This window comes from Synchiropus splendidus, chromosome 18 (genome assembly GCF_027744825.2).
Source record: "Synchiropus splendidus isolate RoL2022-P1 chromosome 18, RoL_Sspl_1.0, whole genome shotgun sequence".
NCBI lineage: Eukaryota > Metazoa > Chordata > Actinopteri > Syngnathiformes > Callionymidae > Synchiropus > Synchiropus splendidus.
In genome coordinates this window covers 3115272-3644511 of record NC_071351.1, presented here as the reverse complement: position 1 = coordinate 3644511, position 529240 = coordinate 3115272, and the positions used below count along the sequence as shown (strand labels likewise).

At 45.9% G+C, this 529240-nt stretch overlaps 43 protein-coding genes, 2 long non-coding RNA genes and 3 other non-coding genes across 100 annotated transcripts; 24 read left to right on the top strand and 24 right to left on the bottom strand.

The window, feature by feature from the left end:
- The first annotated feature begins 5062 nt into the window (after positions 1–5062).
- Positions 5063–13294, top strand: nol4la (nucleolar protein 4-like a). Its single transcript, XM_053849277.1, has 11 exons — positions 5063–5466; positions 9202–9354; positions 9441–9552; positions 9617–9726; positions 9787–9928; positions 10164–10441; positions 10507–10692; positions 10761–10949; positions 11016–11135; positions 11203–11386; positions 11452–13294. The coding sequence occupies exons 1-11, from the start codon at positions 5125–5127 to the stop codon at positions 11664–11666; spliced, it is 2031 nt and encodes a 676-aa protein (XP_053705252.1). The 5' UTR covers positions 5063–5124; the 3' UTR covers positions 11667–13294.
- Positions 13295–14751: 1457 nt separating this feature from the next.
- Positions 14752–16175, bottom strand: LOC128749932 (pancreatic progenitor cell differentiation and proliferation factor A-like). Its single transcript, XM_053849954.1, has 5 exons — positions 16055–16175; positions 15409–15496; positions 15272–15349; positions 15112–15205; positions 14752–15051 (listed from the first exon to the last, which is right to left on the bottom strand). The coding sequence occupies exons 2-5, from the start codon at positions 15461–15463 to the stop codon at positions 14889–14891; spliced, it is 390 nt and encodes a 129-aa protein (XP_053705929.1). The 5' UTR covers positions 15464–15496; positions 16055–16175; the 3' UTR covers positions 14752–14888.
- An 82-nt stretch (positions 16176–16257) lies between these two features.
- Positions 16258–20163, top strand: LOC128749283 (uncharacterized). The gene is made up of 4 exons (XR_008412919.1): positions 16258–16403; positions 18176–18378; positions 18481–18601; positions 18677–20163. It is a non-coding gene; the product is annotated as an uncharacterized LOC128749283 (long non-coding RNA).
- On the bottom strand, positions 16794–20211 carry LOC128749282 (tumor protein D54-like). 2 transcript variants are annotated; one of them, XR_008412918.1, is made up of 8 exons: positions 19551–20211; positions 18830–18882; positions 18564–18712; positions 18455–18502; positions 18281–18382; positions 18183–18209; positions 17878–18101; positions 16794–17572 (listed from the first exon to the last, which is right to left on the bottom strand). XR_008412918.1 is itself a non-coding variant. In XM_053848708.1 (8 exons), the coding sequence occupies exons 1-8, from the start codon at positions 19582–19584 to the stop codon at positions 17512–17514; spliced, it is 507 nt and encodes a 168-aa protein (XP_053704683.1). In that variant the 5' UTR covers positions 19585–20211; the 3' UTR covers positions 16794–17511. The 2 variants fall into 2 exon arrangements, 1 of the variants encoding a protein (XP_053704683.1); XM_053848708.1 differs by having other exon boundaries at positions 17878–17910.
- Positions 20212–20330: 119 nt separating this feature from the next.
- LOC128749281 (dnaJ homolog subfamily C member 5-like) lies at positions 20331–23469 on the bottom strand. Its single transcript, XM_053848707.1, has 5 exons — positions 23304–23469; positions 22376–22505; positions 22090–22303; positions 21858–22029; positions 20331–21730 (listed from the first exon to the last, which is right to left on the bottom strand). Exons 2-5 carry the CDS (start codon positions 22483–22485, stop codon positions 21627–21629), a joined length of 600 nt encoding a protein of 199 aa, XP_053704682.1. The 5' UTR covers positions 22486–22505; positions 23304–23469; the 3' UTR covers positions 20331–21626.
- Positions 21648–29260, top strand: zgc:158263 (ceramide kinase family protein). Of its 6 annotated transcripts, none has more exons than XM_053848700.1 (14): positions 21648–23955; positions 24329–24484; positions 25439–25552; positions 25762–25899; positions 26152–26280; positions 26341–26404; positions 26470–26615; positions 26712–26786; positions 27093–27245; positions 27414–27519; positions 27796–27902; positions 27966–28162; positions 28236–28513; positions 28588–29260. In XM_053848700.1, exons 2-14 carry the CDS (start codon positions 24364–24366, stop codon positions 28670–28672), a joined length of 1713 nt encoding a protein of 570 aa, XP_053704675.1. In that variant the 5' UTR covers positions 21648–23955; positions 24329–24363; the 3' UTR covers positions 28673–29260. The 6 variants fall into 6 exon arrangements, with proteins under 6 accessions (XP_053704675.1, XP_053704679.1, XP_053704674.1 ...); XM_053848704.1 differs by having other exon boundaries at positions 21649–23955; positions 25407–25552; XM_053848699.1 differs by lacking the exon at positions 21648–23955 and adding an exon at positions 23969–24171.
- Positions 28765–32550, bottom strand: LOC128749280 (glucose-6-phosphate 1-dehydrogenase-like). Its single transcript, XM_053848706.1, has 11 exons — positions 32306–32550; positions 32004–32041; positions 31623–31949; positions 31388–31546; positions 31207–31332; positions 31052–31145; positions 30807–30993; positions 30092–30327; positions 29948–30024; positions 29719–29811; positions 28765–29576 (listed from the first exon to the last, which is right to left on the bottom strand). Exons 1-11 carry the CDS (start codon positions 32408–32410, stop codon positions 29486–29488), a joined length of 1533 nt encoding a protein of 510 aa, XP_053704681.1. The 5' UTR covers positions 32411–32550; the 3' UTR covers positions 28765–29485.
- Positions 32551–34118: 1568 nt separating this feature from the next.
- galnt6 (UDP-N-acetyl-alpha-D-galactosamine:polypeptide N-acetylgalactosaminyltransferase 6 (GalNAc-T6)) lies at positions 34119–39018 on the bottom strand. Of its 3 annotated transcripts, XM_053848655.1 has the most exons (12): positions 38967–38996; positions 38852–38888; positions 37448–38196; positions 36780–36952; positions 35969–36118; positions 35676–35910; positions 35490–35607; positions 35218–35418; positions 35020–35151; positions 34704–34805; positions 34479–34637; positions 34119–34410 (listed from the first exon to the last, which is right to left on the bottom strand). In XM_053848655.1, the coding sequence occupies exons 3-12, from the start codon at positions 37930–37932 to the stop codon at positions 34297–34299; spliced, it is 1869 nt and encodes a 622-aa protein (XP_053704630.1). In that variant the 5' UTR covers positions 37933–38196; positions 38852–38888; positions 38967–38996; the 3' UTR covers positions 34119–34296. The 3 variants fall into 3 exon arrangements, with proteins under 3 accessions (XP_053704630.1, XP_053704629.1, XP_053704631.1); XM_053848654.1 differs by having other exon boundaries at positions 38852–39018; XM_053848656.1 differs by lacking the exons at positions 38852–38888; positions 38967–38996 and adding an exon at positions 38547–38778.
- A 1034-nt stretch (positions 39019–40052) lies between these two features.
- LOC128749251 (adenylate cyclase type 6-like) lies at positions 40053–57142 on the bottom strand. Its single transcript, XM_053848653.1, has 24 exons — positions 56978–57142; positions 55154–55270; positions 54202–55069; positions 46906–47055; positions 46512–46633; positions 46069–46180; positions 45754–45881; positions 45528–45686; positions 45140–45281; positions 44920–45048; positions 44412–44440; positions 43820–43967; positions 43662–43759; positions 43514–43601; positions 43334–43450; positions 43116–43265; positions 42862–43037; positions 42744–42773; positions 42639–42668; positions 42306–42438; positions 41981–42244; positions 41631–41835; positions 41438–41562; positions 40053–40626 (listed from the first exon to the last, which is right to left on the bottom strand). Exons 3-24 carry the CDS (start codon positions 55066–55068, stop codon positions 40465–40467), a joined length of 3564 nt encoding a protein of 1187 aa, XP_053704628.1. The 5' UTR covers position 55069; positions 55154–55270; positions 56978–57142; the 3' UTR covers positions 40053–40464.
- Positions 57143–57583: 441 nt separating this feature from the next.
- On the top strand, positions 57584–59374 carry LOC128749911 (uncharacterized). The gene is made up of 2 exons (XM_053849913.1): positions 57584–57819; positions 58030–59374. The coding sequence occupies exons 1-2, from the start codon at positions 57608–57610 to the stop codon at positions 59069–59071; spliced, it is 1254 nt and encodes a 417-aa protein (XP_053705888.1). The 5' UTR covers positions 57584–57607; the 3' UTR covers positions 59072–59374.
- On the bottom strand, positions 59143–60494 carry LOC128749912 (zinc finger and SCAN domain-containing protein 29-like). The gene is made up of 2 exons (XM_053849915.1): positions 60058–60494; positions 59143–59769 (listed from the first exon to the last, which is right to left on the bottom strand). The coding sequence occupies exons 1-2, from the start codon at positions 60458–60460 to the stop codon at positions 59237–59239; spliced, it is 936 nt and encodes a 311-aa protein (XP_053705890.1). The 5' UTR covers positions 60461–60494; the 3' UTR covers positions 59143–59236.
- A 581-nt stretch (positions 60495–61075) lies between these two features.
- On the top strand, positions 61076–72898 carry cacnb3b (calcium channel, voltage-dependent, beta 3b). The gene is made up of 13 exons (XM_053849830.1): positions 61076–61418; positions 68638–68757; positions 68813–68935; positions 68992–69113; positions 69186–69238; positions 69310–69329; positions 69408–69488; positions 69968–70026; positions 70087–70187; positions 70259–70410; positions 70483–70578; positions 70640–70810; positions 70872–72898. Exons 1-13 carry the CDS (start codon positions 61380–61382, stop codon positions 70899–70901), a joined length of 1167 nt encoding a protein of 388 aa, XP_053705805.1. The 5' UTR covers positions 61076–61379; the 3' UTR covers positions 70902–72898.
- Positions 72899–78372: 5474 nt separating this feature from the next.
- LOC128749679 (uncharacterized) lies at positions 78373–81875 on the bottom strand. The gene is made up of 6 exons (XR_008412968.1): positions 81660–81875; positions 80455–80619; positions 80244–80381; positions 80045–80126; positions 78569–78612; positions 78373–78490 (listed from the first exon to the last, which is right to left on the bottom strand). It is a non-coding gene; the product is annotated as an uncharacterized LOC128749679 (long non-coding RNA).
- A 1256-nt stretch (positions 81876–83131) lies between these two features.
- On the bottom strand, positions 83132–89225 carry kif3b (kinesin family member 3B). 2 transcript variants are annotated; one of them, XM_053850227.1, is made up of 9 exons: positions 89001–89225; positions 85674–87151; positions 85499–85600; positions 85269–85391; positions 85059–85177; positions 84880–84996; positions 84643–84748; positions 84366–84577; positions 83132–84305 (listed from the first exon to the last, which is right to left on the bottom strand). In XM_053850227.1, the coding sequence occupies exons 2-9, from the start codon at positions 87075–87077 to the stop codon at positions 84200–84202; spliced, it is 2289 nt and encodes a 762-aa protein (XP_053706202.1). In that variant the 5' UTR covers positions 87078–87151; positions 89001–89225; the 3' UTR covers positions 83132–84199. The 2 variants fall into 2 exon arrangements, with proteins under 2 accessions (XP_053706202.1, XP_053706203.1); XM_053850228.1 differs by lacking the exon at positions 89001–89225 and adding an exon at positions 88356–88968.
- Positions 89226–89345: 120 nt separating this feature from the next.
- pofut1 (protein O-fucosyltransferase 1) lies at positions 89346–92163 on the bottom strand. Its single transcript, XM_053849870.1, has 7 exons — positions 92017–92163; positions 91549–91670; positions 91285–91467; positions 90947–91059; positions 90664–90856; positions 90050–90292; positions 89346–89840 (listed from the first exon to the last, which is right to left on the bottom strand). Exons 1-7 carry the CDS (start codon positions 92159–92161, stop codon positions 89646–89648), a joined length of 1194 nt encoding a protein of 397 aa, XP_053705845.1. The 5' UTR covers positions 92162–92163; the 3' UTR covers positions 89346–89645.
- Positions 92164–92496: 333 nt separating this feature from the next.
- On the bottom strand, positions 92497–98975 carry LOC128749078 (protein-L-isoaspartate O-methyltransferase domain-containing protein 2-like). Its single transcript, XM_053848295.1, has 7 exons — positions 98810–98975; positions 96965–97134; positions 96740–96890; positions 95258–95360; positions 95024–95195; positions 94822–94945; positions 92497–94750 (listed from the first exon to the last, which is right to left on the bottom strand). The coding sequence occupies exons 2-7, from the start codon at positions 97118–97120 to the stop codon at positions 94188–94190; spliced, it is 1269 nt and encodes a 422-aa protein (XP_053704270.1). The 5' UTR covers positions 97121–97134; positions 98810–98975; the 3' UTR covers positions 92497–94187.
- Positions 98976–101338: 2363 nt separating this feature from the next.
- myt1b (myelin transcription factor 1b) lies at positions 101339–177857 on the bottom strand. Of its 3 annotated transcripts, none has more exons than XM_053848292.1 (28): positions 177746–177857; positions 176557–176595; positions 176229–176309; positions 176042–176115; positions 175545–175663; positions 175325–175434; positions 123773–123879; positions 120140–120194; positions 119089–119119; positions 118093–118155; positions 116706–117016; positions 115250–116293; positions 114016–114150; positions 113528–113618; positions 113161–113277; positions 111947–112161; positions 111680–111867; positions 109645–109896; positions 109068–109222; positions 108918–108980; positions 108485–108553; positions 108008–108070; positions 107667–107747; positions 107133–107354; positions 106965–107056; positions 106786–106889; positions 106071–106214; positions 101339–105941 (listed from the first exon to the last, which is right to left on the bottom strand). In XM_053848292.1, exons 6-28 carry the CDS (start codon positions 175428–175430, stop codon positions 105798–105800), a joined length of 3852 nt encoding a protein of 1283 aa, XP_053704267.1. In that variant the 5' UTR covers positions 175431–175434; positions 175545–175663; positions 176042–176115; positions 176229–176309; positions 176557–176595; positions 177746–177857; the 3' UTR covers positions 101339–105797. The 3 variants fall into 3 exon arrangements, with proteins under 3 accessions (XP_053704267.1, XP_053704268.1, XP_053704269.1); XM_053848293.1 differs by having other exon boundaries at positions 101339–105938; XM_053848294.1 differs by lacking the exon at positions 107667–107747.
- A 141-nt stretch (positions 177858–177998) lies between these two features.
- tbc1d22b (TBC1 domain family, member 22B) lies at positions 177999–188542 on the top strand. Its single transcript, XM_053849759.1, has 14 exons — positions 177999–178269; positions 180686–180742; positions 180974–181172; positions 181242–181392; positions 182724–182891; positions 182959–183029; positions 183273–183401; positions 183477–183542; positions 183923–184037; positions 184292–184398; positions 184465–184540; positions 184711–184838; positions 184929–185024; positions 185942–188542. The coding sequence occupies exons 1-14, from the start codon at positions 178214–178216 to the stop codon at positions 186068–186070; spliced, it is 1548 nt and encodes a 515-aa protein (XP_053705734.1). The 5' UTR covers positions 177999–178213; the 3' UTR covers positions 186071–188542.
- Positions 188543–189075: 533 nt separating this feature from the next.
- On the top strand, positions 189076–192983 carry si:ch211-148l7.4 (uncharacterized protein LOC563603 homolog). 3 transcript variants are annotated; one of them, XM_053849758.1, is made up of 2 exons: positions 189076–189312; positions 190445–192983. In XM_053849758.1, exon 2 carries the CDS (start codon positions 190465–190467, stop codon positions 192040–192042), a length of 1578 nt encoding a protein of 525 aa, XP_053705733.1. In that variant the 5' UTR covers positions 189076–189312; positions 190445–190464; the 3' UTR covers positions 192043–192983. The 3 variants fall into 3 exon arrangements, with proteins under 3 accessions (XP_053705733.1, XP_053705731.1, XP_053705732.1); XM_053849756.1 differs by having other exon boundaries at positions 190442–192983; XM_053849757.1 differs by having other exon boundaries at positions 190420–192983.
- A 268-nt stretch (positions 192984–193251) lies between these two features.
- Positions 193252–194306, top strand: snrpg (small nuclear ribonucleoprotein polypeptide G). The gene is made up of 4 exons (XM_053849761.1): positions 193252–193375; positions 193530–193552; positions 193884–194008; positions 194134–194306. Exons 1-4 carry the CDS (start codon positions 193344–193346, stop codon positions 194182–194184), a joined length of 231 nt encoding a protein of 76 aa, XP_053705736.1. The 5' UTR covers positions 193252–193343; the 3' UTR covers positions 194185–194306.
- A 546-nt stretch (positions 194307–194852) lies between these two features.
- plpbp (pyridoxal phosphate binding protein) lies at positions 194853–198744 on the top strand. Its single transcript, XM_053849195.1, has 8 exons — positions 194853–194987; positions 195726–195833; positions 196009–196044; positions 196116–196191; positions 196575–196715; positions 196780–196922; positions 197078–197176; positions 198012–198744. Exons 1-8 carry the CDS (start codon positions 194898–194900, stop codon positions 198201–198203), a joined length of 885 nt encoding a protein of 294 aa, XP_053705170.1. The 5' UTR covers positions 194853–194897; the 3' UTR covers positions 198204–198744.
- A 757-nt stretch (positions 198745–199501) lies between these two features.
- tmed4 (transmembrane p24 trafficking protein 4) lies at positions 199502–201653 on the bottom strand. The gene is made up of 5 exons (XM_053849197.1): positions 201470–201653; positions 201033–201133; positions 200836–200961; positions 200617–200763; positions 199502–200550 (listed from the first exon to the last, which is right to left on the bottom strand). The coding sequence occupies exons 1-5, from the start codon at positions 201603–201605 to the stop codon at positions 200401–200403; spliced, it is 660 nt and encodes a 219-aa protein (XP_053705172.1). The 5' UTR covers positions 201606–201653; the 3' UTR covers positions 199502–200400.
- A 102-nt stretch (positions 201654–201755) lies between these two features.
- ikbkg (inhibitor of nuclear factor kappa B kinase regulatory subunit gamma) lies at positions 201756–210842 on the top strand. Of its 5 annotated transcripts, none has more exons than XM_053849191.1 (15): positions 201756–201914; positions 203100–203240; positions 203330–203598; positions 204064–204138; positions 204210–204308; positions 205608–205793; positions 205866–205927; positions 206124–206171; positions 207660–207857; positions 207934–208086; positions 208282–208354; positions 208575–208709; positions 208784–208920; positions 209156–209232; positions 209611–210842. In XM_053849191.1, exons 2-15 carry the CDS (start codon positions 203102–203104, stop codon positions 209799–209801), a joined length of 1842 nt encoding a protein of 613 aa, XP_053705166.1. In that variant the 5' UTR covers positions 201756–201914; positions 203100–203101; the 3' UTR covers positions 209802–210842. The 5 variants fall into 5 exon arrangements, with proteins under 5 accessions (XP_053705166.1, XP_053705165.1, XP_053705168.1 ...); XM_053849190.1 differs by lacking the exon at positions 201756–201914 and adding an exon at positions 202031–202288 and having other exon boundaries at positions 209611–210577; XM_053849193.1 differs by lacking the exons at positions 201756–201914; positions 204210–204308 and adding an exon at positions 202031–202288 and having other exon boundaries at positions 209611–210577.
- A 658-nt stretch (positions 210843–211500) lies between these two features.
- On the top strand, positions 211501–214739 carry sephs3 (selenophosphate synthetase 3). The gene is made up of 8 exons (XM_053849196.1): positions 211501–211799; positions 212494–212597; positions 212714–212821; positions 212904–213058; positions 213186–213276; positions 213342–213441; positions 213507–213719; positions 213960–214739. The coding sequence occupies exons 1-8, from the start codon at positions 211526–211528 to the stop codon at positions 214190–214192; spliced, it is 1278 nt and encodes a 425-aa protein (XP_053705171.1). The 5' UTR covers positions 211501–211525; the 3' UTR covers positions 214193–214739.
- Positions 214740–215041: 302 nt separating this feature from the next.
- ap4b1 (adaptor related protein complex 4 subunit beta 1) lies at positions 215042–221450 on the top strand. Of its 4 annotated transcripts, XM_053850286.1 has the most exons (15): positions 215042–215114; positions 215280–215399; positions 215545–215769; positions 215834–215964; positions 216031–216178; positions 216344–216629; positions 216757–216855; positions 217108–217219; positions 217784–217867; positions 217962–218065; positions 218301–218508; positions 218678–218986; positions 220109–220234; positions 220446–220499; positions 220911–221450. In XM_053850286.1, the coding sequence occupies exons 1-15, from the start codon at positions 215050–215052 to the stop codon at positions 221393–221395; spliced, it is 2556 nt and encodes an 851-aa protein (XP_053706261.1). In that variant the 5' UTR covers positions 215042–215049; the 3' UTR covers positions 221396–221450. The 4 variants fall into 4 exon arrangements, with proteins under 4 accessions (XP_053706261.1, XP_053706262.1, XP_053706259.1 ...); XM_053850287.1 differs by lacking the exon at positions 220446–220499; XM_053850284.1 differs by having other exon boundaries at positions 215834–216178.
- A 198-nt stretch (positions 221451–221648) lies between these two features.
- LOC128750097 (alpha-1,3-mannosyl-glycoprotein 4-beta-N-acetylglucosaminyltransferase C-like) lies at positions 221649–225510 on the top strand. 2 transcript variants are annotated; one of them, XM_053850289.1, is made up of 5 exons: positions 221649–221789; positions 223081–223190; positions 223296–223431; positions 223765–224019; positions 224083–225509. In XM_053850289.1, exons 2-5 carry the CDS (start codon positions 223095–223097, stop codon positions 224967–224969), a joined length of 1374 nt encoding a protein of 457 aa, XP_053706264.1. In that variant the 5' UTR covers positions 221649–221789; positions 223081–223094; the 3' UTR covers positions 224970–225509. The 2 variants fall into 2 exon arrangements, with proteins under 2 accessions (XP_053706264.1, XP_053706263.1); XM_053850288.1 differs by lacking the exon at positions 221649–221789 and having other exon boundaries at positions 221796–223190; positions 224083–225510.
- A 1778-nt stretch (positions 225511–227288) lies between these two features.
- On the top strand, positions 227289–230509 carry ccnq (cyclin Q). Its single transcript, XM_053849908.1, has 5 exons — positions 227289–227661; positions 227745–227928; positions 228108–228240; positions 228309–228527; positions 229601–230509. The coding sequence occupies exons 1-5, from the start codon at positions 227529–227531 to the stop codon at positions 229688–229690; spliced, it is 759 nt and encodes a 252-aa protein (XP_053705883.1). The 5' UTR covers positions 227289–227528; the 3' UTR covers positions 229691–230509.
- Positions 230510–234896: 4387 nt separating this feature from the next.
- atp2b3b (ATPase plasma membrane Ca2+ transporting 3b) lies at positions 234897–266868 on the top strand. 6 transcript variants are annotated; one of them, XM_053848288.1, is made up of 28 exons: positions 234899–235421; positions 239842–240608; positions 244609–244806; positions 246196–246453; positions 246981–247106; positions 247582–247707; positions 248688–248744; positions 249022–249063; positions 249136–249300; positions 249373–249444; positions 249513–249655; positions 249740–249872; positions 250660–250769; positions 250840–250974; positions 252053–252159; positions 252244–252319; positions 253407–253565; positions 253637–253816; positions 254773–254860; positions 254918–255024; positions 255188–255379; positions 255492–255705; positions 255774–255985; positions 257401–257508; positions 257601–257783; positions 258456–258615; positions 258874–258930; positions 263937–264119. In XM_053848288.1, the coding sequence occupies exons 2-28, from the start codon at positions 240359–240361 to the stop codon at positions 263960–263962; spliced, it is 3684 nt and encodes a 1227-aa protein (XP_053704263.1). In that variant the 5' UTR covers positions 234899–235421; positions 239842–240358; the 3' UTR covers positions 263963–264119. The 6 variants fall into 6 exon arrangements, with proteins under 6 accessions (XP_053704266.1, XP_053704260.1, XP_053704262.1 ...); XM_053848291.1 differs by lacking the exon at positions 258874–258930 and having other exon boundaries at positions 234897–235421; positions 258456–258542; positions 263937–266868; XM_053848289.1 differs by lacking the exon at positions 248688–248744.
- A 7433-nt stretch (positions 266869–274301) lies between these two features.
- crebzf (CREB/ATF bZIP transcription factor) lies at positions 274302–276701 on the bottom strand. Of its 5 annotated transcripts, none has more exons than XR_008413001.1 (3): positions 276542–276700; positions 274895–275887; positions 274302–274606 (listed from the first exon to the last, which is right to left on the bottom strand). XR_008413001.1 is itself a non-coding variant. In XM_053850072.1 (3 exons), the coding sequence occupies exons 2-3, from the start codon at positions 275840–275842 to the stop codon at positions 275230–275232; spliced, it is 531 nt and encodes a 176-aa protein (XP_053706047.1). In that variant the 5' UTR covers positions 275843–275887; positions 276542–276701; the 3' UTR covers positions 275097–275229. The 5 variants fall into 5 exon arrangements, 2 of the variants coding, with proteins under 2 accessions (XP_053706045.1, XP_053706047.1); XR_008413002.1 differs by having other exon boundaries at positions 276416–276565; XR_008413003.1 differs by having other exon boundaries at positions 276405–276554.
- Positions 276702–277043: 342 nt separating this feature from the next.
- las1l (LAS1 like ribosome biogenesis factor) lies at positions 277044–278935 on the bottom strand. Its single transcript, XM_053850069.1, has one exon. It carries the CDS (start codon positions 278801–278803, stop codon positions 277106–277108), a length of 1698 nt encoding a protein of 565 aa, XP_053706044.1. The 5' UTR covers positions 278804–278935; the 3' UTR covers positions 277044–277105.
- A 437-nt stretch (positions 278936–279372) lies between these two features.
- On the top strand, positions 279373–280102 carry mrpl49 (mitochondrial ribosomal protein L49). The gene has a single exon (XM_053849899.1). The coding sequence runs from the start codon at positions 279378–279380 to the stop codon at positions 279903–279905; it is 528 nt and encodes a 175-aa protein (XP_053705874.1). The 5' UTR covers positions 279373–279377; the 3' UTR covers positions 279906–280102.
- haus7 (HAUS augmin-like complex, subunit 7) lies at positions 280099–282443 on the bottom strand. The gene is made up of 9 exons (XM_053849898.1): positions 282365–282443; positions 281535–281650; positions 281414–281466; positions 281261–281322; positions 281000–281190; positions 280820–280928; positions 280484–280696; positions 280318–280420; positions 280099–280205 (listed from the first exon to the last, which is right to left on the bottom strand). The coding sequence occupies exons 1-9, from the start codon at positions 282419–282421 to the stop codon at positions 280144–280146; spliced, it is 966 nt and encodes a 321-aa protein (XP_053705873.1). The 5' UTR covers positions 282422–282443; the 3' UTR covers positions 280099–280143.
- An 824-nt stretch (positions 282444–283267) lies between these two features.
- On the top strand, positions 283268–285951 carry si:dkey-93l1.9 (uncharacterized protein LOC562339 homolog). 2 transcript variants are annotated; one of them, XM_053849955.1, is made up of 5 exons: positions 283268–283384; positions 283980–284087; positions 285131–285365; positions 285442–285577; positions 285767–285951. In XM_053849955.1, exons 2-5 carry the CDS (start codon positions 284001–284003, stop codon positions 285846–285848), a joined length of 540 nt encoding a protein of 179 aa, XP_053705930.1. In that variant the 5' UTR covers positions 283268–283384; positions 283980–284000; the 3' UTR covers positions 285849–285951. The 2 variants fall into 2 exon arrangements, with proteins under 2 accessions (XP_053705930.1, XP_053705931.1); XM_053849956.1 differs by lacking the exon at positions 283980–284087 and having other exon boundaries at positions 283277–283384.
- Positions 285952–286087: 136 nt separating this feature from the next.
- flna (filamin A, alpha (actin binding protein 280)) lies at positions 286088–315609 on the bottom strand. Of its 3 annotated transcripts, XM_053848587.1 has the most exons (49): positions 315199–315609; positions 310879–311339; positions 303493–303744; positions 302863–302960; positions 302148–302295; positions 301859–301977; positions 301698–301775; positions 301413–301575; positions 301123–301323; positions 299227–299364; positions 298999–299125; positions 298798–298934; positions 298493–298689; positions 298303–298416; positions 298091–298234; positions 297816–297939; positions 297521–297681; positions 297348–297438; positions 297076–297245; positions 296543–296660; positions 296125–296237; positions 295645–295794; positions 295249–295567; positions 294888–295061; positions 294651–294813; positions 294419–294579; positions 294087–294254; positions 293761–293884; positions 293534–293690; positions 293276–293465; positions 292586–292609; positions 291987–292234; positions 291648–291722; positions 291054–291153; positions 290848–290988; positions 290582–290710; positions 290333–290506; positions 290106–290267; positions 289810–290013; positions 289571–289723; positions 289378–289500; positions 289033–289299; positions 288833–288970; positions 288640–288755; positions 287978–288110; positions 287739–287915; positions 287453–287671; positions 287189–287386; positions 286088–287110 (listed from the first exon to the last, which is right to left on the bottom strand). In XM_053848587.1, exons 2-49 carry the CDS (start codon positions 311246–311248, stop codon positions 286926–286928), a joined length of 7635 nt encoding a protein of 2544 aa, XP_053704562.1. In that variant the 5' UTR covers positions 311249–311339; positions 315199–315609; the 3' UTR covers positions 286088–286925. The 3 variants fall into 3 exon arrangements, with proteins under 3 accessions (XP_053704562.1, XP_053704564.1, XP_053704563.1); XM_053848589.1 differs by lacking the exon at positions 291648–291722; XM_053848588.1 differs by lacking the exon at positions 292586–292609.
- trnas-gcu (transfer RNA serine (anticodon GCU)) lies at positions 314515–314596 on the bottom strand. The gene has a single exon. It is a non-coding gene; the product is annotated as a tRNA-Ser (tRNA).
- Positions 315610–327425: 11816 nt separating the features above from the next.
- Positions 327426–329775, top strand: rpl10 (ribosomal protein L10). Its single transcript, XM_053849530.1, has 6 exons — positions 327426–327575; positions 328032–328090; positions 328503–328610; positions 328841–328979; positions 329060–329222; positions 329567–329775. The coding sequence occupies exons 1-6, from the start codon at positions 327553–327555 to the stop codon at positions 329720–329722; spliced, it is 648 nt and encodes a 215-aa protein (XP_053705505.1). The 5' UTR covers positions 327426–327552; the 3' UTR covers positions 329723–329775.
- On the top strand, positions 328301–328433 carry LOC128750317 (small nucleolar RNA SNORA70). The gene has a single exon (XR_008413119.1). It is a non-coding gene; the product is annotated as a small nucleolar RNA SNORA70 (small nucleolar RNA).
- LOC128750319 (small nucleolar RNA SNORA70) lies at positions 329295–329427 on the top strand. Its single transcript, XR_008413121.1, has one exon. It is a non-coding gene; the product is annotated as a small nucleolar RNA SNORA70 (small nucleolar RNA).
- A 642-nt stretch (positions 329776–330417) lies between the features above and the next one.
- LOC128749737 (tumor necrosis factor receptor superfamily member 14-like) lies at positions 330418–335265 on the bottom strand. Of its 10 annotated transcripts, none has more exons than XM_053849614.1 (11): positions 335114–335265; positions 334163–334272; positions 333841–333943; positions 333638–333763; positions 333262–333417; positions 333086–333173; positions 332971–333013; positions 332741–332782; positions 332429–332472; positions 332190–332328; positions 330418–332028 (listed from the first exon to the last, which is right to left on the bottom strand). In XM_053849614.1, exons 2-11 carry the CDS (start codon positions 334196–334198, stop codon positions 331852–331854), a joined length of 954 nt encoding a protein of 317 aa, XP_053705589.1. In that variant the 5' UTR covers positions 334199–334272; positions 335114–335265; the 3' UTR covers positions 330418–331851. The 10 variants fall into 10 exon arrangements, 7 of the variants coding, with proteins under 7 accessions (XP_053705589.1, XP_053705590.1, XP_053705591.1 ...); XM_053849615.1 differs by having other exon boundaries at positions 330418–332013; XM_053849616.1 differs by having other exon boundaries at positions 332255–332328.
- Positions 335266–335464: 199 nt separating this feature from the next.
- Positions 335465–337928, bottom strand: LOC128750034 (tumor necrosis factor receptor superfamily member 14-like). Its single transcript, XM_053850154.1, has 7 exons — positions 337901–337928; positions 337192–337260; positions 336871–336973; positions 336668–336793; positions 336398–336553; positions 336222–336309; positions 335465–336149 (listed from the first exon to the last, which is right to left on the bottom strand). The coding sequence occupies exons 2-7, from the start codon at positions 337258–337260 to the stop codon at positions 335975–335977; spliced, it is 717 nt and encodes a 238-aa protein (XP_053706129.1). The 5' UTR covers positions 337901–337928; the 3' UTR covers positions 335465–335974.
- Positions 337929–338382: 454 nt separating this feature from the next.
- On the bottom strand, positions 338383–344025 carry LOC128749950 (tumor necrosis factor receptor superfamily member 14-like). 2 transcript variants are annotated; one of them, XM_053849977.1, is made up of 8 exons: positions 343885–343973; positions 341123–341221; positions 340308–340398; positions 340105–340230; positions 339830–339985; positions 339654–339741; positions 339422–339582; positions 338383–339169 (listed from the first exon to the last, which is right to left on the bottom strand). In XM_053849977.1, exons 1-8 carry the CDS (start codon positions 343963–343965, stop codon positions 339027–339029), a joined length of 945 nt encoding a protein of 314 aa, XP_053705952.1. In that variant the 5' UTR covers positions 343966–343973; the 3' UTR covers positions 338383–339026. The 2 variants fall into 2 exon arrangements, with proteins under 2 accessions (XP_053705952.1, XP_053705953.1); XM_053849978.1 differs by having other exon boundaries at positions 338384–339169; positions 343920–344025.
- A 463-nt stretch (positions 344026–344488) lies between these two features.
- dnase1l1 (deoxyribonuclease I-like 1) lies at positions 344489–348453 on the bottom strand. Of its 2 annotated transcripts, none has more exons than XM_053849980.1 (9): positions 348294–348453; positions 347136–347251; positions 346907–346962; positions 346695–346781; positions 345548–345660; positions 345353–345465; positions 344960–345117; positions 344802–344898; positions 344489–344734 (listed from the first exon to the last, which is right to left on the bottom strand). In XM_053849980.1, the coding sequence occupies exons 2-9, from the start codon at positions 347226–347228 to the stop codon at positions 344621–344623; spliced, it is 831 nt and encodes a 276-aa protein (XP_053705955.1). In that variant the 5' UTR covers positions 347229–347251; positions 348294–348453; the 3' UTR covers positions 344489–344620. The 2 variants fall into 2 exon arrangements, with proteins under 2 accessions (XP_053705955.1, XP_053705954.1); XM_053849979.1 differs by having other exon boundaries at positions 344491–344734; positions 346907–346995; positions 347061–347251.
- Positions 348454–348655: 202 nt separating this feature from the next.
- Positions 348656–353015, bottom strand: LOC128749764 (thymic stromal cotransporter homolog). Its single transcript, XM_053849675.1, has 6 exons — positions 352389–353015; positions 350391–350582; positions 350157–350328; positions 349962–350045; positions 349686–349842; positions 348656–349399 (listed from the first exon to the last, which is right to left on the bottom strand). Exons 1-6 carry the CDS (start codon positions 353013–353015, stop codon positions 349276–349278), a joined length of 1356 nt encoding a protein of 451 aa, XP_053705650.1. The 3' UTR covers positions 348656–349275.
- Positions 353016–354658: 1643 nt separating this feature from the next.
- On the top strand, positions 354659–359149 carry LOC128749956 (tumor necrosis factor receptor superfamily member 14-like). 2 transcript variants are annotated; one of them, XM_053849989.1, is made up of 7 exons: positions 354659–354774; positions 355244–355343; positions 356166–356291; positions 356688–356843; positions 356932–357019; positions 357092–357252; positions 358549–359149. In XM_053849989.1, exons 1-7 carry the CDS (start codon positions 354733–354735, stop codon positions 358740–358742), a joined length of 867 nt encoding a protein of 288 aa, XP_053705964.1. In that variant the 5' UTR covers positions 354659–354732; the 3' UTR covers positions 358743–359149. The 2 variants fall into 2 exon arrangements, with proteins under 2 accessions (XP_053705964.1, XP_053705965.1); XM_053849990.1 differs by having other exon boundaries at positions 357145–357252; positions 358549–358731.
- Positions 359150–361748: 2599 nt separating this feature from the next.
- LOC128749892 (tumor necrosis factor receptor superfamily member 14-like) lies at positions 361749–364959 on the top strand. Of its 2 annotated transcripts, none has more exons than XM_053849887.1 (7): positions 361749–362126; positions 362774–362873; positions 363170–363295; positions 363416–363571; positions 363660–363747; positions 363819–363969; positions 364045–364959. In XM_053849887.1, exons 1-7 carry the CDS (start codon positions 362073–362075, stop codon positions 364183–364185), a joined length of 816 nt encoding a protein of 271 aa, XP_053705862.1. In that variant the 5' UTR covers positions 361749–362072; the 3' UTR covers positions 364186–364959. The 2 variants fall into 2 exon arrangements, with proteins under 2 accessions (XP_053705862.1, XP_053705861.1); XM_053849886.1 differs by having other exon boundaries at positions 363167–363295.
- Positions 364960–365727: 768 nt separating this feature from the next.
- prkcz (protein kinase C, zeta) lies at positions 365728–412831 on the top strand. 6 transcript variants are annotated; one of them, XM_053849182.1, is made up of 18 exons: positions 365728–365931; positions 367233–367354; positions 367784–367873; positions 368529–368579; positions 386405–386490; positions 390670–390801; positions 391300–391381; positions 392254–392309; positions 392386–392580; positions 394456–394553; positions 394993–395079; positions 397071–397206; positions 397270–397357; positions 397421–397540; positions 400556–400635; positions 401110–401199; positions 404514–404629; positions 409925–412831. In XM_053849182.1, the coding sequence occupies exons 1-18, from the start codon at positions 365828–365830 to the stop codon at positions 410010–410012; spliced, it is 1821 nt and encodes a 606-aa protein (XP_053705157.1). In that variant the 5' UTR covers positions 365728–365827; the 3' UTR covers positions 410013–412831. The 6 variants fall into 6 exon arrangements, with proteins under 6 accessions (XP_053705157.1, XP_053705158.1, XP_053705162.1 ...); XM_053849183.1 differs by lacking the exon at positions 390670–390801; XM_053849187.1 differs by lacking the exons at positions 365728–365931; positions 367233–367354; positions 367784–367873; positions 368529–368579 and adding an exon at positions 371017–371147 and having other exon boundaries at positions 409925–412827.
- A 286-nt stretch (positions 412832–413117) lies between these two features.
- Positions 413118–414576, bottom strand: si:ch73-70k4.1 (Fanconi anemia core complex-associated protein 20). Of its 2 annotated transcripts, none has more exons than XM_053850202.1 (4): positions 414345–414576; positions 413704–413830; positions 413385–413626; positions 413118–413288 (listed from the first exon to the last, which is right to left on the bottom strand). In XM_053850202.1, the coding sequence occupies exons 1-4, from the start codon at positions 414455–414457 to the stop codon at positions 413216–413218; spliced, it is 555 nt and encodes a 184-aa protein (XP_053706177.1). In that variant the 5' UTR covers positions 414458–414576; the 3' UTR covers positions 413118–413215. The 2 variants fall into 2 exon arrangements, with proteins under 2 accessions (XP_053706177.1, XP_053706179.1); XM_053850204.1 differs by having other exon boundaries at positions 413385–413623.
- A 3135-nt stretch (positions 414577–417711) lies between these two features.
- Positions 417712–465278, top strand: skia (v-ski avian sarcoma viral oncogene homolog a). Its single transcript, XM_053850632.1, has 7 exons — positions 417712–419004; positions 459226–459342; positions 460523–460638; positions 460993–461276; positions 461342–461664; positions 462182–462412; positions 463067–465278. Exons 1-7 carry the CDS (start codon positions 418093–418095, stop codon positions 463253–463255), a joined length of 2172 nt encoding a protein of 723 aa, XP_053706607.1. The 5' UTR covers positions 417712–418092; the 3' UTR covers positions 463256–465278.
- Positions 465279–529240: the final 63962 nt, after the last annotated feature.

Sequence of the window (529240 nt, the reverse complement as noted above, 5' to 3'; positions counted from 1 at the left end):
TGCTTTGGGAAAAAGTATGATGAGTTCAGTTCAGAGTTGGTAACGCTGCCATTAATGTCAAGCAAACAATGTTTGATGAAAACAATTCAGCACACAGACTTTAATGTGATGAAGAGATGCAAGAGCATTAACATCAAGTTTTTTTAAGTTGTTAAATGTCATTACACAGTTGTAAAGCTGCAGTTGCAGTAGCTGACAGTGTGTCTTGTCACAGGCTGCTGGTGTTTTCCAATGGATGGCTGCGGAGAATGTTTCACCTCTTTACATGAAGCTGTTTTTGTGTGAGAAGAAGTGAGCTTCAGTGGTTCCGCGTTGGTGTAAGTCACCTCAGATAGCAGCAGGGAAAACTCAGGGGAACAGAATCTATGCTTTTTAAACATGGATATATAGTATCTTTGCTGCTGTAAGTATATCCCTAAAATTGTGTTCAGGATTGTAAACGCGTTATGAAAGCAGACTCAGTCATTGCTGATCAAACGATGAAGATGTCAAAGCTGAACAGCACTGCGGTTGGCAGAGTTAGTGAGGTGATTTGTTTTCTTAGATGCTCCTCAGGAGAGCGTCAATGCAAATTCAGTCTCAAATTCTAGTTGCCATCAGACTGCTTTTTTTTCGCCCCTTAGGGATAACACTTTCAAGTCTTCACCGGCCTAGTTCTGTGAGGAACTCATTAAAACTGGAAAAGTCCTTTCAACAAATGTGTTAGGACATGAATCCAGACCAAGTCGATCCATTTATATTTGCATTCCGTCCCTTAGACCTCAGATCCCACCTTGTATGCTAAAGTTCTCTCCCTTCAAGTGTGTTCTTTACAGCTTGTACTGGAGCAGATGGTTCTTCTTGAACTCCACTATCCAGCCTGCGTTTGAGTGAGCTATACCTTGGGTTATTTCAGTACCTGTTTCTCAAAAGTATCTCTCCTGTGGCCAGGAAGTTGAGTCGCACCAGAGCTACAAGCCCACTTGGATTTGGTCTCATGATCTCCAGAAGCACTGTGCCGTTTGAAGAGAGCAAGCCAAAGCCTTATCGAGACATCGCCATGAAGATGACCTCTGTGACAAGAGTGAGAGTGGGAGCAACACACATAGGTCACTGGGGTCTCAGAGGTCAACATCCCCTTCCCTCGACACATAAAAGAACCAAACATGCAAATAATCTTCTCAACCTCAGACTTCCACTGACTTTTTTCTGACCCCCCGCCTTTTTTCAACTTCACTCTTACGGGCTTTTGTCAGCTTTTACTCATGTCAGTGTTGGCTTCCTAAAGCAAGACTCAGAACAGCCAGAATGCTAACCGGATTGTGTCCTAATAGCTATGGAGCAGTCAGATGACCTTGGTGACTTACACCTGTTGCTCTTATTTACTACACTACAATTTTCTCTTCTTACAAGAACATCTGTTTGATGAAATCAGTTGTTGATGGAGCTTGCATTAAAAAGGGGGAGCGGATGCCACCTCAGCAGAGGAGTGAGGGAGAAGAGGATTGCAGACGGTGGAAGTGTGAAAAGGAGATGAAGCCTGATGATCAAAGGTCAGCCCTTTTCTTTGAGGGGTATTGTGTGTTTGTGTGTGCGCAGGGTTGGGAATATAAATTGTGATGCCAGAGACAATGGTATTGACAGCAGGTGGTGTTGGTAAAACTATGTTCTCGTGCTACTCATCACTCACTCACTCAGGTCAGTGTAAACATCACCCCGATATGAGTAGAGGCTAATTATTATTATTAAATTTGTCCCAGCTAGTCAGGGATGCAGGGTAAACAAGCTGTGTCATCATCTCTGAAGCTTTCAAACATACTGTGTGGATGAAATCATTGAACTCGATCAGTTCAGTTTGTAAAAGTGTAGCTGGGTCATCCCAGTCATCTGGTCTGTGTTCTGGTCTGGGTGCCGATCCAGGTCCAGCATCTGCCGTGGCTCCACGCTCTGGTTCTCATCCAGGTCCCGGTCCTGGGTGGGGCTGTTTGTGTGAGCCAGGATGAAGACTTGCAGACGGGGCATCCCACTCACTGCTGCTGTTGTCATGGCAACAAGCAGCAGCAGTCACTGCCGCCAGCATGGGCCTGTGATACTCAGGGCAGAAGTCACACACACGCAGACTCAAAACAGCCAGAATGCTAACCAGATTGTGTCCTAGCTATGGAGCGGTCAGATGACCTTGGGGTCACAGGATATCCCACTGACTCACACATGTTGCTCTTATTTACCGCACAACTACACTTACTCTTCTTACAAGAACATCGGTTGGATGAAATCAGTTGTTGATGGAGCTTGACTTTGTGAGTTAAAAAGGGGGAGCGGATGCCACCTCAGCAGAGGAGTGAGGAAGAAGGGGACGGTGGAAGTGTGAAAAGGAGAAGAAGCCTGATGATCCAAGGCCTTTTGTTTGAGGGGTATTGTGCGTTTCTGTGTGTGCGCAGGGTTAGGCATATAAATTGTGATGCTAGAGGCAATGGCGTCGACAGCAGGGGGCGCTGTTGTGTTTTATGACTCCTGTAGGAAGAAGTTGATATATCCCAACTGCTTTTGTGTGTGGGTTCCTGTGCTGCCTCACATACACACACACACATATTCAGTCACACACTCGCAATCACATCACACACACAGGAAGTATAAGAAGGAAGCAATAAATAAACTGGTGACGAGAAGATCCAGAAAGTCTGGGATCTGGGTGGGGTAAAGTTCAAGCTGGGCATTTAGTGGAATGAAAAAAACCTTTTTCAATACGTGTGTGTGATGTGCACACATGTATTGATTCACACAAAACTGAACTTTGTCATTCGATAAATGGACAAATGAAGCGGGCATGATTTTGGACCCTAACAACCACTTCGTGGGCCACTGACGAGGAAAGAAACGCTGCTCTCCCTTGTCCACAAGGTGGTGCTCAATACTCTGACTATCACACTCAGGGCAATACACCTTTGTTCAGACCTAACTTCGGATAACTCGCGTTTTCATGATGTTTAAGACATTTCACGGGTGAAGTTGACGTCTCAGTTTGAATGTTCCGAATCACCTGGTTTCCAGACCAGTTATTTAGAGTCAAAGACACAAGAACATGACATCAACTGTTCTCTGCATCTTTACTTTGGTTCCCAAATCCCAACATCAGGAGCTTTTCTCCGTCCATTACTGGAATGATGATGTCACTAAAATGGGTGTTAACAGGGTAAGTTTTAGTGTGAATAATCCAAGGGTCGCCATGGTGTTGCTGGAGGTCGTGATGTGATGATACTCATGTGTTTAACAGCAGCTGGAATGATTATTAGACTGTGGTAAATGAACCTGACGGTGATGATGATGATCGCTGTGGCATGATAGTTTGATGTCTGTGGATATCTTTGTGATGGTGAAGGTGATGGTGGTGGTATGATGAAGACAGTAGAGGTGCACAGTTGCAGCTGCTTTCCTCTCCCGGGGCTCCTTCACATTCTCACTGAACCCTCCCTCTGCAGCTGCTAACACAAGCGCGAGGGGGGGGGGGTAGGAGGGGCAGTGGCTCATCACCTCACTCTGGAGGGTCTGAACTGTGCCCCCTCTCCTCCCCCGGCCGTCCCTCCCCCCTCTCCTTGCCATGAGCAGACTCGTTGGCCTCCACGATCCCTTGTTTCCTGTTACTAAGTTACCAGTTGCCATGATTTGCCTGGGCCGTTTGTGTTACCATGGTGACTGTGCCCATTCTGTCGTCTCCTGGATGCTGCCTCTCGGCAATGCTGTCCCAGTGCCGGCCCTGACCCGCCACCCCCTGCCTTCCCCTCCCCCAGCCGCACGGCGCTCCTAGTTCACTGTCCCATACGCTTGTCTGTGTGCGTTCACCTCAGCAGACAGCTCAACTGGGTTCTGATCCTGGCCCGTCTGGATTTTTCCTGCTGACTTGTGATCGAGGTCCTGCCTGCTGTGACCGATGCATCCGGTCCTGCGAATCCAACTGGTTACTGCCCATCCCACTCATAAATGGTGGTTCATTTCCTGGCAGGTGGCGAAGGTCCCCACGAGTCGGGCTGATCCCAGGCCAGGCTGAGACTGGGACTGTCTTTATGTGCCTGCGTTCTTCCTCCTCTCACCTTTGACCAGAACAAAAAAAATGATGATCATCATTTTATTTAGTCAATATGCGTCTTTTCATCCTCCCAGCAGAGGGCGGCAGATCAAAGTTTTTTTTTTTTAATCCGCTGGTCCCCTTGATTTTGGGTTTGTGTCTGATTTCACTCATTGATCACAGCCTGATATCGTGTTGGTTAAAAAGTGTAGCTGGGTCATCCCAGTCGTCTGGTCTGTGTTCTGGTCCGGGTGCCGATCCAGGTCCAGCATCTGCCGCGGCTCCACGCTCTGGTTCTCATCCAGGTCCCGGTCCTGGGTGGGGCTGTTTGTGTGAGCCAGGATGAAGACTTGCGGACGGGGCATCCCACTCACCGGGAGACACTGCTGCTGCTGTCGTCATGGCAACAAGCAGCAGCAGTCACCGCCGCCAGCATGGGCCTGTGATACTCAGGCCAGAAGTCACACACACACACGCAGACCACTGTGTTTATTACACTCCAACACCGCCGTTTTATGAATGATTTAGAAGTTTATACTGGTTTTTATCTGCAGAGAGGTGGACCAGGTTCTGATCCCACCCTCGACCCACAACACCCCTCCCCACATCGGACAATATATGATGATGATTCAAACAGGTGTGACGGTGCATCATCATCATCATCATCTTCTTCATCACCATCCGAACACTCCACGGGGCCACACCGAGGTCCCTCCTGTCACAGGTGGCGGATCCGTGCCAGGACGTATCCCCCCTCCTCCCCTGCTTCCCTCCTCTCCCCTCTCAACATCGCCACCCATCCGGCTGCCGCTTCTTCTGAGGAAGTGAGAGAGTGAGAGATGCGGTTCGGGACCAGATCCTGTTAACAGGTGTCCCGCTGTCTGGGTCACCGCGGAGGAAGACTGCATCAAGAGCCGGGGCGGACGGGACCGGAGGAGGAGTGATAGCCAGGGGAAAGAAGAAAGAGGGAGAGAAGAGGGGAAGAGAGTGGAAAGAGAGGGGGAGGAGAGGGAGGACGAGAAGAAGAGGACAGAGAGAGGGAGAGAGAGAGAGAGAGAGAGAGGAGAGGAGAGGGGGCAGTGATGGCAGCGAAGAAGGCGTGCGGGGATGCGCCCAAGAGGAGTCGGAGTCCGATGGTCCTGGAGGCGGAGATGTTTGCCGAATTTCAGGACTGGTGCCTCCGAACTTACGGAGATTCCGGGAAAACAAAGACGGTGACCCGAAGGAAATATAACAAGATCATGCAGACCCTGTTGCAGAGCGACGAGTCTGACGGCGTGTACGTGGACAACAGCCACATCAACGCCAAATTCAAGTTCTGGGTCAAGTCAAAAGGCTTCACGGTCGGAACCAACGTCCTGGGAGAGCACAACAAGAGAGGCGGTCCCGGGAAGCCGGTGCTGTACGTTCCGGTCAAGTCAACGGTACGCTGTGTGTGTGCGGTTCTTATTCGCGTGTGTGGTATATGTACCGGTTCGATCCCGGCTCACTTTTGTTCGCATCCCGTCCTGGGCTGCTCACTGCTGCCATGGCAACGTCAGTGCCCCAGGCAGCGGCGAGGAGAGTCCCGCCAGCGCGTCACGACCCGAACCGACGGATTTATTTGGAGCGCGCTCATGTGCGCGCGCGTGGGGATGTGGCGGCATGTCTGTGGTTCCGCCGGGTCCGAGAGCTTCCCTTCACGGACCCGGACTCGGTCGAGGTGGGGGATTCATTGTAATCTGTCCTGACTCGGCAAGAGACGAACCGGGACCACGCCGGTCTTGCCGGGTTCTGGCTGCACGTGGTACCGCACGTCTTTGTCCTGGTCGGGATGCTGCAGGCACCGGTTGCTCTGGCAACAGAGGTCCAGGAGGCTGCCGCGTGCGTGCGTGTGTGCGCGCGTGCTGAGGGGGTGGGGGGTCCTGTGGCGGAACAAAGAGTGGCTTTACTTGGTTTCCGTCACATTTGGAGGCTGTGTGATGGGTGTTTTTGGGGAGCGCCTGCACAAACACACCCGCATCGTTTATATAAGACCTGCAGGGAACGACTCACACACACACCTGTTTATCAGCAGGACCCCATTCCCATCACGGCACGGTGACACTTTGACATTCTGGGGTCAGAGACCAGACAAATGACTCACCACAGGTCTGCCCCAGCACAAAGCTGAGGGACTGCACTGTTTCTGGTTCTGATTCTGTCTGTGACAGTAGACTGTATTGGAGCGGTCCCGACTGCAGCTGCTCCCTCAGTTTGCCAAGGGAGTGGACGAGGTGGGAGGGGGTGCTGTGTGGGGGTCCAGCAGACGGAGAAGGTCTCCTCTGTGGACGCGGGACAGTGAGGCTGTGTCTTCCAGTCCCAGCATCCTCCGGCGCACCGCCCCGTTTGCTCCCATTATGTAGCTAACAGAGGGTGCAGGGCAGGAGGAGGGAGGACTTCACTGAGCATCACACTGTTGCTCACTGTTGCCACGACAACGGAGGTCTGTGAAAAAATCTTTCCCTCTACAAGCAGACAGTGACGTTACAACCTCTGAACTCCTGAACAGTCGGACGGGACATGCTGTGCATTCGTCGAAGCCGACATCCTTTCAAAGTTTGATCAACACTCTGACATGTTGGAGCACAGTGGAGGCTTTATCTGAAGCGACTTTGACCCCGATGACTCCTTCATTTGGGATCAAAACCTGGGTTCCATCCTTGATCTTCAAGGTCGTCATTGTTTGCACGTACATCACTATGACTGAGACCCCATCTTGGCTCCATGTGTCACACATGGGAGCTGCATCCAAGATGACTGTCATATCAGTGTGACCTGCAGTCTCTCAGAGGTCACAGGATCTCGTCTCTCAGTGAAGTGCTCTTGTCCGACCAAAGAGTTTCCACTTAGAATATTCTGCAGAGTAAAATCACACACTGCTGTTTCAGCTGAAACCTCCTGCACAGCATCCACCGGAGGATCATAACCTTCTAAACATGGCCCCTACACTCCTGTTGCTATGATGCCTTGCAGCGTTCACTGTTATTCAAGTTGATGTGCAGGACTGATCCAGTCTGGGCTCAGGTCTCCCCCATTCTGAGCACTTCACCTCACTTTGACTCAGAAAGGACGTTCAAGCCTTTCGACGGCTCTCAAGCTTCCTCTTCTCCTTCCTGTGATCTAAACCTTTTATTAAACACATTGTAGCAAACAGCCGGCTTTTGGGGACTCTCATGACCAAGTGAGGGGATTAGGTTTTTATGCAGGAGCATGCTGTGTCAGTATTTTGGGATTGTAATCTTGGTGGAGGCTCCAGCGGCAGTGAAAGAGCCTTTTGCTCTGTGTTGTTTTGTTGGAGTGGTTTGTTGCATCGTGCGAGTCAAGAAAAGTTGCGTGTTTTGCTTGTTTTATTTCCACATTTCCATACTGAAATGTTGCTGTTGTGACCCGCCCACTCTTTGACCTTCATCCTGTGGATTTGTCCGTCCTCCTTTCCTCCGGCTCCACTGCCAATGATCAGTCCTCATTTCCTCTACAGCAGCATGTGTTGCGACTTCATCGCCGGCATGCTGCTTGTTAGTGCCGGGGCAGGGTCCAGAGTGATGTCCACGAGCTCCTGGATTGTCCTGTAGACACACACACACACACTCCCTGCTGGAGTACAAAGAGCGGATAGCTCTGTTGCCATGGAGAGACCGCTGGTTGCTCTCCCATAGGAGGAGAAATTAACACCATTTTTAACCGGCCCGGGGGCCTCCTCCCTCCACCTCCTCCCCCTCTGCGTGGGAGATAGCCCGCTCCTCTCATTCTGAAGACGGAAATAATCCTCCTGAGCAGGACAGAGAATCCCTAACCAAAAATCTTCAACTAGGACACAGATACAGGGAGTCAAACACAGACAAGAACAATGTGATTCATCAATTGAAAATACATTATGACTCTTGTCAAAATTCCTATCCTCCCTGCTGCTGAGGAAGCACCTGTGGTGGGTGACTTCTGGGCTGGAGGAGAAATCGTTCTGCAATTGGCTCCACGGTGGGGCGAGGCTGAGGCCTGGGCTACATGGGAAATATGGAGTCGGCTTCTGTCCCACACAGCCAGGACAGGAGTCCTGGAGAGCAGCACACTGGAGTGCAGGTCTTCCTCAGAACCTGCAAAGTCTCACCTGTCCCGTGACAGGTGAGCGGGTCTGAACAGTTCTGATGGTGCCAGAATCACTAGTGACTAGACGGTGTCAAGATCACCGGCGGCTTCCCTCGGTGCCCCCTGGGATGTTGCAGACCAGACGTTTAACTTCTGCTGTGGACTGTTCTCACGGTTAAAGTAAACAAGGCTCATGAGTTTATCAAATACTTGCTGTGCAGGGATGGTTCCGTGAGCAAAGTTACTGCAGGGGATGATGAGTGTACAAATGAGAGTTTTGGTGACCTCACTCGCCGCGCTATGATTGGCTGCCGAGGCGGCAAATGTTCCTCACCTCTCTGTAGCGGTGGGCCGAGGTCAGGGGTCATGATATGTCGCGATTATTTCTTCATTAACGTTCATTATAGTTGCTTTGAGTCCAGCTGACAGAGCGACGGTGGGGTGCAGGGGGGGATTAGCACAGACCAGCTCTGTGAGCTGGTTTTAGTTGCCATGGTGACGATCATTACCTCGCACTTGGGAGAGCAGGAGCAAGAAAAAGAAGAGGAGGAGAAAGAAAGGAGGGAAGGATGATGGGACAGAGGCGAGCGGCGGCGGCGGGAGGGTGGGGGTGCGGAAAAATGAAATGTCAGATTCAGTAGGGGAATATGTCAAGGGGAGGTGACTCGGAAGGATGTGGGGGCTCAGGGACGCCTCAGGGAACTTCTGGACTGGGACAGTCTTGTGGAAACCACAGGGAGTTGTGTGGGTTGGGGGGGGAGTAGGGGGCTCTGTTGAGCTGAGGATGGAGGCAGTCGTCTTGGTGATCGCACTGGTGTCACATGACCTTCTCGCCCCCAGCGCACCTGCCCAAGAGGAGGCAGCAGTTTCTATGGCGACAGGGTCAGCAGGAGAGGAGGGGTGGGCTGTTATTTTTAAACAGCGGGGCCTGGGTGGTGGGGGGTCTCGGATGCCATCACAGCCACCCGAGGCCGCTCCTTCAGTTCACCAACTTTTGTCTCTGATTTGAATGAACCCTCACACATGATCCCGTGTCTCTAACCCGTGTGTTCCAGGGCGCGGACGGAGGTTCCGGCGGCGACTCATCTTTGAAACGAGTGGCAGTGGTTGAAGACTTTTTCGACATCATCTATGCCATGCACGTGGAGATGGGCTCGGACCCCGGCCGGGCCCCGAAACACGCCGGCCAGAAAAAAACCTACAAAGCGGTGAGTCAGCACAGGTCCGGGTGAAGGTTCTGGTCTGTGAGGTGGCAGGGGGGAGTAACTGCGAGCAAATGTGTCCCGTGGCTCAGATTGCCGAGACGTATGCCTTCCTGCCCCGAGAGGCTGTGACCCGCTTTCTCATGAGCTGTGGGGAGTGTCAGAAGAGGATGCACATCAGCCCCAGCACGCAGGAGTTCAAAGGTACACACGCACGGCCAGACACACGCACACAGCAGGCACAAACACTGGCTGTTTGTCTTCATAGAGAACGACAGGCCCACCTCGCTGGTCGCTGACATCATCGACTACAACATGCCGCTGACCGCCACCTACCTGAAGCAGATGAAACTGCAGTGCATGACAGCCACAGAGAGGGTAGGAGTGAGCGGCACAGCGTGTGTGTGCAAGTTGACGAAAGTGTGTCTCCATGCCCAGGATGACAGCTCTATAAGCAGCGAGGAGGTGAACAACAGCGAGACGGCGTGGGCTCCAGCCAGGCCTCCTGCTGCACCCACCGCCCCAGAACCGTGCCCCCAGAACGGAGACAGCGAGGGTCCGGCTGTGAAAGACGAAGACGGTGAGTCACCCAGAGCGTGGTCACGATGAAGGGTCTGTGTTTGCTGCCCGACATAAAGCTGCTCATGAGTCCCAAAAGACCAGATCTCTCACTGGTCTTGATGTTGAAAATTCTGAGTCAGCGAGGGACGAGGTGAAGGTGCTTAGATAGGAACACACATTTGGTTGTTGTCAGCTGAGTGAACAGCAGGGGGAGTGTCTCTGCCACTGAGCCACTCTCGTGTCTCGTTCTGCAGACGAGGACTTGTCTGAGAGCAGCAGCACCAACGGACAGGTGGGCGTGGCAGCCAATGCTGCGGAGGACACCGCGCCTCTCACGACCTCCCCAGCTGTCACGACCCCTTCAGAGGCAGTGGTGCCTTCTGGTCAGGTGACAGAAAATGGGGTGAGCACTCCACTGGACTTCAGCAGCACCTGGTCCTCGTCTTCCTCGGACGACCAGCAGCCCGTCAACCTGATGCATTCTGGGAGCTTGTCGCCTCAAGCCGTCGACCCCGGCAGGAGACTGGGCAAGGTCAGTGACCTCTCTGCTGACTTGGCTGGGTGTTTGCTGGGACCAACGTGGATGTGTGTCTGCAGTCGCCGCCTCACAGCACAGGGAGCTACGATTCTATGAAGATGGAGCTGAGCATCGGCGGCGAGGACGGCGCCTCTGACAAAACTCTGATAGTGGACGACGATGACGACGACCATGACGACCACGATGACAGTGACAAGATCATCGACGTTGAGGGCGCTGATCCTGAGAGACTGAAGGCTTTCAACGTGAGTGATCCATGATGTCACTTCCTGTGCGGCCTGTCGGTGGGTCTCACTCTTCCTCCTCCACGCAGATGTTCGTGCGCCTCTTTGTGGACGAGAATCTGGACCGAATGGTTCCGATCTCCAAGCAGCCAAAGGAAAAAATCCAGGCCATCATGGAGTCATGTGGTCGTCAGTTCCCGGAATTCCAGGAGCGCTCCCGCAAGCGCATCCGCACCTACCTCAAGTCCTGCCGCCGCATGAAGAAGGGCGGCTTTGAGGTACGGAGCTGGTGGATGAAGAAGCTGCTGCTTGAGCAAGTGGTCTGAAACATTTCTGCCCCCCAGATTCGACCCACACCCCCCCACCTCACCTCAGCCATGGCCGAGAACATTCTGGCCGCCGCCTGCGAAAGTGAAACTCGTAATGCTGCAAAGAGGATGCGCCTGGACGTCTCCCCGCCCACGGTAGCCACGCTGCCGCCACCCGCGCCTCAGAAAGATCCTGTGGTGATCCGCCGGTGTTTTCTTGCAGGACGAGTCCACCGACACCCCGACCTCCCGGGACCCTGCCCCTGTGACACCCACCGCCTTTGCCATCTCCAGCGCAGCGTTTGCGTCTGAGCAGCTCTACACCAACGGAGGCCTCAGCTACACCCTGCGTGGCTACACGGCAGTTGCCGGGGGCAACCAGCAAAACAATAACGCACAAAGCAACGGTGCGTGGCGGGAGAGCGCGGCGCGTCGTGCCTGTGCTCTTGCTAATGATTCGTGTCTCACGCAGGTCCCACCGATCTCAGCATGAAGTCCACCAGTCCCAACTCTGCCTCAAGCTCCAACAATCACGGGCAGGGAGGCGGCGGGGGCGGAGCCTCGGCACAGCTCAGCCCTCCTGAGGTGACGGCGGTGAGGCAGCTCATCGCCGGCTACCGAGAGTCCGCTGCCTTCTTGCTGCGCTCGGCCGACGAGCTGGAGAATCTGATCCTGCACCAGAACTGAAGCAGCACCCCCTACTGTTCTTGCACATTGGTGGGCGGGGTCTGGCCGGGTGGACCACGCCCTCACAGACCCTCCCGCTCGCTCGGACATCTCATTGATGCATGTGGTTCACTTTGACCTCTAGTGCCCCGTCAGCTGTAGCCTTCGTCTCAGGAAGTGAACCAGTCATGTGGTCGAGTCACGTGATCGTGTCATGTGACCACCTCGTGTGATTGAGTCATGTAATTGAGTGTTTCACGCCGTTAGCGTTCGCAGGATTTTATTTTATTTTTTGTTCATTTGTAGCGTAACTTCCTGGAGGGAACAATCACGGCTCGGACGTCAGCATTTTCTCGCTCGTGTGTGCAAAGCTACCTGAAACGCATCGCTCACTTTCACAAGCCCCCCTCTCTCACTGGCCACCTCCGGCCCAACTCTCCCCGGCGCTGAAGCACAGCTGCTGCACAGGTGGGTGCGAACACGGCGGCCATATTTGGTGTTCAGCTGAAGCTCAAACAAGCTCAGCTGAGTTGGTCCACTGAGCAGAGAAGCACAAGGTCCTCAGCAGAAGCGCGGAAATTGAAACTGTTGCTTTGTTAAAGGTGCAATATGAGAGATTATTTGAGCCGCAGTGTAGCTTATTGATGAGTCATTCCAGCTGTTTAAGATGATGAAAGTGTGATGATCCGCTCCCTGTCAATCATTGGCAACATTAACTGTTGCATTTTTCCCCCCCTTTTTGTTAGCTGCAGTCTGCAACTTGACCACTAGAGGCCTCTGAAGTCTTCGGACTGTTCCTTTCCGGTGAAGGTTAAAAAGTACATTTTTTTCATTCGACGAAACATCTCGACCGCGATGGTGCAGCAGAACGGGAAGTTGAAGGTGCAGACACGCCTCTTCCTGCTTGTTTCTGTTGCCCTGGCGACCCTCAGTATTTTTTGGCTGCAGTGAATTCATGTTTGTACAGAGTGTTTCTGTTTCTGTGATGCACAATGTTTGAATATCAAAGTGGTTTCTGATGTTTGATCTGTGACTTCTATCGTTCGCTTCAATGTCGCATCTCCTCACCTGCCGGCTCACCGCCACCGGTTCCCGCCGCCTGTCCTCCGCCGCTGCGTCACGGCTGGCTCATGAAGCAGCGACGGTGAAGGGGTCGTGGCAGTTCAAGCCGGCCGGTGCCGGCCCGGCGGTGGAGTCCAGCCGCTGTTGGGACGCGTAAGCTCGTACTGTATCTCCCGTGTGAAGTATTTCCTCTCAGTGAAAGTGTGTGATGTTTACATGTACAGTTTTTAAGACGTTTAATTTCTGCGCCTGTAGAATATTTTTATCGTTCTTCACCGCAACCTCACTGGTCACACGGTCATGGACAGTCCGACCGACCTACGATCTCATGAAGCCATCCCCTCCCCCGCCGGGCTCTTGGGCGGACCACTAACCTCAGGAACACGTGACTGAACGTTACTGATCGTTGTTATTGAAAGGTCTGTGATTGATTATCGGAGTGTTTATACGTTTGAATATTTATTATATTATTATTGTGGGAAAAAAGTTTCTGATGTTTGTGAAGCATTTTTAAGTGTTAATAAAAGCTCAACATTCAGATGTCAAGCAAGCCTCTGACCATGACCCCCTTTGCCAGTGTAGTCACTCACAGTTTGCACTGGAGGGCACCAGCGAGACGTGCTGGCGAGGCAACTGACTGACTTCTTTCTCGATTAAATCCAGTCAGTCGGCTGGTGAATGATTTTCGGTGAGAAAATACTTGAGCTGACTTTCCTGGAAGCATTGTCGGGGCAGCAGCTGCTCCCATCACTTTCTCTCTTTCCTCCTCGAGCATCCGTCCCCAATTCTCTTTGACCCTCTTGTCAAAAGTGCACGGGAGGATCATCAAGTTCTGAATGTTTTGACTGTCTTCCAGGAACTTCCGAGTCATCAGAAACTGGATCCAGCCTGGAAAAGTACCAGATGCTTCTGGCACAGCAGCTAAAGTGGGACACGCTGGAGCCACGTGGAGAGCAGCACGAGGGTCCTTGACCTGCAAACACCAACCAGTATTCACAGAATCTCTTATCGGCTTTATTTATATAAGTCTGTGTGTGCATTAATGTAAGGGGTAGGGGGTGCGCTCCACTCGTGGGGATGTCGGCCTCCAGCCTCTCGGCTGTTACCTTTGTCCGACATTCCTTGTATATATTTAAACACTGCACGCATGCCGGTGCCACTGTGCTATTTTTCGTCTGTGGACCGTGAACTTTGCTCACAGAAGCCCCGACAGCTCTCCCTCTCCTCCCCCGACGACCTCCCTGACCAGTCATGACTTGACGGGTTTTGGGTTCATTTTTTTCTCCTGTTTTTTAAATGTGATTTATAGAGTGAGTCATGAAAGCAGCCCCTGTAGCTTGAGTGTCGACAGGAGACGACCACCGAAACGCTGTCTCAGCGCGTGTTTCCGTGAACTGATGCCGAGGCTTTGTTTCTGAAGCTCTCAGACCTCCTGCCGCCTGGGCTGCTCACGTGTGTCTCCTTCCCTGGAGGCACTCACCTAGTGTATGTTTCGGGTTCCAACTCACTCGAGGGTTTTGTTCTGGGAATGTGTCGGCGATAAAACATGGTTACACAGTGGTGTCAGCCAGATTTGGACCTGTTTTAGCGCCGTCCTTTGTTTTGATCGTAATCTTGCAACGCAACGTAAATAAAGATATGCTGCACTCGCATCACTGTGGTGCGAGCGGTTGGAAGCGTCTGATAGGGCAGTGGGCGTGTCCCTGCTGACCTCGCCAGACGCCTCTGCGGAACAGTGAGGGGTGCTGTGGACCCAGCACCACTCGTTCTCGAACATCTTATCTGGTGTCTGATGCACGTTGCGACATTTCAGGTCAACTTCACCAACCAGTGGAAGAGATGAACAAGTTGGTTGTTGAGCATCAGCTGCAGTTACATAAGAGTCCTGACCAGTAATCAGATTATTGTCACATGACACCGTTCACAAGATCCTGTTGGGAACATCTGAGGGAGCGTTGGGAACGCTGAGGTGGGCGCAGTGGCTGCTTCATGGTCTCTCACCGATGACAGAGCTCACTCATTCATGAAGGATTCAGCCCAGTCATAAGAGTCTGAAGTTTATTAACATTATACAGTGAAAAAATACTTTTTACAACATGTTTACAATTTTGGTCAAAAGAGCTAACTACAAACAAACGGAACGCTGCTGAGCCTTCAAGATGGCGGCCGGACCCCTCAAGTCTAGGAGGAGGGGCTCGCCGTGGTCGTCAGCGGGGAGGTCGATGGTTCGAATTTCCCCACGTCACTGCTCTCGCTGAGTCGTCGGTTCATGACCATCTCCCTGGCAATGCAGGTCACCTGACCGTTGGTCACCTGACCGTTGGTCACTGTGTACGTCTGGTTCCTGAAACACACCGTTAGCAAGTGAAGGGCCCCACAGCAGTTGGGTCCAGAGGACTCTCACTTCAGGTTGTCTGGTCCCCCCGGAGTGCCAGCCTGGTTCTGTTTGGCGAAGAAGAAGGAGGTCCACCAGTGGCCCGAGTCCTGCCTCGGCAGACCTGCGGGTCAAGGGTCAGCTTGTGTCAGACAGGAAGGGGCTGACTGGGTGTTACGCAGCGGGGTACCTGGGTGGTGGGGGATCACCTCGCCACTGAACTCGGCGCTGCCACACGAGCTGTTGCTGGACGCCGACCCGAGTCGACCTGGAACCGCGGAGAATCGTCAGCCCTAACTTCCATGTGAGACTCAGAGGTCAACTCACGTCTGTAGTAGTCATGGGTGGCGATCAGAGATCCGCTGGATGGAATGGACGCCATGACTTCTGACCGCTGTACGATGTGAGGTGAGATCTGTGGATCAAGACCAGAGTCAGGACACACTTGTTTTGCCCAGGTGCTTCACTGCAGTTCCACTGGTCAGTGCTCCACAACATGAGTGTTGCACAGCCCTGCTGCCCTGGAGCAACACACCGGCAGCAGATGGGTTTCAGTCTTAATTCTGCAGCAGCTGACAAGCAGAAGGACGATTAAACCCCGTCCCAAAAGACGCTCTTGTTGACAGCACTTGGTCTTAACCCCACAGCGTCATTCCTCTGACTTCACCTTCACAGGTTGTCATTACCAGTGTATGTAGTTTAAAATGTGTCCATTAAAATTAGCCTGGTGTTTTTACTCCTTTCATAACAAGTTTCCTGCCTTGCTTAAATTACTCATGAACTGTGTTTTAGAGTTGAGCTCCATTAACTTATATTATACATATTTCCTCAACCATGAAATGCACTTTTTAAACTTTATTAGAAAATTAAACAGTGATATCAGATCACTTTCCTTCATTGCAAAACCACAGCTGTAGGTACCAATAAAGTTGTGCTATTTTGAATAAGGACAGTAAAGAAAGAGAGCGTTCACCTGAGAGCTGAGGCCGCGGGTTTGGTTTTAGCTGTGGTTCCGAAAGCCCATTAGTGTCCGACGGTGCGACTCCGCCTCCTCTCACTCTGCGCTGCGGCTCGTGTCTGCGCGCCCTGACCCGTGCCTGCTTTTAAAAGCCCTGCGCTGGGACAGGGGGCGTGGCCGGTGCCTGGAACGATAATGGGCGTGGCGTGCGGGGCCGCACCTGGCAGGGCTCGAGGCCAAGGAACGTGCTCGGCAGGTCAGCTAAATTTAACCGTGACGTCATGGTGAACCAACAGTGCTGCGGTCAGGCCAGAGGCGGCGCCAGAGCAGCGAACCCGGAGTCTGTCATGATTCGTCAAAAAAGGTGACGTTAAGTTTGCATTTCAGTTCGTTTAGCTCCAAGTGAAATGATCAGAAGTGGTCTGGCTTTGCGGCCATTTTGTAGATAAAAATACAGCCACGAAAATCAACGTATTTTGGTCTTTAAGAACAAAGTAATGTCTGTGTAGCTCGAGGTTCTGACCGTGTTTAGCTAAACATAACGCTTACAGTGAACCGGAAGTGGTGAACGCTAGCTGGAAGGTCGATGTGTTTCAGATGTCTCTGATGAGGAGAAGCGAAAGCCTATGTGTGTCAAAAGCGAAGAGGCTTCGTGAATATTTGGACTTGAAATTCACATGTAGATAAAAGGTTTATTTCATAAATCACAAATGTCAAATATGCTGTTCTGAGTTAAATCTAATAGCTACATGGAAGACGGAATAAAAATAATGACAACAAAACACGTCAATAAAATAGTGAACATTCTGCCTGGAGAGGAATTCTGAAACACCACAGCGCTATCTAGTGGTTTATATATGCTACTACAAACAAATCGGACTCGTCACCAAGGTTACAATAGTTTGGGATTTTTCATCAGTTTTTGTTTTTATTTAGTTTTGAATTTTTGTCTTTCACATTCTCAGCAAACATCATAGTCCATGCAGACGAACTCGCCAGTCCATTACTCAAACAAGAGGAGCCTGATCTGGTCCACCTGCCCGATGTAGCCGGAAATTCCGGTGCGGGAACCGGAAGTTAGTAACGCGCATGCCCGAGTTCTGCCTGCGGACGTTTACTTGTCAATTACTCATTTACTTGTCAAAATGCTTCTTTATGAAACAATTAAAACGTTATTATACATAAATAAATAAATAAAGCGTTAATTGTCGTTTTATGAAAAACTTTTGTTTTTATTTTATTTCAGTTAACGGAAATGAATTACAATTCTAGTTTTCGTTAGTTGTCCTTGACTATAGTGACCTCGCTCGTCACACATCTCTAATTTAAAATCCATTCTGAATGACTCCATCTATTGTTCAGGTTATTAATTCCGAGCCAAATAGCTGCAGGGGTGTTCTCATGGCAACGAGGTCTGTGCTGTGTGAGGGGGTCCTTTGCTCCGTGGATCTGGGTCCCAGTCTCAGCTGGCTTCATCGTCGCAGCTTCACACCGTTGACCATGTCCTCCAGAGACCTCAGTACAGGAGCGTGTCTGAAAGAAACACACAAGGATCAGTGACTTTTTAAACAGGTTTGAGATGTTTGAGAAAAATAATTCCGTTATGTGGGATTTAATTGCGAAGTACAATTATTGCTGTTGTCAATTTTAATCAAGATTTTCCTGAATCAAACAGTACTTATAACACCTCATACATAATGTAGCATATTTAAATATAAATTTGAGAATGTATTTTTTTATGTTTGATATATTTTTGACATTATTTATATAAGTATATTTATATTTGTTTCCATAAAAATGCATCAATAAACAAAGTAAAATGGTCATAGAAACCTTACCTGAGGGTTGGGACGCTGATGTGGTGATGCATACTGAAACACAAGACGCAGAGAGCTCCTCATGTTTATCTCGTCTTGTCATGTTGATGAATAGTCAATCGACGTGACCTGTCATTACTGCGTCCATTAGTGTTTGCCCAGATGATAACTTACTCTCAATGGAGAGATAAAGGAGAGATAAGAGGAGGAACACGGTGATGACTAGTTGATTTGAGATCCAAAAGCTGCGGATCAAGTGTTCAGTCCTTGTCTACCATCTGGAGGGTAAACAAACAAACTGTTGTCTTTCTGTGTCTAGAACTTACCGCGGTGGACCCGGCAGAGGCAGCGACCTGCGGACACCAACACACACCGAGTCAAAGAAGGTGAGGTGCAACAGCAGGAAGCGTGGAGGGGGCACTACCTCATTCCTGCCAGCCTCCTGGTGATGGCCACGCCCACATTAGACAACGCAGACGACGTGGCGTTACCGGCATGAGACAGTCCATCCCGGGTCCTCAGGTACCTGCACACACACACACCGCTGTTGCTCGCCTCTAGATACAAGCTGAAGAGGTCAGAGGTCAGACAGACTTACACGTCCGAGTGGCTGATGTCGTCCAGAGTGGCCGAGGCAGTCTGGTACCTGCGAGAGAGCCCCAATCAGTGCGTGGTCCACAACGGGTTCACAGCCTGCCGAGACTCACGGGGCGGAGCACTGGACGCTCTCCCAGCTGCGGCTCAGGTTCTGTCGAATGCAGCTGAGCGGACTCAAGCCCAGCTGCCGGCGGATTTCTGACGCCGTCCTTTCTTTGGTCAGGAGCGTCTGACGGAGCGCGTGGATCTCCTCCTCCACCTGTGCATCCAGCAGAGAAGCGCTCACCTGACTGGCTGCACCAAAGCCAGCCGCCATACCATCCACCTCTCAGACTCGCGCCACAAGACTCCATACACTCTGAGAAAGAGGCGTCACCTTGGCCAGTTCCATCCTCAGACGTTCTGCCTCGTCCTCAGAAAGTTCTGTGTCTGTAAGCACAGATGCTGTGAGTGACCCGACATTAAATGTTGGGCGACACTTCACTGGATGTGAAGCATGAAATCGGACTTTTCTGAAGCCCATCTTCATTCACTGGTCTTTGAAATCCTGTCCAACACTGGGGACCTTCACCCCCAGTTTTAAAAGCAATATCTCAGCTAAATCAAGAACAGCATTGAAACTCAGAACGTTTTTATTTTGTCAAGCCCCAAAACACCAGTCAAAAATCACCAGTCAGCGAGTAAAGTAAAACCGAGCAAGTTCAGGAACATTTATTCAACACCAAAGGTTTTCTTCCAGACTCATGTTACCATGCGTTTTTATTTTGTCAAGCCCCAAAACACATGAGAATAATGATATTTGTCCATTTTCACCTGGTTATTTATAGAAATATGTTGTTTATTGGAGAAAAATTTGGCACAAAGCTTATCTTTGAAGGTAAATGTAGTACTGATGTGTGGCAGTATGATGGACAGCTCAAGACAGTTAGCCTTTGTTGATAGATGCAAGTGAAGTTCAGATACGCAGGGAGTTTCCCACCCATCACCCGGTATGAACCAGACAAACTCGGACCTACCACAACACACATGTTGACAGAGCCGCAGCCGCTGAGCAGCCTGTTGCATCTCTCACTTCTCTATATTAACCTGCCACTCACCATTTCCCACCTGCTGTGTGACGATGACCTGCATGTTGAATCCAAATAGTCTGAAACAAAAAGCAACTCACCGGCTCGACTCATTCCTGCGGCGTCTCTTCCTCTCTGTGTGTTTAGGGTTGAGCTGCTGATGAGATTAGCTTGGGAGCTATTAGTGCGCACTTCCACTCACGCTCACACACATGCAAACACGTCCACTCATCGTATAGGCCAAGACTCTTAAAACCCTCGTGAGAGGAGATACACACAGACGGACAAGTCATGTCTCACTTTCTCTTTCTCAGCCAGACAGACTCAGATTGTTGTCACTCTTTATTCCTCCACCTATTTCAAGTCAGCCCACTCTGTTCTAGTGACTCTCGCTGTGTTTGCTGGCTACGTGTCACCATACACCCAATGCCTTTCTTCTCCCCACGACTGGGAAATGTTGCACGTTTGGTGCCGAATCTTTTCATAAAAATATGCATTATAATTTCAAAATTAAATTTGAAACGCTCTAAAAACCAAAAGGTCATGACCTACAAAGAATGTTGATTGATTGTTTGTGCTTCAAGAAGAAAAGTGTCTCTTGACACTGAGTGGCCTTGAATAATTAACACACATCTCAAAACCACGTCTGTTTCCTGTCAGAAAGAGAGAGGTTTCCGTGACATTTGCTTGGCCCGCGACACCTCTGTTCCTGGTGTTGGATATGCACCAACGCCAGACTGAGGCCCAGCAGATCGCCGCCACCTTCCATTGAAATTGAGAAGACCAGTCAGTGAGTAAAGTAAAACCGAGCAAGTTCAGGAACATTTATTCAACACCAAAGGTTTTCTTCCAGACTCATGTTACCATGCGACAACAGAAATATTCTCTACAGGTGTGTCTGTTCACGGCACAACACACCAGCTCACCGCGGAAAGAAAGATACCATGGTCACAACAGCGAAGGCGGAGTGTCCTCCTCACCAAACACACAGAATCTCGATGAGGAAGCAACAGGGTCAGTAATGGTCACAGGAAACGTCACACGGCATCACAGACGTCAACATCCACACCACCAACAGCAGGGGGCGCACTCCAGCTGGCCGGGAAATGTTGAAAGTTGAACACAGAAGTTGTGTCCCAGGTGAACCGACACAAGCATTATGAAAAATATTCATCTATGATATGACACCAGCATCAACTCATCATGGACAACATCAAGATACAATAATTTTCCCTTCCACCTGCGGTCACATGAGCAGCTCAGTGGTCGGTCTCTCCTCCGACAAATGTGTCTGTCACCATCAATATTTAATCAATAACTGACTCATATTTGGTCTGTGGTACAACAATAACTGATCAATAATCTGAGTCTGATATAAAAAATACATGACTGGTCTGACATACAATGTTCAGTAGTATATGTTGTGATGTTGAACTGAAGTGAACATTCGAGTCACGATGTTGTTGCCATGAAAAGAGTTCAGAGGTTGTGCGTCGGCTTTAATAATATATATATATCTATACAGGTTTTCAGATTTATCTCACCTATGTTGCATAAACCACGCAATATATTTGGATATCACTGGACGCAGAGAGGTTTCGGGGTGACAACGCCACACTACTGGAGTCAAAACAACCATGAGTGACGGCTCTGATGATGTCACTCACCGCCATCCTCCCTCGACTCTGGGTTGACTTCCTGTTAGCATGAAACAAACGTAAACTTCATGCTTGGAGCTCATGAATGTGATCACAGAATGTTCAGTCTGAGTGGGTGAAAAGATCAGAGACATTTAGAACATCGGGACAGTGCATGCTACACGACCATGGGACAGGGGACGGGGGGGAGGGAGGAGGGCGCAGGGGACAGGAGTTGGGTGCAGAATGAGGCCGTAATACAAAAAAACTAAAAAGTATTTCTTTGATCATTTTCTTCTGGGAACTTTGCAGACCAATCAGAAGGCTTGAGGGATGTGATGTCATCAGTTCCTGTCATAGACCGTGCACTGAGGTCCCTCGCCTCCTTGTGGCGAAACATGATATCCTCGGTCCTCCTTGGAGACCAGGGCGGGGCGGGGCCACAGGCGAGGGGTGACGGGGGGCCAGGTTAGTTAAAGCCCGGGTCGGTGTGGTAGGAGTAGTGGCCATCTGACGTTAACTGGGTGGTCTCTGTAGCTGATGGCTGCATCATGATGGGGTCGCCGCCGGCCTCTGTTGGATGATGTCACAAGGTTAGTGTCATGCACGGATGTACCGTTGGTGTGACGGCCAGTCCGACTTGCGTGCGACTCCTTACTCACACGCGGGGCTCTCATTCCACCACACTCAGGGCTCTCACCTCTCTCGTCAGACTGCAGCTGGGCCTCCAGGTCCTCCGGGGAGACGTAGAAGTCCTGGTCCTGGCCCTCACGTGGTCGTGGCTTGCAGCGGCCGCAGCAGCAGTTGCAGCAACAGCAGAGGCAGCAGCAGAAGTAGCAGCCGGTGGCCAGACCGCAGAAGACAAAGAGCGCCTGTGGAGACACGCCACAGCATCAGGGAGCGTCAAATCTGCCGGACAGGCCGGACCTCACCTTGGCCCACCAGCTGGACAAGACAAAGTAGGTGTTGACGTTCTCCTCTCCGAACTGCTCGGCCACGTAGAGGCCCAGGGAGCCATACTTGTCGTAGATGTTGCGTTTAGTGGGATCGTTCAAGATGGCGTGAGCGTTGTTGATCTCCTTGAACTTGTCGGCCGCCTCGGGATTGTCGGGGTTCTTGTCGGGATGGAACTTCAGCGCCAGTTTTCTGGGGGTCGGGAGAAGAATCTCTTCAGGTCATGTGGACTGAATGAGGGCGTGTCCCCGGGCTCACGCTCACCTATACGATCTCTTGATGTCGTCGCCTGTCGCCAGCTTCTCCACTCCCAGCACATGGTAGAGCGACTCCCCAGCAGTGGAGAGGGAACGCTGCCTCTGGTGGTCAGCCATGATTTGCTCAGTCCAAGAGGCTGGAAGCAAACAGCGGTCATTCGTTATCCTCAACATTATCCCACCTTTGGTCCAGCCTCAGGAACGTTACATATTTCAGTTGCAATATTGAAGTGACTGGGCACCTAGTGTGGAAGTGAGGTTCCAGCTTCAGTGCCGGCTCATAAATCAGCCCAGACGTTTGCTGGACAGAAGCTCAGGCCCAGCACCAGATCAGTGTCTTTGTAGCCGTTTAGGCCAACGTACTTCGACTGGTGGAGAAGGAACGTCTGGAAGGTGCCTGGAGCCTGCCCCATCTGGCAGAGTGCGAGGGGGTCTCACAGCGGGCCCCGGGACACAGGGAAGCCCAAATCCACTGGCACGCTCCATCACATCCGACTGCTGAGTGTGAGACAGGGTTGGATGTGTGTGTGTGTGTGTACATGTATCACACATCCATGGATCCTGCACACAGCAGGTGTGTGCCACACGCAACTGGCACCTATATATGTGTGTGTGTGTGTAACATGTACACATGCATGTCGTCGTTTCCCCTCGCCCCCCATCGATGCTGACGCCAGTCAAACGCCCCGGCAGCTTCTTCTCACGTCTAATGTTCGAATCCTGATGTTGAATTCAGACGTCAATCAAAGGATTAGGGAGTGAAACCGGAGCGTAATCTCCGCATCCTCATCATCCTCATCCTCAGTAGCGCGCAGGCAGCGCAGCATCCATGTTGGTTCGGTTGCTGGCCTGATCTGGATGCGGATCGTCTGCGGTCTTTGGGACTGACGCGGCCCCGGCAGCCCCCGGAACCCGCAGGGGAAGCGTGCACTCACCTTTCAGTCGGTCGATGTGACGAAGGCGAGACGGTTCCGGGCGGGTTCTGGGCGAGGACGGCGGTGTCACTGAAGCAGCATCCCGGAGTCGGACCACTACACAACCATGGACAGCTGCAGCAGCGTCGGATCCGCCCCCATCCAACCCGCGACGTGCGCGTTCGCGACAGCAATGCGTTGGTGGGGGAGGGGACAGAGGCGCGTGCGCGTCGGCATTCATGCGCGTGGTCAGGTGAGATCACGTGACGAGAGGAAAGCGGGACACTTCATCGCTGAACTCGAAAACTGCCACATCATGAGATTGATGCGCGCCTATGATGTCATAGCGAATGGAGCGTCAGTGTCCTGATCGCTCGCTACATTTGTTTACTGTATATCTACGTGTCTCACTCAAAACTAACGAGCCCTGTGTCAGGCTGTTTGCTGTGGTGCACCTGTCACATGACTGACGGAAACGTTCCCTTTTATTTGGAATAGGAACATTCATGCCAAACTGTAAAATTTAAATTCAATTCATTGCTGGCGCCTCATCATTTTTTTCTACAGCAAATGACTGCAGTTGAAAGGTTAAGCCACAAGGTGACGCTACTACACAAGAGGACAGCCGTCTGCCCCACGTCAGTATTCTGACTTGGAGTTTTCGGTTTCTCCCGTGAGTGGTTTGTTTCTTCCTGTGAACAGCTTCCTGACCTCATAGAAAGGTGTCTTATTCAGAAGTTCAGCTGTTGCCATGGGAACACACACCAAACAAAGGTGTTGTGGACGCGTGTGTGTGTGAGAGTGTGAGGTTCAGGCCGACAGTTTCCTCCTGTGTGTCGCCACGGTGAAGGCTGCAGGTGAAAGGTGAGAGGAACCAATCAGCACCAAGGTGAGTGTCCGGTGGGCGGGCCGCAAGAGGAAGCACTTTTATTAAGCGGAACACCTGTGCGCCGGGAGACAATTGAACGGTGTGATTGGTTCCGGAACCACTGAGCGACCAACTCCGGCCCAGAAGATGTTGACGAGAGTGAATGAACTCTTTCCAGATGTCCAAGGGAAACACTGAAGAGCCGCTCCCCGTATGGAGACCGAGAGACTGGAGTCTTCCCTGTGGGTCGGCAGCAAGCGGTACCGGGCGGTGCTGACCGAGTGGCATCTCAAATGGACCGAGGTGGACAAGAAGAACCGCGACAAGAAGACCAGTAAGTGCCGCATGCGAACCTTCGGATCAAATTGTGACGTTAAACCGATCTGTATTGGGGGATTTCGAGTGAAGGGAGTGTTTTAATTACACCCGCGGTCAACGCGAAGAACGAGTTTAACAGCAATAACACGAATCGCGAGTGACGCGGACGGTTTAGAGTAAACAGAAGCCGGCGGTGACGTCACGCCGCTCCTGCTTGTTTCCCAGGCTCTGTCCTTCAGCGTTGTTGTCCCAACAGCAGCGGCATCTCTCCAAACCCTTGGCGCTTGAAGCAACAGGCGCGCGAGCTCGCGTGACATATGTCTACCGGAGCGTGTGGAATAATTGTAATGTCGGTTAAAAGATGAGCATGAAATACAGCGTATAAAGAGTAGAACGCCTTCAGACTGAACGATTCACGGAAGAAAAAAGTGGTGGGGAGATGTTAGTGGTTATTAAAAGAATTTGAACTTATTTGTACTGTTTTTAATCTAATATTATTTTTCATCACAGAAAATTATGAAATATATAAAATAGACTTGTTTGTCGATAAATATTGTTGTTTGTTAATACAAAATTATAGTGATAAACAATAACTGATATCAGATTTGAATCTCATTATGTCACTCAACAGTGATAGAGACATAAACTGGTACCAGGTTGATTTTTACGACCCACATCTCCAAATCATTCGGTTTATCAATCATGTTGTTTCCCTGTCATAAAGTTTTTTTTCCACATTTCATTACGTCATCGTGAATCCGTCAGTTTGACACCGGACCAACAAGCTGGACAGGAAACCTGAGTTCCTCCAACGTGGGAGAACGGAACAGTGAATCCAGAGTTGTAGCTGCGTTCAGTTAATCCAAGGCGCCTGCACTTGAATCTCCTGTCGTCGCTCACTAATCTCCATTGTGCTTTCGTGGCGTGTCTTGTCAAAGCGAACATGCAAAGCAGCCCTGCCCTTCCCCAGCCCTGTTTGTCATGGCAGCTTCTGTGCCCGTCCAAGAGGTGGTGGGGGTGGAGGAGGGACGAGTGGAGGTGCTGCCCCGCAAGACTGTGGAGGAGTCGGACACAGACTTCACAGGTGAGGAGTGAGTGGAAGCTTCTCAAGTACATCCATCTGAGATATTTCCTTCTGTCTCTTGACTCCGTGGCCAGTTCATGATGTGACCCTGGACGGTTTAGAGAGTCTGGGCTCCTGTGGGGAGAAAGTGAGGCAGGACAGATGGTTCGGACGTGAGGAGAGCGACTGGACTGGGTGTATAATTCTATGTGCTCCACCTGTCTCTGCAGTGTTTTACGTGAAGCGCAGCAGCAGTGGAGGCTCCTCTGGGTTGTTATGGCGATTGGGACGGATCCAGTTCAGCTGCCCCAGTCGGGTTCTCCGGGACCAGTGGATAAAACACATCCGAAGTTCTCTGAGGACCCATGGTACAGACGCTGTTGACTCTTGAGAAGCTGTTCAGCCCATGTGAAGCCCTTATTGACGTGTTTGAGAGTCAACTCTCTTTCATCGCTGAAAATATTTCCCTGCTCTGTTGTCTTGTCATGACATGACCACGTTTATTCATCTGATCACCAATGACTGGAATCATTGAATGACGGATCAATATTGACTTTTTCTGCGTAAACATTGAGAGACTTTTAATCCGCTTACCGTTCACGTACTAACGGCACCTCCAGGAACTTCCCGGCCGCAGAAGCTGCTGATATTTATCAACCCGTTTGGAGGGCGACAGAAGGGCCGAGAGATCTACCACAGCCGGGTGGCGCCGCTGTTCGAGCTGGCCGGTATCACCTGTCACGTAATCGGTGAGAAACAAGACACTTGAGGCTCTTCTGGGAGGATGCTTGATCTCTCCGTCTGCTCAGTGACTGACAGGGCGAACCAGGCCCGGGACCACGTCCTGAAGAAAGACCTGACCGGCTTCGACGGGTTGGCTCCTCCCCTCGCTGTCATGTGGCACGGCTTTGGTGTGTGACTGATTTTGCTCTGGACAGAGTGGTGTGTGTCGGCGGCGACGGCATGTTCAGCGAGCTGCTGCACGGCCTGATTGGTCGAACACAGGAAGAGGCGGGTCTGAGCGAGGACGACCCCAGCGTGACCTTACAGCAGTGCCCGCTTCACATCGGCATCATCCCCGCAGGTAGCCGCCCAGTCCCCAGCCGCCGAGTGGCCGGCACCTTCACCCTGTCCCCTCTGTGTGGCCGGCACTTTCACCCTGTCCCCTCTGTATCTGCAGGATCCACAGACTGTGTGTGTTTCGCCACAGTGGGCGTGGTTGACCCCGTGACCTCTGCGTTACACATCATAATAGGTGAGTGGAGGACGATAACGGCATAATTTATGAGCTGAAAGTTGCGAAGTCCGACCTTCAGTGAGGAGATAAAGTCAGCTGTAGGTATTAGAGCTGCTAATATATGCGTGATGTAACGCTCTTATATGCACCAGAGAAGTGTAATTATGATGTCATTATCTTGAACCCTGAGTTGCTAATTCAGAGTTACATGAGTGAAACTAGCTCCACCGGTGCTTGGCAGGGGAGTGAGTGCAGCGAGGGCAGTGGAGTTCTTCAATAGCGACGCAGCTTGACTCGTGATGTCTGCCTGCCCCTCGGCTGCAGGAGACTCCCAGCCTCTGGACGTCTGCTCGGTGCATCACGCCTCCGCCCTGGTCCGGTACTCCGTCTCCCTGGTGGGCTACGGCTTCTACGGAGACGTCCTGGCTGAGAGCGAGAAGCACCGCTGGATGGGACCGCTCCGATACGACTACTCAGGTCTGAGACTCGTCTTCGGAAGAAAGAGCCACATGAGCTCAGGATGTCAATACGGTTCCTCAAACACAGAGTTGCTGAAGCAGCCTTTACTTTCCAAGTGTGCTCCCGCACACGCCCTGATCTTCAGGTGACAGGAAACAGGAACTGACTCTGGCTCCTCTTGCACAGGAACAGTGGTGTATCTGAGCAACCGGAGCTACGCGGGCGTAGTCCAGTACCTGCCAGCAGACCCGCTGCTCTCCAGCCCAAGGGACAAAACTCGCTGTCTCTCAGGGTAAGAGCCACTCAGCCACAGCTGTGGAGGTCACCTGGCTACACGCTGATCCTGTGTGATCTCAGCTGTAAGCATGTTTCAAAGCCAGATATGGCGGCTCTGCTGGTGAGTCAGTCATGTGATCTCACGTGTCGAGCCGCTGCACATGTCCGGGTGGCACAGAGAGCAACATGATCCACAGGAAAGCTGAGCCACCGTGTCCAGCGTCTTGGCCCCCGAAGCTGTCCAGCTGACTCTGAACCAGCCTCGCTGAGATGAACCACTCATGTGTTCCAGGTGCAGCGTGTGCTCCAGGAGCACCGAGAGGCTGTTCCAAAGCTCCTCAGACTGCAGCTCTCTCTACAGCTCCAACTTCAGCCAGCTCAGTAGCAGCGACCCAGAAGGTAAAGCCGCATGGTGGTTTGGTTCTCACATCAGCTGTAACACCAGATGTCTGCTCTCTGCAGGTGAGTGGGTGAGTGTGGAGGGTCGCTTCAGGTGCGTGTCCCTCACCTGCATGTCCAGTTCCTGCCCCAAAAGTCCTCTGGGTCTGTCTCCGTCGGCTCACCTGGCAGACGGGACAGGAGACCTGATCCTGGTGTGGGACACTCACCCATTGGGCTTCCTCAAGTTCCTCTACAGACACACCAGCACGCAGGACCAGGTAGGACACCCTGGAGCTCCAGCCCTGACCTGAGCCTTTGGTTCTTCAACTGATCAACCGCTCTGGTCTTCAGTTCGACCTGCCGTTTGTGGAGGTCCACCGCGTGAAGGCGGCTCGGTTCACTCTCATCTCGGAGCCTGAGGACGCAGAGGCGGAACCTGTCGCTCACGTCGCGGATGAAGACGACGCCGTCGGTTCTCAGCAGCGTTTGGAGCAGCACCGAACCGAAGCACAGACGGAGTCCAAATCCTCGCCACCATTCCTGTGTGGACTCTGCTGCAGGAATAGTGCGTCCGCCTCTGTCTGGAACTGCGACGGAGAGATCCTGCCCTTCAGCAACATCCTGTGCAGGTCAGCTGGGCGTCAGCGCCGCCATTTCCATGGCAACACAGAGAAACTGATTTGCCTGAATGTGCTCCCCTCAGGATCCACGGGCAGCTGGTGCGTCTGTACGCCCGAGGAATCGAGGACGAGGCCTCGCTGCATGGCAGCTGTGAGGGACTTCCCTAGCTCTCCAGACGCAAGACACCGGTGGGACTTTTCTCTTTATAGAAACTCACATGTTATTAGCCGTAATGTGACAAAAGGTCAAGAAAGGGTTAGACTTAATTTATTGAATGAATGAAATGAATATAATCCTGAAAAGCATTTGCACTCGCAAATATGAAACAAAAAAAGTGAATGTACGTTGTGTTGAAATGTGCAATCTGATGGCCCAAACTGTCGTCAGCGTTACTGTGACGATGACCAACACTTGAAATATAATATTGACAAACATTGTTATTATGTGTATGAAAGGGTCCAAACAAAATACAAACGTGGGTGTGAAATAAACGTCGAAGTATTCGGTGAAAGGAACGTCAAGCCTCTTCTGAAGAGCCTCCGTTTGTCGCGCGTCTGTGTGTGAGGGCCAGTGTGTCGATTTTCATCTTTCACGATGGTGATGAATGTCTGACAAGGTTCTCCTTCTTGGTTTCCGAGCATCCGCGTGAATTCAGGGACTCGACTGTATGACACCAGTCACTGCGTCGATGGTATCAGGGGCTGGTTCTCGTGAAATGACCCGATGCTGTGTTTCAAATAAAACTCTTTCCAACGTTCCATCGTGAACATATTTAATTCAAGCCAAAGGTTTGTGGGGGTCACGGCCAGTGTCGGTCTGCAGCCAGCTGTGGGTCAGTGCTGACATGGCTCTGCGTCCTCAGTCATTGGAACGGGACAAGAATCAATCCCAGGTGGAGTGAAGAAGGTGCAGCAGAAGAGTGCCACAACCATTGATTGATTGAGAGACAGTGGTGAAGAGGAATCGGCTGGGCAGTGACTTCATGCTGAGTGGGGCTTCACCCACTTGTATTTCCCTTCATAACGGAATCCCACCCTCTTCAGCAGCTCGTCTGCCTCCGGGGGGCCACGACTGAACACAGGACAGAGATGACGTCGGTTTAAATTCCATGTTTCACGTCTACCATCAGCTCATGCCTGTTCTAATCTGATATTTGTGAATTAAAGAGGATTGTTCTTGGTTTCTAAAGTCAGTAAGGGATCACAGTCATTACCTCCCGTACGTGTAGGGGATCGGACGCGTCCTCTCCGCCTCCATCTGGTGCAGCAGCGGGGTGAAGATCCTCCAGGCCTCGCGCAGCTCGTCACTGTGGCGCAAATCAATCCAATTTTTTCCAACCACTCTGAGATTAATATGAGAAGCAGCTGCTTCTAATACTCCATAAGAACAGGCTTGGTGGCGGAGACCTGTAAACTCTCTGCTTATTGAGGGCCCGTTCCTACCTGCGGACAAAATGCATTTGGTTCCCACAGAAGACGTCCAGGATCAGTCGCTCATACGCATCTGGAAGAGTCAGGTTCTGTTGGGGGACACTGGAGTCAGCCGTCGGTCGCCGCACGAGTTTGAGCCGCGGCACCAGACTGCACCTTGTATCTGCTCCTGTAGGTCAGGTCCAGCTCCGTCTCCTCCGGGCAGAAGTAAACGCCGGGCCTCTTGGTCATCATCTTCAGGTAGATGGCTTCATCTGGCTGCACTCTCACCACCAGCTCATTCCTCTGACAGCGGTCCCCGAAAATATCCCCCGGCACGTCGGTAAACTGCAGGCGCACCTCGGCCTTCCGCTCGTTCAGCGCCTTCCCACATCGCAGTATGAAGGGGACCCCTGGAGCAGAGAGGGACGTGGGAGAGACCACCGGAGTCCACGTCTGCATGTGCCACAGTGCCTCCCATGTTAACGTTAAACTCGTTAATTATTATATCCATGTTTAGCACTTCTCTTGTTAGGTTCAGTGAAACAAAACCTGATAGATTACAGCTATGTATCTGCAATTCAGTAACAGAGCCGCCAGATGTCGCCACATCAGCATGTAACCGTAGCGCGTACTGAACTCGCTGAAGCATCTGAGGCGGTGACACAGCGACCATGTGAGGGTTGGACCATTTCCTCAGTACTTCTTCGGTCATTTCCTACCACGGCTTACTACAGCAACTCCTCTACCCCAGCTCATCCTCTGCTCTTCATTTCTCCACGCGTTCCTCCGGACTCATTTCGGGCCTGTCTTCCTGCGACCACCTCAGTGTCTTCACCTGTGACTCCTGTGTCTCATGAGGTCATGCCAGAGACACCTACTGAAATCTTACCATCCCATCTTTCGTTCTGCACGTAGAGCACGGCGGTAGCAAACGTCGGGGTGCAGGAGTCTGGAGGCACCGTGGGGTCATCCAGGTACCCCTGCTGGGAGTGACCCTCCCCTGCAGGGTCGCCTACATACTGACCCAGGACCACGTCCGACAGGGCGAGCGGGGAGACGCGCTTCAGCACCTTCACCTGCAGGAAACCCAAGTGAATCAGAACCTCGAAAGAACGAAGCTCCCACCGCCGTTACCTTCTCATCTCTGACATCATCAGGGCTGGTGGAGGCCGGCTTCTCCATGGCAACCAAGCAGAGCATCTGAAGAAGATGGTTTTGCATGACGTCACTGAGAGAAAAAAAACAGAGTTTAGGTCTCAGGATTACACCTTGTGAAGATGCTGACCCACCGAATGATGCCGAAGTCATCGAAATATCCTCCACGGCCCTGAGTGCCGAATGGCTCCTTGAAAGTCAAGACCACGGAGGCCACACTGGTCCGGTTCCACGTGGGCCCAAATATGCGATTCCCAAATCTGGAGGTGAAATGTTAGTGACTGAACAACTGTTTCAGGCGTGGCTGTAATCCACCTGAGCACCATGAGGTTCTGGACCATCTCTTTGCCCAGGTAGTGGTCAATGCGGTAGATCTGGTCCTCAGCAAACAGGGAGGACAGGTGGACCGACAGCTCCTGGGAGCTCTGAAGGTCTCGACCAAATGGCTTCTCCACGATGACTCTGTTCCAGCCTCTGCAACACACACACACACACTGTTACACCCCAGTAACCCCTGTGACCCCGGAGGCCAGGGCGAACGGCCGCTGACCCAGAGCTGATGCAGTGGGCCCGGATGTTGGTGCAGACGCTGTGGTAGACGGTGGGCGGCAGCGCCAGGTAGAAGAGGCGGTTGCTGCTTTCTCCTCCAGGCAGAGACGACAGGTGCTGGTGGAGTCGCTGGAAGCTCTGGCCGTCGTCGTAGCTGCCGCTCAGGTAGGAGTTCCTCCCGGTGAAGGCCGACAGGGACTCCTGGTCCTGGTCGCTCACCTTCATATGAGGCCCACAGGCTTGCAGGATGTCCTCCACGCTCAGCTTGGAGCGAGCAAATCCAACAAAGTAGGTGTGGTCCGGGAGCAGACCGTCTCTGAAGAGCAGCCTGCGGGGAAGGTTCAGTCTGGGACCAGTGGAACAGTGGAGGCGCGTGACTCACCATAAGGTGGGGTAGATCTTCTTCCGGGCCAGATCCCCCTGTGGTGGTCAGAGCAACAGCAGAATTGAGAGTGAAACTGGACCGTGCAAAGTGCTGTGTGTGTGTGTGTGTGTGTGTGAGTCCAAAGAGTACAAACTCCAAGCTTGCACAGTCACGATGATAACAGCCTGAGCTGACGTGTTTCTGGAGGACAAGCAACGTCCTGCAACAGCTTCCATCTCAGCTCCAATGCAACCGACTTGTTCCTCAACATTTCCTGTGGTGCCGTCCGTTTCTCAGATTCTGTTTGACTGTGTACTCACTGAGGCTCCCAGGATGATGAAGACGTTGGAGCGGTCGGACCCGTGCTCCCCATACAGCTCCCTCCTGAGCTGGCCGAACACCTCCGAGCGACTCGCTGCTTCCATGTTCACCTCCACTCACCACTGCTGTGCTCTCCCTCTGGGTTTGGCAGACGTCCCCTCCCCCTGAGTTTGTGCTGGGTGTGATGTTGTAACTCGCTCTGTGACAATAGTATCTTCTAAGCTATCATGTGTTACAACCTAACCACACCAGCAACTGCGCTGCAGCGTGACCTTTACACACAACATTAGCTCCACCAGTGTTGCTTGATTTCCTGAGGGACTTTCTAAACAACAAACACAATAGCTAACACACTGACTGCATTCTTTCACTCAGGAATGTGTAGAAGGTTGTGTGTTGGAATGTGTAGTGTGTCTGTGCATGTGATGTCCTTTATGGAAAGTGGTTTGATCACAAATTCAACGTGGCCGATATCAACTTTAGGAGTGCTATAATTTTGAGTGCTAGTGCTCAACTTTGGTTGACTAGTGCGCAACTCCACCTTGCTAGTGTAGTAAAACAGTGTATTACGAGTTGAACTAAACAACATTCACTAGTAGAAGTTTTTGTCTGCATGTGCTACAAGTGGGGCTATTAGTAAGTTTCATATATCTGTTTCATGATGCTTTTTACCATCTCCATACTTAATTTCTAAGAATACTAAAGCATGAAGTAATAAAGTATAGTCACTAGTGTTACGACTATTACTAGCTATACATGTATCACTTGTGTTACTAGGGGTTATAGCCAAATTTCGCTCTCTGATAGGTTCAAATGTTTTCAATAGCTAATAGGAGCCTGGATTCATCTTCACCTTCCCATTTATTAGCATATAAGGGTAACTCGTGTCAGAAGTACAATGTTTTTAGTTCACCAGCAGCACTAGAAGACAAATATGAGAAGGCGAAATGCGTCTACGCTTGGAAACCACTCTGACTTTAATGTAGTATTTGACAACGTACGCCAGGTGAACGTGACAAACGCTTGTCAAAAATGCAAAAGTGTAATGTTCAAATCATCATTCCAAATTCCTCAACATATTATTTTACGAAACGGTTCACAATATTAAAATATACCTGTTTTTTTTTTTTACGGGAATAAAGTATTTTTGTGGCATTACAATACAAAACTTTCTTAACATAGACCCAATGCAGTTCGGTTTCCTCCAATAAATGATATTGTCAACATCATTTATGAACATTTTAAAAATAAATGATTTCCGCTGCTCCCGGCCGTGAGTGAGTCCCCTTCTGGCTGTAAATAGACCTAGCACTTTCACCTGCAGGCAGGAGTTTGTTGCAATTCTTCACAATCCAGCAGGTTTTATCAGTGCGCAGCAACAGGTTTGACAGCCACAGAGTTTTTTTGTTTGCCTCCCTCTTAAACTCAAATTTCAGGACCATTCAGTCACAGGTGAGACAGGTGTCAGGAATGTTTACCGCACACAGACCACTCCCTGAATAAACCTCTCATTCAGAGTCAGACTTAAAAGGTATCAGCACCTGACCTCTGGAACTGAAGCGCCATACTTCCGTGGCAAATGTAGAGTCATGTCACTCACCCGAGCAGATTCTCTTCAGTTTGCACTGAAAAGTTGTCGCATTCCCCTGCAGTTTTCAGGGACAGTGATGTCAGGCTCCTTGGCAGTTTTGGGGTCACTTTTTATTTTCCGTCAAAACCCGTTTGTGGTGAGTGCATCATTAAAAAAAAAAGAATAATTTATCCAACACAAAAATGTTTATTAAAAAATATCATTGAATTCAACTTAAATTAACTGTGAGACAAAAGCTCACAAAGGCAAGACGGACCACGCTGTGGCCACGAGTGTGTGCGCAGACACGCTGCCTCTCCTCCATCCAGAGTCCACGCTCGGCATGCAGCCCCCAAACACCAGTGAATGTCTCTCCTCAATATAAATATATTAAAAAACAGCCAGGTCCTGTCTTCTGGATCAGCTGAAGGTCCAGTGCTGGTACAGGTCGGCAGCGTTGCAGTGGTCAGTGAGCACCTGACTTCCTCTCAGCTGTAAACATCTGCCGGTGGACGGGTTCTTCACCAGGTTCTCCTGGAGAGCCACAGGGAGAGTCTTCAGCCGTGTTCCCTGGATCCCCAGAGCCCGGGGCCCACACTGACCTCCGTGAAGAGCCACTCCTGCGACAAACCCACGCTGGTCCCGCGGCCCTTCCGCTGGCACAGCTCGATCTTCACCTTCTCGCCCGGCGGCGTCGCTTGGAGACAAAGCTGCTTCCCGATGTTGTGGCGCAGCTCGTTCTGGGTGGAATACTCAAAGTACTGAAACACAAAGTAGCCATCAGAGAGAGACCCTGCAGATGGGACTCCAGACCGGTGTCAGCGCACCTGGTTTCCTCCCATGTTGTGGCAGGGGTACATGATGACGGGCTTGCCTCCTTCGTTCTTCTCACCGACGTCCAGGCAGCTTTGGGATCCAGAGTTCTTCAGCTGGTGCGGACACGCAGGTTGACAATGGTTAGTCGGGTACCGTTCAGGAGCGTTTGATGTGTGTGCTGAGTGTGTGACTGCGCCTGGGTGTGCCGCTCCTCCACGCATGTGTGTAGGTTCATGGACGCTGTGTCAGGGTGTGTCCAGGCACGTGCACCTGACCGCATCGTGCCGTGACGTGTGCTCAAGGTGAATAAACTTTCATCTTTCTTACAGCTCCAAACTTGACCGGGACCAGATCTGGGATGAACATCTCCGGGTAGATGGTGTTGAGGAACCAGGAGAAGTTCTTGCAATGGAGGTCCTCTCTCAGCTTCAGACGCTCCGAGATGTCGCCGTATTTGTTCTGCGAGTAAACGACTGTCATCGCAAAAACAAGCCTCGGCAGGGCTTCCTCGCCGCCCTCACTCACCTCCCGTGCCATTTCCGCTGCGTTTTTGTTGCGGCGGTAGTAGATCTTCTTGTAGTCGTCCATCCAGACCTCGGCCAGTCGCACCTGGTTGCGCGTGATGACCTCCGTGCCCTTGGGGAAGGTGTGGGGGCTCTTGGTCCGGAACACATGTCCAACCACGGAGCATGGGATGATCTCCAGCTGACCGCCGCACTGCCACACCTGCGAGAGGAAAGCCGTCTCAGCTGCACAGGCTGAGGAGACGGACGAGAGGTGTGGAGGGTGAAGCTCACTCTGAAGGACATCTCCACGTTCTCGCCGCCCCAGATCTCCATCTTGTCATCATAGGTTCCAATGTGCTCAAAATACTTCTTTGATATGGAGAAGAGGCCGCCAGCGAAGGCGGGGGTCCTAGACAGGGGAAGTGAGTGCATCACTCCAGAGGACGTACGGCAGAAGAGTCAGGGTCTCTGACTCACTTGATCGGGGCCGTCTCGTCCTTGCGCTTGGCAGCAGCGTCTGCCGGGATCTGCTCCCAGCCGAAGGTCAGCCCCCAGTCGAAGTTCCCTCGGTTGGAGGCTCGGCTACTGGCCACCGGCTTGTTGAAGTGGAAGTCGTTGAGGTCGATGCTGGTAATCTCCGGACTCACCACGGCGGTGGGCTCCTCCACGATTCGAGCCAGCAGAGGCTCCAGCCAGTTGTGGAAACACTCGCCTGCACAGAGCGGAGGCGTCTCACCGCGGACCCGCGTCACCAGAGTGTGTTTCCTTACAGTGGGCGTCCAGGAAGGTGAGCACCTCGCCCTCGGCCACGCTGGCCCCCAGCAGCCGAGCGGTGATGAGACCCTTCCTCTCCAGCTGCCGCACCACGCGCACGATCTTCAACTGCTGGACGAAGACCTCCAACTGCCTCTTCAGGTGATCTGCAGGAGGTCAGACAAAGAGCGTCTGCTGCATGTGGCATCACTTGCTGTGACGTTTCTGGACTGCATGAGCCGACTCAGGGGCCACACTATAGTGCTGTGAGGGGCCCGAATTGTATAATATTGAAATCATAATTTAAGAAAAGCCTTTATATTAATATAAAGGCTTTATTAAGGATTTTGTTTTTCTATTTATATTAAAAAACAAAATCTATTCCTGGGAAAAGCAATACAAAAATAAATTCATAACTTATAATAACGTAAAGATACATTTAAATATCTTATATTCAAAGTTAATTTAAATACAGGTTACTGTTTATATTATTGTTATTTCTGCCTCCTCAAATATTGTTCCTTCCTCCTGATGTTGACAGAGAAATAATCCAGGGCTGACGGTGATTTCTGAGCAACCACGGTGGCGGAGGGTGTGACGCCACTGAGATACAGACGTGACGTCTCAAATATGAAATCTGCTATAAATAGCTGTCCTCACTGACGGAGAACTGTAACTTTGGAGTGCATACAAAAGAGGCCGTGACAGGAGCTGTCGTCACTGAGGTGAGGCGCCTTGGTTTAGTCGGCCTCCTCAGCAGTGCAACAGACTCAGCGGCTACGCGCAGGAAACACTCATTCAAAACAGAAAAACGTCCTGCTGTCTCACCTGCAGTACTGGCATCGTCCACCAGGATGATCTCCTTCAGCAGGGCGGCCGGTGACGTGTACAGGACGCTGTAGACCGTCCTGAGCAGCGTGGACCAGGCTTCGTTGTGGAAGACGATGATGACGCTGGTTGTGGGCAGCGGGGGGCAGCGGCGGAACTTCCTCTCCACACACCTGAGGAGTGAAGAGCCAACACATCTCCATAAGCAAACTATGGGATCCGGCCAGTGCCAAGTCACACCGCCTGGCCCCAGGAAACAGCTCGCTGCTGAAGTTAAATATTGACAAAACGAGGATTCATTTATGATATTTTCTGCGCTCCAGGATGTACTTGGACTTTGGCTGATGTGTCCCACCAAATCACTCTGGAAGCCTTGGCTGTGTGCACAGCTGAGGGTTCCTCCGCTAAAACACACCTGGAGGCAGTGAATTTTTCATGTTTCTTTAGCTAAATTATTAACCGTCAGGTTTCATATCCGCCTTTCTTCCTACTGACTCTCCCACTCAACTCTTGAATCACTTCATCTGTCTCCACCAGACGGGCCTGTTATGGACCAGTGGCACTGAGTTCTGGTCTCAACAAATCCTTGACCCTGTTCTGATCTGCCACCAGGTGAAAGCACGCGGTAACTGATGAACCTCTGAGCTCCTAAAGAGGACGACTCTTACTCTGGAGGTCTGGTGTCCTCCCCCAGACTTCTGCTCAGGGAGATCCGGTCGCTGGCGAACTGGTTGAAGCAGTGTCGGGTCATTCCCTCTTCCTTCTCCTTCTCCTCCTCTGGACTCATGCGATCTTTCTGGAAGGCCTTGCCGTCAGCTCCGGGGGCACTGGCGTCCTGCGGGGGTCTCTCCAGGTGAGGTTTCAGCTCAGCTTGAGTGTAGAATCCAGAGCGGCAGTTGGCGTCCTCCTTGGGAAGGTCCTGGGCCACGGGGGGCTCCGGGGCCCTGATCTGGAAGCCGATGTTGTTCACAGCCTCCCGGACTATCACCATCACTTTGTCCTTCTTGTCCACCAGTTCCCGAAACCAGGGGTCGCCGGCCGGAGATGACCCCACGTCCCACTGGAGAAGAACCAAGGTGACCATGAAGACAGTGCCCCCGAGGATGGCCAACTTGAGGGGGGACACACGCCGGTGTAGAAGCCCTCGCATCATTTGAAAGTCCAAATAAATCAGGTAGTCTCAGGTTCAACTCCGGGATTCACGACGCCTCAAACCGGTCGGTGTGTACTCGCCCGAGTCATCGCAGCGGCAGGTGAGTCCTGCTGGGAGTGAGTGAAGGAACACGCCTCGCACCGAGCACCTGACTTCACCTGCCGCGGTCCTCCCACGTGGCAGCGAGGGGCGGGGGGCAGGCGGAGACTCCCACGCTGGTTAATGAGTGAAGCACTCCAGCGGCTGGTAATGAAGGCCTGTCATCTGAAGCACACAACAGAGACTCACTCTTACTTGGGCATCATTAATTTACCTCCTCCATTACTCATTCAACAGGTGGCTTGTTCGGCAGACTCACACTTGAAGACAACCACAGTGTGTGTGACACAGAAAACTGGCGGCGGGCTACACGTTGAGAATGGAAGCATTTTCTCAGATTGGTGTTTCTGTTATCAAAACACGTTCTCAAACACACATCCTGAGGTCAAGCACCAGTGAAAAGACTTTAAACCACGGACGAGTCACATGGACGCTGAGATCAACCCTGTCCTCGGCAGACCCCGTGTGGAAATCCGTAGTTTCCACCGGGCCAGTGACATAAAAAGAGAACTTACTTTGGTTGGTTCCTGCTCGATGTAAACACACTTCCCCTCCCTCACACTTGCACCTGAGGAACGAGTCCGTCCAGTTTGCTGACGCTGCTACACACGGAGGAAATCGCTCGTGACGGCAATCTGATTCGTAAAATGTTTTTATAAACCCTGTCAATCAAGAAAATCCGGAAACAATCCTTCCAGAGACACGAATCGCGAATCTGCTGCAGCAGTTTAACAATTTTCAGGCGCAATATCTTGGAAGACCCGAAAACGGAAGAGAATCATTCATCACTCGGAGCAACTCACATCCTCGTAAAACTCACCGAAAACAGACGAGAATCCTCACGTCACGCGGGTTTCCTGTGTGACAAACACCTTATACTTATTATATATTTCCAAACGAATGTTGAAATTAAACCATATGTTTTCCGATTTCACCGTTTCCTGAACTCAAGAGTTGCGGCTGAACCTCGGTGGCAGTTTCGTCACTTCAGCCTCATCTCAGCAGGTGACGTTTGATGACGACATCGACCGGATGAGAGGCGCCAACTTCTGGTTCGAAATTCAAGTAAGAGAGAGACGTATTTCGTTTGAAAAATACACAAAACGAACGCTGTTAGTGCACTACAATGTTGAGGAACGACGAGGAAAATAAAGGAGAAGCCGCGTTGCGAGTCAAAACGCTCTTGAAACGTTAAAAGCAGGTGTCTAAACGTCATTTTTGTTCCACCGACGCCATTTCGATAAGCCTTCAATAACGGCATGTTTGCTGTTTTAACTCGTCAGTTGCAGTTACAGCAGGGTTGTGTTGTATGAATTCAATTCATGTCATGTCTGAAAAACTGTAGCCCTATATTGAAGTGTGTAACAGAAATATAGCGACTGTTTTATTCTGCGACACGCCGGGCCTCAATAATCTGGACATTTTTGAACACTGGGATATTTAGATGAGATGTTTCCTGTTATTATGATGAAGGTCGATCATGAGTAAACTGCGGAAAAACGCACACGCTATCTCTCCATGTTCAAACACCAGACAAGTCATGAGGGACCAAGATGGAGGACTGTTGAAATGCTCTCCTGTCCCACTCACACTTGACCCGTCGCCTGTCTTTATAATCCCATGTTTCTCTTTGTGCGCCGCGTTTTCATCGGGGATTAGCAGGAATATACTCTGCTTAATTAATGTTCAACATGGAGAGTTGTGAGGGAACACGTTACCTGAACTCGAAATTCATTATTCATGTGGAGGCAATGAAATCCTCTCTCCAGCTTCGCCCACGAGAAACTTTACACTGACGGCTTCAGAAGAGCGGAGGGATGTGTTTCTCGTGTTACTGTCTTGATCGCTCGGTGATGATTGACATGAGACGTCAATATCTGTTCTGGGCAGGTCAGGCTTTCTAGAGCTCACCACTGTAGTGCTGACTCAGCCAACCATCCGGGTGAAGGACGAACTGAAGATTCAGCAATGGACCTGCGACTTGTTCGTCAGCCAAACGTTCAGGCAAGAATGAGGTCGAGTCCGAGTGGTCATTTTTATCAAACAGTCAACTGACACCAGTCTGAAGAATCATATAAAACATGACTCGGCAGAAAAGCTTCATTGTAAAATCTCACAGTGAAAAGTGACTTGCCACTTTAAAAGACAAACGTCAGCATTTCTTCAGGAACACAAGTGTAGAAAACATATCAGTACCGTGATAACAACCGCGAGACTGTGGCGACTCACAATCAGAGCCACCATGACGCACACACGTCGCCATGTTTATCTGAGTGAGAACGTCACCCGGCAGTGTGTGACTCCTCCTCACATCACTCTCTTTGGTTGTATTTAACTTCCTTGCATATTTTCTTTCCAAACATTTTCTTCTCTATGAAATAAATAGACTCAGATGGAGAACTATTGCTCATGAAGACGCGCAGCTACGTCCGACTATAAGGCATCAGGGTTTGTTGGTGGTGTGTGACTCTTGCTGCAGGGTCCGCTGGTCAGGAAGTAGGTTGTCATCTCGCCCTTGCCCTTCACCTTGACAACACCTCGGCAGTCCAGCTGGTAGCCCCTGTTGACCAGCACGTGGTACAAGTCTGTGGTCACCTGGGAGAAGACACAGCAGAGGTGTGAAAGAAAAAACAGAAGCTTTTGATCTTCAAAAACAATGACAATGTTTGATAACCAAAATCACGAGGAGTCAATGAACAAAACCTGATTCTTAAGGTACACATTTTAAACATTGAATGACATTTTCTATATGCTTTAAACCCACAAAGTGAGTAGCATATAATGAACAGCAGGGGGCAGTATTTCTCGTCGGAACTGAAGCTATAAATATAAATTCATTCGTAAATGGCATTCGCTTTATTTTGAGCTCAAAAACGTAATATTGGTATGAAGATTAAAATCCATTAATTCCAATGATTTAAAAAAACAGTCTGAGCTTTTTATAAACGTGTTGCTAAACACAAGAATCCGTTTCCTCTGAGAAATCTCTTGACAGGTCAGATGTTTCTCAGGATGATTGTACAGGCGCAAAATGAGTCAAAAAAACAGACCCTCAGCTGCGTTCAACTCTGTCAAATGAACGTCTTTTACTCCCCCTTTCTTCACATCTGCTGGGGCCAATTCAGAGTTTATAAATAGACATGAAAGCCGATCATTTTTGGCTGCGAACCACGTGAAATAGTTGTGCTAATCCAGACCAGAGGGTGTGTGTTTGTAACTTTGAATCAGAGATCAATGTTGTAGTGAGACCTGCTGGAGGAAAAAAAAAAAAAAGAACGATTCAAAGGTTAATCTTCTGAACAACATCTGCTTGAAGCTCAAGACAACAGAGAAGAAACTTGTAGCCAAACTGCACCCAGGTCTGACCATGATGGTGAAGAACTGCAGCCACAGTAGAACATCTCACCTGGATGCAGTCGGGCACCCCGGTACTGTCCATGCGGCTGGCCACGTTCACCGTGTTCCCCCAGATGTCATACTGAGGTTTCCTGGCTCCGATGACCCCCGCGACCACAGGGCCCATGTTCAGCCCTGCGGTGGACAGACACAGCCGTTACCATGTGATCTGGAGTCTCGATCCTGAGCCGCTCGCCACTGACCGATCTTCATCTGGAAGTTGTTGAACGAGTGCTCGTTGATGTACTTCATCTGCTCCCGGAGCCTCATGGCGTAGTCGGCCAGGGCCAGGATGTGAGAGCGACCCTCTCGGTCGTAGGTGCAGTTGTTGAGGCCCGAGGCCGCCATGTAGGTGGAGCCGATGGTCTTGATCTTCTCCAGCTGACGGAAGCGCTCCTCACTGATGATCTAGCAGATGATAGTGGAGATCAGCAACACTTCTAGAACTCTGACATGGGAACCAAAATCCTTCCAAAGAGTAAGACTCTGGACCCCAGGACAACTTCATGGAGAGTATTTCCAAAGAGCCTGGAGAGGAGATGTTTCCTCTCACCTCGTCGAAATCAGCAATGATTTCGTTGAGCAGTCTTAGGCACTCCACGCCCTCGTTGTTGGCCTCCAGCTCCACATAAAACTCAGAGAAGTTGCTGATGGAGGCGAACATGACAGCCACACATTCGCACGACTGGTAGAACAGCTCATCGTTGCGCCGCTCTCGCTGCAGGAAATGGGCGGCCACGTCTTTGGGAAGGATGTTGTGGAGCAGGCGGCGGTTGTAGGCCTGCAGCTCCTCCATGTCCTCCTTCTCCTCCGTGGCCTGTGAGGGAACAGCGCTCAGTCTCCTTGAGGAGATTCGTGTTTGACCTCCTCTGACGCACCTGCAGCTTCCAGAGGAAGTCCAGCCTGGCTGTGGATTCCACCTGCTGGCCGTGCAAATACAGCGCCAAGACGAAGACGGTCAGGATCACAGGGGTCATGACTTTCAGGTACACTTTGGTCACTTCTTCAGGACTGAGGAGAGATCAGGAACAGAGACTTTCTCAGAGAAGACGATGTGCCCTTAGTGAGCCTGGGCACCACCAGGGGGCGGTGTATTGTTCTGTTGAGAGAGGTGCATATCAACTGGAACACACTCCAGTACCATCTGTCTGAATATGAAGTCTACACTCGGAACAGGTTTTACAAACCAAATGTAGTTTAAACCTTCGTACCATTCCTCCACAGTTTCGTTGAACCCAAACCTGTGAACAAGAGAAACATGGTGGTGAGACCTAAAAACAACATGAGATAACTTAAAATATTAAACCAGAGCTTACTGTCGCAGTGATTCATTTACAGGTGAGGCACTGGAAGCAGAAAATTCAAATTTCAGACTTCAAATTCTGGTCATTGTGATGGCAAATACATGAAGTCAGAGCTAGAGTAAACCCTTACAAGGTGTTAGCGGTGACCAGCACGTCTGCGTTGTCAAACAGGGTCACATGAGGACCTTCGACCAGCAGCAGGAAGCTGAGCTGCACCAGCAGCATCAGAAGCAGCTTCCCGATGCTGCTGATGTGGAGGAAGACGGAGCAGACCATCAGGGTCAGCAGCACGCTGTAGGTGAAGTACTGCGGGAGCACAAAGAGCAGGTCAGAGGTCAGCAGTGGCAGCAGCATCACGGTCGTATGTGACGTCAACAGGCCGACCTCTGGGAAATGGCAGGGCACGTCCTGGCTGAGGCACAGAGTCAGACCGTCCTCCGAGGTTCTGGTCAGGTTATGCAGCAGACACAGCGTCACAGGTGCTTTCTGCTCAGCGCCGACACACTCCGGCACGCTCTCCCTGCTGCAGGAAAACTGCCAGGGAGACAAGGGGAGCGGTGATGAAGGTGTTAGCGGGAGACGTGCTGCTGAGTGACCCTCACCATGTTTGCAAAGGACGAGGTGAAGAGGAGCAGGATGGTGAGGACACACACCAGTGAGCTGTTGGTGCGAGACTGGACTATCTTCTGAGACAGTGTCTGCAAGGCCGCCGGGAACATCTGAGCAAAACAAGGGTCTGAGCAGGGACGGCAGGGACGTTTGAGCCTGGATCTGTGTCTCACTTGGAAGCAGGAATAGATGGCACAGACGAAGAGGATGTTGGCCAGGATGATGAAGATGCTGAGGTACAGGGCCAGCATGAGAACCGTGCTGCAAACAAGAGTTGTCAGGACATCCACCCAGAACCTATCCATCGTCCTGCACACCTACTTTGGGAAGACGACCATCTGGATGAAGGCGATGAAGCAGAAGACCAGCAGCGAACAGGCCACGTACCCCCCAAAACCACCGTCCACCTTCTTGGAGTACTGGACACAGACAGGAGTTAACGTCTTCAGAGTCTCACTTGGCTCACACAGGAATCCCACCTTCCTCTCGAGGGCGGCTGTTTGGAATGTCAGCAGGAACTTCTTGACGTGATCCCTCCTCAGCTGGTCGATGCGCCGTGCGTCGATGGCCCGACCCAGGAACTCGTCCACCTCCTCCTCGGGGTTCAGGGCCTCCTGGGCGCAGCGGCTGTGGATGGGACATCAAACTCTGACATGATGGACAAACACACATTCTCATCCTCTAACCCAGGGGTTCTTAACCTTTTGGATCTCAGAGCCAATCTTTCCTAGAACAATTGAGACCGGGGCACATTCAAGTAAACCATGTTTAATTGACCTACGCGTAAACAAACCAAAACCTTGTGAAATTACATGAAACCATGTGATCATCACAAAGATTTATTTGTCATCGAAAAGTCCAACCAGCAGCAGAACCAGGTGCGACCTTTTCATGAGTCGTAATCATAGAATGAACCTTCTGTTTTGTTCACATTACATGAGTGTATTTGCTGGATCAGCGGTTCCCTGGAGCATCTCTGTGTGCGGTGTGACTTAGATTCTTGTTCTATCCATGACTGGTTGTTCTATCATCTGACGGGGCGGAGCAACAACAAGTGTGTGAGGGACTTACTTGTCTTTGCTGGAAGCCTCGTCAATGCCCTAAAAGTTTGCAGAGACGGACGGAGGAGAGAGGCAGAAGAGAGATTAGCATCAATCCTCAGTTCAGACTCAGACATCTGCACAGCGAATCCCCGAGAGCGGCCTGCCGTTTTAATTAATGCTCCGAGGTTTAAGTTACTGCCGCGCGGACTCCAGAGGTCAAACCCTCGGAGAAAGGAAATGAAAATCGTAGACTAACTGGATAAAAAGATGGAAGGCAAAGTCCGATTAGCCTCCGCAGCAAATAACATGCAGGATTTCATGGAATTCTCCTGGTCTTCATAGAGAAGATGATCTGAGCCGGGGAATACTGCTCCACCGTGGCACAAAACCCCCTGAATTTTGAGAATATTATTGTCATGAATTCATAAAAAGTGGATTAAAATGGAAGTTTTTTCCAGTATAAAAGTCCCAGTGAGCTTCACACGTGTGTCATTTGATCCAGGGCGGATGCTGACACGGCGCTGATGCATGCTCACCATCTTCCGGAAGACTTTGGACTCCTTGGTTCTGGCGAAGGATCTGTCGGGAACCCAGCGTGGCATCAAACCCTCCGCAGAGTTGGCACGAACCCGCTGCATCTTGGCCATCATGGCTTTCTCCTCTTTCTGGCGGCCAAAGAGGCGGGAGAGTGTTGGTGAGGGCACGAGTGTGTGCTCCGGTGTGTGTGTGTGTGTGTGTGTGTGGGTCGTGTCTGACCCGCTTCTGGCTGCAGCCCAGCACCAGGAAGGTTTCAATGTTGTTCTCCTTCAGGTAAGAATTCCTCTCTCCTCCGAAGCCTGGCTCCACTTCATAGTCACCGTTCAGATACTGGAGAGTTGCTTTGGTGATGTGGATCCGACTGAGCACATGAATGAGGAATGAGCGTGGACACAAACACATGACCCGCTTTGACGTGGACTGTTTGTTTTTGTGTTTAACACAAGCACATTCAGGACGGACACGCGGAGGTGCAGAGACAGGCAGAATAACACCCAGCCATTGCTTTCAGCCGCTGGTGTGTATGAAATGTCACATCCTCAATCAACACGTGCTGCAGACACACACTGCTACAGGCTCAGTCTCAGAGGTCACAGTGGAGTCTTACCCTGCCTTTCCTCCCGCCTCCATCTGGTTGGCGAGTGTCACATCATTGGACCAGACGTCAAATTGCCACTTCCGCAGACCAAGAACGCCACAGTGGACCCGCCCACTGTGGATGCCCACTCGCATGTTGACGTTCACGCCTGTCACCTCGCGCACCAGCCTGCAGCACACCAAGCGTCCGTCACAGTCTCGCTCCCGCCTCTCCCATGCCCCTCCCGTGCACTCACGAGATGGCCTCGATCATGTCCACGCCCATCTCCACGCAGCAATGGGCGTGGTCGGCGCGCGGCTCCGGCAGACCGGACACGCAGTAGTAGCAGTCTCCCAGGATTTTAATCCGCAGACAGTGGTTTTCCTGTTCAGAACAACAGTGCCATTGTGCTTGGTCATTGGAGACTCATAGTAGAGCTAAGGCTTCAGTAGATTTCACACCAATAAGTCTCCACCATGTGACCCCTGGACAACATCAGGCTCAAATACTGGTCTGACTCAAGTCATCAAGACTATCTGAAATAGCTGAGCTGAAGCGGGTCAGTGCTCACCCAGGCCAGTTTATCGAAGCGTGCAAACAACTCGTTCAGCGTCATGACCAGCTCCTGGGCTGTGCACTGGGACGCCAGGCTGGTGAAGCCCTCGATGTCTGCAAACAGAATGCTGCGAGAGAGGCAGCGAGAAGAGACAGAAGCGGTTCAGTCCATCACAGTCCAGCTGCCATGTGAGCAGGAGAGGGAGACATGTGTTCCAGTCTGGCTCTCATCATCATCGGGGCCAAAGTGGGTCACATCCTGTCACCCGCCCCTCCCGCCCCCATGTCACCACTCGCCCACCCTCTGTCTACGTTCTTGGCATTGTTAGCTTTCATATTAATACAATCAAGGACAACAGTGTCAACATGGTCACTAGAGGCAGGTCTGCAGTGGAAGAAGCTTCTATAAAGTCTTTTCGAGCATTGAAAGCATGTCCTTGTGCCAGTGTGTGTTCATACCTGACGTTGTCGTGCTTCTGAATGTAGATCTTGTGGAACATCATATCTTCCTTCTTAGCGTTGATATCGGCCTTCATCTCCATGGCAACGTGCCTCGGCAGCACTGACAGCAGGAGCCGCTCCTGACAGACGGAAATTTGAGATCAATCAGTACGTTATTTGGTTTTGTGCTTGTGCAAGGGTTTGCTGTGACTCATGTCGCGCAGTCAGAAGTCGAGATGTGTGGAAACTTGACTCAGCATTCGTCGAAGGGAACAGGTTATGGTGTTTGTTCTGATGCTATGAAGCTAAGTGTGCCATGTTGTTTTGGACAGGACATTTTGCTGCTGAGCGTTTGAGAAACGGCGTGAGTCTCACTCCGCCCACACGTGTGACGGGGTCGCAGCCTCTGCACCTGTTGCTGGTTCTCCCGCTGCAGGTGCAGCCTGGCCTGGATGTAGCCGCGGGTTTCCTGGAAGGCCTGCCTCTGGGAAACCTCGGCCGGGTAGTGGGTGCAAATCCCGATCAGGTTGGTGCAGATGAAGATGAGCACATTGGCGAGGATCTGAAAGAGACATGAGGGGAGAGTTGACAGAGAGTCTGATGTTGCACTCTGGAAGCAGAACATTCACTGAGTGATGACGTTTGGAGATGGTTGGTTGAGGTCAGCGAGGGCCACTGAACAGAGACCAGGACCACGCAACGTTTCGGTCTGGACTAAAGGAGAACTTGAGTGATGTTTCTACTGGGTGAGTCCTGCACGGGCTCGCCCCACCTCTCACCTAGAAATAAGCACACACTCTCCAGCCAGGTCTTATTTCGGCGAGGTTCTCAGGCCAGAGTGGAGATATGATCTCTTCAGGAGGTTGTGAGACACGACTAAGCTGCAAACCTCTGAAGAATTTGACTTGGTGACGTTCTAACAAGATGCCTGAACCGGTTATCAGCCAACTGACTTAAACCTGAACTGCAACTTCACATTTCTGACCATAAAGTTAAAAAAATCAGCCTCATTTTTTACATAATTTAAAATGTTTAAAAGTTGATATTATTTTGTTCAATTCATCTGAAACCAGTTAACTGCTCTTTAAATCGACCTGCTGCACTTATCTTCCCTCTGAACTTTATTAAGCCTAACTTTACCACAAAAAAAGCAAAATCCTTCACTCATCTGCCGCCTTAACTGAAAGAAACTCTTATGTAATTCAGTCCAATGTGAACAGAGTTGGTTAAACTAGACTCTTGAATGTGTTTCCCTAACAAACGTCATGTCACCGTGTCTGTCTTAAGTAACAGGAAAGCGCCTGCCACTGAACCGAATTCACAGTTCCTCTGAAAATGCTCGAACCAACCAGGCGTGCACGGAACTATCTGGAGCTCGACGTGGAGATAAGGCCACAATTTGCTTTGCGGGGTCATTGACACCAGCTGAATTCCTCCATCTCGGCTTCTGCACGTCTCGCTTTGGTCGACGCCACGTTGAATGTGTTTGTCATTTCACTGCATCAGAGTCAGGAGCCAGGCCTCCAGCTCTGTGCTCCCCCTCCCCTCTGCAACACACAAGTCCAAGAGCACACACTCTCAGCCTGGGAAAGTCACTTGACCCCTGACCAGAGCACAGAGTGTTTCCTCCAAAGATGATATCATAAGTGATGAGAAAAACACATGCCATGTTTGACACAATAAAGCTAAATTTATATCCTCGCTGAGACAACATCAGGACAGAAGTGGCTGAGACTAAACCAAAAGTCTAGCCACCTACTTCAACCCTCTCGTGCACTGGTACCAGCATTCCACTGCTGGTATGCAGGCGAGCCGTTGTGTACATGCTTGTGTTTATTAGGAACAGACAATGAAAGGCAGATAAAGGATGTTTATCTTGGAGAATGCACACGCTCAAATATGTAAGAAAAGGGATTCCACATGAGATAAAACAAAGAGAAGGACTGCCCAGGCCTGAGCCGCCGCTCGTTTGAGTGCAAACACATGAAGTCAGCGTTTGTTGCGTCAACAGTGTGAAGCACAACGGCATCACCTCGGGACGGTGCCGGGCTGATCTGGCCCCGTTAGCCGAGCTCTTGAGAGTCGCACACAAATAAACACACAGCTGGTTCGCAGGTGCGGACAGACTCAGAACGGGATGCAGCGCTAGAAGCGTCCCACACTCGCTGTCCATCGAATATTCTTTTCCTGCTTGACTGTTAGTGCAAACAGGGAGGTGTGGTTCAGCAGGGATGATGAGGTGGCGTGCCAAATGCTCCATCTGTGGAACAACCTGAGCGAAGGTGTTGGGGCAGCTGTGGGGGAGACAGAGAGCCTGCTCATATAAACCTGACCCATAAAAGGCCACACCATTCCTCGCTGCTGTTCGGACTCCACCCTTTGTCATGCTTCTGTTGTTGTTGTTTTTCATGTGCGTGATATCAGCTCATTGACATGATCCGCACCCGCACATGATTTCCTGAGGAGCATGTGCGCATTCTTGTGTGGATTTGTTGTAGCTGCGCGGTGATCCTTTCACATTCACCTCACAAAGTGATTAGTCCATTGTGTTTGTGTTGACGTCTTTTATCTGAAGCAGATGTTGGTTCCGATAATAACGGAAGAGGGATGCTCTGGGATTCCTCGCCACCTGCAGTTCCCAGGAGGCCACAATGCCGTCCGCTAATTCAGCATCTCGTTTCGGAGAGCTCAGATTTCCCTTCACGCAAAGACCTTCGTGATTCTGGCTAACAGGCAGCAAGAGCCCAGATTAAATTTGGCTTACTCCGGGATTGGATGTTTCTCTTACGGACAAACAGAAGAAAGCTGTTGACAGACCCGTGATCGTGGGGTGTAAAATGTGGAAGTGATTAGTGATGCAAGAGGACTTGTTTTGGTCAACTAGCTAATGGCAAAGAAGAAATGAACCATGTTGGACTCAGGGAGAGTCATTTTGAACATTTTATGGCAAATTTAGAGAGTGAGATGAGATCATTTGGAAGTTGTGAAAGAGAGAGCCATTGATCTGAGCCGGAGAGTGGCCTTTGATGTGTCCAAAAACAATGAAACTATGGGACAACCAGGGTGCCCTGGGGGTCATAGGGAGGTCACCTCACCAAAAGCAACCTGAAATCAGTGTGACGGCTCAACTATTGGAGTGAAGTGTGCACATTGTAGCCATTAAAAGTTTGGGTTTTCTGATGGGAGGCAACGAAACATGTTGCAAGGGATCCACGGGGCAATGACTCAGCTGGGGATCCACACGCACAGATCAACAGCACCAAGTGGTGTGGTTTGTGACGCTATGAGAGGAGCAGGCCAAGAAGCTTCCCCACCAGGAACAAACAATTACAAAACTCTTTACCTAAAGCAGTGAAAAAAACAGATGTTCGGAAGAGAAGAGTGAGGATCAGGACTCGACATTGAAATATTTTAGCTGCTGGATCTGCCTAACATTATCCAGCCCAAAAGAGTCCCTCGTTTAGAAGTTGAGAAGAGCTTTTGAAGACCCGTCATCCTGCCACTTTTTGGATCTCAACTCCACATCGACTTTAAAAAAAGACTCGGTGTCAGAGAAGTTAAGTCCAAACATCAGCTTATAAGGTTCGCCTTCAGGAAAGCAGCTTCATCATCCATGAGAATATCCCCATTGAAGGGTTTCCTCTGACAAATACAGCCTTTGAAATAATCCCTTGTCAGATTCCGCTCACATCACATGGTGTTTTCCAAACAAGGACATCAAACCCTCTGGTTCCCAGTCTTCTGCCGGATCAGGTGAGAACATCCAGAGGGTTTGTTGAAGTCTACGAGGCCAGATTTGTGTTCAACTTCATCCTAACTGCTACAAGAGCAAATGATTATTTTCAAATGATTCTGTTGTGAAGAGCTGAGTCTCTTTCTCTGAAGGTCTGGGACTGTTGCGTGGAGCGGTTGATCGTCACGCCCTCCGCTGTCACAGGATTAAAGGCACCACCTCCATGCCAAACTGTGTTAAGCCACTGGTGACAGCACATTTTATCCCATGAAGATTGATCAGGAAACACAAAGCTGTGACTGTTATCATTTTCACTTCCAAACTGAACTGAAACTCACACTGTATTATTTTATTTGCAGAGTTGTGAACACTGCTGTGATCCTTTAAACTCATCAATCGCCACTAAAAAATGGAAAGGTTTCCTGTTCCAAGGTTCAGGAGTCATTGAACTTCCGTTCCCTTCCCTGAGGCTTCTGATTTCGGGGTGCTGACCCTCACCCCAGCTGGGTGAGTCCTAATTCAGTGATCCGCTCTGCTCCCGACACAGTCAGTCAACTGTGGTGTGTTTTTTGGGCCACACATTTGTGCTTGACCCACTGATGTTGGAGGACGGCAGTCGCTTTGCTATGTGATTCATGGCATCATGTATGCAGCGTGAGCCCGTCCTGCCGGATGTCAGTGCTGACGGTCGAGCAGCCACGCTGGGATGAAGCAAAGAATGTGAAAGTTCTCAGCCCCAGTGAAAACACGCACCAGTCACTCTGTCTGGTTATATAATCTGCAGCTCAAACTTCCCCTGCTAACATTTTCATCCACTGGCCTGTGCTTTCTCTCCGTGCACTTTATTGACTTTTGCTACAAAGCACGCGGGTCGATAGTGGAGCAGGAACAGCATGTCGGAGGTGAAGTTTTCCTTTTTGTGCTAGCTAGTTTCCTGATTCACACACTGTGGACACTTGTTTTGCCGTTTTTTCCTCCTTGGACAAGGTAGATTGAAGTGGAGATAACCAAGAGTTTCTGCTGTCTAACTCCAGCAAGGTCTGGCCCAGGGGCAACTCGTGGTCCCAGCTCTGATTTCATGCGGCCCTCAGCCCCTGTCATGGCTCGCCAGCACTTCGATTTCCATCGAGCTGAGCGACTTCACGTGATTTTGGCCGATCTATATTCCATTCCAGAAGCCCCTCTCTGAGCGAGGAAATCCACAGCAGAATCCACTCAGGTACCGAAGCAAGTCGTGTGGAGCACTGTTCAACATAACATTTTGTTTGGAATTTGAGCGCCGCACACTTGACCCCCCTGATCCGGCGGCGAAAAGACTGACACCCAAATGGAGGCAGTTTGAGACAAACATCATTCCAACCCTGCTTGAACACTCAGACCCGTCCCCACGATCGTGAGAAGGGAAGCTCCCCCTCAGGGGCCTCCCAGACTCATTCCACACATATTAGCATTTAGCGCCACTAATGGATTCCTAATAGATAGATATACAGTGTCTATAAATATCTAGTGGAGGGCTGCCACTGCAGACTTAAATCCCTGTATTTACTTTTGGGGCGAGCCATTTGTCCAGCCAGGACTGTTCCACGTGGAAAGCCGTCCTCATCTCTGACTTTGTTTCCCTGGATGGTGTCTGGAATCTGAGGACTCATCATGAGATGATCATAAGAGTCAAATCATTAGATGACCTGAGGGAACCTGTCTCTCAAGATCACCAGCTTGCCTCCAGGTTAACAATTGGACTGGACAAGGAAGTGCACGTCCTGATGGACAGCTCTGAACGGAGGTATTCTCACTATTTACTTTGCGCTGTAGCAGCTCAAATGTAACCAGGTGAGAGCGATTGTCGCTCCGGTCCAGGTGATTTCATGATGCTTGTCATCCCTGGGACATCGTCAGCTGTGTGCACCGGCAGGATCAGTATCTTTCCACTCGTCCTACATCCGTTGATCCCATAACAACCCGCTGGAGAAACTGGTTTTTCCTCTGAAAGCACAAACAATAACAGCCTCTGCTGGAGACTTCTTGACCTGTTTGCCGGCAGCTTTAGAGGACGCCACTCGGGACTTGCACAAAAACACTTGTGATCTGTGAGTGACATCACTCTGCGCGGCGAGTCACCGAATCTGGTCGGCACCAGCAGCTGTCCGGGCTGAGCCTGCAGAACTGTGTTTCTAAAGGAAAACACGGCTGCGTGTAAAACGATCTGGTGCTTGACAAAACATGAGGGGCAGGTGGGGTCACGTGACCGCGCACAGCAGGAGCCAAGCTAATCTCCCCTTGTCCTGCATGTTGTTGTGCATGTGACCAAACCTTAGGGTTTTTCCAGTGCTGAATGAGAACACATGGCTCCCATCCCCGGCCTCCCAGCGAGCCGACAAAGAAACCCTGCTCACCATGGCCAGTGAAAGTCAGCTTGTGCGGCCACATAAAGACCAGCAACCACTCGACGTCCCAAATTATTAATGTACGACTTATGATTCAGATGACACTCGTGATCTGGAGGAAAACATTGAGATGGGAATCACATGGTGACTCACAATATGTGTCATCGTCATATTTTGTGTCGACTGTTTATTAATACACAGCGAGACGCCTCTGAGCACGCTGACAGTGATGTGGATCTCGGCGGGAGGCGACACACAAGGCCTCTTCATCTGAGAGCAACAATGTCGGGGACAAATTATGACTCAGGGATAGAGAAAAAAATGGATGGTTGAAAACAGAGGAGACAATGGTGGGCCTTTTTACTGCGTCCGACGTTTACACTCCCCATCATTTACACACACACACACACACACACACTGGATGTGCTGCATCATTACGAAGGGCCATCACAAAGACACTTTTTGTCCTTGACGGTCATCACTCACACGTCTTCTCGCTCCACATCTCCAGGGGAAATAGAAAACCAGAGCGAGTGTCAGAGTTGAAGGACAATAAATTCCCTGAAGATGGACTCTGTTTCCAGCTTGGGGAGCATGGTCACGTGACCCTGTGTGTAGCAACAGGAGTGAATTGAAGATTTGGGGTCCGCACATGCTGGTTACCCAAAGATACCCTCTTGCTTTGAGCTTGTCAGCTTGAAATGACTGTTCCGAGAATAGGAACAGAGTCGAGGGGCCATGGAGCAGAGGTTGGATCAAAGTGATCCATGCTCCTGTAGCCTGGTACATTAGGTTTTCTGAGGAACATGTTAAAGAGTGAAGTCGAATGACACCTTTATGCACCGAGAAGTGAGCCAAATGAGTCTCTTTGACTCTAGTGCTCGGTGAATCTCTGAGCTAAGAGTCACTTGAACTTTCTCAGCAGCATGACATGAAAGACTTCTAATACAGGAGGTGCTTTTTGGTGTGGAGCTCCACAAGCGTTCCATTATCTGAGGTCAATATCAGAATTCAAAGCTGCCGGTCAATGTATTCTTTTGTCAAGTGTCTTTGCTCCACTTTCAACACAACAAAAACAAACTGACCCAGAAGAAAACAAAAATCATTGCTCAGACTTTTCCTTCATTTCAAGGGTGACGCCATCATCTTGTCTTTTGTTCCAGTTGCTTACACAATCCACCAATCCCTCCCTGTCCCACCACAATAGGCTCCTTGTTTTCGGGGATCACAGCCTGAATGGCACCGTGTCATACTCATGATATTCCACCACAAAGCGGCTCAACGTGCTCACTCAACCCGGGTGACCCTCAAACCCCAATTCTCCATTGGCTGAGGCCCATTAGGTTTCTCTTTGGACAGGCTGCTGAGAGCTACAGCGCCATCTAGTTTTGTTCTGTGGGCCTAAAGATGATCTTTTCAACAAGCACTTTCACTTCATTGGAAACACATCAATGTACTGGCTACTGGTTACTGTGCTGCCAATATACTAACACAGAGGCAGTTTATTTCAGGTTCTACATCTTCCCCGATCTGAAGTGTAACTGATCAGTGGACATGTGTCGCTGGTTCCTCTCACAAGTCAAGCACTCACCTGCGTGAGGATGAACTTGTCCTTCTGGTTGAGGGTCCAGGCTGTGGCGGTGTGTATAGTGGACAGCAGCACCCCACTGATCACGGCGGCTCTCATCCTGACGGGGAGCAGTGTGTAGATGATGAAGATGAAGAAGACGGTCCACCAGATTCCCTCGGAGGCGCTGCGGGGGGAGACCATCAGCACCCCAAAGACCTGCACCACCATCAACACGAGGATCACCAGGTAGCTGACCATCCACATGTAGTCCTGGTGGAAGCCGTTGCGGTTGCAGACCACCATCATGGCCAGGAAGAGGGCCATGGCCACAGAGAGCACGGTGACATAGGTCACATCCGGGGTGACGCTGAGGCAGTGGAAGGTCAGCATGACGCCGCACACCAACACCAGCACGCCCATCAGCATGGTGAGCGAGCTCTGGTTGAGTCTGAAGAAGTAGCGCTGGTACAGACGCTCCAGTTTGGCCGACTTGAATTTTTTGGACTGAAAAACGGAAATGAACCTGATCCAGCAGTCTGCTGCAGTCATGGAGCAGCAGCCGCCTTCTGCTTCTCTCTTCCTGTCTTTCAAGTCTCCATCGTCCGTCTCCAAGGCCAAGTCCACCGCCTTCGCAGCCAGATCCCCCCCGGTCCTGCGGCCGTAGTGGTCCTCCTGCCACACGCAGCGCACGCTGAAGTTGCCCCCTCCAGGTCCACAGTTCTGCTGCTGAGGCGCCGTGTTACGAGGGTCCTCTGGATCCTTCAGGCAGCTCATGTAGCGCGGGTGGCACAAGGATGAGCTCTCCGTCCTCTTTTTCCCGTTGCGCTCCCCCCATGCCGTCTTCCTCTGGTCCAGTCTGCCGGAGAAGAGACCTCTGGCCCACGACATCCTAAAGACAAGCAAGGCCAGGCTTACTTTGCAGTGCACACGCCAAAGGTCACTTGAGAGATAAGGATGCAGAGCGTGGTCTCACCTGCACGGGAACAGTCTGACTCATTTAAAGCAGCAAACACAGCAGGAGTTGGGCACTGCACCTCGCTACCCGCTGAAACGGAGGGACCACAAGTGCTGCTGCAGTTCTGACGTTTTCCTGCACACGACAGTTGAGTGCGATTAATGCAAAAACATCAAAACAAACTTTTATTTTATTTTATTTTTGACTGCACGTTTTCCAAAGCACTTTCCTAGTTGGTGGGATCCCCACTGACCATGGCTATAAATCTGATTCTGAGTGTTGGGCGAAGGTCAGCGTGCAGGTGCGTCTTAACAACATCTGCACGTGGATCCGCCCATGACCCCTTTATCACCAAAGTCCAGGTCCCAGTCCACACAGTCCACTTATCGCTGGACTTGTCGACTTTCCTTTCTTTGTTTTCCAGACTGTGCCAGACCCCCGCAGGTGGGGGGGGTCTCTGACTGAGGAGCGAGCGGGCACTAATCAGAGGTCAAGAGCTCTCCAGTCCTGATGAACTGGTTTGTTATTTGTGATGACTCACTGCAGCCGCGCAGGTCGACGACTGACCTCTGAGCAAACCTTCGGCAGACTGACCAGAAGGGTAAACAAACACACATCAACAAAGGTAAACATGTGCTTGTGGGTATATGAAGCAACACAGTGTTTTGAATCTTTCCCAGAATGGCTCCAGAATCCAGCCCAAATCACAAAGAAACAGAAAGAATCCACCCACTTCCTTTTTAAATCTCACTGCCTTTTTTCATTTCCTGCTGTCAAATAAATTCATCTTCAGATTAGGCTAATCTGATGTAGCTATATTCAACGATAACTTTGTTTATAAAGGATCAAACATGCCTAGAATAAAACATATTGAAATACATTACATCGTGAATGATTTAGGATTCAGATCCTCCATATCCTCTTCAGATTTCCTGACTGTCATTAATGTCACGCCTCATATTTCCCCGGGACAGATTGTATTGAGAACCATGGCTTCGGATTTTGCACGGGTCTTCACGGCTCGAAAGCCTGTCTGTGTAAATCGGGAATGTTTTAAACAAGTAAACAAGTCCAGCACACGGCGAAGAAAGCAAACACGGCTCAGGGATTCGTGGAACTGGACTGATTCCCGCCAAGCCAGCGACATGTGCACCCCAAACCATGAGGCGCTGAGATTTCCTCAAGAGCCTGATGGAGTCTCTGACTGTGTCGGTCTCTCCGGTCGCTGTTCTTTGTGCACAGGTGAGGTCAGTGCAGGTGTGGGCCCGGGGGGGTCAAGTACAGCCTGGGGTGATTCTCTCCAACTCCATTCAAAGGCAGTGCACATTACCGAAAGAACAAGGCCATTCTGATAGCTACTGACCACTGCAGACCCAGGAGAGGACGAGAGAGGACCGTGGGTGTGTTACAATGGTCAGTGTCGGCCATGGTCCCACCTCAGGTCAGGTCAAACCAGCAACACGTGCCTCAGAAATGGTGACAACATTTCGCATCAACTTCTATAATTAGTCCTCATGAGAACCAGGGTCTCAGACACATGGGGCTCAGACTGCGGGGTCGTGGATCGTTACATAACAGGATGCTCCACAAGCCCATGGGCGAGTGTGTTCGAAGGGACCCAAAACATCCAGGCTGACACGCAAGAAGTGCGGAGGAACCGCGGGGATGCGGCCGTCGAGCACAACTTGCTGGTGCTGCTGACACCATCGCGTGTGTCAGGATCTGGCACAAAGTAGAAGCGGGACCGAGCGTCCTCCTCTGCTCTCCGGAACCTGCAGGACAAGTCTGCTGCATCTCAGCTGTGAAAAGCCCCGTTTCCACAGTGGAGCGGTTCGGACTTACCATCGGGGATCCACGGGAGTGAGTGGATCACCGCAGTGGAGCTCCAGCCGCACGGTCAACCCTCCAGTCCGCTCAGCAGCGCCCCGGCCGGCGTGTTTGTCAGCGATCGGCCGCTCGTCTGTTGGAGGACAACTGCGAAATCTGACGTCCAAGTCTCCCGCTGTCCCTCCACCAGCGCTAGAGTGAGACGCGCACGCACACGCGCACGCACCGCACGTACATCCATGATGACAGGAGTCCCTCTAGAGGTGGAAACTCTCTAGTCTCTTTCAGGCGTTCAGTGATTTAAAAATCCGTCAATTTCAGAACGTTAAAAAAAAGCTATCTACCTTAAAAGTATGTGTACTGTAAATGTTATTGAACCGAGAGTTTTATTTATTTGCTATGTTTATATTCCAAAGTATGTGTCATTTTACAAACCAATAATTGTAAAGCAATATTAGTCAACGTTGTATGATGTTTGCAATGTAATTTAATCACTGCGGCATTCTGATTTTATTCTTTTAGAACAAGTAGTTTCCCCTCACAGAGCGCATCACACATGTGACTACCACACGCGCCCTGATTGGATGTTTAAGCTCCCTCTGTCTGACGTCAGCCCGGAAGTGAAGTCAAGCAGCAAGTCGCGCCATGGATGGACACTTTGAAGACTTTGCAACGCTACTGTCGTGGCACTGCCAGGTGCAGCAGCAACTTCTGCGGCAATATTGGAAGCTGGTGCAGATTCGCCGACTGAGCTTCCTTCTGCGAAGGCTCACTCTGCGTCGCAGAGCGAGGAGACGAAGGCGGCTGGCGGTGCTGCGCGCTGCAGCAGCGACTGCGATCTTGGAGGAACCGAGGAGGTGAGTGATATTTATTGCTGTAATAAGATCCAAATCTTGTCCTATCAGGTTGCATCTGAGTCCATACACGGGTAACGTATTTGTTGTAGTTAGATATTCGCTGAAGCTGCAATATCAACAGAAATTCCTCTGATTCTTGCACGTTTTGCTCCCCATTTCTCTGTGCAGCGATTGGTGCTTTCAATGTTTTCTTGCGTTTTCTCTCTGTAGAGGCTTGTGGGTGCAGCCTCGCAGCGACGCCTGGTGGCAGCATGTGCGCAGCAGTTGGACCGAGAGAGACTGGGTGCTCAACTTCAGAATGAGGAGGTCAACTTTCCGCCTCCTGTGCGAGCGCCTTCGTGCAAGCGTGACCCGTAAAGACACCAAATGCCGCCTGGCCACCTCAGTTGAGCTGCGCGTGGCCATATGTTTGCTGCGTCTGGCCACTCACCTGCCCATTCACACCATCTCCCACTTGTTTGGTGTGGGATTGTCCAGCGTCTGCGTCTTCACCCAGCAAGTCATCTCCGCCATCAACCGGGAGCTGAAGGCCGAGTACCTGCACTCGCCTTCGGACGCCGAGTTCAGAGACCTGGTGGATGGATTCCGCGACAGATGGGGGTTCCCTCAGTGCGTGGGTGTGGTGGGAGGAACTCGCGTCAACATCCTGGCGCCGTCCCGCACCTCCCATGAGTACTGCGACGCCAAAGGCACCCACACGGTTTTCCTGCAGGCGGTTGTGGATCATGACATGAAGTTCTGGGACGTGAACGTGGCCTGGCCGGGTCGTGTTCCGGAGACACATGCCTTCTTCAACTGGTCACTTTATGAAGACGCCCAGGCGGGGAGGCTCCTGCCCGCGTGGAAGGAAAACATCGGCGGGGTGGAGGTTCCGCTGCTGATCCTGGGCGATGCCACCTTCCCGCTGCTGACGTGGCTGATGACGCCGTATCCCGAGGAGGGCCAGGTGACGGCCCAGCAGGCTGCTTTCAACCAGCGCCTTCGCCAGGCGAGAGGGACAGCAGAGAGAGCCTTCGGACGATTGAAAGGAAGATGGACCTGCCTTTTGAGCAGATGCGACTTCAGCATCACCAGGGTCAGCAACCTCCTCTCCGCCTGCTGTGTGCTTCATAACTTCTGTGAAGCTCATGGTGAAGAGTATGTGGGTGAGGAAGACGACGAGGCGCCGTTGGACGAAGGGGTCTGCCCAGTTGGGTGTGAGAGTGGGGGGGACGTCAGAAATGCTTTGTGTGCACATTTCTCCTCTCTCTAGTCAGTCGTCTTCAATATAGCTGTCAATAGATGAGCGCTGAACTGTTTACCTGTCTTGTTCTCAAGTGAGAGAAATGAAACTACGACCTTTATTTTCAAATTGCTTTTTAATTTTGTAGTAGAAACTGCCAGAACACACACAGACAAACAACCAACCAAAGACAAACTATGTGTGGTGGTCTTCATTGTGACAAAGCTGAAACGATACTTGTGCAGCAGCAGCAGCAGCAGAGTTCATAGGTGCGACAGCTGATGGGAGGAGTGACGGGGACAGCTGTGCGGTCCACTCACTGGGTCCCGGGGACGGAGGGTTGTACCGGGATGGGAGCGGGCTTTGGGGAGCAGCAGGGGCCGCGTTCGGCGACATCCGCTCCATAAACATGTGCATAAAGTTTATAAACATGGAATTATTTGCAGCTTGATGCTCCAGCAGCATCTTAAAGTGTCTCTCTTCCGTCTCCAGCAGCGTCTTCATCCACCGCTCCAAGGAGGCGTCCTCCTTAGCCTGCCGCATGTCTTCTGCGCGGTTGAACTCTTCCAGCAACCGCTTGTACTCCCCAAGTCGTCCTCCGTCCTTCTGCCGCTTTCTTTTCCTGCGTGGAGGCTCCGGTGGCAGGTTATCTTCCACCACCTCCTCCGCCTCCTCTTCCTCTCCCTCCTCCTCCTCTTCCTCCTCCTTGATGTTGGCCACCACTTCCACTGCAGAAGAGAAGCGATAAGCATGGTTTATATTCAAACGATAATGTTAAGTAAAAGTTGAGTGACCTTCATGCGCGGATATTAAATAACGAGAGGAACATTCATCGGGAGCCACCAGTCCAGAGGGATCTGAAGCAAGATGTTTGCTTCAGATCCGGACTTGAGCTTATCAACCGAACTGTCGGAATCATGGCACGTGAGTGGCGCGCAGGGCATCATCGTTTACATGAGTCCGTGTGGCGGTCCTCACCACCTCCCACGATCGTGACTATTGCAAAACGAACTCACCGCTTGGCGGAGAATCCGCTCTGTTCTCGTTCGAAGACCCCGTCGACTCAATCACGAACTGGCTGGGCGGTTTGTTGCCGATGATCATGTCGATAGTGTCGTACCACCGACATTTATCCTTCTCATGGGACGAAGGGCCCAACTGGCGTGTTTTCATGTACCGGGTCCGGAGTTTCTTCACTTTATCGCGGCACTGATCCACCGTCCGCAGAAACCCACGGCGTCGGAGATGGTCACTGATCTGCCCGAACACCTCCGCGTTCTTGTGCGTCTTCTCCAGTTTCTCCTGAATGCCGTTCTGTCCCCAAATCTCCAGCAAAGTTTCCACCTCGTCGTCAGTCCAGTGCGTTCCTTTCGCCGCGGCCATTGTTGATGTTCCGGTGGGGTGCGTGAACAGTCGCATGAGATCCACGTACTGTCTACGTCATGACTACGTTTCCCGCGGGGAGTGCGCGCCAAGCGGACTCTCAACGTGAGCGCGCCCACAGTTGGGGGGCGGAGGGAAGCGAACTGTTGAAAGTACGATTCAGTTTGTAGCGAAAATTGTCACAGCTCCGACGGCGTTTTTGGGCCATGGAAAAATAATAAAACTCTTGTCTTTCATGAGCGCATACATGAATACATGACCACGACAGTGTTTTCACGCGCCAAGACTATTTGATTTGTTAAATTCGAGTTTGAAAACACGCGCACAATTGAACGGCAGAGAAAGCTGATTGTTAACGTGCGGTTGATAAGTCTTCCATTATGGCTCCTCCCAACTGAACAGCAGCTTTTGTTATGGTCCGGCCTCAAAACAGGAAGATTTGAAGCTAACATTCTGAAGTCAGAGGTTAGAAAAAAGAAGTCGGACACGACGCACACTGTGCGGAAGTGTGTAAACCGAATTCGCAAGTGTAAAACACCCGCTTTGTTTATGAAGCTCAAGCACGACAAACGGAACACTCCCCCTAGCGGCCGCCAGAGGGCGGCAGATCACTTCTTGCGACCGTTGCTCACATTTCTCGAGTCACATTAACGCTGACGAGACTCGCATCATCTGAAATCACTTCACCCAAACTGTTGTTAAAATCCACCGCCGCCTGCTGGGAAAAGTGCCGTCCTGCATAATTGATGGGCCGCGCGGCGATCCATCCTCTTGAGCGTCTTTTTGAGTGCTACACTCATTGATCATGTCATGAAGCCAGAGGTTTCGGCCGCAGCTGTGGTCGCAGCTCCTTCGCAGTCGCCTCCCCGCGCCGCCTCGGCTCTCCAGCTCCAGCGGAACCGCGTCTCTCCTGCCAAGTTGGTGCTGATGTGACGACGAGCCTCGCCAGCTGCGGATGTCCCTCAATAATTCCAGCGTCTTCCTGCTAAACGAGGTTGGTGGTTTCTGCTGAAGAATTGTTGCGTCGTGGAATGAGCTCGGACGGAGAAGATGGTGATGATGGCAGTTTCATCTTTCACTGCACTTTTCAAATGCGATCGGTTCAACTTTCAAGTTGGTACTTGCGCCGCTCTGATCAAGTGAGGTGCTTCACGATGAAGGCGGAGTGGTGGAGACACTAAAGTGCGGGAGGATGAAGTGTAATTGTCAGAGATGGGCTCTTGTGCACAGGTCATGTGATCGGGACCGTTCACTGAGGGAGATGATTGGAGAGAATGTGGCTCCCAGCCGCGGTTCGCACTTGTAAAAATCCCGTCTTGTTACGGGATCTGAGGCAGGTCTGTGTCAGTGGTGGGTCATCTGTGAGGGATCTGGAGCAGAGCTGCTGCCCCTCCTCATGACGTCATTCACGACTGACGTGGTCCAGGAGCATGACAAGATCAGAGTTGGTTTGATGTAGGTGCTCATGTTGCGTTCAGGGACAGTCATTGAAATGATGCCCTGCGCTCTCAAAGTTGTCTGAAGTCCTCCAGCGCAGCAGGAAGCCGGTCTCCTCTGCGCCACTGTGCCTCTGGCAGGCGAACCGCGGGGGTCAGGCAGTGGCTCAGAACCATGGCAGCTGCACCAGACCCGGCCGCCCCGGGCTGATGAGAGGCTCCTCAGTGTGGTGTCGGCTTACCCGAGTGTGTCAGCGCAGTTATAGACTGCATGTCTCTGCGGAAGCATTGATTTCACACATGATCCGACGGGATTGTCGACCTTGAGGTTTGGAAATCTATCCTTGATGTAACAGTGCTGAGAGGATATCAGACTCGGTGACCCAAGGGTGTCCAGGTGGGCCGAACAGGTCCGAAGTGCTCGTGACTGGCCTGAAGGAATTCCTGCTGCCACAACCAAAACCTTCAGCCTGGTCCAGCCTTTCCATCATCATCATCATCATCCTCACCTGTCCAGCGGGGTGTGGCCTCTTGCTGTGTGAACACTCTTGGTCCCTCCCACTGACGGAGATATATGAAGGTCTCCATGAGTTCATAAAGTCAGAGCAGAGGTGTGTCAGTGTCTGAGACTGGACCAGGTTTGGGCAGCAGCCACTGAAAAATCCCAACACAGCATCCCCACAGCCTTAAAATAGAGGCTCATCCATAATGCACCAGCAGCCTCTCGGCCCACAGAGGCGCTGCCAGTGGGACGGACTGACAGACATCTGGATGCTGCTGCTCTCTCCTCGTCTTCTCTGCAGCTCAGCACCGAGCAGTTTCATTTCCGAGCCTTCATGTTTTATTCACGTCCGTCTCTGCTGCTGCGTCGCTCTTCTTCGCTCCATCTTGCTGCATGTAGTGGAGCTGACCCACAAACACATCACGCTGGCACGGTCCTGAGAGAGTCACGATCCTCCCAACATGACAGCGACCCACAGCAGCTGTCAGGGGACATCCAGCCGGGACGTCCGCTCAGCGGACCGATGTCCCTGCGTGTCACTCCAGGTCGACCAGTGTGACTCCCTCTTTCTATTCAGCCCTTTATCTTCAGCAGGGTCCATTCGCTTCCTGGTAGTTCTAACTGGTTCAGACAGTTCAAACTTCCTTTTCTCTGTTGACTTCAGCTCTGACTCATCGAGGTGATGCAGACTCTAGACTCCATCCTCTGTCATGGTCTGGTGATGTGACCTCATCGGGGAGGGTTGTTTGCTCCGATCAGAGTCTCTGGAGGATCACGACCTGTTTAATAGCTATTTATCATCAGATACTGGAGTCCTGTGTGGGAGTGGATGTTCCACCATTATCTCAGCTGGATCGGGCTTGAACCACCAATGTCTCGGCAACAAGGAGGTGCTTGTCAGGGGAGGCCCCTCCCAGCCCTCGTAGGGCCTCAGCGCCACATGGGAAAAGGGCCCCTTCTTTTTTGTCATTCTTAAATTCTGTAGGAAAAAAGTCTCGGATTGGTTCTCTCTTTGGTTCTTTGAGGATGGTTCCCCGACACAAGCCTCTTCCCCTCGGAACCTCCGAATGGGAGCATCAGATGAGTTTGTTTGATCCCCTGCTTCAGATCAGGGCTCAGATTGTCCATGAGGTTATTTGGTTGTTTAAAGGGACTCTGAGATTCCTCGTCATCTCGCTGTGAAGTACCTTTAAAATCTAAGTTTGTAATGGACATTTACTGTCTCTCCTCATTCCAACCGTGACCCAAGGTGACCCCGTGGGGACACACGTGGCCTGTGGACGCAGCCTCAGGTCAGAACCAGTGCCTTGGCTGAACTGACCTGAAGCTGCGAGGATGAAACTCTTTCAGGAAACACTCGTCATCTGAATCACTGAACCTATCATGCCATACACAAGCGGCGGAGAGGAAGGGGGTGGGGTCAGTGACGTGCTGGAGTTGAAGGCAGGAGGGGAAGAGGGAGAGACTGCTCACGCTCCAGTCCACTTCAGTGTTGCTCAGCAGAGGCAGCGCACCATGCTCGCCTAGCAGAGCCGGGAGCCGGGAGCCGGGAGCCAGCTCCGACTGGGTGAGTACCCCCGCAGCAGGTGAAGGGAAAGTTTGTGTCTGGAAGTTTGTGTGAGGACGCCGCTCCTCTGGTGGTGCAGGTTCACGCTGCCTCCTGGGATGAAGCAGGAGGCTTCAGCAGTGCACTTGTGCCATGGTGGAGCTCCGTCTCCAGCGCTGGGGGGGGCAGTGCATCTGGGACCGCAAGGCTTCCTGTGCGGGTCAATTAAATACTGCATGAGACGGAGCACTAAAAGCCCGTCCCGTGAGGAGCAGAGTGCTCTGTCTGTGTGCATGAGTGAGTGTGTGTGTGAGTGTGTGGATGCAGTGCATCACTGTGTAATGTCTTGATTCAATTTGATGAAGCAGCAATGCCAGGGCCAAACTTGCCCGGCTTCCTTCGAGCTCCTGCTGAAGTGAACGGTCCGGACCAGGCTGAGCCAGATGTTCCTCAGACTTCAGACTCGCGGAGGTGATCTGAGCTGTCACCAGCGAGGAGAACGGCGCCAGCCATCACGTGGTGATGGGCTTGACGTCCCCTCAGACCCGCAGCTTTCTGTCCAGGATCAGGTGCTCCAGGGACCTCCGACCCCGGCCACATGACCTGCTCAGGAACACCACCATATTTCACAGTCATGTGACTCTTTCTGCAGAGCGGAGCGACACACGGTGGACCCTCCTGACCGCCACCCTTCCATGCATGGAAAAGTGAGGCTCCATCTGTGGTGGTGTTGGAAGATCAGAGCCTCTGCCTGGTGATGACCATCCAGAGTGTGTCTGTTGATGGCAGCACAGTCGGGAGAGTCGGCTGCAAACGCACCCACCATCTGCCCGTCAGCACTTTGGCTATCATCTGCTCATGTTGGCTGCTATCATCTCTGCACGTCTGCAATATTTCTTACTGCTTCATGAAGATGGATCCCCTGTTTTCCAAGCTTTTCCGATCTGTATGTGACACACTTGCTCACTGTTCAGTATCCTGGCTGCTGATTGGCTGATGTTAAACTGTCCGTGAGCTGAGGACGAACACAGAATGTCGGAACATTTTCTCTAAAAATGTCAAGCTAGCATACCAGCTTTGGGGTGAAGCAGGATTTGATGGATGTTGTGTTCGCACCTCCGACCCTCGTGGGGTTTCTCTCATCAGCTGCTGCTGAGTCTTACCGCCACTCTCATCAGCATTAATGGGGAGTGTTTTTGCTTCCTGGCACGACAACATTTGCTTCAAATTCTGGCACAAGTCTGCATCCAAATATAGACGTGTGCAGAGAGGAAAGAGCTTTGATGGATCCGTTTCTACGTTTCCAATCTTTGAAGCTCTGAACTCTGCGGCGCAGTGCTATAAAAAGACGCGTCGCACACCTGCACGACGGCGGCAGGAGGAGACGCAGAGCGGAGTGGAGCATAGTCAGATCCTGCTGGTCCTCTCCACTGCGCCTGGCTGATGTCCGTGATCTCCCTCTCTGCTGATGGAAGTGAAGTTCCCTTCACACAGAGAAACGTTGCCCTGAGACATGCCTCCATAAAAGCTCTGATGAAGTGTGAGCGCGTGCAGCTTCTCCTATAATGGAGCCAAAGTAGGATCTTTGGTGCCCGGGGCGACCTGCAGAGCAGGCTCTCCACTGGATCTGACTCCTGCTCGCCTCCTGACCCTCGACTGGAAGGGCCTTTCTTCAGATCGCGCTCGCTCCACTGGCTCTGTTGAACTTCAAAAGGGGCCTGTTGTGTGGTGGTTTTGGGACACGTCCCCCTCTCAGTGTGGCTGGTGGGCAGCTGTAACCTACTAACTTGTTCTTTGCAAAACACCAACTTCATGTTACATAATGAGCCTGTGATCTCTGGAAACCCAAATATTTTTTTCTTATTTTTCCAGTTCATTTGCTCAGACTCATCATGGATAAAGTTTAGATTCAGTTTCTTTCGGTTCCAGTTGGTTCGGTGGACCAGCAGAACCCGTGTCTCCAGGGCCAGACACCATTGTGAGTGCGAGTCACTAACACTGTCCACCAGGTGTCACACTCTCCAGAGATACCACGCAGGAAGTTCTGTCATGTGACAGTGAGGAAACTAAAGGTCAGCCGACGATGACCATTTGGGGTCACATGACTCTTGACCTTCTCCATCTCCGCTTGGCAGGTCCCACCTAGCTTCTGCTGGACTGAGCTCCTCCAGCTAACCCAGTTCTGGTGGCCGCCGCTCTTGCTGGATCCTGAGATCTGCACTTGAACTCGAGTCTGTCAGAAATCTCAGGTTTCCTTCCCCTGATTAAGAATTGTTGCTCCGACTTTGAAGTCTTATGTAACGGCACCGTCCTTGTTCTGCCTTTATTTTTAGAAGTTCTGTCTGCCGAGGGAAGAAGAGAGGGGGTAAACACACACAGGACCAACCTCCACTTCCTCGGGCGGAGGTGGGTGCAGTGGAGACCCATCAGCCAGTTCACAGCTGCCCTGCAGTCTGGGCATCAGTTGAGGCAGTGTAGCGACGCCCCTCCTCACGGGTGGCTTGGAGGAGGGCCCCGCCTTTCCTTGCTTTCAGGGAGGATGAGGGCTGTGGCAGGAGAATCCCGTCGGACTCGTGTCTCCTCATCCTGAATGTTGCAGATCAGTGCTAGCCTGGCCTTGTGCCGGACCCCCAAACCTGGCTCGGGGTGACACGTGCTGCTGGGGAGGCTGCTGCAGCGTATGCTCTCATGTTTCACTGGCTAATGGCGTGTTACTGGAAGTGAGACGGGGTCGATGAGGAAGCGTCTTCAGGAGCTGGTTTGTGTTTCCTGGGTTGAGCCAACCGCCTCCTGCCTGGTGAAGCAGAGGCTGTCACTGCCTTGTCTCACCAGGAGAAGGAGAAGATGATGTCACGACCACAGACGGTGAGCTCACAGAGAGATGTGGTCACTTGGTGGAACCCATGCTCCTTGTCTCATCATCTCGGTATCACCACAGTGTGAGATGAGCGAGTAAGTGAAGACCCGGACAGGAGAGAGGAAGCTGGGCTGGAAACATGTTCAGGTCTGTGTGGAAAATAGCTATTTTCATGGGGCAACTAGGGATGGTCCCATCAGGGTTTTTGCTGCCGATCACCGACACTGATCACATGGATTGACAATGAATATGTCATCAAAATAATGAGACCTTCTACATACATGATGTGAAAACATAAACTACGAATCATTTCAATTCAGACACGTTTTTATGTACCTCTTCAAATGCTGAACGTAGGAATTATTTTGTTCAAAGGACCAACTGAAAAAAAACCCATTTAATTTGATGTGAGACGTCGCAGGTGAATCTCTAGAGACTGTGTTATGTCCGTGAAATGTTGACAAACATGTGGCGGGACTCTCATTTATGAAAGTTTCCACTGCGGAGGTTTTCAAAAGTTTCACAACCAGCGGGGCTTCATCTGATCACACGTGATCAGTTGTTGTGGTCGGCAGTGACAGGTAGTGATTCACCCATCACCTCTGAAATCATCGGCCGATCACGATCGGTGTCGCAGGATCCTTAGCAGCAACAGAGCAAAGCGTGGAGACATGAAGCGCAGCTCAGCGTCTCCCGGAGGAACCGTCACCGGAGTTGCTCTGCCATGCTCAGAAGGAAAGTTCAGACGACCGGCTCAGAGGAAGGCAGAAGTGGGTCAAAACAATCCTGGAAACTGAGAGGAAGGGGTCTGGATCTGAGAGGCTGGACGACGTACGACTTCGTCTCGTCGGTCTCCAGCTGCCCGTCTGCTCTCTGACGCGTCGCTGGCTCGGATATTAAAGCCTGAGACGCGGGATGACTCACTGGTTTTCAGATGATTTGGGGGAAAAGTAAAGCGAGTGAGGTGGCAGGTGGAGGATGACGTGGTGCCGAGCTATTCTGGGCTCATGCGGGAGCTCCTGTCCGCTCGTGAGGAACCTTCCAGCCTTGGTATCGTGACTGCGGGCAAGAGAGAGGGCGGACCGATGGACCCAGAGGGGAAACCTGATCCGGCGTGGCGCGGCACGTCCTGCTGGGAGCCGGGGGTTTTCTAACTCTGACAATAAGAGGCAAATCGCCCTCATAATCACAGTGATACAACGAGACATGAATGTGTTTATGCACAGAAAGTCTTGTCCCTTGTGTGTTTGCGAGGACTGTGCCGAGTCTTGTCAAGCGACTGCACTTGAGTTAAAAAAAGCTATTTTAATTTGTATGAACCGGTTAATCCAAAATTCGTCATTTAATGGAAGCTTCGAATATTAAATCCAACTGTTTGTGAGGAGAAACTAAGAGTGGAAAGCGGGTTTGTTTTTGAAGTTTTGTTTTGGTTGGACCTCTGCTAGCTTGCGCCTGTTAGCTTAGCTTCTGGAGTAGCTCAGCAGCAGCAGGTGAAACACAAAATGGTCATCGAGAAGCTTTTGCTGTTTGACTGAGCGTGGTCATGTGACAGGCAAGTGCTTTCTACTTTATAACAGCAAATATGTGGTCTGTTTTCCCCACAAAGACACAATTTTGATTCCAGTCACTGATTTGGAGTGGAGTGAGAGAAATTCACCCCAGCGACTCCTGAAGCTGGACGGCCGATCGCTTCATGGGTGTCTCTGGCGAGGTGGGTTTGTCCACCGAGGCTGGAAACACCAGTGTGTGTGGCTGCTGAAGCCAAGTGGAGGTGAAGCTGGTTCTGAGGCCCTGGTGCAGAGACCTGGTTGTGCAGTCTGGTCACCTGACCTGCCTGTGTTGCCGCTCCAACTTCGCCCTCCCTCTCGACAGGGTTCAGCCGATTCCTACACAAGTCGACCCTCTGATTCCGACCTGTCCCTGGAGGAGGACCAGGAGGCGTCTCGGCGTGAAGCCGAGCGCCAGGCTCAGCTGCAGCTGGAGAGAGCCAAGGTGAGGCGCGCCCGCTGCCCTGGACCTGCCGCTTCCTCACCTCCCTGTCTTCCAGGTCAAACCGGTGGCATTTGCAGTGAAAACCAACGTGAGCTACTGCGGTGCGCTGGACGAGGACTGTCCCGTCCAAGGTGCCGCCATTAACTTTGAAACCAAAGACTTTCTGCACATCAAAGAGGTGAGTGCCGGGAGCTGGAGGGTTCCGGTTGCGTGACCCGCTCTGCTTCCCTGCAGAAGTACAACAATGACTGGTGGATCGGCCGGCTGGTGAAGGAGGGCGCGGACATCACCTTCATCCCCAGCCCTGTCAAACTGGAAGCCATGAGGATCAAGCAGGAGCAGAAGGCGGCGGCGAGGTCAGAGGTCACCTGCGGCCCTCGCTTCTCTGGGCCCTGAATCTGGTAACGCTGCTCCCTGTGTCTCCGCAGGAAGGGGGGCAACGCTTCGTCCGGAGGCTGGAGGTCCACGCCGCCCTCCGCAGGTAGGTCCAGTCCACTCGCGCATGTTCAAGCCGCCACAGTCACAAGGTGCTTTGTTTTGTTTGTTCACAAGCCAAACAGAAGCAGAAGCAGGTACGTCGGTCACATGACCCCAGAGGACGCGCTCCGTCCCTGGCTCCTCCTGATGCGCAGCTTCTTCTGTGTCCGCAGACGGAGCACGTTCCTCCTTACGACGTGGTTCCTTCCATGAGGCCGGTGGTGCTCGTGGGCCCCTCGCTGAAAGGCTACGAGGTGAGAGCCTCCACGTCAGATCCTGGAGGATCCAGTTCCCGCGGTGGCTGGGGACTGGTGGTATTTTTAGAGAGGGACAGATGTTTGAAGAGCAGCGCATCTGTTTGTGAAACTGCAGCGATCGATAATGGCAGTCATGTGCCTGGGCCTTGCCGCCGACTGGGAGCTCTCTGCTTTGTTTCTCCTTCCCGCCGCTGCTCCCCTCCCATCCTCCACTCTCATCCTCTTGCTCCTACCCTCAGCCACAGCCCATCTATTTTTCAGAGCTCTGCAAAAATAGCCTGCTTCATTTCAGCAGAGCAGCTCGCATGCAAACAAACCTCGCTGCAGATCACACAGCCTCCTGCTTCCTCCTCCAGTGTGTCCACGGCGCCGCGCAGCAATTCTATTTTTAATAACCTCTTTAGTGTTGAGTCGCGGCCGAGCCAGTCACTTGGCTGTTGTTCGGAGAGAGGTGTCACGTCCCCTGTGTGTGGCAGGTGACCGACATGATGCAGAAGGCGCTGTTCGACTTCCTCAAGCACAGGTTTGACGGCAGGTGAGCTCCGGGGGTCAGTAGGGCGCCGCGGCGTGAGCTGACGGAGCTCCTCTCCCGCAGGATCTCCATCACCAGGGTGACGGCGGACCTGTCTCTGGCCAAGCGCTCGGTGCTCAACAAGAAGGCCATCATGGAGCGCTCCAACACCCGCTCCAGCCTGGGTGAGTGGCTCCTCTGTGGTGTCCTGCTCACCGTGGCTAAATGCAGACGCTTCCTCGCTGTCGGTCGGCAGCCGAAGTTCAGAGCGAAATCGAAAGGATCTTCGAGCTTGCCAAGTCCCTGCAGCTGGTGGTCCTGGACGCGGACACCATCAACCACCCGGCTCAGCTCCTCAAGACGTCCCTGGCTCCCATCATCGTCTACGTCAAAGTCTCCTCGCCCAAAGTGAGAAACAGCTCCGACCCGATGGTGTGACGAGCGCAGTGTGATGAAGATGGGTGTCCCGGTTCTTCTCAGGTTCTGCAGAGGTTGATCAAGTCTCGAGGAAAGTCCCAGAGCAAACATCTCAACGTCCAGATGATGGCGGGAGACAAGCTGGCTCAGTGTCCCCCGGTGAGTCGCCGGGTGTCAAGGTTTCCGTTCTCAATCAGGAGCCGCCATCTTGTCTCCTCAGGAGATGTTTGACGTCATCTTGGACGAGAACCAACTCGAGGACGCCTGCGAGCACCTGGCCGAGTACCTGGACATCTACTGGCGGGCCACTCACCTGCCCTGCGCCGTCCCGGTCAATCCTGGGCTGGACCAGAGCGTGGTCACCCCCCCGTCCGCCAACTCCAGCCAGCAGGTGGGTCCGCGTGCTGGTCCCTGGTCTTCAGTGAAGCTGAGACTGCCTGTCCTCACCTCAGTTTTCAGAGACTCAAGAGCTGATCGAGTGACCCGGACCACAGGAGACGGTGAAGAGACGCCTCCTTCGTCAGTCTGCTCTGTGACGGTGTCTGGTGTGGCCAGGGGCCTCCTGAGCACAAGCCCCCGTCCCACCACCAACTCAGGGCCCGAGTCGCAGAGCTGTGACACCACCGTCCCTCACACCATCGTGGTGTGTGTCTGCAGCACACACACACACACTCATCACTGTAGCTCAGCCACACAGACCTATAAGCTTCCCAACTGAGGCTGGAGGTTCTCGTCCTCCTCTGCTGCTCCAGGTGACCTCAGTTCTCCCTGCACTTGTTTACCGTAGCAACTCTTCTCTGCTGGATGTGGATTCTCTTCTGCCGCTGCCGTGATCGACACCTGTCTGGTTTATTGAGGTTTAAGTGGAACAGTTGAGCTGTTGTTCCTTTGCTCCTAGAGGAACTGAAACATTTATGTTTTTCATTCAATTAAATATTTATTATTATGCAGAGTAAGAGGTTAGTTTCAGTGTGGACCAAACCAACACTTTCAATACGCTTGAAATCAGTTCCCCAGAATCTCTGATACCATTCACATGACTATTTCCTGAAAAAAAAAAAAATTCCAACATCCGATGTTCAAATGTATTTAATTCATTATTTAAAATGGCGTTCCGTGAATATTGTCCACAAGGGGGCGCCAGAGTGACCTTGTCAAACGCAGAATGATGAAGGTTTCGTGAGGTCCAGATTGATCAACCGAACTGTCGTCTGTCCCAGTCGCCAGTGTAAATACTGATATCTGCATGAGAAACTCGGGAAGGGCTTCACGGCGCCACCCACCCACCAGGAGAAACTGTAAATCTTGTTGTAAATACCCGGCATTTACTCGGCAAATGTATTTATATCCGGTTGCACAAATGTGACTTGAAGCTTCGAGCACAACAGTTGCGTGTGCTGAAGTGCTTTCACTGTAGAACCAAATCCGTGCTGTTTCACTGTAGCGAACGCACTTCCGAGGCCCTGTCTCCTCAGTGACAGTCAGGATTTGTATGTCCTGCTCATGATGTGCTGTTTTCCAGTGAAGAGAAACGCTTCAGCGCGTCGCGACTCCTCCAAAGCAAAGCACAACCTTCTCGGACTTGCACTACTGTCTTGGATGCAATAACCGCACAGATGATGTCACTCGTCTACAGTTAAGCCAATAAAATATCCAAACAACTTCTGTCTGGTGTTTTTGACCTGTGCGGAGTACGGAGCCCCTGAGGTGACATTTGGACCACGCGTCATTCTACCACCTACACCCTAAAATGTTATACGATGGGCTCCGTATTCCAGTGTTATGTCTTTGTTATCACAATTGTACTTTGTCCTCAAATCCAGATAGACCTAGATTGGAGTTGCATTTGCTGTTATATTTGTGCCGTGTCATCTCTTTGTTTGCTTCATGCTATTCAGCTTTTTAATTATGTTCTTTAAGAATTCCACTTTCTAAACTGTAGAATATAAAGTAGTGAAGTAGACTGTATAAGAAACTTTGTTTGAAAGTCTCTATTGGATAATAATGTTCAAACGAGTGGAAGTGGAAGGCTAGCGTCTGGAATTCATTCTGAATTTGAAGCAAACGTTTTATTTTCGAACAAATTTTCGCTTGTACTTTGTCCATCTGACCACAGGGCGGCGGTGTCGCGGAGCAACGACTGGAACACCGGAAGTCTGAACAAGCGTTCCGGAAACCACTATGCAAACTAGCCGGTTCAAGCATCTGTGGCCAAACGAGCTCTGTAAAGTATTTTTTTTTATAGTTTCCCCGAATGCTAAGGTTGTTTGTATGTCCGCTTTGCAGCAGCTCATGCGAGCAGACAGCTCCTGGACGTTTGTTTTTGGTTCCTGCTGGAGAGAAACACAAGCGGTTTGGTGTTTGAAAGTGTTTTAATGCACAAATGTCCGAATCAGTTCAGCCAGATAAATTCTGCAGAACAGTCATGTGTGAATGAACAACAAACATGGTGGCGAATTGAACATTGAAGTCTTTTAGTCCCTGAAACTGACACTGTTGAATCTTTTGCTTTATTTGATTTTTCCCTTCTGATAGTGATGGGTCCAGCGACACTGAGGCGTCGATACGTGCGCCGAGCTTCCAGGGCAAACCCCGTGTCGGTGCGCGTACCGCTTTAAGAAAGTCACGTGACCACTACCGGAACCGTGTCGACACAGCGGTCGCGCGCCAAACTGTGTTTATAAGGAAGCGCATCTGTCAACAGGATGGACGCTCAAAACAAGCATCGAGTTATTGGCGCGTTACTCTGCGTTAAATATCCGCAAGATGGAAGACGTCGCTGGTAAACGCAAGTTTTCTGCCGTGTGGGACCATTTCGATCTTGTCTTTTCAGACGACCTGTGGCAGCACCTCGACCATGAAGTTGGCCAGATGATGCGCAACCCCACTGTTGATGCGCACTCAGAGGTGCAGCGCTATATGTCAGCAGGACACGTTGCACGTACGGAAGACCCGCTCTTATACTGGAAGTCCATGGAGGCAACGTTCCCTCACCTATTTATATTGGCCACACAGGTGTCGTGCACACCGGCCTCTTCAGTGCCTTGTGAGAGGATCTTCTCAAAGGCGGGGGAAATGCCTCAAAAAAAAAAAAAAAAGAAATAGACTGAATAACAAAACGCTGGAGAAACAAATTTTTTTGAATAAAAATCTTTAATTACAATGAGTCCATTGTCATTCACAACACTTTTACTTAGGCATTCAGACAGATGTTCACTTAATTTATCAACTGCGTCTCGAATATCAAAGATTTTTTTTAAATGAAATTACGTATATGTAAAAATAATGTGAATGCAAATGCCTAATCAATGGAATTGGATAAAATTGGTTTGACAGATCAGTGTCAGATGACCCTGTCAAATGTTTCCTGCAAGTCCACCAGGTGTCAGCAACACAGTGTCAACACAGTGTGTCACTGTGTCGAAACGATACAGGATGCCTCATCTACCCATCACTACCTTCTGATGATGATTCATTTTTGATGGACGGTGGATGTGATAGTTTCCTTCAATTGTCTGTACTCTAGAACTTCAATGATGTTTGCTGAAACGTCTCCAAGCGAAATGTGTCTCAGCAGGGCCGGTGAAGGTGCTGCCTGTCCTGGTCCCTGGTGGGTGAGGCAGCAGATGGAGAAGCCGACGGCTGGTCACTTCTCTGGACACCTGCTGCTCTTCGGTCTGCATCACCATGATCTGGGCTCAGGTGTGACCCAGTTACCACGGTTCAACTGAGTCAATCCTTGACTTTAAGTGAAGAAGAGATTAAACTGTGAAACAAAACAGTTTAAGTTTTTCACACGGCTTCTGAAACACTTGAAGCAATAATCATAATAGTAATAATTTTAAACGAAGGCGTGGAAGGACTGCGCCGGTCACTGAACGTGGAATAAAAGCAAACGTTTTGTTTTTTTAAATAAATTGTCGCCTGCACTTCATCCATCAGACCACAGGGTGGCGATGTCGCGGAAGAAGGACCGGTGTGGAAAAGCGGAAGTCCGAAAACAAGCGTTCCGGAAACGGCCATGCCAAGTTGCCGGTTCATGAGTCCGTCACCAAACGAGCTCTGTAAAGTCTTTCGCGCGGGAAGTGACAGTGTTCCATCCATGGCATACGTTAATCGTGTTTGTATGTCCTCGTCCCCAGGTGGTTTGCAGCTGCTCGCGCTGACAGACAGAGGAGCGGCTCCTGGACGTTTGTCGGTGGCTTCTGCTGCGGTTCCAAACGAGGTGAAACACTCGAGAGAAACTCGCGGTTTGGACTCGACACTAGAAAGACTTTACCGCGAACAGTGTTTCATCATGTAGACCTGTTAAAAACCCTGAAGACATTGACCGAAATTGGCTGCAGTCACACCAGTTCTGCAGAATCCACCTGTTAGTCAGCAAGAAACATGGCGGTCTGTCATGGCTCACGTGACGTGTCAAAACACAGGACAGTGTTGACAGTGAAGTCTCTGAATCTTAAATGTTACAAATATGGAAAGATGACTTTCGTCTTGACATAAGCTGAATGTGTGTTACTTGCGTAGTAATAATCTTATTTTGATAGACTGTACATTTTTATGTGGTGGATATCTAAGGTTAAACATGTCTTATCATTTTACTTGAAGTGTTTTTAGTGTGTGGTATTTTGTTTCAGGTGTATGTTTTTTCAGGGACAACAATTGTGCTAAAATGCGCAGTTCTCCTTGAAAAGAATGTCATTATTAATAAAAAACGAAACTTCTCCAAGTCACATCTCCGTCCTGAGTTGTCAGAGCTTCAGTCGTGTAGTGAAGGGCAAATGCCACCGAGGCTTTGGCGCTTGTGTCTCTCTTCCTGAGGTGGAGTGATTCAAAGTATTGTGTCGGAGCGCGTATCAAAATATCGGTGTCACAACATCATTGCTGCATCGCTTCACTGCTTCAAAATGTTTGGAGGCTTTTTATTGGCTTGTCGTCTGTCGGTGCGCGTCGTCTCAATGCATTGCGAACCAAATGACAGCCCATCATTTCTGAAGGTTTTCTTCAAAACTTGAAGAGACACAGAGACATGACAATGTTTCTGAGTCCAAACACCACGGTCATTTGCATAGTAGGGAGGAAGATTGAATCCTGTCGGTGACTTTCAGTGCAGTGTTTTCAATAAAGCTTTCTTCAATTGATTCTCATTGTGATTTGTATTTATTCTCTGCGTTAATCCTGGATTTGATTGTAACGTTTATATCAATATTATTTGGTATGGATGAACTAAACAGTTGAAGGGCCACACAGACGTGTCTGAACTTTTCTTGCTGTCATGGATTGAACCTTTGTTCTTGACAGGTTGCTATAGCTTCAGTTGTCCAGCAGATGGCACCGCCACTGAAGATGTGAAGCTTCCAACTGTGTCCGGCACAATTGTCACGAAAGCCTGAGTGCTTCACCAGACTTGATGAGTTTCCATGGAGCAGGTGGAAATGTTGAGGTGATGCTGATGTTTCCTGGAGATGGTGTGAACCAAAGACAGTGTTTCACTGACTGACTGTGAGTTCGGAACCAATGGTGGCAGTGGAGCTGGTGTGATTTGACCTTGTGTCTCCAGGAGCTGCGTGGCTGGACCGACGGCCGGTGCAGAGGAGGTCACGTCTGTGGACTTCCTCACCGGGATCATGGCTCAGGTGTGACCCTGCTGCTCCAGTTGAACTGAGTCAGTGTTGGAACCACTTGTGACTTTAAAGTGAAGAAGACATGAAACCGTGAACCAAAAGAGTTGAAGTTTTTCACACGGCTTCTGTGAGAGTTGAGCTGGGTTCTGTCTTGTAGCTTCTGCTGGTGGGTGAGCAGATGAATGAAGAAGCTGTGGGTTTGGGAAATAAAGATGAGCAGCATGTTTGTTGGAAGTGAGCCGTGTTCCTCACCCTCTGGTCACATGGTGACATGTCACGTGGTCCCTCCTGAGAGTTTGATCCACATGTGTTGTGCGACTTCATAGTTCCACATCCACTGTCTAGTGGAGACCTGAGTCTGCAGCCTTTAGTGTCAGCACCAGTCGTGACCATGAGGTGAGGGAGCTTCATGTCGCCATGACAACGGTGACGTCACAGTGAAGTAATTGCTTGATTGTGTGCAGGTGTGTTCAGCCAATCAGGAGGAGAGTGGGGGGCGGAGCTATCCTGCAGCCAATCAGCACGGAGCAGCGATCACACCTGCAGACGATCATCTCATCACCTGCTGGCTCCTGCAGCAGCTCAGTCTGGTAGAAGCTTCTGAGGACTGTGCTCCTCAAAAGGTCGGCCTCCTCAGCTCTGCTCACTTTCCTTTTACGAGTGTCTTGCTGTTTTCTCAGCACTCTGTTCTGTGGCTGTCCTTCCTGATGTTGTTCCTCAGCTCTGCTTTGTCCCTGCTGCTTAGTCTGACTTCCTGGTCTGTATGTGGCTTTGTTCTCTAGACTACAGTATGTTCTCGGCTGTAAACGTCTGTCCTGTGAAGCTCTCCCTCCTGTGGCTGGCCTTCCTCACTTTGCTCCTCAGATCTGCTTCAGCTTCCCCTAATGTCTTGTCACAGACTATTCTCTAAACTAACCTGGTGTGCAACTCTCTCCTGTGTTTCACTCTGGCAGCCTGCCTCCTCCACTTCAGCTTCCTCTGACTTCCTGGTGTCTCTGCTGCTTCTCTCAGCTCAGCACTCCTGTGACTGCTTGCTGTCTTTTCTGACTTTAGTTCCTGAGCTTCCTCTGACTACTTCTGTGGCTCACTATCTTCTAACCTCAGCTCTCTCTGCTGTGACTGGTCTTCCTCACTTCGGCTTCCTCTGACTTGGTTTACTGCTGGAGAGATGAAGCTCTCACTGCTGTTTCACACTGGCTGCCTGTCTCCTGCACTTCCTGAGCTCTGCTCCTGACTTGTACTTGGTGGCTCACTATCTTCTCTAAACTGGGCTCTCTTCTGTGGCTGGCCTTCCTCACTTGACTTCAGCTTCCTCTGACTCCCTGGTGTGTCTCTGACTTGCTTCTATCCTCAGCTCAGCACTCCTGTGACTGCTTGCTGTCTTTTCTGACTTTAGTTCCTGTGCTTCCTCTGACTTCTTCTGTGGCTCACTATCTAAACTTGGTTCTCTGCTGTGACTGGCCTTCCTCACTTTACTTCAGCTTCCTCTGACTTCCTGCTTTAGATGGGAGAGGTGAAGCTCACTCCTGTTTCACACTGGCTGCCTGTCTCCTGCACTTTCTGAGCTCTGCTTCAGTCTCTGCTGCTCCTCCTGAGGCTCTGAGCTAACACTTCCCTCTACTGTTCCAGGTTGAGATGAAGATGGTTCCTTGCTGCAGCCACCACAGGTGAGTCAGTTGAGAGCAGCAGAATGACTTGGTTTCCTGCAGACTCATGTGCTCCTGGATGCCCTGAGAGCCACTTCCTGCTGTGATACACATTAAGTGCAGGTAGGTGACTGAGCAGCATCATAACATTGTATTTCTGTTGGCTTTGAGACTCTGCTCTTGTCTCCACAGACACCAGCTGAAGCTGCTGACACAGGAATTGCTGGGACATGATAGGAAGTGCAGGTTGGTGACTCAGTAGCATATTTTTGTTTTATTTCTTTGAGACTGCTCTTGTCTCCAGATACCAGCTGGAGCTGCTGACAGGAAGTGTTGGGACATGACAGGAAGTGCAGGTTGGTGACTTGGCAGCACAACTTTCTTTGAGACTGCTCTTGTCTCTACAGATGTCAGCGGAAGCAGCTTCTGTTGACTTTGAAAGTTCTTTTCTCCTGAGGTGTGTCAGCTGGAGCCACTTCCTGCTGTGACCTGGAAGTGGAGTTTGACAGGTGAGAAGGTCTGGTTCTGTCTTTGCAGGTCTGGCTGTTGGAGCTCCACTCTCCACCAAGGTGACAAGACTTGGCTGGTGTTGTAGAGGCTCAGAAGAGAGCTGGAGTACTGTTTCTCTAATGGTTATTCTGTCCACAGTGAGCAGCAGCAGGTAAGAACTGGAGACAGTGCTGGTTTTATCATGTTTTTATTGACAGACATTTGCTCATTGGACACAAGTGTGAGGATCTGCAGCTTCAGGTGAGTTTCTTTGCAAGTTGAATCACATCTTGATTTTGCAGGTCTTCAAGCCTTTGGAGAAAAAGAAGTTTATGGTGAGCATGTTTTTGTTCCCTTTTCCTTCTGTATTAAACGCTATGAGGCTCTCACCTGATGATTGATTCTGTCTCTTGCAGGACACCCATCTGGTCGATCTGCACAAGACAAGAGTCACAAGCATGTTTCAACTGTCCTTGGTCAATAAAACATGAACACAACTGGTTTCTTAATAAAATCATGAGTCAGCAGGTCTCTGTCCTCATGTGACTCCACGACACAGCAATGTTCATGGAGGTGTCACTGCCCTATTTGTTTCTTCATCCCGTTTTGCTTCCAGGGCTCAGTTTTATGACGTCATTTCCTGTCCACATGCGCACAGCTGCTTGACACAAATTAGAATCAAATTAGCAACGTCATTGCGCCACGCCTCACTACACGCTCGTATTTCATCAAGAGAAGCAGAATTTGAATTACTAAAGTACTACGCCGACGCATTAACTGTATTTTAACCTTATTTTATATATCTCACTACATTTGACTTGTATTCAACAATTCGGATATTTTAACAAGGTTTTGTTTTGTTTGATGAATCGTCCAAAGGAAACTTTTGTGATGGTCACCTTGTTTATTTGTTCATCTTATAGCCTGTTAGTTCTTTTTCTCTATCGACACCTAGTGGTCATTTTACAAACATCACTGATTGTCACAGATTTCAGATAAAATAATTGGATCTTTCTGTGCAATTTGCATGCAGTTTTCTATCCTGCCTACGAGGTCTCAGTGGTTCATTTGGTTTATTGCAACCAAATAAACAACAGGACAAACGTCTTTTTCATTGAATCACAACTTTTCTGAGGATTACATTTTATTAACAAAATGTGAAAACACACCAACATTATTTATAAATGACTTGTATATAAAATAAGTGTAGTCATTTATAAATAATGTTGGTGTGTTTTCACATTTTGTTAATAAAATGTAATCCTCAGAAAAGTTGTGATTCAATGAAAAAGACGTTTGTCCTGTTGTTTATTTGGTTGCAATAAACCAAATGAACCACTGAGACCTCGTAGGCAAGATAGAAAACTGCATGCAAATTGCACAGAAAGATCCAATTATTTTATCTGAAATCTGTGACAATCAGTGATGTTTGTAAAATGACCACTAGGTGTCGATAGAGAAAAAGAACTAACAGGCTATAAGATGAACAAATAAACAAGGTGACCATCACAAAAGTTTCCTTTGGACGATTCATCAAACAAAACAAAATCTTGTGAATTGTTGAATACAAGTCAAATGTAGTGATATATATAAAATAAGGTTAAAATACAGTTAATGCGTAGTACTTTAGTAATTCAAATGCTGCTTCTCTTGATGAAATACGAGCGTGTAGTGAGGCGCAGCGTAATGACGTTGCTAATTTTATTCTAATTTATGTGTCAAGCAGCTGTGCGCATGTGGACAGGAAATGACATCATACACACTGAGCCCTGGAAGCAAAACGGGATGAAGAAGCAAATAGGGCAGTGACACTCGGCAATTCAACCTCTTTCACACACTTGATGGGGACAAAGCTGTGTCACTCACCTGCTTCCTGTCCCACTGACGCTCAGTGGATCCTGCCACTGTTCTACACACAGCACGAGCTCTGTGGTTCACCAGTGACTCCCTGCAGACAAGAGCAGCAAATAAACACCACAGTGGAAATAGTCTTTGAGGGTCAAAGGTCAGCCACACTTGACTCAACACAATAAGAATCAGGTGGGAACAGTGTCGTGCCACTGACCTGGGTGCATCTGGCTGAAGTCACCCTCCTGGTACTTGATACCTGAGGCCACAAGTGGTCAGCTTCCACGGTGACCTGACTTCAGGAGCTGCTGTCAGACACAACACTGACTGGACCAGCAGGAGTGAGGCGTCATAGCTGCAAATACATGACTTCTAGTTTGTCTGAGGCCGTTCACACTTCACTCACTGGCAGTCGACATTTCACTGACCTCAGGTGACCCAGGAAACGCTGAGCTTCATGATGCCTGGTCCAAGAGATGAGGCTTGGTGAAGACACAGTGGGGGCGCCCACTGGTGGACCACAGTTGGAAACCTTCCGCCGCAGCCTCGCCACGACCTGCCTGATGCATGAAGCTCCGAGGGAGATGGCACCGCTGTGAAATGCACAAGAGAGGAAGACTGTGAGCCACACGATTATGACCATCATCACAACAGAACATTTCAGTGCAGACACCAGGGAGGAAAGAGACGAGGAAAGAGCCTAGACATCCTGCTGCTGAGTGTGTGGATGAGAAGATGCCTTGGTCAGTGACAGCAGGTCATGGGTCACAAAACACTGGACCCCACCATCAGCAGGAGCACGGACGGGTTCCGACAGGCACGAGGTGAAGGTGGTCTCCAGCCGCCTCAGCAGGAACTCAAACAGGCTGAAATGAATGAGGCTCGTCTCCCAGGACCTGAGCTATGATGCTGATCTGTTAAAGTGTGTCCTGTGGGGTCATGCTGGGCTCAAGCCCTGCAAGCTCCACTTCTCAATATTTCCAGACCAAACACTGGACTGAAGGACATCTGATCTACTCAGACACTGCGGAAGCATTTGTAGAGAAGCTCCGTCATGGTTTCAGCCAAGAAGCCACCGCTCCAAAAACGGTTATTTCATCGCGGCTAAAAATGATGAGTCATCGTAATGACTCATGTCAGTTACTTCAGTCAGTGAGGACAATTGGATCGAACTTCCCTACCAGTCACTATTTGACTTTTCCAGTATATATATATATATATATATATATATATATATATATATATACAATACTTTATTTTATTTTTTTTTATTTAGTGATACAATAAGATAAAATATTTCTAAAAATTATCAAAAAAAGTTATCAATGAAACCATTAAAATTTCATCAAATAAAAATAAAGTGTGTTTCATTGCGTACATTTCTCATGTTTTTATTTATTGATTTTATGATTCTGTATTGAGTCATATGCTCCTGTGGGATCACGCTGGGCTCAAGCCTTGCAAGCTCCTCTTAATATTTCCAGACCAAACACAGGACTGAAGGACATTTGTAGAGAAGCTCCGTCATGGTTTCAGCAAAGATTCACATTTAAAATAGCTCGTGAAAACCAACAGCTGAGGAACAACACTGCAGCTGGAGCCTACAGTATTTGGCCGTGTCACACGTACTCACGGAGGAAAGAAGGAATCCATGGCGCCACACAACATGAGCGACTCCAAGCTCTTCTTCGACATCGAACCTTCAAGAAGCCATTTGGGGGGGGGGGCATTTGTCTTCTACGATGACCTTCACCTTTTATAGAAGTTGATAAACTCGCATATGTTCAGGAACTTTGATAAATAAGAGACGAGAAATCGCTACCTGGCCGAGCTAACAGCTATCACGGGACCACAGGTGCGCCTGATAGACACGGAAGTGACGTCACTACCTGCCCCTCTCCCCGTCAACTACTTCCTGAAGTAGCGACATATTGTTCAATATATTCCACTTAATACAAAATTAAATATGGTAGTGCGAAATACAAACGCAATTTCCAGCTTTCTTAAGTGTTAGTTACATATTTCAAATCAACTTTCAAATCATATATAATAAAAATATATATATTGGATTTTCCAAAAACAATTCCGAATTGTGGCATTGTGACATAACTTTGAGTTTATCTGTTGAGAATTTTACACCCAGATAATTTCCATTGCAGGACTAGATGGGTGCGGTACTTTCTTTAGCAACAAGGTGGCGAAGTATTATTGGGTGTTTGCAGTAGCGACTTGTGCTTTTATTCTTCTCGAACTGTTTCCGGTGTGATGCGCGTTGAACCAAGTCAAGAGCTGAACTGTGGAGTGGGTGTGGATCCATGAAGTTACCACGCGAATTAAACACTACTGTCAAACAACAACGCTCAAATATAATGTGCTGATTCTGTACCTATGTCCTCCTCGACCTTTCAGATACCGCTCCCGTCTGGAACGGGGCCGTCCGTGCTCTCCCCGGCGGGCGGTGCTTGTTCCTCGGCGGCGCCTCCGCAGGTGTCTCTGCTCATGATCTCCATCCACCGTCACGGAGACCAACTGTACTGCGCCCCGTGGCGACGCCTTGCGGACACATCTATGTACTGCAGAAACATATGTAAATAACGGCATGATTGAAGTGTCTGACATGGGATTGAATGTTATGGTGCCTCACATCCACTACCGACCTCCCCGATGAACAGAAACCACTCCGAGGACTTGCTGTCATGGAATATTCATGATAAAATACGAACTGGAAAAGTTGCTGAAGTATTTGAAGAGACGCTCAACACTGGCAACACAAAGCGAAATTGACATGAACATCCGCTGAACTCCGTTGAGAATAACATTGACCCATGCTGGGGTTGTCAGTGTCCGGCCAAAACACATCGATTCTAAATCATCTCAGAACGCTTCTTTATGGAGTAATTAAAGACTAAACAAAGGGAAAAAATCGCCACTTTTATCGCCAATTTTAATCCGTTTTTATTTGTTTAGTAAACAGACAATGCAGTTTCAGTTTTTGTTTTCTGAAAAAGTTTGGTTTGTTTAAATTCCAGTTAATTAAACTGATTGACAACTCTAGTTTTCATCACCAATAATAAGCTTAACGGTTACAACACCTCTGAGGGAACAAACACAAAAGCAGAGAGTGTAATGTGCACTGTTTTATTGAAAGTGTACATGACATGAACGACGTCACAGTGTTAGTAACAACCACTCCTCATGCTAAATGTTACACGTGTGGGAATGTCATCTGCAGCTCTATATCGTCAGTAAACATCATAGAAAAAATGATGCCAACAAATAAAGCATTTCTCTCGAGTAAACAATAGAAAATTATATCTACATCTGTTTATATAAAAAGAATAAATTAGATCTGTTTCAGAGCGCAAGTGATCAGGACGACAGTCTCAAGTTAGATATGCCAGTATGTAAGACGTTCTGGTCCACACACCAGTTCCAGCATCTTTAGTCACCTGATCAGTAAAGCGTGTGGACAGGTCTTCGCTCAGGAGGTGGAGACGCAGTAGCAGCCGTGTGTGGGAGACCCTCAGCTCCGTCCAAGGCCCGTCCCGACGCAGTGTGGATGAGGTAATAACCAAAACTTGCAGCAGAGAAGAGGGCTGCGGCGAAAATAAAGGCACCTTGGACCAATGATGCATCACACAGAACAAGAGCGCGTCTGTCTCGCAGGGAAGAACAGCATGGAGCTGAGGAAATGCTCTTCACTGTCAGCAGGCTCCGCCAGTGATCAGCTGCCACTCACTCGTCCTCTGAGCAACGCCTTGATTCTGCTGCTGGTTTCACAGCTCGTCTCCCAGGAGGCACCGAGCAGCTGCCCACAGTGACTCAGGTCAGGAGGTGGAGGAGCATTTCCAGAGCGTTTCACCTTCCCACGTGTGCAGAAGAACCTCACAGACTTGAAGGGACCACTGGTGTGTTTCTGGTGTCCTCAGAGGGCAGGCGCCTGACGGGACCCTGCTTCAGACATGATTTAAGACTTGATGTGAACAGACTCTTTCAGTGGAGGTGTGTGTGACTGGAACATCTCTGGTCCCTTCAAAGCTCTGAGTTGTGATGGAGGCGTGGCCGAGCTCGCACAATCAGTCAAGTTGCTCTCCATGAGACAACAGTGGCAGTGCAGGGACCTCCTCAGACGCTGGAGCAGCAGAGGGGTCCGTCCGCAGGTCACATGGGAGCTCACTTGGGCACCAGGCCCCGGGGCTGCGGGTACAGAGGCGGGGCTGGACTCGAGAGGCCGTACGGTGACGTGGGCGTGCTGGACTTCTTCCCAGTCCTCGGGCGACTGAGAGGCAAACTTCGGTAAGCAACACGGACCACGGCTGAGCTCAGCTGCCCGACTCACCTGGACTTTGGCTTCTTCAGACCGCTGCTGGCGCCGGTGGGCGGGGTCACGCCCAGACTGCTGCGGAACCCCGAGGCGTCCACCTGGATCTCATCCTCATCCCTCAGGGCGTCCTCTAGAGCGGCTGCCACCGTGGGGGCAATAACCGGCTCCTGGTACTCAGTGGTGGTCCGGACTGGCAGGTCCATGTCCATCATCAGGATGTTCTCCGCCTGCCGCCACACCACAGCCTCAACTACTCAGTCCTGAGAGACGGCATCGCAGCCTGCTTCCTCACCTTGTATCTGACGTCCGGCCTGGTCATCATGGCCACTCGGGCGTGGTGACTGAGAGGCCTCCTGTAGCCCACGGCAGAGAGCGGCCGGCTCATCATCTGATGGTCACTGCCACACACAGACCAGCTTCAGTGATAGACACAGAACACGAGCAGTAAAACACGAAGGTCACACCAGATCCAGCTACAGAAATGGTTCCACTGCTGCACTGATCACATGACTGCGCCACAGATCCTTACTCTTCCATGCGAGTGATGGGCCTCATCTTCCAGTAGTCGTCCTCCTCATCCAAATACGCCCGCTGCACGATCTTGTTCTTCTCTTTAAGCGGGATGAAATTCTCGATGATCAGCTGCCTGCAACATGTGTCACATGAGATCCAGCTGCGCAGCCGCGTGGCGGGACGAGTGAGTCTTACTTGAGTTTCTGGTCGCGGTTGAGCTCGTCCAGAGTCTGTTCCAGCTCCTGCCGCTTGTTGATGTGCGCCTCCTGGATGTCGTGGATTTCTGCCTTCACCGCCTGCAGCTTGGCAAACATCTGGAGGACAAACACGAGCAGGACACCACCCGCAGAGCTCAGCTGAGATTGTTGGCGGAACAAACACCGGGGTTTGACATGTATACAATACCTTTTTCAGTTTCTTGCTCTTGATGTCTACTTCCTGCTGCAGGGAACTGTAGGTCTCCTTCAGCTCCAAAGTCTCCTCATCCCTGCTTTCAACCTGCTGCTGCATCTCACGCTCCCGCCGTTTCTGGGGGAAGAAATGAAGAGCCCACTCAAGCAATGTGCCTCTTCACTGAGACACACTGAGCAACATTTCTCAGACACTTTGGCAGGAACATCCAGTCATCTCAGTACCTGCTCAGCGATCTCCTGCCTCCTCAGCTCCAGCATTTTCTGCTGCTCGTTGGTGTGATCCACGATGTTCTTCCCTCCCACCAACAGCTTGCTCTCCATGGCCTGTAGGAGACAGGACAGATCAAGCAAACTTGCATTTGTCCAGAGAACCTGAGTGAAGAGTGAAGTCAGTGACCTCCACTTTGGCAGCCAGCATCTCTCCAGCCTCTCTTTCCCTCCTCAGATCCTCCATCTTCCTCTCCTTCTCTCTGAGCAGTCTGAACTTCTCCTCAGCCACCAGGCTGTGGTCCTCCATGATGGCTCTCCGCTCCCTCTCAAGTTTCTCCTCATGCTGTCTCCAGTAGTCGTCCTTGTCCTCACCCTCGACCTCATCGTCCTCCGTCTCCGCGTCCTCCAGGTCGTCGCCGTCACTCCCCTCGCCGCCCCTCCGCTTCTGCCGCCTCCTCTTCTTCTTCACCGAGCGCTTCTGCAGCTGAGCCTTCAGCCTGGCGATCTCCTCCTGGAACTCCCGGAGCAGAGCTTCCTTGGGGTCTTCGTTGATGCGAGGTTTGTTCTTGATATTCTTCGCTCTGTTGGAGTAGCGCAGCGTGGTGATGGTCTCCTCCACGTTGTACGACGCCGGCCCGATGTTGGCCACCATGACAGTGCGGGCATTTCCTCCCAGAGAGTCCTGCAGCAGGCGGGTGAGTTTCGAGTCCCTGTACGGAATGTGGCTGCTTCTCCCATCAGCTAGAGCGGAGATGACATTCCCCAGGGCGGAAAGCGAGAGGTTGATCTTGGTGGCTTCCTTGAGTCTCTCCCCCTGAGCTCCGGTCTTGGTCTGCCGCTCACTACCAGCCAGATCCACCAGGTTCAGCTTACCCACTCGAATGTGGTTCTCCCCATCCATGCCAAGCTCACTGCACTCCACAGTGATGACAAAGATGGCGTGCGAGCGGGAGCTGTGCTCGTTCATGTTGGTGGCACCCACAGATCGATTCTGGTTGCCAACATTCATGACGTGCTCGATCTCCCGCACGCTCTTGGTGACAAAAGATGAAAGGTCTTTGACATACACTCCTGTGTCGGGCTTCTCCCTGAGCTCCAGGCGACATGACTGGTCTTTGGAGAGCAAGTCTCTGATCTCCTCCTGATAGATCTCCAGATACGATGCTCGCACCAGGTACTGCTGATTTTGGGAGCGAGAAATGTGAGTGAAGATGTGCTCAAAGGAGTTGGGGATCACGCCTCTCCTCTCGGGGTCATTTCTCACCCCCTCCATGGTGTAGGTCTTCCCTGTACCCGTCTGTCCATAAGCAAAGATGGTCCCGTTAAACCCCAGGAGAACGGAATCCACCAGAGGCCTGAAGGTTTCATCATACAGATCTAACTGTTTAGAGTTCCAGTCATAAACCGAGTCAAAGGTGAAGACCTTGGGAACGTCTCCCGACGAAGCCTCCCTGGGGTTCCGGACGATTATTTGTCCTAATTTGACGTCGACAGAGACGACCCTCTCGTAGTTGGCAGCCTTCTCTTTCTCGTTCATGGGGCGGCATCGCACCACCACCTTCACCGACTCGGCGCTCCTGCTTTTGGACATGGTGGCGAGGTGAATCCACACGTCCAAGAGGAACTTCAGGAGCAATTAGCTGGTCTGGAAGCCCACATCAGAACCTTCAAAAATACGATGGAATATGACAAAACAGGAAGTAAAAATACAATAATAAATGGTGACGCCAAAATTGCTACAGCTATACTAAAGGACAACAAGCTTCACATACAAATACAGTGGTACCTCGATTCTCGACCACAATCCGTTCCAGACGGCCGTTCGAGAAGTGATTTGTTCGAAATCTGAATCGATTTTTCCCATTACAATGAATGGAAAAAGAAATGATGCGTTCCAAGCCTTAAAATAGTCTTTTGTAGGAGTGAATGTAGAGTGTCTGCTGCAGGTGGCTGTTCCTCTATGTGTGTGGCCCCTGCATGTGGGAGGGGTTGCCGAGTGAGTGACGTCTCTCCAGAAGTGAAGAGGTGCCCGGTGCGTGTCCAGCTCTGAATGTGCGCTTCTGTGCAGTTTGGCTGTGACAAAGTCATAAACCAAGTCACGCTCTGTCCCAGACTCGCCTCATCCCTGTCCCAGCTCCAGCCCACAACAGGACATCAAACCCTGCACCTCCCCTGTGACACTCTACCACGGTCCAGTGCGGAGACAGGAAAGGTTTTACACCTCAGTATGAAGAAAAAACAGTCAGTAAATGTAGCTAACGGGACACGTCTGCATACAGAGGCTGCGTTATACACAATAACAAAGCGTATTGTGGGTCAGCTGATCGGTCCACGCACGTTATGTTTTTTTCTGGCTTATTTCGGGGGCGTTCGAGTTCTGGATTTTCGTTAGAAATCCGAAACAAAAAAAAAAATTGTTTGTTGACAAAGAATTCCGGGACGTTTGAAAACTGAGGTACCACTGTACATACATCTGAGGGCTAATATATTTCTATGTACTAAAACTAATTCTCATCTGAAAAACAAATATTCTGAGTATAATACACCAGATTCCTGGCAATGCACACCCCTAATATGGACGGTGCAGTGCCCCACATGCAAGAAATATACACATTTAAATTGAAGAACTGTGTGAAAATACAGCAACGTGCATTGACTGTAGGGGCATTAATCTGCAACATATGGAGTAAGCCTGGTCTGACAGCTTCTCATGAATTGATGTTGACAGCAAAAATGTTTCTAAAATTCAGTTTCAGGGGATCATGGCTCGATAGTTTCAGAAACATAACACTAACACTCAAGGCTTCACCTTCTTATACATGAATGTATCATGACACAAGCTGTCACTCAGACGTGTGGGAACACGAACCATTCAGTGGATCAGACAAGCAGACAAACCGGGCTTCTAGTCCAAAAACATTGGCTTTTAAGGTCCCAGGGTAGAATAACATTAGTTCAGCCGTTAAAGAAATATTTCGTTTCACTACTCGTTTGTCACAATGAAACGAATTTAATCTGCTGTTGGTGGGATTCTGAGGACATTTCGAGATCGAACTCGTGACGAGTAAAAGACCACGAAAAAAGACACGATAAAAAGTCACGTATCACACGTACACTTTAAGTGCGTCACTCCTAAGCACCATTTAATACACTTGAAATTAAAGTAGCGACCGTGTTGGGCTGCTACATTGATGTACGTGTGTGTGTGTGTAGTGACGCAAATGGTTCTGCAGTAGCAGTGACAGCCACTTTCAAATGTTTAAAACTCCCATTAGATGACTTTGTCGACGAATGTTGGTAGACAGGTGATAAAGTGTCGAGTCATCTTGGCGACGCTGGCTAATACAGACTGAATCCCAGGAGCGAGTGCTCAGACCCGGCCTAGCAACCACAAACACACCGGTCACCGAGGCTGCAAACAGACGGCCACTTACGACAGGGCCGTGAACGCGCTGAAATAGAACGTTTCAAGTCAGGCGACTCGGAAAAAACAGTACAATTTTGGCGGCGTTACCTTCGGAAGAGGGCAGTTAATCCTGAAGTCACAGTTAGCCGCAGCTCATCGCTGCTATGGAAGCGGGTTGCCAGACTCGGTTAATCGATCCTCCGAAATAAGTCAGTATATCCGGAAATGTTTGTTAATAAAACGTTCGTGGATGTAGAAACTACGATAAAATAAACAGGAAACATATTTGCCTAACTCAACGAAACAGATTGACATAATTCAAATGAAACACGATTGTACGGCGCTGTTATCTGGCAACCCGATGAACAAGCTTTTTCACGTCACGCAGCGCGTCAGCTGATTGAACCACACGCTCAAATAAACAGGAGTGTTTTCGCAGTTTTATTAGCAAGAGTAAAAACGTACACTGTAAATCTCGATTACATCTCGGTTGTGCAAATCATTTCTTAACAGTGGCTACACAGCTTAACACTTGTGTCTATTAACCAGGAATCCTTCTGGTGTTGGTGGAATTGGAAGAGAAGAAATGAGTGGTTTGGTCTGAAACAACTCTTCACTTCAACACCTGATGTGGCGCAGTCCATGGGCACGACAAAACATCTCCAATCTGACTAAACCTCAGTGTCTTTCAGCTTCTAACTGTCCTTCTGATGCTAGTCCAGTGTGTGGGACGCAAGTGGGATCCTAAGACACTCAGAGTTCTTCTTTGGGATTGGACTGACCCGGCTGGTCCATGCCAAAAAAGGAGGACGGTCGCCCGTGGACGTCTCGCTCTCTCTTAACAAAGGCAGAAAAGGAAGAGACACAGTTGCCTATGAAGTGATCTGCTTGTCCTAAGATGTACAGGTCCACTTGGGCAGAATCGGGCTGAAGACTCACGACTTTAACCTGCGACGGTACAAAAAGATACACAACCAGTCGATTAGAATTGAACTGCAGTTTGTGGCAAACAAAATACGGTTCACGTAATAAGTCAAAAATAAACATTGTTCTGTGGAGATAAACAACTATATCTGTTGTTTATCTCCACATCTGTTGGCTAAAAATGACTGCAGTTGATGTAAACACTGATCTTTATACTTCATTTAATTGACTACCTTTCCCTTGAAGAGTTTCTCAAGGTCCCTACTGTGGGACTCTGAGTCTGTGGCGATGTAGACAGAGCGGGCAGAGGTCTTGGTCACCCACAGCTTCACAGCCCTGCGGATTTCCTGCAGGTTCGGGAGGCACATGTTCATGGTGAGAGGAAGAGCAGACTGGCGATTGTAGCCCACACACTGGGGCGAGGCCATGAAGTGGGAGCCCGTGTCACCACTCTCCAACAGCTTACAGGCATTTTGCTGTTGGAAAGGAAGGAATTGCTGGTCACATGACTTGGGTTTGTTTTCGTTCAGCAGTCACAGAATTCAATGGAGGGTGGCTGTTGAATTGATGCACACGTCCAAGCAGTTGTTGCCAAAAAAAAAAGCATCAATAATCCCCATTGAACTGCACACGCATTTCAGACTCAGAATCAGAATAGAATTTATTGCCATGGTCAGTGGGGGTTCCACCAACTAGGAAAGTGCTTTGAAATAAAGTTCTGTTAATAAATAAAATAAAATAAAATAAAATAAAATAACTAAGGCTGATCACAAATTTAACAGTCTGATGGCTGAGGGGAAGATGCATGTTGCATGAAAGCCACATGCAGATAGCACGGCCAACTCACCCAGTCAATGCCGATCCGCAGGTGAATCCCAACATAGGGTCTTGTCAGCTTCGAGTTGATGTGCTTGTTCCCCTCCTCCACCATCTTGTCTGACCACACAATGAATCGCTGCAAGGCAACATGCTCCTCCAAAACTGGAAACTGGGCCGGTGCACCAGGCAGAGCCAGGACCGGGTGCTCCGATGCAGGAAACCTGTCAATAAATGTCAATAAATATCGATGACTCCAGTCACTTCTGACAGGCCTGGACCATAACGTTCAGCTTGAGGATATAACAACTTACTTCCTGAGCCACTGAGTCTGATGATAACCACTGAAGGAGATTCCACCAAACAACACTGACTTGTCAAATTCAACACCGACATAGTCCCAGAATGGTCCAAATGGGTTTCCATCCTGAAATTAGAGCCCATTTTAAATAACGCAAACTAATGTTGAGACAACTCACGGCCACGAGAGGGCAGTGTTAAGCATTCACAGGCAAACAAAAACAAAAATATCACTCCAAACAAATCCTCTGAATAATGTGTTGGTATTTGTTGACAGACATTTTATATTCAAATCCAGACATGACTTATTAAATTACACCGTGTTTACAGAGATCCATAAAATATGGCTCACCTTCATGGGGCAGGACTTCTTGTCCGGACTTCTCTGAGCCGCCGTCTCAAAGCAGTAGGCATTTCTCAGTCCAGCCGGCCAGTGCTTTGGAGCAAGCTTCTGCATGAAGTCCTCCAGACTGAGCACTCGGTGGAAGGCAGACAGGGCATCCAGCTGGAAGAACTCGCTGTAGGGGACATGCACCTAAAACAGGAACTTTCCTTTCTTACCATGAACAATATACTGTTCGACAGACACGTTTTTAATGGAGATGAAATCACTCACGTTGGTGTACGGTGGGGAATGATGACGGTACACAATCCATGGTGGAACTGCAAGAGTTCTGTTCAACATTTTTGCAAAAGCCAAGGACCCGAGGAAGTGGTCTGCCTGATTGCCAAAGCGACCTTGAAAAACAGCACAGAAATTGCCGGTAAAACACTGTCAACCACCACTCTAAATACGAGTACGTTTTCTTTCTTGCTGTTTCAACAATCCTTCAAACATCAAGATTTGCTCAATTTTATAACCAAAACACTGGCTAAAATAAAATCACATGATACCAGCCCTGTAAAAAAGAAGACAATAATAACGACAATATGCCATATTTTCAAGGATCAATATTAACATGTTCTAATAACAACTGAAATATCACATCGTCATCCGATTTAGTTATGCCAACGCCGGTGCTGTGCTCGAGTCTGACAGAAGTTTATCTTGGAGAGTGACACAAGCATGTCCAGAGCTAGTTACCCATGCACGGACAGTACAGCACGTAGCCGTTCGCATCCCACTGCACTTCCTCTGCGGCCGCCCAGCAGCTCCGAGAGATCAACGAGTAAAGAACAAGTGTGTATGTAAGAGTGTGCAAGACTTTATGTTTAACCGCCATTGTCATGACTGACGTCACACTCGGCTTAGTCTTCTTCTTCTCGTCAGTTTTGTCGCATACCGCCACCTACTGCGCGGGAGTGTAACGACGCGCAAATGAAAACGTACTCGAGTTAAGTAAATCTAAATTTTCTATTTATTCCCGTATTTAAATATTTGATACGTCATTTACCAATTGTCAGTGTTATTGCTTGAATAATTGGGTAATTTCTCGCTATTCATTTTATTTTTCATTTCCTCCTTGTAGAGGCTGTTTATGTTAAAGTTTAGTTTTATTTGTGCTAATATGGAAACAGATTTACAACCATGTAGATGTGATCAAAAACAAGCCCTGAGTTGATTCCTCACTGACTTTATTAGCAGCAGTAAAATGCACAACTCATTAAAATCGAAAAGAAAAAAAAACCTCACACAGAAGCGAATCATTCTGACTGACACTTGATGTGAAGTGCAAAAAAACAGGTCGTGATCAGTTACATTCAGCAGAGAATCACATACTATCAGTGATGGAACGATGCGCTTCACCAGACCTGGTCGCTGTGGTTACTGGTCTGTTCCGCATATCAAAGCAGGAAAACAACACACAACTTTGCACAATGTTGTCTTCAAGTTAGAGCGCGTGGTTAGTTGTGCGTGACTGATCCTGACAAGCGCCTGAACGGAGGAGAAGCTTCTGGTGCGGCAGATCCCTCCCTGCTGCTGGTGCAACCTCACACAAAACATCAGCCACTGCAGAGTACAAAAACATCCAACAGATTTTTACACCCGCAAGTCTCACATGTATATAAAGATGGATCAGGTGGTGTGACCCAGCTACAGCCCTGGAAATAAATATAGTCTCACCCTCAACTGGAATTCATGATTGGCTGAATGAGTGAGACAATACCGTTGATTCTATTTTATATTTTCAAGGGGTTTGGTTAAACCTTTTTTGATCAGCAAGTTCACTGCAAAACGGGTGAAATAAAACCTACACACTGTATCCAGGTAATAAATAATAAATGAGCAGTTTTTGGGAGTGTTTTCTGGTCCATGATTTCTGGTTTCTTCTCTAGTCAGACTTCCACCACATTCTAAAGCAAGATGCAAGCCACCCACCACCACATTTGAAAGAAAAACCTACAACTGCATGTTCATGACCAGACTTACTAACGGAGGAGGGGCAAGAAAATGACACTCACTTGTGTTTACTCATCTGACCTGGCGGCCTTAGACAGACCAGATCACCATCACTGCTTTAGATGCGAGTGAATGACAGATAGTGGTCCTTGACCGCTGACATCACATCAGCCACACGCACAGGAGTCAGAGATAAAGAAAACGAAGCACAGTCTCCATCTTTACACAGGGTCCAGACTTCAGCTGGTCCAATTTGGCACAGTAGGGAGCAGAGAGTCTGGTGGAAAAGTGACACGCGATAATGCCCCGAGAAGAGGAGGAGGAAACAAAAGTTCATCCACTGAACAAAAAGTTCTGTACAAACCACTTCAAGTCTCAGAGGAGGAATAAACTGAGCACACGGTGATCATGTACACAGGACTGTCATGCGAACTGGGTTATGATCCAGCTGATCTATGTGGAGAGGGAGTCCATGTGAGCACACGGCCCTCGGGATACACATGCAGGGTTTCTGGTGACCGGGGCTCCGTGTGAAGTGATTGGTCCAAACAGACGTCCCCCTGAAGGCAGAGCGAACTTTTGGGCGATTGACGTCAGCACAGCATCGAAAAAATGGAACTGGAATCTTCGACTTCGGGGGTCCCCAAAACTGTATTTCAAGTCCCTTTGTTGGACAGTCTAGGCCTTTGGCTGGAGATGCATCAGCAACTATTCTAAAGGGAAACCTTCTCCCTGGTGTCCCGTCCCTGTTACCGGATCAAAGAGATATGGAAGGTCTAGGTGAAGGCCGGGAGTAAACAAAAAACAGCTGTAGGAGGTTGCAGCTCCTGGACCAGTCAGTTTCCAGGAATGGATCATGTGATGTAGGGGAGGAGCCAGCAGAGAACGGGGTGGGGAAACGGGTGGGTTGGTCCTTACTTCTCTCTGTAGTAGAGCAGGTACATCTTGAGGGGCTCAGGCAGCGGCAGGTTTAGTATCCGCTCCCTCAGGATGTTGATGACCGGCTGGGGTCGCAGCAGCTCACCGGTCTCTCTTTCCTCCTCCTCATCCTCCTCATCTTCCTCCTGCTGCTCCTCCTCTTCATCCTCCTCCTCCACAGTCTCGTCCTCCTCCATCACCACCCTGCCCAGCCTCCTGCTGCCCTTCACCTGCCGCCGCGCCTCCCTCTCCACCACCACCGCCTCCTCCTCCTCCTCCCCCCCTCCCTGGTTGTTGTTGCCGTCAGGGTGGGCGGGGTTATTGCTTGACACCACCTGACGCGTGGCCAGCACCAGGGCGTTGCAATGGCGCCGGTGCACGCGGCGGCGTTTAAAGCGAGGCCCGTACTTGTGCAGGCCGGCCACTGCCAGCCCGCGGCCCACGCTGAAGGACGACCCGCGGCCTCGTGATTGGCTGTCGGCCCCCTCTGGGGTCACCCGCAGAGTGTGCCGGATGCAGATGCGGGCCAACTCCTGGAGGCTCCGCACCTCAAACTTGGCTGAAGGAGAAACAGCAAGAGGATGAATTACAAAGTGACTGGAGTGTTTCTTGTCATCGAGCAGGACTCACGCAAGGGGGTGGTCTTGGGGCGGCCATTGCTGTTGACTTTGGGCAGCACCAGAGGAGCGAAAGAGACTGAGATGATCTTTTTGGTCTCCCAGCTGTTGGCTGCGGTGCGAGTGATCTTGGTCAGCTGAGGGGCAAAACACCACCCAGTCAGGAGCAGAGCCAAACACACATTCAAACTTCTTCAAATTTCTTCACCACAGACCTTCTCCTCCAGAGGCATCACCAGGATGCCCCCCACCTTCAGCAGGTTCTTCATGTAGTCCTCGTGGTCTCTCTGCACCCCAGCCCCGCAGTAGACCCGATCATACTGGCGGCTCTCCGGGGGGATCTCCAGGCAGTTCCCCACTACGAAGCAAGGCTCGCAGAACTCGAACCTGCCGACACAGAGAAGCCATAGGACACACACTCGCAGGGTCAGCACGTGAGAGCCACCTACTTATCGAAGCTGTCGCTTGTTTTGATGAAGGAATCAAGCTTCTTGTAGGCGTAATCGATCACATCAGGGTGCAACTCAATCCCATGGTTCACTCCCAGCGGCCCTGGAAAACACACATGATGAGAACATGAGCTTCTGAACTTAAATGTAGGGATGGGCGCTATGGACAAAAAAAAGTTGTCACAATAAATGTTCTAATATCGGCAATAACGATAATTATCACGAAAAATCCATGTTCATTCTCTTCCATGTGTTGGACACTACAGTCTCTCTTCAAACTGTTTCATGATGAAACGTATTAGTGGAGTTTGTCTCCAACATCATCATTTGTTTATGTTTAAATAGAATAGTGAACCAAGTGTAGAGATGAGAAATTCAATGTTTCACGTCTCTGGTAGAAGCCGCTGGTGTCTGACAGGCTGCTCTGCCAGCTTTATTTAGGGGTTAAACTGAGCCGTCTGTCTGCTGTATCTCATGTCTCTGAACAGTTGACTTGAACTATGGAGCAGTCTGGACACATGTCCTAGATGATGTTGAAGAAATATTAGAAATCAGGTGAAGAAATGATCATTTAGTCTTATTCTATTCGCCAAATCATGATACAAACTGTCAGTCCTCTGTCTTGTGTGATGAAAAACCTTTTCACAATTCTTCACTCTTTTATTTGCCTTATTGAAGATTTCACTCATACGTTGACACTTTAGAATTTGCTGACGGTCCCTAACTGATGGCAGCTCGTAGCATTAGCGCTGCCTGTGAGAGTGAGTCCGCGATCGGTGAAGCCGAGTGGGGATGCGGAAGAGGACGCCGCCGCCAATATCCACCTATTTTCACCAGCGCAGTGGGAGACCTGCATGTGTTGATGTGAACCGAGTCAAATGAGCACGTCAGAGAACCTATGAGGACCACTCCATCTCATCAAATAAACAGGGATCCAGAGACTCAGAGTCGACCAGTGTCATAATCAAAGGTTCCCTGGATTAAAATTAAGTTTCAAACCACGATGGAGAACCCAAGTCCACCACACTCTCACACGCTGGTGTCAAACAAAGCGGAGTTGGAGAGCGCAGCGCGCCATCACGGTCTCGTCATGTTCACGTGTGCTGGTCCAATGCAGTGAGTGTGTCACGTGTTTATTGAATTTATGGTGAGATGCAGAATTGTCATCGTAGAGATTGTGTTTGGCGGTATATTGTGTACGTTATCGACAAACCCCATTGAAATGTAATGATTCTCTTATCGAATATGAAAATCAAATCCGCATTTATTTACAATATCTAAGTTTTAATGAAGACTTGTAAGACAGAGCCTAGTGTTTTGTGTGCAAAACTGTGTCTTCACTCACGGCCTTGTGTAATGGAGCGTGATGGGGAGTGCTGACAGAATACGTGTGCGGTCTACAGCCCACAGCTCACACAGAACTTAGAAGTGAGTGTTGAGTGAGTGAATCCTCCTCTGTCAGGAAGAGAGCCAGCCACCTACCTAGAATGAGGCCCACCATGGTGCTGAGGTACCCAGTCCCACTGCCCAAATTCAGGAAGGACAATCCAGGATGCAGATCCAGAGCCTCCATCACCTCGGAGTAGATACAAGGAGCAGACAGGTGGATGTTCCCGTGCCTCCACGCCAGGTCCTGTGATCGACAGCATCTTATCAGCCTGTGCTGGGCCACCCTTCCTCACCGACCTGCGGTGGACCTCAGCCCACCTTGTAGGCATTATCCCGGTACTCATCCAGGTAATAGTCGGCACGGTCGATGGCCCTGAACGCTCGCTCCACCAGGTCAGAGCGGATGTAGTACGCCTCCTTCAGATTGTCGATGAGGTCATCGTTGTCCTCACCGGCGCTAACAGCTCCACCCATGACGACCAGAGGTTCTGAAACCATCAGTCACACACAACCAATACTTCAATCCAGTCACAGGACAAGCAACGTGTCAGTGAGGACTCAGTGGCCGGTGCAAAAGCAACAGGTTTGCTTCATGATTCATACCATCACTTTTGCTTGGACTGAGAGCCACACACTGAAGAGTCAGCAATTAGCCTCAATGGGAGGAAACCAGAGTGTGCGGAGGACATCTGAGCACAGACAGGGAGAACCCAGGTCCAGTTAACTCCCGACCGCCTTGCTGTGAGGCAGCTGGACCAATCGTACTTCTCTGACTCAAAATTAAATTAATGAATTAAATGGTCTGACTTATGAGTTAAAAATCCCTATCATATTAACACATGACTTCAAGCTCATTTTATGAAAACCAAGAGCTTTACATGAACAACCTTCAATCCACAAATCGCCATTAAAAAGCTAAAAATCTGATTTCTCAATGGTGTGTCATTTTGAACACTAGGTGTCACCAGCGAGTCCTGCTCGCACACTTCCTTGAAGAAGCAAATGAATTTAAAAATTGCTTTCGAGCGTCCAACATGAGGGACACAGAGAACTCTCACTCTTCACCATGGTGTCACACGTGAGGCTTATTTGGAGAGTTAAGACCAACAGACAGTTGATTTTAAAGTTAAACACCATTCACTTTGATGGAACTTGAATTTGTGACCGGCCCGTCGCCTGACTGATCCTGAAGGTGTCACGGTGTAAGGTGGCAACAGCCACACACTGGAGATCACAGGACGCACATGAATGTGACTCCAGGACAAATGGTGTCATTCATTTGAATGTGACTCAACCTCCAGCCTTCAACGCCACCGTGTGAACTCACCAAGTTTATCAATACTTATCTGCCATTTTGACTCACTAACTAGACCTGACTGGGATCAACCGATCCACAGCCGCACGTGTTGCGTCATGACTTTAGATCAAAGGCTGGCGTTTCTTTTTCCAGGAAGTAATGTAAACCACTGGGCTATGAACAAGACAGGCCTTGCAACTGGCAAATGACACAATTATACATACATATTCATAATGTCTCTTGGGGCTCCACATGCCTTGCATTTTCCCACCAAATATGTTTTCTGCTTTTTAAAGGGAATTAAAGGGAATTGTAGTTTGTTTCTTCAAACAGTCAATGAGTTTAAACACAGTTAAAACTACGGTCGTGTTTCAACTGCACCACACGGGGGCGTTGTGGCCCCATTTCTTTTGCATACTATTTGGTTTAGTAGGCCAGTAGGCTGCCTACTTCCTGTATTAGCAAGTCAGAATTAATTTGTCGGTTTGGGCTCTCAATATTGTTCGAAACTGAAACGTTTTCGTCGCAGGGTTTGCACAACTGCGAAAGTGGCGAGTCGAATTCTCAGCTACACGACGCGGACGGTGACGACCAGCGCGTTTGCACATGGAGGTTATTAATCTGCGTGAAACAGTGTATTAAGAGCGGCCCCGGACGAACACGCAGTCGCCGCGAACCGCACACACGAAGCACTGACTCGTTTCTAACGCTGTCACACACGCACAAGGTCGACACCAACCGGAAAACCAGCAACCATTCCTCGCAACAACACAGAGGAAGAATCGAAAGCAGCCTGACAACAGCTACGGACAAACGTAACCATCCGCGGGCCCGCAGACCAAAGTGTTCGCCTGTTAAACTTGTACCTTCAAACGTCGAGTGGCGCACTCGGCCTCGCTGAAATTCTTGCCTTCTTGGTTGTTGTTGGAGGATCCAGTCAGAAACACATCTCTGCTGGATGTAAACATTCGGCCATCTGACGCGATGACGTCACGGGCAAGCACGTACAGAGCATGGCCTACTTTCCGCAGGAGCCGAGCAAAACTTCTGAATATGTGCGTCTATTATCACCGAATTTCAGGAGTTACTCTGTGTTATGTCAGCCTTATTCTTTGTGGTTCAGATTTGAAGTATTTTTCACTTTCACTATACAACTTGTTTTATCGCTTTTTTATTCGCTTTTATTAGCTTCATCTGTCTTCTTGGATTTATGGTCGAATATTTCACAAAAACAGTTTTATTTTCGTTATTTTATTTCAGTTATTACGTCGGGTCACCATCATTGTCGATAGGGGTCATGAAAATGTCAGCAATAACACATTCTCAAACGTGCCTTGCGAGAGTTATGATACTCCTTGACAGGACTTGAATGCTGACGTGTCCTTTCCAGTCCATTTTCAGAGACGAATTAAAAGTTGGGTTGTGTGTTGATCGACTCAAAGAGTCATGTAATGACATGCAGCGAAGGTGGCAAAGAAGCTAGTGCAGGAAAAGGAGTTCCATTCAAAATGAAACCATGTCTTGCTGCTGGTTTTGACTCAGCAACTGAGCAGTGACAACACAGCACAGTTCCTTTACAGTTTAACACTGAAGTCTTGTGACTAAAGAGTTCAAGCTTGAAACCTAAGACGGATTAGCCTGCTAACACCCGCAGCTCCACTTGCCTATGCATTCATTGAAACCAAGGTGCGGTGCTAGAAGTTGCCAAGTCCTGGTCCTGAGAATCAGAATAGAATTTATTGCCATGGTCAGTGGGGGTTCCACCAACTAGGAAAGTGCTTTGAAATAAAGTGCTGTTAATAAAATAAAATAAAATAAACAACAAAGGCTGATCACAAATTCAACAGTCTGATGGCTGAGGGGAAGAAGCTGTTCCTGTGACGGGAGGTTCTGGTCTGGATGGACCGTAGCCTCCTGCCAGAGGGAAGCGGAACAAACAGTCCATGTCCAGGATGAGAAGGGTCGGCTCTGATCCGACCTGCACGTCTCTGGGTCCTGGAGACATACAGGTCCTGAAGAGGTGGCAGGTTGCAACCGATCACCTTCTGAGCAGAAAGTACGATGCGCTGCAGTCTGCTCTTGTCCCTGGAGGTGAAGCTGTTATACCAGACAGTGATGGAGGAGGTGAGGATGGACTGGATGACGGCTGTGTAGAACTCCACCAGCAACTTCGTCGGCAGTCGTCGTTTTTGTAGCTGCCTCAGGAAGAACATTCTCTGCTGGGCCTTCCTGATGAGGGACCTGATGGTTGGCTCCCATTTGAGGTCCTCAGTGATGGTGGTTCCCGGGAAGCAGAAGGAGTCTACAGAACAATGGAAATGGGTAAACCAGCCAACATGAGAGGGAATGGAGGTCGAGATGGATGTCACCAGGCACCAGTAGATGTTAGGATGTGCTCAGGAACTGTGCTGATAATAGAGAGAAGATGATGGAGCTTCAACACCCACCTACTTTTTACAATAGAAACTGGTACATTTTAGCACCTTAAAGTCTCTCGCTGGCCTGAAGCTCTCACACTTTAAAATAAACATCCCAGAGTTAAAAAAAGAAAGAAACTACAACGGCCCGAATGGCAGCAATAAAAAGAGTTTGAAAACAGCACACTCCGAGAAAGGTACATGCGCCGTCTAGCGGTCAATATAGGCATTGCAGAAAAAAGGCAAAATGATTAAAGTCAAATAATCGTCAACAAGACTAGAAAACTTCCACCACTCCCTCTCTTGCGTTCAGGGACACATCCAGAGCGTTTCTGTTCCTTTATTTAAGGTCCAAATGTTTCGAGTGATGTGGCTGAACTGAAACATTTTCTTGGACTTAATTGGCCGCAGTGAATATGCAATAAGACGCAGATTCATAATTGAACACTAGAGGTCAGTGCTACGCCGCTCACAAGATAAAAGACGCACCTAAGCCCCCCATTTTGTTTGTTTGTATCCGGCAGTGGTCAACGCTCAAGTCAGGCAGCTGTCACGTGACACACGGAGCATGAGGCCATCTTAGTTCTATTTGAATAAAACATTAAAATAAAACGGTGAACAAAAACGTTTGACATGGAAACATTTATGCAATCGTTGGTGTGCTGTGGTTCTTTTTATTTGCAGTCAAATAGAGAATTTTTTCATTCACTCAGGCCAAACGTTTCACATCACCACGTCCGTGGTGTTCGTCACACCAGGGTTGGAAACCATGGATCTGGACCATGGATCCAGTTTCCTGGAGCCCCTTCCATGAAGATTGAAGCGCGTGTGAGAGCGCTGCACTGCCGCCTGCTGGTGACACCCACATACAGCAGGAGATTCACTCCAAATTATTACTGACGAGAGAATTCATTCGGAGATGATGATGATAATCCGGCAGTAATGCTTGTACTCAGATTATCTGAGCATGAAAAATTATAGGAGCAACTACAAACAGCACTGCATGAACCAGAGTTCTTGGTTCAGAATCAGAATAGAATTTATTGCCAGGGTCAGTGGGGGTCCCACCAACTTGGAAAGTGCTTTGAAATAAAGTGCTGTTAATAAATAAATATAAAATAAAATAACAAAGGCTGACCACTGATGTCTGAGTACTTGTAGGTCAGTGGTTCCAATGCAACAGGGTGCAGTTCACACTCATACTGTGACTGTCATTTACGGTCCACTTTCAACAGTATTTCTCTTTGTGAACCCTGGAATATGGTTTGGGATGATCTCAATATTAATGTAGCTTCTTCATTTTCAGATCCTGAGAACACTGGAGAGTCGACAGGCAACATGGGAAAAGCAGATCACATCATCTCCCCCCGACCAACTAATGTTTACACAACCGCTGCTCATGTTGGACACCATCAAAGATCCACAGACACACACACACACACACACACTCATACACACACAGACAGACTCGGCGGTCCTCGTCTATGATTCTTTATTAGTGTTTTTCATAGAGAACATTTAAAATGGTTCATACTCCCACAATAACTGACACCACTTCTCTGCTTTATAACACTGACACAGGAACAGGGGAACATGTACACAAGTACACAAACACACAATCACAAAATTCAGCCCAAACTACAGTGTTTTACTTCCTGAAAACCTTAAATAATCATAATAATTGGAAAAAAAACAACAGAGACCCCCGAGGACACACAGCCAAGGCCTGTCCCACTTTACAAAAGGGTGCAGTAGCAAAGGAAGGGCCACCTCTACAAAAGTAACAAAAATGACCATACAATCTATCTTGTGGAAGTGCTTGTCATATTGGAAGTTTTTTTTTCATTTTTCAAATGTCTAGAAAATCAGCAGTATAAATAGCTTGTCTCAGTAAAAATGTGCTAGTAGGACAACCCTTGGCTGTGGATTTTTTTGTCTTTTTAAATACAGTTTTCAGTAATACAACAACTATAACACTGTTTCTTTTATCTTCATACACATATGTACAGAGACTTCCACTGGTTTTTGAAATAATGCCCTGCACACCGATGCATTATCTCGGGATGATGGTGGTGGTCTGAACTCCTTCACAGAAACCGTCCACGCAGTTTGTACCTGAATTAACAGAATGGTCGCTAACAAACAAAGACAGTCTTGTACATTTGTTTTTCTCGACAGGTCGTTCCCTCGCTCCCCCTCTACAAGTGAGACAGGTTTGTAAACATCCCATATCTTGAAATGAGTGGAGTGGAGAAAGGCACACATGATAAGACCACACAGCTTGGAGACTACAGCATCGTGGGGCTATGGATGTGGGGGGCGGGGAGGGATGAGGGGGTGGGTTTTGGTTTTTGCTGGGTTTGATGCAAAGTGCCATCAAACCTGACATTTCTTTCCTGTCACTCACATTTGAACCATGATTCCAGTGCACCCCCCACCACCACCACCCCCCTCCCACCAGTCTGGGCCGACTTCCCTGAAAGTGACATCATGTCAAATTAATTTTCGTTCCAAGGTTTTTAGTGAATCGGAGAAAAAAAAAAAAGAAGCCCTGACTAGTTTCAAAAGAATGTCACTGGATGTAAAGACTCGCCCGCGTGGGCGCGCAAACAAGTTGTGCTGCTTTCAAAACATCGGACATTTTTCCTTTTTTTTTTTCCTTCCTAAATGCTATGTTTTTTCATGAACTCGCTCGGATTCATTTACATACCTCAGTGGACAATTTCATCAAGCAGTTTAAAAGGGGTCATGCCATATCAAATAAGTTAGGAGGCGATTCACAGTCTTAACACTCTCGGCTAGAATTCTCGTGCATTTTAAGAGCGAAAGAAAAATGCTACTTTGTTAAGCAAATGCATCCAAACTATTCCGGAGGAGAGGTTACACAAAACAAGGGGAAGGAGGAGGGGGGTTTAAAGTCATAAAAGCTTCGACATTCTTTAGAGTTATGGACACATATTTATGCAACAAACGCCTCCTCCTAAACAAGGGGGAGCTAGCGTTGCCCGGCAAATCAATTTCCCACTCCCACACACTCATCTCAACACACACGAGGCCTCGACCAGCCGCTGCTATCGCCCCTGGACTCAGCTGACGCGCTGACCTATGGCATCGCTCTGCTCGGCGTGAGCAGCGGTCACCTGAGAACCAAACTTCCTGTCAATCTCTTTTGGTTGATTCTTATTTTGGGAACGCTTCCTCGTTTTTGAGCTCTGACACAAGCTACACTCGCCGCTAAGTGGACGGTAACAAAAGGGCGCTCGCTATTGCCTCCTAGCTTCTATTGGATTCTTACAAGTAAAGACTCAAATGCTGGTATTTCTCGACGGCTGTTCAAAAAGTGCACACAGGAGTTTCATTCTACATTGGCTAAAAGCACATGGACACATGCCTTGGACATCATGGGTTACACACTGAACGCCACAGTAGCTGGAACAGATCACTCAAAGGCAGGTAGCACCGGCGTCGCCTGCCCAGAAACAATACAAACACTGCACCACAGAGCCAAACACTGTGCAGAGCGTTATTCAAAGGCTTCTTTTTTTTCACTGTACATGAACTCACATGACACTTAGGAATAAAGCCAACCATCTAGTTTCAAATGTCTCAGCTGAACAATGACAGATTTCCACTCACTAACCAAACTAAAGTCGGGGAGGGCGGGGAATGTTGAAGAAGGAGGCGTCAGTACGCCCCACGCTGGACTGATCGGTGTGTTTAAAGCCACAGTTGAGAAGGTCTTAGTGATATTAAAGTAGGTGTAACTGCTCCTCATCTACTGATCCAACGAAGAAGAGCCAGTCAACAATTACACTGGAAAAATATATGTATGTTTATATTCATATATATAGAATCTTTAAAATCTATTTATACATCATGTATATATAGTGTACTTATGGCCATGACGGCAGAGAAATAAAGGCATCTGAAACAATCACACCGCGCTGGTCGCCCCGGAACCAGACATTGTTACATTGCAGAAGAAACAGGACAGAAAGTTTTTTTTTTTCTTTTTTTTCTTTGTATTTTTAGTGGCACTTTGTGCATCAAAAAAGTAAAATCTAGAGTAAGGCTACAAGGGTGTGTATGTTTTTTCTGTTTCTCAAGAGGAGGCCATCCTACAGTGCCTGCTTTGCGTGACTCCCAAACACCCATCCCGCTCTGTACCAGCACCACGGTCCTGATAGAAAGTAAGAAAAACATGACCGGTACATTAAGGAGTAGGCGGAGCCACCATCGGCCGCTACAAAGCGCTGAGGAGAGGTAACGTTTATTTCTCAATGTTTGTATGTCGGCTGACGAAAGCGAGCAGGAAATGGGTCAACGAAACAAAACCACGTTTGCTGGACTTTTTTTTTTCTTTTTCTTTGTACAATCAGCTGCTGGTCCGTCTTAGTAATCCAAACAGTGTCTGTTTCGCTTCTTTATTTAAATAATCACCAGCAGATCCTCTCAGACTACTCAAACCCGAGCGTCACATCACCACCACACATAAATAATAAAAATAAATATACAGCCATCAGTTCATTTCTCATTAAATAAATAATAAATACATACTTTCTATTTTTCTTCAGTAGTGGGCTTCTGAATGTAGCAGTGACAGAAACATAAATAATAAGGGAACAAACCAATAAAAAAATATCAAAAAACATGGCAGTTATAAAACATCTTTTTTAAAAAATACTAAAAAAGGTCAATTTTCTATATAGATTATTCAAACACCCAAACATTTGCGTTTGGCTGACCACGGTGAAGATTTTTGTCTTACAAAACAAAGTCAATAAATAGATAAATAAACCTCAATAACATAAATGGCAATAAGTTACACAAATTTAAATAATTCATATATAACAATAAAGTACCACAAAACTAGTTCAGTGAAATGAAGTGCAAATCCTAATAAATACAGTTTGAAGTGTGTGTCTGGTGTGTGCACGACAAAATAAGGAAAGATGGGTTTGTCATCCTCCACTGTTCCTGGATCAGTCTGCGCTCCACTTCCCCACCGCAACACATTCAGCTGTCCTCGTATTGCTGCTTTGTGAGTCTGCGCATGCGTGTGAGTCGGAGGAGCGGTGCGAGCTGGTGGACTCACACACACGTCACATCCTGCTGGTCCGAGCCAGAAGCGGGAGCACAGCGGAGTGCAGCGCACGCCCCGTCCAGGGCGGCGACGACTCGTAAACGTTTGCTAGTAACAAAAGTCTTGGTTACCATCCATGTGACTGGAGGGCGGGAGGCGGGGGGGGTGTCCGCTCCGGCCCCCGCAGCAGCAGCATGGGGTGGATTTGGTCCGGTCACTTTTCATCGAGTGCTCCCTGGGATGTAAAGTTGCTGTTCATTAAATAACCTGAATTCCCTTTTTGTGGTTGTATCCTATTAGAATATCAATGAATGTGTGTGTTGTGTGTGGCTGTGTGTGTGTGTCTACGTGGTCTCAGACTTTGATGCCCTTCACAGCCTTGTTGATGCTCTCCAGCAGAGCCTTGTTCTCTGGGCTCTGGAAGCAGTCCTTGTTGGTGTACATGTCGGTCAGCGCGCTGATGTAGCGATCGAAGTTCTGCTCCGTGATTGGCTCCTGCTGAGGTGCAAACAGTCGCAGCTGAGATGAGCAGGTACAGACTCCCCCTCCTGGACGACAAGACCTTCCCTACTTGTCTGACTTGGGCAGCCTATCGCCCTCTGTCTGCGTGTGCTGGCTGGAACTCACCATGTGCGGCAGGCGGATGTTGGCCAGGCTGTGAATCAGGGCCCGGCTCAGACCGGACAGCTCCATGAACAAGGCCTCGTTCTGCTCCTCAATCATCTTGTTCTCGTGCTCGATGCTCTTCAGGTTCTTCTCCATGGAGGAGATCTAGAGCATAAGCAGAAGCCATGAAATATGGGTTGGTGTTGAAGAGTTGTGTGTGTTTGTGTTTGCAGTGCAAAACCTCAGTAAAAAGTTGGACAGAAAACAGAATGAAGATGTTTAAAAAAGGCGTTTCTTCCATCTCTCTACTGTTGCAACTTGATCTGACTCTCAGTTTGAAATAGGGACCGTCTGAACGTGACCTGAGAGATGCTCCAAGTGTGTACACACACAGACAGTTGCCTCTTGTGAACTGTTTCCTGAGCCATTTGCCTCCATCATGATGGAGCCATGTACCTGGATGAAGGATCGCGGGGACATGCTATTAAAGCCACCCGGAATTAAGGAACACTAATGTGAGACTCCTTCAAAAAGGCCCGGAGATGATGCCGACAATTTGCTGACACCGATGTGAAGTCATGAGAATCGTATAGATTTTATACAGAAGTTTTCTTGAAACATAAATTGAATCGGAGCAATCTCATTCAGTCTCCTTCTTCTTGGTTGTTGTAAGATTCATCAGTGAATATGCTGTAGATGTAGATGTATTGAAACACACTGTCTGAGCGACACACACCTGTGTCTGCAGGTTGACCATGTCGGCCTCCATTTCGTTGTTGGAGTCGCTGAGGTCGTTGATTTCTTTGTTGAGCTGCTTGATGTCCTCGTCATTGTCCAGGACTGCGGAGAACAGTACGAGCAGGTTGAGAGATGCGCAGTGAGTGGGACGCCCACTGCTGGACTGAGGAGTCTCACCGTCACTAGCTCTGAACTTGGTGCTCAGGTAGTCATCACCGGGGAACTTGGCCTTCTTCTTAGCAAACAAAGCTCTGGGGCACCCTGAGAGGCTGCAGACGGGAACAAGCTCTTGTTACTCTGACTCTGTTCCTCTCAACACAAACACCTCGATTCCACTCAAAGTACCTGCGGTGTGTGAGGAAACTGCCGTTGGCATGTCCGGAGCCGTCGCAGCCCGGGGTGGGACAGGTGGGTCCCTCGGTCTTGAAGGCCTTCCAGTTGAAGGGCATGCCGTTAAGGAGACCCTCCTTCTGTCTGCGGGCTGCGAGTGGACATCCGTAGGCGCTACGGTGCGTAGCGTACTTTCCACTGATGTGTCCCAGGCTGTCGCACCCTGGCACCGGGCACCTGCGAAGAGCACAGAGGAGGGAAGTCGGGGACAGGACCGGTTAGCCAAAGGGAATCACTCTGAAGAGAAAGTTGAGAATACGTTGAGATAAACAATGGCATTAGCAGAGCAGGACACCATTTCCACTACCATAGTCAAGCATGCTTTGACATTTACTGTTGATGTGCAAATGTATTTCTGCGCTAGGATGTCAGCAAGCACATTCAGCATCAGTATCTGCAGCTAACTGTTTTGACTCCTGTCTCTCTCGCTGTCTGCCACGTTTACCGTCAGTCTCTAAAAAAGCAAAGGCTTTTCTGAGCAGTACGAACTTTAAAAGCTCGGAGTCCTCCTGGTTGTCCTTGGTAGGAGTTTTAATTCCACTTTTCTTGGCACGGGGGCACCCAGAGAGACTGAAAACAGAAAGTATGGAGTTGATAAAGTCGGGTTTTGAAAGATGGGACAGAACAGGAAGAAGAGATTCACAGAGGCTGTTCAACCAAATTGCAAACCAAATCAACGCCTAGAGTTTCCAAGAAGGTGGAGATGTGTGTGTGTGTGTGTGTCCCTATCTGGCATGATCTGTCACTGGGCCTCTCACTCTGACTCGTGTTTGTTGATGTGTTTCTGGTGTGTGTGTGTGTGTCTGTGCGCAAGAGGGCGTGTCCGTTACCTTCGGTGAGAGGCGTAGTTTCCTGTGATGTGACCTGAGCCATCACATCCTGGAGTGGGGCATCTGCAGGAGGAACAGAGAAGTTAGAGCCGAGAAAGTTAGAGTCCACGGTGTGAATGTGACTCAAGAGCAAATTTGATTTATGAGGTTTCACGCGACTCAAGTGTGAGAGTCGGAAAGGGTGGGACTCCATTTAAAAATAGTCTAAATAATTATCATAAATTTGAGATAACAGCATAATGATCAAAAGTTACATCTGTACAGCTGTAATTGTGCTCCTACTGAAGATCCTCGTCTTTACAATGACCAAAACAGAGTGTCAGTGGAGTTAAGCCAGTGAGAGTGCAGGATGCTGAGCTGGACAGCCAAAGCAGCGTAAGTAATGGTCAGCAGAATAGAGTGTTTGCTGTGCTGGACAATGTCAGTGGCAAGTGAAGCAGTAGTGAAAGGCAGAGTAGAGGTGCAGCGCAGACATACTTGAGTTCAGGGGTGTGGGCCGCCATGAGTGACCGGAGGCTCTTATCAGCGAGAGGACACCCAGACAGACTGAGGGGGAAGCGAGGAGAAACGGAGAGAGAAATCAAGGTAAGGGGAGAAGAAGGGACCAGAGAGAGAGAGAGAGAGACAGAGAGAGAGACGTGAACGAAGGGGAATCCAGATTGCAAGCATCACCAAGGTCATTGAGGAAAAAAAAAAGAGGACAGGAAGTAAATTACTGATGCGTATCAAAGTGACCGTCTTGTGTTACGTTGTTGCCGCCGGCGTGGCAGGATCGGATAAAATATTACGGTCGTTTTCCACAAGCGTGCAAAAGCCAATATGTCCTTCTCCAGTTTGGACAGACATTTCACTTCATCCAGGCCGAAGAGACACTGGATATCTGCGTTTGCTGTAAGGTTCCAGCAAGTACCTGCGATGTGATGCATAGTTTCCGGTGATGTGGCCGCTGCCGTCACAGCCAGGTGTGGGACACCTGAGGGGGGAGACAAACAGTCGCAGCAGTGAGCGAAACAAAAGCCACTTGCTACATCACCGACTGTAATAGCATCTTGCTACATACGAGAGCAGCTCTTTCTTTGCGTCCTTGGGCAAGAACTTGACTTTGAAGCTGGGGGTTGTGACTTCCCCTGGGTACTTCCTTTCCTCCAGACAGTCCTGCATCATGTCGCCGTCCTCTGGGTCGGAGGAGACGTACGACTGGCCAGTGTGTTCCAGCTGCACAACATTCAGAAACAGATATGTAAAAGGAAAAAAAAAAGCTTCACAGACCAGGTTTTCTTTTCGACGGGACAAGCAACGATTTTTAAAAGCAGCATCCTGATGAAAAGAAATCATTGAAGACCCCTTGTAGTTCTTTGGAGAAAGTTCAAAGCAGAGCTGATTTGCATGTGCCAAAGCCGGGATGGTGCAATGCACCTGACACTCCAGCTCTGTTACACAGTGCCATGCTTTAACCCAGCAGCAAGTCACCCAATGCACAAGAACAAATGAATAATAGAGAAGGAAACAGGAAATAAAGCAGCAGGATTAAAGAGGGGTAAACAATGTGTTCAGAAGGCCCCGGGCGCTGGTGGCTTGTTAACCCCGGTGAGTAACGTCCCAGGAAATGTTACATTTTACAGTCTCCCAGCACTGACCTCGTCCACTTCCTCCTCCCTCTGGCGGTTGGGTTTGGTGTAATCCAGCGGACCCTCCCACTCCTCCTGCTTGTAGCCGTGCAGGTTTGGTGACGTCATCCCACTGCTGCCGTGATGCAGCGAGGAGGAGGAGGACGAAGGGTCTGGGGAGCGGACCCCGGGGCTGGTGCCAGACAGACTGCCCTCGTGTTTGATGGGTTTCTTCATGCTCAAGTCCAGAGTGCCGTTCTCATCCACCTCGATATCCATTTCCTGGAGGGAACATTAAAGGAGATGACATTTTGTGGTTTAGATTTTTGTTATTTAACATGCAGTAAGGGTGTGAGTCTGGGCTGATGTTTTTTATATTTACTTTTCTATCATTCTATCCATTTGATCTTAAAACTGGGGCATCCCATCAGACTCAGTGGAGGTTACTAGAAAGCAATCCTCACTGGGTCTCTTATAAAACAGAGATCACAGATACAATCAGCAGACTCCGGTTTCTCCCGGGGCCTGGGAGGCAACTGGAGTTGTCTGCCATTTATAAGCAGTTTTTCCTATTTATTTAGAAGGAAAATAATGTCAAGCTTTCAATCACGGGAGGCATACTTGTCTCACAAATCTTGTGCTTGAGCATTTCTTTCCAACAGTCAGTCAGATTTGGACCAGTGACTCCAGAATGCTTGGGTTAAATCTACCCATATACACCACCACTGAAACAGAATGCATCCTGGAACGGTATTAAACGCGTGAACATTGACTCCTAAAGGGGCTTTGTGATATTTATTCCTCAAATCTGCCTCACATCTGAGCTAAAAAAGCATCGACCGGAGTCAAACAGCAGTGTCACGCCCCATTATGTGTTAGAGTTCAGAACGCCTTCATCACTTAAGCATGTTAGCGGCGATACACTCTGGCTTGGCTTTGCCAGCAGCGCTTCATCTACCCGTGCTCTGTTAGGTTTCTGGCAGGTGAACAGAAACAGAAGGCAGAGTGGAGACGTGCTTTTAAAGCATTCATATAAAGCTGTGTTCGTATGGGCCAGAAAATCAAAGGGTTACAGAAGAGGAGAGAAATTTGGGAAGTGTTCCCAGAAATGTCCCTGGTTGATGAGCTCAGTGCTCCAATGTTTCTATATTGGAGCTCAGCCGGATCAGATGTTGATTCCAGATCAGACCGCGGCTGATGCACACTGTAGTACCACCTAAGTCCTGCTCTTGGATCAGTGCCTGCCTAAACAACACCTTGTTCTGCTCAGTTGCCAGACACTCTAATCTTCACTTTTTATCTTCCTTAAACCGTGTCAGGGAATCGAAAAATGATGAAGCAGTCACTTTCTCTCCTCTGTGAAGCAAAAAAGGCTTTTAAGAATCACAATATGGGGGCAAGCGGAGCTCAAATTACCCATCCTGCGCACGGAGGGGGAATGACGGACGGAACGTATGACTGGCAGAGAAAGGGAGAGGATTTGATAAAAGGGAATGCAAAGCGAAGTGCAAAGAAAATGAAAGAAAGACCTACGGGGGTGTAGAGGGAGAGAGTAGGAGATCCGTCCGGCAGATAATGAAAAAAGGCTACCTGCTGGAGAAGTCATCCAGGGAACGGGCGCTCTGCCAAATTCAATAACAACATGAAAAGTGTGTGGGATGGAGGGATGAACGATGAAAGGGGTGATGCAACTGCATCTCAACACCGTCCTATTGCTGTGATGGCGGAAGGGTGGACTTGGAGCGGCAGGGGGCACAGGAGCGACCCTTCTCTTCACTGCACTGGCGGCATTTATGCCTCAATATACTGCTAATCTTTTTGGGTAATTGGTAATAGTACTTGTGTTTTTCTCATATTTATGTCGTGGCAACTCCCTCCTGCGATGCTATACAGCACCACCTAGTCTTCCATCAGTTATGAATGCAACCTTCCTATTTTCTCTTGAGCCACAGGTATCCAACTCAATCGTGCGATGAAAAAAATATGGTGAACACTGTAGCTACCTTCTGCAGATATTATATTATCTGCAGATATTATATTGAAAGAAAACAGGATGGGTGCTGACCTTGGGTTGGGCTTTGGTGCTGAGGTTTTCAGGCTTCTCCCAGCAACGGGTGGACAGGTTCAGGATGGCAGTGGCCGCCATGTGGGCTGCCTCTGCATCATGGGAGTAGTCATAAGCCAAAGCGGTGGCTTTCCCGTAACCATGTAGACTCAGGCTGGGCGAGGACGACTTGGGGAAGGAGGGCTTGGCTGCAGAGGAAGCAATTGAATCAGAACGATCGTCTCCAACAAGAGCTGGGTACGGCACTGGAGATGCCGCTTGGCTTACTTTTGAAGGCTTTGGGTGAGGTTTCGCTGGTGGGCATCTTTGGGGCAATCATGCGCTTCCCGAACACTTGTGCGTCGAAGCTTGCATAATCGAAGGACACCTTGGAGTACTTTTCCAGCTCCTTGGCCAGGTTGGCACGGGGAGTACTGGGGGCCATGTTGGGCCTGTAGCTGCCATACTGGGGGACTTCAAGTTGTTTCACAAAACACATGGGCCTGTCAGGAGGACGGGGAGAGAAGAGAGAGAATGAAGTTTATATCGGGGTCCAATGCAATAGGCGACTAAACAATTATTAATCTACACATAAAAACAGACTTCACTGTTTTTAAATATATGTGTTAAAGATAGGAAAGCCATTATTATTTCAAAACAACTACCCATTTTTGCATTTCCAAGCACAGGTTTTGCTCAGCTGTCAATCAAGCCAAGCTCCAGAGCATTCAACACGGAATACAGTGCATTTCACAAAGCTCATTTAAGAAAACAATACAAAAAAACAAACGTCTCATTATGGGGTTTTTTTTGGTCCAAATCCCTGATGCTGAGTCCGACCGCCACAAAGCGTCCGGAAAAGCAATTAAATTCCCGACCTCCATGTATACCTTGCTTAATTAGGTCAACGGCCGCATTATTAATTAAAATACCAGCAAGGGAGAGTGAGGCATAATAGCGGTTTTCGCTGGCGTTAATTATCATTCCAGGGTCTGAGATGGAGGCGCCTGGTGAGATGCAGCAGGTCTGAATGAGACACGCAGGGGTCGCCGCCATGATTCCACCAGAGCGCTGTATGAATCAAGATTTTCTAAAGAATCTCTCACTTCAAAACAAGAAAACCTTGATTCAAAAAGACTCTGTGGGTATTTGCTGATTACAGATGATGTTGTGTAGGAGCTGTTTGTTCTGCCGAGGACATCAGAGCAACTCGTGACCCAACTCTAGCTCTTTCCTTCAAACTCTCCTCTCTTCATGAACCACTATCTTTTAAGATATTAGCTTGTTCTCTGCCTTCTGCTGCTAGTGATGCGCAGATAATGCCTCGAAAAGAGAGCTCAGCTCAGTATGTGGTGCTCGGTTTTATTCAAATGTTTCTTCAGATTCAAACATTTTAGAGAGCGCCATCTAGTGGGCTCCAAAAATGGGGACACTCATGAAACCCCATGCGGATATGAATCTGTGAATCCCAGGTGACCCTGACTTTTTTCTGAGGCACACACCTTAAGACTCTGTCATTGGGACTTCCTTTCAGGTGCTCGCTGCCAGGCTGGGAGAGATGCTGCTTGTCGTGGCCCTTGTTCAGTTTCTCCGCAGCAGCAATGGGGCATCCAGAAAGACTGAGGGTGAAAAGATGAATATTAAAGCGGAGCATGTTGCTGACTGCAGAAGTCTCTCCAGGACTGATGTGGACTGACACATTTGCTGTCCTGCACACATGCATATTTATCTCATTGCAAACACACTAAGGGAAAACAACAGCGTTGAACTGGTTATCAATATATATATATATATATATATATATATATATATATATATATATATATATATATATATATATATAAAGGTTTGGAGTGAATTAGTGTGTACCTGCGGTGTGTGTTGCGGTTGCTGTTGACATGGCCCTGGCCAGTGCAGCCAGGGGTAGGACACTTCAGCACATTCTCATGCATGGCCAGAACTGGAAAAGAAGAGGTGGAATCTTCAGAACACAGATAAGTGTGATGTCATGTTGAGGTTGACCACTTCTTATGTTGTTTTCCAAGTTTGTTTTTCTATAACTCACTGTTTGATTCAACAATTTCTGGCAGCTCTCTCTACAAAGGGCTTTCTCCCTGAGTCTTTGTCCTGTTGTACATGTCTACATTTGCAATTTTCGACTTCAGTCTTTATCAGCAGAATGTTGAAAATTGCAAGCACGGATAACTTGCTTGCTGAGCCGGCCATGTCTGAGTACACGGGTGGCGACCTAGATTCAGTAAGCCTGGATCACAACACCGACACTTGGAATCAGGGGTTGAGCGTGAACGCGTGTTTGTCGCTGTCAAGTTTATAGAGTTCACAGACAAAATACTCACTCTCAGGGGGAATCCTGTCCTTGTGAGGACATCCTGACAGGCTGCGGTGGTGGGGGTAAAGACCAGTCACGTGACCCGTCCCATCGCACCCTGGGGTGGGACACTTGATCTCCCTCTTCTCCGGCCTATTGCTCTCTGGAAGAAGCATGGGGAGGATTGGTGAGAGGAAGATAAGGAGGACAAAACCCCGCCATCAGACAGCACGCTTGGTCGAGCGTGAAATCCAGACATATTTCAGTCGACTGTACTAAACCAACATATCAGTAAGTGCTCCTCTTGTTTAATTCATAGCCACTTATGCCATTTATCACTCGGAGGACAACAAAATAAATACTATCATTTTCAAATATAACAGGACATTTTAGTGGAAAATCTGTGAGACCAGAAGCAAGACGTGTGTCTGCTTCCACTTTGACACAGCAGTTGTGTGCAGTGGATCTTGTGAGTTTAGATCATGGGCCTGCAATCAAGACTCAATCTCAGGTGCCCACTCCTCCACGCCGCTAATGCAAAGAGGTTTGTCATTATCGGCTGCCATGGAGAGGGAAGGGAGGAATAAGAAGAAAAAAAAAAGACGGTGGCGTGATACTCTATTGGCCTTTAAATTGAATGTTAACGAGACATGCATCTCCTAATTAGTGTTGAGCAGAACAAGAACGTCACCACAGGAGGGAGCAGAGGCCGAGGAGAGGGCAGCACTACCAGGCATGTAATCACACTCCAGCTAAACTGCGAGGAGCATGACAAGTGGGCACCGCGCCAACACCGAGCTGCAACACATGCGGCACGTAAACAAGCGGACCTCCTCTGCCTCCGTCCCGCTCTCCAGAAAGAGCTGCCTCCTGACTTCCACAGCCAGTCTAGCCACTCGTCGCTGTTTGCTTCTGCAGGAGCACCTCTCTTCAGGAGGAACCCGCAGAGAACATCTGTCTTAAACCCACAGCATCTGCTTTAATCACTATTTAATCAAGCTGGGAGTTATTGGAGCCGAGTGCCACCTTTTTAACTCCGGAACACTGGTGTTTGTTGATTCTTCACTCTGTTTTCATGCAAAAGACAACTCTGCCGCTCATCTTGTCTTCATAGCTCTTCTACACTAGCGACACAACTCTTATTCGAGCAGCCCATGAGAACCGTATCAGTGTTGCAACAGAAATATTTCATCAAGAGGCATCAACCTGAAGAAGGCTACACTGTATACACAATAAAAAAGGCATTTTTCATGTTCTCCTACCTTTAAAGTAGCTCTTGCGAATGACGTCTAGGTGCTTGGGCCGGTCCTCCATGGTGAAATATCTCTGGTGGTGGATGTCTGGAGCTCTGAGCAGCTCTCTGGGCCCGATGGGCTTCACCTGCTCAGCCTTCAGAGCGATGGCTTGCTCCAGCAGACCGAGGTTGCCTCTGGTCATGTCGAACATCTCAGACTCGTTGGAACGCTGGGAAATGCTGTCGTCGTCGTCGTGCTCATCGTCCCCGTCCATGTCATCAAAGTCCTTCTCGTCCGACTTATCGGATCGCACCTCGATGATGTCGGGAGAGGCCGCGGCCTTGTGGATGTGGTAGTAGTTGTGCACAGGACTGTGGGAGCTGAAGTTTAAAGGAGGGCTGCTCTTGTAGTTTTGCACAGCACCCAGCTTATGAGAGTCATATTTGTCCACAGGACTGGCTCTGTGGGGGCTGTGTGAGTTGTAGTCCTCCTGAGGACTGACCCTGTGGTCTTCTGCCGTGATGTGTTTTCCCTGAGATGCTGCGGTGCTGGTGATAGTGCGAATAGCAGTTGGCACAATTGAAACAGGCAGGATGTGGTTCACCTCCCTGTGGTTCTCCTGTCCTTCCTCCTTCTCCTCTTCCTTCTCCTGGCTCTGCTGCAGGGGCATCTCTTCCTCCTCTTCCTCAGTCATCTGTTGAATGTGTGGTTCATCAACTGGCCTCTCCTGCTGCGTTGGCTCACTCCTGACCTCTTCCTCTTCCTCAGCTGCCTCATTCTGCACATCAGACTCCCCTACTTCTTCAACATCTGTCTCCTGCATTTCCTGTCTCTGCCTGTCTTTCATTTTTTCCCCCTCTCCTGCTGCCACGGTGACATCCTCCTCTGTCTCCATGGCAACAGGCTGCTGAATGGCCTCAGTTGGGACATTATTTTTGTTGTCAGTTTTGCAGGTTTGGCCGAGGTGGAGCAGAGAGTTCGCTACCTCTTCGGTATCATGAGCAGGAGACTGGGGCTCCTCTGGCCCTGGTGAGGCCGCATCCAGCTTGGACTCCACGATCACACACTCCTCTGTGGAAATAAATGTTGAATCGGTCAAAGCGTTGACAGAACAGTGAGTTGTTGCGCTGTTTCAGGCATCAGCAATATCTTAACCGTCGGTGGTTTCACCTTTCTGCCGACACACTCTTTTATTGGAAGTCACATTGAGACACAAAAACACACTGTCATGTTCACACACCCAACTCCGGGGAAACCTGAGTCAGAGTTTTGATCATCAGTGGAGCAGGTTCTCAGCTCTGGACTAGTTGAGCAGTAATTATGAACCAGCAACTGTGTGACTAGCATACCCCGTAGCTACAGTTCATCACTGAGGCTCACTGTTTTTAAGTCATGTTAAAGTCAGAATGAGCTCAGGACACTGGTTTGTAAATATGATCGAACTGAACTTCTGAAATGGCAAGCCATAAAGATAGTTGGTTACCTTCATCTGCTGTTGTTGTCTTCTCCTGACACATTTCCTCCTCATCCTTCTCCTGTGTCTCCTCCAGCTGTCCGTTTGTGTGTCCATTCTGAGTCAGTTCTGCACCTTTTTCCTCCACATTCTCAGCTTTCTCTTCCTCCTTCTCTCCATCGCCCTCAGCCTCGCTGCTGGCATCACTCTCTGCGCTGAAACCATCGTCCAGCGCCAGTTTCAGGGGATATGACTTCCTCTTAGAGACGGGTCGCTCTGTTTCCTGCTCTTGCTCAGCTTCCTCCAAGCGTCGCTTCCTGGCTATGGGGCATCCCAGAATACTGAGGATGAACAGGCAACAGAAGAGTTAGGGAGCTTTGTAACCAAATACCTGTCTAGTATAGGTACCCATGAGTGAGTGCGAGCAGGGTGATGCAAGATGAGTACGAGCCAACACATATGGCCTGAGGGTGGTGCCATGCTTGCTCACACAAATATCTCAACCAATCTCAGCCAATTGACTGGAACATTTAATGAACAGCTCTTATGGAGAGAGGCGGCAGCGCGAAGCAACAGCGGATGAAATCCAATAAAGCTCCTCGTGCTCTCACCTGGGAGACACTGAGGAGGGTTGCGGGGAGGATCTAGGAACAAAGTGCACGAGGAATTGCCTGATGAACGAAAACATGTGTAAACGGATAGCTAATACCAGACCCTCAATAAAGAGCAGTCACGAACCAGCGAGCCGCCCCGAGACAAGCCGGATCTGTGAGGGTAAATGACGCAGACAAGGGACGCTGCGCGACGAGGATTAGAGCAGCTGTGAATGAATTAATCTCGAAATCAAGCGTTTACAACCAGCCACTGCCATTTCAACATGTGATGTGTGCAGAGCATTATTAGATTCTCTATGTGCCAATAGAAATATTCAGGGATTGTAGATTCCATCAACTGCTCATGGTAATCATGTCGTTGTATTCCTGACGGAGTATATGACTGGCTGTTTTTTAAAAAGAAAATAACAATTTTAAATCACTATGGAAAATACAGATTTAATGAAGTCACCAGTAGTGACCTCTGCTGGTCAAACCGGCAACCACGTGAGCATCATTTTCGCAGGCGGGTTCAGATAATCTAATTCATGGAGCAGAGTGGGACCACATCATCAATTTTTAAAGGTTTTTTTTTCCTTTTCCCTCACAGCCAAGGACGTCGTGTATAAAAAATGGCTTGTTTTATCAACTGTTTACATTTGTTTATTCCAAAATAACAGTGGCACCGCTTGTTCTCTCCTCCGAGTCATTTCACAAGAGGCTCATGTTTTCGCTGGGGTTGTGCTGATAGATATTTGTCTGATTCTGGAAGGACAGACAGAGAAGAAGGACAGACAAGAGGGTGGCGTTGTCATCTGCCCTACCTTCTGTGTCGTGAGTATCTCCCACTGATATGGCCCGAGCCATTGCATCCAGGGGTTGGGCAGCTGAATGGAATGGATGGAGGTTAAAGATACGTTTAACACATGGAAGCAATTTTAGTCCTTAAGCAGAAGCAATGATAAACAAGGGAAATTAAAAAAAAGGGCATGCAAACATAGGTCACATAAGATGCACATGCTCCACGACACTACTCACAGATGTGCGCCCCTCCCACCCCGCCAAACCCCTACAGCAGCCTCGCATAATGCATGAGTGCAGGTGGCATCAAGGCGGAGAGAACATAATATTGTGTGTCGTACATCAACCCTGGCCTATATCCTGTTGGTATGAACGATAAGGATCAGCAGAGAGCTGCTGTAATTTCCCCTCTTCTGCTCTTCGTACCAGCCATCATTTTTGCACCCCCATCCTCCTCTCCTCTGATTCAGGTTGCTATGACCCCTCAGGACGGCTCATTTCAATTCTCATTAACTTCCAGCGGCGATTGCCCTTTATTACTCCAATTACCCTTATTATTAATTTCCCATGTAAAAATGCAGCATTAGCATTTTGAATCAGAGCGATAGGGTAATACACTGATCTCAATAGCCAAGATTCTTTTCGATCGAAGCTCAAAGGTGCAGTACGGTGAGTGAGGATGCTTTCAACAGAGAGGATAACAGACAGAAGCAGCGTGGCCAAGAGCCTGGGAGTAAATAATTGCCCCTCGCCCTCAAACCTCCTCTGTATCCTTCGATCTGATAGCAAAAAGATCATACACCCTTTTGATTGCATCTACTGTATGTATTCATAGCAGGAAATGGTGGTGGGATTTGAGAAATCAATAGCAGTCAGTTTGAGGGACTGGCCACTGGCTGAGGAGGGATGATAGGAACTAAAAAATAATAAATACCAAGGGGGTGTACAGAAGTGTTTTCTGTGAACATTAAAAGGACTTTATGAAAGGACTTTGCCCAAAGATGAAGGTGCATCCTTACCTTAGTTCTGCTCCTATGAGCTCAATGGGAACTGGGAGAGTGAAGGAAAGAGAGAGAGAGAGAGAGAGAAAGAGGTGTAAGAGAGGCAGAGGAAAGGAGATCAAAGGTGAACGAGTGTTCTGAAAAGCACGATGCTAAAAGAAACTCAGATCAATAAATCACAAATGCATTAGAATCCCAGGAGGCTTCCTCATACACCGCTGACTGCAAGATCAGGAGGGAAAAACACCTACACACTCTGCGGCGCGCGCACACACACACACACTGTGTAAACATTCACACACACACTTATTGTATGAATAACACACAAACGTGGAGGAAGAATCTAAATCACATCTGTGACAATGTTGTGCTGAGTTCAGCAAACCATGGATGCCCTTTAAATAGGGTGATTGAGTAAATAAAATTAAAAGCTCTAATCAGTAGGAAGCGTTCAGGGGCAACTTATAGTGATTGCATCGTGAACACAACTCCTCCAACACACATACAGGCGGACGTTTATTGATCGAAAGCTGAGCAATAAGAGCGTTCGGAGACGTGTTCTATTTAAAGTATGTGAGACAACAATATGATCCTGAAATTCCTGGATCAGTTTAATCACATGAGACACACTGAAAGTGAGCACACACACATACACAACTTCAGCGTGTGTGTGCGCGCTCCGTCTGTGTTTCTCATTCTTTCATCATTCGGTTGGAGTGACTGGATGTCTTCCTGCGCAGCAATCCGCCGCCCTGCAACTGTCTCGCATCATAACATTGCTCACAAACATCTCTCTTTCCAAAGTGTGTGAATTTTACATGTTTTGAACTGAATGGATGTTCTTTATTATTAGCAAATGCTCTTCAGATATTTTTTTTCCCAGTTAACAACAGTGTCAATGTAGGGCCGCAGACCAATCAGGAGGCCAATGTCGCCCCCTAGAGAATGGTTCTCCTGACAAGCTTCACTACTGTACATGAGTTGCAACTATGACACTTGAAGGTAGACGTCCAAAATATGAAGCAGACGTGAGTGTGTGTATGTGTGTACACCTGTGTTGAACACCCACCTCTGATTCCCTTTGACCGAGTACGAGTTCGCTTGTCGTCACCCTCAACACTCATCTGAGGAAAAAGCAGAGCATTCGTCAGATGCCATTGATGGAACAGCAGACATCCCAATGCGTTCTTTGCCACAAGCATTCAGTTCAGAACCACATAAATTAAAGTGCTACATTAAACCACAAGCAAAGGGGAGCAGCTTACAAAGCCTCGACTCTCCTCCTCTTGCCACACCACCCATTGCGCCCCCTGTAATTTCCTGCATCTGAGTGGTGCGCATGATTGTATGCTGCGCAGAGGCAACAAGCGACGGTGAGCCTGGGGCCACAGCCTCCGTAAGCAGAGTGAATGAAAGTCATAACTACGTCAAGTGCAATAATAAAGCTAAAACATAGTGCCTTTAAAACACCACGATAATAAGCCTTTTAATATTTTGAGTGTACATGCGTGTGTCACTTTGTGCCTGCTGCCGAGTCCTGCTTTTAAATCCACAAAGGAGCAGGTGTTAACCCTGGTCTCTCCATCATCACACACACAAACAGGCACACACACACACACAAATGACCACACCCCTCTACTCTCCTAAGCTATCACATGCTTTTCACGCACAATGGAGACATTAACTTTGAAAACTGAACTTTTTCATTGCGAGGCTTTTTACTCTCCATTTGAAGCCCTCTCTTAAGCCCATCTTCACCCCTCCTGTAGTTGCCCACCCCTCCTCTCCTTACCCAGGCACTCAACTTCTTTGTTGCCTCTATAGTCAAGTTGGCACTGCTGCAGCAGGACTCAAACACGGGGCCCTTGTCTCTCTCCCTGTATTTGGCAAAGCTCCTTTCCTGCTAATAGACAAGGCCTGAATGGAGGGATGAGAGGAAGATGCTGTTGTTTAGGGCTTTTATTAGGCTCTAAGTGTCTGCCCGGAGGTACAGGTGCAAGAGCAAGCCCCTCCCTTCCTGCCAGCAGTCTTCACTGTCTTGTCCTGTCACTCTAGTTCTCCTTCCACTCCAACTCTTGCCACTGAGATTGAATCTGAGATTGAAGTTGTGCAACAAGCAGCAAGTGGATTTTGAGCCTCTAGTTAACTGAAACAGGAATGTCTTAACGTCTTATTTGTTTGACTATCACTATCATCTGCCACAGCACTAAGAAGCCACTTAACAACAGTATAAGGGACGACCCATAGAGATGACAGCAGTAGGGACAGCACTACTGAGAGTGATGATCGGTTGTAATTCTGAAGGGCATAAGCAATAACAGTCAAAGCCTCAGTGTAAGCAGAAGAAATATTAGAAACGCTAATGCTAATTTAACAAAGCAAAGCAGAAAAACGACAAATGTGGCGGAAAACTATACACTGAGTAGGAGATAACACAATTTTGTGAGACAATTGCATGGTCTCTAGTATCAGCAGGCGAAGGTTGAAAACATAGTGAGTTGTAGTTGAGATTCAGTAGAAGCAGTGAATGAAAAAAACACATACAGAAGTCATTCCACATTCACTTTGAGAGGAACTTTAACTATTCAGCAGATAAACCGATCAAAGGGAATCCTGCTTAGTGTCACTTCAACAAAACTCTTGGTCGCTGGTATCATTAACTACAGCTCAGATCAGTTTGAGCAGCTGAGCCTGGTCCGAGGTGTTTTACTGTGAGATCAGCTGCTGGTTCTGGCTGAGTCAATCACAGTTGATCAGTCATTATTTCAGCCGGGAGCGACCTAATGAATCTGATGACATGTCACTGCGGTTCAGGCGCGACCGTGCGCTGCATGCATCAGTTGTGAACATCCAAGGCATTCATTTATTCATCAATCGCGACTTTCCTCCCAGATAAATTTGCCTCTCGCGATGCAGTCATTAATATGGTGAAGAACCAATCAACACTTGAAATAATGTCACTGGCTGAAGCCTGGTCAAAGATGATCCATCTTATGTGGATTGCATGGAGAAAATGAAATGTGGAACCAAGCAGTAAATTCAAGCATGCGAACACCCGCCACTTCCTTGCGATACTGTTTCTTTACTTTTCATCCTGCTCCTTCTCCTGACAGTGAGCGGATGAATCAGAACCTGGCCTGAAAAGGGACCCTATTGCTTTCATGTTTGTGTAACCATAGTTACCACATTTAAATAGGTAAGCACATCTGAGTTCTCCTTTTTTCTCTATTCCAACTCATTAAATGTGCATGAACACATAGTCACAGTGAGTGAATCCAGATGCATCCTGGCACCTGATTTTCATAATCTCTTTCAGAGAGACGCTTTTATTGCACGTTCAAAAACTTGTCCTTTATCTTGTCTTCTGATGAGACTCCCTCTACGCACAGACGCCTGGATATCTGGTCAATAACAGAGAGCGGCGGGTAGTGCTCCTCTGCCCACATGAGGAGGAAGAGGAGGAGGAAGCAGGTCCCTACAGGCGGTGTTCACATTATCAATGATGTCCTTCTCCGTGCGTTGGTAGGTGCAGGATGACCACCGCTCGCTCTATGTAAATGGCTAGCTAGGGGCAATGACTTCAGAGAGAAGGTCAACCTTCGTCCCCTGGCATGCATAAATGACTCTTTTATTCATTTTCAGGTTTACAAGGAGGTGGCGGTGGACTGAAACCGTCATCACCGAAATACGACCTGCGGTTATCGGGTGCCAATTAGCTGATCGCAGCTTCGCGTCTCTCTCGTCCAGCTGACCATGGGCTTCCATGTCGGATCCACCATTTCATTTTAATAATTTACACAAGGCAGAGCAGCGTGGAGAGAAGGTGGGGATGGAGGGGGGTTGAGAAGGAGGTTGTTGTTTCTCTTACTGGATAATGCATAAAAAAGCAATGCCATTTATAAGTGCCCCTGATTTTATTGCCCTGTTTGTGAGGAAACCGCTTCTTGGCCCTGCTTCTGCTGTGACAGGTATCAGTGTCCCAACAGAGGGGGGCGCTCAGATGATGGACTCCTGCTCTCCTCAGCTCCCTTGGCAGTAGAAATCAAACCAAATCAATAAAAGTCATCTCTTCAGATGAACCAGAGCCATCAGGGGGGAAGCAGAACTACTTTTACTGGACCCAGGGGGGAAACAACCCTGCGCACCCCACCCCCCTAAGACGCCTGCCTCTGTCATCCCCCCTCCGTCCATCAGTCTCTTTGTTGAACGTCTCGGCAGTGACGCGTACAGAGCAGATACTGGTACAGTGGAATGAATAACCTTGAGATGGGAGAGAAGTTTGAAGTGCAGGGAGGACGGCAGCAGGTTTGCGGAGGGTTAGAAGTGAAGAAGATCGCCTTTCTTCTCCGCTGATATGGCGCGATATCATGGGAAAAAGTAAGAGCAGTTGAAGGACATCTTTTTCTGCATTTCTTTTGTTATTGTGTTTCAATAAAAACCCTGTGAAGTGAGCTCCGTGGTGGGAAAAGCGCTGAGCCGTGTGCGCTGAGCTCGACTAAACTCGACTAAGCTGAGCAGGTTCTGGGCCGTGGATGGGCTGGGCCTGGGGGAGATTTGGTGTGCTGTTTGATTCATAACCCCTCCTCCATCCCACCCAGCCCTCACCCTTTTTTCTTACTTTCCCCGCTGAGTTAGGAATTGGGGGAAATGCCCAGGAAGCAGAAACAAGTAAAGAAGGGGGGCAAGGGGCCTTGTCACTCACCATGATTGGTCGACGGCTCTGCAGTCTCTGGGAGGCCTGACAGCGACTGCTGGTCCTCTCGCCTCGTGTCCACCGCTGGTTCACCAGCTCTCCCCGAAACTCATTTTCTAGAAAGCAAAAGCAAGAAATAAAATCAGAGACAGGGGTTCAAGGGGCCCTGTGTTTGTAACAACATACGACAGCGAGGTTTGCTTGACGACACAGTTGTCACATTATATCATCAGCAGCAATGGACAGGTTTTAGTTGAGGGGGTGTGGATACAGAGGGGAACAGGACAGTGGGGGTGCTACTTTAAAGGAAGGTCAGGCCACTCAAGCATGCGGCACACACTCCTTTATTAACTGGAGGAACAGTGAACACACACACACAGGCATGGTTAAGTGCCCCAGCTGGGATCCCTGTCAGTCTGCTATTAGAATCAATCAAATTTGTGCATTTTTATCAAGCTTTTCAGGTTGCATGCACAAGCAGGGGAGAGGGGCTGGAGGGGGAATGGTCAGTAAATAATGAACCACCCATAAATCAAGCCTCTTTTTTCCTCCTCTTCTTTTTTTCATCAACATAATAGCTGCTCGCTTCATCCTTCCGAAGAGAAACATTAAATCTTCGGTGGCGACTGAAGAGGTGTAAAACACAGAACAGGGATTTGCCGAAGATATTTCGGTTCAAGGAGATGGATGGCTAATGTCCAATGACAAACTTTGCAACCAACGTGCCCTTGTGTGAGCTTGCTTGAGGTGGTGAGAGGGGAAATAGTACACACTCAGCTGCACAGAAAAAGGTAAGAATAAAAAGAAAACATCGCAGGTCAGAGTCAACCAAAGCATTGGGAGAAAAAATCAAAAAGGTTTCCAGGAATACAGCCATTTAAACGCAATGGAATCAAAGCTCCAACACGTGACATGAGAACACAGAAGAAACCGCTCGACCAAGGGGTCCCAGCGCACCTCCACCCTATGCTTACATCAGCCCCCCCCAAAACACTCCTCCTGCCCTCTCCCCTATCTGCAAAAGCCCATCCAGCACTCTGCAAAACGCTTGTTTATCAACTTTCCCTCGCCCTGCGCTGAAAGTGATTACAACAGCAAAACTGTTTGTCTCCATCTCTATCTGTGTCTCAGCACCTCACGCACACATTCCCTCCATCTTTTGAGTGAATTGAAGTGAGCATCCATCCTCCATTGTTGGTTTGGAAGCCCAAATATAAACCCTTTCTGTAACACGCTGCCTAGGGACATGTGTCACTGCCACTTTCCTTTCAGTCCAAAACCATGATGGAGAAACTACACTAAGGCTGAAAAACATACTTCTGGAAAAATCTGAATTTTGTGTACATGAATAGCCATAAACTCTATAGATAAGGTAGATAAAACACAATTTAAGCTGCTCTGAACTGATTAAATTCTGCTCATTCACAGTTAATTTACTTTAAAACGAACAAGCTGTGAACAACACAATTAGTTTTTTTAACAAGCCGCGAGAGGGGGACCTTGGGGAGACTCTATACTAAACTAAGCTCCAACAAAAATACCAAAACTCCAAGAAAGAAAAAATATTAGAGACCAAATTTTTGGCTGGGATAATTCCATTTGAGTCCAGTGGCTTAGTAGGACAATGGACCTAAATCCATAGTTAGATTAAACAGCAGGTTGAAGAGTGTAACAGTATTAGAGTGGATGCAGCCGAGTATACACTCCCGCCCTGTAAAGCAGGATTTACAAAGAACTTAGTGTGATTACAGCGAGCCTACGGCCGGGAAAAGTTGTGGGACAGTCTCATATTACCGGCTGATTTCTGGGTCACTGTTCATGTGGTGAAAAAAAAGGTAACCAGATTATGTGAAGATGCCAAAATTGGATTTGTGATGATTAGATATGCGAGGAAATATCTGCGAGTGGAGCACAGAATTAAAGGGGACGTGAGTGTGTTCTTGGCAGATATGGGATTGGGCTGTAATGGGCGGGGGTGTGGAAGGGGAAACCATGGAAACCAGTTTTTTTTTCTTCTCGCGGTTGTTTCTTGAAGGCCACACTGACCTCAGCATCACTTCTCAGACACTTCCACTCCTTGGTGTGATATACAACTATTTCCTATTTAATTAAAATACACTCATTAAGCATGAAATTCATTGCTTCCAGCCCTTTTATGTAAAATGCGCCGTCTCTATTGAAAGCTCCGCCGCCCCTGACCTTTGCATGTATTGCTTGGATTTCTGATGGGCTTTGAATGACGAGGGCACAGTTTAGCCCCAGCTGCTCGTCCAACATGTTTATTACGCTTCCCTCCTCCGGCACCTGCTGTCCTCACCACCGGCTATTCAAGCCTTCGCAGCTCTGCTATCATGGTGACTACAAGCTCACACGCACACAGGAGAAACTTCACAGCCACATATGCCTCTATAGTTCCTACTGACAACATAAGGCACCAATAACCTAATTCTGTAATCCACTAAAACTGGGTTACAATTCAAAAGTAGGCAGATGAAAACAATGGCAAAACACTTATCTGGCTTCCATCAAACTGTCAAATATCAACTCACATTCATTCTGCAAAGCACCAATGAGCATTTCTCCATTCTTCCGGCAAACATAAGAGGATCGACAACTGAGACAATTGCTCACCGGATGAAAGTGAAAATCGACATGTAAGAATAGTTTGAAAAACTAAACAGTTGTACTGTCGTTTTTACTTGATACACCTTTTGTTTTCTAAAAAGATATGCCCGGCATCATCAAAAAAAATCCTAAAAAAATAGACACACCACTAGCGAGTTTTACTCACTAACAGAAGTAGAGCTGATGAAGAAAATTGGTTCATTTTGGCACTGCATGCGCATTGAAATAGACCAAATGACACACAAAACAATCTTAAAACGTTTAATGAAAAGTAGCTCGAGACTTCAATAACATGACTTGTTGCAAGGATTGTTATATTAAAATAAACACTATTGATGAATTCACATAAAAGCAATCTAATATTGTTTATAGGTCTGATTAACCCCTGGATGCAGTATCATCATCTTATTCAACCGCTATTCAGATTGAGCGCTAACTGCAACTCTAAGTTAGATGTGTGTGCGTGTATTAGTAGAAATAGTTTCTCTCAAGTGATTTATAGTCTCAAAATGAGTGGAAATCTTTGAAATGCAAATCTGGTAAGCAATGTAGCAAAATCATTTCTGGTTTGGAATGCAAACATTGCTGCTTGAGTAAGTTAATTCGATTTTTTATATATATTAAAATACAGTAAATTTTAAGATTAAACCGCTATTCATAAAATGTATCTAGAGATATAAAGGTGTTTCATGCCTCAAAACATTTTTATTAAAACATTCGTTAAATATATCTAAAAGAAACAACCTTCTAGTTATATGAACATCAGCTGAAGATTCAGCGTGCACGAGTAAAAAATAAAAAATAAAAAAAACTACGTGAGTGTTACTTAAAGAGAGGAGTGACATAAGAGCGTGTGTGATCATCCCTCATCTCTTTCCTCCATCTTAGGACGCAGGTGCTTTGAGGCGCATACACGCCACATTAAGTGTCCATGTAAGCAAAGCGAGATAGAGGAGGGAGGTGAGTGAAGAAAACATACACAACACTCTTAGATCGACCTTAAATGTGAACCTGGACCAGAAATCCGGGCGAGAAAGCGCCGCGGATGTCCGAGTTTCCCTTCCATGGGACTTTCTTCGCTTTATTTATCTGCGCAAAGGAGGCTGACATTTGAAGAGCATCTCTGTTTTCTGCTGCAGAGGATCAAATGGCCAACCCCTCCCTCCTCCCTCGCTCCATCCTGCCATCCATCCATCTGTCCGTGCGTCCACACACACTTTCACGCGCTACACAGGCTGACAAATATCCGCCGATAAACGCAGCCAGGTGAAAAACGGTGTAAGAGACGGAGACTTTCAAGCGACTTCATTACATGAGCATCAGATTATTAAAACGCGCGCGCGGATGAACTACTCCGCGCGCACGGAGTGACACTGAGGAGCGTAAACACGCGTCTCAACATGACCGCATCAAACTGAGCTTCACGTGGATCATCGTTTTTCTTACAGCTTGTGAAAATGTAAATAATACACAGTGGAAGCGTAAAATAATGTTTCATAGATGAAGCGGGTCAAAGTGTCGTAAGATCAAAGTTCACATTCGAGGCGTCTTCGTCGTTGAAGTCGCGTCAATCTGACTATTCGATTAAAAAGCGCAATTAAATAAAAAAATATAGTAAACATACAGTGTTGATAATAATAATAATAATAATGATGATGATAAATAATCATACCTGAGTTGCCGTTAGTTCCGTTAAAACGTGAAGGTTATCGACGGTGTCCTCCGTGAGCCGCACAAGTTTAAGTCGGATAAAAACGAATAAATATCCGTATGTGAGTATTAAGACAAGCCAGGGGGTGTGTGCTCCAGCTGCGGGCACTGACAGAGACGTGGGCCCGGACACTGCTCTCTGAGCTCCGGCTGCGGATCGACGCGTTAAAGATCTTCACTTGTTTGTAAGCAAAAACATGGCTTCATTTGCCTTTGTCAGCGAGAAAGAGGAGGAAAAAAACACGTAATATTGACTTACCTTTCCCTCATGAGCCATTGTAGCGCCCCCCCTTCCAGCCCCTCTCCTCCCCCTGAGCTACTCCCTCCCTCCGCCCTTTGCCATGACATCACGGCAGCCGTAGTAAACCTCCAGCATCAGATGGGTAGGGCTTGAGGACCCCCCCTCCTCTCCCCTTCACCGACCCACACACGCCCCTCACACACACACACAACCCCCACCTTCACTCCTTTACTACACACTCACTTGCACCCCCCCACCACCTCTCCCTCCTCTGACTTTCTCCCCCTTCCTTTATCAAATCAACTTACTACAATCTCTTTATCCATATCTCCTCTCATCTAAACAACCAAACAGCATGAAAATATGACAAAACACCGACTGCTGGAAGTCACAGCTGGATCAAACAGTTAAAAATCAGCTCTAATAATAATGTCCTACTCACGCCAGCATCCACGACATCTCCTAAGTCTCAAATCAGTTGCACTCAGAAGGAAAACAACACCAGTCTCCCCTACACATCTTACAAAGTGGTAGCGTCCAATAATTCATTCAGGAGACATTTTTTCCCCTTGCAGGAATTGATGTAGTAGTTGTACGCAGAGTTGCACTGACACACTGACTGATCATTTATGGGAAAAGCACAATGGGGGAGGGGTTAATGGCATATAGATGCAGCAGCTTTCTTTTAAATATATATAAGCATGTATGTCTGGATGCCCTGGGGAGGTGAGGAAATGTGGGCGTGCTTTATCAATCCCATTATCAAAAGACAGAAGAAGAGAAGCATGAAAAAAAGGCTAATGGTGTGAGATTCAAGGACTGATGGCTGTCAGTGTCTTGTCCACTCGAGGAAGCCAGAAGAGTGCAACTTGGACTCACTCCTAAATGTTGCCCAACCCTGGTTGTTTTTGAAACCATTAGTGGGAATGACAACCATTCATTACAAGCCATTTGAGAATAGTCGCCACAAATGCCATTCTTTATCTGCTGTCTCCACGCTGTGCACACGGGGAATATTCAAAAAGCCCAACCTTCAGCTTTCAGAAATTCTATTAAATTCTTATCTCTTTGCAGCAGGCTCTTTTTGTGCAATCCTATTGTTATGCATTGGGGCTGAAATCAATCACCGGCCGTGCGAAAGACGCCACATCAGTCTGATTTCAGGACTGTGGAGCGCAGAGGAGTCGCACAACAGTTGACAGAGCAATAAACAAAAGAAGAGTTGGAAGAAAAACTGCTTGGGAAGGAGACGTTCAGGCCTGAACTAGCCACGGAACAGAGCTTTCAGAACTTTGGACAGCTCTCACGCGACTGAGAGATCAGAACCTGGGACAGCTCATGGAACCCCGTGACCACTGCACGCGGTTATCTGCCTCAGAGGACTGATAGCCTCAAGCCACTTTAGTTGGTTGTGTTAATCTTTTAGAATGCTTTTAAAGTCAGCATTACGACATAAAACACACAATTTAATAAATAAACTTTCATTATTTTAAAGTCACTTAATAATCACCGGACTTTCAAAGACAAATAATTTGGGCACACAATATTAGAAAAGGTTCCAAAAGTAGTCAAGAACGGTCTAATGACTAACAGCAATGAGAGTAAATATCAGCACATTAGTATGAATTCATAAACAAAGTTTACCATCTGTTTCTGCAAGACTTCTTTTAAGTTTGTGCGAATGAGCTAAAATATTTCAATGTGTTTGTTCAATTCAATTCTCCAGAAGTTGTTGGCTTTTAATTAAACTGCACAACATCAGACTCAAAAAAAATCCACAGCATTATTCTGCTTGTTAAAATTCCATATAATACAGATTGATATTCAGACTGATACTGGTGATATCTGAAAGTTGTTTAAGCACTAGTTCTAATCAGTTTAAATAGTTATCAGTTTTACAAAACAAAATTAAATAAATACGCCGCAACAAAAGGTATATCTATAAGTTCATTATTACATGAGTAAAACGTCGTATTAAATGCCCAAAATTAAATTACAGGTCACCTTTTGGCCACGGAGTTGTTCAGCCCTAAATGGTCAAACCTGATTTAAAAGTGTTGAATATTGAATGAGTCCATGAATGATTGTTGAGGAAGGTGAAAACTTTGTCCCTTGGCCCTTAAGTCTACAGCTGCAGATGGTGCAGGGGCCCTCAGATTGCAGCAGTAATATAAATATTAGATGCAGCAGCAGCTGACTGGGCGCTGAGGTGGAGACCGGGGGAGGCCCCTGCAGTCCCTCGACAGATGGAACAAGCAGACAGACTTAGACAACAAAAAAAGTTTTAATAAGCCCGCAGCTTGGCATTGTCCCCACAGTCCCAGGGCCACACAGTGCCCTCGGGGACCAACTGTCCTTTGTCTGCTCAGGCTTCCGCACACAAGTTTACGAGTTTCAAACGTTTTTTTAAAAAAAGCGTCGGATGCTGAAGTTAGGAACGTGTCTCATTCAAGAACTTCTTCTATGCCAATTTACTACATCGAAATAAATAACTAACAAACGGAACAAACTTTTTTAAATGATCAAAAGAAGCGCTCACTCGGTATAAACCGCTTTCTCGCACTTGCTGTTCACAAGAATCATACCGATGCAAAAAGTTATGGAAGTGCAAAAGAGAGTAGAATACGAACCTAGAAAAGTGCGGCACAGCTTCATCTTCGCGGCCATCCTGTCTGTCTCCTCGCAGCGACCGCAGACTTCGGCCGCCAACTTTACTTCTGACCGCAAACTTGCTCAAACTTTAATCCAACTTGTCCCGAGTGGGACGGCAGAGTGCAGGGGGCGGGAGCTCGAGCCTGATTGACGCCAAGCGAACACCAATGAGAGCGGAGACGCTCTCGTGCTGCAGCCTATCACTGCGCCCATCGTCTCAGCTTTCAATAACAATGGAATAAGTGGCACAAAGAGCATCTGCTGCTGCTGACAACTTCTCACACTCACTCGCACACACACTCACATGCGCGCACACGTCAACCCGCACACACATTATATTAAATCTTTTTTTCAAAATACACGTTAAGTGTACCGTGCCATCAAACATCAATTCTATAATGACGTTAGGGCATTTCAGTCAGTAAGAAATTAAATTATGTTGTTCAGGAAAGATGCTTTATGCATGCAATACTTTCTTGTTTCAACTAAGTGACTTTTGATGATTCCATTTTGCCATATAAAATAAAGTAAAGCTGCCTTCAGAAGGGCACTCTGTAGTGTTCTTACAGCATTCATTAGCATCTTTGTGCACAGATGGACATCACACTCCTGCTGCCAGTCTTATGATAATGATCACACAATCGACATTAATAAAGAGGATATTTAGAGGATATTAAGCAAAGCCCAACACATTGCACCTTCCTGGCGTGATTTTCTTAATTCAAAAACTGGAGCATTCTGTGTGGTTGTTAGTTTCTAGCTGCAGGTTACCCTCTGAACATACCAGATGTACTGATGATTTTGCTAACTTTGGAGAGTACTCACACTGGACGTCCAGGCCTATTCACTGAGTGTGTGTCTGGGACAGACAGACAGTTCCTCCCTCCCAATAGCAGATGGTCTGCCAGATAATGAGCTCTCCCATTGCTTGCTCCTGTTACCCCGCACCCCCCATCCTTCAGGATGAGGTGGGGGGATAAACTTCCCTTAACGCACAATCCACTGCTTCTCCTCATCTCCATTTTCATCAGCTTGTAAGTCATAAAATTAAATTCACAAGTAAAAAAGGACTTTTTGGATGGAAAAACTTGACACTTGTCAAAACAATGAAAGTACAGTATTTTAAGTTAGACTAACAAACTAAAGTTTCCGCAAACAAAAGTGACTTTCAAATAAAAAGAAAAAAGAAAATTAAATAAATATTGAGCGCAGAGCTCAAAACCACACCGAACTTTTAGACCGCTTAACCCCCCAAAAAAAGCCCTTCCAAACCTAAATGCTTTTCCAAAATGAAAATGAAAACTACTCAAACTAAAATAAAGAACTGAATAAACAAAACTTTCTGAAGTAAACTATGAGAAAACAATTGATCACCTCTAAATCAGCAGTGCAGTTATTAATCCAACACAGAAATAAATGTTGTCAATTAAACTTCTGAGCAAATGAAATAGCAACCACTACTTTTGCAATAATGAATAATGAATAAATGCAATACAAAACATCTCAAATTCAGTAATAAAAACAACTTATTTAGAAGAGAATAATAATATCAATGCTAGAAATATACTGATGCTGAGGGAAGGATTACACAATTGTCATTTTCAGCAACAATATAATAAAATGTTAAGCAAACGTGTAGCACTACCATTAATTACACAATCTAAATCTAAACAAAATACCAACAAAATCTAGACTCTGTTGAGGCAAACCTGGACCCCAAACTTCGCACGTTTCCCTTCTCGATTCCCATTCAGTCCTCCCACTTTCCAAAACTTTCATTTGTCTATACAATGAACTCATGCATTAGAGCGTTTGAGTTAGAGAGAAGTCTTTAATTGCACGTTGTGATGGAGAGGCAACCGACCCTGTCCGTCCCTCTTCACTTGCCCAACAACAGCTGGCATTGGCTCCAGTAGCCATTGACCAAGACAGCCAGGACTAAGCAGAATAACTGCACGACTTAAAAGACTGAGTTTTTAAGGAAGTGCAATCAGAATATTTTTTTTAAAGTGGTGTTGTTCACTTTGCAAAACCAGATGAAGGCTGCCAAGATGGAAGTAAACACACATCTTTTGTTCAACACATTGGTTTTTCTTTATTGCATTTTCATGTTTTAGGATTCTATTAAATGTAAATATATTTATTTTATTATTTTTGTTTATCTTATGTATCTTCTGTTAAGTCAAATCGAACGTCTCAGTAAGTTTTCCTTCCAGCATATTTTTTATGTTTCTGACAATTATACTGCATTTCTCAGCTGGAAAGAAGATACATGGAAACATGCTATTCTCAGAAAAGTTTGCATCAGTAAATATAGTTTTTATACATAAAATCAACTTGTTTATAGCAGTGTTGGTCCAACAAACATTATCTTCATGGTCTCAGCAACTCAGCAATAGTTCACACGAAGTGCATAGAGTGTCAGGTGTGTATGTGTGTGTGTGTGTTTTTGAGTGTGTGGACAAAGAAGGTGTCGCTGTTAAGGAGAGTTGCTGTGTTTTTATCTGACGCTGCCAGGCAGACCCTGTATTCTTCCTGAGTCCGCTGCTCTCATTAGCCTATTAACTTCACCATTCACACACACACACACACACACACACACACACACACACACACACACACACACACACACACACACACACACAGACTGAACACACATTCTGGACAATCAGACATATGCAAACGCACAGAAATGAATGCATACACACAACCCACCCTCCCTCTCGCCTACCCTCTCATTCTATGGTGTAGAACAAGCAGCTGAACTCTGACATAGCCTCCAGCTGTCCTGGAGACAGTGGTGACAAAAAAAAAAAAAAGTTCAAACAAATACACACACTCATTCACACACACTCTTACACGCTCAAGAGCAGGAAACAAGACCTTGTTGAGAGAATGACCCGTGTGAGCTAATTAATGGAGATTTCACTCCATTTTTATTTTCATTATTCAGAAGTCCTTCTAAATGCTCACTCCTACGCCTTCATCAGCATTATTCAGCGTCTTCAATTGACACAACTTTCTACTGAGAGGAAACGCAGGGGTCACGGCCTGCTACATCCAGAATCCATTTCTTTTCTTTTTTTTTAATCAATATGTTTTTTTGAAATACAGATTTTAGGTTTAAGGAATATTCATGCATCTATCAACCGAAAAACCTCACTGAACCCCAAAAGTGAAAGTTGCAGTTATGAATAAAACAAGCCAGACAGAAGGCGTCCATGAATTCATACATTTCGGAGGAAGGTGCAACACAGGCTCAAATGTAAGTCAGAGGATGGGAAGTTCATTTCCCATGAGGTCAAACACTAAAAATCCCAATAAGTTGTGTTTCTTTTAAAGTCAAAACTAACCCTGTGACTAATCTTCTCAGAGACCCAGATACACCACTATGACCCAGATTTTTTTTTATAGTAGAAATTGGCAGATTTCTTGACAATCATCGCCTAAAAGAGTGAGCTATGAGTTTCAAAACAGATATACAACCTAGACACCTGCCACCTGCCGGCAATAACCTCAGCCCCGTCATCTCTGACGCTTCTGGCATCACTCAGTGCTTAACAAATATGGCAATAAAAGGTTTTCTGTTTGGCTGGAAGTTAAACAACTATCAGTCAAATTCTTTTTTGTCCAAAACGAGGGTCAAAAAGAACGTGATAATTATAAATTGCTCAATATTGATATGATATTTTTTTAGCAATGCAAAGTGAATGTTTAATAAAATAAGGTGCAAATCCCCTGGTAACTTTTTTGACATCTTTATTTGCCTTGTTAGCTTCTTGACACAGATTCACACACCCACGTGCACAGATGGACAGTGGAAACAGCATCGTCCCACTGATCTCATGATAACAATCAGGTTCATAACCCCCCCTCCGCCTCCCTTGCACTAACACTATCCCCTCCTCGCGCCGAGTCTCCCCACCGCTGACTTAACACCCCCAACGATGCTCTCTTTCTCGCTAACATCCATGCGGCATGATCATACCCATATCTGTCAACTCCCATTAGACACAGCTAAGCACCCACAAGTGTAGAAAAATCTATCTTTTGTGTTCCATTTAAAGATCCACCCAAGCTTGCATGTTTGCTACCAAGACCCACTTTGGTGTAAAAATACACTCAGCTTTGCTCTGCTGCCTTTTAACATGATAAAGACACAAACAGCCTCTGGCCCTTCATTACTCACTGATTACACTTCCTCGCTCTTTTCAGGGAGCTCTGCATTTTAACACAAACACACACACGTGAACACACAGTGAAAGCAAAAGGCCAAGAGACAGAAAAAGTTTGGCCTGGATGCCACTTTGGATGACCGTCATCTCCACTGAGCCTGTGCCCCCCGCGCCCCCCTCCCGCTGTCCTGAATCTTTGCTACCCCGACTGACAGAGCAAGGGGAGCCCGGATTGGGGGGGAAGAGGGCGACAAATGAAATGGGGTCAGCTTTGCCAAAAGGCATCACATCACCTCACTTGTCTGTCAGCTTAGCCGTCAATTACACAAATCTGGACTTCACCAAAAGATTCTCTCCAACTTGCAGGGAGATTTCTTAATCTGCACTCCAACGCCTGGAGCCTGGCGGCGTCTGAGGGAGAACTTGCACCCCTCCTTTCTCACCCAACAATCCAGACTAGCATCCCCTAGTAGCCACCCTGCTGAGGCCGACCGCCTGACCCCATGTCACCCTGCAAAGTCACAGAGTCAAATTCTTGAAGTCCCCGGCACTGTTGATTTCTTCATCTCATCCCGGACCCTCCCCTGCCCCCTCGCCCTTCCCTCCCACTCCACCTCGCATCTTATCCCTGACTTGGGCCTTTTCTCGTCCCCGCCTCCTGAGCTGCAGCCGGTCAAATCAGCAGCGGTAAGTATAGGCAGCACTTCACAAACAAGGCATGATTACAATGACAAAGGCTGCCACACTTTAGGGAGGAGCTTGGAGCAATTTGGAGGCTGCGGGGGCCATTGAGCGAGTGGCATACTTAATGGGCTTTGTGCGCCAGAAGAAAAGGGTCTGAGCTTTTGGGCCCAGCTGTCACTATGGAAAATATCAGACTGACACAGCACCCGATGCTCTTTGGCTTGCTCTCTTTTCTTCTAACCCCCCCTCTTTTCTCGCCTCCCCTTTTTTTCTCTAGTTAGTGATCACAAAAAGTGAAAGCTGTTGGAAAGAAATGGAAAAAAAACTAATGTGAACTCCCTCTCTTGATTTCTCAAACGCACTGATGGGGGGAAGCAGGCTTGCAGTTGTGCTCACACGCACCACACTCACACACAAATATAATGCATAGCAGGCTGACGCTGCAGTAATTATTCAAACCCGAAAACCCAGAGGGATAAATGACATTATTACATTTCACTACTTAATTACGTGTGTGGATAGTTACTAAGCGCTAGCCATCATGCATGCATAATATGGTAAGATCCACTCACTCTGCTTCATAAAGCATCCTTTCATTACCAAATGTAAAGAACCACAAACAAGATTTCAACGGTGGGAAAAAAAGGAATAATGATGTTATAACCTAAATTAATCCATGTGACTAGAAGCATCAATGTTTAGGGAATAAATTAAAATGTTTTCAGTAGTGTACAGTCAAACCTTAATTTTTTTCAAATTTTTCATTTAAATTAACTATACCATATTGAAATGAACTAGGGGAAAAATAACACAGTAATAACACTATATACTTACAAGCAGTTTCTTCTGTTCATGTGACGTATGTTTCCACTACTGTGAGACCCACGTGTAAGCTGTGACAGTTAGCAAACTAGTTTGGAAACAGACATGTTAAGAATCTTGTCTAAATTGTAAACAAGGGCAAATGTAAACAGAGGTTTGACTGTCTTGTTTACTTGGTAGCTTCTTAGTTAAGCACTGTTGATGACCTTAGCTTCCATTTTGACAGCTAAAATTGTGAAATATTTTCAACTAAATCCTCTTTTCTTTGATCCCTTTGTTAGAGCAGCTCTCTCACAAACACTTCTCCACTCTCATCCATGTATACAAACACTTGGTGACACATCAACACTCCAGTTTTGATTTAAGAAACTTAGAGAAGGCTGGCTGAATCTTTCTGCCATTTGGATTTCAAGAAGACAAATGTGGCATTTCTATGTTCATTCAGTAACATTTACTTCAGCAGAAGCAACCCATTTTCTAAACTTCTATGCTCTATAAATGATATTTCTCCAGTGATAATGGGGTTGGCTCCAAAAAAAGAGACCCAGAGCGTCAGCCCTCTGATGATGCTTCTCAATCCTTGTACGCCATGAATCGCTCATACTCCAGATCCAAACGCATTACAGCAGCTCTGTGACTTTATGGCACTGTAACACCAAACATAATGCACACGCCCACGCGCACACACAGCAAACATGAGTGTACTGGAGGCGAGTGTGCAGCTCCATTCAAACACACACAAAGACAGAGTTGGATGTTGTTTCACCTAATCTCTTTGATACCACTGTGGTGCTGCTAAGCTCCAGAAAATCAGCTTAGCAGATGTCCTAAAGTGTAGGTGGCTTGTTTCAGGAGGCTGCAGAAGAAACGCGACAAGACTGAGGAGAAGTAAAAAGGGGTTCTGTGGGGGTGGGGGAACTCTTGGCCCTGATGAGTCCAACTCAATCCTCTTTCTATTTCTGTCTGCCAAGCGCACTCGATCATCACTCACCCATCACTCTATTCTTTTACACCCCCGACACCCCACTTCTCGCTGTGGGGCGCAAGCATCTCACAACTGAACTTCAAGTAAAGTTTTCCACAACAGAAATTGACCCACATTCTGTTCGATAATAAATACAAAGTAGGTGACAAACAACTGACTTGATAAAAGTAGAGTGTTTTAATTTAATTTAACATCAACCATAAAATACGAATAGTTTAAATGGTAAAACCTTAAATTGAAAATAAAACATATGTAATTCATTTAACTCCATAAAATATAGAGAAAGGTAATCTTGCTTCAGAGAAAAAGTTGGTGATAGTCTGTATAGTGTTTTTGGCAAAGTGTGTATCCAAGTGTAATAAGACACCTGCAGTTGTTTAGTGTAATTATTTCACATGGAACTGAATACTCCACTGATTAAAGCATGTGTGCAGAGTGTGTGTGTGTGCGAGAGGAAGAGAAAGTGTGTTGTTTTTCAAAAGTTATTGCACTTGTGATAGTGCTAGCGATAATGATCATAATGAGCCTTTTCGTTCATAGCGCTGCACATGGTTGCTCTGCCTTCAAGTCATAACGCATACATGCACACACACACATGCATTATCAGCACAAGTGAGACATCTGTATGCAAATGTCATTATGTTGGTTGGGGAGGGGGCTGAGAGTGCGCCGGCTGTGAGTGATGTTGTGATAGTGAAGGGGCTACTGAAGAAGGTTGAGCTCCAAATGAGTGTGTGTGTCAAGAGCTGGTGCATATATGTATGGTAGCCATAGTAACCAAGTGAAGAAGGCTCGCTCGTGTTTTCATCATTAACTGTTTGCAGAAACATTTCGGCCTGTTGCAATTATTCTCCACACTTTCAGCAGTCGCACTTCCTCTCCGCGACTGTTAAGGTCCAGACGGGGATCAAAATCTAGGCGTTGAGGTGATGCATGAAACCATTCCAGCTGATAGTTGTGATCAGAAAGCTGTCGGCCTCAGAGAAGATTTCAGTGCAGCGCTGAGGAACAGAACGTCTGAGCATACAGGAGGCGAAAGGTCAGGATGGAGGATCGATAATACTTACATCTTAGGTCACCCAGATGTTGCCTTTTGAATGTTCTGTGATGAAATGCCATCTTCCAAACCATCAGTTTTCTATCCAAGGGTGAGTCATGTGTACAAGTATTGACAGTTTCTTTTCTAAAGAACGTTCTCTTTTATCATTTTATTCGTGGTTAGTTACTTCAGACTTTCAGTTTAGTTGTTGCATTGTTTTAAGGCTCCACGAACATGTCATTGAGTCCAATATCCTTGAAATATTCGCTTCCATACAGCTGGAAAGACTCCTTTCTCACTGAGTCACATGAAGCCCCAAGGGAAGAGGATGGTGTTCAGGTTGTTTATTGGCCATTGAGGAGGGTTATTCTGTCATATATTTTGTATGTTCGGGAGGCTTCTTAGTGGGTCTGTTTTTGCTCTACAAATAAAGATTGATTTCCATGAATGAAACAGTATACAGGTAAGTCAGTCCAAATCGCCCAGCTTGCAGTGGACAGACAGTAAGAAGAGGATTGGAGTCAAGTACAAATATGGCTGCCCACAGTTGAGGAGCACAGTGGAAATAAGGAGGCGAGCATTTGAGAGGTTGTAAGAAAATAATGTCTAAAGATGAGATCATCCTCACAGCCTCACACACTTTCCTGCTCCCTCTTGCTCACTATCTTTGGATCTCTCTCTTGATGGGTGTTGTATTGGTCATAACACAGATCGGGAAGCAGTGTCATGCTGAGTCCTTGATTTGCTCACCGTCCAGACCTACTAAAAGCATGCAGCCACACACTCTGGTGCACACACAGCTAATGTCAGACCCACACATCCTCAGTGGTTATGCCTTATTGTCAACAGCTCTGAAAGTAACAACATAAAGAGTAGAAGCTGAGATCTTGACTTGCTATGTATAAACAATGATAGCTAAAGAACTGTATGAACAGAAAAAGTCAGGAAACCACATTCGAAGACTCGTGGTGTGGAGATATTGAGAGCTAATCACGCCCAGACTGTGGGATAAAAACGCAATTCTTTGGGCTCTACGCACTGGAGTGTTCAGAGGAGGACCAAAAAAGAAATTGAACTCGCAAGACTTGAAAGTCACTAGACAGTGCGTTTGACCAAAGCAATGTTTATCCCATTGAGCGTGTCAGAAATCAATGGAAGCCCTTAACATGCCCTTCAGAAAGAGTCATATTTTTCCTCTCTTACAGGAATGGACTGGTACGACTGTGTGGTTCATTGGGATCCTATCAGCACACTCCAAGCCAGGAGCAGCAGGTTCTGATGTCCATGGTCACCAGCACTTTCAGTGGTGTTGGTGACAGAAGATTCCAAATTCACACAGCACGGCATGTGATAATGCAATCTATGTGACTGGTTCACTCAGAGGGATCGGTCCTTGACCCATGGAAACAGGGGACCCCAAGCAGACCAAAGCACCAGAGTTCTCAAGTTATTTTGCTCAATGAAATAACACAGGTTTCATGTTTTCATTATTATTTTGGTCTGAATTTAGGAAAGAAATCCTCATTCTTTCGTCTCACCCCTTGAACAACTTTGTTATTAGAAGGAAGTGCTCAGCCCTGCAGGCCCTCTCTCTTCACTGTGCTCCCTCCCTACTTGCATCCCATCCTTTATCCCTCTTTCCTGGCGATTCTCCAGTTTAAACAGAAGGCAGTGCATGGGGAACAGAGGGAAGAGAGAGGGAGACAGAGAGTGAGTGAGTGCTGCATGATTCATGTTGGCCTGTAATAAAGCCAGTCCAGTCTTTTAAGTGTTTGGTGTGTAATGGAGTTTCAGGGACAGGCCTATCATTTTCTCCTAATAGCGCTTTCTCTGCCGCACGCCATGACCCCTCTCTCCACGCCCCCACCCTACACACCCCTACTGTGGTATCTGAACACACACATACACGCATGACACATACAAGCGATTACCGGCAGCTGCGGGAGTTTTCTGAGCAGCAAAAGTGGCCAATTTTCTCTCCCTTCCATTTAAACAACAAACAGGGCGTCATGTTAAGGGGGGCGAGGGAAGAGGGAATGGAAATTGGGCTGATAAGGGTTATTGTGAACCAGGGAGGCAGAGGGTTAGCTGCTGAGAAGTAGCAGTGCATGGCGAGGAGCGATTTTAATATTTCGAGCGACGACCACAGCAGCAGCAGAAGCCACGAAGAATAATGTTGATCTTCAGTTAATGGCAGCGCAGATGTGCTGAGCTTCTCGCGACAACATGTGGTCATCTTAAACTTGCTCGAAAATACCAATTTAACGGCTTGATGTTGACACGAAGGTAAAGGAATGCACTTTTGGGGAAATTGACTCTAAAAGGGCTGTTGACACTTGATCGGCAAAATGAACATCGGCTCAGCGTGCGACACCAGGGTTCCTCTTCTGCGGAAACACAAAGGGGAGCTACTTGAAATAGTCCAGGCCAAAGATTTAAAAATAGAGACATAAAAAGAGTGGTTAGAAGCTGCATCCATGCTGCTGTATAGTCTGGGCAAGCGCCAAGACTTCAGAGGAAAGTGCAAAATGTGGTCATACAGGCACCGCTACGTCTAAAATTAATGATCTAGAAAAACATTAAAATGTGTTAGTGAAGAATCAGCAACTTGTCTCAGATCGACTGATGCAATTTTCTTTCCAAAGCATCTCTATCTACTGAAACCTTTTGAAGTGAGCATCTCTGAAGTCAGTCAAAGATATTATGTGATGAGGGGAGGAAATATAAGTTTCAGAAAAAACAATGAAGGAAAGAAGTACTAAAATGAATATACCCTTTATAATATATGTTATTTTTGTTATTATGTTTGCGATCCAGTTAGTTAAGCAACATGACGACCACATGAGAGGATACAAGGACCAAGGAACTCCAAAAAATATGTACCAATATCCTCCATTAAGGTTAGAAGTAATTCAGCGATGAAGACTCTGAATGTTGCCCTTAAATATATTTAAAAAAATAAACAATAAATAAAAGACTTGTGCTTGAAGCAATGAAATGAAACAAAATTAAAAATTCTGTTCATTTTGATCGAGATTCAATGTCCTGTGTACCAAGCAAAGTGAATTTTTGGATACATTTCCACATTCTCGGCAAAGATTCTGAAATATTGGATCATATATCATTATCATAAATATGCATATTGTACAGAACAGCGTCTTATCATCTTTGGTGTATTGCAGAATGTATAGTCCCATGACCCAAGTGACCCCATTGTGTTCTGAGGTGCCTGTTGTGTGTACGGCGGTCTGTGTATGGATGTACTATATATGGTTGTACTTGTATAGTGCATGTGTGTGCAAAGCGGGTGTGTGTGTGTGTGTATATGGAGCCAGTTGCAGCAGCAGAACAGATTGTCGAGTGTGTCTACAGACCAGACCCAAGATTACTGAACAGATTGCACAGCTGGCAGTCAGCCCTTCCTCTCTACACACATTAACAGACGCACAAGCGCACACATGCACACAGATCCAAAGTAAGAAATACAAATATTGACAAAGTATTGATCGTGGGTGTATCGGTCGGTATCGACATATTCACTAATGCCAGCGATATCATTCCAGTCCACATGTTGATTTACTTGTGGGTAACTCCTCAGTAATTAGCTGAAGCTGGTGGACTGGCTGGCCATTGATCTGTTAATAGATGATTTATAGATGTGGTTTAATATTGAATGGAAATATACAGCAGTAGTGGGAGTACAAAAAGTAACAACACCAGCACCATGTCATGTTTTCTCTTCACATCAACAAAAGTAAACTGACGACTTGGTGAAGTACTCTTTCAGTGCAGTAATAAATTTGACATAGTTTGCTAACATCCTCCTCAGTGGTCTGCAAACACAGGTACGAGGTCAGAAATCGGTGTGACCTCTCACCCTAGCAGGTGCCAAACAGTAGTGTGATGGGCATCTGTGCATGTGTGAAGAGCATCAACCAGAGGTAGTTAATGGTTAGCCCTCACTCTGGTTCACTACTCCTCCACAGAGGCTATAACTTCCATGTTTCCTGTCCGTGGTACACCTGCCATTCCATTCTTGACGTGTGCAGCGTGTCTTTGTTAGTACGGAGTCGATGTGTCTTTGTGTGTTGGCTCTTTGTTTTCCTGGGAGGGCCGACACAGAGTAGACTTGTGAGAGAGTTGAACAAATAAACAGCAGAGAGTAGGAAAGACAAAGACACGGAGGGAGCACCTGCCGAGGTCTTTGTATCCCTTAATAAGAGACACCAGTGTCTGTGGCGCACCCCCTGGACCCTAGTTCAACTCTCTGTGCCTCTGTGTGTGTGTGTCCACACACAAGTACACTTACATTAAAACCTCAAAGCAAATACATATTTTACTTGAAGCCTCAACACCGAAGAGTCTGTCACAGCACACATTTGGAGTGAGTTGAACAATTTCTACTAGATTTATTACTGCTGAACTGAACTGAGTTTTATCCAATGTTGAAAATGAACCTGCGTAAACAACATACATTATATATAATATAATATATATTATAACAAGGATGCACCATCATTCAAGAAACAGGAGCTCTTCAGCAATTCAGTGCTTAAGAACTCATCTGCGAAGCATGGGCTATTGTGGTGTCATATCTCAAAGGCTTCAATCATCATTTTTATTTATTCACAAGTAGTTTTAGGAACTTGCATTAAGCCTAATTCTAAATCATCCTTGCTAAACCTTTGAAGTGAGACGTACAGGAGCCTCAGGGTGCATAATACCATCTTAACTGATACACACATATAATCCCTTAACTTTCATATTTCGATGCGAGACATTTTGTGTGCGCACAAAAGATATTCATGAGGAGAGTTTCTTTGTCAGCACAGGAGTTTAAAGGTGTGCCAAAGAATTAGTTCCTAAACTGCTATGCTTGGCTGTAAATACTCCCACAAAACAGTATGAAAACTGTTTCTTTATTTAGTCCTCATGGTGCGATCCTGCTGCCACCAACAGTATGTGACTTCCACATTCAATCTATAAACAACTTCCTGGAAACATGATTCAAGTTCACTCACAACAAATCCAAGCTGCAGCTGTGGAATGTCGAGTCTAATCCAGTAAAATGTGATGTCAGACCAAGCAATCTCCCTTGTTGTCAAGCTACTAACAATCTTATTTAGCAACTCTAAAATGTCGATCAAACAGCAACACATTTTGGCAGCACAGTCACGTCCCAAAACCTTCTGACTCTGTGACTTGACGATGGACAAGCAGTGAAAGCTGATGACAATAAAAGAACACTGAGAGGTCCAAATAATAGTCAACAAAAACGCATGTAACTGCTTGATTGTTTGTTGTGAAGCTCATCCTGAATTGTCAGCGAGGAAGCCATTTAAGAAAATACATAAGTTGTAAGTTAATTGGCTCCCTTCACAGAAGCCTTAATGTCTTGAAACAGTCAAAAGCAAAAGCAGAAATCATCAACGATGTTCGGCTCACAATGTTCTCAATTATGTCTGTAATAATGGGACACTTTCCTGCTGTTTACTCAGTGGAGAGAATCAGTGAACGAGGAGTGGGAAGAGAGACAACAGATGTCAAATGATGTCCTTCCATTTTCATGAAATGTAAAGGTCTTGTGGCATTATTTGTGACTTTGATTTGTTACATAAGGACTTAGATGACATATGTGAGTTATGAGCTGGTTCACGCTCACCTCTCACACACTCTTATGAAACCTCTTGTGCACATGAAAACCTCACACCTTTGTCTGTCATCTATCTCTTCAACACATATGAACCGCCAAACCTCTCGCACATGCTTATGAAACTGACTGCACACACAAACCATTTTATTTTTTTTCACCTGTCTGTCTGAGGGTTCATTCACCATTGTCCAGAGTTGAAAAGTGTCTCTGCACCGGTGAATGTGGTCTTCATTCAGTTCAGTATCATGGCAAATGCCACCTTAGCTAGTCACTTGAAAAAGCATAGACCTGCAAGCCACCCAGCTCATAGCTGTAAGTAGGGGCAGGATAAAATGATCACTAGCTCCAGTGCTTGACCTGAACCGCTGCTGTGACCATGAAGCTGGAAGCTGTCAGTAAAGTGTGGCCCCTAACATAGCCGAACATCCCATATACAATTCAAGCAAATCAAAATTAAGACTGATCTTGAGTAGCTTTGCATGTACTGATTCACATTTTAACTTGCCCTGGAATCAACAATTCCAAGCTCACCTTTTCAGTTTTGCTTCTGAATGATATTCAAAGGAAAGGGACAAGAGTATGGCTAACCTTTGTTCTTATATCAATCTTTTAACTAGTTAAGGTATGATCCCTATTCTTCTTTTTTTTCACGAATTATAGCATTCAGTTTGCGTATCAAATGCGAAGCAGCAACTGTTGGTAAGCCAACCCGAATATCAACATGCGCCACCATTATCTTCACTCTATAGTAAGAGAAAGTCACATGATCACATGTTCCTGCAGCATATTGGAGTGTTGGAGCGTTTTAACACATATGAAGGTAGTATAGTTTTATGGCTGAGTGGCTCTGCCCATCGTAAAAGTGTGGCAGCGCTCACGTGAGACTTATAAATGGATAAGGTTTCTAATTCTGGCACGTACTTTATAGCAGCCCCCAAGGGCCAAGGCCACACCGAAGACTCCCCCGTGCTTGCAAAGAAGCGAGGGGTGCGCATGGAGGTACAACAATGGGAGGAGAGAAAAAAAAAGATTGCAAATACAATTACCCTTAGGTGGGTGGCATGCATTCATCTCTATTACAAGATAGTCATTTTGTATGGGCCAACAGTGCACAAGCAAATGTAGTGACTTTACCCACTGAAAAGCTCATGTGCCACAGCTGATGAAACATGGGATGGCACCTAACAATATCTGCGATCAGCTGAAACCATATTTGTAGTTGTTTATTCAATGTAAACAAAGCGCCTCAAGAAAGAACTTGTTCCAGATAAGTATTTAAAATGCTATTTTGATGCAGAGCTACTGTGTAAATATATGAGATTTGATTTGGACTCGGACAAAAATTGGACTACTGGTCCCCATTAAACTTTAATCTTGTAGCAGACCATACAGTCACGCTCCTCTCATGTGGTTCACCACACCTATGCCACACCTGTCACTATTCAGGCATTCGCTTTGGTCATCCTCACTCTCATAGTCCATGCCAGATCACTTGGTTTCCGTCCTGGCTGGTTTCGCATCACTCTTCCTGATAGTCTAAAATAAGATCCTCTTTGTCATTGCAAGTGATGACTAATAGGGTGTACATCTCTGAGCCTTGAATCAATTGTAGGAGAGCGTCCAGAAATTTGTGTGCTCTTTCATTCCTGGAAAAAAACCTGCATCAATTATTTATGAGCTGTGCATTTGAAATGAATAGAATCAGCTTGTCAGGAACTTAAACACAATGTAGGTTTCATTATTAAACTGAGTTTTAAGACATCAAAACAAAGTATACTGTTGCTATTTTTGCATCTTTTTACTCTTTTCTACACCAACTAAAAGTTAAGAAACGGCGTAGCCAATTTAGATTCAGTGTTATGGCTTGCTGTCAATCACTACCTGATCATTCTCCAAGCTTTCAGGCCCTCATTTCTTCCCTGCAAACATGCAATGCTTTATCAATTCTTTACAGCAAAAGCCGAGCCAGAAGCTGCAGATTAATAATGCAATTTTCTATCTAAATTCTTATTTATGTGAAGCAAAAAGTTCCCTAGAGATTCTTGTATTATTCATCGACATCAGAGAGGAGGGGAAACAGATCATTTAGTACACTGCGCGCCTGTGTTTATGTGTGTGAGTTTGAACATATTTTCCAGTGACATTGCTTGTGCGATTGGCTTCAATATGTGCACTCTTACATATCTATAAGAATTCAAGCTTTTTGTGTTTCAATAGTTTGTGGTATCTATGTGCCTTTGTGAGGGAGGGAGGGAATTTGCATCTGTTTATGTGTGAATGTATGTATGTTTGCGCATTCAGGCGATTATCTGAGAGGGGGAGCTATGTATGAGCATGAATGTTAATATGTGTGTTTGTGAGTGACATGCAGTTGGTAATGGAATCAGGATGTATGTGTATGATTGTGCATAAGTGGCGGATGCTTGTGGGTGATTTGCGCGCACGATTGTGTGTCTATATGTGTTTCGTGCTAGCCTGAACATGCGCAGCCACTTGGTATTCCACGCAGCTCATCTCTTGTCTGTCAAGTACGCGCATGGGGATCGCAACTGGAGAGATTGAAAGTTTAAGGAGCTGAAATGCCTGCATGCAAATGAGACAAACATACTTGTTTTCTTTCAAACACCACCTCATCTTTTCTCCACTGCTCATCACATCTCCGACCTGCAAACGCATCTCTCACACTTGAATACTGACACGACGGCTCAGCAGAAGCTGAATCAGTTTGTCGGAGTGATTCTTTAAAAACTGCTGCAGATCTCTTGAAAGATAAAACTCAAAAACTGCTGTGTGATATTTCTATTCTATTATCATCTGTGATCTACTTTAAGTGTTAATAGAGATGATGTTCTAAAAAACACACTGATGTGCCAAGTGCAGGGAAAACAGTCAGCAGAGTTGAGACCTGAATAACCACATTACTCTTAAATGGACTTAAAAATTATCCGAGCAATACAAGATAAACACAAGTACACACATAAACAGACACAAGCGAAGTTCACTGTGTGTTTCTGACCCACCAACACATCTAAGACATATACAGGGTATGCATGGTCACTAACAATGACTCAGAAACAAGCTGTGACAATCAGACACACACAGATGAACAAAGATGGACCCCTCTTCATTCATGTCACAGGACACAAGGAAATGCACACAGCAACACAGCACACACAACATCACTTCTATAGGTTTGAGATCATAAAACATGGAAAATATCCATTTATACAATCAGACAATTGCGTGTAGATGAGCACACACACCTCTTTTGTACAAGTGTAGGTGTAGAAACACACAGGCCTAAAACACACATATGCACACTGGGGACTGAGAAACAAACAAAAGCATGTGCACACAAAGAAGGCACAGATGAACACACAGCAGTAAAGCCGTGCTCAAACACAGATATGTAAAAGCATGATTGAGCAGCCGCAGTCGCACAAAACGTTGACAAATCTTGTGTGTGCAGCATCAAGGTTAAACATGTTGCGTGTCAACAACCACACGAGTCACTCAAGAAAGTCTAAATGAGACGAGTATGTTGTGCAGTGACTCGTCTTCCTGTGCAGAAATGTTTTTTTTAGTCAACAACACCAGGTCAATTCAAACAGCAGGGGATGCTGTGATTTGTATCGTCTTTGCATCTGGTGTAATCAGGAATGTTTGGTGTTGAATCAGTGCTGGCGTTTGCACGGACAACATGGACATCAGTGGCTGTGAAAACTGTGCTGAGAGCAAAATAAGTGTTTTCCAGCGTCTGACAAATAAGATGGAGCGGCAATGTCAGTCGACTTTCCTTGAGGTTTCTTCTTTAATTCATACATTAACATGAGTTGTCGAGCAGTGATGAGCTGCCGGCAGATTCTCATATCCTTCTTTTGCATGTGTTGCACAAGAGATCACAAGAATATCATCAGTAGTTTGATGTTGGAAAATGTCAGCCACGCTGAGGAGGGTGTGTCTCCACACACACATGTCAGGATTGAATGAAAAAAACTGAGTGAAAGAACAAAATGACAGCATGAAAGTCAATAAAAGTGTAGGCATGCTTCTGTTACCTGCACGGTGTGAAATCGTCCATTAAAATTATCTCATAAAATAAGCACATGCAACTGAATACAATAGAAATATAAGTCATATCAGTTTCATTATGAGATAAATATAAATATAATATAATAAATATGATAGCATTTACCTAGGGTATTGGAAATCATTATGTTACAGCTTAAAGAAACATGTTAATGATCTGCCTATGTGAGGAGATCATGTATATGATTTCTTAGGTTACAATCTTGGTTTTACATTTTATGCTGATGTGTGCATGTCATCCTCCCACATGCAAACAAGCTAGTCAATTTGTTTTTAACTTGAATGCTCCTCCTCTTACTTGACCACAGATCTTTATGGCAGAATAATGGCGTGATCCTTGTTAGTCACACAGCGCCAAGGACTGAGCTAACAGAGTTAACAGCAGCCCCATAATGTCTCATTACAAACCTTTATTTACACTCATAGGGCATCAAGTTCAATAGTTGGCTTGAAACTGAATGCAGAACCAAATAAATGCGCTCCAAAATGTAAGCACACAAAGAAGCTAAAATTATGTTCTCCGTGACTTTATTTTTCTTTTAAATAGAACCATCACTTGGTTTAACAGCTATGTGGCTTCTATTGTTTGCGGTAAACCTTCCACTATAGAGTCATATTAACCAGGAGGAGGTAGAAAGACAGATCTAGTCACCAGCCATGGCCTCTGCACAATTATAGATGACCTGCTGTCTGGATGTTAGTACGCTGAAGGAGGAGAAGAAGGCCTCAGAGAAGCAATCGTCTGAGTCATTGCAAAACAGACCTGATGTAGAGTATGGAGCTTTGGAACAACACAGGGAACATCCTGCGAGTGATGGTCCTTTTTACCCCCAAAAGCACCTCTCCGTTCCTCCTGTTTTCATTTTCCCATGAGCCCTTTCCTGTCAGAGCTCACATCTCTAAACATTTTCTTTTTTTAGGGGGGCATATGAATCACAAATCAGTCTTCAGCGCATCATTATAGAGAAGCTTGATAAACTGGTAGATATCGTCCTCCAAAGATGGTCACTTGGAGGGAGGATCCTTAAACAAATGCAGATTTGCAGCAGATGAACATTTAAAGCTGCCGAGTGCAACGCTGTGATATGACATCACACTCCCGCTGAGAGTGTGGCACAAACACAGTAAGCTGGCTGCCAAACAGAGCAAACGACATGGCAACAACCACAAACAGAACAAGTGTTCCAGGCCTTCATGTGAGGAAGTCCAGGGCAGAACATGAAGAGAGGAGCGGGAAATATATGGGACTGTTTTCTTTTAATGTCTCTGAGAGTACAGATGTTCTGTTAAAAAAAAAAAAAACTCTCCTAAAGGGTCAAGGGTTAGGTGTCACCAATAAAGATTGATTTGCGCTCTGAGGCTTTAAGGCAGTGATCAGTGTAGCCCCTGAGGCAAGATCCTTGGTGCTATTTGTAAGTTGCAATGGATGCATTAGCTGAAGAGATGAAATGGAAGAGTGCTTGGTATAGTCAAGTAAAAATTAGGCTTCGACTTAACGTCATCTTCAGGATTTTATAAAGTTGTTCAGAGAGCCATTGTGAGTTTTATCATAGAGAAAAGAATGGATTCCAGTAAAAAGCAAAATCCAATACAAAACGAAGAGGGCGGAAAACACATACTACAATGGGAAAATTCACGAACATGAACATCAAATAAATATTGATGTATAGCTAAATACAGTGTCACAGAGGCACATCACACTTTCTGAAAGCCTCTTTGTCTCACTACCTCACTCAATCACACCCACTGTCCTCCATGTCCAGGCCCATTATCCAAGGCAGCTGGTTTTGGGGGCCTGCTGGCTGGAGAGGAAGCTGAAAGTGCAGTCTAATTCACTTATTGATCCTTGAACTGTGTAGCAGGAAACTTCACAGCTATAATCAGGGACTGGGCCGAGAATGAGAGAGGAGGGGAGCAGATGGAGTTTTGGAAGATTGATCCAAGTAAAGTCTTAGTCTTATTTAGTTAAAGGTTATTACATTGGATGTCAATTTTACAACCAAATATGTTGATGCCCAAATGACGTATTTAATGCCAGGAATAAAAATGGGTAAGGCTGAGGTTAGAGGGAAGTATTTTGTACTATTACATCAGTTAGGTGTTGCATTCACTTCCTAATTGCAAGGAAAAACAAAATAGTAGTTATCATGCATATTACAACGCTGCTGATAATAACCCAATGAAAAGTCTTTATAGGACACCTCTTCACTGCTTAACTTCTGGTATTGAACAAATTCAAACCACAGTTGAAGTGGAGTGTTGCAGATCAGGAAATTATACCAAGATGAAACAACTGTCCCAGAGACATTAGTTGAAATATAAAGCAAAAATGTTTTCTTGAACAGCACATTATTGATCTGACATTTATGATTCTAACTTGTTATGTGCACTTCTTGTTGGCCTGTTTCTAGTTTGCTTACCATTTGAAAGCTAAGTTGCGAGCTAGTAAGCATTATATATAGCCTGCTCTATCATTGGTGAAAAAAGGGGTGAGTATCTACACATTTGCTGCTTCTGTCTCCATCACACTCACTGATCTCTTACCAGATAAACTACAATGCGTAATTCGATGATAAAAAAAAAGATCAACAGTCCTGATTTCATTTAAATTTTATTCAACCTATTTCATATTGGAGTTCAAGAGTGAGAGTCTTTTCACTGACAAGTCTTTGAAAAGTCAAGATCAAAGTATCATTTTGACAAACATTCTGGCTTTACTGCACAATAGTTGCATTGCTTTCTTATGGACTGTCTAAAGGCTTTATAAATATGAACATAAAAACACCTGAGCTAGCTCACTCCTCTGATTGGTGGTGGAGACAAATGTGAGTGATTTTACATCACTGCTGAATAATGTAAGCTGTTTGCTATTCATTGTTACATGCTGCATGTTTCCATTCATCTTAAATTACAATGTTCTTTAGAAGGCACAGAGAAGAAGAGGAAGACAGTACAGATACATTCTGTCTTCTGGATGAGAGAAAGAGAGACAGCTGGAGAAGTCACCTGGGAGATACGACACCAACGCCATCTGATTCTCTCAACGCATTGCTCTCCACATTCAAACGCAGCACGATGTGCTCTGTGATTGTGAGATCAGAGCGGTGCATGATACCAGATTTGATCCGACCTTGTGCTGATACACACAGCAGAGGAATTCAGAGTTTGATATGGTTTCTAAAACATTACGCCATCCGAACTTCAAAACAGACAGCTGAAATCTGAACCTGAAAGACTCCCACAGTGTTTACGTGTAAATGTAGTGGACATAAATAGACAAACACAATCATAAATATAAACATGCAACACACGAAAACAAAAAAAAAACATGTTCAAGCTCATACATAGGCAATCACAAGCGTCAATCACTCACACTCACGGGGAAACGAACACACATGCAAAAAACATGGCACATGCAGATTCATGCACATGAGGCACTGACCTAAATACTACTTGGAAAAATAAGAAAAGAGTAAAGAAACATGTCAGAGCAGCAGACGTCTGATTGGTACAAGCCTTTGAACGATTGTGATAATGGTAAAAAAAGGAATCTAAAAACATCTTATTGCATCCTTGTCATGTCAAAAACTGACTGCTGGTTATTATCAGAGTTAAGCAGCCAGATGAAACAGCCAGGCACACTTCCTCGGAACCAACACTACAATGAAGTGTATCTCAGATCAGCTGACCTCAGTTGAGATGATATCTCCAACACCGTCTGTCTCGGCGTCCCGGGGACAGCAGTGTGCTCCGGTGGCTCCCCAGCAGGGGCAGGTCACGGCCTGGACATCGAGCCCTGGCGCAGTCAGTGGCCTATGACCCCTTTTGAATTCTCACCCAACTGCAACCCTTCAACTGTCAACAGAGTATTGATCACACACACTCTGGTACAGGTATTGATGAGAAGTAATTTGAATGAAATACGATAGATAGGGTTATGAATATCTTAAATCAATCACAACAATTGTACTCAGGTTTGGATCATTACACAGAGATATTACCAACCTTAGCATAGCTTTAATTATGTATGCTTCGTACCTTCGGTCCTGTAAGCACTGTAGCACTGAACTAGCTTACGACAAACACGGTCGCTCACAATTGTACACACAACACCAAGTAGTGACATGGGAAATATATGGGAAATGGTGGGTATTTATCTTATCTATGCGGCATTTATAATTCCACTTGCTGTAATTCCAAAAGACGACTTCAAAATTCTGAATAATGCACAAGCCTGACATCAGTACACAGTACAGCATGGTATCAGATGGACTCCATGCCGTACTATAATTTTTCAGGTCAGAAAGAATGGAATTGGTTTGGTAGAAACTTTTAGTTTTGCGTACAAGAGAAGCACACGAGGCCAGCACAGTAGTGGGGAGATTATGAGCCGCTCAGCATGTTCTCTGTGAAGTAAATGATAAATGAAAAAGGCAGCTAAGAGACGATGCAGAGGGGAAATCAAAGCAGACGCAGATCTTCTTGCACACCATCACACACAGCTTATATTGTCAGATTGATAAAATCTGGTTGCAAATCCTACGCAGCAGCAGAAAGTCCCACACACGTTTCCCCATGTGTGACTACAGCTTTCAGCAAATATTTTGACCCCAACTCAATCTTCACACCACTCGGACTGGCTCGCATTGATTTCCATGGTGTTAGATAGAGTGGCAGGGCCAATGAAAGGAAGGTGCACATGTGAAAGACTCGTTATGGCAAAGATTATCTTCCCCTGACACACACATTCAAACACACCCAGCTGGAGAGCGGCCTCAGTTATAATGGCATTTGATACATATTAAGTTGTACACCTGCGTGCTCCCCTCTCACCAGTTCTGTGATGGAACAGGAACACACACCACCAACATAGAAAGCAAACATCTCTACACGTATCCAAGAATCACATCGCATCAGATGAAGTTCTAAGAGGTAAGGACCCACAACTACAGCCACAAAACCACACACTCGACTACACGCATCAGATTCAGACTAACAGGTTCCAGTCTACCGTTCCGTGTATTCCAGTAAGTGTGTTGTTTTATCATTTCTTTCCATCTACTCCACCTCCCACTCTGATCGATGACAGGGGGGAAATGTGCACCCTACTTTGTTGCCATGGATACCATAAACACCCCACATGGAAATTTCAGCTCAGAATAATAAGAGGCCAATTGCGTCTGTTTGCACCCCAACAAACCTCGGGATTAGAGGTATTTTCTTGTCAGTGGCATAAACTATTTTTATGTTTCGCACACCGGGAGAAGGAGGGGGGAGCGGGGAGGGAGTAAAGAAAAAAGGGGAGGTGCTCGGATATGAAAAGCACATACAAATGCTGCGCCGTGACAGGTCTCTGCTTCTGCTCGCTTGCGATGGCGAGAAGAAGAACACGGAGAAAAGGACAAATTTAAAAAAGGTGTTCAGTGTGGCCCAAGTGGAGGAGGGCCAGATTGGGGGGGGTATCAGTTCAACTCCAGTTAACAGAGAGCGCTGACATTTGTATAAGGCAAGCAGGCGAAGCGGGAAGCAGCTACAGTTCAATAGGGCAAGCTGAATCTTTAAGTGTTGTGTGTGTGTGTGTTTGAGATGAATGGACAAACACTCGTGTGATGCTGCCTCCTAATTTCCTTCTCCAAGCCTCAGAGAACATAACCCCAGTGAGCAATGATGTCATTATGATGCCATCTGTTTGCCGCAAACGCCGACGTAAGATACACACAGTGACACACCGGATAGCTCAGATAACATGGATTGGGAGAGGAACATCTGACATTTGCACAGTACACTCATCGATACACAATCCTACTGCATGTTTAATGCAGTCGAGACTCAGAACTGTTTCCTGGACAGTCCAAAGACCAAGCTGGTGTACAACAGCGACTGTGAAGGTCATGATGGAAGATGTCTGTCAGTCCCCCTCCCCCATCAAGACAAGGACACTGCTTCACCCTGACACTGTTTTACACCTTTACAATCAGCCACTGGATATCTTGTGTTAAGACAGGCGGCGAGCTGCAACCGGTCCGTCCAGGAGAGTTGGCTAATTCTAAAGTATATTTGAAAGGCAATTTTATTCATGAGTTCAACTAGTTAGATTTAAACAGAGAAGCATACATATTGGCAAGTACACGGGAAGAGGAAAGCAGTACTCTAGAGAAAAAGAGGTTAGGGTTTATTTGAAAGGTTACAGATTCAATTTGTCAGTTCAATATAGAAACTGTAAATTCTGCTGGTGCTTTTACTTGATTTGCATTGTACACATTTCTATTTGGATGTATTTTTTTTTAAAAAGAGGAAAGGTTACGGCACCCACGATATTGAGAAAACATGATTTCGCGGACAATCTCTGAACCGTTCCCGCACTCATCAGCCCCGCTGCCTCAGTTGGAAACAAGAAGAGTTCATACAGGCCTTAGTACCGTATAGAGTGATGATATTTTTAAATAAATATTTTAAAACATTACTTTCTTTTTTATTATTATTAAACGTTTTTTTTGGCCTTAGTTCTCCACAATTTCATCACTTTCTTTTGGTCCATACCCAAAAGTGAATCATGCTAATCGTCTGCTTTAACACAGTTTTATTTTATTGTATTATACATAACACACTTATTTAGATACTAAAATACCAGTGTATGAAATATGTGTCATAAACAATATTAAATTAGTGTTAGGCTCAGGTAGGGTAAATGAAATAAACATTCATTCCTCAAAAAAAGTTCACAAAAAAGCATATCACTTTTCTTTTGGTTTTGTTCTTACATATAATATATTATATAAAAAGTAAATCAGATTTTTGAAAACCCAAAATACCATCATTACAATGAGCAACAATAACCAAAACCAGGTATTTTTCGCCTGATAAAAACACTTCTTAACAACTGTAAACAAAGCTAAGCTATGTTTTACTCACTGGCGGGCATGTCTGTGACAGGATGATAGCTGGAGGTGACACAGGGCAATAAATGATGCACGTCTTGAATGTCTTTACCCTTGAAAATGACAACATGACCTGGTTTAATACAGAAACACAAAACTGAAGTGAAATATCACAAAAGATATTTTACTGTCACGGACATCAGGTGAAAATCACCCGACGTGTTGAAGGAAGGAAACTACCTTTGACTGCGTCAGAGACGGCCCATGCAACTCAGACAGCAGCAACACAATGAAAGTGATTGGGTGGAAGGGTGAATTCGGGAATTATATCCAGAATAACCTCAATGCAAGATAACAGAACATGTCAAACCTTTGAAGGTTAATCGTCATTTTTAAAAAGATAAATATTCACCTCAGTCCTTGAGGAGAACAAACGTATTTAATATGGTTAGTCTTGGGCTTGACAAATAGTTTTGTCCCCCAACATCATCTGTTGGTACAGGAGAAGCCACATGGGTCCGATCAGGCACGTGGTGCCTGCCAGAGAAGGCACATCCAACGTAGCAAATGAATTTGGAGGGGTGTAATGAGAGTCTGCGTTGGGCTACAGCCCGATTTCACAGCCTCATCAATAGGGCCAAGCACACGATTGAACACTAACTAACCGCTGCGTCCCGAGGACAGATGAACAAGGTCATTCATCCATGCAATAGTCTAATAAAAGGTGACAGGTGCGAAGAGAAGCACCAGACTTTAGCCATTAAACTATGATTTTCAGGGGGAGGCCCGCATAACCAAATCTGTTCATGGTTACTGTACAGACAAAACACACAGAGACACACACACAAAGCACTCGCCATGTCCCCTTCATGTCTTTCCTGGCAGGTGTTGAGGCAGTAGGGGCTGAGCTGAGTGGCCAAGAGGACATAGAGCTGTTATTTATCAGCAAGTCCAGGCCTCTTGAATGACTGTGCACTGCATGTTACTCAGCACACACTGCTGGAGCAACAGACATGTACAAGCATGATGCAACAAACAGTAATGAGCATTATGTTGCCCTGTCTTGTTCTTGGTATTCATGGCACACCTTCAAGAGAATGTTCAACTACTAGAGTAGTTCTTTTTCTTGTTTTACTGGCATCCAGCGCTGTTGGTATCAAGTATGAAATATCTTCCTGGGAATTAATATCTAGTTCTGAAATGTTATTCAGTCATTTTTAAAGATAAAACTAGATCACATCATTTATTTGTGTTTGCTGATCATATTAATGTTAAAGAATGAGTTGGTACCCTCTGACCTTCATAGTATTTCACTCAAACAACTGTCTTTCTTCACTCAAAATCTTCACACTTCTCAAAAGATCTACTACGAAAAGCACATTGAGAAAAAAAAATGTGTTATTCACGTCGCTGTGCAGAAGTTGTATGATCCACATGTTTGGTTCTGGTGTGAGACTTGCTTAGTCCATATGGCTAACCTTAAAGCCAGCTCTCTACAGCTGTCATCTTCACCGTAACTCATCGGAGGGCTAGCAGCACGGGACGCATCTGACATTTCTGGTGACAGCCTGGAGCTTGACGAAGAAGCGGGGACGCTTGATAATCACCACGGTGACACCATTAAGGAGACGTTTAGGGACCTCCCTCAGACATATATCTGGAGATGAAAGAGATGAGTGAAAACCCTCATCTTCTCTTCTTTGCAGCTTACTGTCATATGTGGTCGGAAGTCTTCCAAGAAACAGTTACGTCAATCCTTCTACTGTTGCATGGTGTCAGCAGTGATGCAGAATGACTTCATCCCCAATAGTACAAAAAGAATCTCAATTCAGGAGAAAAGAAACTGCACTATGAAGTGGTGAAATTTGTGAACAGGTTTAAAGACAAGAAGGGATGCGGGGATGGAGACTCAATTATCCAAATTCAGGCTACAATAAAAAAAATGCAAAATTGATATTGATAGCCAGGAAGATCTTCAACACTCATTGCCATGTTTGATTCCTCAAGAAGGAAACTTTTGGTTCCAGCAGCAGAATTCCCGGACCACATCGGGCAAGTGGACCAGATCAGGCTGTGACAGCAGAACAACCATCATCACTCCGGGCCACCAGCCTGGCTAGCACTCAGTAATAGTGATTGACAACCTTAGTTTAGACTGAGTAAATCTACTTGGAATTGAAATGCAGGGACTCCATTAACAGGCTTAATACAGGAGATATTGAATAATAATAAGTAGTCGCTTGTCTCTTTTGTGTGGCATCCGTAATTTTATCTCCATCAATGAAAATAAAAAGAAATACATTTGATGAATGTAATACATATTATCTTAATAAAAATTGTATATTATTTTATCGTACCACTTAAACTAGATCAAGTGCTTTTTATACCGTATTCATCTTGGCTATCTACTTGGAGGTTTTAATCTATGAGAGCTTCAACAAGCTTCATGTTGGCCTTTAAAACGAAAACATGCCCTTTCACTGAGGTCAGAAGTTGAACAGGTTATTTTATACCCTATATTTGCACTTTATTAATTTGTCTGTGCTGTTTGCAGGAGTGCTTCTGAAACTCCTTCACAAGCTCTCTTGACCCACAAAGCGCCATGCTAGAATTGACTGTTTGTGCCTCATCCATTTCTTAAAAGCTGCTGTCCATGATACTTGCAATTCCAGCGCACTGGAAAAAGTCACCAATATTGATACAATATACGTCCTTGAGACTTGCTGCATCGTGCTCCTTCTTGTTCTCTGGTTCTCATGCCATCCTTAAAACCATTCCTTTTCTTAAAGAATAGGATGAAAGGAGTCTTTCTCCCGAGTCGGATTTTAAAAGGGTAATAATCCAGCCCACTTAAACCTTCTGTAAGTGGCTCACCCACTCGTAACATTGTGTACTTGGACTAAATGAAATTAAATCAATCACAGCATGATCATCTGTTCCTGTCATGTTTTCAGATGTCCACTTTTCTATTTCCTAAGCGACTCTCAGACTGTATTAATAACTTATTAAATCAGATAATTAGATTACAGACGTCCGTGCATTGGTATACGTGAACACATCATCTTCTCTGATGGAGTTGCCCTGCAAATCACGTTAATCACAGCACTGAAGGCAGTAATGAGCGTGGCATGCTACTCCACAAACTAACAAACCCATTAGATTCTACGCCAGTCTCCAAATCCAAAACCTTACATTCATTACAAAGTAATTCAGAGCAGAAAATGAGATTGAAGATGCTCAGTGCTGGGTTGGAAAAACACATCCAGCACTTCCAAACACAGACATGGCCAATGCTAGATGGCAAAACAAATTTCTAATTTTCCCCTCGTGGTGAAATGTGAGTTCATAATAGGTCTGAGAGAGGAGGCGGGGGGCTGACAACGGGGTCATTTTTCAATCTAATCCTTCATCTGCACAATTTACTGGAATCCTATAGAGCTTTGCGTTGGAGATTCCCTACCTCCAGGATGCATGCGTATCTGTGCAACATGCTTTTAGGAATCCATTTTAAAGGTGTCTTTACTCTGCTTTGAGAATTCAATGCTCCTCTCAAGTGCCACAATTATTATTAAGAGAATCTCTTTTTGTTTGTTTCTACAGCTATGTAGGTCAAACACGTATAGCATACAGTTAGCCTGGATATATGTTGAATGATATCCTACTTCTCTGTTGACAAAATATTATCACCTGCTCTGTGACTATTCACTTATACATCGTAAAAGGCATTTTCACGGAAAGCAAGGACTCAAGGTGACTATCCCATCTGTGTCCGTCAAGAGGCAGCTTATATTCACTTTCATAAAGTTGCTAATAATAAGTAACGGTATTACAAACAACAGTAGCAAAAGAAACGAGTGGAGGATTGTTCATTTGGAATTAGAGGTGAAGGGTATAGTTAGATGACAAGATTAAAGGGGGAAAACGATAAGACAAGATGAAATTATATGACGGGGACACATGACAAGAAGAAAAAGAAAAGTGAAACACTCGTAAAGTATGTTTGATGTCTAATTTTATACCATCCTCACGGGCAGCCAGATATTGGCAGCCTTGCTTGTCACTTTTTTCTCTCAGAGGAAGGAATAGAACCGAAGTGCATGTCAAAACAAACCCTGCTCCAGCCCTCAGGTTCATATCCATCTCTAAACCCAACTCCGTTTTAAAGTCCATAGAAATAGTGGAGGGAAAGCTGTTACTATCTATCATTATATGAGACAGTAGACAACAAAGACAAGAGGAGTTGAAGGCGGCAAGGTTTTCAATGGGAGTCAGTAGGTAAGACAAGATTAGAAACCAGTAGATCAGAGGCACAGCTCATGTAGAAAGGTGAGCATATTAAATTAGGAAGGAGATATCAGAGGCGTTGAAGTGTCTTGAACACCCTGTTTTCATTCTTCCGTGAAAAGTTCAGTCTCATCGTCAAACATTCATGATACCGTACATTGCAAACTTTTATCGTTTCCAATATTCAAAGTACATAAACCGAGGCACTGCTAAGCTAATAATAATAAATAGTCAGATTTCAACAAAATGTCTTTCAGTGTGAGGTTGAAGAGGCCCAGTGTATTTGGGGGATTGGCTTTTGTTCTTGAAGATAGTATGGACACATCAGCCTCTGAAGTCCCAAGGATGATGGTCTCCCACTGCCATCTCTATGATACGTCAATCGCTCTCATGCCTTACCTTGTTTTCTGCTCAAAACGCCGTCCTGAGATGAGAAGGAGAAATGGAAGAAAGGGGGCGGGGGGTCCCTCCCTTCCTACCAATAGGCAATAAGTGCACTGGCTGCCGGTTACTGTAACTTTTCAATTAAAGCAAATGAAATGTGCAGAGCGTTGTGGAGCTGTGTGCATGGCAAGGAGCAGATAACTGCCATTAGACAGGGAATTGAATAAGAGAAATAAATAACAGTAACGGTAATAATCATCAGCATTAATGTCAGCATAATGGCCATCACCCTCATCAGCATCAAATTATCTCCAGTTAGTCGGTAATTTGACGGAATGCTGCAACATAATGTGAAGAGAGTTGGCCAACACACACCTCACACCTTCCCTTCTTTCACAATTTCCCTTGCATACAACAGAAAAAGTGAGCTAAGGAGGCACCATCTCCTCCGGTCAACAGATGCTTCATCTTACATTCACTCTCTGCCACTACTCTGACATTCTGCTTGACATTCAGGTAGCATAGCAACATGACAACATGCCCCTACAGCCTGGTGTGAGAATAGAGATGCTTTTTGAAAAGGTTGACAAGAGGGGAGGAGGGGCGGAGGTGCGGGAGGAGGACCGCCAAGTGACGTTCTCTGTAGATTTGTGTCTTCTCCTTTTCAACCCTACTCTGAAATCCCATTTTCTGTGCATCTGAAAATACCTCGACACCCACTAACATAAATACAACCCTTGGGGGGGTTTCATGCTCCCCCACCGGCATCCATGAATCAACAGCAACTATTATGGAAGACACACGTGCGCATACCGACATTCATTAATGAGGCAGCGTGGTTCACATACTTATTTTAAAAAAATGTGTTTGTGCTGTAAATGCAAAACTCCGAGATTGTGTACAGAGATAAATGTAAATGAATGAATAATTCCTGTCGTAAAACCCAGCTAGAAAAAAAAGAGCACACATAAAACATGAAACAGTGGTCAGAAGGGTTATGTAAATGCAGTTCCCCCGCCCCACAACCACCAACTTCAATTCATAATTCATAAAGATTAAAGATGAATTTCAGATGAGGCAGTGGCCTGTTCGATTGGTCCGGTAAGAAACACAATCGCCCTGAGAGCTTCTCCTTCCTCCCTGATTAGATGGAGAGCAGATCCTGTCCCTCCTGACCAAATCAATACATCTCCTGATTTGATCCTCCCAGTTTGCTCGCAGGAAAAACCAGCATGGATGAAAAATCATCACTGTCACTTGCAACGGTCCCCCCACCATCTAACATGACGGCATGCTGCAGTGATCCACTTGGAATGTCCTTCATCATGACTTTAACTATTCCAATAAAAGCACAACACAAGTAAGGTCACCTCTCTCCGACTACCGGTCACCGTGACTAAGAATTTAATAGAATATAATAGAATAGAGTGCGTAGATCTATTCATTCTGTTTACGCTTAAACTCACATTTCTATTGTCCCTTGCATCTCAGAGCAAAGAATGCCTTAAAAAAATCAACCTCCTATGCCAATAACGTCATGTAATTGAAATACTTTTTTCTATTCAAGCAACTAAACTTGGTGTTGTAACACCAAAAATAATTCTTTGGCAGATTTAAAACTTTAAGCCCCCAGCAATGTCACTTGAGTCGCTTGGGCAGATGTCTCACAGTTCCCTGTGGAGCCACAAAAGAATCACTTTTTACTGGCTTGTCGCTCGTATTATTAGCAGGATGTCAATAAAGTGCTGACAAGGTGAAGCAGAGGCCAAGTGATGGGACACTAATGGATAAAACAACCATGACTTTACTGATGGCTCCAGAGTTCGATGTTGATCGGACAGTATTTTATCATTAGAATTATTTGTCATAATTCTAAGTGGTAGTACTATACATACACTATATGTATATATAGCATGATAGAGCTTTGTTGCCACTCACTCACTCAGACAGCTTCAGTTCAAATAAATGAAGTCTTATCATAAAATTTTTGTTGGAAAAAAATATAGTTGTGCATTTTGTTATATATTAATTTCTGGCTTTAGTCTTCAGTTCTTCTGAAATACTTCAGATGTGCCTGCTATGTGTACAGTTGGTTGATAAAGTCTGTTTTTACAGAGATATAAGATTATTAGAGGGATTAAAAATAACAGCTTTTCACCATGCTAATTCACTTTAACTTGTTTCTTAATATATCGTTTGTATGATCTGAATTCACCCATACAGTTATTCTCTCCATAAATTTTTCTCATCATTTTTTAAAACTAAATTCAATAGTTTTGGAATTGAAAATATGCTGTAACTGTACACTTTTACGTTTGGACACCGCAGAATGAAAAGTGAAGTGATCTTTATATTTTTCAAAACAGGCGGAAAAAAACAGACCTTGATGGAGATACGCACTTTGTGATTCCATTTCTTAACACTTCAATGTTTTGAATGAAGGTCTTTTTTAGAGCTGCAGGGAATAAAGCGAGGCAGCAATTGCTCTTTACGTGCTTGAAGGAAGGAGCTTAAACTGTCAGAAAGAAGAAACTGTTCTTTTATTAACTTCAGGTTTATCGGTTTGAAGGTCTATTATGTTGGCTTTGTGTACAAAACCCCTGATTTTATTTATTCATCCATCCATCTGGTATGAAAGCTATATTAGCGGATTTACATCAAGATATGAACATGAGATGTTAATATCGCCAAAATAAACAATATCAATTTGTGTCGATTGCCCTGCATATAATGCTATGGCAGCGAAAAACCTTTGATGAACCAACTGCAAACCTCATTTCCAGCAGCCTTTTGCAGGATAATGCACTTATTTTTAAACCTATAGTCATATTGAATCACATCAATACCAAAATATCAGACATGAATCGCAAGCTTTGATAATAGGACAATGTGATTCATCCCTACTGTCTCTCTACCTGTTACACAGCAAGACTCTGCTGAAGGGGGATGAAGAAAGGCCACCCCTCTATGACTCCTCCAGACCCATGATACACATAAAAGCCAAGAAAACCAACTTGGTCAGTGAGTAGCATGAAGGCTTCTGCATCCTCATTCTGAATGTTTTCTCTGCCAGAGAACAACGGACTTAAATTGAATCTCATGTCCAGACAGACTAAAAAGTAATTCCGCATTAACATGGTCATGTGAGCTGTGACTCCTCCCCAGATCGCAGCGAGATAATCTAACTACTACAACAGTGACACACAGGCTGGAAAGACTCAATCTCAAGCACAAGTCCTGCGACCCATTTGTGGCTTTTCTGATAAACTTGTAGATGACAAAAAGCCACAAAAGTCTCCCATTTCCCCTGAAAGCACCAGCAGGCCATTCCAGACTTTATCACTGACTCTATGATGCAATTAACCGTGGTGGTGGTGCAGCTGTGGTCCTCTTGATTCTATTAGCCAGTCACTCATGTCTCTTTGGACAAAACCCCAGAGATTGGGAGAGAGGGACGTTCGGTCAGCCCAAAACACAATAAAGACCAGTGGCAGACTCTGCTGTTGTTGGGGAAACATCACTTTTTTTGTGGGGGTAGATGTTTATGGCCTGGGGTCGTTATCTCCCAAAGACAGGGAGAAATGAGGAGTCAACTACAAACAATACACATGTGGATGCTTCGTCGCACACGCAAAACTACCAGAGGGATGCAAGAGATGGCTGTGAGGAAGGAGTGGAGTGACTTTTGACATGGACGACAACATATCATACCCCCTGAACGCACACACACACATGGAGCCACAGAGATCGAGCGTCACCCTCACCCTCCTCACCCACCCCAGGGGGACAGAGAGAGGCAGGTGGGGCAGATAAGCCCAGTGAGCAGAGAGAGCAGACTGTGCCAAGTAATGTGTGTTTGCTATCAGATCAAACTGTGGCAGGGGACACACACACACACGCACAAAAGGTAAGAGCCATTATTGTACCCTGAAAGCCACTCCATCCAAACACTACAGACCCCCCTCAGAGTGGCTACGGGTAAAGTTTACAACAATAGAGCCCAAGTAATTAGAAGGACACTTCCCTTCTGGAGGTAGAAATGGTGGGGGGTGATTACAAAGCAGAGGGTCCAGCAGGCAGGGGGAAGTAGATGAAGAGAGGACAGTTGAGCAGATACAGAAAGAATCTGGAGACACGGTGCGGGGACAAGAGCCCCCAGAGTACAACCATTACCACAACTATTCTCTCAATTCAGTCGCCAGCAGTAAAGATGGAGGAACAATCAGGAAGAAGACAATGGAAGGATTACCGGAGGGCAGCGGAGATCACTGGGAGGTCACATCGGAGCAAGGGGTCACAGCAACGCAGCGGTTACATGTCAGTGTTAATTAAAAACCAAGTCGTTTTTTTGTGATTAAATGTACTTCAATTACTGTTTTCAAACGTGTGGCCAACTGCCGTCGCATCAACACAGAAATCAGTGGGAAAAATATATGTTTTATTTGGCACCACATTTACTATTAATCAATTTCAAGTCATTTACACTAACATTTTTCTTTTTTTTCAATTACAACCACAGTTACTATGAAGATTTAACATGAGATTTAGACTATGTGAAAATTGCAACGGGAAGATGACTGTGTCTATTCATTTATTGCAAATGATTCTTTACATTAAAAAGTTAATTTTAAATAAGAACATTGAAAATGTAGTGAGAAATTTCATATAAGGCAAAGTGGGAAGAAGTGAAAAGATGACTATTGAATTCTAGTGAACACAGGCCAAATAGTGTTCCATCAAAATGCTCAACACTTCAAGGGACACCTCAAAAGATCATACACGAAAACGTTTTTTGGTCAGACTAATTCTAAACTAAATTTAAATATGGACTGAAACCACAGAGCATGACAGTTAGGCAGCAAAACAAAAGTAAGAAAACGCAATTATGCCATTAATAAAATCCTTCTTATTTAGTTAAAATTTTCCTGATCTTTATCAGCTCCCTTTTATAAGTCTGGTATCAAATCTTCCTCCAGTTCATGTCATATCTAATTACAGAAGTCAATCTGGGCGCTATCAGCAGGATGAGGCTCAGATTAGCACAAACCATATGGCTGTTGGCTCAACTGTGGCTTAAAAGGGAAGAGGGAAACTCATAACAAATAAGGCCAATAGCAAAATGCATTTCTAAATGTAGTACATCTTTTTTAATCCGACTGATTGGGCATACAAAGGAAAAATGTCAGGACGAAAAGCTCTTCAACCCTTGACTTGGATTTCTTTAATTTTTGACTGTGCTTTTTCCACTATTATTCAACCAAATTTTCTGCATCAAAAACTGCATTTAACAAAACAGATCCTCAAAGTTACATCGTAAAAACGTGTTTCTTGAATAATGGAAAATGGTTATTTGAGAGGGAAACATAAAAGGATAATAACACAAGAAAGTAAGTTCCTGTTGCCTTATTTACATTGAATTGGACGAATGCCACAGATCGCCTCAGGCCTCGAAGTGCTGCTCTGTATTCACTTAATAATAAAGTGGTATAAATGTTTCATTTCTTTATTGTAATTACGCAGTCTATTGTCCTTAGACAGCAATTTAAGATTGCATGGATGAATATGTTTCACAATCATAGAGAGTCATGCAGAGATTAAATATTTCCATTGATATACATTTCAAGAAGCAGGACTACACAAAAGACCCAGGCACCACTCAATACAGTATGAAGTGAAAACAGGCATCAAATTTGGTTGCAGAGGAAAACAAACAGTTGCTTCTCACAACACCCGTTTGTGATTTAAAGAATACAGAAGATCACATATTGATGGCCTTTGTTGAACATGAATAGCTGGCTTCTGATCGAAAGCCGTTCAGGCTGGATCTGTTTCCATTACAAAACATCTATGTTCAATCTATTTCACATGTCAGACACAAGACCTCAGACCAGGAAACGCTTTAAATACATACAGCTGGCTCAAAGTTAAACTGCAAAACTCGTTTTCATCCAAGGCATAGTGATATTGTGACCAATGAAAATCACAGTGCTTAAACGTTGAAGCAAGCATCGAAATTTAATTTCAGAACAAATCAAGGAATTAAAAAAAGATAGGGGGGAATACATACATACATAAAATAATAATTCTATTATATGTATAATAGAATTATTATTTTGTCATTAATAAAAACAATAGTTTTTAATGCTTAAAATTCATCCACCTATCTCCCACTGCTTATCCCAGGGTGACGGGGGCAGCAGCTAAAGCAAAGAGGCCCAGACTTTCCTCTACTTAGACAACTCCTGCACCTCGCTATCCCAGGCCAAACAGAATCACAGTCTCCTCAACATGTCCTGAGTCTGTCCCAGCGCCTCCTCACTGTTGGACATACCTGCAACACCTCACCAGGGAGGCGCCAGGAGTCCTACAAAAAAGGTGCACAAGCCACTTCAACCGTGTTTCAAGTTTCAGGCACCTACATCTGTTGGCATACAGGTATGAAAAATACAGGGGAAAGCAGAGATGACAGGATTGGATTCCCCCTAGGTGAGTGAGTATTGTAGTGCATGATGGACAGATGGACTGATGATATACTAGCAGTTTTGTTAATTTCACGCTCAAGTCCGATGAGTAAATGATCTCCTTTGGCAAAAAGACATGGCAAGACAAAAACATTGTTTTTCAGGAGAAGTTCCTGGCATAAATAATGAGTCAAGGCTGGTGATGTGTGCTCAGCCCGGCGGTTGCAACAAGGCTAATTAGTCCTTTAGGGAGAAAAACACATTTTGAGAAGAAAACGAATGATCCCTCACCAATACAATGCAACGGTAACAGGAAAAGGTACCTAGACGGTCTGAGATGATCAAAACAAAAGACTGACGCAACAGTCACTGAAGAACAATGAGATCGGGGGAAAAACAGATTGCAGATATTTACTGTAAATCTAAGACTCTTCCTCGTTTGTCAGACGTGACACTGATGGGCAGCGTTTTACAGCAGACGAGATAGTGGCTTTGGATCAATAATGGGCGAAAGGTGCACCGATTTCTGGACAGAAATGCACACACTGTTGCAGGAAAAGTTGAAAGGTATAAGGATAAACACACTGGTCTTCAATGTGTGTGTGTGTATGTATGTGTAGAACCAGCTGCCATCCATTGCAAGAGTGAAGCAAGAGGTGAATTGCCTCAGTGGGAATTCAGTGCTGGTTTTAAGGTCCCATTCTATTTGCTTTTCTCAAAGAATAGAGTTGCATTAACTGTGTCTATAAACTGTCCTTTTGTGAAATATTATTATTACATTTTCAATAATAAAGATAAGTGTAACACTGTCATTCTAGTTAGAAAACTAGAGGTGCATGTCTCAGGAAAATATGGCACATTCCTCATGTAAAGTTGGTCGTGATACGTAAATTATCCCAGTCAAATTGAAGCATTTGTCTTCTGCAGGCCTCCTGCATTGAGCTAGTGGTTTAACCCCTTCAGATATTTTAACTAATGGGATTCATTCAGCGCCCCCATCCTCTCTTTGCTCATCCTCCACGTCATCCATTTGTAAAGGCAGGCACTGCATTTAAATTACGCTGGCAGTTTACTGTAAGAGTCCACCGGGGAGATCGGAAAAGAGATGGAGAGAGAACAGAGGAGGGGGTGATGTTTGTGCGCGAGCGAAGATGGGAATGATAGTCGCAGGAATGTTGGGAAGGCTTTGTGTTTGCAGACGGAAGTGAAACACATACTGGCAAGCGCGGTAATGGAGAGAAGTGATGAATGTGAAAAAGGTCAAAGAAAGGAAATGAATTTGAAATAAGAAGTAAGAAGACTGAGTTGGTTGCCAGCAGGTCAAAGGTCAATTTTCCACTTGTCAAAAACGATTAGACAACACCTTTTTTTACCATGTCATTCATTCCATTATTCTTGTTTTTATCATGAACCTAACTCTCAGACTTCCCCGTCCAGTGATGGATGACAAACCAGCTTGGACCATCTCAGAATCGTCTTTGTCATCCCTGCAGAGCAGGTCTGGTGCGTTTGGCTATTTAGATGCAAATGGTGGTCCCTCTGCTCAACACACGCGCGTCATTCATCACCACTGTGAAACTCATTCATTCTCCTGCACTGCATTGACGTTATTTCAGAGGTGTACTGACTGGAGTGCGGCGCATTGAGACCCCCACCCACAAAGCAGACAAGCAAAGTGGGGCACCCGATGATGAGGCTGAAAATAAAGGGACAGAAATGACACAGCAAGTATGTTCTGCCTGGTGACATATTTTGTCACATTAATGAAAGTCAGTGTGTCAAAGCCAGCAACACGGTCCACTGCGGGAGACTAGGAAGGACTGGATTAGAGTGTATCAGAGGGAGAGCTGATGAACAGAAGTTTGTCGGCACAGTTTGGGAGACGTAGAAGGTTTGCACAAGCGAAAAGCAGTGGTAGGTGTGAAAACAGCAGATGCACAATGGGGAGGAGACTGACTTGCTGTGACAAACCCTCATGGGAAATACTGAAAGAAAAAGAAGAAGTCAAGGGGGACGGCAACATCGGGACTGTTGTTTACTAACGGTTACTGCAGTTAGGTATTACATCATGCTCATGGGCAAGTCGGAGAAAGTTCAACTCCAAGGAAAGAAATGAAGAGAGCAATTGGGTGTGAACTGGATAAGTTGAGAATAAATTGGAAAATATTTGTTCTTCTTAACTTGTGTTCCTGTTTTATGATTCCCTCCCTGTAACTTGGTCTTATCCCTCAAACTGTGGCAAGGGCACAAACAGGCCATTATTGCAGACAGGCAGACATGATTCCTCTCTCTCCTTCTTAGACAAGCACATAGCCCGGCTGCTTCCTCTGCCTGTGAATGAAAGAGGAAGTGCAGAGGAGAGTGAAGTGTAAAGAGTCCTCTGTCTCCGCCGTCTCTCTCAGACAGCAGTGACACCACAGCCGACAACAACACCAACAACGACAGTGATGAGCACCGCTGCCGAATTATTCATGAGCTGTAAAGAAACACAACCACAAAAAAGGAGCTCAGTGTCTACAAAACTTCCTCTCTCAGCAGTCCCAGTGTTTTCCGATCTGTCCCGTTCATGACTTACTACCCTAAGATAGCAGTGACCCTAAAAAGATTTCCCTCTCAATGGCACCCACCTGGCCTGAGAATGAAGCACCCTAAAAAGCACCCTTTCTAACTTGGTTGAAAAGTCATCACAAATGATGCTGTGTAACAGAACAAGACCACTTTGTCTGACACCTCAGGCCCTTTACGGATTGAGACCAAGACAAACTATTTTTCTAAACTGTTACAATGTTGAAGCTTCATCCAGAAACAAAGTACTTAAAATACTGAGTATATTAAATGAATGAAATGTTTATATGGTGATGCTTTTGATTTGTAAAAAAAATATCTGAAAGACAAGTCAAACAATAAAGGAATGAAAATGACACATAATGAACATAGAACTGTAGGGGAAAAATGCACCCTTATCTTCCCATATTTAAATTGGTCGGTTTTGGTTGGATGCAAGTATATTTTTCTCTCAAAATTTGCAGCATTTCCAATTCAAATCTAAAAATAAATATCCACCCTTATTTGCCCTTCTGACTCCCAGTTTACTCATGCATACAACAGCATAGAAAAACAAAACACTTGGCACATTATAGAGCTTGTTACTGGCCTCATTGATGAAGATCAAGAATCAACTTTTTTCTTGAACAAAGAAAACTTAAATGGGAATCCCTTATACATTCATAGTATTCTGTTAAGTAACAAGAGAATTAGTGGTTCTGACAGAAAGTAGTCAAGTTCAGACAATAACATTGAATAATAACATGACATGTAATACAAGGAATCGGTGGCAAAGGACCAAGACAATGCCGTGACCAGTAGAAACCAAGATTAAGTGGCAAGACTCTTGGATCTGTTGTTAGACAACGAAGCTTTAGACTGAACTATGACCATTTTACTGGCACAGAAAAAGAATGTAAGAAACGATCAGTAAACTCCTGTTAGCAACCTATGGTCGTGATGATGGAGGTTCATCGGGGTCACCCAAAGCATCACAATCAAATTCTCTGCTCCCAACAGCCGCAACAATCCAATGTGAAACAGTGATGATGAAAAAGTCAAGCCTGCTGCAGGATGGAAGCTCCAGAAACCAGGGGTCACATGTCACTAAGCTAAGGCCCACCTTCAGCGTGCCACACAAGGGGTGTGACGCTCAGCGAGCTCCCTGGAGAGCCCACAGGGTTAGATCTGATGAATATGGGTCACGGGGAGCTCCCTGTGTCTGTGGAGACAGTCCATGCTCAGACAGCCTTTAGGGTAATAATAAGAAGAGCAGCCAGTGAAGCAGAAAAAAGACATACACATGAACCAGACAATTACCCAAACATCCTCGCCAGACACATTGCACCACTAAGGGACATGATTTTTACAAAAATATCAAGCATGAAATAGACTTGGGGAACAACACTCATGCAAACAAACACCTGAACACGCACGTGAGGCTGTTGCTAAAGACACAGCAGCTGGTAAACACTTGACTATATTTGCTGTATCCAACATCCTGCCTGGCGGATCCCTGCGACTGAGCCATGAATACTGCATGGGTTTCCTGAAAGCACCAGGCCCAGTGGAACTGGCAGACACAGTGTGTGGGTTCTCCTGCAGGTCACTGTGCCACACTGTCTCCACACTGTGTTTACGCTACGCAAACCTGTTGGCCCTCTATATATGGAATGACTTTGAAATATGCATATCTTTTGAACAGCAGTGTGTGTGCGCATATATTTATGTAGATGTAAGGACTTGCGTGTGTGAGCTGGGGTTGCAATTACAAAGTGTACTTGTGTTTATATTCACGTATTCTATGTCACCAGACACTTGTGTTTGTTTTTGCGGTATTGGAGGTTTGTACGCACGTGTGTGTTGGAAATGTAATAATGTTTTTCTAATAATGTCACTTGTTGGCCTGCATGGACCGATGCTCAGACTGCATGCAAAATGTATTCAGTGTACCAGAAGAATCACCATGTCTCACACTGGGCAGGCATGGGGGAAGGGTGTGTGCATGTGTGTGTGCACATGTGACAGACAAAGATGACCAAACAGTACAGACAATATGTGCACCACATTTCCCATTTCCTTGTAGCTGAGGAGGAGGGGGGGTTGTAGCTCTTTCACTGATAATAGTAGCGAATGCAGACAATGGCGAAGGTGATTCAATAAACAACCCAGATGCTTTATTCTGAAACAGAAATTACACACACGTGCTCACAGACACACACACACACACGAGTATACAGCGAAAACCTTTGCAGAACTTGACATATGGCTGGCACTATTTTCCTCTCAATTTCAGCTCCAACTCCCACAGACGTCCCCACACGCCAGCAAATTGCCACACCCCCACCAACACCCCCCGACTCCTTGCTCCTCATCACCACATCTTTTCTTCCCTCCCTCCCAATTCGCACCACTTTCTGAAAGTCATCTGCTCGCTAAGCAGTAAGCAACATTTCGGGCCGCTCGCAGAAATGAGAGTATACAAATGATTTGTGGCAGAGGCGTCCCACCGGCGCCAGCCTAGATGGCTATGAGGGGATGGTGGGGGGGGGGTGTTCATGGTGTGCGTGGTGGTGGTGGGGGGGTAATGTCACTTTCACCTTGTGTTTCTTTAGCGGGCCCATGATGATCATTTTTACTCATTTTCATCACAAATTTGTTTCAGGCAAGGGCTACCGAGGGAGTGAGCGAGGGGGAGATGGAGTGTGCGAGGTGAACGAGAGTGGGGAAAACTAAGGAGAAAATGGTGGAGGGTATATGAAAGAGAAGGGGGCGGCGGAGAAAAGAGGAGAGGGATGGGGGGTGCATCTGCACAGTGACCTTTTTCTGATCCAATCTCGCTGATGAATCCTAATGAAGGATTTAATAAAATCACAGTTTACAATCTGTCTCTGCATCAAAGCGTGCAATCCAATTCAAAACAGAGGCCCATCTACATTTCCAATATTGTTGCGAACCCATCAACCCTGCCCGGCGCTCCCCCCCCCAAAAAAAAAATAAGTGTGAAAACATGGAGAGAAAAATTGGCCAGTCTGGGAGGAGGACGGCTGGCGCATTTGTTCCAGCTGAAGCCTAATGTCACCACTTGTCATATTCATTTGGCCTTCTAATGAGGCGAAAGTCAACAAGGTGCAGCGGAGATGAGTGGAATGGCGGTGGCGGCTCGCAGCTAAATAAACAGAGAGAGGCTGACAACACAGCAGCAGGAGCCTGTGTGGCTGATGATAGGGAGACAGGGAATCATCTCAAACTTGTGCATCCCTGCCATGAGTTTACATGAACACACAGGGGCTGGTAACTAGAAGATTGGAATGACATTTTCCCTAAAAAATCGAAAGGGCACACCTGTTACACTGTCAGGAGGTAAACAAGCGAGATGGACGTGACGTGTTGGTGTGAGCGCGTGCGAGCGCGTGTGCGCGCCTTCAAAGGGAAAAGTATCGCGAACCCCCGACTTGTGAGTTCATGATAAACTTTGCAACAGTGACATCTGCTGGTAATACCCCGCAAGGTCAACAACAAATTGAATGTCAGTCAGAATCTAAGACCACTACATGACCCCTAATTTCTCTGACACCATTTGACTTTAGACCACCTTTTATTTAGATATTCTGGTTTTGTGCATCTTAAGAGTTGAATTTACTTTGATAATTCATGTCCCGGAATCTAGTTACACCTCAACTAATTCACTCACTGGACAAGCATCTACAGCAGATGTAGGAACAAAACTGCAGCCCTTTGCCTGCATTTATGCAGCCTTCATGATGTCACAGAAAAATTACAAAATAATCTCTTGTTTTTTTCCATCAACAGTTACTATTTGAAATATAAATGTAGCTTATTTAGTTTTTATGTTCCTTCTCTTTTTCGTCCTCCACGGCTATTAGTTATACTTTCTGGTCCCAAAAAATAAACAAGATCTGTTGAAAAAATATCTTGTCATGAAGTGCCTTAACCTTTTAGTTGTTGCTGTCTTACCAAGATATTCACCGATTAAAAAGACCTTCCCTAATGTACGATTTATACAGAGAATCTTTTTTCGCTTCATGGCTCCTTGCGTTAATCACTATATAAAATGTGCACACTCCTGGTCTAGAGAAGAAACCAATGATTGTCACAGCGCCTCAAAATATACTGAATAACAACACTGTGTTTGCTGAACAGAGAAACTATGTTGTTCAGCAGTAGATGAGTTGTTATTGTCATCGCTATGAGCAACACTCTATTGAGAGTATAATTGCAAGGGCTCTGCCTACTAGAGTTACACATGATCCTTCACCCAGGCAATGATGAAATAGCCTGGCTTAATATTTCACCGTTGTGATTTGATATTGATTTCTACGGTGAAATTGTTTTTCCACGTCCCTCCCTGCCTCCTCTGAGCTGTCAGGATCAGCTGTGGAACTGATGGAGATTTCGTGTTGCTCAAAGAAATCAAAACGTTTGACAAAAGGAGAACCAAACACAACTGCTTGTGCGCATCATGCGAATAAATGTAGTGAATAACAGCTCCATCTGCAGCGTACTGGACCAACAACAAGCATAGATCAGGGGGGTCTCTGAGGAGTCGGTGCATTGATTAGATATGAGACGCAGCTGTAATTTCTCCGTGATTGGACTGCGGCTGGCAATTATTTTCAGTATCGACAACACAGATGAATCAGAGTGTTTGTGCTGGGAACAGTATATACGCATCGATATCAATGTTTAGGTATGTGATGGTGATTTGCTGAACCTGGCAGCGAGGCCGCCTGTCGTCAGGAGCACGGAAGCGACAGCTGTGCCACAAATCAGTAGCCATTTACTGGTGACAGGGTCATTAGAGCTGCTCATCTCATCAAAAAAAAGAAAAAAAATCTGGTCAAACAGCATTCACTCGCTTTTCACACTTATAATTCTGCACACGGACGTGCACACAAACTCCTCACTAATCCACACACTAAAGTCACTGAGATGAACAGAGCTATTGGAGTCAGTCGGGTGAGGAGTGTTGCAATAGAGTCCAGAATACGAGAGACGGGAAAAACAAAAAAGAAAGACGTTTAAGACTCTGACTGTCAAAATAAAGGCCTTCATATCTGCAGTGTGAGTGGATAATGAGAGTAATAGACACCCCGCCATAGGAGAATCAGCTGGGACCAAAATATGAAGCATTTTATAGATGAGTGAAGAGTGAAGGAATGGATCAGTGTATTTGTTAATACGATCTAAAGAAAGCAATCGAAAAATTAATATGTTATGCAATCAAAATGTATATGTTTCAATCTTGTACAATACAATTTTATGATCAGCACATTTGTTTCTAACTTTAATTTAACTTAGAGATTCAATACCTGTATATTTATGTTTTTGTGTTTCCTTCAGCCTCACAGATTACCTGTGAAACTACTGCAGATGGACTGAATGTGAAAGAAGGAATGAATAAATGTGATTTTAGTGATGCTGAGTGTGAGGTGGTTACCTGCGACTGGTTTCTGTCTGTGCTGTTAAGTGTCATACAGAAGGGTGAAATAATTGTGACGCAATCGGCAGCTGACACCCGCAAGATCATGGCATCGCAGGAACAATGTTGAAAATAAATATTAAAAATAAATAAAATAAATATCAATATATAATTAGTGATAACTTTGCTTTTTGGCAGAATTCTAAATATTTCCAAATAAACTGCAGTTTTATTTATAAGATAAGGAATAATAAAACAAGTAAAGTAATTTTAACACAAATTTGATTTATAGATTCATTTCAAAATAAAAAGGAAATCAAATCAAATATTTTAAGTGCTTTTTTAAATCTAAACATATTGTTTGACTTTTGTTTATAAAAGACATAAGTCACCAATGGAAATCAAGGATTATTTTTGCCTGATTAATAATTAACATAAAAGGTCATCAGTAGGAAAAAATCCTTTTTACATCATAAATGTTATTCATAATTTTTCCTCTGAACCAAGGTACTAAATATTTTATGAAAATAAAATATTAACAAAACTGTTTTCCATCATAAAAGACACATTCAAATTACATTTGTTCAAATGTGAAATTCACAATGAAATACCTTTTTAAATAGCCAACAAAAACACTCAGCAACATTCATGTTATAAATCAGTCATGAGTGACTGAAGAATGAGGTGTTGGTCTCAGCTGCTGTGGAACTGATGTCTGATTGTGACAGTCAGTCACATGACAAATGCAGTGATCAGTAACGCTCACTTCTTTGTCATCTTGTGTCTTGTTGTGTGGCGGGTGTCCAGTTGTAAACACTGAGGGGCTTTGTGTTGACTTGCCATTCAAACCCGCACAGACTCAATCACATAATGATTATTGTCATCCTCCTACCTTTCTCAGAAAACTGGGGCGTCTTCATGACCCGGGCAGAATGAGGCGATGGGAGTTCTGCGGTGGATGACCTGTTTATCTTGAGATAAGGTCTGTGTGCCACCATGTGCCTGGAGATTTCATCATCAGAGAAAAAAATGTCATTATTTGTCCTCAAACTGAAGAAACAAAAATCTTTAAGATTTTTTTTAACAGCAGAAAGGTAAGAAAAAATACATACCTCTCTAGACAGCAACTTCAAAAGCAAAAACTCTTTTCTCAGAGAGAAAGAAGTTCAGTGTGACTTTCGGAGTCCTCTAAAGTTTGGGGGAACGTGCACACCCACAGTGATGACAGCGACTTAAAGACATAGAAAAAAAGTTTCAGAGATGTTTTGTTACCACTTGAGCGTTCAGAAAGTACGGTCACAATGCTGTCCTTTTAGAAGAGAGGGGGGGAGTCCAACAACAAGGCGGGGGTCAAAGGAACCAAAATAGAGCTGGAGGGCATCTAGTCGCTTTAGAAAACTACTTTTTGAGGCTGCGGTCTAATCGACAGACAAGAATAGCACATTGGCAGAAATGTATAAACTTCACAGAGTGATTCATTGTACCGAAATAAAACTAGCAACAGAATGAATCAAACAGTGGAGCCCTGAGTGAATCCACAAGTGTGAGACACAGCTCACTACTGTCCTGCCTTGTGACTCTCAGTGTCTCTTCCACTTCAATCACATACCACTGTTTCCCTCTGTGTGCTCCAAAAGCATGCCAAAAGTCACAAGATCTGCTAGAGGCGACGACATTATCCATCTATGGAGAGGAAAAAAGACATCTCACTCGTAAGTAGTCGGTGGGAGAGAAGGAAGTAAAGTTCCCTGACGCCGGCAGGAGTGGATGATCAAGAAACACAAAGAAACTCTCACCTGGTATTTTGTCCGTTAAGGTGTGTTGGGGTTGACTACCAGCAGTGATTTCCCTAAACAAACACATAGACCTGAGAGCACCTGCAATTCAAATAAACAGACCCGTGGGTAAAATGTGAATGGCATCGCCCCCCAAAACCCACATTTGCCTGACATTTGACTAAGCAACAATGACGTTCAACCTAAAATCCAGATTAAAAACTTTTTTCGATATATAAAAAAAAGTACTTGTCCTCGCATGAGACAACAAAGTAATTATCGGAAACTTAAACAATTTTCACATGTATAGTAAACAGGAACTGGTCGAACTGGTTCCAGTCACACTCACTTTCAGCGGGTAAAGCCCGCCCTCTTGTGGACACAGGGTCTACATGTAGCGCAAAAGGAGAAGGAGAAGGAGAAGTGAGATTATGATCAGAATATGAGAGACTGACAAAAAAGGAAGCATTTTGATTTATATTACAAAGCAACTCGGAAAGAATGATACACAAAAATAATATCAGAATAAAAAGAGCACAATGAAAAACGAGCTCAGCAATATGTGATATGTAAATCTCATTGACATACACTGAAAGACACTTAAATTTAAGCCTGGAGTTGTTGTTTTTCATGGTCATAGTATGGTTATGTTGATAAATGTAGCTATGCTATTGCACTAACATTCCAATGAATTAGTCTACTGGAAAGGGATAGTTCTTCTACGGCAATATTTTCAACTGCTTGTCTGTGGCTTGGTCATGGGGTAAGTGGAATTTCAGACAGACTGCTCGGAAGATTCCTTTATAGATACCTTGAAGACCTCAAAGACCTACTTTCTATTATTTCAGGAATTACTCAGCTCTGCTTTTACTCTTATCTGACAGGAGTTAACTGGACCCTCTTGTGTCTGGAGGGTCTAGCGAGTCATGTAAACACAAGTCAAGTGAAGCCTTGAGCTGTGCTGAGATGAGGGAAAACAGCATACAACACCCATGTTTAAATATGGGACACTGTTGTCCCATGTTACTGTTCAGATGGTACTTTACAACAAGGCTTAGAATGTCTGATAAATAAATACAAATGAACAGTTTCACTCTTGTGATTGACCCGGGAGACGTGTGGATATTAAAAATGCTCTTCTCCACGTAGAAGGAAACACCTGGCCCTCATGATGTGACTCAAATGACACTTCAGGAGTCCTGGCCCAGAAGGTAAATATTGTGGGGCTTCATACCAGCCAATACACTTAACCATCCAAAAATGTTAACATCAAATTACCAACCATTCATCCAAACAAATATTTGCTTTCTCTATATTAGTCTACCTGGTTTTTTTTTTTTAAAGATAATTACACTTTTGTGGCTCGTCTTCTGGGGGAAATACCAACATTCCACACACATAACGTGCCCTCTAGTAACGTTAACCTATTTGGTAAGTGGTCAACACTGAATTAAAAGGAAAGTAAAAGTTTATTTGTCATCGCTTTTGATGTAAACATGATTTTGAGCTCATATACTGTAAGTGAATGACCCACTCACCTGAAGGACTCAAGTGTCCAACTCCGCTCTCAACGCTCCGATACTAATATGTTGCTACAAGTCAGGGACTCTGAATACCTTTAAAAGAGCGTTACATGTTGTGCTCGTGACGTTTCCCCACTCTTGCGTGTGTAGTTTACACCGGAACTGTGCCAGTTGTGGCGTCATGGAGCAGCACGCGCGCTCTCCTATTGGCCCGCCTACCTGCACCTGTTCCTCCCTCCCACCAATCACGCGCACTCCTGAGCCAACTCCAAGATGGCGGATAGGACCACTGAATGGTACACATCACCGCGGCTCCCAGCGAACTAACCGCACGGTCTCTTATAACTTACTACATTCGTTTTTACCCTAACTAATGAGACAGGCCGTAGAAAGCTGCAGCAGACGGTTTGACGCGGACTCCATGGTTAGCCGGTGCGAGGGGCCGGACTCGATGTCGGCCTGAAGAGGTTGTCTTCATCGAGTATGGCCACCGAGAACAGGATCAATTTCTGGAGGAGAAACGCAAAGGTCCCTGGAAGGTGGGTTGCCCGAAACCTTCGTGTATATCTGACGCTACACGGCCCACTCAGTACGCGCTGGCGATCGGATTGTCACAACTGATTCAATGACAGCATTCGTGTTGCGTATGGTGGTTTCTGATGACTGTAGAAAGCCAGTCTGAGAGGTTCCAGCTGTGAGAGTCAGACCTCCACCAATGTTGACAGAAGGCAAGACGTGTGTCAGCAGCGACCCCTCTTCCCTCAAGACCTGTTTGTCGTGCGATCGTATGGGTGTCAAAGGTTCAGTGTGGTGGAAAGCCCTTCGAGATACATTATCAATTAAACCTTCTAACCTCATTGAAAGAGGATCTACGTTCTTGTTTTCGCTTTCTATGCGACTTATTTGGATTCATTCACTTACCAAACGAGTTTTATGGCGTTGTTTATGCTTTATTTTTTTCGTCAGTCTTATTTTTCCTTATTACCTAATATATTCTTTCGTCATGTTGCTAGTTTTTCCATACGCCTTGAAACATGTATTGTACAATAATGCTTTAAGGTGTGTCATCTAAGTTCTTCTGTATTATCCTTTACGCAAAAGTATTTTCCATTGTAGTCCTGTGCCTTCCTTCACAGTGGCTATTGAGTAATAGAAAGTGCTTCTTCTCAGACAAGCAATCTTTGTTTTGTGACACCCGGATTCAAGACTCATCGAAGGCCGTGAGGAGAGGGCGTAGTTGTCTAATACTCTCTGGTTGTTTAGGCAACATGGGCGGATCTGTTGGAAATGTAAGCATATGTTTGAACTGGAATGCCAGCAGCTTGTCTTCGGCCTCTGGTGATAATAACACGAGGCGGGTAAACAAGATTTTGGCAATGGCTGCTACTCGGTTTGTTCATTTGAAAGTTGGAAATAAGACTGCAATTATTCACCCTTTGAAAGTATAGCTAAATCCTCATGATGGTTTGGGTATTTTCCGTTAGACGAATGGGCACGTTCTTTTCCATTCTTTTGGAGTATCATTGCTTTTTCCATACCTTTGAAGTTCACCCCTCTAAATACACAACTACAAACATATTAATAACTTCACTAGGGTTTTCATATCACCTTGTCTTGTGACCTTGGATATAGACCTGCTTTCGTTAAAGGAGTGTTTTGTCCTCAAAAGTGACATAGAAACAAACACAAATACACATTGTTGGGATAAAAAAACACTTTATTCTGTTGGTGTTGAGTGTTGTGAGATTTTATGTATTTACTTAGTTTTCAATGTTTTAAAACATTCAACTGCTGAAATTGTTTACTTCCCTCAACATTGAGTCAGCTAATTTGAAGATTTACTTGTTAGGTCTGCTTTTTTGTTTTTACAATCAGTATAATGATGACAGCACCAAGGACAACTCTGACAGCAACAACAAAGGAAAACGCTTCTCTGAAATAGCTCTTGAAAATGAGTAAACCGATGTGTTTTTTGTTTGCTAACCCCTCTCTGTAGGAATTACAGATTATATTTCATCATTGTCTTTTTTGTTGACTGGATGTTGTTTTTTGCTTCATTCAAAAAGACAACATTAATTGAAAATGATATATATTATATTCATTTCATTCCGCTTATCCCACTGAATGTTCGTGAGAGGCTAGAGCGTGTCCCTGCTACTTGGGACTGGAGATGAGGCCATCCAGAACTGGTCACCTCTCCATCGTAGACCACATGCAGACACTCAGTTGAACACACTCACACCTACTGACAATTTGGAATCATGAATCAAGCGCAATTTGTTTTTGACTGTGGGAGGAAACCAAGATTAAAAACTCCACCCAGAAAGGCTCATTTACATATTTTGTAAAGTTCTGAACATGCCTTGTCCTGAAATGTGGAGTGTTCAAAAATGAACCGGAAAGAGTGAGAGACACGTCTCTTGTGTGTTCTACTGTAGTTTGGCAGTGCAGTGATGGTGGCCTTGGTGTCAGTGAAGCATATTGCTTAGTCAGAGAGCAGGCTGCATCAGCTGATGGATTCTTTCAGTGCACAGTGGTGTAGTGAAGAATGCAGAGCGGTCCACCCCACCCACCCTCCCACTCCTCCTTGGCTCTCATCCGCAACTATCTACCCTACATGTTCTGTCTTTAATGGGAGGGTGGATCTGAGCAAATCAAACTTCTGACTGCATGTGTTCTAGTCCTGCCACTTGTGTACCATCCACATATCCTGTTTCCAGCTCTCATCTTGATTTTTAAAGGAGCATTTGCTGAAGTATCCAATTGAATTTTCTTTTTAGAGCTCATTTTATAACTTGTGAATATAGACTGAAGCATTCTTCACTCATTCAGATCACAGGAAGGACAGTTTAGGAATCATTCTAGACTTGACTTGTCAACTGAGAAATAGGCGATGATTGCAAGAAGTACTCCGATGGCGTAAGAACAGAGGTGACCGTATTCCATTTTCTCCAGCGTTCAGCCGGTATATGGAGCTCAGCATCCCCCGCTTGACCCTCGGCTGCGACGCACGTAAGAGCGGACGTCCAAAATGCATGCTGCCATATTGTGTTGTTAATGCTTTGGTTGTGTCCCATCTATTTTTTTTTTTGTGAGCTGGTTCGCTGCACCCAAAATATTCAGCGTTTTACTGTGAGGCATTGTCTTGATTTAGATCGCACCCCTTTTTCGTTTGCTTGCTCTTGTTTCATGTCACTCAGCCTGCGTAAAGGCTCATGATCCAACTCTCAATCTGTTTCACAGGTATCCCAAAGACACAAAGCTCAAGACCAACAATGTCAAGTCGAAGAAGGCTTCCAGCTTCCATGAATTTGCCCGCAGTACCAACGATGCCTGGGACATCGAGGACGAAGAGGACGAGGATTTCCTCGGCAACCCTGCTTCCTCCACATCTCTGCCTTCTGGCCTTCATTCCGCATCAATTGTATCAACTTACAACCAGGTAAATATCAGTTTGATGTTGAATTATTCTTAATACAAAAGCTAACTTTTGGTTACCCATCACGTGCAGCACAACTCAGAGGACCTGGTCCCAGCCAGACGGGATATTCCGACTACAGAAGGTGACATCCTCCAGGAGGTGCAGGAGGAGGAGGAGTGCAGATATGTCAACGGAAAGGTGGTCAAGTCCAGCAGTGAGGTCCACCTCAGCACATGCTCAGGTACGGAGTGGATTGGCTGTTGCAGGACCCTGAGCATTCCCAAGCATTGATAGCTTTATCTGGTGATTGAAGGAGGAGATAATCTTAGTCTTTTCACCTCTAGCACAGTCCTCTTGTACTACACTGAACAAGTACTTTTATAGTATATATATATATATATATATATATATATATATATATATATATATATATATATGCCCAGTGATGACACTAAATTGTGAATATGTGATTCCAACTGATTTAAATGTGTCTTTAGAAAAAGGGTTAGCTTTATTGTCAACGAGGATCGCACCAACTAGGGAAGTGCTTTGGAATATCGTGCAAAAATGAACTACAATAAAATATGTAACTAATAAATAAACAACCCACAAACAACAAGGGCTGATCACAAATTCATGTAATATGCTGCATTTAAATAAGCGACAATAATTAAATAGCAATCCTCAACATCTACAAAATTGGTTGTAATAATAATAATAATAATAATGATGAGGCACATTCTACAGGGAGAAAATAAGCAGAGCGTCAGAGCAGCTGAGTTATTAATGATGTGCCCACAGAACACTCAGCAGTCTGACAGCTGTGGGAGAAAAGCAGCCTGGTGGTTCTGCTTTGGTACTTGTCTTGACTCAATGTACAGTGTTGAATTGGGCATTCAAACACAAATGTACAACATGCCTGTCAGACTCACTTAACATTAGCCTAACTGCTGCGTTCGTCTTGATATTTTTAATGAATAAATCATTGTTGGAATTTTTGTATTGCACACTGCAGGACCTGATTAGAAATGTCTTGTTAGGTGATGGAATCTTTGTAAACACACACATGTGGCTACATTCAAACACCCTCCTCTGCAGTGGCATATACAAACACACGCTGAGACACTACTCTCTCACTCCTTCAGCAATAATTAATTCCCCTGCATGATGTATTAGAGTAATCTTGTATGCAAACAAGAAAAACTCTTAACTCCCCTGATGTTATTGATCTATTAAACCTTGTCCTACCAGGAAGTTACGTTGGGAGTTCTTGTTTACGACGATGACCCAGACAACAGGCAAACTAATAGGACAGGTGCAAAAAAACAACAAAAATGCTCTGATTTCAATTTGGCATTGGAACCAGATTATGCTTGTTTTGCTGTCTTAAATTGAATTGTTAGAACGCTGTCGAGGCTCCAAACTTATTTTTCTATATTTTCAGCACATTCTGAATTGCAACCTGAAAAACCTCTGGCCGACATGCTGGTGTCTAAACATTGCAATCTTGCCTTTTCCAGCCTGTCACAGCACCATATTTGAAAACTGCACTGTGATGTTTCTCCACTGCAGTTAGGACCACACTCCAGAAGCAGCAGTCGCTCCCAGTGCGGCCCGTTATCCCACTGGTGGCTCGCATCTCAGACCAGAATGCATCTGGAGCGCCGCCCATGACTGTGCGGGAAAAGAGCCGGCTGGACAAGTTCAAGCAGCTGCTGGCTAGTCCCAACACAGACCTCGGTAGAATCACATCAGCAGCGTCCACTGTCATGGTTTTTAGTTTTGATGATGTGACATGTCTCTGTAGAGGAACTACGGAAGCACAGCTGGTCCGGGATACCGAGAGAAGTCCGGCCCATCACATGGAGACTTCTCTCTGTAAGTGCAGAATACACTCACATGCTTGGTTTTCAGTCTAAACCTCTTTGTGTCTTGCCATTAAACAATACTGTAGATGTGGCTTAAGTTATTAAAGGCAGGGGCTTATCTGCCCAGACACGTAATTGAAAGAATGCTCATTGACACTAAAGGATGACCCTGAGCGCGGCTCAGTGGTTACATGGCGATGCATTCTCTCGTCAACAACCTTATCTGGCTTCTCCTGGCTTATCTGCATGTTAGGGCTACCTGCCAGCCAACAAGGAGCGGAGAGAGCTGGTGCTGAAGAGGAAGCGGGAGGAGTACTTCGGCTTTATCGAGCAGTATTATCACTCCAGAACCGACGAGCATTACAAAGACACGTACAGACAGGTGTGTTGCTCACTTTTTTGGGAATAAGCACGTACAGTACGTAAGTTTGTTCACCGTCGACATTCTGATTTTTAGATTCACATCGACATTCCGAGGACCAACCCTCTGATTCCACTGTTCCAGCAGCCTGTGGTTCAAGAGGTAGGTAGAAGTAGGGCCTGGATTCATTCGCAGTTTGAAGTCAAATTTACATGTGGTGGATTCATACATTCGCATACATTTTAACTATTTTTTTTGCTAATATTTTTCCTGAATTACTGAGGTACTATCATATATGTGGTGACTCCTGCCCCACGCATCCTTAACAAAAAAGGAAAGTTAAAATACTGTGAAAATCAGAAGACGATTTGATAAAAGCAATAAATTACTTTAAATAGAGATTTTTTTTCTTCAATGATGCTTGCGCACATACCTGGTTCAGCTTTTCATTTAGCAGCTCACTCAGTCACCATGACAAATTGTCCATCTTTAAAATATATTTTTGTATTTTCCTCTTCTTCACTGTTGATCCTGCTCTCCAGGTGTTCGAGCGCATCCTCTTCATCTGGGCCATTCGGCACCCTGCCAGCGGCTATGTCCAGGGGATCAATGATCTGGTCACACCATTCTTTGTTGTCTTCCTGTCCGAGTTTGTGGGTAAGTCCTGGTGGTGACCTCTTGGAGCAGGCCTTTGTTTGGATTAAAAAAAAATAATGTTATTGTCGTCCCTGAGCATTTTATGAATCGTTTCTTTTAAAAAGATGTCTGCAGTGATGACGTAAACATGGTTTCTTTATACTTTCACTTCCTCTCGAGGTTTTCTGAGTCACCAAAAGAGAATGAGGAACTCCCCTCAGACCCACATAAGGATAGTCACCAGTGATCTGAGTACAATTGGTCTTTTGTTCTAGCGGAGGACATGGAGAACTTTGAAGTGGCAGCTCTGCCTCTGGACACGCAGAGGAACATAGAGGCCGACAGCTTCTGGTGTATGAGCAAATTGCTGGATGGAATCCAGGTACTGCAGCACACGCACAGAAATTAAACAAAGGTTTGTCTTCTAATGTACAATAAATCCTTGCAGGATAATTACACATTTGCCCAGCCGGGGATCCAGAACAAGGTGAAAGCTTTGGAGGAGCTTGTCAGTAGAATTGACGGTAGGTTATTCTCTCTGTATTCCTTATAACGGGTGTCACATTTGTCATTATAGATATGTATATCATTTCATGTTTGCTCAGAAAAAGAAGAGTCTGAGTCCAGGCCTCTTAACATTCAGGGGTCACATGATTAATCCAAGTGTTTTGATCCAGCATGTTTTTGTTTCTAGAGGACATTCACAATCATTTCAAAAAGTACGAAGTGGAGTACCTGCAGTTTGCGTTCCGCTGGATGAACAATCTGCTGATGAGGGAGCTGCCGCTGCGTTGCACAATTCGGCTATGGGACACATACCAGGTAGTCTTGACACACTGTCGCCAAAAGCCACACTTTGGATCAGGAAATAGATTTGACACTTGGAAATCTGGTCTGAATGTTTTCCTGCAGGCTGAAGCCGAGGGTTTCTCTCAGTTCCACCTGTACGTCTGTGCCGCTTTTCTCCTCGAGTGGCGGAAAGAGATTCTCTCCATGGTCGATTTTCAGGTACCGCAGCAGCGAACTTTTACTCTTATACTGGAGGCTGTGGCTGATTGTCTCTTCGTTCACCACATTAAGCAGGTGCTTTTTTTGCCAGCTTAACTGCCGTGGATTAATTAACAAACACTCTTAATGAAGCAGACTGGATCGGCTCTGCTTATCAGTCCGCTAGAGCGTGCCAGAAGAAGAGTTGCGGTATTGTATGAGGAAGTCTGGAGTGGCAGAGAAGTATGTTGGAGTGGTGCAGGACATGTGTGCCAGGTGTGAGACGGTGGCAGAGATGGAGGTAGCAGAGATGAAGATGCTGAGCTTCTCTCTGGGAGTGAGCAGGATGGATAGGAACAGGATGCAGTAGATCAGAGGGACAGCACATGTGCTCAGGTGACAAAGTCTGAGAGGCTTGATGGAGATGGTTTGGACATGTACAGAGGAGAGAGAGTCAGTACAATGGTAGGAAGATGTTGAGGTTGGAACTGCCTGGCAGAAGGTGGAGAGGAAGGCCAAAGAGGAGATGGATGGAGGTGGTGAAGGAGGACATGAGGTTTGTAGGTTTGAGAGAAGAGGAAGCAGAGGACAGGGTGAGATGGAGGACGATGATCTACTGTGGCCACCCCTGAATGGAGAAGAGACTAAACATAAATATACAGAAATTGATGTGGCGTAACATGATACAATGACTGTTGACTTTAAATCATCAGCCAAAAAACAACAATAGTAATCACTAAAAAAGTATTGACTTTGACAACACGACTGATACATCAGCTATGTGATCGTACCTTCAGATTTGAGGTCACACTAAAGCCCAGGCGACGTGAGCAAGGTTGCTTCCTATTTTTCTGGGCCCAGTTGATCATTTATTGACTGTCATTCATTTACCTGGACTTTGACACCAGCTGAGTTAATCGTCACCTCTTCCTCCCCAGGGACTGCTGATGCTGCTGCAGAACCTTCCCACCATCCACTGGGGAAATGAGGAAGTCAACCTCCTCCTGGCTGAAGCGTACAGACTGAAGTACACGTTTGCTGATGCTCCCAGTCACTACAAGAGATAAACCAGAGAAGCCGCTTCTCACCCCAGCTAGCTGGGCGGTAAGCTGGATGAACTGCTCTCGTGCAGCTCCAGTCAGGAGCATTGGAGTTCAGCGCTCGCTTTGGCGTTAGCTGGGTGTTCTGCAGCTACAGACTGTAACAGTATAAACTGCGTTACTAGAGATCGTGTTCTTGAACATGCAATATTGATTGTTTCTACAGTTTAATGTAAGTCTTAACAGGATGATGAATGTTTGTGAGATCATCCTGGAATTCATCCATCTTATTTGTAGATTTTATGTTCTTTACAAGGGAAGAATCTTCGAACACAGCAGGAAGCTGCCGTGGAACAGCTGAAACCTGGATGTAGTGTGACACTGGCTTGCTTTGTTCTCCTCAAATCTAATCTTGTAGATTCAAGAGAGGAACTCTGCAGGGGGGAAATTAAATCTGCAATGTACAATCAACTATTTAAAGCTTCTCCTTTTCAGATGAGAACTGCATGAGCTGTTAATGAGGGATATATTTCCTGGGGAAGAGGGAAAAGCTCTTGGGGGAGGGAGTGGGGGACAAATCGCATTTCAACTTGATGACAAGTTAAACGAAATTCATGAAGTGTTTTGTTGCAATGTTTGTGCCTCTTACTGGAGTCCATTTTCACCCAGTGGCGTACGCTGTAGGTAGATGAACCACAACCAGAACACTCAGTCTGGAGACTTAAAAGTGCCGGAAACATGGTGGTGATGGTTTTCTGCATGACTCAAAGTCAGGACATTTCCAGTGTTCAAAGTGGAACATGGTTTACTAGTACAGTGTAGACTCTTTAACATTGTTGCTGTAATGTAGACCAGGCAGTACATGCCCAGTGGATCTCCTGTTGTCTTTTAAATTGACTTCATCTAAAGGTTGCAGAGTTGCACTGTTTAGTTTCCCAAACTGGCTCTGTATCGCTGACTGCTGGTGGCTTCGCTTCAGCTTTCCTGTCCTCTGCAGGTTGACGCATGAAACTCATCATCGTTCTGACTTGACCTGGTGACAAAGAACAGTGACACTAAGGCAATAATCAATATGCTATTGTATATTTTGAGTATGTGAATGGTAGCACTGTGATGTATTTATTGTCCATGTGTACTTGAGAGGGAGGAAGATGAAGTGGAGTCTCTCTGAACTTCTGGACAGAGTCCATACAGCCATTTATTTTACGCACTCATAATACTGATCTTAATATCGGTGGTCACTTTTTTTTAACTGTCACACACGTTGCCAAGCAAGTTTCCATCTTCCATCGTCCTAGAAAAGGGTCCACTGACATTAGTGTCAGAGCCATATTGTCAAGGAAATGAGGATCATCCAGGTCTCATGTAGCAGCACGTCCTTCAAACTGAATCTTTTTTAGGTCTTCGTAGAGTCATCTAGAAAGATCTTGTCAATTCACTGTCACGTTCTTTAATTTTATCACAGGTTTTTATCGGCATGGAAAAGTTTAATAAGCACATGTTAAAATGTCTGAGCAGGTTTCATGTAGATGTGGCTGCTGCCTTCATGATTTGCACCCTGACGCTGTACAATATATGAATATTTATATTGTACAGCGTCAATACACATTTGAAGCACACATTAATTAGAAATCAAACTTGTTCATTCAAAATTATGCAGAATTTAGGCATATTTTTTTATCACTACTCTTCATAAAGCTTTAAGTTTCAAACACCTGACTGTCAAGTTTGTTTGTGTTACGATGATCATTCACAAGACGTGATCTGGAATATAATCGGGTACATGAATTGACATATAAATCTTTCGTCCAATATGGAGCTTGTTTCTACGTAGATTATTTTTAAAAAATGACCTAAGCCAGTTGTACATCTCTGAGGGAGTTGCCAAGTGTTACACTGATCTGTATTCAGCAATGATGGAAATTTTAATTCCAAATGGTTGCAGGACCTAAGTTGGTGTTAAGACTTGTCAGTCCTCAAATATTTCTCTGCTTTCATCTGGTGGTGTATTTCATTCTCAGCTGAATTTGCAGGGTCTGACTATCAATTGATTTTGTGTTGTCATTTTTATGTGTATGTATATGTGAACCCCCAACGCTAGGGGTTGATGAAGGTATTGCTGACGTACTACTGATGTTACATAAATGTGAAAATGCTTTGTTCTATTTTGTTGAGTCAGTTTCATCCTCCAGTTTGAAATGTGTGACCGTATGCCTTTCAGTCTTCAAGTGTGTAATTGGCCTCTTCATCCAGGTGCTCCAACAGATGATTGTGTCAGCACAGACTTGAATATTTTCCCCTCATGCCTCCATTTGCTTTCCTTCACTCCAGGCTGATGTTTGTACATTGGAAGTGTTGAGGCCAAATCGGGCTGATCACAATCACTTCTTTTTAGTTCCATCAGCCTTAAAGAGAGAACGACCTAATGGAGTATCTGCTGGACATTATTTTTTTAATTTATAATAAACTATTCCTTATTCTGTCTGTGTGTGTTTTGTTGACAAAGTTCTCCATCCTTTTTTTATATATGTATTTTTTATATATATTCTTTTATATTTTTTAAGAACTAAATATAGTTTGAAATTAAATCACAATATCTGAATTGCATTCGAAAACTACTGTTAAAGCCACTTATCTCTGACTGTAAAACATGAACAAAGAAATTCAGGCACCTTAGTCCTTCATTTAATGTAATTAACATCCATTGTTTCAAATCAAATTAATATAACAAGAAAGGTCAAAGTAATTTCAGTGAGGTGAAAACACAACAGTATAAAAGTAAATGACAATATGTATAATAGTACGGATGGCTCTTCCAGTTCAGCAAGTAATAATGGAAAATGTTTACATGAATTAGGACTCTAATTAAATAACGAAACTGACGGTAATGTGATGCCTTCGTGTTCTAAGGGCCTTACGGTTTGTTTTGTTTTTTTCTTCAAAGCAGGCAGATGATGCAACATTATTCACCGTATACGTCAAATAAATGTTGCATCATAGTCAGTTCAAACTGAAATGCGTGATACATTTTTATTTACTTGACATTCTCATTGAAACATTTATTTAAAAAGCTACATATCCTACCGTCCTTGAAGTAGTCCAACTACACACCGGAAGTGCTATTGACTGCTGGGATAAACAGCTCAAACTTCGCTAACACTCATGCAGCCATGCTGCAGTTGTTTTTACCAGTCATTCCAGACGTTCGCTCGACATTTACCGTGAATCTACTGTACCACCATCGAACGTGGTCCCGTTGAGATCAACTGGTAAGAATAGCGACGATATCCTCGCACGTTTTCTGTAGCGCGGAGCTCGTGCTAATGGAAGAGATGGCACTACGAGTAGCACCATATCGTTAGCATTCAATCCACTTCAGATCAATTGGGCGTCTGTTTTTCGTGGTTAAATGGTCATTTCAATGGTAATATTCTACCAAGGATCATCCAAAGCATTTACTCGATTCATGGGTTTAAGTTTGTATATGTTGTTGTTCAGAAATATACTATTGGTATTGTCATCAATTTGCATGTTTTGTTTCCTCCTAAAATTGAACTCGCCTGGTTCTTTTTGTTGGAGCTGTATTTCTAAGCTTGACCGAGGTTTTTATGGGTGCGACGTAAATATTTGTAACGTGACTATTCTTCTGCGTGTTCGGACGTTTCCCTGCCCTTTTAACTCGTTTGTGACTATCGTGATCTTGTCTGTCTTGTAGGAGGAACTAGTTTTTATAAGTATCGTGCATAAAAAAGGCACTTCTCTCGCCAACAATTACTCTGACTGTTAGGTCTAGAATCGAAAGTAATACTCCAATAGTAATAGTAATAAATAATGAATAGCATGGTGTGCATTGAAAAAGGGTCGAGGTAAAATGAGCCTGTTACGCTTTCATAGAGAGCTTGCCTAGTCCTATTGTAACATGAAATAACATGTTGAAATGTCCCTTTAAATAACGTTCTCAGTTAGGTATCTGCAGCATGCTTTTCTTAAAGAGGCTGTTATGGTCATTGGTTGCATCAATATTGCATCATCATCTCTTTTTTTTTTTTAACAATGCTCTTGATTCTGGGAATATTGAATGATGAGTTCTCAGCTACCACAGGTTTGACAACTCATTCGGCATGTTTTTCCATGATGATGATGATATCAGTTACGTTGGGATGTTTCCATAAGCACGATTTTTCACTACTACTTTTGACAATATGAGTCTCCCTCTTGCAATGAACGTGCGAGGCGAGAAGTTTGAATATTTGGGTGTGGCATACAAATTACATTTGCCAACCGTCATTCAAATGTATTGTTAAGTGAGGGGTTTTGTGTTTGTGTGAACCCCAGTTTACTGGCAATATGATCGACATGTTTCATTGTTCAGTTAGTTATGTTGTGTTTTTCATCCAGGAGAGCAGGTTTGGAGGAGGAGGATGGATGGAGTCAGTGTCGGCTCAAACAGAACACAGGAGACTTTCGACCGCTGCACCACAGCGTCTGCGACTCTGGCTCGACTGGCCACCTTGATGCAGCAGGTGGAGAGCAAACAGCAGTTGAACAGTCAGGCCCACGTCCAACCCCATCAACATCCATGCGTTTGTCCAGAATGTGGTCAAGACTTCCTTTGTGTCACTGACCTCCTGCACCACCAGCATCGACAGCACACATTACCAAAGCCTCACCGCTGCGCCTCATGTGGTCTGGAGTTCTCCCTGAAGTCGTCTTTGGACCTGCACAAATGCAAACAATCCTCAACCCCGTGTGTTGTTTGTCAGGGACAGACCAGGTTAAACTCGCCCTGCCCTGCATGTATGATTTGCTCAGTGGTGCTGGAGAAGCCAAGGTCGCTGTACCGCCAACCCCTCCTTCTGAACAGTTACGTTTGTGCTCCATGTGGTAGGGGATTTAGTCAGAAGCAGGCCCTGCTTCATCACCAGCAATCTGATTGTATTGATAAGCCACTTCAGTCAGGCAGAGAAGGTTCAGGTGAGTCCACCCCAGGCTCCCAGTCCAGTTCAGGACGCTCCAACTCCCCTGGACTTAGGACCAAAGCTGTTTCTGTGGCCCAGCTGTCTTTCAATCCCATCCAGACAAACATGAGACTGCAGCTGCATAAGTGCTCGGACCACGCAGTAGTTCAACTGAAGCCTCAAGAGAGGACCAGTCATGAAGCGGAGACAAGTACCAGGTCAGATGGTGTCAGCCGTGTGAAAACGGGGAAATCGGAGAGCCTCTTCCGATGTCGATCTTGCGACATGGCATTCAGCGACATGGTCCTGCTGCACAAACATCGGCGGATCAAGCACAGCAGAGAGAATAATGTCATCACTGAGCCGTGGAGCAGCGTCCGCATCAGGGAGAAGAAAACTATGTATCCATGTCCTCAATGTAACAAAGTCTTCATGCATCACCTCTCCCTATCAGCACATATGAAACAACACAGTAACAACGGCTCCTCTCTCAAGGGAGAAAGTTCCCAGAAAGACTTGATGGCAGCCAAACTAGTGGCTCTCAAAAACAACCATAGAGATAGAAAAACAGAGCGACCCGGTCGAAGTCGGCCCAGGAAGATACCGCGTGTTATTAATAGACGTCGTGAGAACGTGATGCAGGTGGACACAGAGGAGAGCGAGGAAGAGCAAGAAGTTGTGATGGAGGAGGTGGTGGAAGTTGAAGAGAGTGAAGAGGAGGTGGAAGAAAAGGAGGAGGATGGTAGAGAGTTTCCATGCCCCTCGTGTGCTGAGGTCTTCCCTCTGCAGTACCAGCTCAAGCAACATGAGGAACTCCACTTGACCGCCATGAGGCGGAGACAGTGTAGCGTGTGCTTAGACGAAATGGATCCCGTAGGCTGGTCCGGCTCACGGCGTAGGAGACTCTATCACTGTGTGCCATGTCAGGAGGGCTTCTCTGTCCTGGACCACTTCCTAGACCACTGTCAGGAGCATCTCAGAGCCCGGGTGGAGGAGGAGAGCATTGTCGAAGGATACACGCACCTGTTTGGCAAATGCTGACAGGTCAGGTGTTTGAAGAACTTTGTTCCGCTTGATGTTTCCCAAGCTTCTTTCTTTCAGTTCAGAATTTGCCAAAGTGATCAACGGTGAAGTGACATTCACAAGACTAAATACAGGAAGAATTGGCCTCCGAAAGTGACTCCTTACATGAAAAAATGCTTCTATTAAAATGTCAGACCTTGAAGCCTGGCAGTAAACGTTTTGGTATTTTCGTCATTTTTCCTGAGGTTGACTGCCAACTTGTAAGAAATACGTATAAATATCCATTGTAGTAGGTTTGTCTCAGACAAACGAGTACCTCTGTCTCTCTTGAACATCGGTGTTTTGACATTTTCTAACACTAGGTTTCATGGATTAGCCATGAGTTGTCCTGGCTTTCAGGTTTATTCCAGTTCCTGAACTAACTGAATCCAAAAGGCTGCAGTGGCCTGTTTTGTTTTGGATGAATCTTATTAGCATCTTCTTTTTGTTGATCCTAGCACAATAAATTTGGGTTTACTAAATCTGTAATTCTGCTTATTAACCTCCAAGACCCCTACATCAGGTTTGTCTTCTGCTGTATTGTTTTGTAGTTATCAGATCGGATGATCGGGGTGTGCGTGTGCTAGATTTGATTTCAAAGTAGAAGTTTTTATTTGCACTGGACTTATAAGACGAATGTTTCAGGGTCATAAAACACTTGGGTCATGTGATCCCTATGCAAACTGGCTGGCGATAGTTTTCAGAATGTGAGTCGACAAAGAGCTTTTGTGATGATGATATATATCTTTTCATTTGGCAGTATTTTTTCAAAATAAAGCAAATGTGTGACAAAAATTCAGTCTTTTTTATTTTCTGGGGTGAACAAAATGTGTATTTTGTAACAATTCTTAAACAAAAAATGGTGGACTACTAATGTCAATTATAAATTGTGTTCACCATTTGCCACAAACGTTGATACCAATGCAATATCATGCCTTTCACATAATGTGTCTTCTTGAAGTATGTAATAAGGGTTGTGTGGGAACTTGATGTTCCTCAGTTGCTGGTTGGACAGACTGTAGAATAAATGCCGATTTCTGTCTATTCGCCACCCAGCTATCTATTAAAATGAGTTGATAAATGCATGTGGATTGGGACTAAATCGTGAAAAATACAGTGTGTAATTGTTATGAGTGGAAATATATTCACTCCAGACCGCATGGTGGCGGTATGATGAACTCATGTTGGCTGTATTTCCGGTTTTGGAGCACGCTTTTCCTTCCGCGGGTTTGTGAAACGACACAGTATCGCCGTGTGAAACGTGAAGAAACGGACTCAAAATGAGCAAAGCGCACCCTCCTGAGTTGAAAAAGTAAGTTAAACGCACATTGCTTAATCGTGCGTGTCGGAAATTCGCAATAGTTTAATCTGGAAACTTGAGAATACGTGTCGCTATGATTGAATGTAACCGGCTAATAAGCAGCTAGCCTTTGTATCACAAACTAATGCGCGATTCTGTTTTCCAGGTTCATGGACAAGAAGCTTTCACGTAAGTCGATTTGAACATACACGTTTCTTTCAGTAAGCAATTGAAATAAACCATAAACAATTGCACTTTATTTCGACCATTGACGCTGTGTTGTTTCTTTCCGCAACCCGTTGGATCACAACAGTAATAGTTGGGTTATTGTCCTACTATTTCATTCATATTTAGATTGCACAATCGGGACGCGCATACAAATCAAACCAATTCTCTGGTCAGAAATATTGCTACAGTCGGTAAATTATTTTCACCAGGCCCGTTAGAATGAGATGTCCGCTGAAATAAGTGAAGGAACACATGTTTGATCGTTTTTTTTTTTTACTATTTTGATGTGCAGTGAAGCTGAATGGAGGCCGGCATGTGCAGGGGATTCTGCGTGGGTTTGATCCCTTCATGAACCTGGTGATGGACGACTGTCTAGAAATGGGTCCCGGTGGACAACAGAGCACCATCGGCATGGTGGTCAGTATCTGCAGTAGCGCAGAGTCTCCTTTATTGATCTTTAATTCTGCCATCGAATTCACCTTGTGCTGTACCAAAACATAAACGCGACACTTCCCTGAAGAGATGTATCCTTTTCCTGACAGGTGATCCGAGGAAACAGCATCATCATGTTGGAGGCTTTGGAGCGAGTGTAGTCCTGTTGAAGTCTCTCCTTCCTTTGTTTGAAAGAGAAGCTGAAGATGTCTCGTTTTTCTTGTTTGGAAATGTTGATCTTTTATGTGCGTTTGTGAATAAATATTTTTTTCTTTATATTTCATATGTGCTGTTAATGATTATTTTCAATTGATTCTGCATTTTAAGATAAAAAAAACGGTTCATTCGATGTATACAGAATACACAGACCAGTAATGAATTGAGTGATTCTCAATATTTAGTGATTTACATCCACTCCTACATGTTTCTCATCTACAACGTCCAGACATCGAAGGGGTTTTAAGTCAATGTTAAAATTGCCTTTATTTTGAAAATGCTAGCATGTATTTCTCTTTTGTCACTTCCATGATGTAAATACATTTAAACATTTAACACAAGCAAGTTTGGAGCCCCCATGCTTCACGTTCACATATTTCTACAAACAACCCATTTTATGGGAAACCTCATCAAATATTGTCATTCGTTCAACCTAAGGTAACAGGAAATGACGCAATGATTCTAGTGCGTGAAGAAAATGATGTATCCACGATTTAGAAAATGGAATATTGGTAGTCAAATGACTTTTATGATGAAGCAGGAAGTAAAGATGGCGCCATTTTTATTTTTTTTATGTTATACGCGCTTTTATTTTGAAGGCGGATTGTCGTCACCAGCCTCACGTCTTTAAACGTGCTGTGTCGTAACGTCTGACGGTATGTGGAGAGTAGCAATGTCGGAGGAGGTTGGGAAAGCGTTGCAGTCCGTGGTGGAGCGGGTGAACCAGGCGGCGACACGCCGCCCCAAGGTAGGTCCGAGGCCGACACTCTCGGGAGCACACTCCGGCTAAAGTGGCTACCGCTACCGCGGCTGGAAGAGGCGGAAGTTGGGGTTATATAAGGCGGTCAACCTTTGGATGGGTCTGCACTTTGACAATAACATGGTGTTCCAGCATCAGCAGCAGCGTGAGGAGAGTCGTGTCTTGCTGCTATTCTATTGGCTGCTTAGTCACCACATCACTGTTCATTCTTGAGGAGGAATATTGTGTATTTATATCGCTCATACAGCACTGGCGTGTCCACGATTAGTCATTCCGAAGGGTTTGATCCGGAAAATCTCATTATTATTAATATGAATAGCTGTTGTATTTTTCTGGGAAATGCACCCAGCTTTGATAGCATGACGAGTTATTTAAAACACATGCCAGTAACCTCGGTTAGTGAATTTATATATTGCTGTAAAGGAAGTCAGCTTCTTCAAACTTTAAGACCATGGTTCTCAGAGAGGAAGGGACAAACTAGACCAGGAGAGATCAGCTGATGAATATGGATGTGGCACCTCAGCATATTGTGTGATGTGATGATCCAGGCTCGGTGTAGCGTTTCCCCAGGGACATCTTAGCCATTACAGCCGACACAGTTTAAGACCTTATTTCTCTGAATGCATGGCTGTCTGTAATCTGTGACCCTGATGATGCAGACTATCTGTCGGTCCTCCAGCTTCTTACATGGCAGGTTCGTCTGTCATTGGGTCTGACCTTCTGCAGGTGCTGCCAGCCGTGGCGCCGCGCCTTGTAGCTGTCAGCAAAACTAAACCTCCAGAGATGGTCGTGGAGGCCTACAGGCAAGGACAGCGACATTTCGGGGAGAACTATGTGAGTACATGACACCTTCCATAAAGGGTATCTATCTATCTATCGATCTATCTGTCTATCTATCAAGATAGATAGATCTATTTAGATTTGGATCATGTGATGTTTATTTACTTCATTTACACAACTTATGTGGATTCGTCCTTAATTTCACACTGCACTCTTACTTTTTCCCCAGGTGAACGAACTAGTAGACAAAGCGTCGGATCCTCTGGTGGGTCATCAAGCTTTCACGAGGTTGATCTATCTGGGGTGTCATTAATACTGTCCTTTGATTGCCATAAGATCTTGGAAGCATGTCCCGATATCAAGTGGCATTTTATCGGCCATCTACAGAAGAATAATGTCAACAAACTTTTAGGTGAGTGGAGGTGAAATGTTTGACTGTCACATCTCATCCATCCATCCATCCATCCATCTACATAGCATTATAGCATGTTGTTTGTGTGGATCAGTGTGAGCAGGACATGGTTTTAAATGGTAAATACTGTGATCGTGTCGAGTTAATAAGGGTTAAGTGTATGGATGAGCATTCGGTTGAACATGCTGTAGTGAGACAATGTGAAGCTGAAGTGCTATAGTTGCCTAATAAACAAGAAAATACCAAGTGTTAATATTGCTCAGTGAGTCGTCACTGTAGGCTCCAATATTTGGCGGTGGTGATCCTCTTATAGTGTGCAAAGGTTAGGTTAAACTCCAATATTGAGTCTGAGTTCAACTCTAATCCCAGGTGTGTGTTTTTAGGCGTGCCAAACCTGTTCCTCGTGGAGACGATTGACTCAGCAAAGCTGGCCGACAAAGTCAACGGCTCGTGGCAGCGCCTGCGAGGAGCGAGCACTCAGAGGTTAAAGGTCATGGTACAGCTCAACACCAGCGGAGAGCAGAGTCAGTGTTGACCTTTCTGGAATCGATGATCAGTGCGGTGGACACTGAAGTGTGGTGTTTGCAGGTAAACACGGGCTCCCGCCCGAAGAAACGGTCAGCACGGTCAAACACATCATCAGAGAGTGCAGCGCTCTGCAGTTCTTAGGACTCATGACCATCGGCCACTATGGTTATGACCTCACCCTTGGCCCCAATCCTGACTTCCAGGTACGAAAATTCATGCTGAATTATCATTGGATTTGTAGCAGTTTAGCATCACAAAGGTTGTGGGTTCTCACCTCTATGGAGAAGTCCATTCCCAAATGATGAATGCTTATGTTATGTTGCTTCTCCTAAACGTTTCCCTCTGTTTCTGTGTGCAGATGATGCTGAGTCGCAGAGTGGAAGTGTGCGACAGTCTTAAGATGCCTCTAGAGGAAGTGGAGCTGAGCATGGGGATGTCCACGGACTTCGAACATGCGGTGAGTTGAACATTCTTTGAATATGCTGGGGTGGAATTTTACAATTTCAATTCATATGTCCTATTTATAAGCAAATCTTTCTTCACAGCCTAAAACTACAATTTTCTATGGTAAAAAATATTGATTTTGAAAGTGAAATGATTTTTACCGGGCACATTTGAAACACTAGATCTGCTGGACATTTGAAACCAGAGAGCTGGTTGACTTCAGAATTGAAAAATAGTTGGCCCCAGTGTAGGGCATCAAGATAGTGATGGTAGTGGTAAGTGATAGTCATAATATTTTGACCAATATTGTCATCAAAAATATCAATCATGATAAGTCATAATATATTTATATAGCTTTAAAAAATAAAAATAAGATCTTTCACTACAAAATTAATATTTGAATTACATGAACGAAATAAATGAAATAAAAATAAAATTACAGAATAGTAATAATAAACATAATGTTACAGAATGCAGTCACATAGTGCGAGAAAGTACTATTTTTATTTCCCCCTGACATTTTGCACAACCATGTAGCCTGTGAATTAGCTTAGCATAAATGCTAATAGCATCGAGCTACATTAGCACATATGTGTTTGGTTCAGGCATCAGCTAGAATGTATTTTTATTTCCATATTTTCCTTCCAACGTCCGCTCATTGAAATGGCAGCCTACCGCCATGTTTGCCTCAGCCAGGGGGCGGGATCACACTTGATTGACTGAGCCTGTTGACACTGAGTGAAACCGTCCTCCAAGGAAGTGGCAGAAGCCACAGCACTGTTTGTTTAATGTGAAACTATGTTGTGAGCCTGGAGGCCTGTATCATAGGTCTCTTGACTCTTCGGCAGATCGAGGTGGGCTCCACAAATGTCCGAGTGGGGAGCATCATTTTCGGCAACAGGGAGTACCCCAATAGTGCAGCCAACACTCCCATCCCCAGCCCTGCCCCGAGCCCGGCACCAAGTCCCGAGAAAACATCCAAGATGGTGTCAGAAGAAGCGGCTAAGAAGATGCAGCACCTCACTGTGTCTGAACACTGAAGCTTGGCTTCTCTTTTATCGACCCTTTAATAAAATAATCAATTCAAAACAAAATAAAAAAACAGACCGTGGAGTGGAGCTGTGAGTCAGTGTGTTTGCCAAACTCTGTCATGTCTACGTCAGGACTGGAAGAAGTGGGCGGGTCTCTACACAAATGACTGTGTGTGTGGGGGTCCTGTGTTCTTTGTTTTACTCGGGACAAAATCGGAGTATTATACTTTGGTATTGAAAGTTTTGCGCCGCGTTTTTTGTTGTGCGTGACAGCCAAGGTTATGTCATCAATCAGTGAAGACGTTTTTCCATCCATCAATCTTGACGAAAAGATATAAGATTTTATAAAAGCTAACCTTAACTTGCCTTTAACAATGTTAGTGAAATAAAGTTGTTCGTCGAACTACATGGTATTTGTTTGGGATTGACTGTGCTGTGTGATGTTTTCTACAGTCCCATCCTGAACACTTGTTTGTCCCAGAGTATCACACCACCATTGTTGTACAGACGAAGCTTAGATTTAATAAATCAGATCCCTTTATCAAGTGTCGGATACCCGTGTGAGACGAGTGTTTCTGGTGTCGATCCTATGCAACATCTCATGCTGAATAATAAATGTCAAATGAAAAAAGTCCTGGATCACCCCAACTGAGATCATACATCCAACTTAAATCCACTGTATTATTTTGTTTCCATTCTGAGTATTGCCCCAAAGTTGCTGGAATTGATGTTGTATTGGGGCCACATGTGGCTCCCAGGCTGCTCTTTGCTAACATCTGGTCATTTGTAAATGCAGGTTCCACCCCTGAGAATCCACTCATAAGATAATGTGACCCATCATCAAGGGGGTCCTAAGGTTAAAATGGTTTTTCATTTGTTTTCATTTTTATTCAGTTTTGAATTTTTGTCTTTCAAATTCAGTTTTTGAGTGCATTGGCTAGTTTTAGTTACTTTCAGTTTTTTAGAAATGCTTAGTTTATATTAGTTTTTGTGTTAATTTTAGTTATTAGTTTATTTAGTTATTTAGTTAGGAGTATTGGAACAAGATTGAAGTAGGTCGCAGAAACAGTCAGTAATATAAACTCAAGAAACGACATAATGTAAAAAAATGCATTACGTTTGGAAAGATGACGCTTTTGCCCAACTACCACCATCATTAGTTTGGTAAACAGATAATACAGTTTTAGATAGCTGTCGTTTTTATTTTTAAAAAAATATCTCAATGAAAATGATGTACAATTCTAGTATTTGTTTTTTTTTAATTGGATGCAATCATATTTGTGGTTGCTAATCAAATTGATAAAGACAAACAGAAGAATTTTTTTCCACTGTTTCTTTATTAATCACTTGCGTGACCTTCGAAATCAGCTTTTTAAAAACCGGAGTGACCTCTTGACAGTAACAAGGCGCGAGTGTCGATGCAGTGAACAGATGGACCTAAACGACAGATTGCATGTTTGAATCAATAGATCCACAGTGATGGATCATCATAACATGGCGAGGAAACTTCCGTACATCAACAGATCCGAGGCATATTACTATTGTTTTTGCTTCACAATAGCCAATCATCATGTTACAGTTTCACCGAATAAAAATGATGCATCATTTAATTCAGTAATTTACTGACTTTTGGAAATTAAATAATACACTTTTTAGCTTTGATTCTTAAAACAAGCCAGAAAATAAATTAAGAACTCCATTTACAAAAGCTGTCATCGAACAGATACACCCACCTAAACCCAAACACGGTCTGTTTCAGTAATGCTGTGTGGGCATTTTTGAGATGTTTTCCTGAGTCGCCAGCAAAATGATCAAAGATCTAACTTATTTTATTATTTTAGTAAATGCTAGCAGCCACTGCTAACGTTCTAGCACAGCCTAGGGAGTTACGAAATACTTACAACAGATGCGTTTAAACAACAATAATGTACTCTACTGGTAAAACAACCAGCCAATTAAGCTATGTGCAAGGCTATAACTTATAACTATATAACTTAAAAGTAAACCCATACTCATAATTAGACGCCTTCAAAACTAAAAACACATTCAGTTTAGCTGCACGGGAATCAAGACAAGGAGAAAATGCCAGAAAACACAGGTGGAATGAGGAAAAAAAAAGAGGATGATGTTTCCTCTTGGAGACGTTTCCTTGGCTGGTTTTTCACAATCCCATTGTTGAGGTCGGTGGAGTCTGTCATGTCGATATTTACACCAGTTTCTTTGCCTCGAAAAAGCTCTTGAGATGCTTCATCTGCCAAATTCCTGTGATGATGAGGATGATAGTCTGAGCGATGGACCACCAGAGGACACGCTGGTTGGTGCTCTCGCTCGTCATGCGGAACCTCTCTTCACGATACTGTCAGGAAGAAGAGCAAGTCAGCACAGGAAGCAGAAATGAGACAGTCAGATGTTCGCCACTGACCCGCTGGTAGTTCTGCTCCTTCTGAATCTGCTCCACTTGGTCCAGAAGCTGCCTGGCCCTCAGCTGCAGCTCAGTCAGCTTGTCCTTTGCTGCTATTTCAGGGTAGTTGTTTGTGTGCTCTCCTACCTGGATATCCAGGTGGACTCTCTGCAACACACACACGTGGTTGTGAGTACAAATTGTTCTGGAACTACAGCTTGACATTGATTGATCTCTTACCAGCTTCCCACCAGCAAACAGCGCCATCTTGGTGGAATTGGAGTGGAGACATATCTGATGTTCTCCGGGAGTGTGAGAGGTGAATGTGAAGCGTCCTTCTGAGCCGTACTGACGGGAAAGGATAATCTGGAAAAGACCTCCATGTTAGAGGCACTGAGCGACAGTAGCTCTGAGCACAAAGAGGCGTGCCCTTCTACCTTGGTGTCTGGGTCCTTGATCTCCACATGCATGCCAAGCCCAGGTGTGGATGGGAGGAAGGAGTTGGAGTTCTTGTCCCACTGCTGCGTTCTATACTTTCCTGACGGAGAATCAAACCAGTCAGTAATTCGAACAATGGGTGGAGGCTGGTCAATGCGTAAAACTAGTGCCAACCTGCACAATTAATCCATCAGCAGATTACTCCACTAAATAATAATAATAATAACAATATAATGTCATTATTTGGACGTATCTATCAATGACAAAGCAATGAACACGACATATTTCTGTACATCTGGTTGGGATTACAATGTGTATTTTCACATTGTGAGTTTGTTTATTCCGTACTCAAGCGAAATCCAAAAGCAAACCATAAACCATGGTTGCATACAACAGGAGTGCAGCATCTGGTTAGCATGTCGCTACATTAGCTCACCGATCACCATGGTTTCATCTGGAATCTCTTCAATGAAACACTTCTTCTCCGTCTCTCCGATGTGAAAGTAAAGTGCAGAGCTCGGGTAAACCCAAGCTAGCACGAGAAACACCCCAGTAGCTGAAACGGAGAGCATCCTGGACACTTGCCGCACATCAAAGAGGGAAAGCGGTTTGTGACGTTTCAACTTGCTGACGTCAACGTTTCACTGCGGAAGGAGGAAGGGGCTTTCCTGATTGCGTGGGTGAAATGTGCCCTGTAAAAGAACTGTCAGGCATCACACGCATTCCAGAACCATATTCGGATTAATTCGACATACATCGTGCGTCAGCATTTTACTGCGCTACCACTAATTCGTTTAATAATAAACAGCATAAATAATTGAAAAAATATATAAACAGATATATTAAAGAAGTTACGTCATTACGTCATTCCGCTCCAGTAGGTGAGTTTATTTATTGATTTTATCGTATTTAATATGATAATGACGTTTTAAAAATGTAGAATTTTGCACCATTCGCACCGCATTCCCGAGAGCAGGAAGTAGTGCCTGACAATCTCAACCCTGGGAGACATTCGAGATACCGAACAAACAACATCCACATCTGCATTGACAGCAGGATTCGGATATATATATAATAACAACAATACGAGGAGCTCTTTCTAGCAGATTTTTATGAATATACACATACCAGCTCCGTGTACATTTTATTCGCCTGTTTTTGGTCTGCTTACAATTTGGAAGCTAAGTCGGGAGCTAGTTAGCATTAGCCTGCTCTATCGTAGGAGAAATAGTCTGGTTTTTAAGTGAAAAAAGGGGTGAGTAAATGTACATTTGACTCTTCTGTTTCTATCAGACTGATACCTCACTACGTCCACAATGCTGTATAATCCAATGACAACAGTGTATCCCAACTCAGGACGATCAACAGTCCTGATTTTATTTATAAACATAGCTGAATATTTCGGATCGATTAAATATTACGGTACAAGTGTAGATAGTTTATGTACGCGAGTCCTTCAGTGTCGAGTGTGTTTTTCTTCATATGGGGGATTACGTCACGGTTTACTCAGGTCGCATGTCTGCTTTCTGATAGAGGTGTGTCGTTTATTTATTTCCTCGGAGAAGGATTTAAATCAGTGCTCTTCACTCAACCAATAGCTCCTGATGCAGACGCTTAGACATTAAGTCCATGGGACAAAATCTAAACAAGTAAACGTGAAACTAAGTATTTGCTGTTGTTGATTGTTTTTCAACAACAAATTGGAAAGACGTGATCCCAGACCTATCTTGTTTATTCAGCATCAGATCAGATAATGTGTCAGAGAAATTCAAACAAAATAGTTTTCACTAGACCCAAACAATCTGTGGCTCTAGTACTCAGAGGTCCTCCCGCTATAATTTGGCCAGCATCTTAAATTAATGATCTTAAATTTGAAGCTTTAATGCAGACCAAAATATAAAAACAGACACACGGTCGATCATAATAATTTGTTTGTGATGGGATTATGTTCACCGTTCCATTGTGTTCCAGGATCTGGGCACAGTTTAGTGGACAGAATTTTTACCGTGTCAGCTTGCTTAACTGTCAATGGTGGAATGTAATGGCAAGTTTTTGTGCGTTTGTAGGGATGGTGCAGCCCCAACCTAATGGTCCAATGCAGTGGGAAATGTCAGGCGAAGACAGTGGGGGCGGCCTTAGGGTGCCTCCTGAGCTGGCTGCCAATGAAGTGGTAACAAGGTTGAAGGGTGACAACCAACAACTCAGAGGTATGAAGTCAGTGTTTCTCAGTGAATTGTTTGGAGTGTATCTGTACATACAGTGTATAAAGTGTTCGGCAACATTTCCTTTACCATAGAGGCCCTGCGGCGGAGCAACCTCGCCCTCCGTCAGCGCTGTGAGGAGATGGAAGGATGGCAGCGAAGGACAAAAGAGGAACGAGAGTTCCTAAGTTGTCGATTTCAGGAGGCCAGGGCGCTTGTGGAGAGACTGGCCACTGAGAATCACTCATTGCAGAGCCTTGTGAATTTACCACGCTCAATGTCCAACCAGTGTTGCATTGCAAGCCAGACTGAAGAGCCGCACGTACTTCCTGCCAGTAATGGACCAGTGGAGTCACAGGCTCAGGTCAGTAACTTTGGATTCACTGGATTTTGAACTTGAAGGGATTCTTGAGTAAATGGTATATATAACAGTTGTCATGTCAAGAAATATAAAGCTATTGCAAACCATTTATTCGCAGCTTCCTGGTGGAACATGGTTCCATTTCCTAGTTAGCTCAATGAAATGCAACAACATTTAGTCACTGCACTTCTTTGTACTCGTACAAACATCAGACTCCTTCACAGACTGATGCTGGATGATACATGTGTTTCCTTCTCAGGTCCTTAATTGAACTTGTTTTTGTCAATCAGAAGAATCTGTCTCATGTTAATCTTCTTATTTTGTTATGAAATATGTCTTTGCGAAAATATTTATTTGTGATATAGTTATTATTATATAATATTAATTATTATAATTCCAAAAGACCAACAAGCAGACTAAGAATTTCCTACATTCAAAACACGTCTTGTTACACGCCATTTCTTAAAGACTCTGGATCCGCGGGAGAAGAAGAAAGTGATGGAGACCGATCAACACACACAGACCACTCCCCCACGCAGCTTGGTAAGGCCTGCCAGTCGATGAACATTCGGCATCATTTTCATTCTCCATCTAACTCATGTGTTTATGTCTAGGATGAGAGCGTTCATAGCTCGCTGAGTAGTGTCCTCTCTTCTCCCCCGGCCTCTGTGTCACAGACGTCGGGGGGAGAGGTGGCCTGGGATATTGGCCAGGTGAGCCGGCTCACACCCAGCTTGTTTGCTGAACCACCCTTGACACGCTCTGCCTTCCTTCTTCTTTTAATTGAACCCGGCGGAAATCCGTCCCCCTCACAGAAGAAGTGTGGAGTGACATAATCAAATATTGTTTTCTGGGCCTCCATGTTGTCCTTCTTTCAGTAATCTTCCTTCTTATAACGATACCTTTTTTGTGTGGGAAACATTTTCATGTTTCTTCATGTAGAGCTGAACTGAAAATCACCTGAATGCAGGAGTTTAAAAAGAAAGAAAATTTGGAGGACCAGTGTGTTCTGCTCTCTAGAGTATGACATGAGGCAAAGGCAAAGAGCTTTCCCATTGGGCTGCGTGTTGGAGTCGAGATCGCCTAACCGGAGACCGATGCTTACAGTGGAAAATATGCTTGTTCAAAATGGCCAATGTTGTTACGCTATATGGTCAAGGAACACACCTTTATAGCTCAGTATTGTGTGACAAATGTAAAAAATTCACCATTCCTGAAATGGCTGTGCTGAAATGGGACCTCCTCTCTCCTCTCTGACTCCAGTTTCTATCAGCCAGAAGTTCACAGAAGCGAGTGATTGCCAGTACCTACTGATGTTTACCATAGGTGGTGATGTGTGCTCCTCATAAGGAAGCCAGAACAATGCTGCTTTGTGGGGTAAAGAGCAGTGTTTATTGTAACACATAGACTGAGACAACGAGAAAGACGTAATGCAGAGCAAAGGAAAATGAAGTAGAGCTGGAGATGGTGGAAAGAAAAAGACAGAACTGAGAAACACATCTGAGTGATGTGAGGAAAATGATGCAATGAAGAACACATTTTGAAAGCGGTGTTGGAGAGTGCCACTGATACAGTGAGAGAAAGAGGAAATGTAACAAAAAGAAGAAGAAACGGGATGAGGAGAATACAGAAGAGAAAGACGTCTTTGAGAGTAGGAGTGAGAGTGTAGGCAGGAGGGAAGGAGGGAAGTCTGACTCAAGATTTGGGAGGCTGATGTTGCTCTTGTGACTCCTGTGTTTATCCAGATGAGTGTATATGCCGGGCAATGCCAATTACTGTGGCACAAGATGGGTGTTTATTTCTTATATAGAACCATTGGTGGCTTAAATATACTTTCATTTCAGCTCATCCTTCTGCTGTGAGCACCATAACTCACTTGTAACAGCAACCATTCCTTCCTTTCACGTCCCTCTGCTTGGTGTCCCGGTCCAATTCCCTCCCCCTCCTCCCGCCACTCGTCGCTGCCCTTTGTACTCCATTCACTTTTCTCTTTCCAATGTGATTTTCTGCAGCCGGTCGAGGGTCCCAATGACTTCCTGCAGCTGCTGAAGAGCCACAAAGAGAAGCTGGAGGAGGGGATGCGAAAGTTAAGGAGGAAAAATGAAGAGTTGGAGAGAGAGCGGGAGGAGAGCGAGACGGAGAAAGGGCAAATGCGAGCTTGCATTGACCACTTGCAAGCGACGTTGGCTCATGCACAGGTAGTTACATGTGCAGCGGGCGGGCACACACATTTAGCGGGCTGGTGATGACTTTTGTTTGTGTGTCTACAGGGCAGTAACTTCACAGAAGAAGCTGTTCCGTACCGCTCTGAAACCCAACACTCATCTGATAGGTACGACCTCGCCCGCTCTGTAAAGTGCACATCCCAAACTGACTTCTGTGTGCAACCTAATGTAGCACAAGTAAGGAATGTTAACTGACAGCTGGACATATGCTTGATACCTCCTATGACTCCGGCATGGAAATGACTGCACTGGCTTTCTGAATAACAACTGTGTGCCATGTCTTCCTCCTGCTTCCTCTTCCAGCTCTAGCCTGGCTAAACTCACAGAGCAGCTTCAGGCCACACAGGGCAGGTGAGCCCACAGCTCTGTGTGGCTTTCTCTCTTGCTCTCAATGTCAGTGTCTGCATGCGCGCTTTCACTCTGCCAGACATCTACCGATGGCATGAGGAACAAGCTCCATGTCAACATGGCTCTGTGCTCAGTGTATTCTCTGTCATGTTGTGTTCCAAACATGTATGGCCACCTGCCTTGAACATGTGAATCCATCCCCTTTATATCTTGTCATGTTCCTTTGTGCTCTACAAATCTCCACCTTGACCCAGCAGCCAAGGTTAAATCTGGACTTCTGATTGGGGAAAATATTTTATCTAGACACATTTTAAAAGCAGTCTCAGGCAAATTAAGCATCTAGAAGTACCATAAAAAAGTGAATTAAAGTGGTGGGAATGTCTCCTATTCATAATAATACACAGCTTAAACATCAGGGTGGAAGTGGTCCAATGCTGAGGGATCTCTTGCTCCATATTAAACTCCGATGTTCCATCCATTATCGGAATCCCATTTACTCTCCTTCATCATGGATTGTTTTGGTTATGACATCACAGTGTATATTGCAGAGCACCTGGAACTGGTGCACTGAAAAACGTTCCCTTTGACGGACGGTTTATGTGTCATAAATATATGTAATTGTGCTTTTTTTTTTAGTAATGAATAATCAAAATGAATGCATTTAAGTCCCACCTGCATAAAGTATTTATCTCAACTCAAATTAAACAATTATATGATTCATTTATCATCATATTTTAGAAAGAATATTCTTAGTTACTGTTGTTATTATAGGGAGCCTAAGTGGCGTCGACAGAGCCTGCAACGACATGGTAGTTCGCTACTACGTATCACATAAAAACATAAAAAGTAACTCACCACGTGTTTAAATGTATCATTCAAATCCACTGACATCATATGTGAAATCTATGGAATATTTCAAGCTCTGTCAGTAAATAACTTTTATCTCTCCATCGACTCACATTCATTTGTTTTGTTAACTTAGGTCCCATGAGGCGGAAGTAGATGCTCCTTTTTAAATTATTAGGACTTTTATTTGGTATTTGATGTATAATTATACTTATATAATTGTAATTATTTATTGATGTGTTACTGGTGTCATAATTTTAATATTCATGCATTTTTCATTACAATTATCTGATTCATTTTATCCTTTGTTTCAAGCCTTTCATCTGATCATACACTCTGTTGTAAACATGGTATTTTGTTTTCTCAGTGCATCGTAACCATTATATGTTTAAGTATTGGTGGTCATGTTGTTTTCAAAATTATTTTTTATGACAAAGTATTGCACCTCATTCACGCAGAAAGGTGAAAAATAACCTAAGGTAAAATATACAGCACATATTCTTGTTCCCCTTCACCATAGAAATGCATGAATGCATTTACTGCAATATCGCAGTACTTGTAGAGGATAGCAGTAACGTTCATGTTAGTGGTAACTGTTTTGTGACAACATGGCGATGTTTTGGTGATGACTATGATGTGTCGTAGATATCGGGAGCTGGAGGTGAAGCTGGACTACCTGCAGAAAATCTCTGCTCAGCGGGATCGGACCGAGGCCCTGCTCAAGCAGAAAGAGAAAGATTGTGAGGCTCTGAAAGCTCAAGCCACGTCTCTGTTGGGGGAGCTGACCGAGCGGCAGAGCTGCCTGGAGAAAAGCGAGCGTGAAAGAAAATCCTTGGAGGAAAAGTACGCCGCCTCATGAGTTCGACGTCGGTCTTGATGTGGGTGCTAATAGATGTTTCTCTCTTCGTGTGACATGCAGACTGAACGGTAAAACCAAAGCCCTGCAGGTGGTGGAGCGAGAGCTCCAGCAGGACAAGAAGATGCACAATGTTGCTATGGACAAGCTGCTGCTGCAGACCCAGGGCCTGGAGCAAGCACTGAGGGCGGAGAGACAAGTCGTCACCGAGGAAAAGTGGGCAGTAGTTCCCTGTTTTAATCTTCTTAACACCCAGCTGCTCATGTTAACATGAACAAAGACCCCAAAGAAAATAGGCTCTTAATATTAATTATGAGGATTTCAGACATAGAAAATCATGACTAACATGTGCACTTGTTTATTGTTGAATATTTGGGTTTGAAATCTAATGTTTATTGTTGTCCTTTTCAGGAAAAAGCTGAACCAGCTGCAGCATGCCTACACCTGCCTGTTCCGAGACTACGATGCCAAGCTAAAGGGCGGGGTACGTCTCAAACTGCTGCCATGTGACTTCACTCAGAACCCTGAAGTTCTCCCCCCTCCTTATCTGTTGGCTCCTGAAATATTGAAATGTCAATAATAATCATCAGCCAGGCACATGCGCCTTTATTAAAGAGGAAACTTGACCATAAAAGTTGGTTCACTATCTGCCACACATCCTTCCTGTGTCCTCACGCTCATGTCATGTCTGACTGCCTCTTTAGGAGGGAGATCTGCGCAGTCGCCTGGAGGAAGCCGAACGAGCGTTGGCGCTGAAGCAGGACTTGATTGACAAACTCAAAGAGGAGGTGGAGCAGCAGAAGGGCTCACTGGAGACTGTTCCTGTACTCACCGCCCAGGTACACACCACTCCACCCTTTAAAAACGGGGAAACAAGGGTCACAGAAAGATTGCCGTGCTTTTGTTCGTCCAGGCTGAAATCTACAAAGCAGATTTCCTTGCGGAGCGAGAAGCAAGAGAGAAGCTCAACCAGAAGAAGGAGGAGCTGCAGGAACAGCTCAACCAGGCCCAGAGTGAGATCGACAGGCTCAAACAGGAAGCCACGTCTCGGTAATTCATCTCACACCAGGTTCTGGACGGACCCCTGGCTCTTTAACCTCCTTTTTCCAAATATAAAGGTTTTCACTTGTGAACTGAATCACATGAAGCGGCAAACCCCTGTCAACTTAGCAGACATGGTCCCACTTGTGTTTTCCTCATGTCTGCAGCTGCGATACGAATGGAGCCATCCTGTGTTAAACGCCAACCACTCACTCTCACTTTTTCAATTTGATGTTCGTTTCAGTGTTCGCATGGAGCAAATGAAGCTGAGGCACCAGGATGACTTCCCCACACGCTCCCCCCACATTCCTCCGCCAGCAGGTACATCACCAAACTCCCGCACCTGTTCTGGGTGTCGCATATGTTTCTTCAAATCCTTCTGTATCTTCACAGAGGAAACATTAACTCACTAAATCAATACAAATCAATATCACTGAGGAATTTGACCATGAAACTTAGTCTCTTATAGGGCTGAAACTTAAATGGTTAATTTTGGTTAATGAACTACAGAAAAATGAATTAATAACAGTGTAATTTTGCAGGCGCATTATACAGCCTTGACGTCCAAAAGAGATTGTGCTGATGGAGAAAAAATGAAATATTAATACATTTTTGAGCAAGCAAAGCATGGAAAGTTGACTTCCTACTGTTCTCTTATGACATCGAACCCTCATGTATGTGGTCCTAATGTTCCCACAGGTGTTTTCTCAGCAGGGGCCTTCAACACAGCGCCCCCTCCCTCCATGTTCCGCATTCAGGGTCTAGTGCAGGTCGGCGACCAAGGAGCGGTTGGAGCTGAGGAGCTGCCAGATTTATGTTGTCCCAAATGCCAGTACCAGGCTCCCGATATGGACACGCTGCAAATTCACGTCATGGACTGCATACAGTAACAGCCGCACGCAGTTTCCTGGCTGTGTAAACATACACAACCATCTACTCTGATGAAGAGCTTTTCTGATGCCATGGAGTTACCATATATGGTATGACTGATGACTGCCAATCAAAGGAGGAGACAACATCCATCATAATCATCTTTACTGAGGCTAAATCATTCCATATTCTTCATATTTTATTTGTCATTATGCAACTTCTGCAGCCTCTGAGCCTCACGTCTGTGTTGCTACACACCATAATTCCCTCTTGTATATTGAGGGAAGTCACTCTGTACACAGTGTGTATATTTCATGACGGAGGTTGGACCTAAAGTGTAATAAGATGTGTGTCATTAGAAGTGCAGATTCAGTGAGCAAAAGAGCTTTTTAAAGTCACTATATATTCGGATATGTTGGGTCATTCATGTTGCTTGTCTACATTTTATCAAACTTGTGATATTAGAGATGGATTTACTGTAAGTAACCATTCTCTGTGTTGTGTGCCTGTGTTCACCGCTCCCCATTTAAAGACCCCTCCCTTCAGTTTGACTATAGCATCTATCTATCTGAATGTAGACACATTGAAGTGACTTCAGTTTGTGTGGATAATGTCTATTTTATTTTTGTGAAAAGCATAGACCTATGTTTGAATCTGTCCACATGAAAAGGAAAAAATAAATCATGGATTGTTTGCTTTGTTCCGGACGTGAGGATCAAACGGATGAGCTCCATCCTTGTACTCAAACAAGACCTTATTAAAGCCTGACCCCATCATCGCTTTGTCTTTGCGTTCTGTGGAGACACTTGCGGTTGGTTATATGTTGTCATGGTGGTCGAAGACTTTTGAACTTTCATGGTATACCATGTGACACAGTGGACGACAGTCAACATCATGTGGAGAAAATATGGTGTTAGCGTGACATTACCAAGGACAGCTGGTCAGTGAAGCCTCCAGCAACATTAAAGGAGCTGTAGCAAATTCCAGCAGGTACTGGCTGTGCAGATCATGTGACAGCAACCTCCTGCACTCTTCATATGGTAAACAGAAGCCTTTTCTTTGGAAGAAAAGAACATCCAAGCCTGGCTAAATTTGGCAAAAACACATTCAATGTCTCCCAAAAGTATGTTTCGTCTCAATATCTTGACTAGCTCATGTTCTCTTGAGGGCCACATGGGGTCCAACTATTCTAAAGGACCTTTCATGAACATAGACCGGTTTGTTCAAAATAAAACTCATTAACTGGAACACATCATTCAAACATGTCTTTATGAATTTCATTATTTTGAGTGTTTCCCCCAAACATGATTAACTTGTATCACGTTAAGTCGAATGAAAAAAAATGAAAAATGCACTTTGCACTTGACAATAGGAACAGGTAGTCAAGCTCAGTATCGCAATAGGTATTTGTCCATTTTACAGGAAATGTGTTTTCATTTACTTCAAAATAATAGTCACCAGGGCTCCCACGGACATTATATTTAGTGAATAATTTATTTATGTGCAGGAACTTTTTAAGGAGCGGTGTTTATCAAGAGTGCATTTGATCAATAGGTTGATTAAAGCCCCTTATTTGCGCGTTTTTATTGCCGTGGAATAGCCGGCATCTTAATTTGTTTTGAAGCGCTGACCGGAAGTATCGGCTTTATTTTTTTGAACTTTACAATCTTGCTGGCAACTCTCGTTCATAGCTGGCGCTATTATCCTGTGGTGAAGAGGTGGATCGAGCAGCTCCCGGATCGGCATGTCAAGCTCAACCTCCCCGCCTCCCTCAGCAGAGGCCGAGGGGACCGAGTACGGTTTCCTTGGATACAAGCCTTTCAAGCCGGAGGAGCACGGCCTGGACCGCGGGTTCCGCCTCATAGCCTTCTCGGACCTGAAAGGATGAGGCTGCAAAGTCCCGCAGGAGGCGCTGCTCAAACTCCTGGCGGGACTGGAGCAGAACCAGGCCGATGGCACCGCAAAGGGCGACGAGCAAGCGCTCGAGTTCGGCCAGCAAGTGCCCGTCCCTCGGCTCGGTAACAACGACGCTTGGGTTTATTGGCTTTCATTGATGTGACGTAAGAATCCCACATGAAGGATGGTTAGCTTTAACTTTAGCCTCACATGCTAACTGTCGCACGCTTGTATCGTCCAGTTTGACAAGCAACTCGACCACTGTTTTTTTTAAAGAGTCGCTCCTAAATCATACGTCAAACCAAAATCAGATTCTCCAGGAAATAACATTTTAGTTTAGCGATTGGTGAGTGAAAGAGGGTGACGAGTCAGCAAACCCCCGAAGCTCTCAGTTCAAAGGTCGTTGTCTCGGTCAAACATTGTTGCTGGTCTCCAAGAGAGTTGTGAAGATGCGGTTCGAAAACTTAACTGCACTTCCGGCATCATCTCAGGTGCATAATGGAAGATGGCAGTCTTGCTCATTGGCACGTTGGCAGTCACGCGGCTGACTTATTTGAAATGTTCCCCAAATCAATTCGGAACAGTAAATTATCGCTGACCCTTAACGGAAGGCTGTAAATAATGGATTCGTTTTCCATCACGAGGGCACAGTTTGTTGTGACCGGAAGTTTGACCTCTTCTTCTCTTTGCCAAGACTTATTCACAGTAGTTAGATAATGATCACACGACTCGCTTTGTTCTTAAATTCTCCCATAATGGAGATTGAAGGTTGTGTATTCTGTCACACTGACCTGTCTAAAATAAACTTGTCTGCAGGTGTGGGGATGGACTGCTGCGTGATTCCGCTCAGACATGGTGGGCTCTCGCTGGTCCAGACCACAGACTTCTTCTACCCCCTGGTGGAGGATCCGTACATGATGGTTAGTGACTTGTTGACAGTTAGCCATGAATCCACTCCGACTACTGTTAAACGACTCAAAACTTTTAATGTCTCAGTGTTGTCTTCTGCTTCATGTGGATTTTTTGTGTGACTCAGGGTAGGATAGCGTGTGCCAATGTCCTCAGTGACCTCTATGCCATGGGCATCACAGAATGTGACAACATGCTGATGCTGCTGAGCGTCAGCCAGAAGATGAGTGACAAGGTAATAGTTTGTCCTCGGGGCTGTGGGCTTTTATTTAGCTTCTTGACGCACGATTGCATCTTCTGATAAAAATAAACTTTAGGACCGTGAGCGTGTGATGCCACTGATGATTCAAGGGTTTCGTGATGCGGCAGAGGAGGGTGGGACTTCTGTGACCGGTGGTCAAACCGTCATCAACCCCTGGATCATTGTTGGAGGAGTCGCCTCAGTGGTCTGCCAGTCCAATGAATTCATCATGTAAGTCGCTGTTGAGTGCAATGGCTGTCACTCATTCTGGCTTCATTATTTCTATGTGATTTAAGTAAAGATTTGAGGTTGAAAAAAAAAAAGTAAGTCCAACTGAAATAGTTTGTGATGGTTCCAGGCCTGATGGTGCCGTCCCAGGAGATGTACTGGTTCTGACAAAACCATTGGGCACTCAGGTGGCTGTCAATGCGCACCAGTGGCTGGAGCAGGTGAGCAGGAGTTGCATTGGCTTGCACTTTGTCAGCATTGACATGTTTGTTTTTGCTGTCATCAGCCGGAGAGGTGGAACAAGATAAAGCTTGTGGTGACCAAGGAGGAAGTCAAAGAGGCCTATCAGGAAGCCATGTTCTCCATGGCAACTTTGAATCGCACAGGTAGGCATGTGTGAAATGAAGTGAAATGGAGCGGCAAATATGGATCTTCCTGGTTCTTTCTGTAGCTGCAGGTCTAATGCACAAGTTCCAGGCTCATGCAGCGACTGACGTCACAGGATTTGGCTTGTTGGGTCACGCCAACAACCTAGCCGCTCAGCAACGGAATGAGGTGGCATTTGTCATACATAACCTGCCTATCATTGCCAAGATGGCTGCCATCAGCAAAGCATGCGGAAATGTGTTCAACCTGGTGCAGGGAACGTCAGCAGAAACCTCAGGTATGTGGAGAATATTTTCTTCTTTCTTTATCTGTTTACATAATTGTCCTTTTACCCTTTGACTCAACCAAAAAGATCCGTATTGGACAAAGATTGAACAAGATCTGATCTCAATGTGTCGACCTAACTGCAAAGTGCCTTGCTGGTTTTATCTCTTTAGATATTCAGTGTCTGCAGTGGCCGGTATCACAGACTGAGTCTCACAGCTCTTATTGACTCTGCTTCGGCTTGTCTCCTCAGGCGGTCTGCTGGTCTGTCTGCCCAGGGAGCAGGCGGCCAAGTTCTGCTCTGAGATGAAGAGCCAGGCCTCTGGAGGTCAGGGAGGAGGAGCGTGGATCATCGGAATTGTCGACAAAGGAGACCGCCGCGCTCGCATCATCGAAAAGCCTCGTATCATTGAAGTCCCGCCACGAGGAAGTCAGGCGGCGAACCAGGAGAACAGCGCCGCCCCTGGAGGTCCCAATCTCTCATAGACACTGGTGTGTGTGTGGGTAAGCGTGTGAGGGTTTCAGGAGGCTCTTAACCATTGCCAAACTTTTAAAATCTCATCATGACCGGTATAATAACAGCAACAACCTATCAGACTGGGGAGAACCTTCCAAATTCACATCTCAGAGTGGATGCTTGTATGGGTATGTGTGTGTGTTTTTACTCTTTCGATTGGGCTTGTGAGTCTTGTGACAAGACTCTTGTGGAATGTGCATTTGTGTAATCTCGACTGGTGGCACCGCGTCCTGCGTTCAGAGGAAGGCTTGAGCAGCTTCCTCCTGACCGGCGAGGCGGTGACCACTGGGTCCATCTTTGTCAGCTTTCCAGCTTGTCTCAGCTGGTCCCACCTGTCGGCCCAGTTTCATGAAGCTCTGCCTTGGAAACCCCAGCCAGTGGGGGAAGGCGGAGTGGATGTTTGCCACTGGAGCAGGTGGGATTCTCCTCCTGAGCTGGAAAGCTGAACGCGTTTGGAGCTTCAAACAATCAATAAAAACTTTCATCAGTCTGTATTTGTCATTTGTTTTTCTCTGGCATAGTTCAGTACTTACAAATAAGTATGTAAACACATGGATTTAATGGCCACTAAATGATTATCTGGAAGAAAACTTGTCATGTTTTCTACTGCATAAAAATAAACACTTTTTAAGCGTACCATAATGCTGGATTTCCATAAATTTAAAAACAAAATGTTGAAAAGAGCATCCACGATGTGACGTGTTACACTGCTGAAAAAAATTCTGCCATTTTAACAAAAAATACTCTTAAATTCCTTTCGATGTTGAAAGTGTACACTCCAGCCACAAGGTGGCGCTAGCGTACCGCCGTGTCCTTACTCCCGGTAATGTCGCCGGAAGTAGTGAACGTCAGCGAAACTACAGATGTAAACAATAGTAGAACCCACGGAAGGTACAGTATAAAAACGATAAGTAATGCACAGTGCGTCAATTGAAATTGTTTATGATTTTCCCTTTGTGCAAGGTGTGAGTAGTATTATAATTTAACAGAATGTCTCTTCCAAGTAGAGGTACTATGCATTGCTGTGACGTGCTTATACCGTCTTTCTTTCGACAGTTCCACCATGTCCTACTTGGAGAGTGAGGACACGGTGAAAGAGCTGAAGCGGTCTCTGTCGAATCCCAACATACAGTCTGATCCTTTGAGATACAGAAACACCGTCCATAAGGTTGTCAGGTGAGAGAAACATTCGAGTGCTGAAGCGCTTCAGCCTGTCAAAGCATTACAAATGAATCTTGCCTACTTCTGCTGAATTAACACAGATAAAAGCAATTTCTTATCTCTCTTTATTTACTTCTAATCCTGCTCTCATGTTGCGCAGGATGATGTCGCAAGGTTTGGATGTTTCTGGCCTCTTCAGTGAAATGGTGAAAGCTTGTGCCACGGTGGATGTAGTCCAGAAGAAACTGGTCTATGTCTTTCTGTGCTCCTATGCCACACTAAACCCAGAGCTATCCCTGCTGGTCATAAACACCCTCAGGAAGGACTGTCAGGATGCTAATCCCATGATCCGCAGCCTGGCTTTAAGGAACATGACCAACCTCAGGTGAGAGAAGAGGATCTAACACCTTGTTTTAGGGGTTTTGGTCTTACCAGGGTGAGTGTTTCAGGTTGCCCAGTCTTGTGGAATATGTGCAGCAGCCTTTGACGGCAGGACTGAAGGACAGAGCAGCTTGTGTGAGACGTGTTGCTGTGCTTGGCTGGGCCAAACTCTACAAACTCCAGCCAGACTCTGAAATAGGTGAGTTTGTTTGCTCTTGCTCAAGGTTGTGTGCGTACAAAATAAGTGGTGAGGAACTCCATCCAGATGCTTCTGTGGTGAACGAGCTATACAGCCTTCTGCGGGACTCCGACCCAGTGGTGATGGTCAACTGTCTGCGGGCGCTTGAGGAAATCCTAAAGGATGAAGGTGGAGTCGTTATCAACAAACCCATCGCGCATCACCTGCTCAACCGGTTTGTACAAATGAAGTACTGCTCTAATGCATTCATTGGTAGGAATTATGATGACAAACAGATTCTGCAAGGTCGGCAGCCAACTTCTCTACTGCCAACAATAGATGAGCATGATGAAACCTGAATGAATGTTTTGTTCTGATAGTGTTTGTTACTTTGTCTCAGTCTTAAAGAGTGTGACGTCTGGGGTCAGAGTGACGTCCTGAGGATACTCCAGCGATATCGACCTCATACGGAGGATGAACTTTTCGACATCCTCTCCCTGTTGGATACTTCCTTGGTCAGTCCTCACCCCCAAGTCATGGCTGCCACGCTCAGCCTTTTCCTCAGCTTGACCTCTGGGTTACCAGCGGTCAGTCTGGCTGCTTTGGAGAGGGTGCGGGGACCTCTGCTGGCGGCTTGTGGAAGTGGCTCCAGGGAGATGAGATTCACCGCGCTGTGTCATATACAGGTTAGAGGAGATAAAGTCTCTATTCTACCCCGAGAATAAATTGACATATTATAATGGCAGACGTGTAACAATGTTTCAGCATTTTTATCCTTCTGTAAATTAATTTAAACTGTATTTTCTGTTCCAGTTGCTATTGCGTTCTCTTCCTGACCTCTTGGGGGCGCACTACAAACGTTTCTTCTGTGGCTATGCCGAGCCAGCCTATATAAAACAAAGGAAAATGCAGGTTTGTAGCTTTTCGTTACAGTTGAAATGACATCTACTGATGTGTCATTCATTCAGATGGTGCTGCAGAAGGTCATCTCATCACTGTTTATCCCTCTTTGTGTTTTCTTTGGGCATTTCATGCCACAGCCTCCTCCACCTCCACCTTAATCCAGCTTCATAATCCTGCCAAATCACACCTATTCTCTTCATGTCGTCCTTTATCACATTCACATAAACCTCAATGGTTTCTCCTCTTCTCCTTTTTCTGCAGGTTCTGGTGGAGCTGGTGAACGACGAGAACGTGGACCTGTTACTGGACGAGCTGAAATCCTACTGCACAGATGTCAACACTGAAACTGCTCAGGCAGCAATCTCAGCAATAGGTAAACACAAGCTGCCATAAATCCACATGCAGAGTTTCAGTCGCTGCTGGATTCATATCATGTATTCTCAGTCATTCACAATGTCTGTGCTGACCTCTGCCTAAAGCTCTGCCAGTACTGTGCTTTAAAAAAAATTTCGAGAGCATATTTCAGAATATAGTGTTTGCTTTACACAGGTGATGCGGGATTTAATGGTCGTTGTTGGTGAAGAACTCAAACATTAATGAATGTTTCCTTTAGATTTTAGTGGAAAATACTTTTTAAAAAATTATTATGATTGTAAGAAACTTAAGACTTTCCAATCTATTATGGTCTTTTCCCAGCTCATACTACTTTAGTGTTAATAAGTCATGTTTTCCTGGGAAATCATTGATGAGTCCGCAGTAAATCTCTCACATGTGGTAACCGTTTCCTGGGTGCCAGAGTCACAGTTCAGTCCGTTCCCATCAGTCGTAATATCTGTGTAGGTTTATGGCTCAATAAAGATAAAAAGAAGAGTTTTTTTTCATGATGGTGCAGTATGTCAGTTTCACATGCACATAAAATCTGTCAAACTGGTTCCAGGTCGTATCGGAAGAAGCTACAGCGATAAATGTCTGGCAATTCTCACTGGACTACTGGGGCTCAAACAGGAACACATCACTTCTGGTAAAACCAGTTGGCCCTCGTGTAGCCGACTAATTCCACTGTCAGACTTTGCACAGAGCTGATGCCTTCCCTCTCCCTTTGCACATGCTATTAGCCGTCGTGCAGACAATGCGAGATCTGGTCTGGGTGTGTCCTCAGTGCAGCCACACCGTGTGTTCAGCTCTGGATGGTTGTGAGGAGACGCTGCAGGACAGTCAGGTGAGAGATGAGTGCAGCTGCTGACACATCCTCACGATTCAAATCTGAAATCACAGGTGTCAGGAGCACCTGGCTCAAATCTTCATAGTGACACATCACATACTGTTATATACTGTGTATATTTCTGGGGCTCACAATCCTATTTTTGCTCAGTATAATCTTGAGGTGGCAGGTGTTGCCCTCCCCCGGCTTGAGACTCCTGTGTGCTTAACCTCAGTCCATGTCCCTCCACCAGGGCCGGCAGGCCTTGCTGTGGCTGCTGGGCGTCTACGGGGACCGAGTGTCCGGAGCGCCCTACACACTAGAGGTGTTCATTGATGCTGTGAGGAGTGAGACGTCACTGGGAGTCAAGATGGAGCTGCTGACGGCCGCCATGCGGCTTTTCCTGAGTCGACCTGCCGAGACCCAGGACATGCTGGGAAGACTGCTGCACTACTGCATTGGTGTGTGCTCTGAATCTGTCAGTGTGTTAAGCATCATTGCTTATGAACAGATGGTTCAACCGATAATGTATTTTTCTCTTTAACTGAATAGTTGTTTGCTACATATAATGTATTAGATTTGATTATTCATGTTTTAATGGCCTTAGTCTTGACATCCGTTGTGTTCCAGAGGAGGAAACGGACATGTGCGTCCGTGACCAAGCTCTCCTCTACTATCGCCTCTTGCAAAGTGGGATAGAGAAGACCCGCAAAGTGCTGGAGGGTCACCGCTCTGACCCCTCCCTCGGCGTCCTCATTGGCCGCCCTGCCGAGCCGGTCAGCCAGTGGGCTCACTGCTTCAACATGCTGGAGCCTTTGCAGCACAGCGCCATCAAGACGGAGCCTGCGAGCCGAGCCAGTCCACTTCATTCGACCTATGACCCCAGTGCTGACCTCCAAGCCAACTTGACCGCTGCTAAAGTGGAAGAGGTCAATCTGGGTGAGTGTAGTATAATTACATGTAATAAACAATGTGGTTTTTTCCCTGCCAAATTAATTAATAATTAGCAGTTTTGTTTCGGTTCCTCTTTTTTTTTGATTCAGCAGTTCCACTTCAAATATTCTACCCACCATTTTCACCCACTCACCGGCAGTCTTTTCTTTGTCTTGGCCCTGCGCACAAATACCCCTTTCAAACATCCGCCTTTCTCCCTGCAGTCTTTGCTTTCTTGTTCAAAGTCAGTACAGTTTTAGTCTTATACCTCCAAATTCTTCACTTGTATTATGAGTCTGATAAAATAATAAGAGTGTGATCCATATTTCCCTCTTACATTTCCTCTAGTATTCTAATATTCTTTCCTCCATTTGCGTAAGTTCTGGTGTTTATCTGCAATAGTTAGTTGCAGTGTCCAGAATTCATTTATTTTTCTTTGTTTCTTTGTCCTGTGTCTGAACACATTCAAATTATACTGTTCTGATATCTAATTTTTTTAAATCAGAGCTCCACCCATACAAGTCATGAGGGCATCACTGGAGCGTGCAGCTGCTGGAGCAGCAGCTTGTGCTATAAAACAATATTTTATTGTGTCATGGTGGCTGCTGTTGTACAGAGGACTCAAACAAGGAGGATAAATTTAACAAGGTTTAATCCAAATATAATACAGAAAATAGGGCACAAACAGGAAACAAGGAAACTAGGGACGTTGCCACCAAAACATGGAGCGAGGACACAGGAACGACATCAAAATAACGGGGACAACAAAAACACACTCGAATAAACGCACAGGGCCCAAATAAGGAAAAGCGGTGGTGAAATGATGGAGTGTGGAGGGGAATCGATGTTGTGCAACTTGAGTGGTGGCAGCATCGGGGTTGCCTCAGCCAGTCACCCTCCGTTCATCGACTTCAGTTTCACTCTATTGACTTAATCCATCTTGATCAGATTGTGCATCCATCTCATGACGCCCCGAGTTGAAATCTGAAGTGTGTGTGAACAGGCCTCTCACATATCCTTGTCAGCGCGTCCCTGCCAAGTTTCACTGCCATAACCCATCAAGAGTCCCTTCTGGTGAACGTTTCCATTGACTCGCTCCCTCTCTTGTTCCTTTTGTCCTCGCCTCAGATCTAGCCGCGCCGCCTGCAAGTTCATCTGAAGCGGATGTTGTCAGCCTCAGCTTGACCCCGACCGTCAGTCCAGAGGAGTTTGAGCGTCTTTGGTTGCAGCGTCAGGGTGTGACGGTGGGAGCAGGTAATGCAGCTGAGATCATGGCGGCGCCTCCACTGTGGGCAGGAGCCACTGGGCGTTCAGTCAAACCAGTAATGCCAGGGTGGAGCCAGTGAAATGTCAGCCAGAGGGGTAGAGAGTCGAGTCGGATGGCTTTTGTTGCTGCTTAATCCCCCCCGGTCTGTGGTGTATGTCATGAAAGAATGGTCCTCTTCTGTTTCATGGCGAGGCACAGATGAGGCAGGGGCTCCCTGGAGAAGCAGTTTCCTCCTGGGAAGGAGAGTTCAGGGTAATTACTTCTGACTCATCTATTACTTGAAAAGGTGCGCTAGTCTGCAGCGGTTTGGTTGGGGAAATCAGTGCCTTGCTCCTGAGGAGAAGTTGCATTGAAGTCAGTTTTAATGTATGGTAAACAGTTGTAAACAACTGCAGAGTGGCACAGAGAGACACTGGCTCTACACAGGCTTGTGAAGCACACAGACAGGAAGGAAACGTGCCTCGCCACCTCCCGAAAAATGTGGTCTCTGGACGATTGTGTTTGTTGTGAGACAACGTGGGTCTTTGTTTCCCCTCTGGAATGTGGGGGTGTCGCGCCTTGAGCTGCAGATCTTGTTGGTCCTGGTGGTTGCTCATGAGTCAAACAGGTTTGACCTGTACAATCGCTTCTAAGCTGCTAATTCAATGAACTTATTTACCCCAGGTCCTGAGCAGCAAAAAGAAAAGGAAGTGGTCTGTGTGACAGACTATGTCTACTGTCCTGCCATCCTTCAGTGTTCACCGCAGAGTCTTCAGGCAGCCATGCAGCTCCTCAATATCCAGCCTCTAGCCTTCACACCAGCACACACGCTTCCCTGGAGGGTCTACCTGTACACACACACCCACTATGGAGATCCAACCAGTAGCCCCGCTGTCACGCTTGTGCTGGCGGAGCTGCTCTACACTGGGGAGGCCAACAGCGAAGCTGCAGGAGCAGTGGACGAGGAAACAAGAGATGTAGAAGAGGAGAGGTTGGAAAAGAAGGGTTGTACCTCAACAGATTGTGTGAAAGTGACTTTAGAGCAAAGACCAAGAGATGACCGGGCTCTGCAAGGGTTCCTCTCCATCCTCACCAAGCTGCTGCAGGCGCTGACGGCAGAGAAGTCTTCTGCACAAGGCGCCGGGAGAGAAGGAAATAAGGAGATGTGAAGGCGACAATCGTCATTTGCATGACTCTTCTGAATGTAAATAAAAGTGGCATACAAACCAGCATTTTTGTTTTAGCTTCTTGCAAGGATATCATTGATGAATGTCATTTAAGTATTAAAGTGTGATTTTCAATATAATTTCAACGCTGGTGTTGCTGGTGACGTCACTGTAGTATCTTAAATCAGAATAGAAACGCGACTCTTCCCGGTATGCGGTGACGTCAGGGCAAACCCTGGTCACCGCGCGCCACCTGAGCGCCTCACGCTCACTCACGCACCCGTTCGGCGTGCGGCGGACTGAAGCGATGAACTTCCTTCACCGGTTCGCTGTCAAAAGTCACTTTCTTGACAACGAAACTGGCAGTTTCAACTCGACTGGGCTGAGGTGAACCGAGGTGAGTTCTGAAGTTCTGCTCTTGCTTCCGACTGGTGCCGCTCATGGGGTGTTGCTCGTCAATGACCTTGTGAAAACACCAACCGTTTCGCTCCCAAGTTTCTTATGTCAATGAGCTCAATACGTTTTATCACAGAAAGGGCGACATTGTAACAACGCTGTTCAACAAGTGTTTTCAAGTCAAACCCAATCGCAGTTTAGAAATGTTCTTAGTCTCATATATGCTTCATTTTATGCTTTTTTTTGTTTTTATTAAACCTATTCCTGACATTAACGCTCCGAAGAAAGTGGATTTTTTTTCAATGCTGCATTTCGTTACTGAATTGTTAGGACGACTCAAATAATATTTGGTGAATTAGATTAAGTGTCTGAAAATGGAAGAAAAACACGAAAGTCACATGTACAAGTGGCTCTCTCTGGCCGTCGAACAGTCCAAATCACCTACTTTTTTTCTGGTGTACGTTTTGCTCCCGTTTTTATTTGTTTTTATTCATTGTTATTTTGTTTACTATCTTCCAGCTTTTGCAGCAATTCTTATATCCGTCAATTTTAATTCAGCCCTTCAATGCAAACGTTCTATACGTTGCAATAACTAATTTATTAATTTTTTTACAGCATTCAGTTTGTTGTGTTTGCTGCTGTGACCAGTCCAATTTCTCCAGGAAGGGAGTCTAATCTAAACTTGTGGACACAACAGATAACTTTGGCTCGTGTGTCCAGCCCTGAAAGACTCGCATGTACAGGAGCAGTCTTGACAGAGCTGCTGCACTATAAATAATAAAAGGGTTGTTGGTGGGTGAGGGGATGTGTGTGGGTGTTGTAGTTTCTGTTAAATATAAATCTGACCCCAATCTCACGTGTGGACACTCCGGTAAGCAGCACCTGTTCATGGGCACTTATAAAATACCATGCCACCACACTCTTTTCACTGAAGTGTCGAAGCTGCAAATACTATGACAACTACTACCGATGTATTTCCCCCTCCAGATATCCACAATATTATTTATTTCTGATGGTTTAGTTACATTATTTTTTTATGTAATTATCATATTATTCAGAAGAGTCTCCCCTTATCATTAAAAAAATATAATGAAATACTTATTAATATAATAATTTCATATGAACCTATTGTTATGGACTACTATGGTTAAAATGTAGATTTCTGGATGACTAAAGAAGCTTTGTTTTCATTTCAAGAATGAAAGAGCTGTTCTGTTTCTCTGTTCTGCACCTGCTCTGAAAATCATTGTGGAACATTCAAATGGCTGACGTTATGTGTCGTGTGGTTGAAGGTAAATGCCTGGAAATGAGACGCCATTTAAAGAAGAAGTATGCAGCTTTACTGTTGCTGCTTTTTGTCGGGGGAATTTACCTCCTGCATCAGGTGGATGTCAATGCTAGTGTGAGTAAGCTGAACAGCTGCAGACCACAACCTCATTTTGCTCCACATAAGTCATATAACTGTTTCTTTTTTTCTTTTTTCTTTTCTTTTTTTTTTTTTTTTTAGGGTCAGACAGCGTTACCTGAGATAAGCTGGCAAGGAAGACACGCCGTTTCTAGAGAGTCCTGGGTTGAACAGGGAGACTACCTGCCTCTCAATGTGTCCTATCAGTTGCTGGCTGGAAAACCGTCCACGCAACAAAGTGAGTAACGGCTCATTTGACCTCTAAACTTATTAACCCCATGAGTGGATTAAGGTGGAGTCCAGGAAAAATGGGGAGTTGTCAGACTTAAGCAAAAGTTACTTGTACATGAGTAATTATACTTCATTTACAGGTATATGGCAAAGTGCTTTATAGAAAGCATCATCTAATGGAATCCCTTCTGATCTGATCTGATAAGTCTTGGTCATGTCTCAGGTTTGGTGGTCTCAGCTGCAACACCAGGGCTTCCATCTCTTTCTCAGGCGGTTCAGGACAGAGTCACTTAACCGTACTCTCCAGCGTCAGCTTCATCACTGCTCTCACACTTGGCAGGGTTCCTGTGCATCGGGATCTCGTCTGTAAAGAGAAGCAAGGGCAGCTACTTGGTTACCACCCTGCAGTCCCTCTTCTCTCAGTCCAGCCCTGAGGAGCGCCAGTCCATGCTGGTGGTCCTGCTTCTGGCTGACTTTGACTCCCACTGGATATTTGAAACTGTGAACCAGATCAAAAGTACTTTCCCTTCAGAGCTAGATCAGGGTCAGCTGCTGCTCATCCATGTGCCCAAGGAGTGCTATCCGTCTACTGCAGGTCTGTGTTCTGCCAGAGCTTCATACTGGACTCCAACGTTTTTAACCCATTTGCTCTTCTTAGGTTTAAAAAGAAACTACAACGATCCTCCAGATAGGGTTTCATTCCGCTCCAAGCAAAACCTGGACTACTCCTTCTTGATGCACTACAGCTCCGGCGTGAGCAAGTACTACCTCCAGCTGGAGGACGACGTCATTTCAGCGAAGAACTTCCTCACCGCCATCAAGACGCGAGTCCAGCAGCAGGAAGCCAAGAAGACCACCTGGGCAATGCTGGAGTTCTCCAGCCTTGGCTTCATCGGGAAGCTCTACAAGTCGGCCCACCTCCCTCTGCTGGCCCGTTTCCTCTTCCTCTTCTATCAGGAAATGCCGTGCGACTGGTTAATGTCTCACTTCCGCCTCCTGTTGACACAGAAGGAGCCAATCTTCGTCAGGCCCTCGCTGTTCCAGCATATCGGACAGTTCTCCTCATTCAAAGGGGTGGTGAACAAGCTGAAGGACAAAGATTTTGAGGAGGTTTACACCAACCCTCCAGCTGAGGTCTTCAGCAACATGTCTACCTACGAGAAGAACTACCCCAAACTTGCCTGGGAGCCTGGCGAGGGCTTCTTCTGGGGCCGCTCCCCAGGGAAGGGCGATTATCTTACCGTGGTCTTCAAAGAGCCCACGCTTGTCACTGGAATATATATAGAAACTGGGTCAGGGGGGAAGGACCTGCTGCAGTCGGCGCTGGTGGAGCTGGGCACAGAGGTGCTCAGCGCTAAAACCCACAAAACCTGCGGCGTCTTTAAACCGCAGGGCTCTTTTGAAAGAGGGGTCTTCCTGATGGAGAAGGTGAAGGACTCAGGTGCTGCCTCCTGCCTGAGGATACTGGTGACCCAGGCACAGAGCGACTGGCTCATCATCACCAGGATCAGGGTCACCACAAGCTCTGGACCAAAGTTGAGTTGAAGCTGTCAATCCTCATGATGAACCTTGGATAATGGTGCCTTGTTCCAGTCGGGGAACTACTTTATATTTTAATTTAAAGAGATTATTAATAAAAGACTTGTGTTTGTGATGATGGTGCAATAAACAGTGTTGTCCTGGAGCTGGCGTGTAGGCACGCACCCACCTTTGAACAATAGGTGGAAGTCACAAGTTCACGTGTGGATAGCCTTGGGTGGTGTTGCAACACAGCCTCTCCCTTTGGACCGACATGTTCCTCCTTGTCCTGTGGAGCCTTCACTGAAGACAGCCAGCCGTGTGGGGTGTGAAGCCTGAGCAGTGTTATCTGATACAACAGAGCGGCTCAAGTTTCTCTGAAGCTGAAAGCTGGACCTGATAGGACGGCACTGCAAGAACCTGCTGCCAACTTGATAATACAATGCTCAGTTCGGAGCTATAATGTAACGATTCAGGGTCAGGCTGCTCTTCAGCCTTCCAACTGGATTCGGTGACCCTAGTTTCATCTTCACAGAAGGGACAGGTTGCTCTGTTGCTGTTGATGCGCTTTGACTGACCAATGAGTGAGAAAGTAAGCTAATCTAACAGTGGTTTATTCAGAGAAAATGGAGGAAAGCGTTCATATTTAAAATAAAAGAAAACTGCAACACATTTCATTTTCATTTTCATGAGCCACGGGGGTCCACTGATGTGTGTGCAAACTTGAAGTAGTGATTTAAACAGCGATTATTTCGATTTTCTGAGTCAAACTATTTCCGCAGCATTCCTCACGGCAGCTGCAGCACTGAGTCACAAGCCGCGGAACAAAAAGACACTGTTCAAGCTGGACAGAATGGGACCGGCAGAGGGAAATCTGTCAATATTTTGTTCAACATATTATATTGGAGGCCACGGATAATAGCTTCAGGATCACGTGAGGAAGATCTGAAACAACAACTAAGCGAACAGGCTGCGCTGCCTCATGGAAAGCCTGCTCTGCTGTGTCAGTCTCTTGGCCCTGAGCAGACACAATGAATTAATCATCAAATAGAACCTGTAATTCTTACTCTGGGCGAGGAAAATTGACTAAATAAACACATTCTGGAGGCCCATAATTCCGTGAGCAGCCGTGTTTTTATTCACAGTTTAACTTCAAATCGTGATTATGAAACCATAAGGGTGACTGAGATAGTTTTCAGCGAATGACATGACAATGACCTGGATTTATTATTATTATTTAATGCTAAAGCAGCCTGTTTTTGCTTTTACCTTACTCCTGGCAGCGCATCATTAGCAACACATTTGCTGTGGCCACGCTGTGCACCTGGCCTCTGTTGACACACAGATCTGTGCTCTTTAAATCCCCATCACACAGTTTCACTTATTTGCCAAGGTGTGTGTCATCATTACTGGAAACCAACAACGTGACTATGTCAACACATGACATATACACAAGCACACACTCAGCTGCTGCAAGTTTGCTTTCTGATGACAACGCTAACTGCGCAGACTGTGAATTCAGTCTGACAGAATTGCTGATAGCAGGTACCTCTCTGAAAGGTTTAGTCTGACACCAGTTCCGCAGCCTCTGGGCCCTGACGGCACCAGCGTGCTGAGGGAGGAGAGAAGAAGTCAGACAGCAGCGGCAGCAGCAGCACATTCATGTCATTCCTGTTTCACATTCAGATTCATTTGAGTTTACCCGATTAGCAGAGAAACGGGAGGACATTTTTCACAGTCTGCGGTCTTGGTGTTTACGAGTTGCCAAGCAACACAAATGACTGGCTATCCCAACCTTCCTGGACGGAAAGACAGCTGGAGACAAACATGAACATATTCAGTACTGATTACATTTTAACTCAATTACACACAAACCTCGACCTCGTATTTACTTAAGTTTATTATCTTCCTTGATGATGAATGAAATTTGCATCACTAAAATCTCTTTTCAATTTAAACAATAATGGAACAACAATAAATAATCTGGCTCCATAGAGCCATAATTTAGTTCATTGAAATAGAGTGAGCTCATATTACCATTAAATTATTATTATGTTGACATTTTGACGCAGTCATTGCGATTTAATATACTGAGTGGAGAGATGACATTTGATTCAGGAATTATGTTTCAGTTTGAAATGAATTGTGTAACTCTTAATTTCTTAGTTTTAATTTAATTTAATTTAATTTTTTTTATTTTATTTTATTTACAGCGCTTTATTTCGAAGCACTTTCCTAGTTGCTGGGACCCCCACTGACCATGGCAATAAATTCTATTCTGATTCTGATTCTGATTCTGGCGCGTTTACGTTTGACACAGACCGGAAGTGCCTTTGTTTACTTTCCGGGCACTAGCTTGCTAGCATGTGGTGGTTGCTAACTCGTTTTTGAACAACAGACTGGTTATTTCCCCACCACATTAAATGTATGTGAACGCGCTACATCCTCAGCATTGAAACAACGAGGTTTTCTTCGCGTTAAGACGTTGCATTTGTCTCGGGTTTAAACATCAACACCGCGTTAGCGCGTTGGTTCTGGGACGTGGCGTGCGTCTTGCAGCGGTTTTATACTGGAGTCTCCGAAACCATGGAGGGTTCTTCCTCTGCCCCTTCACCAGGAGCCCTGGCTCCGAGCCGGAGGAGAGAGTCAGCCTCGGATTCTGAATCTTCCCGGGACGCGAAAACACACTTTCGCGTGTGTCGCTTCATCATGGATACAGGTGGTTAGACACAGCAGAAAACCAATCGTGTGCAAAGTATTCAGTCTAATGCACAGTTTCATGCTCGTCTCGTGTTTATGCAGGAGTGAAACTGGGCTTGCGGTCGGTGCCGGTGGCCACGGCGTGTGTGTTGTATCACAGGTTCTTTGAGCGAGCGAGCCTGGACGCTTATGAGCCCTATCTGGTCGCCATGAGCTGCCTTTACTTGGCTGGCAAGGTGGAGGAGCAGCACACCAGGACGAGGGACATCATCAATGTTAGTCATCGGTAAGATGGAGATGCCTGAATGGACCTGGGTCAATGTTAATTCACTTAAATGTACTGGTGGTACTGTAGTTCCGACTCTGACAGTTGCAGCAGACGACCGTGTGATAATGTAGTCTGGGATATGATGAAATAAAATGTGACATGACACTTGCTTACCTTCTCTTCTTCCTTCCTCACAGATATTTCAACCGTGGCAGTGCTCCTCTGGACTGTGACAAGGAGTTCTGGGACCTCCGAGACAGTGTGGTGCAGTGTGAGCTTCTTGTCCTTCGTCAGCTCAACTTTCAGGTTTCTTTCCAGCACCCTCACAAGGTGGGTTTTTTTCAGCACTTGTTGGCCAGTCTCATGGATAACGGTGTTCTCTTGTGTCTCCTCACCAGTATTTACTGCACTACCTGATGTCGGTGAAGTCGCTGGTGAACCGCCATGCCTGGTCACGAGCCCCTGTAACGGAAACGTCCTGGGCACTGCTGAGAGACTGTTACCACGGAACAATGTGTGTCCGCCACAAGCCCCAACACATCGCCATAGCGACGCTGTACCTGGCTTTGAACAGCTACGGAGTGGTGCTGCCTGCTGGGCAGAAAGAGTGGTGGCAGGTGTGTGGCACTTAAGAGAGCTGTTGGTTTGGGTGTCAAATTCCAAGTGGCAACTACTGGGCCTCGATATTCCATGATCTGCCTGGTTTACTTATCACTTGGCCCTGAATGGATGTATACCATTTTCATCCTCAATACAATTTAACTGAAGACTGTAATTTTAGAAGATTATAAAGGGTTAATTTTTACAAAAAGATTTTCGATCTCAACAATCAGTTAAGTAGTTTAATTTATTTTTTTGGTCAAAACAAGTAATGACAATCTACCTTACTCTGACGTCCAGGTCTCCATGGTGACATGCAAAATAGGATTTGTCATACTGAACCTAAGATTTGCCTTTCAAACTTGTTTCCTTCCTGTCTTTTTCTGGAGTTGCGCCGGTCTGCATGCCTGCACTTTAATCGTGAACCATGGCAGAGTAAGGGATAGCAGTTTTCACTCACTTGACAGTCTAGGTTGGTGTTGATCGTTTGGGATGAATATATTGTCATTTATTTAGATCGTAGTTCGTGAGAAAATGTCTCCACTATTGTGCTAATCTGCCTGAGTCACACCTCTTCTTGTCCTCATTTGACTGTGCACCTTCTTGGCTCTCCTCTGCTTCTCCTTTCACCTTCTATCTCCGTCTGTAATATTCTTTATCCAACACTATTGCACCTCTCCAGAACCATCTGAGTCTGGCCTTTAACCGCGTCTCTGAACCGCTCCACACAATCTGTCAGGCTCATTTTAAAAGATGTTTTGAGTTTTATAGCATGCAAAATTTGGGTTTGGTTATGGCCATAGTTCAGGTTTGGACTTGTATTTTTCTCCTTGCTTGAGTAAGCATGGTCTACTCCCGCATGAGAAAACTGCTTCTATGCCACTTTGACAGGTGTGTGTTGTTGCTGGAGGCCTCATCATTGCCCTGTGTGGACAACTGGCTTTTGTGGATCAAAATGTTTGCTCTCGATTATGAATGGAAAATAGTCTGGTGTTCTGTCCTGAAGGCACTGGATTGTAGTTTGTCTGTTGCAGACTATGCTTCTTTGATGCCCAGGTGTGCAACTCATGGACGTGTTTTGTGTGTGCAGGTGCTCACTGATGACATCACGAAAGCCGACATCGACGCTGTGATCTCAGACCTTCTTCAACTCTATGACATGGAGGCTAAATGTGTGTGACGGATGCAGTCCACTGGTGTTGTGTCTGCCTGTGGGAAGTTCGTGTGACTCGGGACATAGACACACTCGCCACTTGGGGGCATCATCCCTTCACTAATCTGTCATCTGTGCAGAATACTGATAAGCCTTCACAGCCTTATCATCATCGGCACACTGTACACTGTTTAACCAACCTCAGCCCTGTGTTCACATCATGCTCTTCCTGATAATCTGCAGCCTTCAACATATTTTACATTTAATGCCAATTTAATGTCCTGACAGTCGATTTTAAGATACACCAGCTCTGTGTTTTCTGATGTTCAGAACATCCTCATGGCTGCCTCTTTGTTAATAAATGAAGATGCTGTGCAGCTAAAGTGGTTTAAGCTTTATCAAGTTGTGTTTCGTCTGAGCGTTTGAGCAGGTTTCATGAATAAGTGAGGACCGTCGGGTGCAGAATTAAGCTGACAGGAATGTGTTGGCTCGTGGTGTCTGCTGTTTCATCTGAAGCCTTGTGTTGTTATCATGGTCTCCAAGGTCTTCCACAAAATGTGTTTTAGCATTAAATGTGTAGAGACTGAGGCAACACTGGCGCAAAAGTGGGGAGGATTCTTCTTGCCAAGACGCTGAAAATAAACAGAATCATGTGGAGAAATTGTTTTGTGTCTTTATGAACTACTGGTTCATCCGTCATTTTCATAGGCTTCTGAATACCATATACCATATCATAGTGAATGGAAAAAACTGTTTTGATTCCACGGAACTGTCTGGAATATTTACACTGAAATCCCGCGCTACAGTGCTTCATCATCATCACATTGTGTTTGATATTTCTACATGTTTTTGTCCCTCTCTTTTGGAAACGACTGTGGCGTCAATTCAATAGGGGGCGCTAGTGTCCCCAAAGTATGTGCATCAAGTCACTTTTTTCGAATTAATTTTTTTGTTACTCACGGTACAATGCTCATTAAAAAAAAAGCAGAACAACGTGTCTCCTGTGGTAAACTATAGTCTTTTAAGAGAAGTAACTGCATGTTTATCACTTCCTGTTTTGCGAAACTGCTCAGCCAATCACAGGCCGTCACATGACCACAGAGATTCGACCAATCAGCGTCCCGTAATCAGGACGGTTTCCCTTCAGGTGTGTATCTGTGATGGAGCGGCGCGACATTAAAATGAAGCAAAACGACGAAAGAGGTGAGTCGTTCACACAAAGAGTAGGGTTTGTGGGGCGCCAACATGACGCGTTCATGGTCGTCATGGTAGAAAAATATGCTCGGAAAGTGGGACGAATGGCGACAAGTCACCTGTATTTTGTAGAAGTGCAGTGCAGTATGTTGTAGTGCCGCCTAGTGGTTGGGCGTTGCGCTTGCACACTAGTGGCGTTTCCTTTCTGGAGTTTTAAAATGATCTGTTGAGTTTGATACCGTCGAATTTGAGATTGTGTCAAGTTTTAAGAGTGTCCGATAACTTTGTTTCCACAACTGTACTGTGTTTATTAATGGCTGACTGCGCGGTTTATTTACTTTAGCTTCTTTATTTTGACAAAATGATGTTTAAATATGTAGACTCTTTAGTATACAGTATCAGTCATCGCAATCATGATAACGTCTATAAAAACCCAACATTTTGGTATCTAAAAATATCTCCCGTGACTCAGAAAAGCACCAAACATTATAATATTTTGATTATTTCAACCATTTATGTGCAACTTTGCTTACCTGTGGTTATTGTTGTGTAGCGTGAAAACAGATTGAAATGCAAATAAATACGGTATTGTGCGCTGAATTTTGTTCTTTTTAATAATAGGCAGCATACATTCAATGTTGACCTAATTGTCTATCACCCGAAAAGAAACATATTTAATTATTTACATATTTAAATAAACTGAAAATGCTTTGACAAAAACTTGTTATTATTTTATGAAGATAAACGCAAAGCAGTACTGACAGTGGAACTGATGGAGTGGTTCGGACTTTGGTGAAAAACAGAAAACAGCCCAATATATAAAAAATAAAAAATGCTTGTTGTGTAACTGCCGACTAATCAGTGCACCCAAGCCGACTAAGAACGACTATGTCACAGTCAGTGAAAGATGATTTGCCCTGTGGTCCAGTTTAAATGCCCGCATACTCATTCTTGGCTCTGTTGTCGGCGGTCAGGGGTCAGCACGGGTACGCTGATCGGTCTGCTGCTATGTAGCGCCGCATGTGACCACCAGTGATACACCGCAGCTTCTGACTCATTTCTGCCAAGCAACCTTTTATGGTCCGTTGACTTCAAAGATCTCTGTGAGGATGAGCTTTGTCTACTCTTGGGCACTGACCACTGCAGATAAGGAAGACGCCAGGCGGGGTTACATCTTAACTGGCTTTACACTGCCTCAGAATCCTGGTCTTTATCTTGTCAGAAGAAAAGTCTGAGTGGCTTTTGTGCGGGTGACGCAAACGGAATCAATTATTCTGCTTGGATTGTGTTTTATTGCCAGGAAGAAAACAAGAATATCAACAGTCATGTCGGTTCACTTGCAGAAAGAATCTCTCAAATGAGTCCATCTGTGAAAGCACTCGTGCGCAGCGTGGAGGCAGTGCCGAGTTGTAGCCCACATAGCCTAAAGGTTGCAGGATCCAGTCAACCTGAGTGGAGTGTGAAGGTTACTTCAGGATGCCCACTTATTTATGCAGTGGATGTTTGCCAGCTGCAAGACACCAAGTCGCCGCTCCTTTTTGTATTCCTGGAGAAACACACTCCAGTCTTGTTGTGCATCTAATTTTCTGCTTTTCAGCGTTGATGAGGAAAGATTTTCCCCTCAGAAAAGCAGTGATTTGCCAGTTTGAAGTGTGTGTCACATGACCATCTCTCCCCTCCTTCTTGCTCTGCTACTCTTCCCGGGACAGGACTCATTGCGTGCATCATCACAGCATGTGCTATACAATATTCCTCACCCTGACACGTTCTCTCCCCTCCCGGTGTCGCTGCTGGGAGAATCTGCTCCTCTCTCCTCGTTCATTCCTTATTTTCCTCCCGTTTTCTTCTCCCTCCCTCCTTCCTCCCTCTGCCTCCCTAATGTTGTATTAATAATAGAGAATCTTCAGCCAGACTCCATGAATTAACCATCAGCAGGGAAGTAGGATGGAGGGGAAGCAGTAGTTGGAGGAGAAGGAATGAAGCAGCGAAGGCTGGGGGACTGTGTGAGGGCGACGGTGGCTCGTATCCGTCTCACACATCCGCGCCGTCCCTCACTGCTGCAGCCCTCTGATCTGCTTACACATCACTTCAACTTTTACTGGCGGCTAGCAGGGATGTCAGAAGGTCACACACATGACCAGCTGTGTGCATGTGTGTGTGTGTTGTGAAATGACCAAGTTTGGGATGTTAATGTTGTAGCAGGGCTGCAGTCCAGGAGCTGAGTGCCCTTCAGCTGATAAAAGCTCTGCAGTCCTCAGACCTATTAGACGCCAAACAAGATCTGCTAAACTCTGCTAATGCATAGACAGTAGACTTCAGAGAGACGTGTGTGTGTGTGTAGAGTCGTAAAGGTGAGCGTGATTCATCATCCGTGTTTACAGTCAGATGAAAAGATGCAGACAAACATCCATCCCAAGTCACTCCTGCCCGACTGAAGCTTGAGTTCAGAGCGGTTTGCACCATCACCATCATCATCATCAACACTAGCTGCAGCACTGCGAAAGGTTGCGAAGACACATGCTGCTTTTGTGGCGTTACATAAAGAGGCGATCAAGACTAAATCAACAGCAATGCTAAGCGTATAGAATGTGGCTATTAACAGGCCATCAGATCCATCTATAAATACATTTCTTCTTTCTCTTCAGTCACTGTGTAATAAGCACGGGCTGATCCCGTCATACATGACTTCGCTTTCAGCACCCCGGACAGAGCCTCAAGTTTCTCACAGCATTTTCAGAAAAAAAAACGGTAAAACACATGGAACATGTGAGTGTTGCCTGGGGGCGAATGTTAGTTTAAGTTCCTAGAATGAAAAAGACCGGTCGATTCTTCCCAAACTCCGATGTGGGGAGGAAAGGGGTCAAAGTCTCAGATCGTAAGCGGGAAAGACGTGCTGGATTAGAGGCAGGGTTTCTTGTTAATCTGCCGGGTGAAAGTGGAGGAGATTAGCTAAATACCGGGCTGTTTTACATAAAACAAAAATTTTTATTTTGGTCTCATTATGAATTAAAATGCTTATAAATAGTTCATAGAATTATGAGAGCTTTACTGTCACCGTCACGTCAGTTAAAAATAGCGCCCCCTACTCACCTGAGGACTGTGATAGTGTCTGGTTTGATTTGCCTGTTCCGTGCAGTTAACATGGAAAGTCTTTGGTGGCAGCTGAGAGTAAAGGAGGGAATCGTGCAAATGGATAGTGGTTGTACTGTATTTGATCATAATCAGAGCTTGGAATTCAAACAAAAGCTAGTTTTCTCGACACAAATCAACCCCACTTCAGATTTCCTCTTGACTTTTTTTAGACGCAGCAGCACAGGTTTTCTGTCAGTTGTCGGTGCGTCTGCGTTTCACCGAGGAACAGATTGACCCACTTGGTGATAGAATGGACTCGAATCTTCCCTTTGATCTCCTCCTTTCCTCCCAATCTCATTTGCTTGCAACAATGTAGCAGTGTCATTAAAAATAGCTACAGCCTTTTCATCTCCTCACAATCACTGGAACTTTTCATACGCTCTTTTTGGACTACTTTTTTTTCTTCAGTAGTTTGGTGACCTGATATAAAACTAGAGCAGAAGCTAACTTTTGGTCAGGTTAACTCTGACGACTGTTTTTTTTTTTTTTTTTTTGAAGCTTTATGTGTGTTCTTGTTAATTCTGACTTTTCTTTTTTTTGGTGGGGGCGGTGTGTCAGTATTTCTGCCCAAAGCTATGGCTGCTACGAGTCAGTGGCAACACTATAATCTTGATTTAACCTTCACGGGATATTGACGTGCTTATTTCAGCTGCGAGGCCATGTATGGAGGTCGTCTCCACCCCCCCAAAACGCCGGTGATCCGCCCCGTTTGTGAGCATGGAACGCCCCGCTGCGCGAGAGCATGTGACAGGCATGTTGGAGACGGTCTTCGGTGTCATCCTCACTAATAGAAAAACAACTGGTAATAGCCGGAGCGGAGGCTGCGGTGTGTCTGGTGACGTCATCACGCAGACGAGTAAGAGGGTGACGTCGCTCCGGCGCCCCCCTCTTGGATGCTGCGGCCGAGCTCGTGCGTGCGCGGGCTCCTCCTCCTCCAGAGATGTCGCACGAGCTTCTCCTCTCTCCGCGGCCTTTCTCTTCATTTCTTCTTTTCTTTTTTTCCCTCCTCCTTTAGCGCCTCACCAAGTCCTGTCCCTGCGTCCGCCCCGGCAGCCAGAGGAGCAGAGCCCCCCGTCCTCGCCACCACGGAGGTGTTTAAACCTGCGCCCGCCGCATCCTCGCTCGCGCTCTCTCTCTCTCTCCCTTCTCTCCTCTCTCCCTCGCTCGCTCTCTCTCTCCTCCACCGCCGCAGAACTCCGCCGACCAACTGTCAGGTGACCGCGCGGAGCGGAATATTCATCAGCGCCGTCGTCGTCTTTCATCCCCGCAACACCTCCCGAGTCCAGGCCGCCGGAGCAGCAGTCGCCCCCGGTCCCCGCTGAGCCCTCTCCTCCGGTGTGGGACATTCTCCGCTGCACGCAGATTAACAGGGATTGCGCCCCCCTCCTCCGCCTGCGCTCTGATGCTGATGTCCTTGAGCTCGGCCTGCACGGTGAGTCGCTGAGCGCGTGCGTGCACGCGTGCCCGCCATTTATTTACCCGCTATGATGGAGACGGGGAGACTGGTTGTGGAAGGTTGGCGCGGTCCTGCAGGAGGCAGCTGGCCTCCTCACTGCGGGCCTCCCGCAGCCGCGATCGTATACAGTAGGATGCGCCGAGGTGCCCTAGCAAACAGCTCTATGGCATGATCAAGGAGTGTGTGCACGCGCACACAGGCGCGTATGAAGTGAGCATGCATCCGTCTATTCTCCCTCGTCCTGTGATGAACATTTTTTGAGAGCAGCCTGCTCCGACAGGAGTCCGCCGCGGCTCACTGGACCGACAGCGTCCGATCCGGACCTTCAGAAGTCCACTGGTTCCCGGTGTATTCTGCCGGGTCGAGCGGGCCGGCGCCGGTCACCTTGCGGATTGACATAGTGGCGCACCATGCTCTTGCATTTTAGGAGGCCCACCCGCGCTGTTATTCCCTCGATTGGTGACTGTATGCTGAGCACTCGGGCTGCCACGTCTGAAGGTGACCAGTAAAGGTCGTTTTGGGGACCACCGTCAAACGTGTCTAATCCGTTTCCACCCGGTGCATGTTGACCGTCCAGAGCTCCGGATGGGTCCTGCGGTGGGGAAGTGTCAGTGTCAGTGCGGGAACAGAGGTGTGAAAAAGAGTCCTTCCGCTGCTTGTCATTGGGTGAGTGGAATGTGCTCTACTGTAATGCAGATCCAGCGGACTCACCTTTAAACGGCTTCAGCCACTTGACTGTGTCCAACTCTTAAGTGCGCTGTTCCCACTGGGCCGGACAGAAGTGTGTGGTTGGCTGCAAGCCAGCGTCAGCCAGCAGCAGTCCAGATCCAAGCATCCTGCCAGAGGTGACCCCTCAGGAAGTGAGACTGCAGGTGCACAGGTGGTCTGCAGACTCAGGTTGGCTCCGATATTGAGCGTCCCATTGGCAAGTTGTGTTGCAGCAACATGCCATCACACGTGGCACCAGGTGCAGGGATTGGTAAATGTAAATACGCAGTTACCCTTCCATTTGAGGTGACGAGTGAAGCACATGCTTTCCGAGTGTTGTGTGTGTGTGTGTGTGTGTGTTTGACACGCACACCCGGTCTGGGTGCATATATAGCCTTGCTGGCCTAGAATCAAGTCCCGAGAGGGTCCGTACTCCTGTGTCCTCCCCTCTCTCCACCCTTCTTACAGCTGCGATAAAGAGAAAATACCCAAGGGGAGAGAGTGGCCACTTTTTTCTCTCTCTCCTTTAAAAAGAACCAAATTGCTACGACCCTGGCAGGGAGGGAAGCAGGGCAGCATTCAGGATAAATGGGCAGGCCACAGAGGATTGCACTGACCTTTTGTCTGACTCTCTTCATGTTCAAAGACATTTTGAGTCGCTCCAGTCCACTCTCAGTCTTATTCTGAGAGTGCTGCGCTGTGTGACACATCGATGTGTGTGTGTGAGCGCGCGTGTGAAGGGAGATCATGGAAGTGATGTCCCGGGGCAGCGTTGGCTTTGTGCTCGCTGTATGTTTGCAGTAACGTAGATCACTAAATGGACTGAATGTGTGTGTTTATGTAACATGCGCATCAAAGCTGAGAGACTCGCAGCAACTTGTGGTTAAGGCTGAGACGGGCACTTCTTCTCCAGAGTGAGCGACTCAAAATAAGGCAGAGCCGTTTAAGAAAAAGCTTGGCTGGAGATGTGTCGAGTAAATAAATAATTACAGTCGCCAGAAGCAGATAGAAGAGAGGAAGATGAAGGGACCAACGGCAAGGAAGGAGACGCGAGCGCACAAAACATGCAAAGACGTGGATGGAAGAGCGCGCAAATAGGAAGGATGGAGTGTGAAGAAGCTTCAAAGGCAGAGCAGGGTGACTCAGTCATAAACTAACACTCTCAGTCAGGATAGAGGCTTCACAGGGCAGGGAGGGAGAGAGACGCAAGAGGGAGCCCGGGGAGAGTGAGGAGGAGACCAGGAATTAATGATGAGCTTCACTTCTGTCTCTTTTTTCAAGCTCATCCTTCTGTAAAGTAGCCCAACAGGCAAATGAGAGGATGTTGTGTCATGTGTGATGCCGAGAATACTTAGTTAGTGCCAGCACTAATTACTCATGTGGGATGGAGCTTCTGTTGTCGGGCGGGTGGATGGAGTCTTCTTGGAGTTGTGCGCCGCACTTCTCCTCTTGGATTGATTTGAATTCATTTAGGGTTTGAAATGTTAATTCGGTGATTGGTGTGCGCCGGTGTGTGTGTGCGCAGGGATTACTTCAGGAAATGTTCCATTTCTAAGCCTCTTAGATTGAATGAAATATTGTCCGGGTGAACCATGATTGGGCTGTTTGCTTATTCACCTTTATGTAACTGCACAAGAGTGTTTGAGCTGTTTACCTTTTTCTGTCGTAAAATAAAGTAGCTTGTATTATACGTTTTAACAGACAGGCTACAAACTTACTCTCATCTTAAACCACAATCGAACGCATTTAGGAGACTTAAAAAGAAATGCAAGGTCAGCAAGCTTGGACTCAAATATCAACAAAACACAGGACCACACAGACTTGGACGTGCTTGCACACATGAGTCACAGGTGCTCAGAGGCTGAACTCCAGAGCAAAGGGCCCAATATTTTTCACGTTGGTTGACAATTGCTCCCAATTGTTGGTATTACACTTCACTGCTCGTGTCAGAAGCCTGGAAAAATGCCTGGACAATAAAATCACGTAGGAAGAAAGGTCAGGGCCCAAACACACACGTGCAGCCAACCTATATGCATGTGGAGAAAAGTGTTAACACAGATGAGCTGGTCTCCAAAGAACCAGTACTGACTAGTCAGTGATGGAATAAGCATGTGCATAGTACAGGTGGGAATGTTTAGTGTTCAGTTTGGGTTAAAAAAAGAGCAACATTGCTACTCTAAATAGAATGGCTTTCTTATTAGAACACACGCATGTGACCCTTGTCATACATGACAGTCAAAAACATTGACCATACAATGGCAAAGTGACCTCATTGACCTGCGCCTCCTAACTTGAAGTTGCAGAGTATAGGAAAACCTCAGTGATAGAGATGCTACCCGTTGTTGAGAAGGGCAGGAAGTGGATGGCAGGGTTCTCACACACCATGAACTTGACTGTTAAACCCTTAGCTCCCCTGTCACTTCCCAGTCCCATCCAAGTTCTAGGAAGAACCTCCACAGAGAACTGACCCTTCCAAATCCTGCTCCAAGCTAGATAAGAACCCGGGAGCTTCTTGCTCTCCATGGTGGTCCCCCTCCCTGCCTGCAAAAATCAATAATCCAATATTAAAAATGGATGAAGATACGCTGTGTCATGTGGACAGGGAGGCTTATTAACCGCCCTCAGCCTTCAATCAGCACTTTTAACTAATTGTTTTGGTTTATGACGGCCAGTTTTACTGATTTAGTTCCATCTCATTAGGGACGGCCGCTCACTTACACCTCCCTCCTCACCCCCACCACACACATTCCACTCACAACTCAAATCATAACTCACCCAACTGGGTTCTTGTTGGGTGGTTCAAATCAACCTCGGTCAACTAGTTTTAACTCATGGGTTGAATGTATTTTTGAAGATATACAGTAAACGTGGGAAGAAGTTCAGTAGCAATTTTCTGGTGGAGTTTTGTTGTTAGGTCTTTGGTCTGGCTCTATGTCTGAAACGGTGACTCCTTCAAGCTTATTATGGTTTCTATTTGATTGGTAGAAACACAATAGCCACAATGTTTTTACTCACTGTATCATTCTGTTTTACTCAAAGTGAAGGGAGGACCCTATTTCTATGTATTCTTAAGGAGTGCAATTTTTAATACCTTGGACCACTGACACTAACCACAGCCGACCGAGAAAACCAGTTCTGTTTTTGCTGGCAATATTGATTATAATTATTAATTACTATGAATATATGCCATTAAAACTTATTATAATTCTGGAAATTATAAGAACAATATTTAATTTCTTTTAATCTTTGCAACTCAAGTATCCCTCACCATTTGTTGTTGCCTTTTTTATAGGTTTAAAATGGCCCAAATTCGCGTTTTTTCTTCTTCTCCTTTGTGTGTTTGTGTGTAGCTGCTGCAGAGGGGTGTGAAATTTGAAGCTGCCACACTGCCCCCTCCTGGATAAACATTAGCATCATTTTCTCTGTTCAGGTTGAATTAAGTCAAGTGAAAATGTTTGTAGACGGTGATGAATGACATTGTTATTGACCTCAGTGCAGCCGATTCTTAATGTATGGTGTTCCATTAGTTTGTTTTATCCGTTTAATGCTGCAAGTATTTGCATAATGGTTTCAATTGCAAGTGCCACCACTGAGGCTGGTGCCCGCTCACTCTGGAGAGATTTGATGTAATGGCATTGAGATCAATGAAAGTGGGTGCTAATGTTTCTTCCTCTCCTTACTCTCTCAGGTCCCAGTGGCGCGGCAGTAGTTACCTCTGAACTGGAGCCGCTTCCTGCCTCTGATTTATCAGTCACCTTTGCCTGGCTTGCCCCTCTCTCCGTCCGTCCATCATCCCTTCATCCTTGCCTATCAACGCGTCAGCCTGTCCGCCCATGGACTGGCCGTGAACCCGGAGGGAGGGGGACAGAACCAAGGGGAGAGCGGAGAATCCAAGGAGACGAAGGAGAAGAAAGCTGGATTCATTCAGACGTCACAGTTCTGAAGTGCTCCTGCTCGCTGTCCTTCATCCCCCTCACCCTCCTCCTCCTCTATGGGAAATTAACGGAGCAGTGGGAAGCTAGGCTGAGCTAGTGAGGTTAGACCCGTGAATAAAGTAAAGATTTAGCCTCATTAAAATTACAACAATTGAATAAATAAAACAACACTTTGAGCACATGAACAGCCTTTCACCAAGCCAGGGGACGCTGAGTTGAGGACAGACTACGGAGAGATAGGAGGCCCGAAACAGAGAAGACCCTTTGGACATGTCAACAACTGCAACCATGGGTGAAATGGCAAATAGCGCAGTGGAATTTTATCCAAAAGGGACTCGAGGAGCGGGTGGAGGAGGAGGAAAGGCGGATGGAAGCCATGCAGGAGGAGAGTTTGGAGTGACTGTGAAAGAGCTCAGGGAGCTGATGGAGCTCAGAGGAACCGAAGCGTTGCAGAAGATCCAGGACAGCTACGGCGACACGGAGGGCCTCTGCCAGAGACTACAGTCCAGCACCACTGACGGTGAGTAGACGTGCTGGGTATGGGGTCTATAGTGGAAGGTGGAAGGATGCTGAGTTTGGATGAATAATGCAGGAGCAGATGGGTATGTGGATGAATGAGATGTATAAATAGATCACTGGGTGACGAGGCACATGAATGAATGAATGGCTGAGATCATGAGGCTCTTTCTGGTTGATTGTTGTGCCAATAAATAAAGCTTGAAGTCAGACCTCAAGATTTGGACAGAAAGTCAGTTATGGATGTGTAATATTCCCATCAAAGAATTGATCTTTCAGGTGCGGAAGCACTCGCTCTCTCATGTTAACTGTCACCAATGTGTGCAGAGGGAACGTGGGCTTTTATGCAACTGCATCTTTTCATCAAAGATTTTAAAGATTTGAAATAAAAGGAGCTCGGAAAGCAGGCTACTTTGGAGAGACCGGGACCTTTCCGAAAAAACTCTGGGCCCGATTCTTGACTAGAATGACGACACAACTATGAAACGGTGAAGAGGCTCGCATAATCCTGAAGCTCAGACAACATGGTTGGATGGATTGATTGATGAATGGGGGAGGGGATTATGGATGAATGGGTGGAAAAAGCTGATGAGAGAGTAAATGAACAAGTGGATTTATTGCACATCTTTCCTTAGTTTCCTCAGGGTTTCTAATCATAAACATAAATGTCTCACAATATCTATTTACTTGCAATAAATAACATGGACGTTGATCTGAAATTCAACTTGACACCATAGTAAAGTAACTGTCAGTCAAGAAGGCTTCCATCTCAACATTGTTTTGTGCATCTAACACCAAGATGTGTGACCCCTGGGAGGTCAAACCATTGAATGTGTAAATATGTTCCATCAGAAGTGAGGATGTTTCTCCCCAATATATTTGTATTTTCTCATTAATTTCTCAAAATTCATTCTTCAAGTTGAGATAACAAATTCTGAATGAGAATATGAATAGACTGACCTTTTCTTTTGCAATTCCTGTACCTTAAACAGCTACATTTATTGATGCCTTAAAAAAAATAAAAGTAAACTTCCATTTGTCTTTGGAAGAGGAACTGGATTGCTGTCCTTTGTTGCACTGAATATTGTGTTGTGCTGAGCTGGGGTGGTAGTGTTTGTTTGTTATGAGAACAAAGGATATCAGCAAGGATGAGGATCTGAGATGAAAGTGGGTTAACGGTAAATATTGTCTGATGGTGGAGACATCTATGCTGTTTAAAAATTTGTGTGGACTGCTTCCAGCTTCAAGTGAGCGCATGGTATAGAGAGGTAAGAGTAACGGAAGAGCTGGAGGTCAGAGGGTGTCTGTAACCTACGGGGGATAAAAACAACATTTTTTAAATTCCAATATTTGACCTCAACAATGCCTGATGCTGCTGGTGAATAAATGTTTGAACCTGTGGGCATGTGCAGATGGACAGATTTAGGAGGGAGGATCCGAATAGATTTTTCTTTGCTGAGAAGAAAGCTGATTTAAGAGAGTGTTCAATGCTGTGCTGTAACGCAGAATGGAGAAGCATTATTCATTACAGGCAGTTGAATAATGTGAGAGAAGTGTGGGACGCAGAGAAAGGTTTGTCCGCTGTGGATCCCTCTAGAGGTAGGCGTTAGGAAATACAGGAACGGAAGACCCACTCAAATGTAGTGACTCAGTGCTCATTTATATATTTATTATTATTCTTATGGCGACATTTTGAATCTGTGTTTCAAGAACCACTGAGATTATTTAAGGTTTGACCCATTGCTGAGTGAAGCTGAATATGTATTTTCTTTTTTTCTTTATTATTTGTTCATTTATTTTCAACCCAGAACTGACCTTTTTTTGCCTCCTTTTTTTGTCCGCCATCTTCGCCATCAACCGAGCAATATTCTTTAGGAGTCTCATGTGGCTCATTTTGAAACATTTGATCTTAATACTGCTCATAGATGCTTTGAAACTATAGAGCCGAGTCAAGTTTCTTTGGTTTGTGTGGTGTCACATGAGGCTTACGTCTGAACTAGTTTGTAGCCTAGCAACACAACAGCAGAGAAAAGTTGGCGCAGAGAGTGGCAAAGAGAGAGTGATGACCAAGAGCTGTGAGCCAGTGATGGGAAGGGTGTGTGAGCAAAGGTTGCAAGAGTTTGTGTGTGAGTGGGTTGGAGGCTATTGGGTTACAGTAACTCTCTGCTAATTTGATACTGTGAGCTGCTCTGGAATCAGTGCAGCAGGACTCAACAGAGCTGAAGTTGCGTGTCTGCTGTTGTCCCTACAACTCGGAGTTGGCAAACAGCACGTCCTCGGAGAGAACTGTTCTGGACTTTAGCAAGTGACATATGGTGTCACCTGCTGTGACAATGCAGTCGGGGCCCAAATGCTGATGAATAATGTCGCAGAAATGTGGTGTCATGACTGCGCAAACTTGTGATTGATCATTCGGAAGCGAGATCCTCTCGGCTCTGCAGATACTTAACAGCTTAAGAAAAGTTGCTGCTGCTGATTTACAGGATTTCTATTGCGGGGATCACAGAGGAGAAGGGAAAAACAATACAGGCAATTCCCTACAGTGGCACACACACAGGCACGCACACACAAGGCAAATGTATCCTGAGCACATACATTATGATGCACTTGATTGCTGAACAGCATCGGTAATGTGATCCACAGAGCAGAGTGGGGGTTAAACCAATACAAAACGTCATGCACACACACACTGACATAAACACCCCGGCACTGCAGTATGAGACTCCATACTGAGGAGAGAACGGGGGATGAGCAGAGATTATAAAAAAGAACGAGGGAGAGAAAGGAAGAGTGTGTGCATGGCGGAGGAGGAGGGGGTGAGGAGGGAACGCTAGAACAGCTTGCCGCATTGTCAAGGACACATCAAGGGGAGATTGAGAGAGAGAGATGAAGAGAAGGGCCAGGATGATGAGGAAAAGAGGGATGGAGGGAAGCAGAAGGAGAAGAGAGTCATGATGATGATGATGAGGGAAAGAGGAGGTCTGGTGGAGATCTGGGAGAAAGGGAAGTGAGGGGAGGCTCCAGCGGAGAGGAGATGAAAGGTAGGGATGGAGAAGTGAGAAGATGGAGGAGAGGACTGGATGAAAGAGGAGAAAAAACAGTAATGGATATAAGAGGGGAGAGGAGGGAGGAAGCAGAAGAGAGCATTGGAAGCTATAGAAAATGAACAGAGTAAGAAGAGAAGTGAGTGAGGGAGAGGAGGAAGTGAACGAGTCAGAAGACCGTTTCGATGGAAGAGGAGGAATGGGGGGCAGAGGATGAGTGGAGCTGGGAAAAGGAGGAGTGTTAGGATGAGGAGGGGAGGAGGTGACAGAGGGATGAGAGTAGGAAGCGAGGGATGAGGGAGGGACTGCCATTACTCAGCATAAGGTCACCTGTTCTCTCTCACTCCACCTCGCCTCGACCTGAACCCGCTTGAGTATCATATTGCTGCACAACCCTGCGTGCAAGTACACACATTCTCACACACACACATACCCAGCCTCGGATTGTCACTGAACACGACCAACTGCAGCATACAAATCACCGTTTCCCCCTCCATGACAGCCAATCAAAAAAAAAAAAAAAAAAATCCAAACCCAGCACCAAACCTCGCTCGCGCGAGGAGTGACATCACCTGTTGCTGGGCAAAAACCTGTTCTAGGCAGGAAGCCCTGGACCTGATATCCTGGTCGCCATGGCAACTGACTCACTTTGGGGTGAGGCTGAGGGGGAGAGGGCGGTGAGGAGGATGAGGCAGGAAAGTTTGCAGCTGTGTGATGGTTTTCAACTCTTTTGCTGGATCAGAGCGCTTGTCCTGATGGGAATTTAGGGGAGACCCTTGTTTTGATGCAGCATGTGTGCGTCTCCTGTTCATGATGAATAACTCTACTACTCCACAGCTGCACGAGTCCAGCTGCTGCCTGCATGTGAGCGCGCTTCCATACACTGGCTCTGCCGCTGTAACCAATGTGATCTGACTCAAAAGTCAATTGAAACTCTTCCCCTTCATTTCTGTCTGTCAGGTCTCGGCGGGGATCCTGCTGATTTAGAGCGTCGCTGCCAGGCATTCGGCCAAAATTTCATCCCACCGAAGAAACCCAAGACTTTCCTTGAGCTGGTGTGGGAAGCACTGCAGGATGTCACGCTTATCATCTTGGAGATCGCCGCAATCATCTCTCTAGCACTTTCTTTCTACCAGCCTCCGGGAGAAGAGTCGGAATGTAAGGTTTGGGGAAAGGGTGGTGACAAATGACCAAACGCTGCTTTGTCCCATTGCTTCTTTCTCTCTCCGGAGACCAGCCTGCAAACATTTTGTGCTAAAAATGTGTTTTAATCCAGAGGTTCCTGACAGCTTGGTACCCGTCTTGCAGTTCCTCTTACTGTTATATAACAAAAAAGGCTATGTAAATGCAGGATTCTTGTGAGCAGCGTTTAACATTCTTGTCTTGAATAGTAAAGTTCAATACATGGCTATAAATAAAACTGTAGACGTGTTGTATCAGAAGAGGAACACACTTAAGCCGATGTATGTTCGGCAGCACTGCAAAGCAGCAGAATCTGCTGCTTAAATGAAGTTGAACTTAACGTGACTTGAAAGGAAGAGGCAGAATTTAGAGTCTCCCAGTTGATGCTGTCAAATCCAGTACTTAGTGGAACCCCAATTTACTGCTGATGGGCCATTAAATAAAAATACTTCGACATTTACTTCCAATAATTCACCCTCTGCTCATAGAATTGCGTTAGGAACCACAGTTCATAATGATAATAGATGACACTGGGAGACTGAATCACAGCTTGCCCTGAGAAGGGGAGGGGCCAAAGCAAAATAATGTGTTGCTAATTTGAACTCATGCAGATGAATGAATTTAAAAAAAAGTTTATTAGTCTGTCACTTCTAGTTGAAATCTTCCTGTCTGTGACCTTAAAAATGAATGAAAGTAAATATGCTGACGTTTATTTTTTATTTTAAATGTGATTCCATTCATTTTATGAATAAGCTGCAGGAAGAAGAATGTGTTTATGCACATGTCTAGGTGGCCATTCAGCTGCGGTCATTCTGGTGTGACATCACCCTCAACTGTTCTTCCAGTTTTGACTTCAGATTAAGGCTTGAGGTTCATGCGTACAGCCAGCCGCACTGCTCAGCAATAACCCCAGTACTTCCGCCCACGCTGGCTTCCAGACACTGCGGAGAGTCTGATGAGACTTGGGTTCAATATCACATTCAAAATGTATTTCTAATACAAGAAACTCTCAGTAATGGCATTAGTCGTAACTGAGATGCAGTCTTTGTTTTGTCAGATGGGGATGCGTGTCTGTTCTTTCTGTTAAAGTTTGGATCAACATCTTCAAACTTTGTACTTAATATCTGCTCAGACAAATGATGAACGATAGAGCAGTAAATTCATTTCCCGGTCACCTTCACTTTTAAAGGGAAAAGGAGAGGACCACCTTAGCTAACAATACACAGAGTTGTGCTCAAAATTCTCTCCATAAATGTACTTTTCTAATGAAGTATTGGTTCACTGCTTCCTGCTCTTCATACCAGTTATTCCAAGCGTTGTTATTTCAGCAGTTTATCCTGTGAACTTGTCTCCTCTCCCCTGCAGCCTGTGGTAACGTGTCAGCTGGTGCTGAGGATGAAGGTGAAGGAGAGGCCAACTGGATCGAGGGTGCTGCCATCCTGCTCTCTGTGGCGTGCGTTGTCCTGGTGACGGCGTTTAATGACTGGTCCAAAGAAAAGCAGTTCCGGGGGCTTCAGAGTCGGATTGAACAGGAGCAGAAGTTCACTGTGGTACGGAAAGGAAACGTGATCCAGATCCCGGTTGCTGACATGGTGGTTGGCGACATGGCCCAGGTCAAATACGGTAAGCCTTAAATATTCCAGGAAGATTTTACTCTGAGGCCATTGTGCTCAGAGGGAAACCAGTCGGATGCTCAATTCATCGATCCCACTTTTTTGTTTTTTTCTTTACTCTTTGGTGCAGTGCATTTGGAGCCACTGCTTCTTAACTTCAGCATCCTATTAGAATGTCTCCTGAGGGCCTTCCTCCGGAGGGTTTTTCTCAAATTAATTGACAAAAGAAAAATCTTTGCAAGAGCTTTGTTTTGGTGTATCAAACGCTGACCAAACTTTATATTTGACCAAGCACTTTTTGTGTATTTGCATGCATAAATTTAACATAAACGATAAATATTAAGACGAAAAATGAGGAAAATCTTTTTTTTTTTCAATGATACTGGCTAACTGGCTAATGCTGCAGTTGGATGTAAAACAACATGTTTATACAAGTGAATCACAATAATAATAATAATAATAATAATAGGCGTGATTTGACTTTATTGTCAGGAAGAAACACAACATTGATGTTGGTCTGGTTATGTTTGTGTTCAGGGGACCTGCTGCCAGCTGACGGTATCTTGGTCCAAGGCAACGACCTGAAGATAGACGAGAGCTCTCTGACAGGAGAGTCTGACCATGTCCGCAAGTCTGTTGATAAAGACCCCATGTTGCTCTCAGGTGAGTTTTCCCATCATGCCTCTGCCTGGGTTTATCTACATCTAGGTTCATGATTCAGTCAGGCATGTGTCTAGTCAGGAAAATCGAGGTTGATTTGTTATGGCTTTGCAAATTGAGTTTGTCGTTCTACAGTCCTCTCCTTCTGTTATTATTTAGGTAAATGGCCATATACCTCAGGTTTGAAGTAGACGCTCTCTGTTCAGCCGAGTGTCAGCCTGGATTGGCTTTTGCTTTGGGGGACCAGCATCCGTGTCAAAAGATGATGGATGGAAGAACATAAACTTTCTGACATCCTCTCCACAGCTCAACCATGACTCACTGATGGCTCATTTTTGGGCTCTTACCCGGGACAGATGCACACATTTTTCTCCCCCTGCTTCATAGCTATTTATAGATTTATCAGCAAGGATGTTTAACTTATCTCAGGAGTGCTGTTGCATCAAAAAGCCAAGCAGACATTTGTTTGCACTTGAAGGTACCCATGTGATGGAGGGCTCAGGCAGGATGCTGGTGACAGCAGTTGGTGTCAACTCACAAACGGGCATCATCTTCACTCTGCTGGGGGCTGGAGAGGCTGAGGAGGACGGCAAAGAAAAGAAAGGTAAGCAGAAATGAAAGGGGATTTGTTGCAGCTAAAGAGCTAAAACCGAATAAAAGAGTTGTACGCTAACGTTAGACCGCATTTAAATATTTACTGCTCAGCCAAACTTCAAACGTCACAGCGAGCATATTTCTATAAGCCTCAGTACACAAGGAAACACAGCAGTTTAATCTCATAGATTATTTAGTCCACATACTGCACCCTCCTCTCTCGCTTCTCTTGCTCTCTCTCTTTCACTTCCTTCTCTCTATCTTACATTGTCACTGCTTATCCATATTCTGGATTACGCTCACCTGCTTTCCTGTTTATCCTGCACCTTCCCTCACTTCCGGTCTTTACCATCCCTCCGCTCCTTAATCCGAGGGAGAGGGAAGGAGAGGAATACAAGGAAGCAGCCGATTGAATCAATTATTAATAGAGCAGGAGAAGAGCAGGACAGATTCAGGGGAGAGTGCTGGTTGGTCAACGCATTAGTCTGTGTTCACATTTGTTTCTGGAAGAACCTTGCAGTCATAGCTGTTGGCAGTAGCAGCACTTTAAGTCAATATCATTACTGGTGCACGTATCTATGTTCTCAGCTGCAGTTTGTCACTTCTTCTCATGTTCAAGATTAAAAGACAACGGATGCAGACAGTAAAAGTCAATCCTTGCTCCTTTTTATTCGGAGCCGCTGAGAGCTTTGGTTTACTGAAGCAGATAAGTTATTCATAATCTTTGTTCATGTGCCATAACGTGCTAGTTTTCCTTCATGCGATGTTGCTTTCTTTTTCTCTTTATTCTTCCACTCGACCTAAATACTGTGACTTTATTCCAGTACTGTATATGTGTATGTCATCTGCAGCCATTGTACAAGCAGCATAAAACACATCCTTTATTTGAGTTTTTATTCTTCCCCTTTTGCTCTCTTTTGTTTTCCCTTTTGTTGCCAAACCCCCTCACTGCCCCCCGCCACCTTCCTCCCTCACACATTTCCTAAACAGACGACAGTACTCAGTTGCTCATCTCTGCAGATGCAAGTTACAGCACAGTCACCAATGGTATGTGAGCATAACGTTGTCTGCCCTGTTTCCTTTCCTCAGCCACTGAGTAGACCCCAGTACATGGTGCTGTGAAAGTGATCTAGAGGAATGTCTTTCAGGCCTGATCTAGTGTATGACAGTGTGTGCACCTTCATAGCTCCCCCTTCTAAGTCCTCTTTCTTTGTGGGTTTCTGTTCTTCACACTGTGTTTTTGGCTGTCTCTGATGTATAACTTATTAATGACTATGAAGCACGGCGCGTGTTCCTCTGCGTAACTCTAACTGTGCTCTGCCAGGAAAACAACCTGATGGTGCTGTGGAGAACAACCAGAACAAAGGTAGCACCTTGTCATCTGCTTCACTGCTAAATCATCTGAGATGCCAGGGGTCCAAATGTTTGTGTGTTACAGCCAAGAAGCAGGATGGGGGTGTTGCCATGGAGATGCAACCTCTGAAGAGTGCAGAGGGAGGTGAGGTGGAGGACAGAGAGAAGAAGAAGACCAATATACCCAAGAAGGAGAAGAGCGTGCTGCAAGGGAAGCTCACCAAACTTGCTGTGCAGATTGGCAAAGCAGGTATGAGAAAGAGTCGACTCATCTGGTGATAGTTGAAATATACAACACTTAAGAAAACACGTCTCTCCTCAGGTTTGGTGATGTCGGCCATCACTGTCATCATTCTGGTGTTGTACTTTGTCATCGACACATTTGTGGTGCAAGGTTTGTGTCCCGTTTGTTTCCCGCTCTGGTGAGGGAGTACGTGGCCTTCACTGTTGTCCGTGTTGCAGGTCACGCGTGGGTGACAGAGTGTACCCCCGTCTACATCCAATACTTTGTCAAATTCTTCATCATTGGAGTCACTGTGTTGGTGGTTGCTGTCCCAGAAGGGTTGCCTCTGGCTGTCACCATCTCTCTGGCCTACTCTGTCAAGGTGAACGGCTGAAAACATGCTCACTTCAAATGGATTTGTCAAGTCAAAGTGAAAAAATGTCCTCCTTCCGCCGATCATCTCCAGAAAATGATGAAGGACAACAACCTTGTGCGCCACCTGGATGCCTGTGAGACCATGGGCAACGCCACAGCAATCTGCTCTGACAAGACTGGCACCCTCACTACGAACCGGATGACTGTGGTGCAAGCTTATGTTGGTGAGACGTCTTCTTCAGATTCCATGACTGCATCCATGCCTGCCTCCCTGACTTTCTCAGTCCCATTAAAGGCAGTGAAACTGAATACAGCTAACATGAACATGCTAACTTGCGCGGCTTTTTCTTTGTTGGACGGACTCTCACTTTGAGTCTCTCTTTTTAAGCCCAAACTTTCTCTCATCCCTCTCACTTTTCATCCCCCCCCCAAAAATCCATTTAATGTATTCCACCCTTAAGACAAGGCTGGCGAACTTTTCTTAATTTAACCGTAGCACTTTTTATTTGAAGTCATTGTTGCCGCACAAACCCTCCCAAGACATCAAGCCATGATAAATCACAAGTCAGCATCACCTTAAGACATGTGGAATGGAAAAAGTCTGACTGATTTAACTGGTTTTGTCTCTTTGGAACTTGGAGTGTTAGACCATGAAATACAACCTCCAATAGCCTTCAGGTATTATTCACACTGTCGGAAAATTACATCTTTGAAAAGGCCTGCACTGAAATCTAAGTTACAGCTGGCATATTTATCTCGCAAGCTTTACTGAAGATTGAATTCACCCTGAGCTTCACGCTGCTACAGAGGTCACCTGAGTTGGTCGCACACTTACTGAGCCATAATTTTTCAGTGTTTACTTCTTCACAGAATACTGCCAAATCCTGGGTTCCGTACCTATATTGGCACAAAAATCGTGACCATGAGAGCAACTGTTTGATTTGAAACACAGCAGTAATATCTTGTATAAGATGTCAGGACAAATGGAAAGGTGTTGCTCCTTGTGTTCAGGTGATGTGCACCATCGTGTCATCCCGGATCCTGGTCAGATCAACTCCCGGACACTGGACTTGTTAGTCAATGCTATCGCCATCAACAGCGCCTACACCTCCAAGATCCTGGTTCGTGGTCAACACGCTAGATGCTGCTAGAAAAAGCATTGTTTGGTTCTGACGTTGTGCTTGTTTTTAGCCTCCTGATGTGGAAGGGGGACTGGCCAAACAAGTGGGGAACAAAACCGAATGTGGCCTGCTGGGGTTTGTGTTGGACCTGCAGCAGGATTACGCCCCGGTCAGAGAGCAGATTCCTGAGGAGAGACTGTACAAGGTAAGAGCGCCAGGCAAAGGAAAATAGCAACATTCGATTAGAGACCGAGGGATTATCCATTTCCTCATGACACTGGACTCATTTAGAGTTTAAACTAATTATTGCAGTCCTGGTTAATGTTTGTTTTATCCTCATGCCAACGGCTACTTTTGCTACCTGGTGGATTATTGACTTCATGCATGGTTTTAAATCAGAAAATATACTCAAGATCCAGTTATATTGAGTGGTTTAAAAAAGGTTTTGACTGGCTCTCTGATCACACTTCCTGTCCATAAGGTCTCACATTTTATAAATATTATATATATCTTGGTGCTCATCTAGCACCTGGGTCTGTTGACGTATGTGTTCCTCTCAATAATCCTGAGAGTCATTGTTTGAAAAATAACAACTGCATTTTTATTTGATTTCATGTGTTTAATGCTGTAAAATTATATCACAATATCATTATAATAACGCCATAAATAGCTGTCATGGAACAGACATCCTGGACATCCGGCGTCTGCAGCAGGATGTACAGTGTAGATGCGACTGGAAGATGAAAGAATGTCACTGAAGTCCAATAGATGTTTGTTCAGTGTGGAGGGATTCATTACCTTTTCCTTGCCAGCACTGAACAATAAAATGAACAATAAATAGTTTGGCGACAAGCCAACATCTACATTCACTCTCCAGTTTTGCAGATGATGTCATGCTATTCAGTTTATAAAACCTTTTACTGTCACTGGGAGACGATCCACTCTGAAGCTGAGGTCATTGTTTCAGAGGACTTTTGCTTAATCCAACCGCTGTGTTCCATTTCCGCTGAAAAATCAGTTCCACAGTTGGCAAGGTAAATTAAACAGCAATGGAACTTCTATGGGGAAACAGAGGTGTGAAACCGTGACGGTAATGTGGAGCCCATGATCCAGCAAATTACAGAGAAGGTCATGAAGTCAAAGGCTGCGACCTCATGTTTGCTGCACTCTATATGATGCATTCATGCGCTGCGCGACACAATATTAAATGTGATGGTGGTTTTCCAGCGAGCCCTCTTCTGTCTCAAGTACAGGTGTACACTGAATTCCTCCCTCTCTCGCAGGTCTACACCTTTAATTCTGTGCGTAAATCCATGAGCACGGTCATCAAACTGCCTGACGGCTCCTTCCGCCTCTACAGCAAAGGAGCATCCGAGATCATGCTGAAGAAGTGAGTGGAAGCAAACCTGCTTTAAAGTCAATACACGTCAGTAAAGGTGAACACGTTGATCATTTTTTTTCTTTCCCTCATTAGATGTTCCTACATCCTGGATACCAACGGAGAGCCACGCAGCTTCCGCCCTCGAGACAGAGACGAGATGGTCAAACAGGTGAGGATGCCATTTTTCTCTCATGTCCTGTTACTTCCTAAAACCTCTGGTAGACTCGTAAAATATTGGAAATGGTGGTAACACTTTAGATTATGGTTTATTTCTGGTAATATATGTTCTGTATATACATGACAGCGTCTTCAGCCTGATGTCTCACACTTGGAAAGGCCATAGACACATTTAGGTGTCACATTAAATCCAGTTTAAGTTCTATCTTGGACGGGCGCACGTAATGAAAGCTAGAGGCTGACAGCGCCGCGCTCCTGCAGACTTTCATCAGACGCTGACTGATGACAGAAGCCATAAAGGAACCTCTACTTTGGCTTCATGCCTTGTTTCGAAGGCATCCGGCTGAATTAATGACCAAATAATTAATCCGAGAAGTGGAGCCAAGTGGCAAGTCTCATGTCTGTTTTTCATAATTACAAGCAAATGTGAATTAAAATCAATGAAGCAACAATGAAGGAGCAATGCGCTGCTTTTCCGCTACAGTTCTGTCTGAATGTCTAGTCTGTGAACGGTCAAACGTTTGCTTACATGATGTTCAGACGGAGTTGCATCATCATCAAATTATATAAAATATAACTTGCGTCAGATCCCCGAAAGCTTCTGCACACGTGCACAGACACGCGCGCACGCACACACACCGACTAGCCCTGAGTCTGATCACAGCCTGTGCCGTGAGAAAAATAACTCCTCTGCTCTCAGAAGTTGATTCCAGCTCACTTCTTCATTTTGCTTCGTGGCAGCTTTCTGCCACCTCTTCTTTAAATCACATCCTCTGCTGTCTGCAGCAGGCTGGGGGTCTTTCCCCTCCCGCTGTGTCAGAAACAATAATATTCCGCGAGTCAGCACACATAAACGTCAACGTGTTTACGGGCAGCTGTACACTTTTAAAACAGCGAACTGGAAGCCGATGTTATGCAGCGGAATTAACAAAATCTGTCTGCTTAAACTGAGCCTCATAGAAATCTGTAGTTTGAATCTCTTCGAAAGCCTTGGGCGCCGACATCTTGGGGTCAAACTGAACCATGCGATAGAGTCGCTGAAATGAAGGATAAAGCAAAAATGAATGATTGAATTTCAGGTGATTGAGCCGATGGCGTGCGAAGGCTTGAGAACCATCTGCATCGCATTCCGCAACCTCCCCTGCAACCCGGAGCCTGACTGGGATAATGAGGCTGAGATAGTGACGGAGCTGACCTGCATCACTGTGGTTGGGATCGAGGACCCCGTGCGGCCCGAGGTATGAGCCGGCCCGCCTCGCTGAGGTGAGCGTCCATTATGACTCATAACTGACATGGCTGCCTGTGAAAGGTGCCTGACGCCATCCGGAAGTGTCAGCGCGCTGGTATCACTGTGCGGATGGTCACTGGCGATAACATTAACACAGCCAGAGCTATTGCTGCCAAATGTGGCATCATCCACCCGGGAGATGACTTTATCTGTCTGGAAGGGAAGGACTTCAACAGAAGAATCAGGAATGAGAAGGGAGAGGTGAGTTTCTTGCTCCTGTGAACAAGGCTCGGAACTGTGCATGAGGTGAAAGTAAAGTGGGCTAAATGCCTAGAAAATCAGAGGGGAAAAGTGCAATACTAAAACTCTGAGTCATGTTTTTAATTTAGAGACGATATAAAGTAGGTGGGATTCGATTAAAAAAATGATTCTAATTAATTAGAGAATTTGTGATTAATTAACCTCAATTAATGGTATGAGAATATTTGCCACAAGAAGCCACATTTTTCAGTGTGAATGAATTTGGTATATTACTGAATCAAATGATGCAGCCATACATACATTTAAACAACAAAATATTGTTTCTTTTGCATCAGTTTGACAATAAATCACAATGGTGGCAAAAATAACATTTTAAACTAAAGCTCTTTAATGTCTTATTATTTGAAACAATTAATAGGAATTTCAAGTCCATTCAGAGTGGTAGAAACCCTGGCCATTGTGTAGTGAAAATCCTCCCTGAACAAAAGCACACAGAGACTTTTGTTGTTCTCATCCCAGATGCCACGTGTCTTGTGCATCAGTGTGATCAATGGACCAGGAACTCGTGCACTGACAAAGGTTCCCTGTTGTCTGGAGAGCAAACCTTTAAATTATATTAAATGCTAAAACGCTTTTGTTGCAATTAATTAATCGTAATTGACTCGTGAAAGTCCCACCACTAATATAAAGATATTTATGATGTTTTTTTTATTCAGACTGTATTCATTTTTGCTCGATAACACGACCAGAATCATGGCTTCCTTTAAATGAGATCTGCTTTCTCATTTGCTCAGATGTCTTTTGTTATCCTGTGAGTTCAGTGTAATGCCTCACATGAGAGCAAACCTGATACCACATCAAGGATGGGCGAGTCGGTCAATATTGTCTGGAGCATGTGCCGTCATCTTAAAGAGCAGTTATTGCACTCCTCCGATCACCTTCTCTTATGGCAATAGATTGAACAGGAGCGTATCGACAAGATCTGGCCCAAGCTGCGCGTGCTGGCTCGCTCCTCACCCACAGACAAACACACACTTGTCAAAGGTGAGTTCTGACATCCACGTACGTGTTGCCCCGTCTGACGTCCTCATCCCTGCCCAGGCATCATCGACAGCAGCATTATAGAACAGAGGCAGGTCGTCGCAGTAACAGGGGATGGAACCAACGACGGGCCGGCTTTGAAGAAGGCTGACGTGGGCTTTGCAATGGTAATAAGGACATCAGTCTGGTTATATTGTGGAGTTGTCTATGTGCTGTGTGTGGCTTTTTCACAGCGCTATTTAACCAAACTTGAATCGCGTCTAGCTAAACTATGACTCAAAAGTGTTTGGAATGAGTTAGAACCAACTCCACTCTCTCTCCTTCTCACAGGGTATCGCGGGGACGGACGTGGCGAAAGAGGCGTCTGACATCATCCTGACTGACGACAACTTCAGCAGCATCGTGAAGGCGGTGATGTGGGGACGAAACGTCTACGACAGCATCTCCAAGTTCCTGCAGTTCCAGCTGACAGTCAACGTGGTGGCAGTCATCGTAGCCTTCACCGGCGCCTGCATTACCCAGGTGACGTGAAAGAATCCCACTCTTTGGCTCTCTCCCATTTGCAGTGTAAATGACCGATAGAAGCTGGACATGGTGCCACCTGGACTGATGTGGATGGTTTGTTCTTTTGCAGGACTCTCCTCTGAAGGCAGTCCAAATGCTTTGGGTGAACCTGATCATGGACACGTTTGCATCCTTGGCCTTGGCCACCGAGCCCCCCACTGAAGCCCTGTTACTACGGAAACCTTACGGCCGCAACAATCCACTCATCTCCCTCACAATGATGAAGAACATCTTGGGCCACGGAGTCTACCAGCTGGTCATCATCTTCACCCTGCTCTTCATCGGTCAGTGCTCAGAACGCTTCCTTATCCAGCCTCCAAGTCCAACCTGCTAACTTTGACTCTCCTGACAGGCGAGCGCATGTTTAACATCGACTGCGGCCGTAACGCGCCGCTCCATTCCCCTCCGTCCGAGCACTACACCATCATCTTCAACACCTTCGTCCTCATGCAGCTGTTCAATGAGATCAACGCACGCAAGATCCATGGCGAGAGGAACGTCTTCGATGGCATTTTCTCCAACCCCATCTTCTGTTCCATCGTCCTGGGCACTTTCGCTGTGCAGGTATGTGGAAATTCAGTTTCAGATTCTCCAACTCTTCTGCTGTGTGATTGTGGCAGATCTATCAGATATCCGGGCTGAATCTTTATCTGACGTCTTTTAAAGATTCATCTGTTTCAATAGAGAACTGAGAATAGAAGAGCTTCCCTCCTCCCTTCCTGTCTGACTGTTACTGCCTCCTGCTGACCAATTCACATCATTGCTACCAATCTTATTTCCCTCTCTTAAAAAAAGGAATTGAATTATGCAGATAAAATGTTATAATTTTAAGTAGAAATTCATTACAACATGGGTGTAAAAAAAGCGCCTGGGCAGAGATCTATGTTTTTGTAATTAAACTACAATTTCCTACCTATTACATATGGTTGTGGGTAACTTTTTGTTGCTAAAATATTATAAAATATGGAGAAAAAAAGTGCAATAACATCATAACTACTTGTGATTAAAATGTGATGAATATCACGGTTGTAAAACTTAGAATAGCACTTAATTAGAAGGTAGTATAAACAAAAGGTAAACGGCTTTAAAATACTCTTATTTTGTAGTCTAATAGGAATGAAAGACTGAATGAAGAAGCACAGTCTCTAATATAGCATCAGATTTCTGCCGTCAAAGGTGGAGAAAATAGATTCTGGTGGTTGAGACGGAGGCACTTGCTGCAGGTGTGTGGCAGTGATGTTTGACTGTGGAAAAGGAACGGTTCAAAGACATCGTGATCAGTGGGAGCTGAGGATGCTGCAGAGACGCTGGAGAGTCAGATAAGTAAGATAGATGGCTCCTCAGACTTAGCGAGGAGAGTGTGGCGCAGTGTGTGAGTGTGAGAACGAGAGCTGTTATCTCTGTGAGAATTAGGACTGGTGATACTGTCATGTCTGTAATCCTCCGTCCTGCTGCGAAACATGCTGGATGCTGTCAGAAACCAGTCTTGAGGAGGATATTTGTTGCCGTTCTCAGGACGCACGCTTTCTTCATTTCTCTTGGGACAAACTCTCTCTTGGTTCAAAACCACTTCAAGTTATGTTTGCTGAATGTAGTGGACCAAGTTATTACCTGCAGTAAAGAGACGAGGTGACAATAGTATAGAGCAGGAGGAGATTAATGTGGGTGAAACCTAGCTGTGGATCATGACCAGAAAGAACAAGGTCAAGAGGCAAATACGACCTTCCACTGAAGGTTCAGAGACCCACCGGGGTGAAAGTCAGTTGGATTTTATTGTTAAGATGCTCCCTGCTTATTAAAAGTACTTCACATCATGCTGATGTTGTTGCTTTGTCCTTATTTTTCCATTTCAGTGTGTTCTAGACGCATGACGCCCTGAAACCAGCCCTGTTCTGAGTCTAATAGAAGTTGAGATAGTGATCAAATTATTACCAGAAGGCCATAAAGACAAGAATAACTCTGTTGTGTTTGTGTTGCAGATCGTGATTGTGCAGTGGGGAGGAAAACCCTTCAGCTGCGCTCCACTCAACGTGGAGCAGTGGCTCTGGTGTCTCTTTGTGGGAGTAGGAGAGCTGCTCTGGGGTCAGGTAAGCCTCCTCACAGACACCCCCGGAGAGCGAGGACTCTCTGTCGGCATCTGTGTTTGGGCTGCTCATCCTCCGACTCGCCGGATCTGCAGGTGATCGCCACTGTGCCAGCTGAGCGGCTGCCGTGCCTGAAGGAGGCAGGACTGGGTCTGGAGCCGGGAGAGGAGGAGGGGGAGGAGCTGGCAGAGGATGAGGAGGAGATTGACTGCGCTGAGAGGGAGCTGCGCCGGGGACAGATCCTCTGGTTCAGAGGCCTCAACCGCATCCAGACCCAGGTACTGACTGATCCCGACTGAAGACACCGATCACCTAGATCTCACTGAAGCTTCACATGGCCATGATACACAGTTTATTGAAGGCAACGAAACATAATAGCGACCAAAAAGTATTATGTTTGTGACAAGGCTGCGCTATCAATCAGAACTATTCCCACGATTGTGCCTTAATAAAGTGCCAGTATCATGACCTTTCGCCAAATTTTGGAAGGAAAGACAGAGCCATGGTCCTTGCATCGGCTTAGTTTACCACTGAATGTCTCACCCTCTTAGATTAAGTCCTATTTTTCACGATGGTGCCAAACTGAAGTTGTTTTTTCTTCACACAGCTAGCATTTGGTCTTCTCCTGTGTCCGCCGTGTTTTGAAAAGCGAGCGGCTCGTGTTGTGCGTGTGTGTATGGTCTATAGAGCTAAGTGTTGATGTGAGAAGAGACGCGAACGCTACAGCGCCCTTCACGGTGCGCTCGGTTTTTCTCTCAGGAGGGGTCAGGTCTGAGTCTCCAAGCAGCCACTCACTCACTCACTCACTCTCTCTCACACACACACACGTCACACTCAGAGCGACGAAGCTGCCAGTCTCTCGTGTGACGGCGGGCGCACGTGAGTACCCCCTCAGACCTCGGACCCTTCCTGCCCTCACTGAGTGCTACTGTCTTGTCTCTTTCCTGCAGATGGAGGTAGTGAGCACTTTCAAGCGAAGCGGTTCGTTTCAGGGAGCGGTGAGACGGCGCTCCTCCGTGCTCAGTCAGCTCCACGACGTAAACACTATATCTACCCCCTCTCACGTAGCTCTCTCCACTGCAACAGCCAATACCAGCCCAGCCCCTGGGAGTGAGTCCGCCGAACGCATGTACACACATACACACAGACATGCACGCACGCACGCACTCACACTGACCTGCTCTCACTATCTGTCTCACCGAGTCAGAGACACAAACACTCTGCTGCACGGCACGTGGACTGCAGGTTTTGAATCTCTATGGTTGTGTCCCCTCCAGCTCGCTCGCTGCCTTGTGTCTGAATGTGTGCGAGAGAGTGCGCGCGCGTATACTTTATTTTCTTTTGTCTTTTATTCTCCTTTTCAAACAGCACCCAGTCCTGAACAGCTGTGCAATTCTGGTCTGACCTGGTCTGGTCCAAACCCAGGTCCGGTCCCAGTCCAGAGTCTTGTTGTTAATGGTCGGTGTGTGCAGGAGGACGCGGGTGTTTTCCCTCTCTGTCCCGCTGAGGACATCTGAGAGAGAAGGTCCGCTCCTCCTGCACTGTGTGTCACTTTCTGTCTGTGGTTGAGGTCAAGCGAGGTTACTGTGTTGCTCTACAAGGTACATGCTGTTTTCCTAAACCCTCTAATTGGATCCCACCGCAGAGTTCATTCTCACTCCTCAAAACGGTAAACCTTCGAGTATAAGAGCCCCGAATCACACGGTGTCTTCCTCTTCTCTCTGCTCTTCTGACTTTGATTGTTGTCACCTGATTTATTTGTGTAACAGTATTTTCAGCTCCGGTGTCTCCAAAAAGACTTCACCTCCTGTCCACTTTTAACTTTCTCTCATTTTCTCCAACGCTGCTCTTTCTTCTGTATTTACACAGGTTTCTTTAGACTGAAACTCTTTTTTTTTTTTTGGAAATGTCTTTTGAGTCGCGTTGTCTTTGGTATAGTATTTAGATTCCAGCAGATCTAAATACAGGCACTTGTGCGGATAAGATTCCTTTTGTAGCGTTCTCACCCTCCATCTCCTGACCAGAGTTCCTTCCCTCCATGTTTCCCCTCGACTCCTCTGTATGTCAGTTCTGTGCTTGACGGCGTGTGAGGGTCCATGTGTGTGCTCCTCTTCTGACTGTTGGTGTGTGCATGCCTGGTTCCTCATCTTTACTGCCTCCACCCGTCCTTCATCGGCTTCTTGCTTTCGGTTCATCCCCCTGCTTCTCCTCTCATGCCACCAGTAGATGTAGACACGATGAGGCTGGAGTCTGCAGGCTCACTCTCCATCTTCCAATGTGATCGTTGTGTCCAGACACCAGGAATCACCTGAGCTTACTTTGGAAAAGACATCCTTCTCTCCATCACGTGTGGCATGGTTGTAGTCAGGCCTCATTCCCCAGAGGAAACATGCCGGTGTGGACAGAGGAATGTACAGTCAAAGTATGAGTCTAGAGTTCAGATCCGACTACTGGCAGCTCATCGCTTGCTTCTTTCTCAAGTCTTTCGTTCAAAGAGCTTTTGGTGTCCAAAGCTGTTAGCCGGCAGTAGTATGACACACATGTGGAACGCGAGTGGCTCGGTTAGTAGACGACTGAAGTCAAACCGTGACAGAGAGAGAACAGCAGCGGCCTCAACTGCTCATGCAGGCGGCAGAAAGCTCAGTTATTAAGCGCCAGTGAGCGTAAACAAGAGACAAACCTTTTTTTTTTTAGATTTAGCGTTGGCAACTTTTGCGTCAGAAACTGAAGTTTTTCAAATGTCCTTTTTGAAAGTGAGCAGTTTCCGCCAACACGTTCTAAGAACGATGAGTCATATGGTCTCTCCTGCCCGTCCTCAGGTAGCTGCAGGGTCATTGCTTTCCCCTGCACAGCAGCGCTCTGCTTTGGCACCGTGCCTCACTGCAGTAGGATGTGCGCTCGCAGTGCTGCCGCTACCATCGCCGCTCCTCCAGCCATCCCATAAAAAAAAGGAAAAAAAAGCAGCTTAGTCACCTACTGTAATGAATAATCGGAATTATAAAGGAGGTCGCTGTTTCACGCTTCCTTTCACTCCAACCGTGATGATCCCTGGGGATCGGTTTTTGGATCCTGTTTGTTTTCATTTCACACCGCAGCAGAGCTAAGCCGCAGACTGGAAGAGATGAGGGGTGTTGAAAAGCAGAGCACCGTAGACTGCCGTCACCAAAGAAGCCATTTGAAAGGTTCAAAATAAGGAATCTTTTCAACCACTGATATATATATTTGGTGGTTTCCTTTTCATCTGTGACCTCACAACTTTGTTTCTTTATTAACCTCCTCCCTCGCCCCCTGAAATATTGTCCCAAAGCCAGGAAATATAAACTGACTCCACTCCCGACTTGTGCTTGGAGAATAGATGCATTTGCTTGGTCTCAGGTTTCATATCGAACTGTAGCTTCACCCCCTCATCCCCCGAACTTCACTCCTCCCTCCGGTCCCTACTGGGTTCACACTGATTTACTGGGGCTTATTCGAGTCAAAGAAGATCAGAAAAGCTGATTTTTAACCCTTTAGTCGATGACACTAAACCAAGATGAATGAATCCAAGTTAATCGTGAATGAACTTTCTTTCAATTCCATCTGCACCACATTATATACGGTGTGATGTCATGACGGAAAATTGAAGTCTAAAAAAACCCTGATGTTCAAGCTTATGTGTACAGATGAGATACATTTTCATTTTCAAGTCCCGCCTCTAGTCTCCACTGTGGGCATAACCACACAAAATTCCATTAACTGATCTGAAGCAACTCTGGCTGTTTCCCTTTGATTTGACTTCTGATCTAGGTGGAAACATCCGTAGTTTCAATGATAATAAATTATGCACTATTACTCGATTAAATGTTATTAAATAGATGTTAATTTACTTATGTAACTTCACATTTATGTTTGTGTGACGCTTGTTTTATTTTCAAATTACGTAACAACATATTGTCCTGCATTTATCTATTTATCTACTCACAACAGTGAGTAAAGTTAAACATGAGTGATCAGCCCATAGAGTCTCATTCATCTCCCCAATGATGAATGAGACCGGCCGCGTGTTGGGACACACCTTCACGATACATTAGTGATGTCCAGCGTCAGCTGAACCTTGTGTGAAACCTTCCAACACCAGAGTGATGTGTAAGGTTCAGTGAGGCTCCTGCACACCAGCATCTCCACAGTGGGACATGGGAACCTTCATCTGCCTCCCAGCTTCTCCCTCTTTTTTTCTGTTGCACCTTCTTTTCATTTGCACACAGCAGCTCTTCCTCCTCTTCCTCCTCTTCCTCATCCTCCTCCTCCTTGTCCTCCTCCTCCTTGTCCTCCTCCATCAAGGTATTTTCAAGTGTAATTTAAAAGTGGGTGGGGCATTTAAGGAAAGACAGCTGACCTCCAGGCCTCTCCGGTCTTACTGTGGGCGTCCTATACTCGAACGTTTACTCCCCCCCCCCCCCCCCCCAAAAAAAAACAACACACAAACAAAATGAAAACAAACAGAGCGCTGACTCAGCAAGAAGTTCTAAAACCTTCTCAGTCTGCATGAAGTGTTTTTCTACCGTCTGACAGGCTCTTTGGAAAAACAGAAGCACTGAACCTACTGCTTGACCGTCTGTCTGTCTGTCTGTCTGACATGTGAGTCAGAGTCATGCGCAGAGACTCCCACAACTGCTGACTGCCACCTCTCCACATGCTGGAGGTGCGTCACTGCTGTGTGGAGGGAGCCGCTCTCTGCGCAGGCCTCTGTCTGCCTGTGCCTGTCAGTGAATCTGCATTGAACTGTCTCACTTTTGTTTGAGCTCATGCTGCTTTTTTTTCTTGGTTTGGCCTTGAGGTGGGGGGGGGGTTTGCATGGACCAGCGGCAGAGGAATGTTGATGCACGCACACACTGTACACTGCACCTCATGGAACTCACTGTGTGTGTGTGTGTGTGTGAGAGAGAGAGACAACAGTGTTTGTGACAAAGACGTGATTCAGCATGACCCGTGGCCTCTTTCATGTGGAACAGGACTGACTTAGAACCAGTCACCTTCTGTTTGGACTCCACTGGCAAATGGGTTCTAACCTGCTGATGTCACCTTGGATTGTTTTGTTTTCTGCAAGACTGGAATGTTTTTCTTTTATCCTGCAGCAACTGCAAGCCCATAGCTCCACTCGCTCACCTCACCGCTGCATGGCATGTGTGTGTGAATGGAAGTGGCTCGCTCCGACCAACAAATCTTTCTGATGCATGCAGATGCAGAGTCTTGGAAGCAGCTGTTCTCCACGCTGCTGCATGCATTTCTTTGAGTGTGTGTGTGTGTGTGTGTGTTTGGTTACTGACTTAGGTTCCAGCTGATCTGATTTTTCTGGACTAACACACTCACTTCTCTCGCTTCTACTTCATGTGTGCCTAACAACCAGCATCATCTCTCTGTGTGCATGCCAGCGGTTCAGTGTGTCGTCCCCAAACATGCCGCATCCACTCTGGACACACACTGGCTCATGCACATACCCCGTGTGTATGAGAGGCGTCTGCAGCTTCTGTGGTCTTTGTCCTGGTGACTCGTGAATGCTTTGGTCTTGGTTGACGTGTGGGAACTGACAGAAACATCATCGCCAACTCATTTTTAAACTTGAGTTTTGTCTGATGGAGACGCTGAGGATCAGGTGGACACTCGCTAGTCTCATGTTGAATTGGTGGACGTGGTGTCAGCAACATGCTGTGTTTGTCACGCAGATGTTCAGCGGGGAGAGATGATTGTTTGATTGTGAGATCGCTCAACTGTGAAGGAAGCTAGATGGAAGCTTGTGAATATAAGAATATATTGAATATAAGAATTCCCACCGCTACGATATGAACAAGATAATGATAATCCCCATTATTAAGCACTATTTTTTTATTGTTGCTTATAAAATAAATATGAATAAATCATAATAACCAATAAAAGTACCAAAAAAATGTGATGACTATGGGAATAAGTGAGTAGAAACGGATCATGCTAGCATGAGCATTTAGCCTGTGGATTCTGGAGCAGGAACATGGCTAATAATGTGTGGCAGGAGTGGTGCAGGCGGATTTATATTCTCTGAAGCCGCAGGTGTTTACATCTTCAGATGATTGACAGGCCTCAGTCAGACGACGCAGTACAGCAGGAGGATGTTCGGTCACTTATAGCTTTGAAACGCAGCTCTCTATGCAGACCCACGCTGAGGGAGTCTGGAGAGGTTGTTTTGTTTTGGTCTTAAATCCCGCTGCACTGACGTTTAGCTGGGCTGGACGACGCGCCCCATGTGCGTCTATAAAAAGAGAGTGTGCCGTTGAGCGTCTCCACCTGGTCCTGAGCGTCTGTCTCACTGTGTCTGCTGGAGAACACACATCTGTCTCTCGGTTTCCCTCATCTGAGGGTTGACTCCAGCGCCTGACGCTCTCCCCTGTGCTTCTCCTCTTCTCTCTCCGCCCCTCCAGATGCGAGTGGTGAAAGCGTTCCGTAGTTCGCTGTACGAGGGCCGGGAGAAACCCGAATCCCGCAACTCCATCCACAACTTCATGGCCCACCCGGAGTTCCTCATCAACGACCTCATCCACAACATCCCGCTGATCGATGACACCGACGTGGACGAGGAGTCTGAGCTCAGCCGATACCACCACCACCACCACCACCTGCACCCGGCCCTCCGCAAGCCCCCGCCGCCCCCCTCGCACCCGCAGCCCCCGCCTCGCACCCGCCCTGTCCGCCCCTACCGTCAGCAAAGCCTTCCGGTGACTCCGTGCAACCGCAACAATAACAACAGCAACAGTCCAGCGGCTCCCCACGGCTACAAACAGTGCACCCACATCTCCAGCCCCATCCTCCAGCAGCAGCTCCACCCGGGCAGGGACAGGTCTGAGAAGGCCCTCAGCTCACGCATCGCTCGCCTCTACTGCGTGGAGACCACGTTATGACTTGCATAGCGGCGAGCGAGGGGAAGAGTAGAGGGGATGGGGGGGGGGCGAACGTTGCCATCTGTTAGCTGGCGGGATGGAGCCAAGATGAGGGAGCTAGTGGAGGACGTGGACAATGACCTGGATACTCCGAGAAACATTGCAACCTCCACTGTTTTCGCTCCATCCAGCCGCCTCCCATTTCCTCTGGCTCCTCCAGGAACGTGCCACTTCACATCCATCACGCTGCTCTGCCTCCTCATGAGCAAGACAAACATACCTCAGAAACCTGTGCAGAGCTGAGGTGTGTCTTCGGAAGGAGGCGTGGCCGGCGGGGAGGGAGGGGCGGCGATGTCTTTCTCCCGGTGTCCATCCTCCGCCTGCGTGCCGCTCAGCCATTAAACCGCCGTCATCGATGTGGCTTGCTTCTCACTCTGCTAAAGCTTTAACTGCCATCTCTGTCCAGCCGGGTTCACCCCGGGTCATCTGTCATCGACGAAACCAACGATCCCGGTTGGTTTGCTCGGGACGAGGAGGGGTGCGTCTATAGACCTGAAGCACGCCATCGCCGCTCACCTCGTCGGTCCAAATGTCGCCTGTGACGTCTTCTCCCGTGCGGCTCCGCCCCTCGCTGTCTTTTTCTGTTTGTTTTGGGTGAAAAAAAATAGGTGAATGCTCGTGAAGAATTAACCCTTTAAACGCCATCAAACTCTGGATGCACAGGCGATGGCCCTTTAACTCGCTCCAGCTCACGTGCCATCATCAGGTCGTGTCCGTCTTGTACCAGACAGACTGGATCAGGTGCATCCAGGCGCGCTCGCCAGTCACTGTTGAGTTCAGGTGTATCAGGTACAAACCGGCGCGGCGGCGCCCGCCGTCTCGATGTGCGGTCGCTCTTCTGCTGAGCGCTGCGTCGCCGCCGGCTGCTCGGACGCTGAAGCTAAATAGCTATCGGAAACGATCCTAAAGAATTCTTGGCAATAAAGCAACAGCCCTTATTTGTTTGCTCGTGGCAACATTGCGACGGGTGACGTGGCGTCACCGTAACATTCCATCCGACATAACATTCCAAAGAGCCACATCGTGTCCTCCTCATGTTGCACGAGGTGCGGCTGAGTTGCCTCGGAGGGCGACTGCAATGCAATGCACACTGGAAGACCCCGTCTCACCGAGACCCCCCACCCCTCCCCTGGCCCCACCACCAGAGAGAGCCCCGCCCCCCAGATCAGTCACACATGCACACACAGGAGAAGACTTCCTGCTGCGCCAGGCTCTCTGGGACCCCGCCCCCTTATCTGTACAGAACTCTGTCTTCTTGAATGCTCATCCTCATCGCCGCCACCTGATCTGTGTGCAGGCGGGTGGTGACATTGTATTGGTCTGTCTGTTTTGAAGCATGCATTTGGTATCATTAATGTCACTCTCTATGTGTTGGTAACTCATTTAGGCTCCTGTCACTGCTGTGTGCTCTGACTCTCCACGTCTGCTCTTCCTGTCTCGCTCTCTCTCACGCACGCACGCACGCGCGCGCAGACGCGTCCAAAACTCAGTCAGTGCTTTCTACGACTCGGCGCGGAGACAGTGGTGTAAATTTGACGGCCCGGTTCTGCCATCTCTGTCCATCCGACCCGCCACGTGACACCATGGCACACGAATCCAACTGCACCACAAATGTACAGACCGCCCCCAAACGTGCACACGTGCATCTTTGATTTACAGGTACTATGTTCCTGTTACACTTTCTTTTTGATCCAATGGCTTTTTGTAAAGAAGAACGGAATCCGAGCGCTTGTACATTATATGACGATTCTCCATTCCCTCCACCGGTGCTCCCACTGATGGATCAGACAGTTGCACCTTCTCCTGAGCATATTCCGAGGGCTGCGTTTTCTGTCCGGGGAGCGGCCGCCGCCGCGTGCGGAGGTGCGGAGACGCTGTGTACATAGACTAGAGGAGACACACGTGTACCTCACTGGGGTCGGAACTGCTGGACACTGACGCGGGGAGAGGCGCAAAGCTGGATGTAGAGCTCGAGTCTGCGGAAGTGCGGCGCTCCACGCCGTTTAGGCTGCTCTCTGAGATCTGCCGAGCGTTTTACTGCCAGAGGAAGGTTTTGCATTATTCATTATATATATATACATATATATATATAATTGTAAATACTGCGTGTGGAATGCCCCTCCCCCTTCTCGCACAACACAACGCTGTTCTGCAGACAGAAAATGCAGCCTAAACTGTGCTGACATGAAACAAAAAACACAAAAAAAAACAAAGACTATTGAATATATTAAAGAGTTACCTGCCTGTTATTTAAGCGAATAAATATCTATATATGAGGAAGAACACACCTGTATACTGTAGACTAAATCTGTATGGAAATCTAAGAGAATTTAATGGGAAATAAGTCCAACACCTTTTGTCTGTATGAAAGAAAAAATACATCAAAGTATTCTACAATAATAACTTTGACAAAGTCTGTGTGCTCCTGTGTTGTTTGTGTGGAAGTGTTGCCCATCTTTATTCAAGTCCAATGCAAAGACCGGTGAAACTCCGCCACCATCTTTCCTTTGAGGTCGCCCCTTTTTATTTCATTTTTTTTTTTAGGGTGAAGAAGCGAGGTCACCTCTCGGCGTCCCAGCAAGAGCAAGAGAGAAGAGGCACTTTCTTCTCCTCAATCATTAGAAAACCATACGCTCCTGCACAAACTCAGGTGTCCTACAATTAAAAGGATTCAATATTAATCACATATTTGTTTTAAGTTTGGTTAAATAGATCTTTTTCCTTTAAAAAAAATATCGTAAAGAAGCTCATGATCTGTGGTTGAAAACTGCATGAAAACTTGCATTCAAAAGTGAGCAAGAGACGGATGGTTTGTCTGTTGGAGTAGCACACGATATATCGAGAATAATTAAATTCACTATATTGAACGTGAAGCATCACAAAACGAACGAAGTTATTCACGCTCCAGCGACGCCGCTGCTGCGCGCTTGCTTTAGACTGTCTCCGCCACTAGAGGGCAGTTATCCTCATAATTCTGCCACGTCTGAAGATGGATTATGTGCGGCGTTGTATTCATAACCTGGCATCCCTGGAACCTTTGGATCTTCGTTTCAAGAAGGAAAACACCTGCGGTTTGTATTCAAAGGTCACCGTTAAAAACGCCGCAGTGCACATAAATGACCAGTAGAGGGCGACAAATACTGCAGTTGAATATAAATCTGAGATTGCGGTTAAATTAAAGTTACTTTTTGCTTCAGTCCCGCAGCTCCTGATCTCTAAGCAGCCGCTGCATTCTGAAGCAATCGGATGACAAACCTTCCGATGCCGTTGTTTATTATTATTGCACAGACGCCGCTGTCAGTGAGAGGCAAACGACGCTGAGGCGCCTTTTTCTATCCGTCTGTATGTGTAGGGCCGAGTGTCACGTGAGTCGGCCATATAGTTCACTGGAATAAGCGCTTGCCACGTGGACTCGCATATATTTAACATGGGTGGTTCGGTTCCCAGTTTGGCCAATATATTTTTTTTATCACAATAGTATGAATGTGAAACGGAAACGCTGACAGGTTTGATAAACAGCCAGGACGAGTTCATACCAGGTGGTGGCGCTCTCCCAGTGTTGAGCTCTATGGTGCAGCAGACTCTGGACATGGAAACATGGAAAGTGAAATTGACCTACTTGAGTGGTGGAACAGCAATGAGGAGCTCTGAACATGTGGTGGCGCTGTACAAATGTTGATGGAGCCTGATGGAGCAGTGAGCTTGACTTCGTGTGTCGGAAAAGTCCAGACTATTTTGACTATTGTTCTTCCACCTCAGCTGTCATCACGGCTAACAGGTGAAAACTAAATGACCCCGGATCGTTCAGGCAGCCTCCAGCCTTCATGGTGGAGTGGTTAGAGCTGACCTTCTTTTTTTACGGTGCAGCTCAACCTCTTGTCACATGGGTTCGATTCCCACCTCTTCTTCTCTGTCTTTTACCAAGTTATTGAGTTAGTTGGTAAGAAAAATGTGAAGAAACATGCATCATCTCATGGCCATATAGCTCACTGGGTTAAGCACCTGCTCTGTATTCTGCAGGTCCCTGGTTCGAACCCCCCTTCTGCTCGTGATCTTCATGTTTTACCAAGTTATTGAGTTAGTTGGAAAGAAAGATGTGCAGAAACATGCATCATCTCATGGCCATATAGCTCACTGGCTTAAGCACCTGCTCTGTATTCTGCAGGTCCCTGGTTCAAACCCCAGTTTGGCCCAGTGTTTTTATCATATTGGTCTGTATTTGAAACATGAAAGTGCTCAGGCGAGCTGTGACCGGAGGAACGGCTGTGGTCGAGTGGTTATGTTGCGTGAAAGCCTCCGGTCCGTCACACACAAGAGAGAGTTCAAATCCCACTCGGCCACTGAAGCGAGCATGAAGCGCCAATGATGATGTGTTAAACAAGTTGTGTGAAGTCTCAGTGTGGTGGTGATGGCTATAAAACAAAGATGGTGTCAGAACTCAATGAAGGCCGGGCTTGATGACTGAGGAGGTGGGGCTTGGTAAGTGAGAGGGTGTGACCAAAAAAAAAAAAAAAACAAATCAGAAAAAAAATGAAATAAAAAAAGCCAAAAAAACATTTTTTTTGGTATATTACTAACAGTTTTGGAAAACAATGACATAACTCCCTGTGTTACTCTCTCATCCAGCTCTGTCCACCTCATTCCTTCTGTACTTCGCTCCGAGACGTCACGCAACCAACACCGGCCGACCAAACACCATCTTTCGGGTCAATGATCCCATGGGACAAGTGGGATTCGAACTCACGCACAAACGGAACGGTGGTTTTCACACTTGAGCAGGGACTGTTGCTCTAACCACTCGACCACAGCTGTTCACACTGAGACTCATGTTCGGGCAGCTTTGAGTCGCACATTCAGACTCTTCACATATAAATGTGATAAAACAGAGACGACCAAGCTGGGACTTGAACCAGCGCCTGAGCGCACAAGAGACACCAGTCTCATCCCAGTGAGCTACCCAGCCACACTTGAACATTTTCGTTTGTTATATTTATCCCTCTCATTTGAGGCAATCGATGAAAAATTTCAGTGAATTGAGAAACCTCCTGACATGGGACTTGAACCGACACCTGTCCATATATATGATGCAGCACTCATCCCAGTGAGCTACCCAGGCACACTCCAACCTTTTCTTTTCATATATTTATCCCACTGATTTGAGGAATTCGATGAAAAACTTCAATCACCTCCCTGTGGGACTTGAACCTACACAGTTCCATGGAAGGAGCACAGGTGCTCATCCCACTGAGCTACTCATCCGCTGGAGTGAATTTTCGATTCTAATATTTATCCGACTCATTTCAACAAGGCTTGGAATCTTCAAAAGGGAACTGAGCTCAGCTGGACTCAAACCAGCAACCACCCCGACGATACACAGGTGTTCAGCGAACTGAGCTACTCTGTTGACACATGAGGTTTTTCGTTAGTTATATTTATCCCACTCGTTTGAGCAAGTCTGCTCCAAATCTTCATAACATTCAAGCAGGAAATCGAACTCAGGTCTCCACAGTGCTGAGCAGAGACTGAGCCCAGCTCACTGCAGTTCACCTGCTCATGTTGGTGAGCCGCTGGAAAGGCAGCCACGTGTTAAAGGAGCAGCGAGTGTCTTGCAGACTTTTGTGACGTATGCATGTAACCTCTACTACCACTAGGGGGAGTGTGTTGTCTGTGTGGTGTGGGGTTGACCTGTGGAGAATTGGAGAACAAGAGACAGAAGTAAACCGACACACAGTCGTCTCTCTGGAACGTCATGACAGGAGGGAACCAACACAACACAACACACAGTGGTGAGGTTTTTATTTCAAAAGGTCACAGCAGTTCTCAGCTGTTACATTGGAGCAGAACACATCGTACAAAACAGTCGGCGGGATCTTGAAAATAAACATTTGCTCCAAGAGATCTCTTTCTCTTTGTCAATAAAATAGAATAAATAACATCTGAAATGCACAGAAGACTGGAGGAACAAACAGAAGGTCACATGAGCAGCGAGAGAGAAACGGCTGCGTAGACTCTGGAGGAGAAAATCTCTAACATAGAGAAGCCACTTACTCCTGAGGGGAGTCAAGTCTGAGTCAGTCTGTCATTGGCCATGCAGTTCGCTTTGTAACTATTCTGGGTCATTCCTCCAGAATCGGAACATAGAAGTGACCGGTCACAATCTCCGACTGGAGTCATGGCGGTTTAACTCTCCTCTCACATATGTGGCTGTAACACACTGAATATTTCTGGATCCAATAGGACACTCGAGTGCAGCGAGTCGATGGATTGTATCATACAAAAGCTCTAGTAAAATACATATTATTAAAAAAAAAATTGTCGAGGCAAAAAGGCAAACCGCAACAATGATTGTACTTCAGAAGAGCAACACCAGAGGTTCTTTTTTTTCTCAGATTTTAGATAAATTATTGCAATTTTAGTTACCATTCTTATTTAAAGTAAAAAATTTAAATTTTTGTGATGTCATGTTTTGGTCATTTTGATCATTAAACATGACCTCACTACTGGTTAATGTTGTGCTTTGGCTCGTCCACACTTCCTCTTCACCGTCGCCATGACGAGTTTTGAGGAGTAAAATATGTCAGAATATCACCTCTCTCCTCAGTGGAGATGCTCCCAGTGTCGACCTGTGACAGTGCTCCTTCACTCCGGTGTGCGCAGAGGAAGGACTGGCCGATCCACGCAGGCTCCGTTTGGGGGAAACAGACTGCTGCTGCTCCGCGTGTCTTCTCCGGGAGGTGGAGCGGCTTCCTGCGTCTTCAGATCGCTGCTGATGTTGGCAGCCAATAGGATTTAGGCAGCTAATCTCAGCTTCCTGCAGCAAGGCCCGTTCAAGAAAGTCCACTTTTCCTTGAACCAAGTTATGTTTTATTACTTTAATGCATGTAAATGGAACTATCAGGCAGCAGAGGGCGCTCTTCGCCAATAATAGGACATGCAGCGTGAGAAGCCGGGATCGTCGACCCTTCGAACCTGTTCTGTTTGTGGCAAACCGCAGACTTATCTCTCGCTCCTGACGAAAATGAACGTATCAAAAAAAGATAGGAAAGGAGAGCGGCGTAAGAAAGCGCCAGCAGGTTTCGGTTCACCTGCGAATATTGCTGAGACTGATCTTCATGTGCAGGAACTTTTCCGTGAACGTCTCGTTCATGTCTGAGGCTCAGTGAGTGTGAATGAATGAATGAATGAATGGACTTTGCGGTAACACGTGAGCTACTGCGGCGAGTCGCAACCCCCGACTGAGCTGCTGTGCGAGTCCGACATCAGTCGCTGGTTCAGACAAATGTGCGCGTCAGTGATCGCTATATGGCGCCTCCTTGTGGTCACTACTAAGCATTACATCTTTTAAATGACTAAATGTTTCCTCCTTTACCTTTCATTTAAAGTGGTATCTTTCTTTCAGTCAACAAAACGCAGCGCATAATCCAAACACAGTGATCAAGGCTTCCTACCCTCCAGAGTGGTGATTGTTAACCACATGGTCGAGACTCATGGTTAGGCCGCGAGCGCCCCCTAGAGGACCTACGAGTTTTCCTGTTTTACACCTCTGGGCCGTGAGACGCCCGGTTTTGAAACACTCGCCACATATGGTGGCAGTAGCGAGTCACTGACTTGACTTGAGCTGCGGATTTGTGATAGTAACCAACGATAGAGACGTTCTTGAAAAGAAAAAATGAACTGATGGTTAAACTGTTCATCTATTGGAGCATTTTCATTATCACCTTACTTTAGAGTTTATTCATTTCTTCTTTATTTCTTGCATAAATTTGATGAACATGACTTGCACCTGACTCTACCGCTGGTTGGACTTTTCTCTGACAAATTTTCGTGTCATTTCACAAGGTTTTGGTTTTGTTTGTGTGTCTGGTTATTGGAGACAAATGAAATCGGTAATCACAGCCATGAATCAGTTCTATTCCTTGCATGGACCACAGTTGTTCTGGAGAAGGTGGACCCCTAGATCAGAAAGGTTAAGAAGTCCTGCTCTAGAGGGCCTCTCTTATTGACTTGGTTCTTTGACAATATTAATATTGGAGCCCTGTCTCTGGACAAAACTCTTCCTCCGTCCACCGCTTCAGATCCAGCATGAAGAGCCTCAACTTTTGATCCACAATACTGGATGAAAGGAAGTTTTGCATGTGTCCACAAGTGGGAAGCATCTGGTTCATGAGCTGAACTCAACTCTGGCAGTGGATGACGTCACAAGACACCACTCCAGGAAGAAATTGACCTCCATCAACAGACAGCTTGAAGACAGGAGTCAAGTGTGCGGCCACTTCTACACACTAGCTCGGACCTGAAGAGATGTCAGTCCAGTGGTTAGATGGAACGGCTCCTATGGCGAGCTGGAATCAATGTTCCTTGGTTCAAATCCCTTTTAGTCCCTGAATTAGCTTGACACTGTTTTGGCAAGTTGAAATGTAACTAGAGGATTTAGCCACCAACTTCCACTTTGGCTGAGCATCTGCAGCCAGCAAGTTGTGTTGGTTCAAGTGCAGCTGGTTTCTTTAAACTTTTGATCCATGGAGTTGTTGGATCAACAAGCGGGCTGCTCCAGCCCAGTGGACACTAGCTCACTGGGACTGACAGGTTCATGTCATGCCACTGTTCGTACGTGACGCTGGTTCAAGTCGCACACAGGCCTTGTTATTTCTTATTCATCTCGAGTGGCAGGTCCAGGCTTGTTGACCCTGGAAGCCCTGTGTCATGTGACTTCACCAAATATGCACTGGACACTGGACGATCCACTGAAGAAACTATCACCTGCTTTGAACGTGGAGTTGAGCATCTTGAAAAAGATTATATTGTACACATTTCAGCAGAGCGTTTTGAGACACCGTGACGTTCCAATCCAGACACAGGGCAAGAAGATGTAGCGGATTGTAACACTGCTTTGATATTTGCAAGCCTGACCGGCAGCAGCGACTTTGCTAAAGTCCTGAGAGCAGATCTGATCTGGCTGACCTATTACCACCTGAAATTCCAGTATTGAATCCCATCATGCTAACATACGATGGTTTTCCGAATCAGACGCTTTGTAAAGCCATAAAGCCATATTGAGTATTGACTGGGAAAATGTTCAAAATAAACAATTGCACATCAATGTTACGTTTTCATTGAACCAAAGGAAACCAGAGTACTCTCAGTACCTACTGAGCAACAATGATAGCAGTGCGTGTCCCCATCATCTGTCCTCAGCAACAAATGCTCTTCAGAATAAATATTGGTTCCACCTGACTGGAACAATCATTTCAAAGCCACATGTTTATCATGATTAATAACTGGATACATCAGAACGCCCACTCCTTGCTTCAGGAAGTGCCAACGCCACTGCTGAGAGTTCCTGGGCTGAATTCTTTTTCTTCCACTGGTTGGTACAATTACCTGATGGTTCCCTCGGAACATTCTCACGCCACCTGAAGCAAAGCAGTGACACCAAGCTTTGCTATTGGTCAAATGGTGGAGCGGCCAAGACACTTGCTAGCATCAAACATGGCCTCTAACTGGAGCGTGAGCCCAGGCTGCTGCAGTTGTTGGCGACGTCGCTCTCGCCTGCTTGAGCTGAAGCAAGACGATGGTTTAAAAGTCTGACACTGACACTGCTTTGTTTCACGGTGGAGGTGTGAGAAAAGTGCCGGGGGAAGCGTCAACAAGACCCTGCTGCTGACTCCGACTCAAACACTGCTGAGCAACTCCAACGACAGATTTCATTCACTTTGACAACCTTTACCAGCCTTTACCCAAATGGCCGAGGAAAAGTAAGACCATCGAGAGCTTGCTGTTCAGAGAGAGAAGAGGAGAAGCATTAATATCAACAGTTCAGGACAAGAATCCATCTTTGTTACTGAAACGTCATGAAAATAGGGTTTATTTGTGATTAACTCAACAGAATTATGAACATTTTTTTTACATTTTTTTTTACAGTTTATCAACTCAGTCAGCATATCAATATGTACAAAGCAGAGACTTAGCATTACTCAAATGAATAGAGCAGCAGTATATTCTCAGTAATAAGCCTGTATGTGCAGCAATGGATGGAAAAACAAAAAAAATAAAGAGTCACATGTACCATTGAATACCGATACTACCTTTACAAAAATATCAGGCCACGTAGGAAGCAGTTTGTCCAGCCTCTTCACCTTCCACCAGCAGAATCACTTTAGCATAGAGAAAAATAGGTGGCGCTAAATCAGGGTTCTTTCAGTAAACAGTGCCGGTTCAAAAAGAGCTTTTTTTTTTCTCATCAAGATTGTTCTGGTGCAACAGAATTTCAATGGAGTTGGCTCTTTGTGGACCGTCACCTTCATATATTTAACTCAACAAGTCATTGACATTTATCTGGCTACATCTGTCAATGATGCATATGGCTGACACAGATCAACTATGAGAATCAGGACTAGCACCTGTGCTGAGAAACTCGACAAAGGCCATTGTCTGATTCTTACCATGGAGTCAAGCAGGTACAGATGTGCAGAAAGCCACTCATCTCCCATTGGAACATCAACCATTACCTAGAAGAAACTGTCAACAAGGTTTAGCAGTAACGTGTACTCAAGTCATTGTGACAAAAAACATGCACATTCAGCACTTACTGGGACAACAGTCTGAACACACCCCGCTCTAAAGTTACCCACTGGAGCCCCAACACTACAACTAACTTGACTCTACATTTTGAGCAAGGTGCTTGCACTCTCTGCACACTTGGTGCAGAACTCCACTGAGATGTGGTTCTTGTCCACATGCAGACACACACCACCCGACGTCTCTTTCTCCTCCACTTTTACACGCTTCCTCTGTAAAGCATAGTCATGGTCGTTTGAGTCGTGGCCCAGGAAAAGCGAGGACGATAATTTCATGCCATTCACACCACTTAACCTGGACAGCAGCTGCGCCAGCACGCTCTCGTTGGCCAGCACAGCCCGCAGGTACCTGGTCTCATCTTCAAGTTCCTCCACTCTTTTGGTCAGTTCTGAGTTTTGCTGTTTGAGCATGTTGTTCTCACTGGCCATGAGGCCAACCTTCTTCTCCAAACTGTTGACGTACTCCTTCTTCCTGAGACGATTCAGTCGGGCAGCGATGGCGTTCTTGTTTTGACGCGGCCCGACCTTCAACGCTGATGGCTTCCTTGGTGGACACGGGCCTGTGTCGTCACCAGGATCTTTGGCGGCGACCTCATCGACATTCGACAGCTCGTAGAATGGAGACTTTGAATCTTGAGCCCATGAAAAACTGAAATCTTCAAGCCCAAACAGGTCATCAAGCTCAATTCCAGAGGTGTCTGCCAGGTCTTCAGAGAGGTTTTCAGTTGGACTGGGAAGATCCGCAGTGGACAGCACATCCACCACTTCCACCTCCAGAGGCTCCAGGTTGCGGGCTTGTCTTCGGGTCATCATTGTTCGGCCAATACTCGGGGGGACAAGCAGAGAGGACTACGGATTCTGCAACAACAAAGACAACAAACCACTTAAACGATCGCAGCTACACTAAAGACGAAGAACTAATAAACTATCGATTCATCAAACACGGAGTCAAATATCGCCATACGTTGAACAACATTTCAATGTGGGGTGTCATTGAAGTTCCACTTCCTACTGTGACGTAATGTGAGGTGCGTTCGACAAACGTCTGCCCAACGTCGCGCCTGCTAGCACATCACAGGCCTCGCACTAGCACAGCACCGCGGGGCCTTAACGCAAATGTTATGGAACAAAAACATACTGGGGTATTGTTGTAGTTTAATATGGTGCAGTACAAGACTAACGACTTAATGAGGTGAATACCTATGGTAAATAATTTCGTGAACTACTTCCACCAGGAGATGGTTACGTTAGCATAGCGTTAGCATGCTATGCTAGGTCAACTATCGTGGTATTATGCCGCTTTCTCGCGAGTGTAATAACCGATAATTATATGTAAAACTGTGTTTTATATTCACAACCGACAAAAGTCACATACCCAGTACACACCGTTTTTACGAGGAAGCAGGCATTGGAACGTGAATTATGACGCAGCAAAAAAAACACCTTGGCAAAAAAATCCGGTCCTGTCGAATATCAGAATCTTTGACTTATAAACGCCAAGAAAACACTTGCCTTCAGCGAGGTCCTCGGTCCCAGACTAGTTAGTTTGGGTTCCCCGGAGCACAGACAAGGAAACGCGCTGGAGTAGGACAAAAGGGCCAAGTCCGACGACACTTCCGGTTATGATCCGGCAAAATAAAAGCAATACTTACGATGACGGAACGAGTACGTCTTAATAACTGCAATGAAAGGCAATAAAGAATAAGCCTTTTGCTTGTATCAAGTACGCATTAGTGTTAATCGTGTCTAATAAACAATAAAGTAATGAAGAAAAAAAGTGAATGATTATTAGATTATAGTACACTTTTGCAAATATATGTAGTTTAGTCATAAAGACAGGTGGATGAATTGCTAGTTTTTGATGAAAAATAGACATACATTAAACATATTAACTTATCTGCACAGACAATTACACTTGGAAAACATCGAAATAAAAAAGTGTAGTTAAATTTAATCATATTCTTGTTTGAGTTATTCTGAATTAATATAAATAATTTCCTTCAGAACATTCTACAGACAGTCTTTTTATTGAACAAGTCTTTGACAGTTTTGCAGTTTTCACGGCTCAGTAATAGACTAAAAGAGCTGCAGTCCAGACTTCAGCCTGGCGACGTCACTGTGACTCCACAGGGGGCCGTCAGTCGCTCTCGATAACACAGAGCTTTCTCGGTTCATGTGAGGGGCCGCGCTCTCCAGCTCCACCGGCTGGTCGATCACAGTCATCGTGGAGTAGGTTTCCACCATGAGTGAGGAAGGGTCATCTGACTGCCCAGGAACTTTACCAAGAGGATACTGCTTCCACTGGACCTTATCTCCACACACCTGCCACGGGGAGCCTCGGAGCAGCTTGGCCTTTTCAGCGAGGTGAGGCGTGAATTGGTGCTCCTGTAAGGACTTGCTCCTCTCCGACTCTGCCGCAGATGATCGGCTGAGCTGCAACTTCTCGTGCAAACTTTCCAAAGTGTATATCGGCTGCTTCATCTGCTGGGAGGACGGCTGTTCATCCGAGGGTCCTGTCTGCGTGTAGATGCTGCAAAGCTGCAGCAACCTCTGTCGCGTCTCCAGAGGAAGAGGATGCTCCATGTCATCCAGGACCAACTGCAGCAGGTGAGGAGTGCAGGCACAGGGGGAGTCGAGGCACGCGGAGAGCAGCTGCTGCCATCTCAGCTGGAGGCGGTTCACGAAAATCCGGTCCATCAACCTGGCGTTTTTCTGTGACTTGCTTTCAAAGTGGAATTTCAGCGGTTTGCTGTTACAGAGAAACACTTGAGAGATCCAAGCGGAGATGTAGAAGACTCTGTGGAGGTTTTGTTCTTTAGTGAGCAGCTTCAACTCAGCAAAAAGCTTCTCCAGAAGAAGGTGGATGAAATCGGCTGAATAGAGTGTCTTCAGCAGCGGGAGCCAAAAGCGCAGCAAGGGCTTCTGTAGTCTGGGTTCACTGAAACAGTTGCTCTCAGTATCACAAGCTAAAGTTTCCAATTGTTCAACGGTGGGAATGAGGAATCCGTCCTCCAGCAGAACGTCCACCAGAAGATCACTGGACCCCAATGCAAACTGCTTAATCTCACCCAGAATCCAGCTGATCTCGGCAAAAGGTGCCGGCCACTGATTTTCCTTCTTCTGCTCCTGAAGACTTCCATACTGTTCTTTCTCAAATGATATGAGAAGCTCCCTGGCGGTTTTGTAGGCCGCCATCTCTTTCTGTTGAGCGATGAGCTCGTCCTCCTGGAGTTTCAGCTCCACGGCTTCATCCTCTGCGTTGAGCTCAGCCTCCCAGTCATCAGAGGCCGCTCCGCCCAGCTGCCTGGACCAGTACTTCTGCTGCAGCCAGTCCAGAACCACCTTGCAGCCTTTTCTGGACCACTTCAAGGAAGGCAACTTCCGGTGAGTGAAATCGTGTCGCAGGTCAACCACCCACTCCGGGATGTCCAGTTTTCCAGCCAGCAACCGTAACGACTTGGCGACCCTCCCCTGCCGCTTCTCCGTGATCAGGTTCACGAAGCGAACCAGCGCGGAGCCGTACAGCAGGAGCAGGTCGTCTCCGCTCAGCTGCCCGGAGCGGTCCAGGACCTGACACCTGACCAGGTCCGCCGTGCACTCCACTGCCACGGGGGTGCTGTTGGCAAACCGGCCTTTCCAAGCGGACAACCGCTGCAGCGCGAACCTCTGCAGCGCCGCGTCTTTGGAGAACAGATACTCCAGCACTTGGTCCCACTCAGCTTTGTTGAGCCACGCCACCACATGGCGCCTTTTCTCCGACTGCTTCCTCTTCATTTTATGGCGAACAGCACGGTCGAGCGAGTGTACAAAACCAATAGGAGCTGTAGAAGCGCTTCTTCGACCAAACGACTACGGAGCTATTAAAGGCTAAAACGCGTTGCTAACGATTGTTTGACGTTTCTTCTGTGGTGGACAACCAACTATTGTGCTCATGACTGCCCCGTGTGGCTGGAATGGAAAACGCGCCCAGGTCATTATCCAGCACGTAATTTGATTTCGGGAGTGGTCTCACCCCCATTTTTTCCCCCCACTATGGATATTGAAATGATCGAAAACAAGTTTGTACTGAAACAAGAGTTTTGATGTCTGGTTTTGAACCTATTCGACAGTCAATCCAATATTTAACTATAACACTTCAACTAACTGTAGTGAGAGTGGGGTGTAGTGAGGAAGAACTGGGAAAAAGACCTTTGATAGTGCTGAATACACTCAAATAAATACAGCGAATAATATATGGAGTTGCGTTTTATTTCTTCCGATAACGTCGTGCACGAATTTAAACCAGACGGGGTCGCTGTAGCTAACAGAAATACTTGAGACATCCGGTGACGTAATTACCACTTCCGTCATGGCGGCGCGCATCTGTCACCTACCCGCTTCGCTTCTGCGGCCACTCCGAGGCGTTTTCAGCCTCCGAAACCTGGTTCCCGGAGCAACTACCAGCCTGAGACCCGCCTGCACCACCGAGCCGAGTGCGCAAACGCCGGGGATCGTCGAGTCGACGGAAGAGTACAAGTTCGTCGAGCGCCTCATTCCCGCCTCAAGGGTCCCCGATCCACCGCGCCACACTGGCCCAACACCTTCGGGCTGGACGCCCCCTGCGGACACTCCTCCGGATCTGCCCTATATGATCCGCCGCTCCCGCATGCACAACATACCGGTGTACACGGACCTGACCCACGGGAACCGCTGGATGACGCTGGTGCGGAAGGTGGAGGGCGATATCTGGGCCCTGGAGAAGGACGTGAGGGAGTTCCTCAGAGACGTCACGGGGAAGGAGCTGCCGACGCAAGTCAACGAGGTGACCATGACCCTAAAGGTCAAGGGTCAATACGACAAAGAACTGAAGCAGTGGCTGAGTGAGAAAGGCTTCTGAAGGGACACTCATGGTTCATGCTCACAGATACTTGTGCAAATATTTCTATGATGGATTCTGCAATAAATGTTGTAATGGCCCTGAAAAACCACTGACAGAATGTATATTAATGAGTGAACGTTCACTAAGAATAATCACATTATGTTGAAAATCTGTTTTTGATTTTAGTCCTGTTAATAATTAAAGTCAAAATGTGACTATAGAACCTATTTATTGGAGAGAAACCTGGCAGCCCAGCTCAGGAATCGAGCTGGGACACAAATTTTGTGTATCGCTTGGAGAGTTCCAACAGTTGTTCAGCTGGGGAGGGGAACAAAAGAAGGATCTGGTCATGACGTTTGCAAATATATGGTTATACTAGTCGTGATAGTTTCAAATTGTCTTGAATGACAGTCATGATCATTTTCCTTACACAAGGTCCGCTCCTCTCCTCGTGACGCGGGACCAGGTAGCTGCTTTATGTCTTCTGTGATGGACTCTGATGTTTCTGATAATTGGCTGAGCATTTCCAGATCCTGGAGAAGACGAGAGACACGACATGCATCATTCTGCTGGAGCAGGATTTGCTGTACCAGTACCATCAGGCAGGCTTGCAGTAGTTGGTGGACCCTGGGAAAGACCTTCATCTCTGCGTCAAACTTAGGGGGGTCTCTTTTGCAACAAGTGGCCAGCTCCGTCTCATAGACGTGAGAGAAGGTGGTCATCAGCTGCTGGAGGTCATCTGCTGCCACGTGCAGCGCACTCGGAGAGAAGACCGGCGGACTGTGGTGGTCACTGCTCAGGAACTCGCACTGTCAACATTTAAAAATGATCATATTTCAGGGTGGCCGACAGGTGCTGTGATGCAAAGCAAGGAGAAAGATGGCGGATGATTTGGAAAATGAGTTTTTGTTGCCAAGACAGTGCATTGTCACCTCTGATTTGAGTTGCTCCAGAGCTGAGCGAGTGGACTGAAGCAGGTCAGACACATCCTCATTTGCACTTGTTCGGCTGCTTGACAGTTTGTTGGACTTGTGTGAGGACCTGATGGCAACAGTGTGGGGTGAGGACGATGCCTCGTATATGATGTCACTAGACCATATAAAGGCGTGTACTTTGCATCTTCAGAGCGAGGGTCAAGCGTGGGCTCCAGCACTTGAGAGAGGCGAGGATGGTTCTCTGCACTGAACAGCTCATTCATGAGCAGGTCTGCGGACACGCTGCACTCATCTGGGTCCGATCTGTCCAGAACCAGGCTGGCCAGCTGCTGCAGGAAGAGAAGCTGCTGACGAGGACTCGAGTCACCCTAGATTCACAAGAATACACTCTTTAGCACAAACAGACCACACAGCACATGATATCTCACTGGATCTTACTCTGATAAGCGCCATGTCGTTTTCTTTGCAGAGGAGAAGCTCGTGGCCAAGAGCCGCCATCTCTGTTTCAAGCACAAAACAAGCTCGTGCAATACTGCTCACGACTAGGTATGATCTGCTGTCACAAACCTGCATCTCAAAGCTACATCTCACCTTCCATCACTGTCTGTTGGTCCTTTCCTGACGCGTCGATCTTCGGGTGGATGCTGTGAGAGACCAAGACAGGAAATGGTGTTATTTATATTGAGCATGATGGAGACAACACAAGTGTTACCTGCTGCAGAGCCATGTCAGAATAGCAGTGCGCAGCTCAGACGGAGAGCAGAGCAGCTCGAGCATGCTAACTGATTCTTGAAGATTTAGACGCTCCAAATACGGACAGGCCGCAGCCTAGAGGAACCACAACACAAACACCAGTTTATACAATCCCAGCAGCACGTGCTCCTTTTACTTGAGTCCCTGATGAAGTTGGAGTCAAATATATCCGCAAAACTACTGAACCTTATTCATATAAGATTCAGTATTATCCACCAATTCCCTTAAAATCATTTCTTTTTTACAGTTTGCCCATGGTTCTTTTTCCAAGGTCTTCACCTGTTAAATCTTCCCATTGAAAGTCAATGAAAATGACTGTAGACTGGAAAAAAAAACATTTAAATAGCAATTGCCCCATGAAATATTAATACTTAGATGCATCATTTGCACTATTATATAGTATAGTTGTATTTTTTATGTATTTATTTGTTAATGTTTTGTTAATGCTGTTGACTGAAACGTAAGTATGCAGCACAACAGTCATCGGACTCATTTGTTTATCAAACTACCCACAATTTACATGTAGACTATTCACTTTATAAGTCGACACCAGTTCTAATTCTAGACCGGACAAGAAAAGCAGCAGTCGTAGTGTATAACTATGGTTAGCTACCATAACGTAGTGGCAGCAAATAATAACACTGCTGAAAAAACGTCTTTGTAGGAGATGACAGCCACGAGCTAGACGCAGAAAGTAATTAAAATCAATGTACAGCGGCCCAGACTACACCTACATGAACGGAGTTAGATCACAAACAAACCTCAAAAGAAATATTTGGCTTATTTTACCTGCAGAGCAGAGAAGACCTGACGCGCTAAGCCCGCTTCGTTCAAAGCCCCCGCCATGTTTGTTCTTTCTTCTTTGCTGTCCTTTTCATCTAACAACGCCACGCAATTCTGCCACCTGCTGGTTAACACACGCTAATACAAACGCTTCCGTTAAACCAGTCAAACAATCAACAAGGTAAAGTAAAGTTTACAAATAGATAAAATTAATAAGCGTCATTGCAAGGTACGTAAACAGAGTGTGCGCCCTTATTTTACCTGTTAAGACTTTTGATGATCCTTGAATGATAATATTGTCCACAAAAAGTTTTTTTTAATTGAAAAGTTTGCAGCTTTGTTTTGTCACATTATTTATTTCACATTAACCTAGATGTTTAAAAAGGGTAAAACGCCTAGTTTCACGGCTCCTTTCCTCAGTTATTTAAAAAGAACATTCCTTTACTATTACTTCACACATTCCTCGGATTTGAATTCATGTGGAAATATATATTGTGAAATTAAACTTGCAGTTGTCAAAATTCACTGGAGGCTTTGAAGCAGGAAATGTTTGCTTCCTGTCACCTTTCCCTCACAGATGCCCACTCCACAGAAGCAGGAAAGGCGTTCTCCTTTCGATTATATGACCAATAAATCAGTGCAAGTCCAACCAATTTTTCTTGGTAGAAATTCAGTAGCTGGAGAAAATCCAAACTACAGGAGAGCAGAAATTCACATACACAAAAAAAAAAAAAAAAATGAAAGAAGAAAGTTGTGAAATAACAAAGCTAAACAGTTGAAATGAAATGGAGCAGATGAAGCTGTCCATTGTGAGAGTGTTACTCATGTAGTGGGAGGATCCAGATGCAAGTGGAGGAGTTGCTGGGCTTGTTTGTCCTGTCGCCTCCCTCCAGCTCTCTCTCTTCATATCAACACCGACGGGTGGCTGGAGAGGGATATCAGTGGGACAGGACATACCACACCATGGCTACGGAGCACCGACTCAACGGGGAAGAAATCCTTCTAAACAAGCTCTGCGATGTCGAGGTACGAAAACTGCTGATGAGCTCCAGATGTGCAGAGGAAACCCCCAAATCACAAGTTGTTGAGACGAGTAGAATGGAGTCAGATCACTGTTTCGTCGAAGCAGAAACATTGCTAGAACCAGGCTCAAAGAAAGTTTGACAAAAGAAGGAGAAAGGGAAGGGAATGTGACAGGGGAAAACGGTGAGTTGTTTGGGGTAAAAGAATGACTTTGTCAGTCCTTTCCTTGTAAACCATTGATCAGGATTTCCTCTTCTTCTAAAGCGAAACCTGTGCGATCAATAAAGGCTCAGTGTTTCGGAGGGATACCATGTAGGTGTTGGCTCTGGTCTACTTGTGTGACAGGATTGTACAAGCCTGGGAAAATATCTGACCTGGGTGTTGTGTGCACAAGCTTTCTCTCCCCAGCGACAACGATGACGGATTACAACTCTGCCTTTTACTCCAGAGCTCCATGTGCTTTTTAACGCTGTTGTGTCACTGAGTTGAGAACCAACTGTCGGTAACTGAGGTGCCTTCAGAAGCATCAACATCCTCACGCCATGTGTTTTTTTAATTGAAAATAATACCGTCATAAGAGACTCATTTCACTTTGTAGAAAGAAGGGTTTTGACCTGACATGCTGTGTCTGGCTGGGTGTCAAACAAGAGGAGTCATCTCCTGCGTCAGTGCCGCTCCCTGTGGCCCAACATTCAGCTCTGAAGAGGTCCAACTCATTCAAGACACTTACTTGTATTTATTTATAATTACCATTTATTGATCATATTTTTATGGTCACAAGCTTTGAGTAGTGACCGAAAGGATGAGATCGCGGATAAAAGCGGCTGAGATGAGTTTCCTCCGCAGGGTGGCTGGGCGCAACCTTAGAGATAGGGTGAGGAGTTCGGTCATCTGGGAGGAGCTCGGGGTGGAGCCGCTGCTCCTCCACATCGAGAGGAACCAGTTGAGGTGGCTCAGGCATCTGATCCGGATGCCCCCTGGACGCCTCCCTGGGGAGGTGTTCCGGGCATGTCCTACCGGGAGGAGACCCCGGGGAAGACCCAGGACTCGCTGGAGAGATTATGTCTCCGGTCTGGCCTGGGAACGCCTCGGGATCCCCCGGGAAGAGCTGGAGGAGGTTTGTGCGGACCGGGGAGTTTGGGCTTCCTTGCTCCGAATGCTGCCTCCGCTACCCAACCCCGGATAAGTGGTAGAAGAAGGTGAAGGGTGAAGGTGAAGCTGATCATATTTTTAATGATGCTTAAACTTAAATTAACCTCGGTAAAATTATTTGTGTACAATAAATGTAATGTAAATGTTGCATTCTGGGGGGAAAAAAATCCTGGGCCTTTTTTTTTGTAAAGGTATCCAAAAAATATCACATTAAGTTTCATCATATTGTTTTTTTTTAAATTGTATTTATTGGTTTCATTAGTTGTCATTTGAAATATAAATTCTTTAACAAGCTTCATGAACTATGTTAATAATTATTAGAGCTGTCAATGGATTCTGTGTTTAACATTTCTATAACAGATTAAACTGTGTTGATACATTTTTCTTCAAGTTACATTTAACAGAAAAAAGGGCGTTATCAATCTCAAGTTAACTCTGCTGTACAATTATAAATTACAAAAAGAATCTATTATTAATAATTATTAATAAAACCATAAGTTAATTTCATGTTTTTGTTAATCAATTCACACTAAAGTGCGATTTGATAGTCATTGATCAAGAGAGTCTTTGATGTGTCTGCTGTGTTCTCGGGTCCAGGCAGGCACCAGTGGTCCCCAAAAGCGCTTCCGTCCCATCAACATCAACCACTACGCCACTAAAAAGAGCGCCGCCCAGAGCATGCTGGATGTGGCCCTGCTGATGGCCAACTCCTCTCAGCTGAAGACCGTTCTGTACGTGGGGCCGCAGTACCGCTTCTACATCCCCCTCATCGTCCTGCTGTCGTTGTCCATCACGCTGCAGGTCATTGTGGGCCTGCTGCTCGTCTTTATAGGTGCGTGAAGTCAGCAGCTACTGAGAAACTGAGAAGTCAAACGATTGATCGTGACTCGCTTCTTTGCCCTCTGCAGTCAAGTACGACCTGAACGACGTGAGGAAACACGCCAAGTTGAACAGGATGAACAATGCAGCGACACTCTTCGTCTTCTTCACTGTCCTCATCAACATCTTCATCACAGCGATGGGCTTCGAGGGCCACGCAGTGGGGTAAAAAAAATATGGAACTATCTTGCTCACTATGGCTGATAAAGGGTTTCGTAAAACTTATATTCTTAATCTAAACCCCTAATCTAAACATTTGGCTTGCTTGAACATCGACGGCTTCCTTGTGTGCACCAGTTTAACAAGTTAATGAGAATTAATTTAAATGCTAGTCTTTATTCTTCCATCTTCCAGGTCGCCATCTGCGATCGTCCAAACACCACAACTTCAAATCTCCAGTGACACTTTTGACCACAACATGACTGGGAGCAACTGATGTTACGTTCTCAAATGTTACTTTTACTATTTTCATGACTCATTGCAGAGTTTGCACATGTTAATAAACACTTTTTTTATTACATCTGTGTGTAATGCTGACCTCGGACATTGTGCTTTTTCAGTCTGAATTCCGAGGCTGTAAAATTAATAACGTCACAGACCAGCAGAGGGCGCACCCGACCAGACTATTAGCATTTATTCTTAGTATGGTGCTGAATAAACGTGAAAAGAATAAACACACAAGTTTGATTGACAGAAAAATACTAAACAACTTTATTTGTGTATCAAAATACTGTCTTACAAACACTTTAAAGCCTTTATTTATTAATTCAGGACTATTTTTTTTTTTGTTCTAAGATATCGATAATGCACAAAGCCAGCTGAATTGGGCAGTAGGGGGTCGCGGGGGCTGAAGACACCAACACAGCAACAAAGCAAAACTCATTTTTGGTCATGGTTTTAAAAGACTAACCCTCGGCGTCCATCGTGAGTCCAGATTTTTTCATTAACATTTCCCTTTTTTTGTCATTTTCAAATGCGTCGGCTCGAGTGTGATGCTTTCTCGTGTTTGGGCGTCCTCGTAGCTGCAGCGTGTTGTTGAAAGTAAACTAGTGCGCTTCGCCCTGATAATCTCCAGGGATCATTTCTCACATCTAATCTATACTTGCGTCGATTGAGGGAGCAGCAGTGCTTAAAACTGGACATCAGCAGGTAAAGTTGAGCGAGGCAAATGCTGGTGTGAGCCAGGTCAGGACTGAGATTACACTCCGTGATGCCCTTCAGCCACTGTGTTTTTCTGCCTATCGTCAGGGTGCTGACCAGGAAGACTCTTTGATCGGGGTTTAATCTTTGGGAGACTGAAGCAGGTGGTCATGCTCAATATCATTAGGCGCCAGGTAAACACACACACACACACTTTGATGTCTTGACATTAAATAGTTAAAAACAACCGGAAATGTGAACCTGTCTGTGTGATGGGTGTGAAGCTGTAAACAATGAAGGGTTAGATTCTCGCTCTAGTTAACAGTGGGGTGTATGTATGTGGCTTAAGACAGGAGCGGGTTGGTGAGGGGCTTCAGACAGTGATGTGGTAGGGGCTTCCGGGTATGTGATCGTCCCCCCATTTGACCACCAGGATGTACTCTCCCTTCTCTTTGAGCTGGTAGCTGACGTTGTACATGCGGTTGCCCAGATGTTTGACCAGGATCTCCTCACACGGGACCTTGGGGCCGTCCACACCCACCAGCAGCATGTTACGACCTGTGGGAGGAGACGTCAGATCTTAGGCGACCTGATAGGACTTGTGGATCCAGATGGTAATCCGGAGTTCACACACACCTGCTTTACTGCAGTCCACGCTGAAGTTATTCTTCTGTCCGACGAAGCCCTTGCTCAGGCCCAGGCCTTTGGCCACCACCTTACTGGCGTCTGACTGCGCAGGAAGCGCCTGCTGCGAGCAACAGATGGCCCGTGTCACCGGGTCCACCATGACAGAGGAGGTCTCATGCATACTGTGGCTGGACACCAGCTTGGAACCTGCAGCGAAGCGGAAAAGACGGTCACTCCCTGACCACAGTGAGTGACTCCAACACTGCTTCTCACCTGTGATCTTGGCCTTGAAGGGGCTTCCAACGATGTGGAACGGGCCTCCATATTTGATGGAGATGAGATAGTTGCCAGGAGCCATTGGCGTGTAAGTGACTTTGTAGCCTTCTGGACACTCCACACAGTCCATGGTCACTTTAGAGGGGCCGTCGATGGTCACCGTCAAAGCCCCAGCACCAGCTTTGCTGGTGTTGATGACAAACTCGCACGCAGTTCCTAAAAGAGACACATGTGAGTCAGACGACAATGACCTAGGGTGTAGCCTCCACCTTCCATCAGCTACCTGTGGTGCCTCCCTCCAGCCCCGAACCATAAGCAGACACCATTCCAGGGTCTCCCGACTGGTTGGTCTCTCCAACCCGGATCTTGAAAGGACTTCCAGGGATGTGGCTTCCGTTAAACTTCACATCAATAAGGTAGAGGCCGTTCTCTCTCGGTATGAAGCGGACAGCGTACTTGTCTGCGCAGACACCAGAGGCGATGAAGCACCGTGATCCAACAGACTGACCTGGGTGTGTTTACCTTTATCGATCTCAGTTACGCAACACTCTTCCAGCGCTCCAGAAGGACTGTGGACCTTTGCATCGATCATACCTTTGGCCCCGTTGAGGCTGACAGCAAACGACGCAGGATGGTTGACCTTCAAGCCCGACTCCTGCTCGACAACACACACTCGACACTGTATCACCATCATCTGACCTCCCCTGCTGACCTCAGTGAGGACCTTACCTGGCGGTCACTAACAGGGCTAAAGAGGAGTGTCTGAGAGAAAGTATTTGAAATCTACCGCACCACGCTCCACCTCACACTGGACCAAGGTCACTGCAATACTCCTGAGATATTCGGTCAAAATTACTTCAAATTTAGAAGTAAGATCTGGATTTGAGGTGTAAACACAGCCCACAGAAATCCTCTTTAACCCTTTAGCTCCCTGCATGACAGGCTGTTGGGAGCCTTTAGAATAAGGCACGAGAAACACACACAGTCCTTTCTTTTCCCAGAAGCCCTTTCACTACCGAGCAATGCAGCAGCTGCTCCTCTCAAGATCCTTCAGTTCCTGACTCCACTGCGTTACCTCAATTAGAAGTGGACTAAAAAAAGTAGTTCCCAGCTGCTGCATTGTAGGTAGCATACTGCGGCCTGGTTGGTGTGATCGCGGATGTGTGTTCTTCTCAGAGCCTCACCTGAAGACTGGCAACAGTGAGGCGCCGGGCGTCGTCTGAGGGTGAAGCCACGGGAACCACGAAGGGGCTGTCGGGGATGTGCTCGTCGTTGAAGCGGATAGAGACCTCGTAGTCCCCTGTGGAAGAAAACACCCCGTGGGAACGTCAGCAGATGCGTACGCTGTGCCCCGTGTGTGCTCCACCTGCGTCGCACCTGGCTCCTGGACGATGTAGGAGACGCCGCTGGAACCATCCTTGCGGTCCTCAAAGGCGATTTCGGCCTTGCTTGGACCCTCCACAGCAATACTGAGCCCCCCAGCACCTGCTTCTCTGGTCCAGATACTGAACTCGGCTGCGAACGAGTCACAGATTTTAGATCTGCTGCTGTAAAGAAATGACTGTCCACACACAAACCTGGAACTCCTGCCTCAGCTCGCTCCAATCCGGGACCGCCCGCCCGGACCTTGTGCGCTCCGCCTTCCCCAAGAGGACCGACCGTGAACTGGAATGGACTTCCAGGAACGTGCATCCCACTGTATTTCACGCACACCGTGTGCACGCCGGTCTCGGTGGGGACGAAACGGATACAGTAGGTGTTGTTCTCGCCTTCCATGATGTCGGCCTTGTGGACCTGACCGGAGGGGCTGGTCACCTGAGCCGTCATGTCGGCTATGCTGATCTCTGAAACAGTGGACAGGGCTGTCAGATAGGTTCCACTTGGATACAAGCGGTGGAGGTTTCTGAAGCCACTTCACTCACCAGGAATCTTCAGACTGAGGTCACACTGGCTGCCAACATTAGCCACCGATGCTGCTCTCCTCTTCCTGGTGATGCTCTCCTTCATCCTCCCCTCACCGGTGACTTTGACAGTGAATGCACTTCCTGTATCGATGGACACATGGTTGGTCAGTCAATCTTAATAGCGTTACTCCAGCCAGTCAAAAGTCATCACCAGGAACATGCTGGTCGGCGAACTTGACGTTGATGATGTAGTTCCCTGGTTCAGTGGGACAGTAGGTGACCTTGCAGGTACCATCCTCCTGGTCTTCAGTGTTGATGTCCACCTTGCTGGGTCCCTCGATGGACAGGCTCAAACCTCCATAGCCTGCGTAGGAGAGAGAAAGGTCCTGACTGTCCAGCGTGTGTCCAAACATGAGAGAAAAAACCAGCATGAGCAGAGAGTGGGAGCACCTGCTTCTCTCGAGTCGATGATGAACTCTGCGGGCACAAAGGTGCGGGCCTCTCTCAGGCCCTGGCCGCTGACACGCACGCGACTGGCGTCACAGATCTCTGACTGATTGATCATGACAGAAATGGGGCTGCTGGGGATGTGGCGGCCGTTCTTCTTGATGTTCACCAGGTACTCCCCGATCTCCTTTGGAACGAATGAAATACCTAGAACCGAGACATGAGGAGTGAAAAAGTAAAAAAAAAAAGCAGGAGGTTTTAAAACACTGACCCATGGATCAGTGGACGTGAACACTCACCGACTTGTCCGTTACGAAGCACCTTCAGCAAGCAGGGCTCCTCCCGGCCTGACGGCGTGGTGAGGGAGGCGGTCAGCTGGCTGACATCCAGCTCTCCAATGTCCAGAGGAATGTCTACAGCAGAGCCCACCTTTAGGTGGGACATCCTCATGGAGTCATCACCTGAAAAGCAGGCGACATGAGCTGGTGCTGTCAGGGGGAATGACCATCAGTGTCCGGCAGCGTACCAGTGATCCGTGCAGAGAAGGGGCTGCCAGGGATGTGCTTGTCGTTGTACTTCACCAGGATGCTGTAGTCTCCAGGCAGCACAGGCAGATAGGACACAGTGCAGGTTCCGTCTTGGTTGTCCACACAGCTGATGTCAGCTTTGGAGGGACCCTCGATGGCCAAGGACAGACCACCTGGGTGTGATGTGAATAAGCGAAATCACTAATAGAAAAGTGTCGAGATCGACTTTACAGAAAAGCGGTACCGACCTTCTCCAGCGTCTTTGGTGTTGACTGTGAAGACAGCTGGCTTGTTGACAGTCCCGTGGATGAGTCCAGGACCGTAGGCGCTGACATTCCCACTGTTCATGTAGTCCACGAAGAACTGCAGTGGACTTCCTGTCCATGGCAGGATAAGACAACATTTACAACAAGGTGGAGCGACCTTCTCATGCAACTGCTCCATGAGCTCCTCTGCCATCACTCTCTTTTCTTCACCAGGTATATCTGATGCACTAAAGTAAAGCTTCACTAACCAGGGATGTGGATGCCATCGTATTTAATGTCCATCTCATGGAGACCAGCCTCAGTGGGCGCGTACTTGACGGTGACCGTGCCATCCTTGTTGTCGGTGATGTCCGGTTTGGCCACCTTTCCTGAAGGCATTCTAACCTCACCTTTAAAGACAGGTGACCACAGTAAGAAGAAATGAAATGAAGGCTAAATCCTCAACCCTTGTTACCTGTGATCTCGCCCTTCTGAATGGTGAACGGGATGACCAGGTCAAATGGTCTAAGCCCGGCTACGTCCAGACCGTTCATCCCCATGGCTCGGTCTGTCGCCTAGGAAACCAAAAACAGGAGTCACACACTTCCTAAAAATGAAATGGTGCAGTTGTTTACCAACACCACAAACAGAATTATGAGATGAGATGAGGACATGACGGTAGTGACCATGACAGTGAAGACAACACACAGGGGGAGCCATTTTACAGAATGTAGAGCTGGTCCACATTAATGATGTTCAAAATGGCTTCTTCCATCTCCTGAGGAAGCGACCCAGGAGCAGTTTGGAACAGTTCAGCCGCACAGCCACTTCAGCACACATGTAAAAAGTCCTCCACCTGCCTTTAGAAGGCGTGACAAAGATGTGCTGAAGTGCAAGCCACTGTGCAGCTTCATTGTTCCGCCCATGTCCTTCACAGAGATCAGACAGATGAAATGGAAAGCCATTAAACCCATATGAGCGACACAGACAATGGCGATGATGATGATGGTCAGAGGAAGAAGAGAGAGGGAGACCCAGCTATGTGGAACAAACAGAGGTATTTAGGTACCCAGGGCTGATGGCTGTAGTACTGGGGCAATTGGCTTTGCTGGATGAGCTGGTCTGATGGGGCTCCTTCCAGCGCCTGGTGAGGAGGGAGGTAATCGGGCAGGGAAGACGCAGGCCATTAAAAAAAACCTCTTTTGGTTAAACGTGGAGCGACATCATAATGGGACCATCACTTGCTTGCTGTGTGTACTGTAAATATTCTCAGCACTTTCAACTGTTACAATGCCGAATCAATAGCCTTGTGGATCAGAACTTTCCAGAGCTTTTTCTAGCAAGGATACACTTCATTTAAGTATTAAGGACTTCACTGTCAGTGAGCTGAACGCACAAATGGACTCACCGTGACTTGGAAGGGGCTGTTGGGAATGTGCTCGCCTCCAAAGCGCACACAAATGACATACTCGCCAGGCTGCGGCGCCGTGTAGAAGATGTCAAATGTGCCGTCCTCATTCTCCACAACGTCCACGTCCAGCTCTGCTCCCTCAGGTGTGCAGACGCTGCATGTGACTTTGCCCTTCCCAGCCGCCTTCGCATCCACGGTGATGACGGTCTGTTCACCGATTTGGATGGTCGGACCAACACCTGCCCCTGCAGATGGTGAGGACATCAATAGTGAGGTCTCTCTCTTTACCTCGGACCAAATCTCATCCCATTACAAGCCAAGCATGCACATTTACAACCGTTAGAGGAGCATACATCCAGTCGTGTTAACGCCCTCTTTTCACTATAGACTGCTACATGTTATTCTGAGGTCCCATGTAAAACCAGAAGGTTCATTCCACCATGCCATCCTGCGTCCAGTTAGTTCATTAGTGTCCCGTTAGAGAGAAACAAACCGGACCGGACAACAGAACTGTAGGCTAAGGTCACAAAGGAATAGAAATGATAGTCCTTCATGCGTACAGACCAGAGAGAGCTGAGTGGATCAAGTGGGCTTACCTAAACCGTGACCGCCGATTGAGACTGATAAGAGGAGCGGTGAGAAGCACGGAGGGGGGGAAGCAGGAGACAAACAGTGATAAATAAGAGACAGTCAGGTGGGAGTGGGGGTGGTGGGAGGCAAATATATGTGCTCCAAACACTTGAGTAGAACAACAGTGATGGGGGTGTGAAGCAGGGAACTGTGTGTGTGTAAATGTATGTGTATGTAAGTGTCCATCAAATACTGAAGAGCGGCTTGAAAAGCACCCCGCGACCAATGCAGGAGTAAATCGTAAATGAATTCTTATTCAGTTTGTGCTGACTAAATTGCCAGGAAAAAAAATGACCATTTAATTTAATGTAATGGATGATATTGTACTATAGTAATGCTAAAATTACAGGTTTGCTGTTCATATAAGAACATCTGCACATTAGCTTTGGATGCTTTCTTCTAAACTTTGAAGCTCTAATGATGAAAAAACTCATCAAAATGTCACATTTCTGCAACATATTTGATGTTATTGACAATAATATACATATAAATTGTACTAGGTATAATTTCATCCACCACTTTCATCGTCATTCATAGATTTAACGCGTTTCATGCCATACAATTCTTGGTCTAAACTTGAAAATATGACGCTCCTCAGCTTCTTATAGCAACCAAAAGCTGGTGTGTTAATGAGAGATAGAAAGGTACAGCCATACCTGTCACTGTGCACTTGCTGGCATCTCCAGTGGGCAGAGCCCTGATTCGGTACGGTGAATATGGGATCTCATCCCCTCCGTATTTGATCAATATGGTGTATCTGCCAGTCATGTCAGGCACGTAGGACACCAGGTAGGTGCCATCATGGTTGTCACGAATGTTGGCCTTCTTAGGTTTCCCCTCTGGGTCCTGCAAGAATATCTCCGTTTCAGACCCAATTCAAGCTGCCACCACAGGTGCAGTTAACCAGCACTCACAGTGATCTGCACAGCCAGAAGCCCCTCCCCGGCATCTTTGGCATCAATAGTGAACTCAACAGGCAGAGACGCCGGCACTCCTGTGGTGTTAAGGCCGGGGCCACTGGCACGCACTTTACTGGCATCATGGGTTGGGAGCACCTTCACTTTGTAAGGGCTGAGGTGGGATTTATATTATTATTCGATAATACTTATAAGGCTGAAATGAAGAGCTTCATGACTGTTACCTGCGTGGGATCTCCTCGTCAGCGTACAGCACGTTAATAGAGTATGGACCCTCTCTGGTTGGGACGTAACTGACTGTGTGAGTTTGATCGCCGTTATCAATGATCTCCGCTGGCTCCACCACACCTAAATACAGACGGGACATTTGCTGTGGATTTACAATTGAGAGGACTGATAGTATTGATACGGTCATTAACCATACGGTCTTGATCGGTTCAATTCGACAAACGTCACCACCACTACTTTGCAAGCAGAGGGCGCACAAGCAGCCCATCAACTGCTAACACAGTATTTTAGCATGTTTATTTAAGCAGAATCGAGGCCTCACCTTTGGGTCCTTGCACACGGACCTGCATCGGGGCAACTCCTGCTTTGGAGGCGTCCACAGTGAACTCCTGAGGAATGTTAGCTCTGACATTGTTGCCGAGTCCTGGACCCTGGCATTTGACTTTAGAGCTGTCCACAGTGTCACTGACTGGCACAGAGAAGGGGCTGCCTGCAGATCAAGGTAAATAACAGGTCACATTGCTGTCTATTCATTTCAGATCTACAGAACTATTGCATAATAATGAATGGAAAATTAAAAATATAAAAAAATATATTAATCATTTTTGTCCACTATGTTAAATCTCCAGTTGGATTTGGTCACAAGACAAGTACCTTTGATGGGCTGGCCTCCATAGGTGACGTTCAGGTTGTACGTGCCTGGCTCATAAGGGACATACTCCACACTACAGCTGCCATCTTTGTTGTCCGTGCAGGACATTTTGGCCTCTGATGGACCCTCCATTGCCAGACCGAGACCACCAGTACCCGCTCCACTGTTGGAGGACAGCGTTAGCAAAACAGACAAAGCAAGGAGGAACGTCTTGGGCGGCGGCGGCCTCCTCACCGAGTCTCCACAGTGAACTTGTTGGGCTTGTTAGTGATGCCACCTTTCAGGCCTGGGCCGTGCACACGAACCCGGGCTGGGTCACAGCCTTCAGTAACGGCAACTCTGAATGGACTTTTGGGGACTGGGGAGCCGTCGTAGCAAACCTCAACGCTGTGTGGACCTACAACAACATTTGGATGTATCTCATCTACGCCTGGAAAAAAAGCTTTTAGACCACAAAGACAATTAACCCACCCTCCTCATAGGGGGTGTACTCTACGCTGTAGGTTCCATCTCCGAGGTCAGTGATGAGGGCGTCAGTGTGGCTGCCAGATGGGTTGCTGATGAGGGTTTTGATGTGGTCACCCCCTGACTGTGTGAGAGCACGGGCATCCACTGTGAAGTCTGTAGTCGCCTCACGGAACACATCTAGATGTAAACACAACAGAATTGGTGCTCATGTTTCCACTCTCATAAAAGACAAAATCATAATTCAAGATGCAAAAGAAAACATTGCGTCACACGGTATTCTAGAGCTCACAGACAGCAGACTTTGTTTGTGTCACTTTTATGCTGCAAATATGACCTGATACAGAGAATGTAAATTAAGTTTTACCTGCTCCCTCCACTCCTGGTCCGAATACACGCACCCCGCTCGCATCAACAGCAGGCTCCACGGTGAGGCGAGCAGGGAAGTTGGGAACATCCTGTCCGCCATAGCGGATGGTGAGTGTGTAAGAGCCAGGGTAGAGAGGGATGTATGTGATGGTGTAGGTTCCATCTCCATTGTCCTGGATGTGAACCTCGGCCTCAGTGCCGCTGTCAGAGATGATCTCAATGGTCAGTTCAGCGGGGCCCGCGTTTGTGCAGTCCACAATGAACTCCCCAGTCTCTCCAACCTTGGCCCGCTCCAAGCCTGGACCGGAGCAGCGCACCTGAGGTGGCAAAAAGGAGACTTGAGTACATACAATATGACCATAAATAGACATCTCACACATTGAGCTCTACAAACCTTGGACGGGTCAGAGGCAGGATAAGCTGTCGGTTTGAATGGAGAGCCAGGGATTGGAATTCCATCATAGGTCAGTTCCACCTGATATGGCCCAGCCTCCCGAGGGATAAACTTCACCTGGCTGGTTTCTGGGCTCAAGCCGGGCTCAACCTGCAATAAAACAACAGTGTGATGCTACACTCAACGCAGTACAAAAAGCACTGAATGGTTCTTAAAAAGTGATTTTCTTGGCAGAGCGATTTTTCAGTTTTTCTTGGCAGAAGCCAAAATTGTTCCATCATAGCACACATGCAACATCTGGAGCCGAGTCTTCCAAGTGGTAAATGGATGTTGAATGGATGATGACGAAGCACAACAAGGAGCTAACAGAAGGAACAATCTACCCAGAGTTGTATTCTTTGAGTAATAATTAGGAACAAACTAAATCTAAAAAAAACTACCGGTAATTATATCAGCCAGAAAAATGAATGATGATGTCACCTTGCTGGCCACAGGCTTGCCCGTTGGTGCTGTGACCTTCGCTGCAATTTTGCCTTGACCTCCTGCCCCCTTTGACTTGACGGTGACTTCCTGATCTTTGCCGACTGTCATCTCTGCAACAACCGCACAATGACATGATGAAAACGTTGGATGCTTATGAATTATCTGTCCATTAGCAGAGTGAATAGACAGATAATCCATTTCTTTTTTTTAACCTGCTTTAACCTTTCATTTTTTCATCATATAAAGCCAAACTTTTTATTTATTTTTTCACTTATTTCACAAATAACTCACTTTTGCCATCTAATTTTCATTTTCAACATTCAAGTGATATTGTAGGCTATTTAAAAAGAACTATCACAGATTTTATAAAGAGACAAATGGATCAAAAAGCAAGAGAGAGAGAGAAAGAACATACTGTCTCCCAGGCCGGTCACATTGATCTTGCTGAGGTCCACAGTGGGGGCCACACCGACATTGAAGGGGCTCTTGGGAATATGATCTCCGCCATAGGTCACAGCTACTCCCAGAGGACCCTTGTGCACAGAGAAGTCACTCAGATGATTATGAAGGAAGCAGTATGTTTCATTTAATTCTTTCACTCCATTTCGGAAATGTGCTTTATGAATTTAGAATAATCAGCAACACAGCTTCTAAAGAGCATGCTAGGGCTTAGTTTCCTTCCATCATATCTGATCATAACATGTTGGTTATTTTGGTATCCATTACCGTGCTTTTGAAAAAGTTGCCTCAACTGATTTAAACAGAAAAGTTTAAACCAAATGTGGAATGATTGAAACAGAATCAGACTATATATATATATATATATATATATATATATATATATATATATATATATATATATATATATATATATATATATATACACACGGACTGATATTTGTGTTGACAAACTACTTTCATACACATGCAGTTCCACTCCCATCTAACCTGCTGCACAGGTGTGTATTTCACTGTGTGCGTGTTGTCATGGTTGTTGATGATTTCGAAGTCCTTGACAGCCTCTGCTTTGGTGGGACCGCTGAAGTTACAGTCCAGGTTTGCCTTGCCTGCCCCTTTAGTGGTCACAGTGAAATGCGTGGGCTTGTTGAGCTCCACACCTGACCAGGACACAATGAGAGAAAATATCTTGACATTTATATTCCCCAGGATCATTTTGTGATGGACAGAGTGACACAGATAACTCTGAATGTCAGCCTCACCACTTCGGCTCAGTCCGGGACCCTCTGCTTTAACTTTGCTGGCATCGTGCGAAGGATCAACCTTGACTCGGATAGGGGTCATGGGAATGGCCTAGACAACACAAATATGACTTTGGAATCCCATCCAAGCACACACATACCTCTCGGATCCATGCTCAGTAAGTTCAACTCACTTGGTCAGCAAACAAAACCATGATGGTGTAGCTGCCCGCGCCAGGAGGAGTGTATTTGACTGTAAACGTGTCATTATCGTTCCTGATGATGTCAAAGTCGATGTCAGCCTCTGCAGGTCCCACCACACCGGGTGCGCACTTGATCCCAATACTGATGTCACCTGAGAAAATTCATAAAAATAGATAAAAGATGTTATTCCTCTTTCTTTCGACGTGCTGATACATATATTGTTTTCTCATTTTGGATTCCAGCAGGCAGTAAAACAAAGGAATATTTACACAGATCATCTAGTACCTTGTCCAGCCTCTGAACAGTCCACGGTGAAGTAGGTTGGCTCAAATGCTTTGAGTCCAGTCTTGGTCACTCCAGGTCCAGATACCTTAACTTTATTTGGATGACAGCCGGCACCAATATCGATCTGTGGTTGGACCAAGAAAATTAGATTTCAAAATAGTCCAATAGACAAACTGTCAACTATTTAGTGGATAAAGGCAAACATCTTAATGTTCCCATGAGATCTGCTTATAATAAACCACTCTCGACCCACACAGCACTTTGGAACCTCTTACTCTGAAGGGACTGTCGGGGATGTTGACTCCGCCCCAGGACACCATCACAGTGTGCTTCAAAGGTTTGCGTGGTGTATAGGAGCAGGTGTAGGTGCCGTTGCCATTATCCTTCACCTGGACATCTACAGGATTTCCTTCCCCGTCCTGAATTCACATCAAGTCAAATTAAGTAACACATATCAATTAAGTGTGAGTAATTTGATATTTTTCACCTGAGCAACTATTTTCAATGCACCCTTCCCGCCTTGCTTGGCATCCACAGTGAACTCTGCCAAATTCCCAACAGCCAGACCACTGCTCTGAAGACCAGGACCGTAAGCCTTCACCTAAAGCACACGCATGCAGGTGAGTGGAACAAAGGTCAACCAAAGCATGTTCTGGATGATTCAAGAGTATGCAAACCTTCTCTGGATAGAAGTCCTTGCCGGGCGGGGGAACGATCTCCGCCATGAAGGGGGAATGCTGGATGTCTTCGCCGTTACAGAGCACGTGCACCGCATACTCCCCAGCCTCAGTGGGCCAGTAGCGCACGTGACAGGACCCATCACCCTTGTCATCACATTCGATCTTTGCCTGAGACGGGCCTTCCACAGAAAAGCCTAGACACCGATAGAACACAACCCAAACAAATGTCACACTCAAGTTTTTAAAGATATCTATTCTAATCTAAAAAAAAAAAAAAAAAAGCAACACGGTGTCTTGCTCACCCAGCGTGCCAATGTTTTCCCCGACCGCTTCCACGACAAAGTCAGCAGATTTACCAACCACGCCGCCCTCCAAGCCTGGACCCCAGGCCCGAACCTTCTGCGGACCTGCCTCTGGGCCGATCTTGACCTCCACCGGACTGGCAACAACAGAGGGTTAGCAATCAAATAACTCCTGACGGGTGACGCCCCCATCATACCTACCTGCACTGAATGTGCTGTCCTCCCCAGGTGATGGTGATGCTGTAGGTGCCAGGTGTTGTAGGATAATACTCAAACCCATACACACCATCTCCCAAGTCTTTCCTTTTGCAAGGCTCTTCAAGACCCTCTGGGAAAACAAAAGCAGAGATTAATAATGAGTCAAAAAATATCTTTGGGTTCAGAAGTGATGACAACATTGCCATCTTCTTCGCTGTTTGAGAAACTTACTGGGTCCCTTGATGGTGACCTTCAGCTCCCCTGTGCCGGCTCCCTTGGTATAGACTCTGAAGTCTGCAGTCTCCTTCACTCTCAGACCCCTCTGCTGCAGACCACGACCCTTGGCGTAGCAGAGACCTGGGTTACATGCTGAAGCAAGAGAGGCAGAGAGTCAGACAAGAGAAGGTGCCACAACAGCTGGTTAGTTTAGTGGATGTTAGGGTGGTAGTGACAGGTGCTGGATCAAACACATTAGACTGGTTCTGACTCAGGTTCACGCTGCTCAGCTAAGTCTCTCACTTACTAATGCTGCTTCACTCAACTCTTCTTTTGACTTTTCTAGTGTTCAGTGCTCTTTAAATGAGATGCAGAGCCCGGTTTTACACTGACTTCATGTAGAGAAGTAGCAGCTCCACTCAGAGTGTCTGGCAGACGACCAAGTAGCTCATGTGTCGCTCCAGCCAGCCACATAACTCAGAAAAGACATTTTAGACAACAGGATCTGTGAACTCACACTGCTGGTCGGTATGAGTTGGAACTAGTAAGTCATTAAACTGAAGATAAAAGCCAATAAAACTGAGGACAAATAAATGTATGAACTAAAGGCAACACAAACAATAGTTGAATAATAAAAACATATATATACCGGAATTTTGTACCGGAAGTATTGCATGGCTGCCAGCGAGAAGCACTGCAAAACGTCACACATGTCATGGAGCATGACATTTTGCGCGCAGGGAGAGGTAGTTATTTATCCACAGGATGTTGAGTATGCTTCATATCTTCTCAAAACGGAGGAGCTGAGTCACAGTTACATGACACTCAGGAAGACTCCTTCTGGCCTCGGAAATTCTCACACACATATTTACAAATATAAAGATCACTTTGATAATCACACAACCTTCACATATTCATTTGGGGGAGGTTTTTTCCTGGAGATTATGCTTCATCATTGTGACTGGAGGGTTAAGTAAACAATGGAAACAAATGACGCATCACAGACTGCATAATGAACATAATTATCACTGTAATTACTATCATGTTTGTAATGCTGTTAACAAAGATACAGCAACATTGAATCACACAATAATAATATATAACAGCATTATGAAGAAAAATGCCTTTTTAATCAAGTTTTTAGCAAACATATTTCACAGTAAACTGGACTTTCTAAAACGTTCTTTGACTGATTCATTTTTATAAGCAGTTATTTTTATTCTAATAGCTTATCCCGCAGTGTTTCCACAGCATGAGTCAGAACACACACAGTTCCTGTTCACTTATGCATGTATCACTTCAGCAGAAGCTCTGGGTGTTGTCTGCTGGAGACCTCCCACTACATGGTAAGTCATGACCCTAGATGGAGGTACACAGTACTCCAGATGAAGAGGGAAACATCCACACACAGATGGATGAGGCAAGATGAAGCAGGACGAGTCACAACACATGCCATTACACAACACATGATGGAGAGATGCAGCTCAGGGCACCACACATGCACACACGCACACACAGGCTTGGATACCCAAGAGAGATCTCAGGAAACTGGAAGAGATAGCAGATGGAAGAAGTGAGTCCAAAGAGAGGACTGATACCAGCGGGGTCCTATCACAGAGAAGATCCAGCAGAGTGGAGAGGAGGACAAAAGAGAATTAACACAACTGCAGAGAGAAGACAGCAAATTTAAAACTGAAGGCTAAAGAGTGAGGGGCAATGATCTGACATGACACCCACATTAATCGTGTGTGTCATACATTTCTAAAGGTTGTCATTATTTAACTTTTTTTAATGAAGCTAGCATGTTGAAGATAAATCACATCATAAAACCCCTGTATAGTTTCAAACTGTGTATATAATATTACAGCTACATTGTAATTCAGAGGGGCGTCATCAAGAAACATGACTTACCTTCTCCTACGTTGACTGTGAAAGGGCTCTTGCTGATCTGACCACCAGCGAATGTGATGTAGATGATATGCTGTCCCTCCTGAGTGGGCTTGTAGGTGCAACGGTAGCTGCTGTTGCCCTTGTCCTCAATGGTGCACGGCACTGTGTTCTTCTTACCAGCCGGGTCCATGATCACCACCTCCACCTCGCCGACACCAGCACCTGAGGAACACAGCAAGAACATAAGAAGGGCCTAAATCCACTACCTTTTCCCCTCAAAATGATGCTGGGAGCCTTTGTGAGGTTGGTACCTGCTGTGTAGACCTCAAAGTAGGTGGTCTTGTTGGCAATGTTACCAGCTGGCTCCAGACCGGGTCCCTGTGCCGTGGCCTTGCTGGAGTCTCCCTGGGCCATTCCGATCTCCACCTCAAAAGGGCTTTTAGAGATGTGCTGGCCGGCAAACAACACAGTCACCTGCAGAGAACACAGGTGGTAACAACAGTCAGACATCAGGACAAGAGAACACCATCTGAAGAGTTTTATTGAAGAGATAATAAATGCTTTTTGTTCTTGCTTTGGTCCAAATTCAGTCTCACCTTGTGCATGCCTGTGACTTTAGGAATGTAGAACACAGAGTAGGTGCGGTTCTTGTCGTTATTGGCAGTGACTTTGGCCTGGAGGGGGAGAATAAAACGAAAACATGATTGTTTGCATTCACGTGGTGAGAGAAATATCAAATAAGCGAGACTCCTCTGACCTCCTCTCTGTGGCCTGCAGGGTCCTCAACATACACTAGGACCTCGCCCATACCAGCACTGATGGTCTCCACAGTGAACACGGCCTTCTTCATCACCACATTACCAACTGGCTCCACACCTGCAGAGAAGTGGCAGGGTGTTTGACACATTTGAATACGGTCCACAGCAAGTGCACAAAGAGATGTTTTACTGATTTATATATTGCAAACATGCCATCCTGCTTCTTAGCCTGAACAAAGCCAGCTGTTCATCTGTATCTGTGCCTTGCAGCTCCAGATGTGTGTGTACCTGGTCCGTAGGCCCGGGCTTTCTTGGGGTTGAGTTTGGGTCTCAAGGGTGCACCTGGCTTCAGTTTAGCTTTCGGGAACTGGGACAGGTACGTCATGACTGAGTGTTCATCCACGTTGGGGTCGACGATCTCCTCAGGGGTAATCACCTAAGAGACACAAGTATACAGAGATAGTTTAACATTAAACAACCGTTTATTTGTTGATCAAGGACCAAATCCTCACCATGGAAACAAAATCAACAAATGCTGTGATTGTAAAACCACACAGCGCCCTCAGAAAGCACCTGAGCCGAAGCAACACGCGACACACACTCATTGTCTAGAAGCCACGACGACGAGTCAGGGGAAAACACGATGCCAGTTTTAGCAGAAGAAGCAGTGAAGGCGGAAACATGGCACACCACAGAGGCAACTGTTGGCATGCAATGTCGTGGCAGCTGCCAGTATGTGGCCAAGTACATTTACATGTCTATCATGTCTATTAAATGAAGAAGCATACAGAGACATATTATATTAAAAATGATTATGTCGGCAAAAGAGCATCACCACAAGTGATTGTATTGTTTTAGTTCTCATTTTTTATGCTTCGTTTGCGTGGCATAAAAAAACAGACTTAGTTCAGCTCATACTTAAGTGTCCCATATATCGCTTTCATTTTTTACTTATCAACCATATCTATCACGCTGTCTATGACCACTTTCAAACTGATTTTACCTGAGGGATACCCAGCCAGTCGTCAGCCTGCTGCATGGCTTCACGTGCATTGTCAACAGGTTTGGTCTGATCCCACTGGTCCCAGTCAGGACAAAGACCTGAGGCAAGATCATGGAAAACACATCATGGACCCAGACTCTCACATCTTAGGTTTAATTAAAGGAAAATATTTTATCTTTGTCCTTATCTTGCCCTCCAATTTGCAGGTATTCCAACCATCCCAAGCATGTAAACAGAAACCTCCTCAACTTTCACTTTGATCTAAGGCACATCTCCTTGCTCCTCCCTTCTGCCTCAACTGGGGATGGTCTGGGTGAAGGGTTTAACCATCATAATAGCTGGTGTGCCTGATCCACTGAGTGCACAGAATGCAGTTACCTGGAGGATGATGCTTTTGTAGAAATGTTGACCCTTCCAATGGTAACTATTCACTTACATTTGACAGTTTGTTGAGCCAAAATTACAGGATTAGCAGTTTAAAATATATATAAATATTTCTTATTTCTCTTTTGAACTTATAAGTCGCCCTGGGGTAGTTTGGAAGAGGTCAGTGCATTGTTTTCCAGCTATTGTCTGCACTAGCAAGCCCTCTGGTGGGCACTGATGACAAGCAAACAACTAGCAACTCACCTGGTGCGCAGCTGTCGACCAGAGCGCCCAGTGCACGACCGGTCTGCCAGTCCCGGTTGAAGTTGGTAATGGGAAGCTCTGGCAGTTTGTTCTGAATCCAGCCAAGCAGCCTCTGCTTCGGGGTCTTCTGCCTGCCATCGTCAGCCTCCTCCTCCTCATCCCACATTGGCATGGAGATGGAATAGTGCAGAATCAAGGTCCAGATCAGACCCAGGATCAGCTTCAGGTTACCATCGACAATGGCTTTAGAGTCTGTCGATAAAGGAACAAAATGTATCAAGGAATGATCAACATATAGTGGAGTCCTCATTATGTTTAAAAACCATCACAGTATGTCATCATATTTAAACTCTTCAACCATCTTGTTCTCCCCAAAAAGTACAAGCAGAAACGATTAAGGAGAGGATGAGCAAAGACTTTCGAACAAACAAAGGTGAGTGTAGAATTAGATTTTTGGCCCCATTTGTGGGTGATATTCAGTTACTCTTAGAGTCAACATTGACAGCAGATATTTCATGCACTCAACCACCTATATTGTTGTCGGCTGTTTGTCATTTTTGTCACTAGCTGTGGAGAAAAGACAGCGTTGCGTGGACCCAACAACAACGGTCTCCTGGTTCCAAAAGCAAGAGTGTTTATTCAGGGATTCTTTTGCATAAGAGAGGGGCTACATTTGGGGGCTGCGGCTACTGAAAGGGCTAAATATGCAAGGTGTCTGCCAAGAGCCATAAGAAACTGCAGCTAGATCATAGCTGGAAACTAGTGGGGAGAGAAGAGGGTGTTTTGAAGCTACATGCAAAACAGTAAAAGACCTAAAGAAGAATGAGAGGTTGTTTCAAGAGGAGGGTTTATTTGCATACATGAGCTTTAGACCAGCTAGACAACCCAAATTGGCAGCCGTTAGGACCCATCCCAACATGATCATGTAAGAGCTCGGTGTGCAAGGGAGCGATGATGCGGAGAATGTTGACAGAGATGTCAAAGGGGTGTGTCAGGATGGAAATAACATCGCCTAGAGAGTCACACTGACAGCGAGAAACTATGTTCAGGTGGTAAAAGGGTGTGCGTAGGAAACATGCATCCCAAGTTGGGGCTTGTAGGAGGAATGTGGATTGGGGAACAGATGAGGAGTTAAAGGGGTCACTATCTGCCAGCCAACCACAGGAAGGTACAAGGGACCCAGAAAGCAGAGGGATCAAGTGCTACAGTGACTTTCAACCCCTTTTTCTCAGTGTAAAAACACAAAATGAATGTACCCAAGCACATAATATTGGTTGGTCAGAACGGAGCAACCTGACCTGGTTGCCGGGGCAACAATGGAAACAGTGTAGCTTCAACCCCAAACACTGATGTTTTGAAATGTTCAAATGAATATGTGTGTTTACATGACTCAGCGCTTTTGCTCAAGGCAAGCACTAGGAGTTTCATTCTGGATTTAATTTTTGGAGGAAGTACATTGAGTCGCTGAGTTCTTTCTCCCTACAAATCCTGTGCAATCACACACACAAACACACAGCAACAACCAGGCCTTGTGAATGTCTGAGTCCAAATTATAGAGGAGAGAGTGAGACATCAAGTCAGAACTGCTTCTCGTGTCAATCGATTGTTCAGAGTGGTTTTCAAACATGAGTCTTGAGTTTTGGACAAACCAAATGAGTAAGGATTATGCGTTTATGTCTTTGATTGCGTGTGTTCTCACAACGATATTCAGAGCCACTAAACATGCTTGGAATCTTCTAGAATTCCCAGTAAACCACAGCAGAGCAAGTCTGCCAGAGTCCATATACGGACAAAGACTGCTGCTGACTCACGGCCGTTTTTCTAAGTGTGCGTGTGCGCATCTGTGTTTGTGTTCCAGCTACCGTATGGGCAGAGTGCGTGTCGCTGAGTTTTAGCCCCCAAAACTCCCATGACTCATGAGTTTGGCTCGCTGCAGTGCCCCACTCCTCCAGCCGAAGTGACATTGCTATGACATCACAGAAACCCCTGACCCGCAGCCCGACCTGACCCTGCATTGCAGCGAGGAGGAGGAAGGAAAAACGAGGGAGAAAGTTCAAGAAACGTCAAGATAGGGGCAGGAGTCTCTGCGCAGTACTCAGGTTTGGGAGAGACATCTGGAGCAGATTAGTCCCGAGCGCTTGTCAGACAAAGACTGGAACATGTCCCGCAGTCCTGTGCTGCCCGGCCACCATGCATACACCATTCCATGTGTGTGGAGGATTTGAACACAGGCTAGTGTATGATATCTACAACTTCCTAATGTTGAGATGAAGAACATTTTGGCAGATGTGGAGCAGCATATTGCATCGTGTCATCTAGTTTGAAATCAACAAATGAACACATCTAAAAGCAAATGAAGCCTGGGGCTACTGGTTGCCAGCTAAAATTTTCCTTACACTTCGAATGCATAAAAAGGAGCTGAGCCAGAAGGCACAATCTCAGCTGTCCCCTTTACAATGATGGCAAAAGCAGCGTGCATAATAGGCTAGGCTAGGTAGAGTCTCAAAAGGGCTTTAGTTAAGGCCAAATTACGGGCTGCTTGGCACAACAGGATTTAACCAGGATGGGCAGCGGCTTTGAGGAATTTAAGGCTTTAAAGTTTGGTTGTTTTTTTTTACAAAATTGTGGAGATTGTTGTCGGTGCAAACAAGCCATATATATTTGACAGAAAGACATTGAAAGTGAACCGGGTCAAGCAGTTCAGCGGTCCCCTGGTATGGAAGCAGGTCCGCAGACCACTCGGGTGGAGGAGGGAGGCAGGACCCCGAGGAAATGTCACACATTCCACGCTCGCCTTATCATGTCCAGACAGATGGACTGCTACAATATGAGGGAAACGCTCAAATCCAAAGAGTCCATTTACGACCGAAACATGAACACAGCATCACACATCCCAATCCCTGTTCTCCACTGGCCCCGCCTCTCTTCTCTGACAGGCCACAGTAGAGTTACTACACTTCCCCTCCTTCCTTTCTACTCCAGTTCTTCCTCCCTCCCTCAATACTCCCTCTGACTGGAAAAAAAGTTCCTCCTGGTTTTTGGCCTTAAAAGGGCAGAAGCAAACTGGATGCTGGCAGCCCTCCCACTCGCTGGGCTCTGGTTACAGGCAGAGGGAGGAGGGGAGGACAGGACGGGGAAAGGAGAGAGAGGACAATGAGGGGGGGGGAAGTATTGAAAAGTGCTGTGTGAGGCATTTTCTAGTTTTGGCACCGGCTTTTACAGAGGCTCCAACAAGTTGGTGAGGGGAGGATGAGCCGAAGGAAAGAGTTTTGGAAGATAGGTTTGGAGGAAGTGGAGGGGTGAAGGGAGGACACAAGCAGCAGGAGATTTGTGGTTCTGATCAGTGGCTCGCTTTCTGTCTAAGCTTTCCAGCTGGAGAAATGGATCCAGCACTGGCATCAGCTCTTGAATCAGACACTATTTTGGAGATGTATTCAATAAATCAAAATGGTAGCTGATCACCAGCCTAAGTGCTTTTACATCCAGAAATTGAAATGAAATGGGGGTTTTTCCTGCCGGTTCGGTCTGAACATGCGACGTGGGGCGGCGAGGGCATGTGTCCAAGTCTGATGTAATGAAATAACCTGAATACCACAGTAGTGAATGGGAATGTGCACTCCGCTGATCTACGCCATGCTCCTCACCCTGTTCAGGAAGTTATGTTAATGATAAGGAGCAGGCAGGAAGTGATCCAGCTAAACACTCCGCTATCTTACTATTTAGGTTACATACCTCCATGTCAGACAGCCAGACTTGACTCAAACATATGCACCATCCAAATTCTTGGCCTTATTACACAAGGTTCAAACGTCTGATCGCATCGTCGTACATGTCAGTTGAGGTAAACACAAGACTTCATCCAAGTGAAGCCTCCAGGCTAGCGTGTTGCGTCGCAGCCCCAATTACCCGGATATTTTATTATCTTCAAAAGGATTCGTAAAGAAGACATTTAGCTGAGACAAGATCATCACCACACAACTGGGAGGCGTATAGTGCGTCGAAGCTTTGGAGAGCAGTGGCGAAAACAACCCTGGGTTAAATAGACAGCAATAGCTTAAATTCCAGTTCAGTGGTTTGTGGGTCTTAGCCGTAGCATCCATCTGCAGTATAAAGAACAATTCAAAAGCAACACAAGGGGACAACTTACAACCACAGACCATAAAAGATCAACTGAAAAGTGTCCATGAAACTGATTTAACGCCATCGATAATAGCCATTTACCGCATGTAAACAGATACTGTAGTTCTTATGGATCTCTGCGGTCAGACAAAAAAGCATTACATGTTGATAACAAATAAATTACTGATGTAATCAGAGGTTTAAAGATAATCAGGACACACGAGAATTTCATAAATGGAAGGAACTAGTGAACTGTCAGATAGCCACAAATGATGCGTCTCAAAATCGGTGGAATTCAGGAGATTTTCTGTGACCGGTTTTCACTCACAGTACATACAGATGAAAACTTCTGAATGAAAAGCGGTAAAGATATGAACTTTGATTGCACTTCTGCAATTTAAGTGTGTAGAATTGGGCAACAAAATAACTGATGAAATGTCAACACAAGTTGCCTAAACTCCACTCTAACTGACTAACTGACAACTACAACACCACCACAGAACCCTGTATTCATGAGAAACGTTCGGCATACTCAACCTAAATACTTGTACTACAATACAAGTTCCACTCCGGCAGACTTACTGAACAGATAGAAAGGGTTTTGAAGCACTCAACTTCTTTGTCTGTGTATAAGGAGATAGTTGACACATCATACATCAGAAAAGCCTATATAGCAGTTTTTGAATCAGGTCTTGGATGGTTGGCACATTTTCAATGGTCCCACTTTCAAGTGCTCTCCACCAACTGCCTTTATATAGCCCACCCAAGCATCAGGATACAATGGCCTAGTGTCACTTGACAGCATTCAGGCAAGACCCAGTGAACTAGTGAGACCAATTGTTTCACATGCAAATAGGGTTTCTGCTTTCAAAGAAGTCCTTCCACAACATTTTTTAATGTTGACATAATGTTGACTATGAAAATAAATGATATAATCACAAGTAAATCCTTGACATTATGATCAATGTTTTTGTTTTGGTACAGCCCATTAAGGCAGGCTTGCACATGAAAAATGGGGTGAACCCTGATGCTTCCAGAGCTAGACATGCAGGGTCATTTGAACTGATCCAGGTGAGGAATCACCAGCAGAAGTGAGCATTAAAGCTCAGCTGATAGAGAGTGGACATCTCCAAAAAGCCTCTCTCCATGACGCATCCGCCGTTCAAACTGTGTCTGACAATTATGCAACAGTGCAACAAATGAAGCGCTGTGTCAGTCTTCTGTCTCAACCTGCAAACTCTGCTCCAGGCAACATCCACAGCAGGTAGCGAGTCACACCACAGATTGCGTCAGATCATTAGTGCCGGCAAGATAGTAAATGTCTGGCATGAGTTCCGTAACCAAAGTGTTCCCGTAACTGCACACGGTTCAGTCAAGTGCGTGCATCTTCACAACCATGAGCAACCATCCGCACAAAAGCTCTTGATCACTGTTTTCATGAATGAAAATGCTCCCGTCTGGGGCTCCAGCAGAGCGATGCCAGGTGGAAGGCTGTTTAAACAAGGGTGTGATGAGCTCGGCGGAAAATGTGGCACGGCCACACGTGCACAGATGATCACTACATTTATGGTCTGGAGGCATAATGATGATATTTGCACACAGCAAATATACATTTTAACTCAAATGAGAAACACAACAGCTGAATCAGAAGTAACCCCGTATACCATGATGTAATCTTATTTGGGAAATTTATGATCCAGTTCATTTAAGATAACATCATCAATGCATAAATATAACATTAAACAATAAATATGGTGCAATTAGGACTATGAAAGAAATGTTATTACATAACAAGAGTGACTTCGAGGGCTGTAACAGGAACAGATGTACGCCCATCTATACATCAGCGACTGAGGGAAGTACGTGCGTCCTGCTGAGACATGATGGCAGTTTGGTAATTTGTGGTGAGGTTTTCTGCCTGGGTGTGTCCACCGAACGCAACACAAGGAGGAAGTGAAGGAGATCACACTCTCATCTCTGTTATGAGTCAAGAGGTGCAGCTGGATGGCGGTGAGTCAGCTGCAGACACAGAGACGTGCAGACAGACAGATCAGGATGGATCATCTCTTTATGATCCTGCACCTGGAGCTGCACATCCAAATATAACGACGCAGGCATCTTGAAGGAAAAAAAGTTCTGGTCTCTCTTGTTAAATCAGATACACCTTCCACTACATTCATGCAGAACAAACCACTAGACAATACCCGAGGTCAGATTAAGAAACTGAAGAGAAAAACACATGTTTTAACATTAGATTTTGCCAGAAGTACGTACAACATTTTGGTAAGTGTTCTGCATAGATATCTGCTTCAAGTTTTTGCAATGGAACATCGCCTAATAAATAAGGCCAACACTGATGACAGAGTGATGTCTGGGCACTCCCACTCAACTTAATACAACTTGCCACATTTAAGCTGTAATTAAAACTTGATAGAGTGTCAAAAATATGCAGATGAAAAAAGCTGGAAGCTCCTGTGCTGCTACTTAAGGAAGAACACCCAGTGACAATACCTGCAGGCAACTACTGGGTCCCTGGAAGCAACATGCAACTCAATGCAAAGCATGACGATTGACACAGACTTCGACTTTAATTTCTGGACTCGGAAGTTCTGGTGAGTTTGAGGACGACATGGCCAACAGCAGGAAGACATTCAACATTGCTGCCTTAAATGTTAATTGGGTGAAGTCAAGGGGATGTTGAGTTTCAAAAGAAATATTCACCCCAAACTCAAGCAGCATTATGGCTACTAAGACATCAACATTATGGTTATTAGAGAACCAGAAAGGTTCAGACTGCGACAGTTTAAGGCAGCTAGACCGATGACACCATGGCCAACAATCATATGACACACCTGCCAGTGTGGTGGACAGTGCATTGACGTGGTCACCAGTCAAAGTATGACACACAGCTAACAGATACTGTTAGGTCCACCCCCATTCTCTGTTGAGGTCTGTAGGGTGAGGGTCAGTCAGAGCTCCAGGTGAGAGTTGGTGAGGGAGGGAAGAAGAGGGCGAGGGATGTGAGTCATCATGTCTCAACTTTATGTTAGAGACTGCCAGTGTCCGTCGTGGCCTGGTTTTAAAGCCCAGCAAACTTTGGCTGCCAAGCTCAGGCAGCAGAAGAAAGGAGAGCCATATCCCACTAACCTAAGTCAGTGGACCCCGCTCCACCATCATGTTTCACAGATAGAACCACGCACAGGTGGAGTTACAGAGAAGTCAAGAGTGGAGAGAAGGTTAAAGAGCAGCGGGGCTGCGGATACCCACCTATGGACACCAGCTTGATGTTCTCTTTGTCCAGGAACTCCAGCGCCACCGACACGTTCTCCAGCTGCATCTGGCGGAAGGTGGGCCTCTGGTTGTACTTTCTGAACATCTTCTTCTGGGACAGAACCTCCAACAGCCCGATGAGCCGGAGCCCATCGCTCAGGTCTGTCTGCAAGTTTCCGATCCGCTTGTTGACGCATTTCAGGTGTTCGTTGCACCAACGTGTGAAAGTGTTCTGCTGGATCTTCTTCCACGGCGCGTCCTCGGCCAGGTCCTTCTCTGTGGCGGGCATTTCAGCGTCCTTTTCCGAGGAGAGAGTGTTGGGAGCGGGCGCGGCGCTCTGGTGGAGCCGGGGGTGGGAACCACTCATTTTTATGGTGTCGGCTGTCTCCGGGTTCGCTGGCGTGTGCGCTGGGTGGAGTTAGGTGGCCGCTCCCACTCTGGATCACACTGACTTGAGTCTGTGGAGGCAACACACTCATCGTAAGTGAAGTGACGATTTGTAGCCCGGAGACACACTTTTACACGTCTACTTAAACGCCACTTATACCTTTCCCTGTCGATCTGCCTCAAACCTAAACATGCCCACCTCTGCGCAACCTTCGTCCAACTTTCTTCTACAGATCAATTTGACGGCAGAACAGTACAGATAGGTTATAGGTTATGTTCTATCCATTACGGGGCTCATTGTACACATTTGCATCCATCGGATCCAAAAGACACGCCCTACTAATAGGCAAACAAAGCAGCTGCTATTCTAAGACAACCCTTTAAAGTTGCCTTAGAATACCTTTAAGGATGACTATTGATTTTAAATTATACATTTTCCCCCAATTATATTTGATATTAAGCAAACAGAAAAAAGATATTTACTTTTAAGTTATATTCTGAAACAAAAAAATTGTATGTTTCAATACAATCGTTGTAACATTTCTGACTTCTTTGACAAGACCAGGGTTAAGTTGCATCCCAAAAAGTGTTATCTCATTTTCATAACATTTGCTCCGAAAGTTTGTTTTTCACCTTCTACCCGGAATAGCATGAAGACATCTGGATGTACACTGGTTGCAAGCAGCTAACTACTCAACCACTTGAAAATGCATGAAGATGCTTCCATAAATAACATGTCTTTCTTGTCTCAAAATGGAGAGGAATGTAGTTGAAGGATAGCTTCAATCTCAGCCATGTTAGTTATGCATCAGAGCACTGCACTATTATCAACAAATCCACAGCAACAATTTTGCAATTTATAGGAAAGATGAATTATTTCCAAAAATGTAATGCACACCGTTGATGGATCCAAACAATTATGCAGAGCTGCCTCCTCTTCAGGTTCCCTTTAAACAATAACAAAGGCCATATATTCTAATCCAACAATAATGTTGTGCAGCAAACTAACAATCCAACAGACTCATTGAAGGCAAAGAAGCCTCCCTATTTGTTGTGTGTGTCACTCAGTGTTCATATGTAGATATCAATTTAAGTCTCTGTTTTAGGCTACTTCATATTTGGCCTTTTCCTGAGCGTCTACCTTCATTTGCTTAGATGACGATAAGAATATTTCCAGCCAGATATCTTCACTTTTGGCCAGCTCAAGTAGCTCTAATGCGAAGTCACATGACTATCCAGAACAGCTAAAACCCCATTACAGTTTCACATTAAATGCATTACATGAAGTCTCACAGTCGCAGCAGGACTAATCCAGGCTGGAGACGGCAAAGCCAGCGTGAGCATGTTTGCATGTTATGACCTCATCCAAGAAAAGAGCTCATGAGTCTCAGGCAGCAGGCAAATAAATATTTGAGATATCTACTGGGACATGAGGCTTCACACAGCCGCAGACAGTTTTATTTTCTACTAATTTGGAACATTATTTTTGGCTAGTCTGATCAGAAGGCATGAACATTTTGGAATAGTCAGAATTTCTGCTTAATTTAGATACCTTGGGAACAACTTTTGATTCCTGAACAACAACTTTCCCTCGTGCCCCTGAATGACCTTATGACCTCTGGGATCAGTGTGTAGCAGGGTGACAACGGCACACTCAATTTGATTTTTGATTGACCATGATACGAACATATCTTATATGTAACACATATTACTTTGATACTTTCTAGCCAGAATGCAAGACTGGATTTCTGACTAAATAAGGAGCTGCTAGAGACATTCTTTAACAATGTGTGCACAAGTGTTTGTGTTGGTGTGTGTATTGTCAAGGGGGAGATCTGAGGAATTTCTTTCTCGCTATAACAACCCTGCAGACCCCTCAGACTTCATTACACCCTAATAAACCAGCACACGCACAAGCACAGGCAGAACTTTAAGCAGAAAACTCCATTCTTATCATTAACAGCTGATAGTTACTTCATTCACATTGACTCCATTAGTAGATGAGGTCATACTGTTGGTTCTTGCTGCCACTAGTAACGGTGGAAAGTGTGAGGGTTTTTGCTTTAAAGCACGATATTTACAATGACTCATGTAGCAAATGTTTTGCAGCAGAGAGCAGCATAAAAGTCTGTAGAAGACAACACTTTCATAAAGTAGTTCAAGGGAAGTAGTAGGAGGGACCACTGTTCTCCATGCAACATAGTAATACATGACTATAATACGTTTTCCTCACACACACATCACTCATTGGATTCCCTTTAAAATTATCCCTAAATGATCCTTTGACATGCACAAGAACAACCCACAATTTAAATGTCTTTGTCATCCATTCATTTCTTAAATTCTTTGGCTGATGTCACATGTTCTGTCCTTCACCAACACCAATATTTATTGTTGTATTTTTCACTACCAGTCATCGTACAATGTACAATAACTCAACATTCTCTTACCGCACCCAACCTGCAATAGAGGAACTGAGACCAGGGCAGCAAATGATATGCTAATTTATATTGTTCCTGGGGACTCTACCCATGTATAAAACAGCCACACACTATGGAGGTAGATGACTTGTTAAGGGGGTTGATACAAAGCAACCAGAATGAGGAATACATTTTGCCAAAAGATAGACATGGACATTTTAATTTTAAATTCCATTTTTAACATCATAGCCTTGATATAAAAAAAAAAACTTCAATTCAGTGGGAATGCCAAGCTTAAGAATCCAAGGAACACAATCCAAGTAATGTTATGCTCAAACTATGATGATTTCTCAATGATAGGTGGGCACAGATCTGCTCTGATGCCAGTTTTCTTGGAAACTATCCACTGACTTTATTGAATCAGACTTTAATCCATAATCACCTTCCAAAAATGGCTTTTATGTGGAGTTTTTTGTAATATACATCCGTCAGTCAGAAAATGTGGCATTACAAACAACTAGTGATGGATTTTAATGAGGAAGACATTTACTTGAAAGTGTGTACACAAGTGCATTCAGTTTGCGAAACAGAGAAAGTAATCGTGAACGAATAAAAATCATAAAGAATGAAGATCCGCGATGGTTTCATTGGTATAGGCAGGGTCTTGGCACCACCTAGTGTCGATTTTAGGAACTGGCAATCGTATATTTGTTGGCATTTTTTGGTATTCGGCAAGGGTGACGGCCGGGGTTAGCTGAAGTACGAGTACAGTATTGCGGTACATACACGTCAATACTAAATTTAATTCAAAAGAAAAAAAAACAATCGACGAGGATGGGATTCGAACCCACGCGTGCAGAGCACAATGGATTAGCAGTCCATCGCCTTAACCACTCGGCCACCTCGTCTAGTGCTGCCATGTCGACAGCGTGATCAACATAACTTGGCAGAGCGGCTGTCCGGACGCGTCAAACGAACTGCCGACGCGGATGATCGTCAGGTGAGACCACTGAGGTGCTCCCATGTGAAAAGCACACACCATCGCTTTACCTTATTTGGTTCATAGCCACGAGTTATACCCACACGCGGGGGCGCCACTGTCACGTAAACACTGTCGCGCACGCTACTGCAACGATTGAGCACTGCTGTTCAAGGCGGGGGCGCTCTTCAACTTGCAAACTTAGATAGAGTCTTGCTGCTTAAAGCGGGAGCGCGCATGTTTTATTTCTATTGAGACAAAGCAGCGTTTAAGTCTATGAAAGCAAGAGCGCGCGAGTGAAAGTAATCTTGGAGAAGCGAGCGCGTTTGCCTCCATCCTCGAAACCTGACCAAGAAGATTAAAGTGGGGCGATCGGGGCTCCGATCCCAAAAGGACAGCATCGGCCGGCAGCGTTGCACCGCTGATCCACAGTTCTGCCACGCGCGGAATTTACACATAACTATTCCGAACCAGAACCAGGATGAAGCAAGACGGGAAAACAAGCAGGTCCGCAGAAGCAAATGCGCTCACCTGTGCTGCAGCTGCTGTCCGGACGTGTGCGCGTTCGGTCCTCTGTCGGTGCGGGGAACAACCCTCTTGGATTTGTGTAAAGAGTGTAAAGTGTGTGTGTGTGTGTGTGTGTGTGTGTGCGCGCCGGGACCTCCCTCCCCACACACAGTCCTGTGGAGAACAAGTGTGTAACAGAAGTTCTGGTGAGGGACACAAGACAGAAAGAGATAGCTCCTCGGCTCAGTGACTCTTTTCTACCGCCGACTCTCTCTCTCCACCACCAGAACCTTAATTGGTAAACGGGTCAACCATCGGAGGTGCAGGGGGTGTAACTCTCTGCTCCGGGGCGCTTTATTTCAGAGTGACGTCATGACCGCGCCCTCGGGATTTTAAGAGTATGATGTCATCGTCCCGTGCTGAATCGCTATCTTTCTGTAAGTTGAGAAAACGCATTATCAATTGCCACACAGTTAATGATCAAATAATCATTAACAGTGAGTCAAATAAGTACTTTGTAAAATGCAACAGCAGGAGAGTCACTATTGTGTTCTACCTCTCGGCTGACGTCGCCCTTTAAAGAGAAAAAGCAGAAGAAATTAGTGAATAATACCATTTCAAAGAGCATTTTCTGTTTTTGTAAATACCTGAGTGTGAATTTTGCCAGACAATAGTATCACAGACAAAAGTCTGAACACGATGACAATTAAATATCTGTGCTGCATCACCAAACTATCAGCCCATTGTCCTCTGGCGTAAAAACCTCTGCGACAAAATACCAGCAAGATCATCAGGGAGTGAGTCAGTCCTCAGCAGACATCAGAGCGTTCTGAATCAGAGCCACCGTGACTAGTCTTTAAATCCACACAGGGGTTTGTGGTCACAGTTGATAGCAGATATTAAGGTGTGTGCTCAGGTGCACGAGACGGAACAGTTGTTTGAGCAGTAATGACTGAGTCGTAGAAAGCTCTGTGCTCATGACCTGATCGACCCTGTTTCCTTCATGAGAACAGCTACTCAATTGAAGTCTATGGATTGCTGTTCTTCGAGTGAGTCAAAATCATTTATTATTCTAAAGTTGGAGTTAAACAATCTCAGGCTTTTCTGTGAGATGGCCTTCCAAATCCAGGAGTTAAGTGGATCTCATTCTGGTTTTGAGTCCTTATGATAACATGTGAAACACATCCTATTCTTAAATAAGATGTGAAAAAGCTTGAGGTAAAACAGCATTAGATGCTTTGAACAGAGATTAGAAGTTTTATTAAATCACTATGTTAATCCCAAAACGTGATATTAGAAGGCAGCCCGGAATGAATCAGACTTCAAACAAAACACCAACCAGATTAGTTTGTACCAGAACAAGCTCTCGGATGTGCGACAGGCAAGTAAAAGCCCCCCCTGTGGAAATGTGACCACCGTCCATCTGTCCTCCCTGTCTCCTTAAGTGCTCTGTGTTTAACTGATTTGTCTCTAACGGGTCATAAAAATCCACTTAATAATTCATGTGTCTAACAAGGGACTCCATTTCATTTAACAAGGTCCACATTTACTTTTACATTTGCTTGCATTCTTGAGTGTGGTGATGGTCTCGGATAACTTCAAGAGGATGTGATTGATGCTGGGGGCGGGCATGTGTTTGGTAGGTCTGTCCTCTCTGGCTTCTGTTCAGCTCCCTCACGCTGGAACATGTCCAGCAACATAAGTACCCAACTTTAATTCATAGATTCTCTAGACCAGGCTGTGGGCAACTAGAGAGAAGGCCCACATTATTAACTGTAGCTGTTGTGAGGGGCCGTCAATTGGTTATTTGATTATGTATATGTTTTTCATAAACATTTCATGATTGTCAATAGCAATCATAAATAAAGAAATATGAGAAAAAAAATCTAAGATATATCTTTAATTTTATTGTAGCATTGTTTTTTACTTGCTCTTATGTGTCCACCTGTCATGCTGCTGGAAATGGGAATTTCTCTTTGGAGATCAATAAAGTATCTATTTATCTATCTATCTATCTAATCGCTTTTGAACATCTATCAGTTTCTTTAGCACTTTTGCTCTGACCTCACCCGGGCCACATAAATTCAGAGAAAAAGGGCTGCACTTTGCCCAACTCTGCCCTGAACCACCTGCTCTGACATGTGCATAATATTCTACATTTAGTTTTGATCCATCTGAATTAATGTCATGGGTCACTAGTTGTGTTTTCCTTTTTTATAATCCCTTTCATCTTTTTTGACTTGAAAGTCAACTGTCCCTTTTTACATTCAGGCAGTCACTAAGAGTTGTCCTGTAGCCTCCCAAGCATCATCTAGGCCAATGATTCTTAACCATAGGGCCGGGGCCCATTTGGCCTGCGGGTGCCTCCTCGAGGGGTGCTAAAAGTTTTTTTGTTTTACGCCTTTGGGCGAGACGCTCAGTTTTAATACATTAGCCGCTTATGGTGGCAGTAGTGTGTCACTGAAGTGACTTGATAGCTGCAAATCTAGTTAACAACTATGGAGAAGTTCTTGAAAAGAAAAAAAAAGTGAAAACGGTTCATAAAAGCACCTGTAGAAGCAGTTTTGAAAATTAATTGGAACATTTCATACGATATATCATGCTTTTATTTACACTTTACTTATATCTTTTTTGGAGAATAAAACACGTTATTTTAATTTTATGATATTTAGACTTGGTTTTATTATATTATATTTTATTCAGAATTTTATTCAGTTTTTCCTAGTGTATTATTTTCCTTTAGTAAATTTGATGAACACCTGGTTCTGCTGCTGGTTGGACTTTTCTATGACAAATATCTTTGCGATAATCACATGGTTTCATGTCATTGCACAAGGTTTTGCTCTGTTTATGGGTATGTAGATTAAATATGGTTATTGATCGCGAATGAGATCAAGAGTAATGAATCAGTTCCATTACTTGAATGGGCCCCGGGCCCATTTGTTCTGGGAAAGGTTGGCCCCCGAGATCAAAAAGGTTAAGAAGCCCTGATGTAGGGCACAAATGTGAAGTACTTTCCATTTTCTTCCTTCGCCGCCAGTCTTCCTAGCCATCTGTGAAGAACAGCTCGAGTCACTAGTGGTCCCTTATGTTTGCTCACACGATGGGTGTATCTTACTTAAGATCTCACAATCTCTGCCTTCTGGACGAGCTGGTCATCATCCATCTGTCTGTCCTACCAGTTAGAGTCCACCTGCATCTATTAGCAGCAGCTTTCCTCTCTCTCTATCTCTCTCTCGAAGGTAAAAATTTCCAAACATTGCTCCTGGTTGTTTCTCAAGCTAACATAAGCGATGGTTACACTGTTTGTCATTCTCACCAGTTCCCAGGTCCTTGATCCTCCGGGATTACCGCCGTTGGTAACATCTATTGCCAGAGGAGAATCATCTCGAGAATGAGTGAGCTGTTAAATCAACTTGGAAATAATGTGTGCATGTTATTGTGTGCTCGGCACACCCACATTAAAACCATCCAGCGTGCTTTCGAACATTTGGTGCTGCCTACTTGTGGCCTGTCACCACACCAGGCTCTCAAGGAGATTATTTATTCCTCATTATGAAACGTATTATGCACTCTGATGACTTCTTTTGCCAGATGTGTGTAGGATCCAGAGTTCCCCTGGGTCAGATAGATGCTTGTTCTTAGCAATTTATCCAAAAATACCACAAGCTGTGCTGCGTGGTTTCACCCGGGAAAGAGCATGGTTGCGTTCCCTGACATGCTTCCAATCGTCACTTTGATTAAAACGTGTGTGGGAGTTGGAATGTTTATGCGTGTATTTGTGTGTGAGTGTGTGCTAACCCAAAAAAAGAGTGATGTAACTTGAACAAGCTGCACGCTGATGATGTCACTGACCGACTGGACGAACTCAAGACCACAAACATGTGGATGTCATTACAACGAAACCATCCATTTGAAATTAAAACACGCTTTTATCTGCATGACAAACATCCAACTGTGGGGTCAACCAGTATTTCTGCCGGAGAATTCTCTGCAACACCAGAACACTTACACTAACAAAGTACATCAGACCCACGCAGTTTTGGATTACTATCAGAGATGCTGTTCATCCCTGATGCCCCCCCCCCAAAGTCTCCATGCAAAGCTGACCAAAACCTTCCTCTTACTTGCTCCCTTGTCACTTGCCTCCTCCTCCTCTGTGCTCTTCCCAGCAGTCAGATGAACTGTGCGGACACCGCAGAGACCAAACATCCTTCAGTCTGGTGCCAAAATTCACTGGAGAACAAGCAAACAAACAATCACTCGGCAAAAACACACAAGCATTAAACAGTCATGCACGCACAAAAGCAACACAACCAAACACACATGCACTTCAGTCTGCATCGACACAAACTCACTCATACACACCACCAAAACATACATCTACACACAGAACTGAAACTCTTTTTTTTGTCTTTCATCTGTCTCCATGGTGACAGGATAACTCAACTCAACGACCGCACATTGTCCTACTTTTGGTATCAATCAGTTCAAACCCGGAAAGAGCATATAATGCACCGACTACGTTGCGACTTCGTCGACTGTACATATCCACCAGGCTCTTTGTTCACATGGATATAGAGGTCTCAAGTGGAGTAAAATTGGTTGCCAAAAGTTCATTTGTAGTGTCTTTTAATAATGAAAGCAAAACAGATACACACTCTGCAATTCTACACACAAATATTCCCTCACAACTAAAAGAAAAGGGCTGTTATGTTATGTTATGTTGTACAGTAACAGGGTTTTTATACTTCTCTTTCTCCATCTCCATCCAATTCAATTGAAGGATCCCAAAAGGTTCCAACGCCAGAGAAGAACCCGAGAATCTCCTCTCTACTTGTACAAACCAGGCTTCATCAAGAATTTATGGTCACATATTTGAGAACAAATAATGCACATTCTTCATTTACCCTTTGACTGAGTCCTCCATCAGCCGACACAGCGTAAGTACAAGAGTGGAATCTAAACAGAGACCCAGAGAAGACGGATGGACATGAGGACATTTGCTTTGGTGACTCTTCTAGCTGTGTCCATATTAAGGAAAGCGCAGAGGTCGGAGGAAACTATGGTTGACAAATGCACAGTGCAGGAGAGAAAGCTGGACCTTTTCCCAGATCGACAGTTCCTGTCTGCTAATGAGTGGATGCAGCTGACACACAACTGTTGTGTTTGTGTCCGAGGTGTTTGAAGGTTGTAAGTTCAGTGAATCTGGCCCATCAACAAAACTGTGTTTGGTGCGTGTGTGTGTGTGTGTGTGTGTGTGTGTCTGTGTGTCTGTGTGTCCGTGCATTGTTGAGGTATGGTGAAGTTAGACAGAAGCGTGGAGCATCATAACAAGACGACGGCCTTTAAAAGGAGACCTGCTGAATCAGACTTGAGGAATCTACTGCGGGTGGCTTGAAGCTACTGCCATGTCTTTTGAGCAGGTGATGGACATTTAATTGCTTGTTTAAAAAACGGTAAGATAGACAACAATAAAATAGTTTTCCAAATAACATCATTAATCAACACAACACCTCTTAATCTACAATAAATAAAAATGTACAATTATACATTGTTAAGTATCTGCTTTTGAACACTTCCAACCAGTATCCATTTCCAAATATGGAGGCTCAGAGTGAGGGTCAACACAACCAGAGGTCAACAATACAGGCCGATGCTTTTAGATGACAAAGGTGAGGTTTAAATGTATACATATAAATGGTTGCTTGAAAAATCTGCACTTGCTAGGAGATTATTGGTCCTGTACATTATGCACTGTTTTCCCCATTAGATACTCTACAGTTTTTTGAGTTGATGTTATTATATATATTATATTAAAACCTCAACAAATAATGTTGGAGATTAACTCAAGTAATACAGAGAACAGAATTTACCACTAAGTTTATCATAAAACAGTTTTCAGGTTTTAGTGTGTCAGACATATGTAATAAAATGAACACTGCTCCAGAATACTGGCAGACCAGCAGCGTTCTCATTCACCTGAACCACTGATCATAAACAATGATCCGATGAGCAGTGAAGCCTGAGGGGAGAGGTGGTCTCCCTCTGACTGAAGCTCCTCCAACAGTGTCACCTCCACTCATTTTTACAGAGCCTTCTAATCTCCTAAATCTGCTAATGTATGTTTGGGCCATTTAACAACCTGGAAACACACACATGCAGGCACCCTGTTACAGAACCACACACACACTCAGAACGTTTAAACATTGGCCCATCTCTATCTACAAACACAGCCTTTTAAGGTAAGCGCTCCCTTCCCCTCTCTCTTTCTCTGCCTCTCTCTCTCTCTCTCTTCCTCTCTGCACACTCATTCTCTGTCCTGTAACTATGTTGACTCCAGTCTGACTGGACCCCCTCCATCACACCAGCGACCCGGACGTCTTGTTTTTTTCCCCCCTGTCCCCTCAGTCTACCCCCCTGAGCACAGTCTTGCTAACTCCCCCATGACCATCCACCCTCAGGGGTCATGGTGAACTAAACATGCTGGCAAAACAAACCGAGCTGGAGACAGAGGCAGCTAAACATGCGGAATCATGAAATATGAACATCAGCTTGGTTGACGTCTAGATCAACGGTCTGAGCTGCAAACAAAACAATGTTCTCACCCAAAACTATCTATTCAGCTGGCATCTGTGTTCCAGTGTGTGTGTGTGGTACAAAGATGAAGAGATGGCTCCAGTGGTTTTGTCCATATAAGGGGGCAGGAATGTTGTGCGAGCACAGCTCTGAATGACTGATCTCTGCCTCTGATTCTCCCCTCCTTCAATAAATCGGCACAGTCTAAATCTCCCGATTTACTTTCATGAGAACAAAGGCGCAGCATGCAAACGCACGTCCCATCATCAATCATGCCATACACACTAACACTCCTGAGGAGTCAAATTTCAGACGCTGTGCGATCCTGATGACATCATCACACCCCTGCTGGATCGCTCACTGGTCAGGTATGTGTGTATTTGTCTATAGGTTTCCGCTCGCTCATCTAGATGACTCAGTGGGATGCATGTGTGCCGCTGTTGCACAATCACATTCACTGAGATAAGCGCGTGTTCATGATGAAACACAAGATGACACTCATCCGTCTCACCTGCATCTGGACTGGAAACAGATGGGAGCAAGAGAAATAATGATGTCATGAGAGACAGCACACACCGACTGGCGCATGTGTGTGTGATCAGTGTCTGTGCATGTGTGTGTGTCTCTGCCCTGGTTCTGGTTGACCTGTGTGATCCGTCTCACTTCGGCCCAGCACCTCTTCCTCTAATCATCCCGCTCATTTTCCACTCCATCTCCCCCAGCCATCTCTCCGCCTCCTTCCCTGGCATGAAGTCACAGGTTAGATATGTGAACTTTAATGTAATAATAATAACAACACTTGGGGGTCAGACAAGTGCGTCAGAGAGAAGCAAAGGGCTTCAGAAATATGGCACTGGCTGATTAGAAGCTAAAAATGTTGGTTTCAATGAATAAAGGATCCTTAATATTCTTTCACATTTCAAATGAAAACTAACTCCAGACCCTTGAAGTTAGACCACTCCCCCATTGACAACAAATACTTTTAGGCAATAAAATTGGCTGTCAATCATTAAATATGCACGTCACCGCATTGCTCTTCTCTCTGGCAAAAAAAAAAAACATACTATAAAGAGAAAGCAAAACAAGTATCCATAAAAATCTCCTCATAAAAACATTGATTGACCAAACTACACGACAAACACGGAGCAAGCAGGCAGCTCGTGGATCCACGCCAACTATGATGCATTATTTCCTACGCTCCAGTGCCAAAATGTCCGATTAGAATGTCAGGACATCGCAATAATCCCTGTGAGAAAAGGACCAGACCTTAAAAAGCTCCTGGAAGTCTCTGACCACATCTATTGTCTTCAACATGGAGGAGCGACTTTGAAGCTTGCGCGATGAAGTACTTTGAAACTGGAACATCTAGATTCCTAACTTTGGTCCAGAAAAAACACAGTCTGTTGTTGGACGAAAAATGTCCCTCCAGGTGGCCTTGGATCATCTCTGCTTGATGTGTAAGGAAAATAAATTTTAACAATTTGATTGGCTTTACACTTAAACTGCAGATTATACAACACGACTAATATATGGATTTTTACAGGTTGAAATCAGATGAAATCGGAGCCAATGAAAGCAATGAAATCAGAGGATTTTTATATAACTCAGTTGAATGAACCAGCAAAGAAAAAAAGGTGTTGGAGAAACAATGCAAAAAGTTATGAGCAAATTAAACAATTCAAAATGCCTCGGGTGCATTGATTCAAAAAGGAATCTGAATTAAAACCTTTACGACGGTAGATATGTTTGTAGCAGTTGTGTAGTTGCCATGGAGAAGTTGGAAAATGGATCCATGAGGTTAGTTAATAATCATGAATTACGAAGGAAGTGAGCAGGGTATGTGTCAGACTGGGAGGAAATAGTTAACCCACAATGCAGGATTCAGACACAAAGACTTTGTTATGGAACAGTGTGAAAACCCAAGCAACAGTATCCTAAACCACAGAGCAGTGTGGTGTCAAAAACAGGTAAGAAGTCAAAGCAATAACTTACTTATAGAGGTGGAGGGCGGTGACACGGAACAAACTTCAAGATAAAACAGGAAGTGAACAATACTGCAGGTTGGAGATGGCAACTTAATACATGTAATCAAATAAAGTACTTTATTTATGAAGTACTTTCAAGTATGAAGGTATAAAAATAAAAGAGTGGGAAATGTAATCTAGAAGTAATAGACATAAGAAACAATCTCCCCATTTTTTTTTCTTTATATCACAGAGGGATTTATTTTCACACAAAAATGAGATTTAGAGTTCATGAGTGAAGAAGTCTAGAATTGTGTGGCTTAACATCAGCTGGTATGATAGGATGGTTTGGCTAAATTATAGTGTGCTTAAATGAGCGCTAAATAAAGAAGCATCAGAGGAGACCTACTTTGGAGAATGGAAACACATGAGCCAAACTTAGTTTCTGAGAGGCACTTGCTTTGCTGACCTAAGTCTGAGATGATTTGTGGCTGTGCTGGCTGAGAAACTAGATATATTTTTCAAGCATCTTTGCAAATTGGGTTACTCCCGACGGGAAAAGTGGACAGGGATGAAGCGGTTTCAGAGAGGGAAACAATCCCCCTGCAGCGAACAGCCTTCATGTCACAGAAATAAGTTTGACTTATTAGATTGTCAGTTGGTTTCCTGTGTGGCCTAATGTGGCTTATATTTCAGTATTTTTCTCTCATACACGCTTTGGCTGACTGCTCCTTCTCTAAGAACTTGGATGACATCATATGATCTCACTACTGAAGCAGGCGAGTCCGACATAGACCTGCAGAGACACGACTGGCAGAGAGGGACTGATGAGCTCTACATCCACTACTGAGTCACTCCACTGCTGCAGCTGATTCACGAGTTTATTACTTTCTAATCCTTTCTTGTCTTCTGAAAATGTTCACAATGATTAAATGCATAGGTGAGCTTGTCATAATAGAGAAGAAACAGGTCAATTTTTTTTGTCTAAAATGAGAAGTTCAGAGCTAAACACAAGTGCGATCTCAACATTAAAAGCACCAGAGGAGAGAGAGAGGTCTCGAGTTCTTGTGTTGATGATCTCTTTCTTTCTGGCTCTCCATAGCAACATTCCATTTGCACTTCCGGAGCAACAGGAGACAACAAATGACCACTCAACATAAAAAAAAAAAATTTCGGTTGCTTAACCGTCCGCTTTCATAACCTCATATCTGTGTGTGACGAAACAAGAGAGACATTTTCAACTTCTGACTTTACAGAACACTGTTCATTCAAGCTTACTTTATCTTACTTATATCTTCTTAATTGAAAGAAAAATAATAATTTGGACAGTTAACATTATTGTTGGTGTATTTTGCAAATTTTATTTCGAAGGCTTTGAGTAATTTAACGTTACTAGATCATGTTAAAGAGCAGACTCCATCACAGTCACCATCAGGAGCACAATATAGGGGAAATCAATGACGTGAATAAACATGAATTACTTTAACAGTCATCGACATGGTAAGCAGAGAAACCTCCTTAATTGATGTTGAGGGGCCCAGAGCCTTTCCCAAAGCCTCGACAAGAGAGGGACCTTGTACAGCTTGACCGACAAGCACCATCACACTCTCAAACCGACAGATGATATAGAGCCATTTTTATTTGGATAGTGGGAGGAAACCAGAGTGCCTAAAAGGAAAGTACACAAGCTTGGCTGACATAAACACTTGGAACAGAAAGAACAGGCCGGTTTTTATATTTTATCATGTCAACTCAGTGGCATGTTTGAAGGGAGATACGTAAGAAATATGCTGAACTTAGCTATCATTAAATGACGACAAAAAACCCATTGACACAAGGAAAAGCATTGATAGTATTGTTTCACCAGGAGCGAGGTCATGACATTTATAATGTCTGCAATACTTCATTGGAACTTTGAGCATTGTCATTTGTAAGTTGGGTCCACACGACAACACCTACTGACACACTCACACATCCCTGTCACATTTCCGTTTTGACAGCAACACGGAGGATGTTAGTCACCACACCCTGATGTTTGGTCACTGGTCTGTGTGTGTAAATTTGCCAGTGTGTTTTTTTTTGTGTGGCCCTGTTTGCTTGCTACTACTCAAATGTCATTCTCCCAAAGCAATATATGCAATATATCAGCAATATTTTACACAAAACAGAACTAAACCGGATAAGAGGTCATCATTACCAGATTGGTGACCTTCTCATGAGTCTGCACAGGGATCCCTGTCAGAGTTCAAACTCTTGCTCGCATCCGCCCTCAGACTCTGTGTCACTTGGGAGTGTCTTCCTACTCTTACTTTCTTGCGTCTTATTTAGTCTCACTCAGCACTTTTGTCAACTAAATGTAAAGTAGTAAGCAGAGAACTGCTTGAGACAAAAAAAAAGTAGTGATGTGCCAACAATTCAGCAACAACTCAAACTAGAATCTTATCTCCAACAGTCTGTCCTTCAGATAAGAAGTTCAGAAATCAAGTGGCAATGGTATGAAATTGGATGCTAAAAATCAAACAGTGTGTCCAATAAAAAAATACTGGCGATCGCCATCATAAACTGGATCCTTCCCCAAATGACGCTTTTTGTTATGATGAGTAATGTGGGATCAGATTTCTGGAAGAACAAGGTTAAAATTCCTTGAATTCCTCTGGGAAGTTCCAACATTTGTTCTGCATTACAGGAGTTCAGATATGAGCTCATTGTTCGTACAATTCTGGAGCGGGACAGAGCGCCATGATCTTGTGTTGAACAACAGCGAACTCTAGTGGACGGTGGAAGGAAATGTTGATTTCGGTAGCTAACGATCTACATTAATAGTGTCATGTTTTGGGAAAGTACAGAAGACAAATTAGCATTTAAAATATAAAACATGATGAAACATACAAACAACAACCTGATGATATGAACCATATAATGGGAAAGAGCCTCATTAATTCCGTAAAATTATTTTAAAAAATAAATTGCTATATTATTGTCTCCTGTTATAGCTGCAGATGCTAATTACTTTTTGAGACAAACGACACATTTGTCTAAACAAATAGCATTTGTTAGTTTAAACAGCTTACCGCGGACGACAGCATGAACTTCCACGTCGTGTCGGTAGAGAGCATTTTGCTGCCTCCTGCTGACCAACACCTGCAACATTGAAGAAAGTAAAAATAAAGAACAATGACCCGGTGAGACACAGAAAATAAACCGCACAATATGTAACATACGGGTTTGACAGTAGCTCAATGGCTCGTAGTTCGTGAGTGTAAGAAGACGTGCTCAAACCCAGCTCTCACACCGTCGACCGGTTGGCTTCATCGACTGCTTTATTTTTATTAAAATAAGACACATTTAATATAATGGAGCGTTTACATAAAAATGTGTAAAACAAACACATTACGAAACAAAATTATTTCTACCTGAAGCCGTGGCGCCACTCTTAACAGTGCAAATAAAAATTTCCCTAAAATCATTAAACGCACCAAGATTTCCCAGGATTCCATTCGAAACTCATCTTTCCGCGGTGAGATCATAGACATTTGCACCATATTCTTCTATATTTTAAATAATATGATTTTAAACCAAGCAATATACATAAGAGAGGAAATAAGCATGCTTTGATCAAAATGTGCTCATTTTAAATGTATTTTAATAATTCCTGCTCGTCTATATGACAGGACGGAAGTGACGTTTTCTTCCTTTCCTCCATTAGGTGAGTGCGTGGATGACTCGCGCTTCCATCGTCTCTCAATAAACTTAACAAATCGAAGTCCTTTTCACATTTGTCTGACTTACGAAAGCCTTTTATCGTTTTGTATTTGTTTATTCACAGGTTGCAACCATGGGCCGCCGACCAGCCCGCTGGTAAGTTGTCTAACGGGCGGGTTTTAGGTCGGGCCGGTTCGCTCTCGGTAAAATGGCAGTCGTACCATGTGGAGAGTAGACAACATGACGGCTATATGAAACAACAGGCGCTCTTTGACTGTATTTTGTCACGCTTTTGATCATTGCTAATGCGAACGATCAGTTAAGCCTACACGTCGTCCTTGTATAAAGCAAATATACACGTCAAAATTGCTCTTGTTAGCATGAAGCTAGCGCCGGTGGAATGCTGTCACCCAACAAGTGACAACGGGACATTGACGTCTAAGTATTATTTTTGCCATGTTAATGTACAAGGGCGTAGCTCTGCTGATGTTACGACCACATTTGTGAGTCAACCCGTGTCGTCTAGTCCCCGATCGCATTTATTCACGTTCATTTTGTCACCTAATTTGAGGGTAAGGCATGTTTGTTTAATGTACGTCTTGTCCTCCACAGCTACAGATACTGCAAGAACAAGCCGTACCCCAAGTCCCGCTTCTGCAGGGGTGTTCCTGGTAAGTTTTCCTATCCTTCTATGGAGATTTACAATTGATACATGCCCCATTTCACTCATCACAAAGGCCACAGACCATAGATTTAATTTCAGTTGCATTGGAGCTAGGTTTTAACCAAGTAATGATACTCGCTTTAAAAGTGTTAACACAACCCTGAGGTATTAATTTTAAACATATAGAGGTGACATTGGATTTTGTAACTCTATTTCCCTGCAGTCTATTAAGCCGACCAGCTCTCCTGCAGTGTGGTTCTGGTGTGCAAAGGCTGCAGACAGTGACTCTTTGGTTGTGTATGTCCTCAGCCGTGTGGTGCTGAGTGCTTTAAGGGACCACCGAGACATTCTATTGGACACAAGCTCTCTTCCACTTATTCCTCAAACATGCCGTCAGTAAAGTGTTTTTCCCCCTATAGATCCCAAGATCAGGATTTTTGACTTGGGCAGGAAGAAGGCCAAAGTAGATGAGTTCCCTCTGTGTGGTCACATGGTGTCTGATGAGTACGAGCAGCTGTCCTCTGAAGGTAAGAAAAGCTCAGACATGGGTGAATTAGGTGGTTGTTTTTAAGTCCAACCACAAGGTTTTCCTGTCACTAACATCTTTATGAATCTAAATGTTCATCGGTTAAATGCCATTTTACGCCAATGAAACTAAACTATTTTGGCTATACGTTATAGTTTAATACAAGTTTAAGGATTGTAGATCCATCAATATGGTCCATGATGTTCAACTAAAGTGCTCCTAATGTTGCAGCTCTGGAGGCCGCCCGTATCTGTGCTAACAAGTACATGGTGAAGACCTGCGGTAAAGATGGCTTCCACATCCGTATGCGTCTGCATCCCTTCCACGTCATCCGCATCAACAAAATGTTATCATGCGCTGGGGCTGATAGGTGAGTTCCACGGCGCTAGAGACTGAGAACGTCTTCAGATGTTCTGTGCTCAACATTGGGTTTCCTCTTGTGCTGCTCAGGCTCCAGACTGGGATGCGTGGTGCCTTTGGTAAACCCCAGGGCACCGTGGCCCGTGTGCACATTGGTCAGGTCATCATGTCTGTGCGTACCAAGGCCCAGAACAAGGAGCATGTGATCGAGGCTCTCCGCAGAGCCAAGTTCAAGTTCCCTGGACGTCAGAAGGTATAAAAGAAACAAGACCTGGGTCTCTTTTTCTCCTATACTCTTTCTCAGGACGTGTTTTAGCTTAAAGCTCTGCCGTCTATTAAGCCGACCAGCTCTTCTGCAGTGTGGTTCTGGTGTGCAAAGGCTGCAGACAGTGACTCTTTGGTTGTGTATGTTCTCAGCCGTGTGGTGCTGAGTGCTTTAAGGGACCACTGAGACACAACACCGAGTGTTTTACCTATTGATATTTGGCTCATATGAGTGTTCATTTAGTTAGTATTCACACTAGACTGAACTGCTCTTTATCAGCGTTTCATAGATGTTCCACTTGAATCTCATTACCTTTGACTTGTCTTGCGTAGATCCACATCTCCAAGAAGTACGGCTTCACCAAGTTCAACGCTTGCGACTTTGACGAAATGATGGCTGAGAAGCGCCTCATTCCCGATGGCTGCGGGGTGAAGTACATCCCCAACAGAGGACCTCTGTCCCGCTGGAAGGCCATCCACGCCAACTAGAGCCGTCGCTCCCTTGTTCATTCAGAACCAATAAAAGTGGGTTTGATCACAAATCTGACTGGATTCATTCCTCTTTTCTTCCGTACTCTGAAGTGAAGATGCCTGAATAAATAGGGTTTGAGATTGAACGTGGTGGATGTTGGTCTTTCATAGCAAGACTGGATGAATGTCCCAGAACACGAATGGAAATGTTCTGATTAGGGATGGGCGATAAGTTGTTGTACACAATATGCCTCCAAACACAATCTCCATGGTGACAATTCTGCATCTCACCATAAATTGGATAAACAGGTGGCTCACTCTCGAGAGCGTGACGGTCCAGTTCCATAGCGTTTGGCAGCCAACACCGGCGTGTGACAGTTGTGGAGAGTGTGGTGGACTTTGGTTCACCATCGTAGTCTTGAACTTGACATGACACTGGACAACTGAGTCTCTGGATCCCTGTTTATTTTATTAGATGGAGCGGTCCTCAAAGGCGGTCGTCTGCCTTGGTTCACATCAACACACGCAGGTCTCTCGCTGCCAAGGTGAAAACAGTTGCATATTGGACGGAGCTCCGCTCTGGTATTGGCGGCAGCGTCCTCTTCCACGTCCCCACTAGGGTTCATACTCTCGCGGACATACTCTCTCAGGCAGCGCTAATGCTACGAGCCGCCATCCGTTAGGGACCATCAACAAAGTCTAAAGCCTCAAAGTGTTAGTGAAATCTTTAATAAGGCAATGAAAAACATGCATTTTACAAGAGAGAATTGTGAAATCATGGTTAAGGACTGACAGTTTGTATCATGATTTGGAGAATAGAACATGACTAAATGATCATTTCTTCACATGATTTCTCATATTTCTTCAGTAGCATCGAGGACATGTGTCCAGACTGCTCCATAGTTCAAGTCAACTGTTCAGAGACATGAGATACAGCAGACAGACGGCTCCATTTAACCCCTAAATAAAGCTGGCAGAGCAGCCTGTCAGACACCAGCGGCTTCTACCAGAGATGTGAAACATAGAGTTTCTCATCTCTGCACTGAGTTCTCTGTTCAATTTAAACATAAACAAATAATGACGTTGGAGACAAACTCCACTAAGAAGTTTCATCATGAAACAGTTTCAAGAGAGACTGTAGTGTCCTTGGGATTTTGGTCAGGGCCGGGTTGAAACAGCAGTATGGAATATTAATTTCTTTCTTTCACTAAGTAAATAACAGATTTGTTGTCAAGAAAATGATCTTTAATTCCAGTATCTGACTGCAAATCAAAGCAAATGAATTGTTTCTGAGTCACATGGTTTTACTGCGTTTCAGACGACGCAACATGTGAAGCACTGGTTGATGAAGGCCCACCTCCGGCTGGATACTTGAACTGCTGAGCAGTGAGGTGGTGTTACACAGGATCTCTGAATCATTTCAATGCCTTTCAAAGTCATGTTCAAGATAATCGTTTTCTGCTGTATTTTCTGATTGGTCAATTGTGAATCTCATTTATTGATTAATTTTGACATTTTTTGAGACTCATCTAGGGTTTTAAAATGTGTAGAATTCATTTTTGCCATTTCCAAAGGACCATGAGGTAGGCAAACCCTTCATTTTTTAAAGAGTATCCCCAGTAGGCCTAATCTCTATTCTAATAATTCTTACGCAGATTAATAAGAAATTCTCTGAATAACAATTATACAAGCTGCATATTCTGCCATTGCAGCCTTTGTTTTTTACCTGCATTCTGGGTGGTCCGGGTCCCTTTTGTAGCTTCTAGCAATCCAAAATCCTTTTTCAAAGTCAAAGTGCACTTGCTCAGAAGCCTGCTCAGACCAAAACCCAAGAGCTCTGTTCTGCCGTTGACAGTGACTGACCTGTGCAATCATTTGCCTCCTGGTCCCAATATATCAAGTGTTTGTTATTAATCTGTAGACTGCATGCACATCAGAGGAAAGAACTTTGGTGCCCATTATCAGCTAAGATAATGTGACCTGTGCACTAGAGACAGGTCCAGTGAAGAAGGCCTCCGACGGCCGGGGATTTCTCACTAACTCTACAGTGGTCAGATATTCACAAAATGATTTAAGAACCACATTTGTCTCACATGAAGATATAAAAAGTCGAAATAGAAAATAATATATCAAAAAACATTACACATTCAGTACTGTCCTAAAATCAAAGTTTCTGTTTCTGTCCCTGATAAATAGCGAGTCATTGATGCAGGGCTGCTCGCCTCTGTTGTCTTGTTGTGAAGCCTCAGGTCCACTGGCACTGCAGGAATACTTGTCCTCTTCAAGTTCCCCATGATAGCTGATCCATTCTGAAACACACAAATCTATTTACCTTTAGTTCCCCCTGACAGTAAACAGACTCTACTGATAAAGAGTCATTTTTAGCAACAAATACTTAAATAATCTCTGAATATTCTAACCAGTAAATGCAGCATCAAATTGAAAGCTGCGGCAAAATAAGGAAGCAGTGTGTCTCCAGAATTACTTTGTAGTGGGATGAGAATGGTTCGATTGACTTGTCAAACTCGCAGAAGAAACTGTCCTTGTCACCTTGGGGGGTGCAACACGTCAGCGCCAGCGTCATCCAGGAGGGCTTTATCAGTGAGGACCACAGCAGAGGGAAGCTAAATGTTGGAAATGGACAATCAAGACGCGAGTACAAGGAGAGCAGAGACGATAATGCTTTGTAATGAAGACGTGTCAGAGAGGTGTTGGAGGACTCACCGGAGGTGCTGCTTCATCAACCAGTGCTTCACATGTTGCGTTGTCTGAAACGCAGTAAAACCATGTGACTGAGAAACAATTCATTTGCATTGATTTGCAGATACTGGAATTAAAGATATTTTCTTGACAACAAATCTGTTATTTGCTTATTGAAACAACCATATAATTATTTTGACCCCAGTGAAAGAAATAAATCAAGCTGAATATTCCACCACAGCTATGTAAAAGTAACACATCAGTTCAGTTGTGTTGACCGAAACACTTCCACCACAGCAGTCAGACGGATAATGAGAGGGAATATACAGTACATACTTGCATGGAAAACTCTGGGTTCTCTGGTTTCCTTTCTTTTGCCTGGTTTGAGAAAAAATATTTTTATTAGCATGTATCAGTGTTAAAATACAGTCATGTGTTTTTACATGTTTTCCATTCTTACAGCAGATTCTTTTACTCAACAAACAGAGTGGAACACATATGCCAGCAGATATCCCAGCAGCAACAAGCCCAGCCCACTCTCCTGGTGTCAAACCTTCGACACACACCGAGTCAGAGGAAATGGTTCCTGGTTGTTGAAGCCTGGAGCATCTACAGAGACAAGTGGGCGACAGTTCAGAAGGATCCATGTGAACCAAGCATCATGTGTGAAGCTCCACTCACTGTGTGTGATTCTGACAGGACTTGAAGGTTCCATCTGAGAATGTTCCTTCACTGCAGTCTCCACACACAGTGTCTGTGGAGGACGTTCCTGTGAATGACATTGAAGCTCCATCAGAGCTGTTGAGATCAGCCAAGGAAAGATGGATCCTAAATGGATCAGATCTTTCTGGACCCACCTGCTGTGCTGATGTATCGTCCTGGTGCACATGTGGAGTGTTGCTGTGCTGCCACACATCTGTCCACTGAGCCGCTCACACAGAAGAAACCCTCCAGAGGTTCACACACAGTGTTTCGTGTGTTTATACAGGAGCTGATCTCCCTCAGTCCGGTGCCTGTTGATCACGTGGTGAATAACTTCATCATCAATCTTCACATAAATGTGATAAAAATCTAAATCAAGGTTCTTCTAAAATACATCAGTAACAGTCTTCTTTATGTGTCAGACATTCTTTTAGTGTCCATTTATTCTCATGATTGAAGCATTTCAATGTGAATATGACTTCAGCCGGACAGCTACATCTCCTCAGAACATTTTTAAAAAACACACTTCACCTTCAGCACAGTTGAGACACTGGAAACACTGTTTCTCTCCGTTATATTTGTCCATGTAGGTTCCTTCATCACAGGCAATACAGGACGTGCTTTGCCACTCAGTGCAATGTGTTTTGACTCTGTGTCCTGTTAGACAAATAATTCAATCATAGGTTAGGTGACTCTTCTGTCGTCTGAAGTAGAGGACCAAGACTGGATCTCACCCGGGACACACTTGGGACAACACTCTTCTCCCTGGTCCGTCCTCAACACATATTCAAATTGGAGACAGGAGCGTGTGGTTCCTACTAACATTGTGCAGAACATCTGTGGGAACAAGGCAGTTATAAAGTCACCTTTGATGAGAGGAATGATGCTCACTTCATGGAAATGGAATCACAGACTGACCTGTCTGACACTGACAAAAGAGTTGACATGATATATTGAAGTACATTACAATATCCAGATGCTTCTTATCCTCATGTACATCACTTCACAAAACATGGACTAAATGCAACTGGAACCCCTCAAACCTGTCAAACTTACCAGTACAACAAGATTCTTCAGACAGCCATGAGTCATCTTTTGGGGTCTTCGTCCAGCAGTTATTCATGATGTTGTGTTTAAATCAAGCAGTGCATCATCGCCTGGACCATCTGGGGGAGAAGAGAAGGACAGTTTATGTGCAGATCCCCATGGTGACATCTGTCAGTCGGACAAGCGTCTAACATCACTCACTTATGTTTGTCTGGAACTATACTCATGGTGTCCACATCATTTGGTAGCAAAGCTCTTTGTGTGTATGTGTGTGTCAGTAAAAGCTATGGTTTATGGAGCTGGTACAGAAGAGCCAGTCAACAGGAAGAGTCAAGAGAACTGAAGCACCTGACCCTGTCATTAAACAGCTGCTTCTCGCTTGAGATCACAGGTTTGATAACTTCTGTTGGAAAGTCCCAGAGCAAGATCTACTGGTTTCATTTGTTTTGCAATGGACCTTTGCCATCAGGTTGGCATCAGTCACAAACAATTTTCACAGTGTGCGTCGACTTCCATTTCCCAAACTTGTCAACTGATCACATGATTAAATCCTGACTGTTTCTCCAGAAACATCCCAGCGTCTCTTCTCAGCTGAACATTTGCAGTACATCAGCACCTGCAGTCAGCTCTACCTGAAGTAGTGAACTCCACCGTGTAACGTTCTTCCCCACAGGAGGAAGCAGGACTTGAGTCTACAGGAGAGACGTGCTGGTTCATGTCAGCACACACCTCTGCTCCACTTCAATGTCTGAGGCCTCACACACACACATACACGTACTACACCTACAGTGCCATCTGCTCATACACCCCTCATATATACAGCATAATGTAACACTTAGACTGAACAACACAGCATACAACAATACAATACAATCATTACAATACATACAACAGTGGTGAAAAATAAATAATCTGAAAGTTGAGTCTGTTTTCAGGTGAATGTATTAAAGAGGTCATTACCTGGAGGATGGTTTGCTCCTGGTCCGTCACGATGATTGAGCACAGAAAGAAAGGCAAACATTTCACTTCCTTGTTACTGTTGTGCCGGGCTCAGAGTCCACAGGCAGGGAGGAGTGTCCTGTGAATCATCAGTTGACTAGGAACACTGAGCTCTTGTCTAGGCACAGAGCTTTTCTTCAGAGACGCTGAGCTCAGATTGAACCCTGCCCAACCGGTCGTAACATAAATACTTTCAGATTCTGTCTCTGTCGCTGGAGTCAAAGCTGTGAATGTGTCCAGGTGTGATGCCTTTTTAGCTACTACAATGCATGACTTTTCCACATGGGACAAGTTTGGAATAGTGTTGAGTATTTAATTTTGGAAATCAAACCATAAATTCAGTAAAATGAAAAAAGGGTTCTTTTTCAACTGATCACCATCATAGCGACAAATGTGACTGAGCATCACATCATCATCACTGAAGATTGAGGAAAACAAACCTTGAATAACAGTGTTTAACTGTGTACATATCAAAGAAAGACAACATGAAAAATAACAATACAAGAAAAGAATATCTTTGTTCTGGAAAAGGCCCGCACTTTTGGGCCAAACCTCTCAAACTCAAGTTCCTGAGATCAAAACAGTCGGGTGCAAAACAAACGTGTGGAAACATCTGTGAGAGTGGCACAGCAACACAGTGACTGTCTGAATGTAGTGAAGACGCTGTTTTCAGTTGGTCATTGTGCTGTCATTACAGAGTCTCTGTCTGTTGAAGTTCCTTTTGGGACCAGACTGTGTCACTTGATCGATAAAAAAAAAAAAGTGAATCCAGAGGTTTACAGCACAACTGCAATTACATCACGTGGCCTCACTACAGCCTAATCACCTGACGTAATTACAGTTCTTATGTCGACGCATTTTCACAATCAGGATCACTGATACACAGGAGAGGATCAGAAGTGTTCCAATAACAAGCCCAGCCACCTCTGCTGCTGTCAAACCTTCTAGACACACAGAGTCAGCATAGATGGTTCCTGGTTGTTGAAGCCTGGAGCATCTACAGAGACAAGTGGGCGACAGTTTAGAAGGATCCATGTGAACCAAGCATCACGTGTGAAGCTCCACTCACTGTGTGTGATTCTGACAGGACATGAAGGTTCCATTTGAGAATGTTCCTTCACTGCAGTCTCCACACACAGTGTCTGTGGAGGACGTTCCTGTGAATGACATTGAAACTCCATCAGAGCTGTTGAGATCAGCCAAGGAAAGATGGATCCTAAATGGATCAGATCTTTCTGGACCCACCTGCTCTGCTGATGTATTGTCCTGGTGCACATGTGGAGTGTTGCTGTGCTGCCACACATCTGTTCGCTGAGCCGCTCACACAGAAGAAACCCTCCAGAGGTTCACACACAGTGTTTTGGTCGAATTTGCAGGAGCTGATCTCCCTCAGTCCGGTGCCTGTGGATCACATGGTGAATAACTTCATCATCATAAATGTGATAGAAATGAGTTTCACTGTGAACATGGCTTCAGTCTAACAGTCAGAAAACTACATTTAAAAACACACTTCACCTTCAGCACAGTTGAGACACTGGAAACACTGTTTCTCTCCATTATATTTGTCCATGTAGGTTCCACCATCACAGGCAGTGCAGGATGTGCTTTGTGACTCAGTGCAGTCTGTTTTGACTCTGTAGCCTGTAAGACAAATAATTAAATCACAAGTTGACCCACAGTTGAGTCATCTGAAGTAGAGGACCAAGACTGGATCTCACCCGGGACACACTTGGGACAACACTCTTCTTCCTGGTCCCGCCTCAACACATATTCAAATTGGAGACAGGAGCGAGTGGTTCCCACCGACATGCAGTAGAACATCTGTAGAAACCAAAACATTATCAAGTAGCAAGAAATCCAAACTCTCAGTTAACACCAAGGATCCATTAAAACAGTCCTCCATGGTTGGAACTGCAGTGTTGGTCCATCACTTATTTTCAATTCTATGACTGAAATATTTTTGGATCTGACGTTTGTTTTCAATGCAGACGTCACTTCAAGTTCAAAGACTGAATAAAGGCATCAAACGTTCATCTCACCACCATCAGAATAGTCCAGCGGCTTCTCCACATCACAGATGAGCTGAGAAGCATCAAGCATCTGCCCATCTGGGGACAAACAGCAGCCTGTTGATCCACCAGTATCAGTTTTCTCTGATCAGTTTCTGGATAAATAGTCTTTGAAATGAAAGACGATTTGGATGTACAAGAGGTGATGGATCAATAAGGGAATACAAATATATATTTATGTATCAAACACTGTTACAGTCAGTCATGAGTTTAGTCAAACACCAGCTGCACCGTTGATTTCTGAACTTGTTCTTAAGAGTTTAGTGATGCAACAATTACCAAAGGTACAAGTGACAACTGTGTGTTGACTTGAAGCTTTCATTCAATGACTGCATACGTATTGTGTAAAAGAAAACAAAAAATTATACAATACATTAATAATAATGACAACACATAATATAATATAATAATAGAATATTAACAACACAAAATGAAGTCAAACAGAACACTGTGATAAAAAAAAAATAAGAAGAGGGATTGAGGGGCAGAAATTATAAGTGATCTTAACTCATGCTCAGCAACATAAAAAGTATAAACATCGACCTAGTTGTTTACAACGCATCACTAAGAGTGAGATACAATGGCACAATGTCATATAACTTGTAACCGACTGCAATGAATCAGAGGACAGAAATATTAAATATCACCCCCATTCACGTTTTTATACATTATATCTTACCGAATATTCCCGCGGCGTGTCGAATGAAATTTCAAATCCAGCGGTATTCCGTGTGGACAAGAGCCAAGAGGACGGACTCCTACGAGTGTCAGTTCAGTTTCGCGCATTGAGACGATCTCACATAGTTATAATACAGTGTTGCCAGTACAGTGTTTGCTTCCGTAAATAAAGTAGAGCGCAGCCACGAGAGCGCAGACCTGCACCAAGGCGCTCATTTTAATTCACAAAGCGACTTTGTCACCCAATAATGCTGCTCGTCGTTAATCTGTAATGAGCTCAAAAGAACAGCAGGTGGCGCTGCCGACACTTACAGTGACACTTAGCCATGGTAAATGATCTCCGGAGGTGGATTTTTGTAACTTTTGATGCTTAAAAAGGCTTCAATGAAAATTGGATTTATTTGAAGAAAAATAATTATTAACACATTGTCATGGTCCACTTCCTGTTTCTGGAGTTCGATGGAGGTGTGGCCAGTGAAAATGTCAGTGAAAGTGTCTCCAAGTGAATGTTCAGTGGTTTGTAATTTAATATGAATAAATTGAAAAAAGGAGCAGGAGTAACTCTTCCATACCCATCTCTACAATCTGAATGAGAAACTTGAGTATCTCACAAGAGCAGAGAAAAGTGGCTCCATTAGGAGTCAGAACACAGCAAGGCGAAAGTATGCTTATGTGTTTATTGACACGGCACAACAGAAAAAGGACAAGTAAAAGTGGAGAAACCGTCACTCAAATGGTCCTTAGGTCTCATTCATTGTGGTAAATGAAGCACAAAGAGAATTACTTACTAGGTTTTCAGCAGAGACACTAGAAGACAGCAATCGACAGCTATAGCTATAGCAGTATTTACATTTGAATGTCCTCAATGACATTTGGATCATGCCACAGACTTGCTCTGTGCATCAGCCTGAAGCTTCTTCAGCAGGTTCAACAGCCAACATGAGCTGTGTCCTCAAACTTTGGTCCAAGCGTCTCTGGCAGCATGACAGTGCCACACTGTACCATATCTTGTGCCTTCATTGTAGTGTGGAACTAGTCTACTTTACTTATTTTAATGCAATTGAAATAAATAAAAAAATTAAAATAAAGTCATGCCTGTCACATCCAAATAAATAAACACATGCATATCACTTCCAGGGCTCCGTAGTAACACAATCCTCATTGTAACTGTCAAAGCTGTGATGACTGCGTCCAAGTGTGGAACATGTTTTGGTGGCCTCTTGTAAGGGACATGTGTTGTCCTCATCCCCTGGAGCTGCTCTTGGGAGCTCTGGAAAGAGAAGAGGCGTTATTCATGTAAAGAGCCATTCACCACTCTGTCCTGTCCTGTCCTTGTCGAAGTTTCAATGTTTCAGGATGATCTGATATTCCATGATGGTTGTTATCATAATGGCTACACTACTATCACAATATACCCACATCTTAAAGGGTCTGATCTCACTTTAGAATCCATATTGTTTCATCGACTTTCAAGAAATGGTTTAAAAAACTGTATTTCTAATACATGAATACATGAATTTACCTTTCTGACGTCTGTGTTTCCTTATCAGGATCAGCAATACACATAAGAGAATCAGTAGGAGTAGAATCCCGATAACAATCGCAGCCAGCTCTGCTGCGGTCAAACCTTCTAGACACACAGAGTCAGCATAGATGGTTCCTGGTTGTTGAAGCCTGGAGCATCTACAGAGACAAGTGGGCGACAGTTTAGAAGGATCCATGGAACCAAGTATCATGTGTGAAGCTCCACTCACTGTGTGTGAACCTGACAGGACGTGAAGGTTCCATTGGAGAATGTTCCTTCCCTGCAGTCTCCACACACAGTGTCTGTGGAGGACGTTCCTGTGAATGACATTGAAGCTCCATCAGAGCTGTTGAGATCAGCCAAGGAAAGATGGATCCTAAATGGATCAGATCTTTCTGGACCCACCTGCTGTGCTGATGTATTGTCCTGGTGCACATGTGGAGTGTTGCTGTGCTGCCACACATCTGTCCACTGAGCCGCTCACACAGAAGAAACCCTCCTGAGGTTCACACACAGTGTTTCGTGTGTTTATACAGGAGCTGATCTGTCTGAGTCCAGTTCCTGTGGATCACGTGGTGAATAACTTCATCATCAATCTTCACATAAATGTGACTCAAGGGTCTGATGAAAGACCTCACAGACCATCTGTTTTCATGACAAACAGAAACAAAACACTTTACCTTCAGCACAGTTGAGACACTGGAAACACTGTTTCTCTCCATTATATTTGTCTATGTAGGTTCCACCGTCACAGGCAATACAGGACGTGCTTTGATACGCAGTGCAATGTGTTTTGACTCTGTGTCCTGTTGGACAAATAAATCAATCACAAGTTCAGTGACTTTTCGGTCTTCTGAAGTAGAGGACCAAGACTGGCTCTCACCTGGGACACACTTGGGACAACACTCTTCTCCTTGGTCCGTCCTCAACACATATTCAAATTGGAGACAGGAGCGAGCGGTCGGTCCCCACAACTGCAGCACAATAACAAAGCCACCTTTGATTAGAGACATGGTGCTCACTTGTTTAAGGAATCATAGCAACATAAATCAGAATTCAAACAGCACCTGAATCCGTCTTCATCTCCATAAAGTATGTCTTTTTTTATCCTGCTATCAACATAAACATCTACTCAAGCTGTAGAATCCAGACGTAAAATAAAACTCTCACACCAGGCCCATAGCAGGTAGTAACAGTGCAGCACAAAAATATGTTTCTGCGTTCATCAATTTCAATGTGTCAGCTGTAACACAACGGCACCTCAAAACTCGAATTCAGTTTGTTTCAACAGACGTTCAAATCACGAAAGGTTTGAGTGTCAAAAACATATTCCTCAAGTGAATCAATGCATTCCTGGTGGAGTCATGTGAAATTGTTTTCAGCATCAGTATTATTTTTCCACAAGTCAAGAGAAACTTAACAACAAACTGGGATCAAAAATATTTATAATATATATTTCAAATGTACAACACAACATAGTTAAAGACAAAAACATTGTCAAATTAGCGGTGATGTTGCTGCCAGTTTTCTCCCCTTTCAGGTCCACAACACTCACTGGAGCTGTCACCTCCGTCGTCCTGACTCAACTGAACATTAGATTTGTATTTGTATCACGTGCTTCAGCGAAAGTCCAGAGGCTTCCACATGGACTGAATGTCCTCCTGAGTTCCTAATGTGTCTTATAGGAGCACAACTCACCAGAAACAACAACACTATCAGAGAACCATCTGTCATCTTTGCATATGTTATCCATGAACTTGAGCCCATAAGACAAAATGCACCCAAAACTTGGAGCATCTGGGGGGAGAAGAGAAATATAAGTCAAGAGAAACCACAGATCTACAAGGTGATGTCTGTCAATCTGAAAAGCATTGAGCAAACATGTATTATTTTGACTGTTACTGCACATCTGAATTTCTCCTGTGACCACTTGGTGACGAACTGAGATTGGTGTTGCTCAACAGAGAAGCAAAATAGTTTGTAGTTCTTGGAAAAAAAAAGACATACCAAATTCAGTTCAATACATTATATGTTAATATTCAAAATCTAAATCATAAATACTGGAAGCCCTTTCATATGGTAACAGAACTATGGGTAAAATAGAAAATATGTTTTTTAAAAGGCACCTTATTTTACTTATATCAGAATTTTCATCACTTGAGTTTGAAGAGAAAAAAAAGAAACATTTTGCTGTTAACTCTGTTTTCTTCCTCTGGTGCCATGCGAAATATTAGGGCGGCAGTGGTGCACATATGTTATGAAAGACAGGTTATTTTTATTTGAAACTAGAATGCAGATGAAGACAAACAACTGCCTGTGAAGTTGATGAACAAAAGAAGGGACAATGTAATGCATTGTAAATGTTTTATTTTGGAGGGTGGGTCATATCGGCCGATTCTCCGCCGGGAAGAACGACGATCTCATCCTCCCACCCCACCCCTGTGCAGCGGTAACGGTGTGCGCATTTGGTGCCAGTATTACGGTACAGTCATTTCTGGGCGTTGTCCATTGAGGACAACATTGGCTTTAGAGTTTCTGATTTAAGCCGTGAATGAAGCGGATTATAAATAATAATATATTTATATTCTGATAGTAGACGGGGACAGCTGGATGTATTTTTTTTATCTTCATAAAAAGATATTCATTTGGTTTTCGGATGCACTCCATTCGCTCCTCCCCCTCCCCCCCCCCCCCCTCCTCCTGCTCTTCATCTTCCTGTTTCAACAGCGCGCACCCCACTCTGCCACTGCGTGTTCTCGCTGCCGGGTGAGTTTTCCACTGCTCTTGTGTCATCCTCAGTACAATACGTTTGTAATGCAATTTAAGTCTGTAATGAGTCGAAAATGTTATTTTGCTTTCTCAGCGATTAAAGGTCCAAACATAAATACAACGCAGTAATGTTATCTTTAAGTTCAGAAGACCACGTGCCGTGTAATATGAAAATAAATAAATAAATACATAAAATAATTTAGGTTAACACCGATACATTCATGGCTGTGAACTAAGCCGAAGACTCGGACTTGACTGCAGTATCTTATTCAACAGGCTGATTCTTTTTTTTTTTTTTTTTTTTTTTTCAGAACACAAACGTCGCTCTGAAGTTTCAGCGATTCAAATTGAAGTGGTACTCGTTTTTCAGGATGTCCATGAAACTCGAAGAGTTGACCCCTGCCCCCTGCTGGAGTTTCTCTCTGCGCGTGTGGAACAGGATCAACGAGGTGAGGGCCAGAGATTTGACGGGACCCAAACCCCCTCACCCCTCAGACCCCACATGTGACAACTGCAACTGAGCCACAAAACATGATGCTAATTCGTTTATGCTCGTTTTTGATTAGAGCTAGTTTTATATATACAGGACTGTCTCAGAAAATTAGAATATTGTGATAAAGTTCTTTATTTTCTGTAATGCAATTTAAAAAACTACAATGTCATACATTCTGGATTCATTACAAATCAACTGAAATATTGCAAGCCTTTTATTATTTTAATATTGCTGATTATGGCTTACAGCTTAAGAGAACAAAAAAATCCTATCTCAAAATATTAGAATATTTCCTCAGACCAAGTGAAAAAATGTAAAACAGCAAAAAAAAAAATTCAATCATTTCAAAATGCCAATTAATGCACTCAGTACTTGGTTGACAATCCTTTCGCACGGATTACTGCATCAAGGCAACCAGCCTGTGGCATTCCTGAGGTGTTATGGATGCCCAGCCTCCATGCCACGCCGCATTGATGCAGTAATCCGTGCGAAAGGATTCTCAACCAAGTACTGAGTGCATTAATGGGCATTTTCAAATGATTGAATTTGTTTTTTTTTGCTGTTTTACATTTTTTCACTTGGTCTGAGGAAATATTCTAATATTTTGAGAGAGGATTTTTTTGTTCTCTTAAGCTGTAAGCCATAATCAGCAATATTAAAATAATAAAAGGCTTGCAATATTTCAGTTGATTTGTAATGAATCCAGAATGTATGACATTTTAGTTTTTTAAATTGCATTACAGAAAATAAAGAACTTTATCACAATATTCTAATTTTCTGAGACAGAAAAAAAAAAAAATATATATATATATATATATATATATATATATATATATACAACGTCAACGTTTCAGAACACATATCCAACTTCTTATGCGTCATCGACTATAGTCGCCTTTTAACCGAAAACTTCCGTAATATTGAGTTCTAAAAATGAGGGTGAAGTCCTTAGCTGGTGTCATATACAGTTGAATGTTGGTGTTTTTCTGTTTTAATCGTTGTCTTCAGCACTTTTTTAACACACACACGCGCAAGGTTAGGCTCGGTTTTGGTAAGGTCGGATGGGTCCGCCTTCGAGCGCTCGAGTTTCGCTTTTGTCCACAGTCGGAACCACGGTCACTGTCGCCATATTTCTTTCTCGCTGCGTCTCATGAAGGTGTCGCAACTGTAACGCACACAACAACACAGTGACACTCACAACGACGTGCACTTGCTCCCTTGACTTGTACTCACTTATTCCTGACCGTGGGAATACGAGATGTTCTCGAACGCTGACCATTTCACTTTTGTTTTTGTTCTGCTTTGTTTTTTTTACGTCTGACGCGAACTTGCTACCGTAATGGTAGCTGGAGTTCGTTCCGAGTGCGCATCCTTTTTGTTGTTGTTATTGCCATTACAAACGTACGTTATCGCCCAAAATGGATGCGTTTAGACCATTTTTTGTGCGATATATTTATATTAAAAAATAAATAAATAAAAAATAAATAAAACCTGCAGACTTATATTTTTCAGCGATGTCTTGTTTCACTCTCGGTTTCCAACATGGAACTTGGAGCCAAATAATATTTGTGCAGTCAAATGCGTAATTATGTCACCATGTGTATACTTGAGCTAGAATAAATTGTCAAAGGCAAACAGTCTTTTTTGAACTAGCTTCATGTCGAATCGCTAGTTAACCATTATCCGATCTAAAGTGTGCTGTATATTTACCTCTTGGTGATCATTTCTGTTATTTCCACATTTATATTCCAACGTTGGACGAACCTGGATTGTATACGACTGCCATCTACTGTTAATTTACAATACTGCAAATTGTGTGAGCTGTTTGCATTTTATTTTAAAAGTCATACGAAAGAATATTTTTTTCACAACGACCCAACTCCCCTCTCCTTTTAATGGCCATATATAGTTTTCTTTGACAAACCCATATACATTCAGCTACAGAGAAGCAAGGAGAGGAGGATGAGGGGGAGGAGACTGGAGGCAAGTCTGGAGGCGGCGTCTCTCAGCTGAACCTCCACTGGGAAGTGGTCACTGATGACCAGCGCCTGAGCAGGAAAAGGAAGTGTCACTTTTATGATCTTCTGATCTCAGCTTCCACACACAAACCGTCACCTGATCCTCTGTGAGTTTGTATTCTTTCTGAAAGTCGAATGGTTTGGCAGAGAAGGGCACAATGGCTCTAGAAAAGGCGTCTCCATGCACAACGATCCTGTGGGACGGAGTGTCGCAGATGAGCAGAGGTTGAGTGGAGCGTCGAAGAAGCAACTCACCGGTCGTAGGCGCAGGTGGTGGACGACCTCACTGTGGTGTCCATGTTGTCCTTTATGAGCCAGTGGAGGTTGTCTTCAGTCAGCAGGCGTATTTTGTCCCTGTCCTTCTTCGGAAGGGACCTGCAGTCGGCGTTGAAGTCTCCAAGGAGCATCACGTTCTGAACAAAGGAGCACGGTTCGAATAGCAAAAGCAGACTGAGAAGCTCTTTATCTCAGCGTATGAGTATTAATGTAACTAAATAAAATCTATGTTTGAGGGAAAACATACTGCTCTTGATGTAGAATAAATTACATGATTAATAAAACATCAAGCAAAACTCAGAGCAGTCTAGTGGTGTGTTGAACCTGTTGGGTTCATTTGCATTGCCAATACAAGTTACACAGGAACACTACCTCAGTTTTCCACATCTTTCTCACGTACTGCAAGACATCGTAAAGAGAGTCCAGCTCTTTGGTGGTGTTCTCTGGGGACGTGTGCAGAGGGATGAGGACAAACTCCTTTATCGCTGTGGACATGTGACAGAGGACTGTCAGGATCACAACGCTCTGGCTGGGGGGGACTTCTTCTTCAACAGCTGAGCAACTCACCAGTCTTGGGTGCTTTGAAGCGCACGACAAAAGGCTCTCTGGCGAAAGCATCGACGTCTCCTGGCCGCTTATCGTGGTACTGGTACTGGCCTGTGAGGGTCACTGTGTCGCTCCTGCCAACATCATGTTACTTGGGTGAGTTGAACAAATACAAATACCATACTATACAGAGAAAAATCAGTTATCCTGATCAATATGATGTCAGAAGTTTATGACAACAACAAACTCCAAAACAAACACGGCGACTGTGGAAGAAGCATTGATCATGTAGCTCCAGCACAAAAGAAGAAACAGGAGCAGCGTTGTAGGAGGCGGTGGTCAGTGAGGCTGTTATGTATGTTGCGACTGGAGGACGGAGACTTTCCGCCATTGCAATGTCTTTGTGTCTCATGAGAGCTATGTATTGGGTAGCCACAGTAACACTTGATGGTACTGGCCCGTATCTGAAGCTTTGTGGAAACATGCAGAAGCACGGACGACATACACACAGAGCATGGACTGATGGATCCGTCAGTATCGTTGAGCATAAATGGGCATTTAGTGTGTTTTGACAGTGAAGACACTGAGGGGAAATCACCTCTTGACACAGAACGGAAATCACCTCGTGCTTAAAGCATCGAAACCTATTGTCACTTGTGGTTTACCAGAATAATTTCTACGGCATGTTATGACTTGATCGGCTCGTGTTGTTGCACCACTAATCACAACACATTTTTCTTCATCTTTACTACTTTCTGCAGATGCACACTGGAGAAATCAGATATTTGATTTGTGTTTACAGGTAATTCCGCGAGCCCTTTCATAGCTTCTGTCTTCACTGAGAATCTGTAATGTCATGAAATCCTGAAAATAAAGAACCAATTCATGAGAACATGAGTCAAAACTTTTGACTGGTAGTGTTGGTGTCGTGAGATTCGCCTGAGGCTGCTATTAACATGTAGGTCAGCTAGTTTAAGTCTCCCAAACACTGCAAACGGACCGATTTTGATGGGGAAAAAAAACAACACTATACTGCAAGACAGCTTCATTTTCGAATGACAGGAGGTTAAAACCAAATGAGAAAAGAGGAAGTGAAAATAGCAGTGTGTTGCACGAAGCAACACATTTTGATCTAAGCACTTCAGTTTTCAAATGAAATGAAGCTCACCTGTACACAAACACATACTGCTCCTGGTAGGTGCCTCTGCCCAGTCTCTCACTGGACACGGCACTGTACTCATGCCGCCTGTCAAAACTGCAGGTGAGAACAGCATGTGGGGTCATTAGAGGTCACAGCAGGCTGAAGAATATTGAACTCTCTTAGGGTTGGCGTTAGAAGCCCATTACTATCCAGGTATTCTTCAATCGCAGCTGTGGCACCTGTTTATAGTCTTCATCAGCTCTGGTACAGCTTTCTGCCCACTGTCTTGCACCTCCTGAAGCAGAGACACGTTACAGCGGACGATAATCTGGAAGAAAAGAAAGCATTACGGCTTCTTGTCGATGAGGGGAGTGATGAGAGATTCTGCCTTACCTTGGCAAGAGTGAGCATCACATCCTGCTTCTTGGATTTGGACTCTCCAAAGCGGTGGAGGTTGAAGGCACATACTTTGAAAGCTGGAGCTGGAGCTCCCGCCGCCTGGACGTGTAGCACCCCGATGAGTGGAGAGAGGAGGAGGAGGAAGATGGAGAGGAAACACATGGCCCACCATGGAGGACAGACACCTAGTGGAACAACACGTCGAGGCGTTTGTGAGCATGTGTGACCTTCCACACACCAGGTCGCTGACTGATACATGAAGTTAGCACCAAATACCGTGTGCATCGAAATGAAGATATTGAATCACATTCTGTACACACATATGTTTCAGTATGTTTACATTTGCGTCCAAGAACATATTTAAACATCAGTCTGTACCAATGAATGTGAATAAAAGCAGCAGCCGGTTGACACAACCCACTGCAGCTCTGGAACATTGCAAACAATGGGATAAACAGGAGGTGACACGAATGTTGACAGGATAAGGAAATTGATAATGCATCTTTCAAGAAATATATAACCGAATACTGATAATTTTATTTTTGTCAAGTCATTTAATGTTGAATAATGTTCTATTTAAGTGTAATAATAATTTACCAAATGTAAATGTGAATAATAAACTTGAACAAGTAATCCATTTGTTTGTTACTTTGGTAATTTGTTCTGTATCAAATTGGAAATTTAAGTGACATTTTTTTCGAGTATAAATTGAAACTTGGTTATTTAAGTGTTTGATGAAAAAAAGCAAATCAACGGACAATGGAAGGGATACGTTACAGAAATAATTGCATATAATGCCAGTACTTTTATAGATAATATTTCTGTTGTACATTATAATAGTATATTTTTTGATGCAATAAACAGGATGACGTTTGTTACGAGTTTCATGAGAAATCGTTCAAACCTGTCGTAGTTTTCTTGGTGAAACTATGATCTTCGAGTACCACTCGAGGTGACTGGGATCAAACCACCACCTCCGTGACGTCACCTTGTCTCGTTAAGTCATCGAACCACCTTCACAGTTACTGACTTGCGACAATATAAGTGTCAGCAATTGTAGTTGGATAGTTTCATGAAGTCAAAAGACAAAGAACGCACAGGAAGCGAGACGTTCTTAATCTTTACAGCCACGTCCGGAACTCACGAGCTCACCGAGATCCAACCTCATCAGACCGATTACTACTTTTCAAAACATAAAAGGGTTCGGTTAGGTTAGGTCTAACTCACCGGTCCGTCGCCTTCAGAACTGGGCTGGTTCCGTCCACCACCAACTTCTCCTCTCTACTCGGTGGGCGTGGCTTCCGCTCCAGTAGTCACATCCTCTTTACATCGATCAGAATTGTATTAATCGTATGTACTGTGGGGTTTCGGAGTTACACTGACTTCATTGAAAGTATTATTCATTGATTTATTTTGAGCAAACCATGTGACCCAGATGAGGTGATCGGTCTTATCTTGTCACGTGAACGACCTTCGTTCGTGTTCCTTGTTTTTTAATCGAATCAGGTGATTCAGACAACAAAAAAGAAAATCGCAACAGAATTACAAGCTAAAATCATTTCTGCATTTATTGACAAGAACGTGGACGGATTTTGGTATAAATAAATTAATAAATACATCAAAAACATTGGATCATCAACAGAACAGAGACACTGGAAAGGAGTCGAGTGACAAAGCCATTTTGGGGTTCATGCTCAGCAAAGTGTGTTTTGTTTTGTCTGTGTGAATTCATGCTGCTCTACTGACAGGCGAGTGAAAACACTGTAAAAAAAAAAAAATCACATTTCATTCTGACAAATACTCAAAAATATTCTGAATGGCGAAAAATTAAGAATTAAATGTATTAGATATTTAAGGAAACATATTAGTTGATGAATAATAATGGTATTTTAAATTAATATTTTTGTTATAAATCATCATAACTATGACTGGATGACTAGCAAACCTGCTGTACATATGGTGTAGATTCAAGTTCATTATTAATAGACTTGAATAACTGTTGAGAGCAGCTGTTGTGCTCCTTCTAGGATTTCAACCACCAGTCTTATGCACTGCAGTAAGGAGAGTGGCATCCATATTCTGCCGGTCATACTGTGATTCAAGAGTTTAAAAATACATTTTCTTTTTCATACGTCATTTCTTAAGGCCAAAAAAATGTAGACATGAACTATGTGATATCAATTTACAATTTTTCACAAAAGGTTTCATGTTATTCATCTATAGTCTTCAAACTTTCACTGCAGGAGGTGATCAGAGGAAGCAGGTCTTCATCGTTGCTCTTCTGGTCGCCCTGTTCGGGGCAGGGGTCTGGATCCAGCTGACTCACCAGTATTCTGCAGAGGCAGTGTTCAGGAGTCTGATCAATCTAGACGACTCAGCTTGGACAGGTTTCTTGCCCCTTGCTCTCAAAAAACTAGATTAAAAAATTTTCTTTTTTAGCATTGTTTAGAGCAACTAGTCGTTTAGCACTCATATTATTATTTTATTTTTACTCGCATACTGCGCCTGAGTGTTGTGTTTGTCAGCATCAGAGTATTTTATTTGACACATTTATGGCCGTAATTTTCTGTGCCCCAGTTTTTTTGGAAACAAGCTGTCTTGCCCTAACCCAGACTCTACCTTATCGGTATGATGGCCACGACAGCAATGATGCTGGTGATGATGAAGACCAAGCCTGGAAACCAGTTGAGCGTGTTCTGGTAGATCTGGTTGTAGAGCAGGTTGGAGATGACTGTGGTTGCCTTCACAGACAGCTGTAAGGACGTGAGGACAATGCCTGGGGAGGAAGACTGCAAGTCATTTGAGGCTTGTTTACAGCAATAAATGCTACTCTTTAGTAATAGCGCCCCCTAAGGACTAAACAGCACATGAAGAGCAGGTTGGATTTCGACTCACCATATGAAGAACCATGCACTTGCTGAGAGAGCAAGGAGCGTATGATGGGTGTGGGCATGAGTGAGAAGAGAGTCAGGGCTCGAGCTGAGGGGAGGATGTGAGAAACACTTCCTTATGACCTTCTCCGTTGTTTATTATCATTCAGATCGCTCGCAGGTAGCATTTCAGATATTCACCAAACCCATAATGCATTACCTATGTAGAACATATAGGACGTCGTGGTGAAGGCCATGCATGACATGCCGGCCACGTAGGACAACATGCCGACGGTGATGAGGTTGAGGTCGCTGAACCGGCCTGACATGACCGTGATGCTGAGGAAACTGGTGACAATCACGAGGAAGCCCAAGGCGTTCCCATAGCCCACCTGGCAAAGCAGGGAGGAGTCACTCACAGTAGTTTAACATCAGAAGTGTGAGCGCGAGGTACCTGCGTCACGCTCCAGTGAAGAGGTTCCATCAGCAGGAACAAAACCAGGATATCTTTGGCAGCGGACACCGCAGAAGTGTAGAGGATTCCAGATGTCCACAGAAGCAAGATGTTCACCATCTGCCTCCGCTGGTCACATGTGCTCCTGGTGTCCAGGTCCTTCAGACTCTTGCAGCTCCTCGGCTGTTCGGTCTGTTTCTCAAATGGGGATAAATCTGACTGAGACTCAGTGGATAACAATGAGTTTCTGAGCATTAAGCCAATACAATTATCCAATGTTTTCTTTTTGCACTAGTCTCACTTCCGCCACCACAGGTCACCAAAGAATCTCGTGTTTTCGCTTTTTTTTTTACTGCACTGACTCATCGCGGCGCTTGACCTTGTGACTAGTACTTTTCTGCAGCTCCAAAGTTACTTGTAACTAAGTTCAGTAAGTTTGGTGCCCACTGTACCGTTTGTTTTGTTTAATTATTTGGTTGATTAAATGATAAAAAAAATGTGTTTTAATTGAAATTTTAGTTGAGCAAAGTATAATTATAAATTTCACATTTGTTTTAGTTCGATATAAATGTACGTTCATGGTTTAATAAGTGATACAATAATTATTAATTTTGCTGTATTGTTTGAGTGCAAAGCACGTATCTTTTTAGTTCACCATTACATGTGTTTCTGTCTATCCATTGGTGTAAATTTAACTGAACCTTTTTTGTGTTTTGTTGTGTAATTTTCACGATGCTTAAGGATGAGCAAAGAGTCTTTTTAACTATTGCATTGCGTTGATGGAAAAGATGGAGGAAATATTCCACTAATTCAGGACTATAAATTATAAAGTTAGGGCCCTATCTTGACACCTACGACTTCCTACTCTTCCCTGAGTCTCAGCTGTCTGAGATGGACGACTGTGAGCGATGAGTTAGCGGGTGGACAGGATGCACCCTCTCGGTGACACTGCACATTGGTGGTTCATTGTTGTGTTGACAGTAGAGATGAATAGGTGATGAGCAGGCGGAGAGTTGAAGTGTCTCCAGCGATGACTCAGTTTTCTGCTCACCAGTGAATCTACATTCCAGTCCTCACCTCTGAAAAACAATTATGTGCTTCCTCTGCGGAGAGTGATACAACTCAGTGAGTCAGAAGGTGAGAAGGTTTTTCATCTGAAGACCATGTAAATTCTATAAACACATCACAATGTCACATATTTGTTCCTCAATATTGCCTTACAATATTGCTTTTTGTTGAGAAACCAAAACACTGTTTTTAATAAATAGCTCACAAGCAAATGTATTTATATCGTAACCAAATAGGCTGATGTTATCAGATTAAAAATATATTAGATTATAACCAGTAAGTGAAATTCAAGCTCCCAAATAGCAGTCATTGCTAAAACATTGCCAAAAAAAGTGATTCATTGCAATGATGTTGATCATTGACTGACCATGATTTTCAAACATGATTCATATATTGAAATAAAGCTTTGACTTCTGAAAAACAGGATTGTAAAATAGTAATAATGAACTACCTGTAGTAACAGTGGCACCTTTCACTTGGCAACACAAGCTTAACCTTCCTTAAGATAACATAATCTCAGACAATCTGACTGGGATGAAACATGATGTTGACACAGCGATGAAAGAAATCCCTGCATGCGCTTCTGTCATAAACGATTTTAAACTCGACTGATTTGTTTCTTGGGAAAACGAGAGTAATGCTCTGTTACATTTCGAGACTGAATAAATTTGACATTTTAACATCTTTAAGTTTGAATAGGAAATTGAATTACAAATACAAAAATATTCCTGGTTTGTTTTTATCAATTAAAAGTAATAGATTCTAATTTAAAATCTTTATTAATCTCACTAAAGATGAGTTAACTCACAATTTAAGTTACATTTACACCTGATACACAATGTTTGATTAATCGGGATTTAAGTCTGCGATAAATTGAGATTAAACATTTGAATCTGTTGACATTAAAATGTTTTGAAACGAGTCACTCACCTGGAGGACGAGGAGGACGTGGAGTATACAGAGCACGTAGAGCAGCAAACACACCGCCATGGTCAGGACTCCCGGTTTTAACCCCCCAAATGTGACGTCAAACAAGTGCCCCGACACCACACAGCCAACCACACCAGAGACCCCGCTGGTCAGCTCTAGCCTCATCATGAGTTTGGACCGGTCCTGCTCAGCGGAACTGAGCGTCAGCAAGGTCAGGGTGCTGCTCCAGAACACGGAGAACCCGCCACTGATTCCTAAAACGGTCATCTCCGCCCAAACTACCTCCAGAGGCCACTCTAGTGTCAGAGTCAGAAGCATCACCAGCCTGGACAGCATGAAGCCCACCAGCGGTACGATGATGGGGGTCTTCCTCCAGCCCAGGTCCCCCAGCCAGGCCAGGATCAAACCTGGGAAGATCGGAATAAGCTGGCTGAAGATCTCGTAGTACATGTAGAAGCTGGACACTGAAGTCTGCCAGTCGTGGTCCGAGGTTGTGGAGTTGAGAGCTGAGCCATTGGTAAACCTCTGCTTCACTATCATTGGCAGAGCGGTCAGAAAGAGAGCGTTGCCCAACTGGACGCCGGCTACAGGCAGGTGAATGGTCCAGTGTATGTGCCTGTCTCGCATGCTGAGAGGCGTTTAACTCCTGTGTACCCTGGCGCGGTTCCCTGTCTCACTGGGAACAAACCACTCCTCTTCCTGCTGAAATTCCAGGCATCATGAAGGTCTGGTTGGTTCACATTTTTACAGTCAGTAAATGTATGTGAATATCGATTCCATGTCCCACATCCAATTATAGAAAACTAATTTGACAATAATTTTCTGATGGAAACTGGTTCACCGGCTCTTTTCTTTGCATCACTGTGACTTAAGCCTTCTCTGTTGTGGAACGATGACTGACAGGTCACGTCTTTTGTTCGCGGGACTTGAAGCTTCTTAAAAATGTTTCACAAAAGACCATCAGGTTGGACCAGACTCCCAAACAAACACAGCGCATGGAGTTCTACATGACAAAAAAATGATGGCCTCCTGGGTGACCTCTGATGGGATGGACAGATAGGTTGAAGGTCAGATGACACTGGAAATGATTCTTTTATCAGAGTCGAGTCCAAAACCACCGAAGTGAAACTGCATGTATAGGATCAACAATTGTTTGACTGTCACATATTTATACGGGTGACTGATTGCGTGTGGTATGTAAGCGGCCGGCACGACGGGCGTGTCCTGGGACATGAGACGTGAATTGGCAACAAACTTGGTTGAACAACAGTGAAACTCAAGGCAATAGATGGCCTACTTAACTGAAAGAATCTGATCATCTCATCTTATGTAGGTCATGTATAAGTCACGTATTCTGCCGCGCTGCATGACTTCAGAGTTCACTCTTGCTGATAAAGCAGTGAAAAGATGAAGGATTATTTGTATCACATGGAATTTTTAAGGCCGTCCACTGGAAAAAAAGAGTGTCATTCACCAAGAATATCAACAATATAACAATATGGAAGGGGCTTTTTTCCTCCCGCTGATGGCGTGATAGATTTGAAAAAAGAAAAACTTAATTAACTTAATATTTAAGGCGTACGGGACAGAATCAACTAGCTGGGGGCAGCAATCTTCAACTGTAATGAAAGTGAAACGTTAAAAAACTTTGTCAATGGTCGCGAAGGGCGTCGATGGCTTGTGGAAAATGCTTGTTAATTTTCTTGTGTTTCGAGGTGAGAAAAGTAATTTAAGATTGTGGCGACGGGGCCGCCATTATTACAGCCTCATAATGCATCGTTTCTATTGTTTTGAGCTTGCGTGAGTGCTGCAGTGATTATGTTTTGTCATGGTAAACAAACGCACGACCAAAATTAATAAATGTACATTTTTGAGCTTTCCTTGCGCATTTCTTTACTTATAAACATGAAGAAAAGTGCGTGACTGTGTGTAAATCGGAGTTGTGATTACAGTGTGTGTTGTTTCCACAGCTCTGCGTCTTGTTGGTGGGAACACTTCCCCCCTGTTTCTCAGGTCAATATGTGGTGCGAACAGATGATGGAGACGAATGTTGTCCAATGTGTCCTCCAGGTAGGATCCAAACTGTTTTCTGTTACATATTGATGAGCGGTATTGGACAACGGGATGCGTTATTTGTTACTTATTACTTGCTACTTTTGCATAGTCCCACCCACCAAGTGAGCAGAGCTCGTCTCTCAATGGCTGCCTTGCCAATGACGATATCGCCAGTGATTGGACCGATGAGAAGCGGCCAGCGTTTAACCGGATGGTGCCACCATTTCACAGAGCGGCAGCGTGTTTGCAACTTTAGAAAGTGTCGCTCGGAGTCATTCGAAGAGCGTCGATGGCTTGTGGAATATGGCTGTTGGTTTTCATCTGTTTCAAGGTGAGAAAAGTAGTTCAAGCTAAAGTATGCGAGCTGCGCTCAATAGGCAGCATGTTGACAGATCGCAAACTGGAGTTCCTCAACTCAATTCGTCCGGGCGTAAAAACCGGTATAAAGCCGCTTTGACGCAGCGACGGGGGTCGCCATTATCAGAGTCTCGTAATGACTTTTAAACACAACAGTGGCGATCGTCCTTTTGTCGGTGTAGTACCGATTGTTTTCTGCTTGCTTGAGTGTTTGGCGCTCTTCATTGATACTGTCGTTGTGTTTTGGTGTGTTCCAAAGTGTATTCAAGGCCTTCCATGTTATGTTTTGTCATGGTAAAAAGCTGCTATGTGGCGCACGCCCAACATAAATGAATGTACATTTTTGAGCTTTCCTTGCGCATTTATTTACCCTTAAACATGAAGAAAAGTGCGTGACTGTGTGTAAATCGGAGTTGTGATTACAACGTGTGTTGTTTCCACAGCTCTGCGTCTTGTTGGTGGGAACACCTCCCTCCTGTCCCTCAGGTCAATATGTGGTGCCAACAGATGATGGAGACAAATGTTGTCAAATGTGTCGTCCAGGTAGGATCCAAACTGTTTTCTGTTACATATTGATGAGCGGTATTGGACAGCGGGATGCATTATTTATTACTTACTACTTTCGCATAATCTTTGCATTAATTTCACTCGAACTGGAATTAGTATTTTTTTTATCCATTTATTAATTTTTTATATCCATTATTTATCAACTTTGATAAAGATCAATAGAGTCAGAGTGTGTATTTATGTGATTTCTTTCCCCTCAGATCACATTTCTTCATTTTGGTTACAAGCTTGATGATAGTGTGACACCAAGGGCATCAGATTAGTTTTGTGTGGAAGAGAGCTCATTTGGTTTCATACACTCAACTAACTGTACGATGTTTTGATGTTCATTGGCCCCTTTTCTTCAAGTCCAGGTCTCCAAAAATATGTGAGAATAGTTGTGTGGTGCATTACAGGGAGTTTTACCGAGAAGGATATTACAGTTCTGTGCAACACTGTTGATGTGCTGGTGAAAAGTCTATCTTTTCTGAATGTGATATTCTGTGGTGTGGTCACTGCATCCTCACAGCAGGAAGATCAGATGTGTGCGTACTAACATTGGCTTTTGTTCCTTTTATTCTTCACATTTGATCTTCTTTTCTACACTTCCTTTCATGTATTTTCTCTCCCTAAACTCACCACATCATGTGACACTCACATCCACTAAAGACCTTGCAGTGGCATTTATTTCCTCTGCAATATTGTGGAGGAGAAATCACTCATGTAGCACATGTAGGACAGCTGGTTGTGTTTGTCAATACCTAGATACAGCTTGCAGAATGCTTGATTGTAACTGTCCCTCAACTTTGTGTACAACAGGAAATAGAACCAAACCTGAGTGCACTGCATTGCAAAGCACTTTCTGTGCAGTCTGTGGTGATGGAACTTACATGGACAAGTATACTGCAAGGAAGCAGTGTCATCAGTGTCTGAACTGCACTAAAGGTAACGTGTTTGGGGAATATGCTTTTGGTCTGTTATTGATGATCCTGCCACTGCCGACAGGATTTGGCAATTGCAACTCAAACTACCATAACTACTCGGACATGTCCTATATGGGACATTTGAAAACTCTCGACAGTAGCCTCTGGCACTTCTGCAGTCGGACCGGTCACAGTGCAGGTTCACATAAGCATATCAAGAGTTATATTCAATGACTGCGGAATACAAGAGCTTTCCTATGACGCATGCTTCATAATGTCAAAATGATTGTTGAAGGTTTATTTTGTTAGATCTCACAGTGATGTTCAACCCAGACTATCTGTCTGTAATTACAGTGATATATAGGGTCAAGCAAATTTTCATGATTTTTGTAACATGAGTCCTCCATGTGATGAGCAGGAACTGGACTCAGACGGATCAGATCCTGTAAATTCGACCGAAACACTATGTGTGAACCTCTGGAGGGTTTCCTCTGTGTGCGTGGCTCAGTGGACAGATGTGTGGCAGCACAGCAACACTCCACATGTGCACCAGGACAATACATCAGCACAGCAGGTGGGTCCAGAAAGATCTGATCCATTTAGGATCCATCTTTCCTTGGCTGATCTCAACAGACCTGATGGAGCTTCAATGTCATTCACAGGAACGTCCTCCACAGACACTGTGTGTGGAGACTGCAGGGAAGGAACATTCTCAGATGGAACCTTCATGTCCTGTCAGAATCACACACAGTGAGTGGAGCTTCACACTTGATGCTTGGTTCACATGGATCCCTCTAAACTGTCGCCCACTTGTCTCTGTAGATGCTCATGGCATCTAAAACAAGGGACCAACTATGCTGACTCTGTGTGTCTAGAAGGTTTGACAGCAGCAGAGTGGACTGGGCTTGTTATCGGGATTCTACTCCTACTGATGCTCTCATGTGTATTGGTGATCCTGATAAGGAAACACAGATGTCAGAAAGGTAAATTCATAAAATCTTGTCGCTGCATTGTAAATCATGTATTAGAAATACAGTTTTTTAAACCAGTGCTTGAAAGTTGATGAAACAATATGGATTCTGAAGTGAATTCAGACCCTTTAAGATGTGGGTTTATTGTCAAAATCAAATCACCCAAAAAGACATTGATACTTCGACAAGGACAGGACAGGACAGGACGGAGTGGTGAATGGCTCTGTGTGTGGAGAGGGCAGTGAAGGAACATTTTCCACAGACGATGTTTGGTTCAGATCAATTTTATATAATCATAAAACTGCCCCCACTTGTCTCTGTAGATGCTTATGGCATCTAAAACGAGGAACCTTATATTCCCACTCTGTATGTGGAGATTTTCTGCTTTGGGTTTTCGTGGTATTCCTGCTGATCCGACTTCCATGTTCCCTGTTAATGAGAAGATTCTGCGTTCAAAGAGGTAAAAAAAATAAAAGAACGTGTTTCCACTCAATGTAGTAGAAATGTTGCCTTTTAAATTTTTTTAAATGGACTCAATTAAACTTCTTTAATAATTACGTGGTATAATTAACCTAAATAAAGACTTTTCTACTCGTGTTTTCAAGTGAAACCTGATTGTCAACACTTCACTTTAAGCACTCATCTATAGTGCATTATTAGTACATTCATCAGACATAATGGATTCACAAGGCATTGTAGAAAAAGTTATGTTCATAATGATATATAGCAATTTACGACAAGGTAAGGTATTATTTACTTCATCTAGTTATCTGGTTATAGACCCTTATAATATTTAAGAAACATGGTTAGAAGTTTTCATACATGAATATGAACATCCATAATATGTTCACTAAAGCCTTATAAGTGTGTTATGATGTACTAATAATGCATTATAGATTAGGCCATTAATATAAAGTGTAACCAACTTATGTAATCGTGAAGTAATTATACTATGTCCAAAATAGTTTAGCTGTTTCTAATAGTGCTAATCATAAATGTGTCAGTGGAATGGATGTGTCCATTCCAGCCACACCGCTCTTATTTCAGTGATTCTCATCCAGTGAAATAAAGTTGAATTGACTTCTTCATGAGGCTCTCACTGGTCTTTGTGGGCTGATGGTGGTGCCAGTTGAGAACCACTGTCAGTGACTTGGAGAGGTCAGCACACTCCTGGGTCAGATGATGGTGTCAATGTTGAGGGCAGAACACTCGTGGATCATCATGGACAGTCGCTCATGATGACAATGAAGTGGACACGAAGGGGTGGAACATGACTGCTTACTTTAATGATGTCTCTTTTCTCTCTAGTGCGCCGAACAGCCATTCCAGCAGATGATGAAAACAAGGAGGAATTGAAGGAGATAATAACAGAAAACAAGAGCCACGATACAGCGGAGATCAAATGTGTAATCAACAATACATCACCAAAATGCTCCCTCAAAACCATCAGAACACCAGAGTCGGGGGGTTGTGAACGACCTGGAGCTGGCTGCCAAGTTTGATGTTGGATGAGACGGTCTTGAGCTAGTTGGGAGCCAAAAGTGCCGGCACTTTAAAGTCAAGATGTTGAAGGTTTCTGAGAGGTTTCATGGAAAGGTCTTTTAGAGAGCTGACCCGGTGCTAGTCACTTATTGTTATTCCATTGTCCTTACTGAAGCCACAATAGTGGGACAAATACAAGTTTCTCCTCAGAGAGGAAGAATGTGAATAATGGCACGAATAATCATGAGGCAAGTTGAGAGGTGTTCCTCTCCAGCGAAGGCCTGTGCAATATTTTTACTGTATTTTACTACATTTAAATGCTGTCTCTGAATGTATTTATATATTGCACACTTGTCTGTACTTTGTAAATAAAAATAATCTATTTAAAGAATCTACAATGTCACATCTGAAGACCTCCTGTGGAGGAAGGGGCGTCAGGGACATGTTTCTGCCAATATCCAGCCACTTTGTTTGGGAGTTTTTCTTCAACAAGGCAAATCTGAGTGAGGAGCTTCCCAGGTACAGGCAGGTTGTAAAATGTCCCACCAGAGAGCAGAGCGTGCTGGATCACTGTTACTCATCGCTCTGCAACTCCTATACCGCCCTCCCTCGAGCTGCACTGGGACTCTCTGACCACTTGTTGGTTCATCTTGTTCCCACATACAAGCAGAAGCTGAAGCTGGCAAAGCCTGTTGTGAGGAGCATGAAGATCTGGACAAGTGAAGCTAAAGAGGAGCTGCAGGCTTGTATGGAGACCACAGACTGGGAGGTGTTCAGGGCTGCGACCAATAATCTGGATGAGTATACAGACACTGTGACTTCATGGATCAGCTCCTGTGAAGAGTGCATAGTTCCAACGCGCTCCAAGGTGAGCTATGCAAATGACAAACCTTGGTTCACAGCTAAACTCAGCCAGATCAGACGGGAGAAGGAGGCAGCTCGCAAGAGTGGGGACAGGAGCTGCTACAAAGAGCTGAAGTATCGGTTTCAGAGGGAGCCGAAGAAAGCTAAGGCCGCATACTCTGACAAACTCACGCAGCAGTTCTCAGCCAATGATTCGGCTGCGGTGTGGAGAGGGCTCAAGGTGCTCACTAACTACAAGCCACGTGCCCCCCACAGTCTGAACAACCTCACTCTTGCACAGGACCTTAACAACTTCTATTGTCGCTTTGAGCAGCCATTTTGCACCAACACCTCTGTGGTCTCTCCAGCCCCATGTTACACTTTACAACAAAGGTGCTGTCTCTTAGTGACACAACTAAGACCAATGATGTCACTGAGACAGCAGCTCAGCACTGAGCAGCTGAGCTGGCTCCAGTGTTCATGGACATCTTCAATGCTTCCTTGGTGTCCTGTCATGTTCCTGCCTGCTTTAAGTCCTCCACTATCATCCCTGTTCCCAAGAAGACCAGGATCACAGGACTGAATGACTACAGACCGGTGGCACTGACGTCTGTGGTCATGAAGTCCTTTGAGCGCCTGGTTCTCTCTCACCTGAAGTCCATCACTGCTTCTCACCTGGACTCATTGCAGTTTGCCTACAGAGCCAACAGATCTGTGTACGATGCAGTGAACCAGGCCCTTCATTTCGTTCTGGAGCATCTGGACTGCCCAGGAACCTATGCCAGGATCCTGTTTGTGGACTTCAGCTCTGCCTTTAATACAATTCTTCCAGCTCTGCTTGAAGACAAGCTTCGCCAGCTGGACGTGCCTGACTCCCTCTGCAGATGGACGACAGACTTCCTGACCAGCCGAAGTCAGCGTGTGCGGCTGGGGACGACTGTCTCTGACACTCGGACCCTCAACATTGGGTCTCCTCAGGGCTGTGTTCTCTCTCCATGGCTCTTCTCCCTGTACACTAACTGCTGCACCTCCAGCCACGAGTCCATGAAGCTGATCAAGTTTGCGGACGACATCACCATCATCGGGCTCATCTCAGATGGAGATGAGTCGGCTTACAGGAGGGAGGTGGAGCGGCTGGTGTCCTGGTGCAGCCACAACAACCTGGAGCTCAACGCTCAGAAGACAGTGGAGATGGTCATAGACTTCAGGAGAGTAACAGCTCCTCTGCCCCGTCTCATGTTGGCTGGTTCACCTATTCCTATTGTAGACTCCTTCTGCTTCCTGGGAACCACCATCACTGAGGACCTCAAATGGGAGACAACCATCAGGTCCCTCATCAGGAAGGCCCAGTAGAGAATGTTCTTTCTGAGGCAGCTACGAAAACTACGACTGCAGACGAAGTTGCTGGTGGAGTTCTACACGGCCATCATCCAGTCCACCCTCACCTCCTCTATCACCGTCTGGTACAACAGTGCCACCTCCAGGGAGCAGACTGCAGCGCATCGTACGTTCTGCTGAGAAGGTGATCGGTTGCAGCCTGCCACCTCTTCAGGACCTGTATGTCTCCAGGACCCAGAGACGTGCAGGTCAGATCAGATGTTTTTGTCGTTTTCAATTGTATATGTCTATGCTTTGTGTTGTCCATCTATGTATAACTGTACTGCCATTTGACATTGTAATGTCATGACTATATAAATAAAATAAATAAAAAGCGTCCTACCTGCCGCGCAGTGATGGCGTCACATCCGGCATATACGATTAAAAAAAAATGTTTTATTGAGCCAGTGAAAATTGAAATAAAGGATTTCAAGGCGATTTCTACGCGTCGTGATTGACTGTCATGTACGGAGCTTTGTTTTTCTTTAATGTCGCGCAATAAATCACAATTGTCTCCACAGTAGTCACTTATATATATATATATATATATTTGACTTGTATTCAACAATTCGGATATTTTAACAAGATTTCAGATCAAATAATTGGATCTTTCTGTGCAATTTGCACGCAGTTTTCTATCTTGCCTACGATGTTTTGTATATAAAATAAGTTTAGTCATTTATAAATAATGTTGGAGTGTTTTCATGTTTTGTTAATAAAATGTAATCTTCATAAAAGTTGTGATTCAATGAAACACCCATATGCGCATGCGGACAGGAAATGACGAGCCTTGGAAGCAAAACGGGATGAAGTGACACCTACAGCGGAGCACACCGCTGGCTTGCAGCAGGGACTTTTTGGCAGGGCAGGTTGTTATGGTAACTCCTAGCCTAGCCTAGCATACTGTAGAAGACGGAGCATTACGTCAAGAGTGGACGGGTGCTAAGCCAATCGCCGTCCTCGATGATGAGCCAGATAAACGCTGACTGAAAGGAGGGCCCTTATAAGCGGCGGGACACTCGCACTACGAGTGTTTTCATCCCGAATATGCGCATCTATCGATTAATCTGCACTGTCATGGTCAGTCAGAGCCCGAGGCGACACCCTGCCAACCCGCTCCTGAGCGCTTGATGACGGGCTACGAGCATCGCAGATTCTGGCTGCTTGTTTTCATCCGTTTCCAGGTTAGTGCTGCAGCTTATTAAGTTTGGACTGCACGGCTTCGCTGGTGGGATCTACACATTAGAAAGACATCAGTACTTTCAGTTTCGCAGTTTCCATAAGCCCTGCGAGAGAACTCCTGGTGTTGGTGCAGTGCGACAACGCTCTTCTGCCTTCAGGGGTGGCCACTTCCGATCATCCTCCTCTATCTCACCCCGTCCTCTGCTTCCTCTTCTCTCAAACCTACAAACCTCATGTCCTCCTACACCACCTCCATAAATCTCCTCTTTGGCCTTCCTCTCCACCTTCTGCCTGACACTTCCAACCTCAACATGTTCCTACCAATGTACTGGCTCTCTCTCTCTCCTCTGTACGTGTCCAAACCATCTCCATCTAGCCTCTCTGACTTTGTCTCCTAAACACCTGAGCATATGTGCTGTCTCTCTGATCTACTGCTTCCTGATCCTATCCATCCTGCTCACTCCCAGGGAGAAGCTCAGCATCTTCATCTCTGCATCTTCTGAGCTTCTCTGTACGTCTCCATGAACATCCTCAAAGCAAACACTGCATCTGTGGTGCTCTTTTTTGGCATGAAGCCAAACTGTGGATGCACATAAAGTGATGACGTCAAGTGTGTTACGTTACAATTGCACTTGTGTTGTCTCCTCAGTTCTGCACCTTGTTGGTGGAAGCATCTCTCACGTGTCTTCCACATCTGTATCTGGTGCGAACAGAAGAAGGAGACGACTGTTGTCCCAAGTGCCCTCCAGGTCAGACCCAGACTGCTTTCTCTTCTCCATATTGATGTGCAGGAGATACGTTCCAGGATATTCTATGGTACAGTGCTTGGTGCTGCAGCCTCAATTCCAATCTTGGAGTGAAGCTGGGTCCTTTCTGTGTGGGTTTCCTCTGGGCACTCCGCTTTCCTCCTCACAGGTTGGATTGGTGGGAAGAAAAACCTGCAATAGTCCAGTCTTATATATATATATATATTAGACTAAAAAAGCATAGCAACAGTAGATATATGCGGCTGGAAGATGACACGGTGTTCAATGTCATTCAGCAGGAAAGAGAATCAAAGCTGAGTGCACTGCTAGGCGCAGCACTTCCTGCGCTGCCTGTGATGGTGGAACTTACATGGACACGTTTACTGGAGAAAAACAGTGTCATCAATGTCTCAACTGTACTGAAGGTAATGTTTACTTTTCACTTCATGTGTTTGGGAATACGCTGCATTACTTTGTTCCTTTGACCTGAACACATCAGTGAAGTTTCATTTGTATTTTTATATTGTGACCTGCTGTGTTGACAGGAACCGGACTGAGGGAGATCAGCTCCTGTACGAGCAGAGAAGACACTGTGTGTGAACCTCTGGAGGGTTTCTTCTGTGTGAGCGGCTCAGTGGACAGATGTGTGGCAGCACAGCAACACTCCACATGTGCACCAGGACAATACATCAGCACAGCAGGTGGGTCCAGAAAGATCTGATCCATTTAGGATCCATCTTTCCTTGGCTGATCTCAACAGACCTGATGGAGCTTCAATGTCATTCACAGGAACGTCCTCCACGGACACTGTGTGTGGAGACTGCAGTGAAGGAACATTCTCAGATGGAACCTTCATGTCCTGTCAGGTTCACACACAGTGAGTGGAGCTTCACACATGATGCTTGGTTCCATGGATCCTTCTAAACTGTCGCCCACTTGTCTCTGTAGATGCTCATGGCATCTAAAACAAGGGACCATTTCTGCAAACTCTGTGTGTCTTGACGGCGCCACCGCAGGAGCGTTGGCTTCTGTTGTTGCTGTGATCTTCCTCATATGTGGTGCTGTGTTCTACTGGATGAAAAAACAACCTGAAACAGGGGTAAATATATGAAAAGAGTTATGTGTTAGAGAGGAATGATTTTAAACTCCTGTAATGTTGTGTTCCTTCTGACAGACCCCACAGGTGCCTGGTGATGACAACAACGGAAATTCATCACCTCTGTTAAACCAAAATCCACCGACTGCATCAGATCAAAGTACTGCTGTTGGTGACAACCATGGAAGTTCAATGCCTCTGTTAAACCCGGCTGAATGAGATGAACTTGAGACCACTCCGCGCTCTTCACACATCAACAGTCATCATGCTTGACAAGATGTTGGGGAGGCAACCTGTCCTTGATATATGGAATCACCTTGCCGCGGATGTCTTATTTATTCTGGGTGATTTATTCCGTGTTTACGATGAATCTTGAACGCACTACGGTACTGTCTGCGAGAACTGCCTCATGCTGCTGCACAATTGTGTTGTGATTCTGTTGCCTGAGGCTTTGTTAACTGTTACTGTTACTTTTTTTAGAGGTTTCTGGCCAAAAACATCTACCACTTTGCACTTAAATGATTGAATGTGGTGTAGTGCTAAATGCGTCGCGGCACCTATACTGTGCTATACTGCCATCTGCTGTCCGATTAAACACATGTCGGTCAATGACAGCAGTTTACACATGTGGCCTCGGTCTTGTGTCACATGAAACCTTCCATGTATTCAATGTGAAGTTCACCACTATTGAGATGGTTTCTGTCCTGCAACGTCATTCTCCCATTTGGTGTCCATTTATCAAATTATTCACAAACGCAAATGCAAAAAACCCGAATGATCAACGTTTTATTATTGCGTTGCCGTATTTCATAATTGCATACATGCAATGTGATTAAAAATCATCACAATTGAACAATCTTTGTTTGAAACATGCGGTTGCAATCATTTTTAATGGTACTGTAAACAGACACCTGGTGTCTCTGTATCTTCATTTTACACAAACAGACGTGTAAACACAGCATGTCTGGGTCATGGTTAACAAATAAAGATTTGTGGGACCTCTTCCTTTGTGTGAATGAAAGGTGTTCAGTGATTGTGTGGCAGAACGGTGTCACTTGTATTAAACTAGAGTTTTTAAATGACCACTAAACATCACTGATCCAATTTAAAAAGAGTTTCACCCCAAACATCCAACTCCTCTTGTGCATACTTAAATATCATCCTCGACTACTCAGTATTATTTTCTCTCCAACATTTCTGTGCAATAATGGAAGAGAAATATTATTTATAGCCAGCAGGTGGCGCTAAAAGATAACTTTCGAGCTTTTCACGCTAAACTAGTGTTCTGTACTGAGCCTTAAATATTCAATTTAACAGCACGATGAGAACTGCTCTGTCCTTTAATAGTCTGAATATTTTCCATTTCAAACAACCAGCATTGTGGTTTCAGAGATATTCAAACCTCCCTGTTTTTATTACCTTCGGATGTACCTCAAACAGAAAAATGTAATTTTACAATAAAAATAAAACGACGAGGAAATATCAGGCCAAAGTCGAATCACACGTATATTGGTTTAATAAATGAATATATTTAAATAAGTTGTCAATAACAAACCTGAAAAGTCACAGGTGTATTTTGACCCCGGTCACCATGGTGAGTCGTAAATATGAGTCAAGTCACCGAGAAAGCTACTATAAAATACCGGAAATCGGAATCGCTGCTCTCCAAAATACAACGTTCAGTGTCGCGTTAGTAAGATAACTGTTTTATGTTGATACAGAACAGGAAGCGGTAACTCATTATGCTCTCCATGGAGCAGAACCATTACACTGGCGTTGCCTGCGATGCTGAAAAACTTTAAATTAGCTCAACAAGTTTTCAGTCGAAGCGTTTTCTGCGGTTTGACTGTCGCTCCTTTCAATGACCCGGTTTGTTTTGGGTCTGTTCGAGGACCGTGCGATGCAAGCGTCCAACGGAACAGTCATGGACTTGGAGTCGGTGAAGATAAAAGCCCACTATGGAGGGTAAGTGTTGTGCCCAAGTGTCGCGGACAGGGTGGAGCCGGTTCTGGAGGAGAAGTACCTGCGAAGAAGTGGGTTCTGGCTCCGCTTATTGAGGTCTCAGCTGCTCGCGGTTCGAGCTGCGGGTTCCAGAACGCCTTCGTTCGAACCTGTGTGAAGTTCTGAAGGACTTATCTGCGCAAAAACAAATGCAACGGTCGATGCTTTCGTTATTATTTCCCTCTGTTTTATTTAAACCACAATCCACATCTGGTGTCATTGCAGTTATGGCGCATGTTGTAACCAATTTTACCATTAAAAATGCACATACACAGGCGACACTTTGATGGAGATATGAACCTTTCTGTTGGAGTTGTGGTTCCACGAACTAGTGCTTCACAGTGTTGAGCTAAGAAGCTGCATCATCCTTTACCGAGACAGGATCTGTTTTGAGTTGCTGTTGGATGGACAGTTGTTTCCATGTAGAAAAATAAAAAATGGCTGCACACTGACTTTCCCAGAAATTTGTAATTTTTCTTCGAGTAGAATTCACATTTTTAATCTCATCAGAGTAAAGAGATTCTATAAGAAATTATCAACAATGTCGATTGAAGACATTTATCATGTTGTAGATTATTTAAATGACATTTTAAGAGCCATTTAATCTGCTTTAGATACTGTTTTGAACCCTTAGTTTTGCTTGGAATACAAACCTGAGCTCACTCGACTGAAGTTCAACTATTTATTCTCTGAAAACTACGCCCAGCGTGGACTTTGACATGGTTTATCCTCGCAGCTTAATGAAGCTTTTCTGGCAGGAAGAATTCTATGAAAACAATGCCTTCAAGTGTTTGGCTCACTAGGTGTGAAAAAAGTAATGGTCTTTTGACCTCGAGTTTCAGATGAGAGATTAGTTTCATATTTATTGACATTTGACCTTCAAACATTTCATTGGCATTAATGTTTTAGTTTCTTAAAAAAGACATTTCCTTTCATTATTAATTTTGCATTCAAAGTAGGACTAAGAGGTTTTATGATTGATCTTTTAAATTGGAAAATGTTTGACAGTTCAAGCAGTTCATTTTAACCATTTATTGAGATGAATTTAATATGATTTCCCCTTTGGTTTTCCTTTACACATTCATGCAATTTATCATGACTCATGCATCCGTACTGAAGTAATAATTAACTGCATGGAAGTGTATTTTTTCTGACTGCACACGACCTAAAAGCACGTGGCTTTCATGGCTTTGTTACTCTGAAGTTACGCAGTTTAGTTTGAGCTGCCACAAAGTGATCTTCATTCTTTTTGTCTGAACACCCAGAGACATGCTGATCACTGACCTCGCCGCCAAGGTGACCTTTGTGGATTTGTGTGAAGAGGTTAGAGCCATGTGCAATGTTGCTAGGCAGCAGCCCATCACACTCAAGTGGATCGATGATGAAGGTGTGTAGCCACTAAGTTTCCCCGTCATTTCCAAGCTTTGTGGGTGACCCGCTACACAAACAGGGTTTCCACGGAGCCCAGCTATCAGGTGTCAGAGCGACTCTGTTGCCCTAATCATAATCTGATTTTTGGAATTTCACCCTTGTCATGTGCTCCTGTTGTGCAGTATAAGGGGATAACGGAGGGAGATTAACACCAGTAGTCAGAGTGTCGGAAGAATTAGCCCTGTTATCTTCCAACTCTGTGGCACACATAAGCTTTCTGAAGCAATCTATACTTCCGTAGTTTAATGATTTATTCTATCAATTCATAATAAGTGGCTCTGCTGTGTTTCAGTTTGACCCCAGACTATTTTCATACCTCTTGGGCTAAGACTGGGAAAATACAGTCAAGAGTTTGTGCCCGATGTTTGTGTGTTTGCCGCCACAGGAGATCCGTGTACCATCTCCTCCCAGATGGAGCTGGAAGAGGCCCTCCGGATTCACAGCCGAACCAAAAGATCTGGTCTGCTGCTTCATGGTACACCAAGCCGTCCTCTTGTGAGATTGTAGTGGGATGGAAACTCACTCAAATACACCTGAGTCTGAACTTGATTCTATCTCTTGACAGCCTCTCTTAGTGGTACAGTTTCGGTCAGTGCAGCCTGAACTTTCAACTGTACATTACAGCCTGAGTCACCAATCTTAATTGTTTTTGAATGATACAGTGGCAGAGAGTGAACTCTACTTTTTATAGTTTTATTGTGGGAGTGTCGTTTCCTCATTTAATTTCAGTAAATGACAACTGCAATGATGTGTAGAGTAGCCCTCGGTCATCTTGCCCACTGAATCGGTTTTGAATCATCTCAGTTTTAAACAGCCATTTGAATGGGTCTGATGAATAAGTAAATAATAAAATATTATATGATTATATTAAATTATTATACTACAGAGTATTATCTTATAACTTAGTATTAACATGCGTGTACAGTGGAATGTATTTTAGTTTAGTCACACTTTTGATTATGGAGATTTCTTTGTACATGTACATGCATTATAAAGTACTTATTACTGTCTTGTTATCCCTCACTACATTTTTACCCAGGATTGTCACTCTAAACAGCATCATTTTTAAATAAACTATTTAAAAACTGTAACTGTAAGTTTTCTATCACAACTCTCTCTTCTCTCTGCAGTCTTCCCGAGTATCCCAGAGCAGCCTGGCATGCCGTGCCCCGGGGAGGACAGTAAGTAAATCAGCTCCTTTTCTCACCCCCCTATGAGAGTGTTTGCCTTCCTCTGTGGAAATACTGTGCTTCTTCTCTGCATATTGCCACTGTTGTGTTGGTGAATCATTAGATGGCACACTCATAAAATGAAGAACATATCGGATATTGATTTATTAATAATGTTCCTACAAGCACACCCATGAAAAGTGTTGTGCTTGCAAGTCCTAAATTTCTTGGCTCTGTATGCACTTACAATACATACAATAATAATAATAAAACTAAATGCCTCAGTCCTTCAGTGGAATGAACAGTTCCCTTAAGCGCCGAAATAACTCCACTATTGAAAAAGAAAATTGGAAATTGTTATTAAACACAAATATCAAGACAATAGCACACGATGAAGTATTGTGATATTTCTGCAAAAATACCAATAAAATATCATGCAATCCAGTATATTTCAGCATCTCAGTATTTTCTTGTAGGACCTTGTTATGAGCACTTTTAACTACTCTAACTCTTGGAAGGTTTCTGTTGTAAATCCAGACATCATCTGAGAGACGGGAGCTGGGTGTTAGCGCTCACATAACTGTAGTCCCCAGCACTTTTCTGCTCAAGCGTGCAGCAGATTTCAGTGTTGCCTCATGAGAGTACGCCGAGCTTCTCAGTATAATAACTTCCGAATGCATCCTGAAACGATGGGGAAAAGCAGGCGCATGCATATTGATGCTAAAAGATTGCTTAACACACACAGCTGACGTTTATTGAGATGGCGCAAGACAAACAGAGAGATTTATTGAATGTTTATTACGCTAGAGTCTGAAAACAATGTAGAGTTAGAAGGCTAGTTTGGGAGTGCAGTCTCACTCAAAACCATGCATGTGACTGTCAGAAAGTGAGACCACCAGGCTGCTCAGTCTGACCCAGACTAGCCACCAGATTGCTCCTCAACTGGAAGAATAATAACAAAAGTCCAGGAGGGAAGGTTTGTTATTGTAAATATAAGATAAAATATGTGGAACATATCGTCTGTTTGTTTATTCATGTAATGTTTAGCTCTTACCATGTCATCAATTTGAAAATTTCAGTTGCATTTTTTGTTTATTTTCTATTTGTTATGATTATTATTATTACATTATTATGAAACAGTGAAAAAAATTATAGTAATGTTGACTAAGTGAGACATATTGAACATGTATATACATTTGATGGCGTTATTGCGTTACAAAGACGTGTATGAAGTTCACTGCTAAAAGAAAAGTGGATATTAAAACTCAAAAAAAGAACTGAACTGAAAACTGACCAACACAACCCCCATGTTTTAATAAACTCTAGCTTTGATGCAGGTTTCTGATTTGAAACAACATTCCTGTTTTCTGTTTTTGCTGTAGTGAGTGTTGCAGTGTAGCTTGATGCTGTTGCCTCCTCGATGAATGGACCTTTGACTGTCTTAAAGTTGCCCGTTCAGTCTTGTATTTGAGTTCCTCTGGTGTGAAGCAGGGTCCACACAGAGGCTGTTTTCACCTTCTTCATGTGAGTCAGTGTTGGTGTATTGAGCGGAGATTCTTCTCAGACAAGGATGCATCCTTGACATTCCTCATCTTATATCTTGTATGTGGAATTAGATTTTGACTGCTTAAGACTAGTATGTGCAGCTGAGGTGCTCATCCAATATTGGTGAGACACACAAGAACACAACCATCTTGAAAAGCTATAAGTGGGTTATTTTTAGATGCATGTTTATCAAAAGTGAGGTAGATATTCTGCTGCCAAAATTTCTAATTGTCTGAAGCGAAATGTTGCACTAAGGGTGCAGTTATTTCAAGCACACAAATGTTCATCATCTCAACATGACAGTGATAATCCATTTTATTAGCTCCTTTTAGCAAAATAACTTAAATTTTCAGGAAATGTTGATCAACATTTGGTGGTCTTCTAGATCCAGGAAGTGTTTGAAGGCATGGCTGGTCTTTGTTGTGCTGGTGTTCTTGGTTCAGTCTGCTCTGTCCTCGAGATCACTCAGCAAACCTCGTGTACCACAAAACCACGCCTACACCGAAGCCACTCAGCATCTCCCCTGCCCTCCTCTCCCCTTGCCATCAATGTAGCAACTGCTTCTCCAGGGAGGAGCCTGCTGCACTGCTGCATCAAACCCGCTGCACAAACCAGGAACACTGAAAATTAAAGAAAGGACAATGTAGTTCAGCTAAGAAAAGTCTTTAGATTTGGGTTAAGAAAAGAAAAGCTATATTTCAACCGGGAGTCACGGACAATGGAAAAGGTCCTGTAGTCGAATATCTGAGATAAACAAGGACTTCAGGAGACTCCAGAAGCCATCAGATCAGCTGTGAGCCTGGACGAGTGGGTGAGCGCGAGCGAGAGGGAGGGAGGGAGGGTGGAAATAATGAAATAAATCCCAGGGAGGAGAGAGAAAAAAAGGGAGGGATCATTAGAGAGAGGGAGAGGAGGGGATGTAGCGGTGGCTCCTTGCCGGCTCACCACGCATACACACACACACACACACGCTCACAAACACGTAATTTGGATATTGTGCTGAAAGAGGTGGAGAGAAAGAACGAAAGCAAACCGGTGAGCTATTTATCTCTGTGTCCTTCATCCATCCATCCATCCATCCTTGCATCACCCCCATCTCCTGAGACAATGGCTTTGAATGAGCATGTCCTTGCCGGGTTCTTGTCTGTTATCTCTCTGTGATCAGCGCGTGCCGTTGATGTAACCGTTATGGTCTGTTGTGTCACGCATTGCAGGCAGCGACGCTTGCAACCTGCTGGCTGGGCTAGCATGGCCGGTGTCTGGTGCTGGATGTAATCCTTCATGTTTGCCAGTCCACACACACACACACACACACACACACCTGCCAGCTGGTGAACACTGCTATGTTGGTATGTGCAGATGTGTGGGCCGGTTGTGTGCAGAGGATAATTCAGTGTAACATGGCTGATAAATTCAGGTAAATGGCGTCTCTCATATGGCAGCTGAGATGCTCTCACAGACAAACCCTGCTGCACTGGCAGGGCTGAATCCCATGTCTGTTTTTTGTTTTAACATTTTCAAACCTGCACTTCTCAAAGAGATATTCATGCCCACGGCTTCTGATTGTGGCAACAGACAATTTAGGCAATCTAGGATGAGAATTGGGCTGTTGTCTGTGGCGGTGTGCCGGAGTGGAATCTTTAGGAAGCAGTGTCTGAAAGAAAATACCGTGTCAGTGTCCAAGCCGTGAGTAATTAGTAAGAGTACTCAGAAGGGTGACTGGCTGGAAACGCATTCTGAGGGACAATAATCAATAATGGCTAATTGTGGTGCTGTTTAGAGGGAACTTTCAGTGACCAAGGAAACAAAATAGTCAGGCTTAACCCTTATAAAGCAATTTATTAAACGGTTTATTACCGGCTGCTTATACACATATGATTAAGAGGTTTATTTCTGGTAATATACCTTCCCTGATCTGAAGTCCATACGGAGTGTCAAGTTTAAGTTCCACTTAAAACTGAAGAAGGAGCAGAACAGGTGACTCCTTGTGTTGCTGCATGTGTTTTCACATGAGCTTGTGCGGTTGGTATGGTGTCCTTGTTGATGTTTAGTTTATGACACATATTGGATTATATGCATTTATTAAGGCAGTTTTCCGTCTGATATGTATGTGTTTCCGTGCCCTTGACAGTTCAGATGTACCTAGTTACCTTGAGGTCCATTAAACCAGAGGTGTGATCCCTAGTTTTCCACCACAATCAAGCCTTTAATATCATCCTGAGCAAGTTGGGACAAAACATTGTGGGAAGCAGTCTGGAGGTCCTCAGCTGTGAGAGTAAATACCAGAGTAGCTCTGGCCCACGCGGCTGTTGATCACCTGCAAAACACAAGTAGTCAAGAGCCCGGGGATCCCCTTCTTTTGATTGTGGCTCTGTGTGTAAAGTGAGTCCGATCAAACCTCAGCAAGATTCTGTGTGTCAGGCCTGTCTATATCAATTACATTATTGTCTCCAAATCCTAAAACTAAAACATAAGACAGGTGTTCAAACGACAGAGCACACTCTGGTTATTCTTTTACTTAGTTTCTCATCGGTTTCCCAGATAAACGCAAAAAAGGGGGGCCATATGATACGTTTATAAACTTCCTTACCCTAAAAACGGATCGATTTATTTTCATAAAACCCACTTTACACAAGTTAAAACTGCTGTGGTGCTGATATACAGAGCTACTTCTCTATCTCCAATAAGTATTTAGGTCCAAGTTGGTACAAATAAAAAAAATTAAGTAGTAAAGGCTGCAGGTAATTACACATTTTAAATGGTCTATAATTTGGATTCGAGGAGCAGTTCCCCAAAGGGAGTTGAAATGTGCTTGGAACCATGACGGAGTTTTGCCTACAGTGTTTGCTGGATGACTAACAACCACAGAATGATCAATATTTGAATGAAATAGTATTGTTCTTCCTTCTTTAGGCTGCTCTTTTAGGCAACACGTTCCTCACTGAAAGGACACGCGTGTTGCAGCTTCTTAGAGTGAGTCCTATTTTAGTAGCATATTAACTGTTCCCTTAAGCAACTGAGGAGCTTAAACATTTTTATACTTCATTACTTTATTAGTTGTGGAATCAATCTCAGTGTTGTGTGATCTCTGATGATGCTGCATTTTCATCACGGATGCTTCCATTTTGGAATTAATCTATTGGTGGCATACACTTTAAATAGATCTAATGCAGGGGTGGGCAACTGAATTTCCATGGGGAAAATAAAAAATATACCCTTAAATTACATGGGCAAAACAGACCTAGTAAGTAATATATTATATGCAGTGTTAATGTGCCATGAAACCGATTACAATGCTTCATTTTAGATGCATTTTGTTTCATTATAAATCATAATAGAGCAATTGACCAAATGTCTAAGAAAGACGACAGTTGTTTCAAAATATGTTTTCCACTTTCTTTCAATGTATTTTGAGCACCAAGAAATACTCACAAACATGGCATTTTATTGGCGCATCTATATATATATATATATATATATATATATATATATATATATATACAGTAAATATTTACAGTCAAACCAGTCATGCCTGAAAACGTAACAGGACAAAAGAATTTCAAGAAAGATTACTAATGGCTACAGTATACACTCAAAAATCAGTCATGCCGCCGCTTCTCTCCTCTCTTTCGAGCTGGATTCATCATATGCAAGTAAAGTAGAATCATCTTCATCATCATTGTCATTCACTCAAATTTGTTGGGGAAAATGAACACCAACACCTGTATTATTTTAAGAGGTGAGAGTGGCTTCATCACTTCCATGCAAGTCATTCACCTCCGGCTGTTATGGTGTGATCGTTGTGTATGGTCTCTCTCCCTACAAACGTTCACCCTGTCTAGTGTGGTGGGGCATTTCCTCCTGATTCGAGGGCAGAGAGGTCTGAGCTGAAGTGGCTGTTTTTCTCTGCAATTTGAGTCATCCTGTCGATTGATCGCTTTGCTGCTTCCAACTATTTATGAGATGGCATGGGACGCCGTGCGCGCGCACGTTGGGCTGACTCGGCACTCGCCTATTAATATCACTTATTGATGGCTGCTTGGTTTCATATCTGGGTTTACACTGCGGGCACCGATATGAAATGGCTCATAATAATGCACTTCCTCCTGTTAGTGGATGAGACGGTGCAAAGGATGGCGCTGCTGAGGGATTACATCACGGATCTTCAGTCAGTGTGCGGATGCTAAACTGGTTAACTGGACACCAGGCTCACTAGGTTGCCAGGAATAAACCCTCTTAGTCCGGACGACATGCATCATTCAATCACAAGCTGACTTTATCACTTAAACTGAGTGACATCACCGGACCATAAACCTTTTAGAAAAACAGTAAACAACACCAGTTTTCTGTTAAAATACACAGAACGACTATAATATGATGGTTCCAATGAAGTCATCAAAAAGCAGGGGCTCATTTGAATCATTTTATAGCTTCATTTGATCTGAAAATGACTGTATTTTTATGTTTTAAATGCTCTGTTCTACGCTTTATTAGCTGCCCTTGAGCAAGAGCTGTAAAAAGTCCTTGTTTCAACACTGCGTTGCCTGAAACCACAGATGAATTTTCATAAAGTTGTTGACTCTCCTCAAGGAGAATTTTACACAAGATTTCTCATCATAATTGGGCGTTAAATTTGTTTTATGATATTGATGTGATAATGTTCCGCTAAAGATATAATTAAAGAGCCATGTTATTCATCTACAGAACAATTGAAAAGTCAGTTCTTTCCATAACCTTAATTATTAATATGAGTTGTAATAACAACGGGCATCAATTTAGAGAAATCCAATTATGTGTCTTGCTGTTTATCTTCCTTCACAAAGCATGTTCATTCCTCTGTTGTGACTTTCACAGTTAAGTCTCAGTTAAGTGAAGGGGCTGCGATTGATGGTGAGCACTAACAGAGTCCAGCGGTCACATGATGCTATTGAGAGACGCCACAGGTGATCCCGCGCACTCATTAGAAAGACAAATCATTGTAGCGGTGGACGTTTCACACACTCTTTCTGTGCCGTCCTGGCTGGCAGCTGCACTCTCAAGCTCTTCATTTGGCTTTTTTTCTTGGTCGGCCGACAGCTCCAGTGGAAGATCGACAACAGCAGGCAGATGTTTTTAGAAGCGGAGAAGCTGGGTCTGTATGTGCTCTCAACCAGAGAATTAGCCCAGCCTTTAATTTGGACCTTTGGAATAACAAATCCAAAGCTTTATCCCCCAATATTTCACCCAAGTTTTCAACAGAGTTCTTGCTTTCATGAACGCACCGATACCCCTTACATCTTTGGGTCACCTGTGGCTTCCCAACAGTCTGTGTGGGAGACCATGCGGAATACTTCCTCTGTAACCACTGGGTACCCTTCTTGTCCAACACTTCCCGCATGGTCTCCTCTGAAGGAGTCAGACAGCGTGACCAAGGTCAGACCTGCACTGTACATCCACGCTGGGATAGCGGTTCCCTCCTGGTCCTTGGTGGTAGTTTTTACTGTCCGTCCTCCCCCATGGACACAAAGTGACGATTCACCTGTCCAGTTTTGGTGAATCAGAACATATTTCTGTCCTGAAATTGAACTGGAACTGATAGTTTTCTACACTACATTGAGCGATGCAATTCAAAATTAAAGAGAGAAATATCGTTGAGGGGAAAAAATAAACAGCTTTGTGCCATGATAGACTGCAAGTAAGGGGATAAATAATGATGAATGAATGAATCGTAAGGAGTAATCATTATCCTGTCTCAGGCTGGCTAGATGGCGCTATGTCTGTCGCTGTTTCATGAATGAACCACCTCGCAGAAGCCTGACAACAATTTAAATCCTCCAACACCCTTGCAGTTGGCCACCACTCTTGACCATGATGCAATCCAGTTGAGTACTGCGTCCTCATTTTAACCTGCTTTTTGTCAAAGATTAAACATGCTGTTCTGTCCTCAGGTGGGTCCATAGTAAGTCAATTTTCACCACAACATCACCACATTCTGGTGTAAAAATCCTTGGTTCATTTTGAATAACTGATAAGAGATAAAGTAGAATATCATGGCAGTTTCACATGGTCGAGCTCACTACTGTTCTGCTCACTTTTTTGTTTACCAAATCATATCGATGATGCAGGTGACAGCTGCCATTCATTGTTATTTCTTTGCACAAATGTTTGTAAGCTTCAACAAATAAATTTATGTTGCCGAGCAAGTCTTATGCAGGTGCACTCAAAGAAGCACCTGCTTTTTTTTAATCTCCATTTTTTGCTCCTCTAAATGAGCTCTTTATTGAGCAATAAGACTGTCAGCTGCATGAGTGAAAGCTTCAGCTGTGTACTTGTGCATCACATCTCTAAATCAGGAACCTGTACTGCAGCACATGAGCAGCGCCTCTATTATGTAACTGACTGTCAGTAATTCATCACCAAACTCGAGTCCCTTGAGGGGAAATGAAAGTCTTTGTTTTGGACTCGGTGGAGCTTCATATTAACCAAGAAAACTGACGTTCTGGCGTTTCTATCTGTGCTGGTGTTAAATGATTTGTCCTTCACCTTCGTCATTTATCTCATGCTAAAATATTGAGCTGTTGGTGAATTGATTAACAGCAGCAAAGGCACAGTGTGAATAAAAGTATTGATGCTCTTAGTTTACCTAAATTATCTGTCACCCCACGGCGGACTGTGGGTGGCCTGTGTTGCTCTGTGTTGTGCGCTGTGCTGGACAAATCGGTTGGTGAAGGGAAGTAGCATGTGCAGTGAAGGAGATGGAAGGAGCATGAATGACTTTCACACACCACTGGGCAGCGAGTTGTTGATGAGTTGTTTTTGAATGGGTGAGCAGCTCAGATGGGGAGGTGATAGTGGTGGGAGGAAAGTGTCCCTTTTTGACCAATTTCAATTGTGAATGAATTGTGAATGAAAAATACCGAAACTGATTCATTGCCTTGTAGAGATCTGCATGGCTTGACGTTGCAGCAGTGAACATGTCGAATCTGGAGTGTTTTGTGCCTTAATTCCACTCCTCGCTGAAGTGGTTTTTGTCCTGCTCATAAAGCTTCAAAAGTCTATAAAATGCAAGATTTATTTGGCAAATGTACATGGACATCACATCCATACATTAAAGTGGGCTGCAAGTTTTTTTTTTTTTTTTTTAACTCATTTTGTTTCTGGGTAATCTGCCGCAGCAGGACAATCGTACATTGCGTTTGTTACAGTTTATTGGTGTCTTTTTGTGATTCTTGGCTCAGCTCAGTCTGCTCTATAGAACCCGGTAGAAGTGAGGCCTATTTTCAGTGAAAAGCCAGAAAGAGGTGAATGAATGAACTCTGCTGAACTCTGGGAAGTGGTTCTAACTTGTTGGCACCACTGGCACCAAGACAAAACATTCCTCTTTTCCTTCGAAAATAATGAACTGAGATTTATGAAGCCTGTTTCTTTGAAGTTGTGCGTGAAAGTAGACCAGAACTACTGCTTGACGAAGTCTGAGTTCATCTGTCATTTCCGATCCCTGTGGAGGAACATTTCCAACATGAGACAGAGGCCAGGACATCTTCGCCGTTCAGTTCTCGACAGCGGGTTTCTCTTCGACTGAGTGTCACAAAGCTTCTTCATCACTATGTGTGCTGCTAAGTTCATACCTTCTTTTGAGCTAGACCAGTGTGATATGCCAAAAGAGCCATCTGGATCTCACCAAAGACATCTCTGGTCTAGTTACCATCCTCAACTCCTAAAATAGAAACAGCGGTTTTGTAATGTGTCAGGCCTCCCTACTGCACTGCAGCACACCCACATGGACTCCCTGCTGCTGCTCAGCTACAAGCCTCATTGGCGAGCCTGGATCCTGGTCACATTTGCAGTTACTCTTACTCTCACTTGGTCAGGAAGGAGGCTTTTTCTAGAGTCAGTGATGCTGTGGGTGCTTGTGAATGAACGTTGAACAATGCAACGCTACCTCTGGTGAAACTACTGTGGACGTTTTGAGCAGCTAAGCTTCCAGTAAAGCCAGCTCATCAATGGTCGCCTTGTTAAAGGAGATGTGAGTGTGGCACAGCAGCTCGCCATTGTCCCACTCTTAACACACTGTGTTTCTATGCTCTGCAGAATGACCTATTGGATAGGACAGCGGCTCTCCCTTGAGACGGTGCCAGTGTGTGTCGAGGCCGGAGGCTCTGCTTTAAACAGCCATTATACTAACAAAAACATTAGACCGCAATGGTTGTCTCAGAGTTACACTGCTGCACCCGATCCGGAAACTTATAGGAAAGCTTTGTGGGTCGTGTCCCATCTATTTTCGGTTAGCTATTCTGTGTGGACGGTTTGAAGGCCCACATGGAAATGGATCAAACAGAAAGCTTCTGTCTGAAAAACTTTTTATGTGAGACATCTAGGAAACATAGTGGATCGCCCCCGTCTTATCTGGCCCCTTTTAATTAATAGACACCAACAGAGTTCCGGAAATTGTGTCTCAGAGCAAGTAATCCTGCAATATGTTTGGATAAAACAGTGCAGACCCAAATGTGAAGAAATAAATGAGGAATTGATGACACAAAAAGAACATTTTGTACAGACAATGCTGCTGGAGTCTCCACAGAGACCCACTGTAAAAGCTTGTTTCTGTGGAAACGAGTGACCAGACGCTCTGGATGATGTGCACGTGCCTCCTCAGACCTCAGCTGTATATCCCTGACTAGTCAACAACACATAGCAGCTGTCCTCACAAGACACATTTTAGCAGCTTTATTTAGGATATGGTGACCTTACCAGTAGGTCCTGGGCATTGAAAAAGGGAGTTCTGTTGGATTGAGCAGCAGATGATGTCTGTTTCTTGGCAGAATTGAGGCTGATGAAAATGCACATGCAAATGTGATGAAAAGAGATGGCAGGACTTTGCATGTGGGTGCTAACAGAGGTGCTACTTCTTATGTGCCTTCTACAGTAACTGTAAAAGGCTTTACACTTTGTGTTATGGAAGTGGTGAACCAGTCAGCGACGAATATGCAACTTCATCATTTCACTTTATCTTGGAGAGTAAATGAACTGTTTTTTGTTATGGTAGAAAGTGATGTTCAAGTGAATGTGAATTATGACTTGTAGCAGTTGTGTGGTTTCCCTCTTTCAGTTCATATAAAAGCTCGGCCTTCTTCTTTTGTGTTTGGCAACATCTTTCTGTCGTTTGTCCATCCTCTGACTTGCACCAACTGGGCTGGAACTAAATCTTTAAGTGACATGGCAGTTGCGTGGCTCCTGTTTAAATTTGGGTCACAGCACCCGCACTGTGGATGCTAACCCCTTTCCTGTTTTCAACTCTTGAACGTCAGGATGGAGCTTTGAGAACGTGAAGCTGCAGTCCTCAGTTGTCGCTGGATTAAATGGATCTCAGCTCATTTATATGAAAAGCTTTTTGTGATGGGTTTGCCCCGGCTACCAGGGCCTAGCTGGGAAGAGCTTACCAGCTTACAGAGTGTTGAATGGGTCATGCAAAACAGATTTTTTTTTAAGTCATCTGTCGTCACAACAATGTGACTCAAATGTAGCCAAGTGAGTGAAGCAAACCTTGTCCTGTCTATCGTTGAAACAACACGAGTTATTGAGGAGTCTAAACACATCTCAGGAATATTCTGATAACCAGGCGTGAGAGAATCTGTGACAGATGCTGAAGAGAAAGGGAGGCTCAGCAGGGCAGTAGTGGTCGCCAACATGATGTGTGAGAGGAGTCAGACATGGAGATACTGAGGTTGACATTTGGAGTGACTAGGCAGGACAAGATCACAAATGAGTCTGTCACATCGAGGGAGAAGTTTTGAAGTCAAGAGGGAGACCAAGTGGTTAAGTGAAGAGGAGAAATGCTGTTAGACTAAGAGCTTGAGGCAGATACCAATGAGGGTCATCGGTGAGGTACATGCAGGAGATAAAGAGGCGTGAATCAGGAGAATGATTTCAAAATATTCTAATCATAATTACAATTCAATAGTTTTTGAAAAAATGAAAAAAAAAGACACAATTTAAGACCACATTATTACTTGAACATTGTTCATTCATAGCTGGTTCACTTTTCAGGAGGATAATGAACAAATATATTTTAAATAGATAGGAGCGGCACATTAAATTAGATCTTTGAAATATTATTCAAAGTTTTGCTCAAATTTTGTTCATGATCTTTACAGCAGGAAAACTATACTTTGATACACATGACAATCTAAATTGTACATTATCCTGTTGTAGATGGATGGTAGTGTTGGTGTTAGTAAGTCTTGTCATGTTTGTCAAATGACTCGACTGGTGAACCACTGTGACTCGGCAACATAAAGAAGGAGCATCAAGGAAGTGTGTGTGGGGTGGCTGGAATCTAAATGCTTTCGATTCCTAGACGAAAACAAGACCTTGGAAATGTGCTCTTGTGGCAGGTATTGAGACCAAGAACCGAGCTCCTGTACTACAAGACTAATGGGTGGGCAATTTATTTAATACAGGAAATTATCGACTGAAAGGACAATTTGAAACAGCTGTGGAGCCCATGGAAAAAAGGAAAAAGCGTCAACAGTGTCTCACATCTTTTGTGAAGTAATTGTAGACTTATTGGCTGAACATCTTGATGGTTTCTGGGAGAGAATGCATGGGCTTCCATTCTTGTCAGCTTGTATTTTACTTTGCTTTTTTCTAATGTTGCTCTCATCACTGGCTCCAGCTGCTTTTAAAAATACTAAATTATCAAGCAAGCTAGTTTTATATTCAAGGTAGTCTACTACCTGAGCAGCTCATGTTAGCTATGTATTTGGGGAACAATTCTCTCTCTATTCCAGGTGCATGAGCAAATGCATTCTATGAGCATATGGAGTTGATCATAGCCAAGCCAATTCATGTGTGTTCTTTGTGTTTATTGGTGATGCAGAGATTAATTTTTTGGACTCAATATTCAAGCATCATCATGTCCGACAATGATATTTAAACCTCTGCAATAAGTAGCGTTAGCCAGCAGCACATCTGTTCAGAAGGCTAATCCACAAAAGGCCGGTCTCTTGCATAATGCTGCCACAGGGCAAACCTTTAAACTGGCACAAACAAGCCAGGCAACAATAGCGCCATACACACCAACCGCAGAGGGGCTTCAGTGCCCGGCAGGGAGAAAAGGAGGGGTGAGACGTGGAGCTGAAGATGAGACACTCCGCTATACATTGCTGTCTGCATTTAATGCTTTGTCTCAGCTAATATTACGTGCGGTTGATCTGTCATCCTCTCTTACATAACAACTCATCGACTTACAGCGCACTGGCCCATCAAGGTTATCGCCACCAGAGAGGACCAGTCCAGATTGGATATACACAGGTCGCTTGGATTTAGTCATACAGCGGGTTTCGTATAGATTAATCTGGATCAAATGCTTTTCTGTGTGCCTGCATATCTCCTGGTGGGTCATCAATCATTTTGCTTCCACAGTGGGTGTTCTGACTGGGATATAAATGGTCATCAGAATTACTGAGGCATTAGTATCATATGCATGATTGCTTTGGCAAAAGTGTGTCAGTGAGTGTTTGCTTGGGCTTGGGAGTGACTCTGTAAATCCAGCTGTTGTTCTGCGAGTAGAAAGACTTGTGATGCCTTTATTTCTCATGTAACCCTACAGATTTTCGTGGTTTTAGCCAGAGCCATAACTCTGCACGTCCAGCCTCCCTTTACTTCTGATAAGAGAAAAATGTCTTGAAGGTTGCTGCGATAAACCTCCGGGTCAGAAAGAATAGCCTTCACACCCTCCGAGAAGGAATGTGGAAAATGCTTTCACAACCTCCCTGCTGTTGCAACACTGGCCGGTGAGAAATTAAAGGAGATGTGGGAGAGTTTTTATGAGAGGGGAGGCAGAGTTGGATCATTTTGCTCATGAGCTACCAGTTCATTTCATCAGCTCTATTATGCTTTACCATATACAAAAAGTTACAGTTTAGCAAAATGAAGCATCATCTTAACACATGCCTAAGTGTGAACAGTCTTCATCCATTTCCAAGAAATGTACTTTTAAAAATAATCAACATGGCGGCCACACAAAACGCTCCATTCTCATTACATAACTGTTCCACTGTCACAATAAACTGCTCTTGGATGGGAAAAGCTGTGGACTTTCTGGAGTCTGGGACTAGAATGAGGACAAACAGATGAACTGACATTTTGTTTATGCTGCTTTAAATGCTTCAGTGAATGGTAACTGGAGATCAATTGAAGCCGCGATGGACTCTGAGTTATGGCTCATAGTCCATTTTTTGTAGTCCTTATTGCTTTTTTAGCACGTTTCAAGCATGCCTTCCATCTTTATAAACTCTATCTAGATCTAACTTTGTAAATACGCACATTTCTTTTTTTATTTTAATGCGATGCTGCTCACCTATATGTTTAAAATGTGTGATTTGATTCAAACACAATAGGGTCCCTTTAATCCTCTTCGGGTATGACTGAGAGAGATTCACAGTTGACTTCACATATTGTTAACATCGATCGTCGACCTGCGATATTGGTGCTTGTACACTGGACAGGTGTTCCTCTTGCAGTAGGTCGTCACCACGCTTGTTCCTGGATCTGGTCACAAAACTTGTGTGCAAGTTCCACATGTATTTTTTTTATACATGTGTCTATGTGACCAATAAATTGGATTTTGATTGAATGAGACACTGATTACAAATGAGATATAAATGTTGCATCTAGTGACATTATTCAGTTTTTAACCTCTGTTTTGGGGGTGTATTTGTGGGTTTCCTTGCGAATCTGTGTGCTGCGGGAGTAGTACAGTTTTAATGGATGGATTTTTTTTTTGCATCACCAATTTGCAAATTAGTTACAGAATTTACAACACAAAATCACAATTTTGCGTGACTTTAAGACAGCGTAGGTTGCTCACAATGTATAGGCTGAAATAATCTTTTCACACAGTCAAGAATTCCATTGCTTCTTCCACTGAGCTCTGATCCAGTTTAAGTGATGGAGACCGGCTGGTTGGCTGAAGGTTTCCACCAGTAATGTAGGTTAAAGTAAAAGCTGCGATGGTGCTAAAAATACCAACATGTTTATATTTAGCTTAAATGTGTGATGCTGGTGTCACATCAAAAACTCTACTGCCACCATGTGGGCAAAACGGCACAACGCTAAAGGAGGAGGAACCACCAATCAACATCCTGCCTCTGTGAGGTTGGATCACAAAATCAAAGCGTCTCTCAGATGAGAATGAAGACAAGCTAAAGCAGACCTGGATTGGTGGATAGGAGCGTGTCATGTGACGGCAGCTTGGACAGGCTGAATCACGGAGAAAGGAGAGAGAGCGACGCAGAGAGGGACAAAGCTGCTCACACAGTCGGAGCTGAGGGAGGAAGACAGGATGAACGAGGGTATTACCACCATGAGATCCAGAGTGTGAAAGGGTGATCGCGTTCCGAAGGAGGGATGCTGCTCACGCTGCTCTTCTACCTTCGAGTCAAAGGTAGGACCTGTCGGGAGGACTCTCTCAGAGCCGGTGGTCAGGGCAGAAACGTTCTGAAAGCGAGGAGTTGCCAGCGATGACATCATTCCAAGGCTTTTTTTGTTGTTATTCTCAACAACATCTGTCTGTCAAGCCTGAAAGGCATCAGTTTCAGCAGAACAGATGTTCGGCTCAGTTCAAAGTCATCAGCTGGTTTCGCATTCTCTGCTGCTGGGAAGTGAAATATCCTCATTTAGCTTCAGCTTGATGATCGTGAACTGCTCTCTGCAGCTGGATGTTTGTGACTGACCTAGTTTTGTTCACTTAACTTTGGTGAGGTGTCTCCAGGGGGTGTTAGCAGTGTTGCTTGTGTCAACATATTGATTGTATTGTCAGTTGTTACTGTTTTTTTGTTGACAACTTTTTGGAGGTTACAGTAGAGTCATCATCCCGAGGTCCTCTGTCTAAACAATGGGACAATAAAACTGAGTGCTGTTGGTCCTGACCCAACGTGCACGACTGGGGGTGCCAGCGTCTGATGTGAGCTTCTTTTGGCACAAGTCTTCTGAGGAACACGGGCATTGAGCGGATACAGTGAAGGAACGGGTCAGTTTTTTGGCACGAAGATGCCATTAGGCCAAAACACACTGCTGCTTCTGTACATGCCTTGAGGCAATAAGACTGGTTTGGGAAGATATTGGCGACAGGAAGTTGCTTGTATATGTGAAGTGAAAATTCACAATTCGAAACAATAACTATCAATATACTAAGATTTTTGTTTTGTTTGTCAAGAAAATATATATGAAATACAAATGCTTATAAATAGATATAAGTCATGTTAAGAAAAGGAAAAATATTGGGGAGCTTTGTAAAGAGATTAAATATTTTGATTTTTTTTTTTAAAAAAACTATATCTAAAATAGCATTGATAATAAAACACTAATCAAGCAATTAAGTCATAAAAAGTGATCTGTATTGAAGCAGGACAAATTGAAACATGTTAATTATATGAAATGTGAAAAATCTGTAAAACAAGAAGTGTGATTTGTGTAATAATTCGTCTACGTTGTCCTCCAAGTGAAGCCTGTGTCTCAAGGTGAGTTAGTATCTGAACTTCTGTTGATTCATTAGCAGAAAACGGTGAATCATCGGAAGCAAACGCACAACAGTGTTTAAGAATAAATGTTTAAATCCGTCCCCATGTGCCTCTGTTGCTATGGCGACGCTGTATATATCTGACTCAGCCTGTATGTGGCGGAGGGTCCTCACTGGATGCTGTCATCCCACTCACTTCCACAGAAACAGACCGCGTCTCACTTGCTCTCTTCCCTCGGTAACCTGTTATGAATACTGAATGGTGAGGTCGCAGGAGACTTGTAGGTGAGCAGGCGGATTTTGTAGATGATGAGGGGCTTTATTTGAGACAGGGAAAATCTCAGGGTTTAGACTGGGAACTCTTGTTGCAGAAAAGGTATCTTCGTGTTTTTCTAGGGTTTTCCTGGAACCCACTGCCATCCTCACTTTGACGGCAGCAAACAGAAGGACAGGTTTCTCCCTGATGTGGACGACGATCATGGCGACGATGTTCAGGTCATCGGTGGAATGAGTGGCCTGAGCTCATGATCATAATCATAAGTTCTGTTGCGTTCGCAGCAAGAGGAGGACTGTCTAAACTATCTATTGATATCAATGGTGCATGTATGCTTAAGTCGAAAAGGAACAATGTGTGGAAATGAGTGCAGTGCTTGTTGATATCCTCCCCTCCGAGAAATGTAGCAGCACCACCCTGGTTTCCTGACCACTTATTACACAGTAGAACACCAGCAAACCAACTACTCCGCTCTGTGCCCTACAAGGACATGATGCTCGCTCTGGCCTTGACATCTGGAGGTGTAGTATTTTACTCTGACATGCTGCATTTGCTCCGACTCGTCTCTCTTGAGTGGCTCGCTCTCTGACATCTTGGCAGGAATATAGGGCAACGCTCATCACTCGTCGCACTGTAGTTTAAAGGAGCTACCCTTAAGGCACTTTTTTTAACTATCATATGGTCATACCTTGCTCATAACAACAATTTTGACCTATCAGACATTATTTTTACGTCATGCTTTTGAATTTTTTGAACGACTTGTTATACACAATATTATCATGTCTCTACACATATATAGTTATTTTCAAGGAAGGAAAATAACAAGGATTTAATTCAGAGTGAGAGGTTTAGAAATGAAAAGCAAAAGTAAACCAAGTCGTTTTTGGAGAGTGAAACTAATCCAGACTTTTAGAATGTTTGTTTCCACAGAAGCATGAAAGAAACATTTGCTAAAACTACAGCAAAATATGTGATTATGTTGGAAAAAAGCTTCATGACAGAAAGAGTGGGATTTAGGGTCCGGACTCATCTGAATTGCTGATCCTGCTGTGCCCAGGGCCATGAAGTGTCATTGAAATTGTCTTTATTTAAAACATATATCAAGGTGTCGTGTCTGTTGCCCAAAACCTCAGTCTGCTTTGACTTCAACTTCAAAGATAGATTCCTCTGACATTCACTGGCGCTAAATATTTCAAGAGTCTTCAGGCGCTTTGATATGCTGTGAAAACTTAATTCCCACTAAAGTGTTTTGTGCGTTTCACTTGCAATAACACGCTCATCACATAACTTTCTATTTCTACGAATGCTTTTCAGTCTGTGGGTTTTTTTATTACTTCTCGTTACTTCCGTGGAATTAGTGTTACAAAGGCAAACACTCCAACACAATTGAATGGTTGCTTGACAGAATGGAGCACAGATGTCACTTAATTTTGTGAGTGCAGGTGCACCCCCTGAGACTGTCTCCCAGCCAATGAATGTCTTCTGAGTCAATCTTAAACTGCGTCTTGTTTCCTCTAGAATCCATATATCGCCGCGGAGCCAGAAGATGGAGGAAGCTATATCGGGTCAACGGACACCTCTTCCAGGCCAAGCGCTTTAACAGGGTGAGTGTTGTGAAGCCAAGCTCTGCATGTCAGACTTCAGCCATTCCAGAGTTCAACTGGATCAGCTTGACTGGACGTTGTCTATTAGTTTAGACAAGATCTTCATTCTACCAGATGTAGTGAGAGATTATGTCAAAGAAAGCTTCATTCTCTTGCTGTCCACCTGACAATCTCGACTGATCATTTTGAAGTTTTTGTATTAACCCCCACTGGCCACTCTATTAGGTGCACCTTGCTCGGGCTGGTTTGAACCTCAGATCGCCGTAAGAAAAAGGTATGGTCCTGGTCAGCGACAATAGTCGTGTAGGCCATGACAGTTAAACAATTGGTCCCGAGGGACCTAAACAAAGGCCTGTTCTGCTTGCCATAGTATTGGTTGTCTTATATTTTAAGAACCAGCTACACCATCACTTTCATGAACTTTAACTTGTCAGTCACTGGGAATCCATTGCTTTACTTCTTGCATGTCAAACTGAATCAAAACGTTAAAAAACAGTCCACACTTGGATCTTTTTTTTTTAGTGCACTGTTGTTTTTAATTTAAACTACTTTTGCTGCAGTATCACAACAAGACTTGGTGGGCTGGATTTGCTCCACAGGCCTCGAGTTTGACACATGCTTAACTGTACTGTGTATATCCAAAATTGATATATTTCATATTTTGCTAGTATTTTTGTTGAAAATGAGAGATAATGAAGGAGAAAATGTGTCATCATTCTTGTCCTCTCCTCAGAAACCTGATAATGTGAACAAGAGTTCAACAAGCAGCCTGTCACGATGACATATTGGGTGCATGTCAACATCAGTTATACGCAAAGTGACTCTGATTTCTTTTCATATTGACGTCCCTTTTAACTTTTTGCATGCATTGTTCACACCAAGCATGTGTGCGGCTTCCCCAGCTCTCAGCTCTACAGCAACATGCCGTGCTTGAATTATGTATGGCAAATAGTGAAGTCACAGCGGCCGCTGATCTATCTGGATATTGATGCATAATTCACCGTGTCCTACATCCGCTTGTTTACCTGCTCCTGGCTCTTGTTCTGCAGCCGGAAAGAACCGCTTGTCTGATACATGAGAAGTGTGGCGACTGCAGAGCAGGAACAAAGATGCTTCAGATCCATTGCTGGCTAATGAATGATGCTATATTTGTTGGTGTTGCTGTCGCGGACACTTTAGGCACGGGGCAATGGTGGGCTTTAACGAGAAGCTGCAAAGTGGAATACTCGCTGACATTGCTCTGTAATGTTTTTAAAAGGAACATTTTACTAAGGATTGCTTGAAAGTCCTCTTTATAAATCATGGTACTAACTTGAAGAAGTTCTGGTCGTGATTCTAGTCAAAAGGAGGTCATTTGGGTCGGGCAAAGCGGACACTTTGTAAGCTTTGTAACTAAACTAAGTTTTTTGTAACTAAATGTAACATGGACAAAACCGGCAATCTGAGTTTTATTTTGAATTACTGTATGTAATAAAAACACAGTAGGAACCTTTAACTATCAAGCAGTAGGTTTTTGTTAACGTTAACACACTTTGTTTGCCTGGAACAAACATATATGTCAGGCATTCTTTATTTCCCCTCCCGCTATGAAATCTGTCACCCTTATATCTGAGGGTCGGATGTGCCGTAATGCTGAGGTTCTTCTTAGACGTGGTGGATGAAAATTGAATCATAAATCATTAGTAAACGTATCACCGGCATCAGCTTCATGTCTTCTGTTCACAGATCTCCATATAGTCATGAAGTCTAGACAGTAGAGTGGCAACACTAAAGTGCGTGTAAACATGTTGACTCAGCAGCAACCGGCTGGACTCACTTCGTATCACTTACACACCACTGACCGTTAGTGTTTTGCCTTCTGTGATTGGTGAAAACATGTCAACGATCTGAGCAACATTGACATCTGACATGCAATACATATGCAGCAACCAACGCTAAAAGACATCATCATGATTTTTAATCTCAAAGAATTTGTCTGCTTTGCTCTGTCAGATTTTGCACTTACTGGCAGAACTTTCATTTCTCAATAATGTCTTGCCTCGTCCAATATGTATCAACATATAGGGATTTATAACAGCACAAATATGTCAAGTGACGCATTAATAATAATTTGATAGAAGCTCTGCAATCCACCTGCCTTTAATCCACAGGTTTCATGAGTCAGCCGAAATGGTTTTCACTTCATTTTGGGTTATTCTCGCCTTCTGTGTTGCGCGGGTCAATTTGACAGCTGTTGCGATTCACGTAATAGCAAGAACCAGTCAGCTAAGAGAATAAACGGTCCATCATTTGTAAGAGCTGAAGATCAGTCCGTCCCGGAGTGTAGTCGCTAGCACCATGGGGCGCTAAGATGAAACTGGCTTACATGAGAATGGCCTCAGGAGAGGAAGAACTAGAGTCACCTTGGATCTCTTCCCTGAGTGCTGCTCAGTAGCAGAGCCAACTACTATAGCACTCCTCTCACTGGGGTGACCCCCCGACACCCACATACTTCCATTGAGTGGTTTATTAGGTTTTACCTTCAAACAGGATTTGCCATTAAAGATCTTGTTATTGAAGTATTCTATTAAATTTAAAGTATTCTAAATTTAATAAACTTGGAGATTCAAATGTCCAACATGAAGATAAACAGTTTTTTATGCAGGTATCTGTGATCAAAAAGGAAGAAACAGAGTACCAAAACAATCTCGGAAAAGTCACTCAGTTTCCCTCAGTTGTAAGCACGTGTGTTTTTCCAAATGCTGCTCTTTAATCTGTCAGAAAAGATGGATTATGATGGAGCAAGGCTTGCCAGACAGTGATTAGACCGGCACTCAGGACACAGTCTTGTTTCCAGTCGGGGGTCTGACTTGTGTTGCTGTACCAGCTTCCAAGCCTTTGGCTGCTGCACAGTGTTGTTCTCAGCATATAAATAAGCCGATGGAGAAGTAGGTCAGGTGTCTCCTCCCTCTCTCCTCATGCCTCTTTATCCTGCTCTTTACTTCCTTTTATCCGTCTCCTGCATCCAGCCTGCCTGATGTTTAGCTGATTCTTGGCGTTAAACTTTGAGTCGTCTCAGCGTTCTTCACTGATTTTCAAGTTTAAATTTGCAGCGATCTCCTCAGCCTTCGATGCGTTGCTTTTACAAAGACTCCTGAGCACCAGAGTAGTTTCCTTCTTGGCCCCCCCCCCGCTTTACTCCTTCCTTGTTATTTCAGTTTTCTTATTTTAGTTTTTATTACTTTGTTTTTATGTTCAAAGTCCTTACACAAAAGTTAAAATGAAATGAAGAGAACTATGCCAATAAACATACAGAGACCAAGACTTAAAAGGGGGTCAGACCAGGACCAAGACTGAGACCTGACTGAAGACAGAACAAATTCGTAGCTTGTTCCAATGAAAGCATTTCAGTTGTTGATTCACTGGCTCTTTAAGGATCTTTACATTCTCTGGTTCAGTCTTGACTTTCATCTACAACACTACTCTTTGTCCATCCATCCAGGAATAATATGACAGAATCCAGGCAGACTCGACTGTTTCTCAGCATGTCCATGAGTCAGGAGGCTTCCAGGCACTTACAGTGTGCCGGTTTAAAAAGACGCCTGCCAATCGATAACTGCTCACATGAGCATATATTATTACAGTATAACAGTGAGGAGAGAGGATGCAACTGCAGATTACTTTCTTCCATTTGTGTGATTTGTACTTGTGGTGACTCACTTGTAAGCATATTATTGTCTATCCGAAACAGCACTTAATGTATAACATGACACGTCATATTGATATGGGTGTCATGTAAAGCAGTAGAGTGCCATCACCGCTGCTTCTATCCTCTCAACATACTGTAAACAAATGATGTGTTAAATGGTGTGTAGCCTCAGATATGTTGCGCTCTGTCACAAAGTTCTAAAAAAGTTTTTTCAGATCTTTTTAATATCTTTTTTCATTCTGATTTTTTTTGTCTAATAAATGTGACTTCTACTTAGGTGTTGCGTCATTTTAGAGTCCCATTCAAGGATTGAACAATCCGACTTGATCTATTAGACCTGTCGTCTGACCTTCGTCAGCCAAGCTGGACAGCCTGGCCTTCAGTAACTAACGCTGAGGCTTGGCAGCTGCATTGATCGCTCCAAGACTTCATGATGAATGTGTAGCTGCAGAGCGCCAGTTCATGATGGATATCACCTCGCTGTCTTGCAGAAAGCTTACTGTGGCCACTGTCGTGAAAGGATATGGGGGCTGGGCGGGCAGGGCTACAAGTGTATCAAGTGCAAACTGCTGGTCCATAAGCGCTGTCACAGACTCTTCCCTCAGACCTGCCAAAGGCTTATGGTGAGTACTGGAACGCGTCGCGTGTGGCGAAGTTCACCTACTCTCATGCCCACACCTCAGTGAAGTTCACCTGTCACCTACAGTAGCCGGCACATTGATGGTGTCACGATACCATGAGCTCTTTCATCTTCTTTATTCAGATCTATGACACACTCTTTATTTACATCCAGCTCTCTTGCTGTAATCATTATTGTTCTTTATTTTTGTCTCTAGCCTTTTTGACTCTCCTTTGAAAGGCAAACCTGCGATTCTCTGACTGAATAATCAATGATATGAGTGAAGCATTTGCGCTTCATCAGCTTCATATCTTCACACGGAGATAAGACGCTCTGCCCTGATCAATGGATCGTGTCTTGAGAGCGTTCAGAGCTGCGGCTTCCCTCCTTAGAGCATGGTCACCCACACGTGAACATGAGCCGATACTTTGGGGGACTTCTGGCTCTGTGTGTGCGGAGCTACCTGGATTACCTGTTTGACAATGTAGACCTGCCCTTTCAGGATCCAGTCATGCCATCGCAAGAGCCGCCTACAGACGCGAGGAGTGATGAGCAGGACCTTCCGCCAGAGGACGCAGACGAAAGTAAGATGCTTCCAACCAACTCACGCCATCAGTGAGACCTTGCTCGACACTATATTGTGTTGACCCTTCTGTAGCTGCTTAAATGGAAGCTAACCACAAGAACATAACCACAAGTTCTTTGTGATTTGCAATAGCATAAAGCTAGTCAACGTCTGAATAAAACGAATAATTTACTATACAACTAGATAAATGAGAGCCAAATGTTACTGCAAATGTAGACATGGCCAAAAGCAACTCAAGATATGAGTATCAATCTACTGTATATGAAGCATCAGTTTCTTCAAAAACAGTCCAGACTATTCAAAAATTTACAGTGAAACTCCAAAGTCTAATGGTCTATGGCAACTAGGGAACAGTCGAACAGTTATGCTAGATTTTGTTGAAAAACAGAGGTCATCACCTGCGGCCGATCGAGACAGAAAGCTGTGCCCACACACACAAAAATGTCCTTGTGTTTTCACTCCGCAGCGTTGGTCCTCTGCAGCCTAACATTTTAAAACACTGCATTCTGGCCAGCGGGGCTCTGTGTGGGGACCCCTGATAAAAGACCTCCTGTGGATTGACCTAGTTTCTGTTGAAGACCTTATTAGTTGTTATTTGGCGCCCTCTGCCGGGAGATTTGAGAAGTTGCGGCAGCGATCTTCCACCGAACATTTTGAAAGTTCTGCACTGTCTTGGACCTAGAGGCTTGTCCAATGTCTGGATTCACACAAACGTTGCGCAGTCTGAACTGCTTTTTCATCAGATATTCAGTTCGCCAAAATAAGCTGTAGTATTTATGTATAAAATAAAAAATTGAATAATCATTTGAAAAGAAACACAAAAAGAAGGGGATAAAGTAGCATGTTTTCACTGGTTATTCCTGTCCACAGTAACTTTTCTGCCACACAACTGTACGGTGGACAAAGCAGAAGATGCCGACTCTGAGGTGAGACCGCTGTTTATGATTGGAAATTTTAATATCGTATGTCTTGCCATCAGGCTAATAGCTCACTCTGGTTCAGGACCTGAAAGCGGTGGTGGAGGGCATCGATGGCATCAAGCTGACTCCAGGCCTGGCTCTGGGTCTGAGTGACTTCGAGCTGATCCGGGTGATCGGACGCGGAAGCTATGCCAAAGTCCTGCTGGTTCGGCTGAAGAAGAACGAGCAGATGTACGCCATGAAGGTGGTGAAGAAGGAGCTGGTTCACGATGAAGAGGTGGGGGGAATTATTTACACTGTGCAGCAATAGTTGCGCACTTGAGGCAGAATTTCATTCTAAAGCCCGACATGAAGAATATAAAGAAATTATATAATATAATATAAAGACATTTTCACAAAGAATCTGGGTAAGAAGGACAGAATAGGAAAAAATAAACTCAACCACTGTGTTAAGAAAGGTAATTATTGTTTGAAATTACAAAAATCTTAATATGTGCTTTTTATTAAACATATAATTTAATGAAAAATATCTAAATATTCGTCACCAATGTGATGAATCTTCTTAGAAGAACAGTGTTAAAATTAAATGTCTTCTTATGCTTTTTATTTTGAAGGCTATTCAACAATATTTTAATTGTTAAAAAAAGGCGGGACCTGTTAAAATCAGTATTTAACTTAACTGCAAATAAAAATATTGGTAGCTGTGGAGATGACAAAGAAATAGCAAATAAAAAAAGAATTAAGTGCTGAAAACATACATCTACAAAAAGGGTAGTTAATAGTTGAAAGTAAAGTAAAAAATAAATAAAAATAAAAATAACGTTATTAGCAGGGATGGTTGACGATTTGAATATAAAGCTGTCAGAACTAAATTACAGAACTAAATGACACATATTATATTTTGGATGTATATTTCTTTCATGCAATAATTATGGGATTTTTTGGGAAATCGTGTACTTCAGCGATTTTGTTTCTGATAACGATTTGTTAAAAAAAATGAGATGACCGCGTAAACTCAGTGATGAAACTCTGCGGTGCTTTTGTGTTCTACCACTAGGTGGCAGTATTGTTCTAGTCTTCTCTTCAGAGTTTAGTCTCATGAAATCCCCCTCACGTTTTGAATTCTCGGTTTATTTGACAACTAAAAGGAGAAACATACGTTGCGCCTGCACACTTTCTCTCAGATTAAAGAGAATATTCAGGAGTCGGCGCTCCTGGTGCGTGGATTGTAAATCACGTTTTCACTCCGAGTGTTCAATAATTCACGTGTTGATTGTAAATATCAGAGACGCAGCTCAAGGCTGACTGTGTCTCGGTTGCTTCCCCAGACTGAAGTTGACCAGTGTCCCAGCGTGGGGTGGGTAAATGAGCCGAGCTCATGCATGTGCTTCAGAGGAAGTGAGGACTACAAGTGTTCACATTAAACATCCTCAACGTAATGACACTTCCAATCGGGGTTCAAAATTCTGGCCTCAGGCTCAGCAGTTCCTCACCGCTCATGCAGAACAATGAGCACGTGATAACACTGATGTGCCGTTCCTCAACACTCCCCAAACTCCTCCAAAGGGCTTCATTTGCCTCCAATCGTGAAATACATCAACAGGGTATTGGTATATTTCTTATCACAGAAGGTCATTAACTGTGCGCTAAATGCATTAACTAGTGAAGAAATGTTCTCAATCATTTTGAACCTTTGGTGCTTTATTAATTATTCACTGTGTTATTTTTCAGTTTTTTAATGTAGTGTGTTGTGGTTTCTGAATAAAGGGTCTTTCACAAGGTGAAAGAAACCAAAAAATGAAATGAAACGAATTGAACACAATTCTTTCATAAATTCAATGGAATCTCATCATGTACATCAAAAATATATATATTCATTGATAGATGAAGGAAAATCATCTACCATTAACAAAATAAAATGTTTTCTTTATGTATCGAAGCATTTCAACAACAGTAATACTCAGCTGAAAATGCGTTCGGTTTCGCAACAAAACACAGCATTTACTACTACTATTTTAAATCTGACTTGGAGTCACTTCATCTTGTTAATTTGAAGGCATCATGTTGACGGAGTGAGTGTAATTGGCTCCTGCGTCTGTGTAACTTCATCACCGTCGCTACATTGATTCTATCTGTCTGCTCTCCTGGACAGGACATCGACTGGGTACAGACGGAGAAGCACGTGTTCGAGCAGGCGTCCACCAACCCTTTCCTCGTGGGCCTCCACTCGTGCTTCCAGACGGAGAGTCGGTAAGGACCCAGGCTGTTGGTGGAGGGTTCATTGAGGAGGAAGCTGTTAAGTATAGCGTTGGTTAGATGGTTAATGGTTTGGTTGATTTATTGTCTGTTTTCCCAAAGGCCCCAACATCATCTGTCCTCGCTCCTCTTTCTTCTAGCTGTCTGCTCCCCGTCACTCCTTTCTCCTTGCTCCTCCTCCTTGTCTCCCACTTGGAAAAATCAGGACAGAAATGACTAATCGACACGCCACCATGTTGACTGTCCTTCTGGCCAAAGTCATGAATAGCTTTTACAGTCTTGTAGCCGAAGTTAACTGTTAACGCATTACTAACCCTTTTGGTTTGTGCTGTCGCTTAGTCCATGTTTAGTTCTTTTCTATTCTGTAGTCTTCTGCCGAAAATGCCCTCAGCTACTTCCTCACCTGTGTTTCCCATCATGCTCTGCTCTCCAGGTTGTTCCTGGTGATTGAGTATGTAAACGGCGGAGACTTGATGTTCCACATGCAGCGACAGCGCAAGCTCCCAGAAGAACACGCGAGGTAAACAAACACGCAGATGTTTCCACATCTGCTTCTCCCTCACGGTCGGGACTTGATGTTTACACACGCGACATTGTTCTACCCGGTCTAATCCGGGGTAGAGACGGGGTGAGGTCTCTGTGGACATGTTGGGTTGGCTTCTGTGTGTGCTCCACCTCCGCCGTCAGACGTCTTCACACCCTGATGGGCCCCTGTGCTGCTGTGGAAATCCTACTGTGACTCTGTATATATTAGTTTTGACATGAAAATGGGTTGAAAATGAAGGAATGACAACAAGGTGGAGTAGTGGGTCGGTTCTAACCAGTGGCCTGCCTGACTCTGACTGATAAAAAGAACCTGCAATGGTTCATTGGTGACTGTAAAATGTCTGCAAGTGTGTGTGGATGTCTGTCTGTACATGGCCTCTACTGGACTGATGACCTCTCCAGGGTGTTCCTATCTTTCACGCCAAGTATCTGGGGTAGGTCCAGTCCACCAGCACCAAATGATAGTTCAGAATTTGCACTCTCTCACTCATTTGGTCTCAGTATTCGGCTGTCTAATCCCATGACGGTTTCCGGCCTGACTTCAGGAACTCCTTCCAAACATGTGCTGGGTGTCGTTCCCACAAGGGCTCCTGCCTCGGCTGCCAACCCCAACTTTTGACACCAGTTAAGGAATATAATGAGCGCCATAATTCATCAGGCCTTTGTGCTGGCGGGGCGCTGTGATAAATGCTGGATCAAAGCTGCAGTAATTTAGGGAGGCACTGTTGGGCCCCTGCGATCTGTATTCCAGAGACGCTGGCCGTACATATGCAAAGCAGCATGTTAATCACTGGTAATGATCGTGCATATTCATGAGGAGTCCTCTCCCGCTGCAGTCCCCCCACGCCGCGGGGGAGGCGGGCTGAGCACGATGGATGGTGCTGTTGATACGATCCCACCTCCATCCGTTTGCGAGCCATCAAACAAACACCTTCAATGGAGGCCGTCTGAGCGAGAGCGTGGGGGAGCCGCGTGGGATTTATGATTCCACTGTCAAACGGTCTCTCAGTGTTTGACAATTAGGGATTTGTGGCAGACAGACAGAGAACGCTCGTCACTCTTAATGAAGCTTATCTTCCAGCGACAGAGGAGCCGCTACCTACACATGACAGGGAACCTGCCTGCCACTGATGCACCACGCGCCACTCCAGTGGTGTGTGTTGGTGACCAGGATTTGTTTTTAGCCGCTAGAAGATGGTTCACCTCTTTTGAAGTGACAGTCTATCAAAGACTTTCTAGACTGAAAAGTAATCTTCACAGTCACGTGGACCACTTCTTTGTGTTGTTTGTTCGACCAGGAGAGATTTCAGAATAAGAGCCTATGAATGAACTTCAGAGAGTGACTGATGCTGCTGACCATATGGGTGGCATTGGCTATATCGTCTCAACTTGCGAGCTCCCCAGTGAGTGCCAACACTTCATATATTGTCCCACCTCTTGTGGACAAGGGAAGGCTGGCACTCTGAGAATTATTGCCCTATATCTATGTAACCTATATAATAAGATACCCTTTTTGCATTTGAAATCTCATTGATATTGTTAAGAATCAAAGTCGGTTGAGTTCAGTTTCACAGCAGGAGGCAGTAGCGTTCCAGAATTCACCTCACTGAACCGACTCATAGGTTTTATGGGTGCATTCCACTTGTGCTCGGAACTCGCAAGTGTCACCCAAAGGTCAGATAATCCTCACCTCCCCTGACTATGCAACCCAAGACGACTTCCCAAAATGTAAACAGTGAGTTTAAGTTTTGCATCACTGCAATTGTCAATTGTATTTTCTGGTAGCAAAAGGTGCTCGTGTTTATCATGCAACTGCTTGTATCCGTAGCCGGAGTAGTCACACGTGTGAAACGGTCCGGATGGTCGTGGACGATGGGACCAGTCCTACTGTGTCTGTGGACCAGGATTAGGTTCTGGGTGGAAGTTTAAAGAGTGCAATGTAATAGTTCTTCTTCCATCCTTTAGATTCTATGCAGCAGAAATTTGCATTGCTCTGAACTTCCTGCATGAGAAGGGCATCATCTACCGCGACCTGAAGCTGGACAACGTCCTCCTGGACCACGACGGACACATTAAGCTCACAGACTACGGCATGTGCAAAGTAAGATCTTGATTCTGTCAAGTCCCTGAACAAGCATGATCATGATGTTGATGCTCCTGTCAGGAGGGGATCAGACCAGGGGACACCACCAGCACCTTCTGTGGCACGCCCAACTACATCGCTCCTGAAATCCTGAGAGGAGAAGACTACGGTGAGTGTTCTCTGCTGGTGGCCAGCTCTTTTTTGAGTGCGCTGACTGCGTGTCCTCCTCCAGGCTTCAGCGTGGACTGGTGGGCTCTGGGGGTTCTGATGTTCGAGATGATGGCCGGGAGGTCGCCCTTTGACATCATCACCGACAATCCTGACATGAACACAGAGGAGTACCTCTTCCAAGGTCAGTGACTCACGATGTGCACCAGAATGTCTGGACCACCTCTCATCGATACCGGCCCAGGTCAATGTGCGAAACGTAACATTCAAATTTCTGTGTGGAACACATCCATTCCCTGTCAGAGTTTTGTTTGCCTAATGTAATTCATATTATTCTCTGTGTGAAAGAAAAAGTAAGTCAAAAGTAGGCGAGGTTGAAAGACTCCTCCTGTGCTGATGCTCCGCACACAGCTGGAAACCTGGCAGCACATTCTGACCTCCATCACTGACGGGGTTGACTTTGTGTGTCAGTTCCTCCATAAGGCTGATTCACTTGGCTGGTTTTATTAGAATCAAGATCAAATCAAGAGTGCACTTGGAAAGACTCTGTAAACACCACGCCCTCCAAGGTCCAGAGAAGATGCGTCACAGCAGCTTAAACTCCTTAGACTCCACGGTTGAAGCGATCAACTCTGACACTGATGGCGCCACATTCTCAGACCACAGTCGTCAACTTTTCCAGCAAATTCCTTCTGAACAGATGGTGACAGTGAATCTGCCATTGCTCCTTTGATTCATCAAACAATCGCATGTCTCACTCGTAAAACATTTGGTGTAGGCCTGAGATACAGTTTGTTTGAGTAACAAAAACCTATTTAAACTATGCAGAAACACGCCTGACAACAAAACAGTCTGCTTTGCTTACAAACTTTTGGTTGGAGTCAAAAAAAAAAATCCAACATTTTTGCTTCCTGTGCATGGGGTGGCGCTGTGATCTACAGCATAGTTCACCTCTCTCTTAGGAGGCATGTGTTTAGCACCTTTGCACTCAGGGTGTCCCACAGAAAAACACACTGTTTAAGATCTAAAATGAAAAGGACATTTTCAGCTTACATTACATCCTCCATCATTAACTTTCTTATAACTCTTTCAACTTCAGTTTTTTTGCCTCTGTATTTATTATTATCTTTCACTATACATGATTTTTAAAATGCAAGTTGCATCATGTTTTATATGCCCAAACCAATGACCTCATGATCAAAGTGCGGTTATATTCTGGCCTTGTTAAGACCGGCTGTGCGAACATGAAAGACGTCAGCCAGAGTTGATCTGTTGCTCGACGAAAGTTTCAATCTGCAACATGAAGAGGTTTCAGGTGCAGACACTCTCAGAGCCGCTACAATGTTTATCTTTTTTGCCCGCTTTCATCCCTCCTTAGGCGTCGCTTACTGTACGTTTTTATTTTTAAAAAGCAGCTGCGTGCGGCGGCTGTCAAATCAATCCTCCCACTGCCGTTATCATCATCAGCGCGTGCCCACACAGCTCTCACGTCGAGACACTTGTCATCTTCAGTTGATGTACATGACGGTGTCAGGAAGCACAACAGCTGCCAATATTGACTCTGTCACTTCACAACACAACTGCTTGATCCAGTTCAGTGTGTTCCAGCTTGAGTGGATGTTTTCATTTGTGGCATCAGTGTGCAACACGGAGTTAGCTACAGAAGTCAGTGAATCGCGCACGTTTTCAGAATATTTTTCAGATGTGAAGAAAGATTTTCCTTCCACTCCTGCTAAAACTGTTACTCTCTCTATAGACAGTGTAATTGATGAAGCCGTGTGTGTTGGTAGTGTGATTCAGGCGGTGTGATCACAGCTTTATTGTTATAATAGCTGGTCTGCAGTAACACCTAATCATTACTTCTATTTACATGTCTGTTTTCGTCTTGAGCCATATGGTGCCCACTCAGAGCCCCCCCTCCCTCACAGATCCTCTCATAGATTCCTCCATACTTCAGCCTCCGTGGCACGGCATCTCCTCTGCCACTGTCAGCAGCTCCACACAGCCGTGGCTGGCAGCTGCCATCGTGACAGTCCCACCAGCAGGTTCTTGGATCGCTGCCCGCAAACGGAAACCAGACCTTTCACTCCAGGAATTATCCAGCCATATGCTTTAGGGATGGGTTCTGTGCCAGGGCCTGTTTCAGGGTCTCAGTCAGAGACTGCAGTCGCGTTCATTCACAGCTTGGTTTGAGCTTTTGGGAACTGGGTTGTGAGCACAACGCCTTGATGAAAAATACATGAACCTCAACTATGATGATGAACCCCAGGCCCTGATGAGAGATCACTGAGTCATACACTTGGAAGTCTTTGTTGGATTTTGACCCGCTCCTGATTGAAGGTTTCATGAATTGGATTGGTGGAGTGGATTCCTGACGTGCCTCTTCTCTGAGGTCACTCCTGATGTTCACATTTGTGATCACATGAGCCAGATACAAAGATGTCTGGTACACACTCCTGCCTTCCTCCACCAAAATGTGATCTTGGCAGTTAAACCAGCGCCACCTGATGTTACTAGGTCTCTGAAATGTGGCAGCCTTCTGCAGTCCTATGCACTAGCAGTAGTGAGGTCACTTATTCCACTTCAGTAAATCTAAACACGGTTAAATTCTTAGGTGTAGAAAAATTTATTTGAGAACAAGGTGGAGCACTACGGGATTCAAAATCTGGGTGAATGTTCAGCTTTAAATATCTTTTTGTCCCTTACTTGACAATGCTGAGGATGCAAGCACACACACTGGCATCGCAAGGACGACGGTTAAAGGAGAGCTACTGCACAAAAGATGTTTAGAATCTCCAACAGTCCTTCCTCAATCGGTTAATTAGAACTGCACCAAGGTGGAGGAGGGAATATCATTCGGCTGACAGGCTCTTTCTTTGCCTGTAGTCTTTGCGCTTGCGTCCCAGAGTAACGTCAAACGACTGCACACCGCTCTGGATTTGGACTGAGAAAGGACTTGCAGCGATTGTTTGTTCCCATTAGTGTGACAGCACTGAGCTGTGGGAGTCTCAAGGCTGCGTGTAGACCATCACAAAACCAAAGAAAACAAAATGGAAGCCTCTGTAACTCCTCCCACGCAGCAGACACGGTCACCCACAGGCAGGTTGGACTGTGAATCATCCTCCTCCCTACTAACCATTGTCCTCTCTCTCTCTCTCTCCCTCTCTCTCTGTGGATGCTTCTTCTCGCTTGCCAACAGTTATTCTTGAGAAGCCCATTCGCATCCCAAGGTCTCTGTCAGTGAAAGCTGCCAGCGTGCTCAAGGGCTTTCTAAACAAGGTGAGAGTACAACCGCCTCCCCACCCCGCCTTCTTCGGGGTCTGTGTGAAGCAGCATGCGTGGAATAACGCCGACAGAGCCGCTAGACAGCCAAGCTAGCCTCTTTTTTTACTAAGTCTGATCATGTGAGAAGAATTGTGATACATAAGGAACGTTTCATGTGTCGCCTAGCCGCACCTGGTGTGGACACAAGCTGTCCGTCATCTGGTGCCACAGAAGTGAGGTCGCAGAGGCAGCACTTCAAGCACAGAAGCCCAGAGTCCGCCATATTAGGGTGAAATTCGACTGAAATAATTGCTGATTTAAAGAAAAACAACATATTCTAAAGTTCCATCTTCCATTTTGCTATAAATGATCTATTTAACACTGACTGAATGAAATCGAGGTTGTGTGAGAGGATCTGCTTCTGTTGTGAGTCTGAGCTGGTCCTTTACTTTGCCACAATCCGACTGAAATTAAGTTTAATCGCGACAGGATCCCAAGGAGCGGCTGGGGTGCCAGGTCCAGACGGGCTTCACAGACATCATGCTGCACACATTTTTTCGAAGTATAGACTGGGAGCAGGTAAGAGCCGCCGGGTTATTTTTGTCATCTTTTTATAAAACATGACTAGAGACTAAAACTGGCCGACAATGTGCTCAGCACTTTTGCACCGAAAAAAGTGTATACATATATATATATATATATATATATATATAATTTTTCATCTTCTTCTCCTCTTCTAATCTACTCGTCTAAAACCAATATTTCCATCATCCATAAAGGTGCGTTCATGTGTGCACAAGTTGTTAAACCAAGATGATAGATTGAGGTCGTCATCGTGAACGACTGCGATCGCTCATCATTTAGACGCTTCATGTAGAACGGCAGCGATGGAAGTTGATTCTCGCACTTCAGCTCGTCATTGGCGGATCGTCCTGACAGACAGCTGCTGACAGCTGATCCGAGCTTCGGCTCGACAACCTGTCAGGCTTCGCAACAACAACAACACAACAACAATAGCAATCACGCACGCCCACGTTTAATGCCGGCCTAGTGAGTGAGCAGGACGCGGCTGTCAGCGCTGCGATTCCCCTTTGCTCAAAGTGTTACCGGATGAAAAGAGGGAGCAGCGCAGAGAACACACCCTCCTGTTTGTGATCTTAATAGACACCCGGCTGAGGTGGAGCCCTTTGTGTGCATCTGTGTTTGTGATCAAAAATAGATGCGATGTGTCGACTACTGCGGCGCTCAGTGAAGACAGCGAGCAAATAAAAGTGAATCTCTAACTGCACATGCAGTCGGTATTTACACCCGAAGCATACGATAGTCCTGTCTGTGTTGGATGAGCTTCTGACACAACGAAAGACTGGTGTCTCCTAGCACCTACACCAGACATGCGTTTTCTTCTGCACTTATTTCCTCTTTGCTCATATAGTCAATGCAAGAGTCTAGTTTTATTTAGAAAGGTGTGCGTTTCATTTAAACTCAACTTCCATACCTGCTTTAGAACATCTGATGGAGACCTGGTGAGACTCTCAAGGATTTGTAGGACTCAGAGAGCAGTTGTTTCTTATTTGGTCTAACCTGCTACTGCTGCGTTTGTAGAGCAAGAAACGGTCTGGCTCAGGTAGTTTGGCCCATTTTGCCGGCCTTACTTGGGGGTGTTTTTCCCTTCATCTGGGAGATAACTTATTTCCAGCTGCTATTTGTCAAGTAAAGGATCTCGCTTGAGTAAGCTGAAGTGACTGACACTCAAGTAGAAGAAAGGTACAGGCATTGAGGCATGGCAGTTTTTTTCTGGGCTACAGCGAAGTCAGCCGCGTGACACAAATGAACAACATCCACCTCCCAGCGACAAAAAGAAACAAACTTATCAGGAAAGTAGTAGTTTATTTTTGCTTCATCGTTTTTATGCAAGTGTTGTACTCTTTGCGACGGTGTTTATAGTAGAGTCGCGGCTCTATCTGGGCTGAAATAAAAACATAGCACGTCAATTCATGGGGTAAAAATGAAGTAAAGCAACCCTGCAGAATCCATTGATGTCTCCCCTTCTTTCGCAACATCTGCACTCCACAGGAAATATAAAAGAAGGTGGATGCAAACTGTTGCGTTGGCCTGATGACTTAATTCTCATTAAAAGCGCTAAATTACAGCGTTTAATGTAGCAGAGAAATATATTTAGGTCACCACATGCAGCTCCTGCTGTCTCCTGGGACAGGTATTTGGGGTGGTGGGTATCGCCGAAGAGAGGAAGAAAACAATTGTCAGTGTGTTTATGAGTTAATGAGTGCTGCCACCGAGCCTGTGAAGTGCACACCAAAGGCACTGATATCAAAGCCGAGAGATTCCCGAGCCCGGCGACAAAGCTCCCGTGTAGCGCACTGGGAAAACAAGTTGACAAAGCTTTGAGAGGTGGAGAAGCGGCGCTCTCTGCCCTCAAACTAGAGCGCTGTCTCCAGCCCTGACAGGCCTGGCACACTGCTCCTGTTGTTCCCAGGTATTAATATTCATCAGACAGCTCCTGTGAGAGCGCTGCCGCCTCTCTCTGAAGAGATGACACATTTGAATATCATTTACCTGCCGTCCTCTTCTGTTGCCACTCCACGCTTCTCCCCTGCCAAAGTCTGTGTAGCACCAGAGGTGAGAGTGGAGACAAGAGAAATGATTCTGAGTTGTGAGTGACACTGCAGTTACAGTGTGCCGTCTTTGGTCTGAGGCGGCTTGTTTTTCTCCCACAAGGCACAAATTAAGACATGAAAGTTTCTTTCCAAAACCTCCTCAAAGGTTTTACCTGGTGCCTTCCTTCCCTCTCGCTCTCATGAGGGTAGCTTAACTAACCTAGGCTTCTTTGAAGTAAGTATCTGTATTGTTTCGGACCTAACTCTAAAGGTCTGTCATTCCAGGTGTGATCAAAAAAACACACACACTGGACACACAAACTGACAGCGTCTGTGATCTCAGAAGCAAAGACGGGCCCGTATGGCCGCGGCGCCGGGTCTTTCATGTTCCCCTCTGGCCTCAGGGAAGCTTCCTGTGCGACGGAGCGGGGCACTGACGGGGTGCACAGAGCTCACTCCTGGTCCCCGGTGCTCTTCATTACCACCACACAGAGCCGCAGCTTGCCCAGCACCACTTCACAGAGAATGGAGACACAGGGAGGAGAGGGGCCTGTGGCAGATGAAAGAGGCTACGATGAGAAAGAGAGAGACAGAAGAAGTTGGTGAAGAGGGAGTGCCAGTGAGCAACATTTTACAGATGAATGTTTCAAACAAACAGAACTTCAGACCCTTAAAAACAAGTATTTGAGTAGTATTTTATGAATGAAATGAGTTGAAAGGTTGAAGTCTGTTGGGAGTGATGGTGTCGGGTTTGTTACTGTGTGACAGAAGAGGGTTAAGCTCATGTTAGAGGTGCTGTTGTGGAGATTGTCCTGAACATTCGGAGGGGACGAGGGCTGATGTGAAACCATGGCAACACTGCCGTCAACTCTGGAGGCTGAATCAGTGGGGCGGGATGACTCGACAACCTCCGTGCTGTTGCTTGTGTCAGTGTTTCATTCAGCGATCACAGTTGAACATCACCATCCTGGTGTAGGAGGTCTGTGGTGGGCAACAGGTGGTCAGTGGGCCACAACATCTCCACTCATTCTTTTAGATTCTGTTTACTTTTGCATTTCATTATCTCTGTTTTTCATTGGAAGCCGATCATGATTGTGGCTGAATCGTCTCCTACCTTTTATTCTCTCTGTGTGGCTGATGGATCGATTTTCATCTCACATTCAGGATGTGTCTCTGTCATCAGGCAGCAAATCACCTTCTCCAGTTTCCCCTGAATGTGGAGCGGGCAGTGTGCCGGTCTCTCCGAGGTCTTTATGTAACGTGTTTGTGTTTCCACAGCTGGAGAAGAAAGAGCTGACGCCGCCCTTCAAACCTCAAATCTCAGACGAATACGGCCTTGAGAACTTCGACACGCAGTTCACTAATGAGCCGGTGCAGCTAACGCCGGATGATGAGTAAGTCCTGCTTTTTCAACAATGTTCATGACTCACTCTGGGAGCTCGGGTGTCAGTGTGGTGGACATCTCACACATGATGGAGCGCTCTGGCTTGAATTTGTTTTTAGGAAGGACTGCACAGGAAGATTGGAAACACAAGTACAGACCGCTCTTGTTTAACATTCAGCAACCCCTCATCTTGTTGTAAGCTTCGCTGTTACATGTTCTTTTCCCACTAACTAACAACTACTTAGGAAACAGCTTTGGACAAAACATCACAAGTGAAGGAGCTATTGTGGTAATAACCAGCTCGACTAACCTCCAGCCTTGAATGTTAAATATGGCACCTCACCTCACCACCACACCATGATACTCACTCTTGAAGAAGGTTCCAGCTAAAGACTGTAGTTTCCTATTATGAGTACCCAAGCAATGATGTTGATAACACCTTTGCAAACCGCGCCTGTCTTCTGAGGCATAGCAAGAGTGCGCGTTCCGTGAGTGCTCGGAAGCATGACATGCGAGCTAAGAGCATAACATGGGTCCTCAGATTGGTTAGAGGCATAACTCGAGTCTGGGTGATATGAGGAGTATCATAAACACGAGCGCTTCATGTTAGTGCTTGCAGTCAAAACTGAGTGTTGATGGATGAGTCCTTGTTGGTGTAACATAAGTTTTTGTTGGTGTAACACGTGAGTCATTGTTGGTGTAACATGAGTCCTTGTTGGTGTAACATGAGTCTTTGGTGGCGTAACGCGAGTCCTTGTTGGTGTTACATGAATTTTTGTTGGTGTAACACGTCAGTCCTTGTTGGTGTAACATGTGTCTTTATTGGCGTAGGATGAGTCCTTGTTGGTGTAACATAAGTTTTTGTTGGTGTAACACGTGAGTCATTGTTGGTGTAACATGAGTCCTTGTTGGTGTAACATGAGTCTTTGTTGGCGTAACATGAGTCCTTGTTGGTGTAACATGAGTCTTTGTTGGCGTAACATGAGTCCTTGTTGGTGTAACATGAGTCTTTGTTGGCGTAACATGAGTCCTTGTTGGTGTAACATGAGTCTTTGTTGGTGTAACATGAGTCTTTGTTGGCGTAACATGAGTCCTTGTTGGCGTAACATGAGTCCTTGTTGGTGTAACATGTGGGTAGCGGTCTGCTGTTAAAAACAACTGAAGACGGTCGTGGTCAGTCGGCAAGACCAAGTCTCTGGAGTGAGAATGTGTGTCCTACTGTTGACAGCAATAAACTTGTCTCCTAGCAAGAGAGAAGTATAAAACTTGTATTTTTCAGACTTTTAAAGAGCAGCAGAGTCATAATTGAACTCAACCCTTGACCACACCTTGAAAACAAGCGGGTCTCCATGACAGTGCCGCGTGCATGTGATGCTGGACATGTGTGAAGTGCTGGATGGTTCTTAAAGTTATGAAAGGAAAAAAGGAAAATCCCCTGGCCTCCCCACCACTGTCAGACATGAGAGCGGTTTTATTAGACGGCTTATTTAAGGTTTATTGAGAGGAGGAAAGTCTGAGGAGATCTGGCACCAGGGCCCTCTGAGTTGCCAGAGCAGAACCGGAACACACACACACACACACACACACACTCAGAACTGGTCGTTAGTAAGTTCAAGCTTTGGCTGGTGGTGTTGCAGATATTCCAGAACATTCCATGCAGATCCCTGCTGGATTTGACTTAAAGGCCCCGAACATTGTTGGTGTATAATGAAGGCTAAAATAAAATCCAGACGTCACTTCTTCCATTATTTCATATGAAACCTCTGTAATAGTGTTTGACACTTGAAGAATCACAGCTCAGTTTCATTCCACTGAGTCGTCACGGCTCACAGCGGGTCACAATCACCGGGAAAATGGAAGTCGATCTACCTGTTTTTCATTGACTCACGTCAGATCTCATCTAAAATGAGAGTGCAGTTTTTGTTGTTAGGCGTTAGAGCTCACACGTCTGTCGACAGCGCTTCTGTGTCTGTGAATGAAGATGCTTTGCAGTGAGCTGAGTGTGTGGAGGCCTCTGAAGTCTGAGCTCACGGATCACACTGAGCTAGAAGACTGAATGAAAGGATGAGTTTGGTGAAAATTGTTGACAGGACGATCAACTGTTCTCTCTTTGACTCAGTTTCTCCTGTAGCTTCAGAAGCTCTTACACCAGTAGGTGGAGCTGCTACAGTAGCTGGAGTTTGGCACCTGAGGACAGAACTTAGGGAACTTCAGGTTGTGTAAGTGTAAATCCTGAAAAGGTGTTGCACCTCACGAGTCTCTGTTTACATTTGCATGTATGAGGTTTGTTGGTTTGAGAGAAGAGGAAGCAGAGGACAGGGTGAGATGGAGGAAACATTTCTAGTTTCATTCCGATTTCATGAGGGCCACATAAATACAGGCAGAGGGCCCCATGTGGTCCGCGGGCCCAAGTCTGGTGAAGGACTCTGAGGTGATGCTGCAGATTGATAATAGTCAGATAATAAATATGAGAGAGTCCCAGAACCTCGGACCTCCTCGGCCACCTGGCACTGATGTGAACAGGTACCAGTGTATTTTGAAAACACTTCAGTACTGTCTGCGTTCATGTCTCTCTCAAAAGACTGAGGCTCACAACTGGCATCGAGGAAGTACAAAGCTGACTTATCTTCTCCAGGAACCCGTCATGACTCCACCTCCAGTGGAGACCTTTGAACATCAGCCGCAACACCACCGGTGCCACGGAGCCCTCTGTGTTAATTGGGGCCTCATTAAGTGTCCGTCATGCTTTGCACCTACGACAGATGTCTGGCTAACTGCTCCGGCTCTGTCAGCACGGCGCAGGCCTCGGCTGTTGACTAGACGCTAATCTTTAAAGCAGCCGGGAGCCGCGCAGCTCATTACTGGCTGCCAGCGAGAAGCCCCGTATCTCCCTCTCCTCATTTGTGACAGACGCCTGCCGCCTGTGAAGGACTTTTGGGGTGGCACATGAGAATGTCGAGGAGTAGCAGGGAAGTGGAGGGAGGGGGTGGAGCGCTGGCTGCCAGTTCAGTAGTGGAGATATCAACCTGGCATCAAACAGCAAGGCACATCAAAAGAAGGCACCCGCCTCTTCTCTCCACTTTATCTCCCCCATGCTTTTGTCTTTGCTCTGTTACCAAGGAGAGGGGCTGATGTCGCCCACTCCCGCTAGGAGGGGGTGACGCAAAAAGCTCTCCAGTCTCCCCTCTCCCCCCGCTTGGCACGGGAAGAAAGCGGAGCCAGAGCCGTGGTGGGAGAGAGGGGTAAACCCTCCATGTTGGAGATTTACATTGCGACATTGAAAGCCAGGATTGCTGGAGGCTCCTGCCAGCATAGGGGGAGGATGCAAGAGTGGGAGAGGCTTCTCTGTGCCAGCTTGGCGCCCCAGAAAGTGGCAGCTGCTGGTATTGCTCTTGGAAGCCAGGCGTCTTCCTCTCCAGCCTGCGTACTCTCCCGCTCACTCTTGATCTTCCCAAAGTGCTGAGGTGACACTTCACCAGTGCTTTTATCCACTGCTGGTATGAATGCGACCGAGGCGCTGCTTCAGCCGTCGCTCCGAACACACATCATTCTCCCTCTGTAGTTGGGTCGCACTAGTGGATGTGTCAGAACCAGCCGCAGACCACGGAGGGCAGGCTTGTTTGAGAGAGGCAACGTGGGACAATGCTGGGATTAAAACAACACAGCAGCCTTCACTGGCACTGCAGTCACTGCTCTAAGCAGGACTACTTCTACTGCTATTGTAAAATTCATAGCCACTTCTAATAATACTACATGCCCGATGGTACTACTCTTAGTACTCCGGTAGTTCAACTACTACCAATCCACATGCTACTAACACGACCTCTTTTTGTGCCAGTGATAGTCCTACTACTTCTGATGCTATTATTGACAGTATTGTACTGATGCCACTACTATTACAGTACTGCTACTACTGTGAATTTTCAACTGCCACACATACTACTCATACTGTACTTCACCCGATGCGTCTACTGTACAATCACTGCTGCACATACTTCATCTACTACTACTTTCTACAACTGCCACTGCCTGGAATACCACTGAAACTACTACTACCACTTCCGCTCTCACCGATTCAATTTCTTCAACTACTACTAGAAATTCTTTAACTGATGCTGGTGTCACTACTAATATTACAACAGCTTATGCTACTTCCATTTCAAATGCTAATACTACAGTGAAACTGATGCCGCCTTGAAAAGGTGCTTTTGTCAGTGTCCAGAATGTAGTTTCTCTCTGTGTTACTGCGCCATCGCTCCCACGACTCCCCTTCTTCTCTCTTCTTCGTCATCTCCAAATGGTTTTCGAGTCATGCCAGGAAAAAAAATAAAAAATAAAAGTGGCGCGTTGGTGGACACACTGTTTGTTTTGGTCACTTCCCAAAACCTCCTGCTCTCTTCTGGGCTTCCCTCGCTGCGGTCCTTCCCTCAGTCCCGCTCCTCTCAACGAAAGTCCAAAATAGAAAAACCACCATTTTCTGAAGCGCTGGTTGGACCTTCATACAAGGCAGCCAAAAAAAAGGCTTTTATTTGTCTCAAGTGTGGTGCCGGGTGACTTTGAGAGCGTGGGTGGTGCGGCGAGACCCTCACCCACCTGATGCTCCACGGGAAGGTCTGCGAACACACCTATTGTTTTAACTTGAAAGCCTTTCTGCTTGAAAGAAAACCTTGCCAGCTCTACTAGAAGTGGTCTACAGCTCATTGTTGCACACACACACACTCGCAGAAACACACACTTCTGAAAGAGAAATGGCCTTGCTTGTGTGTTTATTTTTTACTTAGCCACTCCGAGAATACTAGTCCCTTCAACCTCTGCTTTATGTTTGTAGTGTTGGCAGCACACTCGGGAGACAAAAAGTCAGTGTGTTATTTTGGATCCCTTTTCTGCTGGGGGTGTGGGGTCCACTCGGTAGAGCCCACGTTTGCACCTCATAGTGATGACGATCCCGCGTCCCAGTCATAGACCTTTTTATCTTTTTTCCTCTCTCTGTCACTGTTGGGTTTAAGTGCTCTGACCCTTTTTTGCTTAGTCATTATTTTCTCTTTGCAAAAAAGAAAATGTCACCACAATATTTGAAGCAGTTCTCAACTCAAAATGTTTTTGATGATACGGAGATAATGTCTTTTTAGAAACACCATTCGGCTGCTCTCAAACAAACTGGATGGAGATGAGTGCTGACTCGTTCTTTAAGTGAGCTTGTCAGCTGTTGATTACAAGATAACTTTTGGGTTTTTTAACAGTCCATGTTAATCATGACTCAGCGCATTTGTGATTGTGACTCCCCCTCTCTCTCTCTCCTCTTCAGGGACGTCATCAAGAGAATAGACCAGTCGGAGTTCGAGGGGTTCGAATACATCAACCCACTGTTGCTGTCCACAGAAGAGTCTGTATGAAGGAGAGCAGCTTCCTCCTTCGCCCACCAACTGTCTGTCCGAGCTGCCATCTCAGCCAAAACTGACTCGTAAGCACACTCAGAGTGGAGGAGGCGACGCCGCGCCCTCTGGACACCAGGCACATGAGCTGGAGGGGTTGAGGTGAGGGGGTGGGAGGGTGTGTGTGTGTGTGAGGGGGGCGGAGTTCCGTCCTGAGCGACCACGATTGTCAAGTTTGGACTGCGAGAAAAAGAACTCTTCACACTCGACGCACGCAAACATTCCTTCAGTTATCTGTGTTTGATTTCCTCCCCACTGTCAGAATGTCTGCCCTGGTGCTGCGGCAGGCGCGCCGGTTCAAGTCCCCTTCGCCTCACTTCCCTGGATCAATATGACCAAGAACTTGAAATTTATCGTGCACTTTTTTTAGGTTGATTTTTAAACGGATTGGGGGATGTATGTTGATGGACACAAATAAGTTATTACTGTGTAACGTCATGTAGGTATTAAACCCAAATTTGACGCTGCCTTTCTATCAGAAGAGCCACTTTGATGTGCGGATGCTCACAGAGGGATGTCGACAGCAGAGTCGTTATTTAAGAAGTGCCTCAAGGATCTGATGAATCACCGCCTGGTTCACAAGCCGGGCTCGAAGCGCACGCGCTCCAGCACCCGAACTCTCCCGCACCGACGTCTTCAGCTCCCAGCTCATCCGGAGGGTTTGCAAGTGAGCAGCCGGAGCTGAGGTTCCGTTCCTGCACCCTGAAAGAGCTCAGAAGCCGCCTCTCTACTGTACTGTCGTGACTGAATGTACACGTGTCTCCCTCTACAGGAAGGGTGAGTAGCGCCTAGCTTTAACAGTAGAGCCTAGCTTTGCCATATTGAGCTTGGTCTTGGGGTCCGGCTCCTCCTGGGACAGGGTTCTGCAGCTCTCCCTAGTGTCTTTACTCACTCCTGGTACCCACTACTGACCGACGCCCTGGACGCTCAAAGAAACCAACCAACAGCCCTGTCTGTCTGTAGGCACTCCAGTTTCCTCCCTTATTGGTCCTGCTTGTCTGTGCAGCTGGTCTCAGTCCATGGTGTCCAATATTAGATGCTGGGAATAAGCTCCAAAACAATCGCTACAAAGTGATAATTCCTCCTAAACAGACATCTCTTCCAGCTGGAGCTGGAGCGAGCAGGTCAGGGAGGACTTCAACGATGATAGAAACGAGCATGTTTGCTCGGACACTTGACTGAAAGGACTGTCAACAGGACACACTCACTGACCCTCCCCTCAGCTCGTCTGCCTCCACGGCTCGCTGGCCGAGCTCCAGTTCCTCCATACCAGCTGCCGCCATCTGTGACCGCTCCAGAAGACACCTCGTGTGTCTGCGGTCCAAGTGGACTCACCTCGCTGCGCTCTGGCTGACTTGACATGCCGAGACTTCAGACCTGAGAGACCACCAGGCGAGGGTGCTCTGTTAAGCTTCAGCTGCTGAGTTTGCCCATTGACAAAAGCATCATTCACAGATGATGAAAGCTCCATACTCTTTGGATCCCTCCTGAATGTCATTTGAAGTGTGCTTTACAGCGTTTGAGTACATTTGTTCAGGGACAACTTGTCATGAATAAGAACCGATTGATTTCTGGTTCACGGCTTCATCGTGAAATGAATGGAGTCTCTTCAGTTTACTATTCATTCAGCAAAGTGAATCACCTGAGCGGCATTGCATTTTCAGAAGAACAACAGAAATTCTTTGCTTTTCTTCTTCATATATACACAGATATATAAAGAAGTAGTGAAAATATATGAACATATTGTGGTGCTCCGGTCATGCAGCTTTATGTAGCATTGGTGTGCAGACACCTGCGGCCAGATCTGGGCACAAGACGAATCTGACATTAGCTTGTGAAGGACCAAAGTGAGGCGGCTGAATCCAGCGTAGCATCTCATGACAAGAAACCAATAGCCTTCCTTCATCCCCTACTTTCCGATTCCTCTGAGCACTCCAGGTTCCTCCCACTGTCTGAAAACAGAGGTCAATTGATGACTCTAAATTGTCTGTGTGTGTGTGTGTGTGTGTGTGTGTGTGAGCGGTTGTTTATATGCGTTTCCAACTCTCACTCCAAGTAGCTGGGATAGACTCCAGCCCCTCGTGACGCTGGAACATTTTGATAATGGAGTTTAAGGTCCAAGAGGGGAATGTTCACCCTGCCCCTGGTGAAGTCTCCGGAGTCAGGTCAGCCAGACCCAGCTTCTCCACATCTGACTCCTCGCTCTGTGGTACAGTGGCGTTCACGCTTGGAGAGCACGTGTGGCGTTGGAAACCAGAGAATCAATCAGCCGGGGAAACTAATCTCCGAAAAGCAGCTCCCCAGGAAGCGCTCTTCATTGGCCACAGACGGATGATATCTGACCCGCCATCTTTTGATAACCAGCTTAATAGGATTAATTAGCTGATCCCGAGTCAGAGGTTGCCACTGAGCTGCAGGGAGGGAGATAAAGAGCGGGGAGATAGCAGAATCCCATCAGAGGGAACTTCCTCCATCTCTGATGTAAACGCCTGCTCCCCCCTGCTGGACCAACAGATGACGGTGAGTCACTGACACGTCACCGGTGACTCACGTCCTCGAACCGATGGACTGGACAACGCTTCTGGTTGGATGTGCTTGTTTTCTTTTTTTTGTTTGTTTGGCTTCACCAACATCTTTGTAAATACGTGTAATTATTAAAAATGATTCTGGTTTTCCGTCAACACTCGTCTTGGTTTCTTCCGGACTCCTCTCAGATGTAGCTAGTTAGTGGTGGTTATAAGGGTAAGTCGTGGAAGGTGGAAAATAGTCGCAGTATAATGAGAAAACGTTATAATGACCAATAAATTGTAGATTTTTCACATGCATAACATACAAGAAAAATTTATTGACTAGACTTACTTTCTTTAACCTGTTCTCAATAAACTGCCTTTTTTCCATTATTTCGACAAGTTGAATGTGTCTTCTCAAATGTCTTTGAGTGGACGACGTGTAATTTTATCCATGCATACAACATGTAAGCTGGTGTTTCAACAGTAAGTACTGCAGTGTCAGATTTAACAAAACAAAAAGATGAGAAAGACCACTCCATTGCTTACATCTGTTTTTTTAATGATGAATACCGCGATGTTTCTGAAACTATGCAGCAGGTGGTTCAGTATCAATCCCAGAAATGTCCACCGTCACCGTGGGATGGAGCAGCAGCTTCACCAGGTTATGTCCTCGTTCATCTCTGACAGACACTCAGCCAAGTGTCCGTCACGGTCCAGTTGAGTAAAGCTAGACAAAAACACGGCATCATCTATTGTTTTGACACTTGTGGAGAACATCACCTGGATAAATCAGAAGAGGACTGCAGGGGATGTATGAACGTACCTGGGAGGAAACACCAGCAGACACAGAGGACAGCCCTGCTGTTCTTCACTGACATTCTTTTTCTCCTCACCATCCTGCAGCTGAGGAGTTTCCACCTCCAAACGTTCGGGGGAGGCTATCAGGGGTGGCGCAAGGCTGGAACTGGAGGGGCGGAGATCAACCTGGTGGGGCACTGCTGGAACTGGGGGCGCTTCCTGTGTGATGTTGCTCTGGGATTCTTCTCTAAATCCTCTCCCAGACTGCTGGTTTTCACGTGTGAGAAGAGAAAGGACGGTTGCATCTCACAGACGTCGCAACTGAAAACCTGTCAGTGACCAACCTCTACAACAGGAAGTGGCAGCTCAGGAACCAGGAACCTGCCGCTCTCCTCTGGCCCCATCCACTCCAGTGCTGAAGCCCACAGTTGCTCCACCGCCGGCAGATCTCGTCGCTTCCACCACAACTGTCTGAAAAACGAAACCATATTAAGTCATTGAAAGTTAAAAAACACGATGACCTACATGTCTTAATGGCTTCAACGCATGTTTTTTTGGCGCATTTCTTCTCCATTTATTTCACGCTCGTGCATTTTAATCGCACATCGAATTATTGATGGCTCTGTTCTTTGATGAGGAGCCCAGTGTCAAATGAAAATCTCTCCACACGACCGACATGACCTGCTTTTCTACGTGATAAAACGTCAACATTGCACCTTCAGATCACCACAACTTATTTGGAGGAAGCATTTCAGTTTATTTCTCAGCTGTTTTAAAGGCAAACTGATCTAACAATGCTTGTGCCCCCTTTGTGACTAAAAACATCGGTCTACTTTAAGTATGATCCCAAGCAACGACGCGTTATTTCATATTTTCCAGGTTCAAAATATCGCTCTTTATTTATATCGAGCTGCAAATTCACGTACAGAAGCGATCTCGCGAGACTCTAAGCTCCGGCTCGGACATTCGTGAAGAAGACACGTACCCCTGGGTCTCCGCTGGTTTACTCAGCACGGAACCTGTCCGTATCTTCGGCGAGTTTCCCCTCGCAGAAAGCTTTTCCCTCTTAAGTTTGGATTTCGATTCGTTTTGAGCCATTTCTGGTCAAGACTTCTCGACGAGGACTCGCTACTCCCGCCACAAGCATTCATACTTCCTGGTAAGTGACGTCAGACACTTCTTTTGTCCAATCGAATGGAAGTAAGCGAGGTCACGTGTTGTCCTTAACGCCCTTTTCTGAGATCAAAACAAAAAAAATAAACATATTTTATCGCCCCTCCAGCTTATAGATATCTTTGTAAATACGCGTATTTATTAAAAATGGTACACTCGTCTGGGTTTCTTCCGTACTCCTCTCAGAAGTAGCTAGTTAGCAGTGTGAAAAAGAGAAAGTAGTAGAAGGTGGAAAAGAGCGTCAGTATAATGACCAAAAATGTGTAAAAGACACAAAATTGTATTGAAAATTTTGGATTTTTGACATGCATAACATACAAGAAAAATAAAATAACTCGATAGGATTGATATTAGAAAGGAAAATATGTTATTTAGGTGGAAAATACAAAATATAAAATATACCAGTATAAATATGCAGCATATGAAAGGGCGATAAAATGTATAAATTGCTTTTTCCTCAGTTTATTCTTAACTCAAAGGTTCATTTTACTTTCATTGATATGTTCTCTATAAACTGCCTTTTTTCATTAAATATAGATACATATTTTGTCGCCCCTCCAGTTTATAGACTGATCATTTTTAAAATATTTGTAAGTTAAACATGTCTAAACAATGGATTTTGAATACAGGAAATATGTGAATCAATAGAAAGTCCATTAAATTGTATTCTACACCTGCAAAGGTGACCTGCAAGCCAATGCAATTGCTGCACAAAAGATCACTTCTATTTCCATTCAACTGCGCTCCACATGAAGGCACTAATGGTGTTACTTAACTCTGAAAGTCAGGGTGATGAGTCACTGGCGGCGTCTCTGAACTGTCACAGGTGACATCATAGAGCACTGTCTTCCTCCCGAGGACACACACACACAGACAGTGGAAAGTTGAGGTCATAATGATGGTGGGACTTTCTGAGCCCTCTAAGCTTTTGGCCCGGAGACAAGGACCAATGCAGAGCGGCTGCCATTATGCAATGGAAATGGACAAGGGAAGGAACAAAGAGGGGGATGTTCTTGAGGAAATATGGAAAACAGTAATGCTGGAAAGCCTTGGAGAGAAAAGGACACATTTTGCAAGGAAACCGACATCCCAAGATAGAGAATCCAGATGGAGCGTCGTTGAATTACTGACATTAATCTGTGTTGCCTCCTCCAGCCGCAGAGAGCGGGAACACACAACACCGGAGCGGGTTGCCAGAGCCGCGGTGCGCTGTGCTACTCTGGGAAAAAGCAACTCGGCGCCTGGAAAGAATCGTTATGTCATACAGGACCTGCGCTGGTGTGTTTTTGTGATCTGTTGTCATGGCGATGATGCGGAGAGTTGAAGTGATGGAGCAGCACATGTCAAGGTTTTGGGGACGCCACGTTTGTTGGGATTCTCCTGGCTCTTGCTGGGGAACATGATGCATCTGCAGTGAGGAGATGATCTGAAAACCTTGAGAGAAAAGGCTTGGATGGAGCTACTCTGACTCACCGGCACAACACTGAAGGGTGACGCCTGCTGAGGCCAAGGTCAGTTAAGGTTAGACGCCGTGGTTGACAAGGCCGCCCAAGACCAAGCGGGAGAACGCGCGCAGAAAGGAATGAAAAATGCAAAGCCATGACGAGCAGAAAGAGGCTGAAGGCTGAAGCGATGCGTGCTAACAACATGAATCATTGAAAGAGAGGCTCGGCGAACTCCCTCGGCTGTCTCGCAGCTTTGGCCTTGATATCGCAGGACGCCCGGAGGAATCTCATCATTTCGACGTCAGTCTCATCTGCCGTCGCTGCCTTTGCTCCGCGGATGGAGACGTGCCGAGTCAGCAAATCCTGCCGCCCATTACCAGGCGAACATTGTTACATGTCTCATCACAGTGATGGAGCAGTTTCAGCGGGTCCAGTCCACTTTAATATTGAATGTTGTCATACATGTTGACTGACAACAGAGGTGATCATAATAAATCTAAGAATTATGTCCCTGTATAATGTGTTTTTTCTGTTCTCCGGTTGAAAACAACGGATAATTCAGTGTCAGGTATGAGGAAAGCTTCTTAAAGCCTCGCTCATATATGTGTCTTTAAGATGTTTGTTTGTGTTCGCAAGGTTTTCCTTCCAGAAATAAATCTAATTAAATCCTAAAATCCAGTTTGCCGGTCACAAACGCGACTGCTTGAGGGGCCGTTTGAGGCTGCAGTTACAGCGAGGCTCGGCTAGGGGCCGCCACAGGAGCAGCTAACTGACTCGTGTCTGCTGTTGAACTTGGCCTGGGCACATGACCTCTGGAGTCACCAGACTTCCATTTCTAAACATCCTTGAGAAAATGCTGTATACAAAATGAAGGATTTTTATGAATTAATTCAATTTCTCGCCATCTGACTTTGAAGTACATTTTCATCTGATGTTGCAAGTTTAGCCACACACTCATGACACAGTCAAGAATACACGTGTCAGCGATGCCGGGCAGAAACACTGCCACACAAATGCGCCTGTTTCTTGCCACTGCTGCTCCACTGAAGACGGATTAGAACACTGCTGTTAAATGGTGTGTGGTCACAAGCTGTCGCTGTATCCTGAATGCTGAATACACCTATCCTTGTGTACTCACTCACCACACCCAGAAATAGCTTGTGGCACCCGCGGAGCGTCTCAGGAGAGGCCACTCCTGGGCTGTTTGCTTCTGCTGCTGCCCCCGCGACCCAGTCTCTGCTGAGCGGTGAAAATTTACCGAGAATATTAACGTATTTTAGACAATTACATTTAAGTCAATATGAATGCTGACTGTGCATTTAACTATTATTTACTACCATTGTTACCATTGAAATTTCTTTGAGTTATATTATTAGTAGTTCATAAACAAATTCTAGTGTGACTGGAATGACTCCGCTGTTGATGAATGACTTATTATATTCTCGCAACACTTCCGTTGATTTTTTTTTTTTTTTTCCTCAAGACAGTCCGTGGACCGTGAACGCAGCAGCAGCAGCAGCAGTGTCGGGTTCGACTCCTTCCTCTCCCGCGCGCCTCTCAGCGGGGCGGCTGGGTGGTGTTCCTGGAAGAGCCGAGTCTGCCTGTAGAGTCGCTCACATTCCTGGCCGGGATTCAATGACTGAGCCAGACACACAAACACGGAGGGAGGGGAGGCGCAGAGGAAGGGAGCGAGCGAGCGAGCGAGCGAGCGAGAGAGGCGGAGGCTGCCTCGCAGACTTCTCATCTCCATACAGTCAGATTGAACTGCGGGGGCAGACGGAGCGGACCGCGCCGCTCCTCCACAGCTAATAAGGATTTTCTATATCGATTCACAACACCGCTTTTGTTTTCTTCCCACCTACCACGCTCTGGAATCCCACCGACGGAACTTTGCGGAGTTTGCGGCGTTTCTTTCTCGTCCGTCGGACATGGACAGTCGGCGACCCGAGTCAGGGAGCGACTGCCCGGCGTGCGCTCAGTAAGTCACGGGCAGAGGAGACTCCGACGTGGATGTTTGATGACGCGCTTGGCGTTTCCACCCGGGACGTCGTGGAGTCGGGAACCGAGGCTGTTTTGTAGATCAGGCGTTTTGGCTTCTGAAGTAGTTGGGAAAACATGGAGACTGTAAGTCGGCAGAGCTTCCAGCCTCACCCGGGACTGCAACAAACTCTCAAGCAGTTTCACCTCAGCTCTATGAGCTCGCTGGGCGGCCCGGCGGCCTTCTCTGCCCGGTGGCAACATGGGCTCCTCTTCAAGAAGGACGGCAAGGATCCGGAGCCGGAGCCGGTCCTGCAGCATCTGCCGCCGCCGGTGATGGCCGGCCCGCTCTTCATCCCCTCCGATCGCTCCACGGAGCGCTGCGAGACGGTGCTGGAGAGCGAGACCATCTCGTGCTTCGTGGTCGGCGGGGAGAAGCGGCTGTGCCTCCCGCAGATCCTCAACACGGTGCTGCGCGACTTCTCCCTGCAGCAGATCAACTCCGTCTGCGACGAGCTGCACATCTACTGCTCCCGGTGCACGGCGGACCAGCTGGAGATCCTCAAAGTCATGGGGATCCTGCCCTTCTCGGCGCCCTCCTGCGGCCTCATCACCAAGACGGACGCGGAGCGCCTGTGCAACGCGCTCATCTACGGAGGCGCCTATCCGCCGCGGTGCAAGAAGGAGGCGAGCGGCGCTGCCCTGGAGCTGGAGCTGACGGAGAGGAGCTTCAAAGTCTACCACGAGTGCTTCGGCAAGTGCAAGGGCCTGTTCGTGCCGGAGCTGTACAGCAGCCCCAACGCAGCCTGCATCCAGTGCATGGACTGCAGACTCATGTACCCGACGCACAAGTTCGTGGTGCACAGTCACAAGTCGCAGGAGAACAGGACTTGCCACTGGGGCTTCGACTCCGCCAACTGGAGGGCGTACATCCTCCTGGGCCAGGATTACACGGGCAAGGAGGAGAAGAGTCGCCTGGAGCAGCTGCTGGACGAACTTAAGGAGAAATTCGACTTCGCCAACAAGTACAAGAGGAAAGCGTCGTCCAGGGTGAGTCAGCCAATCGCCCCTTTCTCATCCAACGCCTCTAAAAGAGCTCCATAATGTACGGCAACAGTCGCGCCCTCAGTCATGGCACCTTCTCTAGACTCAAACTCAAGAATGTGCTCTGCTTGATTGACCCCGTCAGTCATTACCATATTGTTACTAATTACTCCTGAAGCCACCAGCGACCGTAAAACACTTGTGCTGGCTGTAAAACCATTATTTGCCAGGCAAACACCGGCTTTTATTGGCCTGTACTGTAAATACTGTCTGGTCCACCGACAAATGGCACACAATTGTGGGTTTATTTGTCAAGGCATGACGTGTTCTCCCTGCCAGTTTGTGGGGGGAATCTCCAATCCCCAGGGCCGATATATATCGGTTGCATTACCTCAAAAGAGAGCACTGATGTTACTGTCGTATTTCACTGCTTTTGTGACAAAAAACACTGACGTTTTCCCTGAATGAAGGGGGGGGTCAAAACCCCAGTGTTTAGGGGGGGCTATACTGCTGAAGCACCGGGGAGTTTCAAAGGGTATCTCCAGTCACAGGGCCGATATATCGGTTGCCTTACCTCAAAAGAGATGTTACAGTCATATTTCACTACTTTTGTGGCAAAAAAAGCGGAACTTTTTCCTGAACGGGGCGGTCAAAACCCCAGAGTTTGTGGGGCCCCGTACTGCTGAAGCACCATGCGTGTCAAAATGAACTAGATGCATCCTTTTGCATCATCAAACGGGGATCATTTTAGGCTAAGACTGCGAGCAGAGAGTGAGAAGTTTGGGTGGGATGCAGATAAAAGCAACCCCCCCCACACCATCGCCGCCCCTTGGAAAAATGGCTAGTGCTTCCATTTGCATGAACTGTTACACATGAATGGAGTTGATGAAGCAGGGTTTAGAAGTATTGTGGTGGAAACATAATATGATCCCAACAAAGGGGCGCATTCAGCAAACATCAGGTCCACCCTCCCCCAAACATCCACCTACTCCGGGCCAACCACCCACCTCTGAAACACACACACACACACACACACACACATATCCCCCCTGTTACCTACTTTTTCCTCCTAATTTGATGGACACAAGAGCGGAGTTGTTGATGAGGCTCCGGCTGAAAGCGCAGAAGTGTTTTCCAGCATCCTCCTCTCCGCCTTAGAATGAGGACTCTGGGAGACCCTTGAAGTCCTGGAGGGTGCCAAAGTCCTGCCATGCATAGTGAATACCCACTCTTGGCACACACTTTGATTTAAAGTGGGCACACCTCAAGAACCCTCACTTGTCGGGGGCCCTCTTCCATTTCTGTACGCGCCGGCAGGGCACCCGAGTCTTATGCCCGAGGCCCATTTAAGCTTTTGTGGCTGCTTTTTAATTCGACTTTTTCTTGGAGTACTTTGCGTTAAGAAATGCTAATGAGCGAAAACACGCTAGGAGTTGAGGAATATTGCTAAACGAAAGGCAACTTTCTTTTTGTCAGCACTTCTTTGACCGACTCCTCGGTCTCCAGCAAGCAAAGTGTGCGGCGTCAGCAGAGGAACAGGGCGGCGCTGCTCATATTAATGAGGCTGTTACTGGAGTCTCGCATGCAGACAGACACAGGAAGTGATATTGCTCCACTTCCCTCCTTGTAGACATTCTTCCGTTAGAGATGTGTCAAAGATCTGTAGGCTGAATGATGTCGCTTCGTGGCTGCGGGAAGGTTTCAGTCGAATCAGAAGCAGCGGCCGCCAGCGCTCGCGCAGTCAATGGCAGTTCAGCGTCGGGATGTTTGGAGAAGGAAGCTGCTGACGCAGCAGGTTGCTGATTTAATAATCGTTTCCCCGAAGTTCAAACCTGCCTTCCAAAATCACAAGCTTGCATCTTGCGGCGGCATATCATGAGATGGGAGGCCCTTTGTCGCTGTTACAGACGTGTTTGGATTGTTTTGCTGATTCACCGGGAGGCAGGCTAAAATTAGGCGACATTCCAGGGGCACCACTCCTCCGACGCTGGCCAGACGTCTTACTCAACCGTATGAAAGCGCTCTTGTACGCGCGTTTAAAAACAGAACATCCGACTGCAGAGACAGAAGCAGTGAAGGTCGGCTTCTCCGGCAGACATCTGCGATCATGTGCCACAAGCTTAAGAGGACTTGTGAAAACTTTGCCCTACTTTTGCACCCAGTTATTTTCCTGCCATTCCATCCTTTCCACAAGCTAAAATTTCCCCTCTCACTTCCACTGCCGCCCCCCTCCCCTCCGCCGCTCCTCAGGATATCTGGCCTCCAGCTGAAGGGGCCGCTTGTTTGGGAGGAAGGAGGGGTTGTGGTGTCGGTGGGGGCGCAGAGGAAGTGAACTCCCCGAGGGGATATGGGCCCATGTCCTGTTTCGTATGCAGAGCGCAGTGTTGGCTGGGCCTGCTGACAGCCAGCCATGTCCACGCGGTAGACAGCACAACAGCTGCTCGCTGTGAGTCTCAATGGCTGCTGAGGGAATCGTTCCGTTCTCTTTTTAATGGCTGTTTGGCAAACTGTCACCGTTTCCAAAGTCTGGTGTGGAGATTATTTTTGCGCGCGGGTGTGAATGTTTTCAACAGAGCGGCGTTTGCTCTGTAAGTTTTCAGCCTGACGGCGGGGTTGTGCCGACACTTTGTGGCTGTCGGACGGCTCTGAGCGCGACTGGAGGCGCCCAAGATCAATGCCGCATCGACAGGTCAAGTGTCTTTATGTGGAGAGTGATTGGAAACCTCCATCACTTCTCAGGCTCAATTAAGCCGGAGTGGCTGAGCGAGGTTTATCGCTGTCATTCCGTCGCTGTGGATGACCGCCTTATTGCGCCGCCAGTTAACTCCCAGATCACAACGGGCTGCCGTGACACCCAGTCTTAAATCTCAGGGTGCAAGCACTGCCGCAGCACAGAGCCCCTTTTTGTCTAGCGCTGATCTGTTTAAGAGTCAGTCACATGGTTGGCTGTGCCCCTCCTTTTCCTCTTTTTCCCCCAGGTTGATATAATCAATAGGACAAAGCTAAGTTGCTTAGTATGGATGATCCTGGAGGTTTGTTTTGTCACTCACATCATTACAGACTGAAGCCATTTAAAAAAACATTTTCTACATAAAAACAAAACAAAAAAATCAAAAGTCTTAGACTTGGATGCGGATCTTTTGGGAGAGACTAGACAGCTGCTTTTTGCTTTGAGAGAAGCCACTTGAGCTGCTGTGAAGTGCACAAGGCAGCTTCCGAGTCCGGGCCTCTTAACTTGAGCTGCTGCCCCCGTGACCTCAGCTCTGTGCTGGAAAGTCTGTGAATTCTAGTGAAGTATTTGCTCTTCCTTTTTGATGCCGGAGTCTTACTTTATGAGGTAAACCAGCATCTTATCTTACAGCCCAGCAGCACAGCTTGTCCCAGCAATCCAGGGTCACAGGATATGATGAAAGCAAGCTCTCAGAATTACTATGTCTGTGACTGGTTCTAAATAAAAGTCAAGCGTGGTTGCCGCTGCTTTGCAGACACAAAAACATCCACACAGTTTGGCAACTTTTCTGAGGACAGCATGAAAATGACATTCTCCACATCAACTCATTTGGCATCAAAAAGCGTGTGTGACCTGAAACACCATGTGATATATCATGCATGTTGCTGTGACAATGGCTCCACTCACAGCCGTAAAATTCGTCCAATGATCAATACACACTTGAAGGTCTTAATGGAAATGAAATGCAAATGAAAGTCAATTAAAACCAGGGCATTTCCGTAACATCTGTGTGCATAGAACCACGTTTTCGCTAATTATTTTCTGTTTTTATGCTGCTGACTTGGGCAAAGAGATTCTGTTCTAAATTCTACCCCCTCAGCAGGAAACCAGCCACAAAAAACACTCGTTTATCTTCCTAAAACACTCTTCTCTCAGGCTCTTTACTCAAACTTTGACTTTCTGGGAAGAGGCAAAGCGGAAGAGTCTGCCACAGCAGGTGGGAAAGACAGCGAGTTAAAGATAGTTGTTGTGTTGTCTGGGTTTTTTTTTATAGATTACGGCCTGTGTAGTAGCAGAAAATGAATTGAGAGCAGTGATGCTCTCGTACTGTATGTCTCCTTGCTGGTGGCTGTTTGTTTCAAAGGGGGATTTTCACAGTTGCTGTTGGATTGTACACATGAAATATATCTGGTAAGAAAGCGTTCGCCGGGGTGCAACAACATGGTGGCGCTGTTCTTGGTGACTCTTTGTCTTGTGGAATAACAAACACCAGCAAACTGTTCCGTGTGCTGTTGCCTGAATTTTTTTATTCAAATAAATTGGGAACTTTAGTTTCTGAAGGGGTGAACGATAGTTGCACAAGTTAGAGTGAAGGTTAAGGCACTAAGATGCATGAAGCACTGACTGTCATCTGATGGTCCCTGACTTGCTTTTGACTGACACATACATCTGAAGTGTGTGGTTCCGGGCCCCTGTGATTCGCAGATAATCTGCAAAACTTTCACTCTGCTGCTGGGCGTCTCCCGGACCGGGTCTACATTCCAAATTTCACACTGGTTGCGACCATATGCGGCTGAAGTGGGATCCCAATGATCGGATTTCACTGCGCCTCGGGTGATCCTGTACTTAAAACGTCCCGCTTGTGATCAGATTATTGCCTTATCAGCTCAAGAGCAGACAACGTGGTTCACTTGAGACGGAGTTGAAAATGGAGACCATCGAGTCGCGCTCCTTTTGTGTGCGGCAAAAGAGCAGTGAGATTAATGTGTTAATATGCTGTAATTGTTGAAAAGATCTTTCTGGATTATTTGGGGAAAAAATGTAAATGCGAGAAAACAGCCGCTATCTTTGGGACGGTTGCAGCCAGCCTATTTTAAGATGATGACTCGGCTAAAAGTTCTCCTCTCCTGCCCTTTGTCCGGACAAAAAGAGGGGGAAACAGAAAGGAGCTCCTGTGAAAAGAGAGCGGCCAGTGACGCTCCACGCATCGATGCATGCGAGCAGGAAGAGTGGTGCACGCAAAGCTGGGAGCACACGAGCAAGAAGTGAAGCGGTTCCGCCCACTAGGTGCATATTCATAGGCCTTTGATATAGCGTGAAACTAACTAGCACACTCAGCTCACCCAGGCTATTCTTAAGTCTAAGCAGGACCTGTCTCACTGGGATTATTGTCCAGGCGGCACGGAAGGAAGAACTCAGTCACCTCCTCCAGGTGTTGCGTGAACCAGCCACATCAGATGGTGTGGTTCAGTGACCGCTCTGGACGTGGCCTGCTGGAAGACACTGTCAATTTTTGTGTGCATTCAATATTGATGCTCGTAGGCGTCGAGGTCCAGCGTGTTTATTTAATGAGATCTTCTTTGAAATATTCATCGGCACACACATGGCTCTGTGAGGCCAACCAGAGCTTTAGCGGATCTGGCTGCACCATCCTCCAACCTCTCACCTCCTCTAACCTGCCCTGCGGCGCCGCCAACCACCGCCGCATCGCTCACGTATAAGACCGGCAGCGCGTTGAATATGCATCCTCCAACATACAGACCTTTACTGTCTGACTGGCTGCTTCCTGCTGAGCGTCGACTCCAAGTTATCTGCATGAAAGACGGGAGGTTGGTCACCCTTCCTCCGGAGTTCAGCATTCAAACATTCTGCTTCAATATTCGGGGTTATCTTAAACATCCACTTGCAGAACTTGTTTTTTGAGGGAAGACGATCATTTTCCATATCTTTCGACACCAAGTTTTAACCAGGGATGATAAGCAATGATGATCTATGGAGGAGAAAAGACGCTTTCTTCCGAAAAAAGGTTGCAAGATTAATGTGTGTCATGAGGGGGAAAGTGAATAATTCAATCTAAAACGATGATGAATAAAAATGTGGGAAAGTAGCTCAGAAAACGTGTCCTGTGCTTAAGAAAAAATAAAAATACAAAATGAGATAAAAATAAATTTCCAAATATAAACATTTCAACAATAAAATCAGTGACTCGGGATGAAAAAAAAACACACACATTTGCTGTTTAAATGTAATTTATTAAAATCAAAAAATTAGAAATAAAGATAAACTATATGTATAAATAATTATATTAAAAATATTAATTTAATTATATTAAAAGGACAAGAAGCATATATATATTTATAAAATAAAAAGATATTTATTTAAAAAAAGCAGAATGTGTCTCCAAGGCATCGACCTCCGCCCTCTGCTCTGGCTGCTCTTAAGCATTTGCGCAGCTCAAGTTACACACAGACACATTTATTATCTGACAACATCTCGCAGTGTTTCCATGACAGGGTGTCTTCATATCTAACGTTTGTCTTCGTACGTCCTTCGCCATTGGGTGTTGACAGCCCGATGGATTTGTCGCGCTGGCTGTGGACAGTGGCGCGTTTCTATTTGCCATTTGTGGAGTTGGTCTGCAAGAAAACAAACGGCTGGTGGATATGTCCCCAACGGAAACACGTCTTCTTTACCCTGCCGAGCATCTATTGCATAACACTTATCACCCAGTATCAGCCCAGCGACTTCTGCGGCTTCTTTTGAATTTATGGTTTTTATGTACATCGATATTTATGTATTTGACACCCTCACATATTCCCTAAATCAACTGTTTTAAAGTACTGGATGTGTATCCGGAGGTTGACCTTCTGATCGGAGTTTTATTCATGAAAGGATAAAAGAGGTTTTCGCCCTGGAACAGACCGTTATGTCATCTGTGGTTGGACCGTCCTTGCTTAGTCAGCCCCGAATAGCAATTGTTTAGGGTCAGTGTCCGAGTCGACCTTTCAACCCTCCGGCCCCTCCCCCCGCCACTTTACCTCTCTGCATCTGGAGTGACCACCATCCCAACAACAAAACAAAAAAGGGGGCGGTGACCTGCCTCAGCCCTCAGTCCGGGCTGAACACACTTCACCAATGGCGTGACGCCGGCTCACTCCCACCGGGGCAGATGGCAGTCTGACACGGCACCCTGCTGTGTGATGTAATGGGTGTTTGCTTCATTAAGGTGAACCCGGAACTGCTCCAGTTTCATGGAGAGATTTTGGGATTACCTTGCAAAACGGCCCAAACTGGGCCGGCGCTGCTGTGGAGGCATCTGCTTCATTTGGTGCACCAAGTTGTGCGATGTGTGGTGTGTGTGTGTGGTGTGTGTGTGTGGATCAGCTGTAGGAAGAGATTAGCATGAGCTCACAGCCTCCTCATTTCCATCCCCATCTGCCTGTCTCCCACAGTGACGCCACCCCCACCCCCACCCCCATCCACACACAGGCAGGTAGAGCCCTCCTCTCCTCCCCCCGCGGCCAAACACGTGTGCTACAGACGAAATTTAAGTCATCGAGATGCTGCGGCCGGAGACGTAAAGACAGACGGGGCGCTTTTTCAAGTTAATAATATCGCCGGTAATCTGCTTTCCGATTGGATGGCATGATTCCTCTGAGGAGAGCAGCCAAGTCAACTGAACAGCTTTGCTAAAGCTCTAGCAGGACAGGGCGGCTGATTCAGTGTGGCGTCGGCGTGAAGGCGCCACTCCAGTGGCTCTTTCTTCCCATGTGCTCGTGCACGTCTGCTCGTGTTGTGGTGGGACGGTTCCCCCCCAGTGTTGGGGTGGTCTGCGTCGCAACATGGGTCGCTCTAAATGCTGCCTCACGACTCGGGAAAGCTCCTTTGTTGTGCTGTTGCTTTGCATTGACTCTTCAAGGGAGAGAGTGGGGAGGGGTCCTGCTTGCTTCTCTGTGGTCAGGAGCTCCGCCGCTCATTGTTCTGATCGCTGGATGCTCCCCGTCCAACCCATCGCAGCCTCCTTTGTGCGGGGTATCAGCTGCAAGTGAGACAGATAGAGGTGGCGACCCCGACCTCTGGTCCCCCACATGAACCACCGCTTCCCCCTCCTCCATTGGGTGCTCCCAAAAGCTCCTGAGTCATGGACCAGCATTGTGCAACGCCCTCCTTCCCCCGCTCTTGTTTGCTCTCCTGAGCATCACAGTCCAGCGGGAGGTTACAGTATGAACCATCGAGCCCCGTACCTTCAAACATGACCAGCAGCAACCAGCGCCTCAAATATTCTGACGCTTGTGGGCAAATAAAGACGCGCTGCCGACTCTAGTCTCTGTTGACAGAGACGACACCACGCTGCCGTTCGACAAACACCCCGTCAAACGTCTATTTGTCAGAATATTTGGAGAAGACGCTTCCCGCTGTGTTCATAGAGTCGTCAGCAAACACCGCTGACAGCCGCTGAAACTCTTCAGAGCCACATGTGTACAGTGGAGTCTGGAGCGTGGGTCCATCTGCGCGTCTTTGTGACGCCGCTACAAAGGCTCGGCGGGGTTCGCTGCTTCCCTTTGACTTTCAAAACAAGTGTCAGCACTTTCCTGCCTTCAGATGCGCTGCGTTTCACAATCCTGCCTGGAACTGCGCCCCGTTTGAAGAACTGAAGCACCCAAGCAAATAGAAAAGAAAACCCACTTCTCCGCCGCCGTTCTGTTCCACTGTCCCTGCTTCGACAGTGAATACCTCAATTCTGCCGGCGTCGGCTGTTTTTGCCTTCCTCCTTCCAGGTCTTTACTGCAGTGACTCGCGTTTACGTCCGGCGAAGCAGCCCTCTCTTTCCTATTGAGCCGACAACTCCTGCTGAACTTTGACTGACCATCCCAGCAGTGACTGCTGTCCCTGTGTTCAACGTAAAACCAGGTTTTGACTTGACACTTGCCTTCCCTTCCTCCCACCGTAGTGTGATGAACACCACCTATTCATTTGCGTAGTTATATGTAGTGCGTCGGCCTTTGAGGGGCTACAAACATGTCAAGAGATCAATGCAGGGCTTAGCTGGGGAGAGCGTCGAAAATACCATGTTAATGGGGGCTCCTGTTACTTTGGAGATCAAGTGCTGAAGTAACAGTAACCCTCAGGGAAGGACTCAGGGAAGGTGGGAAGCAGAGTAGGACTCCATTTTTGAGTTGCCTGTCCTACCTCAGATGACTTTGAAAACCAGTTCCCATCAGGCTGGTGAAGACCCCCCCCCCCCCCCCCCCCCCCGCTTCACCCCCTTCCCACTTCACACATCCACTCCTCTTTCACACATCTTTCCTCGCTTCTCCTCGCACTCCAGTTCCCCTCACACTTGCCGCTAAACCCACCACACGGGGGTCAAACGCTCCTTCACGCAGGTCAGAGGCAGAACAGCAAACTTTGCCTTCCTTCTGCTCCCCTAGGCACCGGCGCTGCTGGCAGACAGCTTGTTGTTATCGGAGTCACACTGTCGGGGCACCAGCGACTCTCTTGGCTCGCGCTCAGGACCAGACTCCTCTGGTGCCACGCACTTTAAATAAGGTTCTTTCACTCATGAGCAAAAGAGAACAGAGTGAAGAAGCATGATCTGACCTTTCGCTTCCTCAAAGACTGCTTCTTTCATCGCCGTTGCACAATAGACTCTTGAATGCAATGTTACATAAACGTGAAAGCAAACTCACAAATCTATGGAGGACCTTGAGAGGTCTTTTCCTCGCCCGGTATTCTCACCCCTCCCAGTCTGTTAGCTCAGCTCACTGCTTGAAAGTTTCTCAGTGGGAGTTTCTCTCTCCATGTGCGATTGAAACATCCCTCCTCCAGCCATGCCTCCTCTCAAAAGTCGCCCATCTCTTGAATTAATGTGTCCCAGCTGCACTCTGGGAAATGAAGCAGCCATGCAGATGCTAAATAAAACAATATGCTGAAAGGAGATCCCTCCTTCTGGCACGCTTGGCCTGCGACTCAGGTTCAGGGAGCTTCACTGGGCTCAGACTTTCTTCATTCACTTCTCAACAGCATTATGATGAAGCCGCGCACGTGCTTGTGCGTGGAGTGGCATCGCCTTACACAAACAGGTTCTCCCTCCCGTGCACACAGCGCAAGAGGCTGCCGTGTCATGAGCTTAGAAGCGTCTTGAAAAGTAGGACATCTGTTTGTGGGAAGCCCACTGCCGTCACTGCGCGCACACGAGCGTCGGTCAGGCCAGTTATCCCATGTGACCTCGAGTCTCCTAGCTGAGCTCATCTGTCTGCCCTGTTTAATTATCTTTTCTCTCTCACACACACACAACCAGCGCACACACCCAAAGGTCAAAGCAGCATCTGAACTCTGCCGCACCATTTCAAGACCACCCTCCCATCCCCCCCACCCCTCCCTCACTTCGCTCTCTTGTCTGCAGTGTTCTGCAGAGGATTAAGCCAGACAGACGTGTGCGTGTGTGTGTGTGTGTTTGCACATCTGTGTGTGTGAATCCATGCGGCTGGTGCTCTCCTCCAACTGCCACCAAATTCAGTATGGAGGAGGGTGAAACCAAATGTTATGGACCTCTCCATTTTTTGATGAAATCCTCAGGCTTGGGAAGCGAAGGCACCAAAGTAGGTCACGCACAGACTCAGCCAGGTGGAGGTGGGAGTCTGCGCTGCGAGCTCGGTTTTTGGCAGCGGAAGGTGCCAGACTCTTCACAGAGCAGGTTTGATGTTTGCTCTGCGAGAGGAAGCTTGAGACGGGAGGCGATGTTTAGTCTCGTCCCAAGGACGGAGCTCCGGCTGCTCCGTCTTCCTGTCTTCCCTCTCTATCTCTCTTGACCTTTTATGTTTTCCTGAGGCAGCTACCGTGCTCCCCCCCCCCCAGCCCCATCCTCCCGAATTCAGCCTCTCACTCAATGTCAGTTGTAAAGCCACTCGGGCTCAGGAAGTGCTGTGAAACATCAGATTCCACTTCCTGCTGCGATCGATACATCTCAGGTCCCACACACACACACACACACACCTGGTGTGAATCCACTGCACGCCTGGCTTGGGTCTATTTTAAAAGCCTTTAAGTGAAGCAGATGCCCTTGTAATGATCTAATGAAGAGCTGTCAGTCTCGGGTCAATCAAACGTGTTGAGTCTTTAAGCACTTTACTGTGGACGTGAGTCAACACTGAGGCGCTTGAAATGGCCGCAGGGAATGTCGAATCTTTGCGCTAAACTGCAACAAAACATTTCATCCGCGTGCGTCCTACGTGGCTGCCTTCCTTCAGTCTGTCGCCAGGATGGATGGACACATTCATGAAGGCGTCTACTTGATCCGCCCCCCCCCCCCTCCTCCTCTTCCACTCTATCTGTAATGAAATGATAGATCTGTGGTTGACATGGAAGCAGAAGTGAAGTGATGACCCCACTGCCGCCGAACCACCGCAGAGGGACGGGCCGGCGGCTAATGTCTGCATCAGTTTCCCCTGTCTCTTGAAGGGATTCTGCAGCTCCGTGTTGATTCAGCGCTTTACTGGACCAGGGACACCTCAGCGAGGTGAGCCTTTCGGTGAATGTCATTCAGAGGCCACGCTACGACACAGAGTTTTATCTTTGTCCCGCTCCCAATAGGCCTGTGAGGCACCGTCTTTGTGCAAATGTTTTCAAACGGACTCGTCGGCAGGGGTTAAAGGGGTTGCTGATACCAGAGTTTGCTCCAGTGCAGGCCCCCTCCCCTTTGGGTCACATGACCCGAGTGGGGTGACACTGTGTGGTTAGTCCAGAAGCACTGTGAACCCACACGCAGTGTCAAATGTTCTCTGGCTGTTCCTGTGACTTCCCCTTTACCTCGCACAGCTATGTTGTGTCAACCACAACAAACCCACAGACGCGGCGCGTCACCAAACACTGCGGTCACTTCTGGATACAACCACCTTTCTGAATCACTTCAAATAATGTACGCCAATCCTTAGAGCCGGTCCCACGCTGTAGCCGAGCTACACCACCCAAACATGTATGTTGTTGACGTTTCCAGAGGCTAATGCTAATAACTAAGTATGGTGTCCTGGAATTAAAACAACGGTATTGCGATGCTCCAAAATGATCACATGACCTGGCTTCGTGGGTTTCCCGTTGGTCGTGATAGGTCATGATGGTTCAGAGTGCTTTTAGATCCTGCAACCAAGTCAGTGGAACTTGAAGACCAGAGTTTGCGATCAACCTAAAAGAAGAAATAAACAGCATTTAAAACACGGTGACAACTTCAGTTGGAAAAGTGTTCTTACGTCATGTCATGAAGCCCTGAACAACAATCCTCTCAAACAGGCCTTTACATTGCAGACGACCCTAAGTCAAGTGTAAACAGAGTTTTCAGTGGCGACACTGGCAAACACAGCCTCTGTTTGTGGAGGAAACACAGGCCGATGACTGTCGGCACCTCTGATGGTCGTAAATGCAGCCAATTTGCAGACATGTCATCCTCTTCTTCAGTTGGTACTGTCAGCTTCAGTCCAAAAACCAGTTTCTGCTCACTGTGGGCTTGTTTTTCTTGTGTGAAGTCACCAAGAAGATGACACTGTTCGTGAAGAGAGCAGGTGCGTCGTCTGTGGGAGACTTGGAGCGGAGCACATGTTCAGTTCAGAATCTCCCTGAAGCAGGTTTCCTCTTCTAGTAAAGCCTCTCTATCAGCGCAGGTCGGCGGAGCCACACCTATTGACAGGACTGTTTGCCACGAGCAGCGAAGGGTGTGTTGTGCAAAGTCCCATTGAGCGTTAATTTGGCTCATCCTGAAGTTCACTGAACTGCAGCCTTCTATAGAAGATCCTCTTGTAAATATGTGGCGCAGTCACCGGCGCGGACCTTTCGGTAGGGCTGCAGCCTGTCAGACACCCTTGTGGCGGAGAGGGGGAGAGCGATAATGGATTTACTTTAGTGTGTGTTTCAAGGTGCCAGACAGCGTCTCACCCTCTCTGGCTCGTGAGGGCGAGGCGGGAGCATTAAGGAGAGGCAGTGTGGAGAGAAAACTTCTCCCTTCATGCTTGGAGAGAGCCGCAGCATTAAGTGAAGCAGGCAGCAGACCAGTGTGTGTGTGTCTAATGCACCGCCTCCACACGGCACAGCACTCTGGCCCTACATTATCCCAAATGCTTGGGCTGTGATTGGAGCAGTAATGTGGTTGCTAAGCAAATGCAGTGGGAATAGGCAAGACTGCTTCCTGGCTGGTGTTGGGGTGACGTCGCACCTGGGCAGGTCACCAGCACGCAACGCTTTCAATAGGAATATCCACCATTGTTCCCACTGGGCCACGCCGCTGATGCTCTTGTGGGCCAGCGAGCGCCCCCTACTGCCAACCCAGTCCTAAAACCGTGCGAGGACGTGCCGTCCCAGGACACACATGACCGCTGCGATGAATAGTAAATAGCCTTCTTCTCGCTGTGAAGAGTGAACTGTCTTCCAAAAACGACTTGACAGCTTGTCCGCTGAGGGCAAGAACACCCTCTGACTACCCGTCAAGCGAAGAAGATAAATGCTGTTGTTTTACTAAGAAAAACAGACGCCTGCGATCGCTCATCCGGAGGTATTAGTCTGGAAAGTCAAAGAAAGAGGACTTTGTTTTGGCCGCAGAGTTTTCTAAAATAAGATGGTCAGTCGTAAAACGCGCTCTTAGCAAAGACAGGCAGGATCCTCTGTGTAATTGTCGTGAAATGATGTTGGCGAAAAAGCTTCAGCGTGGCAGGAAAAATGTCACCATTGTTCATGGAGGCTTAAAATTTTGTTTTTTTTTTGGTTTCTCTGTTGGACAGTGCTGTTGTGTGGGTTGCCTCGCACCGACCGTCATCAGCTGTCGGTGGTTACTAATTCTAAGTGCGGGAATAAATTCAAACTTCTATCAATGATTCACTCGTGACTCATCCTCCGCAGTCCGGCGTCAGTAGTGGCCTTCTTCATAGGTGTCTTCAGCGAAGGTAATAATGGCACTGTGTGTGTTGGCGAGTCAATGCCGCTGTGTTTGAAGAACAAGAGCGGCTGTTCCGCTTCCTCCGCTTCTCTCTTAAGCACAGGTCAGCGGGTTCCAAGCCTGTGTTAGTGCCGAATAGTTAATCAGCTTCTCACCTCGTGTAGCGAACACAGTTAGTGTTACGACGCCTGATAACAGCGGCGATAGTGTCGCGTTGACCGGTCTAGTCCGAGCCGCAGCCTGGTCTCCGGTTACCCGCCAGCCCCGCCAGCCGGCGGCTCTTGTTTCCGGTAAGTTGAGACTCCAGCTGAAGGGTCAACTGTCAGAGAATGAGACAGAGGTGAGGGGAAGGGGCGCGGCTTTCATTAAGGCGGTCGGGTTAGCCGCGTGCACCGCACATTCTTGTCAGAAGACCTGTGGGCGCGGGGGGTCAGCAATTAGCTGGCGAAGAAGTCAAGAGGTGGCGCGGAGGGTGCCGGAGGTGCCGGCCCCCGGGATCCACTTTCAAACATGTTTGGTGTGGCAAGTGTCGTCTATATGGGCCTGAACGTAAGAGCGTGGTGTCATCTACTTTTAGCGAGAGTGTCACATTTCGTCACCTCTTGGTGAAGACGGAGCAGGGCGAACTTTAACACTTCTGAGGAGGACACAAAGCAAACACTCCGCTGAACTGGAGGCTCTTTTATCCTGTTAAAAAAGTAAGCACGGATCACCTGATTCGCACCAGTAGATCATTTCATTTCACGCAACACCAAGTCGTGCCACCCCTTTGTTGTTGGGTCCGATCAGGTGAGATATTTGAGCCTTTTTTTTTTTTACATTTTCACTGGGTCCAGGTTCACCTAGCGGGGGTGAGACCCCCCAGCAAACACGGACCGAAGCAGTCCCTGGCTTCTCTATGGGAACATTTGATGCAGAAGCCTGCTCAAGTGCTCTCTGCCTTCTCTTTATGGAGCCTTTTAGAGTGTGTGCGAGGGAGGCCTCATGTGGGCCTGACCTGATTCCAGCCAAGCATCGCGTGCCTGACCAGAGCGTCTCTCTGTTCTCTTTCTCTCTTTCCCATCCATCCCTCTCTCCCTCTCTCCATTTTCGCCTGCATTACGGAGTGACTCACCACCCATGCCGCGCACTCGTTGCGTCTCTCGCAAAAATACATTCTCACACTCTCGCACCGACAAACCCGCCGACCATCGACCCCAGATGGATTCAGGTGCTGTGCCAATATGAACCAGCAGCGGGACTCAACCAGAGTTGTAATGACCTACCATTCCGGCTTTAAAGAGCAAAAAAGTTGTGGAAGCATGCCAGCACCAATACTTGGCCTGCACGGTGGTTTCACTGGGCAGGTGGATTGACGACATTCAGGCACGCACGCATCACAATTTAAAAGGCCTCGTGACTATATTACACCAAAATTCCCACGGGTGTTGAGCAATATCGCAAGGTGGAAAAGCCCCTTTTAAATACAAATAAATTCTACTCAGAAAGCCCCCAAAACACTGACAAACTGGGGGAATATTGTTTGCTTTACCCTGAAAACTCGCTACTGCATCTGTGCCTGCCAAACACGGTGGTGTTTTTTAAAATACTAGAAACTTCTCAGTGTCTAAATTCTAATCTCTATTTATTTGGGTTATTGGGTTCGGCACAACACCAAACCAAAGTCCAAGTGAAGCCTCACCAGCGTATGACGGCGAGAAGTCCCGCTTTTCTGACCCCACAACTGAGACCCTGCTGTTGTGCTGGATGATCTGACGCCTGTCATTCTCAATTACCCAGATGTGGGCCTCTGCTTCCATTGCTCTCCTTAATCCCCCCTTTCTCTCCCTCCTTCCATTCTTCTGCTTTGGACACAAAAGACATGGCCATTGTCTGAGGCTCTTATGCAAGAGTTATTAAGGTATTTACTGCATATGTCCTGCTGAGTTGGTGCTACACCCTCTCATATTTCCAGGATGCACCTTATACGCCGTGCATATAGATAAGAGCATTGAAGTCCACAGGACTCCTTGAAATGTGAATTTTATTTCTCAACAAGAAACACAGTCGCATCTTTCTTTAAGACCCACAATGCTCACTATTCAACGTGTTCAATAGGTTTGGTTTCTTGTTGTTGTGCTGTGTAAAAATAGGAAGGTATCACAGCCAGAGGACGGTGAACTGTTCCTCATAATTTCTGTGTTCCAACCTACAACATATTTATGTAGGTCGTGGCAAAGGGTGGCAAATTTCGACTCACCTTTCCAAATAAAACGGTTTCGTAGTGTCAGAGTTGATTTACACGTCCCTTCACAGCTTTAAATCGGCTCTTAACAGAGCTGTTTCAGTTCCATTGTAAGGGTGTGTGTTCCAATAACTCATCAGGAAGTGGTTTTAACTCGAGAAATGACTCCTGGAATCAAGGAAGTCCACGAGTTGACAATGAGTAAGCCTCGAGAAGTGTGCTTCAACACCAGGTGTAACCCAGCGTTTGCTTTGTAAGTACGTAGGAGTTGTGTGGCGCAACTTGTTCTAGATATAGAGTGGGATGTGAGCGCTCAGTCGTCGCCTCATCGTTATTTTAATTCTGATTGATGATATCTGAGTCGCTTGTTGAGTGACTGACTCACGACATCTCAACCCGTCACGGATGAAATGGCCCTTTTCTTTCGGCGCGCTGAAAATAGTCTTGTCGCGGAACTGTTTGGACACATTCCCCGCAGGTCCATACCTCCCCTAACACGGCTCAACAACAAGATCAAGCGGCGCGCCTTCACCGCCGTTGTGTAGAGCAGCGTGGCGATGGCGGCCCGTGCCGGCCAGGGAGGAGAGAGGACAGGCTGCCGCCGCTGCTGCGTCTTTAAAAACTCGACCCAAGCTGCTTTTGAGATTACCAGCGCTGCAAACTAGGTAATCGCCCCTCAGCACGAAAGGGCTTATATACCAACTGCAAAGTCCACACAAATCATTTCCAGCCCCACCTCGCCGCGCTCGCCGCCTTAATCGGATTCTGGTTTGGGATGTTTTGTTCACACTATTGTGTGGGCGGTTGCTGTTGTTTACTGTTTATTCTGGTTTGAGGTGAGCAGGAAGGTGACAAACCATAACGTGGAGATCAGTGTCACTCTGCTTTTATCGACTTTTGAAAGTGTATATCAAATTACGTGTTACGTGTTACATGTTTTTCATTTTTTTTGCCAAACATGGAAGCTTTTTGAGTTCTAAACACTAGAATGTGAGTTGTTTTTTGAGTTACTTTTTCTAAACTTACATTTTTTTTACATGTGTTGGGAATCTGGGGGCCAGTTGCTGCCCCCTATACATTTCATGTGGATATCCCTCACACTTAGTTTTTTGATATTCAACATGTCAAAAAAGTGAATTTGATTCAAATAGAAGGAATCTTTTAGTTTTCAGTTTGACTTTGAGGAGAGCTAAGGATGTTGATGTATCCTGTAAGAATTGCTTTCCCTTAGATCTGAATTTTCTTTTGTATTTACGCCACAAAATGCTAAAAAAAAATTCAAGAATGTGCTTTTCTAATGCAAGAACGAACACATGTGAAGCTCTTCAATCGTCATCTGAATACATTATGACCCCCTGTGCGCTGATCCACCAGCATGCCTCCCCTTGCTTTGGATTTCAGACTCATAGTTGCGATGGCTCTATCCCAAGCGGAGCAGAGCTGGAGCACAGAGAGGCGCGGGAGGTTTATTTTGGCCCAGATGTGGGTGCAGCTTTGGCTTAGGCTAGCATTACATCGTCCTGCTGGAGCCAAGGACTTCTGAGTCCAGCAGCAGCCCCAGTGCAGTTGTGAAAGAGGGAGGAAAAATCTGCACAGCCAACAAATCCTCTCCAACCAGTTGTTACGCCGCTAAACCGAGGAGCACCTGAAGATTCGCCGTTTGAGGAGCCGCCGGTCGACTTATGTGGTCAGTTTCAAAAAAACTCGCAAGAAATTCCAGGAAAGAAGGCAACTTCACCATCTTTCATGTGTGTTCTGGTGACAAGCCTCTCTTTCTTCAGCGTTGCTTTCTGCGGCTCATATGCTTCCCATCAGTCCAGGCTCAGCTGCATGACGTCAGCGTGTGTGTGTGTGTGTGTGTGGAATGGCTGGAAAACCAACCCTGCCTTCCAGATGTGAGAGGAAAAAGGAGGGAAATTGCGAGAACAGGAGGGACGATTAAAAAAAAAAAAAAACCCAAACATTTTGTGACTGAAAGTTCCTTCCCGCTTCCAGTATTTGGTCGTGTTGAGCACTTTTATTGACACTTCAAACTCGACTCTATAAACAGCCCATGTTTCCTAATTCCACTCACTCGTGTTTTGTCTGCTGATCTGAAAGTGTGTTGGAATACACAGGACCAGTCTGCGAATCCTTTGACAGATTCTTTTCTGCAAAAATGTGGTCTCAAACATGATTTCTTTTCCAAACACAAATCCCTTTCAAACCCAGTGAATGTTGATAGATGTTGCAACATTTGTCAAATCTCCACAGAAGCCAAGTGAAACCACTCTCTTAACAGCGTTAAATATATTCATATTCTTGCGGTGAAAGATGTTTTCATTGAAAAAAAATGTTCTTTTCAAAAGCAGCTCTTACCTGTGGTCGCTGTTTTCTCCTCACCCGACCCCTGTGTGACCCCTCTGTAGTTGTCAAGATTGGCGACATAATGCGAGCCTCGACTTGTGGCCATTAAAGCACATTTGGCAAAAGCGGCGGTGTAAGTGTCCCTCCCTTGATGGCTTCTCAAGATAGTGTTAGTGGACAGCCACCACCACCACCACCCTCCCCTCTGTGGTGCAGACCGTAAAGTCACTCAAGAGGTGGCTTCGGCCATTCCTCAGTGGGGTCAGCAAGGGTCATAGCTGCCTGGTGACACCTGAGCCCGGCGCTCATCTAGAGAGTCGAAAGAACGCACTCATGAGGTTAAACTCACTGAACTGCCCCTCAATGAATGATCCAGAAGTAAAGTGGGGTATCACACTCCCTCCTCACAGCCTTCTTCAGGTTAATCCAGCCTGAGGGTCGAGCGTTTTATAGAGGTGGGGGACCAGTTCATCCGCAGCCAGGGACCTTCTCCTGCCATCTGGCAGCTATAAAGTCAGGCCAGTAATCCTGACTGTGGGCCTGTTTAATGGGGCTCCGTGGGGTTGGGCTCAGGTGGGACAGGGCTTCTGTTTGTGGGCCTCACCTTTAACACAGTGCTTGTTCATACCCTGCTGGAGAGTTCAGGAGTTCAAGGCTGGCATCGCTGGGTTTTTCTTCTTCAGGACTGTGTTGTCACCGGGGGGTGTTCTGCTTCAGCCTCTGTCGAGGAAAAGATGATGCCACTTCACCGATGACCCAGTTGAATCAGCCCCTCAGATGTTGTTGCCGATCATTAGGTCCACATCACTTAGTGTCACATCCAATCGTCTTAGCGTGATGACATCACGCACTTGTCCATACCCAACACCGGTCAGAGCGAGGCCGTGTCATGCCTGGGATGTGGCCGACGTGGTCATTTCAGGTCAGATAAGCCAGTGAGAAAGGAAACATGTGAGCGCTCTCAGCGCCGCCGCCGCCGCCCCCCCCCCCCCCGACAAGACGGGGCTCCCCGTCGCCCCCTGAGGGAAAAGGTCGCAGATAGATCTCAACACAACTCTGCTGCGAGCGCTTCACCAGTGACCGGAGCAGTGACCAGGATTGATAAGATTCCTGCAGAGGAGGCCCGCAGCGGGGAGGGAAAGCACGAGTGCAACAGTGTTTTTGCCCCAATTACAGCTAATCCCTTCAGTTGCGGAGAAAGTGGGGACCCCCGCTGGCTGGAGGGGATAACCAGGCCTAATGGGGGGGTGGGGGTGCACTCACACACATGAGAGGAGAAAGTCAAGATCTATCATCTGCCTTTTGTCTTTGCCATTCATCAGTCTTTTCACATGAAAACGTGCCACTTCTCAGCCGGGGCCTCCGATATGCTAAGCTGGGAGATATTAGCCAGACCAATCCTGTTACCAGCATCAGTGGGAGGGGCTGACGGAGGGGGGTGCAATCTTCTTAAGTGATTAATCAACATTTGAAAGTGAAACCTATAGAGAGGGATTTATCCGTCTCGAAATATCGGCCCCCTTTATTTAGCGCTTGTCTCTCTATATTTAGCTGGGAAGGAGCTTCACAACACGCTGGTGGTTATAAAGATCTTTGTTTTAAAATAGCAAACAAGCCCCAAAACATATTAAATGTGCAGTTCTTTGAACCAAATGAAGTCCACCTGCTTCTGCTTGAACCCGTCTCAGTCGTGTTCTCAGTCGTACAAAAAAACAAATCAAAGGTGTTTCACCAACCCGTGTTGTGAAAGTGCTTCTCAAAAGACGGCGGCGTGAACCACGGCTCAGCCGGCATCCGAGCCCTTATGCAAACGCAGAGCTGCAGGGAGAGGCAATTAGCCAAACTGGGCGTGAAAAACCAACACATTTGCTGAACTTTCACTCCTCTTTTCCTCATTAGAAGTCACGACGAAAGAGGAGCTGCCATCGTTCTCTCCCCCGCAGGCCTCTGGCTGTGTGCGCAGAGAGTCATGTCAGCAGGTTTGGGTCAGACTGAAGTCCAGAGTCAAGCAGACGAAGCGGGAAGCCCTGTGGGTCGCTGTCATTTTAAGAGCGTTTATCAATGAATACTGATGGGGAAAAACAGTCCACGAGAACATGCCAGGAGACAATATCTCCAATCTGGTGAGGTGAAATGTAACACAGCACTTCAGGAGCGAAACTAAAGTAGGGCGCGAGTGTGTGTCTGCTGAGCTCCTCACTTTTGGCGTCTGGAGGGTTAATTTGATCTAAATTAAGCTGCTCATCTACAGCAGGAATGACCTCAGCGTCTCATTTCTAACTTGTGTTTTCTCTCCTTGCATGTGGCCGCCCCCTGCTTCTGCCGTCTCCTCCGGGGTGTAGGTGAGTGTCCCTCATGTCCCCTTCATGCCGGTCTGCATAGCTGCAGTCTCAACAATCCGCTACATGTCACAACGCCGCTCCACTTTCACCACGGTTGCACACACATGCCTCCAGAAACACTGGCGTCTTTCACCGGCGCGGAGTTTACACAGGAGCTGCAATAAAACACATCCGCCGCACCGTCTGCTCACGTTACACGTGCAGGCGGCGGCGGCGGCGGCGGCGGTGTTTGCCTGGACGTGAGCAGCGCTCAAACATTGTAAACTGAGATTTTGTCTGGCAGTTATGAGAGGGAGGAGCTGCGGGCGGAGAGGAAGGGTGCGGTAGTGAAACCCCTCAGACCAGGGTTTACCTCGGTAAGATGGAGGAGGGTGTAACCGCATACTTCTGCTATCTTCGCTGCGGCGCACACAGCCAGACCTGCAACCCTACACCCTTTTTAACCACCGCCAACTTTCAGTTCAGTTCAGGTCCGCCTGCTTCTCAAAGCCACAGCCTGTGCAGAGACGCAGCGCTGTTGTCATGTGTCACACTCACAACAGCCCACAATAATAGTCTGTTTTTCATCTCAGCGACACAAAGATTCTTGGAAATCGATACAGCGACCTATTTTTTAAGAGTTGTCTTGTCTTAAAACACTGAGCTGTGTTCAATCAAGTCATAGAGTTTCATTGGAAAGCTTTTCCGTGGTTGTGTGAAGCTGAAGCACATGGTGTCAGGAGAACCTGTGCTTTCCATTGAAATCATATCCGATCCGTCCAGACTGGTCTGGCTGCGATCCAGAAGGGGTCAAAGATGAGCTCACCAAGCTGCTACGGTCGGTTTGTTTAGGTCGCTCCAGACTCAAGTTCACAGTGTGAACTTTCTGACCGCTCTCATACTGGACACAAAGCCTGGGCGCTGCGTCTCTGGGGAGCAGTTGCATCTGTGAGATGGAGAAGACCTGGGGGAGGAGAGCTCGGGAGGCCAAGGGTCAGGTTGGTCATCTGCGAGCGCTGCAGCGCAAAACCACCTCTTCAAAATGCAAATGAGCTCTGGCCTCTGGAGCGGGGGGGGTGAAAGGTCAGGCCCGCCAGTGCCGTTGACACTATTGACAAGCTCATCAGCTGTGAGCGTCTTATCTGAACAAAGCAGTGGCCGGTTGGAGAACCAAAACGGTTCTCTAGCTCAAACCTTCACCTGGCGCCCTCACTACATGAGAAGTTCGCCTATCATAACACGACCAGAAGGTCAGGCTCACGAGGAAACCCTGACTCAGAAATGGCTCGGCATAAATGCAACAATTCCAAAACAACTTTTACTGAAGGCTTCAGCTCCGGCGCTAATGTGAGAACCGCAGAAGTCACGGCGTCAGTGAGCCTCTTACTTCCCCCATAAGAGATGAAATGCACATTTTCTCCTGCCTGCTATTGTGGGGAGAGGGTCGACCTTGTCATGGAGGAAGGATGCTTCAAAAGCTCCCGTCGTCCGTCACCGATGAATCCGCTGATGATGCCACAGACGACAAAGTCACTGACGGCGGAGCGTGCGTGCCTGTCGGGGGGACGAGGGGGTGGGGTGGGGGGGGGGGTTCTCTATCACTCAGCTCCCATTAATTTTTAATTGCTTCCTCCTTCTGGCTCACTCAGCCGGCAGAGAGTAGGAAGGACTCACCGGCGGAGAAGGGGAGAAGAGGAAGGGAGAGGTGAAGTGCTGCCACTGGCCACACGTGATTGAAGACAAACCTCCACCTCCTCTCCTCCCTGCTTCGCTCGCCTTCATCACTGCTGGTGAATAAATGAAAAGGGGAAGAAATGCCGAGCCTTTGATGGCGAACAGTGGAATTTCAGCACACTCACCAGCACCACCTCTCTCTCTCCACAAACCTTGCTTCCCTCCCCTCTCTCTCTCTAAATTAAACATCAAAGTCCTCGGCGCTGCTCTGGTCCGCTTCAGCAGCAATGCCACGCTGCTGTTTCCTCGCTTGAAAGTGGCAGAATGCATTTCACACCATCCTGAGCCTCCTCTGCTGCCGTGTGGCGGAGGGGCGGGGGCTTCAAATGAGCCTCCGCTTGGAGAGAAAGCCACTCTTTTGCCTGCCCCTCGGATGTTCAGGTCAGTGTTTCGGGGTTGCATGAAAGACAAAGTTAGACCAGTCAGTTGCGGAGTTTATTTATGGAGCTGAAGGAAGCAGATGGATTCTTTAACAGCAGAGGGCTGCTTTGGTGCAACGGTCTGGTACGGGGGTCAAACAAATAAGGGGAGCAGGTGGCAGCCAGGTGGGTGCTGCGAGCGTGGTGGGTGAGGATTGGTGGGAGCTGCCCTTTCATGATCCACGTGCCATCTGCCCGAGCCGGCAACGACTGTGCCCGCTGAGGGAGGAGAAGTGAGCAGCTTTGACACTGACTCACATGGCCGCCCTCCTTGCTTCCATTTTGGATCCTTGTTTTTGAGTCAGCTCCTCCGCAGTGGTCAGTGCCTATCAGGTCGACCACAGAAGTAGGAAGCCGACCTGGCTAGTAGCGTCGCCTCTTGTAGGACGTCGACTTGTCGTCCGCTGAGATGTGAAATCCAGCGTTCTGTTTTATGGGACGGTTAATTTCAACCTCGCTCTAATTAACACTCAAATGAGGTCAGGAAGATCCTCTTGCCTCCTGACCTCAGACTCGTCCTAACTTTGACTCGGCTCCATGGTGGAAATGTAGGTTTGCGTGGAGGGTTTCACTGTTCCATCGATTCCCGTGTGCCCATCTGATGCATCTCTAAATTTTCCAATGGAGATCAATATGAATTTAATCCCTGCTGGTGATCTGTATCGCAGCCCGGGGCCGCATGGGGCCCTTTGTCGGCCCCATCGGGAGCCATGTCTAATTACCAAAACACGACAAAAACGTCCCAAAATACTCTTGTTTTTGGAATTTGCCTTAGCATTCCCCAACATATATCACGATATGTAAACCTTTTTTTATCAAGTCTGGGCCGATAAATCCTGCGATGGCAACGCCTCCGACGTGGATATTATCACAGAGAATTACCAAGAGCATAAATTCATCTCCGTCTTCCTCCGAACGGAACAAGGAGAGGGGGTGTGGGAGGAGGTGCAGGGGGAGTCATATGAGCTATTTACGAGGAAGGTCACGAAGAGAGGGCATGGCAGGGGGCCAACTGTCTCCCTCCTCCTTCTCCACATGTCTATCTTTTATCATCACATTTATTCATCGCCTGGTTTTGGCAGTATGAAGCTGCAGCTTCGACAGCTCCATAGTTGCTGTTTTTTTTTCTCAATATTTAGTTTTGATCGTTTTCGAGGTTTTTAAAGACAAAAAATATATTCAATTTAATAATGTTTCTATTATATTTTATATATATATATTATTATATATATTATATACTGTCGTTGAGAACACTCGGGGCACGGTTTATTCCAGCGATGAAGTTGCACTAAAATTTTAAGAAAATAAAAATCAACATTATATTTGAAACATACTGAAAAAATATTTACACTATATTCTCAACTTTTTTTAAATATTATGTGAGTGAATCGTGATGAAGAATTATTAGATACAAATATGTGTGTGATCTAAATGTCTCCGCCTTCTATCTTTGTCCTTCTTCCCTGCGATGGAGAGATGGCGGAGTCGCTGGTCAGAAGCTCAATTATAACTTTACAGTCTAGCCAGGAGGCTGGAAGCCCAGACTCTCGCTGTTCCCTCCTCCTGCCCTCCCTCCCTCCCTCCGCTGGCCTCGGCACCATTGCTCCATCTCTGCAGCTGCCTCCCTCTCTCTCACACACACACACACACACACACTAGCTTAATTAGCGCGAGCCACAAACTGGAAGCACGGGTGTCTCCTCTCGGCCAGTTAAGGCTCCGCTATTATTAGCGTGAAGCTGTGGCTTGATCATGTGGTGATGCAGGTGATGACCAGCAGACGAGCGGGGGAATTCCGAATAATGCGTGGACGCAGTCGCCCGCGGCTCATTAGCCGGCACACCCCCCTGCTCGAGGAGCCGCCGCCATTATACGTGCGATAACAGCCGTGTGAAACTCACTTTTAAATGTCATGTTTCGCTAATGCTGTGTCTTTACACTCTTAACGCCGTAACCACCCTGACAGAGTGGTCATGTGACCGTAGGGCTTGGTCATGTGACACTATATTCACAGCTGGGAAACCGAGCGGGTGTGAGTTGCTCGCTCTCTGGACAGGGTTTAACTCCCAATACGAGGCAGCATAGCGTCCACACAACACTGAACACACAGAATCCCACAAAAGGCTGGACTCTTCCTCTTGGCAGGCTGTTGTGATGGTTGAAGATGTTGAGGAGTGGGTGCAGCTGCCAGCGCCACACAGGCTGCAGCGCTCTATAGGAGGCTGAGGCTGACCTATATACACGTGGTTCGCTCCTCCCGAGCAGGTTGTGTCATTCTGTACGAGTCCCATAGTCAACGCTGGCCTCCTTTAGGATGCCACTCACAAAACCAAGTTTCTGAGTGGCGTATCTCTGACCGGTCCTTCTGCGCCATTATTTCTTGCTGATGTACAGTATGACTGGACATCAAGACTCTGGCGTGTGCGCCGCCCGCATCACTGCCCGTGTCTCATTATTCCAAAAGTCCTCAGCTTGGATTTGGACCAAATATGCTGAAACATTATCGGTCCCTACACTATTCAAACTCCAAACACGGTGTTGACAGAAGTTGCTGTGCGTTGGCCCTGCCAGAACCGATTGTTGCCAGGATCCTTGTCAGCCATTGACCATTGACACCATGTATTGCAATATTGCTGAGCTCGGATATGGGCTCCAACCTCTTCCGTGCTTTTCCCAGTTTCATTTTTTTTTTTTTACAAGCGGGTGTGGATTACCTCAGTGTGGGCCTTGAATAAAACAGCCTGTTCCAAAACAGATGTGCTGTGTGCTGGGCTCCATCAGAGAGAATGAGCTCATTGTTTACAGTTGAACCTGGTGCTAATCTTTTCTAAAATGCTAACAGCTGCCTCAGTCTACCCCCCAGCCAGCCCTGATAGCGGCCTCTCCTGGCTTCTGCGTGTGTTGGCCCTGGCACACACCAGCGGAGGACCAACGGTTTGTTGGCAACAGCCCCCCAAACATGATCCCCAGATCCAAGTCATGAAGGAAAGTGACCTGCGTCACTGCTCCTGGCTGCTTAACCCCCGCCCAGAGGGATTTGGGCAGATCACGTTGAGGACTCAGCCCTGCACACACACACACACACACACAGATTTATGTCCCTTTACGTGTCCATCTCGGCCAGGTAGCTCCGCCGATAACTAGTGCCCGACCCTTCACACCAGACACTTTTACGAGCGATCCAGTAAGAGCTACTGCCGTCGCGCTTGAGTGACCATAAAACTCGATGAGTAAAAGGATGAAGGCAGCTGAGCAACGATGGTTCTACTCCTCCTAATTGACTTAAGTGGCCACATCAGTCCTGGGCCATTAGCACCTTCTAATTAGCCGGTCGTCTTGTGCACTTAGCTCCCGACGCGTCTTCCGCACCGCTAAACTTTGGCCCTTGGATTAATATTCTCTGTGAAGTTCAAGCCAGTGCGTGGCGGTGTGTGAGTTTCCCTTGCTTCAAATGTATTTTTCATTGCTTGTGGAGACACTGGGGAGAGGCTGGGCCCTTGTTTATGGCAAGCGGAGCTAAAGACAGTTTGATGTTAATTTCCCTGCACTTAAGCCCAGAGGCAGCTTCCTGCCTGCTCAGCTCTTGATGCATTTTTTATTTTTCTTCCACCGCCCCCTTTTTTTTTTTTTTTTTCTGTCGCCTGCCCCTCTGTTTTCCCTCACAACTGCAGTCTCCCTCTGCGCACAGCAGACAAAATAATAGGAAAAGGGAAGTGCAGGAAATGACCACTTCCTATTTTTACAACCACGTCGCGTTCACATGCACCGTCCTCGTTCCCACATTCTCTTTTACTCGTACAGTGAATAAATAAAACAACTTGTTCCAGATAGTGGGGAGAGGGACAGTGCGAAACCTCATGGAAGTGCAGTCAGTGGAAAAAGTGCAGGCCTGCCAGTGCAGACTGTAACATTCTGGACTCTTCTTTCCCTCCTCCCTGTTAGCACAAATACAGATGTTCCACTTTTATTTCCAACTTCTCATGATCTGACTGGAGAATTGTGCCCAGTTAAAAACCTGCTTTGATGGAGTGTTACAGTCAACGCAACTTACAGACACTTGATCTGGTTTCCTCACCCTTTTATGACTGCATTTATATAGCAGTCGCCCGGGTTGGTTTTGATTTTATGGCCGTAGAATTGTTTAAAAAAAAAGTCTCTTGTAAGTTGGGTTGGCACTTTCCCAAGATGAGTTAGCTTTAATATCCGGCTGTTCTTCGACAGTTCTGACTGAGTTATGACTGCAGTTGACTTGAGGTGATGATGTTGATATATCTCTCTCAATGGCACCAGTAAATGGAACAAATGTGGCAGACAAAGCTTGTTACACTTGTGCTCATATATATTATAACCCTTTGACTTTCAGTCTTACACTGCGATACTACCGTAATGACAGTTAAATGAGTGCAAAACCATCTCCTTCATATAGTGTTTTCTAGATAGGATGACCCTCAATACTGAAGTAGCTGTGTGCAAATCATAACTGGAATGACATGAAGCTGCAGCACCCGCACGTGTGATAAGTCAGTCTGGGAATCTCTTCTCCTCAGACATAACATGGTGGGCCGGGGAGGCGCTGCGGGAGTGTCACATAGTTGACTTAACACAATTATGTAACCATGTTATGAATGTGAAGGAAATGAGGAGGATGGAAAGGCAGTGAGCAGTCCTGGCTTTCTATTTTTACCCAAATGTACATGACTTAAATAATGTGTATGGAGAGCAGAGAGAGCGCCCTGGAGCGGCGGCTGTTGCAGGAAAGAACGGGACAGGGAGTCGCGTCAGACAGCTGACAGAGTCCAGAGACGGGCGATAGAGTCTATGACGTCTTCCGCCACAGTCTGTTTCTCTGGCTCTTGTCTGCATGTCACGTACGCTTTCCCATAGCCACCACCGGCGCTGCCTCGCCCCCTCCTCGGCTGTTTCTCATCTCAAACATCCCAGAGGACCACTGCTACGGATGAGGCCAGTGGAGGCTGATTGGTGCGGTCAACTGATAGCGTGTCCGCTGTCCATGTCCGCACTGGTGTGTTTACACTGTACCACAGGGAGTTGAAGGGCCGCTGTTTTCCACAATATCGTTGAAGTGCTGCAATGAAACGGGTCTATTCTCAGTCGCGGGATGACCTGACCTTGTTCTGTGTGGGAAAAACCTGCACGCAGAACACGGCGTTAGAGGCAGGGCATGTCGTTTTGGCGGTTGGCTGTGCCACATCAAGCATATACCTGCGACTCGCACCCCTTCTTTGGACGAGTGGTTGCCATCCCACCTTTGATACCAAACAGTAGCTCGATCTTCGCATCTCTTGATCGTCCCTTTGCTCAGTGTCTGACCACAGTTATACTCACTGTACTGCACTGGACGTTGCTCTCCTTGCAGAGGGGAGAAGTCAGTGCAGCTTTTCACTCTGTTGTTCCCCACTGATACTCGCCGGCTCCACTTTAAATCCGAGGAAACGATTTGGAAGTCGCCTCTCTGGCCTGGAAACGTCTGAGCTTCGTCATTCTCTCCATCTGGCAGAGCCAGCCCAGCGTTTTGGGAGGGAGTGGAGTGGAGGGGAGGGGGTTACATAACTTAAAAAAAACATTCAATATTTTAGTGGATTACGTCATTAGAAAGGGTTTGAAGTCGCCGGGTTCAGCGATTTGCATTGTGTTGGCCAGTATCCTGATGAAAGTATTAAATGTTGCTCTCCGTTGAGGTAAATAAAAAACAAGCTTCCAAAAATCCTCTGCAGATGTGATGAGATTACAGAATCGGTGTTCGCCAGCTGTGTCACTCTGAAACCCCTAAAGCCTTTCAAGGTGACGTCAGCGGCCGTCCGAGTTGAAACAAGCCGCGACGGTGGAAGACGTTCTCGCACAGCCGGGCTGAGTGATGGATTTTATTTGGTCTCTGTTTGCTCAGGCCGGGCCGTGTTATGTCGGTTTCTATGGTGAAAAACAGCAACGCTGCCAGACGCTGACTCGTACAAGGAATTTTTTTGAAGACATGTGCGAGGATGGAGGGAGGGAGGAGGGGTGGGGGTCGAAGGAGGGGAACTTGAATCCAAGAATTTTTGGAGTATGGAATCACACCGAGCAAGACACAACAGAGCAGAGGAGCTGACAGAAAAGTCACAACACAGTTTCCCTTTCATTGTTTCATGATAAGACAGTGAATGAGGTCGTGACTCAGATATGAATGTGCAGCTTTTCGTAGCCAAACAGCTTCCTGGACTTTTGACGCTGTGCTGAGGCAGTTCCATTCTCAAGTGCATTAGCATGTGTGTGTGTACGTGTGTGAGTCGGAGAGGGAAAGAGGGATGAGATATGTCAGAGCAGGATTGATGAGGTGCGTTTTATTTAACAGATTGAAGTGAGTGAAAGGTCAGATGTGAGTGCACCCATGCTGCCATTTCCTTGATGAGTGTGTGTCACGGTGTGTGTGTCTGCAGGTGCGCGAGAGCGATTGTTTAGACTAAATCATCCCTTTCACTGTGGTACGCACAGCTGCATCAAAACATTCACTCCTCATCGTGTGTGTGTGTGTGTGTGTGTTCCGTTGTCAGTGGATCTTTCCGCTGCCTCCCTTGAGGAATGTAGCTCACCTGCTGTTGAGGAACTTGGAATGCACACACGCTCTCACACTGCCAACTAACACACCTATTGTGTGTGTTTTGGCACGTCCGAGTTTGTGAGTTCAGTGGCACACTTGTGTGTGTGTGTGTGTGTTTTTTTTTGGCCTATCATTGCCTGTCTGCAAACAAGACAAGCCACTTTTGGTCCTTCACTGTGTGTGTGTGTGTGTGCGTGTGTGTGTGTGTGTGCGTGCAGTCAGCCCACACTCGCAGTCACACATACGCACGGAGCCAAATCCATGAGCAAACAGATGTCACTTTGACCAGGAAAAAAACCAGCACCAGCTCTGAAGCTTGTTTCTGGCAGGCCACGCTGATCCCATGTCTGTGTTTTTGGGCATGCACGGCCGGCGTGTGTGTGAAGTGGAGGAGAGGACAGGGGAGGGGGGGGGTTCATGGGAGAGTGCGAACACCAAGGTCTGCTTTGACTTTGCATCAACAGTTTAGTCTTCATTTGGCCACAAACCCCTTAGTTGCCACGGTAACGGCTGTCCTTCCCAATTCACGCACCCTCAGCCTTGAGCCGAACATTGACCTCTTGACTCTATTTTTTACGAGAGAATTCCTGCCCTATAAAGCCGCCTCATCCAGGAGACCTGGGTGCCCCTGCCTCTTGCCCAGTCTAGCTGGGACTTTCAACAGCCCCTTGGAAAGCCTTGAATACTAAGTGGCTGCAAATGACTTCAAACTAAATCTGTTTGTCTACAGCACAAATGATGCGGTCTGTGAGTCTTTGGCTACGACCCTGACCCCAGTTTAAATATTCATATCGCAGTATTTACTTGCGATTCCTCTTGTTTTGCATCTCACAGACATCTCGCCCGACACGAACTCAAACAAGATGCGCAACTCTCGAGCACAGAATGTGCGGCTGGAGCCACTCTCTCCCAAACAGTCCTCCAGAGGCACCGCGTTAAATATCGTTGTGTCATTTCCAGGCCTTTTGAATGATGGTCGATCCCACTCTAGTTTTCTTTACACACAGAAAAGCTTGTGACTGTGATTCGTCAGGGAAACGGCGCTGCTTGAATAAGAAACAAAAGGCTTGTGTTTGGAAATATTTGCAAATTAGGTGTCGACGCAATGGACTGTAAATACCGGCTTTGCCTCAAATATTTCGTGATGCTCAGTGATCACTTCATTTGAATGTGCTCTGACATTTGGATTAGTGATGATGTGGTGTGTTTGGGAGACGGAAAGAGGATGATCTTTCCCTCTTTGTTTCCGCTTGTCCTTCTCACCGCCGTCTGGCCGTGGTGGGAACAGAGGCGACTGACACTCTGAGGAGTCAGACCAGGAGCTGCTCTCTGGATGACCCCAGATTTTACTGTCCAGTTGGCCTCCCGGTCATCCACATGTTTTCTTTTCCCCAAACTTCCCTTTGTTTTTTACGGTGTCCTCGCTCAGCCCCTCCCCGGCCGTCAAAGTGGTATCTCCAGCGGAACAACACAACCAAATAGTGGCTATAAACTTCAGACTTGTTTACGGCCCGGGTCTGCTCACTCACCTCTCGCTGAACTCCGGCAACAGACACCGCTGTCCCCTCAAACAACAACGTGGCCTCAACTTCACCCTGCCACCGTGCCCTTTGGATGAGTCCAACCAAACCAGGCCTTTTCCTCTTACACAACTGCTGCCTGCAGCGCTTCATCTTCGTACCTTCCTCCTGCCAAAAATACCCTCCTTGTTTTTGACCCCCTCATCAAATAATCCACAATAATAATATATATTCTCACAGCATCCGCTTCAATTCGTGGCACCGCTCCTGCTCCGCGGTGAAAAAGTCGAGTCATTGACTCGCTTACACTGACACACTTTAAAAGTGTGTTTGGGCTGGTGCGAGGCTCGCTGCTGAGATTTTAATCTGCTCACTCCACCATCTGCCGCTGACGTCTGATTGCACGTCTCCGGGATTAAATAAAGATGCAGCGCGGCACGTGAGGCGCTCCCACACACACACACACACGAGCGGATGTGCACGCAGACGCGTCCACCAACGTCATGTGTCGCTGGAGCGGGGAACGTGGGCCGCGCAGACGACCCTCCGTCGCCTGCAGTTAAACACCCTCATTACCATTTTATTATGCCGTGTCATTATTCTGATGCTATCAATGGAAATGAATTGCTGGCCATTGATTTACAATAACCTTGCCCTGCTCTCCGCTGGGCCCCAGGGAGCCTGGAGTGCTCATTGATTGGTTCCCCCTGTCCACTATGTCTGACTGGCTCTAACAAGGCTGCACCTTCCGGAGGCTGGTTCGCGATCGTACTCTTTATCACAAGTTGTTTCATATCAGAAAAGCTCCTCACGGTCTCAGTGACAGAGAGTCGAGCTGCTCCCATCTTAAGTAAGTAAGTAAGGATACTCCCCGTTCGAGCTGGAGCCAAAATTGATGACATGTTTCCAATGATACCTATAGTTTCTGCTTATTTTCAGTTTTTCTGTTGAAGTTATGTTATTAATATTTCAGAGAATTGACAGGTAGTTTTGATACCTTCAGTCTATATAAAAAATAATTTAAAAAATCTATAAAATAAAATAAATAATCAGTTATGCAAGAAGAAACAATAAAAATGCAGAATAAATAACTGAAATAGTTGTTTATTTTCAAAGCTGCAAGAGACCACAGATCATATTTCTGCTATTGCGCTGTATTTTCTACGGTTCTAAGCTACAACTTTTGTCTTTTTGACCTATGTTTTTCATTTTATCCTCTGCGGACAACAATATTTAGGTGTATATTTTGAGTCAAATTGAAAATTCACTTCATTTTCAAATATTAGCACTTATATTCATTGTTCCGTTCAAGAAGTAGACTCACGGAGAAAAGCTCCCCGGACCAGAAGAGACTTCGCAGGCCTGACAGTTCTCTGCGCGTCTGCTGGTTAAGTAGTCGGACGTCAGATTGAAAGGTGAAGAAAATAAAAGTGGCCGCGGGGCATGCAGAGCATCATTAGTGCCGAGCTGTCAAAAGCCTTCCCGTCACCGTGGCGCTCGCTAACAAGGCCGCAGTCAGCCAGCAGACTGGAGCCCGCAGACATGGAGATGGGACTACAGTGCTCGTGACATGTAGTGCCCCGCTGTTCTTTCCCCGCCGTCACAATATGGAGTCCACTTCTGCAGGGACTTGATTCTGGATTCTACCTGGCTAATCGTGACGTCCCTACTGTGTTTATCGTCGTTTTTTTTTCAGTCACCTTTCCTGTCAGCTGAGACCTGCTGATGTGTGAAAGCTTGCAGAAGACACCCCTGTGTTGCAGCATACTCTGCAGACGCATCCAGTCCCCCGTCACTTTGCTCTGTACTCTCCTAACCCTAACTAAAAATGTTATCCGTGTTCAAGAGAGGCAAGACAGTTTCTCTCCTCGTGCACTTCCTGTCTGCCTGTATGATCTATAAGCGGAAGCATTGCTTGGACAGTCCTCCAGGATATTTATCCGCCCGTGACCTGCCCTGCGTACGGAGGGTCTCCCGCCAGAGAGCTCTCCTCCCGTCTGCCTCGTACACCTTCTATTATCCGATCAAGGCTTGTTTCACCTTCACCGTCTCAAGCGCTGCCCGCTGGCCCATGTTCTCAGCCACTCATTTGGCGGCGCTGAGTCACGGCACACCACTCCATCTGTGAAGCTTTCAAGCGATTCTGCCGGAGACGCGTCATCCGCTGTCCCTCTGCTCGCCGTCATAACAGGAACTGGTCTTTCCTGCTTTAAAATCAATGAACCACCCTCCTCTCCTTCATGCTTTATATCGAGCCTTTCCAATTCAACCAACTCAGAATAAGGTGACATTGTTGAGTCAGATGGATGGCAGAGGAGTCAGGATGGAGGTGGGTTGTCTTCGTTCTAATATCAACCGTCAACAAACAGTGCCATCCCTCTCTAGTCAACATTGACTGTAAAGATAATCCGGCGGTCTGAACGTGAGCCTGTGGAGCGGCAGGTGAACAGCCGGCTGCTCATCCTCCTCAGCCGCGGTGACACAGACTCACAAAGGTCGTGGCAGGGGTTAAGACTGTAATTGGCGGTGTGTCCTGGTCCCTGCTCGTAGAGTGCTTCAGGGATGAGCTTTAGCCGGCGTAATGATGCCTGTAAGATGAGAGGGGATTTGACGACGAGCCCCTGCCCCGGCTTAAATCCCCCCCTCGTCTTCCTCTTTGACGGCGGGATTCAGGCGAAGCGCCGCTGCGAGGACACTTGATGCTCTCTGAGCTGGGAACGACGTTCTGACACGGCCCGGTCAGAACCTGCAGGCCGGTGACACGCTCCGGTCCACACCAGTGATGTCACTCCACACCTAATCCCATCAGATTAAACCTTAGTTATACAGGAAGTGTGTCTTTTTGACGCCCACAGGGGATTAAGAAAACATCAACTCATCGGTTTTGTGTTCCTCTCTGGAGTGCAGGGTTGTGATCTATCATTATGGGATGTGAGGAATTACTGCAACTGAAAGTAGTGTGTTCCTTTAGGATTGCGTATCACACATTTGTTGCCAACTTTAAAGACATTGTATGACACTTTCATAACTCGGCTGAATGATGTGTTTCGACGTGGCAGTGTGTGCGCCGGCGCTCCGCTGCCCTCTAAATGGAGCTAGCAGGTTCTGCTTGTGTTAGTGGGCATGCAACTTCTCTCCATGCCACAGCTGGCAGCCACCTCCATGCCCCCTCATTCACCCCCTGGTGCTATTTATGCGTTTGCTCAGCCATGCGACTTAACCCTTTCCCCAGCAAGCTCGACCTCAGGGCATGCTACACACCAGGCAGAAATGTGTCCTCTGCCACACCTCGACACCTCCACCCACACTCCTGCCATATTTCACATCTGGCTCTTATAAATGCACGTGTTTCTGAATGATCTCGATCATTTTTATGTTCATAAACATAAGAGCAGAAATGCAACGCATCGCTTTTTGCTCAACGTTTGGTCCCGTGCCACGTGATTCGCCTCCCATTATAACTAAGATTAATACAAACAGCACTTCAGAAGCTGAGTTTGTGCGCCTCTCTGTGAGCAGCAGCCGCCGAGTCTGCGTCGCTCCCACGCCCAGATCAATGCCAACATCCATTAGTCCACCAGCAGCAACTCTGACTACATAATGGGCCAAATTCAATTACCCTGCTTTTAGATGCCTCGCAAACATTCCCTGTCTCGGACGATAGCGGCGACGCGAGGCGATTCTCCCGGCTTTGTTCCTCTGATTGAAAACAGACTTCCACCCTAAGCTTCTTCGGAACTGTGTTAATTTCACCTGGAATTAGCTCTCAATTCCGGCAGATCAGCGTCGAGCTTCCTCCATTTCACCTTCATTGAAGGACAATATTTCTGAGGACTACGTATATTATTTCAGACAATATCCAGTTTTGTTATTTAGCATGATGCAGTGGCTTTATTTCAAACGACAAAACTGTTTCTCATCACAAAAACAGAACCATCTTTGGACACCAAAAGCCAGTTGGTTCTGGCTCCTATTCTTCTCCAAGCACTACCTCTAAACATGTACATTTCCAGTCCAGCATTTTGGCGTCCAGCTGTATTTACTTACACCCCCCGCACCCCTGTAATCTTCACGCTCCTTTTCCTCAGTGGGCGTGGCCACTGTCCTCATACGGAGCCGGTCACTCACCATTCCCACGGCGAGAGCTGCCAAAGCAAATTTGGCACGGCCATCTTTTCTTCCCAAAACTCCGCTTCCCTTCAGTCTTTGTGTGCGAGTACTGGCGAGGCTCGTACGCGTCTTCACTCCGGCAGTCGTCGCCTGCCCTCATTAGTCAGTCTCCATGTCAGGGAGACATATTTGATGGTTCTGCGGCTGAAAACAAGTCAGGAAACTTCTCAGATTCACACTGACTGGTGGTCCAGCAGCTTTTCACACCGCTTCCTTTCTGTCCTCCATTTCCTTTTTTCCCCCTCCTGGGTTTTGAGTTGCTGGGACTTGACCTGCTTTCCTTTTGGGACTGTGGGAGCATTTTAGGAACTAGTACTTTGTGAGGACGTTTTTGGCCCCGGTTTTTTGAATAGCACAGTAAACTAACCGACATGCGAGTTTGTCTGTGGCTGTTCACAGGAAATAATATAGATATATTTCTTTAGGTTTGTGTCTTCAGACAGATTTGCACCCCCTACAGGAGGCTGTCTGCGGACGCGGAAGCTGACCTTTGCAGTGGCTTTGTTGCGCCTCATTAAGTCAAAACCCGAATTTTAGATTTGAAAATAAGACGATAATTTCACACCTTCTGGTGTTTCAAGGACCAACGTTTGGAAGTAGCCAGCTAAGTGCTGCTTTAGAGGATCACCATCAAGAGAAACTGTATATCACACATGTGATAGTTGAAGGACCGTAATGGACCCCATTACTCCAAAGGTCATGTTTGCGTTTCATGAGCAGTAATAAGCGTTTAACCTTTTACCAGCGGCTCTGGTTTCTCTTTCTGTTTGGTCAAGTGTCCCGGTGGACTCTTCCTTGAAGAGGACGGGCCTGAGACACAGCAGACGTCCAGCAGGAATGTGGAAGTCGGAGGGTTGCGAGGGAGGTTGAGAGGCAACCGGAGTGTTCGTTCATCACGCCATTCATAAAAGTTGTTTTTGCCGACACAAAGTGTTCTTTTGTTTTTGAGGCTTTTGTGGATTTTGAAGTTGGATGGAATGTTGGAGATGGTTCCCTGTTTGGGGTGAATAGTGGGGTTCTGCAGGGAGAGCCGGTGCGGGCACGGGCCCCCTGTGTTCGTACGGCCACCTGGTGGAGCTGAAGTGCTCGATCGTCTCTCTGTTTTCCAGTGAATATTTAATATGCCGCCCGCCTCATCTCTTCTCCTTATCACACTCATTTCAGCTGCTAAGCACAGACGCTCGTCGTTCTTTGCAGCCTGGAAGATGTCAGCCAAAACTGTGTGACCCAAAAACACAAGAATCATACTCTGGAGAGCTGATTTCATTTCTCAGGAGTCGACAGAAGAGACTCACAAACATGCTCGGCTGTGAGCTCAGCACTTGTCAGACATTCTGCTGTGAACTCGTGCTCCGTCGTCTGTAGAGCTTTTACGTCCATGTTGACATTGTGATTCCTCGTGCCGACACGTGTAATCCTTATTTATATATCTTCATCTGCTCGACACATATGTCTACAATTCTCCTGCACATGACAGACTTGTGGTCTTCATGTTGCAACACAGCAGAGCATTTATGTGCTGTAAGAGGTGAAAACGGAAGAGATGAGTCCAAAAGATCAACTGCAGGTGAGGTGAACAAATATGTGGGCTGTCACTCACACTGGAGTCTTAGGTCCAAAGTTGACAGCCAGTGTCTCACCGCAGGCGGGACAGTTTTTGAGCAAACTCAAGACCTTCATGTTTGTTGACACCTGTTTGTTCCTCAGCTTACGTGTCGGAGGTAACCAAAGCTCTCCCTTTATCTCTTGTTGGTGGGGGCCCCTCCCTCGGCCCTCGCCGTGGGCCCCTGAGCACGACTAGCAGGGAGGCCAGGGTGAGGTCAAAGTCAGGGTGCGGCTCAGTTCCCCACTGCAGAGTGGAAAGAGAGAGAGCAAAGAAAACAGGTTGTTGGCCCTTTCATCTTTGTCTAGTCCTGTTTGTGTGAGTGAGCGCGTGTGTGTTAGGTCAACGCTTTACATGCAGTCACATGCTGAAAAGTTCAAGGCGATGCGCGACTCAGGGGCCACATGGGGCCTTCTGGCAGCTTCTGTCTGGCCCCTGCAGCCTCAATGTCAAACTGAAATTACATCAGAAGTTTATGATGTATTTTCTAATTGTATTTTTTCTGGATATTATTGAAACAAATTTTTTTAAAAAGCCTAAATTTTATTGCTAAATCTCACTTTTAGCTTGTATTTTCATAATGATTTATTATTTATTATATTAATAATAATAATAATAGATTTATTTTGAATGCTTATATTTCTTCATAGAAACTTTCAAAAATAAATAATAAAAAAAGAATATATCAAAGTGAAATAAATGGATGTAAAGTTGAGACGAAAATTTGTCTAGATTATTTCACTAAATGTGCCACTTCCTGTTTGACTAAAGTGATTACCTCCATCATTAGCCTCATATTTTGCTGCACATTGATCTATATGCAGAGCAAGTCCGACACCAGTGAACTCATCAAAAGTGTGCTGCATGTCCTCCTCAGCTGGCGCTGTCAAACATTCATTTGTGGATGATGAGAGGGAAGTATTCGACGTTTCATTCGGGCCTCAGCGTCTCTCCCTGTTCTCAGAGGACATCCGGTAATCTATGACACAGGAAACGCTCTCAGACAGACACCAGTAAGAAAGCAGGGGAAGAGGCGTGTCGGGCGATGGAGGAAGAAGGAGGGCGGAGAGAGTCTCGCTAATCTCACCAGAGACTGTCTGTCACGGCAGAAGCCCCTGGATTTGTTCACCGTGGAGGCAGGGAAAGTTCAGAAACAAGAACTTCTTCATTTTGACTTTCAGCTTCTAATCTCATAGATCAAGTCTTCAGAAGGTTGTCATTTCGGAAACCTCTCTTCTGATGCACCGAGCAACCTCTCGTACCACGAATCTGGTGAAGAGCTTGTCGGTGCTCCACAGCTCTTTAGCTGGTCAGTTTCCTCACCTGAGGTGACCCCGGGTCAGACCCCCATGTTGCAACATCTACACCGGCCGCTCTGGCGCCCCCTGTCCAACTTAACAACCCTGACATATGAAGCTACTCAAATTACTGTGACTTACTCTTACTCTTCTCCCGCTTCCCTCTTGTTGTTCCTGTAAAATGTGATTTATTTGAAGGGAAAACATGATACATTCGGACTATTGGTCAGGCCAATTGAAGCTGACCGCAAAGTCGCCGCGCGTGAAAGCAAAACAATGTTAGTGAGTCAACACGGCTCAGTGTGTCAAACACCAGTGAGGAAGTGTTGTGCAACCGCTTCTAGAGTGGACTGTTGTCACTCCACCCATCCTGTCCCTCACACACACACACACACACGCACGCACGTGTTCGCCGGGGCCCCTGAGTTGGTATCTCACCGCCGCTCAGTGCCTTCTGACATGAAAGCCCACGCTGTTTGATATGCGGGGGGCTAGACAGGAAGTCAGCCCGTACACGACCAGCCACTTCTGTTCAGACGCGTCTCTTCTCAGAAAGCAGGGACGGCGTGTCGTGTTCACGCACCGCGAGGTGTGAGGGAAGCAGCGCAAGGTGTTGCCGCGCAGTCTGGGCACGTCTAACACACTGTGCTAATCTGAAACTCTTATCTCACAAGTGTGACATCCTGTCTATGCTGTGTAATCTATACCACATAATAAAGAGAGACAAAGTACACACACACACACACACACACAACAGCAGCCCTGAGTCTCCGACACTTATCGTAGCAGTTTCCAGTAAACGACTCAGCCTTGGGTCGGGGTCACGTGTCCATCAGATTACAATTTGTCAGCTTTTTTTCATGCGGTTAAGTGGACCAAGATCCAAGGTCCAAAGGCAGAGTGGAAGCCAGGTTCTCCACGCCTTGATCTGAGAGGATGAGGTGTTGACGGAAGAAGAAATGAAACTTGCAATGTATAAATAAACCAAGCTATTGAAGAACTGAGTTTCACGCCTCAGGGGAACTCCTCATGTTCAGACAGTTATTAGCGACTTTAGCTGAAGACAACTAGCATAATACGCTGGTTTCTGATGTTGAAAAATGACTTGTAAATGTCCTGTGTGCCACTCAGGTAGTGACAACACAGTGTGGAAGTTTACTGCATGAGTAAACTATCAAATGAACTTGAAAGATATTTGGCTTATTTATGGGTAATTGAAGCTTAGAAGCTACTGATTTGCTGGTCATGTGACTCAAGATTTTTTTTTTTTTTTTAAAAAGCAGCTTTAGCTAGAGTGACCCACTTGAGTTCTTTGCCCCGACCTCCCGGACGATCTCTTCCGTCCCGAGAGCCGGATGCAGCGCTGCACCCCTGGCAGCAAGTAATCCACGAGACGAGGGCGAGCACGTGGCAGTGCGCCTTCGCCCACAGGGCAGTCGAGTGTGTGTGTGTGTGTGTGTGTGTGTGAGGGAGATCAGCCGTCTCTGGGCCTCTCTGCAGGCACAGACCTACAGCCCGGCTTTGCTGGCCCGATATGTAGGACACGGTCCCCTCGTCTCTGCCAACTGCAGACACGTCTCCACTAATCTGTTTTTCATTCCGTCATTTCTACTTCGCGCCAGAGCTTTTGAAGTATTTGTTTTTTTAAGCTCATATCCTCCGTCCGCACTTGCTCCAGATAACCACTCGTCCTGTTCAGAACTGGACTGAGAAGCGGTGTCAGTGATGACACATTGATGTGAATGAGGGAGGAAAGTTGAGCGATGAAAGACAGGATTCACCTACACACGCCCACAGTTCGCCAGCCGCACAAATCCAGCAGCTTGTGTTTGCTCACAGGCTGCCAAGGGAGGAGGCAGGAGGTGACCGGGCCGTGTGTGCGAGCGTGCATGTGTGTTTGTCTGTCACACACAAAGAGACAAGCAGGGGTTTGTTTCCCTTCCCTTCTGCTATGACATCATGCTGGATGGAGATGTCGCCGGCGGACCCCGGCGTCCTTCATGTTAGCTTGATAACAACTGCGCCGTCCAGTTTTCTGAAGTTGTGATGGTTGGGAATATTGGTTTCTAATCCACTGGGCCATGGTGCCAGTGTGTCAGGAACAAGCCTGTGTGTGTGTGTGTAAGGCGAGCTGCTCTCTGAGGAAACATAGCACGGCTAGACGCGCGAATACCTCCGAGGACATGACAGCTGTCCTCGAGTCACTGCTGCAAGATTTTATTGAAAACTAAAGGTCATGTGACTTCCTTAGAGATTCTGCCGACTCAGTCCACTTCATTTCTCGTCCTCGGTTTGACAGATTCAAGTGTACAGTTTTACTCATGAGCGTCTCCACGTTTCTGTTTCAGGCGTCCGACCCGCTCCCCACCAAAAAGTCCAAACATGAAGACTTCCCTCTGCAGTCGCCGCTGGCCGACAAGGAGAAGCATCACGACTGGCTGCAGTCTCTGTCCTCCTCCAATAAGGTGAGTGTTGCCGAGGGCGCAGCGGGCAGAGCTCCGTCCACGAGAGACTTGATGTCACGCGATATCACAGCCAACTTTTCAGATGATGCTGGAGCTTAAATTTAGAGCAGCTGAGTGATGCTATCAAATCGTTGGGTAACTGAAGACCGCAATGATTCCCTGACTGGGATGGAAGTTTGAGGCATGGCTGTAACGGAATCTAATGATGGATGTCCCCGCGGAGGTCAATCTTCCCTAAAACGTTCCTGAAGGAGGTCCAGTTACTGACACCTCCAAACAACCCGGGCCATTTATCTTCACACCAAGTGCGTGAAGCGCCGTCAACAGCAGAGGAAGCTGAAGCTCCTGCTGCCAGGGAGCAATGAGATTTACATGGAATTTTGATTTTAAACCGATTTCATTTACAAATGAGTTGTTGCCGTAAACTGGTGTCGAGTCACTTGGTTCAGCTCTTTTCTTATAAAACTGTTCAGTTCAAGCTTTATGACATTAGGAGAGAAAAACTACAGTGCATATTTATTATTGGCGCATCAATTGTTTGGATCGTTCTTTATATTTTATTAGGTTTGTTGATCCATTTTAATGCATTTTACCACCTTACTCCTTTATAATTCCTTAATATTTAAGTAAAATGTATAAATATAAAGTGTTGTACTCCAGAGAAGAAAAAATATTGAATATTGAAAAATATTGACTGGTTATAATACGAAATAGGAGACATTATGTTATTTGATCTGTAGGGAAGGAAGGGAACATATACATGGAAAAAGCAGCATGTTTGACACGTTTAAGAAAAAAATAGTTTGAATTTTTGACATATAGAAGTTTAGGAGCAGCGAGCATGTGAAGGAACCTGCTCAATAAAGTGGACACTTGAAGTGGACGGCGATCGATGCCGAGGTCTGTCATTATCTGCCTGTTGAGCAGCCGGCAGATTAATGTGGCGCTGGCACGGCTGCGCTCACTCACAGCTGCGGTCACTCCAGGTTGTAGGTCAGTGATTTCAGGGACAATCAGCCGGTAATAACCGCGCTCTGATGTAAATTTAAGCTTCACCCCCTCGGTGCTGCGCTGGCGGACAAAACCCAATCAGCACTTTGACCTCTGCGCCGGCATCACCGTCTTTGAATCAGTGAACTCCATGGTGCCGTTGGTCAACGCTTTTGTCTGTCCCTTTCAGGCTCTTAACTGCATCCAGCCCCGACAGAGGGCCTCGGCCTTCAGACCCTGGTCCCCGCACATCTCCGCCGGCGACAAGGAGCCGTCCAATCACCCGCTGGCGCTGCTGAGAGACAGGTGAGACGCGGCTCGGCAGGGAGATCTGCGTGAGAGCTGTGCCGCTTCTTCACGCTCTTTCACATGTCTGGGTGGGCTGGAGCTGCAGGGGTCATGTCTGACTGTACCGCTGCCTCCTACACTGCCATTATTCACACACTCGTACCGCCAGCACCCACTTGTCCTTGCGCTGCCAATATCACAGCTGATCTGGCCAAGTTTCCGCTGCAGTGGGAGGATAGAGCTGCCAGCGTTTCTCTTTCAATCCTTTCTATTTAACACACAGCAGGGCAGCGGTGGCGCTCGCTCCCAAATCTCCTGTTTCTCTCAAGATGAAATCCTCAAATGGAGGCTGACTCATGTCTGTCTGTTTAGTTTCTACAACTACAAGAGCCTGGAGAACGCCGTGGCCCCGAACGTGGCCCTCACTCCGCTCCCTCTCACCAAGGCGGGCCCCATGTCTCCCTCGGTTCCCAGTGTGTCTCACCAAAGCCCTGGCGAGCCTGCCGCCGAGAGCGCCAGCAAGTCACGCAAGAGGAGGACGACTGAAGAGCAGCAGCCCCCAGAGGGTCCCAGCCCCAAGTCAGCCAGCAAGCCAGCACCTCCACCGGAAGACAAGGATTCAGAGGTGGAAATCGAAGTGGAGAGCAGGGACGAATGTAAGTTGGATTATGATTATTATGACTAGTTTGTTGGGCTCACCTCCTCGCTCTTTCTGCTACAGTCACCTCGTCGGTCTCCTCGCTCTCCTCGCCGTCCTTCACCTCATCCAGCAGCTCCGCGAAGGACCTGAGTTCTCCAGGAGCCCAGGGTCCCAACTGCACCGTGACCACAGCTGAAGTCAGCACGGCCGCAGCTCCCCCGCCCTCCAACCCCAGCCCAGAACAGGGTCTGGAGTCCGAGCTGGAGAGTCTGAGGCAGGCGCTGGACAGTGGACTGGACTCCAAAGAGTCCAAGGAGAAGTTCCTGCACGAGATCGTGAAGATGAGGGTGAAGCAGGAGGAGAAGCTGGGGTCGGCCCTGCAGGCCAAGCGCAGCCTTCAACAGGTAGAGAACACGCCCCGCCACCCACCGAGAGCCGGGCGCAGACACATAATAAGACTTCACTCTGAGTTCCAATTCAGTTGAGACTAGAGGCATCAGTGTTTGCGTGAGTCCTTGATAACAATAGGGAGAGGATGTTACTGCGGAGACCCGACTTCCAATTTTATTTTTGGACCGGGAACAAGAACATGGAGAGGAAAGAGTGTGTGTGTTTGCCACAGCGCGGTGGCGCCGTTCCTCTCAGGGTGAGAGTCGGTGTCCGATTGGACGGCGGCCATGCTGGTGATGAGAGAGCTGTTATATAAGTCGGAGTTGTACTAAGTACAAAGTTTGATGACAGATGTGTTTGTGCGAACTGCAGGATTCCCACGAGGACACACACACTCACACACATTAGAGAGGAAGGAAAGCTAACTGGCACGCGGCACTCCCCCCCCCCCCCCGACTGTAGGGAACGTAAACAGTGACATGGACACCGCCGCGCTCGTTTCCCGACCTCTAACTCGGACCTTCGTTTCAGGAGCTGGAGTTCTTACGGGTGGCCAAAAAGGAGAAGCTGCGGGAGGCCACGGAGGCCAAGCGCAATCTGAGGAAGGAAATCGAGCGCCTGCGAGCCGAGAGCGAGAAGAAGATGAAGGAAGCCAACGAGTCGCGCATCCGTCTGAAGCGGGAGCTGGAGCAGGCGCGGCAGCTGAGGGTGTGTGATAAAGGCTGCGAGGCCGGACGTCTGCGCGCCAAGTACTCCGCACTGGTCAGTAACACACACTCACGTTTGAAAGCACTTAGTGCCGCCATATTTCATATTAAAAGAGCCAGTCTTTTTCCGTCTTCCCATCCTTGAGTTAACATCTTGTTTCCTTCCTCCGTTTTTCATATTCACCTTCTCAGTATTTTATTAAAATAAAGATTTTTAATATATTAATATGTATTTTTAATCTAGAAGTGTGTTTCTCTCAAAAACATAATGTAATGGGATTTGAACCAGCCGCTACGCACGACACAAGAGCACTTCCTGCTTCTCCGAGGAAAATAAATGGAGCGTAGAGTGCCCCTCCCCTTCCCTAGAAAACAGGAAGCGCCCCGGCTTTCCTGGGGCATCATGGGAAAGACAGATTAGACAAAACATGAGGGAGTTTTGTCTCTCCAGCTGGGACGCCAAGCTCATTAACACACAGGCTCTCAGTGTTGCGCCGAGCTGCACACATCCCAAATTTAGAGCTTGGAAAATTGTTTTATGAATGGAGGTCTTTCTCACAAAAGCGGCGTCGTACTCTCGCCCCTGAATTCTTTCATGTTGGAGCAGCGTGTGCTTTTGAAAAACCGTCAGAAGAAGGAAGTCTCTTGTGCAGTTCTCCGTCACATTAAAACCGACTGTGGATTCTGAAATAGTCATTTGCCTTTCCAGATTGAAGACCTCCAGATGAAGCTGCAGCACGCGGAGGCCGACCGCGAGCAGCTCAGGGCGGACCTGTTGCACGAGCGGGAAGCCAGGGAGCACCTGGAGAGGGTGGTGAAGGAGCTGCAGCAGCAGCTGTGGCCCAAGTCCGGCAGCGAGGAGGAGCTGACAGCCAAGGAGACGCCTGCGAAGAACTAACGTCCCCATCCTTGACCCCGCCCCCCGCACCCCTGCTGCGCCTCCGTCCACCAGAGCAGTTCGTCCTGGACAAATCAGCGGCGCAGCATCACAGGACACGCTTCAGGGGTGCTATAGGTCCTGGACTCCGGAGAGCAGAAGACATTATAAGCTACACAACAGACTGGACGTGTAAAGTTACCGGACCACAAGTGAACAAATGGTGCCGCCTCACTCCTCTCAGTGTTTTAGTCACGCCGTGCTGTGCGTTTCGGGGACACATGGTGCGACCTTGGCGCCATTTTTTTTTAAAAGCGAGCACTTGCTTTTGTGAAATTCTTGCTCTCTGTCACGATGCTAACACACACACACACACTCATATCTAAAGCGCCGGTTGTTCTGGGGCTCATCTACGATCACCACGAGCCGTTCTCTTCTAATTAAATTAAGGATTGTAAATATGAATATATGTTTTGTTTTTTTTAATTTTACGATAATGAATCGCACTTTTGTCCGAACAAACAACTGTCGTACTCCCCCCAGCTTCTCTCCGGGAAAAACAATATCGGAGTGTGGAGCGATGAAGCGCCGTCTGTTACTCCGCAACACCTGTTTTTGTAATATACAGAAATGTCACATGATCAGCTGGAGAGGCGTCGGGAGACTCGCACAAATCACGTCTGGCGGCCGTCGCTCTGTGGGTACAATGCAATCAGAATGTAGGTGTTTTCTCTTCCTTTTTCGGTTGTCGATGTTTTGATGGTGGAGATATTTTATTGCTCGTCTGTTATGTTCACTTTTTAATAGAAAACTCATATTTTCTTTATGCATGAAAATAAAAAAAATTGCCATTCATATAGTCAGCTATGGGGCATTGATACTGTACATGTTTTTATTGCAATATTAAGCATTTTTTTCTTATAAGGAGGAAACGAAACTTGTGAAATTAATTGCGACAAAACAAAAGGAGGCATAATTATGCTGGACAACCTCAAGTGCCTGCGGTGGGCGAAGGTTTCCAGAGGTGCTGATGCCGCGGCTCAGCGCTCCCCGAAAGCACTCAGTTTACAAACCAATTGAACAAATGTGAGACGCTTTTCTGTCTGAATGAGTGCTTTTTTAAAAAAAAATCAGTTCAAATCGACAATATGCATGTTCCATTTTTATAGTTATGAAGAGCCACTTTTGTGAATTGTTACTTTGTAAATAAAGGTGCGTCTCACAGGGGGCATTACGTCGGATGCCCATTTCTTAATGCTGAAAATCTTTGACCGAAAATTGGTACACCTTGTTTTTCTCTTCTTGTTCTACTTCGCTGGTGGTTTTCCTCCAGAAAAAAAAAGAGATTTTAACCAAGTTGTTTTCTAAACTTTTTTGAGAGATGCAGCAATAAGAGTCCAGATGAGTAGATCGATACTTGCCAGTGTGAAGATTTGAATTTCCAAATGTAAATATGTTTTTCATTTACACAGTTGTATAATATATGTACATGGTGTTTCCTTTTTCAAAAAGGTTTTTTCTTACAATAGAGGTTTCTTTTTCTTCCTTTTTAAAAATGTTTTAACTGCAGTGTGTAAGAAAACACCCCCCACGTCCACGTTAATCCATATTTTATTTTTTACTGTAGAGTCTTTTTATTGAATTACTTTTTCACCGGTTCATATATATTTTTAACAGACTGCTCGGATTGTCGTCCTCATGTCTCCATTTAGCCCTGTGCTGCTGCTAATACATATAAACTTTACAGTCTATTTTTATGTAAGAGGTTAATGTAAGCTTTCTCCTTTATTAACGCAACATAAACAGCAAGACAACAAGCTCGGCTTCTTCATCGACTCCCCGTGTCTCCCTCATCTGCTCACGCCTCCGTCGCCCCCCCTCTCCTTCCCCCTGGCCCTGCCACCCCCCCTGCACACGGACATTATTGTAAAGTAAAGGACTTTATGAGATTATGTTTGAAAATAGCTATGCTTATATACAACAGTGACTGAATGTACAGTGTATAGATGCATTACCAGAATTAAAGTTGTTTGTCCAAGATTGACCGCCCTGCTGTCCTCTCTGTTCTTCCGCTGTCCGTCCACATACAAAGCAAAACTCACCTCACCGTCTCTGTTCCTTATTTTGGTTCTCAGGTACCTCAGCAGTCATGTTGCAGGAAGTTTACAGGAACAGTCGGACTCGGTGGCAAAGTGCCTTCTGGAGTTCCTCTGGTTCCTCCTATCAATAACAAGAGGCAGAGCAGAGGCAACTTGACCAGTGATTGACTTGGTTGAACTGAAGATATTCAAGATTAAAACACCATTGTTAGAGAAAATAGCCACAGGTTTTGGGGTAAAACTAAGCGACAATGTTCCTCCTCTATTTCAATGAACGGCTTGTTGACTCTTGAAGCTACCTTCTTGGGTTTTCTCTTATTTAGAATTGCAACAATAGTCTTGCACGACTATGATGTCACACTCATACAGATACGGTACAGTACAGTTCATAGCTTATATAAACTGAACTAAAACATCAGCAGTTCCTCATGCAAAACAAAAAAGCCATAGCTCCAAATTTCAGAAGAATTCTAGCGTGTAAGGAAACATGAATGAACTAAGACAAAATTTTGAATATTTATATGATTATTTTTTTATTTTTGTGAAGTTAACATCATGAGTCATTTTGGATGACAAACATATTTTTAAAGTCTGTAATTGTCCTTTTTGATGTGTACTGACTGATAAACAATACAAAAAATACAGATATCTGACCACCCACGCACATATTTCTACTTGTTTTTTGTATATTTCTGTAGCCACTTGAGCATTGTGCTCTGCTTCCGTTTCTGTTAGTATTTTATTTGCATTTTTCCTAGGAGTATAATTATATTCCTGGCACTAATAGGAGCTGTTTTTGATGCAGCTCAAAGCAAATGCCAAGACAATCTGTGACATACACAGGAATAAATGAGCTACTAGATCATTTAGATAGTTTATAGTCGAGGTGTTTACATGCATTTTTAAAGGCTCATTTTAGTCAAAGTAATGAGACTGAACGATTGATGTGCAAGAGATATTGCTGCTCAGACGTGTGTGTATCTTCAGTATTTGGCATGAAGTGGGAGAGTCCTGTATCCTGAGTATTTTATTGTACTGCTATACTGAAATGAGCTCTGCATAGGACCTTAAGGACAAATATTACCTAGCAAAAGCCAATGTCGAAAAAAATACAAGTGCAACAACATAAATTATATTTATAATAAAAAACTAAACTCAACTGTTCGAGCATCAAGACAAAAGACCAGTTAAAAACAGACAATTGTCGCGCTGGCAGAAGAGAAATCTCGTAATTAGGGAGAAAACTAGAGAGAATAGATGGAAACTCTCGAGAATGTCTCGAGTTCACGCCCACTCAGCCTGACAGCAGCTCCAGTAAACATTCATTACTGTACACACACAGACAGCAGGCGCACTCAAGTCAACAGAAACATCAAGATTAAAGGAGGAACTTCACTCTCTGGCCCTCAGGGTGAGGGGGAACCTTTCAACACGTTTCCACACACATGATTTTGGTGGGCTGCTGCCATGTCAAAGTAGTGGGGGCTTAGCTCGCAGTGAACTGCCCAGGAATTGTACTTGTAACACCACAACTATTGGTCCAAACACGTTACAGTTCTCCTTTTGTTTCCCCCTGTTTATTCCCTTAAAAAGGCCACCATGACTCGAGCCTATCCCAGCTACCCAGGGTGTCCAGGACGCATCAGTGCATCGTCCCGGCCCTGTTTATTATGTATTATCCAGCTGCCCACTCATTGAACAGACGCTTGGATGGTTGGAGGCGCTTCTGCAGCTGATGTGGTCCATATCCGGACCGGGCCTATCAGACGGCTGCGAGCCGGTCTGCACCAGCAGCACAGCGTGGCACGGGGCTATTGACTGACCCAATTACGGCAGTCACATGAGGAAGAACGCCCCGCAGTTAGCTCATTAGTCTCCCGAGTCTGTGCGCGTCTCCCTCTGCCTGCGTGTCTCCTGCTGTTTCATAATGTACAGTCAATTACGCAGTCATGTTTAATTCATCTGCCGCGTTTGAGGAGTCCTCTGCTGCACGCTGGAGAGGAACGTCAGAGTGCGCAGCCATGTTTACCACGGCTGTCTGCTTTGATGCCATGGATGTGGAACCAGCTTGATCTACAGCGTCAGAAAACATGATCGGCAGCGATATTTACAATGTCACTCATGCTTCTGGAAGATGAGTGGCAGTTACTGGTCACTTGGAGCAACCTTCTTCCTCGTTGACTGTTTGTGTTGTCAGGGCAAGCTCTGGAACGCTACTGCCACCTGCTGTCCACATCCGTCTTAATTTAAAAAATCCATGTTGGCCAATAATATTGAGTGAAAGCCATAATATGCGTGGGAATTAGCAGCTTTGCGGGAAATATACGCTTACTACGTGCTTTTACGTTTTACGTATTACCGTATAATTTCACGCATATCGGCAAATGAAAGGGAAAATGACGAGCTTCCTATAAATACCCCACAACTTCCGGTCAGACGAACGGCGGCATCTAATTGAATCGATGTCAACAGCTGGTGAGTCTGAATTTAAACTTAAGAACGCGTGTTTCGGAGAGTTTTTACTTATTGGCGGTAATGTGGTCTGTCGTTATTGAGCTTCGCGCGATAGAGTTGACGCAACACCATTTTGTTCTTTAAAATGTTCGTGTTCGGCACTTCATTTTTGACAGACACAAACTGAGGCTCGCTCGTTTTCAGAGTCTCATGGAGAAAATGGAGCTGCATGAGGAGAGAGGGGGACTGCGACAGGTCCCAGGTCTGAGGTAGGACACGTCGACTCACGCACCAACACGGAATTTAAAGTTTTTTTTCCATAACATGGGTTCAAAATGTTCCTTCATTCAGCATATACTTAATATCACAGTCTATAACTAGGTAATGACGTATATGTGTTCACACAATAACTTCTGGAAATTAGGGATTTTGTTCTTTAAAATGTTCGTGTTCGGCACTTTATTTTTGACAGACACAAACTGAGGCTCGCTCATTTTCAGAGTCTCATGGAGAAAATGGAGCTGCATGAGGAGAGAGGGGGACTGCGACAGGTCCCAGGTCTGAGGTAGGACACGTCGACTCACGCACCAACACTGAATTTAAACTTTTTTTTCCATAACATGGGTCAAAATGTTCCTTCATTCAGCATATACTTAATATCACAGTCTATAACTAGGTAATGACGTATATGTGTTCACGCAATACCTTCTGGAAATTAGGGAGTTTTGTGTCATAAGCTTGTATGGAAACTTTGAGAGCATCCCAGAGACTACTCTGAACGGTGCCGGAGGAAAACAGTTCTGGGGGAGATCATCTGAAATGTTTTTTTTCTGTAAATCTAGACAGTTTTTAATTACTAGAATAAAAATTATTCCGCTGAATTCACTCCTGTTTTCAACATAGTGCATCCCAGTGTTGTCAGAATGTTTGGTTATTATATTAATGTTTGGTTATGTATTATATATGCTGTGGAAATATGAGTAAGGAATCTAACTACGTCCAAACTACTAAAATGTAGATGTCGGCATATGCAACTAGGCCACATGGATTTCGTTTGGAAATGAACTTGGTATGGTAGGTATGTGATGTGTGAACAAAAAGACATATGACCTTAGCTGAGCATTAAAACGATCTTGACCTCCACTGTAGAATTCACATGGGAACAGCTGTGTTGACGTCATCTAAAGTTCCATCGAATACTTCTGCTTCTTATTTGAAATGTTAGTAAGTTTGAACGATTCTATTCCATGCGTATTATTCCACTGGGAAGGCAGCTCTAGGAATACTGAAGGCCTGAACTTTGCCCTTCTATCTGCATGCTCACTTCCCTGCAGCCTAATGGACTCATCTCCTTCAGACACACACACACACACACTCACACTTGCCAGAAAGACCACATTTGGCCCAGGCAGGTCATTGGCCTCTAGGCAGGTTCAATATTTATGGGTCGCTGCAGCGTTTTACCGTCTCAGCTTGACAAAAATGATCAGCGTCTCTGGCCTGTCGATCCAGCGGATCTGTACGTCACGTCAGCTGTCACCGCTTCGCCCTGCAGCGTGTCACCTCCTCATGGCAAATAAGGCTTCCCCAGTCGTCCCGGATTAGCCACTCAATGTGTTCCCGTCTGACGTGAGGAGGAAGACTAATAATGTGCAGACCGTCCTCATGTAGAACGCAGACACGCACACGTCCCACAATAGGGAAGTTTGGATTGTCACACTGAACATTAACTATAGACAAAAAGCAGCCACATATTGCACATGTTGAAAAAATAGATTGAGATGATTTGGACATGTACAGAGGAGACATAGTGAGTACATTGGTAGGAGGATGTTGAGATTGGAACTGCCAGGCAGAAGGTGTTGAGGAAGGCCAAAGAGGAGGTTGATGGAGGTGGTGAAGGAGGACATGAGGTTTGTAGGTTTGAGAGAAGAGGAAGCAGAGGACAGGGTGAGATGGAGGAAGATGATGTGGCCACCCCTGAAGGAAGAGATGAAAAGAAAGAAGAAGAGGTTTGAAAAAAAACCCTATTCTATTTGGATGTTGAAATAATAATTTGGAAGATGTGCTGGCTCATAAATTTTGAAAAGGGGGATGTTTTTGGCTTAAAACTTGTCATCCCATAAAGCAGAGTTTGCATCTACGCAGGACCACATCAGTTCAGATGAGCAGTGAACATGCCTGTGCAGGAACTCAGCTCAGTCGTGTTGTTTGTTCATGGCTTAAAACTCATGTAAGTTTACAGCTATACTCATACATGTTCAGCAATACAAATACTTCATCTATCTGCGAGTATTTTACCTAAATGAAGTTAAAAATAAAAAAGAGCGACTTCTGAGGCTGGTGGTGAAATTTGAAAATCAACTTCAGGAGTTAAAAAAAAAAACTAGTAATTAAGAAGCAAAGAAAGTCATGTTGTGGCCTCAAGTGCAGAGAGACGTAGTCGAGGCAGGAAGGTGGTGAGACGCTGCCGTCGCTCTAATGAGGCCGAACTGGTGTGATGAGCCCGCCAGTTGCACGACGCACAGCGGGCTGCCAGCATGTGAGCGAGCCGTACACTTTCTATAATGTACCTCGGATGTGAGCGTTTGTTTACATGCATGGCTGACAGCGTGGAGCTCATGAGGAGGAAGGGCTGCCGGTGTGGGCGGAAGACAGAAAGGAAGGAGAAGATTGGGGGGGAAGGGTGAGGAAATAGGACAAGTGGGACATGACGGACCGGCTGTCTTCCACCGCCTCCTCCTCTTCCTGTCTCGGACTGATGATGGAGGGATAGGAGAGCGGGACGGTGCCTTGCATACACAGAGATGAAGTGACTGCTGCCAATCCTCTGCCCCACCATCTCTCCTTTGGGAGCCTCCCAAAGAGCAGCGAGACAAGATGGAACTATTCAGTTTGATGTACATGCATCGATGCAAAGACTTGGCCTACACGTCTGCTCACATGGCGGGGCAGCGAAGGAGCGGAGGAAGAGAATGGAGCGACTTCAATGAGCTGAGAGAAGGAGAGGGAGGCAACTGAAAGCACACAGAGAAGAAGAGCAGAGCTGCTGGAGCTGCTCAGGCCTCTTTAAAAATGAATCAAAGGGCGCTGGATTTCCCAAAGAAAGACGAGTTCCTCGCGCACTGTTCTTCTGCTGAGGCGGAAAAACTCCAGCAGACCCTGAGCTGGCTTTGCTCCACCTCACCAGAGGAGTAGAACTCAAGAGCTGTGTGAGCTTAAAGTTAGGATTCCACCCTAGTGGTCTCCAGTGCTGCACATCGATGGCAGCCTTCTGGTTGCAGGTCACCTACTTTAGAGTGCTGAATGATCATGCTAGCGTGTGATTGACTCGATGCAGACTGGCCGTGTCCCAGTCTACAACATTCATGCTTTCTCTTTGTAGTTAATAGTGTCATGAGATGAATGCATCCATAGAGATGTATTTACTATATCAGCTCTATAAAATATTAAATCACTTTCACCGTAGTGTTCACTTTTTTCTCCTGATTTTATAAATCAAATTTGTATCATAAATTATAAAATAAATAATAGAATAAATTAAAAATGATTATCAAGAATATATATATATATATATTTTAATAAAAAATTTTTATCACAACAGAAAGACATTAATATATAAACAAGAGGACGGACTCAAAGACATTTGTCTTTGGTTATTTATGGTTTTGTAATGAATTAATTGCATTTAATCTCATTTACTCTCCCTCCTTGAATGTTTTTGTTATGCCATTGTATGATGTGGTGTATCTGCTGTAAGAAGCTTCATGTATGATTCAGCTGTTATTTCAATCAATTCATATTTTTTTAATGAAAAATGGGAAGTATAATATATGGAACTAATAGTAAATTTCCCCTGAACCTGATGTAATACTGCAGTTATTGTTGGAATGAGGTTTTGAAATTGTCAAAAAAAAAAACCCTACAAGCTCAATGAATAGCATGTGACAGTATTTAACGTTTACCTGCGGCTTGAGTAAACCAACAACTTTGTTTAACTCACACAAAGATATCAACTGTCAGCTGAAGCGCTATGAGACGATCACGTGTCATAAGCAGTGTAAAAAGTGCCACTGCAGCCGAACCACCACCGCTGGATCGTGCAGAACTTTTATAGCGTTCTGCTTACATTGTCCAAACTCAGCCTGTACCCTGCAGGTGCTTCAGGCTTCACGATCAATATTTCAGTGTGCAGAGGCCCCCACTCTGCCTCCATCCACCTGGAGCTCTGCCAACATCCACTTTTTTCTCATCCTCCGTGGCTGCTGCCCACACACGCACATCCAAACGGTCAGAAACATGGCTTCTGACAGGCAGTTGTTTAGTCGTGCCAGGTGGAATCACAAAAAGTCATCAGTAATGTCCTGCAGCTTTACAACTGGCAAGATTCGTTAAATATCTCGGCTCAAAAAATATACAGCCGCTTGACTTTTGGACTGCAACGGAGTCAAAAAGTCCTGCCAGGTAAACACTGGTGTTAAAGATGCAGCGATCTGGGCTCGGTGGTGGGCGGACTCACTCAATTATGTTCCTCAGCAGCAGTTTGGATGTTTAACCTCTTGATCCGAAGAACTTTCTTAACCTGCTTTAACTCACTTTTCACAGACAAATGATTCCTGTAATTCCTCTAATGCTTACTGGCATTGTAGTTTAACTCTAATCAGGTTGCATAAACAGGAAACTCGAGTCTTCAGTCTTGTGTTGACCTTTTAACACAGCAGTCCACATATTCCACACAGTATTTTTCTGTTGTAACATATATTTAAAAGATTTTTATATGACTGTTTTACATATATAATTATTTCTTTTTTTCGTCATGGATTTTACTTTATCTTTCTATAAGTAATGAGAGTATAAATAATTTTCTAATGACCCAAAACTGCCCTAAATGAGAGCAAAACATATCAAGTATTTTTTTTATGTTCACACTTCTACCTCTTTGAGACGGGACTCTTTGACTTCAGGGACCCGGGTCGATCGACCGAAAGGCTGCTCTGTTACCTTGGCGGTTGCCGTCCCCCAATGCGGTCCTTGAGCTGTAAACTACGGACACACAAAGAGACAGTGAGTGAAAAAAGAGTGAGTCAGTGAGTGAAGGGCTGCATAATTAAAGCGACAGGAGCATTCGTCAGATAGTCCCTGAGCACTGGCTATGACAGCAGGCCGCTCCGGGCCGGAGAGCGGGCCTGGAATACCAGCGAGCGTTTGAAGGACGGGAACCAGTAGCCTCTGGGCCTGTGGAGGAGAAATCAATGAGTCTCTGGCAGCGATCATCAGTGATGTGTTGCTGAGGTGGAGAATCCGGTCGGGCCTCAAATACAAAATAGGCATCCTCTTTTCTTTATCGCCGCCTGTTTTATTTACTCATTCTCCGCTGTTGTTTTCTGACCTGTTGCCCAATTTTGAGTTGGAATTCATGATGAAAATGTAGACTTATTTGGTTAAAATCGGGAGAGGTGGAGGGCTGAATATGTCAGCCTGGCACAGCTGTCCTGGCAGTTTCACCTAGACCCGGGTTTGAGCCATTGATCTGTGACTCAACACCTCTGTGGTCATGCTCCACCTGCTGATGGTGCCACGTTCCTTGTAAGAGCTACTTTTTGTCTGTGCGTTTTCACCCTGTGAGGTCCTGCAGACTCTATGATAGAAAGGAATGAGCGACCACCTATCTGTTCACAGCTTCTCATATGCGTTATTGGTGTTATTAATTCAGTAAAATCTAAAAAAAAAAAGCAGGCTTCTGTGTGCGTTTGGTGGGAAGGCCTCAGTTTGGATGAGAGCCTGGCCAGTGTCAATGTTTTTTCAGAGGTTACCTACTGGAAATGACTTGATGGACAGCCATAGCTGAACCTCAGGGAGGGTGATATCTCATCCAGACTGTCCTGTAGGGGAACTTCTGACGCAGTTGTGACCTTCTGTCTTCACCATTCTGCATCCCTTTGACCCCCTTTTTGTATCTCCTTCTCCAACGGCACATTATTAACAATAAGTAGTGAACAGAATTTCTGAAACGGTGCATTTTCTGTTAGCTCATCTACCCATATTTCTTGCAAAAAATATTTTTGAAACCATGTAATCACTACGTAGCTGTCAGTCCGTCGACACCTTTACGATTTTTCCTGCTGCTGTGGGACTGAAACGCAGATAATGGAGTCTCTTGAATTTGTCAAGTAGTACAGCTCTGGCAAATCACTGCGTCTCACTCCACGATGGTCACATGAGCAGTAATTAATTTGCAGAGCTGTATGGTCTTGTTTGTGCAGCTGTGTGCGGCATGTGCGAGCGTGTGTGTGTGTGTGTATACGTGTAGGCGGTGTAGTGCTGTATCACTACTTGGCAAAGAAGCAGTGAGTGGCTTGGAGAGCGGCCCCGTTCAGTTGACCGCTACTAAAACGAGGTGGACCTGCGCTCCTTCCCACTGACTGTGTCTCTGGGGAGCTTTTTTGAAAAAGACACTCCACCAGCAAATGAGCAGTTTCTGGCGGTTCACTCACCCACATATGTGGAGACGCTGAGGTTCGACAGATTATCGACAGCACACGCTCTCTCTGATGGTCGGACTTCACAGCTGACTGAGCTCAAACCTCCACTGGGTTTCATCACTCTTGAAGTATGATACTTCCAGTCGCTTATTACGCCCTTATTACAAAACCCTTGCTGTTTCCATGGCGGACTCCCCAAAATGAACACAGGGCCATGTCATGTACAGAGTCGCTGCTTGTGAGTGAGATTGTATTGGGTGGTTCAGTGACTTCGCTTGCTCAGACTGTAGACTTCCTGAACAGCGTGACACATGTCATCGCAACAGCACTTCTAAAATTAGCACTGAGGCTGTCTATGCAACGAAACTGATGCAGAACCAGGAAGGCAGCGTTGCTTTAAAAACTGTCCTCCAGCTGGCATGTGTTTAGTGACCACCAGCAGGGGAGTCCGTCAGTCTGCACATGATTAATGCAGGACTCTTGTCTGCTAGAAGCAGTGAAGGAGACGCGATGCTGCGGGACATGGACAGACCCACTTCCCAAACTGGGCCAAAGTCTACTCTGTGCACGCTCGCAATGGACGACTTTGTATTGGAGTTTTTAAAACAGCAGCGGAAAACAAAGAGTGGTTGCATAACTCCTCAAATGTTGCTTCAATAATTATAGCTGTCTACTGTTTATATGCTGATTCTTCCTCACCTGAGGCTCAGTCCGTTCAATGGCACGTTATGAAACAGTCTGCAGTTGAAAGTGGGTTTCTTGCTTTAGCTAAAATTCTATTCACCTTTATTGATCTATTGACCTGTGACAGTAGAGCTTGAGTGAAAAGGAGGCGATGTAGAAGGGCTGTGAGAGCTGTCGTGATGTGTGGCAGGCCTGGCCAACCTGCGGCTCTGTCCCCAGTTTCATGCAGCTCTTCACCAAATGAGCCGCTGAACTGGCTGAGATTTTGGTCAAGTTGCTGTTGAGATGATCGTTTGTACAGGAAATAAGATGAAAAAGTAAGCGCTATCGAAATGTCAAAATATTGTTCAAAGACTTTGACTTACATTTAACTTTGAAACATAAACAATAAACCTCGCCGCACGTTCAATGCAATGTGAGTCGTGGTCCTAAGACTCACATGACCTTCATCAGAGCCACGATCAACATGATTTACATGACTTAGTTCCACGTTTCACTTTGTCATTCCCTAAACTATAGGTAAGGCATGTGTTTCACCTGATATTCATTGTTGAGCATGGTGAAGTCCATTTAATTCAGTGGAGTGAAGATGAGACGTTCCATTCACAGACCGGGGCCATGTTATTGGTGGCATGAGCCATGTAAAAATATATATACATGTAAAATAAATGGCGCAAACATTTCTATCTACGCTGCTTGATATCTTGAGGAGGATCACAGTAAAATGTATGAATTTTAAAAATGCATGCAGAAGAGACATTCGCCGGACGCGAACCAGCTACCTAGTGACACACAGGGATGTGCTTTAACCGCTATACTGCTGCTAAGTCATGTGACCAGCTGTTCAGGTGAGCCTTACGGCCATACTTGTTTGTAGGATGTGGCTCTTTTCAGCAACACAGTAAAATAATGTGGCTCTTGGCCTCTGACTGGATGTATGGTTCAGAGACCCTGGAAGCAGAGTTAGATGAGTCGAAGATGATGAGGTTGTCATTGGGAGTGACGAGGAGGGACAAGATCTGAGATGAGTGTACTTGAGGGACAGCTCATGTGGAGAAGTTTGGGGACGTTGGAGAGGAGAATGAAGAAAATTAAGACAATAAATACAGGTGTGGCGCCGGACACATGAAGCAGGAGAAACACTTTTCAATTCAGTTATAGGTATGTAATGATCTGTACAAGACTGAAGCAAGATCAGCCATGCTACACTTTTCCACTCAGGTACTTGTCCATTAAAGTGCTGTGGCACTGAAACAGATGGGGAATTAGTCATGAGATTTTGTGGCTATTCCATACCTGGCTTTGTCATTTTTCACTTCCCTCAAATTTGTCGGACCTACACGCTTGCACTCTAAAATGACTCTCTTCACCCGCTGTGCTGGTCAATTAAAGCGACCTTCTCTGGCTGGTCAAAGCCTTGGCCTTGCTGCCTCCCGGGGTCTGTAGTAAAAACTGCTCAGCGTAACACAGATTGGCTGGATGTGACCTCTTCGACAATAAAGAGAAGCAACTCTCAGAGAAGTCCCCTTTGGCTTGTTCACAACAGGGTGTGGTGGATGACGAGACCTGCTGTGTTTGCCAATAAAAACAAATGTATTTCCCCTCGGTGTTATAGAACTATAAACGCGGGCCTGTTTTCACTCTCTGTTTGTATGTTTATCTACAAACAAGTCCCGCATGTTGTCTGGTGCAGAGACGTCGCCATATCTGTGGATTTACTGAAGCGACATCCTTGAAGATGTGCCGGTTCTGGCAGGGGGATGATGTGTGTGAGGTTGTTGCCGGGTTATCTATATATGACAGCTGGTGTTAATTTACGGCTCCGTGTAATAACCTGGGACCGCCTTTTTTACTCTCCTGCAACCCTTTCTCCATCCATCTTCCCCTCAGCCCTGTTGTGGGATCACTGATTAGTTATTTTACATTTCCCCCACTGTGGGAATCTTTCTATCTTTATGACAAGATCAGACCCTCAGCTATGACCCTCCCCCTGAAACTCCTCTTCAAGCCCATCAGCCTGCAGCCCTTCTACATGAGGGAGGGTGAGTGATGCTCTCCAATATCCAGTTGGCATAAATCTTTCCCCAAGTTGGCTGCAAATATCTCAGCTATGCTGATTTATCGGCGCCGCCTTCATCCTCTGTCTCAAAGGAGGCTGATGTGATGCTCTTAGTCTGCATGTAGATGGAATTGCTGCCTTCATAAGGGCTCCCTCCATCAAGCATGAGAGAGGGAGAGAGAGAGCGAGTTGCTAAGTGAGCAGCTGAGTGGCTCCGATGACGACCTGGAGAGACTCACCTGTAAAAAAGGTCATTGGAGCAGTAAACAGTGAAATGAGGCAGAGATGGATGGAGGAACAGGAGGTCATGGAAGTCAGGCGGGTGGCAGGTGATTGGACCGCTCACCATATTATAAGCCTGCAGTCATCTCATGGAAACTCCATTGTATCTTGAAATGTTTTGAACTTGAAATGGTGTGATCTAGACTAATACATTCATGTGACTGTTGGTTTTCATTCCTAAAAGATGTGTTGTTCTGATAGGTGGACTTTAATGTTAGTTAATAGTTTTTAATGATGAGCATTTAAGAACAGCAGAAACCTTGGAGACTCTTCAATTTTGTCTTGAAGTTTGTCAAGCTTCCTGATCCTTCCTGATAATTTTCTATGGCTTGGGTTGCATTTTTTTCAGACTCTTGGACTGTGTACTACCGAAATAACAAAAACTTGATTGAAAGGATTTCAATGAAATTTTCAGAAAATGTTGACAAACTGATTTTGGTGGTCAGTTTTCGTCTTTGTTTTCTGATATTTCAAATACAAAAGTGTCTAATTATGTAGACAAGAGACGTAACTGCATTTCTGACACATTTTCAATCCCACCATTTTACATCTGTATTTATTCTTTCTGGCAAAGGTTGCTTCTTTTATTCATCGTGAAGTTAATTTCTATTCATGGCACTTCATTTGTTTTCAGGTGGTTTGTTATACTGACAGCTAATGACAGCTTTTTTAAATTCCATATAAATCATTGAGTGTGTGTTGTACCTACAGTGAGTGAATAATGATGTGTATTCATCACTTCATCGCTGTGCAGCAGACAAAGCACAACACCGTCTCGTTGAGTATTTTTAGAAGCCAGCACCCGCGTCTGAAAGCGGCTCGCAGATTGTTCACGGTCGTTTCACGGATGGAATCCTGTTGTTCCTGTATGAAAATGGTGAATGAGGGCATAAATGATGCATGTTTGTTTGTACTCGTGCGTTTATATTTAGACTCGTCGGCCTTTTGTGTGTGTGTACCGATGACTTTACACAGCTGCGAGGGGGAGAAACACATGCATGCTTTTCCAGGCACTCTGACCTTGTAAACTTAACAGCAGTCGACTTGTTTTTTTTTTTTTTTTTTTTTTTTTTTTTAATTCACGTTCATAGTTCAAATAATCTGTAAATAAGTACCATAATATACAAAATTGTTTGGGTCTCAAGCGCATGGCCTTCAGCATCCTATGACTTATTGTTTAAGAATCACCACCCATTCAGTCCATACACCATTGTTTAGCTGCACTCGATGTGGCTGCCTTTCCCTGTGGTGCCAGGTAAAATTGTGTTTGAGGCTATTTGTTTATCGTAATTTAGGAAGAGAATCACAGAGGTCTGCCAATTTTTGATTTTTTTTAATACGCCAATGATGATGAATAGCAACATCATCTGCTCATATGGTAAAGAAAGCAGGACCTTCTTCACTATCTCCATTTTTGAGTCCGCTGTGTCGAAATACAATTATGTGTGTGAAGTTGAGATACCTGCAAAAAGTTGTTCCATTGATTTTGTTTTAGAAAAGACAAATTCTATTCGTATTATGTAATAAAACCTTGGAACAAATGATCAAATGTTTTTTTTACAGAGGAGGGTTTAGAAAGGAAATGGTGCAACATTTACATAAAACTATTTTTCATGTTCTCAGATGAGCCGAAAGAGATTGAATGTTTAACAAGAGCATCGTTGGAAAAATCTAATCAAATCATGAGGCACACAAACCACTGCCGCAGACTAGATGACTGTAACGTCGCTAAATTTAAATACAGACAAGGAAATGTATTTTGTCATGAATTCCCTGTCCAATTAGAATCATACAACACAGGTGCTTGACTTTTAGTTTCACTTACTGAAGCTCATTATTTCCATTTATCAGCCTGAGGAAGTGAAGTAAGAGTATCTGAAATGATTCACACCTTACATACATGAAGCAGCCGGAGTGCTCATCAGCTGCACTGTGACTGTGTTCATAAAGCGTTGACCTCTGACTGTTTCCTTGGTGACTATGTAAGCAGATGCAGGCTAGAGGTAGTTTTTTTTTTTTTCCCGTCCACATTTTCTCATGCTGATATATCCATGAAGCGAACGCACTTACCACTAGAGACAGATTGGTACAGATAAGAGAGGACGAGAGAGGGCCTCCACTGTGGAACCAGATAAGAGGATGTAAACGGTGACGGGCAGGCAGACAGGCACACTGAGGGACGGAAACGGGGGAGATGGTGTGTGTGAGTGTTTTTGATTCGGTGATATGCAGCTGGCTGGATCACAGGGGAGAGTTTTTCTTCAAGGCTTCCTCCGGTTTGTAGCTGGTGCTGCTGGTGTGCACGTCAACAAACAGCTATTATCTGCAGCTTCCACTGTGCCACCAGAAAAGCTCTCAATAATGTGCAAGTGTGTCGAGGTCTGCTCATCTGGCTGTTGCTGTGCGACTTGCCGAGTGTCAGCTGGAGTCTACTAACTCTTATATATTATTCATTTTTTATCAGGAACTTGTGTTTTTGCCTTCGACAGTCAGAAAATTTAAGGGTAATTGTCTCAAAAGTCTCAAACTCAGCCACTTCTGACTTTGAGTCTTTCATGTCCAGTAATGTACTGTCATACTTCTAATTTAAAGTTAATTTGATGTTTACGATAAAGCCCTAAATATCTTCCCATAAAATATTTGTATATATATATATATATATGTGTATATTGTTATTTTTTTAACAGAATTCCCTAATACAAAAAATTTATTCCCTTGTACACAAGTTTCTTATGATCATTATTAATAAATTAAAAACTATAAGTATATACTAAATCTAAAACATGTATGTACGAACAAATTGATAATGGACCATGTGTAGATTTGGAGATAATGGAGCTGGTAATGTCACATGCCATGTCGGCTGTGCTGGTTCTTTTTTCTTTTCTTATCTCATGCACCTCCTGCATTACCCTCACGTACCCCTAGGGCTGCATGTACTCCCATTTGAGAACCACTGGCTCACACCAATCCGGCATTCTTTTTTCCGCAATTGCAGATCGGGATGTGATTTATGCTTTGTTTATGCTTGCTTTTATTGTGATGTAAAATAGGTCATTATTGTATGCACAGAGTCTCGTCTTCTACATGTGGTGCCTTTAGACTTTTTCCAACACTCTTTGGCAGGACTATCACATGTCTCCAGGCCCTGTCCCAGTGATTTGTGGGTCAAAGACAACAGGGCTACGTCTGTCATAAAACCCTGCTGGGAAAGTCTCTGTCTATAAGGTGACGAACGTTTGATCTTATGCCATGATATGCACGAGGTCTGGTGAACTGCATCGATGTCTTACCTCTATTATTTAAGGAACAGATTAAATTACTTTTGAAAATGTTTTATTCCATTCAAGCGGTGCTTTATATTCGCTGAATAGTGCCGTGTTTAATGGCACGGCATCTTGGTCAAAGAGAAATGACACAGTCTTATTAAAAACAAATGTGACGTCGCTGTTTGCAGCCCATCCTTCGTTGAAATCAAATGGGTGCGGTCACAATTCTTAAGTCTCCTTTTAAGAATGACAAGGCATATTTTGAGAGCGATTACAAAATGTATTAATCCTTGTGCCACTGGAGCGCCTGCGGTCACGGAGCCATGTTTGCTGAGTTCAACATCCAGACTGAAGCGTACGCTGAGCCTCGCTGGAGGCAAACAAACACTGGAATCCAACAGCAATGTAACTGCTTTGAAAGAGCTTCAGGGCAGTCCAAGACTAAATTGTTAGCCTAGCTTTGAACCCGACTCAGGAAGAGTCAACAACACTAGTTTCCCCTTAGCTCTCGAGGTCTTTGTTCCGATGAAACAACACGTTTTTGAGTGCATGTGTGCACCACACCAACGAAGACTGTAATGAGTCGGGACAATACAACTTCACTAATCTGCAAGGAAAATTCACTCCTCAAAAGACACGTTACACAACGTGACGATGTGATGCAAGGGTGTGACAGTACAGGCTACAGGCCACAAATATCTCTGTGTTAGTTACAGCACAAATCAAAGCGAAGTTGGTCAGTTTGAAACAAGGGACTCTACAGTGCGAAAAAGCTGTTGCATAAACTGAGTGTCACGTTCTCAGACCAAAGCTCACACAAGTGTTGATCGTGGAGCTGAAGCATAGATGACAGATGGCGCTCCTTAAATGTCCATCATTGTGATGGCCACGACAGAGCAAAGAGCTTAAGAGTCTCACGATTATTTAGTCCACGAAGAACAGTCTGAATTGTGTCTGTCATTCATGTTGCACTATGCGTCCAGTTTGCTGTTCACATGAAACTTGAAGTCAATCGTTTTAATCTCCAGCCCTCAATGTTGACACGAGGACGCTCTGTACCTAGATATGAGTCAACAGATTGAGCATTTGGAGTCAAGCTTGCTGGGCACATCCTAAAATAATATTTCTTGCTCTATTCGCCGAGTTGGTCTCTTCTTGTCAAATTTCAGCTTTATCTTATCTCGGCCAAAACACCTGTCCCGTCCCAAACAGGTAGCAGATTGTGTGAGATGTTGCAGAACGGTGCTGACAGTTTTGTAGATGGACTGCAAGTCATTTTATTCATTCCTCCCCACGGTTACACAGGCCAGAAAACAATTTAGAAAAAACAATAACGACAGTTATCAGCTGGGTCTTTGAAGGTTTGTGAAAGTTCACGTGTGCTTTTGGTGCAGAATAGGGTCCAGTAGGGTTTCTCTAATTTTTATGGGTTGGATTTCACTTGGTGGTCTTCCGTTTGGTGACCTCAGGGTCTCACTTCTGAAGACACCAGGGTGAATATCGCCTTTTCTAAATATGACATGTTTATAAATGTTATATTTAAGACGGAATTGTGAGCTGCTGCCACTCGAGGTTAGGCCTGGTGCTACAACTATACCATTTTGCTGTGCGTACAATGACAGTATTGAATCATAGAAAGTTATGGAATTGGTCCAAGGGGCCTCGCCCCACAGCTACCTGCACATGACGGTGGCATCATCACTGTTTTTGCATTTGAGATCTCTCTACACCATGCAATATTTGTGTGTAATTTTGACTCAGTTCCTCAGTGCATGCCTGATGTTTTCACTCAGAGTGTAGCATAGTCAAACAAGAAATAAGAAGAGAAGAACGTGATCTGGTCTGCAGTGCATGAAGATGGTGGAGAGACATATGTTTAGACAACAGAATAGGCATGCAAAGGAAGATGAGGGGATAGTAGGATGTTGCATAACTCGAGTCACAAAACCCGTGAGATGAAAAGACAAGAGCTTAGTCCTTCCTTTTTGGAAGGCAGGGTGTGAAAATGAGGACTTTCATGTCAGTGACTCCCAGGGTCGACCTGACTTGGCTGATCATTAAAAGACTCTGCTGAGAAGTCCACTTTGTGGATATCAAAGACCTTCTGTGGTGGAAATCCAACTCTCAGAGATCAAATGGAAATAAAAAAAAAACCTACCAGGCCTTCACTGTTTAAGATAACTAATTGAGATGTGCGCCAGTCTTCCTGTTTCATCTCGAACCAACTGACGATAAACCCAACAATGTCGTCTGGGCTGGCCAAAGAAATTGCCTTCTTTCTGACCTTGCCAGATGTATGTACAGGAAAGCATCCTAGAGTACCCTTAGCAATATAAATATTCTGACTCGGACATCAGAAATATTACGTATTTATGCACTGGGAAATTGCAATGTACACACTTGACTCCAGATTGAGATGGTGTATAATTTTTCCATGCACACTCGCCGTCACATGCTGAGCTTTAATGTTAGCTTGCTGTGAGGTGCCGCAGCAGGACAGTGGAGGAGGGTCCTTTTGTCATCCCTGAGTACAGAGCAAACAACATAGGATGGCGGGGTGGCACAGCACCACAGTGCCTACAGGCTGGAGGTATTTGATTCCAAAGAAGTCAGTGGGCACCAGAAAAAACAAGTATTGAGCAGGATTTGAGAATTATAGTTAGAATTAGGGGGCCTGTGTGAAGTGACTCATCCGTGGAGGAATTTAACAGGAACTGGCTTTCGGAGATATCTTTTTTCGCTGTCTCCAGCACGACGGCTGACATGGAGGAACCCACAAAAGCTTCCTTCATACATAATTCTATACAATTAAGTAACAACATCCTTCCTGAAAGCCCCTTGCTGCACGAGCAGGAAGAGCACTCTTTCTTCTCTGACATCTAAATTATTCGCCTCCGAGAGTGTGAATCACCACCCAACTCAGAAAATACCTTTAAAAATGATCAGCGTCCGTGGTACGATTACGGAACTGTGAAAATGTTAAAATGAATTATCTTGGATGGGCAGATATGTATTGCTTCAGAGACTGGTGAAGATTTTGATGCAGCTTTGTGGGGGTTGATGCTATATTTGTGCTTTCTTTGTTAAAACGATGGGTGAGATTGAACAAAATTTGAGCTGGACTCTTGTACTCCCCAGTCTTGAAAGCATAAGATGTGACCAGCACATATGTCTTTCTATTCTGTCCCGTTAGAACGAGGAGAATGGTGCACCATCTATGTTTTTTCTGTACCGCCAACAACTCCTTTTAGAGGTGCTCACCAAAGAATATTGGAGATGGAGTTAACTAGAAAAAGAGGCAACCAATGAGGTTCATATGAAGGTTGTGATTAACCAGGATGGTACCCTGTAGCCTCTGTAAACCTCTCTATTTGGGGTCCCCAGAAATGTGCTTCTCACATCCTTCTGTTAGGAAACTCTTCACAAGTGCTCTGATTCCATCACTGTTTTTCCTGTGTATTTTAATCAAGCTCCACAATCTGCTGTAATATGCTGTACGCCTGAGGTGAATTTGCGTGCGAATATTTGGCAGACACTTGTGTTTTAAACCATTCTGCTAGTGGTAAACAGCTGCCTTCTGGCATGCCAGGAGCACAACAGAGTAACACAGTTGGTCGCTGCGTAACAGCCAACACCCATGCACTGCTGTTGTGTCTTTGTTCCAACTAAGTCTATACTACCGTACAAGGGTTGGCTCGTTCCTGTATGTGCGAACAATTTGCCTCACAGTACGAAAGCTGCTCGCCTCAGTGACGTTTAGATACACACTTTATTCAGTTGATATGGTCCCTTCTGCTGCGGTGGCTGGAAAAGTCAGTGGACAGTACAGGTAGTAGGGGCGACTCATGCTGCCAGGGTTTGGTTTAACCAGAATTGTTGGACGCTAAAAGTAACATTAAACTCTCTAATAACAACCAGAAGAACAATTGCAGAACTCATTGTGTACGAGCAGTGTCATGATAAATCTGGTCAAGATTACTTTTATTTGACAAGTGAGGCATGAGGCAAGCTAATGTGGTTTAGCAAACAATGAAGAAGAAATTCAAATTGCCCTTCCGATCGTGATGGTCTCCGAATCTCTGCTGGGGTCCCCAGGATATTTGCTTGCCAGCATGTTGTGCAATTATAGTGTGTAAAAAGCTTGAAGTTCACTCCCCATACGAACTAGTTTGGGCCAAAGTTTTTTCTGTAACTATGGAAAATTCCCAAAACAAATTATTGTGCCTCCTTTTGAGTGGACTGCGCCATAACCTGCACTTGCCCCTGACTTGTTGGACGCTCTGGGTACACGTTGATCCGCCAGATCTCCCCAGCTGGGTCACAACCTCAGTTATACGTGATGATGTATTTGTGGTCAGGAAAGAGAATGTTTGCTAACAAGAGCATGAGGAACACCTCGCTGCTGGCTGGTCGTGGCTTTGCTCAGCTGCATTGTTTGCATGCCTGTTTCTGAATTGCTTCGTGTTTGTTTTATGCCCTCATATGCACAACAGCAGTTAAGTGTGTCGCCTCTCGTGGAATCAAAAGACATTTATGGTGAATATTCCCACAAGCCTAGATGTAATTAATTAGCCTGCAGTTCACAGGCGCACCAGCCCGACCTCCATCCCTGCCTCATGCCCACGTCCCACCTCCCACCCCCTCGTCTCATAAAGCAGGAGTGGGAATAATCATCTCCTGTGGGAACACTTTGTGGCTACCTCTCTCCCCTTCATCCTCCCAAATCTGCAAACACGCACACACCATGGCATCATTACCCTCTCCTCCTCGTGTCTCAGCTATTAACTGAGAGGGCATGTTATGACAGTTTCACCCAACACCTCCGCTCATCAATCCTGTCCCCAACTGGACGACAGGCCAAACAACACTCTGCTGCATTACTTTTGCTTTCAGACACGTCTGTCTGGCTGTTGGTCGCTGAAATTTCTCTCAAGATGTTCTCTGGGTCATTGGGGTTTGGATTGCACTTGATCTGGTCTCTGGTGACAGCGGAAGGGATGGAGCAGCAGAACATGCGCTAAGATTCTGCAGCTCATTAACCTTGTCAAGTACAGCCGCGCTGGGAGATGCCGAACTATTTTCCCTTGATGATATCAGAGGTTTGCTGACTACGAATCTGTCACCTGGGCAGGAAATAGTTGGTCTCCTAGGAAGAGCTTCCAACCTACACTTGTGAGCAAGTAACCCTGATGATTTGCACGGTTAAATGACTGAGAATATCTAGTCCAAAGATGAGGCTGAACAACGTGTGACGTTTCGACTATATGATGCTGTTTATTGTTCTGAATATGAATGCGACTACAAACTAGTGTGACAGTGACTATCCATCCCATTGAAGAGAACAGCAGCTCAGTTTCAAACGTTTACTTCTTTTACTTGCTTGGTTATTTTGGAGCTTTGCAGATTGAGTTTAGTTGAACTGTTACTGAACAGAGTTAAGGAAGTTTTTTGAAATACTTAAGAACGTTAGAATGGCGTACAATGGGTTAAATTCATAAACAAAAGACGTTCTCTTTGATCAGAGATTTGGGGAAACTGTAACCAGACAGCAGCTACTACATTGCTTAAGACAACAAATGTAAAAACCTGTTCTAAGATATGCTTTCAATCCATCACACAGTTGCATGTCAATTGACACTCCACACTCCATTCAAAAATCCACGCCCAGATACTCCGAGTTCTCATTCACACTCCTCTTGACCTATTTAAACGTTTTAATATGCCACGTGACTGTGAGAATCATGCACCTTAGCTTCACAGTGATGGAAATTGAAAGCACCAGAACAAAAATATTTTTTTCAGCTGCCATTCGATATTTTCTACCTTTGTTTATGCCCTAGAGAATAGGCTATACAAGGAGAAAATGTGAATGTTTTCATGCTGGGACCATAACTATCTGGATTTCCCAGGCAACAATAAAAGTCATTCCTCAGTGTCATCATATGGGATGGGATGCAACGCACGGCTACTCTCCTGGTGACCATCCTCTGAACTGCACTGTGCAGTTCCCATGTTAAGCACATTAATCAAACAAGTAGCCAGGGCTCTGTGTTCCATATAAAAAGGCGGTGCTCAGTGTGCTGAGACTCGGGGTGAAGGTCCTGCCAAGTTTCAGTGGAAGTGCAGCTGTTAACATCAATTTGGCACGTCCTTTCACGAGAAGCACCTGAAGAAACAAACACAGGGCACACCTTGTTGTGATGTAGTCATAAAGGCATTTAGTAATTGATTTTGTCTGTCTGTCGGTTTGACGGCCTCGGAGAAATGTCAATACGAATCATTACTGCAAGGACCTCAGGGATCAAGCAGTTCATGAAGGGCGACGCTGAAACAGGTTTCGCTGCTCTGAAGTGGAAAAAGATGGTTGGAGAGGCAGAAATAAGTCCAGCCTCTGTAGACTGTACTGTACATCCTGCCCTGTGCAAAAGACTTAAATCCTAACTGACAGTTCACAATCTCAAGCTGTTGCTGTTTTCATAGACTGCTGGACAGTTTTAAATTTTCATTTTGTGTGAAGTTATGAAGGTCAAATGCTAATAGCTATTGCCTGTTTTGGGCCTCAATATCAAATGTGGAGACCCACAGCCATTCTGGATGGTTACAACAAACCTCAACTGAATATCCTGAAGGAAGAAACATAACGTCAGAATACGTGGAACTCAACTTCATTTTCAAACCATCTCTCGAAGAATCTGTCGATCTTAACCTCCAAATAACTGTTTTGTGTGTGTACAATCCATGTGGCAGGTTTTGTAGGTCATACTTGTACATTTTCATCCAGTCCACAGGCCTTCTTTACAGTGGTGGGAAACTAAACAGTGTTCTGCCTGCAGCCAAACCTACAGCCAAGACCTCCAGATGGGAAAATGTAGCTCACTTTTGTGATACCCCTCCCAGCCAAATGAGCTCCCTCTGTGCTAGAGCATCCAACCACAGGACACAAATAACTACAGACAGCCTGCTGTAATGATATATAGTAGACAAAAGGCTAGAATTACGGAGAGATAGAAAAAAAGATGACTACTTTTATCTTCCTACAAAGCTTCTGGTCAGCGATGTGAAATTCTAGCGCTATATCCCAGCAGTTGGGGGAGCGATTTAACTCCTGTGGTATTTGGGAACAACAAAGGATTTTAACCAGAACCAGACTATTTCAGTGCGTTCCATCCGTTAGCATAATTGAGATCTATAGAATTCCATCTCGGTGGTGAAAAGGGTTTGCTATAAAATAGTGTAAAGGCCGTTTTGTTTGTCTCTCTGGTTTCATGTGCCCAGATGAATGAGCGACGCCGGACAGGAGGTGTTTCTCAGTCACAGCTCCTGAAACTGAACAGGACATGTTCCAGTTTCAGCCTCTGAGACTCCAGTTGTTAGAAAGGAAATGACTCATGGAATGGACTCTTCAATGCTCTGGCGGTTCGCAAAGAAAATGAGTCGCAATTATCATTGACCAAATCCGGCTAGCTGCTTATTCAGTGGGCAGCAAAAGTGCAACATTTATTGAAGACTTGAGGTTGCAGCAAAATGTGCAATTAATTGAAGACATCTACGGCACAAAGCACAGGCTTTAAATAAGATTTATTTAGCGCATATCATTATAAACCACCTTTAACTTTATTTTGGAGTCAGCCAGTGCTGTTTCATGTCACTTCAATTAGGTGACTTGAGGTCAAGAGGGAAGTAAGACTGTTTGACTCCTTCCTCAGTGTCTGCTTTGATATGTTAGATGGGAAACATTTGCGCAGCAGGAAAACAATACTTAAACCGGAGAAGGATGAATCATCTGCAACAGGCGGTAATTAGGAAACCTTCAAGTCAAATTACATCCATCACTGAGTCCAGCTCAACGTGAAACGATCCAGCAGTTCTCTCCGCTGTACAGTCGCACATCTGTGTAGCTCAAACTTCATTGTTTGTGTTTGGAGAGACGTCAGGTCTGGCTCCAATTAGCCTCTCCAGGTGTGGAGTTTTACACTCCTCATTTGGAGTTGAAACAGAGGCCGTCTCTGTCTCTGCAAAGTCTGGATGAGCGCAGATTGGAGGCCAGGTGAACCAAGGGTCTCTGTTTTGGGCCCCAGCCAGGTGAGGTGAGGTAGAGAGTCATAGGAAGTGGACGGTCTTGTATCGTACTGCTAGCATAGGCCAAGCGTCATTTGGTCCCCACCACACAAAAAATACTTTCTGTTTATTCTGGTGCTGTGCTTAAGAGAAATTCTGCCTCTCCTGACTGAAGCTCATGTGACTTCATTATATAGAAAGCCTCTTGCCAACTGCTTGTAGGTTTTGCAGGGTTAATAGAATGTAATCATTCACGTCTCATTTAATATTATAGTGCAGTCATTTGACCTGAGGGTGGCAAGTGTGAACGCTGACGTGTGCGGGACCAAAGTGTCTTTTCAACTGGCACCTCACTTGGGTATTCCTCAGCTGTGTAAAGCTCCGATATCTCTTTCCTAAACCGCATCTTTTATCTCCTTGCCCATGGAGGTAATTATCAGTGTTGTCACGTTATTGTGATTCATTCATGAGGCTTTCATCCCCAGCCCGCTGACGGTGTCAGAGCCCGCGCTGTCTGCGCTGACTTAATTAGTGCTAGCAGCGCTAGCTCACTCCGAGGCCCCTGACGAAGAGCGTGATCTGAGGAGGAGGACAGAGTGAGAAGACAAGAGGCCAGGTCTTTGATAGATCCCTCTCTGTGACTCACAAACCCTCCTCCTCAGGAATTCAATTTGACTTGAGACACATCTGCTCAATATTCATCGTGTGCACTCAGGGCACTTCCCAGATGTCTCTGGGACAAGTGCAAGGTGTTTGGCACAGCAGTACGGCGACTGATGGTGAAGGATGTCTGCACCCCGAGAAGTACAAGTCCGTTTTTAACTTTTTAAAAATGAATAACAAATTTGTTCCGTGTGGACATGGCTTGGAAGACGCTTAAAAAGTTCTGTTATTAAACTGCCATTGGTGCCATCTGCGGCGCCGCCTCGACACTAATTATGACTTTGGTGTACAAGACTGCTGTTTTTGCTGTAAATATGTTTGCGGAGTTGTTAAAGTTTCAGAACGTAAGCCATAAATTTGGATAAACCAGGTGTGTCCTGGCTTCTTGTTTTCAAGTGCAGAGGTAAAGTGTACCCCCTAAAAAACGATCGAGCTGGAGCCATGTCAAAGTTCTCAACACATAACATGACATCTTCACAATACTCCATTCAACTCTGTGTTGTCGCCTGACCTTTCATTGACCGTTGAGAAAGTGAGAACAACAGCATGAACTCTCTCATGTTGCCTCGTCTTTGTCAAACACCTCAGGCCATATTCTTTTTTTGTTATGAGTCACTCACAGTTCACTGGCGCTGACTTACAATGCACCTGGTTTTGGGTTCCATTGTGTAATATGCTATAGCCATTTCCTTAGACTACAGTCCCAGACAATGACTGACTGTATATGTCATGTAACAAGAGAAGGCGAGCGGGAATTCTCACCTGCATCTGCAAAGCTAGACTTGTACTCACATGGTTCACTGGTTTATCTTGGTACTCTGATCCTTCATGGCCTTCACATGGCAGTGCCAGGCGTTGTGAGTGCAAAAGAGCTTTGCCAGCAAAGAGAATTTCAAATAGTAGCTGTGGCTGATGTTGATGGAAGTTGGCACACTGAGAGGCAAGTTACAGCCATGTGAGGTCGCCTGTGTTAGCCTATGCCACATCCTTAATTGATTTGGATAAAAAAAAGTCAGTTATACACTTCAATCCGGGTCACTCTGGCTACTAAAGGAAAAAAAATCTCAGGTCGTGATGTGGTTCCATTTGTCTGGGAATTATGAATCAATACGAACAGTTGCCCAGACCAGACAGACAGGACTCTTTCTTTCAGAAGTAAATTCAAATGTGACAGTCATGTTGAGATGAGGCTATTAAGGGCAATACAATTATATTCAGGGACGTGGTAGGCTTCTGCTGACTCCCGTAGTGTCTCTCTGGAATAGAAAGATATATTGTTCTGTATGTTTAAGTCAAGGCCTTGCCTCTTCAAGAAGAGATGAAATGTTTGGAGGAAAAATGTCGGGCTACAATTCAGAGAGCGTGAAAACCATTGACACAGGAACAACAGAGCAAAGAGGAATTTTATGTCTGAAAAGGGGACTGTACTTCAACAATTCAAACTGTGTTCAGAAATGATGAAGGCTTTGATGCTGTTAGCCTAACACAACGTTCACACTGTGTCATCATATATTTTGGTATATGTTTCTTCTCTGTTCATGTCTGTAATTAGCAATTTCCAGTTGCTTACTGATGCATATATATACCTTTACAACTTGCATAAGGATGACTGAGCTAATTCCACCTTGGTAAACTTCTCATTCTGAGCTGTGAGCATTGAACAATAAAACATGCAGTTGAAAATCCATCCAGGGGAAAATCCCTTGACGTAGCTGTGAAGATTTTCTGAGCAGCAGACCTGAATGGAGTTGAAAGAGGAAGGATAGCTTAGAAATGTTTCTGGAGACATTTAAGGCTTTGTTTGACTCACTCAAGAACACAAAAATTCACTTGGAAATAGTCGCTATTCGGTGCGTTAGGAATGTGAATGTGATGATAAGGTGTCTCTTTTTAATTGCCTGTAAAGTCGCGTTCTGTTTTTGTTGGAAATGTTAGTGTCGTCCTCTCAGGTGGTTCAAGTGGCATCGTCCGTTGAGCTGGTTAATAGTGTTTTGCAAATGCAGGTGAGGTTAGTTTATGCACGCTCATGTGAGCACCCGGGTTTTTGGCGGCCTGCTTGTTTAGACAGCGGGTCCAGGTGTAAGCCAGACAGCGCAGCTGGATAGGGGTACCCACCCTCAACCCTTCCCTCCAACGCCTTCACATAAACTATCATTCCACAATCACTCCACTTTATCAACAGCTCACACCTTCGCCGTCGTGTCTGCTGCACTGACGTCTGGCTCTCCATGTCATGGCAGGCAAAGACAAGCTACATTACACCTGGTTGTTTCTAACCCACCCAATTCAAACAATGAGACACATGTTTTAGTTTTAGCTCAGATGACAGTTCCTCTGTCGTTGCTGTCTCTGCAGGTAAAACTCACAGCTGTCCTGATCCACCATCTCTGATTCCAACAAAACAAGCTGGGAGAACCAGGCTGAATTGTAATAAACCTTACCTCAAATTGCTTTCCAAAGTATGCTGTCATGTAAGCCACATCTGTTGGAGCACGACAAACAGTAGGCTCAATTCTGAACGCATCACTTCCTGCAAGCCAGAGGTCACTAACCTTTTTCAAAAGGCATGTACTTGTTTGGTCTGTGCAAAGTCCAACACAGATAATGACAATTAAAACAGGCAGTGTTGGCTGTGTTAGTGTATTCAGCTGACATTTTCATTCCTTGGTTTGCATCAGTGTAGCTGAGTGCTAGAGGTCACACAGCTCACCCAGCATTTTCTTCATCACTGGCTCTTTCTCCGGCTCTCTTGTCTGTGCAGCTGCACTGCTCACATCTAATCCCTCCTCTCTCCCTGTGAGCTGGAACGCCGGCCAACTATTTAACCACAGCCCTGAAACAAACCAACATCTGTTTGGAGGCTGGCCCAGACCCGACCACAGCCTTCCTGCTGCGAACATATCAGCCGCTGCCAGCTTAACCCCTGGTTGTCCTGACCAGACACACGCCCACCATGTCAGTGGCACACAGGGAAGGAAGGTCTGAGCAAAGCATGGGATCGTTGTCATCATTTGGGCTCCATTGTCTGTGGCGTGTAGGTGGTAGTTTGAAAGCTCTTCTTCCCAATTTAGTCTGGAAGAGGAGGATCTGCTTACTGGCAGGAAGTTGGAAGGAATACATTGAGGACCTCTGACATGCCCACGATTGAAAATGTATTTTATTTATTAAGACAGAAGCGCAATATTGCAGAGCTGTCTTGCTCTAAACACCAGAACTAAATCATGCATTCATCTGGGGAGGTGCCCGTGGACTGGCACAGTGGGATGATGGTTCCTCAAATTTTCCAGAAGAGCAGTGTGTTTTTTGCCATGGAACTTTTCTGATTTTTTTTTTTTTTTTCACTTCAGTTCACAAATTCAGCAGTGTTCCTCAGGAGATGAAACTGTTTCACATGGACCTTTCTGTGCCGATAAGACCAGTGCCAGTGCCTTCAGTAAGATTCATATCCAGTGAGGATTGTTCAGAAGTTTGTCACCAGTTCTTTTTGTAATTTTCATGGACAGAATTTCATGGCGCAGCCCGCATGGAGGGTTTGAATCTCATGACAGCCATTTGTAGATCATCTTGTGCTGATGGTTCCATCAGGCTTGGACCGTCATGAGGACTGAGTCAATCGATTTTCCAGATCAAAGTTTGCAGAAGAGAGAGGCGTCTGAACTCTTATAGAGTAGGAAGCTGAGTAATTGGTCTACTGGGCCCAACTTGGTCAAAAGTGTTCCGGTAGCACCAGGAGCTCAAGCATTTTTTAACACATTGTGACCCAGGCCAAAAGGCTCTGGTTGATTACACGTCTTTTCTTTGACATTTGCCGTCAACAGCATTTCGAGCTGATATTCAGACTTCAATCTACATGAAGCAAACCAGTGTGTGTTGTCTCCATGATTGTTTGTAAAATTAGCACAGAGAAAATGCAGAGAAACTAATAATACCCATGAAATTACAGTGCGCACGGTTGTGTTTGGGATACACTGCCTGAAATAGAAATGCTCCCATTTCAAAGATGCTTTCCTGGAAATGGATGGTGTTCTTCCCGCAAATACATTTTTTTTTCCTTCACATTCACGAGCGCTGCACTCTCAAGGTCATGGAGTGGCTGAGACACTTGGTAACTCCACTTTGGTGACTTGAGTGGTAGTGATACATGTATGTTTGTTTCTAGCCCCGTTTCCTTTGATTCTGATAGGCCTTTCATCCGCTCAATTTTCAGACGGTCTGTACAGCTACACTGCAACTCTCTGAACATGATGACGTCACTTACCCAAGTGTCTCATCCCTCTCACTGGCCAACCATAATTAAGTAAGAACCTGGGTCAGATTCCTGGACTCCAGCTGGTGTTGATGTAGCTGGTGACAGCTGACCTTCTAACGCCCCGGAGAAAAAAGTAGTGATGGGTGGATGAGGTTTCATGAAACAGTGTCCACATTCCAGGGGCCACTAGATGGTGCTCCCTGCGTTATAATTTTGATCTCTGGCTACCGTTTTGAAGAGACGTCACCTACAGAGGTCTTAAAAGGAGATCTTCCCATCACAAGGGAAAAGATTGAATAGAGAAAGGAGCATTCTCTGTCTTGATGTAGCTTCATCTGAGGGATCTGTGTTGGATGTGTGACTCATTTGTTCTTTCCAGAGTTAAAACTGCAGGAAAAAAAAAACAATCGAGTGGTTAGTGTTGCCTCCCAACAAGACGGTCTCTGTGAAAGTTCTCGTTCCACACCCATAAAATTTACACAGGTTAATGATGACTCCGAATTATCAATCGGTGTGTGTGTCTAAATGTGGCATGTGTGCCTGCCACTTTGGTTCTGCTGCTTGGACACCTTAGATTTATGATGTTGATGTTATAAGGGAGCAATGTGTGCTTCATTACCAGCACATATAAAACTGTATTTTATCAAAAACAGCAGCAGTCATTTGGGAAAAGGCCTCACTCGTAAATGTGGCCCTTGTTTGTTCAGCTCGCTCTCTGGTGCTTGGGAGTTGTTTTCTTCCAGCTTTTGTGTTGCGCTGGTAAAGTGCGGTACTATTACGCAACTGAAATGGTTGCTGCTAGATAGTCTTTTGGTGATACACACAATGGGCTTCAAACTAGCCAGACCCTACCCACACACACGCACACACCCTACTGTTACTGTACTGCAGTGAACTGAAGCCCACTGTGGAAATGTGTCGGCACAGGAACTGAGTGTGAATGAAGCGAGCGTCTTCCCTTGTGTTTGTGTTCGCGGCAGTTCAAAGGCATTGGCCCCGGGCCACCTCACCAGCTACTGTGCGCGCAAACACACCCTCATCACCGCGATGACAGACGCCGAGTTTCAAACTGATTGCATGCAGACACTTGCAGCTGCAGACTTGCCGATTGTTGTTCTACCAGTTTGTGACTGCGGATCCAAGTTCACAGGTGAGAAGTTAAAGAGGTGGTTAGAGTGGAATGTGCCCTGGAGCCTCCGTCTGCTGCTCTCACTCTCAACGTGTCATCGTCTCTCCAAGTTTATTCATCACCCGCCTTTGAACAGTGGCACAGTCGCTCTCGGCAAAGCAGAAATTCCAAAAAGGAAGTTGCGAGTAATTTTGAAAAAATGACACTTGGGTTTATCTAGTCACAGATCTGACTGGTCAAAATAGTTTCTTACACTATTAAACCCAGATTGATTTGTTTTGTTTTTTTTGCTGTGGTTCACCAACCAAGGACCAAAATAAAGAGAAGAAATTGGTCGAAAAACAAATACTGAAAATAAATTAAGACTAAACATGCAACAACAAAAAAAAAAGAAAAATCTGACGAATGTGTGAAAATCCACATCAAATGAAGTATAAAATTTCAATTCAACTTATTGGCTGAGGCAAAACGGGGCAGTGAATTGACTGTGGTGCTTGTAAGCAAAATCCAAACTGAAATGTTGTGAATTTGTCAAGTGTTTCTTCCTGCTCTGAAGCACAGATCATTGACTTGAAGTGTAGTTTGCATTACATTTTACTTAAAATTGAAATCTGAGAAACATATGAGCAAAGTGTGTCAGACAGTAATTGGCTAGATCGAACTAATTCTGCACCTTCTAAATCCTCATTGGCCCTGGTGCAGCTATTTTAAACGGGATTAATCACTGGTTGGTGGCTTTCACAGGGATAGCAAGCTGCCAGTGTGGGCCCACACACGTGCCCATTATTCTCCTACTTGATGGCTTCTATTTTATCAGCCCTGACTGCTCTTCAACGATGTTGAAGAAATTTCACGCTTTGAACTGAATGTGTTTGGTATGGTCCCAGCAGGGATATCCAAATAATAAATTATTCATTTCATCCCAACCGGCTTGGCATCAAGCGCTGGTAATTTTCTAAAAATATTTCTCTGATTTACCGTTCATAAAGGGAGTCTCGGTGAAAGAGGATTAAAGCATACTTTGGTCACAATAAAGTGATTGATTAAAACATAGTAAAGGACGTTTATGTGACTGAGTTAAGCACATTATCGTGATACATTTTTTGGATGAGGTATTAAAAACCGTCATATTTTTTGAGTGTATTGACCCAGATTGCTACATTTACCTCGCTGCATCTTTCGTTGTGTTGTGGAATCTTGTTGATCTCCACTAGAGGGCAGAACGTCCTGTTATGTCTGCAGGGTGACAAGATGGAAAAGACAGGAAGTGGCCATCAAAATCCGCTGCATACTTTGCAGAGTACAATCCCACCACGGGCATGAGTTGCTCAAACTGTTCACTGGGTTTGACAAGCTCATCGGAACTACACGCAACAGGACTGAAAGTTGGCGCCGCCATTGTCGAAAAGCGGGGAAACCTTCACACACATCTCTTCAAGTTGCTTTGAATGAGGTCTGGAGTTTAGAAAAGATAAGCACAAATGTTCGACAGCATGTCGAGGATGTTCCAATGGTCCAGCACAAGTGAGTGCTTTAATAGAATCATGCTCCTTTGCTGCGAACAAATCTGCAGAAGTGCAGTCCCAGTCCGATTCAGAGAAAGGCAAAAGTGCTTCCACATGTGTTTTTTTCCATATCCCGCTGCTATTCTGGAATTTCGTTTATGTACATTGTCAAACTTCTCACAGTGTGAGAAAAAAGGCAGAAGGGCAATTAGGGGCCTGGGGGAGAGCAGAGTCGGGGAGAGGAGAGCCCAGGCCTGACAGAGCAGGATATGCAGGGTTTAGTTCAGCCTCTAGGATGTGAGCCTGTGAGAGTGAGGGATCTGGTGCCGGACTGGGACTGGATGTGGGTTCCTATTCACACAGGAAACACGATGAAGAGCGTCCCGCGTCTGTGGGTTCCTCTGGATCAAAATTCTTTACCCGCCAGGACTCCTTCGTGGTGCGGCGCTGAGTCTCTCCCCACATCAAAATTCGTTCACGCACTGTCTCCGCCGATTTCCCAGCTGCAGTGTCTTTCAGAAAATCTCATATTTCATCATGTAGATACATGGTGAGAGTGCTTGTAACTGTAACAGCTAGAAAAACACTCAGAAAAAGCAGATTTCCACCGAGCAGCTCATCTCAACCGACATTTGTTTTAATGCTGCATTATTTTCCTACACTTAGTTTATCTACATGATTTGATGCCTTTCTGAGCATTACAAATCTCATTGATATAATTTAGCTCCATCCAGGCAGCAGGTGGCAGTAGTGTTCCAGAACTCGCACAACACAGTAAATGAAGAAGAAAGTCAGCAAGAAATAGCGCTGCTGCTAGATTAAAAAAAAAAAGTGCAGTTTAGATGTGTTTGCACTGTTATTGGACTATTTCATATCAATATCCACAAACTCAGGATCTGAATATTTCTCTGTGTTTTGATGGAGGCCAGCTACCTTTGGACAAACAATCCGGGGTGTCACAGTCAAGGGCTGTCAATAAGCAAGGGTGATGGGTGTCAGCCCAGTTGGGGATGGGTGAGAGGGGCTAAGCTGTAATTACCCGACACTAGCATTGCCACAGCCCCGGGCGACAGGAACACGCTGGAGAATCATGCCTATACATTGTTGATTTGCATATGCATGTGTATGTGGTCATGCATGTAAACATGGCACGTGCTCAGGTGAAGCGCTGATCGCTGAGCCAAATGGGTGCTTTATAAGTCTAAGTTGGGACGTTAACATGAGGTGAACACAGACGGATAAATGGGTGTAGCTTTGTGTTTGGTGTGGGGGTCAGTTAAGGTGATTTAGTGTGGCTGTTTCGGTGCATCACTGTGGGCTTTGGTTGGGGCGTCTCACTGTCTGAGTCTGTAGTGACTAGTGCTGCATCCTAACAGAAAGATGGTTCTATCGCACCTCGAGGCAACTCCTGGAGCTAACCTCTGGCCTTTCTTTAGGGGGGGGTTGTGTTCATCCTGTGCTCCTGTGGGTTTCCTCCTGGCACTCCTGTTTCCTCCCACTGTGCACAAGGTTAATCGACGCCTCTGATTGTCTAAAGCTGCGAGTGTGTCTGGCTGGTTTTCTGATCATTACAAGTGAGTAAATCCAGGTGTTTTTGTGTTTGATTTGGCTCTTTGCTCTGGTCTTTGTGTTTAACAGTGTGAGCACAGAAAAGGCACACGATGAAAACACTTCTTCAAATCCACCCTCAGAAATTGTTTTCTGGCTCTGTTATTCTTATAACTTGCTGCTTGACTCTGGTTGTTGTGACATCCCCTCAAAAATGATCTTGGAATACTGCACCCTGACTCTGAATGGAGTGGTTGTTTTTATAGTTGCAACCAAAAAGTCGTTCAAATTTGATTTGTAATGCAAATAGAGCAGACGTGGAGAATTGACTGACAGCCATGCATGTTCAAACCAGACCTAGATGATCTCCAGGAGGATGCCTGTGGTCTGATATCCAAACACAGAGGCTTTTGACATCACGTTTAAGAACCTCTCCCCTCAGAAAAATGCAGCGTGTTGAGCCTAATTCCAACAGAAGCAACAACTTATGTCACATCTTTTGGCTGTGATAACATTCACTTCCTCTCTCTCAGCACACACTCCTTCATCATATTGATTGAGAACACAAAAATAATGAAAGGAAAAGCTATGTAGCATGGAGGCAGAGCTCCAGAAGCCAGGGTTGAAAGGTCCAGATGCATGTTGAGGATGGGCCGGATGTGGAGAGGAAGACGCTGCCGCCCCGCCGCCACTACACTCACACAGAAAGCTGATGACAAGCAGAAAAGAAAAAAAACACTCTCCGCGGACTATAATTAGAAACCCCCAATTGGAGTCTTGTTGACTCAGTGTGTGTGCTGCATGTGTAACCATGACCTTGCGAGCAAGTCTTGGTCGGTAGTTGACCTTTGCAAAAAAAAAATAAAAAATTTTGACCTTGAATTCTCAGAGGAAGCTGCAATTTCCAATTAGTGTGATTCTACAGGGATTCTGCAACATTGTTATATCGATGTATTAATAATGGCCTATTTTGTTTAGGTCCCCTCGTGCTGCATCAGTAGGAGGACGGAGGAGCCAAGTCAATGGTAAGTCATCGCTCAGATCATCTATCCACGACATCAAGAAAAGTTGTATTTTCTGTGTTAAATGGCAACAAAAACATAAAAGTTATTGCCAAACAAAAGATGCTAGAAACAGTTCAACTATTCACCACTCGGGGTCCTGGGACATGAGTAGCCCAGGCCAGGGGGTTGACCTCTCTCTCTCTACTTGAATGGGCGCTAGCAATAGCAGCGAAACAACTTCTCTCTCAGTGTCTTTCCCGGACGACTCCAGATTCCATTGTTCTTTAAAAGCTTGTCCCTAGTCTAATTCTCCACATCTGGTCAATCCATCTCCCACTGCTTTTCCTCACGAAAAACAGTCATCATGGTGGAGGTGGAGGGAGGGGTAGGGTAGCGAGGTGAGAGCAGTGATGGACTTCCTCAGTGCTGGAAAAACTGGGCTGAGTGTAGAGCCAGCGGAACATTGTTATGGCAACAGCACCGAGAGTGTTTGGACGTGGCCCTGTTCGACGCTGAGGTAATGCCTGTGATGTAACTGGAGAGAGGGGGAATATGGTGGAAATGGCAATGATGTTTGCCAGACCGCGGCTCAGCGAGAGTGAGAATTTCACCCTCCATCTTTCTGTCATTTGTTCTTGGAAATGAATGAAAACAAACAAAACAGTACAGTGTGCTCGCGGCGTCAAGTTCCAGCTCACTGTGTGGACTTTGTAAGCTCTCCCTGTGCTTTCCTTGCTGACGTCCAAAATCATTCAGGTTTGAAACATCAAGTTGTTTTCAGTTTGCCTGTGTCTCCTGCGGTGGACTGACTTGACTCGTCGTACAGTGCCAGGACAAACCAGGTGGAGTGCTTGTGATAGTACCGCATATGTCCACCGGGGGGGTTGAATAATGCAGAGACAGGGATCACATCTGAGCGAGTTGTTGCGACCCGAGTCTGAAGCAAGTCCTCACATTTGATGAATGATAAAAAAATGAAATGTGAGTCATTCAAACAATATGCACATTAAAGTTAAATGCTTGTTAAAAAAGTCCCAACATGTGTTCCATATTAGTGTAATGGACCTCACTAGTCGTGTGTGAAGTGTCAGCTGACACTGAAAATCAAAAGTGATATTGTTTACTTGTCAATAATCAGAACTCCTGCAACAGTTGCTATGACAATACCAAAACCCAAAACTACAAAGTGATCAAGTCACTTGGCTCAAGTCTGTGAGGAATATTTTACCTTGACGCCTCCTCAGGACCCTCCTGTGGACCCACCACCCGCAGAGGGAGTCATAGGGGTCGGGTGGAAAGAGGACTAGGTGGCAGTCGGGGGACCCGACGACCTGGTTTGTGTGAACATTCTCTGGCTTTCGCAACATGGAATGTCACTTCGGGGAAAAGAGCCTGAGAGAGCCGGTCAGACCGGGCTGGCCCAAACGTATTGTTAGGGTCTGTTGTGCAAACTCCCACCTCCGGGAGAGTTTCTCCCAGATCCCGAGGGAGGTAGGCGACATGGAGTCTGAGTGGTCCATGTTCTCCTCCTCCATTGTCAGTGCGGCTGTGCGTAGTCTCCAGTGCCTGTTGTGGCGGCAATCCCCGAACCCAGTGGTGGACACCGAAAGTAAGGGGTGCTGTCAGGCTGAAGAAGGAGTCCTATCGGGTCTTGTTGGCCTGTGGGACTCCTGAGGAAGCTGACGTGTACCGGCAGGCCAAGTGTGCCGCTTCCCGTGCAGTCGTGCAGGCAAAAACTCGGGTCTGGGAGGAGTTCGGAGAGGCCAAGGAGGAGGACTATTGGTCAGCCTCGATGAAATTCTGGCAAACCGTCCGTCGCCTCAGAAGGGGGAAGCAGTGCTCCACCAGCACTTTTTTCACTGCAGGGGGGAGACTGCTGACCTCGACTGGTGATGTTGTCGGGAGGTGGAAAGAATACTTTGAGGGTCTCCTCAATACCGCTGTCATGTCTTTCATTGAGGAAGCGGGGGCTGAGGACTTGGACGACTCTCTCATCACCCGGGCCGAAGTCACAGAGGTTGTTCGTAAGCTCTGTGGTAAGGCCCCAGAGGTGGATGACATCCGTCCTGAGTATCTGAAATCCCTGGATGTTGTAGGGCTGTCATGGCTGACACATCTCTGCAACATCGCGTGGCAGTCAGGGACAGTGCCTCTGGATTGGCAGAACGGGGTGGTGGTCCCCCTGTTTAAGATGGGGGACCGGAGGGTGTGTTCCAACTACAGGGGGATCACACTCCTCAGCCTCCCTGGAAATGTCTATTCCAGGGTACTAGAGAGGAGACTTCGACCAATAGTCGAACCTCGGATTCAGGAGGAACAGTGTGGTTTTCGGCCCGGTCGTGGAACACTGGACCAGCTCTATACCCTCCATCAGGTGCTTGAGGGTTCATGGTAGTTCGCCCAACCAGTTCCCAAGTGCTTTGTGGATTTGGAGAAGGTGTTCGACCGTGTCCCTCGTGGTGTCCTGTGGGAGGTGCTCCGGGAATATGGGGTACGGGGCCCTCTGCTCGGGGCTGTCCAGTCCCTGTATGACCGGAGCAGGAGCATGGTTCGCATTGCCGGCAGTAAATCAAACTTGTTCCCGGTGCATTTTGGCCTCCGCCAGGGCTGCCCTTTCACCAGTTCTGTTCATTACTTTTATGAACAGAATTTCTAGGCGCAGCTATTGGTCAGAGGGGATCCGGAATTTCATCTCTGCTATTTGCGGACGATGTTGTTCTGCTGGCCTCATCGGACCGGGACCTTCAGCATGCACTGGGGCAGTTTGCAGCCGAGTGTGAAGCGGCCGGGATGAGGATCAGCACCTCCAAGTCTGAGGCTATGGTTCTCGACCGGAATAAGGTGGTTTGCTCTCTCCGGGTCGGTGGAGATTTCTTGCCCCAAGTGGTGCAGTTTTAGTATCTCGGGGTCTTGTTCTCTAGTGAGGGAAATGGGGAGTGTGAGATTGATAGACGGGTTGGTTCAGCGGCAGCAGTGACGCGGTCGCTGTATCGGACCGTCATGGTGAAGAGGCAAGGCAACCTCCTCAGGATGGATGTGTGGTCAGGGGAATTTCGTGGAGCAAAGGTGGCCTCTGAAGAAGCAGAGAACATACAGAGAGGGACTTAATGAACATGAAAATGCTTTATTGGTTGTGCAGACCTGTGTGAGTTGGCTCCATCGTCGTGAGTGAACGACGACCCGGAAAGTCTGCCGTCGGTGACGTATCTAATATCGTCACTTACGTGTTTTTTTTTTCGCCTAGTCCATACACGGTCAAGGACCTGAAATGTTACCGGAGTTTGAAGGCGTGTAGCCAGATGGTGTGTGGATGGGTCAGGGAACTGTTATACCAAGTCATCGACGAACTTTGCAGCTTACATGAGAATGTGACGTGTTTAAATATTTTGATGTATCATTTTGAGTTTGTGCTATTTCAGTTCGTGCTTATTTTGTGTGTGTGTGTGTGTGTGTGTGTGTGATAGATTTTTGAGGGAATGTTCTCAAAACTGTGTGGCTTGGCATCATTAAATATGTTCTGATGAAGGTTCAGTGTATTCCTCTACTCTTCCATAGCAATATAATGCAAATTAATAGTCATTTAGGCTATACTTTTTCTTTTATTTAATGAACAAAATACTAGGGTGTTATCCACAGTTCAGCCTAGCTAACCACAAGCGCCTCCTTTCTTCAACTTTTGGCATTGTTCTGCTTGATTTGTCATAACTTTTGGAAGTCGATAAAAGTCTTTTTCATGATCGTAACGATTCGTACAACCCAAAACACGTCCGTAATTCACCATGTTTTACTGTATATACTGCAGAAACGCCTTCAGTACCGTTCTGTGTTGCGTTGTGTATCTGCAACATTGACATTGACAATGCGCTGTGAAAACCCTCTATGCTCGACCTTACATAGGTGGGTAGTCAAGCTAGTGGCCGGCTGTGAGATGTTATCTTTCTTCCCTCTGCAAGGCTAGTTCAGCAATGCTGATGCTGTTTTATAGTTGAAGGTGAAGTGTAGCTGGTCGGCTTGAAGTTAGTTGTGGCTGTCTGAGAGATGTAACCTCCGGTGACTGGAGTTTGGGGTGAGGTTTTTAAGTATTAGCATGCATAGGAGTGACTCCCTGACAACACAGCTTTCATCTGTGTGAATAACAGTTGATGGTGTTGTACAGTCTTAGGAAGTTGTGCGTAGTCACTTTAACTGTGCTTGTAGTTTTTGGCATTTGATTTTAGGGCTGTCGAGTGGAATCTTGAATGCCTTTCTTACATAACCAGAGTGTTACGAGTTGGTTTAGGGAAAAAGTCATATCAGGTCATCATGACTCCACAAAACCATGTTGTTTCTTTTTTTCTGAAGCGTAAGCACGCCACAAGCCAAATGAACTTTGCAGTATGTAGATCCCCCCCGCAACTCAAGCTGTGCTCGCTCTTTTTCGCCCGGTCCTTCACCATATCTGTGGGAATAAGTGACAAAAGTCCAGAGACCAAATAGCCTTTCATTTGTCTGAGTTTTTCCGTGGGTGTGCCCTCTCTATTTTGCTCCACTCAGGGACTCGGCTGTAATTGCTTGTTTAAGGATAATAACAAGGGAAGAGTCTCGGAGGAGCACCGCGCCGCAATCACCAGCCTGGAGGCGAGCGCCACAACCGCAGTGCAGTGCAGCAGAGCAGTGGAATATGAGGGGGAGGAGAGGGAGAAGCTGAGGGAGACGCAGACAGATTGCATGGTAATTAAAGGCTGGTTTTCCTGCAGACTGAAGAGCATCTGCACGGCTCTCACCTGCTCAGGAGGGATTGTGGGCTTCACGACAGAATGCGTGAAAGGCTGGTCGCGGCTGGATCTGCCTGGGCCCCCCCACGGGTCTCTTATGGTGGGCACGGTTAATGTAATTCTGTCTTCGCAGCCCGTACATGTGGTGGCTAATTAAATTAAGAGTGGCATCCTGGAAACGCGGAGTCTGGACGAGGCTTGGGAGACATTAGCGGGATCCATGGGACTTAGTGTTTCCTCTTCTCTCTCAGTGAGCTGCTCTACCCTCCGGGACCACCAAGAAAGACAAAGCTTCATAAACACACACCATTGTTTTCACAGTCAAATCCATGCGTGAGCCATTTGCCTGCAGAGAGAAAACAAACAATTTCAGGTGTGCTGAACAATATCCCCTGTGTTCTGTGAGTCAGACGCACCGGTGTTATTGATTTGCTGTCGCCAAGATGGTTCCGTCAACGTCCCAAAACATTAACCGAAAACCCGGCTCTCAAAATTTGCGGAAGACAGTGGGTCAAATTTTGGCAGCGATGATGCTGTCACTGTGTCGTGTGTGCTGTCCCGTGACACTGACTTGGATCAGTGTGAGAAAATGGGTGTATTTATAAAAGGTGAGGAGGGTTTTCCCTCTGAGTTCAGGATTTGCTTTTTGCTGAGGCTAATGTTGGTCTTACCCTGCTGAGACTTCTGTTAAAAAAAGACAGTGGGACTCTCCATTACACCGAACACGTAGATAAGCAGACGGTGGATGGAATAAACTATAATGGTGTAGGGATCAGCCGGCTCTTGGTGATGATCAAATATTTCTATCCGTATCCTGAACTGGCAACTCCCTTCCAGCCCTCGGCCTTGACCCTATCGTGATACTTGGAACCGCCTCCACACATATTTAAACATACTGTATTGAGGGTTTTTTTTCACATTCGAAAAGTTTCAAAGTAAAACTGTTCATCTGTTTCTCGAAAGCTTCAGTGAGAAAGACACCAAGTCTGGTGTAAGTATGTTAATGTCCTCATTGTTGACCGTCTGTGTGAGGCCTCTCGTGAGACATCTATACATGCTCAGTAAATAAATGACATGTTCAGTTTAGTCCAAATGTCACAGCACTACTGGTAAAAAGAGGAGGGGGTTATAACAATGACCTGTGGAGGGCCTCCTTTCAGCCTCATCCCCATTGGCATGTTAGTGAGGGGACGATCACTCCTGTCTCCCTGGCCAGTCAAGCAGGTGTATTCTCCCCTGCTTTGATCAAGACCTCTCTCCCCCTGCTCTGAATACACACAGAGGTCCTATTAATCCCATTATGCAAATGAAAGTGATAAATCGTCGGGGGTTTTCTGTTTTTCTTCTCATTCCTCGACATGCTCACTATGGCACCGCAGCGTGGAGCGGAGCCGCTGCCTCATTAAGTGTGCGCGACGGGATCCGGCGCAGCGGGCAGAGGGGCAACTCTGCCAAGTCTGTGTGAGGGCAAGAAGAGTGATGGGGGTGTCAGCTGGCACTGATGGATCGCCATCCAGCCTGCTGGTGGAACAGCAACACCCCCATCCATCTGCTGGACTGTTCATCTCCAGTCAGTCCGCATGTCCTTCCTACTGTTTTTCTGTCTCTCTGTCCCGCCGTCCACCTTTTCTGTCTTCCTCTCTGTCCGCTGAGTGATACTGGAGTCCCTACATCTACTGTCCACCTTGTTCCTGTCCATTCATCCTCACGTTTCAGAGTACTTGTATACAAATGTGAAAGGGCCACACACATTTTTTAAACCAGTCAAAGGGCCATTGAGGTGTGTGAGGCAACATGCTGTACTGCAACACTCAAAACAACAACAGAAATAGAAAACAGGAATGTTCTTTCAAATCAGGAACCTTCATTGTAGCTGGTGGCTTTTCAGTCCATACGTCTTTGAATCGTGCGTTACTGACTGTGTACTTTCTACAGTCTGTTTTGAAAAAAGACGAGTACTACACTGAAATGTTCCTGCTACTTTAAAATGACAAACTCCAACAGAAATGTATTACATTTCTGTCAGTTGTGAAAGCAATGTCCAGGTGTCCAGCCAGATTGGGTAGGACGGAGCAGCCTGGTGGTCTCTCTTTCTGACAGTTGCATCATGGTTTTGAGTGAGACTCATGCTACAAAATGTCTTACTTTATGTATGAGTCAGTTAAGTGAAGTGCACCCTCCCATCTCTCTTCTGTCAGGTAGTGTTTAAATTTTAAACCTTTGAGGAGTTATGCCACACACATTTATCCGACTTTCTCACGTTGCCATCTGTCTCTCTGTCCATCCATCCAGACATCTTTCCACATACCTTCTATCTGTCCTGCACTGTCCCCCTTTTTGTCTATCCAGCCTCTTGATATAGTTTGTCTGAAGGGATTATATCAATCCTATAGGATGTCTAATAATCTCCTGGTTATGTGAGGCTGATGGCTCACTTTAAACTGGAAGTTAAAACCAGCAGAGCTGTCCCAGTCACTGTTGAAAGCCCATGTGCACCCTGGTGGTGTGAAAACGCAATTACTGCTTCTGTCGTGAATTATTGACATGGAGCAAGCCGGCTCCCATCAGGCGAGCAGAAACATTGATAAGCGATCCACAACAGTTAGGGAGGTGATTCTGAATCAATATGCCATGATTTTCATCCGTGTCTGCGGGTCGCCCTCATCAATGGACCTCTGTGAAATTAGCTGCTCCGTGTCTGGAAGGGAAGGAAGCATCAATACTCCTGCCTCTGACTGCACTTTTTGGAGTCAAATATAAGTCAGAATTTCAGACATTTACAGAGAAATATTACAAAGGTTTAATGAAGTAGGCATTTTGTTCTTTGATAGAAAGAAAAGGGTTGAATTTAAATATACCTTCATCGTTCATTCACCACGGTTAATGGGAGACTATATATATATATATATATATATATATACAATTTTCACACAATTTGATTTGATGTATTTTTGTAATTCTTGCAAACCACAACAACAGCTGATAAGAATGTCAACATTCATTCATTAAAAAGGGAAACTAAAGTGCTGAACCGATTCAGATCTGGAGGCTTCACTTGTAACGCTGCTGACATTCAGCACTCGCCGGGCGCCTCTCATCACTGGTGGATGACACTCCACCCGACAAACTGCTCAGCCCTGCTGGACCGTGAGTCATGCCGGCCTGGACTGCAGCGAGGCTCCATCGTCATCCTTGCGAGGAGCAGAATGGAGGTCCAGACTGCCGGATGACAGACTGGAGTGTGACGCACAGAAGCAGCCGACACGCCAGACTTGTCTGGCTGAATCACACGAGGTCGGCACGCACGCAGACACTCGCTCATGAGCCACAAGAATCTGCCCGCTGATCCACGTTTCTGACATTTGCATACCACAGAAATAGAGGTTAATGAGTTTAACGCCGTTACGGGGACCGATGCAAAAGGCTGGTGCATTTTAAGACGAGTGAAGGCTGAGTGTGAGATTAAAAAAAATGTGCTTTTAATAAAATAAATCAGAAAAAAATCATGTTGTAAAATCCACCTACTCATTAACAAATTACCAGATACCTATTGTTCCACCACCCGCTGCCTTGACACGCTGCCTACAAGCTTTTAAAACGGTTTTTATTACCTTGAGTCTGAAGTTTTGCAGAAAGTTACCTGCAAAGAAGAGGTTACAGATTCATTAGCGTCTGTCTGTCAGTGAAGTATTTATAATATTTAAATTCGATTATCGTTTTCTTTGGAGGTGGCCTAGTGCTGTAAGCAGTAGAAGTACCCTATAACTTTGTGCCGAGTTAAAGATACTAATGTTTAGATTTGGGTTTCCACCTGGCATTTTGGAGGTTTTTAAAGAGTCAGGTGAGGTGACCCTCCATGGAGGCAGGTTTACTCTGTATGTCTGAGTCAGAACCAAGCATTTTCTCTCTATGCTCCCTGCTATTGGAGTAACCTCCCGGCACATCTGAGGTCTCAACAAAGTACATTTTATTCACTGCAGCAATCTGCTGCTCCAGCAGAGTAGGTCGTGTGACTAGTGTTGGGATGACCGGGCACAGGAGATGCTTCAGTATTCATGTGATTGCGGATAACCCTTCGCCTTTCCAATTGCTTTTTTTATTTGATGTGACCAGATTGTTGATGTGGGAAGCAGGATGGTGGAAAGTAAAGAGCAGAGTTATGAGAGCAAAAGCCACTGACTCGCCGAACTGTCGAGATAATGACTTTATCAGACAGTCTCCCTGGAGATCAGTCACCAAACATGAATTTAACAGATCATTTCAGACGCCGACAGGTTGCAACATTTGTTATCAGCGAACGTGCCGTTGCTAAGGCGATACGACAAACCGTTGCTGGCTTTTGAAAAATCCACTCCTAAGATCTCCCTGAGCCATTCTTCATGAATTAGCTCTGATCGTAACTCCTTGGCTGAAAGATCGCTTTACTCCTCATACCTAGACTGTTGCGTCAGAGGAGAGGAAGTCTCACGCTGGTGTGCAACTGGTCCTGTGGTTTCCAGCTCTCATCCATTCATCTGTGCTATTCATGTCTTGTCAAACATGAACGCTTCATCATGTGGCAGACTGAGGAGCTTCATACACAGATGCTGTGCACCTAGTGCTGTGAAACTGCGACAGCAAAACTCACGGGTTTTGGTCATCATTCCCAGAGAGTCGATGCCTTTTTAAAAGGAAGGCATGGCCTGCTGACAGACAAAACTGATGTGGGGAGGGTGTAGCTGACCCTCCCTCGCAGCTGTGAGTCCATATGTGCCACTCTCAGTTCACAACCTCTCTCTTGGCACCGCCGACAGATAATGCCGCGGTGATGATGCCAGGCTCTCGCCAACACAAGCGCCTTTGTGCTGCAGAAAACAAACAGCAGAAGTGATCCAACATCTGCAGTATGGATGGACGGGGCGCCCGAGTGGGGCAGTGTTCCATTGACAAATGAGCTGGGGACTTCAGGACCATTTTAGAAGCTTCGCCAAGAGACGCTTTACCAGAGAGTGCAGATCCATCCCTTTAATGGAGTGGGGTCCAGACAATGGCCTTTGAAATCTGGCTGTGAATCTGATTCCTGACGGCCAGTAGTGCTGTGATCTAGCATGTCGACATGTCGAGACATTATGTCCAAGTGATACAGCTGACTCGGCTCATTTGATGGAAAGTAGTTCACTCTCATTGAAATGATGTTCTCCAGGCTGTTCTGCTTCTTGTGATAAAAAATACTGCCGTTAAATAAATTGCGTTTAAAATAATATCTTGCATTTAGAACCCTCTGTTTTGGTCCTCAAGGTTCCACACACTTGGATAAGAGTTGAAATGTATGACGCAATGATGTTAGCTGGTATCCAGGCCAGGGATGGAGCTGTCATGTCACCTTTGTCCTGATGGATATGTTGTGATCACCTGAGCCAGTAGACACGCCACAAGTGTGTGGATTGAAGACCCTCACATGGAGTGAATTCATCTTTTCAGGGAGTCAGTGAAAATAGATAAAAAAATATTTCAATGAAAAGGAAAAGAACTCCAAACGGCTTGTGAAAAGATGAAAAAGCTCAACATGCTGAAGTGCTCTGGAGATGACTGCTTTATCTGAATCCATACATGATCGTCTTGAATAGTGTCTGAACATGTCCCTAGAGGTCTCTTGTGTTTTAAAGAAAATATAGGAATACTAGACTCTGTCTTGTTCTGACCTTATTTGAGGGAGAGAGTCCTGCAGACCTCGACACCTGAGAGTCGGTGTGGTAGTCGTACGCGTCTGTAGTTCAAGAGTTATGCTCTGCTATGAAACCATGGTATCAACAAGCTTTTGCGGAGCTTGCAAAACTGTTGGAAACTATTCGTAGTGGCACTGAAACTGTCCTTGATTTCTCTTTGTGCAGAATGAAATGAATAATGCAGGAGGACACGCTCCCTAAATGACTCACGCTGCGGAATTCATATAGCGTTTCATTTTTATTACACTGGCGCACGTGTGCGGCCATGTTGTGACTCTTCGATGTTTGCTCTTGTCCTGTGCCCCCTTCACAAGGTGCAAACGTATCGGGTCTCAGTGGAACTCAAGCCAAATGTGTAGTGATCCCCTTGTGTTTCTTCTTTTCAAGACGTCATCAGATGGTTTTGTGACTGAGGTTTTCCGTGTGGACAGACTGAGAGTCAGGAAAGCATGCGACTATTACCGGGCAAATCTTTTAAGAAGAACCTGTTGTCTGGCCCACGCATGACAAATCTGTGCAGAGGGGGATAGCATGACACCGCTGGCAGCTTGGAAATTTCTACTGTGGCATTACAGCCACTCAGACATATGCATTAACACGCTCATGCACAGACTCCGCCTCCCTCAGCTGTTTGCTGTGTCGTCTGGAGCCCGATTCCAGCAGGAGGGTGTTGGGTTACGATGCCAGGTGTGTGTGCGCGAGCGGGCGTGTGTGAATACGTAGCAGCTTTTCGGTGTCAAGGATATCCGTGGCAGGCTGTTTCCCCGAATTTAAGCCCCTCTTCCTGGGTCCACACCTGTCTCTGCTCGCGTATGCAGTATCACTTTCTTTACATATGCCGTATCGCTTGCCTTGCCTTGGCTGACTTTTTAGCATGATCTGGAAGCCTTTCAACTTCAAATATGGCGTGGTGACGTCTTTCTTCTCAAGTTCTGCCTTCATTATTTTTACAGCAGAGTTAAACCATGTTTCGACTCTTACCTCACTGAGTTTGGGCTGACATCATTGATTATTTTTTAATTCAATGTACGTGCTCTTTTCCTGGGTGGATGGAACTGACAGTGAGGATGTCATTTTCGGCATAAAGTGTCGCTTTGCGTCCCCAAGTCTTTCGACTCATCCATGATTTCCCCTCAGTTGCAGACTCCTCGATGCCAGAGTTCTCGCTATTCTTTTATTCCTGGAGCTAGGTGCGGCGTTGACGCCATTTGTCACAACATTCTTATTGTCACACCAGCAGCAAATGGAGTGATCTGACCGCTCAAGTCGCACCCAAGCCGTGGTTAAATCTCATTCCGTCCTGGCCTCTTACTTCTTTTCAAATGTTTTTCTTTTACTACTGGGGTGTTGTACTGGTCAACCTGTTCACCAAACCCCTCATCCGCCCCCCTCCGTCTCTGAGTGTTTGTTGTCCATCAATTTCCTCAAACTCAACAGTGATCCAACCATCTTCACTTAATGTGAAGGACCTCTAGATAAGTGATCAACAGGGACAGCAACAGGCCAGTCTGCTGGAGTCAGCTTCGGCCAGTGTTGTTCCAATGTCATCTAATAACTGTCTCCTTTTTGTTTGTTTTGTTCTTCCCCCTGTTGGTTTTCCTGCTGCTTCATCATCCCTCAACCCCAGTGGGGGCAGACTGACCATGAGGCGAGGTCTGTTTTTCCAACCCCATATTCCTTACATTAATATTGTGCATGTAAGAGTGTATTCCCTGCAGCACTGACATCAAAACCAATATGCTAATGTGCCGTCCAAGTCAGGGACTCGTGAAATCTCTTCATCATGTTTCTTTCTTACTCCTTCCAATAGTGTTGAATGAGACTGGACTGGTTTTTTTTTTTGTTTTGTTTACATAATTGCCAAACAAAAGCCAGGTTCAGGTAAATTCAAGTTCTTTCTTCTGCGTCTTGAATTGCTGAGGAACATTTTTTTATGTTCGTGGCATCTTTTGCTTGAGCTCATCTGCTTGAGCTGATAGACCGGCCTTCGGGGAAGTGAGGAATTCTGGAAGGAAAGTTGGTTATTATGCTTGTCAGAAACCAAATACATTCCCAAGTTTTCACCCTCTGGAGCTGTTTTCACCCCAGCTGCCAATCACAGACGACCTCAGGCATGTGTGTGGAAGAGTTTATAGAGCAGCGACTGATCAAGCTCTAGCATCGTCGTGAAGAATCGTCAGAAGGCATATTGCCCAGCCGCCTCATTTAAGAGTCAAGCTCAAACTAAACAAGAGTCTCATTCAAAACACCCTTCGAAAAATGAGCTCCAGTCAGTGCCGTCAACTGATCTGTATATGATTTTACAATGTTGACATAGTCCGTATTCAAATATGACATAATATTAACATGAAATCATCTTGTGAGGAAATGTTGGATGATTGACGTCCTATGATGTTTAGAACACAGAGTCTAGGATGGTGTAGATGCAGGCAAGCAGGGAGGACACCACACTATAGCACAAAGATCCCATCTTTGACTGACTCTGAGGGTTGACCAGGGAATATGTCGATATCCCCCTGGAGACCTGAAAGAGGTGTCTGATGTTACGTCACTGAGTACATTTTGAGACACACAACTACTGTCAATCGAAAGGTTAGAAAAAAAAAAGACCCACCAACACATGGGTCTTTGGTCCCTCTGTTTTGAGAGCCACACTTTGGGATTCTGCTCACAATATGTTTCATGCTTCTAACATTTGAACTCAACCCAATTGTATTATATGCGACTCAACCCATGAGTTGGTTATTGAGCAAATATTAGCTTAAACACTTGAAGAGAAATAGTTGTAGTCTTGCACTGTGCTGCTGCTGTGTTTATTTTAATAAGGAAAAATAAACAAGTGAATTTTGATGCCTCAGTCTCCAGATGAAAGCCCAGGAAATGTGTGGGTTATTTAAACTGATACATGGTGACCTACTTGTGCCAAGAAAGAAAATCCATAGGAGGGACAGCAGCTTGTTCTATGTAAATAAAACAGTGTATCTAAATACTGTTAAAATAGCGTCTGAGGGGCTTTGTGTGCTTGTCACGTAAGTGGGTTTCTTGTCACAAGGCTGTCTGATGCCATTATTTTACTTCTCTCATAATCTTATCTTGAGGCTCCCACCCATGTAGAGCTTTTTTTAAGGCAGCCTTGTTTATCTTTTCTCCCTCGCTGTGCCTCAAAGCTTCAGTCTTGAAAGAGCTATGGCACTGACGGACCTTTCAAAAACCAGCACGAGAGACGAGGGCAAAGAGGATTTCAACCAGCACACTCTTTTCAGCGCATTCAAGAGACAAGGCATTCTAGGCACGGATAAAATGCCACACCCGGGTGGCTTTTTCAGGAGTTATGTCCTTCAGACTGGCTGTCTTGGTGAGAATAAGCCAACATAATGGGAGTTGGAGTACGAGGCAAATAAAAGAGAGTACGGCAGTCTTAGGAGCGCCCCCCGTCAGCCACCTGGAGTTCCTGCAGCAGCTGAGTGCATTCCTGCGACCATGAAAGCCAGGGAGTGAGGGTGTTTGAAAGAGTAGGGTTTTATAAAAGAGGAGGCCCGAGAGATACAGTCAACCCCCCGCTGGCCTTGCTCTTTTCACTGAATACACAAGAAGACGAGATGGCCTCTCCATCTGAACAACCCCTGGAGGGCCAAGGAGGAGTGCTCTTCTCTTCTTCACAGGTTCTCTTTCACTGGAGGGCCCGGAGGCGCTCGGGAGGGCAGCTTTGCTGAAAAAGAGGCAGAACAGCACTATGACTAAAACACATTCTGGAAAAAGGAGCAGAGGGGAGAGGCGGCTCTGTCAAGGAGGTGAGAAGTTACAGGATGTACGGACGGAAGCAGAGGTGTCAGTTGGCATGGAGGTCAAACTTTCAGCGAGCTATAAGTAGAAGTGGTCATCCTTCAGGCTTAAGACACATGTGCTCCCCTGGGTGGCTAGACAGGTGCACTCGTGTCAGGAAGGTGGCTGAGTCAATGATGGCGCTGGGATTTTTCATTCCTGACAACTCCACCCAGTATCTTTGAGCATTGGAAACATCAGTCCGGACCAGAACCCCCCGCCACAAGAACAGCTTTTTCCCTTCGGCCTTCAGACTGGTCCATTTGTGAACAGCCCTTGTTGTTTGTGGTTTATTTATTCATTCATTAGTTACTTTGAATAGTATTTGGGTTGTGTTTTGCTTTGTTTACCTTCCTTGTTGGTGGGATCTGCGCTGACATTGACATCTGATGAATCTGTTTCGAGTATTTGCTGGGACATAACCATGGCGGTGATTGATTTTGCTTCACCTTCGGAAGCTGCAATGCATTCTTGGCTTGACGTTTGTCTGGCACACAGCTTTTATGCCCTATATTTGGATTGAAACAGCCGTGGAGATTTGGGCAGAATTTATATTATAAAATGAAGTGGAAAAAGTCTCAATCTGCCTTTGAGCATTTAGTCCCTTTTAAATAGTCTCCTTAATCTGTGTCTCAGTCCTATTTAATTGCAAGTGTGTGGTGTGGCTCTTGTCTGCAAGCATCTATGTGCTGGCTGCAGGTGTTTGCACTTACACGTCCTTCATTTCAAGTGTGCTTTGAGGGTCACAACGACTGCTGGAGGACCCTCCTGCCATCTCCAGCAGTCTGCACAAGGACTCCCACGTCCCCTTCTCATCGCTCAAGGAGCTCACTCCCAGCCATATGTTGGCTTCTCTTCATCCCCATGCACACATGCTCACACGTGTGAGAACCCTTTCACATGACATCACAGTGGAGGCATCCCAGTCGGTGCTGGGGGGAGCAGCCAGTGATCTCAGCCAGAACCTTCCCAATTCAGCGCTTGTTGTTTCTGTCCCAACTGACATGTTCGCCTACGTTTGCTGCAGTCGATCTGGCTTTTTGACTGAGCCGAACTGCTTTTAGAGACTGGAGTGGAAGTCTTCTACTGAGCTGCAGTGGAAGGACCACCTTTCTTAACTTACCAAATTTTCCAGACTACAAGCCGCTATTTTTTTTTCTGCAGCACATACACGTTAAAAGGCGTCAATGCCACGAATTTATGCGATGTATAAACAAGAGTTTCCCGTGCTCCTGAAGGTGAAATTGCAGGATCTAGCGGTCACTCACAGACACTGGATGGTCCGAGCGTGACATTTGGAACACTAAGCATATTGCCCAAGAAATAATCATTTCCCAGAGGTCGATGACCAGCCTTTCTCAGGTGTCGTTTGAAGACGGAATCGAACGAATCCGCTGCTGTTTTGTGTGTGTCAGATGCAGCGCTCTTTAGCCACTTGAATCTGAAACTTTTGCAAACATCCAGTGTGGGAACTTTCATAAAAAAGGTTGAAGACAGGTGCTTCCTGTCTCTCGGATCATCCCTAGTTTTTACAGTGTAAAGAGTATCATGCTGGCAACAATGTTGAGCCTCGTCACATCAAACCGATGACATCACAGGCGTTTTATTTCCCCGTGTGTCCGCAACTCTGCCAACAAAGACGATCTACTGGAAGGTGAAAACAGCGCATTTTGAACACTTTACATGTAAATAAGATGCGAGGAGTTCATGATTGAAGTTCAGAACATTGTCAAGATCGTTTCATGAGTCAGTCTCCATGCAGGAGCCCGTTTTCAGAACTAGAACTAGAGGACACTCGAAGAGACCCTCGTGCACAGCACCAGTGCACCTGCGGCTTATAGACCGGTGCAGCTTATGTATGGAAAAGATCTGTTTTGCTTCTAATGTTTCGTGGGTGCGGGTAATATTCCGGTGCACTCTGTAGTCCGGAAAATACAGTAAAACCTATGGAAAATCGCCACGAAGATGTGGGAGCAAAAATCTTCAAAAGAGGTTGGTGTTCCTGCACCCCACAAGCGAGAACATGTTCACCCCCATGTCTTGCTGTGTTGAGATGCTTCTGTGAAACATTTTATGAACCCATGTGAGGGTTGGAAACTATTCCTCCAATTTGAGCCGCAGAGAAAGTGAAAGAACGTCTAGAAAATACTGTAAAGATGAGCTACATTCAAAGGGCAACTCAATTCAACACACGAGTCGAGCCAAAGGGCCTCAGTGAGGTACAGTCTGGAAGACCTCACACCGACCAGGCCCTCTTTTGTTTCTGCCCTCTATTCTTCATTATCTAATTCAAGTGTCAATTTCCAACCGACGCCAGCACCAACCTTTTCTCCCGCCGTTGTCTCCGCTCAGCAGGGTGGGATGCCTCTCTGTTAATCATTGATCCAATTAATTTGGAAAACCTTTCTGGCCTTTGGAAGGAGAGTGAAGGCCGCTGAATAAAGCCGGCAACAAAAGGAGCTAAGTTAACAGGTTGATTGACACCAGAGCCATAACGCCTGCGTGTTGCTATTGTGCCGGGTCGAGTTATGGTGAGGAAGGTGGCCCGGATGAAAGGGAGGAACATGCCGAATTAACTCGTGTCACAGAAAAGTTCCCCCACCCCGACACAAGCAGCTCCTGTCTGCCTGGTTAAAAGAGGAGTAAAAATGATGTCATTTTTCTTCCTCTTGTGTGGAACACACCTGGCGTGTCTATGCGCCATTCTCCGCGGCGGTGGCAGTGGCACAATACTGTCGGGTGTGTGGGCAGGAGGAAGGCAACAAGTTCTAGGTCGGTGATGGCTGCAAAGGCATCTGTAATAATAAGCTCAGACCTGTAATTATCTGGATGTAAAGTCGTGCAGCTGCTCTGTTTAAACAGAATAATGCAGGAGAGGATCCGAGCCGTTGCCACAGACTCCCCCTCTGTAAGGCCATGATGCAGCTGGCTAATTGGGGGGTGAATTCCTCCGAGGGCAGACACATATATAGGAGCAGACGAGACGGAATCAATGAAAGGCCACATCTTTCAGTTCTTCTTAAAGATTTAACAATTTGTGTGTGCTTTAATAAATGATGCGTCTGGACATGAATTAATCATCGGGTGTTGGAGCCCAAGGGAGAGGCCTTCAGATCCGTCAGAGACCAGTCAGATGAGTCGACTCTTGCACGGATGCAGGTGATTCCAGGGGGACTGGAACGTGGTGCGGTAACGAAGGGCCTCCTATTTTATCACGCTGAAACAGACGATTGGTTCATGGCTGATCATGGTGTAGAAGTTGTCGAAGGAAGTTGTAGACAAAACACGTGGTAATGAGGTTTTCAGTAGGCGTGTGCTTGAGAACAGACTCTGATACATCTTTTTTGTGTGGATCAGGAGAAACAGCTGTGCATACTGCCCCCTGCTGGCCAGAGTGAATACTAAAAAACATGATGCAGCTGGGTGTGGAGCGGACTTTGGATTTAAGGCCATATTGCGAGGTCTGGGAGACCACAGTGGGGCAGGAATTCTTGGTCCTGTTCTACCTGTTGGTGAAATGGAGACATGAGACTGTCTCAAAAACTGACTGCAGTTTGGCTTTGAGGTCCTTGGCCTCATCAGATATCAAGTGAAAAACCTCTAAACACCCCCCCACCCCCGCTCTAGTCCTGTCCCACTGGCCTCAGTCTTCAGTGACTGCAGGTTAGCGCACACAATTACTCCTGTCTTTGCTGTTTTAGGGTGAGTGGGCTGATAAACAAGGACCACACAGAGCAACTAATTGTTCCATTAGATGAAGTGGGAAGTGCATCATCAAGCAGTCAAAAATACCTGCGCAGGAATGATTGCCCTGACGCGGGAAGCCTCACCGTCGTCTATCTCCACCGTGGAGGAGCTTCTCCGGCAAACTCCATGTATAATGAAGCAATCACAGGTATCCTGAAGATGTTACCATTCATCTCTGCACAGTGGTCTATTCTTTTATCTAATGCTGGAAAACCTCTAGAGAAATGTTTGAACTTGCTGTAGCACTTCCAAAAACAAGCGAGAAAACCTTCTTCGTCTTTCTCTTTCTCTCCTCCATCTCACCCTGTCCTCTGCTTCCTCTTCTCTCAAACCTCCAAACCTCATGTCCTCCTTCACCACCTCCATCAACCTCCTCTTTGGCCTTTCTCTCCACCTTCTGCCTGGCACTTCCGACCTCAACATCTTCATCTACCAATGTACTGTCTCTCCCTCATCCGTACGTGTCCAAACCATCTCCATCTAGCCTCTCTGACTTTGTCTCCTAAACACCTGAGCATATCTGCGGCCCCCCGATCTACTGCTTCCTGTTCCTATCCATCCTGCTCACTCCCAGAGAGAAGCTCAGCATCTTCATCTCTGCTACCTCCAGCTCTGCCTCCTGTCTTTTCCTCATTGCCACTGTTTCCAAACTATACAACATTGCTGGCCTCACCACCCTTTCGGACACTTTAGCTCATCTTCCACTTGCTCCCTGCTCTCACCACTGATCACAGCGTCATCTGCAAACATCATCCCTGTAAGACCCCCATTATTCTGGGGCAACTTATGTTGTCCTTGGTCAGAAGACCTACTTCTTCAACTGAGATTTAAGACAGGCAGGACATATCATCTCGTGGCGACTGTCTGTCAGTTGTCCATCTCTTCACTCTAGCAGGCAACACATAAGGAGGCTGGGTGCAGACAATGTGGCTTCTCGGACCGGAGATTACTGGGGAGGGATATTTCTGGAAGCAGCTCTTTGTAAAGCTGTCACACTTTTATTATGGGTTGCAGACTCACTGGCTTACAGTTCGCCAACCACCAGAGACAAATAAAATACAACACTGAGAAGATGCGATGTGCAGACACAGGTGACGCTGAGTCACAGAAAATCCTGCATTAGCCGCTCAGAGTTTCAGCGGCTCGAATGAAAAGCCCCATTCTGAGCCCAAATTGCAGAATATTAACCCTGATTACACGCCATTACGCAGCGGCTCATCTTCTCACTGGGAGGCGGCGCATGTGGAAGGAATTGATTGGCTTTATTGACCCAGAACTGGAGACTAAATAATTAGAAAATAGCTTTTTGCCATCCAATAATACTTGTGTCTGCATGTCACCCACATTCAATGAAAGCAGCCAAAAGTGAGACACTAAGCCGCACGAGAGGCTGCGGAGGAAGCGAAAAGAACATTCGCCCACCAGCGATTTTTGGTGGAACAATTGCCGCTCTTTCATATTTGGCAAGTGAACGTTCCCCCTAATGTTTCGGGTGGGGGGGATGCGTGTCAGGGCGTGTGGGCTGTCTCAGTATACCATAATGTATGTGACCTCGGTGAGAGAGTTGTTGGCAGGGCTCATGTGGTGTTGGACGTTTGAGAATGATTCACTTTCTGTTGCTTCTATTGAACCCAAGCAGCAAAAGATTGCTGATCATCCTGCAGTTCCACATGTCGCTCAAGTTCTTTTTGACCCTTTTTTTTTTACTTCATGCCTGTGAAGATGCACTGTTGTGGCTGAGTAGAACAGTGCTTAGTTGGTCAGACTCATTCCTGGTGAGAGTTCTTGGAAATTTGACTTATTGCACGTGTGCATATGAGTGGGTTAAATATTAGAATCGAAAATGTTCAGCTGTGGCTGGATAGCTCACTCGGGTGAGTGCGGCATCATATGTATGGTGATGTGTTGGTTCATGTCCCACATGTGCAGTCAATCTTTGTTTTTCCAAACACTTGTTCAAATGAGTGGGATAAATATAAGAAACGAAAATGTTCAAGTGTGCCTGGGTAGCTCACTGGGATAAGTGCTGCGTTGCATCTGTGAGTCATTGGTTCAAGTCCCACATGTGCAGTACATTGTTGTCGACTGAAATTTTCGTTGTCTTATTCAAATGAGTTGGATAAATAAAAGAAACGAAAATGTTCTAGAGTGGCTGGGTAGCTCACTGGGATGAGTGCTGCGTTGCATCTCTGAGCCATTGGTTCAAGTCCCACATGGCACTGTACCTTTGTCAACTAATATTTTCCAGACGCTTATTCAAATGAGAGGGATAAATATAACAAACGAAAATGTTCAAGTGTGGCTGGGTAGCTCACTTGGATGAGACTGGTGTCTCATGTGCGCTCAGGTGCTGGTTCAAGTCCCAGCTTGGTCGTCTCTGTTTTATCACATTTATATGTGAAGAGTCTGAATGTGCGACTCAAAGCTGCCCGAACATGAGTCTCAGTGTGAACAGCTGTGGTCGAGTGGTTAGAGCAACGGTCCCTGCTCAAGTGTGAAAACCACCGTTCTGTTTGTGCGTGAGTTCGAATCCCACTTGTCCCATGGGATCATTGACCCGAAAGATGGTGTTTGGTCGGCCGGTGTTGGTTGCGTGACGTCTCGGAGCGAAGTACAGAAGGAATGAGGTGGACAGAGCTGGATGAGAGAGTAACACAGGGAGTTATGTCATTATTTTCCAAAAGTGTTAGTAATATACCAAAAAAAAATTTTTTTGTTTTTTTTGTTTTTCTTTCATTTTTTTTCTGATTTGTTTTTTTTTTTTTTTTTGGTCACACCCTCTCACTTACCAAGCCCCGCCTCCTCAGTCATCAAGCCCGGCCTTCATTGAGTTCTGACACCATCTTTGTTTTATAGCCATCACCACCACACTGAGACTTCACGCAACTTGTTTAACACATCATCATTGGAGCTTCATGCTCGCTTCAGTGGCCGAGTGGGATTTGAACTCTCTCTTGTGTGTGACGGACCGGAGGCTTTCACGCAACATAACCACTCGACCACAGCCGTTCCTCCGGTCACAGCTCGCCTGAGCACTTTCATGTTTCAAATACAGACCAATATGATAAAAACACTGGGCCAAACTGGGGTTCGAACCAGGGACCTGCAGAATACAGAGCAGGTGCTTAAGCCAGTGAGCTATATGCCCCTGAGATGATGCATGTTTCTGCACATCTTTCTTTCCAACTAACTCAATAACTTGGTAAAACATGAAGATCATGAGCAGAAGGGGGGATCGAACCAGGGACCTGCAGAGTATAGAGCAGGTGCTTAACCCAGTGAGCTATATGGCCATGAGACCATGCATGTTTCTTCACAGTTTTCTTACCAACTAACTCAATAACTTGGTAAAAGAGAGAGAAGAAGAGGTGGGAATCGAACCCATGTGACAAGAGGTTGACCTGCACCGTAAAAAAAGAAGGTCAGCTCTAACCACTCCACCATGAAGGCTGGAGGCTGCCTGAACGATCCGGGGTCATTTAGTTTTCACCTGTTAGCCATGATGACAGCTGAGGTGGAAGAACAAGAGTCAAAATAGTCTGGACTTTTCCAACACACGAAGTCAAGCTCACTGCTCCATCAGGCTCCATCAACATTTGTACAGCGCCACCACATGTTCAGAGCTCTGCATTGCTGTTCCACCACTCAAGTAGGTCAATTTCACTTTCCATGTTTCCATGTCCAGAGTCTGCTGCACCATAGAGCTCAACACTGGGAGAGCGCCACCACCTGGTATGAACTCGTCCTGGCTGTTTATCAAACCTGTGAGCTTCCATCTTGGAGATCTGGGCCACCTGGTGGGAAAAGTAATGAAGAAATAAAAAGGACTGTCTGGGATTGGAACCAGCAACAGTCATGTTACTAACATCGGAGATGGAGCTGTCAATCACAATGAGCCACAGGTTCACATAGGAAAACATGGTGGATGTAGGTTTGTCCTTGTTTATTCAACAACTTCATGAGTTTAAAGCAAAATGCAGGACTTGATCCAAGATCTCCAGAACTTGATGCAGACACTAATCCAGCTGAGCTACTAGAAGCTGTTTTTTTCTGCAGGAGTTGAAGCGCCCTTGACTTGGGCCCAGAGCCCATGAGCTAGTTGTAGTGTGTAACCTTCGGAAATGTGAAGAACATCATAAAATAATAGAGCAGCTGCATGGTTTTTCCCTGGCTGTCACAGTGGGTTGTAAAACATTTGGGATCACTATGTACCTAAATGGTGTTTCGCTCCCTTAAACCTGCTCTTGCTTATCAGCTTGAACGAAAGGGTAAACCTCAATCTTATTTCATATTATATTTCCTCTGATATAGCCCTCATTCTTCAGCCATGATCATGATGGTAGCATCACGAGTCCAAGTGCTCAGGCACCTCTCTGTCTGACCACCAACAAGGACGCGGCAGCGATTCATTAAATTAGCTGTGCATATACTGCCGCGTGTGCAAGGTCTGCCTCCTGATCCTCAGCTGTCTGAGGCGCTGTAAGCAGGATGGAGGGAACCGCAGCCTGAAAGTGTCTTAAGTGGAAGAAAAAAAAAATCACACAGGCCATTAATTTCCAAATGAAGTGCCGCCTGCCAGCGCCGATCCTGTCCTTAGACATAAAAGGATTGACGTGGAGGTTAATGCCGCTGCTCTTGATGCGTCCACCCCTTCACTGCTCCCTGGCTGCTGTCGTCCCCCTGCTTCCTGACGCTCCAACCAATTAGCACGGCGTGTTAGCAAGCCAGCACCGCGGAGGGTTTGCCCAAACCTGCCTCTCTGGTGCCACTCATGGTGCCGTGTGGCCGCCGGAGCTCACGCAAATGCTTGTGTACGTCACTGCTCTGCAGGGATCAGCCTTTTCCAAGAAGCACTCGAACCTTTGTGAGCTTTACTTTGCAGGGTGGCTGCTTGTGATTCGCCCTGGATTCGGAGAGGTGGGCAAATGGTAGCGATTGTCTCATAGCGGTTCATTAAGCAGCAATAAGGTCGAACATTAGCCTGGAGACATTTGATATTCATGGCTGCTGATGCCACTTAGCCCTGAATATGCTGCTCGACGGGCTCCATCTTCACATGAGTTAAATCGATTTGCCAAAGATAACCACCCTCGACTGGTACCCCTGTTTCAAATATCCCCATTTTTGTTTTTTAACTTCCACTTCTGTGGATTTCTATTTGAAATGACTCACCAGGAAAAACGTTTTGTGCTGTATCTCTGTCCTTCACTTCATAACGTGGCCTTCTCTTTGCTACTTTCCATCCAGCCATACGAGGTTCAGTCGTGGGGGCAGCAGCCGGATCAAAGAGGCCTGGACTTTCCTCACCCTTACTCTTCTAAGACGCTCCCCAGACCAACTGTGAGACGCAGGTCTGCCACGTCCATTCGAGTGAAGCGTCAAGTGAGTCTTGATTTTTTTTATTTCTCGCAGGGAATTTCACTTTAGAAAGATGTCAGATGATATAGTGCTTTGTAGTAACAATAAGGCGAAGCGAGTGAATGATCTGTGTCGTCGAAGAGAGACCAATGAAGCTGATGGATGTGGTCACTGAGGTGGATAGGTGTGACTCGGGTGCATGGTCCAGGTCAGTTTGGTTCAGGAGTCCCACCCACGAAGGGATGCTGAAAGACCTGCCGTTGAGAAAAAGACAGTACACATTCAGCTAATGCTGTGTTTGTATGTTGTTCCTCCCAAAGTCACAAGTGATAGAATGCAAATGAACTGATCAAGATTCGTTTTTTTGTTCTCGGTCGGACACTAGTTGCCATGGGTACGATGAAGTTTCTGCCAAACAGCCATTTCACCTCCCCGCCAGAAACTGAAATGATTTGAGGAAATGGACTCATGAGGCAGCGGTGGGGAGAGACAGACGAGAAAACACACTCACACACACACACCATTAAATCAATTAAGTTTGCCTGCTGCAGGAGCCCGGGCAGGCGGATAATTACTGAGGGAGAGTGATCAGAGACTAATCTAATGATGATGCCCTTTGCTCCCAGAACCAGAGTTGATGAAGCAACACTCCGCTGGGACTCGCGCACATACAGGCGCTTTCCTTACATGCATGCTCGACGAGAAGTCACACAGCCAGGGCTGCGCGAAGACGATCGCACCATCATCTCTACTGCAACGTAAAGCGAGCTGAGCCATGAGCACAGTGCAGTGTGAGCTGAGCCATGATGCATATTACAGTGTGAGTTGAGCCATGAGTACAGTACAGTGTGAGCTGAGCCATGATGCATATTACAGTGTGAGCTGAGACATGAGTACATTATATTATGAGCTGAGCCATGATGCATATTACAGTGTGAGCTGAGCCATGAGTACATTATGATATGAGCTGAGCCATGATGCATCACCAACATCTACAGTTACATTCAGGTGGTTGGAGTTTATTTTGGTTTTGTGGCTGTAAGTTGGTCAGCTTTGTTGTGGACATCTCTAAAATGACAAGAATATTTTAGCTATTTACAATAAACAAGTGTTGACTTCCGGTTATTATTGACCGCTGCTGGTGGTGTGAAACGTTTGCAAGTGGCACCTGCCAGAGAGGCACTTGAGCCCCCACGACACGGGCAATACACTGGTCTGACGTACAAGGAGTCGAAAACCACGTCTTCTTCCACATCCTGAAAAGCATGAAGAGCAGAGAACATCAACCCAGTCCACAGTTGTAAATTTGAATTGACTGGCTGTTGCCTTCTGTCCAGTCTCTCCGTGTGAGTCCTGTGCTGCTGTGGAGGAGCTGAATTGCCCCCCAGTGGCATAGCTGCCTGCCTTTGAACTGCCTCCGACTGAAGTCCTCACTGGCTCCACTGCTGTTCTGAAGGCGTCAGTGACTTCTAGCGGAAGTGCAGGCAATGCAGTGGTCGACAGCAGGAGATAAAAGCTTCTGTCCTCTTGCCTACTGACCAATATATGTCGGGTGCTTGATATGTCTGGCTTCTTCCTTCCTTCCTGAGGAGGAGACGGAATGATTCACTACTGACCAAAATTGGCCTCTGCATCTGATATGGTCCCCCTCTGCCTCACTGCGTCTGCTGCACCCGTAGAACTCTGGCCCATGTTGTGCCCACTGAACACGTTTGCTTGCACCTATTACCACTCCCAAGTTGCCCTTGAATGAAGTTCCTCTCGCTGCTTTCCTTCTTGAGTGACGTTTTTGAGAGTTCTCCTGACCTCTATAGGCACCAAGTGGGCGGGGCTAGATGCTTCCTAGCACGCACCTGCTTTTGGAATGGTCGGGATTAATACATGGAAACGGGAGAATGACAGGCGTGCAGCAGTTCCTCTGGGTGGTGGCCAAGATGGTGTGAACTGGGGGAGCTCCAGGCTGTGGCTGGTGTCGCTCTCTGAGCAGTGCTCAAGCCCCTCTGGTGGTGTCGCTAGGACAAGCAGATTGGTCTCGAGTCAATCAAACGACACCACGTGTCTCTGTCTCTGAAGGTTATACAGACATGACAAGTCCTACATGCAAGAGTCTGCCCCCTTCCTTAGCCTCACTTGTCTCACCAAATGGAGGTCCATTAGGAGACACAAGGGACTCTTTCTCCTTCTTCTTCTGCAACTTCAAAAAGGTTAAACCTCCTGCTGTTGAGAATATTAATGGCGTTCTTTGCTCCAGCGGAGCCTGCGCACGATATGTGCCGACAATATTTGCGTGGGTTAATGTGCGAGGCGCTAATGAGGGGTTTGTTTGAAATATTCCGATTTGTCTTGTTCTCCTTCTTCTGACAAGCGGCTCGCTGGTTTTCCTCCACACTGCTAATGTGTTTTGCCACTTTCAGATTTGCTGGGATTATGAAATATTGAGAGCGTCTTTGCTAATAATGATGAAGGGAGACAGCGGAACACCCGCCCATCACCGCTGCGATGTTCATTAACATTCCCAACAGCAGGCGGCAGAGTCTGTTTGAACTCAGAACGCTGGAGAGACTCGCAGAGCGCCCCCCGTGACTCTAATAGACCCCTACTATGAAATATTAAACAGTCTCTGATACCCTGTGTAGGGATTGTAGGAAGTGGGGAAACAGGTAGAGAGGAGGAGGAGGAGGAGGAGGAAGATGAGCAGGAAGGCAGATCTTCGTCAAAAGCAAAGGTTAATTGGTGGAATTGTTTCATTTATTCCAGGGTCTGCATTTTTCCAGGCTGAAACAGTTCAGCGGCGTCATGGCAGCCCCTTCCGTGCCTGTACACTAGACCAGGGGCTCTTAACCCTTTTGATCTCGGGGCCCACCTTAAAGCTAAAAAAGCTTTAAGGTGTTTCCATTATTTTGTCCAACCCCTGTATGTGATCATTGCAAAGATATTTATCATTCAAAAGTCCAACCAGCAGCAGAACCAGATGTAAGTTATATTCATCTAATTTACTAAAGAAAAAAAGGGGAAAAAATGTTGAGAAAATTGCAAAAACTGAATAAAATTCTGGATAAAATAAATATAATAAAACCATGTTTAAATATCATAACATAAAAAGTATATTATTTAAATATATACAGTTTTTACTGTTGGGGCAGCGTCATCACTTGCCACCATATGCGGCTAATGTGGTGTCTCGCGGCCAAGAGGTGTAAAACAAAAAACTTCTAGCAGCCCTCTGGGAGGCGCTGACGGACCAACCATGGGCCCCGGGCCTAAGGTTAAGCATCGCTGCGTTAGACGTCCTGGATCCCCTCTGGGATGCCGCAGGGTTCCTTCCTTGCTCCTTTTCTTTAGCCCACAGCTCAGATTTGGAACACCAGACATGAAAGCTTGAAGCTTGGTTGATTTCCAGCTAAATGAGAGGAAATATTGCAGAACTTTTCCCCTCTGGATTCCGCTCCGTTCATTTCAGTTTTCAACAGAAAAGCTCAGGGAACTGGTGGAATTGGATGTAGCTCCTCGTGTCTCTGTGTCTAAAGGGTTAACCACCATATGGCCGTTATCTTCCGCTCAGGTAGCTGGGGGTGTCGGCCCCCCACCTCCCCCGGCGCTACGCTGTCTGATCGTCTTCCAGACTCCCACTCACGCTTCAGGAGCCATGATTTAGCCTCCGCCATTCATCCCAATTTTACTTGCTGCTAATGCGCTGGTATGGATGGAGGTGGGGGTGGGGTTGGGGTTGGGAGGGATTCGTGGTTGTCTGCAGCTTTCAAAGGCTCTCTCTCGTCTTCAAAGCCTAGATGGCGACGAGAAAGCCACTACCGGCTGTGGGAGACGGAGTGTGTGAGTGGAGATAGTGGGAGAGCGCTGATGCGGCGGAGCGGGTGACAGCGTGGAGGCGAGCGATGGAGATGCATCGCTAGCGTCTGTATGCGTACGCAATTCGCGGTGCGTCCAAAGTCAGACCCAAGGGGTGTTTGTGACCTATTGTGCTGTGGGAGGAAACAGGAGTGCCTTCAGGAAACCCACTTAAGTCCAGGGAGACCATAGCATCGGGGTCACAAGTTCGCTCCAAACTGGTTTAAGCTCAGATAACACTTTGCATCCTTCAGATGAAAATAAGGCTCATTTGTGTTTTAAATAGGGGGCTTATCCCACCATGACAAGTGGAACAAAAGCAGTCTGATTTTCTCCCAAGTACATCCTGTTTGAAGCAATGAATTCGGAACAGATTGCCGCCGACTCCAGGATTAAATTTAGTCGCTGGAGTGGCATTCATGTTCCTCCAGCAAAGACACAGACAATCTGGCATGTGAGGGGTTTTGTACGTGGACATTGTCTCTGCCTTTTAGTCACCGTGATTGGAGCGTAGGAGCTGGATAACAACCAAACTTCTCTGACACATTTGTTCTCTCAGATGAGGAAAGTATGTGTGGGATGATCTACCGTTCCATGTTTCCTTAAATCTGTAATCATGGCGCTAAAGGTAGCCCTCTTAGCTGGAAGCAGCATCTGTGCCAATGACGAAGGCGGATGTTTAGGCCGCTGGATGTGGAGACGCTGCGGAGCACGATCCTTTTCCTGGGCTCAGTGGTGAAAAGTAGACCTCCTTCTCTGGTCTAACACGGGACTGTCCGTCACCCTTTGCTCAGTGGGTCATGTTTGAGGCCTCACTATCCTCCATCACTGGACTCACCCTGGTGCTTCATCATCTCCTCAGTGACTCCTGCAGACGTTATTACTTTGACACCGTTGTGACACCAGCAAGGTGTGCACTTGATGTGTCTCCATTACCCTAAGATTCTTATCTGAAAATCAATTTCCTGTAGATGGAGATGAGGGCGCGAGTGAAGGTGAACTATTTCTCCCCTTCAGCAGGGCGTGAGCAACAGTTTACAGACTGAGAAGTCCCGCTGAGATGTGCGTCTCTATCCACCACTTTAGATCCAGATATGTGTGAAAGAAGGTCTTCTCACAGAGGAGGAGTGGGTTCTGGAATGAAGAATCTGAGAGAGACTGGGATTCAAACTCATGACCTCCTGCTTCACAGCTACTGTTTCTCCTCAATGATGCTGCTTTGTAATACTAGAATGAAGATAATCCATTTTGTTGCAGGTGAAATGTCATTGATCACAATGAAGTCTATGGGACAGCAGGTGGCAGTAGAGCTACAGAACTGGTGCCTACAGGAGCTAAAACTGCTCCATCTGCAATGAATCTTCAAATGCTGAGGTAATGAAAGTCACACTGTGTCCACTGTGCCGTGTTCACAGCTCAGATTTGACCCACCCAGATTGGATGGACACTTTTTTTTACAGTTAACAATAAATAGTGTCTTTAAGTCATGAAGTAGTTGAGGATATTCAAGTGCATTCTGAACGTTACCTCTCAGCAGTGTCATCCTTCTGAGCCGCTCTTCGCTCCATCTCTTCTTCCTCTGTCTTTTGCACAAAATGGAGTCCTGGACGACCTCCAACACCTCCCTCCTCCATTTTGCAGCAGCACCTGTCTCATACAAACAGATTTCAATGTCTAATCAAACCTATTCACTTTCAGAGTGAGTGGAAAAAACCTATACCAGCTGTGGATTTCAATCCAGCGCACCAGCAAGTCCTCAGCGTGAGCATCAGGTCAAAGTGGGAAGAAGGATCCTCACGACTCCCTCGCGCTGGCTCTCCACCTCGGGGTGAGCCGATTAGCATACAACATCAGATGTGGGTATTGAGACGCGCCGGTGCAGCTGCTCAGGTCCCAGCTCATGCATACACTGTGAGGGCTTATTAGCATGCATGCTAGTTTCCCACCTTACAAAGTGGGCCGTGACATGTCGTGTCATGTTTCATGCCGCAGCGTGCAGGTTTGTGGTGTCGCTGTGGTGCCGCGGCGGAGAATTTGAGAAACACACACGTTCAGGTCGGAAGTTGCCGCTTGTTAGATGTCGCTGGTACAAGCTAGCAACACTCACCAGCATAGCGTGGTTTCATGACAAGCTTTATTTGTGACGTACGCGGGCGGAAACGTGGATCGAGATTTGGCTGAAAGGCTTTTGAGTCAGGGAGGCAATTCAGGGGGAAATATGACAAATACATTACAAATCACAATTGGGCTCCTTTGATCTGTAGTTTTTGCTCAGTCATAATGTTATTGTCAGCTCCCTTCACTTGTCCTTCAGAGGTGCTTAGACAGTCAGCCATGATGTTAGCTTTCCACAGCATGAACATGGCCGACCACGTCAGGTTCCTTAAACTGGATGTCCTTTGTCAGCCCTCAATGGTTGTTCAAAACTGTGGTTTAATTGGATTTTTAAGGAGCCACTGCCATCAATGGTGCAGCTGCAAATCTCCATTCAAAACTGAATTTTCCTTCATACAAAATGATCTGTCTCCACGCAATAATCTGAGGCTCTGTCTGTATGTCGGACCTCACAGCAGCACCGGCAGGCAGGTGTCATGTCAGTGCTCTTCACGGAGGCTGGTCCCAGGCCTCCCGAGGCCTCACCTGTCAGCGCCACGTATGGAACCTGTAGGTGCTGGATGCATGGCAGCACTGCCAAAACCCATCCAGCAACTGGCTCCTCTCCTCCCCACTGCTGCCACCGTTCACGCTCGCCTGCCTCCCCTGAGATGCATCAATAATGCAGCGCGTACGCTCAAAGAGTGTGAAGACGCAGGCGCCAACTCTTGGAAATGCGTGCGCACGGGGGAAAGCTGGGCCCGCTTCGTGTCCCCCGTGTGATTTATAGACTGCTGGAGGCTCCTCGAGCTGAGGCCATTATCATGCTGGTGAGCACATCGCAGACATCAATAAGGAGCGAGGCGGTGGGGGGGTGCCAGGGTCAAAGCCAGGGGTGCCTCTGGTGTCAGCAGGATCCCCTTTCGCTGTCACATCCATTCACCAGGGGCACCGACAACAAACAGCCCCCCTCATCGCCATTCCAGCTCGGCTGTCAGTGGGTCTGCAGGCAGTGGAACAAGCCGCACGTCTGCGGGACGAGTGTTTGAGCAGCGCAGAGGCCAGCCAGTCCCACACGCTCCCTCTGACATCAGACACACAACCAGGGTCAGATTCAAACACTGTCTTGGACCCGGACCTTGTAGGGACACAGTAAGAACACAACCTCGGGTGCAAATTCCAGCAGACGAGGAAA

What these genes read in the sequence shown, in the direction of transcription:
- LOC128749280 (XM_053848706.1), bottom strand. Translation starts at nt 32,410, where the DNA reads ATGGAAGCAGCGAGTCGCTCGGAGGTGTTCGGCCAGCTCAGGAGGGAG. An exon ending in TCATCATCCTGGGAGCCTCA is followed by an intron (nt 32,042 to 32,305) that starts GTGAGTACACAG and finishes TGACCACCACAG; the next exon opens with GGGGATCTGGCCCGGAAGAA. An exon ending in GCCCACTGCATCAGCTCTGG is followed by an intron (nt 31,547 to 31,622) that starts GTCAGCGGCCGT and finishes TGTGTGTTGCAG; the next exon opens with AGGCTGGAACAGAGTCATCG.
- LOC128749251 (XM_053848653.1), bottom strand. Translation starts at nt 55,068, where the DNA reads ATGTCGTGGGCCAGAGGTCTCTTCTCCGGCAGACTGGACCAGAGGAAG. An exon ending in GAGGCTTCCAGCAAAGACAA is followed by an intron (nt 43,968 to 44,411) that starts GTAAGTCCCTCA and finishes TCCCATCCACAG; the next exon opens with CCGCTGCGCCCAGGAGGCCC. An exon ending in AACGAAACTGTGGAGGAATG is followed by an intron (nt 42,439 to 42,638) that starts GTACGAAGGTTT and finishes ATCTCTCCTCAG; the next exon opens with TCCTGAAGAAGTGACCAAAG.
- zgc:158263 (XM_053848700.1), top strand. Translation starts at nt 24,364, where the DNA reads ATGGAGACCGAGAGACTGGAGTCTTCCCTGTGGGTCGGCAGCAAGCGG. An exon ending in GACCTGACCGGCTTCGACGG is followed by an intron (nt 26,405 to 26,469) that starts GTTGGCTCCTCC and finishes TGCTCTGGACAG; the next exon opens with AGTGGTGTGTGTCGGCGGCG. An exon ending in ACACCAGCACGCAGGACCAG is followed by an intron (nt 28,163 to 28,235) that starts GTAGGACACCCT and finishes TCTGGTCTTCAG; the next exon opens with TTCGACCTGCCGTTTGTGGA.
- snrpg (XM_053849761.1), top strand. Translation starts at nt 193,344, where the DNA reads ATGAGCAAAGCGCACCCTCCTGAGTTGAAAAA. An exon ending in CACCCTCCTGAGTTGAAAAA is followed by an intron (nt 193,376 to 193,529) that starts GTAAGTTAAACG and finishes TCTGTTTTCCAG; the next exon opens with GTTCATGGACAAGAAGCTTT. An exon ending in AGAGCACCATCGGCATGGTG is followed by an intron (nt 194,009 to 194,133) that starts GTCAGTATCTGC and finishes TTTTCCTGACAG; the next exon opens with GTGATCCGAGGAAACAGCAT.
- pofut1 (XM_053849870.1), bottom strand. Translation starts at nt 92,161, where the DNA reads ATGACAATGGCGGTTAAACATAAAGTCTTGCACACTCTTACATACACA. An exon ending in GCTGTACTGTCCGTGCATGG is followed by an intron (nt 91,671 to 92,016) that starts GTAACTAGCTCT and finishes CTGTTTTTCAAG; the next exon opens with GTCGCTTTGGCAATCAGGCA. An exon ending in CAGACTCAGTGGCTCAGGAA is followed by an intron (nt 90,857 to 90,946) that starts GTAAGTTGTTAT and finishes ATTTATTGACAG; the next exon opens with GTTTCCTGCATCGGAGCACC.
- tmed4 (XM_053849197.1), bottom strand. Translation starts at nt 201,605, where the DNA reads ATGCTCTCCGTTTCAGCTACTGGGGTGTTTCTCGTGCTAGCTTGGGTT. An exon ending in AGATGAAACCATGGTGATCG is followed by an intron (nt 201,134 to 201,469) that starts GTGAGCTAATGT and finishes ATTCTCCGTCAG; the next exon opens with GAAAGTATAGAACGCAGCAG. An exon ending in AGGAGCAGAACTACCAGCGG is followed by an intron (nt 200,551 to 200,616) that starts GTCAGTGGCGAA and finishes TCTTCCTGACAG; the next exon opens with TATCGTGAAGAGAGGTTCCG.
- nol4la (XM_053849277.1), top strand. Translation starts at nt 5,125, where the DNA reads ATGGCAGCGAAGAAGGCGTGCGGGGATGCGCCCAAGAGGAGTCGGAGT. An exon ending in AGAAAAAAACCTACAAAGCG is followed by an intron (nt 9,355 to 9,440) that starts GTGAGTCAGCAC and finishes CCCGTGGCTCAG; the next exon opens with ATTGCCGAGACGTATGCCTT. An exon ending in GCATGACAGCCACAGAGAGG is followed by an intron (nt 9,727 to 9,786) that starts GTAGGAGTGAGC and finishes CTCCATGCCCAG; the next exon opens with GATGACAGCTCTATAAGCAG.
- si:ch73-70k4.1 (XM_053850202.1), bottom strand. Translation starts at nt 414,457, where the DNA reads ATGGCTCAAAACGAATCGAAATCCAAACTTAAGAGGGAAAAGCTTTCT. An exon ending in AAACCAGCGGAGACCCAGGG is followed by an intron (nt 413,831 to 414,344) that starts GTACGTGTCTTC and finishes TTCGTTTTTCAG; the next exon opens with ACAGTTGTGGTGGAAGCGAC. An exon ending in CTGCTGGTGTTTCCTCCCAG is followed by an intron (nt 413,289 to 413,384) that starts GTACGTTCATAC and finishes GTTTTTGTCTAG; the next exon opens with CTTTACTCAACTGGACCGTG.
- mrpl49 (XM_053849899.1), top strand. Translation starts at nt 279,378, where the DNA reads ATGGCGGCGCGCATCTGTCACCTACCCGCTTCGCTTCTGCGGCCACTC.
- ikbkg (XM_053849191.1), top strand. Translation starts at nt 203,102, where the DNA reads ATGGTGCAGCCCCAACCTAATGGTCCAATGCAGTGGGAAATGTCAGGC. An exon ending in CCACTCCCCCACGCAGCTTG is followed by an intron (nt 204,139 to 204,209) that starts GTAAGGCCTGCC and finishes GTTTATGTCTAG; the next exon opens with GATGAGAGCGTTCATAGCTC. An exon ending in AGAAAATCCTTGGAGGAAAA is followed by an intron (nt 207,858 to 207,933) that starts GTACGCCGCCTC and finishes TGTGACATGCAG; the next exon opens with ACTGAACGGTAAAACCAAAG.
- si:ch211-148l7.4 (XM_053849758.1), top strand. Translation starts at nt 190,465, where the DNA reads ATGGATGGAGTCAGTGTCGGCTCAAACAGAACACAGGAGACTTTCGAC.
- atp2b3b (XM_053848291.1), top strand. Translation starts at nt 240,359, where the DNA reads ATGTCAACAACTGCAACCATGGGTGAAATGGCAAATAGCGCAGTGGAA. An exon ending in TGTGCAGATTGGCAAAGCAG is followed by an intron (nt 249,301 to 249,372) that starts GTATGAGAAAGA and finishes GTCTCTCCTCAG; the next exon opens with GTTTGGTGATGTCGGCCATC. An exon ending in CAAACACACACTTGTCAAAG is followed by an intron (nt 254,861 to 254,917) that starts GTGAGTTCTGAC and finishes ATCCCTGCCCAG; the next exon opens with GCATCATCGACAGCAGCATT.
- LOC128749911 (XM_053849913.1), top strand. Translation starts at nt 57,608, where the DNA reads ATGGATGGACACTTTGAAGACTTTGCAACGCTACTGTCGTGGCACTGC. An exon ending in ATCTTGGAGGAACCGAGGAG is followed by an intron (nt 57,820 to 58,029) that starts GTGAGTGATATT and finishes TTCTCTCTGTAG; the next exon opens with AGGCTTGTGGGTGCAGCCTC.
- kif3b (XM_053850227.1), bottom strand. Translation starts at nt 87,077, where the DNA reads ATGTCCAAAAGCAGGAGCGCCGAGTCGGTGAAGGTGGTGGTGCGATGC. An exon ending in TGCTGGCTGCCAAAGTGGAG is followed by an intron (nt 85,601 to 85,673) that starts GTCACTGACTTC and finishes TGTCTCCTACAG; the next exon opens with GCCATGGAGAGCAAGCTGTT. An exon ending in CTGAAGAAGCCAAAGTCCAG is followed by an intron (nt 84,306 to 84,365) that starts GTGAGTCGGGCA and finishes TTTGCCTCTCAG; the next exon opens with TCGCCCGAGGACTGGGAAGA.
- LOC128750034 (XM_053850154.1), bottom strand. Translation starts at nt 337,260, where the DNA reads ATGGGCAGATGCTTGATGCTTCTCAGCTCATCTGTGATGTGGAGAAGC. An exon ending in GCTGGACTATTCTGATGGTG is followed by an intron (nt 336,974 to 337,191) that starts GTGAGATGAACG and finishes TGGTTTCTACAG; the next exon opens with ATGTTCTACTGCATGTCGGT. An exon ending in ACAATACATCAGCAGAGCAG is followed by an intron (nt 336,310 to 336,397) that starts GTGGGTCCAGAA and finishes TGTCATTCACAG; the next exon opens with GAACGTCCTCCACAGACACT.
- ccnq (XM_053849908.1), top strand. Translation starts at nt 227,529, where the DNA reads ATGGAGGGTTCTTCCTCTGCCCCTTCACCAGGAGCCCTGGCTCCGAGC. An exon ending in TCGCTTCATCATGGATACAG is followed by an intron (nt 227,662 to 227,744) that starts GTGGTTAGACAC and finishes GTGTTTATGCAG; the next exon opens with GAGTGAAACTGGGCTTGCGG. An exon ending in ATCATCAATGTTAGTCATCG is followed by an intron (nt 227,929 to 228,107) that starts GTAAGATGGAGA and finishes CCTTCCTCACAG; the next exon opens with ATATTTCAACCGTGGCAGTG.
- LOC128750097 (XM_053850288.1), top strand. Translation starts at nt 223,050, where the DNA reads ATGGCTGACGTTATGTGTCGTGTGGTTGAAGGTAAATGCCTGGAAATG. An exon ending in AGGTGGATGTCAATGCTAGT is followed by an intron (nt 223,191 to 223,295) that starts GTGAGTAAGCTG and finishes TTTTTTTTTTAG; the next exon opens with GGTCAGACAGCGTTACCTGA. An exon ending in AAAACCGTCCACGCAACAAA is followed by an intron (nt 223,432 to 223,764) that starts GTGAGTAACGGC and finishes CACACTTGGCAG; the next exon opens with GGTTCCTGTGCATCGGGATC.
- skia (XM_053850632.1), top strand. Translation starts at nt 418,093, where the DNA reads ATGGAGACTGTAAGTCGGCAGAGCTTCCAGCCTCACCCGGGACTGCAA. An exon ending in AGAGGAAAGCGTCGTCCAGG is followed by an intron (nt 419,005 to 459,225) that starts GTGAGTCAGCCA and finishes TTTCTGTTTCAG; the next exon opens with GCGTCCGACCCGCTCCCCAC. An exon ending in CTCTGTCCTCCTCCAATAAG is followed by an intron (nt 459,343 to 460,522) that starts GTGAGTGTTGCC and finishes TGTCCCTTTCAG; the next exon opens with GCTCTTAACTGCATCCAGCC.
- galnt6 (XM_053848654.1), bottom strand. Translation starts at nt 37,932, where the DNA reads ATGATGCGAGGGCTTCTACACCGGCGTGTGTCCCCCCTCAAGTTGGCC. An exon ending in GGACGATGCCAGTACTGCAG is followed by an intron (nt 36,119 to 36,779) that starts GTGAGACAGCAG and finishes GACCTCCTGCAG; the next exon opens with ATCACCTGAAGAGGCAGTTG. An exon ending in AGGAGTGGCTCTTCACGGAG is followed by an intron (nt 34,411 to 34,478) that starts GTCAGTGTGGGC and finishes GTGGCTCTCCAG; the next exon opens with GAGAACCTGGTGAAGAACCC.
- LOC128749281 (XM_053848707.1), bottom strand. Translation starts at nt 22,485, where the DNA reads ATGGCTGACCACCAGAGGCAGCGTTCCCTCTCCACTGCTGGGGAGTCG. An exon ending in GACATCAAGAGATCGTATAG is followed by an intron (nt 22,304 to 22,375) that starts GTGAGCGTGAGC and finishes CCCGACCCCCAG; the next exon opens with AAAACTGGCGCTGAAGTTCC. An exon ending in GCTGCAGTCTGACGAGAGAG is followed by an intron (nt 21,731 to 21,857) that starts GTGAGAGCCCTG and finishes ATCATCCAACAG; the next exon opens with AGGCCGGCGGCGACCCCATC.
- rpl10 (XM_053849530.1), top strand. Translation starts at nt 327,553, where the DNA reads ATGGGCCGCCGACCAGCCCGCTG. An exon ending in CGAGCAGCTGTCCTCTGAAG is followed by an intron (nt 328,611 to 328,840) that starts GTAAGAAAAGCT and finishes CTAATGTTGCAG; the next exon opens with CTCTGGAGGCCGCCCGTATC. An exon ending in TCATGCGCTGGGGCTGATAG is followed by an intron (nt 328,980 to 329,059) that starts GTGAGTTCCACG and finishes TGTGCTGCTCAG; the next exon opens with GCTCCAGACTGGGATGCGTG.
- LOC128749078 (XM_053848295.1), bottom strand. Translation starts at nt 97,120, where the DNA reads ATGGGTGGAGCTGTTAGCGCCGGTGAGGACAACGATGACCTCATCGAC. An exon ending in ACCGGGATAATGCCTACAAG is followed by an intron (nt 96,891 to 96,964) that starts GTGGGCTGAGGT and finishes TGTCGATCACAG; the next exon opens with GACCTGGCGTGGAGGCACGG. An exon ending in ACAAGCGACAGCTTCGATAA is followed by an intron (nt 95,196 to 95,257) that starts GTAGGTGGCTCT and finishes CTGTGTCGGCAG; the next exon opens with GTTCGAGTTCTGCGAGCCTT.
- ap4b1 (XM_053850284.1), top strand. Translation starts at nt 215,050, where the DNA reads ATGTCGCCGGAAGTAGTGAACGTCAGCGAAACTACAGATGTAAACAAT. An exon ending in ACAGGAACACATCACTTCTG is followed by an intron (nt 217,868 to 217,961) that starts GTAAAACCAGTT and finishes ACATGCTATTAG; the next exon opens with CCGTCGTGCAGACAATGCGA. An exon ending in GGGTGTGACGGTGGGAGCAG is followed by an intron (nt 220,235 to 220,445) that starts GTAATGCAGCTG and finishes GGCGAGGCACAG; the next exon opens with ATGAGGCAGGGGCTCCCTGG.
- LOC128749892 (XM_053849886.1), top strand. Translation starts at nt 362,073, where the DNA reads ATGACGGGCTACGAGCATCGCAGATTCTGGCTGCTTGTTTTCATCCGT. An exon ending in TTGTCCCAAGTGCCCTCCAG is followed by an intron (nt 362,874 to 363,166) that starts GTCAGACCCAGA and finishes AATGTCATTCAG; the next exon opens with CAGGAAAGAGAATCAAAGCT. An exon ending in ATGTCTCAACTGTACTGAAG is followed by an intron (nt 363,296 to 363,415) that starts GTAATGTTTACT and finishes CTGTGTTGACAG; the next exon opens with GAACCGGACTGAGGGAGATC.
- si:dkey-93l1.9 (XM_053849955.1), top strand. Translation starts at nt 284,001, where the DNA reads ATGCTGTGTCTGGCTGGGTGTCAAACAAGAGGAGTCATCTCCTGCGTC. An exon ending in CCTGCTGCTCGTCTTTATAG is followed by an intron (nt 285,366 to 285,441) that starts GTGCGTGAAGTC and finishes TGCCCTCTGCAG; the next exon opens with TCAAGTACGACCTGAACGAC. An exon ending in TTCGAGGGCCACGCAGTGGG is followed by an intron (nt 285,578 to 285,766) that starts GTAAAAAAAATA and finishes TCCATCTTCCAG; the next exon opens with GTCGCCATCTGCGATCGTCC.
- LOC128749764 (XM_053849675.1), bottom strand. Translation starts at nt 353,015, where the DNA reads ATGCGAGACAGGCACATACACTGGACCATTCACCTGCCTGTAGCCGGC. An exon ending in ACGTCCTCCTCGTCCTCCAG is followed by an intron (nt 350,583 to 352,388) that starts GTGAGTGACTCG and finishes TTTGAGAAACAG; the next exon opens with ACCGAACAGCCGAGGAGCTG. An exon ending in GTGGCCATCATACCGATAAG is followed by an intron (nt 349,400 to 349,685) that starts GTAGAGTCTGGG and finishes CTGCCTCTGCAG; the next exon opens with AATACTGGTGAGTCAGCTGG.
- cacnb3b (XM_053849830.1), top strand. Translation starts at nt 61,380, where the DNA reads ATGTCCCTCAATAATTCCAGCGTCTTCCTGCTAAACGAG. An exon ending in GCGTCTTCCTGCTAAACGAG is followed by an intron (nt 61,419 to 68,637) that starts GTTGGTGGTTTC and finishes CCCTCTCGACAG; the next exon opens with GGTTCAGCCGATTCCTACAC. An exon ending in GAGCAGAAGGCGGCGGCGAG is followed by an intron (nt 69,114 to 69,185) that starts GTCAGAGGTCAC and finishes GTGTCTCCGCAG; the next exon opens with GAAGGGGGGCAACGCTTCGT.
- haus7 (XM_053849898.1), bottom strand. Translation starts at nt 282,421, where the DNA reads ATGGCGGGGGCTTTGAACGAAGCGGGCTTAGCGCGTCAGGTCTTCTCT. An exon ending in CTGACATGGCTCTGCAGCAG is followed by an intron (nt 281,467 to 281,534) that starts GTAACACTTGTG and finishes GGTCTCTCACAG; the next exon opens with CATCCACCCGAAGATCGACG. An exon ending in CCTCGCTCTGAAGATGCAAA is followed by an intron (nt 280,929 to 280,999) that starts GTACACGCCTTT and finishes TGTTGCCATCAG; the next exon opens with GTCCTCACACAAGTCCAACA.
- las1l (XM_053850069.1), bottom strand. Translation starts at nt 278,803, where the DNA reads ATGAAGAGGAAGCAGTCGGAGAAAAGGCGCCATGTGGTGGCGTGGCTC.
- crebzf (XM_053850070.1), bottom strand. Translation starts at nt 275,842, where the DNA reads ATGATGACCCGAAGACAAGCCCGCAACCTGGAGCCTCTGGAGGTGGAA.
- dnase1l1 (XM_053849979.1), bottom strand. Translation starts at nt 347,228, where the DNA reads ATGTGTTTCCTCTCCATCTTCCTCCTCCTCCTCTCTCCACTCATCGGG. An exon ending in CTGATGAAGACTATAAACAG is followed by an intron (nt 346,782 to 346,906) that starts GTGCCACAGCTG and finishes TCTCACCTGCAG; the next exon opens with TTTTGACAGGCGGCATGAGT. An exon ending in CAGTATGTGTTTGTGTACAG is followed by an intron (nt 345,661 to 346,694) that starts GTGAGCTTCATT and finishes TGATGTTGGCAG; the next exon opens with GAGCGACACAGTGACCCTCA.
- LOC128749956 (XM_053849989.1), top strand. Translation starts at nt 354,733, where the DNA reads ATGGCTTGTGGAATATGGCTGTTGGTTTTCATCTGTTTCAAG. An exon ending in GTGTCTGAACTGCACTAAAG is followed by an intron (nt 356,292 to 356,687) that starts GTAACGTGTTTG and finishes TGTGATGAGCAG; the next exon opens with GAACTGGACTCAGACGGATC. An exon ending in GAAACACAGATGTCAGAAAG is followed by an intron (nt 357,253 to 358,548) that starts GTAAATTCATAA and finishes TTTTCTCTCTAG; the next exon opens with TGCGCCGAACAGCCATTCCA.
- myt1b (XM_053848292.1), bottom strand. Translation starts at nt 175,430, where the DNA reads ATGGTGGCACACAGACCTTATCTCAAGATAAACAGGTCATCCACCGCA. An exon ending in CCCAATGACAGAGTCTTAAG is followed by an intron (nt 112,162 to 113,160) that starts GTGTGTGCCTCA and finishes TCCTCCTGACAG; the next exon opens with GCCCATGTGTTTTGTGAAAC. An exon ending in AACTATGCATCACATCGCAG is followed by an intron (nt 108,554 to 108,917) that starts GTACTTGCTGGA and finishes CTTCCCCCTCAG; the next exon opens with TCTGTCTGGGTGTCCTCTCG.
- LOC128749932 (XM_053849954.1), bottom strand. Translation starts at nt 15,463, where the DNA reads ATGGCGTCCATTCCATCCAGCGGATCTCTGATCGCCACCCATGACTAC. An exon ending in CACCCATGACTACTACAGAC is followed by an intron (nt 15,350 to 15,408) that starts GTGAGTTGACCT and finishes CCGCGGTTCCAG; the next exon opens with GTCGACTCGGGTCGGCGTCC. An exon ending in GGGGGACCAGACAACCTGAA is followed by an intron (nt 15,052 to 15,111) that starts GTGAGAGTCCTC and finishes GGTGTGTTTCAG; the next exon opens with GAACCAGACGTACACAGTGA.
- plpbp (XM_053849195.1), top strand. Translation starts at nt 194,898, where the DNA reads ATGTGGAGAGTAGCAATGTCGGAGGAGGTTGGGAAAGCGTTGCAGTCC. An exon ending in GACATTTCGGGGAGAACTAT is followed by an intron (nt 195,834 to 196,008) that starts GTGAGTACATGA and finishes CTTTTTCCCCAG; the next exon opens with GTGAACGAACTAGTAGACAA. An exon ending in GCCCCAATCCTGACTTCCAG is followed by an intron (nt 196,923 to 197,077) that starts GTACGAAAATTC and finishes TTCTGTGTGCAG; the next exon opens with ATGATGCTGAGTCGCAGAGT.
- tbc1d22b (XM_053849759.1), top strand. Translation starts at nt 178,214, where the DNA reads ATGGCCACCGAGAACAGGATCAATTTCTGGAGGAGAAACGCAAAGGTC. An exon ending in TTGTATCAACTTACAACCAG is followed by an intron (nt 181,173 to 181,241) that starts GTAAATATCAGT and finishes CATCACGTGCAG; the next exon opens with CACAACTCAGAGGACCTGGT. An exon ending in GGCTATGGGACACATACCAG is followed by an intron (nt 184,839 to 184,928) that starts GTAGTCTTGACA and finishes GTTTTCCTGCAG; the next exon opens with GCTGAAGCCGAGGGTTTCTC.
- LOC128749950 (XM_053849977.1), bottom strand. Translation starts at nt 343,965, where the DNA reads ATGGTCAGCGTTCGAGAACATCTCGTATTCCCACGGTCAGGAATAAGT. An exon ending in TGATAGTGTTGTTGTTTCTG is followed by an intron (nt 340,399 to 341,122) that starts GTGAGTTGTGCT and finishes ATTGTGCTGCAG; the next exon opens with TTGTGGGGACCGACCGCTCG. An exon ending in GTGTCTCAACTGTGCTGAAG is followed by an intron (nt 339,986 to 340,104) that starts GTAAAGTGTTTT and finishes CGTGATCCACAG; the next exon opens with GAACTGGACTCAGACAGATC.
- LOC128749282 (XM_053848708.1), bottom strand. Translation starts at nt 19,584, where the DNA reads ATGCAGGTCATCGTCACACAGCAGGTGGGAAATG. An exon ending in CACACAGCAGGTGGGAAATG is followed by an intron (nt 18,883 to 19,550) that starts GTGAGTGGCAGG and finishes CTGTGCTTACAG; the next exon opens with ACACAGAACTTTCTGAGGAC. An exon ending in AGGAGGCTGGCAGGAATGAG is followed by an intron (nt 18,210 to 18,280) that starts GTAGTGCCCCCT and finishes TGGTGTCCGCAG; the next exon opens with GTCGCTGCCTCTGCCGGGTC.
- prkcz (XM_053849182.1), top strand. Translation starts at nt 365,828, where the DNA reads ATGACCCGGTTTGTTTTGGGTCTGTTCGAGGACCGTGCGATGCAAGCG. An exon ending in CAAGTGGATCGATGATGAAG is followed by an intron (nt 367,355 to 367,783) that starts GTGTGTAGCCAC and finishes TTGCCGCCACAG; the next exon opens with GAGATCCGTGTACCATCTCC. An exon ending in TGCTTCCAGACGGAGAGTCG is followed by an intron (nt 394,554 to 394,992) that starts GTAAGGACCCAG and finishes TCTGCTCTCCAG; the next exon opens with GTTGTTCCTGGTGATTGAGT.
- flna (XM_053848587.1), bottom strand. Translation starts at nt 311,248, where the DNA reads ATGAGTGGTTCCCACCCCCGGCTCCACCAGAGCGCCGCGCCCGCTCCC. An exon ending in ACCAGGAGTGGAGGGAGCAG is followed by an intron (nt 295,062 to 295,248) that starts GTAAAACTTAAT and finishes GTTTACATCTAG; the next exon opens with ATGTGTTCCGTGAGGCGACT. An exon ending in TTCTGGCTGTGCAGATCACT is followed by an intron (nt 293,466 to 293,533) that starts GTGAGTGCTGGT and finishes ATATTCTTGCAG; the next exon opens with GACCCAGAGGGGAAACCTAA.
- LOC128749737 (XM_053849614.1), bottom strand. Translation starts at nt 334,198, where the DNA reads ATGACTCATGGCTGTCTGAAGAATCTTGTTGTACTG. An exon ending in TCCTGTCAGAATCACACACA is followed by an intron (nt 333,014 to 333,085) that starts GTGAGTGGAGCT and finishes TTGTCTCTGTAG; the next exon opens with ATGCTCCAGGCTTCAACAAC. An exon ending in ACCCAGAGTTTTCCATGCAA is followed by an intron (nt 332,473 to 332,740) that starts GTATGTACTGTA and finishes ACTGCGTTTCAG; the next exon opens with ACAACGCAACATGTGAAGCA.
- LOC128749912 (XM_053849915.1), bottom strand. Translation starts at nt 60,460, where the DNA reads ATGCGACTGTTCACGCACCCCACCGGAACATCAACAATGGCCGCGGCG. An exon ending in AGCGGATTCTCCGCCAAGCG is followed by an intron (nt 59,770 to 60,057) that starts GTGAGTTCGTTT and finishes TCTCTTCTGCAG; the next exon opens with TGGAAGTGGTGGCCAACATC.